At 42.9% G+C, this 576,716-nt stretch overlaps 2 protein-coding genes and 1 pseudogene across 20 annotated transcripts; 2 read left to right on the forward strand and 1 right to left on the reverse strand.

The window, feature by feature from the left end:
• Positions 1-20,521: 20,521 nt before the first annotated feature.
• Positions 20,522-266,181, forward strand: LOC126456590 (runt-related transcription factor 3-like). Its single transcript, XM_050092335.1, has 4 exons — positions 20,522-20,930; positions 252,766-252,894; positions 265,909-266,025; positions 266,147-266,181. The coding sequence occupies exons 1-4, from the start codon at positions 20,522-20,524 to the stop codon at positions 266,179-266,181; spliced, it is 690 nt and encodes a 229-aa protein (XP_049948292.1).
• On the reverse strand, positions 152,996-159,944 carry LOC126458426 (E3 SUMO-protein ligase ZBED1-like). Of its 19 annotated transcripts, XM_050095466.1 has the most exons (12): positions 159,379-159,944; positions 157,414-158,423; positions 156,635-157,303; positions 156,484-156,556; positions 156,243-156,313; positions 156,061-156,129; positions 155,875-155,939; positions 155,691-155,755; positions 155,509-155,577; positions 155,324-155,387; positions 155,106-155,228; positions 152,996-155,009 (listed from the first exon to the last, which is right to left on the reverse strand). In XM_050095466.1, exons 1-3 carry the CDS (start codon positions 159,563-159,565, stop codon positions 156,650-156,652), a joined length of 1,851 nt encoding a protein of 616 aa, XP_049951423.1. In that variant the 5' UTR covers positions 159,566-159,944; the 3' UTR covers positions 152,996-155,009; positions 155,106-155,228; positions 155,324-155,387; positions 155,509-155,577; positions 155,691-155,755; positions 155,875-155,939; positions 156,061-156,129; positions 156,243-156,313; positions 156,484-156,556; positions 156,635-156,649. The 19 variants fall into 19 exon arrangements, with proteins under 19 accessions (XP_049951423.1, XP_049951424.1, XP_049951427.1 ...); XM_050095467.1 differs by lacking the exon at positions 156,061-156,129 and having other exon boundaries at positions 156,484-156,553; XM_050095470.1 differs by lacking the exon at positions 156,061-156,129 and having other exon boundaries at positions 155,509-155,571.
• Positions 266,182-314,104: 47,923 nt separating the features above from the next.
• On the forward strand, positions 314,105-314,222 carry LOC126459402 (5S ribosomal RNA; annotated as a pseudogene).
• The last annotated feature ends 262,494 nt before the right edge of the window (positions 314,223-576,716 follow it).

Here is a 576,716-nt window from a genome sequence, read left to right on the forward strand (position 1 = left end):
CGGGAGCTAGTGCCGAACCCTGTGGCAGACCATTATTCAGAACCATGCTCTTAATGTTCGTGCCATGGAGTGAGGCCTTGATTTTCCTGTTCGTTAGTATGTTCTTGAGTAGTTTGTAAGTCTGCTTGCAATTTATGAATCTGGTTAGCTTAAGCAGTAACCCTTCAATCCATACTGTGTCGTAAGCTGATGTGAGGTCTATGAGGACCAGGCCAGTTTTCATCCTGTTCTGGAAGCCTTTCTCAATATAGGTTGTGAAGGACAGCACTTGATCGCAGCAGTTTCTACCTGCTCGGAAACCCGATTGGTATGTTGGGAGGTTGGCTTCGATGTATGGAGTTAATCTAGTCAGCAATATTCTCTCGAATAATTTATAGGAGGTACATAGCAGGGATATTGGTCTGTAATTCCTAGGATTATCTGCAGTCTTTCCGGATTTCAGCACTGCAATGAGTTTTGCTTCTTTCCATTCCTTAGGCACAACCCCCGTGCTTATGCATTCCGTACAAAGTTTGGCCAGCCACCTTCTTCCTAAAGTTCCCAATTCCTTTAAGAATTCTGGTAGTATGTTGTCAGGTCCGGCTGCTTTTCCAGTCTTCATTAGCTTCAAGGCCTGGGATATCTCTTCTGTCTCCCTTTATTTTACAGTGCCCATGTTGGTTGGGTTATTAAGCAATAAACTGCTTAGCTCTTGGGAAATTTCTCTCTTTTCGGCTGTTTTTAGCTGGATTTTGGAGGTCTGTTTCAGGACAGCTGCAATCTCAGATGCACTGGTTCCAAGAGTCGGCATGTTAGGCGCTGTGGCACCGTCTAATTTCCTCAGCAGGCCCCAGCTATTCCTGCTGGAGTGGGTAAAATCTAGATTTTCCATCGCCTCCTTCCATCTACTCCTACGTTCCCCATTCATGGCGTTGATCAGTTGGTCTGCAGTCTCCTCGTCCCCAGTCTTCTCATATTCCTCCAGTAGTGTTTCACACTCTTTCGTCGAGCAGGGGGTGTATTCCTTTCTCGATCCTCGTGGAAATGCATTTAGGGCCGCTTTTTGTACTAAGTTTACGAATTTTTTGTAGTTCTCAGGTTTTGGTGGTATCCGATTTATCGTTTTCTCAACATAGGATCGATATTTATTCCAGTCAGCTTTCCTCAGGTTCCACCGGGGGATTGGGGGGCTTTTTATGTCTGGGATTGGGGTACAAAGTGTAGATAACCTCCTAGATGGTGTACCCCGGGCAACGCTGTAACATGGTACAGCGGCGAAAAGTCTGCACATCCACGGCGGCCGGACGCGACAACGCCTCCCGTCCCACACAGAGGCAAATAGAGCAGAGTCTTAGCTTAGTTTGTAGTTGACATAGCCAATATACGATAATCAGTCGTCTCAAGAAGGTAGCACACTAACAGATTGATTTACATCTACATCTACATCAACATTTATACTCCGCAAGCCACCCAACGGTGTGTGGTGGAGGGCACTTTACGTGACACTGTAATTACCTCCCTTTCCTGTTCAGTCGTGTATGGTTCGCGGGAAGAACGACTGCCGGAAAGCTTCCGTGCGCGCTCGAATCTCTCTAATTTTACATTCGTGATCTCCTCGGGAGGTATAAGTAGGGGGAAGCAATATATTCGATACCTCATCCAGAAACGCACCCTCTCAAAACCGGACAGCAAGCTACATCGCGATGCAGAGCGCCTCTCTTGCGGAGTCTGCTACTTGAATTTGCTAAACATCTCCGTAACGCTATCACGCTTACCAAATAACCCTGTGACGAAACACGCCGCTCTTCTTTGGATCTTCTCTATCTCCGCTGTGAACCCGACCTGGTACGGATCCCACACTCATGAGCAATACTTAAGTATAGGTCGAACGAGTGTTTTGTAAGCCACCTCCTTTGTTGATGGACTACATTTTCTAAGGACTCTCCCAATGAATCACAACCTGGTACCCACCTTACCAACAATTAATTTTATGTGATCATTCCACTTCAAATCGTTCCGCACGCATACTCCCAGATATTTTGCAGAAGTAACTGCTACCAGTGTTTGTTCCGCTATCAAATAATCATACAATAAAGGATCTTTCTTTCTATGTATTCGCAACACATTACATTTGTCTATGTTAAGGGTCAGTTGCCACTCCCTGCACCAGGTGCCTATCCGCTGCAGATCTTCCTGCACTTCACTGCCATTTTCTAATGCTGCAACTTCTCTGTATACTACATCATCATCCGCGAAAAGCCGCATGGAACTTCCGACACTATCTACTAGGTCATTTATATATATTATGAAAAGCAATGGTCCCATAACACTACCCTGTGGCACGTCAGAGGTTACTTTGACGTCTGTAGACGTCTCTCCATTGAGAACAACATGCTGTGTTATGTTTGCGAAAAACTCTTCAATCAAGCCACACAGCTGATATTCCGTAGGCTCTTACTTTGTTTATCAGGCGACAGTGCGGAACTGTATCGAACGCCTTCCGGAAGTCAAGGAAAATGGTATCTACCTGGGAGCCTGTATCTAATATTCCCTGGGTCTCACGAACAAATAAAGCGAGTTGTGTCCCACACGATCGCTGTTTCCGGAATCCATGTTGATTCCTACAGAGTAGATTCTGGGTTTCCAGAAATGACATGATACGCGATCAAAAAACATGTTCTAAAATTCTACAACAGATCGATGTCAGAGATATAAGTCTATAGTTTTGCGCATCTGCTCGACGACCCTTCTTGAAGACTGTGCTCTTTTCCAATCATTTAGAACCTTACGTTCCTCTAGAGACTTGCGGTACACGGCTGTTAGAAGGGGGGCAAGTTCTTTCGCGTACTCTGTGTAGAATCGAACAGGTATCCCGTCATGTCCAGTGGACTTTCCTCTGTTGAGTGATTTCTGTTGCTTTTCTATTCTTTGGACACTTATTTCGTTTGTTCGAGGATTTAGAGAAGGAACTGCAGTGCGATCTTCCTCTGTGAAACAGCTTTGGAAAAAGGTGTTTAGCATTTTAGCTTGAAGCGTGTCATCCTCTGTTTCAATGCCATCATCATCCCAGTGTGTCTGGATATGCTGTTTCGAGCCACTTACTGATTGAACGTACGACCAGAACTTCCTAGGATTTCCGGTCAAGTCGGTACATAGAATTTTACTTTCGAATTCACTGAACGCTTCACGCATAGCCCTCCTTACGCTAACTTTGACATCGTTTAGCTTCTGTTCGTCTGAGAGGTTTTGGCTGCGTTTAAACTTGCAGTGAAGCTCTCTTTGCTTTCGCAGTAGTTTCCTAACTTTGTTGTTGAACCACGGTGGGTTTTTCCCGTCCCTCACGGCTTTACTCGGCACGTACCTGTCTAAAACGCATTTTACGATTGCCTTGAACTTTTTCCATAAACACTCAACATTGTCAGTGTCGGAACAGAAATTTTCGTTTTGATCTGTTAGGTAGTCTGAAATCTGCCTTCTATTACTGTTGCTAAACAGAAAAAGCTTCCTCCCTTTTTTTATATCCCTATTTGCTTTCATATTCAGGGATGCTGAAACGGCCTTATTATCACTGATTCCATGTTCTGCGCTTACAGAGTCGAAAAGTTACAATATGTACACTTCATAACTGAGATGTACGTAACTTTGAAGTGCTGTAGGTCTTCTGTGGTGCTGTTTTATATACAAAGAGAGTAACGTTCTTGATAGAAACAAATAGTGTTGCATACCGATAAACTGAGACATGTTAAAGTTTAGTAGCGTCCTGCTACGTTGATGTGTAGTCTTCACTGCAGTCTTCTGTAGTAATGTTGGTAAGTCTGTAGGTTCACCTAATCTCCGAGATGAAGCTCTGAATTGCTGCTGCTTAAAAAGACGCGCCAGTCAATCAGAGTCTCAAGCAGTGAGGTCATATGGATTTTACGTCCTCTGGTGGCGTGTATGCGTGCCACCTCCCATCGTAGACAGCAAGCGATGGAAGATCGAGCTCGTCCGGTTGGTGGGAGGTGTAAAACTGACGTCTCCCGCGAAGGTCCGAGTGGCCCCCAGCTGCGATCGAGGGCGACGCCGCCGATGCAGTAACATATATCAGAAAGAGACGCCGATTTCACCTCTTTTTTCAACCAGCCAATTCAAGCCATTTTTTCGCTTACTCCGGTTGCTGCAGGAAAAGAATATTCGCTATTATTCGGGAAAGTGATGAGCTGGTACGTTTCTGGCGCCAGTTGCCATCGATTCTCATTTTCACCTTCGAGTCGACTTCGATGTTGATTGCCCTTTTTCATATCTTTTGCGGCCGGCATTTAAATGCAGCGCGTGCGTTCTACTAGGTCTCTTGTGTGCGAGTGTGAGGTACAGTGACGTGGGAGTATGTACATAGGCAGCACGCGGAGAGGCCGAGTCGGCACGACGAAGGGGCGTGGCCAGCCACTACGGCGTGTTGAATCGTGCAACGCCGATCCATTGCCCATGGTGATTTGCTTTTTCCTACAGGTTGGAAGGACAAGTTCCTTCGAGTCTGTTACAAGCTGCACAGGCCGAATGAATTGGAGTCGTCGAGGTGCTTCGGTGGGTTGCGTGCATCTTAACTGAACATGCCAGTGTACTAAAAACCATTTGGAATTGTTCTAGGTGTTTATCACGCAACTTGGTGTCGTGACTTGATACGTGACGGCAGTTAAGGAAGTGTGGCTACGTCCAACAAAACGACATGAAGCATGGCTCAATACGTAGCTAGAAGTGCAACGAGTAGTGCATAAGTCGGTGTCTGGCGTTCCAAGCCATGCCGAGATATTTCTTCAAAAATGGCTCTGAGCACTATGGGACTTAACTTCTGAGGTCATCAGTCCCCCAGAACTTAGAACTACTTAAACCTAACCAACCTAAGGACATCACACACATCCATGCCCGAGGCAGGATTTGAACCTGCAACCTTAGCGGTCGCGCGGTTCCAAACTGCAGCGCCTAGAACCTCCCGGCCACTCTGGACGGCGATATTTCTTCCATTCTACCTTGTAGTTCATTATTGCAGTTTGGCGTTTAAATGTGTGTGCCGAGACAATTCTTGTCATTTTAACTTTAGGACATTATTTTAGTGGTACGTCTACGAATTGGTTAATCCAATTTTAAGTATTTCATTGAAAGTATTGATCGCCGAGCGGTACTAGGCGCTACAGTCTGGAACCGGGCGACCGCTACGGTCGCAGGTTCGAATCCAGCCTCGGGCATGGATGTGTATGATGTCCTTAGGTTAGTTAGGTTTAAGTAGTTCTAAGTTCTAGGGGACTGATGTCCTCAGAAGGTAAGTCCCATAGTGCTCAGAGCCATTTGAATTTTTTTGAAAGTATTGATCACGTGTTCTCTAGACAGGATTGTGTATCTCATGCCTCAGAATATTGTCCGCCTCTGATGTGTTTTGCGTTGCAGATAATTGACATTGGTCGACGCGAGCAAACCGGGAGCAGAGTACCACGGTGGTAGAGTGATATTTAAGTCCCAGTTCCCCCTCCACCCCCCTTTTTTACAGCTCGGGTTATTTTGTTACTGTCTCGTGATTCCATCCTTCCCGTGCAGATTTATTGTGTCTGAAGTTCAATTGCAGTGCAAAGTTGAGTACATTTCTGTTCCATTTGCTGTCTTGTGGATCTCTTGTATTGATTAAAATCCTTTGGTGTGCTCGAGGCTATCACAAATTCACACTCAGCATTGAAGCGGCCTCATTTTAGGGGCTATTGTCTAATGGTCATGTTCTAGTAGTAATGATTTTTAACCATATTGTTGATTAATCAACTGAGTTAAGTGCCGCGCAGGATTAGCCGAGCGGTCTTGGGCGCTGCAGTCATGGACTGTGCGGCTTGTCCCGGCGGAGGTTCGAGTCCTCCCTCGGGGCATGGGTGTGTGTGTTTGTCCTTAGGATAATTTAGGTTAAGTAGTGTGTACGTTTAGGGACTGATGACCTTAGCAGTTAAGTCCCACAAGATTTCACACACATCTGAACGTTTTTGAACGGACAGAATCTCGGCGTCGGACGCTGCGCCAGTCGTTGCGCCTACGCCATAGCGAGACGTTGTTCCTCTTGTGTCGATATGGATGCCTAGCCCAGCGTAGTGCAGCATGGGCAGTTGCTACCGGCTGAGGGAGTGTGCTCGATCCCACTCCGAGCCTCTTCTTCCCTGGACCACCCGACCCACGGTGTGGTGTAGGCGGCAGGCGTTGAACCCAGTATTGCAGGCCTGGTCGCTGTCTACCGTCCCGCACTCAGAGAGTACAGCACCTGGTACTGCACTGCTCCTGGTAGTTGATCAGCTCTCTCATCGGTAATGGTTGGTGTGTGACAGCATGGAGTTGAGCTCTGCGGCGCTCCACGACTGGCTGGTACTGCGCTGGTTGATCTGAGGCAAGACTTACTACAACAACATGGTCATGGAACGGAATGTCGTCGACACGAACCCCATCGTTCACATTGTCCTGAACCGTTCTCTCCTACTTGGAGCTGGGGCTCCGGTATTTAAAGAGCTCTCCGTAGTTGCGACGTGCGTTTTACTAGCGATGACCGCATGTGGACTCGTTATTCTGCTATTCTTGCTTTAATTCTCTCTTAGCAGATAGTTAAATTGATCTATGAATGTTTTCCCTAGCCGTGTCTATTGCTACTTGCGGCACCCCGCAGCTCGAACGAGCGTGCTTGTTATTTTACTTAGTCGCTGTCCTTTTGTGTTTTCTTGCTGCGTGTGTTCTCCCTCACACACCTACTGCACGGTTGTAAACTGTGCTGCATGTCTGTCTTGCATCACAGTGCTTCCCGGTCCGCCGCTAATCGGGCGTAACCATCTTTGCGTCAAGGTGGTTGAACTCCGTTAATAATTTTATAACTAGCAAGCCGTATTACTCTGTGCCGTAACAGTACCTCCACTGGCAACGATTCCAAGATGCTACTCCAGGCGGGTGTGAAATGAATGTGCGCAACGGAAAATACTGAACGCGAAAATGAAGATTTGGCCCTGTTTGACTGCCCCCTGAAGCAGTCCTTTGGATCTCTTAATGGTGATATTATCTCCTTGTTCTTGCTCTTTAACATATAAATTACAACATAAACATAAATGAATAATTAAGAGAACTAGTAACTACTAAATGATGAATGTTATTTCTTCTTGTACATTTATTGTAGATTAAAACCCCTTTATACAATTAAATACATAAATATCAATGTGCAATGGACATAAAGAGATACAAACGGATTTCCTAACTAATATGGTTCATCAATTGACCAAATCTGCCCCTTTTTAATGGCTACCCGATCTAATGTAAATAACGCGAGATGACTGACATCACCTACGTGCCAAACACTAGAAGACACTACTTTCAAAGATGATCTACAGCGGTGTGCAACATCAGTGGTAATAAAATTTACGTGATCATAGCTGTTTAGCTTTATAGAACTAATTAGTAATATCACCGTATGTACAGCGTCCGGTGCGTCGGAGTGATGGTTCTTGTACACGTCTGCGACGATGGAAGGGCTCCAACCAAAAAGTGAAACTCTTTCAAACACTACCACGGCAGAAGGTGGTCCTGTGACAGTTATAACCTAATGCTGTCTTCTCCTCTCTGTGTTCTACAGACAAGAAACGTGAACTCCCAGACACAAGGAAGGAATTCAGATGATGTCCCTATGTCACTATAAACAGAAGAAGTGCTCTCAATCACTGAACGCTGTGTACTCAACGATGACTCCCTACCGGGAGGCAAAGTCCAAAATCGCATAAATTCGCAACAGTACAGTGCCTAACCGTCCTAACTATAAAATCTCTTGAGAGGGAAGACAGCAAGTCCGTCTGTACCAACAAAAGGTGATACTGAGCGACCGTCAAACCTGGACACTCAAAACTGAACACCTCTTCTCTCGACCGCTGGCTTCCCAGGAAAACTCGGCTCCCCTCCTTCGTAACTGCAGAAGGCGAAGCCTATTCTCGAAACTACGGAATATTCTCTCTGTCTACAGATTCTTCCGACCGCCGACCAACCATATTTTAGTCTTTTGTTTTCCAGCGCGGAAAGTTTGCGAGGAAATACCTATCCGGAAATACCTATAGTCATACAATGGTACACTTCTCAGAGTAAAAATCCTCAGAAATAACCCAGCCTGCGATTTCCGTGGTAACGCTTCCTCGTTCCTCTCTGCTGCATCCAAGATTTGCAGAGTTTTCGAAGTATTACGCGGTTATCCTTTCGGCCCCACTACAAACCGGCCGGCCGCCGCTGTGTTGTGCTTCTTCGTTCAGGTGCCCAGACCGTCCATCTAGGCACTTCGTGTGTGAAGCAGGACCAACAGACCTGTGTGAGCTTTTCCACCCAGGGCTTGAGTTACGCCTGCCGTTTCATTTCCACTGGCGTTCCAACCTCTACTAGTGTAGGAAATCATTCATTACGCTGTTTTGATAATAAAGACACTCCATCACCTTTCATGCAGTAAGCGTTAACAATTATTTGCAAGGTGTAAGTGCAATGCCAGTCTTCTTTAAATATTCGTATATACGAAGTACAACCTATCAAATGATACCTAATTGCGGTTGTAAATCACGGCAAAATATGTACATGAGTGCTTGTAAGGTGCGAAATTATAGCCACCTTACACGATGTAAGCTGACAGTCGAGGATGTCCTACACTGGGCTCACAAGCGACAAACATAGTCAGACGAGTTGTTTCTTATGTAGTAACAAGCCGTACTAGATGTTTAATCAGCACGGATATGAAGTATTGTACATTTGGACGCAGCTATTTGCTCCTCACCCCTTTCTTCCTGAACACGAATATCAATATTATCACCCATGTTGAACAACTGCCTACATCGTACACTTATTATGATAATAAATGAAAATCGCCGCACAAAATTATTACATGCGTGTCGTCATCGATAAACTTCAACATAACGGTTGAGTCCTATTGTCCAGCGATTGATCGTTTGATGCCGTCGGAAAAGAGGTTATCGGCTCTTAAGACGTTTTATAGCGCACTCTGTTGTGGAAAGGGATTAGGTTTTACACATCAAGTGTTTCTACATCTACTTCTTCATATTTACTCAGCAGGCCACTCTACAGTGTATGCCGGGGAGGGGGGAGGGAGACAGGGGAGGGGAGGGAAGGTACATCGAACCAATATTTGCGATTTTCTTTTGCACTCACGTAACGAGCGAGGGGAAAATAAAAGTCTGTGTGTGTCGATTTGCGACAGGGGGCCGACGTACTGGCCATTCTGAATGTGGTTTTCAAGCCGTATCCCACATCCACATCCCACTAGGTAGACGAGGTGTGTGAGCAAACTAATAAGACTGGCAACACTGCGAGCGATCTGTCAAAGCTGTGTTGTTCTTGTGTAGACTAGTGTGTTCAACCCTTCCAGGTGCTCAGTTTCAGCTTCGTACAGCCACAACGTGATTTTTGAGTCCGCTAGCAAAGAAGTTGTGTTTTCGTTGTGCGTTACGAAAATGGAACAGCGGAATTTAGAGCAATGTGACCTTCGAATGGTTTAAACAGGCCTATGGGGAACATTCAGTATCAAGAGCATAAGTTTTTCCTGGCACAAATTGTTTTTGGAAGATTGAGAAAACGTTGAAGACGAACCTCGCTCAGGAAAACTTTCAACTACAAAAACCAACGGAAACGTCGAATGTGTGTGTGTGCTCTTGCGAGATCAGACCGGTGTTTGGCAATTAAGGATGATGGGGGACGTGTTAAATATTTTCACCATACATCGAATTTTGACCTAAGTTTTGAACACGGGAAGGTTCGTGCCAAAATGGTGTCGAAAAACCTCACAACTGAGCAGAAGTACAATCATAGAAATTTGTGAGTTGATCATCTTGAGAGGATTGACAGTGACGAAGAATGGATCAGCCCTTTGATCGCAGATGATAAATCTTGGATTTTTTAGTACGATCTCATTTAAGTTCACAGACCTACTCTGTCAAGATTTCCTACTGTCTTCCCGACCTGTACGGTCCTAGTAGCGCATCTCTGAAATCATTCGATGTATGTTGTCATTCCTAAGCGAAACCGACTCCGAACACTGGAAGAATGTATCGGTGGCACTGTATTCTACGAGATTTTCTCGTAAAAGAACTGCTTTTTCCGAGAAGTCTTCCAACAAATCTAAGATTTTCATTCACCTTCCCACATACTCAGTTTTTGTTATCGCCACAGGGCATGTCGTTTCATAGTATTACACCTAAATACTCATACGATTTGTTGTGCTGAATATGTTCGCCACCGATCTTGTAGTAAGTTATTCTCATTCGCTAGTTATGAGGACAACACGACAACTGCCATAACCAGATTTCCCGGAAACTTCGCTCAGTGGAAGAGGGGCCAAAATATTAGATACTTGATCGTTTGTGAGAAAATGACCGTAAGTTTTCGATGTCGTTTAGAAGTCTTTTATCGTGCGGTACTCTCCGCTGAACTGGCGGCATAACTTCTAGCGTCGCTGTTTCTCAGTTTTGCGTCTCGTCCGTAGAAGATTACTACACGAATGTTTTTTATCAAGTTGTGGATACAAGGGCGTTATAGTAATTGTAAAATTACTGCTGCTTTTCAGAATACGTGTCATATATTTGACTATATGCACTGATCAGTCAGTACATTATGACCACCTGCCTAATAGCTAGTATGTCAGCCTTTGCCACGGATACGACGGCGACGCGTCGTGACATGGAAGATCGCTGTAGGAAGATGCCACCACATCTGCGCATGCAAGTCATCGGATTCCTCGCCCTGTGACATGGCGCGTTATGTTGTTGAAAAATGCCACTGCTCTCGGGAAACATGATCGCTGTGAAGGGATATACGTGGTCTGCAACCAGTGTACGATAGTCCTTGACCGTCATGGTGCCCTCCATGGATGTCGACGTGAATACTGCCCCGAGAATAATAGAGCCACCGCCAGTTTGTCGCCATCCTACAGTACAGGTGTCAAGGAACGTCCCCTGGAACACGACGATTCACTCCCTCCCATCGGCGTGATGAAGACGATATCGGGATTCATCAGACCATGCAACGCTCTGCGCACCAACGTCGAAACCGGCCGCTGTGGCCGACCGGTTCTAGGTGCTTCAGTCCGGAACCGCGCTGCTGCAACGGTCGCAGTTTCGAATCCTGCCTAGGGCATGGATGTGTGTGATGTCCTTAGGTTAGTTAGGTTTAAATAGTTCTAAGTTCTAAGGGACTGATGACCTCAAATATTATCCCATAGTGCTCAGAGCCATTAACATTGGCACATGCATGGGTCGTCGGTCGCGGAGGCCCATCGTTAGGATGTGTTCGGTGCACTGTGCGTTCGTACACCTTTGTACTTTGCCCAGCATTAAAGTAAGACGTTAGTTCCGCCACAGTTTGCCGCCTGTCCTATTTTACCAGTATACTGAGGGGTGGCCGCCCAACCCCTCGACGTCTCGGCGTTGTTTCACCTTGGTTTCGCCACACTTTGAAGACAATCACCACAGCACTCCTCGAACACACGACAAGTCTTGCAGTTTCCGAAATACTCGTGTCGAGCCTCTGGGCCATCATAAACTGTCCTCGGTCAAACTCAGATAAATCGCGCGCCTGCCCCTTTCTACACACGGACAGCACGCTCGCTGATACACATGCACGTTGTATGTTTGACTAGCAGTCATTCCCCGCCAGGTGACGATGCTATCGCCCGGGCGAGAGTTATAGCGACAGTAGATCGGTGGTCATAATGTTCTGGTTGATGTGTATGTGGTAAGAGGGCTATGCGGAAAGTAATGTCCGATCGGTCGTGAAATGGAAACCACAGCGAAAATCCGATGAAGATTTGCACAGAAGTGTTGGGCGTGTCTGTAGTATGCCCGTCCATCGCGTCACGTCGCTCTTTCAGTTATGAGCTTACAGTGAGCGCGTAAAGGTGCCTAGATAAACAGAATCTCCCACCAAGAGATTTCACTTGATGTCATGCAACCCACAGAACTGTCTTACGTTTCCTTATTCATGACGATTCTCGGACGCACTCTGCAGAGGCAGTGAAGATGCTACTGCAGCGTTTTCGATGGGAAGTGTTTGATCACCCAAAATGCAGACCGTAATTGGCTGCACAGACAACAAGCTGTAGACCAGCATAGACAGTTGCCAGAAAGTACAAACGGCTGTCTTTCTATGACGATGGTATTGGAAAATTTGTACAACACTTCGAAAGATGCCCAAACCTGAGCGGCGACAATATAGAGAAGTAGCTGGAAGATGTAGCTAAATGTTGCAAATAAAACTTGTTTGATTTTCATAGTGGTTTCCATTTCGCAATCGATCGGGCTCTACTTTCGGAATAGCCCACGTATTTTCAGGGATTGTTTCATTCTTATATCAATTATTAATTCATATATTTCAGTCTTCTGTGTATTGTTCAGGAAGGTTTGGCGCGTTCCGTTAGAAACATTCTGTAAATTGGAAATTTGTGGTAAGGCCTTAAATTGATGAGGTCATCGGTCCCTAAGCTTACACGCTAATTACTCTAACTTAAAAAAAATTACGCTAAGGACAACACACTCCCCCAATGCCCGAGGGAGGACTCGAACCTCCGCTGGGGCCAGCCGCGCCGACCGTGACAAGGCGCCCTTAGACCGCTCGGCTACCCCGCGCAGCAGAAACATTCTGAAGATGGAAATCTCAGCACCATGAGCATCGCGCGAAGGCAGGTTTGCCAAAGCAACATTTCTTCAAATGAATTTCGTTCGGAAAAGAAACATCGTTATCATTGATGAAGATTCAACACGTTGGAAATTATTTCGCAGGGAGCGGCGGCAAAGGATCACTCTTCCGAAAACTGGCGCTTGCAACTGTTTGTGAAGCAAGATACGCTATAGGAATTTCAGCGAAAGCAATTTCACATAAGTTTTCCTTTTTTTAAAAACTTTTCAAGACATTCAGTTAGCAGACGAATGAAGACAACGTTATTTCAGTATACATTATGAACATTCGTGTAGTAACATTGTAAGGACATAGAAGATAAGTAAGAAACAAAAATAAAAGTAATAATAGATTTTCGAACAAGGGGTGCAAAGAGTGTTGAGCCACGAAGCTAGCCATCACTTCTGATGAACTATTTGCTCGCTAAAAGAACATGAAGTACCTCGAAAACGTTGATCGTTGTTTCCTCATAAACGAAAAAATGTTCAAATGTGTGTGAAATCTTATGGGACTTAACTGCTAAGGTTATCAGTCATTAAGCTTACACACTACTTAACCCAAATTATCCTAAGGACAAACACACACACCCATGCCCGAGGGAGGACTCGAACCTCCGCCGGGACCAGCCGCACGCTCCATGACTGCAGTGCCTCAGAAACTGTTGTATGTCTACAGATAAGCCGAGACATGTGTTCGCTTATTCTGACCCCTCTTCCTCAGAGTGAAGTTTCTGGGAAATCGGGTTCTGACACTTACGTGTCCCCTTCGTTAGTCGTACGACACGCCTTGCCGCCTTGCGAGACAATCGTGTGAGAAGGAATACAACAGTATATGTGTCGATAACGTTTAGCTCTGATTCAGATCGGAGCGCTGAGTTTGAAACATTGAGACTTGGAACTAAGAAAATGCAAAAGTAGTTTTGTTTTTTATTCTGAAGCGGGAAAACTTTCTGAGAGTAATGAAGCAAGGTGGCTTTCGTAACCTTTGTCACTGAAAGTTAAATCTTCTAAATCAGTAATCGTCAAAATGTGGTCAGCGGGCAGCATGCGGTCCTAATCAAGAGTTCGTGCAGCCCGGGACTCTCAGCTCTGTTTTATAACGCCGCATCTAGCAGCTAACAGCCAAATCTAATTTAATTTTTACCAAGAAAAATCGCCAAATAGTCGTACTTTTTGAGAAGTTATTTTATTTTATTTTGACAACCAGTTTCAACATTTCAATTTGTCATCTTCAGGCTGTATAACTACTTCGTTCATAGACATTCAGATGCATCGATGTTGGTATACCGGAGCCATCAGTATCAGGATACCGTGAATTCGTTATTCAAGTGCTTCCTTCGAAGACCTGACAACAGCTCATAATCCAAACACGTCAACTGTTGTTAAGAGCTTCTTAGGAGTGTAGTCTTCGAACTTACAAGGGGAGGCCGCCAATTGTGAAATTCAGATTCGATTCATACTGCGCATAATAAAAGCTCATGGACAGAGGTGTAATGTGGCAAAGCACCAAGATGCACTTCTCAGCCGTTGTCGAGAAAATCGACAGTTAAAAGAAACCGTTGCAGTGAAATACTCTCTACGATTAATAACTCTCTACAGCGTCGTGGCGCAGCGGTAAGCGCTCTGGTTCGTGATCCGAAGGTCTACGGATCGAATCTCACGCTATGCAGCCTTTTTTTTAGTATTTGTTTTTTATAATTCAAATATATATATATACATACATATATATATATATATATATATATATATATATATATATATATATATATATATATATAATTCCCGGCAATCAGTTGCAACAATTATGCATATAATAAGTTGTTGAAAGTCGTTTGTCGTGGAAAAACTGGCGACTTCGAACATCATTATGTTTTCCGCAAACAAAGTTATATTTCACAAATGTTATTAATTGTCTTCATAATGTTAACCACGCATAGTTAACGGAAGACGTAGAAACAATATTCCGAAACGAATACGTATAGCGTAAGTTAAACGTTCGAATTAGAATAGAGACCCCACGAACACAAATTTGCAGTGGCAGGTATAAAATATAAACTCCGTTACTCGCTCCTTACACTTGAATGACAGATGTTGAATGGGCCGAAACGAGCCGCCGCATAACAGCGTAGTTGCCTGCTAACTTCGAAAGAAGGTAGATGCGGTCCCTAGCGCAACTTATAACATTGTCGAAAATCAGTGCGGACGGAAGAGCTTTGGTACACCCTGTTAAAAAAAAAAAACGGAAAAATGGAGGCGGTACAATTGGAGAGCGATCCGCCTTCACCAACATGCATAAGCAATTCATTAATACAAAAAATAATAAAAAAAAAATTGCATGGCGGGAGATTCGATCCGGTGACCTTCGTATTACGAACCCGAGCGCTTACCGCTGCGCCACGACGCTGTAGAAAATCACTAATCGTCGAGAGTATTTAACCGCAACGGTTTCTTTTAACTGTCGATTTTCTCGACAACGGCTGAGAAGTGCATCTTGGTGCTTTGCCACATTACACCTCTGGCCATGAGCTTTTATTATGCGCAGTATGAATCGAATCTGAATTTCACAATTGGCGGCCTCCCCTTGTTAGTGACAGACAAAAATATTTAGAGACGATAATATTTACAAATTTGCTCAATTTCAGTTGACGATCGTGGATTCGGCCCTGATATAAGTAAATCTGACAGCTTATCTCAGACTCGGAGGAAGGAACTAACGCGGTCACTGCGGGGATGAGAGGTGGAACATCTTATTTGTCTTCCAGTACTGATAAAGCACGGGCGTGCGCGAATTCTATCGATAAGCTGCTATGGTATACATTTCGACACAAGAGTAAATTCGTGAATGCGCATTACGGTCATCTTCAAATGCGGTTCTTGTTTGTAACAAGAGACATTGAATTAATTAAGGCTGGTGTATTGCGATGCAGTGAGCAGGAGAAAACTGGCATTTAAAACATTTATCAAACTTTTGTGAAATTGTCGCATATTCAGTAGCGCATTTAAATGTAAGTACAAATAGTACAAATACTGTTATAAATCAAAAACTTACCACACACCGTGAAACCGACATCGCTTCACCGCGCAACTATTGTATCACAACAAACACCACAGTCCACGTGATAGTGCCGACGTTTAGCAGCGTCCAACTTATCGCCATTACTATAACCAATTTCCGTACATCCATCTTCTGATGGATAATGGGACAGCAGCTCATTTATGTGCAGCAACAACAACACTATCAGCTGTTCTATTTAATTGCAATCGCTTTCAAATGGTTCAAATGGCTCTGAGCACTATGCGACTTAACTTCTAAGGTCATCAGTCGCCTAGAACTTAAAACTAATTAAACCTAACTAACCTAAGGACATCACACACATCCATGCCCGAGGCAGGATTCGAACCTGCGATCGTAGCGGTCGCTCGGCTCCAGACTGTAGCGCCTAGAACCGCACGGCCACTCCGGCCGGCTGCAGTCGCTTTCTGGGATACAATACACCATCTCCAAGCACTCTTGCAACGTAGGGTGATGATGCTTTCAGTGAGCATCATTACCACGTATCTAACAGAAAGAGCAGAAACCACCGGCATCCGTGGAGCTTTTCATTTATGACTTAACCAAAGAACCACAAACGAAGAATTTCCGCTGACACCGGTCATTTCAGCTCCTTTTATTAGAGATGTAGTGATGGAGTCCGCGGAAAGCGTTGTCACCCTGTGTTGCAGAGGGGCTGAAGATGCTCTATTGTATCCCACAAACCATTGCAATGAAATAAAACTAATACGGCCAGCTCATAGTGTAGTTGCTGCTACACATGTACTACAGTTACTACAGAGGGGTCCAAAAAATGTATCCATTTTTTAAAAGTCCATAACTTGCAAACTAATTGACGGAATTGTCTCATTTTTGGTGAAAGTGTAGCTTAAAGTCCAACTTAAAGATATCGCTGTAGGTGTTCGAAATGGTCACCATTAACATCCACACAAAAACGATGCCGCCGTACTGCAGCACGAACTACTGACTGCAACGTGTTCAGTTGGATATTTGCACATGAATGTACGAAGGACTCTCGAAGTTCATCCAATGTGCGTGGCTTTTGTCGATAAACGACGTCCTTTAGTGTTCCCCACAGGTAAAAGTCCAGAGGAGTTAGGTCTGGGGAACGTGGTGGATATTCCACAGCACCTCTACAGCCTATCCATCTTCCTGGTAGATTGCCGTCGATATACGCCATAACACGATTTTGGTAGTGGGCTGGTGCACCATCTTGTTGAAAGTAAACTCTTCCGTCTCCATACAAGTCTCGGATGGCAGGTAAAATGGATGTCTGAAGCTAATGAAGGTACACCTTACCGGTAACTGTGCCGTCGAAGAAGAATGGCCCGATCAAGCCCCTGTAAAACAACCTACACCACAAATTTACTCCTGGCAAATTCACGGCTTTGTCTACATGGACGTACGGATTTTCGGCGGCCCAGTAGATGTAATTGTGGCGATTTACTGTACCATTGAGTTTGAACTCTGCCTCATCAGACCACACAGTCATCTCTGGAAACTCTTCACCGTTGTGCACCATGTTAGTAAACCACTCACAGTACTCCATTCTACGATCTGGGTCGTCCTCGTTCATTGCGTGTAGCAATCGTGGGATGTAGCACTACTACTTTGCTGTCTTCAAAATTCGCCGAACACTTGAGCGACTCACTGCAGTTTCGCGGGCACACTGTGTCACAGACTTCTGTGGTGAGCGAATGAATTGTTGTAACACACGACGGGAGTTAGCTGGACTTGTTACTGTTACAGGTCGTCCAGATTGGTGTTTGTGCGCATCTTTAACACAACCTTCGGCTTCAAATTTGTCTCCAATTCGTCGAATCGTTAAACATGTCGGTGGCTCTGTTTGGCTCTCATTTAGTCATTGCCGTTGAACCTCATTAATGTTTTCGTACTTAAAATACCACTTCAAAAGTGACTTCCTTTATCGAATGTATGCCTTGCGCCAGCCATGTTTACTCGAGTAACTAGGTGCAACTAAGAACAAAACACTGACTATCTGGCGACTGTCATCTGACAAAACAAAACAACGCTCGTGTAGCGATTGCCGGAACTACAAACTATTACACTACAAAGATGAGACAACTCCGTCAATTAGTTTGCCAGTTATGGACTTTTAAACAGTGGATACATTTTTTTGGACCCCTCTATATATTGGGAGCTCATAACATACAAGTTTGTGAAGGTCACCGATTAATAATCTGTACGGCCTGAAGTGCCTCCACACAATGTCATTATTATCTCTTTAGGGGAAAGAAATTGTTGATTGTTTTCCTAAATTATCAGGCCGCATCTTCTTTCCCTCCAGATATCTCCAAAAGTGTTTCGACTCCTCTGCTTAGATCTTCTGTTCGACTCTTCCGATATCGTCTGTTAGCTGAATATTCATTGAACTGTGACAATCGGAAGAGTCCTGAAAGAAGACTGGAAACTTCGAATCTTGAAACAGAAATATGAACATGACGCGGTCTAACAACCTAGAAGGTTCTGCCTTCAGTAGTGAAGCTGTAGCTGCAATCAGATTAAAGCAAACTACTTTGGGCTTGGTGAAGTATCACAAGCAGAAACTGGAAATGACGAAGCGATTTTGCGCACAGGGCACTGCAGCCTCGGAAGGGTAACCTCAAGACCAAGAAAGGGCGTCGAAAGGTTGCACGCTGGGCTGGGGAGTAACCGAGGCGGCCGGGCCGTCTGGTGGTGTGCGGGAACAGCCTGCCAGCCGAGAGGCGGAAAGGGGTAGGCAGGGGGGCGGAGGTGGCCGCCGCAGGCTGGAGGCCGAGGCCCGAAAAAGGCGGCCGTCTCGGAAGACGGGGAGACGCGGCGGCGGCGGAGAAGCGTCTTCAAGAAAGGGAAGAAGGAGAAGAAGGAGCGCCAAGACGCGGCCGGGCGCCAGGGAGGGGACGGCCGTGACATGCGCAGCGTAACAAAAATCCTTCCCTCGCCCTTCGCCGCACCGCTCAGCCCCACCGAAGCCGCCGCCGCCGCCACCACCACCACTCTGCCGCGCAGCCGGAGGCGGCGGGCGGGGGTGTCCCCTTTTTCTTTTTTGCCCTTCCCTACTCCGTTCTTTCGTTTCCTCGGTCGCAGTGGCAGTGGCGGTAGCGGCGGCGGTCGCCCCACCCTCTTCCTTCGAGGCGGCGGCGGCTGCCGTCTTAAGGCGAGCGCCGACAACTCAACTCCGCCCACAAAACCCAAGCGCGGCAGGACTCCCGCCGAGGGGGGAGCAGGGGTTGGGGGGAGGAAGAGGGTTGGCGAGGGGGAGGAGGGGGTCGTAGTCCTCTTCCCTCGCCCCGCTTCACCCCCGCGGTGCCCCATATTCCCCACTTTACTTCCGCTCCTTCTCCACCACTGCCGCCGCCGCACGCTGCCGCACGCCCGCCTCAAGAAGTAGGCTGCCGCGACTTTTTAGCAGTCGCTCTCGTGTTGCTGCCGGAAAAAGAAGAAAGCGACGCGCCCGCTGCCGGGGCAGAGTCGGAGGTGTACGACGCAAATCGCTCAGCAGTTGTCGTACCACCGCCGCGACTATAGTGCAAGGGTAGCGCGGCCGTCCGATTGACTGGTCGAGAACCCGCGTACGCTGGTGTTTTCACGCATCGGGAGACGCCGTCTCGCTGGGAGACTGTGGAGGCGCGGAGCCGCGGCAGTTTTCCCCGCGTTAGTGCGGAAGAGCGGTCGGCGGGTCGGCGGTCGGCGAGTGGCCGCGCGGCGTGGCGCGCGTCGGGGGTTCCCCACCTGGCCACTGCGGCCGGCGGGGGGGGGCGGCAGCGGCGCTGGGGAGGGGGCGTGACGTCACGGGCCAGCGCGCGGACGGCCAGCGGCTGTGGGAGAGGGGCAGGGAGGGGAGGGGGGCCGCGGAGGGGCGGGCCCAGCCGGCCGCGCGCCGCGGTCTAATTGGCGAATGCGGTGTGACGGACTCCCGCCACGAAAAGTCACCGCAAGCCGGGACGCGGCGTACTCGGGTGTCACCGGAAAAACGCAGACCGGCGTGGGAAAAAAAGGGGGAGAGAGAGGCGGTGGAGGAGGAGGAGTAGGAGGAGGGGAAAAAAGAGGTGCACCACCGGTGCCCGCCCTCCCGCAGAAAACAATCCGTGCGCCGGCGGTGCTCCACCAGCGAGCGCGGCTCGCCCCGTCTCTTTGCTTTTTTTGGTGGCCGGAGCGCGTGCCGTGCCAGGAGGGGGCGGCGGTGGATGCGGCGGCGTGTGAGAGCTCGCTTTCATCAGTGTTTTACCGCGCGCTAGCGGCCGTGGTGCGGTGCGGCGCCGCTGCAGCCGGCCAACTCTTTCCCCCTGCCGGCTCTCTGTGGACGCCTCGCGGCTGCTGCCCCCGACACTGTGTCTTCCCCGAGAGTGTGGGCGTCAAACGGAGAAGGGGCTGAGAAAGTGATTGCTTTGCGGTGGCGAGAAGCGACGGTTCGGCAAAGGGAACGTCAGGACGAGAGCAAAAAGAAAAACGCAAATTCTTTGTTTGTGTTCCTCTGTGATCTAGTGGTTCCTTTCTTTTTTTCCCCTCTCTGTTCTCCGCTGTCTTTTGAGATGTGCACCCGACGGAGACGAATTCGATTGCGGAGGTGTCGCGGGGAAACCGCGTGAAAATCGGCCAGGAGAAAAGAAAAGAGGACGGTTCCGTTCAAACAGAGGCGACCGAGTTTGCCAAAGGGTGTCGCCTCTCTGCTCTGCCGCGCTTTGGACCTCCGACGCCGCGATTGCGGGTCCGCCGCGGAACATGTGACAGCGACGGGCGACAGCCTGCTGCCGGTGTGGTCTGCGGACTTTCGGAAAGACTCGCGGCCGGCGGCGCTATGCACCTGTCGTCCGACATGAGCGGCGCCAACGTCGACGGAGGCGGCGGCGGCGGCGGCGGCGGCGGTGGAGGCGGCGGGGGCGGCGGCGCGTTCGGGGGCCTGACGGCGGACGTGTTGGCCGAGCGGACGCTGGACGGGCTGCTGGCCGAACACCCGGGGGAACTGGTGCGCACTGGGAGCCCGCACCTGGTGTGCACCGTGCTGCCGCCGCACTGGCGCTCCAACAAGACGCTGCCCGTCGCCTTCAAGGTGGTGGCGCTCGGCGACGTTCTGGACGGCACCCTGGTGACGGTGCGCGCCGGCAACGACGAGAACTACTGCGCCGAGCTGCGCAACTGCACCGCCGTCATGAAGAACCAGGTGGCCAAGTTCAACGACCTGCGCTTCGTCGGCCGCAGCGGCAGGGGTGAGTCCGCGGCCTCTGGTCGACTCCTTGTCTCTTACGTCACCGGACCACAGCCGTCAGAACTTTACACTGTATCTGTCCGTCGTTACTGACTGTTTCTCACTGAACCGTGACCACTGTAGACCAATACAGCTGTACTGTCTACCCCTCTGATAAAATTTGTGAGATCGCTCTACAAATTTGCTGAATATTTTGGTGTCAGTAACCTGTAGTCCCTGGTGGCTCGTTGCCGTCTAATATTCTAATTATGCTGTAAATATAAACAACCAGTCACTAAATTTTATCTTATTTTCTTTTCTTTTAAAAAAATTTACGATGATTTTCGTAAATGTTGCTCCATCATCAGGTGACAGTTCAGTTGTTTAGTTAAGGTGCATTACTCCTTGGAAACCAAAAGTGACGAAATGTCTGCAATCCTATACGTCTTAGTTGTGTACTTTACTCGAGACGACTTCATTTGAATTTCACATCTTTACTGTTTACAAATCTTTTGCAGTAATCTTCCCACATCCTCAGACGCAAAACTAATACCTATTAGGCCAGGAGACACAAAGTACTTAAAACATCTGTACTTCTAGTATACGTGTGAAAGTCAGTTATGGTTTATTCGGTTTGTTATCTCCAGCTGTCTTCGTTTCTATGACAATACTTTTAGGACTGTGGAAAATCCTATAATATGCATTCACCAAAACGAACAACACAAAACATGACTCTCAGCTATCCTCGGAAACAGAAGTACTGTCGTTGTCGTCACTGCTGGAACACCTCAGGGTAGCGTCCTTCTTCCGCCTTTCCACTGCAAACACTGAACCCATACACGAGGTGCATTTCGACCATCTCTTCAACTGTCAACGTAAAATTAACACAGCCAGAAAAACAAAACCGAGACAGAAACGAGAAGTACTGAAAACCAACTTGAAGGATAAGAATAACACAGGTATTACTGTTTGCAAGCAGCATGTACTGTGAGTGAATGGAACAAGTTTGTTTGTAAAAAGACACTGTTCATGCCGTCGAAATCTGCAAAGTGGGGATATTTTCGGTGTAATAAAGGTACAAAGATAAAAGATGTAACAAAATTCACTCTGAAGCGAACCACAGGAGACCATATACCCTTAGGAAAAAAAAAATCTTAGAAAATCTTCCGAAACTTCGTCTATGCATTACTGATTCGCCGTGTATACGAGGCAGCAATCATCCATGATTTTTTTTTCTTTTAAATACTTATCAGTTATCGGTTTTCAAGTGTCGGACGATGACATTTTCAGTAAATTATACTGTAAACAACAGACAGATCACAGAAAAAATTGGAAGTGCTGATGAAATCAGACACTGTAGAGTAATATGTTAAGACAATAATCACAGAAATTTTTGAATTATAATTCTGCCGGAAAGAAAACCCAATGTAACGTGAAAAATATGTGTTTTCATAACGTGAGTTGTTTCTGCTTTTGGTCTGTTAAACTGGCGTCAAATCGGAGCAGTGGAAGCTGCCACATACACAAAGATAAGAAACCTGAAGCCTGTCCTTCATCGTCTGTTTTTATAAAAACTGCAATTTATTACTGAAGGTGAGGGTTCTTCCTTTATATAATACAAATCGTTGTTGTTAATTACGTGCAAAAAAGAGCAGGTAACAATACTGGGAATCCTCAAAAAGTAGAAAACTCTAAATTTCACACCTTTCTTTCTACTTGGACAAGAATTAGCAATAACGATTGTGACTCAATATGGTTCGTAATTATATTAATAACACATCTTATTTAACAGATACCCATTTTGGCTGCTGGTTTGACAACGTCTGCGACGATAGGGCATTGTTTACGATGTCACGTACTGTAGCTTTCACCGTATGACGTAGTACCTACGTAGGCTTGAAAGCTGGCTAATGGACAAATAAACATTTCAGAAGGATAAACCAGGACTGCTTCCTGTTTCGTCCAGAATTATCTCGAAAGCCCATGTCTTTTCGGCAGGCTTACTGTGCATGATTGTAGAAACGGTACTTACTGGACAGAAACGTATTAATCTCTTGAGTAAACTTTTCGGAATCAGGTTTACAAGAATGTCAACACTGCCATCATGTATGTATTCATTGCTGCCACACTGACAGCATGAAATTTTTATTGCGTGAACCTAAAGCCCTTTGTAAAACGTGAGGAAAAACGTAACTGGTTTATCACTGTCAAATGGTCAAGCGTTATGGTCTGAAAAATATCATGATTTTACTCGGAATGATTTTCGTGATTTTTCAGAACAAACAGACGTTCGTAGCCCAAAATAATTTTGTGGGACTGTTACGGCACGTTTCTTCCAGCTACCTATAGACCACAACGTGTCGCCGTATTGACAGCGTTTGAGAATTACGAAACATTACCATAAATGGCTCTTTTTGCTAGCTTCTAATTTCACGTGGTCTGTCGTCATTGTTCGCGTAGAGTAACTGACTGATTTTGGTGCCATTGGGGGCAGATGTTTGTGCTGTGTCTTGTATCCTGACAGTTATCAGGACTTTATGATATACGTACGCTGCATTTCAACAAGGCATGTTAGTAATCTAGCGATGTGCGTGTCTTGCATTCCAAGAAACGTTAGTGCCATGAAAGATTGCCCCTTTGTGGCTTGCGGATGGCTCATATTTTTATCACGTGGAATAACTAGCTGAAAATGTCACTGTTTCTTAGCCTAATACAGACCAGCATAACTCAAGTACACGCCCCAGTATTTCGATAATAGGTTTGTATTTAATATTACTTTCCAACCTATCATCAAAATATTTCTAAACTTTTCGTTGGTAATGTGGCATACTGAGCTACAAGCTACTGTTTTGAAGAGTGGCGTTACATATACCAGCTGCACAGGAGACATTCTTTCGTAATATTTCCATAGATTTATAGTTCTAGGTTAGATTCATTAATTGACAGACTTGGCGTTTTGTGTCTCAAAAGAATTCAACTTTCACTGGAACATTTGTTTACGGTGTTTCGTTAGAATTTGTATATCTCAGACTGTGTACTTGGAAGGAGACGGATCGCAGCCAAATGAGAGTGTTCATCACAAGTCGATCGCAGAAATCGTTTGACATTCATCGTATTATGTGTTATGGAGGTATATAGTACAGTTACATTTTACATTCTGTCTTTTAGATATCTCTCGCCCTCAAATGACATTAATTACTTATATGTTCATCTTTCCTGACCCTAAAATAGCCTCTTTTCAATTATCATAGCAGCATTTGTAAATAATATTTACATATTGTATGTTTTTTGGATCTTATTCTTGTTTCTTCGTTTCGGACATAATATGACAGTTTCTTCAGATCAGTAATATTGTAAATTCACAAGGTGAGACAATTGGGCTGACACAAGCGTATTTGATGTTTACATAACATGGCTGTTACACATGTGCAGCTATATATGGACTATTTTAAGGGTTTCATTCGGTATTGCACTTGTGCAGTTCACAGCTGAAAACTTTTTTTTGACTCGAGGATGGAAAGCTTCATGACCGAAATCTATCGTCTTCATTAAAACAAAAAAGTATATCTGTGTATTATATGACACAATTTTTAACCGTTTCTTTCAAATCCCTTAACAATATTCTCCAGTTCTCCGTTTGTTCGTCATCGCAGTTGACAATATGATGCAGTCGCAACCAGTTACTGTGTGTTACTAAGATCCATAATTAGGAAATCTGTAAGCATGCTTTGTAATTCGCCTCGTGCTTTTCCCATGAGTATTAGCAAACTGGATTCTGATGGTTGCAAACTCAGATGGTAACATTTGAACTTTTATTTTTACTCCTGTTGAGTCTACTGACTCACTTACGCGATAACAATGTTTTTTTTCTGAAAATATTACAGTAATAGATACAACACATTTGTTACATGTATCGGTTCATACGACATAGGTATTGCGTTTTTTTATTTATTTATTTTTAAATATACGTGTGAGTTTTAGTTAAAGTATCTGGCTGTAGTGGGCTAACTTGTCTAATTTTCTGCATCACACACAGTCCGTTATTCAGTTAGTTGCTCTTGACATTTAGTTCTCGTAAATCGCTTGCTTTGTTATACTCTAACAATGACGTTTTTTGCGTCAGAGACTACGCCGAATAACGGTTGTGCTACCTCCAGCCCACATCCGAACATCGTTGTGGAGGTCACCAACAGCCACTCCGATTACGTCTAAGATTTTGCCATGAACAGCCCCCCCCCCCCCCCAGTCCAACGGTGTTCATCGTCTACGCACAACGAAAAAGAGTATAATCTTCCAATCAGCACGCATCAAAAGTAGTCCCAACAACTTAGATGACCATTCATAAATCACCTGTGCGTCCCCATCTTATAATACTGGTCAAGTGTGTGTCTCAGTGGGAATACAGAACATGTTCAAAGAAGACTTGCACGATTTGGTACTAGTTTGTCTGACTCACGCAACAGCCTCTCGGCAATGATGAAAGCCAGAGCTGGTAGATGCTTGATGCCGATGCATCAGTTTCCAGTCTGGACGTTCCTCTCAGTTTATGAGAAAGAGTACTTTTACTGCTATTTTAAGACAAATGCAATAACCTGTCCGTCAAGGAATATTGTTTTTCTTGTTGTTGTCTTTTATGTCGCATCTGATATCGTATATTAGAATTGCTTTGTGTATGCTCACACTGTGTAGCTGCTTTCCAGGTCTGAAAATGGTAACTTTGATTACCGAAACCGGTTATCGTGAATAAAGATTATTAGCGATCTTGCCAAAGAAGGTTATCCTCACTAACGTTTCTATGACTAACTTGTCAAAGTATCCTAAAACTGATCAGAACACTGTCGGTTTATAGAAACAGAAGTACACTGTACCCTCTGCCATGCACTTCATAGTGCTTTGCAGAGCATATATGGAGATGTAGATGTTGACTGGAAATATAAAGTTAGCAACGAACAACGACTCCTGTGACGCGCGCCTATCTGAAGATGATATATTGTGTACAAAAATGACTTCCAGTAAATAAAAATTGTTTTATTCCAATCACGAACTTGGTTTTGGGTTTATAATAGCAGCCGTATTTGCAGACTAAATTACGAGAATTCAGGCCCGCCTATTACGCAGACGACAGTTCTCTTTAGTGCCCAAACATGTTTCGGCAACTTAGTGCCATCATCAGTGGGTGCTTCTATGCAGTTTCGGTTTACGAGAATATAAGGTTCTATTTTGTGTATTGTTTTCTATTTTCCCTCTGAATCTTTTTTTTCCCACAAGACATGCACATGATGATGTACAAGAGATAGATTATCATATCAGACAAGTATGATTTTACGGCTGATGACATGAGGTGCTGTGATTAAAACTTACAAATCATGAAAATAACATATTTAACACATGTACACACAGTAATATTATCACAGTATTATTATAATTCTTTATGTCACTCATGAAATTTGTGCATGCCCGGTGCTCAAACCCTGATTTCTCATTTATCACAAATGATCACCTTAATCAAATGGCTATCAGTGCATGCTCCCTGGATCAACCCAAACTTCCGTGTGTCACACGATCTACATCCATATATCATTCGTCACATAAATGCTTGCAACATTATGTTTATTGCCACAACAGTGGGAATGAGACAATGATGAATTGGGACCAATGTTGTTATCATTGTGTGCCCGCCTGCACTTGTAGTACGTGCTGATCTGAAAGAAGGATGTAAACAGTTTGACATACGGAATTTGGTTCGTCTGGGGAGAGTGCACATGTAGCTGAAGTGGTTAAAGTGACCACGTGCCATGGGCGGGAAATTTGGGTTTGAGTCCTGGTCCTGTACTAATTTCTATATGCGACTATTGGGTAGCAAATCTATACATAATATAATTAATGTCAAGGAATACACAGTACGTGTTTGTCATAGTTGCAGATGGTATAAACACAAAACATTTTTTTATGCTGTTCCCACATTAGTGCTTTTTTTTGTAAATATTGTTCCTCCAGTCAATTTCATATTTATTCCCATTACATATGGGGCAAAAAATCACATATAGTGTAAAATCAATCAGCAATCAGTAAAAGGTTTCAGTTTCTCACTAAACAAAGACAAGTACTTTGTCTTTTGTGATTCTGTTGACAGGTTGACGTATAGGTGAATACCTCAAGATGACTGGATGTTGTTGTGTGGTCTTCATCATCATCATTCATCCCCATAACGGTCGGAGGAAGGCAATGGCAAACCACCTCCACTAGGACCTTGCCTAGTGCGGCGGTGTGGGTCTCCCGCATCGTTCCCCTACGCTCCGTCACGGAGTATGGGACTTCATCATCATCATCATCAAGGTTCTATAGAACTTTCCCATGGTTGTACAGCTTCCGTAGTTCTTTGTGTGGTCTGTCTTGATCACTTTTTTCAGCTACATAAAACATCATGCTTAAGCTCCTCAGCATAAACGTGTGCTTTTATGAAGATCGAAACAGGTGAACACGAAAATATGGCTAGCTGTACAATAATGTAAAGAAAGTTCTGCAGAATCTAACACTCTAGAATGTAGGAACTGAATAAAATTACGGACTGATGATGACACAAAGGTGTCGAAACGTGTATGGGCAATTGAATTCCAGTACCGTGTTATAACGTCGTACTTCCTGAAATTGAGTAATTTGCTTTTCGACGATTTCGACGAGTGAAACACAGCAGCAGACATGGGCGGCCCTGCATGTGTTGACCTCGGCCGCTGCAAGCCGGCACGCTGAGTTTGTCGGCCCACCAGTGCCTGAGGGTGCGCTGTCTGTGGCGCAGCAGGCGCGTCGGATGCAACACTTGCTACAGCGGGGAGCGATCGTGATCCGCATGCCGCCTCAGACGCCGCCGCCCTCTGCTCGCTTGGTTAGGGGGGCGTGCGGTACGTCTCGACCCTTCGACCGCCCGAGGCCGCGCGGCAGTTCCTCAGCAAACGCCTCGCCTAGGCGTCCGAGTGTGGCCCGACGCTTCAAGGTCGTGCGCGTCTGTCGTCACAAGATTCCCATAAGACGTGTCAAAGACGACAGTTTTTTAAAGTAATTAGTAATTCTGTTCTGCAGGCGGCATATGTATTAGTTGTCTTAGAGATCAAACCTAGCAACGGCAAAAATAGAACAGGGTACTACAAAACAACGTGGTTAGGAAGAGAAAAGGCTTAGTACATTTGCTCATATCGACGTTGTCGCAAGACCAGTACGCAACGACAGGAGGTTGACTGAAACTGAAAATACGACAATACGTCCTAAGATCGGGTCTCCAGCAGTACGAGCGCTCCAATAAAACACGTGATTAAGGACGTTGAAGTTCATTACATCAACATTAATAACGCCTTGAGAACAGCATTAGCATATTAATTCTGGGAACAGTCCCCCGCGCTGTGTCTAAGCCGTGTCCCCTCATTACCCTTTCTTCTAGCGGTGCAAGTCCTGCATGGTATACGGACGAACTTGTGTGAAGTTTGGAAGATCTACATCTACATCTACATTTATACTCCGCAAGCCACCCAACGTTGTGTGGCGGAGGGCACTTTACGTGCCACTGTCATTACCTCCGTTTTCTGTTCCAGTCGCGTATTGTTCGCGGGAAGAACGACTGCCGGAAAGCCTCCGTGCGCGCTCGAATCTCTCTAATTTTACATTCGTGATCTCCTCTGGAGGTATAAGTAGGGGGAAGCAATATATTCGATACCTCATCCAGAAAAGCACCCTTTCGAAACCTGGCGAGCAAGCTACACCGCGATGCAGAGCGCCTCTCTTGCAGAGTCTGCCACTTGAGTTTGCTAAACATCTCCGTAACGCTATCACGGTTACCAAATAACCCTGTGACGAAACGCGCCGCTCTTCTTTGGATCTTCTCTATCTCCTCCGTCAACCCGATCTGGTACGGATCCCACACTGATGAGCAGTACTCAAGTTTAGGTCGAACGAGTGTTTTGTAAGCCACCTCCCTTGTTGATGGGCTACATTTTCTAAGGACTCTCCCAATCAATCTCAACCTGGTACCCGCCTTACCAACAATTAATTTTATATGATCATTCCACTTCAAATCGTTCCACACGCATACTCCCAGATATTTTACAGAAGTAACTGCTACCAGTGTTTGTTCCGCTATGGGAGGCGATGTACTAATGGAAGTACAGCTGTGAGGGTAGGTCATGAATAGTGCAAGGTTCGAGTCCAGATCAGACGCACAGTTTTGGTCCTTCCGGAACTTTCAGCATTCAAACAGTGTTGGAAAAGTCAGCATGCCTAATGCGCTCCTAGTTTTGACATGTCGCATAAGTTTTGCGGACAGAAACGAGCTTCAGAAGCGTTACCAGCTGTCATTTTCAGTCCGCTAAACTAAGATGAGAAGTGAAAGCCACCAAGTCTAGCCCAGCCGCTAGTCTAATTTTCCTATTACATTTTAATATTTGGTCACATTAAATTTTCGTTTCCTTGTCTCCGTCAGACTTGACTCTAATCTAGGTTACTGTTTCTCTCTTCTAAATGCTTTTTAGTACCGTAATTTTCTGAGACAGTATATGGCGTTCAGCCTTTGCTAGCCACCCCTGGTAGGACTGTTAGGTGTCCTTGTTGCTCGGGGAAACTCGCTTGAGCCAATGGTCTGTAATTCGGGAAGGTGATTTCCTATTTCCTTTTGATTTGCCAGTAGCAGTTCAAACCGTTCGTGGTACCTACTCTGCAGAGAAAGCCCAAAGCACGGAATCCAAATTTATTTTAATAGTACGGGAGAAATAAATGTGTCATTACAGTATGGAATACTAAGAGACGTCTGAACTTACATCTGATGAGATATTCCCTTTTGTTAAATTTTGTTTAGTATTTAGCACCGCAAAGAGGTAGCGTTATTGACGTATGGTCAAGCAACGTCAGCTTTGCAGTTGTTCTTCCTTAGAGACCAGCTAAGAACCATGTTTAACGTACGATACCATGTTGTGTTTATGATTTTCCAATACTTCTTCATCTGTTCGCTTTTCTCTCTCTTTTCTTCCGCCGTCCAATTTCTTCACCGTATTTTTGGAATGTTTTCCCTAGATTGGAGCAGTCGTTTTGAGCTAATCCTGTGACCCTATTCTTTCCGTCATTCTAATCATTGCTGTAGCTACACTTTTCTTCTCTGTCGCTCCTTACAGTAACAAGGCTGCCAGTTCTTCTTCGAAAGTTTCTGCAGGAATCTTTCCGCACATATTGTGTATAGTACCACTCAATTTTGTACTACGTCTGTTCGCTTAATTCCTTAGCGTTCTTTGGTAGCACTATATTTCAAAGGCTTCTGCGAAATTTCCAGAAATCTCCGTTTCTTCCAATGTGCCCCTCCAATTTTATTACTTAGCAAGTATCTCAATTCCTTTCTTCGTCATTTACGCTTTTTATATTTCGTCCTAAATCCAACTTCTTTTTTTACTCTCTTTCACGAACATTTACCTTACCTTCAAAATGGAGAATGAAATAGAGAACGAAATGCGTAAAACTGTGATGGAAACGGACTATTTGTCTGAGAACAGAATATTTGTGCCTGTATTTGAGCAGTCTTTGATTTATTTTATTTCAATGCTTCTATTAACTTAATAGTCTCCCTGCTGCAATAATATAATTTTTACAGGATCGTTTGGCCAATATGATACAGTTTCTAACAAAATCGTTTTAATTTATATTTCTATTTATACTTTTTGATATTTCAATTTATACTTTACGGAGGATTTCAAGGTCTAGACTCAATAAACTGACAAGCCTAAGTAAATCGTTTGATGCAATTCTACATCTACATCTACATGGATACTAAACTACACTTTGTTTTACTGTCATCACTATAATCTTGTTTTTGGTAACCATTATGAGCGGCATTATGTTGGGGAATTTACAGCATTTTTTTAAAATTTGAAAATTGCTTCTGCGCCAGTAGGAGTTCCTAGTCTCATACTTGCAATTTCAATGCCCCCATTCACAACACTTTCGTACAAGACAGCGAAACGTGCCGGCGGGTGTGGCCCAGCGGTTCTAGGCGCTTCAGTCCGGAACCGCGCGACTGCTACAGTCGCAGGTTCGAATCCTGCCTCGGGCGTGGATGTGTGTGCTGTCCTTAGGTTAGTTAGGTTTAAGTAGTTCTAAGTTCTAGGGGACTGATGACCTCAGATTTTACGTCCTATAGTGCTCAGAGGCAGCCAGCGAAACGTGTCTACTGCTTAAAAACATAATAACATGTTAACAGATCACATTTGCGAAAGAAAAAGTTCGCACTGAAGATGCTTGCACGATAGTGTAGTGTAGCCTGAAGTGTAAATGGAATGAAACCAAAAAGGAAAGATGACAAGAGTAGGAGGAAGATGTCGTAATAGCAACATTCTTTTAGTACCTATTTCTTTGTGGATGCCAAGATTGATATCTTTACCTTGTGAACAGCAAACAATGACAACGTTTTCGTGTCCTGAATTACCAGTTTAATCATGACACGTTACCTTAACAATAAACAAGCTAACACTGAGCTCAAGGTGCCATTTGATGGAACTATCATCCGTCACTAGTAACCCAAGTATTTTCAAAGCAGCCTCGACCGCATTCTACCTTATAAAAACATCTGGAAAACACATCAGCTAAGATAAAATCTCTTAACAACATCATTCAGAATCTGTGTCGCACAACCTGGGGAGCTTCAGCGCGGACTTCTCGTGCATCGGCACTTGAACTGATTTTTTCAGAGAATTGTGCTTCAGTGTTATGTAATAGCTGTGTGATACCAGCCTTACCGGTCCGCAGCTCAACAACACGACCCGCATGGTTACTGGTACAATCAGACGAATCCCGTATACCGGCAACCCCTCAAAGCAATATCTAGGCATCACAGATTAGCAGAACTGAGATCCTGCTTTTACCATAGTATACAAGAGAACTAGGGAATAAGGAACAACCTATACACTGCACAGCTAGCTACAATTAACTCCAAAGTAAAATGGTTCAAATGGCTCTGAGCAGTATGGGACTTAACTTCTGAGGTCAAATGGTTCAAATGGCTCTGAGCACTATGGGACTCAACTGCTGAGGTCATTAGTCCCCTAGAACTTAGAACTAGTTAAACCTAACTAACCTAAGGACATCACAAACATCCATGCCCGAGGCAGGATTCGAACCTGCGACCGTAGCGGTCTTGCGGTTCCAGACTGCAGCGCCTTTAACCGCACGGCCACCTCGGCCGGCTTTCTGAGGTCATCAGTCCCCTAGAACTTAGAGAACTACTTAAAACTAACTAACCTAAGAACATCACACACATCCATGCCCGAGGCAGGATTCGAGCCTGCAACCTTAGCGGTCGCGCGGTTCCAGACTGTAGCGCCTAGAACCGCTCGGCGACACCAAAGTAAGATCTCTGGAAACAGAACTGCCAACATATCGACAATTGCTAAGATCGGGAATGGTTCGAGAAATATAACTGTGATACTGTGGGTGTCGAACAGGAAACTGAGTCAAATTAAATCGGATCCGCACTGGATGTGGTCGGTGCTCTGACTCGCTTCTTATTTGAGATATTGTGGCGTCTCCCGAGTTGCAACTGTCCTGCACTGAACAATCTGTCATACTTACAAGAGAGGGGTACGTCCTGCGGTGCTATAATGGCACGCGGAATGGTTTTATGAATGGCAGTGCCACAGCGGTGGAATGGATTAGAAGCCTAGTTATTAATTTTTATTTGTTTTTGCACTTTCTGCCATCGGGTTCCCCTAACTGGCAGGCAGCGCCGCATTACAGCCACGCTATGAGGGAAACAAACTGTGGTGTCACCGTCAGACACCACACTTGCTAGGTGGTAGCCTTTAAATCGGCCGCGGTCCGTTAATATACGTCGGACCCGCATATCGCCACTATCAGTGATTGCAGACCGAGCGCCGCCGCACGGCAGGTCTAGTCTAGAGAGACTCACTAGCACTCGCCCCAGTTGTACAGCCGACTTTGCTAGCGATGGTTCACTGTCTACATACGCTCTCATTTGCACAGACGACAGTTTAGCATAGCCTTCAGCTACGTCATTTGTTACGACCTAGCAAGGCGCCATATTCAGTTATTAGAATGTATTCTGAACAGATAATATTGTGAATCACGTACCGTCAAGAGCGACGTTCATCATTAATGGATTAAAGTTAAGTATCAAACTAATTACGTCCACTTTCTGAATATAATTCCTTGTCATGTTCCAGACTTCACGTCAGTATAGTCCTTCCCTCCTCACGCCAGCCTGCGTGAGCTAAAACGCGTGCATTTCGGCCGCCACTAGTAACACGGTGTTGGCTCTTCTGCCAACACAACACAAACCAACAGCCAAACAGGCGAAGATATCAGGTAAACACGCCGAAGATTCCAGTCGATTAATAGGAACCTTTCTTTGCAGACGTCGCCGCGACATATCCACTGTTGTGTTCTCCAACAGTTTATTGAACGTAACTTCTTCTACAATACGATAGCTGGCTGTACAATAGATGTAGACGTCCATCGATCTAGCCGGAGATGTGGTTCCTCTCGGTCGGCTGGTACTTCGATCGGCGGTGTACTACAGCGGCTTCGGTGATATCTTCTCGGAGACTCTGCTATAGCGATAGCCATTAACAGCGGACGAAGACTGGTCTACCTTCGACCGGCCGGGCCTATATAATGAGCTGGAGGCAATAGAAACCCGGCGTAGGAATCCGTGGCCGGATATCTCGCGACGACCTCTGCAAAGAAAGGTTCCTATTAATCGACTGGAATTTTCGGCGTGTTTATCTGATGTTTTCGCCTGTTTGGCTGTTGGTTTGTTTCCCTCATAGCGTGGCTGTTATGCGGTGCTGCCTGCCATTTAGGGGAACCTGATGGCAGACAGTAAAGTTTTATTCTTGTTTTATGCAATGACATTAATGATGTGTTATAAATGTTCTGCATGGTGTACCGTACGAATGATGATGTCCCTCCAGCTCATTGAGAACTGAAGGCTTACCCGCCATTTCTGGCCTCGCGTCCTTACTTCTAAAAACCGGTAGAGGCAGGCCTTAATAAACGCCTCGACGCTGTACCTGGAAATGACTGTCAGGTGGAGACGCGTGACCGGCGCGGGGGATAGACGGCCGCGAAGGGACGAGGCGGAGGGAATGAGGCCCCTTGATCAGAGCGCGCGCAGCACGTGGCGCTAACCAGATTGGCCCGGCAGCTACTTGCCGCTCCCGCGGGCCTTTGATGTGCCGCCGCCGGCCGCGGTACACACCGCACTGCCCGCCGGGCCCGGAACAAAAGCCGGTGATGGGCGGTGACGAGCGCACTGCGCTCGCTGCTCCCGGCGCCACAGACGTCTAAAAATAAAGTGTCCGGCTTGGGAGGGACGTTTAGAGCACTCAGTTGATTAGCATGCTGCCTTGTTACAATTACTGCATTAAAACCTTTCGGCGAGTGTGGACGCATCGTGAAAGCAAGCTGCAGACCTCGGTTCATTGGTAGGGTACTGCGAAGCGCAGTCAATCTACAAAGGAGACTGCTTACAAAACGTTGGTGTAGTCTGTCCTTGAATGTTGCCCGCATACAAAGGAAGTCGCTATGAATCCAACAGGTTTGTACAGGGTGGACAAAATGGAAATGGCCTGGAAAATATTTTGCGCCTTAACATAGGCAACCCAACCTACATACGTTAGCGGCAAGAAACAATTAATGCCTTCTCTGCGCGATAGCAATGGAGATACTATCGAAGACAGTGCTGCCAAAGCAGAGTTACTAAACACAGCCTTCCGAAAAGCTTTCACAAAAAAAGACGAAGTAAATAATTCAGTTTTATGCACCTGAAGATAGGCAACCCAACCTACATATGTTAGCGGCAAGAAACAATCAATGCGTTCTCTGCGCGACAGCAATTGAGATACTTTCGGAGACAGAGCTGCCAAAGCAGAGTTACTAAACACAGCCTTCCGAAATGCCTTCACAAAAGAAGACGAAATAAATATTCCAGAATTCGAATCGAGAACAGCTGCCAACATGAGTAACGTAGAAGTAAATATCCTCGGAGTAATGCCTCTGAGCACTATGGGACTTAACATCTATGGTCATCAGTCCCCTAGAACTTAGAACTACTTAAACCTAACTAACCTAAGGACATCACACAACACCCAGTCATCACGAGGCAGAGAAAATCCCTAACCCCGCCGGGAATCGAACCCGGAAACCCGGGCGTGGGTCCTCGGAGTAGTGAAGCAACTTAAATCACTTAATAAAATCAAGTCTTCTGGTCCAGACTGTATACCGATTAGGTTCCTTTCGGAGTACGCTGATGCATTAGCTCCATACTTAACAATCATATACAACCGTTAGCTCGACGAAAGATCCGTACCCAAGGACTGGAAAGTTGCACAGGTCACACTAATATTCAAAAAAGGTAGTAGGAGTAATCCATTAAAGTACAGGCCCACATCCTTAACGTCGATATGCAGCAGGATTTTGGAACTTATATTGTGTTCGAACATTATGCATTACCTCGAAGAAAACGGCCTATTGCCACACAGTCAACATGGGTTTCGAAAACATCGTTCCTGTGGAACACAACTATCTCTTTATTCACATGAAGTGTTGAGTGCTATTGACAAGGGATTTCAGATCTATTCCGTATTTCTGGATTTCCGGAAGGCCTTTGACACTGTACCACACAAGCGACTCGTAGTGAAATTGCGTGCTTATGGAATATCGTCTCAGTTATGTGGCTGGATTTGTGATTTCCTGTCAAAGAGCTCACAGTTCGTAGTAATTGATGGAAAGTCATCGAGTACAACAGAAGTGATTTCTGGCGTACCCCAAGGTAGTGTTATAGGCCCTTTGATGTTCCTTATCTATATAAACAATTTTGGAGACAATCTGAGCAGCCGTCTTCGGTTGTTTTCAGATGACGCTGTCGTTTGTCGACTAATAAAGTCATGAGAAGATCAAAACAAACTGCAAAACGATTTAGAAAACTTATCTGAATGGTGTGAAAAGTAGTAGTGGATCCTAAATAACGAAAAGTGTGAAGTCATCCACATGAGGTCTAAAAGGAACTCGTTAAACTTCGGTTACACGATAAATCAGTCTAATCTAAAAGCCGTCAATTCAGCTAAATGCCTAGGTATTACAATTACGGACAACTTAAATTGGAAGGAACACATATAAAATGTTGTGGGAAAGGCTGACCAAAGTCTGCGTTTTATTGGCAGGACACTTAGAAAATGTAACAGACCTACTAAGGAGACTGCCTGCACTACGCTTGTCTGTCGTCTTTTAGAGTACTACTGCGTGGTGTGGGATCCTTACCAGATAAGACGGACGGAGTAGCATCGAAAAAGTTCAAAGAAAGGCAGCACGTTTTGTATTATCGCGAAATATGGGAGAGAGTGTCGCAGAAATGATGCAGGATTTGGGCTGGGAATCATTAAAAGAAAGGCGTTTTTCGTTGCGACAGAATCTTCTCACGAAATTCCAATAACCAACTTTCTCCTCCGAATGTGAAAGTATTTTATTGACACCGACCTACATAGGGAGGAACGATCACCACGATAAAATAAGGGAAATCAGAGCTCGTACGGAAAGATATAGGCGTACATTCTTTCCGCGCGCTATACGAGGTTGGAATAATAGAGAATTGTGAAGGTGGTTCGATGAACCCTCTGCCAGGCACTTGAATGCGATTTGCAGAGTATCCATGTAGATGTACATGTAGATACCCATATTAGAGCAGATGACGCAAGTTGAGCTGCCCATCGTTCGGTGCACAAAAATATTTTCCGCGCAAGAAATTTTTTTAAATTTTTTTTTTATTTAGCCCACCCTGTGTGACTCGCGGAAGAGATTCACGGGACTGCTGAGAAACCTGAAGTGACAGACGAATGAAGACAGATGTCAACTATCTGTCCCCTAACGTGTCTCTTGTGTAAAGATCTAGAACGCAAGGCTAGGCAGATCACATCGGGCACACGGACATTCGAGCATTCTTCCCGCGCTCCCTATACGAATAGAGTGGAAAGAAATCCAAACATGTGGAACCTTGGAAAGTAGGCTTTACTATGCGCTTCACAATGTTTCGCAGAATTTTTATTTGTGTTAGGAATTGAATACCCATGAAGCCCCAACATAGCACACTAGTTTCGGCTAATACTTCAGCATCATCAGATCATAAAACACTCTTGATTAGTGTTTAGTGATTGTAAACTGCCTTAAAATGGCAACATCCATACATGATATAGTCAATAATCCATACATGACATAGTCAAAAACAGCCTGTCTTCCTTTGTGGCCAATGTAATTGAACGATGGTCACAAAGGCATAATACCGTTAAAAACCTGGTAACTGACACGGTCATGGTTTACATCAGCTATTACGAGATGATGTAAATACTGATTGTATCAGTGACTAAGTTTTAACAGCATAACGTATTTGTTTTATGACCATCTTTCAATTACACTGGCCACCAACGACGATAAGCTATGTCGTGTATGGATGTTATCATTTTAAGAAATTTTTTGATCATGTGTGAAGCCGTAATGGCACCAACACTAATCAAGAATGTTTTATGATCTGGAGATGGCTATATTGTTAGCCGAAACTAATAATCATTCAAATAAAGAGGATTTCATGTGCGACCTTGACTTCATGGATTTTGAGACCTAAAATAAGTGATAAAGGCTTACAACTTATAGCGTATTTCCCGGCTGACAATATCAGCAGACCTGATTCTCAGAATACTGATGTATATGTGGAATAAAAATAATAATTCTTTTGGTTGCTGTTTCCGAGGAGATGCCTGCTGACTGTAATAATATCTGAAAGCTACCTGCAGCAATAGCCGAAACTTCCGTTATTACTTTTCACTACATGACTGTTATTATTTAGGACTACAAAAAGAACACAGCCTAAATTATCAGTTGTTGCAATTTTTACGACAACTGACAACGGCATGTCTCACTCTGACTACAGGTCTACATGCTATCACGTCACAATCCAGTCATCAGCATAACCACTAAACACAGTTGAGAATGACACATGATTCAGTCGAAAACTATTGTGTGAATAAAACTACAACATAACTTGCAACTTGAGCATCTGTTTTGAATAAACACGCCAACAAATGTTGCGGAACAGCTCCGGATATTCGAGGCTTGATAATTTTACGACTGCCTCATGAGAAAAACAATATGATTTAAGAAATCGACATTCGAGATTTAATAGGCGCCTTGGATGATTTACATACGAAGTACTGGAGCTACAGGAATACTTGATTTACAAATGAAGAAGAAACATAATTTTGTCTGAAGAATTTTTAAGGACATTTTGATTTACAGGAAATATTTTTCTGAAGACAGAAGTGAATTGTAAATATTATGTTTGGTGTTGCACATAGAACTTCTTGAACATAGCTGTCTAAAATCTTGGTGTTTTGTCCACTGCAGCCCACATCCACCCCATTTTCTTCTGATCTGAACTCTTTATTGTCCACGTGTCGCTTCTGTACAAGGCTGCACTCCACATAAATACTTTTATATTAGAAGGTAGCCAGTTTCTCTTTTTTAGAAACGTTTTTCTCCTTATTTCACTCCGGCTGTCATCAGTTATCTTGCTGCCCAAATAACAAAACTCATCTACTGCTTTTTGTGTCCTTATTTCCTAATCTTATTCCTTCAGCATCACATGATTTAATTCGACTCTGTTTCATTGTTCGCCTCGTAATTTTGCTGGTGTTCATTTTATGCTCTCTTTTCAAGACGCGATCCATTCCGTTCAACTGATCTTGCAAACCCTTTACCATCTCTGAAAGAATTTGATGTCATAGGCAGAAATTGACGGTTTTTTTTTTATCTTTTCCATGAACTTTAATTCACGTTTGCAAGTTTCTCCTGAGTTTGCTTTACTGCTTGCTCAATGTGCAGATTGAGAAACATCGGTGATAGGCTACAATACCGTCTCTCTATCTTGTCAACTACCACTTTCTTTTCATTTCCTTCGACTCTTATAACTGCAGTATGGTTTTTGTATATGTGTATATAACCTTAAGCTCCCTGTATTTCATCGCTACCAGCTTCAGAATTTGAAAGAGTATATTCTTGTTGACATAAAAGCTTAATCTGAATCTAAATGTTATAAACGTAGGTTTGTCTATTTTCTAAACTAGGTCACAGGATCGGTGTTGCCTCGCGTATGCTTACATTCCTCCGGAACCCATACGGCTTTTCTCCGGACATCAGGTTCCACTTGCGTTTCGGAACAAAGGACTGCAAACAGACCCTACGAAATCTTGGAGCGTATACTAATAGTATAAAAAAGTGTCAACTACGTAAACATGCACGCATTGTGTAATGTAATATTGAGAATGCGATTAGAGTTTCTTTAAACTTTCTGTTTTCCAAACGTTGTATGTTTTTAAGAATAATTCACAGTAGCACCTTCATTATATCGTATTTTAAAACCTCACCTCATTCTACTGTGTCTTGCAACGTATATTAGTACAGGCCATTACTTCTGCTTTGGGCGAAGAAGAACAACGAAGCCCTTAGACATGGAGTTCCAACGCAATTACGAATGAACAGCAGAAAATATTCGCCACCGACTGACTAATCGTTGACCGATTAGAAGTATAAATCGAGATTATCGGACGGGGATTTGAGCTACAGCTCTCACGAAGAAGAGTCTAATGTTTTTTTCTGTACACTACTTGTTTTACGCGTCTGTGCAATACTCGGGTCTTCACAAGTTCGTGTGAAGTACTGCTATTATAATACTAACGCTAACCTAACAGTTATAGTGCGTGTGGGTTGTTTAACAATACGCAGACCTCCAAGACAGTATATCAAGTGACTTTTGACATACCATGATATACTACTCGCTACTGGTAGTCAACAGTGGATTTTCGTCCGTATTCCTCATGTTTCAAAATAACCTGCCACACTTGTGCTGGCGGAACAGCACATATCACGTTTGTTTCCTTTCAGTTCTAAAAACGGTAGCTCCCTCTCTCTACTGGCACTTGTTTTAACGTAAAGAAATATTTTTAATAATGGTCATAGCATTATTTGTAGCTTGTTTGATCCAACAGAAATCAAGGAGGACTGCTAGATTACCGTAAATTTGAATTTTGGTCTTGAGTTACAGTTCCATCGGTGACCAACAACATCATAATCACCACTGCCACCATCGCAATCATCATTACTATCAGCACCACCACCATCATAACCCGCACCCACCTCCACCACCACTACAATCATAATCATCAGATTTTCCTGGTCACACATCTCACTGACACCGCAGTACGTCTTTCTGAATAACCGTAATGCTTATACGATTTATGGAATATTATTTGCATTTTTTCAGTTCACGAGAAAACAGTTTTTGCTAAAAATCTCTTCTTTTCTTATTTACCCCGTTTTATATGATGTTTTTCAACAACAATTTACTATACACAGGGAATTCATTTATGCTGACTGAATATACGTTTCATCACTGCATTTCATCATCGTTTTTTCCACGTCAATAAAACTATAAAATGTATCTAGCATAATTCGCGTATTTTCTGTAATACTTCTTCCTGTATGCTGCTATCGTATTGCTGATTCTCGATAATGTCATCGTATATATGATTTTCAGACATACTATTGAGGTATGTATTGAGGTATTTGAGATATTACTGTTGGACTCTAATTTGACGTATCTCTCCAGGCTATGTAACCTGAAATGACAAATTTATTTCTGAGACAGAACACACAATGTGATGAACATTTGTGACAAGCGAAATCTATTTGACGTAATGGGTATCAAACTAGGACACCATTGTTCAGTACTTGTGTTCTTTGTGCGTTATTCTGCTAGTTGTAAGCTGTCCTAAAACGAAGCTCTCGATATGTGTCTTAACGAATTGATTCTTCTCCCTGAAAATATATTAACTTAAATTTCACTGTTCAGAGTTAACAACTGTTTAGACACTTGTGTGTTGCATATTTTTTGTCACTGATGAATAAAATTTCAGTAAATCATCACTCTTAGTCTTTAGTAGATATTCATCACGAATAAAGTAGCACATGTAACAATTTTTCCCTTATAAGTTAGTACAGCTTTAATTTATTTTACTCACAAAAAGAGCTATTCGTTTGGTATTCATTAACTTTGTATTATGTGTAGCTTACATGATATTCCAGTACTTCATCAGTTCCTAAATAACAATAGCTCTTTAATGCACTTAAGAATTGAATTTCTGTTGTATATTTTTTTCTGAGAGAACTAAAAAAATTTCAGCAATGTTGTTTTTTATCTTTTTTGCCAAGTTAATAACAAATTTGAATATTATATCAAATAAAACATAAGGCACTCGCGTAACAGTCTGCTGGTTACTTCATTAGAACGTCTGCTATGTTTCCATTTTATGTGTTTGAGACTAAATATATACATATTTACTGCCATTAACCACGAACGTAGATGCTGTGTGACCGGGTCTCAATGTTAAATTACGTAACAGTTGAATAAAATGTCATATAATGCTCTCTTTATAAGATTCCTGAAACAGTATAACCTAAATGAAATGTAAATGAAATATAATAAAAGACAATTTATATAAATATAATAATCTGAATATAACGTACATGAAGTTAGAACAGAGGATTGAGAGTTAAAACGCTAATCACCGAAATCAATTAAGTAGATATTCTATAAACAATTATAGAATGTAACAATAGTGCTTGTAACCAGTTAGATTTATCTAACTGTTTTGTAAATAATGAATAAATTTAAAATATTTATGAAACTTGTCAGTATCTATAATTGCCCCCCCCCCCCCCCCCAAGTACAAAATTTTCGCCTTAATTCTTTCCTGTAATGCTGAGATAGGTGGACGTATATGTAATCATTTATGTTAATTGCAGAATCTCAGAGAATATGACGTAATACAGACATGATTTTTTTCAAAGAAAAATGAAAAGGGATTGATATTGCAACGAACTGTGAACAGTCAGTATGAACACAGTAGTGTATAAACCTACTTAATAAGAATTTACTTAATTTTACAAGTCTTAATGAAGAAGAGGGTTATTCTATAGCTATTAGCTGGAACCATCTCGGTTTTCACCTGATGTACTAAACCATGGAAGCCGAAATGAGACTTCTCTGATACGCTTAACGGAAGATGTGAGGACAAGAAGTCAAAATAATACCCTAGACTTCTAAACAGACAACATGAATTATATATTTACCATACGACCAGTAACTGGTGTCACTGATCTAACGCTTAACTCAGTATGTCAGTCAAAGAGCCCAAACAAACGTGTGCGTTTCAAAAGAAAGTTAATTAAACGAGGAAATGGCGGAAGGCATTCGCGCGTTGTCTAATTAGCCTTCTTAACAGTGAGCAACCAAGTTTCTAAATGGAACCACTGAACGCATCGGTACTAATACGAAGGGAAAAGTAAGCATTATATCTTATGTACGGTACTGATAGCGGGAAAAATCCGTTTAAATATTCCATGTCTGTTTAGAGTAGCCCTTATATACTAATTACAGCAACATTGTGAGTTAATCCATATTAGAGCATTTCCAGGAGAGCAAGTTGCATTTTATAGGACATCAAGGTGTTCTATGGGTTTCCTGTAATTAAACTCGCTTTTTCCGAAGCTTTAAAATTACTGTTGCCTCTTGTTTGTTAACACAAGAGTGTGGGTCTGAGTTATTTAGCGAGCTTGAATCTCATTGTTTGCCTTTAACAATACCCTACCCTGTTAAGCGTACCAGAGTATCACAAAAGTGAACGGACCCTTTCATGGCAGCCAGTGTGAAACTGGCTGGCAGCGGAGAGACGAAAGAATGGAAACATTGATTAATTTTACTTGCTGTTACATGCGCCCTTCTCTCCAAATGCAAGCAATGGACAATTAAAGTACTACACGCACGTTGTTTGCCGTTTTCACTGCACTGCTCAAAAAGAGCTTCTAAATCTATCTGTTGTAGTAATGGCATTAAAGTACCTTCAGAATTGTGTGATAATGAAAACCTTCGAAACAAGTTACGGAAAAAAGTGTAGTGCTTAGTTTAAAGTTCATAATTTAGAGTCACGTGGTAAACAGGTGTTTATCATCAGCTTTCTGGTAGTCCGATAAATTATATTTCCTGCTTCTCCGCAGTAACCGTGTAATAAAATTCTGAACAACTGTTCCGACGTACCAACCTACAAGCCCACACGACACAGTCGCGCGTTAAACTGATACCCGCAAACATTTTTGTCATTGTGTGTGTCACCGGAAACGAATATAAAACATGCCACGCTTTTGTATATTCAACACCAACCTCATCAGCATGGAAAAAGGAAGGGACGATTGTGAAGTGACAGTTTAAATAATCCAGGCCAACGTACATGTGTATGCAGGCTGCTCACCACATCTCAGCCTCTACACCTCGTATTGCCCAGAAAATGTGAAATGATCGATGCAAAGTACTTTTTGAGTTACTCGAACCATACAGGCCACACTGTTGTAGTATTCGTGACGAGATACTCTCTACGTTGTAGCTTCCTATTAAATTACTATCTTTTGTGAATAATATCTCATCTGCCAGACTCGCCAATTTTCGCTATTTACAAATACAGTTTCGGAGAACGCTGTGTATGCTGAATGTCGAACAAGGCGAAAATGCGCCTGTTTTCTTGTACAGAAGCCTGTCGAAAAATCGACTGATTTCGGCGAATGGAACTGAACACATTAAACAATTTGAACTTGGAGTGCGCCGCGAAAGGTTTGTCATTCCCATAGTCTTGAATTATAGAGTTGCTTACCCGTCAAAAGAATTATAAACTGCAAATTTAACAAGTCCTTAGCAATATATTATACACTATACCACAGAATTCCATTCATGGTTATCGTTAGTTCCTGCTGACGTTACTTTTGGTACTTAGTGAAACATGATGGTTACAAGATAAAACACACGTTTTTAACACTGTTTCGGCGGTAATTTTCTAACCGAGTGACAGTAACGCATAAACTTCGTCATATTTAGCAGAAATTTACGAAATGTAGGTCAAGCTAAGAACTAGGCTGATTTTAAAATTATTGTCTTAATCACTGATCAAATTTTATTACTATGCAAAAAACTGTATCTCATTCAAAACATTCAATTGTGAGGAACTCTTTCCTGGTTGATGACTGTCAGGACATGAAAAATGTGGAGAAACATCTCTCATTTTCACACTCGCCTACACAGAGTCTCTCTCTCTCTCTCTCTCTCTCTCTCTCTCTCTCTCTCTCTCTCTTTCTGTCCACTTTTCCTTCTCTCCGACTCACGCACAAACACAGACATGAATACGAAAGTATGCTTAAAAATATTGCTTTTGCGATGTTAGCAATACTTACAACACATGCTGCAGGAAAATGAACGCATGAAAACACGTTGAAGAAAGGCGAACCTACGAAACCACAGTAAAATTTTTGTGAGGAAAACTTGTGTGAAATTTTAGAAAAGTGAAGCATTGGAACGCAAGTCCAGCAAAAAAGAGCGGCCTTCTAAAAGCCGAAAAATTGCGACGGTGAAAGAACAACCATCTTTTACGCTACATACTCTGCTAACGACGTGGGAAAAATCTGTTAACTTCAAAACGTCTGGAAAGGGCTGATAAAGGCCTTACGAAAATTGCACGGCACATTATAATTAAAACTGTTTTAATCTATAAATAGCAGAATGAAGGAACATAATATTTTTGCTATCTTTACAGAACCACTACAGATGATGTTTTGTAAATCGCAGCGAAACGCGTCTGGTGTAAAACTCTCTTAAATTGCAGTACGCTTTAGAGAGGAAAATATAATAACTTATGTATAAGAGCTACTGCGGAAGAATGGTGATCCAAATAAATGATGAATGCTTAGAAGTGGGGGTAGTCCGCACGAAACGCGTACAAAACGTGGATTTCCTCATGATAATGATAACGTCATTTGACGAGTAGCGCGGGACAAATGGTAATATGGTTCAAAACGTACACCTTCAAATTTAAATGTCAATCCTTGTGTGACACTGAAGGACTCTTATACTGTTATCTCCCAGTGGTGTTTATCGTATCCCTGATGCACTCGCGTCGACAAAATGAAAGCAAAATAATCACCGCAGATGTAATGTCTCCAGCAGCTCTCTGATGATCAAATATTCGTCAAATTTCTTCGACATAGATCTTTGATGTGGCGCTGAAAAGGGGTATTACACTGTCGTCATACTTTTCGTCTCGGGTTCCCGGGTTCGATTCCCGGTGGGGTCAGGGATTTTCTCTGCCTCGTGATGACTGGGTGTTGTGTGATGTCCTTAGGTTAGTTAGGTTTAAGTAGTTCTAAGTTCTAGGGGACTGATGACCATAGATGTTAAGTCCCATAGTGCTCAGTGCCATTTGAACTTTTGGTCAAATTTCAAGATGGCGGTCAACAACTAGTTATTATGCGCTCCAGTTGCTAATACCACAATTGCATTGTACGTTTATTTGGAAGAAAAGCGGCGGAAAAAGAAGGAAACATACATGGATGAAGCCATAGGTATTACGTCGAGATAATAAAAGTATTCGGCAAAATTTGTTGCTAGAGATGCAAGTGGAGGAAGTCAAATCTTAAGATGTAAATTATTTACGATTGGACGAAAGTGTATTTCAGTATTTGCTCAGTCAAGTGGGTTCTCATATTACAAAAAGTATACTCTCTTGAGAAATGCTATTTGTGCAGAAGACAGGAAAACTGTGACACCGCGATTGCTTGATACAGGAGAGAGCTACTCTAGTTTACAACACAGCTTTCGAATTTCATATTGCATACCAAGCAAAATAATTCCAGAAACGTTTGAAGCGATTTATAAAGCTCTAAAGCTCTAAATGGGGAATATGTGGAGGTAAACAAATGTTTAGTACACTATACTGGCAATAAGAACTATTTTTAATTTTGAGTAATTTAATTAATGGAATTAGCGTTCCAACAACTACAAAATTAATAAAAAGTACGAAACAGATGAAGCACGTTTCAACTTGTGGCATCCAGAGTTCAAAAACAGACAAATTAGAATGCAAAGCTAAGAAAGAATTTTTTTTTATTTTAGAGTGTGACCACATCTTCTATTACGGATTGCTGAAAATCTGCCTGGATGTTTCCAGATGTAGAGGTGGATTGCCGTAGCTGTGATTGTGGATATGAAGTCGCCTGCAGCGTATTCCATCTCTCCACCAACACACGATTAATTGCATGCACTGTGCCTCTTGCTTAACCCCTACCCTTGTCGAAGTTAATTAAAAAAAAACAAAAACAGAGAGTCGAAGGAAACAACGACTTTGAAGCTATGTTTACAAACACACTACGGAGACGTCAGCTAGATGTAGCGACGCCAGCGCTCCAAGCGGTTACATTTCATATTGCAGTGAACAGAAGACGAACGACTTTTATGATCAAATCAACGGCGAGGCCCTAGATTTGATAATATTTATTTGACGACAGGCGAGATTTGACAAAGTTCCCTACTACACCATCAAATTTCCTTCACGTAAATGTTTGACATATCAACTTTGGCAAAGAAATATGATAGTACAATGCCGGCCTTGGCAGGGAGATCTTCGGCAACGTGGACTGAGACCGGGGAACAAAGGCTGCGAATTTTTTTAATCCGCAATATTACTTTGGAGGTGTGGTCCCGGGCGGTCTGGGCAGCCACAGGTTTCGCAAATTAGCGAGCAGCAGCTTCGTTTATCATTTAATATCCAGGAGAAAAGTTGCGCGCCAGCGCGACCGCAGTGGCGCCGCGCTTCGGCGTTTTAATCCTCCTGCGGCCGCGCCCGTGCCCGCTCCGGCCGTCCGGCGGAGTTGCTGGAGTTGCTGCGGTCGGCGGACCCCGAGGCGCCGGCGGGCGCGGAGCGGAAAAAGTTCAAGAACGGCGAAAAGAGCGAGCCGGCCGGGCGTTCTCCATTACGGAGTACTGTCTTCTTATTCAGTTCTAGTGAAACGTGCAGGCACCGCGCGTTTGAGGTCGACGTACTGCATCTGCGTCTACATTTCTATGGCAGGTAGATAGTACGTTTCAGTGTACGAGAGTCGTACAGTAATCAGTGCGAAAATCTGGAGTAGCGAGAAAACTACTGAATACTCATTAAAATATTTCCGAAACATTTTATAAAACGTTCTTTCAATGGAAAGTAAATAGCGACTGGTGTAGAGCATTAAAATTCGGTAAAACAGTCTTGATTGCGGGAAATGTGTATTTTGGCTGGAACCGGTTTCGGTCTATAATTCAGACAATCAATGTTCTTAAGCCGGCATCATAATGACTACAGCCTCAAAATGTTTTAAATAATAGACCGAATGCAGTTGCCAACCAAAATTATCATCTGATGCGATCAAAACTGTTTCACTCAATTTTAAAATTCTTCCGGATGCACTGCTGCGTCATCTCACCTCTTTTTTTTTTTTTTTTTTTTTTTTTTTTTTTTTTTTTTTGGAATGCATTTACAAAAGGGCTTGAACAGTGCCTGTTTCGACCAATCAGGCCATCTTCAGATTGTCAGTACATGGAAAGAGGACATTGAATCATTATGGGATTCATTCATTCATTCATTTAAACACTACAGAGTAGCCCACCACCTGGGTTACTAAGGTGGGTCGTATGCTACTTAAGACAAGTAACAAGCCAGGCAGCATGTAGGTCTCTTAGCCGTAATGGCTGTTCACAAGTTAGGTTACCTTGACAAGCACCCGTTCCGTTTCCCGTCCTTGCCACTAGGAGGTGGACCTTTTTCTAATATTTCTGCCCTGGCTGTTGCTCTGTGTGTTGGTACGCTGTATAATACAGTAAGTGATGTTAATTAATAAAACCAATATAATTATGTAAATATAAAATAAAACAAAATAGAAATAAAAATATACAAAAAAATTCTAAACTATACAGATCAACCAAAAACCAAGTTCTCACTGATGCAATTCCAGAGTGCAAGGCTGTACAAATGCCCCAGAGTTGAACTGAACTAGATTTCTCTATATGAGATTATAAATGAAGTGATCATCTCTAAAATCTAAAATCTACCAAGTAAGCACCTAAATGGAAACAAGCATGAATAAAATTATACTTAAAGACACAGCCTGCAAGCGGCGGTGTAACGTTCCCATTGCCCTGTCACTAATATTAAAATCAACAACATATACATGTTGAGGCGTTATAGGCGGACTGAAGCCCTATCTTTGTCGATTCATACTTGTCTGTATTCGCGAAAGATATGCTTCGGCAGATTTTGTACTTACATTCATTAGAGAAAAGTGATATCGCTTTTGAAACAAATTATAAAAACTATAATGGCGTATGAAACCATTTTTAAATTTCAATGTTTGCAAAAACGGGGGGAGGTGGAATGGCAGGGAGGGGGTAGGAATTTTTCATAAGCAAATGATGATGTGCATACATTAAATAAGGAACTTATTGGATAGGAGTAATAATTATGTAAGGATAGTAACGTAAAACCGAAGAAAAATAACTAGTTGCATATTATGTTTGTTAGAAGGAATGAATATTAGCTGCAGATAACGACTAGGTGGCACTGTGTTTGTCATGATACTTAGCTGTTAGGGCGACATTTCCTCATAGCGTGCCAGAATGGGGAGGACGTCACATAGCATTTGGCTCATGCCGCTGTGTGGCACGCAATAGCGGGATGTCAGAATCACTCCTCTGCATTTATACAAACGAATGTTATTAGATGTAACTCCCTTTGTGGTTATAAGGCAACCTTGGAGATCATTTCAGTCAGATATTTGAAATGCGATTTTAGTTTCTTTCGAAACGTGTAGACCAATGACGAGGCCTTTTTTATACAAAAAGGTGTTAAACCAGATGCAATTTACTTGGGAACTTTGGAAAAGTGTCATGAAAAATGGCTGTAATAATTTTTTGTCGACAGAGTTACAATTAATTTTCAGGTAACACGATTCGACTGCCTCATGCGGCCATCCTGAGATCCAGATTATCTAAAATGAAAAGATAATTACAGCAATCACAATCGTCTGCAGACAATAAAAACGCCGTAAAAATGTGAAGGCCATGGAAACGCGTTTAAATCGATTGAACGTTTTAAAATCTTACTGAACAAGTCCCCCTTGTGTTTGTCGCAGAGGACAACCAGTTGAAGTTTTGACTGATGCAATGCAAAAACGAGTAAAATGATTTCAGTCGCAAGGACAGATACATCAAAGTTGTGAGAATTGTTGATTGTTGGAAATATATTTTCAGTCGCAAAAAATGTTCGGGGTAGATTGCGTGACTGTCCGCTGAAGTCACTAAAAACACCAATATTCGTATTTGTTAAGAACTCAGTAAACGGATTTTCAAGGATGTTAATAACTTTCCAAAACGTGCAACGTGGGATGAACCCTGGATTCATCAGTGTATATCTTAATTCAAACTACGAAGTTTTGAATGGAAACATTCAGATATGCCCACCAAGAAAATAAGGTGCAAATAAATCTTTCAAATGTTGTGATTCTGCCGCACGCTAACGCCTTCTACCGACTGCCTTAGAAATGTGCGATGTTATCAGACATTTTGGTTGGGAGATATTGCCATACACACAACTCCAACCTCGATTTTCATTTGCCCTACCCAACCAAATGGATTTTGCACAGCAGTAAGTTCGAAGGCAGTAGCGAAGTAAACAGTAATGAGAAACAGTCACGAACGTTGAAAACGGTTACACATCTAGCAGTATGGTCTGGAGTAAGTTAAAGCCGCGCTGGATTAGCCGAGCGGTCTCGGGCGCTGCAGTCATGGACTGTGCGGCTGATCCCGACGGAGGTTCGAGTCCTCCCCCGGGTATGGGTGTGTCTCTTAGGATGATTTAGGTTAAGTAGTGTGTAAGCTTAGGGACTGATGACCTTAGCAGTTAAGTCCCATAAGATTTCATACACATTTAAACATTTGAACAGTAAGTTAAAGGATGACCACATAAAAGTAATTATAGATACGAGACTAAGAAACTTACGGAAATTTAACTCACCCATGAATCCTGAAACCCTTTAGGTGTGGCCTTAGGTATAATATTACTCATTTGTGACGTTGAAATTATTATTGAATGCTGATATGCGTCCTTTCCTTGGGAAAGCAAAACGAGAGAAAAGGATAGCTGTACGCATTGTGTCCCCCTTAACACACTGTGGAGTGGACTTGTATTGTGAATGACGCATTAAAAAAATACGAAAATAAAAAGAAGAAGAAGAAGAGGGCAGTCACTAAAATCAATCTGAGTGTACTGCTGTGTCGTCTGCACCTAACACAATAATGTGGCCGACGTTTCGTACGCTGTGACACCGCCTAAACATCGGATGTTTTAGTGTTCTAGGGTTTAGTCTAGGCCTGGAGTCTATGCTCTGAAAAAGGCAGCTGCAACACTGTCCAGACATAAGATATTGTAGTATTTTGCTTTTTGTATATTTTATGGTATGATTTCTAGAGAGAAACTAAAGAACAACAATGCATTTCATGATGTATTAGTTTGGTACACTCGACGGCTTCTCGAATGGCTATAAGTGGGGAGATGTGCACAAAAGAGACGTTTTCTGTTAAAACAGCTATTGGGAATGGGGATTTAGGGCCTTCAGTGAAGAAGTTACTAGCGCTGTCACTGTTGAAATCCAGAGGGCACACATTACAAGACGAGTCAAGCAATGTATCACTCTGTACTGAATACTCGTCTATCTCGCTAAACGTCCGTGACGTAGAAATTATAATGGGTCACTGATGTGCGTCCTTTCTATGGAAAAGTAAAAGGGGAGGAAAGGGTGACGGTACGTCCTGTGTCCTCGTCAACACACTTTGGAGTGGCTTACCGAATACAGATACAAATATACAGGTACACACTATTAGGGCTTTAACTGCTCAGACCTCTACGGAAAACAATTTTATATTAAATATTGCCAAATTCTTCACTCGATATAGCCGCAACATTCATACAAAAACTAATTACACTTTTCTTGGCAACAAATAATGATGTAATAGCCTTAACTACTTCTTCTATCTATCACTGAAAAATCTGACTGATGTACTCAATTTGTTAGCGAACATAATTGTTGGTTGACTCACAGTCACATTCAGTCATTTTACATAAACTTGCTGCAAGTGGCCGTTGTGATTACACATTTTGTTAGTATGGATCGCAATGAAACCATCATTCGAACTTTTTTGCTGTAATGAGTGGCACCTTGAGGTAGTAACAATTACCGCTCAGTATATGGAAAATTGTTTGTTGTTTTCAAATAAGGAATAATTGCTTAAATAAATGAATAAATCGTGACAATCAATATTATTTTCTGTTGTTAATGGATCCTATGGAAAAAAGAAGCGCGAATGTTTATGATTATGAACAAAAATTTTTTGTAGGAATGAACTTAATGTTGTTTTTCTTGTGTTCTCTGTGGTAATACAGTTTATTATCTATCACTGCAGCCCGAATTTGAAAGTTCCATAAGATTATGCGTGGAGAAAGTGTATGCCAAAAGAGTAAATCACACAAATAATATAAATATACATTTGTTATTCGTTTGATACTCATGAAGGTAAGCATTGAATACAGAACTATACTTTCAATACCGCTAACATTACAAAGTAGATGTTTCCGGACATTGTGGTTTTGACAGATCCACGACTGACCATGTTTTTTCGACTTTCTTTTCTTTCTATATTGTGATGTATTTAACTTCTTTTGTGGGCTAGAAATACTAAATTTCAGTGTTTTACAGTTCTACAAATAACATCGACTTAGCGTTGCGATTTTCGTCTGACGGTGACAGCAAACTCGAAAACAGCTCTCTAGCGATGAGAAAAAGAAAGTATGACACATCTTTGTTTTTCTTCATATTGCGCGCATTTTGTGTGTAGGAGTTATGGACGTATGTCTAAATTAATGAACAGCTGGCCTTCATTTTACCGTCTTTAAAGTTACGAAATACGTGGAACTGCTAAACAAGTTCAAAAATATTTTTTTGGGTTTCTTAATTGTCTCTTTTCCAGTGACTGTCCGCTTTGAATTATTTAAAAAGAAACAATATTAACATTCTTTCAGAAGTTCCCTGTATGATGTTGATATTCTCCAAAGGCCTGCACACATACTACTTTTTATTAATGATACCTGTGATCTACTTCGATTTAGTGTACTCGATTCCGGCTGGCATATCACACGAGGTGAATTCTATCCTTTGCAAATATTTCTCAGAACAGAGTGCGGAAATTAGCCAGGAGAGAGTATCAGTATTAGGTGGCCAGTGTACTGTAACATTATCTTGTACCAAAATAATGCTTCATTCACCCTAAACACGCTAAACATCAAACAGTTTGTTTAGAAATGTGCGTTTCACGGGAATGCCTCTCGATGGACATATAAAAGAAAATCATCTTTTTTTAGTGTGTTTTATTCTACTAGTTTCCATGTGCGTACTAAAAATATAATAACTTATAAACGAAAAGTAGCGTATTTGAAATTATTGCTTTGCTGTTCAGTATTTTAAATTACTTTATCATGATGGAGAATAGGAAAATACCGTATTGGAGGGGAGTAAATGGGCAAAAAGGTGTTAGGACCAACCCCTATGCGCATCCAGATGATTTATTATCATATGATTGCTTTTTTAGCTCCCACAGTTCATTACTAATACTGTTGCTTCACTTAATACACTTCATAGTTGCAGTGGTTCGAAGTCATGTCCTGAACAAGTCGGAGATAAAATTTGAAATAATTATTTCAACAATACAAAACGATGTAGCAAAAGTTACGTGAGACATTTACATACGTAACTGTACTCGAATTCTATAGCAAAAATACTATCTCAGTATATGAATCTTTCGAAGAAACCATTTGTTATAGAACGAAAAGAAGTGCTACATTATAAGAAAAGATTGTCCAGGTGCCGTCTTTTGTACACACAGATTTCAATTTAACTAAATTTTGGAATGAAACAACACCGCATTAATGAGGAAGCTTCCTGCCATAACTTTCTACTACAAGAAATGATTAAATATGATGTCTCCACGTAATGGAAAATCTTCACGATTTCGTGGAAAAAGCCCTTTTGACTCATCTCATGTCTCATAGTCAGTAATGGACTAATTCTGTTAATATTTCTTGGACAAGTTAATCCGTCATATGTTATTGTCGAACGTGTGAATTATACCCATTGTGTGTAATGAAATGATATACTTCCGATATAACCACGTTCCAGTATGCGCATCAATTAACACGTTACTACACGCTACTAATATAAGCGTAAATACACCTACTTGTATAGATCTCAATTTAAGGTTGATAACAGCGGCCAGCAAATAATACAAAACAGAGCAAAGAATAATTATTTAAATCAAAAGCTTTTTGATATAACTCGTTTTTAAAGCGGACTAAACAGTATAAAAGAATTTCACCCAGCTCCATATGGTTACCTAACCTCACACAGATAGTCCTGAAAATTTGTGCTTGTAAATTTTGAATAGCTATAACATCACTCGTAAACTTTAAAAGGAAAAATGTAGGGCGCATGCAATAGATAATTGATGCTGAATAGTTCGCGAAGCCATCAACAGTTTTATTGCGCTGTAAATGATACGAGCTGCCATGTGATTTTTCTCAGCAAGAGCTATTCTCTACACTCCTTTCATCAACTGAATGCGCCCCAAATTTTTCGTTTTAAATTTTACCATTACAGCCATAGCTCTCAAAAATTTACAAGGACGATATTTTCAGGACTACCTGTATGGGGTTAGGAATTTGTATCGGACAGAAGAAATTATTTTTTTAAATAATTATTTTCCGCTTTTTAGTCTAGTCTCTGTGACATGTTTTATCGGTGTCAAACATTTTGATGCGATTAGAACAAGGTGAATTCAGGTTTATGTCAGTTCTCTTCATCTGAATCAACCAATATATTGCTTCCTCCTACGATATCGGAAAGACTGTCAAGGTAAAAATTAGAGAGAATCGAGATTACGCGACTGCTTACCAGCAATTATTCTTACTGCAAAACATTCGCGACTGGAACAGGGATAGGGGGAAACAAAAGTGGTACACAAGGTACCCTCCGCCACACATCAGACAAGAGTGTGGGTTACTACTGCAGTGTCACCGAATATTGAGCTTCATTGAAAGTTTCAAGTTTGTAGCTCATCGGGAAGTTGGATTAAAATGAATTGCTAAATTTGTACCGAACACAGACACAAACAGAAGAACAAAGTACGCTGCGGCAAACACCAGGCACGAAAGCGAGTTTATTTTGCATTATCATTCAGTTCTGAGCTGTACTGAAAGCCTCAAGCCTACAACTCATCGTGAAGTTCGTTTAAAGTCAGTTACGAAATGTGTACCGAACAGACAAACAGACATGAAATCGACCTAATAAATATGTGGTAAAATGAATTGCGCTTGTGCCACCATTACTGCATTGCTAAGCATGAAAACGATGTCCACGTGGCACATAGGCACACAAAAATGCACGTTAGCCACATAAGCCGAAGTGAACATGTAGTACATAAGTAAAATCACAGTTGTTTACATGTATAGGCACTACAGATCAAAGGTAACTAACAAGATATTAATCGAAGGTTGTGTGTAAGGTACACACTTTTTTTAGAGTGTGTCACTTTCCCAGAAAATATTAATTCTAAGAAATTACGGTTATGGTATTGAGAGAGGCATGCCTTCGGGTGGCATTCTGCTGGGCTTGCATTCCTGAGGAGGACCGTTCAAACCTCCGACCGGACATCCATATTTAGGATTTCATGCTTTCCCCAAATCGCTTGAGACAAATGCCGGGACTGTTTCTTTGAAATGGGCCAATTTATTTCCCCACCCTTGCTCAACCTTAGCATATTCTCCGTCTGTAACGCCCTGTCGTCAACGGGACCTTCAACATTAATCTTGTCTCATACCATTCGAGCGGCGCAAAAGTTTTGAAGACAATGACTCAGTCGCCTTTGACGTTTGTAGCACTTTGTACTCTTATGGTGACTACTGCAAGGTATTTAGGATTTCATAACAATACAAACAGTCACCAAGTGAACATAATTAATTACGAAGCCACCTAATAAAGAAGGTCTGCATCCAAATTCAAGAGACGTCATCATTATCACTAGCACAAGCAACTGTAGCAGCGATAACCAGATAAAAGTTCAGACTGTTACTTGTCTGTTTCGATCACAAAATTCTTTGTGTAGACTTCTTTCATCACTCATCTAAGTTCGCTTTTTTCGTATTTTTATTTCAGCAGTGTCTTCGATATTCTGGCTCCGCATTCCCGGTACGAGTTCCAGTTGGTCCTGTATTTTACTGATGCTCATTTTCGATGTGTTTATTTCATGCGTAATATCTCTTTCTATCGATTATCAACTCTTTTCTTCGGACTTGTTATTAATGTTCAACATTCATGTCCATAAAGTAATGTTGACACTGCCGTTTCTTTACAGAGTCTACACATTGTCTCGCTATTGTTGTTTGTAAAGCGCCTCTCGATTTTATCACAGAGGTTTTACTATTTTCGGAGGCCTCTCCTGATGTTGTCATTACATGTGTACGCTATGTTGCAATCTCAGCATGAGAACTGAACGACGTGTTCTACAGTTTGGTCGCTAACAAGTCATAGTGAAGTATGGAATTGGTTCTACTTGCATCAGAGCGTGCACCCTCCATTAAGAATCATCCTTTGATTCACTTAAAGCTTCCGAGCGCAAAAAGTATACATTACTTAGTTCTTGACATTGGAAACCAATTTTATTGCCATCTCCTTACACATTTCAGAAATGCGGCATTAAGATATATCCAGTGTACTGCCATAATTCTCATCATAATACCTTGTGACACAATAATATGAAAACTGAAGTTATGAGCCAATGAAACGCAAAGGCTCCTTTTTTTGGCACATGTAAATGATTATGGATATTTTGGAGTCAAGATCTATTATCAGGTGTAAGTAGGCTGTTTATGTTTTCTTATTGGCAACGTTACGTAGCGCTCTGTATGAAAATCACTGGCTGTGCTGTGTGCAGTCTGTGGCTAGTTTGCATTGTTGTCTGCCATTGTAGTGTTGGGCAGCGGCAGCTGGATGTTAACAGCGCGTAGCGTTGCGCAGTTGGAGGTGAGCCGCCAGCAGTGATGGATGTGGGGAGAGAGATGGCGGAGTTTTGAAATTTGTAAGACTGTCATGAACTGCTATATATAATATGACTATTAAGGTAAATACAGTGTTTGTTCTCTATTAAAGTCTTTCATTTGTTAGCTATGCCTATCAGTAGTTAGTGCCTTCCTTAGTTTGAATCTTTTATTTAGCTGGCAGTAGTAACGAAGATTTTTGTGAGGTAAGTGATTTGTGAAACGTATAGGTTAATATTAGACAGGGCCATTTTTTTGTAGGGATTATTGAAAGTCAGATTGCGTTGCGCTAAAAAATATTGTGTGTCAGTTAAAGCACAGTCTTGTATAATTCTTCAAAAAGGGGACGTTTCACAAGCCACATAGTAGCTACATTTTAATGATACTGGTAAGGAGACAAGTTCAAAGGTTGAAATAATTTCTCATCTTTTATACCATTAAAAGAAAGAAAGCAAACAATGTACTAACAAATAATGAGGCATTTTTCATAAAGGGACCACCCACCGTTGGAGACAATAACGCCTTTGGTCGCTTTAGGAGGAAAAAATAAGGTACACACAAAATATTCAAATGAATGTGTAACCTCCCCCTCACTTATCGACCTTAATGACAGTGAAAAATTAAACCACGTGTACCTAATGGAAATTTGGGAAAAGCAATCGTCACCGAAGTTAATCTGTCGGTAAAGAGGGAGGAAAAATGCAAATGGAACTGGTGGAAATTAATTTTGAAAAGGGGTAAAGTTAATAAAGAAAGTAAATATGCGGCCGTTACGTTAACAATTAACTAGCGGTAATTAGATATTTGAGATTTGGGGGAAATTACGGTCGCCAGTCCTAAGGACAATTACTATAGTAACTGAAAAAGAATTAGCACTAGAAGCGTGGCAACTGAAGGCTGACACGTGTAGTGTGAAAACTGAAAGTTTGTCAGAAGTAATAAATTTCGCTACACTCTGACTTAATTTAGCAAAAGAATTAATAAAACCGGAAAATTGAAAGTTAATTTAGTGACTGAGATTAATAGTGAACTTTGTTTCTGAAGCATATCGAAATTCAGTAAAATACAGTTAGTCTTCGGCTACCTCAACAATCATTTCAAAAGCTACTTGAATCTACGCAATTTAGAAATAAGAGATTTAACTTCGAACTTGAATTAAATGATTCTGAACAATTAACAATAGTAAAATTTAGTACGTACCAAGCTAAGCTGGAGTTACATGTAAGCTAAAATATGCAAACAAAACTCGCACTCATAATTTGTGCTTGTGTAATCTAAATATTGTAGCCAGCTATGAATACCTTAACTGAACTTTGAAATTAAAGCAGTGAAATCGAATGCTTTTACTTTAATGCTGGCGTTTGAATTTCAACGACACTCGAGTTCATTCCGGAAAAGGAAGGGACCCTGCTTGGTAATGCAATTGGGACAATTAGCAACAAATGTTCATGCTAAGTTGCTGTAATTATAGTTACGAAAATGGAACAGTTTGAAAAGCTGAGGTCTGCCATACAGTTCTAAAACTTTATGTGTTTCCAGTCTTCCTTGGTTGATTGAAGGTTTGAAGCCGTCGATCGAGGAGGTGGCGACAGTCACTCATTGTCGGCCGTCGCTGTTGCAGAAGCTGGGTGTTGGCGCGCCTTCTTCTCGACACGGTCACCAGGCGAAACGGGCTCTTGATGTGCGCCAGCTAATGCTTCCCGTCCGCGACACCGTGTCAGAAACTATCATAGCAAGTCGAGCGCAATTACATGCTGCCCAACCCCAAAAGCGCGGCAACTCGCGGGAGCGTCACACAACACACTTGCTCCACTGCACTAACCCAGCCAGACCCTTTCTGCTCAGCCCACGCTCCACGCGACAGAGTTAACAGTACCAGAGAATCTAAACACTTTCGTTCTCCACACGACCTATCGATGTATTCGTTCGATAGTATAGTTTTCCCTAGGCCAGACCCAGCGTATAAATACAAATAATATTCACAAAACAAACCAATTATACATCGACATAAATGCATATATACACAAATAGTAAAACAATTACAATATACAAAGACACAGAAATGTTATATCTTCAGGTAACAAAATAAGGAAAAAAAACTGCAGTGCAATAGATGGAAATAGGAGGATATGCATTTCCGGCGTTACAAATGTTCTTCTGACGTATAACCTATGAATAGGACACTGTGCAGTAAGAAAGTGCAAAGTGTATGTTTCGAGCCACTGTAATCTATAGGCTCTGAACGCTGGTGAAATGAACTTCGTAAAAGTAAGTCATGCTTCTACAAAAGTTTTAAACGCCTGCTTTCTGTTCTAGATCATTCTTTCACTTCAATATCTGTGAATGAATAAATTCTTCAGCAGGTGACAGTGGAAGAACAACATTAACACCTAGGAAAGTGAAAGTCTTTTGTATGGAGGAAGTCTTTATGTGTTTCATTTATTGTATAGATGTGTATCAGACCGAACAGTATAAATATCTTCTGCATGATAACAAGGACTGTCGTCAGAATTTCGAGTGCTGTTATCTGTACACGTATTATGTATTGCATTAATCTGGATAAAATGTAAATGCTCGCAGAAAAAATATTAGCTTATTATAAATTCATTATACACAGAACAGCAAACGAGTTGATGTCAAGTTTTGTAGATAGCAGTATTTGCATACTAAACTGAATACTTACAACATTTTACAAATAACGTTTCGGATACGTTAATAGCGTGCGTTCTTTCGGAATAGATGGTAACAACAGCCACTGCGAAGGCGTCGGCTTAAAACTGTTGTGTGTTAACATTACGTTATCATAAATGTATTAACAGCAAGTTTCCAGAAAGTACCATAGCTTAATTTCCCATATCAATAGAGCAACTGTAACTCCTCTTCATTGATCGTATGTCACAACGGATTCGAGTATTACGTATGTCGCCAGTGAGTGTCTGCAGCTACCCGATGCTAATGCTGAGGAGTAGAGACAACGGAATATTTCCTTTTATTTCGGAAAAAGTTGCGAGAGGCGCCTTTAACGGTTCAGGGCCTTTAGAAAATCATTGCACGTCGTTAATGATTTATACAGATGGTTCGCTCAGTTCAAAAAATTTGATGGCCGTAATTGAAATTGTTAAGAAATTCAGCTTACCCTTCGACAAAAGTGCAAAGGATCTTAATACAAAGCGATCACCTTTGTAGAGTAATAATGAAACAATTCAAACTATGCAATAAAAACTAAACTCCTCCCGAACAGACCATGAAGGCCCAACGGTACCGACCGGCCGCCGTGTCATCCTCAGCCCACAGGGTGAACTGGATGCGGATATGGACGGCATGTTGTCAGCACACCGCTCTCCCGCTCGTATGTCAGTTTACTAGACGGAAGTCGCTACTTCTCAATCAAGTAGCTCCTCAGGTTGCCTCACATGGGCTGAGTGCACCCCGCTTGCGAGCAACGCTCGGCGGACCGCATGCTCACCCATCCAAATGTTAGCCCAGCCCGACAGCGCTTAACTTCAGTGATCTGACGGGAACTGGTGTTACCACTGTGGCAGGCAGTCGGCCAAACTACGCAATAAAAGAAAAAAAATCACACATTCAAATGAATCCAGCAGTGTGTATGATGTGCAGGGTGAGTAGAGTAGACGCATGTAATTTTTGAGCAAAATAATGTTGCAATGCCGATTTTGGTGTGTGCAAATGAGCAACTCTAATCAAATAAACTAGAACTATTAACAATCTAGCATCACAGGAAAGCAAGAGGTATATTCGTCTTCTTTTGACGGAGATACATTGCGTCAGTTCATTGTCGTATAACAATTTCGAGTAGTTTTTTCATAATTTTTAAGATAACATACAGTGGTCAGTCTGTATTTCTTGTTTGTAAAAACCTGAAGGTGAATGAAATTCTCTTGAAAGGCTTAGTAATTAACGTTAATTAAAATAATTCAACAAATTGTGAGATGTACCGTTCATTCAACCCAGTCACTTCTTTACCCTTAGAAAATTTTCTGCCGTCAACAGTAGGGAACTCTTAAGCTGAGATAACAAAGACAGCAAGAAACAAAACATTTTCGCTCTTTACGACTTTTGTTGCGGAAGTACAATTCGACAAACAGATCATTTTGCCGTTGAACTAGGTTTAAATGTCTTTCATTCTATGCCGGCTCCCAAGAATAAAATCCATGTTTTAATGCAGTCTTTAGAGAAAGTATATGCTTAGAAGAAAAAGCAGTTTCAACATATGTCTCCACACAGTTTTTTGGGACCATGCAGCGCCAAACTATAGCTCCTAATATTCATAGAAAGATCAGTATCAGAACAATCACATCGAAGAACTCGTTTCCCTAAACGATACTGAACGACAGAAGAAGAAGAAGGTATCACTTTACGTGGATATTAATGCTAATTGCAGTGATACTTCTCATGCACTTTCAAACTTTATTCAATCTAAGTGAAAATCTGTTTATTAAGAGCAAATTCTTTCGAAAAATTTTTTTACTTATGCCACAAGAATCGGTGGAGTATCACAAAAAAGGCAAGTACTTTTTTTTTGCACTGATTGCTGAATATCTATTGCATTATACTGTTTTCCCTATAAATATGAACGTGCTACGTTAAATCTGAAGATTCTTTAACTCCAGTCTGACTCTAGGCAGGGTGAATTAAGGAGTACGGTATTGTTCTATACATGATATTCTCATTGATGTTCCGTAGTATACTAAGATCTAAAGGAAGTGGGTTTTCATAAGTCTTAGTAGCTGAATTATGTGGGACAAGTGTCGACCAGCAGTGCAGTGTTTATAATGATTTCACAAAACATTCGGTAACGTCAGCCTTCTATCTGCGAAAGAAAATGCTTCCCACCTCTTAAAAACGAAATGAGTACCATCCAGTCACTTCTTCGTTACATCCTTACGCAGTGGAATTGATCATTAGTAACAAAGTTTGCATTAAGGCTGAACGGGTAGGCCTTGAACTATTAGTACTTTCTATCAGAAAACCAGTCACTCAAATTTTCATAAGCGGTCACCAGTTAGACGCGTGCGTGTGTAGATCAAATATATGTCATGTGACGATGTTGGCTGAATTGTACTCTACGAATTCAACTATTTTAGTTTCAAATGATTTCTGTATTATCATATATTGGACAAACTACTGATGGCTCATTATTTCGTCACCCTCAAACCTTCCCTTTCTGTCACATTTAGAAGATGCAATTTTCTCTCAATACCAGTACAGAACTCGAACCGACCACTTCCTGGTCGAGCGAAACTGCAGTGGCATTCGTTCGTGCCTTCATGGCTAACAGCGATATTGCAGAAATATGGATCAGGTTTTGTGTTCGCATGCGATATACCTGGAAACTAAATAATAAGCGTCTCTTCCACAAGTGTCCTGAGAAGAGCTTGTGGCCCAAAGCAACTTGGTCACGTAGTGCCTTACCATACAATCCACAGAAAGCTGATGAGAAACTTAAAAATTAACTTGCAATAGTACATACAATAAGTGATGTTCTACAAGGTATTAGCCTATTACGAGGAGCTCCTCTATAGAATAAAAGGAATCTAGGGTTCGTAGCACAAAATTTCTCAGTCCTAATACTAGATAAATTGAATCCTGCTGAACACTGCACACGTGTCTCTGCAACGGGATGAACGAAGAGTTATCGAAGTTCGCATTGTTTTTCCGTCTAGTGTTCGCTGAATGAGTGTAGCAGTGCCTTTTGAATGAGACCATGTTATTAATCATACGTTCTTGGATGGGATGTTTATACAAAGAAGCCAGAGTTGAAATTCTGAGGCACTTTAACAAATCTTTGCACGGAATTAACGGACTGATATCGCAGACCGTTCTGGCTGACCTTATCTCTGCTACGAAAATGCTTTGCAAATGTACATAGTTTCAAAAAATGGTTCAAATGGCTCTGAGCACTATGGGACTTAACTTCTGAGGTCATCAGTCCCCTAGAACTTAGAACTACTTAAACCTAACTAACCTAAGGACATCACACACATCCATGCCCCAGGCAGGATTCGAACCTGCGACCGTAGCGGTCGCGCGGTTCCAGACTGTAGCGCCTAGAACCGCTCGGCCAGTCCGGCCGGCTACATAGTTTCCCCAAAATCTAATACCATAGGATAGCGTTCCAATAGTGTCAGATACAGTGAGATTTATTCTTGTAGGAAAGTTAGCAGCGTTTGATTAAGTGTCATTCTGTCTTTTCCTCGGTTTGGCCACGAGTTAATTTTATGCACTACCATATTTTCTCAGATATTTACATACAGTGCATGGTTACCACAGTGACGTCTCTGTCATCCGCGAATAGAGAGCCGGCCACGATTAGCAGCAAATCATTGACTTGTTTTATGAAAAGTAAAGGATCGAGAACGGACGCTGCTGGCACCCCCCTGTGTCTGATTTCAAATCTATTCCCTGAAATTTTCACTTGTGGACAAACTTCTGTTTCCCGTTTTATACGTATGATATGAACCAATCTTCAGTTCCGTATCTCATAACTTAAGAAAAAATACAGCGTGGTCTAAACAGTCAAACGCATTTGATACATCAAAGAAGATACTACCCTCAACTTGTTCAGTGCAGTGACTGAAAGTACAGATGTCTTGATAATGAGCAAAGAGTTGATTGGGTGTTGTGTGATCTTCGACCATAAATGTAATAGACTGGCCCTGACGTCGTTTTCGTGGCTCCAACATCTCTGGGCTAAAGTCACGTGAATGTTGGCAAAACATGGTTGTTTCGTGTTGCGCTTATGGCTGTACTCAGCGTTTTGTCGGGGGAAATGGCATTACATTTAACGTGTGTTTCTATGATAGTGCAGATGCGTTTATTGAAATCTGCTGAAGTGACTTTTATATGTTTTTTTTACACTTGAAATAGTGAATCACGTAAATTAAAGTGCTGAAAGTGATGCCTGTAAAGTCAGACTCATATTACATTTTGGAAAGTATCTGTGATAATTCGGTTATAGAAGTAGGTATAACTGTTTCTTGTTCCTACTCATAGGTTCCCTAAGGATGAAAACCGAAGGCAGCTTTGGATACAGGCCCTGAAACGGAAAAAGTTTAAGCTATCTGCACATACGCGCCTTTTTGTATACACAAGTGAGATTATAATAAGGTAAGAGCACCTATAGTCGACACATGAAGAGAATTTTTTTCTACCTTCTAATACTATTAAATAAATGTAGGCTCCAAAATTATTTTCTGAAACTTCAAAGTCTCACCTTTCATCTAAAATATAATTTTTTTTATCTGATAGTTTAAACTTTCGTAAAAATAGTAGGAACTGAACCTTTGAAGTGCACCTAAAATTGATACTCTAAAATGGACCTGCTCCTAAAGTCGACAATTTTGGCACCTATAGTTGACATAATTCCCATATCCCATTTTCTCTTATAAGTGACTAGAGCTCAAAACGCGGCGTATCCAATATTTAAAGTTTTGACACGAGCCCACTCTTACTGTTTAAAAGAATTTTAACGACATTTTACATTAATCGATAGTTTATAGTAATGTCGTCCCGCTACCAACCAGAGGGGCGTTCGATGTATTTGTTAGATTTTATAAATGGTACTGTGAACAAATCTAGGTCAATGTAGTTCTGACATAATTTTTCGCAAATAAAAAAGTAATTTTTGTTGGAAGCGTATGGCAGTCAATTGAGAAATGTGGATAAAATACGATACAACCATAGGATGGCAGTCCGCTGATTTGAAATCCCGCCACGTTTTACCAACAGTCACGTGGTTTATGTTGGAGCCACACCAGCCCTATAGCTTCTGCACAGCAAGGCCAGTCTACTAGTACCTATGGTCGAAGTGCGTGATGTTTTTAGGTTAGTTATGTTTAAGTAGTTCTAAGTTCTAGGAGACTGATGACCATAGATGTTAAGTCCCATAGTGCTCAGAGCCATTTGAACCATTTTTTGAGCAAAGAGGATGAAATCAGCTGATCGTGTAGACTAATAATTACAGTCTGATTAAGGAAAAAATACGTCGGTTAATAATTCCGTACAGACTGCAGACCACAATTTTAAGAAAAATATGGAATATGTCTGTTTTGGGGAACGACTTATATCTCAGTAAAAAAATGCTCGAATGTTATTGAGTTTTCTATAGACCATTCTTATGTATCTGGGCACTATATGTCACAGTTATACACCGCAATATTGCTAAAACGAAAATCATCCAGTGCAGGCTTCTGTCTGTGTGAATTGGTTTTTCTGTTTCAAAAAGAAAAGAAATCTATGTAACACTCTTTTCAAACAAGATCGAGGCTAATGGGGCGTTACCTACATCATCTCGGAATTATGAACTTGTCACTGCAAGGAAAGATGGAGAAGAAAATATGGTGTGAGCAAAGAAATACTAGAACATATGAAACACATATGAGAGCAGGTAGTGGAAACAAAAGAAAATGATGCCTCTCGTGCAGAGCGTAATATACCTGAATCATATTCCGGAAGAGCGTCGTTTAAATTCATCATATTTTCATAATTTTATCGCTAATTCAACGGTTAAATCCTAATGGTTCTTCAACAAGTTCACGGTTGTTGCGTCCAAGAAAGCTAGTGCTATATTTTGATATCAACGTCTCAAGTCGTTAATCTCTAGCATTCCTTCCTTCTTCCAATATGTAAATCTCACAAGTAAAGGAGTCAGTCGCGAAATCATTTCAAGTATAAATATGGACAGATTTCTGTAGTGTCTAGAGCAAACTGCAGCAATCCTGTCAGAAACATTATGATACGAACCCTTCTTCTGATCTAAATTAATATATCTGCTGTACACAAAAGCGCAGTTCATAAGAAGATATTTACCGAACCACACTTAACAAAGAGAGAGACTATTCTAGAAAGCAAGTCCAATCCTAACAGAAGACTTTTGGGAAAAAGGTGGGAATTATTTACGGCCATGATGTCCCTTGTCGTGTCCCAGTAGACAGCAGACACGACTGATACGAACGCTTGATTGTGACTAGAGCGCTTGTTACACGACAAATAGCTGTTCCAACCCACATGCTTGAGCTAGAATCGATAGGAAAAGGTAAAGCTAACACCTCACACCGAATGCGAGAGACAAAATGTTTGGCTACTACATTGGAATCTTAGAAGGAGAGACAGCATTGGTCGTATTTTTTTGTTTTATTAACCGCAAAATCGATTTTCGGTCACTTAGTGACCATCCTCAGTGCTGTAGTATACAATTTCAATTGGTTCAAATGGTTCAAATGGCTCTGAGCACTACGGGACATAACATCTAAGGTCATCAGTCCCCTAGAACTTAGAACTACTTAACCTAACTAACTTAAGGACATCACACACATCCATGCCCGAGGCAGCATTCGAACCTGCGACCGTAGCGGTCGCGCGGATCCAGACTGAAGCGCCTAGAACCGCTCGGCTGCAACGGCCGGCTTTAAATTGGTAAGCACTGGTGTCAACAAGCTTAGAGCGATCACATAAACTCGATCAGTGCAGTGACTGAAAGTACAGATGTCTTGATAATATATCTGCTGTACACAAAAGTGCAGTTCATAAGAAGATATTTAACGAACCACACTTATGTGATCGCTCTAAGCTTGTTGACACCAGTGCTTACCAATTTAAATTGTATATTACAGCACTGAGGATGGTCACTAAGTGACCGAAAATCGATTTTGTGGTTAATAAAAGAAAAAAATACGACCAATGCTTCTCTCTTTCTAAGTATATCCATTATCTGGTCGTGGTGCACAGGACACCCCATGGAGTCGCCAATCAATACATTGGAATCTAATTCTTGATAATCCATACAGATATTGAAATCAGGCGATAACGCAAAGATGGCTTGAAGTTCACTGATTTATCGTAAGCGTGGGGGGATTATACCATCTGCAGGTCATAGCTCACGTTTTTCTGTTACAGCGGCGCCACTGAATGGATATACTGGGTGAACATGTACCCAGCACAATCCTCTATCAGTCGTTACTATCACAATGTGACACTGTAGCCGTATCTAAGTGTTCATCTACATCTATTTCTACAGCTACGCTGTTTGGTCAAAAGTACACTACTGGCCATTAAAATACTACACCAAGAAGAAATGCAGATGATAAACGGGTATTCATTGGACAAATATATTATACTAGAACTGACATGTGACTACATTTTCAAGCAATTTGGGTGCATAGATCCTGAGAAATCAGTACCCAGAACAACCACTTCTGGCCGTAATAACGGCCTCGGTACGCCTGGACATTGAGTCAAACAGAGCTTGGATGGTGTGTACAGGTAGAGCTGCCCATGCAGCTTCCACACGATACCACAGTTCATCAAGAGTAGTGACTGGCGTATTGTGACGAGCCAGTTGCTCGGCCACCATTGACCAGACGTTTTCAGTTGGTGAGAGATCTGGAGAATGTGCTGACCAGAGCAGCAGTCGAACATTTTATGTATCCAGAAAGGCCCATACAGGACCTGCAACATGCGGTGGTGCATTATCCTTCTGAAATGTACGGTTTCTCAGGGATCGAATGAAGGGCAGAGCCACGGATCGTAACACATCTGAAATGTAACGTCCACTGTTCAAAGTGCCGTCAGTGCGAGTAAGAGGTGACCGAGACGTGAAACCATTGGAACCCCCCCCCCCCCCCCCCCATACCATCACGCCAGGTGATACGCCAGTATGGCGATATGACGATGACGAATACACGCTTCCAATGTGCGTTCACCGAGATTTCGCCATACACGGATGCGACCATCATGATGCTGTAAACAGAACCTGGATTCATCCGAAAAAATGACGTTTTGCCATTCGTGCTCTCAGGTTTGTCGTTGAGTACACCATTGCAGGCGCTCCTGTTTGTGATGCAGCGTCAAGGGTAACCGCAGCCATGGTCTCCGACCTGATAGTCCATGCTGCTGCAAACGTCGTTGAACTGTTCGTGCAGATGGTTGTTGTCTTGCAAACGTCCCCATCGGTTGACTCAGGGATCGAGACGTGGCTGCACGATCCGTTACAGCCATGGAGATGCCTGTCATCTCGACTGCTAGTGATACGAGGCCGTTGTGATCCAGCACGGTGTTTCGTATAACCCTCCTGAACCCACCGATTCCATATTCTGCCAACAGTCATTGGATCTCGACCAACGCGAGCAGCAATGTCGTGATACGATAAACCGCAATCGCGATAGGCTACAATCCTACCTTTATCAAAGTCGGAAACGTGGTGGTACGCGTTTCTCCTCCTTACTCGAGGCCTCACAACAACGTTTCACCAGGCAACGCCGGTCAACTGCTGTTTGTGTATGAGAAATCGGTTGGAAACGTTCCTCATGTCAGCACATTGTAGGTGTCGCCACCGGCGCCAACCTTGTGTGAATGCTCTGAAAAGCTAATCATTTACATATCACAGTATCTTCTTCCTGTCGGTTAAATTTCACGTCTGTAGCACGTGATCTTCGTGGCGTAGCAATTTTAATGGCCAGTAGTGTATATGGACACATCTTTGTAATGCGGAAATGACCATTAGATGTCACATAACAGCGTAGTTGGTCGGTCAGGAGAATGAAAGACTTCGAACGTGGACTAGTAACTGGATGTCACGTGAGTAACAAATCCATCAACGACGTTTCAACCCTAAACATTTCAACCATGCGCTGAAGCTACGCAGTTCGACTTTTGGCGGTGTGACTGTGAAGTGGAAACGCGAAGGAACAGCCACAGATCGAACAACACCATGTAGACCTTGCATACTGATTAACAGGGATGGTCAAACGTGGCGTATGAAATGAGCGGAAGGAAACACTCGTGAGTTTCAAAGTGCTACCAGCTACCCAGCTATCACAATGACTGTGCGTATTCATTTAGAAGTATGGCCTGCAATGTCGTGTAGCCCATAAGCCACATATTTCTGTAGTCAGTGCAGGTGTAAAGGACGACGCGAATGGAGAGTGGATGAACAAGTGTGATTTGGAGTGATGGATCACGCTATATTCTGTAGAAATAGCGACGGAGGCGATTGAGTTTGGCGAAAGCTTGTAGGACGTCACCTGTCATACGTCTAGTGCCAGGAATAGAGTACAGAGGAGTTAGTGTTGCGGTATGGGGCTGTTTTTCGTGGTTAGTCTATGGTTCTCTTATTGCCGTTAAGAAAACGCTTAATGCGGAAAGCTATTAACTCATTTTACAGCACTGTGCGCTCGGTATAGCAAAGGAAAAGTTCGGAGACGCTTGTTTGTACAAGCATAACAAGGCATCCTGTCATAAAGTACCAGCTGTGAGGCAAAAATTTGTGGAGAGTAACACTCCCGAAAGGACTAGCACGCCTAGAGTACCGACCAGAAAACAATGCAACACCTCTGCAATACATTATAACGTCGAATTCACTCCAGACCCCAGCGTCCAGTGTAGCTATTCCCTTTCGTTTCGGGTCTTGAGGAATAATGGGCTCCTCCACAGACATTCACATACTTCACTGAACGTTTCCCCAGCAGAATTCAAGCCACCATAAAGGCGAAGGATGGATAATCACCATATTAATGTCCACTAATGTATACCAGGATACTTTTGGTTAGATAATGTAGCCTATATCTAAATACACTCCTGGAAATGGAAAAAAGAACACATTGACACCGGTGTGTCAGACCCACCATACTTGCTCCGGACACTGCGAGAGGGCTGTACAAGCAATGATCACACGCACGGCACAGCGGACACACCAGGAACCGCGGTGTTGGCCGTCGAATGGCGCTAGCTGCGCAGCATTTGTGCACCGCCGCCGTCAGTGTCAGCCAGTTTGCCGTGGCATACGGAGCTCCATCGCTGTCTTTAACACTGGTAGCATGCCGCAACAGCATGGACGTGAACCGTATGTGCAGTTGACGGACTTTGAGCGAGGGCGTATAGTGGGCATGCGGGAGGCCGGGTGGACGTACCGCCGAATTGCTCAACACGTGGGGCGTGAGGTCTTCACAGTACATCGATGTTGTCGCCAGTGGTCGGCGGAAGGCGCATGTGCCCGTCGACCTGGGACCGGACCGCAGCGACGCACGGATGCACGCCAAGACCGTAGGATCCTACGCAGTGCCGTAGGGGACCGCACCGCCACTTCCCAGCAAATTAGGGACACTGTTGCTCCTGGGGTATCGGCGAGGACCATTCGCAACCGTCTCCATGAAGCTGGGCTACGGTCCCGCACACCGTTAGGCCGTCTTCCGCTCACGCCCCAACATCGTGCAGCCCGCCTCCAGTGGTGTCGCGACAGGCGTGAATGGAGGGACGAATGGAGACGTGTCGTCTTCAGCGATGAGAGTCGCTTCTGCCTTGGTGCCAATGATGGTCGTATGCTTGTTTGGCGCCGTGCAGGTGAGCGCCACAATCAGGACTGCATACGACCGAGGCACACAGGGCCAACACCCGGCATCATGGTGTGGGGAGCGATCTCCTACACTGGCCGTACACCACTGGTGATCGTCGAGGGGACACTGAATAGTGCACGGTACATCCAAACCGTCATCGAATCCATCGTTCTACCATTCCTAGACCGGCAAGGGAACTTGCTGTTCCAACAGGACAATGCACGTCCGCATGTATCCCGTGCCACCCAACGTGCTCTAGAAGGTGTAAGTCAACTACCCTGGCCAGCAAGATCTCCGGATCTGTCCCCCATTGAGCATGTTTGGGACTGGATGAAGCGTCGTCTCACGCGGTCTGCACGTCCAGCACGAACGCTGGTCCAACTGAGGCGCCAGGAGGAAATGGCATGGCAAGCCGTTCCACAGGACTACATCCAGCATCTCTACGATCGTCTCCATGGGAGAATAGCAGCCTGCATTGCTGCGAAAGGTGGATATACACTGTACTAGTGCCGACATTGTGCATGCTCTGTTGCCTGTGTCTATGTGCCTGTGGTTCTGTCAGTGTGATCATGTGATGTATCTGACCCCAGGAATGTGTCAATAAAGTTTCCCCTTCCTGGGACAATGAATTCACGGTGTTCTTATTTCAATTTCCAGGAGTGTACATATGTAGATGTCGATGTATATCTATGTAAATGTACGTACACATCTACATTTGTATCGACATCTACACCTCTATCTGCATCTATATACCGCATGTCGACTTTTGGGGTATGGTGAAGGGTACTTACGGAACAGCTACCATTCCCCTCTTCCAATTGTGAAAACAAAGTATCGGTTCCACATGCAAATACATGAACCCACTCTCTTATGGATGAGCCATCTGCTAGAAGACGAAACATCAAGTCGTGTTGTGTAATCAAGGTTAAAAAATACGAATCTAAAACAACTAATCGTTCTTCTCCAGTGATAGCCAACGCTACCGGCTATTCCCACCAGAAACTAGGCTTCAGAGCAACAAGCACTGCGCTTCTGTGGCCTGCTGGCAGCAATAAGTCATCAATCATGGAATGACGAGCTAATTGCCGACTACAAATCCACGTCTCTCGTCCACGTCTTCTGGTTGGATATCATTCTGCACATTCCCCGTAAGAATCTCTCTAAAATTTTACGTTCCTCTCTGCTACAGATTCTTCCGCTGTCGTCTGCGCGAACTCTACTACACCAATGAGAAGGCTGGCCGGAAGATTGTCCAATATAATTTTAGAAATGGAGCCAGACGTTTTCTAAGCCATCCAGTGAGCAGTGAGATGTTTTCCCGCATCACGAGAAATACACTTGTTTTTCGCGTGATTTTGTTCCTGGATGACGCCATCCCCCCCCCCCCCCCCTCCGACCCCTTTTTACACACACACACACACACACACACACACACACACACACACACATAAAAGAGGAGGAAAGCCTTAGTAGTAACTGCCATACAGCTTTCCCACGTGAAAACGGCAAGATCGTTGCTTTTGCCCCCAGCTTTCTTGGAAGGCCTGTTGGCATGACTGTACCAATAAAAGGTCTCTTTTACAGGGACACGCATAACATTCGCAGTTCTAAGGAGCTGGAGCCGTATGCAACTGCCCGGTGCCTCCGTGGCGAAGCGGCGTGGCCGGAAGGGTTTACCTGCCCTAAGTGACCGGCCACTGCCCGCTCCTCGTGTGGATTTGCCTTTAGATATCGCTTCACCCCTAGGGAAACGCCCGCCGTCCACCAACAGCCAGCGGCTTTCCAGACCACATCTTCTGTAACTACGTCGACGATTCCTGCGCAAACACTGTCTCCACGTACGCGTACACCACAATTACTCTTACACTCAAACATTTGCGGTTACTCTCGTCTGGTATGAGACGTTACCGAGGGGGGGGGGGGGGGGGGGAGGAGGGGGGGGGGGGAGGTTCCACTGGGTTCGGTGTGAGGCGGCGGTGTGGTGTGGGTGGCCTTTTGTGGGGTTGTGAACCGCTGGGGCTACGGCGGGACGAAGCCTGTCTGTCGTTCCTAGGTCCCCATTTCGTACACACACATGTTCTGTAGCTGATCCGTTTCTTCTGCGGATCCGTGCAACTCATTAAATAAAGAAACATGCAAATAGGTAGGTAAAAACGAAGAAAAAAAAGAGACGGATGTCAGGGATTCTGTTCTCGCAATCATTATCATTTTGACCTAACAAAGAGATTTCTGTAAGTCGGTTCAAACAGATTTCCATAAATCTGTGCAATACAAATGAAATATGAAACTTATCTGTCCAACACCAGGCTGATGGGTTTCAAAATAAGAGACTGAAAATTTTTTATTGAGTAATCAGTTTGTGCCTAAGCTTCTTGATGATGAAGCTACTTATATCGACGCCATAACGGTGGGTCTAACATGGAGATTTTAAGCCTGTTTCCAACAAATTACGTTTTCGAAAGTGACCTTTCTCCATTGATGTTTGTGGCAAGGAGAGGTAGGGCCTACATGCTTCTAGTAACGTCGATACTAGCAAAATATTATTTGGACTTCTACGCATCCTAGTTTGAATGAAATGAAGTATAAATGAAATCAGCAGGATAAGCGCTGCGGGCGATGTCGGGTATTAGCAAAGTTAGCAACGGCATTCGCGTCGGTTGTCTTCCAAATTGGCAGCACTGTCCTAACGGATACGTCCGTCGTGCGTCCCACTTTGATTTCCGCGATAATTTCAAGCAGTGTCGCTTGTCTATTAGCACAGATAACTCTACGCAAACGGCACTGTTCTCGGTCGTTAAATGAAGGACGTCAATCAGTGTGTTGTCGGTGGTGACAAATAATGCCTGACATTTGATGTTCTCGGCACACTGTTGACACTGTGGATCTTGGAATACTGAATTCCCTGACGATCTCCGAAATGGTATGTCCCATGCATCTAGCTCCAACTACCATTCCGCATTTCTGTTAATTTCCGCCGTGCGGTCATAATTACATCCGAAATATTTTCATGTGAGTCGCAAATGACAGCTCCACGAATGCACAGCCCTTATACAGCTTTTGTACGCGTCATTTGAATATGCCCTTTTCGCTATCGCCTGACTTGGGGCACCTCATTGTATAATGTCGAGTCCGGATTTTCTGGCTTCGGACCTGGCAACGCTAAAGGCGCTACCTGCGATGTGTGAGGCGGGCTGTAGGTCAGGGCGCTTGCTCCCCCTCGGACGCTGTCGGCTGCAGACAATTACCAGCAGTTAACAGGGCCAGCCGTTCTTTATCTGCCGCCGGGGGAGGGCCGCGCATGATTCATCCACCAGGCGGCGCGACGCACAGTGATTCAGGGAGGAGCCTCCCCTCAGCAGAGGGCGCGAGTGCAACAAATGGCAAGCTTCCGCCGCTCAGAGCTGCGCGTTACTGAACTGACGTATACCGCCGCTCGCAATACCTTCCGTCCGCAGAAGCCGTCTCATAGACTACTATCGATGTTTGGATATGCTTGGAAAAACATCTGCTGCTCACGTTTCTATGACACATTTCGTATCACTTCGGTGCAAGGCAGCCACCAATTTCAATTTCATCATATACAAATAGATCATCCGTACCGGGTGGTTACAATTAAAGTGTAGCTCCTCATGGAGGTCTAGTGTGGCCTGTAATTATCGTATGGCAGTGAAACTACACTTCTGGAAATTGAAATAAGAACACCGTGAATTCATTGTCCCAGGAAGGGGAAACTTTATTGACACATTCCTGGGGTCAGATACATCACATGATCACACTGACAGAACCACAGGCACATAGACACAGGCAACAGAGCATGCACAATGTCGGCACTAGTACAGTGTATATCCACCTTTCGCAGCAATGCAGGCTGCTATTCTCCCATGGAGACGATCGTAGAGATGCTGGATGTAGTCCTGTGGAACGGCTTGCCATGCCATTTCCTCCTGGCGCCTCAGTTGGACCAGCGTTCGTGCTGGACGTGCAGACCGCGTGAGACGACGCTTCATCCAGTCCCAAACATGCTCAATGGGGGACAGATCCGGAGATCTTGCTGGCCAGGGTAGTTGACTTACACCTTCTAGAGCACGTTGGGTGGCACGGGATACATGCGGACGTGCATTGTCCTGTTGGAACAGCAAGTTCCCTTGCCGGTCTAGGAATGGTAGAACGATGGGTTCGATGACGGTTTGGATGTACCGTGCACTATTCAGTGTCCCCTCAACGATCATCAGTGGTGTACGGCCAGTGTAGGAGATCGCTCCCCACACCATGATGCCGGGTGTTGGCCCTGTGTGCCTCGGTCGTATGCAGTCCTGATCGTGGCGCTCACCAGCACGGCGCCAAACACGCATACGACCATCATTGGCACCAAGGCAGAAGCGACTCTCATCGCTGAAGACGACACGTCTCCATTCGTCCCTCCATTCACGCCTGTCGCGACACCACTAGAGGCGGGCTGCACGATGTTGGGGCGTGAGCGGAAGACGGCCTAACGGTGTGCGGGACCGTAGCCCAGCTTCATGGAGACGGTTGCGAATGGTCCTCGCCGATACCCCAGGAGCAACAGTGTCCCTAATTTGCTGGGAAGTGGCGGTGCAGTCCCCTACGGCACTGCGTAGGATCCTACGGTCTTGGCGTGCATCCGTGCGTCGCTGCGGTCCGATCCCAGGTCGACGGGCACGTGCACCTTCCGCCGACCACTGGCGACAACATCGATGTACTGTGGAGACCTCACGCCCCACGTGTTGAGCAATTCGGCGGTACGTCCACCCGGCCTCCCGCATGCCCACCATACGCCCTCGCTCAAAGTCCGTCAACTGCACATACGGTTCACGTCCACGCTGTCGCGGCATGCTACCAGTGTTAAAGACTGCGATGGAGCTCCGTATGCCACGGCAAACTGGCTGACACTGACGGCGGCGGCGCACAAATGCTGCGCAGCTAGCGCCATTCGACGGCCAACACCGCGGTTCCTGGTGTGTCCGCTGTGCCGTGCGTGTGATCATTGCTTGTACAGCCCCCTCGCAGTGTCCGGAGCAAGTATGGTGGGTCTGACACACCGGTGTCAATGTGTTCTTTTTTCCATTTCCAGGAGTGTATGTACATATGATAATGCGTTAACGGTGAAAAAACTATTTCTAATTTTGGGCACGAGATGCAAATGTGGCGCTGTGAATGCAAGAAAGAGGTACAGAAATGTTTCCATATGTAATGGACCAAGAACGGGCCAACGGAAGAAAAGGTCAAACACGAGAGAAAGGCATAATATTGATTTTATTATTAACTGCCACAATTTGTTCGACACGAGTACCAGAGACGTTGACGATATCCTGCATCCGTAACATGACGCGACCAACGGTTGCTCGCAGCAGTTCCTGTGGAATCGGAGCAATGTGTTTCTCTGTACTGTCCTTCAAGTCAGGTAGAGACCGAATAAGTCCCTAGCTCTTTTACATATCAAAGAGCAAAAGTCACATGGATTCAGATCAGGACACTGATCTGGAAAACCTCTGGAGATAACAAAATGGTGCAAATGGCTCTGAGCACTATGGGACTAAACTTCTAAGGTCATCAGTCCCATAGATTTTCGAACTACTTAAACCTAACTAACCTAAGGACATCACCCACATCCATGCCCGAGGCAGGGTTCGAAACTGCGACCGTCGCGGTCGCGCGGTTCCACACTCTAGCGCCTAGAACCGCTCGGCCACTCCGGCCGGCTCTGGAGATAACACGTTCGAGAGAGATTGCATAAACAGTCTTTCATTGGGCGAGCGACATGGAATGTTACCCCATCTTGCATGAACACAGAGGTTTTCAAAAGCTAGAATCACATGCCGTACAAGGAGCCCCGATAACGTGCATACGTCACAGTACACCTCATAGGCCATCTGAGTGCACGTTTTCAAAGATGGCCATACCGAGAATAAAGGTGCTTGTGAATCTAAGCCAAACAGTCACATATGGCAGTGGCTCTTCGTGTTCTACTCGTGGTTCACAAGTACCCCAAATTCGGCAGTTCTGTGTTTCACTGCGCCATGTAGTGTAAAATGTGCCTCATAACTCCTTACAATATTACCCGGCCGCATGAGAGCAACTTCGATCCGTGCCAGAAACCAAAGAGCAAACTCAGAGCGTTGCTGCAGATCATGACGTTTCAGTTGCTGCACCATCTGGATCTTGTACGTGTACCAGCGTAATACAGACCGCAATACTTTCAGTACTGTTGACCATGCGGTGTACGATTATCTTCAGATTACATGAGCACTCGCACTATCTGAGTCAGGTTACAAAATGGTTCAAATGGCTCTAAGCACTATGGGACTTAACATCTGAGGTCATCAGTCCCCTAGACTTAGAACTACTTAAACCTAACTAACCTAAGGACATCACACATAACCATGTCCGAGGCAGGATTCGAACCTGCAACCGTAGCGGTCATGCGGTTCCAGACTGAAGCGCCTAGAACCGCTCGGCCACAACGGCCGGCTCATGGTCAGTTACAGCAACAGCAACCACGTCAATAGCTTGCGCCGGAAAAAGGACGCCTTCCTTGTCAGGTACCACAGTAAACTTACCGTGTTTTCGAATTTCATTATCATCTTATTTAAAACGTTTAATAACATCAGGGTTCTCCACAGATCTTGCAGTCGCCGATACTCTCTCAATGCAGCTCTGTAATTGCTGCTGTTCACGTAAAATAGTTTTATTAACAGCGCACGGTCTCTTTTCTCGACAGCCATATTGTCCACTCACGTTATGACTTGTCAAATGAGAGCGCGGATGTCATACCGCCATAAAAACAGTGCTTAGCGCTAGATTTTCACCTGGTGGCCACAATTGGTACTAATATTTTAAGCGTAAATCGGTTCCTTATTAACACATTACCATATCTACCAAGTTTCACTGGCATACGGTAATTACGGCCAACACCTGAACTCAGTAACTGCGCTTTCATTATAACCACCCGGTGTTTACTATACGTTAATCCACTGTCTCCCCCCAGAATATATTCTAAAGCGTATCCCACTGTACCATTCACGTGAACATGAGGTTATTAAAAACGTAATCCAAACTGACGTTGACTCTCCTGTATTAGCGTACAGTGCAGATACACAGGTACCATAACTCGTCCACTTGCTGCAGCTGGCAGAAAACAGATGGAAACGCAAGAAAACTGCACAGCGGTCATTCACTCAGACTGCATTGCAGGTTTGTATAAGTACAGCGTACGTCAGTGAAGAGAAGGTACAAATGCTACTTATCTATGGAGGGTGTAAGTTATTAGAGCATTACTGCAATTACTGTTCTGCTACCTAATATAGTCCGTACTTCATGTACCGGTATCGTAAACAAGAAAACAGTATTGCCACCGCTGGGGCTCCAGCTTTTCTGCGTATTCTTGAACGTGTTTACAGCGATGTAAGTTACTTCCATCAGTTCCCAGGAGGTACCTACCTGTATGTGCTACAAAAAGTGTGTGTGCACTGTAGGTAGACGTTAAAAGAAGGAAGCCCTACTGTGTGTTTTACACATTCGTAGACAAGAGTCATTTGAAGGTGACACTGTCTTGGTGTTAGCCTCCTTGAGTGATGGCGAGTCTTTTGAAAGGTAGCAGCGCACTGGAATTTCATTGTTAGCCGTGCTACTCTCTCCTTCCCACAGCCGTAGACGTTCCGTTATCTGTCCATGCGAAAAGGAGAGGCCCAGCTGACATTCGCGGCATTTAGGCACCGAAATAATCGTGGTGGTCTACTCAATGCTGATCCGGCTAGTGAACGTGGCAGCTATTCAGAATTGCAGAAGCGTTTGAAATACTGTAGATATAGCTCAATGGAGCGAGGTGACGCAGCTCGTCTGGCCATCCACATTTGCTTTTTCGATGGTTTTCCTAAACAGATAAAGGAAAATGCTGGGATGGCTCCATTGGAAGGTATACGATCGGTTCTTCCAAAACCTGAATTTGTATGTCGTCTCTAGTCTCACAGCCCTCGAAGGGACGTTAAGCCCCAATCTTCATTCTTATCTTTAAAGTCTGTGTTGAGATCTAGGAAAAGCGAACAGACAAGAGTATTCCTGATAGCACCGAGCGAGATGGCGCAGTGGTTAGCACACTGAACTTGCTTTCGTGAGGCCGACGGTTAAAGCAATTTCTGAAGTAATAGAACCCAGTACGTTGTCCTCGATGGTGAGTGTTCATCGGAGGTGAGGGTATCATCTGGAGCGCCCCAGGGAAGTGTGGTAGGTCCGCTGTTGTTTTCTATCTACATAAATGATCTTTCGGATAGGGTGGATAGAATTGTGCGGCTGTTTGCTGATGATGCTGTGGTGTACGGGAAGGTGTCGTCGTTGAGTGACTGTAGGAGGATACAAGATGACTTGGACAGGATTTGTGACTGATGTAAAGAATGGCAGCTAACGCTAAATATAGATAAATGTAAATTAATGCAGATGAATATGAAAAAGAATCCCGTAATGTTTGAATACTCCATTAGTAGTGTAGCGCTTGACACAGTCACGTCAATTAAATATTTGAGCGTAACATTGCAGAGCGATATGAAGTGGAACAAGCATGTAATGGCAGTTGTGGGGAAAGCGGATAGTCGTCTTCGGTTCATTGGTAGAATTTTGGGAAGATGTGGTTCATCTGAAAAGGAGACCGCTTATAAAACATTAATAGGACCTACTATTGAGTACTGCTCGAGGGTTTGGGATCCCTATCAGGTCGGATTGAGGGAGGACATAGAAGCAATTCAGAGGCGGGCTGCTGGATTTGTTACTGGTAGGTTTGATCATCACGCGAGTGTTACGGAAATGCTACAGGAACTCGGATGGGAGTCTCTGGAGCAAAGGAGGCGTTCTTCTCATGAATCGCTACTGAGGAAATTTAGAGAACCAGCATTTGAGGCTGACTGCAGTACAATTTTACTGCCGCCAACTTATATTTCGCAGAAAGACCACAAAGATAAGATAAGAGAGATTAGGGCTCGTACAGAGGCATGTAGGCAGTCATTTTTCCCTCGTTCTGTTTGGGAGTGGAACAGGGAGAGAAGATGCTAGTTGTGGTGCGAGGTACCCTCCGCCACGCACCGTATGGTGGATTGCGGAGTATGTATATAGATGTAGATGTAGAAAATCCGCTTGTGGTCCGTCTCTAGAGACTTCGATGTCGGCGGGACGTTCAACCCTAATCTCTCTTCCTTCCTTTCTTCCTACAACTCATGGTGGTGAGGAATGAAGGAAATATCTGCTGGTTTGGTTCATCTGTCTTATGATGGCTTTGATGCATCCCGCTATTTCTCCCATGACAACACTTTCATCTCACTTGTACCCGACGCCAATAAGTATTTATTTAGTATATTTCGATCTTTGTCTTCCACTGAAGCTTTTGCCCTCAACAGCTCGTTACAGTATCGTGAAAGTTGTCCCCTGATGTATGATCACATTTCCCATTGCTAAGTCCCTTCTTCTACTCAGTTATCTCTTTATCACTTTATAGCTGATTCTATGAAGCACCTCATCAGATCTTATCAGTCCACTACATTTCAGCAAGTTTCTGCAACGTCACATCCCTGATGCTTCGGTTCTCTTCTTCATCAGTTTTCCCACTGCCCATGATTCTCTTCCAGTACATAGCTGTGATCCAGACGTACTGTCTCAAACACTTGTTTCTCAAATTAATGGCTGTTTTAGATACTGATAAGCTTCTTTTAGCCATATTCGTCTGTATCTGGTGACTAGGATGAACACATGATCAAACTATTAAGTACTTTGCCGAGCGGTTCTAGGCGCTTCAGTCTGGAACCGCGCGACCGCTACGGTCGCAGGTTCGAATCCTGATTCAGTTTAATTACACATTTAGGTTATCAAATATGTCAAGATCAGAACAATAACTTTAAATCCTATTGCAAGTGATTTCTGCCTACTTTTTGTGGTACTAGACACATGCCTCTCATACCTATTTTCACATACATTAGTCAGGTTTATCTCCTCAGTTCTAAACACACATATTTTTTCATCATTATAATTATCCCTAATTTAAAAAAAAAACATTTACATTCAGTCATATTATAGTATTCATTTATCCTGTTTTCAGTATTCTTACCTCTTCTCATCCATATTTCTCTTTCCAAGTACTTTTCCATTACATTTTTCCTTTACAATACCCACTATACTTTCATTTTTCTTGGTCATTTTCTAGTGTACCCAATTTAATTATTCATTTACTTGTTCACAAACAATACACAGTATATTACATTATTTCTACACTATTCACTTTACTTTGATAGAGAAGAAGGAAAGAAGATAGTAAAAGTCCTGAATGATGAAGAGGAAGGTTGGCAGCACGAAAAGAAACGGAAATAGTGCTGGCAACGACTCAGGTCCCTGGTGCTCGTCAGGCACCTGACAATGCAAAGAGTGCATGTCCCCTGAGGTTTCTACATTTCATTCATCATTGGCTCCTGTGGACATACAATTTCAGGTCAACTGTATTCCTAACTCCTAAAGGCTTCCTTGACCTAGGGTACACAAGAAAATAAGCATTTGCATGTGCAGTTCCTTGCACTTCAAAAGGCCCATTGTAAATGTATTTGAATTTAGAAATTTCATTATTAATTTCACTAGATTTTTCATGGGTCTTCACTAAAACATAATCTCCAAGCTTAAATTTAGTTGTTTTGAGGTTATTATCATGCCTTTTAGATCTAGCGGCCACTTTCTCTTTCATTCTTTTCTTAACTAACTCTTTTTTCTCATGCAGGTTAATTCCTACAATAGGTGGGAATTGCAAGATCTCTTCAATAATACTTTTACTTTTACGGTCCAACAGAATTTCTTCAGGGGTAAAACCGGTGGTTTCATGGTATAAGGTGTTCATGGTCTTTCCAAAGTCACTTACAAATCTGCCCCAAGCCTTATGGTTATGGTGACAGTAGGTTCTACCTAACCTTCCCAATTCACGCATATATCTTCCGACAGGGTTACTAGCCGGGTGGTGAGCTGAAATATATTTAACTTGAACATCATGTTGCTTCATGCCTTCCTTCCAGATTTTTGAGATAAACTGTGGTCCATTATCTGACAAAACTGCTTTAGGTTTACCAATGGTGTTAAAATACTCAGTCATCTTGTTAAAGACTGCTTTAGCAGTAGCTTTCCTGATTGGATATAATTTAATAAATTTAGAGAACACTTCCGACACTACAACAGTGTAAGACCAATTACCTGAGGTTTTAGGTAAAGGACCATACAAATCCACTGACAGTAATTCTAATGTGTCCTCTGGTACTGTATTCTGCATGAAACCTTGATTTACTCTATTTGTTACTTTTGCCCTCTGACATACATCACAAGATCTTATTCTCTCAGTAATTTTCTTAGTAGCACCTACATTAATCGCAACCACATCAGTTAACTTTTCAATACACTTCTTGGGACCACAATGCCCTAAGGCAAGATGAAAATAATCAATCACTTCAGTCTCAAATTGCCTAGGCCAACACACCTTCCATTCTTCAGTGCTGGTATTCCTTCTCCTGTACAAAACTCCATTAAATATCTTGTAAAATCTACAGATTTGTGGGAAATTAGGGTTACTAAAATTAGCTTTCACTGACTTCCAAATTTCATCCTCATTCTGGTGGAACCTCATACTTTTACAAATTTGCTCAATTCTTTTCCTACCTGGAACCTCCTTGATATATCTTATATGAAATTTGCCATCTTCATTACATTCTCTTGTTAAGTCGTTCATACCCTTTGGCAAGCGTGATAAAGCATCAGCTACATAATTGTCACTACCTTTAATGTATAATATATCATAATCAAACTGTTGTAAGTACAGGGCCCATCGACTCAACCTGTCAGTAAACAGTCGACAATTTTTCAAAAAGGTTAATGCCCTGTGGTCTGTATGAATTATGGTTTTATGTCCCCATAAATAAATCCTAAATTTCTTTAATCCCCAAATGATTGCTAAGGCCTCTTTCTCTGAAATAGTATAGTTTTTCTCATATTTAGTTAAAGTCTTACTAGCAAAAGCAATGGTATTATGTTCTGTTTCCCCAGATTCTGTGTTTTCCTGAAATATTTCAACACCAATACCATAAGCACTACTGTCTGTAATCATGTGGAATGGCTCACTTAAAACTGGGTGATGTAAAATGATTTCCCTTACTAACTCAGTTTTCAAATTTATAAAATCTTTCTGACATTCAGACGTCCAAACATATACACTATTTTTCTTCAACAAGCTATTCAAATGTGGGCTGTTAAAAGCTTGCCCCTTCACAAATTTGCGGTAAAACCCACAAAGACCTAAAAACGCTTTCAACTGTTTCCTGTTCTTTGGAGGAGGGCACTTTTCAATAGCATTAAGCTTTTCTGGGTCCTTACCAATCCCAGATGTGGTTATTATGTGTCCTAAAAACTTAATTTCTTGTCTCACAAATTCACACTTTTTTAACTTTAAAGTCATGCCCCCTGCTTGAAGAGCAATAAGGGTTTTGTTTAACAGGTCACAATGCTCCTTCCAGTTATCAGTAGCAATCAATAGGTCATCTACATATACAGTCAATCTAGCACAAAGTTCTTTTCCTAACACAGAATCCAAAGCCCTAATGAAAACAGAAACAGAAGTATTTAAACCAAATGGTACAACTTTGTATTGGTAACATTTTCCTGCAAACAAAAAAGCTGTATATTTCCTAGAATCTTTGTGTAATGGGATCTGCCAATATCCGGCAGTGAGGTCTAAACTAGTTAGATACTTTGCAGTATGGAACTTTTGTAATAAATCATCTAAATTTTCAGGCCTGTCTACTCCTCTCCTGACAATTTTATTCAATGTCCGTGCATCAATGACTACTCTTACACCTCCATCCTTTTTATTGACTATAATAAATGGACTATTGTATTAACTATTGCTTCTTTCTATTACCCCCCATTCCAACATTTTATCAATTTCAGCTTGTACTGCTTCTTTCTTAGCTATAGGTATTGGATATGGTCTGACAAAGAATGGTTCATGTTCCAGGATATCCATACGGTATTCAAAGTTATTTACGACACCTGGTTTATCAGAGAACACTTTCTTATTATTATTGAAGATATTAAATAAATCATCTTTCTGTTCACATGAGATTTCTTGGATAACATCAACAATTTCCCTAAAACTGTCAGTTTTTTTGATCATCCTGCAATAAACCTCTCACATGGTATATTTCATATAGTTGGGATAAACCATCATTTTCAGATTCTATTTTTAACAAAATGGGTTCTACATTCACAGCTTGCACCTGGTTGTCACCTTCAAATTTAATTTCTATTGTTTTGGTTTCCCTATTGATCTTAACAGTTACACTACCACAATCTAAAATTACTTTTTCCTTGTCTAGCCAATCAATACCTAGAATCATTTCAGCACTTAGTTCAGGGACCACTAAAAAATCATGTTCAAATTTTTGCCTTCCTATTTCAAAGTCCATCAATACTTGTTTTTGAATGGGCTTACTGGACCTACCAGTAGCTCCTATAATTTTCACTCCACTAACAGACATTATTACTAACCCTGGTTTACATGAAATATGATCAAAGAAAGATTCTGATATGGCACTGATTTGGGATACTGTGTCTAAAAGCACTTGCAGCTCAGTGTTATAAACATTTACAGGTATTACAGTTTGTTTAATAATTCTGTGCTCCTTTTTCTCCTGTTCTTCCCATAACCGATCCTGCTCAACCATAATGTCTTTCCAGGAAATATTACCTACTGATTTCTGTTGTATATCAGGTGGCCTTTTGGGTTTGTTGACCTCTACATCTTTACAGATCTTCAACAGTTCACGTTCTACTATATTTATATCTGGACGTTCTTTAGGTTTCTGTAAATCTATTTCTTTCATTTCATTAAGCAAAGCTTGCCCCAATATACTGTCATCTGGCGGCTCTTTCGGTTTTGTTTCGGTTACGCATTCCGGATTTTGTTTCGAAAATGCGCCATAAACTTTTTCGTAACCTCTTTTAGTGAAGGTATAAGTATGTTTGTCTACCTCCGAAAACTCATCTGTATCTGAATCTGTCGCCTCTCCTTCGTCTGAGCTATCACTAGGTCCTATTTCGTTATCAGATTCGAGCAGGAAAGCAACTTTTAAACAGTGAGGCAAATTATCACTAGATGTTTCAGCCACTTCGTTTTTCGACTCATTTTCTACACAATGCATATCGTTTGGACAGTCAGGCACTTCTGTTGTATCACTTTGAACGATTTCAGCCTTAACTTCATACTTAGTATAATCGTCATATACTTCGATAACTTTCATTTCATTTTCCCCTTTGTTATCATTCTCAGGTAATCGTGCGAAATTCATACTAGACCCTTCTGCATTAGAAACACTAAACCCCTTTCCATTAACAATAACTTCACCTGCACTGCTTATAATGTCATGTTCATTAACGTCCTCCTTTACATCTCTTTCACCTATTTTTAATTGTGCACACGTCTTTTGCGTGGCATATTCTAGCTCCCTTTCCTCTTTATTCATCATAACCTCTCCCACATCTACGTCTTTTACCTCATACACATCATTAACAGTACAAATATTCCCCTTTTCACTCGCCTTTTCTGGCTCCCTTTCATTCTTTAATAATGTCTTTTCGCACGATTCCAATATTGAGTTATCTTTATCGCATGACATACTAACTTTATTTCCATTTTTACATTCATCTACTACTGAAGCCGGCCAATGGAAGTGTCCGATCCCGCCTCTTCTGTTTCTCTCTACGGCAGCCATCTTGTTCTGACGTCTGCCATTTATGTGTGCTGCCAAGTGCAATGTACGCTGCTCCGGCAACCGTTGCCCCGAGCACAAACGGTCACGTGACTTCGCATTGGGAACGCCACTATGTATCACTCCGCGCCCGTCTTCCATAGGCGCGTCCTTAACCTTCCTGCCTGTATTTTACATCTTTCCTTCTCGAATTTATGAATTGACGTCTTTTCTTTGGGCCCAAAACCGGTTTCCGCGTGAATCCGGCCCGTAACACACGCGGATTTCAGTTTTCCATTTCGTCTCTATTTTGGAAATTCCGCGCCATGTGTCCTCTGCCGCGCGTCGTATAATTTCCTCTACCTCTCGCACGACCTCTTTGAATCGTGTTTACACGAAATCTATCGTTTTCAGGTCGTTCGTTTTGGTCATTGCTTTCTCGCGAATAATTGTTGTTATTATGGGGACGAGACTCGCGATTTCTTCGCCAGTGATCTTCATCCTCTACCCTTTCCAAGAACACAGAAAAACTTCTGTGTGTACTCCCAACATATCGTTTAGAATCCTCAGGCAGTTTCTGCCAAAGAACCCAAACAATTTCGGCTTCAGTTCTCCTAGCCTTCAGATGTATCAGCTTTCTGTACCATGATTCGCAAAACTCTTTCATGGTTTGCCTGCCTCTGATGTCATACAACCTGGACATTAGAAATTCACGCCACAACTGGTCTTGTTTTTGTTCTGACCAGTATTCGTCAATAAATTTTTATTTAAAGCTTTCAAAAGACATATGGTTTGTATCTAGATTCAACCCCCATCTTTTTGCTTCTCCCGTTAATGCACTTATCACAACATTGATTTTTTCCTGGTCAGACAAATATTCAGGAAAATTTCTTTCGCAATTCTTTACAAAGTCTAGGGGGTGCCATCCGTTATGCTTCTTTGCAGGGTCGAATTTCTCTTCGCCCTCTAATATTTTACTGAGAGGCATTCTTTCAGTAAATTGTGTAGGTCCGGTTTGTATTTTTCTTTCCAAGTCATACATTTTGCCTTGGATTTGTGAAGTGTTATGGTCACACTTCTTTTCGCAAGTAAGAATCTGTTTGGTTAGAGCTCTGCTTGTTTCTGTTACAGATTGTTTAATCTGTGCAAATTCCATGTTACATTCTGTTTGTATTTCGGATTTAATACCGAATACCTTTTCATCTACTTTAGTACAGACTAAGGGTTATATTTGATCTTGAATTTTAATTACTTCATTGTCAAATCTTTCGTTAATGTCATCAATCTGTCCTTGTATGTTGGCAATATTGCCATTGATGACAGTAATTTCGCTTTTAATACTTTTGATTTCATTACTCACTGTTCCTACCCTTGAGTTAACTTCTTCAATTTGTTTACTAAGTCTGGTACCCTGCATTTCGATTTGTGCATTAATATTGTCATGTTGCGCAGCGTTTTGTTGTCCCTGTGCTGCAATTTGTGCAGACAACATTTTTAACAATTCTACCATATCTAAATTCTTTTCACTTTTAGGTCCTGCTACATTTTCTTGCTCTAGTTCTACTTTCCTTTCAGTTTTTGGTGATTCAAACATATCCCGCGATTCATTAACATAACCACTGTCTTCCACAACATCACGCATACTGTCTTGTTTAGTACGCGCGACACACATGCCCTCGATCTGTTTATTGACGTCTGCGTGATAACGTACGTAATTTAACTCGCGCGTAATGCCATCTGTTGGTGTGCTGCATGAACTGCTCTCGTCTGCATTCTGTTCTCGCGTGTCTAGATTTATTTCTAGTTTGCTATCCATTTTAGCTATTATTAAGTACTGATACCTTTTATTTTCAATTTAAACTGAACTTTCACTATCCGTTCTGTCAAATAATGTACAGGTTCGTGCCGCTGGACGTTTTATGTTCACTCTATGTTTGTAAAATGCTAACTACTTATAATTTTTTTTCGGTTGTAGGTGCAAATTGAACAACGTCCTGTCACGCGGCGCCACGTATAACGCCCTCCTTTTCCATCCACTCTGACCTTTCCCTCGGCAGGTCCCGCCTGGTAGTTTTATTCTTCGTCGTGTGTGCTCCAAGTGGGTTTTAAGTGTGTTGTTTCGGAGTGTTTTTAATACTGTGGCCAACTTTTAACCTGTGCATGCGCATCCAGTGTCTTCTCTGTGTTTTAAGGATCGCCAACTGTGTTTTTTAACTTTCAGGTGACTTTTTTAACTGTCCCCGATGAACTTCTACATGTCAGTGTATTTTTACCTCCATTTTCTCCCCTTACTCTGTTTTATGTTCCCCTTTTTTACCTCCTTATGTATGATTATTTTATTCTCGTTTTAGTTGTCATGTCACTCGGCTGAAGAGCGGCGGATTGTGCTGCTGACAGCCCTCCCCTGCCCATATGGGGCAGGGGCATGAAATCACAATAAAGAAAAAAAAACACGTATAACACTACAACAGCAGCATTTACGTAGCTTATGAATTCAAATACCAAATTTGGTTTATTACTTATTATGCCCCAACAGAACAAATAGTCCTGTCACGGAAAAGCCACGTATAACACTTCTGTCTGCTACCACTGTACCATAACCTTAAAGCTGGAAACAGGTTTTGAAATAAATCTATTTTGTTTTAGCAATTATGGTATAAAGCAACAGAGCAGTGTTACCCTCTGAGAGGAATTTTGTTACGTTGAACGTGTTGTTCCTAACGGAGGTGGCTTATCGGAAATGAAAGTAAGAATTACGTAAATATTTAAACAGTGACAAACAAAATATTGCCTATCTGCACTGTTTAACGGATAACGAAGCCGGTCGCCAGCCTAACTAGGCAAGAGAATGATTAACATTCTCGTTCAAGAAAATAGTTATTAGTAACTTTAATGGATAAACACACCCTATACTTTGTCACACGCGAGTTCAGTGAACTCTGACACATACATATGTTTACGATAAGATTGAAACTAATAGTTAGAGCAGCACAAACTATTTGCAAAATTATATCAGGTACAGAAAAACACTATCACTTTCAGGGCTTACACAAACTGAGTGGTCTTTATAACACTACCATTAACATTCCCTCTAGGATCATAAATTGGACATAGGCTTATGTTAAGTCTCTCCCAGTTAAATACTTTACGATTTAAAATGATAGTTAGTTGATATTCACTGACAGGTAACTTATCGCTGTCTTCCTAATAAATATATTATGGTTTTCATAAATAGAGATCTTTCTGTTGTTTGTTACCTAGCATTAGCACACTAGACAAACTGTGGATCCTGTTATACTGTTAATATGCGCTTATAATACACAAGAGAGACAAACACTTAGCAATCATGAACATATAATTTCCTACTATGCAATTTTCCACTTTTACTATCGTGAGACATAAAATTAACATTTATGTAAGATACTGACTCACTTTCTGCGATTAACAACAGGCAGTAATGTGATCATTTACTAAGAAAAACTTTATAAGCCTCAGTCTTGAGAAATTTTAATTTGAAGTTGGCAACAACACATTAATAAGCAGTTTTACTAGGAAAATTATTTCAGCAAGCATCATTAACTTTAACTCACTCTCTTGCCACATTAACTTTACCTTTCTCTTTACTATGTTCAAGAGGCTTTAATTAGAAAACTGGGTTTTGATGTACTTTCAGTAAGGACACTCGGTAATCACTTTAGTTCAAACGGAGAGGACCCTGAGAGGTGTTATGATGAGGAGAAAACTCAAGGTAGGTACATAAATTCAGATATAAATTACCTTATATTTCAGCACATTAGCACATCCATTAAGCTGATCCTTCACTGTGCATCATTATAGTATTACGTTGCAATGATTGCGCAATGTGGTTGCAACTACATGTTGGTAGGTGGAATTTCAGGCAGAATTGCTGGACTCGGTCATTTCTTGGTGGCGATGATAGATACAAATTCCAGAATTGTTCCAGCTCTTTATCCATCCATCCGAGGCATTGGAAAGTAGCAGAAAAAGCCTCTTTCGGAAGCAGAACAATATGCATCTGTTACATGGCAGTGCACGGACTCGTAGCTCATCCCCGACTGGTGGCTCGTCCCCGACTGGTTATCAGTTCCACCTTTTCTACCTAGGTCAACCACAATTTGTGCGCGCTACACAGTTCCGTTCCCAAGGGGAACCACTACACCTTTTACATACAAACTAACTAAGAACCCTAAGTGAGGATCAGCAGTTTACATAACAGCAACCAAATACATTAAATACAACAAAACATTTACACATATTAACATCTCTACAAAAAATTATTCACACAAAATTACAATTATATTCAGTAAGTTTTGTTCCCTCCAAATGGGACAAAGAGTTTAAATGAAAGATATGTTACACAGCATAGAACCAAACCATGACATCAAAGTTTGTATAAAGAAAGCAGTATACAATTTTATGTTATCGATTCAATCACACACATTTACAGAAGCAGAGCAATGTAACATTAAAAGAAACAAAAGCAAAATAAATCCGTAGAGTATTAGAGCAATGGTGTTACAGAATGACCGGGTTACTGTCGTTAGCATCTACGAAAAGGACAGTGGAACTATCACTAGGCGCTAAATGGTTGGGCGTCCACGACTCTTCACAGAACATGGAGTTCGGAGACTTGTCCGCTCTGTAAAGTAGATGGTGATTTGTGGCACTTCTCTCGATAGAGAACAAAGCTGGTGCACGCACGAGTGTTTCGGAACACACCACCGTTCATTGTACATTGCAGACCACCCCTATGCTTTCAAATGTTGATCCAACGACGTTGTCAATTACGATTCCACTGGGATTCGACAGTCCATCAATGGAAACGTTTCGGCTGTTAGGGTGAATCTCGTTTTTGCTACACTAGGTCGATAGTCGCCTCCTCAAACAACATCGTCAAGGTGATCGGCGGCTCGAAACGTGCAGCGCGCCAGGGACACATGCTGGTGGGAGCAGTGTTATGCATAGGAGACTTTCGCCTGCGCTTTCATAGGGACTGTGGTAGTAATCGCGGACGCGCTGACAGCTGTGAACCACGTGCATCCTTTCATGCTTGATGTCTTCCGCGACAGCGATGTGACCTCTGAGCAGTATGATTGTCCGTATCTCGGAGCCAGAACCGTGCTACAGTGGTTTGAGGATCATTATAATGAACTCACGTTGACGGTGACCAAATTCGCCAGATGTAAATCCTATGAAACACCTCTGGGTCACTGTAGGGTCTCATCACCGGAATACGCAGATAAGCGGCCTGTTACTTACGCCCATTACATGACCTGTGTGTAGACGTCTAATGCGTTACACCTCTTCAAACCTACCAACAACCTGTCGGATTCCTGATAAGGAGAATCAGTGCTGTATTTCGTTCCAAAGACGGACAATCAAGCTATTAAGCAGTGGTCGTAATGTTTTGGCTCATCAGTGTACACAATTCCATTTCAGAAAATGTAACATACCTGGAACCATGGTTCGTGGTACAAACACATCGAGTTATGCAGATTAACATTTGCTAAAACTGAACGTTGACGGTAGTATGTAAACTTCATAGCAGAAGAAAAACATTAGCACACATATGTCGAACCAAATTTTGAGACATACAGGGTGAGTCAGTAACTATTGCCACCTAGAATAACTCCGAAAGTATGACAGTAGACGAAAAGTTTCAGGGACAAATGTTGCATGGGACAACGGGGGCCATAATATGACGTTGGTTTTTTGCTGCTAGGCGGGATCACTTCAGAGATATGAAGGTCAACTTTTTTTTTAATGGGATGCTGTAGTTTGGTACTTATTTTTTGAAAGCGGCTATCGTGACGAATCCAATGATGTGTAACAGTAAGGTCTTTGAAGGTCAAAAAGGAGGCATGAACTTCCATTTACAGAAGGTGTTCGAAGTGATGACCATTGGTGTCAATGCAGTACTGCAGTCTCCTTATCGTGGATTGAGTGGTATTCGTTATCCCTTTGGCACTTATCGAAGCTCATGCTCCGACAACTCTCTCCCGTATATCGTGAAAATAGTAAATATTGGCCGAATGCGGCATCTAACGTGCCATTAACATGTAAACACCATTCGAAGGTTTCGCAATACAACACTAATAGGAGCGGTAAGACTTGTATCGTCGAATCAAGCGGATGTGAATGATGTATTCATTCGAAGAACAAGTCGATATGCTTCTCATTTACGGAGAATGTCAACGAAATTCAGTGAGAGCTAGAGACTTACACGCTGAAAGCTATCCCCATCTTACTCACCCTGCATGTCGTCCATTTAAATATGTGTATGATAAATTGAGAACAACTGGATCTTTAACGCATGGGAAACATATCCGGCTAAGGAAAGTTACTAACGAGGAAACGGAACTTGGTACTCTTGCCAGTGTGGTTCGGGATCGTTGTGTTAGTTGGCGTCAAATCGCAAGGGAATCTGGCACAAGCTAGAGTAGTGTTGTTTGTGTTTCGCATCGCCATAAATATCATCTTTTCCATATCAGTCTCCACCAAGAATTAACTGGTATGGATTGTATGCGTAGCATTTAATTCTGCCGATGGGCTCAACTTCAGATTCAGGGGGATGAGACATTTATTAATTTGACTTTATTTACTGACGAGGCTACATTCACGAACCGGGGAAATGTTAATTTGCATAGTATGCGTTATTGGGCAACTGAGGATCTATTATGGTTGTGGCAAGTTTCACGCCAAAAACCGTGCTCGGTGAGTGTATGGCGTGGCGTTCTAGAGGACAGAATTATAGGCTCCTATTTCATCGAAGGAAATCCTAATGGTAGGAAGTAATCCACATTCCTGCAAGAAATATTAGGTCTGTTATTGGAAGAAATACATTTAGGAACAAGGAACAGAATGTGGTATCAACACGATGGGTGTACGGCACATTTTTCGCTGATGACTAGAAATGAGTTGCAGAGACAATTCCCAAATCGCTGGATTGGACTCGGAGGAGATGTGTCGTGGCCGGCTCTTTCGCCAGACTTGACACCTCTGGATTTTTTCTTGTGGGGATTCGTAAAATACGTTGTTTATAAAGACATTCCAACTACTTATTAAGATATGCAAGAGAGAATTGACAGAGAATGTGCTTCGATAAGTGCCGAAGTGATAAGGAATACCACTCAATCCATGATAAGAAGATTGGAGCACGGCATTGATACCAATGGTCATCACTTCGAACACCTTCTGTAAATGGACGTTCATGCCACCTCTGTGACCTTCGTTGACCTTCAAAGATTTTACTGTTACACATCACTGAATTCGTCGCGGTAGCCGCTATCAGAAAATTAGTGTCAAACTATAGGATTCCATTTAAAAAAAACAAAGTTGACCTTCATATCTCTGAAGCGACCCCACCTAGTAACAAAAAAGCAACGTCATGTTATGTCCCCCCCCCCCCCCCCCCCCCTCTCCCCGGTGTCTCGTGCAACTTTAGTCCCACAAACTTTTCAGCTCCTATCGTACTTTCGGAGTTATTCTTGGTGGCAATGATTTGTGACTCACCCTGTATTTAGCGGCTTATCTGTAGAGTCGATGATATTCCTCTTGGGATAACATTTTATGAAAGTCTTGCAAATTCCTGGACTGGACAAACAGGTCGTTGAGTTGGGTGCTACACTGTACGTCTGTGATCTCAACTTGGAAGTAATTGTGTGTATCAGCAGCCACAAGCGACAGTGATCCGACAAATAAATCGAAATCAGTCTTCAATCATGCAAAGTCGTGGAATCTCATGATGAAATGTCTCAGTTATTGAAATGTAGTGAGTTGTGTGTGGTCCAGAAATGGCTGACTTGAGATCCAAGAAATGTTCTATGTCATGAACTTTATGCTGACTTTTTTATGGGATTAATTTTTAACTGATAGTATCAATCTTGTCCACCACATCTGTTGCCAAATGATTCTCTTCTTGCATTAAGACAACTAATGGATTCAAATAATTGGGACGTCGACCATAGAAACTTTTGTATTTACCCTTAACTCAGCTTTTACGCTATTGGCTGTCTTCAGCCAGCATTCACTATCGTTCGTCAGTAAAGATGTGCATCATAATGTCTTTGTGACTTGTGTTGTAATGACTTTCCAGTGAGTGTTTTCCTGCTGCATAACAATGTGGTGGCATTTTAGGCATTTTGCACGGCCTTTAAACGATACGAAAAGTAAGGAAGTCCCATTCGGAATTTAATGATTTGGCTTCTCCATTTTTTTCTTTTTTGGGCAGGCGCATAGACACCATAGGATAACTAAATGCAGAGCGTAAATATAGTTTGACCCATGTAATATTGTGAGAAAACTTCTTAGAGTGTGACAAGGCGACTGCCTTGCTGTAGCCGTGTCAGCCTGCAGCCTTTTCCGCTTCCTCCTCGCCCCTCAGCCACACTTTCCGCTGCGCTCGGAGCCCTAGGCTGGAGCGCGGACGGAATGCTCACGCTCGCGGAGCACTGTTTCGCCAAGCCTGTCCTTTCAGGTCATTGTCATCATCAGTCAGTTCTACTCTGCGAAAAAGATTGATATATATTCATAGAGGTGGAAGCAGTTGAATGCAAGCGTAAAAATAATGTTAAAATGTAGCTGGTATGCCCCTGGTGACAGCCAGAGACAGTGGTATGCAGCAGGCCGCTGTCTTGGCGTGAAGAACACTGCTGAATAAGTCTCATTTGTTGGTTGTTTAGTACGAAAGCTCTGCCCACCGCTTTCAGTGCGCCACTAGTACCCAATAGCGGCGATACATAAATACATTCCTGCAGAATCCGTTTATAAGATATACAATCAGTAAAATTTGGCCAAAGAATGAACAGCTAACGAAAAATTTAAGTACTACGTAAGAGATGTGCATCAGAAAAAGTTATAAACAGAGGAGACCCCCTTATCCAATGACATTGGTTCATTTAAACCTAAGCTGCCCTCTATGGAGACTTATGGTAAGTGTAAGCGTAGCAGAGATGGTTGGATGCAGAGATGTTTGGTATGATGTCAACTGGTAAACCACAGAAACGAAATGTGTTCCGCCATGATTCAAAGATTCTACGTAGCCCAGTTTATATAAAGGATGACAACTGGTAACAAGGGAAGAAACATGGGAATTGATAAGTACTGCCATCCATCATGTATGTTGCTTGGTTACCTGAAGCTACATTTTAACATGTATCTACGTAGGCGTGCTTACAGGTACAATTAACTGCCTGTTAATTGATAGGGATAAATAGACGCAATGTTCTCGTTTAAAAGACCAAGCCACTGTTTGCCACTACAATGGATCATAAAATGTCCAAACCACAGAATTAAGGCAAAGTTCTGGAAATGTTATGTACATGTATGTACCAAGAATACAATAACCTCCGATCATACATTAATCCTAGTTGCGAAAGTAGTGCTTTTGGACACTGTTTGTAGCCATTAGAGGCCTAGCGCTTCTAGGCGCTTCAGTCTGGAACCGCGCGACCGCTACGGTCGCAGGTTCGAATCCTGCCTCGGGCGTGGATGTGTATGATGTCCTTAGATTAGTTACGTTAAGTAGTTCTAAGTTCTAGGGGACTGATGACCTCAGAAGTTAAGTCCCATAGTGCTCCGAGCCATTTGAACCATTTGAACAATTCGACAAACATAGACGATCAAAGCCAGTGGTTTCAAAAAATGGTTCAAATGGCTCTGAGCACTATGAGACTTAACATCTATGGTCATCAGTCCCCTAGAACTTAGAACTACTTAAACCTAACTAACCTAAGGACAGCACACAACACCCAGCCATCACGAGGCAGAGAAAATCCCTGACCCAGCCGGGAATCGAACCCGGGAACCCGGGCGTGGGAAGCGAGAACGCTACCGCACGACCACGAGATGCGGGCCCAGTAGTTTCGAAACAAAGTATCGAAAACGAAATAGTAGCTCAAATGAAGGATATAAAAATTAAAACAAGATCGACTACGCGCTACAAGAAGGAAATCTCGTAAAACCAAAAAAGGGGTAAAAAATATAGCGTAGTGGACAACGTCGCTTCTTACTATACTGAAAATTTGAAATAAAAATCATCAGTCATGCGCAAATTGTGTGTGATTTCCCTGACAACCTCTTGAGCAATATTACCTAAAAATAAAAAGTTTGTCTCCTTCTTCCTTGTCTTTCCGAAGTAATAGGAGCGATCAGTAAATAATTCAAATGATTTTTTTTTGTCGGCCAACTCTTGTTTAAAAAACGTGGAATTTGCTGTCGGACATCTTGAAAAATTCCCGCTTCAGCCCCTATTTTTTTTGGTCATCAGTCTACTGACTGGTTTGATGCGGCCCGCCACGAATTCCTTTCCTGTGCTAATCTCTTCATCTCAGAGTAGCACTTGGAACCTACGTCCTCAATTATTTGCTTGACGTATTCCAATCTCTGTCTTCCTCTACAGTTTTTGCCCTCTACAGCTCCCTCTAGTACCATGGAAGTCATTACCTCATGTCTTAGCAGATGTCCTATCATCCTGTCCCTTCTTATCAGTGTTTTCCACATATTCCTTTCCTCTCCGATTCTGCGTAGAACCTCCTCATTCCTTACCTTATCAGTCCACCTAATTTTCAACATTCGTCTATAGCACCACATCTGAAATGCTTCGATTCTCTTCTGTTCCGGTTTTCCCACAGTCCATGTTTCACTACCATACAATGCTGTACTCCAGACGTACATCCTCAGAAATTTCTTCCTCAAATTAAGGCCGGTATTTGATATTAGTAGACTTCTCTTGGCCAGAAATGCCTTTTTTGCCACTGCGAGTCTGCTTTTGATGTCCTCCTTGCTCCGTCCGTCATTGGTTATTTTACTGCCTAGGTAGCAGAATTCCTTAACTTCATTGACTTCGTGACCATCAATCCTGATGTTAAGTTTCTCGCTGTTCTCATTTCTACTACTTCTCATTACCTTCGTCTTTCTCCGATTTACTCTCAAACCATACGGTGTAGTCATTCGACTGTTCATTCCGTTCAGCAGATCATTTAATTCTTCTTCACTTTCACTCAGGATAGCAATGTCATCAGCGAATCGTATCATTGATATCCTTTCACCTTGTATTTTAATTCCACTCCTGAACCTTTCTTTTATTTCCATCATTGCTTCCTCGATGTACAGATTGAAGAGTAGGGGCGAAAGGCTACAGCCTTGTCTTACACCCTTCTTAATACGAGCACTTCGTTCTTGATCGTCCACTCTTAATATTCCCTCCTGGTTGTTGTACATATTGTATATGACCCGTCTCTCCCTATAGCTTACCCCTACTTTTTTTCAGAATCTCGAACAGCTTGCACCATTTTATATTGTCGAACGCTTTTTCCAGGTCGACAAATCCTATGAAAGTGTCTTGATTTTTCTTTAGCCTTGCTTCCATTATTAGCCGTAACGTCAGAATTGCCTCTCTCGTCCCTTTACTTTTCCTAAAGCCAACTGATCGTCACCTAGCGCATTCTCAATTTTCTTTTCCAGTCTTCTGTATATTATTCTTGTAAGCAGCTTCGATGCATGAGCTGTTAAGCTGATTGTGCGATAATTCTCGCACTTGTCAGCTCTTGCCGTCTTCGGAATTGTGTGGATGATGCTTTTCCGAAAGTCAGATGGTATATCGGCAGACTCATATATTCTACACACCAACGTGAATAGTCGTTTTGTTGCCACTTCCCCCAATGATTTTAGAAATTCTGATGGAATGTCATCTATCCCTTCTGCCTTATTTGACCGTAAGTCCTCCAAAGCTCTTTTAAATTCCGTTTCTAATACTGGATCCCCTATCTCTTCTAAATCGATTCCTGTTTCTTCTTCTATCACATCAGACAAATCTTCACCCTCATAGAGGCTTTCAATGTATTCTTTCCATCTATCTGCTCTCTCCTCTGCATTTAACAGTGGAATTCCCGTTGCACTCTTAACGTTACCACCGTTCCTTTTAATGTCACCAAAGGTTGTTTTGACTTTCCTGTATGCTGAGTCTGTCCTTCCGACAATCATATCTTTTTCGATGTCTTCACATTTTTCCTGCAGCCATTTCGTCTTAGCTTCCCTGCACTTCCTATTTATTTCATTCCTCAGCGACTTGTATTTCTGTATTCCTGATTTTCCCGGAACATGTTTGTACTTCCTCCTTTCATCAATCAACTGAAGTATTTCTTCTGTTACCCATGGTTTCTTCGCAGCTACCTTCTTTGTACCTATGTTTTCCTTCCCAACTTCTGTGATGGCCCTTTTTAGAGATGTCCATTCCTCATCAACTGTACTGCCTACTGCGCTGTTCCTTATTGCTGTATCTATAGCATTAGAGAACTTCAAACGTATCTCGTCATTCCTTAGTACTTTCGTATACCACTTCTTTGCGTATTGATTCTTCCTGACTAATGTCTTGAACTTCAGCCTACTCCTCATCACTACTATATTGTGATCTGAGTCTATATCTGCTCCTGGGTACGCCTTACAATCCAGTATCTGGTTTCGGAATCTCTGTCTGACCATGATGTAATCTAATTGAAATCTTCCCGTATCTCCCGGCCTTTTCCAAGTATACCTCCTCCTCTTGTGATTCTTGAACAGGGTATTCGCTATTACTAGCTGAAACTTGTTACAGAACTCAATTAGTCTTTCTCCTCTTTCATTCCTTGTCCCAAGCCCATATTCTCCTGTAACCTTTTCTTCTACTCCTTCCCCTACAACTACATTCCAGTCGCCCATGACTATTAGATTTTCGTCCCCCTTTACATACTGCATTTCCCTTTCAATATCCTCATACACTTTCTCTATCTGTTCATCTTCAGCTTGCGACGTCGGCATGTATACCTGAACTATCGTTGTCGGTGTTGGTCTGCTATCGATTCTGATTAGAACAACCCGGTCACTGAACTGTTCACAGTAACACGCCCTCTGCCCTACCTTCCTAATCATAACGAATCCTACACCTGTTATACCATTTTCTGCTGCTGTTGATATTACCCGATACTCATCTGACCAGAAATCCTTGTCTTCCTTCCACTTCACTTCACTGACCCCTACTATATCTATATTGAGCCTTTGCAGTTCCCTTTTCAGATTTTCTAGTTTCACTACCACGTTCAAGCTTCTGACATTCCACGCCCCGACTCGTAGAACGTTATCCTTTCGTTGATTATTCTATCTTTTTCTCATGGTAACCTCCCCCTTGGCAGTCCCCTCCCGGACTATTCCGGAATCTTTTGCGAATGGAGAGATCATCATGACACTTCTTCAATTACAGGCCACATGTCCTGTGGATACACGTTACGTGTCTTTAATGCAGTGGTTTCCATTGCCTTCTGCATCCTCATGTCGTTGATCATTGCTGATTCTTCCGCCTTTAGGGGCAATTTCCCACCCCTAGGACAAGAGAGTGCCCTGAACCTCTATCCGCTCCTCCGCCCTCTTTTGACAAGGCCGTTGGGAGAATGAGGCTGACTTCTTATGCCGGAAGTCTTCGGCCGCCAATGCTGATTATTTATCAAAATTTAGGCAGTGGCGGGGATCGAACGCGGGACCGAAGATGTTTTGATCATGAATCAACGACGCTACCCCTAGACCACGGGTACAGTCCCTATAGTTTCATCAAGTTCCTTCAAAATGACTTTCTGTGACGGAGGTCCGTCCCAAAGAGCTGTCTTTGAGTTTCTTTTGTCGGAAAAACAGAGCATCGTAGATATTCAAAGTTGCTAGCAGAATGTCTACGGAGACATGGCAGTGATGGCCGAGCGGTTCTAGGCGCTTCAGTCTGGAACCGTGCGACCGCTAGGGTCGCAGGTTCGAATCCTGCCTCGGGCATGGATGTGTGTGGTGTCCTTAGGTTAGTTACGTTTAAGTAGTTCTAAGTTCTATGGGAATGATCACGTCAGAAGTTGAGTCCCATAGTGCTCAGAGCCATTTGAACCATTTTCGAGACATGTCAGTGAACAGGAGCACGATGAGGCGTGGATTGACGCGCCTTTATGATCTCCCGTATGTCGGCCGGCCGCACACAGTTCACCATCTAACATGAGGTCCATAAGAGCAACGATTTCTAGATATCACACTTTCTAATCATATCGGTAAACACGAGTAACCTTTCAACTTCTGACGCTATTATTAACGCCACATCCTGTCACCCACCGTTGTATGAAAAGGCGTTTTTTTCAGTGCACGATGTTTAGAATAATAAAGCTAGCATTAGAATCCATACAATTTAGAAGGAACTGAATATATTCAAACAGATGCCTACAACTAGTAATTGTGATACTGAGTATGTTATTACCGTATTTATTAAATTAAAAAACTGTTGTCGAAATTCAGTTGCGAACCAGTTAAAAGTAATTGTAGATTTATTAAAATTACCTACCTAGGCACCGTCTCTGAATTGTCAGTAAATTATTTAAAAATACAGAACTGATCATAGCTCTTTTGAACAAATAACGTTCTGCAGAATAAGTTAAGATATACAATAGAAAACTGTGGTAGCAATCCGGAGTCTATAATATGAAACACTTATGACAGCTATTAAGTAGGTCAAACATGTAAAACTTTCAAATCAGATATCACGAAAGTAGTTCCGGAACAGATACTAGTAAATCTGCTTTTGGTCAGCACATTATTCATAACAGGTATTCTTGGTGAACCATAGTTAATAACCTCAAAGTTCTTCACACAGAACCAATACGTATTTTACTTAATACCTCACGGGAACTTGAATTCTACATTAAACATAAAAAGAACAGTTGTCTCTCCATAATGAGCAACTATATTTTGGAGTGAAGTTTTTGTTCGATCTTTTCGATGAATTACTCTAAAATGTCCAGCTTCTCCAGTTCGTAGATTGTCAATTAGTATTTTAATACATTAGTGGCATTATTTTATTGTTAGTTGTTTCATTTATTTATTATGTATTAAAAATTTTAATGAGTAGTGTAGTTGCTCTGTATTTTATATATTTTACTATATTTTCGATTAATTTTCCACATATTGCCTATCGTGTGTTTACAATGGAACGAATTATTCTTTTAAGATAGAAATCATTCAGAAAAAATGTTAAGGTTTATACCTCTTTTTATTATCATTTTATAAAGTCGGTCCGCGTTATGAGCTGCTGGTTAATCTCACGTAAGTAACCTGTACCTCTGGTGATGGCCTTTGTAGATTACACTTACTCCAGTGCCTGCACCAAGGAGCTTAATATCTAATTGTCCATTAGTGTACATATTTTTGTCTCTTATGCTACTATTAGGGCAACAGTTGTCCACTTAAGAGTCTTGTAAGCGCTAAAGGAGGCAACACATGATCAAAATATGTGCCCCTACAGATGTTATGTGGATGACGAATAAATAAATATTATTCTACACCACTGATAAGCGAACTTTCAGAATACTAGGATTGGAACCTGCGACCGTAGCGGCCGCGCGGTTCCGGACTGTAGCGCCTAGAACCGCTCGACCACTCCGGCCAGCTGTCGAATTGTTCTTCGTACTGAAATAATCTGTTGATACAATAGTTTGCAGTCTCGCTAGCTCTTGCTTACAAGTTAGGCGAGACATTTGTTTGTGTACAGGTTTCAATTGTCAAACTGTACACGCCGCACCGCGTAGTGTCCGTTCTCGAGGGAACACAACCACTCCCGCTGCCCCTTCCGCAGCTACTGTCCAACATACTTTTTAGCTATCAGGAGGTCATTAATGTATATGGTGGCCTTCCTTGTAGTCTTCTTCTCTACGAAGGTGTGAACAGCAGTATATCTTTTTAAAATAACACCCTACATTTTTTGTTCAGTAATCCACCACATCTGTTCAAGATATTTTCAACAGTTCACCGTATACCATTCACGTAAGCATTATGTTGTTAAAAACTGAGCGTAAGACTGACTTCGAATTTCCTGGACTTTCACACAGAGCAGGTGTCCAGGGTAACGTCCACTTGCTGGAATTGACAGTTAACGGAGGGAAGCGCTGAATGGGTAGGGAGCGAAGCGCCAAACTCCCTCTCCCACTCCCCCCCCCCCCCCCCACACCCAAACACGAAAAAATTAGTTAAAAAAGAAAGAGCTTTTTGAGGTCAGTACTGCACAAAATCTACACAATGTTACCACATCAAGGCTTCTGTCTCAAATACATAAATACATACAAATACATCCTGTGTCCTGTGGCATCAAAATAAATTTACAAAATCGTGCTTTAATGGTTCAAATGGCTCTGAGCACTATGGGACGTAACATCTGATGTCATCAGTCCGCTGGAACTTAGAACTACTTAAACCTAACTAACCTAAGGACATCACACACATCCATGCCCGAGGCAGGATTCGAACCTGCGACCGTAGCGGTCGCGCGTTTCCAGACTGGAGCGCCTAGAACCGCTCGGTCACCCCGGTCGGCGCGCTTTAATGTACACAACATACAATAAGCAACTGGCCTCGGTCGTCAAGTCTTGAGCACATTGAACTGTCCGTATATGAATGCTGCGACAATTGGCAAAGTCTTATAATTCGCACAAAATATCAAACAGGCAACAAGAATCTTTCTGAATTGTGAATTAAATTATATTTAAATCCCTAAGATTAGTAACATCAAGTAAAGGACCCATTATCTTCCTGAAATGCAATAAAAGTAGACAATAATAGAACCTCTAAAAAACTTTTTCTTTATTTTAACAGAGGAGCTATGACCATCACAAAAACACCACCTAGGGCAAACAGTTCTGCAACAAAACGAGCAGATCGAATGATGCTTAACAAGTTAACAACAGTTGCTGAGGTCACACAAGTCATTCGACAGAAATGTTTGCTCCAAAATGTACCTCACCAGATTCATTCTTCTTCAGTTTTCCATTCACGGTGTGGTGAACGGTAGAAGGCCACAGCTGGCGCTTCACGCGCATACTCCATCACTCTGCGACAGGCCCGAGCCTTCACAGGACTGTATGTTGAGGCTGGGGCGTCCTCAACTGCAGAGTACCCAGTGCGTCTCCTTCAACTGACTCAAGTTGACAGAGGACAAAACAAAATGCCAGTCATCGCCTCCAAACTCAAGACAAATTCTACTATTCTCGCTGACGCCACTTTAGCCCAAGCCGCTCCGAGGATCGCCACACACGGAGAGCAGGCGAGATTGCGGACGCAGCGCATACGACTTTGGCCGGCGGTTTGGTGCGCCCTCTAGTGGGACGGCCAGCGCTGGTTGCTCGGTAACGACGTTCAAGGATAGCATCTAGAGAATTGATAATCGTTATAAAAGTCAATAAACAACTTGAACACGATGAAGAAAAAGTCATTGAAAATAGGCTACTATTAGGCTAACTTACATTTTGCGTAGATAGGTAGCATTCGTACATTCTCTTCGTTCGTATACACTGTGCTCACACAAATTTTCGTGTGAGGACAGTTGACTGAATATGCACTGTGTATTTTCCTCCTGTTTCCATGTATTTACTATCAACCCCAGCAAGTGGGCGAGTTACGTTACCCACACTGCCTGCACTGTACGTTAGTGCAGGACAATCCGTCAGTTTTGTGTTTTAAGAACATTACAATGAGTATGCGAGCAGAAGACTGTCAACTATTGAATAGGTCTTCAGAGGAGGAGGTAAATTAGCGACTAAAAAATATACAGTGGTACGTAAAAAAGAGGTATTGTTGTTTATATCTTCGTAATTTACAGATACCTGTGTAGTTACTAGATTATTTTTGTAATTTCTTGCGTGTCCAAGTACCTATTAGGCACAAGCTTTTATTTTAATAACAGTGTAGCCTACCGTACCTCCGTTGCTATCGACCCTTATATCGACCCTCAGATCGTAAAGGCTTTTGTTTGTTTTGGTTAGTGTAGCTCAGTGTCGTTTAGATCGTTAGTGAGAGAGCTGCTAGTAAGCCGTGTACACCATTCGATTGTTGTATATTTCCAAGATGCAATAATGGATAGGAACAGTGATTGCTGTGTACAGATGCGAGCTGCGTTGGCGACCCTTCGCTCACAGCTCCAAGCTGCATCACTGTGGGGGTACGGACGCGGGTATGAGAGAGACGTCGAGCACATTTCACGTGTTCCCCGATCGGTCCACTGCTGTGGCCACCCCGGGTACTGCCTGCACTGAGGTTGACTCCTCACCCATGTTCGAGTGGGAGATCATTCCAAAGTCTGGCAGGCAGCGAAAGACGTTCCGAGGAGCCGATCGTAGGGCCTCCTCGGTTCGTTTTTACGAACAGGTTTCGGGCGTTATCTGTGGGTGACGTGTCTCTGAGGCGGATGCAGTCGTCCACTCCTTTCCAGAGGAAGCTTCTCGGCCCGCAAGGTCTGGGCGTTCACAGAGGGTGGGTTTGCTGGTAGTTGGGAACTCCAACGTTAGGCCCGTAATAGGGCCTCTCAGGAACATGGCTGCCAAGGAGGAGAAGAAAGCCAGTGTGCACTCTGTATGCATACCAGAGGGAATAATTCTGGATGTGGAAGACTGCTTCCAGATGCCATGAAGAGTACAGGGTACAGCCAACTGCAGGTGGTGGCTCATGTCGGTACCAAAGACGTATGTCGCTTTGGATCAGAGGAGATTCTCTCTGGTTTTGGGTGGCTAGCAGAAATGGTAAAGAGTGCCAGTCTTGCTTGCGAGATTAAGGCAGAGCTCACCATCTGCAGCATCGTCATTAGAACCGACTGTGGTCCTTTGATGCAGAGCCGAGTGGAGGGTCTGAATCAGAGGCTCAAGCGATTCTGTGACCGTGTAAGCTGCAGATTCCTTGACTTGCGCCATCGAGTCGTGGGTTTCCGGGTTCCGCTTAATAGGTCAGGAGTCCACTACACACAGAAAGAGGCTACACGGGTAGCGAGGGCTATGTGGAAGGGACTGGGCGGCTTTTTAGGTTAGAGGGCCTCAGGGAACCACAGAAAGGGCGTCCGTCTGAAAGGGGGCAGGTAAACAGAGTAAGTTAGTTGTAGAAACGATCGGTATTGTAGTAGTACATTGTGATAACTGTGTTGGGAAAGAACCAGAGCTCCAGGCCCTAACACAAAGCATTGAAGCTCAAATATCTCAATTATCTCGCTCACGCCTCCCGCGAGAACCACATTCTCACCTTGTATGTCATGTCCACACTCTACAGTCGTAGTGTCCCACCCCAACACACTCATTACTCGTGGAAGACATTCTTAACAAGTCCCGTAATATTTCGGGGAATATGTGTGCAGCCGCACAGAAGAATAAGGTCATGGCTGGTATTGCTAGAACTTATCCTTATATGGATATGGTGTCTGTTCTTTCGGACTGCGATTCATTGGCAGAACACTTAGAAGATGCGAAAGGTCTATTAAAGAGACTGCTTACACCACGCTTGTCCGCCCTATGCTGGAGTATTACTATGCGGTGTGGGATTCTCAGCAGATGGGACTGACGGGAGACATCGAAAAAGTTCAGAGAAGGGCAGCGAAGTAGGGGAGATAGTGCCACAGACATAGCACGTGGAGTGGCAATCATTAAAACAAAGGCGTTTTTCGTTGCGACGGGATCTTCTCATGAAATTTCAACCACCAGTTTTCTCCTCCGATTGCGAAAACATTCTGTTGGCACCCTCCTACATATGGAGAAATGATTATCACGATGAAATAAGAGAAATCAAGGCTCGCACAGAAAAATTTAAGTGCTCGTTTTTCCCGCGCGCCTTTTGAGAGTGGAACGGTAGAGAGACAGCTTGAAGGTGGTTCATTGAACCCTCTGGCAGCCTGTTTATTAATAATAGCAGAGTAATCACGTAGATGGAAATAAAACGAGTAAAGAGACATACTGCTGTTCATACCAACGTAAAGAATAAAGTTATTGGACAGGCAGACACACTGGTTTCCGTTACCCTGATAGCTAAACAACATTTACTTCTTTAACTTTTATGGTCGTGTCGTCCTTGGTTGCATATACTATTACGTTATGTTGATACTTTTTAATCTGAGACCGGCTAATCACAGCTGAATGAAACACAATTTTTGTGCCATTATATCAAAAAGAAGTACGTACCTAATGATACCGAAACCAACAGCAATTCACACACACACACACACACACACACACACACACACACACACACACACACACACAAACTAACAAATCGCAAACATCACAAAAACATATTCAGTGGTTGGCAATAACATTCAACAGTGCTAACCAAAACTAAACATCAAAATGAATATTCGGTTCCTAAATCTGTGAAGTCTGAAACCAAAATTCAAATAATGACAGTTATAAAAAGAAGAACAGCGATAAGAAAGAAACGAAAACGCAACATGTAGACCAACATCACGAATTTTTTACGTAGAAGTTGTAATGTTGTTGTTTTAATTTGTTCTGAAAGCGGTGCTGATATTCAAGACCATAAAAGTGGGTTAAAAGCTATGAGCTGTCTGAAGAAGTTAACCTTGCATTACTGCGCAACTGTTTCACTAGGTATCCAGTCTAGCTTACCAAATTCCCAACTAGACTAACATTAATTATAATCTTTTTGTACTCAACTTACGATAACCGGTGATTATATATACATACATATATATATATATATATATATATATATATATATATATATATATATAAAGACAATTTAAATAAAAAGAAATAAATCAGTTTATATTTGGACATTTATTTTAAATTTGATCATTGTTTCGTTAAAATTTCAGCATATCAAACTTGATTCATAACTAAACTGGTGCCTTATTTAGGATTGTGTAAATGTGAGTTTGTAATCTTACGGAACACATCAAATAGGGAGCCAAGATTGGGAGACTACATACGACACTGCATTCATAAAATAACACACGAAGAACGTTGAAACATATGCAAGAGGAAATTAACCACAACCAACCGATTCAATTTTCACCCAAAGAAGTTACGTTCGTAGCGCAATCCTGTCCATCATGAAATTACCACACACTGGTATACTAAATTCATACTAACTCCCTATAAAATCTTCCCGAAAAGAATAGCTGAGAGCTACTTTGATGCTTACACCACATGCTTCACGTGGGCAGCTTGGTTTGCACAAAGAGTGTAACTCCACAATAATTTTGATAATTAAAATAAATTAGCTTGAAAAGCAATTTACAAAAGAAAAACCTCGAACTGGTTACTATTGTCTTACTATTAACCTGACGGGTCAAACAATTGTATAAGCACATGGTACTGGTCTCGCAGAGTACACCCACGTGGGTTGAACATAAAGAAAAGTTGCTATATTGAAAAATATTGTCAAGACGAGACGTTATAATCTCACGCACATTCGCATTTAAGATTGATGATCGTAGTTAGAGTTACTGATCAACACGTGGTTCCACTTTACTCACAAAGTAGTGACAAAGCAACTACCGGAAGACATTCTGAACTTCACACTCGAATTACACTGCGTTGCAATTTAAGATAACATTAGATATTTTAGAGCTAAACCTGAAATAAAGGTGATTAAATTTTCAGTTAGGCTGAACTTCAGAAATCCATTGTCCTACGGACTTAGCAGACACGTGCTTAGCCGGAGATCTTACCACTTCAGACGCTCGCCGCGGGCAGACTGCCATGGGACCCTACCGAGGGCGCTTCACAGATACAAACGGAAGTGACCAGAGAGGCAGCTTCCTATGCCAACATGACAAGGGACAGACAGGACAATACTAAGAATAGAAACGTCTTTGCTTTTAGAAAGCGTAGCTACCTGTTCCGATGTTGGTCCTACTGTTCTCTAGCAGACAGACTTCTCTGCTACCATCAAGCATGCAACTAGAAATACATTTGCTCATTCATCCTCTCACACAGAAGGGAAGGGGGATGACAGTATCTTATCATATACAGTATATCAAAGAAAGCGGATATAGGTTCCGTATGAGACTGTGTGACATGAATTACATATAAATTGTGTTCTAAAGTGTAGCAGTGTGACAGATCGTTCTTGTTTATGTGTAAAAGTAACACGTTTCACTGCTCAGTTTCCTCCCAGGTATTCAGAAACACCACAGTAAATTTAGAAGAGGAATTTATGCCGTAAATGACATCAGATTTAAGAAATTAACATGAAAGGAATCCAACAGAAACCTTTCAAAGTTTAAATTATTACTGTGTGATAGAAAAGCAGAAATTGACAGAACTATTTATAATCTATATACATCGTCCTACATATAAACCAAATCCCGAGGACATGCAGCTTTACTGTATGATTAAATGATGATGGCGTCCTCTTGGGTAAAATATTCCGGAGGTAAAATAGTCCCCCATTCGGATCTCCGGGCGGGGACTACTCAAGAGGATGTCATTATCAGGAGGAAGAAAACTGGCGTTCTACGGATCGGAGCGTGGAATGTCAGATCCCTTAATCGGGCAGGTAGGTTAGAAAATTTAAAAAGGGAAATGGATAGGTTAAAGTTAGATATAGTGGGAATTAGTGAAGTTCGGTGGCAGGAAGAACAAGACTTTTGGTCAGGTGATTACAGGGTTATAAATACAAAATCAAATAGGGGTAATGCAGGAGTAGGTTTAACAATGAATAAAAAATAGGAGTGCGGGTTAGCTACTACAAACAGCATAGTGAACGCATTATTGTGGCCAAGATAGACACAAAGCCCATGCCTACTACAGTAATACAAGTTTATATGCCAACTAGCTCTGCAGATGATGAAGAAATTGATGAAATGTATGACGAGATAAAAGAAATTATTCAGGTAGTGAAGGGAGACGAAAATTTAATAGTCATGGGTGACTGGAATTCGTCAGTAGGAAAAGGGAGAGAAGGAAACATAGTAGGTGAATATGGATTGGGGGGAAGAAATGAAAGAGGAAGCCGCCTTGTAGAATTTTGCACAGAGCATGACTTAATCATAGCTAACACTTGGTTCAAGAATCATAAAAGAAGGTTGTATACCTGGAAGAATCCTGGAGATACTAAAAGGTATCAGATAGATTATATAATGGTAAGACAGAGATTTAGGAACCAGGTTTTAAATTGTAAGACATTTCCAGGGGCAGATGTGGATTCTGACCACAATATATTGGTTATGAACTGCAGATTGAAACTGAAGAAACTACAAAAAGGTGGGAATTTAAGGAGATGGGACCTGGATAAACTGAAAGAACCAGAGGTTGTAGAGAGTTTCAGGGAGAGCATAAGGGAACAATTGACAGGAATGGGGGAAAGAAATACAGTAGAAGAAGAATGGGTAGCTCTGAGGGATGAAGTAGTCAAGGCAGCAGAGGATCAAGTAGTTAAAAAGACGAGGGCTAGTAGAAATCCTTGGGTAACAGAAGAAATATTGAATTTTTTGTGGCGGCGTTCGTAGGGACAAACAATTCGCTGTAGAAACGGCTTACGAAGTCACCGCCACACTTTTAATAGCGGGCCGACCGGTCCGCTGGAACAGTGAACAGAAAGAGGAAAACCCAAACACTCTGATTAAATAAAAGTCGGTACTTATCTTTATTAACGAAGATACAGCAACACAGTAGTGAACTCCGTGTCTACAGAAATCTGTCTAGTTCGAGTCGGAGCGGCTAGGTCAGCGACGGCTGACGACAAACAACAACTCTGCTGCGATGAACACACAACTGACTAGCAAGTACACAATTCGGTGGCGAGTATACAACTGAGCGGCGAATACAGAACTGTCCTAGCGCTCGCGACTCCAGCGCTTAAGAAACCAGAAGCCAGCGGTGGCGCGCGCAGACTTGCGGCGATTTCCTGTCTCGCTGGCGCTGCTTATGCGGACGGCGTCCGGACTTTGATGCTGCCAACCTTTTGGCAGCGGGCTCGGGTGGCATTACTGGCTAGGATATAACAGAATTTAAATGATGAAAGGAGAAAATATAAAAATGCAGTAAATGAAGCAGGCAAAAAGAAATACAAACGTCTCAAAAATGAGATCGACAGGAAGTGCAAAATGGCTAAGCAGGGATGGCTAGAGGACAAATGTAAGGATGTACACGCTTGTCTCACTAGGGGTAAGATAGATACTGCCTAGAGGAAAATTAAAGAGACCTTTGGAGAGAAGAGAACCACTTGTATGAATATCAAGAGCTCAGATGGCAACCAGTTCTAAGCAAAGAAGGGAAGGCAGAAAGGTGAAAGGAGTATATAGAGGGTTTATACAAGGGCGATGTACTTGAGGACAATGGAAGAGGATGTAGATGAAGATGAAATGGGAGATAAGATACTGCGTGAAGAGTTTGACAGAGCACTGAAAGACCGGAGTCGAAACAAGGCCCCGGGAGTAGACAACATTCCATTAGAACTACTGATGGCCTTGGGAGAGCCAGTCATGTCAAAACTCTACCATCTGGTGAGCAAGATGTATGAGACAGGCGAAATACCCACAGACTTCAAGAAGAATTTAATAATTCCAATCCCAAAGAAAGCAGGTGTTGACAGATGTGAAAATTACCGAACTATCAGTTTAAAAAGTCACAGCTGCAAAATACTAACGCGAATTCTTTACAGACAAATGGAAAAACTGGTAGAAGTGGACCTCAGGGAAGATCAGTTTGGATTCCGTAGAAATGTTGGAACACGTGAGGCAATACTAACCTTACGTCTTATCTTAGAAGAAAGATTAAGAAAAGGCAAACCTACGTTTCTAGCATTTGTAGACTTAGAGAAAGCTTTTGACAACGTTAACTGGAATACTCTCTTTCAAATTCTGTAGGTGGCAGGGGTAAAATACAGGGAGCGAAAGGCTATTTACAATTTGTACAGAAACCAGATGGCAGTAGTAAGAGTCGAGGGGCATGAAAGGGAAGCAGTGGTTGGGAAGGGAGTGAGACAGGGTTGTAGCCTCTCCTCGATGTTATTCAATCTGTATATTGAGCAAGCAGTAAAAGAAACAAAAGAAAAATTCGGAGTAGGTATTATAATCCAGGGAGAAGAAATAAAAACTTTGAGGTTCGCCGATGACATTGTAATTCTGTCAGAGACAGCAAAGGACTTGGAAGAGCAGTTGAACGGAATGGACAGTGTCTTGAAAGGAGGATATAAGATGAACATCAACAAAAGCAAAACGAGGATAACGGAATGTAGTCAAATTAAATCGGGTGACGCTGAGGGGATTAGATTAGGAAATGAGACACTTAAAGTAGTAAGGGAGTTTTGCTATTTAGGGAGTAAAATAACTGATGATGCTCGATGTAGAGAGGATATAAAATGTAGACTGGCAATGGCAAGGAAATCGTTTCTGAAGAAGAGAAATTTGTTAACATCGAGTATAGATTTAAGTGTCAGGAAGTCGTTTCTGAAAGTATTTGTATGGAGTGTAGTCATGTATGGAAGTGAAACATGGACGATAACCAGTTTGGACAAGAAGAGAATAGAAGCTTTCGAAATGTGGTGCTACAAAAAAATGCTGAAGATAAGGTGGGTAGATAACGTAACTAATGAGGAGGTATACTTGAAAAAAGAGACAGCATTGGTCGTATATTTTTTACTATTGCAAAATCGATTTTCTGTCACTGAGTGACCATCTTCAGTGCTATATTGTATAACTTAAATTGGGATGCACTGTTGTCACTAAGCTTACGGCAATCACATAGAATCCATTTTTCTTAATACACTCTTTGTTGAACTGGATATGTTGACTTGTGATCGCCAGCTTGATTTTTAACTTCTTGTATTTAAAATACGCTGCACAAGCCCAGCTAGGCAAAATTTTATTGATTGGCGACTCCATGTTGCCTTGTGCACTACGACCAGGTAACAGGTATACTTGAAAAAAGAGACAGCATTGGTCGTATATTTTTTACTATTGCAAAATCGATTTTCTGTCACTGAGTGATCATCTTCAGTGCTATATTGTATAACTTAAATTGGGATGCACTGTTGTCACTAAGCTTACGGCAATCACATAGAGGTATTGAATAGGATTGGGGAGAAGAGAAGTTTGTGGCACAACTTGACTAGAAGAAGGGATCGGTTGGTAGGACATGTTTTGAGGCATCAAGGGATCACAAATTTAGCATTGGAGGGCGGCGTGGAGGGTAAAAATCGTAGAGGGAGACCAAGAGATGAATACACTAAGCAGATTCAGAAGGATGTAGGTTGCAGTAAGTACTGGGAGATGAAGAAGCTTGCACAGGATAGAGTAGCATGGAGAGCTGCATCAAACCAGTCTCAGGACTGAAGACCACAACAACAACAATATAAACAAACATGTGTACATATCCCAGACCACTGAAGATGCCTTGGAAAGAATAAGGGCGAAACGCATTCAACAATACTTGTGTTTGATTCAGTTGTAATTATATGGTCCCAAAATAAAAATTATCACCATACCGTAACATTTGCTTCATAGAAAACAGAGGAAAGGTGCATATTACGCGACAGATCCTGAATGTGGGACACATCAACTTTGCTCATGGTAGGTGATGAACTCTGGAGGAGATTTCCTTAAACAAATTTCTAGCGTGTTAGAGGACGGCGGGGACGCCATTGCTGAGCTGAACAGAGAGGGTAGAGGCTGTTATAAAATCTATAGAGTTTGGAGTTTTTGTGAGTCGGTACTAAGTTGATATCTGGATAGATATTACTGTACTTTTCTATTCTTGTTATTTGTGGCGAAATTACCTACGATTATTGAGAGATAGGTTCATTTTCCATCGAACGTTGTTAGCATGAAAGTGATTGTTTGTCAAGATTACGAGATCCGAAATAAGTGACAGCGTCGCATATTAAGATACTATCACATTTTGGGGGAACTCGTCCTCTCACAATTTGTGACATATAATTTATGAAATAATATCATAAGACGACAATATTTTATCTTTTATTATAGTAAATTAATATCATTTACGTCTATTTTTATTTTATTAAATTAACATAAACAGTGATTACTTTGAATATTCCTATGAATAGAAACCTGATAAGTTTTCCGGATGTTTCTATTAGAGCAGGATTGTGCTCGTAAGGTAATCAGTATTCCTCCAAATTCAAAGTGCTCCGCTCACGGTTCTTATAAAATAACGTAACAAACTCAGAAAAGTTGAAGTAGTTTTAGGGCTATTTCTGATGGAATTTATGGGGCCCTTTAGAACTTACTATGCCCGAAAGTTAGAAAGATGACTGGCGAGTTACCCAAATCGTATTGTCACCCCATTATTATTAGCGAGGTTATGTGGGGCAGCTTCACAACCGAGAAGCAACAATGAAAACGTCTGAGAATGCCTTCAGAAAAGAGGCCTCATCCCATGCAATAGAAACATCTGTTGGAAACATAATTTTTCAGTTAAGCGATTACAAGAATCTAAACAGTAAATATTGTCAGTCGAAGCTAAGAAAAAAGAAGAAAAAAATCTATTCGGGAAGAAGAGTGGAAAACCTTCAAAACGTGTACGGGAAGAATCGCGTAGTGACTCTGTATCCGATGGACATCTGGATGTGAGTGGTGATTCAGTTAGCGGTGCTGACGATGACGCGAAGTGCCTATTCTGTGCAGGGCGCTTTTCTGACAACAAATACTGCGAAAATGGGCACAGTGAACGAAATGTTATCGCTGAGCGCAAGAAGATTTCGGTGTCGAAGAAGACAATTTTTATGTCCGCGATGTCGTAAAAATAAACAACTACAGTATGAAATGAGTGAAAGACGACACAAAAATGGGTCAAATGGCTCTGGGCACTATGCGACTTAACTTCTGAGCTCATGAGTCGCCTAGAACTTAGAACTAATTAAACCTTACCTAACCTAAGGACATCACACACATCCATGCCCGAGGCAGGATTCGACCCTGCGACCGTAGCGGTCGCTCGGCTCCAGACTGTAGCGCCTAGAACCGCACGGCCACTCCGGCCGGCGAAAGACGACAGAAACCAATGAAAACGTATCAAAGTTTGCCTTCATATGTCATATTCTTCAGTAATAAAAAAATATATTTACTATGTATTATTAGGAAACTTTTACCACGGTTCTACGAAATGTCTTGTTTGTCAAGTCTAATAATTTCATTGAAAGTTGGTTTATTTTTGCAAACGTGACAATCGTATGGTAAAGTTGAATAGTGCAAGGTATTACTGCCATCATAAAAGATATATTCCCATTTTGTTCTTGGTCTTCAACATGCGTTTAAAAACGTTTTTCTTATATAATGCACAGTTCCTCTACATCTTACACTCTGTATTCATAAATATATAAATAGTTTTAGTAAAATATTTTTCTTCCTTTTGGGGAAAAGGGACATGACACTTTCCTACGCTGAGACCTGAGCATGTGTCTGACGCCCTGGTGACAACGATACAGTACGTCGAAGAATGTAAAAAATTGCTAATATTTTGCAAAAAAAATTAATGAATTTGCGTCACGTTCTCGGCCGCGGTGTGGCCCAAGCGGCCTTCCGTGCCAGGACGGGGATTTGCGCCGGTGACCATAAGCGCGGTACGTATGTCGGGTCATGCCCGCAGATATAAACAGGAGCGGCCGACGGCGGCGCGCGCGGGCGAAACACAGCGGCCTCCGCGGTCCGGACACGGCCCAGCGCTGCCGCCACACTCACACAAGCGCCACACACACACGCACGCACGCACACACACGCGCGTGCGTATCGCATGCACGCGGTGGCGCGAGTCGCGGCGACAGGCGCGACACAACAGAGGGCAGAGGGCGCCCGCGCCACCGTGTAGGGCAGCTCCAATCCCGCATTTCAATTACGCATCACGCGCTGCATAATGCGCGCACCGCTGCAGCCGCCGCCGCCGCCGCCGCCGCCGCCTCGCCGCCCCCCTGCTTTCTGCCCGGAGTCGAACCGCGTCCAGCGAGACCGCCGCCGCCGGCGGCGAATCCACGCCGCTCCGCCAGATAAATTAATATAGTGGCCCTTTCAACGGCCTCGGCAACATAAAACTGGCGAGGCCTTCTCGCTTTTTTTTCGTCTACCCCCTCCCCTCTTCCCACCCCAACAGGTGTTTCGGCAAAGAGAGAGAGAGAGGGAGAGAGACGGTGCTGGCGGCGTCATCAAGCACAAAAAAGCCGGCGGAACTCTACAATTCTGGTGCCACCCCCGCTCTAACAGCCCACCCTATGCTGTCCGCGGAACACGTATGTAATTCACCCGACATGCGAGTTCCTATCCGCGCATTAGGCCTTTGTTAAAACATACACTAAACACACATCGCGGAGTTTGGACCGCACGCGTTCTCCGCGTCTCTGTGTGTGTGTGCGCGCGCGGGGTTAGTGGAAGCACCGGCGCCGGCTATTAAAAAAAGCGGCCCCCCCGACCAGAGGGGGTGGAGGGGTCAGGGGAGGGGGTGGTGGTGAAAAAAGCGGCGCGCGGCGCAAGGGGAGTGGCGCGAGAAATGCATTAGTTAACACCATTCCGGGACATGCAGTAACCCGAATCCGCCCTCTGCCGCCGAGCCCCGGAACACCGGGCACCAACACACACACACGTGCGTACTAGGAGGCGCGAGGCGTGTGCACACACCATCCCGCTCCCTAATTTCAGCCTCACACTCAAATAGAATCGGTTATTTTTAATTCGCTCTCTGACAAGCAAACAGCACGTAACACAAAAAGCAAGCCACCGTACACAGGCCGCCACCGCCGTCGCTGTCTCACCCCCCCACCCCCCTCTGCCCCCTCGCGCCCTCCCACAACACACTCCCGACCAAAACCCAAACGCACCCCCTGATCCACCCCCGCCTCCCTCACACCACCGTCAACACGCACAAACACGGCAGCGCGCGGGCCGGCAGGCGCGTCTATTTGATTTCCTCGCTTTGTTACCCACCGTTTAAATCTTTTAGGCGTCGTGTGCGCGTAATTTTAACGAATCGCGTGGAGCGCGGCGCCGCCGCTGGGTGCGGCGTGGCGGGCGGCTTCTGGTTCACCGCTGTGCGTCGCCGCCGCCGCTGTCGCTGCCGCAAGCCGGCCGCACGCCGCCGTCCACCAGGTCGCCGGGCGTCAGGTGTGTCTGGGGTATCTTCGTTCTCTTCTGTCAGATTAATTACAGGCCGTTTCCACAGAGGCGGCACGCAATGAAAGGGGGGGGGGCAAAAAAAAAAAAAGAGAAAAGAAAAATGCTCCCTGTCACCAAAACTGCGACATTTCTCACCAGCCTGTAATGCTGCTCTCTTCGTAAAGCGTTAACGCTTACGTTAAACGAGGCTACTTTTACTCTGCAGATGACGTAAACCCTTTGAAATGCTGGTCAAAGCAGCAGGTAGAGGGGAATATGCGTAACACTCACCACATTTGTGACATTCCAGTGCTGTCTATTGCTCAAGAGAAGTAAGTAATTACTGCTGAAAAAAGGTTTTACACTATCTGCTTTTCAGCGAAAGTGTGTGGGCTTAGATTCAGGGGCAACTGGGAGTGTAATAATTGTGATTATGTTGTGTACATAGTTCCGCGAAGTCAGCGCGTACACAACTTTCCCACTAGAGCGCGCCCCGCTAAGCACAACAGCGCAGGCGCTGCGCTCGTCTGTCTCCGCTCTACGAGATGGCGCTGCGATAAAGACAGACCAAATTCTGCTTCCGCCGATCCGCGTATTAATATGTAATGCGGCCAATGAGATTGCTGCTAACGTAGAACCTCTTCTCCTCGCGGATCACACTCGCGCAGTGATACCTGAACGCTCGAGGTATTATAGCGAGTGTACAGACCTCCGATTAGTCAGTCTGCAAGAGTCTGTAGTCAAGTTTCAGTCTGCGCCTAATACGATTACCAGATTCCTGTACATGGTCATGAAGATAAATGAATAGACACTTTGTCAAGTATCAGAGATATGTGAGAATAAGATTAACGTACCAAGACAAAGGAACTTCAGATTATCAATTGTAAATAGCATCCAGAACCAAGTTTAGTTATTTCTATGCTTTTTATTATTTTAATAAATGTGTGTGAAAATTAATCGAGTTCTGTTTAAAGTTGGTCACCGTCAATCTGCTACTCTAAGCGTGCAAGTGGCATTTCTATCGTCTGACCTAACGGCAGAAGATAAACACGCCACGTTAAGGCCACGAGACATATTGCTGACACTCGCCTCCTTCGTTAGAACGATAAGTCAAATAATCTGATGGTGTGTGTACCGAAGGTCTTACAGTACGCACACCACATATTATAAAATAGCGTTGTAAGATGCTGTCTTTTGTGTAACAGATGTTCATGCAGGAGATCCAAACCACACACGACTGGAACAGGAAAAGGGGGAAGTGACAGTGTTACACAAAATACCATCCGCCACAAACCGTAAGGTGGCTTGCAGAGTGCAGATATATAATATTGATGTATAGGGAATAATCAAATGGATCCCAAAATTTACTTAAATATAGCAGAGATAGGGTACCTATCATAAATGTTAGAAATCAAATCAATTATTAACTTACGTATACAGACCGTAACGGGTGTAAGTGGAAATATTTTTACATGTATAACTTTAAAATGTAAAACATCAGTGTGTTCCTTGTTTTATCTCTGTCAGATTAATTACAGGCCGTTTCCACAGAGGCGGCACACAATGAAAGCGGGGGCAAAAAAAAGAAAAATGCTCCCTGTCACCAAAACTGCGACATCTCTCACCAGCCTGTAATGTTGCTCTCTTCGTAAAGCGTTAACGTTTACGTTAAGCGAGGCCACTTTTATTCTGCAGATGACGTAAACCCTTTGAAATGCTGGTCAAAGCAGCAGGTAGAGGGGAATATGCGTAACACTCACCACATTTGTGACATTCCAGTGCTGTCTATTGCTCAAGAGAAGTACGTAATTGTTGCTGTTGTTGTGGTCTTCAGTCCTGAGACTGGATTGATGCAGCTCTCCATGCTACTCTATCCTGTGCAAGCTTCTTCATCTCCCAGTACTTACTGCAACCTACATCCTTCTGAATCTGCTTAGTGTATTCATCTCTTGGTCTCCCCCTACGATGTTTACCCTCCACGCTGCTCTCCAATGCTAAATTTCTGATCCCTTGATGCCTCAACACATGTCCTATCAACCGATCCCTTCTTCTAGTAAAGTTGTGCCACAAACTCCTCTTCTCCCCAATTCTATTCAATACCTCCTCATTAGTTATGTGGTCTACCCATCTAATCTTCAGCATTCTTCTGTAGCACCACATATCGAAAGCTTCTATTCTCTTCTTGCCCAAACTATTTATCGTTCATGTCTCACTTCCATACATGGCTACTCTCCATACAAATACTTTCAGAAACGACTTCCTGACACTTAAATCTATACCCGATGTTAACAAAATTCTCTTCTTCAGAAACGCTTTCCTTCCCATTGCCAGTCTACATTTTATATCCTCTCTACTTCGACCATCATCAGCTATTTTGCTCCCCAAATAGCAAAACTCCCTTACTACTTAAAAGTGTCTCATTTCCTAATCTAATTCCCTCAGCATCACTCGACTTAATTCGACTACATTCCATTATCCTCGTTTTGCTTTTGTTGATGTTCATCTTATATCCTCATTTCAAGACACTGTCCATTGCGTTCAACTGCTCTTCCAAGTCCTTTGCTGTCTCTGCCAGAATTACAATGTCATCGGCGAATCTCAAAGTTTTTATTTCTTCTCCCTGGATTTTAATATCTACTCCAAATTTTTCTTTTGTTTCCTTCACTGCTTGCTCAATATACAGATTGAATAACATCGGGGAGAGGCTACAACCCTGTCTCACTCCCTTCCCAAACACTGCTTCCCTTTCGTGTCCCTCGACTCTTATAACTGCCATCTGGTTTCTGCACAAATTGTAAATAGCCTTTCGCTCCCTGTATTTTACCCCTGCCACCATTAGAATTTGAAAGAGGGTATTTCAGTCAACATTGTCAAAAGCTTTCTCTAAGTCTACAAATGTTAGAAACGTTGGTTTGCCTTTCCTCAATCTTTCTTCTAAGATAAGTCGTAAGGTCAGTATTGCCTCATGTGTTCCAATATTTCTACGGAATCCAAACTGATATTCGCCGAGGTCGGCTTCTACCAGTTTTTCCATTCGTCTGTAAAGAATTCGTGTTAGTATTTTGCAGCTGTGACTTATTAAACTGATAGTTCGGTAAGTTTCACATCTGTCAACACCTGCTTTCTTTGGGATTAGAATTATTATATTCTTCTTCAAGTCTGACATTATTTCGCCTGTCTCGTACATCTCACCAGATGGTAGAGTTTTGTCAGGACTGGCTCTCCCAAGGCCGTCAGTAGTTCTAATGGAATGTTGTCTACTCCCGGGGCCTTGTTTTGACTCAGGTCAGTACGTAATTACTGCTCAAAAAAGGTTGCACACTATCTGTTTTTCAGCGGAAGTGTATGGGCTTAGATTCAGGGGCAACTGGGTGTGAAATAATTGTCATTATAAAATAGCGTTGTAAGATGGTGGTCTGTTGTGTAATAGCTGGTCGTGCAGGAAATCCAAACCACACACGACTGGAACAGGAAAAAGGGGAAGTGACAGTGGTACACAAAATACCCTCCGCCACAATCCCTACGGTGGCTTGCAGAGTGAAGATATACAGGGTGTTACAAAAAGGTACGGCAAACTTTCAGGAAACATTCCTCACTAAAGAAAAGATGTTATGTGGACATGTGCCCGGAAATGCTTAATTTCCATGTTAGAGCTCATTTTAGTTTCGTCAGTATGTACTGTACTTCCTCGATTCACCGCCAGTTGGCCCAATTGAAGGAAGGTAGTGTTGACTTCGGTGCTTGTGTTGACATGCGACTCATTGCTCTACAGTACTAGCATCAAGGACACCAGTACGTAGCATCAACAGGTTAGTGTCCATCACGAACGTGGTTTTGCAGTCAGTACAATGTTTACAAATGCGGAGTTGGCAGATGCCCATCTTATGTATGGATCAGCAGGGGGCAATAGCCGTAGAACGGTACGTTTGTATCGAGACAGATTTCCAGAACGAAGGTGTCCCGACAGGAAGACGTTCGAAGCAATTGATCGGCGTCTTAGGGAGCACGGGACATTCCAGCCTATGACTCGCGACTGGGGAAGACCTAAAACGAGGACACCTGCAATGGACGAGGCAATTCTACGTGCAGTTGACGATAACTCTAATGTCAGCGTCAGAGAAGTTGCTGCTGTACAAGGTAGCGATGACCACGTCACTGTATGGAGAGTGCTACGGGAGAACCAATTGTTTCCGTACCATGTACAGCGTGTGCAGGCACTATCAGCAGCTGATTGGCGTCCACGGTTACACTTCTGCGAATGGTTCATCCAACAATGTGTCAACCCTCATGTCAGTGCAAATGTTCTCTTTACGGATGAGGCTTCATTCCAAAGTAATCAAATTGTAAAATTTCACATCAACATGTGTGGGCTGACGAGAATCCGCACACAATTGTGCAATCACGTCATCAACACAGATTTTCTGTGAACGTTTGTGCAGGCATTGTTGGTGATGTCTTGATTGGGCCCTATCTTCTTCCACCTACGCTCGATGGAGCACGCTATCATGATTTCATACGGAATACTCTACCTGTGCTGCTAGAACATGTGCATTTACGAGTACGACACAACATGTGGTTCATGCACGATGGAGCTCCTCCACATTTCAGTCGAAGTGTTCGTACGCTTCTCAACAACAGATTCGGTGACCGATGGATTGGTAGAGGCGGACCAATTCCTTGGCCTCCACGCTCTCCTGACCTTAACCCTCTTGACTTTCATTTATGGGGCCATTTGAAAGCTCTTGTCTACCCAACCCCGGTACCAAATGTAGAGACTCTTCGTGCTCGTATTGTGGACGGCTGTGATACAATACGCCATTCTCCAGGGTTGCATCAGCGCATCAGGGATTCCATGCGACGGAGGGTGGACGCATGTATCCTCGCTAACGGAGGACATTTTGAACATTTCCTGTAACAAAGTGTTTGAAATCACGCTGGTACGTTATGTTGCTGTGTGTTTCCATTCCACGATTAATGTGATTTGAAGAGAAGTAATAAAATGAGCTCCAACATGGAAAGTAAGCGTTTCCGGACACATGTCCACATAACATATTTTCTTTCTTTGTGTGTGAAGAATGTTTCCTGAAAGTTTGGTCGTACCTTTTTGTAACACCCTGTATAATATTGATGTATAGGGAATACCCACAAATGAATCCCAAAATTTACTTAAATATAGCAGAGATGGGGTACCTATCATAAATGTTAAAAATCAAATCAATAATTAACTTACGTACACAGACCGTAACGGGTATAACTGGAAATATTTTTAGATGTATAACTTTAAAATGTAAAACATCAGTGTGTTCCTTGTTTTATCTCTGTGTCGAACAGTCTTCCCACATACGCGTCACAAACTTTATGACCAGTGTTTTCTACTTGGTCGTAACTGTACCACTAAGAGTGCTATGCCTGTTAGTATAGACCATGGGTTCCCAACAAAATTTTCTCGAGGACCCCCTCAACGAGCATGATTGGTACTGTGGTGTCACCGCCAGACACCACACTTGCTAGGTGGTAGCCTTTAAATCGGCCGCGGTCCAGTAGTATACGTCGGACCCCCGTGTCGCCACTATCAGTGATTGCAGACCGAGCGCCGCCACACGGCAGGTCTAGAGAGACTTCCTAGCACTCGCCTCAGTTGTACAACCGACTTTGCTAGCGATGGTTCACTAACAAAATACGCTCTCATTTGCCGAGACGATAGTTTAGCATAGCCTTCAGCTACGTCATTTGCTACGACCTAGCAAGGCGCCATTATCAGTTACAATTGATATTGTGAATCTTGTACCGTCAAGACCGACGTTCATCATTAATGGATTTAAGTTAAGTATTCCACCAGCTACGTCCGTTTTTTCTAAATTCTAATTTCCTTGTCATGTTCCAGACCTCACGCCAGCCTGCGTGAGCTAAAACGCGTGCATTTCGGCCTCCTTTAGTAAAACGGTGTTGGCTCTCCTGCCAACCACAACAGGTACCTTGTCATATCACGGTATCAAGTACCTAAAAAAGCCAAATTAAGAGTCTTTTTATAGTGTCCTATTTTTGGTACTTAGAAAAAACGTTGACATATTCATTATCGAAAAAATATTGAGCCTAAATATTTTTCAACTTAGCCATCATTGTTATTGTTAAATTTTTGATTATTGCTCAAAATCTTTGTCCTCAAATGTGGCTGTTTAGTATAATAAACTTCTTAAAAAAATAAAAATTGTTTATGAACTGAAAATGACAGGAAAAAAATTAAAACTGAATGTATTGGTCTTTCAAGTGTACTACATTTGAGATTGCATTGAGTAGACATGTGTCTACGACGATTCAGGTTCAATGGACACTGAAAACTTCGTTTCGAGAGTCACTGGCTTACTTGCTTGAACATCAAATGCATTATCTTCCTCTTCATTTGTAGCACTTTCTCGTTTTAACGAACCACTTTTTAACCAACGGTCCATTTTTAACTATGCGAAATGTAGCATCCACGAAAAACAATTCTTCACAAACACTACTGTTTTGATACAGAATTTTGAATATGTAAACAACTAGGTATGTAAAAGCACTGGCATTAAATTAACAATGGCCGATTATCGTCTGAAATGCGAGTTTCTGTGTAAAGTGACTGTCAGTTGTCAGCTGCAAAGAGGCACCGCGCAGTCTGACGGCATACAGCAGAACTATTTGCCTCTATCTAATACTGGTTTTGCTCTAGAGTGTGCGCCGACCAGTGTGGCCGTGCGGTTCTAGGCGCTTCAGTTTGGAACCACATGACCGCTACGGTCGCAGGTTCGAATCCTGCCTCGGGCATGGATGTGTGTGATGTCCTTAGGTTAGTTAGGTTTAAGTAGTTCTAAGTTCTAGGGGACTGATGACCACAGATGTTAAGTCCCATAGTGCTCAGAGCCATTCTAGAGCGTACTAGTGTCAGTTGGCTCTAGCAAGACACTAGACGCAGAAGTTAGCGTTCGTTAAAGCTCTGCTCATGCAGAAAGCGGCTAGAACAAAAAATCTGTTAACATACGAAATATATTTATTTTTCTAACAGCATCTTGCGGACCCCTCTGGCATAGCTCGCGGACCCCTGGGGGTCCGCGGACCACCTGTTGGGAACAACTGGCTAAAGACTAACCGTTTGGCGTCCACACATCCACACACGTAGTGCTGACCACATGCCCCTCTATATCCGCATCCAGTGATGTCTGTGAGCTGAGGATGACAAGGCGGCCGTTGGGTACGGTCGGGTCTTCATGGCCTATTCGGGCGGAGTTTTAGTTTTTATCCACACAAATATGTGACGTGCTGCCCAGGGGAAAATAAGCGTTACAGTAATGGATTGCTCATTGCCACACCTTCTTGGAGGTACTACCAAACATGAAAACATACAATTTGCAATTGCTATGTTTATAAACCTACAAATGATGTATATACTGAAGTAATGTTGTTCAGTACACCATTCTCAGTCATAATAGGAATGTCTGCGCTTACACCAGATACACCCTGTATAATAAATACGTTAGTTTGTTTAGATCTTTAACTTAAGTTTAATTTAAGTGGATGTAACAAGTAACTATTGTTTTTTAAGGTTCTGAGGCTGTCTGTATGGGTGATGCCCAAAAGCCCTTAATGAATTTAAAGAAAGGAAAAACATGCTTCAGTTTTGTGAACCTTGTAAAACAAAATACATAAAATAGCAACTGAGAAGACTGACTTGGTTTCACTATTACGAGAGGAGTTCCATGTTTGTTTACACTTTATTTTTTCTCGTCTCCCATGGTGCGGCATTTCGCTCATCATTGCACTTTCAAGTATGTAGCCCTGTGGTCTAACCGTAGGTTACAGGAAAATCACTAGAAGTGTAATCCCTTGCACAGCACGTCCCATTTTCCTGTAATTTCATGGGCGGACCAACATAGAGTGTGGTCATCAAGGACAGCGCTGGGCGACGTGATTTCTTTGGAAGGAGGATGTAAATACTGCGAATATTCACAGGTAATCGATGGCAATATGTGGAGGATGTGCACCGTAACGAAACGTGCTCTTGCAAAACGATAACGCTCGTTCCCTTACCAGTCTGGAAGCCACAGCTGCCATCGCTGGAATGGGTTTCCAGTTACTGACAAACACACCGTATTTTCCTGACTTGGACCCTCCTGATTACCTCCCATTCGGTGCTATGACGTGCACGTCATTTCACATACTTTCAGGAACTGGAACGTCTCCAAGCTTTCACACCACTTCACCTGGTGGAAGATTAGTCTTTGGCAAGGTGTGATGAAATGGATAGTTGAAGGTCAGGTCACCTGCAGAGCCGTTTGACGAAACAAAGCAGTGATGCAAAGGGAGGTCTTACTTCAGATGTCAGAGCACAAGTAGCAATTGATAAGTAGTAGCAGACATGGAGGTGGGTCTCTTCGACACCTCACAGTGTGAGCGCCTCTGCTACTGGGTAAGGTCCAGTACCGCGATGATCCAACCAGTTTGGATCCTCCTTGAGATGCTTTCCACAGCTGGTCGACACGTAGCTGCTCAGGCCTACAGACAGCAGCCATGCCAGGTCATCCACTTGGTAAAGACGGTTACGTTGACGACATGGTGTGAGTTTCAACTGACTCGAGCATCCTCGTTTGGGTTCCTATCAGCCTGTCCATTCCATTCCGTCGATCGCTGCTTCCTAGAGGAAGATGTTCACAATGTGAACACAGTGTGATCGTGCATTATCATCGCGAAAGATGAACCCTTCATCCAAATGTTGACTTCAGGTCTGGACATTAGGTTCGAGTATCCTGCACAGATCTCGATAGCGGTGAGGTATGTCCAATATCTGTACATGATACCAGCCCAAAACATGACTGACCCACCTCCATGTTGAAATCATGAGACTGCTCCCTCCACAGACTCCTACGACGATCGCCAGACAGTTATTGCACTCGTCAGTCAAGAGAACTTTGATCCAGCTTCCGTTCCAGCTGTTCCCCCATCCAACTTATTTGTGCAGCACAGTATTGCGATGAGGGGAGCGGAGGGGGAGATGTACATTGGTTCGTAATGGACGCGAAGAGACCAAATAGATCACATGGAGACTAGTGCATACTGTCGGGCTGCTTGGACACTGCCATGCAAAGAGAATGCACGCAGTTTTGTTCCGTCCTCCTTACGACACCTACGACCCATAATTTTAGAAAGTAAATGTAATAGTCATGGGTGACTGGAATTCGATAGCAGGAAAAGGAAGAGAAGGAAACGTAGTAGATGAATATGGAGTGGGGGTAAGAAACGAAAGAGGAAGCTGCCTGGTAGAATTTTTAACAGAGCATAACTTAATCATAGCTAACACTCGGTTAAAGAATCATAAAAGAAGGTTGTATACATGAAAGAGGCCTGGAGATACTAGAAGGTTCCAGAAAGATTATATAATGGTAAGACAGAGATTTAGGAACCAGGTTTTAAATTGTAAGACACTTCCAGGAGCAGATGTGGACTCTGACCACAATCTATTGGTTATGAACTGTAGATCAAAACTGAAGAAACTGCAAAAAGGTGGGAATTTAAGGAGATGGGATCTGGATAAACTGGCAGAACCGCAGGTTGTAGAGAGTTTCAGGGAGAACATAAGGGAACGATTGACAGGAATGGGGGAAAGAAATACAGTAGAAGAAGAATGGGTAGCTTTGACGGATGAAACAGTGAAGGCAGCACAGGATCCAGTAGGTAAAAAGACGAGACCTAGTAGAAATCCTTGGGTAACAGAAGAAATATTGAATTTAAAATGAGATCGACAGGAAGTGTGAAATGGTTCAAATGGCTCTGAGCACTATGGGACTCAACTGCTGAGGTCATTAGTCCCCTAGAACTTAGAACTAGTTAAACCTAACGAACCTAAGGACATCACAAACATCCATGCCCGAGGCAGGATTCGAACCTGCGACCGTAGCGGTCTTGCGGTTCCAGACTGCAGCGCCTTTAACCGCACGGCCACTTCGGCCGGCGTGAAATGGCTAAGCAGGAATGGCTAGAGGACAAATGTAAGAATGTAGAGGCATATCTCACTAGGGGTAAGATAGATACTGCCCACAGGAAAATTAAAGAGACTTTTGGAGAAAAGAGAACCACTTGTATAAATATCAAGAGCTCAGATGGAAACTCAGTTCTACGCAAAGAAGAGAACGTAGAAAGGTGGAAGGAGTGTATAGAGGGTCTGTACAAGGTTGATGTACTTGATGACAATATTATGGAAATGGAAGAGGATGTAGAAGAAGATGAAATGGGAGATATGACACTGTGTGAAGAGTTTGACAGAGCACTGAAAGGCCATAGTCGAAACAAGGCCCTGGGAGTAGACAACATTCCATTAGAACTACTGACAGCCTTAGGAGAGCCCAACACACGCTGGTAGATGAAGTTCACCGGGCATTCGCTTTACCCACACCCTGCCATCGGATCGCCACATTGTGTACCGTGATTCCTCACTCCACACAACGTTTTTCCACTGTTCAATCGTCCAATGTTCACGCTCCTTACACCAAGCGAGGCTCGTTTGGCATTTACCGCCGTGATGTGTGGCTTATGAGCAGCCGCTCGACCATGAAATTCAAGTTTTCTCACCTCTCGCCTGTCATAGTACTTGCAGGGGATCCTGATGCTGTTTGGATTTCCTGTGTGATGGCCTGGATAGATGTCTGCCTATTACACATTACGACTCTCTTCAACTGTCGGCGGCCTCTGTCAGTCAACAGACGAGGTCGGCCTGTACGCTTCTGTGCTGTACCTGTCCCTTCACGTTCCCACTTCACTATCACATCGGAAACAGTGGACATAGGAATGTTTAGGAGTGTGTAAATGTAGCACTTAGACACAAACGACAACCAATCACCTGACCACGTTCGAAGTCCGTGAGTTCTGCAAAGTGCCTCATTCTGCTCTCTGGGTTGGGTTGGGTTGTTTGGGGGAAGAGACCAAACAGCGAGGTCATCGATGTCATCGGATTAGGGAAGGAGGGGGAAGGAAGTCGGCCGTGCCCTTTCAAAGGAACCATCCCGGCATTTGCCTGGAGCGATTTTAGGGAAATCACGGAAAACCTAAATCAGGATGGCCGGACGCGGGATTGAACAGTCGTCCTCCCGAATGTGAATCCAGTGTGCTAACCACTGTGCCACCTCGCTCGGTTTCTGCTCTCTCACAATGTCTAATGAATACTGAGGTCGCTGATATGGAGTATCTGCAGTAGGTGGCAGCACAATGCACCTAATATGAAAATGATATGTTTTTGGGTGCGTCCGAATATTTTTGATCACATAGTGTAAATTGACGCTCGGAGTGGCCGTTAGAGGCGCCATGTCGCGGATTGCGAGGCCTCTCCCGCCGGAGGTTCGAGTCCTCCCTCGGGCATGCGTGTGTGTGTGTTGTTCTTAGCGTAAGTTAGTGGAAGTTTAAGTAGTGCGTAATTCTAGGGACCAATGACCTCAGCAGTTTTGACCCTTAGGGATTCACACACACACACACACACACAACACCTACATATTTGCAACCCAGTTATCAGATTCGCAAAGTGGGCTGCCTTCGCCCCTTCCCAGACACAAAGCGTCAACGACTTGCACCCACAAATTCACGTTTTCCAAATCACAAACCAAGCCCATACTATCACCCGTAGTGAGTTAGAAAATTTTAGGGATGCTCTGTCCACTTTTGTGTGTCTGGTATCAGTATATCTTGTAGTTTTGCGCAGTCGTCTTCTGAAACCCTGGAGGAACTTATGTGTCCAACGCCCCCAACCCAAACCTCCTTGGAAAACGAATCGGCGGAAAATAGTCTTTTCGTATTGTTACTTCTGATTAAGAAATTAATTAAAATAACCATACATTAATGTTTCTGAAATAAAATCGGTAGTCAAAGGGTTAACTTCTGTAACATTGTCTACGACGGACAAAACTCGATGTAATTGAGTTTCTGTTTGAATAAGTCAAGGCATACAGTTTCATCAGCACTATAGTGCAGTATATTTTCAAGAGTGGGTGCCCTACAATAGTTATACATTTGAAAAATGTTATATTACTGCCTTGAGCTGCTGGTAGAACTATTCATTTATACAATCAGCATCAGTCGTTTGAAATCGTAAGGGAATTCAATATTCCGCGATCCATAGTGAGAAGGGTGTGCCGAGAATACCGCATTTCAGGCATTACCTCTTGCCACGGACAACGCAGTGGCCGAAGGCCTTCACTTACCGATTAAGAGCAGCGTCATTTGCGTAGAAATGTCAGTGCTAACAGGCAATCAACACTGTTTGAAATAACCGCAGAAACGAATGTGGGACGTGCGACAAACGTATCCATCAGGACAGTGTGGCGAAATTTGGCGGTAATGGGCTGTGGCAGCAGACGACCGACGCGAGTGCCTTTGATAACAGTACGACATCACCTGCAGTGCCTCTTCTGGGCTCGTGACCATATAGGTCGGACGACAGGAAAACCATGGTCTTGGTCAGATGACTCCCATTTTCAGTTGGTAAGAGCTGATGGTAGGGATCGAGTGTGCCGCAGACCGCACGATGACATGGACCCAGGTTATCAATAATGCACTGTGCAAGCTGGTTGTGGTTCCATAATAATGAGGGTTGTGTTTGCTTGGAATGGACTGAGTCCTCTGGTTATGATCAGATACTTGGAGACCATTTGCAGCCATTCTACATCTACATCTACATCCATACTCCGTAAGCTACCTGATGGTGTGTGGCGGAGGGTACCTTGAGTACCTCTATCGGTTCACCTTTCTATTCCAGTCTCGTATTGTTCGTGGAAAGAAGGATTGTCAGTATGCCTCTGTGTGGGCTCTAATCTCTCTGATTTTATCCTCATGGTCTCTTCGCGAGATATACGTAGGCGGGAGCAATATAATGCTTGACTCCTCGGTGAATGTAAGTTCTCGAAACTTCAACAAAAGCCCGTACCGAGCTACCGAGCATCTCACTTGCCGAGTCTTCCACTGGAGTTTATCTGTCATCTCAGTAACGCTTTCGCGATTACTAAATGAGCCTGTAACGAAGCGCGCTGCTCTCCGTTGGATCTTCTCCATCTCTTCTATCAACCCTATCTGGTACGGATCACACACCGGTGAGCAGTATTCTAGCAGTGGGCGAACAGGTTTACTGTAAACTACTTCCTTTGTTTTCGGATTGCATTTCCTTAGAATTCTTCCAATGAATCTCAGTCTGGCATCTGCTTTACCGACGATCAGCTTTATATGATCATTCCATTTTAAATCACTCCTAATGGGTACTCCCAGATAATTTATGGAATTAACTGTTTCTAGTTGCTGACCTGCTATACTGTAGCTAAATGATATGGTATCATTCTTTCTATATATTCGCAGCACATTACACTTGTCTACATTGGGATTCAATTGCCATTCCCTGAACCATGCGTCAATTCGCTGCAGATCCTCCTGCATTTCAGTACAATTTTCCATTGTTACAACCTCTCGATACACCACAGCATCATCCGCAAAAAGCCTCGGTGAACATCCGATGTCATCCACAAGGTCATTTATGTATATTGTGAATAGCAACGGTCCTACGACACTCTCCTGCGGCACACCTGAAATCACTCTTACTTCGGAAGACTTCTCTCGATCGAGAATGACATGCTGCGTTCTGTTATTTAGGAACTCTTCAATCCAATGACACAATTGGTCTGATAGTCCATATGCTCTTACTTTGTTCATTAAACGACTGTATGGACCTGTATCGAACGCCTTGCGGAAGTCAAGAAACAGGGCATCTACCTGGGAACCCGTGTCTATGGCCCTCTGAGTCTTGAACTTTATGTTCCCAAACAACGACGGAATTTTTATAGGGCCACACTTATTCGCGATTGGTTTAAAGTGTACTCTGGACAATTCGAATGAATGATTTGGTCACCCAGACCGCCCAGCATGAATCCCGTCGAACGGTTATGTGACATAATTGAGAGGTCATTTCGTGCGCAAAATCCACCACTAGCAAAACATTCGCAATTATGGACGGCTATAGAGGCAGCATGGTTCACTGTATCTTCACGGGTCTTCCAACGACTTATTGAGCCCATTCCACGTCGTGTTGCTGCACTACGCCGGACAAAAGGAGGTACTTGATGACTTGATGACACCAGCTTGGTAGTGAAGGATCTTGTGTGTAATATTGAAACATTATCAGATAATGTAGTTCATGAAATAAGTTCGTGGCTTGTGGAAAATAATTTGATGCTAAATCACAGTAAGACACAGTTTTTACAGTTTCTAACTCACAATTCAACAAGAACCGATATTTTGATCAGACAGAATGGGCAAACTATAAGAGAGACGGAACAGTTCAAGTTCCTAGGCGTTCGGATAGATGGTAAGCTATTGTGGAAAGCCCAGGTTCAGGATCTTGTTCAGAAACTAAATGCTGCTTTATTTACCATTAGAACAGTATCTGCAATAAGTGACAGTTCAACACGAAAAGTAGTCTACTTCGCATATTTTCATATGCTTATGTCGTATTGTATTATTTTTTGGGGTAATTCTTCTGATTCAGAAAGGGTATTTTTGGCTCAAAAAAAGGGCTGTTCGAGCTATATGTGGTGTAAGTTCGAGAACCTCTTGTCGACCCCTATTCAATAGTCTGGAAATTCTGACATTTCCCTCACAGAATATACTTTCTTTAATGTCGTTTGTTGTTATCAATATTAGCTTATTCCCAAGAGTTAGCAGCTTCCACTCAGTTAATACTAGGCAGAAATCAAATCTGCATGTGGAATGCACTTCCTTGACTCTTGTGCAGAAAGGAGTGCACTATTCTGCTGGCCGGCTGGAGTGGCCGAGCGGTTCTAGGCGCTACAGTCTGGAACCTTGAGACCGCTACGGTCGCAGGTTCGAATCCTGCCTCGGGCATGGATATGTGTGATGTCTTTAGGTTAGTTAGGTTTAAGTAGTTCTAAGTTGTAGAGGACTGATGACCTCAGCAGTTAAGTCCCATAGTGCTCAGAGCCATTTGAACTATTCTGCTGCATCCATTTTCAATAAGCTACCACAAGAAGTCAAAAATCTTAGCAGTAGCCCAAACACTTTTAAGTCTAAACTGAAGAGTTTCCTCATGGCTCACTCCTTCTATTCTGTCGAGGAGCTCCTGAAAGAACTGAAAAATTAAGCAAATTCCAGTGTTACATTGTTGATTTTCTTTATTTAAACTTACGAATTGTCGCCTGAATTCGTTTCTTATATTTCATTTTATCTGTTTCTACTGTCGTGTTATAATTTCATGTATTGACTCGTTCCATGACCATGGAGACTTCTCCTTAAGTCCGCAGCTCGTGGTCGTGCGGTAGCTTTCTCGCTTCCCACGCCCGGGTTTCCGGGTTCGATTCCCGGCGGGGTCAGGGATTTTCTCTGCCACGTGATGACTGGGTGTTGTGTGATGTCCTTAGGTTCGTTAGGTGTAAGTAGTTCTAAGTTCTAGGGGACTGATGACCATAGATGTTAAGTCCCATAGTGCTCAGAGCCATTCGCACTTCTCCTTAATTTGGTCCCACGGAACAATAAATAAATAAATATTAGGAGGTATCCCATGACTTTTCTCACCTCAGGGTGAGCCAGACCGGTAGGACTTTGAGATGAGTAGTTTCCTTGTGTGTAGGACGGAATGCTCGGTTTCATCATCGCAGTGGACACTTGTTTTCTACATCTACAACTGAGATGTCTATAGTCGTGACATCTTAGTATATAATGTGTATTCGAGTCACGTGCGGCCTGTTAGTTTGTAATGAAGCAAAGTTGTTATGCGGTGAGGTTCTGCGATCGCTGCCGCGGAATGAATCGGGAGTGGACATTGCCGCGGCGAGGCCTGCGCGACTTCGGCGCGCTGCAGCGGGCTGCCGCTGCATTGCTAATTACTCAGCGGGCGCATTAGCGCTTCCCCTCCACCTGTCCGTCTGTGTCGCGCAAACATCGCATCACGCGACGACCCGCCGCCACTCTGTTGTCGCTGCGTGTTGTCCCCGCTCGCGGCCCGCGCCGGCGCCGCTGTTCGTTAACGCAGATTTAAAGCTACGCTCTGCAATGACTCATAATTGCCTGACAATTAAATAATACACACAGTGAGCGCAGCTTGCGCCGCTGTAATGCCGGACACTGTTCTCTCTCTCTCTCTCTCTCTCTCTCTCTCTCTCTCTCTCTCTCTCTCTCCCCCCCCCCCTCTCTCTCTCCCTCCCTTTCTGTAGCTCGCTCTCCGAGGCAGCGGCGACATTTTCGTAATTACGCACTACTTACCGCTATGAAGCGTTACGCACTCCGCACTGGAGCATTAGCGTCACTTTTTCCTGTGCCTGCAATCCGCAGCACGAGACAGTCCCTAGCGTCCGAGCATCTCGTCTGTCACATCTGGACTATTTGCCCAGAGGATTTTTGTTTCCGAGTGTTAAGACCGTCACAAGCTAAACTAACCAACAGACACATGGACACTGCAAAGACCGTGTGTGGGTAATGGCCACATCACACATCGGGTAAGCCGGCCGGAGTGGCCGAGCGGTTCTAGGCGCTACAGTCTGGAACCGCGTGCGACCGCTACGGTCGCAGGTTCGAATTCTGCCTCGGGCATAGATGTGTGTGATGTCTTTAGATTAGTTAGGTTTAAGTAGTTCTAAGTTCTAGGGGACTGATGACCTCAGAAGTTAAGTCCCATAGTGCTCAGAGCAATTTGAACCATTTTGAACACACCGGGTAATCTTCCACGAGGAAGTGTGCGGGATCGTTCATTCACATACGCAATATGGGCCTTAGGTTTGACGATTATCTTATTTATTTGATGGATGTCATTTCTTCCGCTTCGTAGTAAGTTATGCAAATATGTGAGAATAGCCTATGTAAGCCTTGTGTCCACGAGTAGGGTATGTCCTCTGTGTGCATTGGCAAAAGCAGGCACAGTGTGCAGAAGATACAGCCGCAGATACCACATTAACGTTCTTGGACAAAATTTCAATTTGGTATGATGAAAGACAGCTTGCTGAAAATGTAGAAATCTGTAACTTCACGCAAAACAGTTAGAAAAACTATCTTTTGAAGTTGGAATACAATATTGGTTGTGGGCTGTTTGATACAGTCAGACTCATTAAGTATCAAGGTTTTGGAAAATATGACATTTTGTCTATGGAGTGCGTGACTGATTCTCTTGTAAGAATTTTTTGTTTATTTATAGACACAATCACATGTTTATGACCCAGTTCAAAAAAAATGGTTCAGTTGGCTCTGAGCACTATGGGACTTAACTTCTGAGGTCATCAGTCCCCTAGAACTTAGAACTACTTAAACCTAACTAAACTAAGGACATCACACAAAACCATGCCCGAGGCAGGATTCGAACCTGCGACCGTAGCGGTCGCGCGGTTCCAGACTGATGCGCCTAGAACCGCTCGGCCATTGACACAGTCGTAACTGGTTTCAGCCGTACAATTGTGTCTATAAATTAAAAAGAAGAATTACAAAATATCAAGGCGTAACGTTGCAAAGGTAATGGAAGGAAACGACTACTTTATATATATATATATATATATATATATATATATATATATATATATATGTGTGTGTGGTTTACGAAATATATCCAGCGGTAATGTTAGGTGACTCACCCTATATATATATATATATATATATATATATATATATATATATATATATGTGTCTGTGTATGTTTAAACACGCATCATTCGTCACATTTTTCAGCGTATCGATTCTATATATATATATATATATGAAAGTAATACCTTATGTAATAACTAGCTGAGAAACCTGGCTTTTCCTGGACATTTATTCTCTCTCTCTCTCTCTCTCTCTCTCTCTCTCTCCACCTCCTGCTCCCCCCTTTATCTCCTTTCCTCACTCTTTACTGATCTCTCCTCCTTCCTCTATCTATTCCGCCAGTCCATGTCCATCACCTCCAGCCCTCCCTTCCTCTGTCCACCTCCACTAGCCCCTCTCGTTGTTCACCTCCTCCACATCCCAGTCTCCACTCATCTCCTTCTATCACTCTCTCTGTCGATCTCCTTCCCTTCACTCTCTTTGTCAATCTGCTGGTCCTCCCTCTGTTCATCTGCTCCGTCCCCCTCTGTCCATATCCTCCTAGCCCCTCCAATTCTACCTCTACCCTCTCTCTCTCCGTTTATCCCCTCCTCTGCCCTCTCTCTGCCCACCTTTTCCTCCCCCTTTTCTCTGTCAGTCTGCTCCTATCCCCTCTGTCCATCTTCTCTTTCCCCCTCTGTCCATCTGTTCCTGGCCCCTCCAATTCTAGCTCCCCCACCTCTCTCTCTGTCTGTCCCCCCCTCTGCCATCTCCTCCTCCCTCTTTTCTCTGTCAATCTGCTCCTACCCCATCTGCTCCTTCCTCCTCTGTCCATCTCCTCCTAGCCCCTCCATCTCCTCCCCCCTCTCTGTCTATCCCCTCCTCTGCCCTCTCTCTGTCCATCTCCTTCACCTCACTCTCTTTGTCAAACTGCTGGTCCCCCCCCTCTCTCCCTCTGTTCCTTCCCCCTCTGTCCATTTGCTCCTAGCCCCTGCAATTCTACCTCCGCCCTCTCTCTCCGTCCATCCCCTCCTCTGCCCTCTCTCTGTCCACCTTTCCCTCCCCCTTTTCTCTGTCAATCTGCTCCTACCCCCTCTATCCATCTGCTCCTTCCCCCTCTGTCCATCTGCTTCTTCCCCTAGCCCCCCCCCATCTCTTCCCCCCCTCTCTGTCTATCCCCTCCTCTGCCCTCTCTTTGCCCATCTCCTCCTCCCCCTTCTCTCTCTGTCAATCTGCTTCTCCCCCCTCTGTCTATTTGCCCCTTGCCCCTCAATTCCATTTAGCTCCTCCCTTTGTCTCTGTCAATCATCTCCTCCTTCTTCTCTCTGTCCATCCCCTCCTACCCTCTCTCTGTTCAATTCCACCCCTTTCGTGTCAATCTCCTCCTCTCCCCCCTCATTTCTTCCTTTCTCTCTCCACATTATCACTTTCACCCCAATAGGAAGCTGGTGCTTCTTACCCCTAATTTACTTCTTTCCAGTTTGTAACTAATGTACACTCCTGGAAATGGAAAAAAGAACACATTGACACCGGTGTGTCAGACCCACCATACTTGCTCCGGACACTGCGAGAGGGCTGTACAAGCAATGATCACACGCACGGCACAGCGGACACACCAGGAACCGCGGTGTTGGCCGTCGAATGGCGCTAGCTGCGCAGCATTTGTGCACCGCCGCCGTCAGTGTCAGCCAGTTTGCCGTGGCATACGGAGCTCCATCGCAGTCTTTAACACTGGTAGCATGCCGCGACAGCGTGGACGTGAACCGTATGTGCAGTTGACGGACTTTGAGCGAGGGCGTATAGTGGGCATGCGGGAGGCCGGGTGGACGTACCGCCGAATTGCTCAACACTTGGGGCGTGAGGTCTCCACAGTACATCGATGTTGTCGCCAGTGGTCGGCGGAAGGTGCACGTGCCCGTCGACCTGGGACCGGACCGCAGCGACGCACGGATGCGCGCCAAGACCGTAGGATCCTACGCAGTGCCGTAGGGGACCGCACCGCCACTTCCCAGCAAATTACGGACACTGTTGCTCTTGGGGTATCGGCGAGGACCATTCGCAACCGTCTCCATGAAGCTGGGCTACAGTCCCGCACACGGTTAGGCCGTCTTCCGCTCACGCCCCAACATCGTGCAGCCCGCCTCCAGTGGTGTCGCGACAGGCGTGAATGGAGGGACGAATGGAGAGGTGTCGTCTTCAGCGATGAGAGTCGCTTCTGCCTTGGTGCAAATGATTGTCGTATGCGTGTTTGGCGCCGTGCAGGTGAGCGCCACAATCAGGACTGCATACGACCGAGGCACACAGGGCCAACACCCGGCATCATGGTGTGGGGAGCGATCTCCTACACTGGCCGTACACCACTGGTGATCGTCGAGGGGACACTGAATAGTGCACGGTACATCCAAACCGTCATCGAACCCATCGTTCTACCATTCCTAGACCGGCAAGGGAACTTGCTGTTCCAACAGGACAATGCACGTCCGCATGTATCCCGTGCCACCCAACGTGCTCTAGAAGGTGTAAGTCAACTACCCTGGCCAGCAAGATCTCCGGATCTGTCCCCCATTGAGCATGTTTGGGACTGGATGAAGCGTCATCTCACGCGGTCTGCACGTCCAGCACGAACGCTGGTCCAACTGAGGCGCCAGGTGGAAATGGCATGGCAAGCCGTTCCACAGGACTACATCCAGCATCTCTACGATCGTCTCCATGGGAGAATAGCAGCCTGCATTGCTGAGAAAGGTGGATATACACTGTACTAGTGCCGACATTGTGCATGCTCTGTTGCCTGCGTCTATGTGCCTGTGGTTCTGTCAGTGTGATCATGTGATGTATCTGACCCCAGGAATGTGTCAATAAAGTTTCCCCTTCCTGGGACAATGAATTCACGGTGTTCTTATTTCAATTTCCAGGAGTGTATGTACCAAATTTGAATGAAATTGCTGCAGTGATTTAGGATAAACTTTGTAACTGGGCTCTGCTAGCATACGTACATACCAAATTATTAACATATATTTAGCATATTTCACGTGTTTTCGTACACATATTTCACCTGTATGTCTAGCGGATGCACTTTCGTTTTCACGCAGCCTAATGTTTATGACGTTGTACCTCCTGAACTATGAGTCGCACAATGATGTAATTTTTCTGGTGAATTCAGTGGTATATGTCAATACCGTCTGTAAAACGTGTCACGAATGCAGTTTGTAGTAAAGAAGTAATAAATGTGGCAGTAAAGAAGTAATAAATGTGGCAGTTTTGCTGCGAGAAATGCGAAAATGTAGGAGGGTTGCTCTTACCCTCACAGTGATTCTTCCCAGACAGTAAATGACATGTACACCAAGTTTGGCTGAAATCGGTCCAGTGGTTGAAGAGGAGATGCGGAACATACTTACATATGCACATCCATTTTTATAATTTGTATGACTTTGTTGTTTAAAAGATACAGACTGTCCGTTGGTCAGATTTGGTTCCCCCATTTTTCTGCAGCTCTGAGGATGGTCACCACTGACCGAAACCGATGATATGATGAAAAATACTTTGGTGATCATAGACTGGAACAAAGGAAATAAATTCTCTAACTGCTGTTGTGGTTTTCTGTCCGAAGGCTGATTTGATACAGCGTTCCAGTCTTATATTTCCCGTGAGAGCCCCTTCATATCTGCGTAACTACTGCAGCCAACATCCCTTTGAACTTACTTATATTGTACTATCAGTTTAATAAGTCACAGCTACAAAATACTAACGCGAATTCTTTACAGACGAATGGAAAAACTGGTAGAAGCCGACCTCGGCGAAGATCAGTTTGGATTCCGCAGAAATGTTGGAACACGTGAGGCAACACTGACACTACGACTTATCTTAGAAGAAAGATTAAGGAAAGGCAAGCCTACATTTTTAGCATTTGTGGACTTAGAGAAAGCTTTTGACAATGTTGACTGGAATACTCTCTTTCAAATTCTAAAGGTGGCAGGGGTAAAATACAGGGAGCGAAAGGCTATTTACAATTTGTACAGAAACCAGATGGCAGTTATAAGAGTCGAGGGGCATGAAAGGGAAGCAGTGGTTGGGAAAGGAGTGAGACAGGGTTGTAGCTTCTCCCCGATGTTATTCAATCTGTATATTGAGCAAGCAGTAAAGGAAACAAAAGAAAATTTCGGAGTAGGTATTAAAATCCATGGAGAAGAAATAAAAACTTTGAGGTTCGCCGATGACATTGTAATTCTGTCAGAGACAGCAAAGGACTTGGAAGAGCAGTTGAACGGAATGGACAGTGTCTTGAAAGGAGGATATAAGATGAACATCAACAAAAGTAAAACGACGATAATGGAATGTAGTAGAATTAAGTCGGGTGATGCTGAGAGAATTAGATTAGGAAATGAGACACTTAAAGTAGTAAAGGAGATCTGCTATTTGGGGAGCTAAATAACTGATGATGGTCGAAGTAGAGAGGATATCAAATGTAGGCTGGCAATGGCAAGGAAAGCGTTTCTAAAGAAGAGAAATTTGCTAACATCGAGTATAGATTTAAGTGTCAGGAAGTCGTTTCTGAAAGCATTTGTATGGAATGTAGCCATGTATGGAAGTGAAACATGGACGATAAATAGTTTGGACAAGAAGAGAATAGAAGCTTTCGAAATGTGGTGCTACAAAAGAATGCCGAAGATTAGATGGATAGATCAGTAACTAATGAGGAGGTATTGAATAGAATTGGGGAGAAGTGGAGTTTGTGGCACAACTTGACAAGAGGAAGGGATCGGTTGGTAGGACATGTTCTGAGGCATCAAGGGATCACAAATTTAGCATTGGAGAGCAGCGTGGAGGGTAAACATCGTAGAGGGAGACCAAGAGATGAATACACTAAGCAGATTCAGAAGGATGTAGGTTGCAGTAAGTACTGGGATATGAAGAAGCTTGCATAGGATAGAGTAGCATGGAGAGCTGCATCAAACCAGTCTCAGGACTGAGGACAACACCAACAACAACAACAACAACAACAACAACATATTGTACTCAAGGCTTGGGCACCTCTACATCCGCCCCTCCCCCCTTTCCAACAAGCCGACTATTCCTTGATAGTTCAGAATTAACCCACCCATTCTTTTAGTGAAGTTGTGCCGTAAAGGTCTTGTCCTATGAACTCGCTTCAGTGACTGTGCATTAGTCATCTGATCTTTCCAGCTCATCTTCAGTATATTTACGTAACAGCGCGTTTTAAAAGTTTCTTTTCTTTTCTTGCCCGTAATACCGAATGCCCACGTTTCACCTTTAGAAAAGACTACCTAACAAATATATACTAGCTGAAATATTGCTATCGCCTACTTGTATTTTGTATCCTCTGGACTGGTGCCATCTTCAGTTATTTTACTGGCCGTATACCAAAATTCGTCTTTTCCTTTCAGTGTCTCATTTCATAACCTAATTCCCACAGCATTAACTGACATAATTCATGTGAAAGAACAGTCCGGAAGAACAGACACCAAGTATACATGCAGTATAACTGATGTTCCCAGCTGGGCAGTGGATCCACCTTGTTCAGTGGAGATGCACAAAAAACGTCCGACCCCCTGTAGCAATCTCAGAGTATCGAACGGGAATAAAATGGGTAGAGGCTGCTGACAGGTGGCGCTCGGTGGGGATTTGGGTCGTTCGTCAGGTGTGCGGAGGCAGTCCGCGCAGTGGCGGTAATGCTGTATTCCGGATGGCGCAGTGGTTAACACACGTGCCCGGTAACCGACCCTCTGGCTAGCTGGGGTGTTCCATGTGTGAGCTATGAAATGAGAAGACAGCTCGACGTTCAGGAACTTACGTTAATACCTGATGTACTCAGGGGCGTATACAGGGTGGTCCAGTGATCGTGACCGGGCCAAATATCTCACGAAATAAGCGTCAAAAGAAATAATACAAAGAACGAAACTTGTCTAGCTTGAAGGGGGAAACCAGAAGGCGCTATGGTTGGCCCGCTAGATGGCACTGTCATAGGTCAAACGGATATCAAATGCGTTCTTTTTTAAAAATAGGAACCCCCATTTTTTTATTACGTGTTCGTGTAGTATATGTACAATGTTTTAGTTGGACCACTTTTTTCGCTGTGTGATAATGGCGCTTTAATAGTCACAAATATATGGCTCACAATTTTAGAAGAGCAGTTGGTAACAGGTAGGTTTTTTAAATTAAAGTACAGAACGTAGGTACGTTTGAACATTTTATTTCGGTTGTTCCAATGTGATACATGTACCTTTGTGAACTTATGATTTCTGAGAACGCATGCTGTTACAGCGTGATTACCTGTAAATACCACATTAATGCAATAAATGCTCAAGATGATGTCCATCAACCTCAATGCATTTGGCAATACGTGTAACGACATTCCTCTCAACAGCGAGTAGTTCGCCTTACGTAATGTTCGCACATGCACTGACAATGCGCTGACCCATGTTGTCAGGCGTTGTCGGTGGATCACGATAGCAAATATTCTTATACTTTCCCCACAGAAAGAAATCATGGGACGTCAGATCCGGTGAACGTGCGGGCCATGGTATGGTGCTTCGACGACCAATCCACCTGTCATGAAATATGCTATTCAATACCGCTTCAACCGCACGCGAGCTATGTGGCTGACATTCATCGTGTTGGAAGTACATCGCCATTCTGTCTTGCAGTGAAACATCTTGTAGTAACGTCGGTAGAACATTACGTAGGAAATCAGCATACATTGTTCCATTTAGATTGCCATCGATAAAATGGAGCCCAATTATCCTTCCTCCCATAATGCCGCACCCTACATTAACCCCCCAGGGTCGCTGATATTCCACTTGTCGCAGCCATCGTGGATTTTCCATTGCCCAATGGTTCATGTTACGCCGGTTTACGTTACCGCTGTTTTTGTAAATGACGCTTCGTCGCTAAATAGAACGCGTGCAAAAAATCTGTCATCGTCCCGTAATTTCTCTTGTGCCGAGTGGCAGAACTGTATATGACGTTCAAAGTCGTCGCCATGCAATTCCTGGTGCACAGAAATATGGTACGGATGCAGTCGATGCTGATGTAGCATTCTCAACACCGACGTTTTTGAGATTACCGATTCTCGCCCAATTTGTCTGCTACTGATGTGGATTAGCCGCGACAGCAGCTACAACACCTACTTGGGCATCATCATTTGTTGCAGGTCTTGGTTGACGTTTCACATGTGGCTGAACACTTCCTGTTTCCTTAAATAACGTAACTATCCGGCGAACGGTCCAGACACTTGGATGATGTCGTCCAGGATACCGAGCAGCATAGACAGCACACGCCCGTTGGGCTTTCTGATGGCAATAGCCATACATCAACACGATATCCACCTTTTCCGCAATCGGTAAACGGTCAATTTTAACACTGGTAATGTATCACGAAGCAAATACCGTCCGCACTGGCGGAATGTTACGTGATACCACTTATTTATACGTTTGTGGCTATTACAGCGCCATCTATCACAAAGCGAAAAAGTGGTCCAACTAAAACATTCATATTTCTTTACGTACTACACGAATATGTAATACAAAATGGGAGTTCCTATTTTAAAAAACGCATTTGATATCCGTTTGACCTATGACAGTGCCATCTAGCAGGCCAACCATAGCACCATCTCGTTTCCCCCTTCAAGTTAGACGAGTTTCGTTCTTTGTAGTTTTTTCGTTTGGTGCTTATTTCGTGAGATATTTGGCCCGGTCACTATTAATGGACCACCCTATATATCAGTTTTAAGTTAGCGAGAAGCCGAGCTAGATACACGCCAACTGGGCCGTTTCTTTGTTAGTCAATTCTTTAAATCAAGACTGTGTTGGGAGCCGTTTCACGTTTGAGTTTGTTGAATGGCACCTTTAGTTTCTGTATGTCGTGTTTTGCAGCCATAAAAGCCAAAGAAAATTAATAGCCAAAAAAAAAAAAATCAAATAAAATGAAAAAGTAAAAGAAAATAAAAGTACCATTTCATCCTTTGGACATCATCCCCAGGAACGGAAAGGAGGAGACATTCTGGCCAGGCCTCGGGTTGCGACCCTTGCCCACTATGCCTCCGCCAACCCATCACCTGATGCCTTTTTTTAAAAAAAAGAAGAAAAAGGCGCTGCTTCCGCTTAATGTCCCGCTGCAGTTGACAGCAGTGGTCCCCTTCAATTTACATCTGCTATAATTCACTTATACTGCACCACGTTTGTTCTATATTTGTCGACGCTCATTTTATAACCTCTTTGCAAGACACACTGTTCTTCGTTGTGATGAAATAGAGAATACATAAAATTTTCTTCGCATTTACGCTACTTGCACACCAGCAGGCGCATTTCATGCAGTAGTTAATTAGAAATCATCAACCATTACTCACTAATATCACAGTTATCCTTTATCATAATAATATACACTACTGGCCATTAAAATTGCTACACCAAGAGGAAATGCAGATGATAAACGAGTATTCATTGGACAAATATATTATACTAGAACTGACATGTGATTACATTTTCACGCACTTTGGGTGTATAGATCCTGAGAAATCAGTACCCAGAACAACCGCCTGTGCATTAAGTCAAACAGAGCTTGGATGGCGTGTACGTACACCTGCCCATGCAGCTTCAACATGATACCACATGTTGTTCAGTAAGAATTTTGGGTACCCAACGTGAGCAAAGTTTTCGAAATTTCAGTTTTCCAGTAACAATTTAATAAATTAGTTATCGTGAGAGTTGCGTAACTTCCATAGCAAGGGCACTAAGTTTAAAATTACGGTTGTGCTTAATCTTCTCTTCAATAATGTGAACCAGTTCATCAGTAACCACAGACGGGCCTCCAATTCGTTCTTCATCGTGCACTTGATCACGTCCTTCATGCAACAGTCTGACCCATCGTCTAGCCATTGAATCACTCATAGCATTTTGTCCGTAAACCTCGCTGATTTGCCGATGAATTTCCTTTGGTTTAAATTTCTTTGCATTTAAGAAACGAATCACAGATCTGATTTCACACGCGGCGACATTTTCAATTGCGGCTGACATTATAAAGAAGCACTACAAAGCACACGTCGGCAGGAGCGACCTGAAAATTGCGTACCTGTCTTCTCCTTGTGTCTGAGTAACTGCCGCGCACGCTCGGATCTGCGATCGTAGCGATGCCGCGGATAGATATAGAAACGAAACTTACTTTGTGGACGACCCTCGTATTACTTCTTTGCCTTTTTTGGGAATTCTTTTTTCCAATCAGGCTTCTAACAGTTCGCAGGAATGCTTCTGCCTGTCTGCCACGTTCACTGATCTCTTTCTCATTTCTTCCATTGTCCTCTATCACTCTTCCCATTTATTTGACACTCTCCATCTTCTTCAGTTATTCATCACCAATACCTGTTCTGCTATCTGGGCTATCTTTCTTTCTAGTTGAAACCAGAAACTCACATTCGTTTCTATTAAATTTCATTCCATATTGTCTCACAGTTTCTTTTCAAGCATCCAGCTGTTTCCCGAACCTCCTGCCGACTGTTCCACTGTTCGTCAATCATTCAGCTATATGAGGCTAACTTATTTACATCTTGTGCACAGGATTAGGGTGTGTTCTGTATGTTTTAAATTTTTTAAACTTCGGTTCTACGATAGGGGCTGTGGGCCGATGTGGGATTTCCTTAAATGAATGTCACAAACTCATATAACCTACTTTAAGGACTTCGATTGAAGGAGATCAGGCTTAAATGCCTGTCTGCCTCACCTCCTGAGCTCGCTGTCTAGCACATCATGTCTTACACTGTATGATCAAGTCAACAACGTATAAGAATACTGCTCACTAAAACTATACTTACTAGAATACACCACACAAACCCTGCTCAGTATTCTTAGGTATCTCTCAAAATGGAATAACATCTCAGTTCAGCAGAAGTCACGTGCTATATGTTGCCATATCTACCGGTTGCTTTCCCTGGAAGACATTTAAACTACCTTAACTCTGCACCCAAAACACAACAACTGAGCGAATTGGCGCAGTGGCAAACACGTTGGACGCCCATTCTGGAGGACGACAGTTCAAATCAGCGTTCGACCATCCAGTTTTATTCTTTCCGTGATTTCCCTAAATCGCTTCACGCAAATGCCAAAATCGACGGGACGTTAAATGTTAATCTTTCCTTCTTTCAGAACCAATAAATCTCCTCCTGTCTATCTGAAGTCAACTTTAGTACCTAATTCCCAGAACAATACATTTGTAAATTTGTGGCTAGATTTTATGGGACCAAACTGCTTGTGTCATCGGTCCCTAAGCTTACACACTGCTTAATCTAACTTAAACTAACTTACGCTATGGACAACACAACACCCATGCCCGAGGGAGAAGAACATCCGATCGGGGGGGGGGGGGGGGGGGGGGGGGGGGGGGGGAGGAGCCTCGTTGACCGTGACAAGGCGCCCTAGACCATGCGGCTACACCGCGCGGCCCAGAACAATCGATTGAAGCAAGACATATTCGTTCCAGGTGACCACCGCACAAGAGTATCAAACATAGATTCCTTAACATTGTCATCAAAATGTTCCTCAAGCTTATCAGACGCGCATCCGTCATTTCTATTCATCGTAAGGCAGAAACAAATTACAATTTACTTGCACCTTACAGAAGAACCGTTTCTATGTGATGTAAGTATTCGTTAACCACCAACAACCATCTTCATCTCAGCATAAAGTCCGCTGGATCTTCCATAGACAGTCGCTGTACCCAAAAAGAAACTCAGTATTCCTTGTTCCGTTACGCAGACGATGGCATCTTCTTTCATCCGTAAGAGGATAATTTCTTCAGGCCTGAAAATCACACTAGCTCGACTGAAAACTGGAAAATTTGAAGATTAGTTGTTTCGTAATCAACCATAAGATAGTATTGAGCAATTATTAGGCAGTTTTTGACGATCTCAACACGGGAGTCATCCACATACCGAAAATGTTGCGCACTGGTTAGCAAAAACGCTTTCTAAAGGAGCGGCATCGAAATCTTCATTCTGCCATTATGACTGAGTTTCTGTTGTTTATTTAAATCGATGGAAGCAACTGACGGGATGGTTCTACTGTAAAGGAAGCAAGAGGTATCCATTTCCTAACCCACCTTCATATCTAATGATTCCACTATCGACATTACGTGAAAACTTACTCTTTTTTCCGCCTTGCAGTGTAATGTCAGACTATATGGCAAGAACAAGAATGAACCACTTTAATTGATTTAAATGTAGGTCCTTAATGAAATATTGTACGTATCATTGACTAAACCAAACAGTTTTTTGCCTTGTTTCACAATTTTTTATTTTTGTACGACCTAGGTTCAGGTTATAAACCCATTTTCCAGTACATAACTTTCTATAATGGAAAGACAAAGACATGCCAACATCTTGACCTATCGATTCTGAGCTCATACGTCAAACATTATGTTAGTTAACTACACTGGGATGAAAGTAACTTCCGCCTGATGTATCACCACAAAGTAACATTGCTCGATTAAACTTGTACCATACATAGAAAGGATAGCTACAGTGTAGTGCAGAAGGTACTTGAAAGAAATACGCTACGAGTTCAACACAGATAACACCTTACTTGGAAGACAATAATCACCGCCGGCCGCCCTGGCCGAGCGGTTCTAGGAGCTTCAGTCTGGAACCGCGAGACCGCTACGGTGCAGGTTCGAATCCTGACTCGAGCATGTATGTGTGTGATGTCCCTAGGTTAGTTAGGTTTAAGTAGTTCTAAGTTCTAGGGGACTGATGACCTCAGATGTTAAGTCCCATAGTGCTCAGAGCCATTTGAACCATTTGAACAATAATCATCATGATGTTACCACGATTCATGCTATTTCTTGGACATTCCAACAGATGGCACGAGGTTCTTAATAGTGTATATGATCAACACGGCGGCAATGCATGCTCTGCAACGAGCTCGCATGCTGGTCACAATGTTGGTAAGGAGTTCTTGTGGTAGAGCTTTCCATTTTTCTATCAACGCAGGCTACAACTGCTAAATAGTCGTTGTTGTATGTCTCTCCAACGCATACCATACGTGGTGGATGGGATTTAAGTCGGAGAAACGTGCAGAAGGGTCTATTCGCTGCCAACCCCCTCCTTGCAAGAATACCTCTGCCGCCCTCTCTGCGGTCGTGCATTGTCCAAATTTACCCATGGAAAGATACACGTCGAGAAGGAGCAGTGTCACAATAACGTTGAGTGAAGAGTGTACCGTATTGAAAGATTTGGAAGTTATTACGCCCGTGCAACATTACGATTCTCCGCACCAGAACACCGGGACCAGTGAAACGATCAAGTCCGATATGTTCCTGGGTGCAAAAAGGTACCCTCAACTGATTGCCTATCACACCACACCACACATTTACAGAGCAGCACCAACGAAAATGATTCTCCACAAAGCCATTTGGACTTTCGTCTGACCACAAATGAGAGTTACGACTGTTGTAGATACCGTCACGAGTAAAAGTGATAGCAAACAGTATTAATCGTGTTATAGGTGATTTACAATTATCTGATGACTAAATCTTTCTCGCCTATATTTATTTTCATCCCAAAATTGTTGAATCCTCTGTAAACTACAACAGTAGAGGCCGTACACCGAAAGTATTAATTAAATAAACGCATTCAGTCACAATTTTTCGTGTTTTGTTAAATACACGATGCATTTCGGACCCTGAGATGTAACTTGTCTTAATAAAAGATTTATTTTTACTCTTAACTGAGGCGAAATGCATATTCCTGTCACGAAAAGGTTTGATGTAAAGTTATAAATTTCGCAAGTCAAATGCGGAAAATACGTGCGAAACAGTGGAAAAAATGAACAGTGCAAACCTACCATATAATCCGAGAGAAGCGCTTTTAACTTTTTAATATGATTGCACATTGGTTTCTCCACCCTTTTCACACCTATCACTTCACATAAGAAGCAGGGATACAACCCGTCGGCTTTGACCAATGACGTCAGAATTGGCCAGAGAGCATTTATTACACAGATGAAAGAGCTGACAAGACTGTTCAGAAACAAAGGAATACGGCAAACGAAAAATATAGTTGACATATACCAAGGCAGTTAGTATTTTCACGTTAAGGATATCGCGTGTTTGTATCGTATTATTTCTGTGGAAAATGAAGGGGAAAAATGGATGGAAATATTGGTCGCATAGAATACGTTCTTCACGTCACATATATATATGGGTTGTATCTCGAACTTCATTCGAACTGTATTGGTTAACTGCAGTACGGGATACAAGTTTAGCGTACGTCGATTTCTTCGTTTTCGTTGGCATTAATTCTGTTGTTCAGTTGAACTACATAGGTCAACTGAAGCACGGGATACAAATTTTACATGTGTTGTTTCTTTCGCCTCTGCTACCACTAATAGTCTGTTCTTGCGCAGATAGCAGTATTACCGATGGCAGAACGAGCTACGTACATAATATTTGTACCCCATACTTCCGTTAACCTATATATATGTACACTGCTAACGAAAACGTGAAAATAGACGTACGTTACATTTTCAATCTGTGCCTCAGTTGAACTACACGAAGAGGCAATAAGACGACACGTACACAATTTGTATCCGGCACTTCAATATGGGGTACAGTTTTTTTTGCCTTTGATACTAATAGTATCGACTGAAAGTTATAATTTTAGTCACAGCAGTGACAATAATATCCCATTCTTTAGTTGAGCTGTATAGCTATACACAATATTTGTGTCCTGCTCTTCCAGTTGACATATATAGGTAAACCTCATCAATGCTACATATATCGTTCTTTTCGAATAGGTAGTGTCAGTGTAAAGATCAACTGAAGGACGGGATACAAATTTTAGTTGTGTCGGGCGTTTCGACTTTAATATTGCTAGTACAGATCCGGAAAAATCGTACTGATAGTAGTCCTGGGAAACGAAAGAAGAACGACAGATGCGAAATTTCTATTGCGTAGTGGAGTACACGAAAACATACGTAATGGCGTAATACAAAAATGAAATACGTCAAAATAGTCAAATGCAGTAAAAGAAAAAAATGGAAAACGGAACTTACCATACGGGAACTTTTTAAAAGAACCGAAACTCGGCTCGCCTCGAAAGACGTCTACAAAAATCACATACCCACATACACAACAAGCAAAACATTACGAAAATACTTACTCACACACACACACACACACACACACACACACACACACACACACACACACACACACACACAACCCCCCCCCCCCCCCCCCCCAATCCTAATGTGAAATTAGCTAACATATTTCGGGCGGTACATTTGCCCATCACGTTGAACAAAACATTTAAATGGGCAATATGTCTGGGGAATACTACACCTCCGTGAATATTCGTCGAAGTGACTTTGAAGTTTGGAAATCCGGCGTTTCCCTTCCCTACAAGAGATTTCGCAGCTGATCAATAACCCTCTATGTTACTTGTGCAAGCCCCTGAGGATAATGATCTGAACTCAATACTGTGATTAACTACGAGATGCTGATAACCCCTTTCCCCTAAATCCCTATATGAAGAAAAACCATCTGAAATTACAGTGGAACACTCTGCAACGTGATTTTAAATTAAGCTGACCAAAATTTCCTTCCTTCGATTGGGTACTACTTTAAACACTACATCGTCACATTCTTGACCTGAAACTTCAGCCCCCCAAACCCATAATCCCACCAGAGGTTCCCCCCTGTTGCACTTCCTTTTACCAAAATGTGACTCGTCATTTTCGACCATAACACACGGCTCCCCCAACGGCTCCCTATATCTCGCGTATTCCCTGCAAAAAAGAGTACCAATTTACAAATGTAAGCATACTCACACGACATTCATTGACACACGGCCACACAGGATATCTCAAACACCATCAGTACGTGATTTTCGTAATGTCTCTCAAGACGAACTTAGATTTTTCTAACCACGTCCCTCGTCTAATGGGCCGCCACAACCGATCTTTCCTGTGGCGCCATACGAATAAGTCGTGAGTACGGCGACGAGATGCACTTGTGAGGCGCATATGTTCACCGCACTCACGACATCGAACATAGTCGGCAACGAGACCACACATTTGTAAAAAAACAGATTGTGGTCAACATACCTGAGCCCATAGCCTCTCTCAAATCATCTATGTTCAACGGAACAGATAAAACGAAAATGAGATACTAAAAATTGTCCTAAAATAAGAAACTAATATTCCAAATTACCTCAATATCACTAAGAATGAGATTAAGTGCGGAATGAATTGCCAACAACAAATTATTTAAATAAATGCACACGAAGAATATTTTGAGCAATATGTAGCGATTTCTTTTAAAATCACATTCAATTATTTTAATGTACAGTGATAGCGCTTATCCGGAACACAGAACTGTTTTAATATCTATGGCCGAAAGTGAAGACATTATTATCTATGAGTAATGTATGACGTCATTGGTCAAAGCCGACGGGTTGTATCCCGTGCTTCACTGGACCCGGCACTTTTGCATACACATTTTTGTAAACACTTCACAGATATTGTTGTATATGGAGTGATCAAAGATAAACTTAATGGTATTGCCAGAGATCTAATTATTAAACGATTGACATATGCAGGAAATAATTTTAGAATGTGTCTTTAAAGTTACTGAAATAACTGTGGTTTGCGAAGTCTGATTGTTAGTGTAACATAGATTTTAGTTTTTTGTTTTTATGGAGGTATCTCTCGAGCTGTTCTATCAGATTGAAGGTCTTGCCATTGGCTTCATTATGTAGTACTGCCAAATTGTTTTCGGGACTGTTGACGACATGTTTCGTTTGTGCGTTAATTGATTTTGCGAAGTGGTTGAGCCTGAAAGCATGTATACATTAAATCTACTCGTTACGGCCAATACCGACAACCATCAGCTGTAGAATGGAATGACTACAATGAAAATTTGCGCCAGATTTTCCGCTTATCACGAACGGTCGCCTGACCATTTGGCTGTCCGTGCGCGACTCACGGCTAGACCCAAACTTCCATACGTCGCCAAACAAGCGTCAACGACCTGGACTCGAGCATCCATTATGTATGTTCCTGTATAGGCCAGACGTTGTACTTGAAAGTCGCCTGTCCGGTATGGGAGAGAAATACAATATTGCAGTGCATTTGTTGTTCTGATTACGATGCAGAGTTCCTTTGGACACGCATGCATTTTGTTATATCTTGCTACTACTGACACAGGAAATGAATTTAGACTTTTATAACTGAAGAAGATAAACGTAGGCCGAAAGCAGTAGTGAATAAAGTTGTTGTTTACTTCAGCAGCTGAAGGTGCTAGTCATATTGTAATTGCTGCTATAGTGAAGTCTCCTTGAGAAAGAGGGAGAGGCAAGAGCTAGGCGAGGCGATGCAGACGCGAACTGCTGGCGGTGGGATTGGGGCCAAGAGGGGGCCGTTTGTCTCGTGGTCCGCCGCAGACCGCCATCTTGGCTTAATGCGGGCTGCGTGGCCGCATTAAAATGAAATATTCCGCGCGCGCGTGTCGCCGCCTTCTTAAGCTGCGAGAGCGCCGGCGGGCAGGATTCTGGCCGCTTTCCACAAGCGCGGAGGGCGGTCTGGCCGCAGGCTGTGTGCGGGATAGTTGGACGCGGCTTGAATTTCTGGGCAGAACCACACGAGGGACAGGCCCTTGTCCCATGTAGAAAGAGCAACTGTGCATTTTCTTGGCCTACAACTATAGTGTTGGTAAGTCCGCAACAATGCCCCCTATATTTTAATCAGTTAATTTCGACCTTCATTGATGAACGTAATTTTTGTTTATTCCACAGAAGTAATACGTGGGAATACACCTGTGAATTAGAATGGCTGCATAAAATAAATCAAACACGTATGGAACAGAAAAAACTCTGTGTTATTAGATTGTTAGTTCCCCTTATGAATACATTATACAGTCTAGAAAGTTCACACGATGCAGGAATTATCTGAATGAGAGGTAAATTAGTAAATGTGATGTACATTTACAGACAAAGAAACGATTACAATTTCAGAAAAATTGTGAGATTTATTCAGGAGAAGGAGATTCACAAATTGAGCAGCCCAATAATGTGTCGGTCCGCCTCTGGCCCTTACATGAGCTTGGCTTCGGTTTGGCATTGAATGATAGAGTTGTTGGATGTCCTCTCTGATGCTTCATTTTGCTCTCTGATGTTAAGCTGCAAGGAATCCGAATAACCTGAACCGTTTAGACGAAGTGCTGTTACAACTTGGTGGAGCACAGCAACCCATATCCAAATTTTCTAACCACAATTTTACTTTCTGCCCACGAGCAATACACAGTCCCCAACAAGGATGCCATTGCAAGAATCGCCCAGATGCATGTAGCATGACAAGACTTGTCCTGCCATCTATTGATGAACCCAAACAACAGATGTGCGGTGACGAGCTTAAAACGGCAGTTGATTTTATGTCGCATTTTGAATTTTCTGTAACATAAGTTGTTATGAAACACAATTTAATATCTCATGATTTATAGCACGTTATTAAAGCTGGTGTAACGAACTTTAATTTCAAATATTTACGATGAGATTGTTTCATACTCGCTGGCAACTATTACACCAAAGGCAATATATTCTCTTGGCAAACACATGTACAATATGACTTCTGTGGCGCGTGCGGCAAGTACTTGTCAATTTTTGAAGGGCTTGGATCTTATTTAGATCTAAGCCGATATTCTGGACTGAAACATTGCGTTAATTGCAAGTGTTGTATTGGTGGAACCTAGAGGTGGGCCAAACGGTTATTCTGGAGTAACCGTTATCACTGTTCCAGTTATTCTTTGATAACCGTTATCGTTAACGGTTATTAATAACTGCCAAGTTATTTTTCGCTAGCGAATACCGATAACTCCGACAGTTAAATAACGAGTAACGACATAGTTGGAATCCATCAGTTTAGTTATCAGTATAACTGCGAGTAGTGTGAAATAGCAGGAATGTCGTATGAATCGTGTCATAACCTCAGCTTATTAACTCCGGGTACATTTTAGTTGATGTTAGAACGATTATTAGTGTTTCATATTATATGTATGTAGGTTATCGGCCGCTATAAGAAATATTATCCTCGCAGCTGCAACAGAAAGTACGCGGAACTTCGCCACAGCACTGTTTAAGTAAAATGTTAACAACGTGCGTTTTTAAGTTTGAAGAAATATGTAAACTGAATACTTTAGGTTAAATTCGGAGCTTAATTTCTTGTGTTGTTTACTTAATAGAATGAAGTGTACTGCCTTGTAATACAACACAAAAATATACGTAATGTGAAAGATTCGTTTACTCCTCTAAAAGATAGTCATGTGGTTGAAATTGAGAGTACGCTAGTTGGAAAACTGCTCGATTTCTCCAGCTGCAGCATGTGTATAACATAGGATGAATGGAAGCGTCCGATTCCACCCGTCTGCTTTGACCTGTGACGTAAGGTTCTGTAATCCCATAACATATAAAGACATGCAGATCGAAAAGATTTACAGTGTTAAATTTCTGGGATTATAACTCGATAATAAATTCAGTTGGGAAGGGCTTACCACAGAATTGCTAAAGCTCCTAAACAAATCTGTATTTGCAGTTAGAAGGGTGTCAGATGTAGGAGACACAAATGTAAAAAAGTTAACATACTTTTATTCTGTTATGTCATAAGGGATCATATTCTGGGGCAACTCATCAATGGAGCAAAAGTTTTTAGCATGTAAAAGCGTGTAGGCCTAATAAAAATCGTTTGTGGTATAAATAAAAGAACACCATGTTCTGTTCAAGGAACTTCATATTCTAACCACTGCTTTATAGTATATTTATTCTTTAATAAAATTTGTTGCAAGTATTTCCAACCAATAGCACAATACATAGTATCAATACTAGGAATAAGAACAGCTATCTACATAAAGATCTAAAATCACTTACCTTGGACCAGAAAGGGGTTCAATATTCAAGAACACACATTTTCAATAAACTGCCAGCAACCATTAAAAACTTGGTTTCAGATAAAGCACGGTTTACTGAGAGTTTGAAAGACTTTTTGATAGGCAACTCCTACTCTATAGATGAATATCTTAACAGGGACTGTTAGACCAGCTTAAGTAAAAATTCTGTTACCAGCATATTTCAGTTTTGACAGCACTTGGTCACAACAGTCAAGATCAGGTATTGTGTGTGTGTGATAAATTTATTAAATGTGCATAACTATGTTTTGTTCTGGCAGTGTATTAATACTGTACATATTAGCAACTCCAGTTTACTGCAATATTTTGACAATCTCGTGACAGATGATGATGGTGGTAAGTATTGTACTCAAATGCTTTATGTTATACTTTGACATGTTGCACATCCATGAGAATCATCTCATTTTTGTGTCCCTGGGACAAAAACAGGTTAATCTAATCTACAGTGAGGGTTTTGATTTTGTGGTGGGAGAATGACTAATGCGTATGTCCAAGCCTTCAGTTTGTTGTGTATCTCTCATGTTTGGCATTATTGTATACAGAATTCCAGTTCTGAATGATTAACATCTCATAAGGCTTAATGTATCAGATGTCATTACAATACATTTTCACTCTTTTATACAATTCTTCTTTGGATATCCAGATTGTGAGAGTATGAATTAATGGTATTGCGTAGGTAATACAAATTTGCAGTAATTTTTCAGAAATCTGATCTTGACTGTTGCAGTAAAGTGCTGTCAAAACTGAAATAATACTTTTTACTTAAGTTACTCTACCAGACCCTGTTAAAATATTGATCTACAGGAAATACAAAATTTCCTTTCCTGGGGAATGCTTTACCTGTGGATTCCACGTTTTGCTTTTTTTTCTGTCTCACACGAGGCAATAACACGAATCCTTTCGAAACACTTCATTTGTCTCAATGCCAGCTGCCTGCTTTGATCTTTTTGCAGTTTAATATCATGACAGTTAACTGTCTGAATAGGTAAGACTAATTCATGAACAAGACAAGATGAGCACTTAAAATGAAGGGCTAAGTCTTGCATATAACAACCTCAACATAGCAATGAGTGCACCTAACAGAGTTTTTCAGTGTTGCTTAACATAATAGAAAATAAACTGACTTGAGCTCTTTGAAAACAAAAAAGCATATTTTATTCAAAAATGTTCATGTAGTATGCACAAGTGCTAATAGGCCCAAATGTAAGTAAATCTATACTTTTATTTAAATACACTGACAAAGTATCTGACGTGATTATTGTAAGCATATTGTATTCATGCCAAATATACCTCTGTGAAATGCTTCAATTGCAATACATATGTTTGAAGTGTACACTGGACAATGTTCCTGCATAAAAGTGATATGCTCCAAACTATGTATAAAATGTTTCAAAGTCAATGGCCAAAAACTAATTAAATGAAAAAAAGCCTATTTGCAATGGATGTGTACAAATTGAGGAAACTCATTTTTCTCTCACTAATGCCACAAAGCTAAGTCTCACCAAATTACTTAAGTTTCTTTGTATTCAAGTTGACCTGATACAGCACTGGCACTTTTTCATCATGATGCTACCAAGCATTAGTGATGGGGTATACTTGGAGAAGATACTCAACTATGTTCCATTTTTAGATCACCGCCAATACTCAAGGCATTTCAGTAAGTTTAAAATCCCTAGAAAGTATTAACATGTTGCACACACACTACTACACTTCATTTCATAGCTTTCCATACTATGTATGAGACAGCAAGTGTTTGTGCTCACAGTAGTGCCACAGATTGACATTTCTTGAGAAGGTAGGAGATGTGATACATGTATCACTTGAGATAAGTTTCCTATCCTGCCCCAAAATTAAAATATATTCTTACAAGATTACTGCACAGCTGTTTAATTTCTGTATGTTCTATGTAAGACACCTATGTTCATGAGACAGTAATATCACCTCAACAAAGACATTACCATGCCACATGAGAGATTACCATATTTGTATATAAAATATATCCTAAAATGGTAGTAAGTGCTCGTCTTTGAGCTCATGGGTTTTCAACAAATTACTTAAAGAGTACAGGGAACAAAAGGAAGGAAGATAAGTTAAAACAAAAAATGGTAACCAACACAAATGTATGTACATGTGAGATCAATTTTATTCTGACTTTTCCACAATGATATGTAACACTTAAAACATTGCAGCATTATAAAGAGAATGAATAAATAAATATTTAACATGTCAGAGACTGAGCAGAAACTCAGATTGGAAATGGCAGGTAATCTGCCATGGCCTATTCAGTGGAACCAACAAAAGAATTTGCCTAAAGGAATTTAGGGAACCCACATAAAATGTAAATCTGGATGTTCAAACAGGCGAAGGGTCCCAATGCACCTGAATGCAAATTCGGTGCCAGAACCACAGTGCAATTTTTCAGTAATTTAACATGTGACCACAAATACAAATGTATGAACTTTTTTATTTCATCCAAGAATATCTCAACATAATACAACAAACATCAATAATTCAAAATTTGGGTATACACACAATGTTTAAAGGATCTCTTTAAGGTTGGGACAGGTGGTCAGCCGTGGCCTTGATGAAGGAACCATCCCGGCATTTGCCTTAGCGATCCAGGAAAACCATGGAAAACCCGAATCAGGATGGCCAGACAGAGCGAACCCCATCCTCCTGAATATGAGGTCAGTGCTGTTAATAGCTACACTGCCTCATTCAGTTGTTACCTATTGTACAATGTTCTGATTTACATGAAAATAGGTCTTACCACTAGCAAAAATAATGATTAAATATATATGCAATTACACTTTAACATTTTTCTTTATCACTTTACACAAACAGACCACACAACACTTTGTTCACGGAACTTCAATAAACTGCCAGAGGCTGCTTCAGCAGTTGCTGCATATATGAGAAGTTATCTGAAACAGAAGAGCAGGAAACAAACAGCAGAAATATCCTTGTCTAAAGACACTTTAGAAACAACATAAAAACTTACAGCAACTACTTAGCTGACTCACATTAGTAGTAAACATATTCACTTAAGGCATGTCTAGCAATTAATTTAATATGTTCTTCAAACTTCTATATGTATGCTGATAAAACTACACTAGAGTGTGACCACAATGAAACTAACAATGTAAGGGATATCTTTTACACAAATTCTGGGATGTTAACATCTGAATAGCTGTTCTCTGCAAAACACTTTTTTATAGTTGGAGGTTCCAGCATGTGAAGCAAGATACTGAAACTTGCTAAAGACTTACTGAAATTTATCTTTTGATGCACTTTTAGATTTGAAGTTAACATTTAAATACCTCGCATAATGACTAACTTTTTCAGTAAACAAAATGTCCATGAAAGCCTCTAATAATAATTCCATGTCCCACAATGTAATTTCATTTTTTAAAGAGTGGAGCCCCTCCACACTGCCACTAGCAAAAGTTCTACAATCACCTCTGCATTGATTAGTTTTTTAATCAATACAGGTCCATCAGGAGATAGAAAATGGATGAAAAATGTAACAAGAATTGAGATTTTAAGGGCAGAGGGCAAAACATGTCATGGCAAGCACCAAGGGTAAAAAATCCTCCACAACTGTTGGACAGGTAGTAAGAGCAGTAGTGGATATCTTGCTGTCTGCAGCAGATCATGCAAGGGTAGGTCACATTAGTAAGTGGGTACCATGCAGTTTGATACTAGTGTTATAACCACCTGCACATCAGTACAAATGCATGTTGGAGCACATCAGGCTACAGTGGGAAAGGCCAGTTGCACCCTTTCTGTACTCCAACGTACTTACATGTAATGCCCGATTTAATAAAAATTATACTCTTCCATTTCTGGCACCCTTTCTAGAATACAAACTAGCAAAATTATGAGAATTTGTTGTGTTCCACCACAAAGATAGGAAAACTTCTGTGTTTTGCAAATGAAATTTAGTATTGAGCACAAGAGGTTTCACCAATTCACTTTTGGCATTTTCAGTGGTATTCCTTTCGGTCCTATTCAAAGAAACCATTTCTTCCAGTAAATATTTCTCAGCAGGTAACCTATACTGCAAGTCTACAAAGGATGAAGTGTTGTTATCATTATAATAAAACAATTTCAGTTAACATCTGAGGAAAATAGCATATATTAACAATAATATATGGATTAGTGTTAACACACATGAAACTGATGTCAGTATTATTTTAAGAAACTTGAAATTCAAAATAATTAAATGTCAGAATGGGTGCTACAGCTAACAATTTTTAAGTAAAGCAGAAAACAAAATGCTACTGTACTTACAAACTTTGAGGTGCCACATGCCTCGACACAGGCTACCAATAACCCACAAGTATTTTTGACATCTCATGCCTCACAGGTACTAAACTGGATTGCAATCTGATGATTGCTGCTATCAACATGAAAGATAATATAGTTGTATCCAGTGACCAAATTTCAAAGCCGATACTGAAATTAAGTTCTAAGTTACAAATTCCAGTATTTACATATACATCACTGGTAAACCATTCACGTGTCATAACATTAAACTCAGTGCAAATGTACCCTCATTTTAAGTGAAAGGTCAAGTTTGCCATTCTGTGCAAAACACTATTACCTCATACTTCAAGTTTGCCTCTATAGGACTGTGTAACATTTACTGCTGCTGGAAGACTATCGGAGCCATAACTGGAACAAAGAGCTCCGAGTTACCACCTGCCAATATAAACAAACTTCAATTTTAAACTGAAGGTGAAATATGTCATATGTATTCAAACCACTACCACATTATTCTTCAAACTTCTCGCATTATGGCTGTGTGATGTCTGCTGCTGCTGACTTCTGGAGCTGTAACAGGAACAAAGAGCTTTGAGTTACCATATGCCAGTTTACTCTTAAGGACTGTAACTGTACCTTCATTTTAAGTGAAAGGTGAAATTTGCCAAATGTGTATCCAAACCACTAGTACCTTATTCTTCAAGTTTCCTATTTTATAACTGTGACATCTGCTGCTGGTGGCGGTTTTCTGGAGCTATAACTGGAACAAAGTTCTATGTGTTACTGACTGCCAAACTACATTACACACTTCAAATGTACCCGCATTTTAAGTGGAAGTTGAATTTCCCACACATGTATCCAAACCACTAGTACCTTATTCTTCAAGTTTCCCATTTTATAACTGTGTGACATCTGCTGCTGGTGACTGACTTCTGGAGCTGTAACAGGAACAAAGAGCTTTGAGTTACTGACTGCCAAACTACATTACACACTTCAAATGTACCTGCATTTTAAGTGGAAGTTGAATTTCCCACACATGTATCCAAACCACTAGTACCTTATTCTTCAAGTTTCCCATTTTATAACTGTGTGACATTTGCTGCTGGTGACTGACTTCTGGAGCTGTAACAGGAACAAAGAGCTTTGAGTTACCATTTGCCAGTTTACTCTCAAGGACTGTAACTGTACCTTCATTTTAGGTGAAAGGTGAAATTTCCCACACATGTATCCAAACCACTAGTACCTTATTCTTCAAGTTTCCCATTTTATAACTGTGACATCTGCTGCTGGTGGTGGTTTTCTGGAGCTATAACTGGAACAAAGTTTTATGTGTTACTGACTGCCAAACTACATTACACACTTCAAATGTACCTGCATTTTAAGTGGAAGCTGAATTTCCCACACATGTATCCAAACCACTAGTACCTTATTCTTCAAGTTTCCCATTTTATAACTGTGTGACATTTGCTGCTGGTGACTGACTTCTGGAGCTGTAACTGGAACAAAGTGCTCTGACTTACTGACGGACAATATACATTACACTTCAACACAAAACCACTAGTACTCTTTTAATGTAGCATAACAAATATATGCTATGCCGTACAGTTATATCTCCATTTTAAGGGAGAGATTAAATATGCCAAAAATGTACCCAAACTAGAATTACCTTACTGTTATAATATCCCAAGTATTAAACTGAGACTCATCTGCTGGTGTTGGTGTGCCTCTCGAATCCACTACTGAAACAAACATCTAAGATAAGAAAACCATATTTTGGGACCAGTAATCTCTCATTAAATACAATAAATAACACGTACCCTGTAACAGGAAATTCAGGAGTTAGTACTGTTCATATTTAGAAATATAAGTTTTTCAACTTTGGACGCCTTCAGCCGTGTTCGCCTTTCATTTATAATGATACCAGTTTTAGAAAATATTCTTTCGCACGGCACAGAAGTGGCCACTATATTGAATTTTTCCCTCACCACTTTAGCAATATTTGGGAAAATATATTGATTTTCACGCCACCAGGCCAGTGGATCCTCACTTCTACTAATAACTGGGCTGTCCATGTACCTTTGTACTTCCACAATAGCAGCTGACTGAGGAGTGCCCTGGGGCTGTGTTGATTTTACAAATGCATCATAGACACCCCATACTGACAAGGGATCAGTGGTGGTTGAAGTTGACACAGTTTCATGGCTCTGGCCTGTGTTTGTCAGTCTTCTGTCACCCATCTTTTGTGCTACTAGTTCAATAAGCTGTTTCTTTGCATTATCTGCTGCAACTCGGCTTTCAAACACAAGAGATTTAAACCGTGGATCTAGTAGAGTGGCTACTCCTATAGATTTGCTCATCTCTACATTGTGGAAACGGTCCTTCAGGCCTTTTGTTAATTCTTCAATGATAGTCCTTGTCACACTGTTAAATGGCCGTTTCAAAAGTTCTGCACACACTGATAATAATCCCCTTGTCAGAACAATAACCTGAAAATTGGAATAAGTTCAATGTAACACAAACAGTACAGTATCTCAGAAATGATTATGCCATAATACCACAGCTAGCATTTTAGCAAGAAAAAAGCTGCTTAACTTACTTGGCTGCCAGTAGGATATGACTCAGCACTAAGCTGTGTTGAAACCTGTGCAAATGGCTTCAACACAGAGCAGAGTTCTGAGCAGATGTTCCATTCCTCGTCGGTAAGTTGTTCAAAATCAACTGTGAATAGTACAAGTGAAGTCTTCACTGCATCTTTAATTTCAACTATTCGCTCCAACATATACAGAGTAGAGTTCCACCTTGTTGGCACCTCCTGCACCAGTTTTTTAACATGACCTGCCCCATTATTTTGTTGGTATGTCAGCAGTCTTTCTGTTGCCTTGCAGCTTCTCTTGAAGAATGCTACAATAGTTTTCACTTTCTGCTGAATTGACACAAAATGTTTTAGTGCATTCTGAACAATAAGATTTAGTGTATGTGCATAGCACCCAAAGTGTTTCCACCGTAAAATGGATACTGCATTTTTAATATTTGGTGCATTATCCGTCACAACCAGCAAAACTTTGTCTGTCAGCCTGAAGTTATCTGTCGTGCCTATTAGAGATGCCGACAGATTCGGAGCAGTATGTGCACCAGACAATTGGGAACATCCTAACAACACCGATTGCAAGGTGAAATCTTCAGACACAAAATGCCCTGTCACCGCCATGTAACCTTCATTTGCTGCCGATGTCCAGCAATCTGTGGTCAAACAAACTGTCTTCGCAGCTGACAGTTTGTCTACCACTTTCTCCTTTGCTGCTGTGTATGCTGCTTGCAGCATTACATCTGAAATATGCTTCCTGCTTGGTAACTCATAACCAGGATTAAGGGCCCGCACAAAACCCCGAAACCCCGAATCTTCAACGACTGAAAATGGTTGTAAGTCTTTAGTGAACAGCTGAAGAAGTTGCTCATCTATCTTCTTTTTCTGATTCACTCCGATCCTTTTGGAGAGGTACGATGTCATAGAACTTTGAACACCTTGCTGCATTGAGGGGGCTGGAGCAGCTCGCTCCTCTTCCACACTACTGGTGCCAAGGATCACCTCTACAGGAAGGGATTCACCTAGAGAAAAATAGGTTTCATATCAGCATAAGCACAATAGAAATGATGCCATATTTTTGGTGATATATATATTACATTGTTTGCATACAGTATTCTACATGGTACTTGCAGCTTGAATATTTACTTCATGCAAGTTGACAATTGACTCAGTTTTAGTAATGACTATAGCTTCAAGTTTCTTCTTTAATCCTAGCAACACCAACACATTTTCATTTTCAATAATGTGTATTGGGGGGAAGGGAGGGTACTGTATTTCCACCCTAAAAAATATCTTAATTGTTGTTGACATATCATATTTTAAACAAATACTGATGTATAAGTAGGGCCCTGAACTTCAAAATATTCAATATGACTGTCACTGTGGAAAGTCACATGTACTATTAATGTGTCAAATTTTTGGGTTAAGTTTCACCACAAAATTTAAAACATTTATGGAATTCAGTTGAAGACTCCATTAAAAACAATTATCCTTTTCAAAATTTTAAAATATGAAACGGTATCTAATTCTCTCCCCCCCCCCCCTCCCCCCCCCCCCCCACCACCACGGGCATCGTCAGTGTTACAAACAAATGATACACAGGAATGAGCACTGATACAATCCGCTATCCGATTAGTTACTAATAATTGCGAGACGACAGTTCATATATCACACAGTGGAATTTTATTAGCACTATCGTTATTACACCTGTAACAATAACTTCGAATTAAATAATTAAGTATTCCGGCACCATATGCAACATAATTTAATGTTTGAAAATGTCAAGGCAAACAGATGCGGTGGTATCGACAGCTTAAGTAGTCACGACAAATGAAAACTTGCGTGTAAAAATGCACAAAGCACCACATTGTATAGCATGCTCTTATCTTAAAAAAATTAATAAAATAAAAAAAATAAATGATTATGCATGCACTGAAATAATCGTAATTGCAATAAATATATTTTTTCATTACTCACCCAAATCTAGCTCCGAAGGTCTTTGTGAAGAGAAATCCACAATTAAATGTGATTTCTGGAGATGTTTCTTTAAATTCGTCGTCGTTGATTTGTACGATAATTTCTTACCGCACAAAGTACATTTCGCAAACTCTCGATCAAGAATTTCGAAATATGACCACATTTCGCTTGTCCTCGACCTCTTCATGTTGGCAACTATTGGTAGTAAGCAACAACACAAAGAAAAACAAGAACGCGGAACGAAAGTCAATACCCTCTAACGCAACCAAAGGCCGGAAAGAGAGTGACACCTGTTCCAGTGTTCCGGAACACCAAGAATTGCAGAGAAATGAGACAATAGATTCCCGTTATTTGCCATCCCCTCTCCGCGATGGCCCGTAGCAGTACGAAAATATTTGTTCGCTCCAGTTACTACCCTCTCTGGAAATATCACCGGGATCTACGACCTTTAACTGAAGTCACCGAGTCAGGAACGTCTAGACACACAGTTATTCCGTTACCAACTTCCAGGTTATCTGTGGTGGTAGCCCGATAACTGCCAGAGAACTAGAACTGCGAGCCAATAACGATAACGTCGATAACTGTCAGAGGAGAATACCGATCTCTGACAGTTATTTCCATAGTCGCTCGAATTCCTTAGTAACTCTCCTTGTACTACCCCTCCAACCTAAATTAACACGTAAGGCGGTGGCTCAAGGTATCGACTGTACTTGTTAATGCTTGTACTGCAGCTCCTATCAGCCACGGCTCGGACATTAACTTTATTTAATTGTTTATACTAAAAGTAACGAAGGCCCACGAAATAGTACACAGTTCCTATCAACAGATGGCGCGCAGTCTCACAGTTATTCCCATGGTCTATAGAACGCCTTCCAAATGCGCAGTACGATCTTCGGTCAACAGATGGCGCGAGGCACTGTTGACACTAAACAGTTATTGAAATAACTGCCAGAATCAGAGGAACGGTTATCGCAGTAACCGTTACTTCTCAGTAACCGGTTATTTCTATCAGTTACGTTATTTTTTGCCCACCTCTAGTGGAACCTAATGTTGACATTGTAACTATAGTAGTAGTGGCGGGCAGGAGATCGCGTATCTGTAAGAAATCACAGTGATTGAGATGTCACAGATATCATAATAACAACTTTACAGAATTTAACTGCGATATCAGTAATAATTAGCAGTCGTAACTAGCTTTTCACATTCAACGCCGTGTGTCATCTGTTGGCCGAATTTCGTACTGCTTTTTGTAAACGTGGTGTCATGCTACGGAATTAGCTGCGATATCAGTGACAAGTCGCGGCTAGAAGTCTACATCTACATCTACGTGGATACTCTGCAAATCACATTTAAGTGCCTGGCAGAGGGTTATCGTGCTAAATTCTGTACAATTGGCGCATTAAATCGTCAAAATCCAGAGATTTTCCAAATGTTCTCATTTGAGGACAGATCCAGCGACGTTGCTGGCAAGCACGAAGACAAGCAATAGAAACACCCATCGTGTGCAGGTGGGCGTTATCTTGCTGAAATGTAACAGCACTATGGCTTGCTATCAAGAGCAATAAAACGGGGCGTTGAATATCGTCGACGTACCGCTGTGCTGTAAAGGTGCAGTGGACGACAAGCAAAGTGGTCCTTCTGCGAAATGAAATGGCACGCCACACCATTACTCCTGTTTGTCGCATAGGTTGGTATCCCATCGCCCTCTGGGGCGTGTCCAGAGGCGTCTTCAGCCTGTATTCTCATTGATTAGAGTAGAATTGTCTTCATGAATGAGTCCCGCTTCGAACTCAGCTCTGACGACTTGCCTGTAGACGCCCCAGACAGCGGTTGGATATCAATAATTCTATCAACCAATGCCAAATCGAATAACTGCTTGTATATGTGTCAGAAGTGGACCAACACATTATTGACTTAGTCAGTTTGTGAAATTCTTTCTACTAAAAATCATCCAGTTTTTTTGAAATCGTAATCAACTGTTTGTCTGTACAAGTACGTCGTCACATTTACCAATTTCTGCCCCATTCGAATAATTGTTCTGTGGTACGACGTTTTTTTCTTTTTTTATAGCATTGTTATGTTGAAAAAATCATTTTGAGTTATCGACCCAGTCACGGGGTGTCGCAACGTTTCGACGAGTTTCCTAATCGTCGTCTTTAGGCGAAGTGTCAGATCAATGTCCAGTTCATTCCTTTGTCGTCGCTGTACCTGAGAGTCTCGGTTGGTCCGCCTTAGAGGAGTGAACTGCTCATGAATCCGACACTTCGCATGAGGACGACAATTAGGAAACTCGTCAACACCCTGCGACAGTAGGACTCGGCTGATAACCCGAGGTGATTTCAACAAGGAAATTCTCCGAGAAATTCTGTTGTTTTCTTGTTACAAGTTGATAAAGTTGCGTTAACGTTATGTCGCTGAAATCCTCTTGGAAGGCAAAAACTATATAAATGTAAAATGTTAAGCTCTAAAGATAAATTTAAGCCTTTTGACTTAAAAGTTAAATTCAAAAATTTATTAAGAGACGGTCGTTTTCTTGTGAAGCCATTCATTCTAGCCACTAATTAAGAGAGTCAATTTCAACCCTACAGAAAAAGGTATATAGTCCCATTATGATTAAAAATGGTTGCCGCCGTAACGTGGCACACATGAATGTCAAAAATTACTAATGTATGTCAGAAAATTCGCCATATTCTCCGCTGTAGCTTAGCGCAAATCGCGGCTTCATATATCTGCTGCGTGTGTTTTGGATAGTCTGACTTAGAAGCTTCTCCCTGTAGATTGATTGCAGATTTGTCTTATTTTGTACGTGTTGAAATTGTCTTGGGGGGGGGGGGGGCTAGGCCTCAACTAAAGTGAATGATTGTATGCAATACATGGAAGGGTACTTCCGTGCTCAATTTCTGTGCGGCGCCGGAACAGTGATCTTCAGGGAAACGGAATGTAATTCGTCCTTACGTCATTGAGAGTTCTTTAACAAGTAACTGTCTTTTGTCTGTCACGGAGAAGTTGCTGAAGCTGCAAAATCGTACTGCAGCATTGGTTCACTTCCTAAACATGTTTGTATGGTCCAGAATGTAGAAAGATGCCTGACGAAGTCTAGTCCTCGCGCACAGTTTCTCAACAACATTCATCTCAGCGTACGTTCATAGACTTAGATGTCGTCTTAGGTCTACTATCTCGTTTGAATCTATTGGCAAAACACACACACACGCATACACACACACACACACACACACACACACACACACACACACACACGAGCGCGCCGCAAACACACACTCATACTGAAATATATTCCCTCAGTAAAAGTATCCAGACACACATTAGCGGACATTAATAAATGGTGGGTCCAGCCTTGGCCTTTGTGACTGCTTGAACTCTGTTGTCGGTGCTATCAGCGAGGTGCCTGATGTCTTTGTAGTAATGGCAGTCCATTGTACTCTTCTGGAGGAATTGCAGTTGATTGCTCCTAAACAGGAGAAACCCGAGAAGAAAGTGACGTTGGTCGTTGGGTGTGGAGCGAAATAAATGTTCTAATTCATCCCAAGGATGTTCCAAATGGCCCAGCTCGGGATTCTGGGAGGGCCATTACATTCAGGAATACTAATTTTAATTTTCGTCTGGGAAACTGATACCATTGTCCCAAACCCCTTATTTCGACCAAGATATTCAGAAGTTTTCCTTTGTCATCAGGCGAATCCCGAGGCTGGAAGCTCCTTCCGAGACAATTGGAATCGCCTCTCTTCTACTCCCAGCATGCTGTGACATTTGGCTGCAAAGAACTACAGGTCTTTACTGGGCCGTATCTCAAACATCCGACTATGTTCTTTGGAGAAGAGAATGAAAAGTTAAAAAAAGCTACTGTCAATATGTGCATGTGAATATGTTTTACACTGAAACTGAGATGAAAGAAGGATACAGTTTAACGTCACGTCGCTGAGGTCATGAGAGAGGTTGCAGAAGCTCGCCCTGGAAAAAGACAGAAAAGCATATCGGTTGTGCCCATTCAAATGAATCGTTGCAATATTTGCCTAAAGGGATTTGCGGAAATCACAGAAAACTGAAATCTAAATCACCAGAAGCTGATTTGAACCACCGCCCTCTCAAAAGCATTAAGAGTAAGAAGGAAGGATTGATGGGGCTGAAAGTCTTATCCACATTAAGGACAACTTTTTTTGGACAAGAATATGGCAGAAAAGCAGACGTTGTGCGTTTGAAAAAACTGTCCCAACATTCCATTTTAAAAGCGCGTTAAAACTTGGTGTCCACTGCATAATTTTTTCTAGATTATGAACCATAGTGTAGTGTTAAATCGGGCTTATGAGAAATTAACCAGTTTACTCATTTCTCATTATTGTTTGTGTTCAGGCCTTACTACATAGTTTAAGGTATAGATATTTCAGGATCGTTTCGCGACGTATTTCCTGTTGAGCGAGCGAGAGGCTTGATATTGTGAGCTGTGTTTTAATACCGAATGAATAGCCCGTTCGACTCAGTAACAATTAACTATAGTCTCAAATCAATAACCTCAGTTAGAAATTACCTCAGAAGCACGTTCCTGTTCGTCTGTGTGATTTGACCCCACCAAGCAGAAGACGTCTTACAGTTTCTCGGGTTACAATTTAAGTTACTGTTATTATACTGACACGCTGACAAATATTTGTGATTCTAAATATTTGCACAAGTCCCTTTTACGCAGACGAAGTAAAACTAATTTCTTCATACAAATAGAAAAGATAAAATGTATTCTACTACATTAATTAATCTGGTGAACTGGTTTTAGGCTTACAAGGCTACCTGCAGACAATAACTGCCTACTGCCATCAAACTCCAAATTTGAAACCGTTATAAGCTCCACACACGTGGTAGATACAGGGTGTTTCAAAAATGACCGGTATATTTGAAACGGCAATAAAAACTGAACGAGCAGCGATAGAAATACACCGTTTGTTGCAATATGCTTGGGACAACAGTACATTTTCAGGCAGACAAACTTTCGAAATTACAGTAGTTACAATTTTCAACAACAGATGGCGCTGCAAGTGATGAGAAAGATATAGAAGACAACGCAGTCTGTGGGTGCGCCATTCTGTACGTCGTCTTTCTGCTGTAAGCGTGTGCTGTTCACAACGTGCAAGTGTGCTGTAGACAACATGGTTTATTCCTTAGAACAGAGGATTTTTCTGGTGTTGGAATTCCACCGCCTAGAACACAGTGTTGTTGCAACAAGACGAAGTTTTCAACGGAGGTTTAATGTAACCAAAGGACCGAAAAGCGATACAATAAAGGATCTGTTTGAAAAATTTCAACGGACTGGGAACGTGACGGATGAACGTCCTGGAAAGGTAGGGCGACCGCGTACGGCAACCACAGAGGGCAACGCGCAGCTAGTGCAGCAGGTGATCCAACAGCGGCCTCGGGTTTCCGTTCGCTGTGTTGCAGCTGCGGTCCAAATGACGCCAACGTCCACGTATCGTCTCATGCGCCAGAGTTTACACCTCTATCCATACAAAATTCAAATGCGGCAACCCCTCAGCGCCTCTACCATTGCCGCACGAGAGACATTCGCTAACGATATAGTGCACAGGATTGATGACGGCGATATGCATGTGGGCAGCATTTGGTTTACTGACGAAGCTTATTTTTACCTGGACGGCTTCGTCAATAAACAGAACTGGCGCATATGGGGAACCGAAAAGCCCTATGTTGCAGTCCCATCGTCCCTGCATCCTCAAAAAGTACTGATCTGGGCCGCCATTTCTTCCAAAGGAATCATTGGCCCATTTTTCAGATCCGAAACGATTACTGCATCACGCTATCTGGTCATTCTTCGTGAATTTGTGGCGGTACAAACTGCCTTAGACGACACTGCGAACACCTCGTGGTTTATGCAAGATGGTGCCCGGCCACATCGCACGGCCGACGTCTTTAATTTCCTGAATGAATATTTCGATGATCGTGTGATTGCTTTGGGCTATCCGAAACATACAGGAGGCGGCGTGGATTGGCCTCCCTATTCGCCAGACATGAACCCCTGTGACTTTTTCTGTGGGGACACTTGAAAGACCAGGTGTACCGCCAGAAACAATTGAATAGCTGAAGCAGTACATCTCATCTGCATTTGAAGCCATTCCGCCAGACACGTTGTCAAAGGTTTCCGGTAATTTCATTCAGAGACTACGCCATATTATTGCTACGCATGGTGGATATGTGGAAAATATCGTACTATAGAGTTTCTCAGACCGCAGCGCCATCTGTTGTTGAAAATTGTAACTACTGTAATTTTCGAAAGTTTGTCTGCCTGAAAATGTACTGTTGTCCCAAGCATATTGCAACAAACGGTGTATTTCTATCGCTGCTCGTTTAGTTTTTATTGCCGTTTCAAATATACCAGTCATTTTTGAAACACCCTGTACATCTAAGTAAGTCTGCAGGTTTAGTTCTGTTTCATTGAACAGACGGCGGACATACCGACAATATTGACACGCAAAAGCATTTGAAAACATTCTCTTCATGTGCATAACGGAAGGTGCTCCGTGCCACTATAGTCGAAACTGGACAAGTGAGTCGTGGATAAGCGAGTGACAGCCGTGTTTTCACATTCGAACCTCCATGGCACCACCTGTACTACCTCATCTGGTGAGGGTGGGCCGGCCGCTGTGGCCGAGCGGTTCTAGGCACTTCAGTCCGGAACCGCGCTGCTGCTACGGTCGCAGGTTCGAATCCTGCCTCGGGCATGGATGTGTGTGATGTCTTTAGGTTAGTTAGGTTTAAGTAGTTCTATGTCTAGGGGACTGATGACCTCAGATGTTAAGTCCCATAGTGCTCAGAGCCATTTGAACCATTTTCTTGGTGAGGGTGAATTGAAGGAAATCTGAGGAAACTATTTACCTAAACACTTGTTTCATCCGGAAACTTCGCAACACAACTAAAGCATTACTTCTCGGAATGCCGTAATTGTCTTCCACTACGACGTAGAAGTCAATCTGGCACCCCGCCCCCACCCCGTCCTCTGTATTTACGCTACAGGAGGATTAGAAACAGGAAGAATGAAAAAATATAAGCATCCTTTGCCGCTTCGGATGGCGTTCGGATTTCGTCGCTTGGCTGTGAACAGTCGCTAGTGCACCCACCCTGCACAGCAAAGCAAGATCAGTTGCCGCATAGCACTCCAAAGAGATGCTGTCACGCTTAGTGGGGTTGCTGGCCCACAGTGTCCTCAAAGAAGGGTTGAATCGACCTCACATGAATTTCTAAACGCTGCTCTTTCCTCCGCATGTATCGACACCTTGTTGTTTGTAGCTTCGCCGAGGCCTAAGGTGACGTCGCAGGGCGCCCCGATTCTCCAACATCACAGAGGAAAGGTGTAGACACCTTTGAGCCAAATTTCAAACTTGTACGTCGCAAAGGGAGACAATTATGGTATTTAGAAAAAAATGTTTCTTTAATTGGGTTGTGCAATGTATATGCAACAGACTTGTGAATACTGACGAACACTTAGAACTCTGCATACTTTGTACTCGTATGTTTGTAAAGCAATTGTTTGCTTCCTTGTACATAACGTGAAATGCTATTCCTTAGGTGTTTTGATGGGTAGATACACGCGGGGTTGTTTTCTCTGCTTGGCGACAATGTTTTTGAAAACAAAGACGAATTAGTTGATAATCGTGGATCTCGAGGAAGCTAGGTGGGGTTCGCGGAATACGAAAGCGAAAAACTGGAGTTAAATTATGAACTTAAAATTTTGAGGGTAAGATTGGGATGCCGCACATCGGAGCGTATATTAGTTTGGATTACCTAAATTCACCTTGTATTGGTTATAAAAGACAAACTGACGTTGAAGTCTGAAGGATCTGAGAAACGCGGAAATATTGAAAGAAATAGAGCTGTTGAATTTCATAACGTCGAGAAGTGTCCCATGAAACGGATCAAACAAACCATTGATAAAAATAATCCCATAGATGGACCATCACCAAAAGCAAATACTCATGACTTCTTGAGAAAAACTGAACATACAGAATTATTCAACTAGAAATGATTAGCTAGATAGTTTAAAAAGCGGAATCACTTGATTTTCAAGAAAGCGGCCGGTGGAGGCAAACATGCGTATTCGCCTGTGCATAAGCAGTTCACTACAGACCTCCTAATTCCTTTACTCGGCATTATCCAGGCGACACCAACAATACGGAAGAGATTTCCGGATAAAATGTTGTGCCGGTTGCCGGAGAACACAGGGATGTCGATATTCTTGCGGATTGTGCCAGCACTTGCAGCAACGGAAATGGCAGCGATGGTGAAGACGATCGAAAAAACTGATGTTTTGATGAGAAAGAAGCAAGTAGTTTTAAATGCGTTACAGTTTAAAGATTTGTTTAAAATTCCAGTGGATATTGACCAGTCAATTTTCGATAAGATGTACTAAGTTGAAAAAGATGTTTTGGGTACCATAATGTAAAAACAAAACTGACAGATTTATTTGAGTAAGTGTACATAATAATTTTTGTTGTGCATAATAATTTTTTGTATATTGTACTACACGTATTGTCTTAGTTCTGTTTGCATTCCGTATCGTTTCCAATTTTTTCTTGAACCTCCGTAAGTCGTAACTGCTAGACACGGATTAGGAGAACAAACTTTATCAGTAAGAAAAGTCAATTTTCAACCAATATGCACTATGTGATCAAAAGTATCCGGATACCTGGCTGAAAATGACTTACGAGTCCGTGGCGTCCTCCATCGGTAATGCTGGAATTCAGTATGGTGTTGGCCCACCGTTAGCCTTGATGAAAGCTTCCAATCTCGCAGGCATACGTTCAATCAGGTACTGGAAGTTTTCTTGGGGAATGGCGGTCCATTCTTCACGGAGTGCTGCACTGAGGAGAGGTATCGATGTCGGTCGGTAAGGCCTGACACGAAGTCGGCGTTCCAAAACATCCCAAAGGTGTTCTATAGCATTCAGGTCAGGACTCTGTGCAGGCCAGCCCATTACAAGGATGTTATTGTCGTGTAAACAAAAATGGTTCAAATGGCTCTAAGCACTATGGGACTTAACATCTGAAATCATCAGTCCCCTAGACTTAGAACTACTTAAACCTAACCAGCCTAAGGACACCACACACATCCATGCCCAAGGCAGGATTCGAACCTGTGACCGTAGCAGCAGCGTGGTTCCGGACTGAAGCGCCTAGAACCGCTAGGCCACAGCGGCCGGCGTACCACTCCGCCACAGGTCTTGTATTATTAACAAATGCTCGATCGTGTTGACAGATGCAATCGCCATCCCCGAACTGCTCTTCAATAGTGGTAAGCAAGAAGCTGCTTAAAATTTCAATGTAGGCCTGTGCTATGATAGTGCCACGCAAACCAACAAGGGGTGCAAGCCACCTCCATGAAAAACACGACCACACATAACACCATCGCCTCCGAATTTTACTGTTGGCACCACACAGGCTGGCAGATGAGGTTCACCGGACATTTGCCATACCCACAACCTGACATCGGATCGCCACACTGTGTGCCGTGATTCCTCAATCCACACAACGTTTTCCGCTGTTCAATCGTCCAATGTTTACGCTCCTTACATCACGCGAGGCGTCGTATGGCATTTACCGGCGTGATGTGTGGCTTATGAGCAGCCGCTCGGCCATGAAATTCAAGTTTTCTCATCTCCCGCCTAACTTTCATAGTACTTGCAGTGGATCCTGACGCAGTTTGGAATTCCTGTGTGATAGTCTGGATAGAGGTCTGCCAATTAAACATTACGATCCTCTTCAACTGTCGGCGGTCCCTGTCAGTCAGCAGACGAGGTCGGCCTGTACGCTTTTGTGCTGCACGTGTCCCTTCACGTTTCCACTTCACTATCACATCGAAAACAGTGGACCTACGAATGTCTAGCAGTGTGGAAATCTCGTGTACAGACGTATGACACAAGTGACACCCAATTACCTGACCACGTTCAAAGTGAGTTCCGGGGAGCGCCCCATTCTGCTCTCTCACGATGTCTAATGACTAATGAGGTCGCTGATATGTATTACTTGGCAGTAGGTGGCAGCACAATGCACCTAATATGAAAAACGTATGTTTTTGGGGGTGTCCGGATGCTTTTGATCACATAGTGTACGTAGGTGAGGTACTAGATAAGTGAGAAATCTTGATAAGCGCGAAAAAGCTGCTGGTCTCATTAGCTATCACTTGCACAAGTTCGAATGTACTGGCAGTTTTCTACCTTTTTGCACACATAGTATCGAGCGAGGGGAAAATAACGATATGTCTCGGTACTCTCTTATATCATATATGTGGTTTCTGTTCCTTCGGACAGTTCCGAAAGAACAGACGCCACATACATATAATTACGGCGACGACGGCCAATGACCCTTCAGTGCACATGCACACCAAGCTGGAACTCTTATAGCCGCGCAGAGTGGCCGCGCGGCTTGAGGCGCCATGTCACGGACTGCGCGGCCCCTCCCGCCGGAGGTTCGAGTCCTCCGTCGGGCATGGTTGTGTGGGTTGTTCTTAGCATAAGTTAGTTTAAGTAGTGTGTAAGCCTAGCGACCGATGACCTAAGCAGTTTGGTCGCTCAAGAATTCACACACATTTGGGCATTTTTTGAACATTTGAACTCTTAAAATAATCGGCGAGACCCCACGAGTATTGAGGCTAATGAGCAGGGGCACTACATCAGTAGTGCGTGGTGTAAGTTGAGAATATTGGGTCGGACTGGAGGCGTGCTAGGGTGTTCCGTGCGGCTGTGGTGACCACTGTGTAAGGATTGTGTAGTGGTCAGCGTAGCTGCCTGGTAAGCGGGAGACCCGGGTTTGAATATCGGTCCCGCAAAAATTTTCAACTTACCCCATTGATATAAATCAATGCTCACCGGTAGCTCAAGTCTATAAATCCTATGTGTCTTTCTTACATTATTACAATGACCTATATTCGTGACATTCGTGGAAGGAAACAGGATTTACAAGGATTCGATTTTAATCTTCCGAACAATTGCGTTACCCTTTCCTATAGACTTAATTTATCTGCATCGATCTGTGTACTCGTTCGGTGTCTGCTGCCTTGCCTAGATTATACGCACTCTAAGACTAGAGCAGTGTTTTAAAAATGGTGGCGTTATTTTTATCACAAGTCTGTCGCACGTTCCCAGAATCCCCGCAGCAAATCTAAGTTTCTATTCTGATGATTTCTTAGCTAATCATATTACACATCTTGTCATAGTATTACTCATAAACACATTGTAATGTATGGTGGAAATACTACCTAGTCGTTCTGCCTTTCTTTAAGATCAACTAGTTACATTTCCCTGTAAAAGTTATAGGTTGCAAACAACCTGAAAATATTGCTAACCATATCTGATCAATAGTTTATGGATAAATAATTCATCAGCGGTCCTATTACTCTTCCTGGAGACACACTCGCCGATACATGAATATTAATGTATTGTAATCCAGTATTCAAAAATTCTTCATCACAATCACTGTCCGCCCCCGGTAGCTGAATGGTCAGCGCGACAGAATGTCAATCCTAAGGGCCTGGGTTCGATTCCCGGCTGGGTCGGAGATTTTCTCCACGCAACTCGCAGAAGTGGCGTCAAATCGAAAGACTTGCACCCGGCGGACGGTCTACCCGACGGGAGGCCCTAGTCACACGATATCACAATCACTTATTTGAGAAAGTAATTCGCGAGATTGTGAGTTGATTGTTGGTCGAAGACGTGATATACAGTGTATCGTGCGCTTTTCGTAAATCTAGAACATGACTCCGTCTGTTCACTTACATTTGCAAGATGATACTCGTAAAGGTCTTCAGCCTGAAGACTGATACGATGCACACTAGTCTGTACTGTGTAAGTCTATTATTTTCTTCGTAACTGCTGGCTCCAGCCTACATCCATCTGAAGCTGCTTACTGAGGCAAGCCTTGGGATCCTCCTACAAATTGCCCCCCCCCCCCCCTGTTCTTTTACAAATTATCGTGTAAGCAAAGTCAATCTGTTGTGGTTCAATATGTGTATTGTACAAACAAGTTTTTTCTTCACGCGTCCTGATTCGTGTAGAAAAGTCTTATTTTCACCAGAAAAGTTATGACGTTTGAGCCTGGAATACTGTCTAGGGCCACCCAAAATTATTGGTTCTAGCGTGTGCTTGACTTCATTCTACTGTGGTTCTGGATGCAGGTTCTCACACTCTGTTTCCTATAATCCCAATATTCCTTTGTCTATTTGTTGTTGCTTCTTTCTTCCCTCGCGTCTCAAGTTGTTTCATCCTAAGCGCTGAATTTTTCCTACATGAATTCCCTGGAATATGAAATAATTAGTTATTGAAATTAAACTACTTGTCTATTTGACAGCAATTTGATACTGAGTTACGCAGCACTATTTGTTTTCCTGAAAGTGGTGTCTCGTGGGAGCTGGTGAGCACTGACGGTGTAAGTGTTCCCAATACTGTGACGTAAGGAGTTCATCGACATCACCGGCGTGTGAGTCATCGCGAGCAGGCGCAAACAAGACCTCCCACACCCGGCGGCCGACACTGGTTTAATAAGCAGACCTACTTAGCGGCGCGGCAGCCAATCAATACGCATCCCTATTGTTGGTGTGTGACGGTGGAGGAAGGGGGTGGCGGTCGTCGCGCTGAAGCACGCCGGAAGGGTAATAGTGATGCCAAATGGCCGCGTTCTACAAGTGAGGACGCACGCATAACGAGTACAGACTGGCGATTATATATACCCAACATCAAAAGTAATACTTCCGACGGTGATTAGCCCAGAATTAGTTTACGAGAATATCTTTCATTTATTTCCGAATAGAAGAACAAACTACTAATCGGACCAAAGGGGGGGGGTGTATTCCTGCACCTTCCTCCGCAACGACAAAGCCTTGATCTGACCTATTCTCTTCTTTCTGTTTTTCCTGGATTTCCGTGTTACCTAGTTTCTGTCGTCCCCTCTACCACAATGATGTAAAAAAATCGCAGCACCAAAAAATAACTAATGTAGAATATGTTGTTGTTGTTGTTGTTGTGGTCTTCAGTCCGGAGACTGGTTTGATGCAGCTCTCCATGCTACTCTATCCTGTGCAAGCTTCTTCATCTTCCAGTGCCTACTGCAGCCTGCATCCTTCTGAATCTGCTTTGTGTATTCATCTCTTGGTCTCCCTCTACGATTTTTACCCTCCATCCTGCCCTCCAGTACTAAATTGGTGATCCCTTGATGCCTCAGAACATGTCCTACCAACCGATGCCTTCTTCTAGTCAAGTTGTGCCACAAACTCCTCTTCTCCCCAATTCTATTCAATACCTCCTCATTAGTTATGTGATCAATTCATCTAATCTTCAGCACTCTTCTGTAGCACCACATTTCGAAAGCTTCTATTTTCTTCTGGTCCAAACTATTTATCGTCGATGTTTCACTTCCATACATGGCTGCACTCCATACAAATACTTTCAGAAACGACTTCCTGACACTTAAATCAATACTCGATGTTAACAAATTTCTCTTCTTCAGAATCGCTTTCCTTGCCATTTCCAGTGTACATTTTATATCCTCTCTACTTTGACCATCATTAGCTATTTTGCTCCCCAAATAGCAAAACTCCTTTACTACTTTAAATGTCTCGTTTCCTAATCTAATTCCCTCAGCATCACCCGACTTAATTCGACAGCATTCCATTATCATCGTTTAGCTTTTGTTGATGTTCAGACTATACCTTCCTTTCAAGACACTGTCCATTCCGTTCAACTGCTCCTCCAAGTCCTTTCCTGTCTCTGACAGAATATGTAGAATATAGTGCAACGAATACATTGCAAGATCTCAAGTTAATGTAAGCATGAGGCAAGCGGTTGCAAATGTGAAATGTTGATACGTTAATAACCGGTGCAACCACCTGAATATTGAATACAAGCATGCAGACAAGCATGAATTTTTTGTACAGGTGCCAGATGTCAGTTTGCGCGATGGAGTTCGCTGTCTGTTCCACTTGGTTGGATAATACAGGGACGCTTACTGCTGCTTGTGGATGACGCTTGGGTTGTTGTCCGATGTTGTCCCATATATCCTCCACTGGGGACAGATCTAGTGATCGAGCAGGCCAAGGCTCACGTTGACACTCTGTAGAGCATGTTGTGTAACAACAACGGTACGTAGATGAGCGTTATCCTGTTGGAAAACGCACCCTGCAATGGTGTTCATGAAGGGCAGCACAACAGGTTGAATCATCAGACTGATGTACCAATCCGCAATCAGAGTGCGTGGGATAGCCACGCGAATACTCCTGCCGTCATCATTGTTCCGCATTCCTTTTAACTCCCTAAGCACGGTCGTTGTGGTAGTTGTTCTGCTGCTATCACTTTGGAACCTATGAGTGATTTCTTGCGCTGTTTTCACCCCCCTGTCTGTCATTACATGGAATCTGCCTGGTCTTGTCTCAACTTTGGGTATTCCTTCGAGTTTCCACTTCCACTTCACAGTCATATGGACTTGCGCAGCTTCAGAAGCATTGAAATGTCATTGATGGATTTGTTGTCTATGTGACATTCAATGCCTAGTCCTCCTTCGAAGCCACTGAGCCCTCCTGACGCCTCATTCTTCTCTAACGAAAACACAGTCCTCCCTTCGTCCTTTTATACTCGCAAATCCTCCTCCCATGACATCCACTGATCAGTTCAACATTACATAAGAGCCCCTGGATACTTTTCATCATAATGTGTAAATAACGGCCGGCCGCTGTGGCCGAGCGGTTATAGGCGCTTCAGCCTGGAACCGCGCTGCTGCTACGGTCGCAGGTTCGAATCCTGCCTCGGGCATGGATGTGTGTGATGTCCTTAGATTAGTTAGGTTTAAGTAGTTCTAAGTCTAGGGGACTGATGACCTCAGATGTTAAGTCCCATAGTGCTCAGAGCCATTTGAACCATTTTTGTAAATAACGGCTATGACAGACAACATGTTTTGTTTCACTTTTGTTTCTGTGTTGGTTAAAAGCCTTTGACTACTTGAAGCACTGTCAATAATGACGTTCTGATAAGTAACATGAGATTAAACAATTGTAAGTAATGTATAAAAGCAATTGTCCAACATTCGCCAAAACTTTGGTAGGTTGTGATAAAAGTGCTTCACATGAATATCTGCTCTATCTTCTTATGAATTGGAAGGTAGGGTGGAGAGCGTGTTACTGACTTCAGTTCAGTGATAGGGTTGTTATTATCAGAATCGAGAGCAAACCATCATCGACGACGATAGTTCAAGTATCCATGCCGACGTCTCAACCTGAAGATGAAGTGATAGAGAAAATATATGAGGATGCTGAAAGGTTAATACAGTATGCAAAGAGAGATGAAAATCTATTAGTCATGGGGGACTGGAATGCAGTTATGGGGGAAGCAGTAGAAGCAAAGGTTAGAGGTGAATACAGGATTGAGACAAGGAATGAGAAGGAGGGAAACCAGTAGAGTTCCGTAACAACTTCCAGCTAGTAATAGCGAATACTCTGTTCAGGAATCACACATGGAAAAGGCCAGATGATACGGGAATATTTCAGTTAGATTTCATCAAGGTCAGACAGAGAATCCGAAATCAGATACTGTATTGCAAGGCTTATCCAGGAGCAGATATAGGCACAGATCACAATGTAGTAGTGATGATGAGTAGGCTGTAGTTTAAGAGATTAGTCACGAAGAATCAATAAGCAAAGAAGTGAGATATGGAAGTACTAAGGGATAACTAGGTACGTGTGAAGTTCTCTAAGGCTATAGACGCAGCTTGGAGTAGCTCAGTAGGCAGTAGAAAAGGAATGGACATCTCTACAAATGGCAATCACGTAAGTGGGAAATAAAAACACAGGTACAGGGAAGGTAACTGCGAAGAAACCTCGGGTAACAAAATAAATATGTCAAATGATCGGTGAATGATGTTCAGATGTTCAGACAAATTAAGGGCCGCGCGAAGTGGCCGTGTGGTTTGAGGCGTCTTGTCTCGGACTGCGTGGTCCCTCCCGCCGGAGGTTCGAGTCCTCCCTCGGGCATGGGTGTGTGTGTTGTTCTTAGTATCAGTTAGTTTAAGTAGTGTCTAAGTCTAGCGACCGATGACCTAAGCAGTTTCGTCCATTTGAATTCACACACATTTGAACATTTGAACAAATTAAGGAATACAGAAATACAAGTCGCTGAGGAAAGAAGTAAACAGGATGTGCGGGGAAGGTAAGACGAAATCGCTGCGTTAAAAATGTAAAGAAATCGAAAAAAATGATTGTCGGAAGGACTGACTTATCATATAGAAAGTCAAAGTACCCTTATGTGAAATTAAAAGCAAGTGTGGTAACACTAAGAGTCCAACGGGAATTCCACCGTTAAATACAGAGGAGACAGCGGATAGGTTGAAAGAGTACATTGAAGGCCTCTATAAGAGGCAAGATTTGTCTGATGTGATTGAAGAACTAACAGGATAGGGGAACTTGTGTTAGAATCAGACTTTAAGAGAGTTTTGGAGGACATAAGATCAAATAAGGCAGAAGGGATAGATAACATTCCATTAGAATTTCTAAAATCTTTGGGGCCGGTGGCAACATAATGACTACTCACGTTGGTGTGTATAATGTATGAGTCTGGCGGCTTACCATCTGACATGCGGAAAAACATCATCCACACAATTCCGAAGGCTGCAAGAGCTGACAAGACCGAGAATTATCGCACGATCAGCTTAACAGCTGATGCATGCAAGTTTCCGACTAGATTAATATACAGAAGTATGGAAAAGAAAATTGAGAATGTGTTACGTGACTATCAGTTTGGCTTTATGAGAGGTAAAGGCACCAGAGTGGCAATTCTGACGTTGCGGTTGATAATGGAAGCCAGAGTAAATAAAAATCAAGACACGTTCACAGGATTTGTCGATATGGAAAAAGCGTCGACAATGTAAAATGGTGCAAGGTGTTCGAAATTCTGAGAAAAATGGAGGTAACCTATAGTGAGAGACGGTTAATATACAATATGTACAAGAACCAAGACGGAGTAATAAGAGTGGACGACGAAGAACGAAGTGCCCGGATTAAAAAGGATGTAAGACAGGGATGTAGTCTTTCACCCCTACTATTCAGTCTGTACATCGAAGAAGCAATGATGAAAATAAAAGAAAGGTTAAAGAATGGAATTAAAACTCAGGGTAAAATGACATTAATGACACGGTTCGCTGACGGCATTGCTGTCCTGAGTAGAGTTAAGAAGAATTACATGATCTGCTGAATGGAATGAGCAATTTAATGTGTACAGAATACGGATTGAGAGAAAATCGAAGAAAGATGAAAGTAATCAAAAGTAGCAGAACAGCTGAGAACAGCGAGAAACTCAACATCAGGATTGATGGTCACGAAATAGATGCAATTACGGAATTCGGCTACCTAGGCATGAAAATAACCAGTGACGCACAGAGCAAGGAGGACATAAAAAGGAGACTAGCGCTGGCAAAAAGTGAATTCCTGGCCAAGAGAAGACTACTTGTATCAAACATAGGCCTTAATATGAGGAAGGAATTTCTGAGAATGTACGTTTGGAGCACAGCATTGTACGGTAGTGAAACATGGACTGTGGGAAAAGCGGAACAGAAGCGAATCGAAACATTTGAGATGTGGTGCTACAGACGAATGTTGAAAATTAGGTGGACTGATAAGGTAAGGAATGAAGAGGTTCTGGGCAGAATCGGAGAGGAAAGGAATACGTGGAAAACACTGATAAGGAGAAGAGACAGGATGATAAGACATCTGTTAAAACATGGGGGGATGACTTCCATGGTAGTAGAGGGAGTTGCAGATGGCAAACTGTAGAGGACAGAGATTGGAATACAACCAGAAAATAACGGAGGACGTAGGTTGCAAGCGCTATTTTGAGATGAAGAGGTTGGCACAGGGGAGAAATTTGTGGCTGGCGCATCAAACCGGTCAGGCATTTAGAAGACTGATTAAAAAAAAGAAACTTGTTTATCAGAACTGTTGTGAAAGGACTCATTTCCGTCGCTTACCAGAGATCCATATACCATAACTTCTCCATCCCGCTTATGTATTCATGTCTAGAACTACGCGTATTATTCTTTCCCACTACCATCCCTTCTACAGGAATTTCAGCAACGGTTCATGTAATGTGCGCCCAACCATTATCTCTCATCATTTTATTACAATACTTGTTAGACAATTTATCTGTTTTTCTTGTTAATGACGTGTTTCAGCTTTATTCACAGAAGTTGAATGTGCTTTAATTTCCGTTATCGACCGAGTAAAGGCGTCAGGCTGAAAGATGGGTCGTGCCCGCCTAGACTGATGGCGAATGTAAGTTTCATGTACAGTCATACAGCGACTTCAAAAATTATTCGAATCATGCTTTAGCGTTACCGAGTATGATTTTCAAACGTATTTTATCAAGTGCTTTTGATATATTGTGGAGAAACTGGCCTCGAAAGATGTACGTAACTTTTTGATATGCAGAACCCTCATTAATAATATTATGTGCCCTTTCAATGAGGTCCGCACTGCCTCAGAAATCTTCAGAATAAATGTGCGGTGGTAATGATATGATGACACTAGTGGAATTTTAATCAGATTGAAACCTCAGTAAGCCGATGGGGTCATGAAAATCTGAAGCAGTTGAATGGACACGATTACATTCACTTCGCCAGTTATAAACTGTATTGTGTGCTGGGGTAAAGTCTGCACGACCTCATCTCAGCTGAGATTGTGCTTGGCGTTCTGTTCACTGACACCGATCATTTAATTACACCGGCAGCCAATAATAACTTGAACTTTTACCATTATAAACAGTTACGCTGTTGAACAAAATTTACTATAGAAATTTATAAAAGGAATAAATAAACTCTCGTACAGTACCTAGTTTAAACTTTTGGCAGAGACATAGTGATGTTTACAGTAAGTGGCAGCTTAGGGATACACGATCGGAAGTCTGTGATAGGACAATGTGTACTTAGACTCCTAGCCATCGGCAGTGTAAAACATCGGAAAGTGTAGGGGAAATGAAGAAAAGTGGGAGTTCAATGTCTTCTAGAGCTCACGGTTATCAAAAAATGGTTCTTTTGATAAGGATGCGTCAAGGAACAGTTGTAACCTGTTCAAGAAAGCATCCTACCATTTCTCTAAAGGAAACGGGAAGATAACGGAAAGGTAAAGTCAGGACCTCCATACAGACTCAAAGACACAAGTCTTCTCACTCGCTCCTTGATAATTCTATTCTGTTTCACATTTTAGACAGTTTATTTTATTTTATGCCATCTCAGCAGTTTAGCCTCCACATAACAACTGTTTTAACCAACATATTAACGCACTCCGTTGATAGACGATTGCATTATACCCTTTTCGTGATCCACCAGATTATGTGTAGGTTTTCATATTTGGAAAAAAATCATGGAAATAGCTCTATTAGAATGAAAATGACCAATGCGAATTTCAGCACTTTGTTTATAAAGCTGTAACAAGGAAATAGGAAAGCCTGTATTTCACTGGTTTAAACAACGAGTATTTTATTCCCATTTCCACTTTTTTCTCTTTGTTTTCACGTAAATTGATTGTGGTTTCACGTGTTTCATTTATTAGGACTTTGCAGTTGTAATAGATTTTCTAGGATAACGATCGCCTGCAGTTGTAATAGAGTTTCTAGGATAACGATCCCCTCAGTTGTCTGGGAAGCCACAAGGCTTTATTAAGTTTCACTTTTTTCCTCTTCATTCACTTTCTTCATTGTATTAACTTGGAATTAGAAGGGATGGCATTCCATCACTCAGTAGCAAGTAATGACCAACGTAAAATCCAAGACAAACGTCAGATATAACGACTTAGCAACAACAAGTAACGTAATGGCCGAATATTGACGCTCATAAGAAACTTTTCTTAATTGAACTTTCCTGATATATTGAAACTGAGTGTGTCTAATTTAAAGTGAAACATGGTGTTGTACTAGTATTTCTCTTTTATCTGAAGAATTCTGAGATGCCAGAGTGATGCACATGGAAGTAAAGATTCATGTGCGACTACACCACTATAATCAATCAGCTTCAGCACACATACCTAATAACGTGTTCATCTATGTTTTAACAATCGTCTAAACCTTATTTCTTGGTGATTTTGAACAGATTAAAATATTAAAACCCTGTCTGAATTTATCGCAATCTGCCCTATTTTATCGTTTTGCGTTATTTATTTCTTGGCACATAAAGATAATGATGTTCTTCCACTTAGAATTACTATCACAAGAGTCTCATAAAACAGTAAACTATATACCCGATCCCGATGAGACTGTGACATGTGTTGAACAAAAAGAACCATAAGGAAATACCATTACGTCAACATTGCAAACACTAAAATGAAACGATTGCTAAATACGATCTTCACACTCATTTCACCGATGGGTTGTATTCTTGGTGTTCGAAACGCGTACGTTGAGAATTCAACAGCTACCGCAGCCATAATCTTTGTCTGGAAACTGCTATGGTTTCAATATCTGAAGATGATAGTAGTCACAGGTGTCGGGAGTTTGAAAATTGTAAGTCAACTGCCGGCCGCTGTGGCCGAGCGGTTCTAGGCGCTTCAGTCCGGAACCGAGCGACTACTACGGTCGCAGGCTCGAATCCTGCCTCGGGCATGGATGTGTGTGATGTCCTTAGGTTAGTTGTAGTTCTGAGTTCTTGGGGATTGATGATCTCAGATGTTAAGTCCCCTAGAGCTCAGAGCCATTTGAACCATTTTGAAAGTCAACTGCCGTTGCTGGAAAACCAAGATGATTTTACTGTCATGTCGTCGCGGAAGATTACGAAAGCCACTATCAAACTAGAGGACAGTTTTTTTTTCAGGGTGTTTAGGCGTTAGTTCTCCGCTTGCGTAATGGAATGCACTGGTGGGCCTGTAATATTTTGTTATTTATAACAGTGATTTTTAAGCTTGCTCCATCTTTAAATACTGCGTCAATAAAACGAATGAAATACTAATATTCAGATGAGGTCGACGGAAGGATAATCCTTGGCCTTGTAATATAATCTATTCTGTCTGTGGAAAAACAGCACACACCTAAACAACAGTCGCCGAGGAAAAGAAATCATAATTTTATAATCAAAGCATGTCTTATTAATTTTTTATTGAATATGTAATTCGAAGAACGACAATGGCTTACGTAAAACGGAGAAAAGTTTCCATGACACGATACTGCTGCGTTTGTTGTTGTGAAGTTAAGTTTCCTTCGGGTTATTAGGGGACTCTTTCCGACAAAACGACTGCCTCTCGTAAATATTCAGGAGGCCTTTAAAGTGACCAAAAGTCAGTTAAGTAGCCCGGAACTGGTTTCAGAATGACCCTTAATGTAGATGAATCCGGTCCGCTGCATCCGATTTCTGGTGAACTCCAACACTTCTGCTGTTTTCGTCAACCTCACGAGAAGCGTGAATCTGAATTTTAAATACATTCAACAGACTGCCCTATCCCAAGAGCGTGTAATTTATGAAGCTTTGGTTGATTTCGACATTTTTGTCATCTTGAATAGCCTTATCCTGCAACGCTTACATTTTATAATTAGTGTGAATGAAAATTCTTGCAAAAAGATCTACAAAGTGTTACTGTGTCTGATACTGTAATGTGAACAGTGCGAAGACTACATAAATAATATGCGACAACGACTGTAATTAAATCCAGTATCTAAAAACTGACAATTTCTAACTCTGCCATCTAAAAAAATAAAAAAAAGAATAAAAAATAAAAAAACACGATGCGACACCAATGAATTCAAAGCTGTAAGAATTATTTATTTATTTCGGCTCTAGCAGGTGAGAGTGTTAACTTCCTGCACAAAAATTCTTACCACCCAGCGGCTCAGTTGGTGTTACTGTTATTAACCTAAGTGATTCTGACAAATTTGTAGGTGCACTGATTTCTCATGAATACTGTGTAAATATTCACTGATACGTTAAATGGCTTTTTCTAAACTGCAGCAAAAAAAAAAAAAATGCGTTTCATCTGTAAACAAATATTTATTGGTTCCGTTATAGCTGTGACATAACCCAACAATCACGTGCTTGTAGCACGCAAGTGCTAGAAACGACGACGGATTGTTGTAATTATGTTTTACGTGACAATACATTGGTGTTCCCAAACACTGCTTTTTGAACAGTGCTCGCAACTGATATGACAATTTGACATGCCACCTTTCACAACACTTACTCATGGTAAGTTCTTACTATTTCGAACTGAACACTCGAAACATAACTCTGCTACGAAATGAAGGCAGAATATGAATGATCGTGCGAGAGTTGACACTGGACGTTGTGGTGAAGGCAGTAAAATTGGAGAAATTTGGTCTCATACGTGGGCCTACCAGTTGTTTTTCCAGCACACCGCCCTTGGAATTGGAAAAGTTGAAGATGGCCCTGGTGCATTAATTACTTACTGTCACCGCGTTTTACCTTCGGAATACTGATGCAGATCATCTGTTTCGCGTTAGTCTGCATTAACACATAACAGTAATAGCACTCATGCATAGATACTTTTTATTTAGATTCTTCCAGTTATAAAGAAGGACAATTATGTGTTAACCATCCATTGAAGGCGAGAACATCTGAGTACAAACATGAGTTGGAGAAGAAGGAGGTAGGAAAGTACGGTGATCTTTCGAGAGAATCATCCTAGCATTTGCCTTAGATGACCCAGGGAAACCACGGGAAATCTAAATCTGGATGGCTAAAAGGGTATTGAAGCCGCTGTGCTCCCGAATGCGAGCAGAGTGTCCGTACTGCTCAAACTCGATATGTGGAGAATAAAAGGTGGTTTTTCTGAAGCTGTTAGAAACAAACTGTTTTTCTGTTAATGATCTACATATACATCCATACTCTGCAAATCACTGTGAAGTCCACTGCAGACAGAACTTCCTATTGTAGCACAATCAGGGTTTTTTCCCACGCCATTCAAGTGTGGGTCGCGGGAAGAGTGATTGGTTAATTACCTATGTACGCGCAGTAAACAGTCACACCTAGTCTTCATTCTCCCTGCGAGAGTGACAAATAAATCTTGGTAGATTCATCAATTAACACTCGTTTTGAAAGTTTGTAAGAAGATTTTCGTGGGATAGTTGACATATTCCAACGTCTACCATTTTACATTCTTCATCATGTCCGTGACGCTTTTCTCCGGGTGAAACAAACCTGTGTACCTAATTTATATATATTCAATATTCCCTGTCAGCCTCCACACACCTGAACAATTTTGTAGAATGGGTCACACGAGTGTTTTGTGGGCAATTTCCTTGGTAGACTCATTGCTTTATACCAGCATCCAAACAATATACCTGGGTGTGTCAGTTGCTGTACTAGCACTTGAAGCTATGTGATCATGCCATTTTGTTCCTCCATAAATTGTGGCGCTCAGGTATTAGTACGCGTTGATTGATTTAATTTTTTACTTACTGACATCACAGTCACAGGATACTACGTTCCTGCGTTTTGTGAAGTGTACAATTTTACATTTCAAAACATTCAAACTCATGTGCCAATCTTGTCACTCATTTAGTTCTCTCATGATCTGTCTAGATATTTGACTATCTTTTTCCAAGTATATTAGACATAATCTACACCTGAAAAAAGCCTGCTGTTACACTGCTGGCAATTAAAATTGCTACACCACGAAGATGACGTGCTACAGACGCGAAATTTAACGGACAGGAAGAAGATGCTGTGATATGCAAATGATTAGCTTTTCAGAGCATTCACACAAGGTTGGCGCCGGTCGCGACACCTACAACGTGCTGACATGAGGAAAGTTTCCAACCGATTTCTCATACACAAACAGCAGTTGACTGGCGTTGTCTGGTGAAACGTTGTTATGATGTTTCGTGTAAGGAGGAGAAATGGGTACCATCACGTTTCCGACTTTGATAAAGGTCGTATTCTAGCCTATCGCGATTGCGATTTATCGTATCGCGACACTGCTGCTCGCCTTGGTCCAGATCCAATGCCTGTTAGCGGAATATGGAATCGGTGGGTTCAGGAGGGTAATACGGAACGCCGAGCTGGATCCCAACGGCCTGGTATCACTAGCAGTTGAGATGACAGGCATTTTATCCGCATGGTTGTAAAGGATCGTGTAGCCACGTCTCGATCCCTGAGTCAACAGATGGGGACGTTTGCAAGACAACAACCATCTGCACCAAAAGTTAGACGACTTTTGCAGCAGCATGGACTATCATCTCAGAGACCAAGGCAGGAGCGCCTGCGATGGTGTACTCAACGACGAACCTGGGTGCACGAATGGCAAAACGTCATTTTCTCGTTCTGTTTACAGCATCATGATGGTCGCATCCGTGTTTGGCGAGATCGCGGTGAACGCACATTGGAAGCGTGTATTCGTCATCGCCATACTGGCGTATCACCCGGCGTGATGGTATGGGGTGCCATTGGTTACACGTCTCGGTCACCCCTGGTTTGCATTGACGGCACTTTGAACAATGGACGTTACATATCAGATGTGTTACGACCCATGACATCTACATCTACATCTACATTGATACTCCGCAAGCCACCCAACGGTGTGTGGCGGAGGGCACTTTACGTGCCACTGTCATTACCTCCCTTTCCTGTTCCAGTCGCGTATGGTTCGCGGGAAGAACGACTGTCTGAAAGCCTCCGTGCGCGCTCTAATCTCTCTAATTTTACATTCGTGATCTCCTCGGGAAGTATAAGTAGGGGAAAGCAATATATTCGATACCTCATCCAGAAACGCACCCTCTCGAAACCTGGCGAGCAAGCTACACCGCGATGCAGAGCGCCTCTCTTGCAGAGTCTGCCACTTGAGTTTATTAAACATCTCCGTAACGCTATCACGGTTACCAAATAACCCTGTGACGAAACGTGCCGCTCTTCTTTGGATCTTCTCTATCTCCTCCGTCAACCCGACCTGGTACGGATCCCACACTGATGAGCAATACTCAAGTATAGGTCGAACGAGTGTTTTGTAAGCCACCTCCTTTGTTGATGGACTACATTTTCTAAGCACTCTCCCAATGAATCTCAACCTGGTACCCGCCTTACCAACAATTAGTTTTATATGATCATTCCACTTCAAATCGTTCCGTACGCATACTCCCAGATATTTTACAGAAGTAACTGCTACCAGTGTTTGTTCCGCTATCATATAATCACACAATAAAGGATCCTTCTTTCTATGTATTCGCAATACATTACATTTGTCTATGTTAAGGGTCAGTTGCCACTCCCTGCACCAAGTGCCTATCCGCTGCAGATCTTCCTGTATTTCGCTACAATTTTCTAATGCAGCAACTTCTCTGTATACTACAGCATCATCCGCGAAAAGCCGCATGGAACTTCCGACACTATCTACTAAGTCATTTATATATATTGTGAAAAGCAATGGTCCCATAACACTCCCCTGTGGCACGCCAGAGGTTACTTTAACGTCTGTAGATGTCTCTCCATTGATAACAACATGCTGTGTTCTGTTTGCTAAAAACTCTTCAATCCAGCCACACAGCTGGTCTGATATTCCGTAGGCTCTTACTTTGTTTATCAGGCGACAGTGCGGAACTGTATCGAACGCCTTCCGGAAGTCAAGAAAAATAACATCTACCTGGGAGCCTGTATCTAATATTTTCTGGGTCTCATGAACAAATAAGGCGAGTTGGGTCTCACACGATCGCTGTTTCCGGAATCCATGTTGATTACTACATAGTAGATTCTGGGTTTCCAGAAATGACATGATACGCGAGCAAAAAACATGTTCTAAAATTCTACAACAGATCGACGTAAGAGATATAGGTCTATAGTTTTGCGCATCTGCTCGACGACCCTTCTTGAAGACTGGGACTATCTGTGCTCTTTTCCAATCATTTGGAACCCTCCGTTCCTCTAGAGACTTGCGGTACACGGCTGTTAGAAGGGGGGCAAGTTCTTTCGCGTACTCTGTGTAGAATCGAATTGGTATCCCGTCAGGTCCAGTGGACTTTCCTCTATTGAGTGATTCCAGTTGCTTTTCTATTCCTTGGACACTTATTTCGATGTCAGCCATTTTTTCGTTTGTGCGAGGATTTAGAGAAGGAACTGCAGTGCGGTCTTCCTCTGTGAAACAGCTTTGGAAAAAGGTGTTTAGTATTTCAGCTTTACGCGTGTCATCCTCTGTTTCAATGCCATCATCATCCCGTAGTGTCTGGATATGCTGTTTCGAGCCACTTACTGATTTAACGTAAGACCAGAACTTCCTAGGATTTTCTGCCAAGTCGGTACATAGAATTTTACTTTCGAAATCAATGAACGCTTCACGCATAGCCCTCCTTACGCTAACTTTGACATCGTTTAGCTTCTGTTTGTCTGAGAGGTTTTGGCTGCGTTTAAACTTGGAGTGGAGCTCTCTTTGCTTTCGCAGTAGTTTCCTAACTTTGTTGTTGTACCACGGTGGGTTTTTCCCGTCCCTCACAGTTTTACTCGGCACGTACCTGTCCAAAACGTATTTTACGATTGCCTTGAACTTTTTCCATAAACACTCAACATTGTCAGTGTCGGAACAGAAATTTTCGTTTTGATCTGTTAGGTAGTCTGAAATCTGCCTTCATTCGATTCCTGCGAAACCCTACATTTCTGCAGGATAATGCACGACCGCATGTTGCAGGTCCTGTACGGGCCTTTCTGGATACAGAAAATGTTCGACTGCTGCCCTGGCCAGCACATTCTCCAGATCTGTCACCAACTGAAAACGTCTGGTCAATGGTGGCCGAGCAACTGGCTCGTCACAATACGCCAGTCACTACTCTTGATGAACTGTGGTATCGTGTTGAAGCTGGATGGGCAGGTGTACCTGTGCCCGCCATCCAAGCTCTCTTTGACTCAATGCCCAGCCGTATCAACGCCGTTATTACGGCCAGAGGTGGTTGTTCTGGGTACTGATTTCTCAGGATGTATTCACCCAAATTCCGTGAAAATGTAATCACATGTCAGTTCTAGTATAATACATTCGTCCAATGAATACCCGTTTATCATCTGCATTTCTTCTTGGTGTAGCAATTGTAATGGCCAGTAGTGTATTATGAATATTGTCTGCCAGTTCATTAATGACCGACATGATCTGTCCTGGGCCACGCTTGAAGTTACTTTGGATCTTCTTGAATATTGTTCATGGCACTCCAGGATAGCATTCTACACCGAGTGTACCGTGAAATCCTCAATTTAGTCTCACATTCCTTTTGATACACCCTATGATCATTAATATTGTCCGTAAATGCATTTCGGAAGTCTGGAAATACTACATATCGCCAGAATGCCTTGACCCACAGCTTTCAGGATATCATGTGTGAATAGCGCCTGTTGGGTTCCGCTTGTCTCATGTTTCACAATCGATAAAATATTCCGGGCCGTTATACCGTGGTCGAATGTATTTCACATTAGAACCTGACGTTCCGTCTTCATTTGCGGAAGACGTTTTCAAGGGGGATCCTGTTTTTCTGAATCCGATTCACACCATGGCTCGCTACTGACTACAGCGAAATTCCACTTCCGTGCACTGGCGTGACGTTGCATGCGATCGCATTTGGCCGTTGTCGTCTGCCGCCATCCGCTGATGCTATCATTCCGTGGTGGAAGGCTGGTACATACTTTCTTCAGCACCGGCATCCAAATGTCATTTAATTTCACGCCCTCCTCCTTCTTAATGAAGATTCCTGAGTGTTTTACAATCTCTATGGCCGCTCTGTACAGCCTTTTATGGTACCGGCTCGTGGCTGCCAGTACCAGAGTCTTGTCAAAATAAATGTCGTGGTCTCCCGACTGCAAAGTATGTTCCGCACAGCTGATCTGTCAGTCTCTCGTCTTGTGCAACTGCGCTTGTGCTCTTCTAATATTTTTTACAGATCTTTTTGTAGTGCCCACGTACACCTCCTCACAACTACATGGAATCCTACAAATTCCAGCTTTTCCCAGTGATTGGCGGGCATCCTAGGCCGATTTTAGGTTATCTTGTGTCTTCCATGTGGGTGTGTAATTGCCGCGATGTTCCGCTTTCTCAAGATATTTCCTATGAGGTTAGTCACCTCCTTAATGAATGGCAGGAAAACCTTTTATATCACCGGCTCTTGAGCATCGCTATAATTTCCACACGGTGGTCTTAACGCTCTTTTCACCTCAGCGAACGAATAACGAATCTTGAGCAATGCATTGGTGAGAAGTTTTAATTCTGAGTCAAGCAGCTCTGAGTTGCAGATTTTCCTTTCTCTATCAGCCGAGGTTTTCATCATGCCTCGCTTCTGCTGCGGGTGGTGTTTCGAATCCCGGTGTATGTAACGGCCAGTGTGCGTGGGTTTCCGTTAAACCGTGTGGCCCAAGGTACCATCTTCTTTCTGGAAAACTAACTCATCAAGGAAATCCAATCTTTCACCCGCGTCCTCCTTCTCGGCAAACTGAATCTTCGGACGAATCCCGTTCACATGTTTGTGAAAACGATACAGTTCCTCCCCACCAAGCTGCCACAAAACAGAAGTATCATTCACGTAAGGAACCAAATATACGATTTCTTGTTCGCGGTTTCCAATGCCTGCACCTCGAATTTTTCCATAAAGAAGTTCGCTATAAACGCGCTTAAGGGTCTCCCCATAGCAACACCATCCGTCTGTTCATCGAACTCTTCGTTCACGTTTACAGAATCAATACCGGCCTCCGTAGCCAAGGTCGCTAACGCCCGCTTGTGCACTGGTACTCGACTCGGAGATAAGCCGGTTCGAATCCCGCTTGGGAAAAGCATTTCCACTGATAGTATTTGGCCGCCAAGTTCCCGATCAACACTCTTTGCACCAATTGTCTAAGTTAAATTTCAAACCTGTCTGCAATGTCTCATGCAGTGAGGGCATGTGTTATTGTTGATGGTGACCGTCGGATGGGTGTACTAAACTCGGCGGAGCCCTTGGTGCTGTTCTCTCCCTTCTCTCATCATCATCATCATCATCATCATCATCATCATGCAACACTAACATGGCACTACACTATACAGGAACTGACTACGCTCCCTACACTCTACAAATACATGTAAGACACAGTTTCCACATACTTGCAAGGAAGAACACCCACTTTGACGGTCATCTGAGCCCACTTCGTGAGGCATTGCAGCCAATAACTCCATAGGACAGTTACATTTTTACAGGTTCCAAGGTGGCTGGGATTGAAGACGTAATTAAAAGAGTAAGAAAGTGGTAACCCGTAAGAGAATCATTTGCAGTTGTTGCTTTTTATATTTGACTGGATATTTTTCTCGGAATGCCATTATTTCGTTTTAATGCTATAAGTTTTACGGTTGTATTTATTGGATGTTTCTAGGAGCTGCTGCACTTATCTTCGGAGGTCATCATCATTCTTTTAAATAATAACGAAGTCATCTGCAAATGTGGTTCTGTTTGCAAATGATATCGTTATTATTCAGTAGCATAAAATCGACACCCAAAAATCAGTATTCCAATTGAAGGGAGAAATATGTATAAATACAACTTCAAAATTTCTATTAATAATACGAAAATAATAGCATTTCGAGGAAAATATCTGCTCAGGTCAAAATTGTTTTGGATAATTCAGTCTCCCAAATATCTTAACTAGGATCTGTGGTACCATAAGCAGAACATTGGACCATAAAGTACAAATGAGACCGTCACGAAAATCTATAAAGTGATGACAGTTCTTGGTTGTCGTATGGAAGCTAAACAATTGGTTACCACGGAAAAAAATTAAAAAAAGTGATGATGTTCCTAAGGGAAACGAAAGGCTGTACAAGAAGAGACATGATTAGAAATGAAGATAATATAAAAAATAAAATATTTTCAACATAAATGAAAAAATTCAAAAATATCGCGCAGATTGGCATAGAGAATGACAGTTCACAGATTTCCCCAACTAAAAGCCGAATAGGAAAAGAGATATTGTAAGACCTCGTAGAAGATGGCAATGATTTTGTTTGTGAGTTTGGAAGAGACATCAGAATAATCCTTGAAAGGGATGTGAAGATGAAGATGATAATGATGATGATGCTTTTACATACTGGTGAAATTCATAGATAGGAACACATACACGATTTATGTAGTATACAGGTATTTCCAGTGCCAGTACGAGGGGAGTACAAAGAGGAATGCAACATATTTCTTTTTCAACACAGGTTAGTTTGATTTGGGATTCATATAGAACACACTGTTCCCAACTCTTTTGACTACAAAACCCCGTTATTCAACATGACCTTCGTTGAATGCGACGGCGGTACGCCACCTTATCGGGAGAACCTATATGCCGTCTTGGTACCACTCTACTGGTCGACGTCGGGCCAGCGTCTTGTACATTAATAACCTCCCATCATCCGCGTACTGCTTTCCGCAGAATGCATCCCTCATTGGGCTAAACTAGTTGCTCAAATGGTTCAAATGGCTCTGAGCACTATGGGACTTAACATCTAAGGTCATCACTCCCCTAGAACTTAGAATTATTTAAACCTAAGTAACCTAAGGACATCACACACATCCATGCCCGAGGCAGGATTCGAACCTGCGACCGTAGCGGTCGCGCAGTTCCAGAATGAAGCGCCTAGAACCGCTCGGCCAAACTAGTTGCGCTTTATGGTCTTCTGTTAGGTTGTGAGGAACGCAGCGGGCACACAGCAGTCAGTACCCCAACTAATGAACGAGTGGGTCAGCGCTACCAACAGAGACGTCCATTTGTGCAGTCAGGTGTTTGATTGTGAACCGTCGATCAAATCGGATGAGAGTGTCCGCACGTTCCAACACTGCAGGAGTCTCTTTATTTTACAGTCAACGTCAAACTAAACATGTAGGTACATATTAAGTGCACTTACTATGTACCTACATGTTTAGTTTGACGTTCATAATCAGTATATTTTATGATCTAAAGATGGTAGTGGCCGAAATCGGTAATAGAAAAAAAATGTGATCAAGACGAACCTGTAAAATTAAGTGCCAAAAATATAATCACGGAAGCATTTTCAGACTTTATGTCTTCAACTGATTGCAGGAGTCATAGCAGCGTGTGGCCGGCCAGCACGCGAAAGATTAGATTAGATTAGATTAGTACTTGATCCATAGATCATGAATACGACTCTTCGTAATGATGTGGAACGTGTCAGGTAAATTAAAGGTGTCTATCCAAGATATTACATTACACAAAATATTACATGACACTTAATATTTTTAATTTTTTTGGGCGGAGGGGGGGGGGGGGGAGGTTGGGGAAATTGCCCACTTATTATGTCCAAAAATTCATCTAATGAGTAGAAGGAGTTGCCATTAAGAAATTCTTTTAATTTTCTTTTAAATGCTATATGGCTGTCTGTCAGACTTTTGATGTTATTAGGTAAGTGACCAAAGACTTTCGTGGCAGCATAATTTACCCCCTTCTGAGCCAAAGTTAGATTTAACCTTGAGTAGTGATGATCATCCTTTCTCCTAGTGTTGTAGCCATGTACACTGCTGTTAATTTTGAATTCGTTCGGATTGTTGATAACAATTTTCGTAAGTGAATATATATATTGTGAGGCTACAGTGAAGATCTCTAGCTCGTTAAATAAGTGTCTGCAGGATGATCTTGGATGAGCTCCAGCAATTATTCTGATTACACGCTTTTGAACCTGCATCGGGAAGGTTTGCGCGACCTTGTTCCGTTGATGCCAGACGCCTCGACCCACGACTCACTGTTCTCTTGTTCATTGGCAAGTTTCCATAGACATTCTGAAAGCGCTTATTAATACCCGCAGTGCTCTACTTTGCCGCCAAAAGAAACTCAATGACAGGTCTCTGCTTGGAACGCATCTCCCTTACACACACCAGTTTGGGGATTCGTATAGCGCTGCCGCCTATCGGAACTTCATGAATCTATAGGGGATGTCCCACAACAGACTCTGCATTTTTTCAGCCGAAATTTGTGGAGAAAAAAAGTGTGTTGCATTACTTATTGAACGTCCAGAGCATTCGAAACTATAACAGTCCCATCCTTACGAAATTGAGGGTTAACTGTTTCTTCCTCCGATCTTCCAAATTCTTTTTGAAATGGTGATGCCGCTGAAAGAGATACTGAATGACTGCGGCACCTGTAGGAGCCAATAAAAAGTAGCAGAAAGCGAGCTCGTGAGGTACGAGGTAGTCGACCGACCAGCCGGCTCGGAGCAGGTCGTGGTGCCCTCGCGTGTCCCGTCAGGCAGAGTGGCGGGTGCCGTCAGGCTGTTTGGCGCCGCCGTCACGTCCACGTCACTCAGGGCGGCGGGACAAATATTTAAGCAGCGGCGGCGCTGCCCCCGCCCGCCTTCGTTAATGCTGCCCCCGCCCCCGCCCTGGCGGGGTGCGCCTCGTCGGCCGTCTTGACGCGATTAAGGTCCCTAACCCACGCACGACCCCACTGTCTGCCAGCCGTCTGCGGCAGCGAGGGAGGCGCTTTGCGTGCGCCCTCGCCATGTGGGAATCACGCCGCTGTCTCCCCGACTCTGTCACTGGCCCTGCCTGTGCCACTAGATGCAAATGCCTCTTCACTGCAGTGCCGCTACACGCGTGTCGGCTACACAATGAGCGTAGACGGCGATATGCCGCCAACAGCTTTCAACAGTTTGCGTATCTTCACAGCTATTTCGCTCTTTACATCCGTCTAACGGATTCTCGGGACGGTAACTCAGCGTGATCGGTCAGAGGGTTAGCTGCCCTCTGTAATAAAAAAACTGAGGCAAGAGCATCATAGGCATGTAGCGTTCATCTCTTGTGAGATGACAACACGGTAACTGTGTGCATCCCGTCGTTTGTGACGAAGTACTTGGACTATTTTTTCATATTCCGAGAGGGCTGCATACTGGTACAACTGAGAACAAAAGAAAGAGCTTATGTTCAGAAACAGAACATATATCGTGTATTTTGTATTCACCAGCTGTTGTTTGTGTTAAACTTAAATGTGTGGCTATTCCACCGTAAATACTAGTCCGCCCCCGGTAGCTGAGTGGTTAAAGACGACCCAGTCTTACACCAACGTCTGGAGAACGAGTCGATAGATGGCTTTCTTGCTTTATCGAACGTCGGGTCGTGAGCAGGTGTCGTCCCCGACATGAATTTCATTTCATTGCTACAGGAGCATGTTTCTTTTGTATTTCTACTATCCGCGATGTCTTCATGTCTTTCATTTGGACATTTTCAGTTTTATTCATTTCCTTACGTAATTAATTTTCTAATTAGCCACTATTTGTCAACATTTGGACATTGTAGATACTATTTATGCGGTAGTACAACAAAATGCATGTCAGCAAAGGTTGTAAGTCTGACATTGGAAAAAGTAAATAAATAAATAAATAAATAAATAAAATAAAAATAAAAAAAATTAGTAGCGTTGAAGTCTCAGTGTGAGCTTCAAACCACCTTTACCCCCCTTTTTTTACTTTACTACATATAAAAATATAAAAAATAAAAATTAAAAAAGTGGTCAGCGCGACAGACTGTCAATCCAAAGGTCCTGGGTTCGATTCCTGGGTGGGTCGAAGATTTTCTCCGCTCAGGGAATGGGTGTTGTGTTGTCCTAATCACCATCATTTCATCCCCATCGACGCGCAAGTCGCCGAAGTGGCGTCAAATCGAAGGACTTGCACCAGGCGAGCGGTATACCCGACGGGAGGCCCTCGTCACACGACATTATTATTATTATACGATAAATACTATTTTTTTCCAACCTCCGATCGGTTGGCAAATTAAAACCACAATGAAAATCCGATGAAGCTTTCTGCAGATGTGTTGCGCATTGTCTCTATCAAGCCTGTCGATCGCGCCATGTTGCACTTCGCACAGTCAAAAAGTCAAGTTGCCTACAACAATAGAATCTCCCGCCAAGCGTAGTGTAGTGCCTGCTGAGGAGTTCCACCTGTTTTCACGCAGCTCACGTAACGAAAGTCACGCGTTTCCTTCTTCACAACAATGGTCAGCCGCACACTGCAGACGCAACAACGACGTTGCTACAGTGTTTTCATGGTAAGTGTTTGACCACACAGCATACAGCTCGGACTTGGCTCGCTCTGATTTTCATCTCTACGCTTACATGAACCGATGGCTATGAGGACAGGATTTTGGCACAGACAGCAAGCTGCAGACAAGTGTAGGGAATTGGTGGAGAACACAGGCGACTGCTTTGTACGACGAGTGTATTGGAAGCTAAGCCACGCAAAGACTAATGTATAAGTCAGAGTGACGACTATATAGAGACGTGGGTGGAAGTGTACCTATATGGTGCACGTAAAACACTTTTGATTTTCAATGTGCTTTCCATTTTGCAACTGATAGGATCTTGGGGGAAAAAAAGAGAAAGTCATACCTCCTTATCACTGAGTTTGCTTGTTTGCACGCAGCAACTTTACAGCTCTGTCTCAGGGAAAATAAGGATAGGCAATACTACGATAGAAATTAGCAATAATTTACCACAACTTGTTAATATAAATTTACTATAACTTTTGTATCACGGTAGTGTGTGGCAGCAGTTCATTGTTCAGTTGCGATGAACTGCCTTTTACTGTTTTCTAGTACTGAATACAATGAGTGATTTGCTCTTCTTGGCGGCGACTAACCACGTTGTCCTAATGCTGTTTTGAGGTTCTGTTGATATTGGTGACACTGATGCTGAAACTGTTGATGATAGCTGAGTGAATGAAGCCATGTGTCCTCTTATATCCACGTTTGGCGAGTAGATGTCAGCTTGAGGACTACTCGGGGCCCACGAGAAATATGGCCCCCACAGCGAAGTTGTGACTAGGACGTATGATTTTTTTAAAAATATCGGAAATCCGATATATCGATACTTATAAAAATGTTTCTTTATCTGCCCTCGATATATCGTAGAAACTCACCGATATATCGCTGGAAAAAACATCGACGTACCGGCAAAAAAGAAATATCGGCTGCACGTTGTATATACACTCCTGGAAATTGAAATAAGAACACCGTGAATTCATTGTCCCAGGAAGGGGAAACTTTATTGACACATTCCTGGGGTCAGATACATCACATGATCACACTGACAGAACCACAGGCACATAGACACAGGCAACAGAGCATGCACAATGTCGGCACTAGTACAGTGTATATCCACCTTTCGCAGCAATGCAGGCTGCTATTCTCCCATGGAGACGATCGTAGAGATGCTGGATGTAGTCCTGTGGAACGGCTTGCCATGCCATTTCCACCTGGCGCCTCAGTTGGACCAGCATTCGTGCTGGACGTGCAGACCGCGTGAGACGACGCTTCATCCAGTCCCAAACATGCTCAATGGGGGACAGATCCGGAGATCTTGCTGGCCAGGGTAGTTGACTTACACCTTCTAGAGCACGTTGGGTGGCACGGGATACATGCGGACGTGCATTGTCCTGTTGGAACAGCAAGTTACCTTGCCGGTCTAGGAATGGTAGAACGATGGGTTCGATGACGGTTTGGATGTACCGTGCACTATTCAGTGTCCCCTCGACGATCACCAGTGGTGTACGGCTAGTGTAGGAGATCGCTCCCCACACCATGATGCCGGGTGTTGGCCCTGTGTGCCTCGGTCGTATGCAGTCCTGATTGTGGCGCTCACCTGCACGGCGCCAAACACGCATACGACCATCATTGGCACCAAGGCAGAAGCGACTCTCATCGCTGAAGACGACACGTCTCCATTCGTCCCTCCATTCACGCCTGTCGCGACACCACTGGAGGCGGGCTGCACGATGTTGGGGCGTGAGCGGAAGACGGCCTAACGGTGTGCGGGACCGTAGCCCAGCTTCATGGAGACGGTTGCGAATGGTCCTCGCCGATACCCCAGGAGCAACAGTGTCCCTAATTTGCTGGGAAGTGGCGGTGCGGTCCCCTACGGCACTGCGTAGGATCCTACGGTCTTGCCGTGCATCCGTGCGTCGCTGCGGTCCGGTCCCAGGTCGACGGGCACGTGCACCTTCCGCCGACCACTGGCGACAACATCGATGTACTGTGGAGACCTCACGCCCCACGTGTTGAGCAATTCGGCGGTACGTCCACCCGGCCTCCCGCATGCCCACTATACGCCCTCGCTCAAAGTCCGTCAACTGCACATACGGTTCACGTCCACGCTGTCGCGGCATGCTACCAGTGTTAAAGACTGCGATGGAGCTCCGTATGCCACGGCAAACTGGCTGACACTGACGGCGGCGGTGCACAAATGCTGCGCAGCTAGCGCCATTCGACGGCCAACACCGCGGTTCCTGGTGTGTCCGCTGTGCCGTGCGTGTGATCATTGCTTGTACAGCCCTCTCGCAGTGTCCGGAGCAAGTATGGTGGGTCTGACACACCGGTGTCAATGTGTTATTTTTTTCCATTTCCAGGAGTGTATAATGCCAGTTTTACAGCTGCATAGTTAAGTATTGAGTTATTAATAGATATTCTGTGCATCAGCTAGCTTGCAGCCTGCTTATCCCCCTTAGAGAAAAAACTGAGAGGACAACGACGCACGTTTATGCTTGGCGATAACCACTTTGCTAACAATGGTAACTGCATGGCACAATAAAAGGCGTCCGATGGGTAAATCCTTCGGTTACGTCACATATCGGATTTTTCTGGAACACTTCATGTCGACTTTCTTGTTTTTAAATTTTTCGGTTATGTCCGAAAGAACAGACACGATATATATATATATATATATATATATATATATATATATATATATATATATATATATATATCAAACTCAACTCTTAAAGGAGCACGCAAGATGCCGCGAGTAATGAAACTATGGAGCAGGGGCCCTACATCAGTATTGTGTTGGACAAACTGAGAGTTTGGATCTGACGCGAAGCGTACTAGGGTAGTATATGCGGTTGTGGTGACACTGTGTCCGGATGGTGTAGTGGTCAAAGCATCGGTCTAGTAAACAGGAGACCCGATTTCCAAGTACCGTCCGGTACAAATTTTAACTTGCACCATTTACATAAATCAGTGCCCACTGGCAGTAATGTCTTTAATTTCATTGTCTTGCATCACAGAATTCTTCTGGCAGCCTTCGCTCTGACGAATGACTTATCGGGATCTAACAAGTTTATTTGGTTCCTTAAAGTGCTGCAACCCACAAGACCAGTGTGTCCTGGGGACAGCGAAATACCCCTAGACGGGGAAACAACGTGCCACACTGGATAACCAAGGCAGACGGGACGCTCCTTGTTTGTGATTTTTCTTGTCCTTCGAAGAATTCCAGTACTCAACTGGAAACAAATTACCATGAAATACAGTTCTAACCATATTCGAGGCAAATTTCGTTATGGACGTCCTCTGCCAACAGTCCCTCGGCTCACAAAATCAAGTTGTTCTAGTCAAGTACACACTCATAGCACACCTACAATGTTGGTCTGACTGCAGACCATTAATCATTTGTCGCGGAATACTGTGTATCGGCTACCGTCCGCGCGACATGTGTTGCCGCCTTCTAGATACGTTTGGGCGAGAAATTGAAAACGATATGCGGTATCCTGGCGTTTGCGGATCATTTATTGACTCAGCTTCGTATTAATGACTTTGCGGACTATACTAATAGTAAGCTCAGACTTTTTGCAGATCATGCAGTAACCTGTAATGAAGCTGCATAAATATTCAGTCAGATCATGATAACATTTCAAAGTGGCGCGAAAATTGGCAACTTGCTTTAAATGTTGTGAACTTCGCAAAACGAAGAAACGTAATATCCTACGACTTTAATATCACTGAGTCACAGGTGGAATTGGCCAACTCATACAAATACCTGGGTGTAACACTTTGTACGGATTTGAAATAGAATGATTATATAGGATTAGTCGTGGGTAAAGCAGGTTGTAGATTTCGGTTTACTGGTAGGATGCTGGGAAAAGGTGAGGAGCTGAGTAGCTTACAAATTACTCGTGCAATCCGTTCTAGGATACTGCTAAAGTGTATGGGACCCGTGCCAAATAGGACTAACAGCGTATATTGAACGTATGCAGAGAAGGGCAGCATGAATTGTTTGACCCGTGGGAGAGTATTACAGAGATGGCAGACTCTTCAAGACAGACATAAATTATCCCAGAAGAGCCTGCTTACAGAGTTTCAACAACCGGCTTTAAATGATTGCTCTGTTAATGTAGTACAACCTCCTACGTATCGCTCACATAGTGATCGTGAGGACAAGATTACATTAATTACAGCACTCACAGAGGCATTTGAACAATCATTCATCCCGCGCTCCATACGTGAGTGGAACGAAAAGAAACCCTAATAGCTGATGCAATGGAACGTGCTCTGTGCCATGCACTTCACAGTTGTTTGCTGAATACAGAACATGTAGATATTTTTCCTATAATGTCGTAGCAGGAGTTATGGCTATCATTTTAATTTTATGGGGGATAAATTATTACTAATTTCATTAAAAATATTTATACTGTGAAGATTTTTTAGAGTTCCCCATTCTTTGAATAAGCGCATTGAAGGGTGTTTCCAGATTAGGAATTCAGAAAAAAATCCTTTATTAGTCAAAATCACAATTTATTATTTTTATTGATTGCTAGCTTCGGCTAAAGATTTCAGCGATCTTAAGATCTGAAATTACACAGAAAATTGCGTATGAAGAAAATGGTGTGCTTCAGTCTCACAGCAAGAAATCGTTCCACTTCGTAAATACATAACACGGGACACAAAATTTTCTTGAGTACAATCATCAACCGGCAGAACATATCGTCCTAAGTTTTGTGCAATCTACATATCTCAGTCCTGTTAGCATTATGCATAAGTTCGTATTTTTGTTTTGTTTTGCGTGTTGGTTTTCTGATTGCTACGTGTTTATTTATCGATTGTCATTTCACTGCTGCTACTTGAGTTTGCATATTGTCATTTTGTCATTTGAAGATAGTGAAAGGAGCTGCGGACGCTAGAAAATGGAGTCCCAAGTGGAGTGGTCGGACCATTTCCGACATATTCTTCTGTTTGAGTTCAACAGACAGTGATAGTAGGTAGCCAGAAACATTTAAGATGTAAATGGGGACAATGCCAATGGACAGAGCGCGATAAGAAAATGATTTTCTCGTTTTGAGGAGGATCGTCTTGACATGACTCTCCACGGTCAGGAAGACCTTCGGGGATGAATGAAGATCGTTTAAACCCATTAATCCACAATTATCCACGACATTGTACTCAGTAACAGGCATACGTAACGAACTGTGATCATTCCACCATCGTACAACGTTTGCATGCAGTGGGGTAGTTTCAAAAATCGGGTGTTTGGGTACCGCATGGCCTAAGAAGGAAAAAAAAAAAAAAAAAAGTGAGAGGCCATGAATGCACCTCTGCTTGCTCGTCATCAACTAGCTCGTGAACAGCACCGACCATTTCTATCCTGTACCGTTACTGGAGAAAGAAAGGAATGCTTGAGCATAAACAAAGCGGTAACTAGAATGAGATTTTCACTCTGCAGCGGATTGTGCGCTGATACAAAACTTCCTGGCAGTTTAAAACTATGTGCCGGACCGAGACTCGAACTCGGGACCTTTGCCTTCGCGGACAAGTGCTCTTCCAGCTTTTTTTTTTATTTAATCTCATTTTGTTCGCTTTCGTTCGTTGTATCTGCTCGTGGCGGACGTCGTAAGGCACCCGTTGGAGTTCGTTGCTGATCGGTGAACTCAGTTTTTTTATTACAGAGGGCAGCTAACTCTCTGACCGAACACGCTGAGCTACAGTGCCGGCACCAACTGAGCTACCCAAGCACGACTCACGTCCCCTCCTCACAGCTTTACTTCCGGCAGTACCTCGTCTCCTACCTTCCAAACTTTACAGAATCTCTCCTGCTAACTTTGCAAAGGTCCCGAGTTCGAGTCTCGGTCGAGGTTCTGGCGGAAGTAAAACTATGAGGACGGGGCGTGAGTCGTGCTTGGGTAGCTCAGTTGGTAAAGCACTTGCCCGCGAAGGCAAAGGTCCTGACTTCGAGTCTTCGTCCGGCACACAGTTTTAATCTGCCAGGAAGTTTCATATCAGCGCATAATCCGCTGCAGAGTGAAAATCTCATTCTGGAAACATCCCCCAGGCTGTGGCTAAGCCATGTCTCCGCAAAAATCCTTTCTTTCAGGAGTGCTAGTTCTGCAAGGTTCGCAGGAGAGCTTCTGTAAAGTTTGGAAGGTAGGAGTCGAGGTACTGGCGGAAGTAAAGCTATGAGAACGGGGCGTGAGTCGTGCTTGGGTAGCTCAGTTGCCGACACGGTAGCTCAGCGTGTTCGGGCAAAGGGTAAGCTGCCCTCTGTAATAAAAAAACTGAATTATTCGATCAACAACGAACTTAAACGGATGTCTTACGACGTCCGCCCCGAGCAGACGCAACGAACAAAAGCGAACAAAATGAGATTTAAAAAAAAAAAAAAGTTGGTAGAGCAATTGCCCGCGAAAGGCAAAGGTCACGAATTCGAGTCTCGTTCCGGCACATCGTTCTAATCTGCCAGAAAGTTTCAAAGTGGCAACTTTATTTATATAAAATCCACTTTAAGCATTAATTGTTTATTTGTCCCATTAGTGATCTACCGGTTTCGGTCATTAACAATCATCGCATATTCCTTTGAAGCTGAAAAGTATCGAAATTATGCAGTGAAATTGTACAAACACCTGACATGATTTGTCTTAGAATGCTGACAGTCATATTGTCTGTCAAACAGACAAATTGTTCGTCTTGTTTTTCCTGTGGTGCAAACGCACCTAAAAATTACATTTACATCAACAAGAAGTGTTATGCCATTAGGAAAGAGAGAGACTTTTAAGTAGAACTAGTATACAGGGCTATTACAAATGATTGAAGCGATTTCATAAATTCACTGTAGCTCGATTCATTGGCATATGGTCACGACACACTACAGATACGTGGAAAAACTCATAAAGTTTTGTTCGGCTGAAGCCGCACTTCAGGTTTCTGCCGCCAGAGCGCTCGAGAGCGCAGTGAGACAAAATGGCGACAAGAGCCGAGAAAGCGTATGTCGTGCTTGAAATGCACTCACATCAGTCAGTCATAACAGTGCAACGACACTTCAGGACGAAGTTCAACAAAGATCCACCAACTGCTAACTCCATTCGGCGATGGTATGCGCAGTTTAAAGCTTTTGGATGCCTCTGTAAGGGGAAATCAACGGGTCGGCCTGCAGTGAGCGAAGAAACGGTTGAACGCGTGCGGGCAAGTTTCACGCGTAGCCCGCGGAAGTCGACGAATAAAGCAAGCAGGGAGCAAAACGTACCACAGCCGACGGTTTGGAAAATCTTACGGAAAAGGCTAAAGCAGAAGCGTTACCGTTTACAATTGCTACAAGCCCTGACACCCGATGACAAAGTCAAACGCTTTGAATTTTCGACGCGGTGGAGATCATAATCAGCAATTCATGTCATGGCCTCCACGCTCTCCCGACTTAACCCCATGCGATTTCTTTCTGTGGGGTTGTGAAAGATTCAGTGTTTTAACCTCCTGTACCAATAAACGTGCCAGAACTGCGACCTCGCATCAACGATGCTTTCGAACTCATTGATGGGGACATGCTGCGCCGAGTGTGGGAGGAACTTGATTATCGGCTTGATTTTCGCCGAATCACTAAAGGGGCACATGTCGAACATTTGTGAATGCCTAAAAAAACCTTTTGAGTTTTTGTATGTGTGTGCAAAGCATTGTGAAAATATCTCAAATAATATATTGTAGAGCTGTGAAATCGCTTCAATCATTTGTAATAACCCTGTATATCAATTACACTTCAGGGCCCCATAAGACGGTCCCTACCTGTTCTCAGAATTTAATGAGAGCGCCTCTCGACGTGCCGCCAGCGTGTTTCGGAGCCTGGTGTGTCTCGGCGCTGCTGGTACCCACACGGCGCTCTGAACAGCTCAGCCACGCGCGCTCCCCGCCAGGTGGCTTGCAGGCAACAGGCTGCAGGCGGCGTCAACTCCGCCCCGTTAAGTGGCTGTTGGCCGGATTAGTCGAGTGCTGCGTCTTACTCACAGCTCCGCGTGCTCGAGAACGCCTTCCACGAGAGCTCTCCGCCCTCTGTATCACGCCCCGAGCTACCTCCTCTGATCCTCTAAGATTTAGTCTAAGTAGACGTCTACCCTATATGCTGAAGTTCCTTTGCGACAGAATAGTTATACGGCGAAAGACAGTTCTCTCACTACGGTTCAAGCATTTGGAAGACGTCCGTTTATTTGAGTGCATATTTCACTAGAGTCTACCCTATCAACTAGACACAGTATTTTATAGTTTTCGTGTACCATCTTTATCATGTAGTAGTCGTACCGATGCCTATAGGAAATGGGATATGTGTTCTACACTACTGGCCATTAAAATTGCTACACCAAGAAGAAATGCAGATGATACACGGGTATTCATTGGACAAATATATTATACTAGACCTGACATGTGATTACATTTTCACGCAATTTGGGTGAATACATCCTGAGAAATCAGTACCCAGAACAACCACCTCTGGCCTTAATAACGGCCTTGATACGCCTGGGCATTGAGTCAAACAGAGCCCATGCAGCTTCAATATGATACCACAGTTCATCAAGAGTAGTGACTGGCGTATTGTGACGAGCCAGTTGCTCAGCCACCATTGACCAGACGTTTCCAATTCGTGAGAGATCTGGAGAATGTGCTGTCCAGGGCAGCAGTCGAACATTTTCTGTATCCAGAAAGGCCCGTACAGGACCTGCAACATGCGGTCGTGCATTATCCTGCTGAAATGTGGGGTTTCGCAGGGATCGAATGAAGGGTAGAGCCACGGGTCGTAACACATCTGAAATGTAACGTCCACTGTTCAAACTGCCGTCAATAAGAACAAGAGGTGACCGAGACGTGTAACCGATGGCACCCAACACCATCACGCCGGGTGATGCGCCAGTATGGTGATGACGAATACACCCTTTCAATGTGCGTTCACCGCGATGTCGCCAAACACGGGTGCGACCATCATGATGCTGTAAACAGAACGTGGATTCATTTGGAAGACGTCCGTTTATTTGAGTGCATATTTCACTAGAGTCTACCCTATCAACTAGACACAGTATTTTATAGTTTTCGTGTACCATCTTTATCATGTAGTAGTCGTACCGATGCCTATAGGAAATGGGATATGTGTTCTACACTACTGGCCATTAAAATTGCTACACCAAGAAGAAATGCAGATGATACACGGGTATTCATTGGACAAATATATTATACTAGACCTGACATGTGATTACATTTTCACGCAATTTGGGTGAATACATCCTGAGAAATCAGTACCCAGAACAACCACCTCTGGCCTTAATAACGGCCTTGATACGCCTGGGCATTGAGTCAAACAGAGCCCATGCAGCTTCAATATGATACCACAGTTCATCAAGAGTAGTGACTGGCGTATTGTGACGAGCCAGTTGCTCAGCCACCATTGACCAGACGTTTCCAATTCGTGAGAGATCTGGAGAATGTGCTGTCCAGGGCAGCAGTCGAACATTTTCTGTATCCAGAAAGGCCCGTACAGGACCTGCAACATGCGGTCGTGCATTATCCTGCTGAAATGTGGGGTTTCGCAGGGATCGAATGAAGGGTAGAGCCACGGGTCGTAACACATCTGAAATGTAACGTCCACTGTTCAAACTGCCGTCAATAAGAACAAGAGGTGACCGAGACGTGTAACCGATGGCACCCAACACCATCACGCCGGGTGATGCGCCAGTATGGTGATGACGAATACACCCTTTCAATGTGCGTTCACCGCGATGTCGCCAAACACGGGTGCGACCATCATGATGCTGTAAACAGAACGTGGATTCATCCGAAAAAATAACGTTTTGCCATTCATGCACCCAGCTTCGTCGTTGAGTACACCATCGCAGGCGCTCCTGTCTGTGATGCAGCGTCAAGGGTAACCGCAGCCATGGTCCCCGAGTTGATAGTCCATGCTGCTGCAAACGTCGTCGATCTGTTCGTGCAGACGGTTGTTGTCTTGCAAACGTCCCCATCTGTTGACTCAGGGATCGAGATGTGGCTCCACGATCCGTTGCAGCCATGCGGATAAGATGCCTGTCATCTGGACTGTAGTGATACGAGGGCGTTGGGATCCAGCGCGGCGTTCCGTATTACCCTCCTGAACCCACCGATTCCTTATTCTGCTAACAGTCATTGGATCTTGACCAAGCAATATCGGGATACGATAAACCGCACTCGCGATAGGCTACAATCCGATCTTTATCAGAGTCGGAAACGTGATGGTACGCATTTCTCCTCCTTACACGAGGCATCACAACAACGTTTCACCAGGCAGTGCCGGTCAACTGCTGTTTGTGTGTATAAGAAATAGGTTGGAAACTTTCCTCATGTCAGCACGTTGTAGGTGTCACCACCGGCGCAAACCTTGTGTGAATGCTCTGAAAAGCTGATCATTTGCAGAGCACAGCGTCTTCTTCCTGTCGGTTAATTTCGCGTCTGTAGCACGTCATCTTCGTGGTGTAGCAATTTTGATGGCTAGTAGGGTATTTAACCCTGACTTTCCCTATATAATCAGCAGCCTCTATTTTGTGAACACTCCCTATTTTGCATGAAACTCATCCTCTTAGTCTGGATGTGAATTCAAGTGAATTTTCTGTTCCCTCCTATCTTAGAAATGCCGGGCTGAACAGATGTAATGCACAGAAAAATAGCAGGAGGAGGAATAGAGGAACAAGGTTAGGGATAGTGGCAGATGACACCAGCCTTCTCTGTTTAGGCGTACGTGACCTGGGGCACCTTTATGGTACCACCTTTCCCGCCGAATTCGTGTGCGTGTATTTCCGTTGGTTGATGGAAGTTCGCGGTAGAAGTTTCGAGAGTCTGCCCACTGAAACGGGCGGGCAGGGAATTCTCAGGATGCACTTTGGACAAGAGCTGGTTGGGCCATGGCATTTTGCCTGGGATAAGAGCTGTGATTGCCCGGAAGCTGCGCCAAAAGCTGGGTCCTCATACGGGTGTCGTGAACAAGCAGTTGAAAGTTGGACTTGCTACAGTCTGGAGGCGTTGTAGATGGTGTTGGCCGGTGGGGACATGCTGTGCAGCTGTAACACGAGGTGATATCAGTGAGGTTCAATTCAAGTGTTTGCTGACGTACCGTTAGCTATATCAAAGCTTGTTGGGAGTCACAGTTCTTTGAATCAAACTCTTTCCGAATTTCTGAAGTCTTTGCCACGTGTGTCATAAGCTAAATTCCCCACACCACCCTATTTTAAGCTGAACAGTGTGTTCTCTCTCTTGTTTCAGTGACTGTAATTAGCATCAACTTTGCTCTCATCAAGATCTTGTCCCGTTCGAATAGATTATCAGCGTCGCGAATTTCCGTGAATAAGTGGTAACAGCTTTCTCTCTTGTCTTTTCTCGGCAACAGTGCTTATCTCTGTTGCAGCATGTTAGATCATGCTCAAGCTTTTAAAATTCTTTTCTTTGTTCCCAAAGACGCGCCCGCCCCCCTCCCCTCCATGCTGGTCAGTTTCTCAAGTCTCCATTTCGTAAGGGACAGTAGAACGTCAGAAGGTGAAACTTCGTTCAAGTACGAGTAACTGTAATAAATCCCAAGATTTAAACTAAATATTTTACTTCAAGCTTTCCAAGTCGTTTTCAGATTCATCAGGCAATAGATTAAGAGTCCTCCAAAGATACGGCCCCGTTTTGGTGTGTCACCTCAACAAGTAAACGTAGCGATCACGAGATAGAGACGATACCAAAATCGACAGCTCTTTCTACATCTACATCTACATTGATACTTTCTGCGTTAACGTGTTAACGCGCGTGCTATATAATTTGATAAAGTCTTTGTGGTTTATATCCTTAACTTATGAAATGAGTTTGGAATACTGGTTCACGTTCCTTACAGTAGAGTAAAAGTTACGGTATCCTCCGTTTTGTATAATTCTTAAAGCCATGCGTTAAATTGTTCAACAACACATATGTCCATTTTATTTTTATAGATTACTTTTATGAAATGACTGTGTGCTATGTTTTGTGAAATAACTGAGTATTCAATTTGTAGACGTTACTTCAATTTTAGTGTGACAATTCTAATTAATTATTTTTAAAGCTTTTTTTAAAAAAATGACTGTATGCTTAACTTGTAGGCGTTAATTTGAATTTTAGCTGACAAATCGCCTTATTTAACGCGGCTAAGGGCCACAAATTGTTATATAAGGTGAGACGCCTCAGTAAATAGCAGTAAACATGGAATAAGTGTACAGGTGAATTGAGAAGATACAGGTAATCGAGGTTGGTGCAAGTTCATAGGGGTACTGACGAGATTCCGGGTATCGAGGTTTTAAGTGTGTTACGCCTTAGTTTTATTCTGTAAAGTGTGCTATTGTCTTTCTCGCAGATATGTTTGTCATTAGTTCCCTTTACTCTGACAGACTGTGATGATGAAATAGCGATCAAGACGAACATGAAAGCGTACAGTGTCCAAAACTTTGACTCGTGAGTGTACCGTCTTCTACGATTTGGAGGTCAATACGTCCAGCTAACAATATGTTTACCCTGTCCATAACGCCTGGACTACCGAAACGATCATGTTCGTCAACGTTACTGGGTGCGTTACGGTTCAGATGGCTCTGATCACTATGGGACTTAACATCTATGGTCATCAGTTCCCTAGAATTTAGAACTACTTAAACCTAACTAACCTAAGAACATCACAAACATCGATGACTGAGGCAGGATTCGAACCTGCGACCGTAGCGGTCACGCGGTTCCAGACTGAAGCGCCTAGAACCGCACGGCCACACCGGCCGGCAGTGCGTTACGTTTTACGTTCTGTCATCACATGAAGGTACGTGCAGAATCACTACGCAGACTGAATTTGCCCTCATTGTAGAAGAGTACGCGACCCCCAACCCTTGTAGGTTTAGTCAATATGCTATTGGCAGCATTACTAATGTTTGAACACGGTACTCTCAACGATACATCTACATCTACATCTACATTTATACTCCGCAAGCCACCCAACGGTGTGTGGCGGAGGGCACTTTACGTGCCACTGTCATTACCTCCCTTTCCTGTTACAGTCGCGTATGGTTCGCGGGAAGAACGACTGTCTGAAAGCCTCCGTGCGCGCTCTAATCTCTCTAATTTTACATTCGTGATCTCCTCGGGAGGTATAAGTAGGGGGAAGCAATATATTCGATACCTCATCCAGAAACGCACCCTCTCGAAACCCGGCGAGCGAGCTACACCGCGATGCAGAGCGCCCCTCTTGCAGAGTCTGCCACTTGAGTTTATTAAACATCTCCGTAACGCTTTCACGGTTACCAAATAACCCTGTGACGAAACGCGCCGCTCTTCTTTGGATCTTCTCTATCTCCTCCGTCAGACCGATCTGGTACGGATCCCACACTAATGAGCAATACTCAAGTATAGGTCGAACGAGTGTTTTGTAAGCCACCTCCTTTGTTGATGGACTACATTTTCTAAGCACTCTCCCAATGAATCTCAACCTGGTACCCCCCTTACCAACAATTAATTTTATATGATCATTTCACTTCAAATCGTTCCGCACGCATACTCCCAGATATTTTACAGAAGTAACTACTGCCAGTGTTTGTTCTACTATCATATAATCATACAATAAAGGATCCTTCTTTCTATGTATTCGCAATACATTACATTTGTCCATGTTAAGGGTCAGTTGCCACTCCCTGCACCAAGTGCCTATCCGCTGCAGATCATCCTGCATTTCGCTACAATTTTCTAATGCTGCAACTTCTCTGTATACTACAGCATCATCCGCGAAAAGCCGCATGGAACTTCCGACACTATCTACTAGGTCATTTACATATATTGTGAAAAGCAATGGTCCCATAACACTCCCCTGTGGCACGCCAGAGGTTACTTTAATGTCTGTAGACGTCTCTCCATTGGTAACAACATGCTGTGTTCTGTTTGCTAAAAACTCTTCAATCCAGCCACACAGCTGGTCTGATATTCCGTAGGCTCTTACTTTGTTTATCAGGCAACAGTGCGGAACTGTATCGAACGCCTTCCGGAAGTCAAGAAAAATAGCATCTACCTGGGAGCCTGTATCTAATATTTTCTGGGTCTCATGAACAAATAAAGCGAGTTTTTGTCTCACACGATCGCTGTTTCCGGAATCCATGTTGATTCCTACATAGTAGATTCTGGGTTTCCAAAAACGACATGATACTCGAGCAAAAAACATGTTCTAAAATTCTACAACAGATCGATGTCAGAGATATAGGTCTATAGTTTTGCGCATCTGCTCGACGACCCTTCTTGAAGACTGGGACTATCTGTGCTCTTTTCCAATCATTTGGAACCCTCCGTTCCTCTAGAGACTTGCGGTACACGGCTGTTAGAAGGGGGGCAAGTTCTTTCGCGTACTCTGTGTAGAATCGAATTGGTATCCCGTCAGGTCCAGTGGACTTTCCTCTATTGAGTGATTCCAGTTGCTTTTCTATTCCTTGGACACTTATTTCGATGTCAGCCAATTTTTTCGTTTGTGCGAGGATTTAGAGAAGGAACTGCAGTGCGGTCTTCCTCTGTGAAACAGCTTTGGAAAAAGGTGTTTAGTGTTTCAGCTTTACGCGTGTCATCCTCTGTTTCAATGCCACCATCGTCCCGTAGTGTCTGGATATGCTGTTTCGAGCCACTTACTGATTTAACGTAAGACCAGAACTTCCTAGGATTTTCTGTCAAGTCGGTACATAGAATTTTCTTTCGAATTCACTGAACGCTTCACGCATAGCCCTCCTTACGCTAACTTTGACATCGTTTAGCTTCTGTTTGTCTGAGAGGTTTTGGCTGCGTTTGAACTTGGAGTGGAGCTCTCTTTGCTTTCGCAGTAGTTTCCTAGCTTTGTTGTTGAACCACGGTGGGTTTTTCCCGTCCCTCACAGTTTTACTCGGCACGTACCTGTCTAAAACGCATTTTACGGTGGCCTTGAACTTTTTCCATAAACACTCAACATTGTCAGTGTCGGAACAGAAATTTTCGTTTTGATCTGTTAGGTAGTCTGAAATCTGCCTTCCATTACTCTTGCTAAACAGATAAACCTTCCTCCCTTTTTTTATATTCCTATTAACTTCCATATTCAGGGATGCTGCAACGGCCTTATGATCACTGATTCCCTGTTCTGTACATACAGAGTCGAAAAGTTCGGGTCTGTTTGTTATCAGTAGGTCCAAGATGTTATCTCCACGAGTCGGTTCTCTGTTTAATTGCTCGAGGTAATTTTCGGATAGTGCACTCAGTATAATGTCACTCGATGCTCTGTCTCTACCATCCGTCCTAAACATCTGAGTGTCCCAGTCTATATCTGATAAATTGAAATCTCCACCTAAGACTATAACATGCTGAGAAAATTTATGTGAAATGTATTCCAAATTTTCTCTCAGTTGTTCTGCCACTAATGCTGCTGAGTCGGGAGGTCGGTAAAAGGAGCCAATTATTAACCTAGTTCGGTTGTTGAGTGTAACCTCCACCCATAATAATTCACAGGAACTATCCAGTTCTACTTCACTACAGGATAAACTACTACTAACAGCGACGAACACTCCACCACCGGTTGCATGCAATCTATTCTTTCTAAACACCGTCTGTACCTTTGTAAAAATTTCGGCAGAATTTATCTCTGGCTTAAGCCAGCTTTCTGTACCTATAACGATTTCAGCTTCGGTGCTTTCTATCAGCGCTTGAAGTTCCGGTACTTTACCAACGCAGCTTCGACAGTTGACAATTACAATACCGATTGCTGCTCGGTCCCCGCATGTCCTGACTTTGCCCCGCACCCGTTGAGGCTGTTGCCCTTTCTGTACTTGCCCAAGGCCATCTAACCTAAAAAACCGCCCAGCCCACGCCACACAACCCCTGCTACCCGTGTAGCCGCTTGTTGCGTGTAGCGGACTCCTGACCTATCCAGCGGAACCCGAAACTCCACCACCCTATGGCGCAAGTCGAGGAATCTGCAGCCCACACGGTCGCAGAACCGTCTCAGCCTCTGATTCAGACCCTCCACTCGGCTCTGTACCAAAGGTCCGCAGTCAGTCCTGTCGACGATGCTGCAGATGGTGAGCTCTGCTTTCATCCCGCTAGCGAGACTGGCAGTCTTCACCAAATCAGATAGCCGCCGGAAGCCAGAGAGGATTTCCTCCGATCCATAGCGACACACATCATCGGTGCCGACATGAGCGACCACCTGCAGATGGGTGCACCCTGTACCCTTCATGGCATCCTGAAGGACCCTTTCCACATCTGGAATGACTCCCCCCGGTATGCACACGGAGTGCACATTGGTTTTCTTCCCCTCTCTTGCCGCCATTTCCCTAAGGGGCCCCATTACGCGCCTGACGTTGGAGCTCCCAACTACCAGTAAGCCCACCCTCTGCGACTGCCCGGATCTTGCAGACTGAGCGGCAACCTCTGGAACAGGACAAGCAGCCATGTCAGGCTGAAGATCAGTATCAGCCTGAGACAGAGCCTGAAACCGGTTCGTCAGACAAACTGGAGAGGCTTTCCGTTCAGCCCTCCGGAATGTCTTTCGCACCCTGCCACACCTTGAGACGACCTCCCACTCTACCACAGGTGAGGGATCAGCCTCAATGCGGGCAGTATCCCGGGCAACCACAGTCGTAGTCCGATCAGGGGATGCGTGGGACGAGCTGGCCGTCCCCGACAAACCCCCATCCGGACCCCCACAGTGATGCCCATTGGTAACAGCCTCAAGCTGTGTGACCGAAGCCAACACTGCCTGAAGCTGGGAGCGAAGGGATGCCAACTCAGCCTGCATCCGAACACAGCAGTTGCAGTCCCTATCCATGCTAAAAACTGTTTTGCAAAGAACGTCTGAACTAATCTACAGAGAGCGCAAACAAATCAACAAAATTTAAACGGTTATTAAATTACAAGATTGCCTAGTAAATGCAGTAATGCTCCTACTTGCGCACTGCTGACACTGCTCGGCGGCGGAAGGAGACTACGCGAATTTACACTATTCAGGTACTAAAACGCGATGCTACAACTCTCAAATACTATAATACGCCCGAAATTTATGAATTAAACAATGCAAGTATCAAAAACACGCAAAGAAATTAGGAATTAAACTATGTAACAAATGAGTGAGCTAGGAGTATACGACTTGCTGCTCAGCTGCTTATCCAAGGCGGCAGGGAGCACACGTTGTTAGGACACTGTGCTCCTTACCCATGGGCGTCTTTTCATGGTTTCCCCGTCGAGCACGTTTGAGATGAGTTGGCAATGCGTATTGCAGCAGTTCCATATGCACTAACAGCCGTCCTGTCAACCACGCCGGTGAAGGAATGGAACATCCCACTGCACCAGCTCCTTACTAATCTAATAAACGGAATGGAAGTAAGTTGCAGAGCATGCGTTGATGCCCGTGGTAATCACACACCAAGTTAAAGAATCATGTCCCGCCTTTTGTAGTGTCCTGGGGTCCCTCGTTAATTGCGGTGACTTCATTGTAATTATTATATTTGAATGAAACGGTCATTTCTGTTCGTCTCACTGCTTATTTCTTCCTGTTACTTTCTGTACTACACTGTAACAGTTCTTCTATGTGTGGTCAAAGTTTCGTCGAGCTGTTTCACTTGGGACTGACACATCATACGAAAGCTGCTTTCGTCCTTGCGTTTTGCACACCAGTGTACATAGACATTTTTGAACACAAAGCTATCTGGAACCGAAGATATGCTGATCATCACAACCAACTCATATTATATAACATCTACATTCACACTCCGCAAGCCACCCAACGGTGTGTGGCGGAGGCCACTTTACGTGCCACTGTCATTACCTCCCTTTCCTGTTCCAGTCGCGTATGGTTCGCGGGAAGTACGACTGCCGGAAAGCCTCCGTGCGCGCTCGAATCTCTCTAATTTTATATTCGTGATCTCCTCGGGAGGTATAAGTAGGGGGAAGCAATATATTCGATACCTCATCTCGAAACCTGGACAGCAAGCTACACCGCGATGCAGAGCGCCTCTCTTGCAGAGTCTGCCACTTGAATTTGCTAAACATCTCCGTAACGCTATCACGGTTACCAAATAACCCTGTGACGAAACGCGCCGCTCTTCTTTGGATCTTCTCTACCTCCTCTGTCAACCCGACCTGGTACGGATCCCACACTGGTGAGCAATACTCAAGTATAGGTCGAACGAGTGTTTTGTAAGACACCTCCTTTGTTGATGGACTACATTTTCTAAGGACTCTCCCAATCCATCTCAACCTGGCACCCGCATTACCAACAATTAATTTTATATGATCATTCCACTTCAAATCGTTCCGTACGCATACTCCCAATTATTTTACAGAAGTAACTGCTACCAGCGTTTGGTTCGCTATCATATAATCATACAATAAAGGATCCTTCTTTCTATGTATTCGCAGTACATTACATTTGTCCATGTTAAGGGTCAGTTGCCACACCCTGCACTAAGTGCCTATCTGCTGCAGATCTTCCTGCATTTCGCTGCAATTTTCTAATGCTGAAACTTCTCTGTATACTACAGCATCATCCGCGAAAAGCCGCATGAAACTTCCGACAATATCTACTAGGTCATTTACAGATATTGTGAAAAGCAATGGTCCCATAACACTCCTCTGTGGCACGCCAGAGGTTACTTTAACGTCTGTAGATGTCTCTCCATTGAGAACAGCATGCTGTGTTCTGTTTACTAAAAACCTTTCAATCCAGCCACACAGCTGGTCTGATATTCCGTAGGCTCTTACTTTATTTATCAGGAGACAGTGCGGATTCTGTATGGAACGCCTTCCGGAAGTCAAGGAAAATGGCATCTACCTGGGAGCCTGTATCTAATATTTTCTAGGTCTCATGAACAAATAAAGCGAGCTGGGTCTCGCACGATCGCTGTTTCCGGAATCCATGTTGATTCCTACAGAGTAGATTCAGAGTATCCAGAAGTGGCATGATACTCGAGCAAAAAACGCGGTCTAAAATTCTACAACAGATCGATGTCAGAGTTTTGCGCATATGCTCGACATCGCTTCATGAACACTGGAACTACCTGTGCTCTTTTCCAATCATTTGGAACCTTCCGTTCCTCTAGAGACTTGCGGTACACGGCTGTTAGAATAGGGGCAAGTTCTTTCGCGTACTCTGTGTAGAATCGAATTGGTATCCCGTCAGGTCCAGTGGACTTTCCTCTGTTGAGTGATTTCAGCTGATTTTCTATTTCTTGGACACTTATTTCGATGTCAGCCATTTTTTCGTTCCTGCGAGGATTTGGAGAAGGAACTGCAGTGCAGTCTTCCTCTGTGAAACAGCTTTGGAAAAAGGTGTTTAGTATTTCAACTTTACGCGTGTCATCCTCTGTTTCAATGCCATTATCATCCCAGAGTGTCTTGATATGCTGTTTCGATCCACTTACTGATTTAACGTAAGACCAGAACTTCCTAGGATTTTCTGTCAAGTCGGTAGATAGAATTTTACTTTCGAATTCACTGAATGCTTCACGCATAGCCCTCCTTACGCTAACTTTGACATTGTTTAGCTTCTGTTTGTCTGAGAGGTTTTGGCTGCGTTTAAATTTGCAGTGAAGCTCTCTTTGCTTTCTCAGTAGTTTCCTAGCTTTGTTGCCGGCCGGGGTGGCCGAGCGGTTCTAGGGGCTACAGTCCGGAACCGCGCGACCGCTACGGGACTGATGACCTCAGAAGTTAAATCCCATAGTGCTCAGAGCCATTTGAACCTAACTTTGTTGTTACCGTCCCTCACAGTTTTACTCGGCACGTACCTGTCTAAAACGCATTTTACGATTGCCTTGAACTTTTTCCATAAACACTCAACATTGTCAGTGTCGGAACAGAAATTTTCGTTTTGATCTGTTAGGTAGTCTGAAATCTGCTTCCTATTACTCTTGCTTAACAGATAAACCTTCCTAACTTTTTTTAATACTCCTATTTACTTCCATATTAAGGGATGTTGCAACGGCCTTTTGATCACTGATTCCCTGTTCTGCGCTTGCAGAGTCGAAAAGTTCGGGTAATATTAAAAAAAAAAAAGAAAAATAGCACCACAGGTTCGTCCAGATTACTGTTTTCAGCAAGACGAAAAATCTGTATACGAAAGTTGTGCTACATGAAGTGGACATAGATAAAAACTGACGAAATATTTCTTCGCAGTAAGTGGGAACTTTTCTGAAATTTCATTAAGAGTATTGCTCCGAACCCTCATGTGTTTAACTTTTTGTCCTTCAATAATACTTAAACTATGGAAAGTTCATTATGATATTCGCAACTGTCTGAAGTAGAGCTCCGAATACGTTCTGGCTCTAGGTAAAGCTGGTGGCAGTGTACACAGTGGGGAAGTTCTGCATCCTAATAGGCACTGCATACCTTCTCTTCATTCTCCTTGCAAGTGGCGAGATGCCTTCGCGGTCAGCTATGCGTCAGCAGCGCAAGCCACGCAGGACTTCGAGCATTATCGATTAACTGAGCAAGGCGTCAACACCGGTCATAAGGCTAATTAACAAGAATCCTCTCATTCAGATAGCTTACGGCATTTTATCTTGGTCGTGTTCTTGACAACTGCGGAACACCTTCTTCTTATTCCAAGGTAACTGGTTCCAGCCGTTCATAGACAATCAGCATACCAGTAATGTCTCAGATGAAGTAGACCAGGAATAATGCTGCTATTTACCTTAAATGCCATTAAATAAACAACTTAGTTACAACATAAATAAAATAAAAATACGTCGCTTATATAACCATTACCAGCGTGTGGAGATGATGCGTGGAGCCGTTGCTAGTGCAAACAAACACATGTCGTCAACTGTTTACCAGCATTGGGATGCTAACGGATTATGAAGATTGTGTGTGGTAATAGAGGGAGAAGAAGAAAAGAGCTCTCTCTGTTGGATCTACGAATCTTCCGTCTTCCTTTAGTGATGTGCTGTAGCACTCGTTTTGGAGTTCGATTATCATCCATTCTTTATGCATACCATTTTTTCTTTCCTTTTTCCCTTAAACTTTTGATTTAACGCTGTGGCGCATAGCGCCCATTACAGTAGACAGATGTTAGCAGTGGGCACTCCCTACGGGTATTGTGTCCTGCATGCATTTTCAGCCTCATGACTGATTGAAAACGCCAGAGAAATGACCATTAAAAGTTGTCCACTGCACTGAAATCCATGCACCACCGGGTTAAGTTGTAAATTTCTCCATTCTTCTGGAGGGCCTAATTTTTTAATTTTTGTACTTGCTAGTCCAAGGACTGTTCTCGAAAACCTCGTCCTAGCTTTTATGTGTTCTAGGGTTCATAGTACAGTTTGCACTTCCATACACTCCACACAGAACTGCCATAACTTTATATAATTTTAGTATTATGTCCTTCCGTACTATTCTCCTGAGGATTTTGCTTCAATCCAGCCTCGAACCCCGCACTCTCACTGATCAAATAGACAACAAAATATGGAGAGAGTTATCGCTACTTACTGTTGTTAATTACTGTTCCACTATTGATAACATTTGGCTTTGATTAAATTTGGTTGTGTGCTGGCGCTGCTTGGTTACAGTGTGTATCGTCTTTCTGAAAGCGCTGTCATTTGTTTCTGGTTAATAATTTTGTATCCCGCTTGGAAGGCGGCGCGCAGGTAGGAGCAGGAAAAGGTGAAAATCTCTCGGTACTGCAGTGTGAATTCAAATCGCCTTTACTTTAGAACTAGAGTAATACATAACTTTGCCTTGAGGTGCGAAGATGAAGCGAAGTCTCCCGGCCGTCTGCTCTTGATCAAATGGACAGAATCTGTAGCGGAGCTCGTAGAGCTCCACAGCACCGGCTAGAGGGCGCTGTCGCCGGTGTCTGTCGTAGTGCCAACTTAATAACTTGCACCTAGGCCGTGGCATCGTTGCTATCGATACCACAGATGAAGCCCCTCCCACGTAGTGTTTAAGTTGTCATGCATAGCGATCTTTCATTTAATTCGTGTCTTGATAATGACGCAATGATCACTTGTCGATATATTGGCTGTCGAGGATGTTACACGGCCGCATTCCCGTAAGTTATTTCCTAGTTCGATACGCCGGTAGAATCTCAAGTATCACAAGAATCCACCTGTTATAAAGACTTTATTGACGCCTTCCGAGAATGACTTGTCATCAGAATATCGGAAACCTACTTGATACAAAGTATCGCATCAGATGGTAGCTTTACTAACATCAGTGCACGAGTTTTATAAGAAGTGGATTTTTCTTCTTTAGCGACCTGAAGCAGTGTTAATGGCGTGGACAGTGAAATGCAGTAAAGTGCCAGCAGGCTGCGTAGGTGTACCCGTACGAGATCGACTGTAGTTGTGTGTAGTGTGTGGAGCCGTAAAGCAGCCAGCGACAGCCACTGCTTGTCGGCGGGGGCAGCGGCGGCGGAGGCTGCGGACCTGTTGCCCACGTCGGCGGCGGTGGCGGGCCACGCCCGCCGCAGCGGCGGTGGCTGTGCGGCGAGCCGCAGCGCCCACGCTTCTTCTGCGGCCACCGCTGACCGCAGCGCGCCGGACAGGTGAAGCCGGCACCTAGCGCGGATAAACGGCGATATGTAGCGACTGTGGCGATTAAGCGGCTCTGCGGTCGCGGCGTGTGTCAGTCACATTGAACACTTACTGTAGTGGTAGTAGTAGTATTAGTAGTAGAGGGTTTTTGGGCGCACGACAGCAAGGTCTTCAGCGCCCGCTCAGTAACAGAGTGAGACAGGTGTCAAGAAAAGAAAAAAAAAACTCAGAACAGTAATATAAAACAGGACATAAAACACAGGTAACAAGCTTTGGAAAAATATGTGCCTACCCACACCGAAGGGTGGGATGAAGCAGGGCGTCAGCAGTAAAACATGGACAACACAGGAAGAAAGTGGTAGAGGGAGCTAAAACAATGTAGCAGATGGAAGTGGCTGGCTGACCGCAAGGAAAAAAGGGAGGAGTCAGCCACTCTGCAATGCACTAAAATCTCCAGCCTAAAAGTTTAGGCCAGAGTCCAGACACATCACAAAACTTTAAAACCCTAGACACACACGTCTCATCGTTAGCTAAAGCACAAGGCAGATCCCCATCAACTCGTGCTTCTGCCCTTGCATCACTGTAGAAAATGCAGTCTGTTAAAATGTGCCGGACAGAGATGTGCACACCACAAGCATCACAAAACGGAGGATCCTCCCGCCGTAATAAAAAGCTATTTGTGAGAGGACAGTGCCCAATACGAAGACGTGTGAGGGCCACTTCTTCCCGCCTGAGCAACCGGCAGGAGGAACGCCACGGCCGAGTTGTTGGTCTCACCAACCGCAGTTTATTGGCCGTCACCGCCCACAACGCCATGCACGTCCTGTGGAGTGCAGAGATGACAGACTGCAAGATAATAGGACACTGGACCACATCCTGCTCTCTGCAGGCCTCCTTGGCAGCCCGATCGGTCTGTTCATTGCTCCATATTCCTACATGAACACTTACTGTCCACAGATGAGAAGAACGCACGCGGCCGGAGTACATTGTGAGGTCATATAGAGGAGCACAGTACGGTCCGTTCTAAAAACATTTTTACAAGTACCCTTATAGTCCGATTTGAATTAGTTGGCAACAGACGTTTAATGTCCAATGGATCCGGAAAGATATTGTGTGCATGCAGGCACCACAGCGATTACCTGTCTGCGATAACAGAAAATCTCTTTAAAGTATCTCTCTCTCTTCCAAAAGTCATGGTAAAATATCTGAAATTCGTGTATTATACAGATGTGTATAGTGAAAATGTATGCTGAGTGCTCCGAAATATGTATGTACACTCTAAGACAAAGAAAACGGTGCACCACGAACTGATTAACCGAATAGGACGGAATTTGGTAGACGTGACGTACGTGTAAAGACAAACGAATGATTACAACTCGAACGGTCCACGGGTATACTGCCGGTTCATAGTGTCCAACGGGCACAATATTTCGGCGATCGGACATGTCGCCATCTTCAGGTGCGCTGACGAACTGAGCTCCCGAGGGCGGGCGGCAGATTTAAATTCTCTCCCCCCCGCGGGCCGCTCTCTTCGCCGTCCACGCCCGCGCCCGCGCGCCGGCGGTCGCGAAGACGTCGGCGTCGGAATCTGTCGTAGCGTCGATGTGCTTGCTACGTCCGCTCTGGTCGCCAGTTCGTCCTTCTTGCTGAGAGTCTTCTTAATTACATTCAGTTCCGGGTCACAAGCCTTGCTGAGAATGTAACCGCGATCTCGGTTGATAAAATCTTCCCTGGTGCGAATTTCGATAGCCTCCCTTATAACGCTGTCCCAATATTTAGAGGTCTGAGCCAGGATCTTGGTACGCTCATAATCCATCTCGTGTTTCTCGAACAAACAGTACTCTGCTACCCCGACTTATTTGGATATTTCAGTCGAGTGTGCCTTTGATGTTCACGGCAACGATCTTCGATGGTGCGTACTGTCTGTCCGATATAAGTCTTCCCACACTCACATAGAATTTTGGTATATGCCGGCCTTCCTCAAACCGAGGTCATCTTTCAGACTTCCCAGTAATGCCAGTGTTTTATTGGGCGGGCAAAAGACGGTTTTAGCCCGGTGTTTCTTTAATATACGGTCGATTTTCCACGATAGTGCGCCATTGTACGGAATAAAGGCAGTGGCTACCTCTTCTTCCGTGACTTCATCCGTTTCCACAGGTTGTGCTGTGGTGGTGGGACGGAGAGCGTGTCTAATCTGCCATTCCGAGTACCGGTTTTTTCGTAACACGGTTTTGAGGTGTTCCAGTTCCTGAGGCAGATTCTCTGCGTCTGAGATTCTGCGCGCCCTGTGTACTAGTGTTTTTAGTACTCCATTCCACTGAGAAGGGTGGTGGCAGCTGTCTGCATGCAGGTACAGGTCAGTGTGCGTTTTCTTCCTGTAAACACCGTGGCTCAGGGTATCATCAGCTCTTCTCTTGACCATAACGTCCAGGAATGGTAATCTTCCTTCTGCTTCGGTCTGCATAGTGAATTTAATGTTTGGATGTATGGAGTTTAGGTGTGTAAGGAAATCCAGGACTTGTCCCTACCATGGGGCCAGATGACGAACGTGTCATCGACATAACAGAGGAAACAACTAGGTTTCTAATTGGATGACACCAAGGCTTCCTCCTCGAAGTACTGCATGTACAAATTCGCGACCACCGGCGAGAGTGGGCTGCCCATTGCGACTCCATCCGTTTGCTCATAGTATTCCCCATTAAACAGAAAATACGTTGAGGTCAAGACATGCCTAAAGAGTTCGGTGGTCCTCTCGTCAAATTTCTATCCAATAAGCTCGACGGACTCTTGTAGAGGCACCCTGGTGAACAGTGAAACCACGTCGAAGCTCACTAGGATGTCAGTGTCTTTCAGTCTGAAGTTGTCGAGACGTTTCATGAAATCCACGGAATTACGGATATGGTGAGGGAATTTACCTACATAGGGGCTAAGTAATTCAGCCAGATATTTTGCCAGCAAGTAAGTAGGGGTGCCCTAATGTTGCTGACAATCAGGCGCATAGGTACCCCCTCTTTGTGGACCTTAGGGAGTCCACAAAGTCTTGGTGGTACAGGTCCTTGAGGTGACAATTTCTTGGCATCCCCCTCTGGTAGATCCGCGTCCTTGAGTAGAGCCCTGGTCTTGTTCTCCACCTTCTTTGTGGGGTCAGCATTGATCTTCCCATAGGAGTCGTCATCTAGCAGGCGCTGCATCTTCTCAATGTAGTCCTTACGGGAAAGAACAACAGTGGCATTGCCTTTGTCAGCAGGTAAGATAACAATCTCAGAGCACTCTCTTAGGTCCCGAGTGGCCGCCCTCTGTCTACTGGTAATGTTAGTCTTCGTAGGTTTAGTTCTGGTTAGAGCCCGGCAGGTTTCCCGACGCACTTCTTCTGCTGCTTCAGGTGGTAATCGTGTTGCAACCTGTTCCACCGCACTGACGATGTCCGCCACCGGCGTGAACCTAGGTGTGGGAGCAAAATTTAGTCCCTTCTCCAGAACCGAAATTGAAGAATCACAAATGATTACAATTTCAGAAAAACTAGACAAAGAGCTTCACAAACTGAGGAAGTCAGTTGGTCAACCTCTCACCCTTATGCCCCTTATGCAAGCAGTTATTCAGCTCAGCATTAATTGATAGAGTTATTGGATAAGCTCCTGACGGATATCGTGCCAAATTCTGTCCAACTGACGCGTTGCATCATGGAAATGATGGAGCCCTGGAGAGCCCTGAGATCCAGAGACGTTGCTGGCCAAGATAGGGTTTGGAAAACACGAAGACAAACAGTAGAAACTTCCGCCGTGTGCGGGAGGGCATTATTTTGCTGATAATGCATTATATTCGCTGGTCATCGGGACCTGGAACCTCGCTGACTGTAGTAGAATGGTCGTCAGTGATGAGTCCCAGTTCTCCGATGATCAGCAAAAACCTGTGTGGAAAGGCCTATACTTCGGTGGGATACCAACTTGTCACCCGTCATAGGGCTCGATAATCAAGAGTTATGGTCTGAGGTGCCATTTAATTTCATAGCAGGATTCCTTTGGTTCTCATTCGCGGCACCCTTACAACACAGCTGTACGTCGACGATATTGTACGCCCAGTTTTGTTGCCCATCACGGGAAACCATCCTGGGCTTACATTTCAGCAAGATAATGTCCGCCCGCACACGGCGAGAGTTTTTACTGTTCGTCCTCGTGCTTGCCAGATCATACTTTGGCCAGTAAGGTCATCGCATCTTTTCCCAACTGAGAACGTTTGGAACACTGTGGGCAGTGTCCTCTAACCAGCACGGTATTTCGATGATCTAACGCACCATCTCGACAGAATTTGTCACGATAACTCTCAGGAGGACATCTGAGAACTCAATCAATGCCAAGCGGAATAACTGCTTGCATAAACGCCAGAAGTGGACCAAAGCGTTGCTTACTTGCACTGTTTGTAAAGTTCTTTTTCTCGAATAAATCATTCAATTGTTCGGAAAATGTGATCTTTTGTCTGTCTGTGCATGTAAGTCACATCTACCGTATTCCGTCATACTCCATTAATTCCTTGGTGGTGCTTCTTTTTCTTTTTTTTGCCCTCGTTATATTCTGGTAAAAAGTAATCCACTTCCGTTTCTCCAAGCTCATCACAAAGAACCTTCGCTCGGGTGGAATAATTATCAGTCGTCCGGCACCATCTGACATCACACACCAGCTGACTCCTTACTGAGATGGTGTCGTGATTTGCCATTGATCATTCTGCAGAACTTAAATCCAACACAGGAGGGCATTGTCCATTGTAGAATAAAACCGGCAGGAGCAATTACACTATATTGCTCACCTTTAACTATTCACCATTCACAGTTTACTGTTCACAATTCGCCATATACCATTCACCGTCTACTGTTCACCATTTACGATTTACTGTTTACTATACTGTTACGCATTCCAAGATGTATGACACAGTGGTTTTTGTAAAGTCGTGATTATTTACTATGATAATTCTAATGGTACTTTAGGCTGTAATTTAGATTTGCAGTAGTGTTCTAGATGAATTTAATGTTGTCAGCAAGTGAAGTGTGTGTATTTTAATAAGTCACGCAAACAATTTATGTGCATAAATATTTAAGTGTAGGTCCATTGTGCGTGGAAAGTGTGGCACGAATATGTAACTTCCGACAATTATTAGACGTCAGAGTAACGTTGGTAATTCTCTGTGCATTTTAAGCTATAAGTTATGTCTGCATCAGAGCTTATGTGCATTGTTTGCAGCCAAATGTTACGCATTTGGTTAATTTAATGTGTGGCACAAAGATGGAATTACAGTCGTCTACTAACCTACAGCTTTTTCAGTAATGTCAATAAGCGAGCTGTGTGTGTTTTAACAAGCTATACAGACAATTTAGATACGGAAACGTTGTATTTGAAGATCTGCAGAGCTCACAAAACATGGTACAGCTATCGAACTTTCACCATCAAAGTGCTCTGCGTAACCTACAAGTCTTTATACGTAATGCCGCTATGCAAGCTGCATTTATTTTAATACCTAATGCACCTTAGATGTGGGAGTGTTTAATTTGACTGCTCTCTGGGCTTGAAATGTGTGTTTCGTGAAATTTTATTTTGCAGCAAAGATCGAATTTTTGTAGAGATATGTAGTTAAACTTGTATACTATAATAAGCGACTGTATGTGCTTTTTTATCTTGATAAATGAATAATCCTACCAAAGAATTTATTTGCATGATACCGACTCTGTCATCGTCTCTGGAGACGATACATTTCTGTCACAATCTTCGGTGACGCCACGTGTATGTAAATACCTTATTCCTCCCTGGGTGTGTGTGTGTGTGTGTGTGAGAAGAGAGAGAGAGAGAGAGAGAGAGAGAGAGAGAGAGAGAGAGAGGGAGAGAGATTGGGGGGGGGGTATTTTTTTTTAAATTGTTGGTGTAGCTGTGTGGCTGATTACAGTTTAATACAAAGTTCCTAATGCTGCAGTTTGTTATGTACTTGAACTCGATTAGGCTCTATTATTTGTAATACTTGCCGATCCATATCATCGATTGTATTTTTGTTGTCATATATTATCTCCCCCCCCCCCCCCCCCGCCCCCCGCCCCCCCCAAACCCTCCATGTACCATGGGCCTTGCCGTTCGTGGGGAGGCTTGCGTTCATCGGCGATACAGATAGCCGTATCGTAGGTGCAACCACAGTGGAAGGGTATCTGTTGAAATGCCAGACAAACGTTTGGTTCCTGAAGAGGGGCAGCAGTCTTTCAAGTAGTTGTAGGGGCAACAGTCTAGATGATTGACTGATCTGGCCTTGTAACATTAACCAAAAGGTCCTTACTGTGCTGGTACTGCGAACGGCTGAAAGCAGGGGGAAACTACAGCCGTAATTTTTCCCGAGGGCATGTAGCATTATTGTTTGGTTAATCAACCCTTAGACGACAGTGTAATCTAAATACGACAAATGGCTCTGAACACTATGGGACTTAACATCTATGGTCATCAGTCCCTTAGAACTTAGAACTACTTAAACCTAAACTAACCTAAGGACAGCACACAACACCCAGCCATCACGAGGCAGAGAAAATCCCTGACCCCGCCGGGAATCGAACCCGGGAACCCGAGCGTGGGAAGCGAGAACGCTACCGCACGATCACGAGATGCGGGCTAAATACGACAGTATGCCATCTTAGGCACTGTATAAAACACTTGATAATGCCATTGAAAAGCCGAAATCATGATCGTGTAAATGTAACACTGCAAATAAAAATCAGACAAATGGCGGTACTGACTTTAAAGAGCCTTAAAAGAGTATTCTAACTTTTTTCCGGCAGTGTATATGCTGCTATCAAGCATAGCGAGATTAGCTTATTCCATTGCTGCATAAAAAGAATGTAGCATATATGCTACATAAGGACTGAGGAGGATAAACGAGCAGAGGCACCGACGCACAAGCAGCCAAAGTGTCGTCAAATCGAAACCTTGCACCAGGCCGAGAGCCACGCGACATTTTTTTTTTTTCCTATCAGCTACGACCGGTGTGACCGCCGGACAGCCATTACCAGTGCCCGCACTGGCCACTGAGTGTGACCACGCTCAGTCCCTTTCGCTCTCTCCTTTTTTGGCCGCAGACAAACGACCGCGGACGGCGGCAGCAGGTCGTTCCGGGGTGACTTATCGGCGCGCGGCCAGAGCGGGCGCACCTCGCGAACGCGCCGGCCCGCCATTAACAGCGCCGGCGGCGATAATTCGGGCCCGCGGCAGATTACGGCGATATGAGCCCGCGGGCGCCGCCGCCATCGTTCTTCATCACAGTAACGAGGCGGCAGCGGCCGCCCCCGCCCCTGCACAACTCTTTCATTAGGAGAGGTGCGCTCCTGCGCGCGATGAATGGCTCCCGTCTCCCCTTGCCGTGTCCTGCGACGAGCCTCGCCAGCTGACAAATTGCCCACCTCTGCCGCCGCCACCGACAACGCCGCGGCGCCCTGCCTGCTGCAACGCCGGATTGGCTAATTGATTACCGATTACTGCAGGGAGACGTGTTTTGTGCCGTGTAAGCTCCCACTCGTAAGCTCCGGTCCTGGTTCTTCCCTCTCCACGTGTGCACCTGTCACTTTTCGTAGAGCTGGAAAGTGGAGGAGGAGGGGGAGGGGAGAAAATTTTTTGAGAGCACGGGAGAACTCTGTGAGAAAAATGGGTAAGTGACATCCTGCAGATACGAGGTGCGGCTAGAAAAAAACCGGACTGATGCTGGAAAAAACATTTATTTACAATTATTTACAATTTCATGTTATCTCCTTCAATGTACTCTCCTCCTCGGTCTCTACACCGCTCCATACGAATTTTCCACTGTTCATAGCAACGCTGCAGATCATTTTCGGTAAGTCCATACATTATTTCCGTCGCTTTTTCTTTTACTGCTTCAACAGTCTCAAATCTAGTTCCTTTCAAAGCTGACTTGACTTTAGGGAAAAGAAAAAAGTCACAGGGGACCAAATCAGGTGAGTAGGGTGGATGATCTAAGATGGGAATGTTGTGTTCTGGCAAAAACGTCTTCACTGACAACGCACTGTGAGCTGGGGCATTGTCTTGGTGAAGGATCCATGACTTTTTTCTCCACAAATCGTTCCGTTTTCTCCGTACTCGCTCACGTAGGGTAGCCAGGACGCTAATGTAGTAATGCTGATTCACTGTTTGTCCCTCTGGTACCCAATCTATGTGCACAATCCCTTTGATGTCAAAAAAAAAAAAACAATCATCATTGCCTTGAATTTCGATTTTGACATTCGTGCTTTTTTTTTGTCGTGGAGAACCAGGAGTTTTCCAATGCATCGATTTTGTAAGAAGGTGGGATCACTTTCAATGTTTTCCAGGATGTCAGAACAAATCATTCTTCGGCGTTCCTTCTGTTCAATTGTGAGACACTTTGGAACCATTTTTGAACACACTTTGTTCATGTTGAAACTTTCATGAAGAATCTGCCTAACACTTTCCTTGTCAACTCCTGTTAACTCAGACGCTGCTCTGATTGTTAAACGGCGATCTTGTCGAACAAGTTTACCGATTTTTTCAATGTTTGCATCAGTTTTTGCTGACAATGGTCTGCCAGTGCGGGTGTCATCACTGGTGTCTTCGCGGCCATCTTTAAATCGTTTAAACCACTCAAACACTTGTGTTCGCGATAAACAATCATCGGCGTACACTTGTTGTAACATTACAAACGTTTCACTTGCAGTTTTTCCTAGTTTGAAACAAAATTTGATGTTAACACGCTGTTCTTTCTGTACACTCAACATTTTCCGACGCACAGACAAAACGTCAACTACTTAAAACAGACGCCACGGGCAGACTGAGTGCAGGAGGCAGATGAAACTCGAGCAGTAGGCGGAGCGAGAGTCACGTGACAGGCCACGCGACTTTCAGCCTTATTGCATTCGTTTTATTGTTTCACCAGTACTAGTCCGGTTTTTTCTAGCCACACCTCGTATATTTTAGTGAGCTACACTGATCACCCAGAATATTATGACCACCGACCTAGTGTCGATATAAACCCGTCCAGGCGACAGCAGAGTCACCTGGCGAGAAATGACTGCCAGTCAGAAACACGCACGGTGCCTTTACTGTCAGTGAAGGCTCGGCACGAGTATTTCGGAAACTGCGCGCGCCACTTGTCAGGTGTTCGTAGTGTGCTGTGGTGAGTGTCTTCAACACTTGACGAAACCAAGGTGAACCCACGGCCAGACGTTGTGGGGTTGGATAGCCACCCCTTATTGCAAAAGTGGGATGTCGTAGGCTGGGCAAACGGCGAACTAACATCGACTTTAATTCTAGGCAAAGTGTGTATCAACACACAGTGCGCTGAACACTCCCACCGTGGGCCTCCGCAGTAAAAGATCCATGCATGTGCCAGTGTTAATACCACGTCATCGGCAACTACGGATGAAATGGGCACGGGACCATCGGCGCTGGACGTTGGCGTAGTGGCAGAGCGTTGCATGGTCTGATGAATCCCGATATCTTCTTCATCTTACCGATGAGAGGGCGCGAATCAGTTGTCTTCTAGGGGAACAGCTCCTTGACACCTGCACTGCAGGACAGAGGCTGGCGGCGGTTGCATTGTAAAAAATGGTTCAAATGGCTCTGAGCACTATGGGACTCAACATCTGAGGTCATCAGTCCCCTAGAACTTAGAACTACTTACACCTAACTAACCTAAGGACATCACACACATCCATGCCCGAGGCAGGATTCGAACCTGCGACCGTAGCGGTCGCCTGGTTCCAGACTGAACCGTCTAGAAACGCTCGGCCACCCCGGCCGGCGGTTGCATTGTACTCTAGGAAATATTCACGTGGGCATCCATGGGTCCCAGATCACCTACACCCCTTCATAATGATCATGTTTCCCGACAGCAGTGACATTTTTCAGCAAGATAATGCGCCATATAACAAGACCAGAAGTATGGTGGAGTGGTTCGAGGAAACAATGACGAGTTCCAGTTGATGTGACCCCCCCCCCCCTCCAACTCGCCAGATCTGAATTAGTTCTCCGGTTCTCCAAAGTGACTAAACGTGGCTTCAGGGCTCTTCGCTACCCTCCCAAGACTTTACGGGAATTAGGTGACTTGCGAGTGCAGATGTGGTAACTTCCTCCAGCGATCTACCAAGGGCTCTTTACCTCCATGCTACGACGCGTCGCCGTTGTTATCTGTGCCGGAGGTGGACATACCGGCTATTAGATAAGTTTTTTGAATGATTTCTTGAAGCCTTCAGCTACCGTTCTATTTATTTCCTGCACGAAATAAAATAGCGTGAACACCTCGAACTGATTTATGAGTATAACATGATGTCATAAGAGCAGGGACGTGTATGACATAATCCGTTACTAAAAAATCATCCATAAAATACTTGAAAATGGCCTATGGCCGAAATTTTACAATCATGCAGGAAATAAAGAAAATGGCAGCTGAAGCCTTCAAGAAATCATTCAAAAAATTCATCGCAGCTGCGAACCCTATCGCATTGAAAATATTAGATAAGTCGTTATAATTTTCTGTCTGATAAGTGTATAATATTCTCAACTGTGGAAAGCGCCAAGTTGGGTAACAGATATTTTCAACCAGATTATCAGAGATGGTAAAATACCAACCGTCTGGCAACGGCGCAGCACTGTACCAATCTTCAAAAAGAAAAGAAGTCTCGCTGTTTTAATTACCACCCAATCAAAAACCTGAGCCACGTGGTGAAGGTCCTTGAAGACACACTCGACAACAGGATTGGCGAGATAGCTCAGATCTCGAGGAACCAAGCCGATTTATGAAAAATTGTGGCGCTCAGCAGCTGCTGAATCGAAAATATCGTGAAAGAACAAGCCCCTGCACCTTGCTTTTCTAGGCCTCGCAATGGCTTGGAGACCATAGCATTCTGGCGTATCTTGTGAAATTGGTAAGGATTTTGTACGTTGAATTAAGGAGCAGTGTCCAAGTGGCTGCAGCAGCGACAAATGATCTTCGCCTCACAGTATGAATAGATCAGAAATCGGCCTTATTACCACTGCTGTGTCTTCTTGTCATGGACACTGTCCTATCAGATTTGCGCATGACGTCACCATGGACACTTGTCTATGCTGACGATGTCACGCTGGGTTTGGAGAACAAATTTGATCCCCAGCACCAAACACAAGAGTGGAGCGACCAACTCACGCGATGTGGCCTGCGGCTCAACAAAAAAGAAAACTGAGTACATCACATCAGATCTGTGACATGTTGGGACTATCAACGTCGACGAAACAGATTTACCAAGAGTGTAAAAATTTAAAGATCTTGTGTCTACAATCTCTACCGATGACGGGCGTACAGACAAGATCAGCGGGTCAGCGGAAGGACGTAGGCAGCGTGGATGAAGCACCGAACGACAGCAGGCGTCACTTGCCATCGTCGGATTAACGACCATCTGAAGTCAAAGATCTGTCCGGCTGCCATACATCCTGGTGCTACGGCATGGACTGTTGGACAGCTACAAAAGAGGCAGAGCGACTATTGGAAGCCATGGAGATTGAGGTGCTTAGATGGGCAATCGACTGAATCACGTTTCGAGCGACACTATCAGGAAACGTTTCGGGATTGCTTCGGGCCAGAACAAAAAGCGAGAAAGCCGTCTGCAATGGTTTGGACGATACCACTGTAACGACAGTATACGCAGTGGAAGACACGGGAAAGATATCCAACGGAAAACGTACACAGTGATGGGCTGACGATCTGCACAACGACCTGAAGGCTGTAAATCTTCGTCCAGACACGGCACACGGTTGAACAAAATGGAGATAGCGAATCCACTCAGTGAAACATACCACCATGTGGGACAAATGCTAAAGAAAAAGAAGTACCTTAATACGTACTCACTTCAGCGTGTTGGTCGTTTTTTCTCTGCTTCAAACAATCTTCCCACAAACACAACACTTAATTTACTACCTGATGTTTTCCGTACGATCGTTGACGCACCACTAAGTAGACTCTGTCTGCAGAATAGACGAATCGTTATATGTCAACGTGACCACACTTCAACACCTGGCGTGCTGCCCAGGGGAAAGTGACCATTAATGGCTTTGCCCATGCCACATGTACTCGAAGCTACTGACCAGCCTAAAAACATATCACTCCTAATATCTATGATTATTAGTCAGCAAATGAAATAAATACTGATGTAATGTTGGTCAATACACCGTCCTCAGTCACCAATAAAAATATCTGTACTTACACCCTTAACACCATCCATATTTTTTAATCGTTGGTTGTATTCACATTAGTGGGATAGAGTAGCAATCGCCCTATTGCTGTTCTTCAGCCGTCGAATTACGCAGGCATTATTAATAGTAGCGAAAAATGACACGATAATAGAAATAAAAACGTTTCAGTAATCATGCATCTGCAAACTAGATGTCTGCGATGTCCTTGCAGAACTGTGGTTACGAGACATCAGTGATTTCATTATGAAGTAGTGACCTAGTTATTACAGAGAGAACGTTTAAATTAAGTCCCCTTCTCAATGACGTCAAATTTAACTCACAAGAGATATAAAACAGCAAAAAATAGAAAGAAAGGATGGCAAATATTTTTTTAGTGTGGAATATAATACATTGCCTTTCTTGCCCCTAAAATGGTGCTTGCCGCAGTGAAGCAATACTGAAAAACAAAAAGAATAGAAAATCTTAAGTAGATCGGAGATCAAAAGTTATAAATAGCTATGTGACGACCCCCGCCCCCCCACCCCCGAGCCCACCGAGCTCTCAGGGGGTTGTTATATGTCAGAACGACCGAGAGGTATGATCTGGGGGCCGGCCGGAGTGGCCGTGCGGTTCTAGGCGCTGCAGTCGGGAGCCGAGCGACCGCTACGGTCGCAGGTTCGAATCCTGCTTCGGGCATGGCTGTGTGTGATGTCCTTAGGTTAGTTAGGTTTAATTAGTTCTGTTCTAGGGGACTGATGACCATAGATGTTAAGTCCCGTAGTGCTCAGAGCCATTTGAACCATTCTTTTGCAACGTCGGCGCCCGATCACCGAGCCTAGCGTGCGTTAGTTGCGTCTGATAGCACGGAATACGGCTGACTGCTTACTCAAGCGCGACTCGTGGACCTCATGTAGAGCGCCGGCGGGAAACATCTGACCGCCGTCGCTATAGTGAGCCCTAGCAGGTCCGACCATCTACCCACGGCAGCTCAGCCAGTGACTACAGACAGCTCTGCACCCCGGAGGCCGCGAGTTCCCGCCCGGGCCCCCCTCCTGCGGACAGCAACTTGCAGCCCGCCGGACGACGTTACCCAGCGAGAGGAGACCACCAGCCCTCTCGCTCCTCGCGCCGGTACGGCTCCAAGGTGCGGCGCTCCGCGCCGCAGCTATGATGCGTCCGCGCCGTGGATGTTGGAAGTAGCTTCAGCGGGCCGGTTGGATGCCGATATCCATCATCCGAAGGTTGTCGTGGTTGGCCTGCAACTTAAACAATCTTCATTCTCTCCGGTTATAGACGCGGACAGCATGATGAGACGACCGACCCTGATTTGAGCCTCCGGGCTAGGTTATTTATACGTCTTTTCTCTACCCCTCTGATGTAGTAGTTCCTCTGGAGGGGACTAGTGGAGTGCTCTTTAACAATTACAATGTCAGCTTTCCTCAGCCAGCTTCGGCCCTTACACACAGGTCAGTAGCACACTGTTTTAACTGCAACGTACGGGTTCTTCACAGCCCGTCAGTGCCCTCTACTGCTCTCGTTACTTCACATTTGTGTACAGTGCCCGCCGGACCGTGACTTCTCGCCTGCCTCGTAGAATCGTTTGCTAAATATGGACTTCACCCGCGCCTGCCATCCGATTGACAATCGGCCCCTTAACTACTGCCTTCTAGCCCAAAATCCACGACACGTGGTGCAGCAGCTATATTATCCAGTCATTATAGTCAGTTACATTTTTCTAGTTTAGAATATGATGCGTTGTAATATTGCCCTTTAAAATGGTGCTTGGTCAAGTGAAGTATTAATGTTTTCGTATTTGTACTTACGTATTACGCAAACATGTAGTTTAAGCAATACACTGCGTTAAAGATCTTGCCAGTCTTGGGGATTGTAAGTGACAGTGAGTTTGGACAACGAGGTATCTGCACTTTCCTAAACAGTCATGAAATTCATTTGTCAAAGTGCCGCATTGTGCTTTAATATACATTCTCCAGAACACTTCCTGAACTCTTGTCATTTACTGTTTTCAGTTCATTGTGGAAAATTGTTCGGAGTGAACTGAATTTCTCTCGGCTTTGGCAAGAACTGCAGCTTTATTGTGCAATACTACCTTTAGGCGAAGCAGTATATTGTGCGTTATATTGACCAAGCGTCAACAACTTTGAAGTTCTACTGTCTCCTTCAATATATTGCACAAACCGCTCTCAGACGTCAATACTGTTGCGCAATTCCTATGCAATAAATATTGAGCGTGTGTTGGCCCTTCTGTAAACTATGGACCAGCAATCCCCACAGATATACCACTAACCTCCGTAAATCGAATTGCTCCATAAATCAAACTTGTTCTCAAGTCGCTTGATAAAACCGAAGAAATCCTGTTGTGTTTTGATACAGTCGATAAATCGAAACGATTACCATAACAGACCTCACCACAAACACTCTACAATTCGACGTTAGTGGCTATCAAGAGCTCAGTAATTCTAACTGTTTTATAATTCAGTTTCTTTCTCTTCTGAACAAATTAGTTGTAAAAATGACTTCAAAGAAGCACAAGTGCTCTACTTTATCGGGAATGGAGAGGGTGGAAAGTGAAATGAAGAGAAATAGGATGTAGCGAAAGGTTCGGGAGTTGGTGCTCCGCGTTGTCGACAGTTCTAAAGCAGAAAGATAAGATTTCCCTAAACGTATCGTAAGAAGAGAGGAAGCGAGCCCAGTTACATGATTTCTCGTCTCTTGAAAGGTGGTCACTTAAATGGCGTATTCTATGTAGAGGATGATATTCGTTTATGAAAACGCCTAAGTAATTCTCGTTTAGTCTGGACATTGAAGGGTTCGCTGCAGTTTATTTAATGACACAGTTGGTTCAGCAAGGAAAATTGAAATAAATTACAATTATCTTGTGTTTTCTCATAAATTCGGACGCGTCTTTCGCTTAAAGTGCAAAAATAAACAAAAAATTGAGTTTATTCAGAGTTTCACTTCTTCAATTGTATGAACTAGAGTGGTTTTCACTTTACTTCTGTGATTAGCCCCGACGGAAACATTCAGAAGATTCAGCCAGATAATCTCGGAGGGAATGGTACAAATCCTCTTCAGTCTACCCATTCTGGATCATACTAGCCCGTTACATGACGTCTACTAAGGGACTGCTTACACTACGCTTGTCCACCCTCTTCTGGAGTACTGCTGTGCGGTGTGGGATCCGATCAGATAGGATTGACGGAGGACATCGAAAAAGTTCAATGAAGAGCAGTTCGTTTTGTATTATTGCGCAGTAGGGGAGCGATTGTCACGGATGTGATACACGAACTGGGGTGGGAATCATTGGAGCAAAGATAATTTTTGTTTGCGGCAGGATCTTCTCATTAAATTTCAGTCACCAACTTTGTCCTCAGAATGTGAAAATATTTCGTTGGTGCCCACCTACACAGAAAGAAGTGGTCATCATAATAAAATAAGAAAAATCAGATCTCACAGAGTGAGATTTAAGTGTTCGTTTCTCTCGCTAGGAGAGCATTTCTGCTGTATAGAGCAGATAAGCAGTTGTTAGCAAACAGTGAACTGACATCATCTGTCGCATGGGATTAGCCGAGCGGTCTTAGGCACTGCAGTCATGGACTCTGCAGCTGGTCCCGTCGGAGGTTCGAGTCCTCCCCCGGGCGTGGGTGTGTGTGTTTGTCCTTAGGATACTTTAGATTAAGTAGTGTGTAAGCTTAGGGACTGATGACCTTAGCAGTTAAGTCCCATAAGATTTCACACACATTCGAGCATTTTTGACATCATCTAGTTCCAGTAAGATGGACGTGGAGGAATTACGGACAAAGTTTAACCAGATTGTAAATAGTGGTCTAAAGAGTTTATGGGGGGTTTGTTTGGGGAAGGAGACCAGACAGCGAGGTCATCGGTCTCATCGGATTAGGGAAGGACGGGGAAGGAAGTCGGCCGTGCCCTTTGAAAGGAACCATCCCGGCATTTGCCTGGAGCGATGTAGGGAAATCACGGAAAACCTAAATCAGGATGGCCGGACGCGGGATTGAACCGTCGTCCTCCCGTGGTCTAAAGAGTTATGTGCCTGGTAAATGGATAAAGGATAGAAAAGGCTCACAATGGTTTAATAACGAGATTCGGAAAATGCTGAGGAAGCAGAGGTTGTTGCACTCTCGGTTCAAATGGGAATGCACAAATGACGACAAGCGAAGGTTAGTAGAGATTCTTGCGTCTGTGAAAAGATCTGTGAGCAAAACATACAACTGCCGTCGTCATTCATCATCAAAAGATTTGGCAGAGAACCCGAGAAAATGCTAGTATTATGTAAAATCACTGAGCGGATGTAGGGCATCCGTTTAGTCCCTTGTCGACCATTCTGGTGTGGCAGTTGAAGATAGCAAAACTAAAGCCGAAGTTTTAAATTTCACTTTGAAGAAATCGTCCACACAGGAGAATGGTACCAACATACTGTCGTTTGACCATCGGACATGCTCCATTATGGATGACACAGTAATGAGCAGTCCTAACGTAGAGAAACGGCTGAAAGATCTGAAAGCAAATAAATCACCAGGTCCGAATGGAATCCCAGTTCGGTTTTACAAAGAGTACGGCGTTGGCCACTTAGCTAGCCTGCAATTATCGTGAATCTCTCGGCCAGCACAAAGTCCCAAGCGACTGGAAAAAAATTGCAGGTGACCCTTGAACACAAGAAGGGTAGAAGAACGGATCCAGAAATGTATTTCGACAACCGGCAGAACTGATCAAGACGATACGTGACTCACCAGGGGCGCCTATCCGCTCCGCGATGGCAGCAGCAGCCCCTGCAGAAGACGCGCTCTGGCACGCCACCAGCCACGGGTGCGCAGTGCGGCGCAGCGGCGGCAGCCTCTGGTAATTGCCGATAGACCGCAGAGCCTCGCGGCCGGCCGTTGCTCACCATTAGCGGAACCCTGATGGCCCGCGTCTCTTAATTTATTACCGCGCGCCACCCATTTTAAAAGGCTTGTTATCGTAATTGTTTCATAATCTATTTTACGCTGTCGCCGCTGCCTGCCTGCACTGCGCAGAGCTATTCGTCCAGTCCCACCCACCACTCCCGCCTACTCGACGGAACGTCATTTACACGAAATGCATTCCATACCAGATTAAATGTACTCGCTCACTCGTTTCTGTCCTTTTGCGTTTCTTCTTTTTTTTTTCGCTCCCCCTTTCTCCCCCTCCCTTCCCCTCCTGTTCGCGCCCGCACCAGTGTTTACGCCTCCGCTCGCGCACGAATATGTGCGGCGCCAGGCATATTTTCGGCATAAATATTCATTAGGCGTGCACGGTGCGATACTGTCGTCCGGCGACCGGACCGCTCCGCTGCACTCCGATACGCCAAATGCACAAAGCTTCGACTATAATTCAAGCGCGGGCGCGGTTTTTAACACCGCATCACTCCTGAAATTCCAATCTCTCTCTCTCTCTCTCTCTCTCTCTCTCTCTCCAGCCCCCCCCCTCCCCGCCCCCCCCTCTCTCTCTCTCTCTCTCTCTCTCTCTCTCTCTCTCTCTAAGGGCCGACATCCCACTTTTTCAATAATTCAAATCCAATTCGCCGCTCCCAGTTGGCGCACAAAAACGCGCGCGTGCGCAGATAACCGGCGTATCCGCGATTCCCTTTGGTTACTTTGCCTCTCCGCCGGTATTCGTTTTTCCGGTTCCTTCCTCAAAGCTGGGCGCTCTGCGTTAAGAGCGGCCGTTCTGGGCCCCTGTTCGCCTGTACACTCCGTGGCCTCAGATAACTGACTGGCGAGGATTGCAGCAAGTGTCGTATTGCGAATCTGTCACCGACAGTGCGTCCACCCGATTCTAATTGGAGGATCTCAACACTCGAGACAACACAGGAAAAAGTTCTTCGATCATCTCAAACGTTAAGTGTGGATCCAATGAAGTCCTTCAGTAATGTTTGTTTACTGGCACAAACGCAAGATACGAAAAGCAGTGGTACAGCTCAGTTACTGGAACTAGCCACAAGAAAAGGACAGTCTTCGTGAAGAAGTGAAAGCCTACGAGGGGCGTTTGAAATGTCCGTGCAAAAATAAAAACTACTTACATGTTTGGGGTAAACCTTTCTTATTTTTCGACATAGTCTCCTTTTAGACTTATACACTTCGTCCAACGCTGTTCTAATTTGTTAATCCCCTCCGAATAACAGGAATTGTCCAAGTCTGCAAAATAGCTATTAGTTGCTGCAGTCACCTCCTCGTTTGAATAAAATCTTTGTCCCGCCAGCCATTTCTTCAAATTTGGGAACAAATAGTAGTTCGAGGGAGCCAAGTCTGGAGAATAGGGAGGATGCGAAACGAGTTGGAAGCCTATTTCCTTTAATTTTGCGACCACAACTGCTGAGGTGTTTGCTGGTGCACTGTCGTAATGGAAAAGGACATTTTTGCGGTCCAATCGCCGGCGTTTCTCTTGCAGCTCGGTTTTCAGACGGTCCAATAACAATGAATAATATGAAACTGTAATAGTTTACCCTTTTCCAGATAGTTGATCAGGATTATCCCTTGCGAATCCTAAAAGACAGTCGCTATAACCTTTCCGGCGGAAGGAACGGTCTTCGCCTTTTTTGGTGCAGATTCTCCCTTGGTAACCTATTGTTTAGATTGTTCTTTGGCCTCAGGAGTGTAGTAATGTATTCATGTTTCATCCACAGTGACGAAATGACGCTTAGTCCTGCACAGTCTTCCTGAACAGCTTCAAACCATCCTTGCAACACTTCACACGATTCCGTTTTTGGTCAAGCATGAGCAATCGTGGAACCCATCTTGCGGGTAGCTTTCTCATGTCCAAATGTTTATGCAAAGTATTATGTACCCATTCATTCGAGATGTCCACAGCACTAGTAATCTCACGCACCTTAACTATTCTGTCATCCATCACCATATCATGGATTTTATCAATGATTTCTGGAGTCGTAACCTCCACAGGACGTCCAGAAAGTTCATCATCACTTGTGCCATATGACCACTCTCCAAATTTTGAAACCACTTATAAACTGTTCTAATCGAAGGTCCAGAGTCACCGTAATGTTTATCATGCTTCTCTTTAGTCTCCTGAGGCGTTCCGCCTTTCATAAAGTAATGTTTAATCACCACACGAAATTCTTTCTCGTTCATTTTTTGACAATCACTCGACTTCCTTAATTTACACGAATGCCAAACACAATTAAATAGACCAATATGGCTGAAACTTGGTGTGCGTTCTTTCCAAAAATGCTACTAGCTAAACATGACCTCGATACGCGCCGGTGGTGCCATCTCGCGGACTTTGCACGGACTTTCCAAACGCTCCTCGTATATGAATTGTTTAAAGAACGTCTTCTTACGCTTATGGCTGTAGAAGTTTTTATTCAGCTACTGCAGTTTTGGCGTTGCACCATTGTCAGGCGGAAATATGCTGTGTAACGGCACAGATGTAAATTACAAGTAGCTGTACTCTTGTTGGATTGTATCTCAATTTACAGTCTGTTAACAAATTATGGGCACATAGTTACAAACCGCGTAGGGGTGTTTGTTTATATGAATATGAGGGGAATGTTGCTTCTGATATGTCCGAAAGAACAGACATCACGCATTCATATAACTGTTTCACCTCGATGGGCAACGAATCCGCTTTCTGTAATGCAGATGCACATTTACGTGTGACATCTTGCGCCAATCTCCAATTGGGAGCATTGATGACGCAGACAGGGACTGCTGTTAGGTGGCGCTTGGTGGGAAGGTGAGTAGCCAGAGATCACGCCAAGATAATCCGATCAGTGGTTAACGCAACTGCCTAGTAAGCAGGAGATCCCGGGTTCTAGACCCGGTCCGGCAAATAATTTCACTTGTTGTTGCAGATTATGCACAAAGCCCTGATGCAGCTGATACCAATAGTTCCTTTCCTTTCCCTCCCCTACAATTTAGAAAACTTGTAGGGTTGCGTCCCAATTTAACATACGTATAAGGGACAGTCAAATTAAAACCGACAGATGGAAAAAAGTAAATAAACTATTTATTATTTCAAGAGTAATCGCCTTAGCCGTTAATACAGTTATCCCACTGTGTAACAAGACGGTAAATGCCTTCGTGGAAAAATGTTTGCGGTTGCCTACGGAACCGTCTGAAGCAAATCGATGGTCGAGAATGTTTTTCTCCAGGGCTCCCAAAATATGGAAAAACAATCGGGACTGTATGGAGGACGTGTGAAGTTCTTCCCAGCAAAACTTCTGCAGCGTACTCAAAACAACTTTGGCAGTATCTGGGCTGGCGATTTCCATAATTTTGGAACCCTCAAAAAAGCCGTTTGTGTCCTTCGATTTGCTTCGGATAAATTTTTATTCCATCCTCGCGATCCGGGCGGTCAAGCCAAGATCCCCATTCCCTGAGACACACAACGTTCCACCGCCGCGCCGCACAGTGGTCGCTGAAGTATGCTCAGAGGCTACGGTGACAGGGGACTGGCGGCGCTTACCAGTCCCCAGCTGAGGAACCCTGGGGTCGCCAAGCCCGTGCCCAACAAATGAATGCTGAGCACCTGGGGGCGCTTCGGATAAAGAGGTGCACGGCTGGCTACAATCATGGTTCCGTGGACTACTACAAATATTTTTTAACGGAGGAATGATTGTCTTGTCTCACAGTGAAGTAAATAGATTAGCAATTAGGTCGATTGATTTTGAAGTAAGAAACAATTTACTTACTTTTTTCCCCAAATGTCTCTTTTTTATTTGACTGCCCCTTACACATACATACAAATATGTAACTATTTATCCACGACTTGTTAACAACCCTTGAAGAGTAGTGTCTAATTTCGATATCTGTTAACAAAGACCGACCGCGGTGGACGAGCGGTTCTAGGCGCTTCAGTCCGGAACCACGCGACTGCTACGGTCGCACGTCCGAATCCTGCCTCGGGTATGGATGTGTGTGATGTCCTTAGATTAGTTAGGTTTAAGTAGTTCTAAGTTCTAAGGGACTGATGACCTCAGATGTTAAGTCCCATGGTGCTCTGAGCCATTTGAACCACTTGTTAACAAACCATTGATAAATAGTAACACATATATAGCTTTGTACCAACGAAATTTGGAGATGGATGATATACTGTCATGGGAGATAGCACAGCTACAAACTTTTTTAAATATGTGTTTTAATAGTCTCAGTTGAAAATTATCAAAAATGGTTACTACTTTCTATTACTTAATGATCATCCTCACATCAGATTAATGACGTGTAGCGAAATGCCAAAAATTTGTGTAAAAGAACTCTGTTATTAGCTGTAAAACAAGATGATACAAATGTACGTACGATTTATTAACATCCTTTGTAGGGCTGCGTCCCACTTTATAGCCTGTTAACAAATCTTACGTACATAGTTACATATATGTAGCCATATAACTATAATTTGTTAACAGGCTGTGAAGTGGGTCACTACCCCGAAAGTGTTTATAACTTTCTTTGAACCGGGATATAGTACCGGACATTTGGTTGACAATGGTGTAACGCCAGAATAACAATAGTAAGATAAAAAAAACTCTGCAGCTACGAGTAGGAAATGACGACGTCTCAAACAAATGTTTTTACTTTAATTTACGTGTTAAGAAAGGATTTCTGAACGTATCTGTGTGGAGTGCAGCATTCTATGGAAGTGAAATGTGGACGACAAACAGTAGAGATAAGAAAACAGAAGTTTTCGAAGTGCGACTCTGCAATAGAATGTGGTAGATTAGACAAGTATATCCGGTACTAATGAAGGTTTATCGAATTTAATGTGGATGAAATGAAACTTGTGACACAACCTGACTAAAAGAAGGGATCGGTTAATAGCGGACATTGTGAGGCATCACGGAATAGTAAATTTGGATGTGGGGGTAGGAGGGATGGGGGAAAGAGGTATAAATTTTAGAGGGAGGACAGGACCAACTATAGAAGGAAAGCTCAAATGGATATGATGTTTCGCAGTTGACATCAAAAGTATCATGTTTTTACCATACGGATCAGTTCGTTGACAGCCGGCCGCGATGGTCTCGCGGTTCTAGGCGCTCAGTCCGGAACCGCGCGACTGCTACGGTCGCAGGTTCGAATCCTGCCTCGGGCATGGATGTGTGTGGTGTCCTTAGGTTAGTTAGGTTTAAGTATTTTTAAGTTCTAGGGGACTGATGACCATAGATGTTAAGTCCCATAGTGCTCAGAGCCATTTGAACCATTTGAGCCAGTTCGTTGACATGAGACAATGAAAATACGGGTGCCGTTTGTATAGTGCACAGCTTTTTCATCGTATCAACGGTATGAACTATACTGCAAAAACATGATGCTTGACGCAGTGATGTCATTTTTTCTGCCTGTATTTTTGATGTAAATGAACTGTTCTCCCATGTTAGGTTGAGAGTAATTGTGGGTCTGATGACCAAAGCTAGTCGAAAATTATAACAATAATTAACGTAACAGCTTCTGGTGGTTTGGAAATGTCTTTCATGGTTCATGTAAGGCCCGTTTAGCACTATCTGCAGGAATTGGCTTAGATGGGCAGATTGTATTGATGTGATCTCTAAATGGTCCGTGTACAATTTGGCAACTACTGGCTACAGATTTTCCATAATGCTTTCTGTCGAAAAGAAAGTATGCCGACGAGAGTACATTCCTAAAAGAGCTCTGTAAAATCTACGTCGCACTTCTCGTCAACTAATCACAAAGGTTCTCTTTAGGACCCAGGCCACAGAAGAACTTGAAGAAATTGGCACTTAACTTTTATACAGAACCTGAAAATTTATTTCAGTTATGAACCATATTTCTGCCCGAAAATAAACCCCAAGACACTTTACATGACCCTTCAATAACGCACTCTGAGTAGTAATGTGAAGCTCAGGAGATGGCAACCAAAAATGGACGTTAGTCGAAAGTAACACAGTTGAGATATGAATTAGTACATTGACTGCAACGACCATACTATAGGGCCGTAACGGAATACGAATGTAAACATAAAATTCACTTTGCTACTCACGCAGAACATCGTCATGTCCGAGTTGATTCCACACTATTTGACAGTGATACGATGCCAGTGACAAGATTGGCTGATGACAATGATCCTGAATGAAAGCAAGGAAGAATTATAAGACCTCTTGAATGAAATGAAGACTCCAATGGGCGATGGCTATGGGTTAAGAAAAGCAACTGCAAGCGAGAAATGAAGAGAAAATCACCGCCACTATGATGCTTCACCGAAATAAAGCGAAACGCGTCTGGTGAAAAAAACACGCATTTTTTAAACTGCAACGACAGAACAAAAATGTCCTCAAGATAGCAAACAAGAGTCATAGAAATGAGATTATCGATAAACTTAACATCAAAGTAGAAAAACTGAAGGGATTCTGCTACACTGAAAGCAAAATAACCCATGACGAATGAAGTCAAAATGATTTCAGAAGCAGATAGTACAGGAAAAGAGGGCGTTTCTCACTATTGGATCATCAAACATAGGACGCAATTTGAAGAAGAAAATTCTGGGAATTTACATCTATAGCAAAGCGTTGCATGGAAGAGAATCGTTGACTGTGGGTAAAGGAGAGAATGTGTTGTTATAGAAGGATGCTGATTTGAACTGATAATACAGGATGTGAGCAAGTCCTGTACAGAATTGGCGAGGAAAAGGTTGTATGAAAAATGCTGGATAGAAGAAGGGGTATGATGAACTACATGCGTTGAGTCATTACAGAATAATTTTAATAGCGTAAGAAGGAGACGCAGAGGGTAAAAAATGTAGAGGAAGAGAGAGACGTAAAGATATACAACGTATAGGGCGATTCAGCTGCCCCTACCTATGGATCTTATGTAAGGTGCATGGCCGAGGGTAGATCCCACGGCACCAATTAGTAGGGTTTCTTCTCATTCCATTCACGTATGGAGCGCCGGAAGAATGATTGTTTGAATGTCTCTGTGCGTGCAGTGATTAATCTTATCCTCATGGTGCCATGTGAGCGATACGTGAGGTACTGTATTTTCCTAGAATCACCATTTAAAGCCGGTTCTTGAAACTTTGTCAGTAGAGTTTCTCCGGATAGTTTACGTCTATCTTCAAGAGTCTGCCAGTTCAGTTTCATCAATATCTCTGTGACACTTTCCCACAGATCAAACAAACCTTTGACCGTCTGTGTTGCCCTTCTTTGTAAACGTTCAATATCCTCTGTTAGTTCTATTTCGTACGGGTCTCACAACTTGAGCAATACTCTACAACCGGTTGCACGAGTGATACGTAAGCAATCTCCATTGGAGCCTGATTGCACTTGCCCAGTAGTCTGCCACCAGCTTTACCCACAACTGAGTCTACGTGATCGTTCCATTTCATATTACAAAGCGTTACACCCTGTTATTCGTACGAGTTAGCCTATTCCAACAGTGAATCGCTGATACTATGGAAATGAAGTCCCATGTTTCTCGACAGAGCGCAGGAGAACGATGCGGGAGACCCGCATCGCCGTACCAGGCAAGGTCCTAATGGAGGTGGTCTGCCGTTGCCTTCCTTCGACCGTAATGACTGATGATGATGATGAAGACGACACAATAACACCCAGTCATCTCGAGGTACGTGAAAATCCCTGACTCCGCCGGGAATCGAACCCGCGAGACCACGAGCTGCGGACACTGATATTATAAACATAGGATATTATGCTTTTTCGTTTTTTTTAATTGCACAGTTTTACACATTTCTGGACAGTTAAAGAAAGTTGCCAATCTTTCCTCCAGTTTGAAATCTTATGAAGTTATGATTGAATATTTATGCGGCTTCTTTCAGACAGTACTTCGTAATCGATAACTGCATCATCTGCAGGAAGTCTCAGTTTACTGTTGATATTGTGTGCAAGGTCATTAATATACAACATGAACAGCAAGGGTCCCAACACACACCCGAAGTTACTTCTACATCAGGCGATGACTCTCCGTGCAAGATAATATGGTGCGTCCTCCATACCAAAAAGTGTTCAGTCCAGTCACTTTTGACAGTAGGCGTAGTTGTGGTACTGAGTCAAATGCTTTTCGGAAATCAAGAAATACTGCATCTATCTGACTGCTTTGACCCAAAGCTTTCAGTATGTCGTACGAGAAAACTGCGAGTTGGTTTTCGGAATCCATGATGGTTGGCGTTAAGAACGTCATTCTGTTCAAGATACCTCATTATGAACTCGCAATATGTTCTACGATTTTACAACAAATCGGTGTCAAGGATATTGGACGGTAGTTTTGTGGATATCTTCTACTACCCTTCTGTAGACAGATGTGACCTGTACTTTTTTCCAAAAGTGGACACAGTTTGTTGTTCGAGGGATCTATGAGTTTATAGTTAGAAGAGAGGCAAACTCAGCTGCAAATTCAGTACAGAATCTGATAGGGATTCCATTGTGCGCTGGTTCTTTATTCAATTTTAACGATTTCAGTTGTTTCTCAACACCACTGTCACTAATCCTTATTTCATTCATCTTTTCGGTGGTACGAGAATTAAATCTGGGCTGTTTTCCTGTGTTTTCCTTTGTAGACGAACATTTGAAAACGAAGTTAATCATTTCAGCTTTTGCTTTGCTACTCTCAATTTCAGTTCCTGTCTCACAAACTAGGGAGTGAATACCAACTGTGGCTCCACTAAAGGCCTTTACACATGACCAGAACTCCTTTGATTATTGTGAAACATCATTGGACAATATTCTGCTACGGTAGTCATTGAAGGTGACACGCATTGCTCTCATTTCAGCGAAACGCCTTTCATTCAGCATCTCTCTATCTACAGCCCTGCACTTTGTTTTACACCTATTAAGCACTAATCTCTGTTTCTTTAGAAGTTTCCTTACATTGACTGTATACCATGAAGGTTCCCTCCCATTGTTCTACTGGGTAAGTATCTATCGAGTGTATGGTCATCTATTCTTTTAAAATTGAGACAAAGTTTCTCTACAGGCTCCTACCCCGTGCTGAAAGTTTCAAGTTCCCCGCTGAGACATGACACTACTGTCAAAAGTCAGTAGTGTCCAGTTTGAATATATACACAATATTCTGCTACGGTAGTCATTGAAGTTGTCACGCATTGCTCTCATTGCTACACCAAGAAGAAATGCAGATGATAAATGGGTATTCATTGGACAAATATATTATACTAGAACTGACATGTGATTACATTTTCTCGCAGTCTGGGTACATAGATCCTGAGAAATCAGTACCCAAAACAACGACCTCTGGTCGTAATAACGGCCTTGATACGCCTGGGCATTGAGTCAAACAGAGTTTGCATGCAGTGCAAAGGTACAGCTGCCCATGCAGCTTCAACACGATACCACACTTCATCAAGAGTGGTGACTGGCGTATTGTTACGAGCCAGTTGCTCGGCTACCATTGACCAGACGTTTTCAATTGGTGAGAGATCTGGAGAATGTGCTGGTCAGGGCAGCAGTCGAAAATTTTCTGTATCCAGAAAGGCCTGTACAGGACCTGCAACATACGGTCGTGCATTATCCTGCTGAAATGCAGGGTTTCGCAGGGATCGAATGAAGGGTAGAGCCACGGGTCGTAACACACCTGAAATGTAACGTCCACTGTTGAAAGTGCCGTCAGTGCGAACAAGAGGTGATCGAGACGTGTAACCCCATACCATCACGCCGGGTGATACGCCAGTATAGCGATGACGAATATACGCTTCCAATGTGCGTTCACCGCGATGTCGCCAAACACGGATGCGACCATCATGATGCTGTAAACAGAACCTGGATTCATCTGAAAAACTGACGTTTTGTCATTCGTGCACCGAGGTTCGTCGTTGAGTACACCATTGCAGGCGCTCCTGTCTGTGATGCAGCGTCAAGGGTAACCGCAGCCAGGGTCTCCGAGCTGATAGTCCATGCTGCTGCAAACGTCGTCGAACTGACCGTGCTCATGGTTGTTGTCTTGCAAACGTCCTTATCTGTTGACTCAGGGATCGAGACGTGGCTGTACAATCCGTTACAGCCATGCGGATAAGATGCCTGTCATCTCGACTGCTAGTGAAACGAGGCCGTTGGGATCCAGTACGGCGTTCCGTATTAGCCTCCTGAACCCACCGATTCCATATTCTGTTAACACTCATTGGATGTCGACCAACGCGAGCAGCAGTGTCGCGATACGATAAAGCGCAATCGCGATAGGCTACAATCCGACCTTTATCAAAGTCGGCAACGTGATGGTACGCTTTTCTCCTTCTTACACGAGGCATCACAACAACGTTTCACCAGGCAACGCTGCTGTTTATGTATGAGAAATCGGTTGGAAACTTTCCTCATGTCAGCACGTTGTAGGTGTCGCCACCGGCGCCAAAATGTGTGAATGCTCTGAAAACCTAATCATTTGCATGTCACAGCATCTTCTTCCTGTCGGTTAAATTTCGCGTCTGTAGCACGTCATCTTCATGGTGTAGCAATTTAAATGGCTAGTAGTGTATCTTTCTGCTGGTTTTAGTTGTCTTTTTTAGTTTGGTAATTAATTTTGAGCCCAAACCTCGTCATGGTCACTGATACCATTTTTGATGTGGGCACTCTGAAAGAGACCAGGTCTGTTTCTTGCCATTAGATCCAAAATGTTTCCATCATGAGTGGAGTTCCTCTCTGTTCATAGGTCGTTTTCAGAGAAGGCATTTAGTCATGTTTCAAAAGACGTCTTATCATGCAACATTTAACAAATCAGTAATTTTTACAGTTAATTGTTGGATGATTTAAGTCGCCACCGACGATTACAGTATGACTGGAGAACTTATGTACAAGTGAACTGAGATTTTCTCTTTAGTTTTCGGTTATATCAGAAGGCGAGTATGGTGGGCGATAGAAGGATCCAATTATCATTTTACGCCCACCCCTGATACTGAGTCTTGCGCAAACAATCTCTCAGGCAGCTTCAATGTCTACCTCGGTGGATCTGAGGTTCTCGTATACTGCGACTAATACACCACCCCCATTTCCCATTTGCCTGTTCTTTCGATATACACTAAAATTTTCTCCAAGAATCTCACTGTTTCAATTTTCAGGTTTCAACCAGCTTTCTCTACCTGGTATTATGTGAGTTTTTTGTAATGTGTAAGACTCATTCTCGACTCGACAGTGTCCTTCTCACTGCCCTGGTCCCTCTGTCCAAACGTACGTCATTCTGGACCATGTTATCTAACTCTCCTTATGACGCTTACCTGTATCAGTCGCTGTGACTCAGTGCTAAAATAAAATGAAGGTAGTAAAGTGGCATAAACACCACACTGGGAAACCTCAAACAACTGCTGTAATGTGTCTTCATACACAGCAACCAGATTAGGTGGGGCAGCCACTCTCAGGTCACAGATGATCATAAAGATGATCGCCTCACAGAAACTGGCTGATCGTTAACAAATACAGCAGATTTTGGTGGTTACATAATGCTTTTCTTTAACTACAATGAAGCTGTTCTGTACTGTCTAGAAAAATCAAGAAACTGAAGACAGAATAAAATACGTAAACAAAATTTATATATATATATATATATATATATATATATATATATATATATATATGTATATATATATAGGTTCTCCCACTCTATGGTCTTGGTGCAGAAACCGTGATATATTCTCAGTAGGAAAAAAACAATTTGGATTGCAAAAACAGCACAACCTTTAATGAGAACAGTCAATAAAATTTTTCTGGGTTTGAGGCCACATTGTCAACGATAAAATTCCGACGTTTCGGAGACTATTGTAAGACGCCTTCCTCAGGGTGTAGTGCTATTTTATTGACTGTGACATCGGCCGTGGAAGTGTACGTTTACCTTTAATGACAAGATTCGCCTTTTTTAGGCTTCTTCAGAGTTCATGTAGGAACTGCGGATAATGCATTAGTCATAAGTGGTCGAAATTTTGGTGTACACCTTCGGCGAAGACATGCAGCTATGCTTAGATAGGGCCACATTTCCAGTCTTGTCAATCCAGCACGCCAAAATTTCGACTACTTAAGTCTAATGCAGTTTTAAACACGGCTATCTGTCAGCAACCGTATATAGGTTTCAACATAGGAATCACACAGCCAACCGGTTGCAAATAACTGTTTGCTACATTGATTTAGGTTTCGACACCTCTAAGCATGTCTTCACCAGAATGAAATTTTAAGAAACCGTGTAGATACATTGTGAGATGGCAATGGTCAAAGTTTAGAACAGAAATATTCAAATAAAAAATTAAAATTAAATACGTTTCAGCCTGTGGCACATATGTCTGGTTAAGAACAACATTAGACTGTCTAATGCGTTGTCTGAAATTCCTATAAGAATTCTGAAGATACCTCAATAGAGGAAACGCGTCAATAAAGATTATTCTGTTTTTTACAAAAAAAAAAAAAAAAAAAAAAAAATTGGTTCAAATGGCTCTGAGCACTATGGGACTCAACTTCTGAGGCCATTAGTCCCCTAGAACTTAGAACTAATTAAACCTAACTAACATAAGGACATCACACACATCCATGCCCGAGGCAGGATTCGAACCTGCGACCGTAGCGGTCTTGCGGTTCCAGACTGCAGCGCCTAGAACCACACGGCCACTTCGGCCGGCCTGTTTTTACAAGCTGGGCTGTTTTTTCCTACTGAAAACAAGATTAAGAGGTCAGACGGTTTGCAAATTCGAAATTGGCAGGGGAGAAGATAGCAGAAGATGGGAAAGAAAGAAGTGAACAGATGAAGGAGTACTGGAGAAAGCCTAAACTTAGCATCTTCAGCTGGCCTAGAAGAGAAAAAGAGAGTGCACCGGACGAGTGAAGTTATAGCGGCACTTTAATAGTACACTCCACCAAGTGCTGCAACGAAGGGAAGTGGGTGGGAGCTGTCACTTTCGTAGAGTCCTCCACTGGGTGTGGTGTTTCCGCGCGCGCGTCGACTCCCGCGAAATAGGCCCACGTCGCTGGGGCGCGCGGAGCGAACAGTTCCCATTTGCAAGCTGAGCGGAGCGCGCGTGGAACTGTGAAGTATGAAATTAATGTCCCGCCGTAACTTTTCCGGGGTTTGTTTCGGGCGCCCTCATTCCTCGGTTTGCCGCAAGCGCGCCACACTCGCGCGCCTTTAGTATGCAGGCGGCACGGGGATTTCCCTGAGCCGGCGCGCGCCGGATATGAATTGTTGAGCGGCCGGCTGCAGCGACGGCAGCGCCGCGGCGCGGCGTGGCGCGCAAATTGCCGGCGCCCTGTTTATGCGCGCCTCGTAACGCCCCCGCATTACCACCGCCTTTCCCATCACGCCTCGGGCGGCGGGCTGGCCAGCTGTAATGTTTATGAGTCCGCGGCGTGGGCACACCGAAGCAGCTCACGAGAGCAGGAGGGGGAAAGATTGCCGCGAGGCCGCAAGAAATCCTGCTCTTCAAGCTCCTTTCCACTCTCCCCCTTCTAACCTAACCTCCTCTTTCTCAATTCTTCTTCCTCCATTCTTAATGTCGGCAACATTTACGGGAGCGCTGCTGTTTTATTGCCTTTATTATTGTTTATCCCACTGCACCCAAGGGGCTGAGCTGACAGAAGCCGGTTTGCTGCCTTTCAGCCGTGAGTCACGTACTGAAGAAATGTTAACCGAATTCATCGCAATGATGGAATGTAATCCACACAGAAAATTTAAGAAAAAATCTTTTTATTTCTTTTTGTTACATAATACACTAAGCCTCAGTTTTTATCTACTATGTACAATATGGCCATAACGAGAATCCCTTTTAAGCCAGAAAATTCCCAACATACAATTAACTGGAATGGAAATTATTTTAATTTGTCGATATATATAAAAAATATACGTAGACTGCAGAAAGCTGAGTAGATAAGTCATTAACTGATTACTAAATGACATTATTGATCCAAAATGACGCCTTTCGCCCTATTCCATAGATAATCGTGTCACTGAAAATAACCAGTGGACCTGATAGTTACATCATATTAACGTGTTGGTTACGTTGTTGTTGTTGTTGTGATCTTCAGTTCTGAGACTGGTTTGATGCAGCTCTCCATGCTACGCTATCCTGTGTAAGCTGCTTCATCTCCCAGTACATACTGCAGCCTACATCCTTCTGAATCTGCTTAGTGTATTCATCTCTTGGTCTCCCTCTACGATTTTTACCCTCCACACTGTCCTCCAATACTAAATTGGTGATCCCTTGATGCTTCAGAACATGTCCTACCAACCGATCCCTTCTTCTACTAGGCGCTTCAGTTTGGAACCGCGCGACCGCTACGGTGGCAGGTTCGAATCCTGCCTCGGGCACGGATGTGTGTGATGTCCTTAGGTTGTTTAGGTTTAAGTAGTTCTAGGTTCTAGAGGATTGATGACCTCAGATGTTAAGTCCCACAGTGCTCAGAGCCATTTGAACCTTCTTCTACTCAACTTGTGCCACAAACTCCTCTTCTCCCCTATTCAATACCTCCTCATTAATTATGTGATCTATCCATCTACTCTTCTGCATTCTTCTGTAGGACCACATTTCGAAAGCTTCTATTCTCTTCTTGTCCAAACTATTTATCGTCCATGTTTCACTTCCATACATGGCTACACTCCATACAAATACTTCCAAAAACGTTATTATCACGCAACTATCACTTCCACGTTATATCGCGGCTTTGTAATTTTGGTATGTACAAACGTTTTATTTAAGATTCAACACAGAAACACCTCTTAAAGATAATGCCTTTCTCTCCTCTTCTTAAAGCATCTACTGTATCTTATTTCCTAATAAATTGCCTGATGTGTATGTTGATATAGTGAACAAGAGTGCTATCCCATCAAACTGGTATCTCAGCACCCTTCTTCATCAGTCTGATATCTTCATGAGAGAGCTCACCTTGTTCAAGGTAACTGTTCAAACACTGAATCTTGAGTTTCATCAAGCAGCCTAACATCTTTAAGTCTTCAGCATGCTGACCAGAGCTGTACGGATGCGATCCTGCACCCCTGACAGAACCGTACAGCTACGCTCCGCACTGAATTTTAAGTAAAAGTAAATTTATGGAATTTTTTTGCAGGTTCAGCAAAATTTAATGCAAGTTTAATAAAAATGAAGTACTAATTAAAAGTATAACTTATTTAAGTTATACTGTTGATAAAATTGCATACAAAATATAAAACGTATGATTGTTGTCAATAAACGATCTTAAACATTTAAACTAAAACAAAATCTGTATTTTATTCTTTACGGTAGCTACTGTGAAAGAAGTGTGCCATTAATGAATACCATATCTGGGAGGGTGAGATAAATGAAATAAGTCTGTTACTGGGGAACAATGTAAGGAGTACTATCCCAGCAGGGTGAATTACATGAAATATGTCTACTACTGAAGAATATGTGGATGGATCTAATTAAGCTGTTGTTATTGTTTGATTACACTGATGACTCAACACAAGGGTCGCCAAATGCCTGAGCTTCAGTGAATAATACAAAATAAAGGAATATATCAGTGTGTTACCTAGGTGCGTTAAACGATCATCAGTTTCTAAGCTGTTTTTTCTAGGCTGGAACCATCATTACAATGAAATGAAAACCCTTAGCTGCTTACAGGCGTTGACATACGTCAACGGGGACAGATGAAAAAGTGTGCCCCGAACGGGACTCGAACCCGGGATCTCCTGCTTATATTGCAGACGCTCTATCCGTCTGAGCAGTGCGAGTGCAGGGACTTATCTCTGTCACGCTTCCCGCGAGACTCACATTCTCAACGTGTTGTCACGCACTACTTTCGTAGTGCCCCCGCCCATTGTAAGCTCTAACGAGCTGCATGGTCACCGATGTTATCTGTTCTTTCGGACATGTCCAAAAGAACAGATACCATCTTCGTGTGTATGGAGCCATCATGTTTGCAATAGACGTGTCTCAACCATTAATCCCTGAAGTGTCCACCTGGGCTATCACCGAGAACGGACCATGATGGACCTCCACCGGGCTAGTCAAGCGACTGTCGTGGGCAGTGGCTCTGCTATATACGAGTACTTACTTGAGCTCCCTGTTGTCCACAAAGACCAAGAGGCCACCTTGCTGGAAGGGGCTGACGATTCACACATGAAACTCGGCCATCCGAACATTGCATCATACGAACAAAATACTATCTGTCTTTCTTGTTCCTGATTTGTAAAGATAAGAATCAAATTGTCTATCTAGATTCTATTAAAAGGAGCTAATTAAAATGGTGACTGCAGTTGTTGATACTCTGTTTACGCTCTTAAGGAAACTACTGGCGGAAACCAATCTTTACCGACTTTTAATAATGACACCAGGATGTCTCGGTCAAAGTGCATGTACACTACTGGACATTAAAATTGCTACACTACGAAGATGACGTGCTACAGACGCGAAATTTAACCGACAGGAAGAAGATACTGTGATATGCAAATGATTAGCTTTTCAGAGCATTCACACAAGGTTGGCGCCGGTTGCGACACCTACCACGTGCTGACATGAGGAAAGTTTCCAACCGATTTCTCATACACAAACAGCAGATGACCAGCGGTGCCTGGTGAAACGTTGCTGTGATGCCTCGTGTAAGGAGGAGAAATGCGTACCATCGCGTTTCCGACATTGATAAAGGTCGGATTGTAGCCTATCGCGATTGCGGTTTATCGTATCGCGACATTGCTGCTCGTGTTGGTCGATATCCAATGAGTGTTAGCTGAATATGGAATCGGTGGGTTCAGGAGGGTAATAGCGAACGCCGTGCTGGATCCCAACGGCCTCGTATCAATAGCAGTCGAGATGACAGGCATCTTATCCGCATGGCTGTAACGGATCGTGCAGCTACGTCTCGATCCCTGAGTCAACAGATGGGGGCGTTTGGAAGACAACAACCATCTGCACAAACAGTTGGACGACGTTTGCAGTAGCATGGACTATCAGCACGGAGACCATGGCTGCGGTTACCCTTGACGTTGCATCACAGACAGGAGCACCTGCGATGGTGTACTCAACGACAAACCTGGGTGCACGAACGGCAAAACGTCGTTTTTTTCGGATAAATCCAGGTTCTGTTTACAACATCATGATGGTCACATCCGTGTTTTGCGACACTGCGGTGAACCCACATTGGAAGCGTGTATTCGTCATCGCCATACTGGCGTATCACCCGGCGTGATGGTATGGTGTGCCATTGGTTACACTTCTCGATCACCTCTTGTTCGCATTGACGGCACTTTGAACAGTGGACGTCACATTTCAGATGTATTACGACCCGTGGCTCCACCATTCATTCTATCCCTGCGAAACTCTACATTTCAGCAGGATAATGCGCGACCGCGTGTTATAGATCCTGTACGGGCCTTTCTGGATACAGAAAATGTTCGACTGCTGCCCTGGCCAGCACATTCTCCAGATCTCTCACCAATTGAAAACGTCTGCTCAATGGTGGCCGAGCAACTGGGTCGTCACAATACGCCAGTCACTATTCTTGATGAACTATAGTATCGTGTTGAACCTGCATGGGCAGCTGTACCTGCGCACGCCATCCAAGCTCTGTTTGACTCAATGCCCAGGTGTATCAAGGCCGTTATTACGGCCAGAGGTGGTTGTTCTGGGTACTGATTTCTCAGGATCTATGCACCCAAATTGCGTGAAAATGCAATCACATGTCAGTTCTAGTATAATATATTTGTCTAATGAATACCCGTTTATCATCTGCATTTCTTCTTGGTGTAGCAATTTTAATAGCCAGTAGTGTAGTAAGACATACACCAACATCTTCCCACGTTCCTTCTGTTAATCTACATCTTTGTTTCCTGTTGTGAGATTGGATTTTCACATTAGTTGGATTAGGAAGGAAATCAGGTGCGCAGACTAGGATTATCATGTATCGAAAATGCAAACCTAAAGAATACAATTGTACACTTCTATAAGAGAGTTGGTTGTATTCACTAACTTTTAGCAACAGGCAGAAGCCAACGAACAGGTTAGAAAAGCAAATAGATGTGAGACGATGTGACAAATCTCTCTTAACTGTATACATTTTTTAGTATAATATTTAATAAACAATAGATTTCATTTGCTCTATGTAAGTTACTAATAACCATAAATTATTAATTATAAGTAAAGGAAAAGGTATTATGTAAGGGGGAGTCAAATGAAAAAGAGGTAGATGGAAAGCAGTAAGCATAGAGTCTTGTGTCGTAGGAAGCAAGTGAGAGGAATTTGTTGTGGCTGGTATACTCTTTCTACAACACAAGTGCACACGTGGATTAATATGGTTCTTTATTTACAAGAACTTGGAGTATTTACTTATCATGAAAAGAGTCCATGTGTTGTATTACAAGCTCATCAGTAATAGTCCTCTTGCAGACAGTATTGCTAATCTTGCTATCTCGTCACAGTTCTACTCCCTATGTATTATCATAGCCTGTAACCTGGTTTGTGAGTGGACTGACAGATGCCAATCAAGAGTGTGAGTTAGTGAGTCAGTGAGGCGAGTGACTCCGGTCAGCGGCGGCGGCCTGAATGCTTGCTGTCAAGAGGGCGTTGCCAGCATGTTGGTTGTGAGTGTGGCTCTGGCCTCTCTCGTGGTATGCGCGCTTGATCCCGCGCCTACTATCGATCTACGCGCTACATCTTTACCGACCTGTGTACTGGCGACAACTTACGCCAGTACAGTAAGTAAGCTATTTATTATTTTAAAAGTAATCGCCATATCCATTAATACATTTATCCCACCATGAGACAAGCCAACCAATGCTGTTATGGAAAATTGTTTGCGATTGCCTAAGGAACCATCATTGCAACCAGCTGTGCACCACTTAATCTGAAGCAAATCGACAGCCACGAAAGTGTTTCTATAGGTTCCAAAAATATGGAAATTGCCTAGAGAGAGATGTATTCTTACCCTTTCAATATCCTAATACACTCTACCTCTTCATCTTCTGCTTGTGATGTCGACTTGTATATTTGAACTACTATTGATGGCGTTAGTCTGCTTTCGGTTCTGATGAAAAGAACAACCACACTGAAATGTTCACAGTAAATCACTCTTTGCAGTACACTCTTATTCATAACGAATCCTACCCCAGCCAGACGATTTTATGCTGCTGTTGATATCACTCTACATTTGACTGACCAGAAATTCTTATATTCTATCCATTTCATTTCATTGGCCCTCATTATATCTGGATTGAACTTTTGTATTATTATTTTCAGATTTTCTAACTTTCTTGCCATGTTCAAAATTCCAAAATTGCTTACTCTGTGTTTTCTTTGATTGTTTCATGCTACCCTCAAGGTCACCTTCCATTGGCAGCCCCTCCTGGAGACCGTCCTTATATCCTTGTATGATTGATCGTTGCTGACTCTTCCGTTTCTTGGGAGCAGTCTTTCCCCCCATGGGCGGATGTAGTCCTGAAGCTTCATCCGCTTCTCCTTCCTCTGTTAAAAAGCAGTTATTAGAACGAATTTGACCTCTTAACCAAACGTTTTTGGCAGACATTACTGACAATTTTTATTAAAAAATTAAGTAGTGTGGGTTTGAACCTAGGACTTAAGAGGTTCTCATTATTCGTCAAGCACGCACTTCCCTGATTTTTTTTTTAGTTTTTTTAAGTTTAGACAGCGGGATGGTAAATATGTTTGATATAATTTCAGGAAAATTTATGACTGACCGTTTACCTCATGTTGATAGGAGTAGCTTAGTGGTATTTGATACATGACGCTTAGTGGTATTTTGTTTGGCTTGTTGCAGGGAAGAGCTTCACGTTGACGATCATCGTTGGCTCGTCGCCGCCGCAGATGGCGACGTACAGCAAGGCCATCAAGGTGACCGTGGACGGACCGCGGGAGCCCCGCTCCAAGACGCGTGAGTATCACATGTGTAAGTAAAAGTACAAAGGCAATAGTCTACCACTTAAAGACCAATAACTTGTAACAGTGCCGCTAACTAACTACTGTGAACTGCACAAAGATATACCTCCACAATGAGTCACGATTCACGTATGAAAATTTATAGTCTATTTATTCGCAGGGAGACTCCGATCACTGCTTGGCCTGTTTGGCACGTGGTATATCGGTTAACTCCATGTATGTATGTATGTATGTGTGTGTGTGTGTGTGTGTGTGTGTGTGTGTGTGTGTGTGTGTGTGTGTGTAGGTGGGTGGGTGGGTGGGTGGGTGGAGTGGGGGAGGACGGGAGGGAGTTGCATTAATTACCGCGCAATATACATTTACAAAGGTGTGCCATAAAAACATCTAGGAGGTAGGTGACCATGAGGAGTAATTTACGTAATCTGCAATTTGCTGATCGCAGACGAAGGCATTGCAATGCAGAGAAAACTAGAAAACGGTATTCCTTCATTTATTAATGCACTGTTTACGCGTTTGGGCGCTAGGCATCATCAGAATTCTTGTTCAGAAAAAGACCAGACGATTACAAAGTTATATGGTTGATTTGCAACGACTACGAGTAGACTGGATTCCTCAAGTCAGCCATCTAACTCTGTTATTCTGTGGTTTTTATCTGAACCAGGCTTCTGATGATGACTAACGCTGAAACGCGTAAACAGTGGATTAATAAACGAAGGAATACTGTTTTCTGGTTGTCTCTGTACTGCAGTTCCTTCATCTGCGATAAGTTCAGCAAATTTCAGACTACGCAAAATACACACTCCCTGAAATGGAAAAAAGAACACATTGACACCGGTGTGTCAGACCCACCATACTTGCTCCGGACACTGCGAGAGGGCTGTACAAGCAATGATCACACGCACGGCACAGCGGACACACCAGGAAACGCGGTGTTGGCCGTCGAATGGCGCTAGCTGCGCAGCATTTGTGCACCGCCGCCGTCAGTGTCAGCCAGTTTGCCGTGGCATACGGAGCTCCATCGCAGTCTTTAACACTGGTAGCATGCCGCGACAGCGTGGACGTGAACCGTATGTGCAGTTGACGGACTTTAAGCGAGGGCGAATAGTGGGCATGCGGGAGGCCGGGTGGACGTACCGCCGAATTGCTCAACACGTGGGGCGTGAGGTCTGCACAGTACATCGATGTTGTCGCCAGTGGTCGGCGGAAGGTGCACGTGCCCGTCGACCTGGGACCGGACCGCAGCGACGCACGGATTCACGCCAAGACCGTAGGATCCTACGCAGTGCCGTAGGGGACCGCACCGCCACTTCCCAGCAAATTAGGGACACTGTTGCTCCTGGGGTATCGGCGAGGACCATTCGCAACCGTCTCCATGAAGCTGGGCTACGGTCCCGCACACCGTTAGGGCGTCTTCCGCTCACGCCCCAACATCGTGCAGCCCGCCTCCGGTGGTGTCGCGACAGGCGTGAATGGAGGGACGAATGGAGACGTGTCGTCTTCAGCGATGAGAGTCGCTTCTGCCTTGGTGCCAATGATGGTCGTATGCGTGTTTGGCGCCGTGCAGGTGAGCGCCACAATCAGGACTGCATACGACCGAGGCACACAAGGCCAACACCCGGCATCATGGTGTGGGGAGCGATCTCCTACACTGGCCGTACACCACTGGTGATCGTCGAGGGGACACTGAATAGTGCACGGTACATCCAAACCGTCATCGAACCCATCGTTCTACCATTCCTAGACCGGCAAGGGAACTTGCTGTTCCAACAGGACAATGCACGTCCGCATGTATCCCGTGCCACCCAACGTGCTCTAGAAGGTGTAAGTCAACTACCCTGGCCAGCAAGATCTCCGGATCTGTCCCCCATTGAGCATGTTTGAGACTGGATGAAGCGTCGTCTCACGCGGTCTGCACGTCCAGCACGAACGCTGGTCCAACTGAGGCGCCAGGTGGAAATGGCATGGCAAGCTGTTCCACAGGACTACATCCAGCATCTCTACGATCGTCTCCATGGGAGAATAGCAGCCTGCATTGCTGCGAAAGGTGGATATACACTGTACTAGTGCCGACATTGTGCATGCTCTGTTGCCTGTGTCTATGTGCCTGTGGTTCTGTCAGTGTGATCATGTGATGTATCTGACCCCAGGAATGTGTCAATAAAGTTTCCCCTTCCTGGGACAATGAATTCACGGTGTTCTTATTTCAATTTCCAGGAGTGTACGTTTATTTTCCTTTGTTAGCAGCGTGTATTTTCTACTCATTATGGTGTACACGAAGTACCAACGAGTGGTTTTTGTCTTGAACTATCCAATAACAGAAACATATGAAGAATATCATACGAAAGTTTTCGAATGTACACGTTCACAGTCATTCAACAGCACGTAGTTTAGCAAGGAAATTTCAAGAGACTGGATCCTTGTTAGATCAAACAAGATCCACAATAACTAAATGTTTTAAGCGAGAAGAACCTAGAGAAGAGTGGGCTTTGTGGAAAAGTGCGAGACAGTAGTTGCACTATTTTACACGTCTCACTGGGATGTCGGTACCATTCGCTCGTAGAACTGTGCGTCGACTCTCACTGCAACGTTACACAGTAACTTCACCGCCTCAAACTGACCCATTCAGAACGCGTGGAGATAACGTATCAAGGAAATGAATGTAAGTGTCATCAATTTTGTGAGTAAAGGAAGACGAATGATAAGATAGGGAGCAGGGAACAAGACTGGTGGAGTGAAATTCGGGGCCGCAATTTGAGGACACAGTAAGAACAAGAGATATATTTGACAAAACCAACAATTACAGTTACAGACTAGCACTATCATAAGCAACCGGTGGGTATACTCATGGTTACAGAATTAATTAAATTAAAAAAATTGGCCTCCATTTAAGCAAACAAAACTTAAATAAAGACACTATTACATAGAATTAACTTAAAAATTAATGTTAAGAAATAACTTAACTACTGATCTAAAATGAATGAACGAATTTTCAACTAGGCAAAATGATAGCCCCTTAAGAATATCTATACGGTAATACAGTTTATAGCAAGCTAGAAGCTTTCAAACTGTTCAAATGTAAATTATCTTAATAGCAAAAGTCTCTACACAATTGAGCTGCCTGGTTAATAACGAAAGAATCTGCAGCTTATAGAGAAAAGCGTGACAACAAATATCGTGTGATCATTACATAATGCAGTAGACACAAAAGAGTAAACACAAATTAGCACAAATGATAATTAATTGAAACCTTCAGCTGCCGACACGTGTTGTTTATGTACCTCGACGGGGACAGCCGAAAATGTGTGCGCCGACCGGGACTCGAACCCGGGATCTCTTGCTTACTTAGCAGACTCTCTATCCATCTGAGCCACCTAGGACACAGATGAATAGCGCGACTGCAGGGACTTTTCCGTTGCACGCTTCCCGTGAGACCCACACTTCCACTGCAGGGGATCAAGGGTTCGAGTCCCGGTCGGGGCACACATTTTCAACTGCCCCCATCGAGAATATCGGCAACACCTGTCGGCAACTGAGGGTTTCAATTAATTGTCATTTATTCTAGAGAAGCTGCACGGTCATCAATGGTATCTGTTCTTTCGAGAATAGTTACTATCTTCATATATATATACAGATTAGCACACTATGGGCGGTTAGCGTCAACACAGATCGCGCTTCTGAATTTCGTGTGCAAGACCCGACCGGAAACAACAAGCAGCACGCGCTGTACGCTGACAACAGCTTGTATAATACACACAAAACCAGCATCAATATACAATTCACTTAAACAAATCACGGCAACAGTAAAATACAGGATCATCAAGGTGAAAAACACGTACAGATAAGATTCGGCTGCAGGTTTCTTAAATTCGGTATTGCATAATAAGCTGCAGGCACAGTTGATATTAATTCTACCGATAAGACAGCCTGAATCAAATTAACATTCCTAAAGGCTAATATCTGCAGAGCCACTGAGGACTTTGACCTTGTAATGAACGAGAACCTGCACACAGTTGAAACTTCAAAGAATATCGCCCTTGACGGCATAAGGTTTTCAACAAGTTACAACTGCCCATAGGCAGAAAGTGTCATCGCAAAATCCAGCTTAAGTTGACAGTTAACCTTAAGCACGCAAGGAATCCACTGAGAAAACCATAAAAGTAGCAATTCACTCAGATAAGATACTAGTTCGCCGGATATCGCACACAACCGACAGTAGTCAAGAACTGATAGCAAAATCAACCAGGACTCAAATCAATTAATTCCGCTCGCGATTAACTCATCACTCAAGCGATTTATAAGAAGACGCCTCGAATAAACAGAGTGGCCACACGGAGCAGTCACGGTTTGAAAACGATGCACCAGACAAATAGCTCACAATTGCAAAATTAATCCATGGGGCTGCCATAGTTGTACAAGCCACGCCAAACTCCGGGGGTCTGGTCAGAGCGCGAAAGCGGAACGATTCTCGGACAGAGCCTGTGTTTACTGGTCACAGCAGCCACAATCTCGCTCCTCTCACCACCAGCCATAGGCGCCGCAATGACGACAGCAATGCGGCACAGCAGCACACCACGCGCCCTGCTGTGTCTCGTGCAAACTCTCTCCGTACTCCTCTTCCCCTTACAGAGCGCCGGGCCCCACATGGCAAGGGGCGCTCGACAACCAGCACGCCTCAAAGCATGTCTTTTAGACAGAGAAAACTCCACGAAAGGAAGACCATCGCAGGAGGTAGCGAGGTGCCGGGGCTAGCAGTGTATTTAACACTAAATTCTTCTAGAATCTACATATGTAAATGATGCTCTAAGCCCCCCCTATTCTAACTCCGACTTTTGCTGTCGCACAAGGAATTAAAAAAAAAAAAACGCGAACTGACTCTAATCAACCCTGCCAAAGGAGTAGAAGAGAGTTTGGCACCTGCAATAATTTAATTTCATAAATAAGTTAAATAAACATAGGTTTCATTAACATAATGAGGAATGATAGTGTTGCTCTACCGATTAACAGAATGAAAGTTCTGTCCAAAATAACAATATGATTTATTATGACTAAACACAAAATAATAAACAAAAACACATGAAACATATACAATACATCAAATTGGCTCAAATTTGATACTCAAACAAACGCTGTGAATGTGAAGTTGTCCCTAAACTAGATTGTGAGGATTATGACGAAGTGATATGTGGAGCCAATTCCTTGCAACTCAAATCTTAAGAGAAAATACATAGCCAACCCAACATTAATTGCTGCTACCCAAGACAGAACAAAGTTAGAAAAAGACGAGCAGGCGCGCTCTGCTGAGCTCTGATTATCACCAAGGAAAATACTTGTCTGCCGGTGCTGCGGACATACCTTACCAATCTGTCTTCTTAACTGCAAGAACACGATTTGGCGTACCGGAGGCGATGGCTGGTTGCTTCGACGTCCTCGACCGAAAGGCGAGAGCCGACTACCTAGAGCACCCGTACGGGCCGAACACACAACATTCCCGCCCCCACGACAGTGGCCGTGGTTAAATGTTCCAATCAGCAACTCGAAAACCGGCGGAAAATTCCACTCCATTGCCGGAGCACTACCATTCCACCAATGGAGATTCTTGGCGCCAATTTCTGAGCTGATTTTGCTACGTCATGGAGCTATGCCCTGAGCAAGCCAATCACAGTTACTATTTTGCAGAAAGCGTGGGAATTTTCCCGCCACAACTGCCTGGGTACACAAGTAATTCCCACGCCTCGCTGGTAGCCCGCCAGAAAGTGTTTCCGCTAAGTTTCTGCGAAGTAACGGAACCTCTAGCCCAGCCGCTACTTCAGGCCCCTCTGGGCGTGTCTTTTGACAATGTCGGCGTCTGGAAAGCATTCACTCGTCTCCCTCACACCCTTTCAAAATCAGCAGAGCCCACCTGTCACCAGACCACCCGGGTGACGAGAGACGCTGCGTGGGAAGTCCGCGTGTGAAGGAATAGCAACTTTCCACCGCATGCAATTAGAGAGGAGAATCGTAAGATAGAAATATGAGAGGGGGCTCATGCCACCTCTCAAGGTCACGGCATAACGAGAAAGAAAATTACGAGGCGTGTTTTTTAAGTAAGTACCGTATTGAAATTAAAAAAAGACCTCCTAAGATATCTCAATAATTGTATTTTTACATGAAAGCATGTACATTAATCTACTTTTCTACATAATTTCCGTCAATATCGAGCCGCGATCTTGCGCCCATTGACTACCCTCTGTTCCTGCATTTGAAGAAACACCTGGGCGGTCAGCGTCTTCAAGACGATGGCGAAGTCAAAAAAGTGGTGATGCAGTGGTTAACAAGTCAGGCGGCAGACTTCTATGAGGAGGGTATTCAAAACCTGGTACAGCGTTATGACAGGTGCCTCAATATTGACGGAAATTATGTAGAAAAGTAGATTAAGGTACAAGGTTTCATGTAAAATTAAAATTATTGAGATACCTTAGCACGTCTTTTTTTAATTTCAAAGCGGTACTTACCTAAAAACCACGACTCGTAGTAAAAAAGTAGCAGAGTGCCTATTCTACTTGCAGGTATCAGGCACTTTTCACATGCATTTTTGCGAATTCTACTATTTCTGGTAAGATACACAATAAACAAACCTCCTCCCTTGGAATACGGGAACGTTATAGAGGACGATGACCGTTCTAACAACGTGCCAAATCCTCGATTCGTTCCCCTCACAAACAGAATAGCAGTAATGCCCGCTTAAAGGGGGAGTGTTTGCTGATTTGTAGTGAAAATGATATTCAGAAAATCGCTGTGTGACTACGAATACGGACAGCTGGAATGCTATTTAAAATTCGAATTGAAAGTGGCATTAATTACGGACGTGATATAATAAATCGAAATAGAGAACATAGCCATTGTTTACACTTTGTCTGCCTCATCCGCACTGCATCGTAGCTCATGAATCATACATCTATCCACAATAAGGTCATCATGGGTACCTGGAATTACAGACCATGCAAGAAGTGGATAGCCTAGAATTAATGAAGCGCCATAATTAAGTGACTGAAAAATGAAGAACTAGGATATTCTGCAAATTTCCATTTAGTAATGAGTTAAAGAATTAGTTTTTGGCGAAACAGTAGTTTGAGGACACAGAACTGGGTCATTAGTATTTTATCTTATGTTTGTTCCAGAACATCATGCAGTGACTATTTCAAAAATTTTGCTTCACAGTATATCCAGCTACCGTGTGCTCACATATGGATTCATTGCAATAGAATCGAGAACAGTAGCTTCATCGGCTTCGACTGTATGAGTTTTATAACGATTACGTGGTTCTTAATTGAAACTTTCCGTTTCCTGAAGCGTTATAACGAGACGAGGAAACACCCGTATAAAAAGTGGGTCCTTGTCAGGATATCGCTCTCTGTTGAGTTCCTCTGCGTGAGCAGCACTCCGCCTACCTTCAACTACAATAAAAGTAATGCTGAAGATGTTTATAACAAGGACTGCGTTTCCTTTGCATAGCTTACCGCTGAAAAGTGCTGCAAGACATTTACCAATATTATTAATATGAAAAAAATTATTGCAGTTTCTGTTCAGGTAACTTACATTTTGCATAGAGGAATAGGATTTCTATTTCTCATCGTTGGGGTTCATTATAGTTACGGAAACCTTCAACTGGAGACGGTTGGCTGAATGACCGTTAAGCGCTTTCCTTGTGTTTCCATTTGTCTACTATAAACTCCAGCAACTGGATGACTTATGTACTCCGTGTCCCAGCCCTATGTACCAGTATAGGAGAGTCAAATTTGAATTTGTATTACGTTTTTAATAAAGTTAACTGTACAGTGTGATACAATTTTGAACAGGTCTTGAGGAGGTGAAGAGGGAATAAAAAATTTAGGGGGCTACTTAAAAACGATGTATTGATGTTCATATCTTAGTAATGAAGCAAGTTACGAAAAAGGCAATCATTCTGATCAGTGTGGTCCTATAAGGTGAAATATCTGCTTGACACACTATGGGCATTGAAATTAAAGAACCGTATTTCTAAACCCTGTAAGTGATTCCGATTCCGACACATAACTGTGAAATTTAACTCAAAGATATCTACAACCTTGCTCTGTATGGTACAAAAACGTGGAGCCTTGCGACGTCACCCTCGTGCTCGGCCACGCTTCAAAATGTGTCGACACATGCAAAAAGAAAAAAAAAGAAAAAGAAAAACGACACAGTTCAAAAGTTCACGTGAGCTGTAAGGTTGGTTAATGATGTCACATTGGCACCAAATTTCACCACAATTCTGTCCAACGAAACCATGCACGTGCCACACAATGGGATGGTCGACACCCCCCCCCCCTTTCTTAGCAACACTTCATCCCTTCTCTTGACGCCTCAGCGACGGACGTCAGAACCGCGACTGTCAGCGTTGAAATCGTGCGGTATCCTTGTGGTCGGCCAAGGAAAACATTTCAGACATACCGAAGATCAGAGTCGACAGACACGAAGACGCCTCAGGAGGTATCGTAAAGGGCTTCGACACTGCTGTCCCCTCCCCTCTGACCGTTTCAGCCCTACTTTAAGGACATATTGGGGCTGCAACCTTACTGAACGAGATTTGACCCCTTAGGAGAGTAGCGCGATCGCAATTTTTGCTCTGCTGTACAACTTGTAATCACTAGGTACTGTTAAAAACTATTCATGGAAATCTGAACGTGATCCGAAGCAGTAAAGGTTCATACGCTTTTTCGTCACTCCTTTTTCGCGCTCTCCTTTGGCGTGATCGAGGAGGGAAGGGCGAGGGGGAAGAGTTGCATTATTAAGATTAGCATGAATAAAACGATAAAGGGTTCCCTGTGGCGTGAGGGGTAGGCAACCCTTTCGACACGCCTCAGGTGTTGTGTGCCTGTCTTTAGGCGGTAGAGGAGATGCAAGGTAGAATATGTGTTGACGTTTCTCACAGGTACTTATATAGTGTTCAACTAAGGTGTGTGGGTGGCACCGAAGGTGTTACCATCCTGAGGGTCTTAGAGGGACCCTTTCCTGTTTGATTCACGCACATCATAATGTTGCATTCCCCACTTCAGTGATCAGATCATGGTAAGGCGTGAAAAAGGAGGGATGGAAAAGCGTAAAAACGTATTTCTACTGCTGATCACGTTCAGATTTCGCCGAATACACGATAAAACACACAAATTTAAATGCTATCAATTCGACTGAATGCCTAGGAATTACTATTACGAACAAGGAAAACAAGTTGGAACGATCACGCAGGTAATACTGTGAGGAAGGCAAACCAAAGAACTCTTTATTGGCAGAACCCATGGAAGACTCAGCAGGTCCATTAAAGAGACTGCTTTCACTAAGCTTGTCCACCCTCTTCTAGGTTCTAAGGTAGGGTGTGGCATCCGCATCAGATGTGACTGACAGAGAACATCGAGAAAGTTAAAATAGAGGAGAGGATGCCACCTACATGACTTGGGGTGTCCATCATTAAAACAATGCCTTTTTAACCGCGACGAGGTCTTTTCAGGAACCTTCAGTCACCAGCTTTGTCCTCTGATTGTAAAAATGTTTTAGTATTGCCAACCCACATAGGGAGAAATGGTCATCATAATAAAGTAAGAAAGGGGGGGGGGGGGCAGAGCTCATACTGAAAGATTAAAATGTTCATTCTTCCCACATGCTGTTAGAGAATGGAACGGTAGAGATACAGGCTGACGGTGGTTCGAAGAAACCTCTACTAGGCTCCTAAGTGTGATCTACAGAGTGGTCATGTGGATTTAGGGGGTATTACGACCCTCCCGTCGTGTGATATGTGCATGGTTGTTCAAATGGCTTTGAGCACTATGGGACTTAACTTCTGAGGTCATCAGTCCCCTAGAACTTAGAACTACTTAAACCTAACTAACCTAAGGACATCACACACATCCATGCCCGAGGAAGGATTCGAACCTGCGATCGTAGCGGTCGCGCGGTTCCAGACTAAAGCGCCTAGAACCGGCGGCCGGCTGTGAGTGGTGGTATTGGTCAGAATTGTGTTGAAATTTGGTGCCAGTGTGACATCCTTAGCCCAAGTACCTTACAGTTCACATGGACTTCTGAGCCGTGGCCTCTTCTTTTTATTTATTTATTTATTTATTTTTTAAATGTGTAGACAATGAGCTGTTTGAAGCTTCGCCGAGCCTGAGGGTGATGCCGCAAGGCGCCACACTTTTGCCCATTACAGAGAAAGATTGTAAACAACTCCGAACCAAATTTCAATATTATGTGTCGGAATGGAAGACAGTTACGGGGTTTCAAAAATGTGGTACATGTTGCGCAGTGCGTCCACGCGCCTATACTCTAACACCTGACCTGGTGCCCAACGGAAAATTATCAGTAATGGTTTGCTCTTGACACATGTACTTGCAGATACTACTCAACCTAAAAACATACAACTTGTGATATATTTAATTAATAGTCTGCAAATAATGTAAATACTGATGTAATGTTGTACAGTATACCTCAGTCACCAACAGAAACATCTGTCCTTATACCCTTTACATCCGATGTAACTTGAGACAATGAAATATCTCGAAAATGGGACATCGTTTGAAAAAAATTTTCAAGATGAAAAGTTAATACTAGTAAAGGGCACATCTGTCTTTTCTTCAGTTGGCGATCTCTTAATCATCCCTCCTGGGTGTGCGGGGTCAACTTTGTAGTTTCAAGAGGCAGACCCGCAGTTTTGTTGCATACTTGGATTCTGCGCCAAAATATATGCACGGTTTACTCAAATAATTGTTTTCTGTTCTTGTTAGATGACGCTGTAATCAAAAATATCAATTGTACCTGTTTTTGCAATTAAGAACCGACGAATTTGATTCTACGTTTAATTTACGATGAAATGTAAACTTTTGTTTTATACAAATAGGCATTTGTGTTTGAAGTTTATTTTGATGTCACCAATTTGATTGCACAGCGAAATATGTTTCGCCTTTTCACTCACTGGTTAGAAACTACGTGTAGTGTACTCCAGAGACAATGAGGCGGATGTTGTCGCTTACTGTTCCCGTCGAGCCGGCTGCTGTGGCCGAGAGATTCTAGGCGCCTCAGTCTGGAACCATGCGGCTGCTACGGTCGCAGGTTCGAATACTGCCTCGGGCATGGATGTGTGTGATGTCTTAGGTTAGTTAGGTTTAAGTAGTTCTAGGGGACTGATGACCTCAGATGTTGAGTCCCATAGTGCTCAGAGCCATTTGAACCATTTGTTCCCGTCGGGATGCTTGATTTCGGTGAGTCCCAGTGCCTCTCACCATTGGGGTGCCTGATTTCGCTGAGTATTCATTATCGCTTCATGGATATTTTACCTTAATACAGTGGTTATGGCTTGTACTCCACTGATAGCCGCGTAGGGGTCAGTGCAAGAGTTGCGGTGGTTCGATGGAAACACACTTAGAAATAAGTCTCCTTGATGACAGGGTTCGAGGGCGCCCACCGAAGTTAAGGATTCCAATGCTTTTGAGACTCACCATGATCAACACCGTAAGGATCAGAAAACTGCGTTACCATACAAGTTGCCAGATACGTTAATGTCTAACGATGTTATTTCTACTGTACAGTCACATTTGCAACTACAAATAATGTTTGAACATCAGCATCAACCATTAGAACATAAAGATTTAAAATTAAATGACAAATGAAAATTAGAATCAAAAGCGTGGGATCTTAACTGCAAAACCTGGCACACTTGTTATTTGTCGATTACACGCCATGTGCCACGAATGGGAAACTTTGGTCTGAGTAAACTGTACCCATTTTTTGGGTGTAGAATCCATATATGCAATAAAAATGGGGGATGCCATTATAAAATACAAAGTTGATGCCGCCAGTGCTGGAGAGGTGGTTAGGAGACGGCCATGCATAGCAGACAGATGGTCCCTTTACTAGCATTAACTTTGCATCTAGAACATCTTTCCGTTTGATTCGTCATTATCTAGGTATTTAGTTGTCTTATAACAAACACCCTGTGTGTGTGTGTGTGTGTGTGTGTGTGTGTGTGTGTGTGTGTGTGTGTGTATCCTCTGTCATCAACAGTATTTCTCGTTGTGGGAACTATGAGTGGAGCGCAAAGGCAAGAAAAAACCACCGCTACGAAAAATTTAAAGTGATTAATATTACTGCAGAAAGGAGTTAGATACATAGGTGCATATGTGTTCAACAGCTTGTGGGAGCATGTTAAGTAATGTGATGCAGTTAAAGAAAAAATATTAAGAACATTTTTAATCTTTGTCTTCTTTGTATGTGTCAGATACAACTACGTGGACTCATGGAATGTTGGCGCTAAAACTGGAAGTGCATGCATTAGCAGAGTTTTCTATTTTCTGAATTTCAAAATAATTGAAAACCCACGATCGCTTCAATCGTTTATTAGATGACCGGTTTCAGCACTCTGAAGGTGCCATCACCAGATATGAAACGTGGATTAACATTTATAAAACCATATGGACATCATGGCATATGAGGCAGACCATCTGATAAAATCATTGTCGCAACCAATAAAAATATAAAAAAACTCCTCTCATGGTCGTTCCTTCCATAAAATATAAAACTGAAGTCACCAGTGCTCGCCTAACATCGGTAGGCATCTCATGGTCGTTCTTTCCATAAAATATAAAACCGAGCAGTGGTGACTTCAGTTTTATATTTTATGGAAAGAGCGACCGTGAGAGTAGTTTGTTTTTTTTTTTTTTTTGGTTGTGACAATTATTTTATCAGATGGTCTGCCTCATATGCCATGATGTCCATATGGTTTTATAAATGTTAATCCACGTTTCATATCTGATGATGGCACCTTCAGAGTGCTGAAACCCGTCATCTAATAAACGATTGAAGCGATCGTCGCTTTTCAATTATTTTAAAAACAGAGTGATCGCCCCACGACGCACCATGTGTTAACTGCAAAGTTTCTGAATTTCAGTTGTAAATTGACAGGTGCACAGTTGTAAATAAGCTTAGCTCTCTCGAGTACGAGGATTGATGTATGTGGTTGATGGTAGTGTTTTGTGTTTGGCAGGCCACCAGCAGTTCCACCCCTTCCACTTCGGACCCCGGCCATTCCACTTCGGCAGCCCGCTGGACGGGCAAAGGGTGCACGACCCGCTCGTCGGCTCTCTGCCCTTCAAGCTGTCGGGTGAGTCTCGCTACAACTACAGCTACTGTTGTGGTGTTACACCCTGTATAATTTTTCGCCGTTGGGATCCGCAAAATAAAAACACAGTCAGTACCCAGTCTCAATCTGTCATTCACTGTAGTGCCAAAGGCGCTCTCTGTATCTGCATCTACATAAAAACATCGCAAGCCATTGTACAACGCGAGCCAGAGGAAAACGTTTTCCCGTATTAGCGACCTTCTCTCCTATTCCAGCACATAATGAGTGGCAGTCTACGTATATGGCTCTGTATGTGCCTCAAACCCTCTTGTGCTCATGATACACACACGAGACATACAGGTCGGGCAGAATGGACTGGTCCGAAAAACATCTGTGACATTTAAGACTTCTTACTTCATACGCACCCAGGAGCAGATTGTGTAAGTTTGGTTGCCTATCTGAAGGTGCGTGCTTTATTAATCCCGCCCTATACTTTCATGGCACACAATGGTCACACGGTCTTTCTCGAGTAAAGGCTCTCTGAATATACCCAATTTCTCAAGAACTAGGCCAGTTTTGTTTCCAAAGGTTCCCGTTGAAGTTTCCCGAGCATATCTTTTACCGATCTCTTTTTCATTTTTGAGTATGAAAGCTTGCCTTAGAGAAAAGCGTGCCGCAGTATAATACTTGGTGCTTTTCCATAATGATACAACGTCTGACACAGCGACAGCATTTGTGGTTAATCTAGCAACGCAGTGTAGGGTCTGTAGCTAGTGGATCCAGGCGAGGACATTCCGGAACATGCACACAGACAGAGGCTTGGGGCTGCCTTTGAGGTTTCCATAGATTTAGCGAAGAGAGCTCATGTTCGTGATTTACACGGTCGGTAATGCACGCAGGATTACGCGGCCGCGGTGCGACTGTCCCTTCATTCGGTTGCCTGGGTGCTTTGCGACTGTCACATATCAGCAGAAGCGTGAGCGCCCGCTGACAGTTGAGTAGGGAATATCTCGTGCCGCGTTTATACAACCGCCGCTTGCTGTAACCTGGGTATTGTGTAAGAGGAAACTGAGCGGCCTAGATTTTGTTTCGTGGGGTTTGATACACAAGATGCTTTTGCCTTTGACATCGAATTCATGATTATACAGTCAACGCGATGATACTCAAAATGATTTTCCGGAATTCGTGTGCATGGTGCTTGTCGGATTCGATACTTATAATGAAGAGTGAAGGATTTGTAAGATTAAATGTAGTGGTGCTAGAAATTTTAAGCTAGGAAAGACGTTTTTCGTTTACATGGGTTCGGTATGCTGATTCTGTAATTGTCTCTTTAATGTAAGTGAAAAAAAAACACATCATAGCCAGACATCCCTTTGTCACGGCACGTTATCGAGGCTTTGCTCCGTCATCAGGCGCCAGTCCCGCTGCCAAGCTCAGGCGAATTACGCCTGGGAAACCAACGATGTCGAAAACTCTGCAGTGCTGTGCATATTCGTTGTGTACGTTCCTTGAGTACTCTGCCTTTCATCTTCATACGTTCGCTATTTACAAACATTCTATCGGAACTCCCACTTGATGACTGAGCAAAGACTCCGAAACGCTTGGAAAATTAAACGGAATTGAAAGTTTAGTGACTGGTTACGCTGTGTTTCTTATGTTTACTAGCTAACCTGGCAGTGCTTTCCAGTTGCTAACTATGTATGGAAATTTGATATCTCCTTTTCCTTCTCTCACTTTCCATCTCCTCCTTCCTCCTTTCTTTGTCCATTTGTTCCTCCTCCTCACGCCTCTCTCTCTCTCTCTCTCTCTCTCTCTCTCTCTCTCTCTCTCTCTCTCTCTATCTCTCTCTCTCCCCCTCTCTCTCTCCATCTCCTCTGCCCTTTCTCCCCATCTTCTCTTCCCCCTCTCTCTCTCAAGCTCCTCCTTCCCCCTATCTATATCCAATTCTTGCCCCCTCCCTCCCCCCCTCTTTCCCACTCTCTGTCCGTCTCATCCTCCGTTCTCTCTCTTACTGTTAACGAAACCTTGACTGGAAATTGACGTTGCTTAAAATGAAGGGCTAAATCGGTTGGGATCATTCGTATACTAGGTAAGAGGAAGTCCTCTTGAGCTGTTGGGTCTGTGAGGATGCAGCTTTACTGACAGCATTTCACGTTGTTTTTAACCTACGATCGGTTAAGATTACAAAGTTTAGGACGATTGACATTCCGTAATAGTATTATAATCATAACTCGATCAGCCAAAAGTATAATTTTCTTGTTTTGCTTTAGAAACCACAGGAAAGAAGAAAGAAAATCGCCGCATCGTTGGGTATACAGAGTTTCTTTAAATTATATATATGAAGGGGTTTGTCGAAATTGAGATATTCACGCTATGACATTCTTAACGATGCACTCCTCATCTTAGACTGAAGAAGTTGCGACTTTCTCCAACAGGTATCAGGTGATGACGTAGTGTAGTTCTATACTGTGCCATCTGGTGTCATTTTCAAAAGATACATAGTCACATGCTACATCAAAATGGTTGAATGCTCACGTACATCTGAAGGTGCTTCGCACATTCTAGGCACATATGGCAGTGACAGTAGTGTAAATGAGGCTTCTGATCCTTATGACAGTGATGGTGATGAGTCTTGGTGTCCATCAAGTAACAGTACTAGCAAAGAAAATGTTTCGGTAAGTATACAAAAATATTTTTTACTGGTGATCATTGCTGAGTGGTTTGTGGCTTTGTTTCTCGTAACATTGCACTCACAGTTGGTCGTCGTCTTTTGTGTTAATGAGAAACCTTTAGAGCCTAATTATAATGACCACTGATTGTAATAATAATATTGTTTTCATGGCTACAAACTTGTAAGAATATTTTTATTATCAGTGCCACTTCAGCGGCATCTATTAATTTGTGTGGCTTGTGACTATATCTCAGGTAAGTTCTGTGACTATATTTCTATTCATATTACAGCTTGAAATAAGTAGAGCAAATGAACTATCACCCCAAATCCAAGCTCCTCAAGAAAAAGAAAGCGTAACATTGATCAGTGGAAGAAAATTAAGACCAAACGTCGATCTAACGCGGGTCCGCAGTTTGTGTCTTCTAAAATCAACAAGACTGTTGAGGCAGCATCTTTGGGAAGTCCGTGTAATTGTTCATATAAGTGCTATAGGAAACTAACCGGAGAAGAAGAAAATATTTTCCACTCGTTTTGGGACATAAGAAACTTTAACACCCAGAATACTTACCTTATGTGTTCTATAAAAATGGTACCAAGAGAACGAAGGTTCCTTTCACCTTTTGTAACACAAATGGACCAACTATCACAAATTTAATTTACGTTGTTCTGCTACACATTTCTTTCTTTCACAGCCATTCAAAAAAGACTACAAAGCAAATTTCATCTAGTGCTGTGACATTTTCATAGAGTGTGAAAGTAAATGGAATGGAAGTCATGATATGAAAGCAAGCTTTCCTCAGGTTTCATGGCTTACAGAACCACACAAGAAGAGTGAGGAATTTGCGACAGCAAATGAATTTGGGTCGCACAGTTCCAAAAGAAGATGAAAGAGGTTTGCATATTACATTTTACTATAAGATATCCATTTTAACCGAATAAAATAATGTTGAAGTATAATAATAACAGGAAGTAATGTATCAACTCATGTGTTCTTTTCTTTCAGGCAAACATGGCAATAAGGCACATAAATTTCAAGACGAAGCCGTGAAAGGTGTTAGAGATTTCCTCAATGCTATACCAAAATATAACAGTCACTATAGCAGGCAGCAGAACCTCAAAATAGTATATTTTGGATGTTATCTTACAATTGCATCTTTATTGCGGGACAAATACTCCGAATACTGCAAGCAAACGGGTGTCCCCGCTGTCTCACTAAGCAAATTCAGAGCAATGTTTCTGTTCTAATTTAATACAGGCTTCAAACTGCCGAAAAGCGACACATGTTCAACATGTGATGCCTTTCTAACAGCAACGAGTAACCCAGAATTATGTACAGAATAAATTACACAAAGGAAAGAACAACATGAGTTGCATCTAAGAAAGACTGATAGCGGGCAAAATATGACCGTGTGTTTAACTTTTATGGCTAAAGAGAATGTGAAAGAGAACCACGTAATAGCAATGGACATGCAAAAAACGTTCTCACGCCAAAAGTAACAGCTGGTCCAGCATTCTACAAGAGAGAAATATGGACATATAACGACGGTATCCACGACTGAGGGTAAAATAAGGGATACATGTTTCTGTAGAGTGAGAAGGATGGAGGAAGGGGTTCAGATGAAGTTGGGAGCTGTTTATTACAATACTTGGAGATAACTAACACTCAAGCCAAATGTCTCCACATAATTACAGATAACTGTAAGGGCCAGGCAAAGAATTGGTCTCTTATTGCCCTGGAAAGGACTCTCGTTGCCACGAAAAGATTTGAATCTGTGCAGCATTATTTTCCCGTGGTAGGTCATACTAGACTTCCTTGTTATCGTGATTTTGGCTGCATTAAAATTTATGCGAGAAACAGACGTCCAATAGTATATACGCCAGATGAAAGGGCAGAAGTAGTCAAATCTGCTAGTCTAAAAAATTTCATTGTGACGAAAGTGCACAGACAAGATTTCAGAAGCTTGGGCGTTCTGAAGTCATTGATCTCCATACCCACAATATTCAGATCTGGAGATCCCATTCGTTTTAGTGAAGTTTGAGTATAAAGATCCCTTCACGCTATGTGTGAAGCACTGCAACTCAGATATAGGAACCTTCAAGTCAGTGGATCTACGTAGCAAGAGGAAAGGAAGACCTGCTGAACCAAATACTTCAGCTGCCAATAAAATATGGAAAGCCACTTCAAATTAATCAGAAAAAGATTGATCACGCACTGTCTCTTATGGCATACATACCCGCAGCATTTCAAAGCTTTTTCCGGTCATGTGCTGGAAATAATGTGAACGATGATGACGTAGAAGAACTTCCTTGATTTCACATTTACAGTGTCAAAAAAAGTATTACAGTGATATATCTGCTATGTATGTGTGTATGTGAAAGTGGAAAAATTGTTAAAAATTACTAGTTGTTATATAATTTTCAAAATAAAACCTTTAAAACGTATTTTGTGTTCTGAATTATTTTCAAGGAGACACAGTCATAAGCCATTTTCGACCACATCATAATTAAAACGAGTCTCAAATTAATTTTACATAACAGAAAGAGGGTCATGTACTTTACAGAAGGTTTGCAATATATTAAAGTATAATTAAAAGCAAGAAGGAAATGTCTATTTTGTCTTCAACATTTTTACACTTCCATGAAACTTTAAAGTCGCTGTATCTCAAAGTTAGTTGAATGTTGCTTATGACTATATCTCTTCGACCCCTATATATATTTATATGGAAGAAGCAATTTTTCTAGTGGTTTAAATGCCCTGCTATCGCAATTAAAACTATGAGAAAGAAAACGGAACTGCGAACTTCCACGGCACAGCACAGAATTTTTCTTCTTGCAGTCCGTTTTTTACAGAAAACCTGTACACTGTTGTTAAAAAAATTAGCCTATGGCTGTTTAAATTTTTAAAAGTGTTGTATAAATATTTTGAAGTAAATCGATGAAGTAACGTTAAACAGCGTCTTATATGTATGTAGTACAGGATACGAGCAGAAGTATTTGGAGATCGAAGGAAATATTAAGTCACCACTGAGGTCTATGGTGACAGTCTTCAAACCTGTTTAAAAAATTTCATATTGTAATAAACCAAAGTGGCATCGTGAAAACATGAACAAAAACGGTGCTTGACTTTTGTTTGTACCTCTCGAAAGCGTCAATTTTACTTTATTGTATTATGATAAGTTTTAAAAGAATTTCAAGGTGGTCACCGTGGACCGAAATCGATAGTTGTACGACAAGGTTTATGATCATAGACTGGAATTAAAGAAAAGAATTCCGTGAAATCCTTGCCAAAAAGAAAAATAGATTCCATTTCCAGTCAACGCAGTGATTTGCTGCAGCAGTGTGGAATATGTTACGATATTTATCACTGAGCACTGTGTATGTTGTGCCTTACATGAGTCCCTCCCCAGTCCGGTAGAAGTGGGCGTGTAAGTAACACAGAGTGGTGTTTTGCGCTCCCCGACCGTAAGGGGAGATGGAGGGTGAAATTTGATACCCGTGCGCTCGTCAGGCGACGGAAATGCGAACCACCCAGCGAAACATGCCCGCAAGGAAAGAGCTCCCCAACTGTGAAATTAAGTCGATTACGTGCTGTAGAGAAGTCTGTGAACATACAAAATTGCGTCATTTTCGCAGACTCTCAGCTAAATTTTGATACAGAAGCTTCATTCAGTTACAGTTTATACCGATTTCGATCCTATGGTAACTTCAGATGGAGACTGCGAAAGAAATTTTTGTGCACAGACTGACAATCGCTGTTGCTCTGCGATTCCATGGTAAATGCAAATGGCAGATGTTTGTTTCCTATACTAGTCCACAAACGTCCATAGTGCAAGAATGCCATGGAGAACGCTACAAGTACGGACAAGAGTCGTCATTGACCAGTGAGAAATTACGGCCAACCTTACAAAAAGGCAGTTTTAAATATAGCCATCAATTAGCTTTAAATGCGAATCCCTTATATGGACACCTACAAGAAACGAATCAACATGGAAATGCCTTTGGAGAAGAAACATGTCTCGGAAATCCGTTAAAAACTACTAACACAATAGGCAAAGAGAGCTAATACATTCTCAGTAGCAAAATAAGCATTTGAAATCGAAAACAGTGCGCTGGGGACGCTACATCTGTAAACGAAAAAGAATAAAATCATTGTACAAGTGAGAGAGAAGTAATGAATAAATGAGTACCATGCCGCAGAATATCTAAACATCACCCGAAGGATCACTGTATACAACCGACAATCGTGCACGCTCTTAAAGGGAGATACAGGTACGTAACTTGAGACAACAAGGAACTGATAGAGAATCGTGACATCTGCGGGTCAGATAGGACTAACGTTCCATGGCCACTCCGCCAGGTTGGAAAACATAGCGCTCGCCTGTCGAATCTTCGGCACTTGCTGTAAAGCGGAAGAGAGAATTAAAGCGCACAAAATTAATTCGAATAGGTCTTTAATGAGATATGTAACAGTGTTTAGTGCGTGATTTTATTCATGTAATTCCTTTTCAATCACTAGCAGATAGAAGAGTAATAGGAGTGGTAGTACTATAAGTGAATAAAAAAAGACGTTCGTCGTTCGTAGATCTAGGGTTAGGATTGCTTGTTTAAGACAAATAGCTCTCCGACAGACACAAACAAAAATTAAACCAAACATCACCGAGATGTATAAGAAAGCGGTCTTTAGTAAAAACATCTTGTGGAGCGAACTACACTGAAGAGCCAAAGAAACTGGTACACCTGCCTAATATCGTGTAGAGGCCCCACGGGCACGCAGAAGTGCCGCAACACGACGTGGCATCAACTAAACTAATGTCAGAAGGAGTACTGGAGGAAAGTGACAAGATGAATCCGTAAGAGTACGAGGGGGTGGAGATCTCTTCTGAGCAGCAAGTTGCGAGGCATCCCAGATATGCTCAATAATGTTCATGTCAGGGGAGTTTGGTGGCCAACGGAAGTATTTAACTTCAGTATAGTGTTCCTGGAGCCACTCTGTAGCAATTCTGGATGTGTGCGGTGTCACATTATCTTGCTGGAATTGACCAAGTCCGTCGGAATGCACAATATATATGAAAGGATGCAGGTGATAAGACAGGATGCTTCCGTACGTGTCACCTGTTATAGTCGTATCTAGACGTATCAGGGGTCTCATATCACTCCAATTGCACATGCCGCACACCGTCTCAGAGGCTCCAGCAGCTTGAACAGCCCCTGCTGACAAAGAGGGTCCACGGATTCATGAGATTGTCTTCATAGCTGTACACGTCCATACGCTCGACACGATTTGAAACGAAACTCGTCCGACCAGGCAACGTGTTTCCAGTCACCAACAGTCCAATGTCGGAGTTGACGGTCCCAGGCGAGGCGTAACGCTTTGTGTCGTGCAGTCATCAAGGGAACACGAGTGCACCTTCGGCTCCGAAAGCTCATATCGATGATGTTTCGTTGAATCGTTCGCACGCTGACACTTGTCGATGTCCCACAACTGAAATCTGTATCAATTTGCAGAAGGGTTGCACTTCTGTCACGTTGAATGGTTCTCTTCAGTCGTCGTTAGGCCCAATCCTTGCAGAATCTTTTTCCGGCCGCAGTGATGTCGGAGATTTGACGTTTTACAGGATTCCTGATATTCACGGTACACTCGAGAAATAGTGATACGGGAAAATCCCCACATCATCTCTACCTCGGAGATGCTGTATCACATCGCTCGTGTACCGACTATGACATCACGTTCAAAGTCACTTACGTTTGATGACCTACAACTGTAGCAGCAGTAACCGATCTAACAATTGCGTCAGACACTTGTTGTCTTATATAGGCGTTGCTGACCGCAGCTACGTATTCTGCCTATTTATGTACACCATGTGATCAAAACTGTACGGACAACCCCAAAAACATACGTTCTTCATGTTATCTGCATTTTGCTGCTACTTACTGCCAGGTTCTCCACATCAGCGACCTCAGTAGTCATTAGACATCGTGAGAGAGCAGAATGGGACACTCCGCGGAAATCACCGACTTCCAATGTGGTCAGGTGACGGGGTGCCATTTGTTTCATAAGCGAGATTTCCACACTCCTAAACATCTCTAGGTACATTGTTTCTGTTTTGATAGTGAAGTAGAAACGTGAAGGGACACGTACAGCACAAAAGCGTACAGGCCGTCCTTGTCTGTTGACTGACTGAGACTGCCACAGTTGAAGAGGATCGTAATGTGTAATAGGCAGACATCTATCCACACCATCCAATCTGCATCAGAATCCTCTGCAAGTGCTATGACAGTTAGGCGGGAGGTGAGAAAACTTGAACGACTGCTCATAAGCTACACATCACGCCCGTAACTGTCAAACGACGCCACGCTTGGTGTAGGAAACGTGAACATTGGACGATTGAACAGTGGAAAAACCTTGTGTGGAGTGACGAATCAACGTAAACAATTTGGCGATCCGATGGCAGGGTGTGTGTATGGCGAATGCTCGGTTTACTTCATCTGCCAGGTTGTGTAGTGCCAACAGTAGCATTCGGAGGCGGTGGTGTTATGTTGTGGTCGTGTTTTTTTTTTAGGGGGTGGGAGGGGGGTGCTTGCACCCCTTGTCGTTTTGCTGGCACTATAACAGCACAGGCCTACATTGATGTTTTAAGCACCTTCTTGCTTCCCACTGTTGAAGAGCAGTTCGGGGATGGCGACTGCAGTTTTCAACACGATCGAGCGATTGTTCATAATGCGCGGCCTGCGGCGGAGTGGTTACAAGACAATAACATCCCTGTAATGGACTGGTCTGCACAGAGTCCTGACCTGAATCCTACAGAAAGCCTTTGGGATGTTTTGGAACGCCGACTTCGTGCCACGCCTCACCGACCGACATCGATACCACTCCTCAGCGCAGCACTCCGTGAAGAATGGGTTGCCATTCCCCAAGAAACCTTCCCGCACCTGATTGAACGTATGTCTGCGAGAGTGGAACCTGTCGTCAAGGCTAAGGGTACGCCAACACCATATTGAATCCCAGCATTACCGATGGAGGGCGCCACGAACTTGTAAGTCATTTCCAGCCAGGTGTCCGTATACTTTTGATCTCATAGTGTATCTGTATTTGAATACGCATGCATATACCGGTTGCTTTGGCACATCAGTTGTAAAAATCTTTAGAAAGGATTCGGCAGTTATGGATGAATAATGAAGGCAGTGTGCGAGAATATGCGATCTGGTAAAATAATAAAGTTTCGTAAGTGAAATTAGTTTTTAAAATGTCTCGTCAAACAAAGTAAAGAAACAGTTGCTTAAAATAAGCATAAATCTTATGTGATAGTCGGGCTGTATTTTACTAAACTTTTCTCCACAACTCGAACATTGTACTTACTAGCGTATCAGTGAATAACGAGTTCAAATATTCCAAAAATGAAAATAATTCGGAGTTTCCTTTTTTCGGTCACTGCAGTGGGGTAATATTATCATCTGTTTGGAGTCCAGGCAGCGATCACTTAAGAACACTACTGCTCCGAGCACCTCAAGATGGCGAACGCGCCAGACGCCATACAGTGAGTAGAATGGATGCCTAAACCCACAAAGGTTATCTACTAGCACGTTATTTGATGTTTCATTGTTTCTATTGTATGTTGAAAACACTTAGTCGCCAGAGTCGTATTACAGGGAACAAAGACCCCGTCGCACAATGCCAGGAGGTAGGTAGTCACCAGTAGCTGTAGCAAAACAATCTGCAATAATCTGAGACGATATGTGAAGTCACGGGAAATCTTAATCAAGTGTTTGAATGATAGCACTACCGCTATGTGGCTGTTCATGGTTTTTATTTCCACTGTTGCGACTTTTGCTTTTGAGGAAATATGAAATGGTTCACATCACGTATGTCCACCAGGGATCTCAAATTCGCAGCTTCCGAAATCAACCCTTTTGTCCCAAAATACTCCGCAGTTGCACTCCGCACCAAATATGAAACAACTTGCCTTTGCACCATGCTCCACATGCAGAACTGCGTTGCTCTTTCATCTATTGGTGTATCTAATTGATTAACTGTGCTTAAAACCTGCCGAGGATTATAGATTTGGAACAACTATGTCGAGTAATCAACAAAGATAGCGATAAAGTATTTGACAGTTACATTATAGACTGTGGAGTTTTGGAGATACTTGACAGTTTTCACTTACGAGATGACCATATCTATCTGTAGCAGAATTAAGTCGAAACGACGATTTTACTATCCAGTTAAGAGTCCTATTATGTTATGTTGGTATCCAGCTGAGGGTAGTGTCAAGTCGTGTATATTCCAAAACCTAGCGAGGTGGCGCAATCGTTAGCGCATTGGACTCTCATTCAGAAGGGCGACGGTGGGCACTCAATCGAGACGAAGACGGCTCAAATCCGCGTCCCGCCATTCAGATTTAGTTGCACCAAGATCTCCCTAAATCGTTCCAGGCAGATACCAGTACGGTTCCTTTGAAAAGGCACGGCCGATTTCCTTCTGTTGTTGTTGTTGTGGTCTTCAGTCCTGAGACTGGTTTGATGCAGCTCTCCATGCTACTCTATCCTGTGCAAGGTTCTTCATCTCCCAGTACCTACTGCAACCTACATCCTTCTGAATCTGCTTAGTGTATTCATCTCTTGGTCTCCCTCTACAATTTTTACCCTCCACGCTGCCCTTCAGTACTAAATTGGTGATCCCTTGATGCCTCAGAACATGTCCTACCAACCTATCCCTTCTTCTGGACAAGTTGTGCCACAAACTTCTCTTCTCCCCAATCCTATTCAATACTTCCTCATTAGTTATGTGATCTACCCACCTAATCTTCAGCATTCTTCTGTAGCACCACATTTCGAAAGCTTCTATTCTCTTCTTGTCCAAACTATTTATCGTCCATGTTTCACTTCCATACATGGCTACACTCCATACAAATACTTTCAGAAATGACTTCCTGACACTTAAATCTATACTCGATGTTAACAAATTTCTCTTCTTCAGAAACGCTTTCCTTGCCATTGCCAGTGTACATTTTATATCCTCTCTACTTCGACCATCATCAGTTATTTTGCTCCCCAAATAGCAAAACTCCTTTACTACTTTAAGTGTCTCATTTCCTAATCTAATTCCCTCAGCATCACCCGACTTAATTCGACTACATTCCATTACCTTCGTTTTGCTTTTGTTGATGTTCATCTTATATTCTCCTTTCAAGACACTGTCCATTCCATTCAACTGTTCTTCCAAGTCCTTTGCTGTCTTTGACAGAATTACAATGTCATCGGCGAACTTCAAAGTTTTTGTTTCTTCTCCATGGATTTTAATACCTACTCCGAATTTTTCTTTTGTTTCCTTTACTGCTTGCTCAATATACAGATTGAACAACATCGGGGAGAGGCTACAACCCTGTCTTACTCCCTTCCCAACCACTGCTTCCCTTTCATGTCCCTCGACTCTTATAACTGCAATCTGGTTTCTGTACAAATTGTAAACAGCATTTCGCTCCCTCTATTTTACCCCTGCCACCTTTAGAATTTGAAAGAGAGTATTCCAGTCAACATTGTCAAAATCTTTCTCTAAGTCTACAAATGCTAGAAACGTAGGTTTGCCTTTCCTTAATCTTTCTTCTAAGATAAGTCGTAAGGTCAGTATTACCTCACGTATTCCAGTGTTTCTACGGAATCCAAACTGATCTTCCCCGAGGTTTGCTTCTACTAGCTTTTCCATTCGTCTGTAAAGAATTCGTGTTAGTATTTTGTAGCTGTGACTTATTAAACTGATAGTTCGATAATTTTCACATCTGTCAACACCTGCTTTCTTTGGGATTGGAATTCCTTCTACATTCTCGAAAATGTGGGAGTTTGTGTTCCGTCTCTAATGACCTCGATATCGACGGGACGTTTAACCCTTATCTTCCTTCCTTCCCTCTTATATAACAAAATTTGAATCTTAGTCGATGTTTGTAACTGCAGTGAAGTGTCTTGGTTGAGAGATGCGTGATTCTGTTTTCGCTGTTTCCGTCCGTAACTTCAGATATACGGCTGTTGATGTGAATCGCCTGAGTGTGTCAATACGACTGAAACTTTCGCTCGACTACATTACACCGTACTTTGACATACCACAATTCTGAAGCGGTATGGAATGCATGGATTTTATCTGGAAAATATCTGCCAATCTCGGCCTGTCCCCATCACATTCCTGTAACAGTTGACGAACAGCATGTTTTAGAGATGTTAAAAAGAAATATTATTTCTTTATCGCGAAACTTCAATAGGCGCGGATGTCATACGAGCAAACACATATTCAGTGACAAACAGAACAATTTCACTGAAAATGGCAATCACGCCGACCCCGTATTGTGAATCTGTTTTAGAGAATCTGTGGAATCTGAACAACATTAGTATCTCTTTGTCTCTTACTCTACGCTTTCTATTCGATATCCTACATTCTGCAAACAAATGAAGCTCAGCCTCGTGTCATTACGAACAACGTTAAAAATGAAGGAAGGCTCATTCTTTGGAACTTTTAACGCAAATTCCTGTCATTTGATAATAATGAAACGCTAATACTACGTGGGGAAGTTAATTTTGACAAAAACATAGTTTCAAGTGTTTACACGTAAATAAATAGCTCTTATATTAAACCCAGTTTCTTGGCAGTAGATTTCTAGCAAGTCTTTGACATCAGTGTTCTTCCACACAATCAATTAATAACACATACACATATCAGCACATATTTCGTACAGATTTAACCGTGGAAAACGGAACTATTTATCACACTAATTGTCTGTGATGCGACAATAGAAGACAAAATGAACAACAACCAAATTTCCCTGCTGTTCCTTAAATTTTGAGTATAGGGATTCCTCGTTTCCAAATAACAAAATAAACATAATATTGCATTGAATCTGCATCTCGCAGTTACGAGTGTAACATATAACTTCTGTTCATCTGTAACCGCTGTATCTGATACTTGAATATTAAAGCCGTAATATTAAAGCCGTTCATTCACCAGCTGATGACGTTTTACTAAGTGACCTATTCAGTATCTGTGCAGTGCTGTTCCATTTATATTTCCTTTCGTTGGATAGAAACATTATGGTCTGATAGCAAGTTCATTCTAAATGACATATTCAACTTACCTACAAAATATTACATAATATATGGCAATGATTTAGCAGCATGCCATGATATAAAAAAATTTAATATAAATACAGCCTATTTTCGCGAATTAAAACAGCTGTTTGAGCCCATTGAGACAGTAGAAGGCAAACAAATTGAAATTTTCTGCTGTGTGCATATGCTACGTGTTCCAAAATATGTGGTTATAGAAAGGCAGCACACGAATTTCTGGGAGCGCTTTCTCCGCAGAAGTGAGAGCGAACTTCTCTGGACTCGGTAACGAATGAGCTACACTGGAGTCCAAAATTAAAGCAACAAACCGCTATTTCCCCGTCCTGTGCCTGATTCACAATATAATCACGCAGACTGTCAACAGATGTCCGTACGGTCGTGTTGTGCATGGGAGATGACATTCAGGACAAAGGACAACCACACCAACGATGACATCAGGACACCAGGGGTGGTGTTTGCCAGGCAGTCGCACATCCATAGTTGCTGTGTACGGAGTCACGTACGGTACAGTATGACACAGAGAAGACGCCTACCATACTCTCCGCGGTGGAGATCCATAGGAGCGGAGATGGTCCTTTCGGCGAAATGCCTCACAAGTTGAGCATGCTGCGTCAGTTGCGCAACAATGCTGGTATCAATGCTCCCGTGAACATTCTCACAACGATGTTCTGGACGTCCACGCAGCACAGACGCCTGCCTGCCAGGATCGTAAGAGCAGCAGTGGCAGATAGTACAGCTACCACAACACAGATAAGAGGGCTTGTGAACCCAAACCTGTCAACACGAACTGCTGTGAACCGATTATTAGCAATGGGACTACTGGTATGGCCATCTCTAGGCCATCTTCCACTCAAGTACTGCTCGACTGGTGTCGTCAGAGGATCACGTGGTATGGTGCTCTGTGTTCTTCAGCAGTGTCTGCACGTGTGTGATGGTCGTTTGGTCTTACAACATTGATCTGGTAAGCGGTGTCTCGTAGAGTACATTCGTCCAAGACACTTTGGCCCCACCACAGGCATTATAGTCTCGGGCCTTATAGTCTGGCGTGCGGTAAGCTACAATTTTCGTTTACCTTTGGTGTTTCTGCAGGTTACGCGAACCAGCACTCGGTCTGTACATAATGTTGTCAGCCCGTTCTTTTGTTATTTTGCGTTTTTATACAGGGTGTTACAAAAAGGTACGGCCAAACTTTCAGGAAACATTCCTCACACACAAATAAAGAAAAGATGTTATGTGGACAAGTGTCCGGAAACGCTTAATTTCCATGTTAGAGCTTATTTTAGTTTCGTCAGTATGTACTGTACTTCCTCGATTCACCGCCAGTTGGCCCAATTGAAGGAAGGTAATGTTGACTTCGGTGCTTGTGTTGACATGCGACTCATTGCTCTACAGCACTAGCATCAAGCACATCAGTACGTAGCATCAACAGGTTAGTGTTCATCACGAACGTGGTTTTGCAGTCAGTGCAGTGTTTACAAATGCGGAGTTGGCAGATGCCCATTTGATGTATGGATTAGCACGGGGCAATAGCCGTGGCGCGGTACGTTTGTATCGAGACAGATTTCCAGAACGAAGGTGTCCCGACAGGAAGACGTTCGAAGCAATTGATCGGCGTCTTAGGGAGCACGGAACATTCCAGCCCATGACTCGCGACTGGGGAAGACCTAGAGCGACGAGGACACCTGCAATGGACGAGGCAATTCTTCGTGCAGTTGACGATAACCCTAATGTCAGCGTCACAGAAGTTGATGCTGTACAAGGTAACGTTGACTACGTCACTGTATGGAGAGTGCTACGGGAGAACCAGTTGTTTCCGTACCATGTACAGCGTGTGCAGGCACTATCAGCAGCTGATTGGCCTCCACGGGTACACCTGTGCGAATGGTTCATCCAACAATGTGTCAATCCTCATTTCAGTGCAAATGTTCTCTTTACGGATGAGACTTGATTCCAACGTGATCAAATTGTAAATTTTCACAATCAACATGTGTGGGCTGACGAGAATCCGCACGCAGTTGTGCAATCACGTCATCGACACAGATTTTCTGTGAACGTTTGGGCAGACATTGATGGTGATGTCTTGATTGGGCCCCATGTTCTTCCACCTACGCTCAATGGAGCACGTTATCATGATTTCATACGGGATACTCTACCTGTGCTGCTAGAACATTTGCCTTTACAACTACGACACAAGATGTGGTTCATGCACGATGGAGCTCCTCCACATTTCAGTCGAAGTGTTCGTACGCTTCTCAACAACAGATTCGGTTACCGATGGATTGGTAGCGGCGGGCCAATTCCATGGCTCCACGTTCTCCTGACCTCAACCCTCTAGACTTTCATTTATGGGGGCATTTGAAAGCTCTTGTCTACGCAACCCCGTTACCAAATATACAGACTCTTCGTGCTCGTATTGTGGATGGATGTGATACTATACGCCATTCTCCAGGGCTGCATCAACGCATCAGGGATTCCATGAGACGGAGGGTGGATGCATGTATCCTCGCTAACGGAGGACATTTGAACATTTCCTGTAACAAAGTGTTTGTAGTCACGCTGGAACGTTCTGTTGCCGTGTGTTTCCAGTCCATGATTAATGTGATTTGAAGAGAAGTAATAAAATGAGCTCTAACATGGAAAGTAAGCGATTCCGGACACATGTCCACATTACATATTTTCTTTCTTTGTGTGTGAGGAATGTTTCCTGAAAGTTTGGCCGTACCTTTTTGTAACACCCTGTAGATGCATGTGTTGCCCGAAAAGAGATGGAAAGATGAAGACGCGAAATGTGGAAATGGAAGGCGCCACCAAACCATTGTGGTAATTATGAGAGAAATGGAACTGAGCTGGGCAAAGCAAAGCATCCGCTATAGAAGAGGGAGCGAGCTTAGGAGACAGCAGACAACCACACAGCCAGTTCACTGCCAGCAGCAACAGGGAGGGTCCCCGTGCGCTCCGCATGGCTCAGAGCGGGCGGTCCCACGCGCCCATTAAGGTCTTACCAGAAGAGCCACGATGACGGCGAGGCGAGCCCAGCAAAGAAGCTTAGGGCAGCAATCAAGGACGAGAGGCTCCGGCCGCCCTTAGCTTGGCCTAGGGCGCATAGCCCGCAGCCCTTACCCTGCCAGCCGGCCGGGCCGAATAATATCGTGCAGCGGGGAGGCGCATGCCGTCCGGTCGCGACGCGCACTTGCCGGAATACCTCGGGCACGGTTCTCAGAGCTGCAACAGCGAGAGAAGAAGAGAGAAACAGAGGGAGTGAGGTAGAAAGAGAGAGAAAGAGAGAGAGAGAGAATGGCTTGCACTGAAACCCGTCCTCGTAAGTGTACACGAAGAACACTGAGGGAGTTCACTGAAGAACGAAGCACACCTTAAAACGTGGTATTTGGCAGTTGGCTGATACCACAGTAGAATGCAGGATTTTACAGCCAGTGTCTACATCTACATTTACATCTACATCTACATCCATACTCCGCAAGCCACCTGAGGGTGTGTGGCGGAGGGTACTTTGAGTACCTCTATCGGTTCTCCTTTCTATTCCAGTCTCATTTTGTTCGTGGAAAGAAAGATTGTCGGTATGCCTCTGTGTGGGCTCTTATCTCTCTGATTTTATCCTCGTGGTCTCTTCGCAAGATATACGTCAGAGGGAGCAATATACTGCTTGACTCCTCGGTGAAGGTATATTCTCGAAACTTCAATAAAAGCCCGTACCGAGATACTGAGCGTCTCTCTTGCAGAGTCTTCCACTGGAGTATATCTATCATCTCCGTGACGCTTTCGCGATTACTAAATAATCCTGTAACGTAGCGCGCTGCTCTCCGTTGGATCTACTCCATCTCTTCTGTCAACCCTATCTGGTGCGGATCTCACACTGCTGAGCAATATGCAAGCAGTGGGCGAACAAGCGTACTGTAAACTACTTCCTTTGTTTTCGGATTGCATTTCCTTAGGATTCTTCCAATGAACCTCAGTCTGGCATCTGCTTTACTGACGATCAACTTTATATGATCATTCCATTTTAAATCACTCCTGATGGGTACTCCCAGAAAATTTATGGAATTAACTGCTTCCAGTTGCTGACCTGCTATATCGTAGCTAAATGATACGGGATCATTCTTTCTATGTATTCGCAGCACATTACACTTGCCTACATTGAGATTCAATTGCCATTCCCTGCACCATGCGTCAATTCGCTGCAGATCCTCCTGCATTTCAGTACAATTTTCCATTGTTACAACCTCTCGATATACCACAGCATCATCCGCAAAAGCCTCAGTGAGCTTCCGATGTTATCCAGAAGGTCATTTATGTATATTGTGAATAGCAACGGTCCTACGACGCTTCCCTGCGGCACACCTGAAATCACTCTTACTTCGGAAGACTTCTCTCCATTGAGAATGACATGCTGCGTTCTGTTATCTAGGAACTCTTCAATCCAATCACACAATTGGTCTGCTAGTCCATATGCTCTTACTTTGTTCATTAAACGACTGTGGGGAACTGTATCTAACGCCTTACGGAAGTCACGAAACACGGCATCTATCTGGGAACCCGTGTCTATGGCCCTCTGAGTCTCGTTGACGAATATCGCGAGCTGGGTTTCACACGATCGTCTTTTTCGAAACCCATGCTGATTCCTACAGAGTAGATTTCTAGTTTTCAGAAAAGTCATTATACTCGAACATAATATGTGTTCCAAAATTCTACAACTGATCGACGTTAGAGATATAGGTCTATAGTTCTGCACATCTGTTCGACGTCCCTTCTTGAAAACGGGGATGACCTGTGCCCCTTTCCAATCCTTTGGAACGCTACGCTCTTCTAGAGACCTACGGTACACCGCTACAAGAAGTTCGGTGATTTCCGTTTTACGAGTATTTGGCCACGGTCTAAAGGTGCGTCCGCTTATTGTCGACAATATGACCTCGCATACCGGCCATACGTTCGACAAAATTGCCGAACACTGTTGCACGGCAATGTTTGTTGCAATACATTTCTAGGCCAGCAGTGTTTAAACGGACCAGTGAGGTGAAAAAGTTATGAGGAAGCGATAAACACATACGCAGATGACGATTCTATCGCGTACACGAGATATAAAAGAACTGTACACTAACGGAAATGTCATTGGTACTCAGCTAATTCATGTGAAAGTCTTTCCAATTTGATTATTGCCACACCATGGGAATTAACAGACTGTGAACGCGGAATGATAGATAGAGCTAGAAGCATGGGACATTCCATTTCGGAAAGCGCTAGGGAAATCAATATTCCGAGATCCACAGGATCAAGACCGTGCTGTAAATACCAAATTTCAGGCATTACTTCATACCACGGACAACGCAGTGGCCGATAGCCTTCACTTAACGACCGAGCGTTTACGTAGAGTGAAATAACCGCAGATATCGATTTGGGACGTACCACGAACGTATCCGTTATGACAGAGCGGCGAAATTTTGCGCTACTTGGCTATTGCAGCAGACGACCGACGTGAGTGCCTTTGATAACAGCACGATGTAGCCTGCACCCCTTCTCCTGGGCTCGTGACCATATCATAGACAAGTTGAGAGCTTAATACAGGCTAACGAGTCACCACATATTTGGCATCGGTCGAAAGACGTCAGGACCCGAACGGCGCGCGGTGACGTATAAACACTTTGGCTTGATGGGCTTGTTTAAAGTTGATCGTTAAGTAACTACGTCTTGATAGTCTCTGAAGATGTCTTTTCCAGTCCGAGACAAAACGTTACGTATGGGATCATATTTTCCACCGTTGTCTAATACTGAGTAATCACTATGGGTGAAATCACATTGTTGCAATACATACACTGCCAGAAAAGAATTAGGATACCCTTTCCGCGATTTCCAGTTCATTCAGGATTTATTATTTCAACAGTGCATATGGTGTACATGAAATGATTACCTTACAGATCAGCAGCACAAGCGGTTCTGAGGTAACAGCCCTACTAAGTACGTGGTGTAGCCTAAACGCACAGCAATGCAGGCCCTGACTCTGGCATTCAGTCAGTCGTACATCTACATCAACATCAACATCGATACCTCGTAGTCCATATTTCGGCGCGGGGCGTATCACCATTAGTCATTTCCATTCCTGTACCACTCACAAGCAGAACAAGGGAGGAACGACTGTCCGTATTCCTCCGTATGCACTCTGATTTCTCGTGTTTTATTTTCGTGGGCCTTATGCGCAATATATGTTGGAGGCAACAGAATCGTTTTTCAGTGACCTTCAAATGCCGATCCCCTAAATTTTCTCAACAGTGTTCCTCGAAAATAACGTCGCCTTCCGTGCAGGGATTCCCATTTGAGTTCCGGAAGCGTATCGGTAACACTTGCGTATTGTTCTAACTTACCAGTAACAAATCTAGCGACTTGCCTTTGAATTGCTTCGATGTCTTCCTTTAATCCGGCCTGGTACGGATCCCAAACACTGGACCAGTATTCAGGAATTGGTCGCATTAGCGCCCTGTATGCTGTCTCCCTTACAGATCAACCACACTTTCCTAGAACCCTCCCAATAAGCCGAAGTCACCCATTTGATTTTCTTACCGCAGTACTCACATCCTCGTTCCATTTCGTATCGCTTTGCAACGTTACGTGCAGATATTTAAACTAGGCGACTGTGTCAAGCAGGACACTACTAATCTGTATCGGAACTTTACGGGTTTGTTATTCCTACTCATACGTATTAACTTACATTTTTCTGCATTTAGAGCTAGTTGCCCCTCGTCATACCAACCAGAAATTTTATCTAAGCGATCACTCAACTTCGACACCATTTGTACACTACAGAATCATCAGCAAATAACCGCAGATTGCTGCTCATCCTGTCCGCCAAATCATTTGTGTATATATAGAATAATAGCGGTCCTATCACACTTCTCTGAGGCACTCCTGACGATGCCCTTGTCTCTGATGACACTAGCCTTCGAGGACAAATTGCTGCGTTGTGGGTGCAAATGGGATAAACTGTTCTGGCATACGCTATGCCACTTCTGCTCGACCTGTTCACGTAGTTCTACATCTACATCTACATGGATACTCCGCAAATCACATTTAAGTGCCTGGCAAATGGTTCATCGAACCACCTTCACAATTCTCTATTATTCCAATCTCTTATAGCGCGCCGAAAGAATGAACACCTATATGTTTCCGTACGAGCTCTTATTTCCATTATTTTATCGTGGTGATCGTTCCTTCCTATGTAGGCCGGTTTCAACAAAATATTTTCGCATTCGGAGGAGAAAGTTAGTGATTGGAATTTCGTGAGAAGATTCCGTCGCAACGAAAAACGCCTTTGTTTTAATGATTCCAACCCAAATCCTATAGCATTTCTATGACACTCTCTCCCATATTTCGCGATAATACAAAACGTGCTTCCTTTCTTTGATCATTTTCGATGTACTCCGTCAGTCCTACCTGGTAAGGATCCCACACCTCGCAGCAGTAGTGTAAAAGAGGACGGACAAGCGTAGTGTAGGCAGTCTCCTTGGTAGGTTTGTTACATTTTCTAAGTGTTCTACCAATAAAACGCAGCCTTTGTTTAGCCATCCCTACAACATTTTCTATGTGTTATTTCCTATTTAAGTCGTTCGTAATTGTAATACCTAGGTATTTAGTTGAATTTACTGCTTTAAATTAGACTGATTTATCGTGTAACCGTTATCGTGTAACCGAAGTTTAACGAGTTCCTTTTAGTAATCAGTGGATGACCTCACACTTTTCGTTATTTATGGTCAACTGCCACTCTTCACACCATTCAGATATTTTTTCTAAATCGTTTTGCAGTTTGTTTTGATCTTCTGATGACTTTATTAATCGATAAACGGCAGCGTCATCTGCAAACAACCGAAGACGGCTGCTCAGATTGTCTCCCAAATCGTTTATATAGGTAAGGAACAGCAAAGGGCCTATAACACTACCTTGGGGAACACCAGAGGAGGAGGAGGAGGAGATTAGTGTTTAACGTCCCGTCGACATCGAGGTCATTAGAGACGGAGCGCAAGCTCGGGTGAGGGAACGATGGGGGAGGAAATCGGCCGTGCCCTTTCAAGGGAACCATCCCGGCATTTGCCTGAAGCGATTTAGGGAAATCACGGAAAACCCAAATCAGGATGGCCGGAGACGGGATTGAACCGTCGTCCTCCCGAATGCGAGTCCAGTGTGCTAACCACTGCGCTACCTCGCTCGGTGGAACGCCAGAAATCACATCTGTTTTACTCGATGACTTTCCGTCAATTACTACCAACTGTGACCTCTCTGTCAGGAAATCGCAAAAAAAAAAAAAAAAAAAAAAAAAAAAAAAAAAATCCATAAGCACGCAAGATTGGGGAGAAGGCCAGGTTACGTGCTCGCATGGGAAGTTACTGCAAAATACTTCCAGTTCCAAGGGCATTTGAATGGTCGGGCATTAGTCTGTCGGAACAAACACATCGACTTCCTGTTGCAAGAACAGCAAAAGAATGGATCTAATAACATTCTGCAAGCACCGAGCGCTGGTTAGCGACCCCTCCAGAAACACTAAAGGTGAACGAGAGTTATAGCTTATCGCACCCCAGACCACAAGGCCTAGAGTAGGGCCAGTCTTGGACGAATGCACTCTACGAGACATCGATCAACAGGTCTACGTCGTGGGCGCGGACAACCATCACTTGCGTGCAGGCAGAATCTGCTTTCACTCGGAAGGCCACAGTGTGAACCCCTTTCAAACGCGCTCAGCTGACTGTGGGAAGCACGAGCGTGTCTCCGTCGCATGGTTGTCCGCTTCCTTCACACATGTCCACCACACTGAGCCCTTTGGCTTTGAATATTAGCTGGTAGAGGGTAGAGACAGCTCACGCACTGGTAGCTTTGTCACTGCTCCATCTCTTGGCGGACGACGTGGAAACCATTATCACGACATCGACTATCCCCTAGGTGACATTTGCCGCCATCGGATCCAAATAGATATCTTTTCAGGTGTATTAATTTTTTCCGGCAGTATAGCTGGAGAATTCTTTTAATTTAGTAATTACGCTACTGGCCATTAAAATCGCTACACGAAGAAGAAATGCAATTCATAAACGGGTATTCATTGGACGAATATATCATACTAGAACTGACATGTGATTACATTTTCACGCAATTTGGGTGCATAGATTCTGAGAAATCAGTACCCAGATCAACCACCTCTGGCAGTAATAACGGCCTAGATACGCCTGAGCGTTGAGTTAAACAGAGCTTGGACGGCGCGTACAAGTGCAGCTGCCCATGCAGATTCAACACGATAACACAGTTCATCAAGAGTAGTGACTGGCGTATTGTGACGAGCCAGTCGCTCGGCCACCATTGACCACACGTTTTCAATTGGTGAGGTATCTGGAGAATGTGCTGGCCCGGCAGCAGTCGAACATTTTCTGTATCCAGAAAGGCCCGTACAGGACCTACAACATACGGTCGTGCATTATCCTGCTGAAATGTAGGGTTTCGCAGGGATCGAATGACGGGTAGAGCCACGGGTCGTAACACATCTGAAATGTAACGTCCGCTGTTCAAAGTGCCGTCAATGCGAACAAGAGGTGACCAAGACGTGTAACCAATGGCACCCTATACCATCACGACGGGTGATACGCCAGTATGGCGATGACGAATACACGCTTCCAACGTGCGTTCACCGCACTATCGCCAAACACGGATGCGACCATCATGATGCTGTAAACAGAACCTGGATTCATCCGAAAAAATGACCTTTTGCCATTCGTGCATCCAGGTTCGTAGTTGAGTACACCATCGCAGGCGCTCCTATCTGTGATGCAGTGTCAAGGGTAACCGCAGCCATGGTTCCTAGCTGATAGTCCATGCTGCTGCAAACGTCGTCGAACTGTTCGTGCAGATGGTTGTTGTCCTGCAAACGTCCCCATCTGTTGACTCAGGGATCGAGACGTGGCTGCACGATCCGTTACAGCCGTGCGGATAAGACGCCTGTCATCTCGACTGCTAGTGATACGAGGCCGTTGGGATCCAGCACGGCGTTCCATATTACCCTCCTGAACCCACCGATTCCATATTCTGCTAACAGTCATGGGATTTCGACCAACGCGAGCAGCAATGTCGCCACACGATAAACCGCAATCGCGATAGGCTACAATCCGACCTTTATCAAAGTCGGAAACGTGATGGTACGCATTTCTGCTCCTTACACGAGGCATCACAACAACGATTCACCAGTCAACGCCGGTCAACTGCTGTCTGTGTATGAGAAATCTGGTGGAAACTTTCCTCATGTCAGCACGTTGTAGGTGTCGCCACCGGCGCCAACCTTGTGTATATGCTCTAAAAAGTTAATCATTTGCATATCAAAGCATCTTCTTCCTGTAGATTAAATTTCGCGTCTATAGCACGTCATCTTCGTGGTGTAGCATTTTTAATGGCCAGTAGTGTATTTAAAACAGACACACTTTTGAGATTTGGAACGAAGTAGCTCCTAGTCGTATTCAAAAACACTTTTTCTTAATAGGCGACCGCTTCGTTCACAGTAGCAAATGACGTGCAACAGGATGATGTATTTGTACTCCGCGTTGTTCTAGAGCACTCACCTTCTTATTACTGTCCATTATTGTTGTTACTTATTTGCGAAGGAGTGACCATCCGTTAAATAAATTTTGTCCAGTTTATTGTTCATAGTGCACAGAACGATATGGCAACTCCGTATTTGATTCTGCCTTTACTTCAGTTCTTGTCCTGGATCAAGCACGGGCTATCTTTGGTCACTCGCGGCCCTGATTCACGCGTTTACACCTCGTCACGTGACGCGACAGCAACGCTCTAAGGGCATTAAGTCAAAATTATAACATCTGTGATGTAAATGTTTATGGGGCAATGTACCTTTTCGCGTCAAGCCACGTCAACAAAACGAGGTTTGTTTTTTTTTTTTTTTGAATACATTCATTACGTTTTCACCCTATCTTCAAATTTTTACAATTATTTACTCGTCGTGAATAGTGTTTCTTTACTTACGACGTTTTACAATAGCTGGCTTAAAAGCTTTCTTTGGAAAATTATGCAGTCCCTCGCTCTATCTCCCAAGAATTGCTTCCGCGGCCGGATTGGAAAAGGTTGTGGCCTGGGTATACCAGACAGTGCAAATACTACACAGCGCATCCCTTTGGAAAGGAAATGAAAAGTGACTGCTCAGCAGTCGTAATTATTCAGTGAAGGAAAACAGTTTTTTATCTATACTGCATATAATTATTGTTCTCATGATCGGTTTCCGATCATTCAGGTGACTGTTACTTAGGTGATTTGTAACTCTTACGAGTAATGAAATGAAAAGTGCGCTTAACCCGAATGCGGTCGATAGAACAATAAACATATATGCACATATATTTATTTCATTCACTAGAGTACTTTATAAATTGCGTCGACACGATTCAAAATAATCACCGTGGCAAACTAATGCCTAACCAAATTACCCAGTCAACTACCCTCTATCACAAGCTGGCAGATACTGGTTCTAAGTCTTGTCACTGTACCTGGTCTGGCCACACAGTGGCTTTTGTGGTTTAGGTGTTAACGTTACTGGATATTGGCAGTAATGTCCTGGATTCGATTCTTGGCGACCGCAGATTTCTCTGGATCGGTCCCCGTTCAGCCTCGCGGTTTTGCCAGAGTAGCTGCATGAATAAAGAATGACCAGCATCGGCATGCAAGTCCGCAAAGTGGCGTTTAATCAAAACATTTACGCCATCCATTCGACCGGCCGTCCTCCGGCCAGCGGATACTGCGGAAGCGAACACTTCCTGTCGCCCGCGTGAGTTTCTGTGTGTATTCTTGTTTGTGTTGTCATAATGTCACAACATAAAGCAAATATTTAAAAAACGACATATTATTTTAAACTTAATTGACATGTTTTGAAAATACGTGCCACTGTCGACAGTTATTATGAGTAAAAAATCGTCAGTTATTTTTCGTATATGCAGGAAATCTAGGAACACATTGTCTTAGCACCTATGAGATTTTTGTTTGAAAGGAGTTGTCTAGAAAACAAGCGAAAAGCACCAGAAAATAGAAACGTTATTCATCGACATAATCAAAACTACTTTTAAAACCGGGAAATGCTGTTGCTATGTGTTCAATACATCCCTTAGAAAACTACCGTATAGTTATCACATTCATCAAAAACGCTATTAACATGAGATTTAAATAGTATTTAATCTTTGGTTCAGGATAATGGGCTATGAAAGTGTGAACGAACGAGTCCATTCCTCCCTGTCATGCAGAAATGCGGTCATTTCACGTTATTTCTGATGTGTCCCACAATACTGGTCACGACCAGTATTCATCCACCAACAGTTGCTGTGCTCACCATCGGACCCAGATCAGTTTACTATGGAGCAACTGTTCATTAATCAAAAATGAAGAAATGTCTCTCAGATACCCCGAGCTTAAGGCTGATGACATTTCTCCGCTCTTCACATGCACAAAAAGCAATATTCACAAATGAGCCGCTGTGTAACCATACTGTACAACGCTGTGTATAAAAAGTTTTATGTAAATAACATATCGAAGGATGATTGGAAAGACCTGGAAGTACAGCGTATTGACGTCCTCTGATCTGTTATGAAGTATCGCGTAAGATATTCAAATCGTGTAAGTGAGAAAAGCGTTTATGTAGTGTACTTTTGTGTTTTTGTTGTGATAGATGAGTGTGGAATTAAAACAAACGGGAGACTAAAACTCATTTCTATCACATGCAAAATCTCTCCATTAGCTGATGAGAGGAATTGAGTCTCACTAAAAGTATTTAGGAACGGTGACATGACTCAAGTCTCGTGAAGAGTGCTGTATCAGATATATGAAGATTTTAAGGTGTTGGTGAGCTAAAACGTTATGACCACGTGTTTAACATAGTTTTGAAACGCGATATAGTAGCGATTCTGCGTGCCATGGATTTGACAAGTCGCTGGTAGGTTTGGGGAGGTATGTGTTACTACACGTCTAGGTTCAGGTCACGCAATTCTCACAAATTACGTTCGGTAGTTTGTGGGCATGGATCTAGCCACCGATAGCGTCCCAGTTTTGGTCCATCGCATTCAGATCAGGAGGATTTGGTGGCCAAGATAACGTCCGTTTCCTGTTACTCACATCAAACCACTGTAGCACGACTCTGGCCTTGTGACAGGGACAGTTAAGCCATCGCTGTCAGGAAGACATCATAGAGGGTTGCAGGTGCTACGCATTAAAATTCACATAGAACACACCTGTCATAGTCTCTTCCATTACTAACGCAGGTCCAATGCTCCCCATAGCGTAAGACGCCCCCCCCCCTCCCCCCCCCCCTCCCCACCCACGCCAGCGTCTGTAGGGTGCAACATGTTTCGAGTAGCCGTTCCCGTTGATACGGGGTATCCGGAAACGACCATCGAACTGATGTAGCAAAATGTGATTCATCTGACCAGGCGACATATTTCCATTGACCCACTATCCAATCTCGGTGATCTTGTGCTGACCACAGTTGTAATTGGCGATGATGATGGGTCAGCATCGGAACTCGCAGGGGCTGTCTGCTGTGGAACCCCATTTTCAATAATAGCGCTTAACGGTGTGCTCCGAAACACTCTTGCCTGAACCAGCATTGTACTCTGTATTCACATCTGCCGCAGAGCGGACAAGCCTCTGATCACCATTTTCTGTGATGAGGAATAGAGGTCCAGTACCTTGTCGCCTACTTGTGGTTTCAGCGTCCTGGAAACAGTTTCCGTTGATCCTCACGACAGTAGCACGAGAACATCCGACCAGCTTCCGAGACGCTAGAACCAGGCATGGGACCATAAGAAACTATCCTGTGTCAAAGTGGCTTCTCTCATTTGCGGCCCGTACCGTCTCTGTAACGATTCCCCAATCGCCCTTGTTCCTCTTACATTACTTACTTTTCGCCTCGTGTGCCCGCAACGGCAGTCAGTGTCAAGGTGGGTGATGGCCGTAATGATCTGGCTCACCACCCTACCCGCCTGCTGTATGTATACGCCCTGCTGACTGGTTGTGATGAATGAGAAAGTGTTTTTATAGTTAATAACGCGTACATTTCCCGACAGAAGTACCTTTATATCTGTACGCGGCTGGTTTCAGTTACAATAAAATCATTTTTAGATCTAAAAATTTAGATGTGCCATATAAAAGGTGTCATAATGCAACGATGAAAACGGTTACCAATGGAACTGAAGTTTCTCATATTGAGAAAATTGAAGGATCGATCTATATTTAGCTTGGAAAAAACTTTTACAGCGAAGATCGCATTAATTAATGTTTATTATTGACAACCGGTTTCGACAGTTGAAACTGTCATCTTCTAATCATCAAAAAATTTTGATTATAAATTGTGTTCCTTTATAAGGTTATCACTCATGCCATGTCGCCATTGTGGTGGACAATATACAGCAAACTATACAAAGATTTGTCAAACGTAAAACCATACACAGATAAAAAGCACCTTGTGCAAATGTGTATGATCACACATGTAGAACTCTACAGCATTGTAAGAACTAACAAGCATCAATGGAGTGCTATGTACATGAACATGTCTATCTGCACAAGGTGCTTTTACCTCAATATAGTTTTATTTTTGATAAACGTGTGTATAACGTGCTTTATATTCTCCACCATGATGACGACATGGCATGAATGATAAACACATAATGGAACACTATAATATTTTTGAAGATTTGAAGATGACAGTTTCAACCGTCGTAACTGGTCAATAATAAATATTAATTAATGCAGTAGCGGCTATAAAAAAATTTTCCGGTTAAGAATTGCTTGCTTACGTCAGAAAATTAATCACTTTGTTCGCTGTAACATACCGAAAACCGTAATCAATACATGTCCTCGCTCTGGATGCATTGGGATGGCCTTTCTTAGCTATCCACCATTAATACATGACAGTGTTTGCAAGTTCCTTGCGAGAGACTTATGACATCTGCTTGTTGATCCGTTTGGCAGTGTGTCCTGCAAACGGAATGAAATCTCTATTGTTTAACAAGTCAGTCGAACTAATGCCACTGGCTAAGGGTAATCCAAGCCCTCAATAGGGTATAAGGGGAGAGTTGCCTAAATTGTACCAATTTTGAAAGATTTCATTTATTATATACAAAACAGGTACAAAATTATTTAAACAACGCCATCATCAATGGCTGGCGGTTGCTCTTGATATCTGATATGAAGAAAGGAAGTACTGTGAAAAATAAAGACAATACACTTAATTTTCTGGAAGTGGTACAAATTACGAATCTGATTTCCTAATTTCTACCAGAGGATGCATAAATTGTACCACTCTTATAAACTATATTCTTGGGTTGTAGGGTATGGGCTAGAGAATGTTTAAGGAAATATTCCATATTTTAGTCCTTACATCACTATTAGCAGGCACTCCAATATTCCTTTCTCCTTTCCCCACTCCTGCAGACGTGGCATGAATCTACACTTTTCATTCATACGCCGCACTGTTTCTTCCATTCGATCTTCACCACACAACTCGCTCTACCATTTCCCTGTTTCAAGAGCGATTTGCTGTAATGTCTTCCCTATAGTTGATATCATCGTTTTCAGTTTTGTTTAGAGTTTCAGCAACCATCTTAATTGTTTACTTACTCTTATAATACACGTGCACATTCATTTAATGCATGTGGCCCAGCGGTTCTAGGCGCTTCAGACCGGAACCGTGCTGCTGCTACGGTCGCAGGTTCGAATCCTACCTCGGGCATGGATGTGTGTGATGTCCTTAGGTTAGTTAGGTTTAAGTAGTTCTAAGTCTAGGGGACTGAAGACCTCAGATGTTAAGTCCCATAGTGTCAGAGCCATTTGAACCAATCCATAATCCCCATTTTCTGCTAAATGCAATTCATCTTTTCTCTACTTTCCATAACGACTTTCTGTTGCCATACTGAGGTACAAAGTAATTGGTTAATTAATTACTTAGAATGAGGAAAGCATTAGAAAATACTTATAAATATTATGTTACAGTAATAATGCCAAACATATACATTATCGGAAACTTATAGTGGTACATCATGAGCAACGTCTCCATTTCCTTTCTGTACATTTCCTACAAACTAATCACAACGGAAACGGATTCATGCCTGTCTGAAGACTAAGATTATTTCGTGTTTCATGTATCATCGTTATAATCGTTATTATTATTATCATCAGCCAGTTAGGTCACTTGGCGATGTGACCTCTTTGAGTCGGCGTGCAACATAGAATCCCTGCAGGTTCTTCCATTTCTGCCGATCTTGAGCTTTCCTTTGCCACTTCAGTCTGGCTGTCTGTTTTAAGTGTCTGTCCCATGTGACCGGTGTTCTTCTCCTTGAACTTTTTTGGTAAAATGGGCTCCAATCTAGTACTTGTTTTGAACACCTGCCATCTTTTCTTCGAGCGACATGACCAGCCTACTGCTATTTCAAGATGTTCACTCTTTCCATTATTTCACTGAACTATGGTGTATACCTGGTGTCAACTGTTGTCTTTCTGCATGTTGAATAATCCGGATTTCTGCCGGATGTTCGCTGCGTTCTCACAGGATATTTCGACGGCTTTACTCGCTGTCTTCTTCAGGTGCTACCCGAGAATAGTCCTTAGATGACTGACTGACTGACTTTAGGAGATCTCTGGACCCCCTTTCTTTTGTAGTTCTGACATTTGTAGAACCCGCCTACTTACTTCGCTTTTTTTAATTCTGCTCTGGTGTGTCTGCTCGAGGTGTCATTCTTGTTTTGTTACACTGTTTCTCTTGTTGCGCGCTTTATTCACGCAATAGGTCCGGCCACATTGGTGTAGAGTCCAGTATTTATGCCTGGATGGTGCTGAGAGCTCCCTAACCGGTCCGTGGATGCAACACTCGACGCGATGCGGAACGGTTACAGAGCGTGCATTAATAATGGACTCGATCTATCCAAGGACCACTCTCGGTTATCACCCGAAGAAGACAGCGAGTTACGCCGCCGAAATATAGTGCGAGAACGACGCGAACATCCGGCAGGAATCCCGATTATTCAACAAGTCAACAGATCGCCAAGAAAGCATGACGAATTACATTGCTTTCTTTCTGTCTTTCTTCGTGTAATCCAACATTGATCTTCCCAGTCCTCTTTGGGCTACTATTAGTTTTCTGTCAATGAATCCGTTTAATGTTCATGTCTCACAGCTATAAGTAATTACTTGCTGTATACATAGGTCAAAAACTGTTTCCTTCAGCCCGGCCGACATTTTGGACTTCATACGCTTTGCAGCCTAATGTAATACGTCGAAATACGTCTAGTCTTAAGTCTCTTCTCATATTTAGCACTTTACTCAGGTAGTCATACGTCACGCCCCTTTGAAGTTTCGCTCTAACAAAAAATGGTTCAAATGGCTCTGAGCGCTATGGGACTTAACATCTGAGGTCATCAGTCCCCTAGAACTTAGAACTACTTAAACCTAACTAACCTAAGGACGTCACACACATCCATGCCCGAAGCAGGATTCGAACCTGCGACCGTAGCAGTCCCACGGTTCCGGACTGCAGCGCCTAGAACCGCAAGACCACCGCGGCCGGCTGCGCTCTAACAATAGGTATATTTCTCTCCGGTGTTCATTGATTCATCATTATCTTCGTTTTATCGTTTTTAGGACAACTTCAGAAAAGACTGACGCTAGTTCGCCAACCAGTACTTCATGTTCTTCAGTACTGTTTGCAAACAGTACAATATCATCACGTACCTCAGGTTATTTAATCACTTATCCAGTATTAGGATTCCCTTTCTTTTCCAATCTAATTTAGACATTGCTTTCTCTAGGACTGTTGAAAATTGTTTTGGGCGTATAGAGTCATCTTGTTACTTCATCTATATTCACAAACACTGTGGAGGTTTTGTACATGTTGTATAAAACTTTAACATAGGGCTGTTCTATTTCTTGCTCTGTTACAGCCTCAAACACAGCTGGGTGACTGATCGAACTGAATGCCTTTTTAAAATCTATGAACGCAAGGCAAAGAGGTAAATAGTGTTCATTTGTTGTACTAACTGATATGATCAATTGTACTATGCGCGGAACCCAGCTCACCCAGTAGGGTGGGCCAGATCAACTATAGTGCTCAGTCTGGTAGTCATAATCCTAGTAAAAACTTTGAGCAGTATGGACAGGAGGCTAATGGGCAGTAGTTCTTTGTATCCTTAATACTATCTTTCTTATGCATTATGATTATTTCCCCTTTATTAGAATGCACATTACTGGCCATTAAAATTGCTACACCAAGAAGAAATGCAGATGATAAACGGGTATTCATTGGACAAATATATTATACTAGAACTGACATGTGATTACATTTTCACGCAATTTGGGTGCATAGATCCTGAGAAATCAGTACCCAGAACAACCACCTCTGGCCATAATATCGGCCTTGATACGCCTGGGCATTGAGTCAAACAGAGCTTGGATGGCGTGTACAGGTACAGCTGCCCATCCAGCTTCAACACGATACCACAGTTCATCAAGAGTAGTGACTGACTTATTGTGACGAGCCAGTTGCTCGGCAACCAATGACCAGACGTTTTCAATTGGTGAGAGATTTGGAGAATGTGCTGGCCAGGGCAGCAGTCGAACATTTTCTGTATCCAGAAAGGCCCGTACAGGACCTGAAACATGCGGTCGTGCATTATCCTGCTGAAATGTAGGGTTTCGCAGGGATAGAATGAAGGGTAGAGCCACGGGTCGTAACACATCTGAAATGTAGCGTCCGCTGTTCAAAGTGCCGTCAATGCGAAGAAGAGGTGACCGAGACGTGTAACCAATGGCACCCCATACCATCACGCCGGGTGATACGCCAGTATGGCGATGACGAATACACGCTTCCAATGTGCGTTCACCACGATGTCGCCAAACACGGATGCGACCATCATGATGCTGTACACAAAACCTGGATTCATCCGAAAAAAAAAGACGTTTTGCCATCCGTGCACCCAGGTTCGTCGTTGAGTACACCATCGCAGGCGCTCCTGTCTGAGATGCAGCGTCAAGGATAACCGCCGCCATGGTCTCCGAGCTGATAGTCCATGCTGCTGCAAATGTCGTCGAACTGTTCGTGCAGGTGGTTGTTGTCCTGGAAACGTCCCCATCTGTTGACTCAGGGATCGAGACGTGGCTGCACGATCCGTACAGCCATGCGGATTAGGTGCCTTTCATCTCGACTGCTAGTGATGCGAGGCCAGCACGGCGTTCCGTATTACCCTCCTGAACCCACCGATTCCATAATCTGCTAACAGTCACTGGATATCGACCAACGTGAGCAGCAATGTCGCGATACGACAAACCGCAATCGCGATAGGCTACAATCCGACCTTTATCAAAGTGGGAAACGTGATGGTACGCATTTCTCCTCCTTACACGAGGCATCACAACAATGTTTCACCAGGAAACGCCGGTCAACAGCTATTTGTGTATGAGAAATCGATTGGAAACTTTCCTCATGTCAGCACGTTGTAGGTTTCGCCACCGGCGCCAACCTTGTGTGATTGCTCTGAAAAGCTAAAGATTTGCATATCACAGCATCTTCTTCCTTTCTGTTCAATTTCGCGTCTGTGGCATGTCATCTTCGTGGTGTAGCAATTTTAATGGCCAGTAGTGTATATTTTCCCATAAATAAAACATTATGTTGCCATTTACCTTGTAACACTCATGATCTTCGTCACATATACAGAAAGTTTGAAAGCTACAAAATAAAAATCGACGTTGTCTTAAGGCGATCTGTTCCTGAACATACAGAACTCATAGTTGGCAACATGACTCCAAGAAGCACAAAGTTCTTACTGACCTCAGTAAATGTCAGATAGTACAAGATAAACGAATTTTATAGAATAGGTGCAAATTAGGAGCCGATGCAACATAGGCAACTCTCTCCTACTTCTGGCTAGCCAGAGCAAGGACTGCAGGTAAAATAAAAGCACGCTAACCCGTTACCCCTGCAGGTATGGGAGTCCCCCACGTGTCGCGGTGGCATGGCTTTTCGTTGGCACTGTACAAGCCGATCCGACGCGCGCGGTAAAGCCGTAAGTGGCCGGCGCGCGGAGAGGATAAATTCTCGCAAAAATGAATAAGTAATACGCGCGCCTCAGCAGGTGGACTTTTAATACCGTGCAGCACCGGGCAGGGGCGTCGGTGGCTGCGCAACGGCGGATTACGACCGTCCGCGGATTTGACTGCCGGCACCGACGCTGCAACCCCGCAGACTTTGTACGTGCGTAATACGCCGCCTCGAGCGGAGAAAGGATTTGTAGCGTTCATTTTGACGTAAGCGTTGATTATTCAGAAATGTAGGCGGCGCGCGGACCGACTAGCGCGCCACAGTCCATGGCCCACCACTTCGGCATCCTCTCGTCACCCCCCTCCCCGCCTACAACCCGCTCCTACGCAGCCTTGCAACATCCTCCCCTTCCTCCCCACCTCATCTCATCCAGAGGAGACGGGATCACTGTGTCTCCCTCTGACAACGGGATAGGATTGGCAAACACTGTGGGCGGTGGAAAACGCGGCATGTTACATTTGGCCGCTGTTCCCGGTCAAAATAACGAACCTCGCAAAAGAATCTAAAGCGAATCCGAACACTGGGATTACATTCGGTAAAGACCTGGAGCAAACACACTACGGCTATCCACGTTTCTGGCCGTCCACAGAAGCCGATTAAAGAGTTGGAGCTACGTGATTCCTTCCCCTGAATGTGTGTATTTGCTTCTGATGGTGACTACGCATCAGGTCACAGAAGTGCCCACATTTCTGCTGTATCGCTCCCAGCCAACTCACAATTTCCAATATTTTTCTTTTCTTTTCCAAAGTAAAGTTCTTCACTATGTGCGCAGTAAACCGCTGGTATCAGCTGTTTCAACTTTAGACGAAATTCTGATGGATGGCTCTGAAATTCTAGACAGCTCCAATCCAGACTACCTGCCACACTGGACAAAAAAATCAGTCACCAACGGATTAGGTTAGATTACATTAATACTTGTTCCATAAATCATGAATACGACACTTCGTAATGATGTGGAACGTGTCAGGTTAATAAAAGATGTCTGTACAAGATATTACATTACACAAAATATTGCATGACACTAATGTTTAAGTTGTTGTTGTTGTTTTTTTTCCCTTAATTTATATCTAAAAATTCAGCCAATGAGTAGAAGGAGTTGTCATCTAGAAATTCTTTTATTCTTTTAATTTATTTTTAAATGTTATCTGGCTATCTGTCAGGCTTTTAATGCTGTTCAGTTGGTGACCAAAGACTTTTGTGACAGCATAATTTACCCCTTTCTGTGCCAAAGTCAGATTTAACCCTGCATAGTGAAGATCATCCTTTCTCTTGGTGTTATAGCTATGCACACTGCTATTACTTTTGAACTGGGTTGGATTATTAACAACAAATTTCATAAGTGAGGCACTGCAAGTGGTTCAAGTGGCTCTGAGCACTTTGGGCTTAACTTCTGAGGTCATCACTCCCCTAGAACTTAGAACTACTTAAACCTAGCTAGGACATCACACACATCCATGCCCGAGGCAGGATTCGAACCTGTGACTGTAGCGGTCGCGCGGTTCCAGACTGTAGCTCCTAGAACCGCTTGGCCACTCCGGCCGGCGGAGGCACTGCACTTCTGCCGTGAAACACAAACTCTAGCCTTTATAACGTCCCCAGTTCGTCGAGGGACTGAGTACTCAATTTTCTTTAGGTTCATAATATCGTGCTGAAACCACTCATTGACGATTAGACACCACAGAGCTACCGAACTGCGTAGATGTTGGTTGCCACGTTTCACCTGCTTCTCCAAATAGACTCAAATATTTTCCATGGAATTAAGATAGCGTGATTTACCGAGGCATTCGACAAAACAAGTCACGTACGGTGGAGCCCTCAGAACGGCTGTTTTTGCGAGACAGCAGTGTCCACAGTATAATCGTCGCGGGAATGTAGAAGAAAGAGCAATACCTGGTCTCCGAGAATGTCGAAATAATTGTGGTTCACGTTCACGTTCACGGTAACCTGAATGAGTGCGTCCACCCCGAAACATCACAGAACCACCCTGACTGTAGTTTCCTCACACTGCGGCCTAAACGCCTCAATGACGCGACTCGTCCGACCCATTACACGTCTCCAACCAGATTCTGTCCATGAAACTTCCTGGCAGATTAAAACTGTGTGCCCGACCGAGACTCGAACTCGGGACCTTTGCCTTTCGCGGGCAAGTGCTGTACTAACTGAGCTACCGAAGCACGACTCACGCCCGGTACTCACAGCTTTAGTTCTGCCAGTACCTCGTCTCCTACCTTCCAAACTTTACAGAAGCTTCTGTCCCGAGTTCGAGTCTCGGTCGGGCACGCTGTTTTAATTTGCCAGGAAGTTTCATATCAGCGCACACTCCGCTTCAGAGTGAAAATCTCATTCTAGATTCTGTCCAGCTTCTGTGTTTTTTGGCCCTTAACAGATTTACGACTTTGTATGCCACTGTGATTGTCTTTCGTGAGGTACCCGACTCCAAACGGCTATTGGAATTCCTCTCGCAACGTTCCCTCGGAAACTTATTGAGATTTGCCTACATTGACAAACAGCAGCAACTCCTGCGCGGTTTGAAACCAGTTGTGGTTGACAAGTCGTGGTACTCGTCCCCGGTTCCTGTCTGTTAGGATATATCTTGTTACCATCGTTCTTACGCTTTCCCGTATTGGTAGGCAGCGCAGTTCGCATTGATACCCAAAAAGAGGACAACTTCATACAAAGGGTGGTCATGGGCGCATCCAAACATGACATCTTGCTTCTGACGTGCACCCATTCTGTCACCTCTAGAAGCCGACTCATGTTACTGCGCTGATTTCATACAACTGATTGCCACAGACACACCACTTCATTGCCACGAGTTACGTCAGCTCTTTAGGGTCATATAATCGCCTGGTTTCAGTTCTACACCACAGTGCTCTGTTGTTGTCCGATGAACTTAGCTTACCTTTAGTGTAAGCTGTACGTACAGTAGATTGCCTGACCTACAATTTAAACTGCATTAATAAAGACTGAACAGCATGTGTCCTTTACGCCACCGCTAGCGTTCGTTCGCGTTGGTAACACCAGCTAATCGTTTCCGCCATACTGCCAGTTGCAACCGCTTGAATCAAAAATTTTCCGAAGAATCTCATGGAAGGAAGCAAAGAAGAAATTTTAGAGTTGATCACTCCGTCGTCGACGAGGTGAGTAAAGAGGAAGGAAGGAAAGAAGATTAGTACGTAACGCCCAGTCGACAGTGAGGTTATTAGATGCCGAGCACAAGCTTAAAAAAGGATGAGTGAGGAAATCGGCCATTCTCGCGCGCCAATTAATGGGTATTGTTCTGACTGTTCAGTAGGTAACGAGTGTTCAACGATGTCAAGACGAGAGACTTAGACGATGTTTGTATTTGATTAAAACAAAATAAATGTTCGTAGTTACAACATTACGGCATTTGTTATTTCACAGTGAATAGGCAAAAGTCATGGGAAGGCACTGGGACACGAGTTGGTCGTCGGATGTTGAAGCCTATGTGGTGCATTTATTGTCTCACGGTCCTAGTAGAAATGATCCGGCTGGTTAGCCGTGCGTGTTAAAGCACTGCTTCCGGGACGAAGAGGTGTGCTGGTTCCGGACGGAAGCTGACCGGCCGGATTAACCACGAGGCCCGGTGTGCCGGTCAGCCTTGTTGTGGTTTCTGGGAGATATCCCACATAGATGCAAATTTGGCTGGTACCCATGCCTCACTTCAGTTACACGATTCACAAACATTTAGAAAACTTTTGCTCACTTTCACGTGAATAAAGCTGTACGCAGGCAGTTGGGTTACACATACTCTCCCCTGCGAGATAACGAGGTTGCGACAGGACGGGCATCCGTTCACGCCTTAAACTAACAATGCCAAATCCATAAATAACCATACCGATCCTGCGACATTACCCAAAAAGGCTAATGCCAAAACTTGTAATGATCACCGTACAATAAGCTTAATGAGTCACACCTTAAAGATATTTCTAAAAGTTATACACCAACGAATATACAAAAAAGTAGAAGAAGGTATAAGTGAAACACAATTCTGTTTTAGAAGTTCCCTCGGTACAAGAGAAGCATTGTTTGCTTTTAACATATTAGCGCAACGATGTATGGAGGTTAACCAGCCACTATATGTGTGCTTCCTGGATTATAATAAAGCATTTGACAAAGTTCGTCATGATCATCTCATAGAATTGTTAGAAAAGAAAACACTTGATAAGAAAGACATCCGCATTATATATAACCTCTACTACAATCAAACCGCAACCGTGAAGGTAGAAAATGAGTTATCGAATGATATAGAAATAAAGAGGGGTGAGAGACAAGGTTGCGTTCTCTCACCCTTATTGTTTAATATGTATTCAGAAGACATAATCCAGGCAGCTCTATCAGATGAAATAACTGGCATTAAAGTGAATGGGCTAAACATTAACAATGTTAGGTTTGCTGATGACACTGCACTACTAGCTGGAAACCTCAAAGATCTACAATTACTTCTTGACAAAGTCGCAGAAAAAAGTGAAGAATTTGGCTTGACTCTTAACGTAAGCAAGACTAAGTTCATGGTGATATCTAAAACACACCACCAAGAAAATCTTACAATCAATAGGGAAAGAGTCGATCAAGTACGTAAATTTAAATATCTCGGAACAATTGTAAATGAGGAGATTGAAAGCTCAGAAGAAATTAAATCGAGAATAGGACAGGCCAGAAGTATCTTTAATAAGATGAAAAATGCATTCTGTTCGAGACACATTTGTTTAAACACAAAAATGAGGTTGCTAAGATGCTATGTATTCTCAAAATTATTATACGGAATGGAAGCGTGGACATTGAAAAAGGACATGAACAGTTTAGAAGCTTTTGAAATGTGGGCATATAGAAGAATACTTAGAATTAGTTGGGTGTCGAGGATTACTAATCAAGATGTCCTAAGAAGAATGGGAAAGGAAAAATAATTAACTAAAACTATTAAAGGAAGCTACAATATTTAGGCCATGTTATTAGGGGAGTAAATTACAAAATATTGCAAATAATACTAGAAGGGAAAATTTGTGGGAAGAGAACGAGGGGTAGAAGACGGACATCCTGGATTGACAATTTAAAAAATTGGTACAACTGTTCAACGTCAGAACTCCTTAGATCAGCCAAATCAAGATCAGAAATTGCCATGATGACAGCCAACCTTCTTAGAGGAGACGGCACATGAAGAAGAAGATCCTGCGACGCTGGTGTGGAAAGGTACAATGAAAAGAAAAAGAGACAGTTTTTTTTTTGAGTGGGTTCCTGACGCCTCACATTCAAATCGACGGCGATCTGATTCACGGTCTTACCTCTGCGGCTGTGGCCACCGGAGTCTGTACTGATACTAAAATAATTCTCCCTCATCGTTACATCTCATTGGCGTCATCTTTACATCAAAGTACTTGCGTCAGCAACCTGTCTTATCTGCACAGAACCACATAACAGTGTACTGTTCTCTGACATGTGGTTCTGAGTAGACAAGACGAATTTCAGACGCAACTTCTTACATCTGAAGATGATCCAGAATGATCGAAACATATTATCCAATTAAAAATGTGCAACTGAAACGGGACAATAACTGAGAACTTTCTTAAGAAAAACCACGTACCAGTGTACAGTTCTCTGGTATGTGGCTCTGGATACACAAGACGGATTGCAGACGCAACTACTTAGATCTGAAGATGATCCAAAATGATCGAAACTTGTTATCCAATTAAAAATGTGCAACTGAAACGGGACAATAAATGAGAATCATCTTAAGAAGAGATCTGTTCATATCATAGATAGACCTTAATTCCAGGAAGATGTTTCTGAGAAGCCTTACTGCACTGTATGGAAGTGAAGCATGGACTGTAAGAAAACAGGAAAAGAAGAGAAACACAGCATTTAAAATGCGATACAGAATGATGTTATAAATTACGTATACTGATAAGATAAAAATTCTCCGCAGAATCGCCGAGCAAAAGAGGACACAGTAAACAGTGTTTGGAAGAACGAGGAGTATGACACCACAAGTGCTGTAGAGCCAGGGAATAATTTCCATAGTATTAGAGGGAGCCGTTGAGGGCGGAAACTGCTTGGGATGGCACGGAGTAGAATGTATGCAGCAAATAACTGAAGACGTATGGTGCAAGTGCAATTCAGAAATAAGAGGAGAGGCAGTTGTGGCGTGGCACATCAACCCAGTTGGATGAGTCATGACACAAAACAACATATCCCAGCCTAATTTTTCCGATGGAGAAATATCTAGACTGTTCCTTCATCAAATGAGTAGCAAATTTGTTGTCCTAATTTCTCTGTTAAATGAGCTCGATATCATCGGGAAATCAGTTCGATCTGTGACATTAGTAACGACAGAATGCAAAAGAGTGTAGAGATTCTGATAGCAGGTATTTGTCTTATTTTGAGAATAATGGCGCCTTATGACAGCTAAACACATTCTCTATTATGCTGATAGAACGAAAATTCCCTTTCATTTACTTATTCGTTCATGGCCTTCAGGAGAACCCGGAGTAAAATATTCCTATACTATTTCCCAATTAGCTTAAGTACGTGTTAGAAATAGTTCTCTACTCTTGCTTCCGATTTACTGCTATAAGTGGGGAGATTACGAGTAGTGGTGATCAGAAGATGACTAAGTTATTGCGGTAAGGTAAGAAAAATACCACGCGCTGCCGGGGTTAAATAACACGTCATGTTGATCCATGTAACAATATGTCGGTGTGATAGAATCTCAGAGAAAAAAATAAAGTGGTACCACTCAATATTTGTACGTGGTTCCAGAGATTCTTTTGAAAGTCTTATCTTTCTAGATCCTGGTTCAACTCCATGAGAAGCACACAATTTTATCAAAAATGTTCACCGCAACTTACACTTCGCTAAAGAATACAAATATAATTTCTTCCATTACTATTGGCATTCAACACATCGCTACAATTTCTCGAAAAAATTTTTAATGTGGAAATCTTGAGATGTTTCCTACACAGACACACACACACACACACACACACACACACACACACACACACACACAAAATAAAATTTCGAATGGTGTCAACACGCATCGCTGCGACAACTTCATAATTTTTGAAGACGTAAGTGTTACTGTACCCTCTGCCGCCGCTGTGCCCTGCGAGATGCGGGCAGCAGACGCAGACGAGGCAAAAGTTTACGACCGTCGTGGCGCCATCCGGCCCCGCACAAGGCTATCAAACCGCTGCTCGAAATGGTCTTTTGCACGGACGTCATACGACACTGTTACCGCCAATTCCTGCAGCGTTTTCAGGAAATCTATAAACATATGTGAGATGGTAGCAAGAAAAGTCTCATCCACATATTTAATTTTCTGCTTAGTCGCGGACAACAATTTAACTGTTCAAGTAATGTATAAGTTTGTAGCCGGCAACGACCTCGTCGGTCGCGGATTTTCGACTAGTAAAAAGTCTGTCGTTTACAAGGCACGAGTACAAAGAGAGATCGCTATGAGTGTCACTTCAAGCAGTCTGTGCGCCAACCACAAAATACACTACTGGCCATTAAAATTGCTACACCAAGAAGAAATGCAGATGATAAACGGGTATTCATTGGACAAATATATTATACTAGAACTGACATATGATTACATTTTCATGCAATTTGAGTGCATAGATCCAGAGAAATCAGTACCCAGAACAACCACCTCTGGCCGTAATAACAGCCTTGATACGTATGGGCAATGAGTCAAACAGAGCTTGGATGGCGTGTACAGGCCCAGCTGCCCAGCTGCCCATGCAGCTTCAACACGATACCACAGTTTATCAAGAGTAGTGACTGGCGTATTGTGACGAGCCAGCTGCTCGGCCACCATGGACCAGACGTTTTTCAGTTGGTGAGAGATCTGGAGAATGTGCTGGCCAGGGCAGCAGTTGAACGTTTTCTGTATCCAAAAAAGGCCCGTACAGGACAACATGCGGTCGCGCATTATCCTGCTGAAATGTAGGGTTTCGCAGGGATCGAATGAAGGGTAGAGCCACGGGTCGTAACACATCTGAAATGTAACGTCCACTGTTCAGACTGCCGTCAATGCGAACAAGAGGTGACCGAGACGCGTAACCAATGGCACCCCATACCATCACGCCGGGTGATACGCCAGTATGGCGATGACGAATAATCGCTTCCAATGTCCGTTTACCGCGATGTCGCCAAACACGGGTGCGACCATCATGATGCTGTAAACAGAACCTGGATTCATCCGAAAAAATGACGTTTTGCCATTCGTGCAGCCAGGTTCGTCGTTGAGTACACCATCGCAGGCGCTCCTGTCTGTGAAGCAGCGTCAAGGGTAACCGCAGCCATGGTCTCCGAGCTGATAGTCCATGCTGCTGCAAACGTCGTCGAACTGTTCGTGCAGATGGTTGTTTTCTTGGAAACGTCCCCATATGTTGACGCAGGGATCGAGACGTGGCTGCACGATCCGTTACAGCCATGCGGATAAGGTGCCTGTCATCTCGACTGCTAGTGATACGAGGCCGTTGGGATTCAGCACGGCGTTCCGTATTACCCTCCTGAACCCACCGATTCCATATTCTGCTAACAGTCATTGGATCTCGACCAACGCGAGCAGCAATGTCTCGATACTAAAAACCGCAATCGCGATAGGCTACAATCCGACGTTTATCAAAGTCGGAAACGTGATGGTACGCATTTCTGCTCCTTACACGTGGCATCACAACAACGTTTCACCAGGCAACGCCGGTCAACTGCTGTTTGGGTATGAGAAATCGGTTTGAAACTTTCCTCATGTCAGCACGTTGCAGGTGTCGCCACCGGCGCCAACCTTGTGTGTATGCTCTGAAAAGTTAATCATTTGCATATCACAGCATCTTCTGCCTGTCGGTTAAATTTCGCATCTGTAGGACGTCATCTTCGTGGTGTAGCAATTTTAATGGCCAGTAGTGTAAAAATTGGTTGCCTGGAAACCAACACACTGTAAGCAACAAGCGCCACCATAGAACAATGACAGGCGTCGTATGTTATCTACCACGAATTATTAATCAACAACAGGAGAGCGAATAGTTCTAACTCTGCCTCTGTGTTGTTTGACCAAGGAGTCAATCGGGATTGAAGTTTACACATAATTTCCATTCCTGCTCCGTTGCCAAAACAGTTCCACGTTGTTGGCATCAAATAAACTGTTTGTGAAACGAGCACCGTCTGCTCATGTAGCTTGAATGTTTCTCATGGTGCGCCATAAAAGGAGCTGTAAGTGCTAATTGTTTCAAGAGCCATAATTTCTTAATAGTTGTAGTTAAAGGTCATTGAAAAAGACTTACATTACCAGATACGACTAACAGAGCAGACAGAGAAGATCTGAATAAGAGCAGCACAGGAGTCTGTTCAGTATCGCGGAAACGCAACGGAGATACTTATTCAGGTCCAGGTGGCATTCGCTACCACGGCCGGGTTACATTGTTGAAAATGAGAGACAGTGAGCGTTCCAAGGAGAGGTAAGTGACCTAGTAACTCCTTCCACACGAGGTGTATTAAAAAATAGCGCGAATCTTGTTATTTCGCATGTTGTATTTGTCATATTCGTGCGATGCGATCTTTTCGTTATTGTGTTGGCAAACACATGTGAAAACATTCTGCACAGTCTTAGCAAAACTGGATATTAACTCTGCTGCCAACTGTCAAAATATGTGTATTTTGATATTAAGGGCGATTACTCATATAAAAACTGATCAGATAATTTGTGTTATGATATGCTAAAAGAACGGAATAAACTACCGCAAAGTATTAGAGACATTAAATATTACTTCTGTGTATCTACTACGAATAGAACAAAGATTTATGAGTGGTGAAAGCGTTTAGAACGGAGCCATGAAGACGCTGAAGATGACGAGCACTCTATAGTCCCAGCATATCATCAACCGATGATATGGTGGAAAAAATGAGAGATATAATCATGAATGACAGTCGAATCACCATCAGAGAAGTCTCTGACGATGTTGTCATGTGTCTCCGCTCATTCCATGAAACCGTTTCGGAGATTTCGAGTATGAAACGTATGGCAGCAAAATTTGTCCCAAAACTGTAGAATAGCCGGCCGCTGTGGCCGAGCGGTTCTAGGCACTTCAGTCCGGAACCGCGCTGCTGCTGCGGTCGCAGGTTCGAATCCTGCCTCGGGCATTGACGTGTGTGATGTCCTTAGGTTAGTTAGGTTTAAGTAGTTCTAAGTCTAGGGGACTGATGACCTCAGATGTTAAGTCCAGTGCCTAGAGCCATCTGAACCATTTTGAACTGTAGAATATAAAATGAAAACAGCGGTGACTATAAATTGCACAGGAGTCGCTAAATAAACTCAAGAGTAATGCAGAAGTACTGAATCGTGTCATAAAAGGTGATGAAATATGCATTTCTGCATATGACGTGGAAAATACGACTCGCTCGTCCGAACAGAAGCATTCTGGATCACCAAGACCAAAGAAAGGCCGACATATGGGGATAAATGTAAAGGTTATATTCACTGTGTTCTTCGATTTTAACGGCATGTGCATCATGAGTTGTTGCCACAAGGTTGAAGGATGAACAAGGAGTACGATTTACAAGCTAAAAGCAGTTTACAGAAAGTAATCCGAAAAAAAAAACGCCAATAACTGCGACGAAACATTTCACGGCTTTTACAATTCCGCAACTTCGTTGTTTCTTCGTGAATCTTTGGCCGTAAACAGTAACGTAGAAATGTCTCAGTGTCCATAATCGCTAGAAAAGGCCGCGTGTAACTTTCGCCTGTTGCCTAAAGTAAAGAAAACCTTAACGGGTTGTCGTTTTGCAAGCGTAGATGAGATTAAAAACACATCGCTGAGAGAGCTGGAAGCTATGCCAGACATTGAGTTTCAAAAGTGTCTCGGTGGCTAGAGAGAGCACTAGCGTAAGTGCGTCGTATCTTATGGGAACTGAGGAGGGTAACAATGATGTAGACGAATAAATAATATTCTCTTAACAGTTTTTTTTGCAGCACATCTCGTACATATCTCAAGAAATGACCAAAGGAGTAACAATCAGAGATATTCCAGCTAAGACATAGTTTAATCGAAAATTGTACTTCTCGCACAACATTCCCGAATATGGGATATAAATGTGGATGTGTGATTCCGGTATTCTGCTTAACGTCAGGGATGGGTTGAACATTGATACATTGATCTTGCATTGGACTCTCGGTGGTTTTCCAAATGGGCGGGCGCACACACACACACACACACACATACACACACACACACACACATACACACACAAACTACTTACGTTATACTTGCTCATTTTGTATATTACCCGTGATCATTGTACAAAAAAAAAAAAAAAAAAAAAAAAAAAAAAATACTGCTATCTGTCTTCGAAAAATAATACTGTCGTTGAAACTGCTATAATTTTACCAAAAAACCATTTCGTTTATTAATGTGCACTTACACGGGCCTTATTTTGTGGCAATATGTGGCCGCAATAATGTAATCGCCAACAATCCTATAGTGTGGCTACAATGCAACGCAGTATTGCTGTATGGCAGGGAAATATTGCTGATACGACAGGCTGTTGCACTGTAGTTGCCATGATATGGCGAAAGCGAAATATTTTTCGTATGGCCGGGCCATATATACCTCAGCCTTTATTTGAAAATACTTCCATTTCACTTTCAGCCTCGCTTCCTCTTTATCACGCTGACACCGCTGTCTTGCCAAGCCATGTAATCTGAGCGGTGAGACAATATTTCAAAAAATTGTGTGCGGATGAAAAGGCACTCAATTTTTTTGTTGTCTACAGGAATTCAGGAGTGGGCAAATGAAATAATTATGAGTTGCACCATGTGATACGTACTTCAACAACCAGAGCTATGGAATGTAGACAGCACACAGTATGTAGGGGAAAGGTATCCCCAAACTTTATTCCTCACACATAGAGGAAGAAAATACGTTGTGTGCATGGGGGTCCGGAAACGCTTTATTTTCATGTTAGAAACTTTGCACTTCTCTTCATGATCATATCTATCATGGGAAACACACAGAGGCAGAAAGTACTACGTGAAACGTTTTGTTACATCAAATGTTATGTGACCAGACGGAACGACTTCCGTCCTGTAACAAGTGTAGGTTCATTGATTGCCTTGGGAGATGGATTATTGCACTAGAACACTCGAATTATTAGTTCGCTGTATTACATAAATGAGCAAAACATCACTTAACTTTGACATACTTCTTTGGCACAGGAATACTGGATAATTTACAGCTATCACTGACTAGCAAAGCATCATTTGATACAAAAACTGTTCTCTTGAGGCGCAAAATGTAACATTTACGAAAGAACAGAAAATTTTGTCACTGTCCTACATAATGATGTTGACTGTTGTACCTAAGTTTCGAACTGTGTTGAGCTCTTACATGCTCAACATTATACTGACCTCAGTGCGAGCACACTACTGTTGCTGAGAGGGAAGTGCAGTTGTTTCTCCTGCAGGGGTACACTTCTAGAATGGTTCATTCAACAATGTGTCAACCCTCAATTTAGTGCAAATATGCTGCTCGCGGATGAGGCTTCGTTTCAGAGTAATCGGATTGCAAAATTTTCATAGTCAGTACATATGGGCTATCCCCAGAATCTTTATGAAGTTGTAAAATCAGTCAATAAAGAGTTTTCTGTCGATGCTTCGCCCGGTATTGTTGGTGGTCAAAGGAGAAACTTAACATGGTGTCTTAGAGAATACTCCACCCTTTCTGTTACAAGAAGCAGTCGAATTAAAAGCAGACGTATGTAAAACAATAAGTAAACTGTTCTTTATTTCAAAAGTAAGCATCATGACTGTTCATATATTTATCCCACTATGGCTCAAGACGTCAATGCCTTTATGGGTAAACTTGAGTGACTGCCTACTGAACCATGATAACATCGAGGAGTGCATCTCATCGTACGACGCAAATCGAGGGCCACGAATGTCTTTATTTAGCGCTCCAGGAATACTGAAACCGCGCGGGGAGAAATCCGGGCGGTATGTAGGATGTATACGGATTTCGCAGCATAGTCGAAACAACCTTATGGGCACGCCCATTCCGTTGCAGGATAATACCCCCCCCCCCCTCTCCCCGTATTTTGCCAAAGTTGGTTTCGATTACACTACAACGTTTCGTTGGAAAGGTCATACACGTCCTTCACACGGTTCCGATCTCTTGCATGCGATTTCCGTAATTTTAGAGCCGTCGATTTGCTTCGGACGAAGAGCTGCACGTCTAGATACAATCATGGTTCAGCTGGCAACCATAAACTCTCACAATAGGATAAATGTATCAACAGTTAAGTCGTTTACTTTTGAAATAATAAACAGTTTACTTACTCTCTCCATGTGTCTCGTTTTCATTTGACTGCCCCTTATAGAATATGAGCCTTTACGAATGCGACAAAACATGTCCTCACGTACGGTGGAGCTCCTCTTCATTTCAGTGTTAATGTTCGTAGGCATCTGAATGACAGATTCCGTGATAGATGGATAGGTACAGGAGGACCCACTCAGTGCTTCAGAAAATCAATGCGACAACGGGTTTATACACGTATCATGGCTAACAGAGAGCATTTTGAACATTCCATTGAGAAAAGTTTTTCTTTCCGTGCCGATACGGTCTTTTCCTGAGCGTATCTCGTGAGTAATGTGTTGAAGAGTTGTGAGAACTGAGTTTTAGCATGCAAATAGGGCGTTACTGACCGCGTGTGCATGTAAGATATATTCTTGCTCTACTTATGAGGAATGTTTCCTAAAAGTTTGGCGGTACCTTTATGTTACAACCTGTATGGTACGACTGGAATCTGAGAGAGGAGCAGCGCGGGGTAGGCGCGCGGTCTTAGGCGCCTTGCCACGGTTCTCGCGGCTCCCCGTTGGAGGTTCGAGTCCTCCCTCGGCCATTCGGGCATGGTTGTATGTGTTGTCCTTGGCGTAAGTTAGTTTAAGTTAGATTAAGTACGGTGTAAGCGTTGGGACCGATGACCTCAACAGTTTGATCCCATAGGAACTTATCACAGATTTCCAATTTCTGAAAAAGGACATAGTCGGTGCTCGGTGCTACCGACATAGTAGACGATTTGCAGTGCCGAAACATAATAGTCGTTTACATAGATTCTTAAGACTTCTAACTTCTTTGAAGCTGCTTCATTTGTCTTTCCGTGTTCGTGGACAGCACCTCCCCAAATGTCGGTGTTTACGAGCTCTGTGTATCTGAATAATTGCCAACAGCCTTGCCGCAGTGGTAACACCGGTTCCCGTCAGATCACCGAAGTTAAGCGCTGTCGGGCTGGGCTAGCACTTGGATGGGTGACCAAATGGTCTGCCGAGCGCTGTTGGCAAGCGGGGTGCACTCAGCCCTTGTGAGGCAAAATGAGGAGCTACTTGACTGAGAAGTAGCCGCTCCGGTCTCGGAAACTTACATACGGCCGGGAGAGCGGTGTGCTGACCACATGCCCCTCCATATCCGCATCCAGTGACGCCTCTTGTCTGAGGATGACACGGCGGCCGGTCGGCACCGTTGGGCCTTCATGGGCTGTTCGGGAGGAGTTTAGTTTTTTTGTATCTGAATAATTACTCATGTCCAGTACCTCTGGTCGTTGATGCACATCATTCATAAATTTTTAAGTGAACTGTTAAAAATGTCAACTTTTTTCAAACTACCTTCATGGATACGTTGAGTCCTTTCACGAAGCCACTGCAAACGTCTGGTACCAAGAGATATAACCGTAAGATAAGCGCTTCTAAAGAGGGACAGTCCATCAAACTTCTTTATGAGTTACCGCTAACCAAAAATTGTAGATTGCTCTACAATATGGTTGTAAGTGGTATACAATCTTTCATATCGCTATTCGTCTTACAGTTATCGGACGACTATGTTTTACGACGATTCAAGTTCATGTTCAGTATTCCGAAAAAAGGTGTGTAACCGGCATTAGCTCAAGAGTTAATTGATAAGTTACGAAACCAGTTCACCTACTTAGAAAAGCACGCAGCCTCTAAGCCTGCATTCTCTTGTTCTTACTTTTGTCTTGGCCGGCCGCGGTGGCCGAGCGGTTCTAGGCGCTTCAGTCCGGAGCCGCGCGACTGTTACGGTCGCAGCTTCGAATCCTGCCTCGGGCATGGCCGTGTGTGATGTCCTTAGGTTAGTTAGGTTTAAGTAGTACTAAGTTATAGGTGACTGATGACCTCAGATGTTCAGTCCCATAGTGCTTGGAGCCATTTGAACTTTCTTGTGGAATGCGCAAGCACGAGAGCGGCACTTACTGTCGTCAGTTCGCTTCCTTCCATTTCGTGGCAATACTGTTCTCCATGCATACATAAGTAATGTAGGCCACAAACACTGACAAAAACCTTGACATCATCGCCGGACTAGATTTTCGGCAGAATGCAGTTGCAATGGCCCTTGTAAATACCTTTATATGTAATGTGTGTAGAGGCCGCGGCAAATGACTACTGCTACAAAACTTGTGTTAGAGATCATGGTTCCCTTCTACCGCGGTGGTCACCGTCGCCGCCCTTGCGAAAGGTACGCCCCTGTTGTAGGCAGGCAGGTAGGTAGGTATGAAACGGGACAGTAGCGGTCTCCAGCGTCCAGGCAGGGAGGGTCAGTTAGTGCGCCGGCGGTCCGCCAGATGGCCGAGGAATGCAGCGCCGAGTGGCGCCGCGGCGCAGCGGTAGTGCTGCGAGGCGGGCGTCAAAAGCCCTGCCTGCCTACCTGGCGACGGTCGTAGAACTATATTGCCTAAGGCCGCATTTATCTCACCAGCTGAAAGTCTGTCGGCACCTGTGACAGTCATGTTATGGGGTCAGGCTTCCTCACACACAAGCCGATTTAAAAACACCTTCTGCTGCTAGTTCCAAGGTGAACTTCGGTATGGTAATGTACACAGTACGCCCGCCGATTACGTGGATGCGCCGGGTCTCGACCACCCGTCTACATAATCTTGTGGCTGCGCCGCACCCACAGAGTTTTTAGTTTGATAAAAACAAAGTATAGCTATTTCTCATTTTGTTTTGCAGCTCCTTGTATAGGCCGTGTTTGCAGTTTTGGATATGTGGTCCGCCAGTTATGCAAAACACGTTTTTTTTTTCACTACCCAAAAATGTTTCGGCACCACTGTGCCATCATCAGTGGGTTTTCGTTTTTATTTATTCTGCAATGTGAACATTTTTGGTAAATGATCATAAAATTATGTGCATTTTTAGTTCAAACAACAGATCGTTTCTTTTTGTAAATACCTTTACATTTGGTGTGCATGAATTTTCTGGATCACTTGTGTGTTAATCACTACTGGTATCTTGTCATCTGCATCCAAACGATGCTGGGAGTTAACCTATCTTCTAGAATGTAATTTAGTTTGTCGCGATGTTTTCGCGCCTATGTTCGTTTTTACTTACGTTTTCGTGTAGCAAGCACTTCCATTCTCCGCATCATGCTGAGGTGTTGTGATGCACACGTAACTATAACAACTATTTTCCACAAATAACGTAGTAAAAACACTTTTCACTTCACCAAAACACAGCGAGATTGTGGTTTGTTGTGTGTCCCAGCCGAGTCAGTGTTCATTTGTTCACCAGAGAGTTCGGCGCCAAATTTGAATTTTGTTTTCATTAATTGTGCCTCATGGTTGTACAATCCGTTAACAGTTGGGTGCACATTAATTGTTTCATCCCGTGCATTGTCTATAGAAATGTTATGAATCAGGGGCCTTGTATCTTGGGAAAATTATGCGAGTTCATTTTTCCTCTCCGTATCTTTTCAGAAGTCTACACTGAAGTCTGCACAAGCTACTATCTGTTTCTTCTTATCTGAAGGTAGCTCAGTAATGTATCTAGATCTTTTATACATAACTGAAAGTTTCCTAGAGAAAGTCTGCAAGAAATTGTTTTACAATGACAACTCACAACCACATGCTTGTAGGTTCTGATCTACACACATTATTTTTGACGTTGTGTTCAAATTTTCATATGTTGTGATTCTTCCTTTTTCCAAGTTCACTCAGTACGGAAGTGATGCTAGTCTGTAATCCCTGGTGTTTAACGTTTCCATCCCCGTGGTTAAATTGTGTTCAGAGAGACAGATATATCTATCTATCAATTCATAATTTTCCACATCTTCTAGATCAACGAGAAGCCCATCTATCTTGTTTTTGAGCCCCACAATGTTCCAATAAAAAAATAGTTTTATTTTTCTGGGAACTGTTACATATATTATGGTCCCTCTAATTTCTTTCAAGACTGTTTGTCTATAATCCGACCCTAACCTAATAGATGTGTCCCTCTGACTCCAAGAATGACAGGGATTTTGTTTCGATCGCTTGCGTCACGCCCCTCCAGCCCCCCAGCGTCTTACATTTCCTGGAAGACGCTCGTTAAGATGTGCAGGTACTGAGTTCCATTCTCTTCCTTGTCTCTTTTAGCCATCAACAAAGCTTGGCATTGAACTCTACACGCGATAATCATAGTGACGTACACTCACAGCGGTTCACCACTCATACTTAACGAAGGGAAGATGCAATTTGTGCTAAAAAATACCTGCCAAAGAAAAATATCTGTCAAGTAAATGACTAAAGAGCCCACACTGACTACAAACTGAAATTTACTGCAGAATGAATAGGGCCTCATTTTAAATACGCGTCTATAACAAAAGTTATTTATTTGCTGCTTATTTTAGATCTACTGCCTCTATTTATATAACAGATCGTGATTTTGACATTCTTTTGACGATTTTACATGTTGCAATTGATTACGAAGTCGTGTCTCAGCATAGTAATAATTACAGTAATGATGAATAAGTAATGGTAAAAATATTATGCGTCATTAGCAGTATTAATTCACTGAGAGAATATATCAGTATGTATTGCCTACAGTCAAAGAAAACGTATAAGAAGGAGAACTGTTACTAAACAGACAAAATACTCGAGTAACAGTAACAGACATTTTACACTTCGTTTGGAACAAGAAGGCTAAGGGCACAGAGAAACAGAGGAACACCATCAACTACTCGTAAAAATATGCATGTGTGTGTGTGTGTGTGTGTGTGTGTGTTTAAAGGCAGACTTGGAAAAACATTGTGACTGTTAACGGCATTGTGTTATACTTCATGTATTATGCGTCTCTGCGTCTCTCTCCGACACAGACGCCATTGTTGAACTGGGTGCTCAACTAGCGTGGGGCTGACGTGGTTCTGCTAGTTCTGACCGGTGTCACACTATGATCTCGGTTGACACGCACACACTATGACACCACACTCAGATTCACATCTTCCACATCAGATGCACTCGCTAGCACTGTGTTATTCACGTTTCTATGATGATGCTATTTAGAATGAGATGGATTTTGTCATTGCTGTAACCTAGAAAAATTAAACCTTTTCGCGCCTAGAAGTTATATTAGCGATATTGTCTGTTATCTTCTACCGTTCGCATTTTCTTAGAAATTCGTATAGCTGCTGATTAGCAACTGTTCCGAAATCACATTTCAGGCGTCACAACTGAAGATAATGTGCTGTAATGTTCCCAGCTACCACACTGGCAGATATTGTTCCTCCTCTTGAACCGCACATGTAAACTGGATGTGAGCAGTGTCCTATTAAGCAATGTGCCATGCCCTGACAAGGGTTATGGGGGCTAGCCGTTCTCGAATGCGCAGCCAAAGCTGATGAACTCTTCGGCCCGTTTCACTGCTGCCCCAAACATTTCGCCCTGTATCCACTTACCAGTTCAGTTGCTGGTCCTTTGTTTTTATTTGTTCCGATGTTTGTCGGACAATAACAACACAAAAATCACAGTCATTTATACTTTATAGACACGAACTTGAGGGAAAGCCACCACAGACTGCCTCCAATGGGAACGAGTGTGAAATTTCGGTCTTGCCACAAAAACCAGCACCGATTATGAAACTTCTCGGTTTTTGAAAAATCAGAGGCCATCAGCAGTGAATACCCTGTTCTCATTAACAACCCTCACTGCTGTATATGAGCCTGCCACTGTGCTGTAAGGTGCTGTATCGTTTATTTTAATTAATTGTGCACCAGGGTCAGACAATCCATTAACAATTGGGCACACATTAATTGTTTCATCACGAGCGTTGTCTATAAAGGTGTTATGTATCAGGGGCTTCTATGACTGTATTACAAATCAAGGTCCTCAGTCTTAAGGTTCAAGGTTGATGTGAACACCGTGGTGCACTATTACGTATGGTCTCTTGTCTCAACTGGCGATAAGAAACAGCGGCAGGGAAGGTGGTGTTCAAATTCCCGTCCGCGCATCCAAATTTAGGATTCCGCAAAACTTTTAAGGCGGATAGTTCAATGAAAGGGCTCTGTCGATTGCCTTGAACATCCTTACGCAAGAAGTTGTGCTTCGCTTCTAGAGACCTCATCGTTCACATTATTCTTGCCATCTTCCCTTACGTTCCTCTTCCCTGCGTCTTTGAACTGTTTTAACCAGCTAATTACAGGAGGACCTATAGTTCAATGTCACTACGAACCAAGTGGTACAGAGTCAAAATGTTTGATAGAACAGATTCTTCATTTAGTCATAAACAAAGGGAATTTATTACGTAGTTAATCTGGTGAGAATACATAGTGAAACTGTATCACAATATCAGCACGGGGATTATGATGCAACATTTGTCCGAAAGCGTGTTTAAAATGAAATAAATCTTATGTTTGGACAAGAGGTGTGTCACATTCCTCATACTAAAATAGTGAATGTAAGCGTCTTATTTTAACATCAAATGTAAATATTACTGTCAATGGTTTCAAAATAATGAATAATAACAACTTTTGTGACTCAGAGGACAGGTGCCGCTCTTTTGATTGGACGCCAAATAGACGACTGGTCTGTCCATAATCTGTGACGATAGGGCGCTAGTATTGGAACGGTAAGGTGCTGGTACCAAAATAAACACAATCTAAGCCTAACAATAATTTTATATTGACAATTTAAGGAAAAAATCTTTTCAGAGTTCCACAAATTTCAAATCACAAATTTTTACCCAAGAAACAAGACACCCAAAATAAATCTCATTTTAACTTTACCATTCGTCCGCAATTCCCCAAACATTTTTGAAAAGTTGTTCCAGATAGAAAGCTGAAATGGTGGAGCGGCACTAAAATGATTGTCCAAATGTATCTCAGTGATCAAACAACACAACCCAAACTACAATGATTACCATAGAAAATACAACAAAAAAACAACCCCTTTACCGCACTCAAGTGCGACTAACATGGGTCCGAAATGTTTCTAATATAGAAATATACAATACAAAAAAACATTACGTCAGATTGGTGACAGCTTACTACTAATCAGTGAGAGTAAATAACAATTTCCTACATTTGACGCTGGCGCCGCCGCGGTAGCAAGAATTTAAGTAAGACAACCTTTAAAGTAATTACCTAACAGTACAGACCTTGAACTGACAAAATCCATGGTCGAGTTTCTATTTACCAAGCGCTTGTGAGACAGTGCTATTGATTATATGCATAAAGCGTCTTTCCAACGGCTACACAAACCGGGACTTCAGAAACAAGAAAGTGCTCAAAAAATTTATACAGACACCATGACTAATGCCTAGCAAAAATACGGCGCATAAAACAACGACCTTAAGAACGCAAACCAAGATGTGTGCATTCATGTACATACACGGAAATTTCAAGGCACGCTAGCAGCAATCTAATACCAGAACTCCACAAAACAAGAATAAACAAGCCTCCAAACGCTTAACATGACGTCGTTAAAGCACCGAAAAATAAGTGCTAGTTTAAAGAAAATACTTCAGAGGCGTACTAGCATCCTGGCAGAATGACATACTGATCTCTATACAGCACACATTGTTCAAAAAAATGGTAACCACAAGACAAACAGAATGGAAACTCACTTGGTAACTTTAGTATAGAGCAAAATATACGTGTTTTATCGCAGACATGTTCTTCCTGGTGTGAACGCTTGCTATTAACAAAGTCATTCGCTGCCCAGTGCTTCACCTTCTGCACTAACAAGCATTGAAGCCACCGTAGGACTCCAACCTTAGTAACATTATTACACATATAACGGAAGAAACTGAAACATAAACAAAACTAAGTTACACAACGGTAAATCACAATATACAATATAAATTTGCCAACCAAATACTAAGAAGAGGAACACTTAGTCTCGAGCAGCGAAACAATACGCAACAGCATAAGGAATATGATTTTCAAACAGATAACACCTTTCCCGCCAGTAGCCAGTAACGTGCACCAGTCGCACCGTTTAAAAAGAAGACACCAATCTCACACGGAAATGAGCTTTCAGCCAATTGTAAACATATACACATAAAGCCAGTTAAGGGGCTCCGGAAAGGCTCAAAATCATGAAAAGTTCAATTTTTACTTTTTTGCGTTTTCTGAATCTGCAGACTATTACCTTTTAATAGATATATAATTTATTCAATTCCGAAGACGACAACTACTTTTAAATTTTTTTTGAAATGTGTTCTACATGAGCGTGACCCACTGTGGCGCTGTTAAACAGCTGTCAAATGGTGTTATTATTAACGTCCGTGTTCATCAGGTACATTTTAGTAATGTGAGATAAAGTATGTGTTGCGGCTAACCTGTGATGGTTCAATATATATCGCTGGTGTGATTGTCGATTGTTTCATGTTTATTTACTCTGTCGTTATCTCGAAAATATTCGTATTTAATTCTGTTTCTTGAGTCTCTGTTTTGTTGAAGTTTAATAATGAGTAAAAGTAAAGTTATTAGAAATCCTCTGAAGGCTTTTAAGAAAAGGAGAAATGTTGGAAAGCCAAAGGTATGTGTTATTACTGTAAACAATAAAGACGATAACCAAGTGAGTGAACCTAACCTCTCAAGTACACCTGCCCATAGCAGTCAAAGTGGGAAAGAAAATACTTCACAGAAGAAGCTTGGTTCAATGAGTGAAAACTATGAATGTTTTATGGGCGAATCGGATGTGAATGAAATATTTGATATGTCGGTTCTCAAAGGAATTTTTTCAAACTGTGTAAGATGTATTCATTGTAGTGAAGTTGGTCTGGAACTCTCCATAATAAAGCACGTAGGACTTGCTAGTGAAATACAACTGAAATGTGATAAGTGTTCATACATGACCACCTTTTGGAACAGTGTTGCAGTAACTGCAACTGAAGAAAATGGTAGCAAAATCTACGAACACAACAACGAGCGATGCTTGCTTTAGACAAGGAACGCCTTCAGGCTGCAGACAGGGCTGTAAAGAGTCTAGAAATACAAGCAAGAGTAAACAGGAGGAGGAACAAGAGGAAGCTGGAGGAGGAGTTTGCAGAGGATGAAGATAATCAATCCATCCTATGGACCTGGAATGCACTAAAAGGTTAATCCAATCTTTGTCGCTCGATTCCCAAAACTTTTATTTTCTCATACTAATTACATGTTTTCTAAGGATCTTCCAAACATATTTGTTTCAAACTTTCAGTAAATGTTACACAGTACCTTCTGCATAATTTAACACAGCCTTTTTCCAAAAAAACTATATTTTTGAATATACAAATAAAAAATTGCAAAAAAATGTTGTGAATTTTCATTACAATTGAAAAAAAATCATCTTTAACAATCGAACTAAAATTTTGTAAAATCCCTGTGTTAAGTTGTAGCCCACATTCCGATAAATAATCTGTAAAAAGTTCAACTTCCTACCTCAAATACTTTGTGAGGAAAGATGTAATTTATAAGCGTTATTTTAACATTGCAAGTATAGGGCGTTCCGGAGCCCCTTAATACACAAGAAAAACGCAGGTACACAGCCGCTCGCTGTTCACCCAGAAGACTAAAGGAGATAGAGTTGGCGTATGACTCGCCAAACAATTTACTCAAGACATACGGCAGTAAACAACTTTATATAATATCCTGGCACAAGGTACAACACTTCACGTGCAAAACTAGTAAAGTACATGTAACAAGTACAGTCACTTGCTGCTTAACTCTCAACATACAAATACTTTCAGAAACGACGTCCTGACACTTAAATCTATACTCGATATAAACAAATTTCTCTTCTTTAGAAACGCTTTCCTTGCCATTGCCAGTCTTCATTTTATATCTTCTCTGCTTCGACCATCATCAGTTACGTATTTTGCTCCCCAAATAGCAAAACTCCTTTGCTACTTTAAGTGTCTCATTTCCTAATCTAATTCCCTCAGCATCACCCGACTTAATTCGACTACACTCCATTATCCTCGTTTTGCTTTTGTTGATGTTCATCTTATATCCACCCTTCAAGACACTGTCCATTCCGTTCAACTGCTCTTCCAAGTCGTTTGCTGTCTCTGACAGAATTACACTGTCATCGGCGAACCTCCAAGTTTTTATTTCTTCTCCATGGATTTTAATACCTAATCCGAATTTTCCTTTTGTTTCCTTTACTGCTTGCTCAATATACAGATTGAATAACATCGGGGAGAGGCTACAACCCTGTCTCACTCCCTTCCCAACCACTGCTTCCCTTTCATGCCCCTCGACTATTATAACTACCATCTGGTTTCTGTACAAATTGTAAATAGCCTTTCGCTCCCTGTATTTTACCCCTGCCATCTTCAGAATTTGAAAGAGAGTATTCCAGTCAACATTGTCAAAAGCTTTCTCTAAGTCTACAAATGCTAGAAACGTAGGTTTGCCTTTCCTTAATCTTTCTTCTAAAATAAGTCGTAAGGTCAGTATTGCCTCACGTTTCAATATTTCTACGGAATCCAAACTGATCTTCCCCGAGGTCGGCTTTTACCAGTTTTTCCATTCGTCTGTAAAGAATTCGCGTTAGTATTTTGCAGCTGTGACTTATTAAACTGATAGTTCGGTAATTTTCACATCTGTCAACACCTGCTTTCTTTGGGATTGGAATTATTATATTCTTCTTGACGTCTGAGGGTATTTCGCCTGTCTCATACATCTTGCTCACCAGATGGTAGAGTTTTGTCAGCACTGGCTCTCCCAAGGCTGTCAGTAGTTCTAATGGAATGTTGTCTACTCCCGGGGCCTTGTTTCGGCTCAGGTCTTTCAGTGCTCTGTCAAACTCTTCACGCAGTATCGTGTCTCCCATTTCATCTTCATCTACATCCTCTTCCATTTCCATAATATTGTCCTCAAGTACATCGCCCTTGTATAGTATTTATAATTTTTCTAAGGGGACGTTTCGAGTGAAATATTTCACATGGGTGATTAAAACTGCATAAGGTGTTCCCTGCAGTGCAGTGTTGTAGAGAGATCTGTCTCCGCCGGATCTGCCACGCAGAGCTGCCGGAAAATGGTACATCCCCCGAGGGAAGCCGGAAAACAGCGCACGGGTCGTCTCTGGAGAGAAACGTGTGGCGCCGGTTGCCGATAGAGGCGCGACAAGGCGCAAGGCTCGGCGAGGCAAGGCAAGGCAAGGGAAGGGACGGGACGAGAAGGAAGGCCGCGCGCTGTGGCCGCTATCGATCTCCGCGCGGCGGCGTCGGCGTCGGCGGGCGTCCCGACGCTTCGCCCCGCACGGCGCCGCCGCCGCCGGGCACAGACGCAGCTGGCAGGTGGCAGCTGCCGGCGACAGGTGTAGCAGTCTTGCTGTTAATCGCGTTAGCACCTCGACGGACACCTCATTACGGCGGCGCCGACCCTCCGTGCGGCCTGCGCGTGCGCGCGCCGTAATGTGTGCTCTGCGGTCGGCCTCTCGGATCCCTCTGCCACCTCGAACAGCACGCCTGCTGTCCCACAGTCAGGGGCAGCGCCTCCCGCATCTCATTCGTCCCGTCCTCGGACGCGTTTTCACGGCCGGCATGCAAATGAGGTGCCACCCACAGGCGGATAGAGGAACGCTGTTTGCGCACTAGAACTTAAAATGACCCGCCACGGATTTACAATATTTCTCCGCATTCTAACTTTGTCTTGTAGTTCAGACTGGGAAAAAAACCCAATCTTGAAGAATGTGTGGTCGAAAGAGCGGAATATGAACTTAATCTTCCCAAACCTTCCGAGTGTACTGTCCCCTCATCTTGAAAAAATGACAATCTTTAACGATAATTTTGGAAAAAGGATTCCATTTGTGAGAACGCAGCTGGTAAATTATGTTTTGCAGACAGTGGTTCGATCCGTGATTTCCTATCAGGAAGGTCGCAGTCCGCAGTAATAGACGGCAAATCATCGAGTAAAACTGAAGTGATATCGGGTGTTCCCCAGGGAAGCGTCCTGGGACCTCTGCTGTTCCTGATCTATGTAAATGACCTGGGTGACAATCTGAGCAATTCTCTTAGGATGTTCGCAGATGATGCTGTAATTTACCGTCTAGTAAGGTCATCCGAAGACCAGTATCAGTTTCAAAGCGGTTTAGAAAGGATTACTGTATGGTGTGGCAGGTGGCAGTTGACGCTAAATAACGAAAAGTGTGAGGTGATCCACATGAGTTCCAAAAGAAATCCGTTTGAATGCGGTTACTCGATAAATAGTACAATTCTCAAGGCTGTCAATTCAACTAAGTACCTGGGTGTTAAAATTACGAAAAACTTCAGTTGGAAAGACCACATAGATAATATTGTGGGGAAGACGAGCCAAAGGTTGCATTTCATTGGCAGGACACTTAGAAGATGCAACAAGTCCACTAAAGAGACAGCTTACACTACACTCTTTCGTCCTCTGTTAGAATATTGCTGCGCGGTGTGGGATCCTTTCCAGGCGGGATTGACGGAGGACATCGAATGGGTGCAAAAAAGGGCAGCTCGTTTCGTAGTATCACGTAATAGGGCAGAGGGCGTGGCAGATATGATACGCGAGTTGGGATGGAAGTCATTAAAGCAAAGACGATTTTCGTCGGGGCGAGATCTATTTACGAAATTTCAGTCATCAACTTTCTCTCCCGAATGCGAAAATATTTTGTTGAGCCCAACCTATACAGGTAGGAATGATCATCAAAATAAAATAGGAGAAATCAGAGCTCGAACAGAAAGGTTTAGGTGTTCGTTTTCCCCGCGCGCTCTTCGGGATTGGAATGGTAGAGAGATAGCATGATTGTTGTTTGTATAAGCCCTCTGCCAAGCACTTAAATGTGAATTGCAGAGTAATCAAGTAGATGTAGCAGTCTCACAGCTACAGTCGGTTTTTATTTTAGTTATTTATATTTCATGTTTTGCGACTAGTTTCTGGGTCGCAGTTTCTCAAGCACTCATTCAACAATTTTCGAGCTGTAATTCGGCATTATCTTTAGCGAAAGTAAGACTCTTGTTTGACAGTTCGACTTTATAGATGAATAAACACTTAAGGATGGGGCTATGACCCCCGAAAGAGTCCAGCATATATAAGTAAATAAATGAAAATAAAAAGTAAAAGTGTAATTATGGAACCAGAATGTTTATATGGATCTGAATGCCTAACGATGAACTATAAGTTGGACAAACTAGAGGTACTGGAAAGAAGGGATATTAGAAAAATAATGGGTGCAATGAAAACTGCAGATGGTTGGAAAATAAGAAGTAATGAGGAGATCTACAAAAATATAGAGAAAATATCTGAAGTAATCGCCAAACGAAGAGTAACCTTTTTTGGACATCTCTATCTAATGGATGCAAATAGACTAACAAAACAAATACTCCTATATTTATGGAAGAAGAAATCGACAATAGCATGGATTACAGAAGAAAGAAAAGATCTTGAAAGAAACAACATCAAAGAATCAGAAATAGCAGAAAGAAACCGTATTAAAAACAAAATACTAAATTTGGAAGGCTTTCAAAGCAGAAGAAATAAAAAATCGGGAACAACATGGACAGAAGAAAGGAAGAGACTTCATGGGGAGAAAATGAGAGAATACTTGAAAAACAGGAAACAAAAACAAAGGAAGAAGAGGAACTGAAGTTGTTAAAGTGATCCTAGTTGGTCAATACGACTGTAAAAATAATAAAAAAAAGGAACATTTGTTTCATATGCAAAAAATTAAAAACTATTTAAAATGCTAAAATTCTAAAATATCCGTCGTTTCGGCCGCGTTACAGCACCCTTCCACAGGGCACAGGCGGTCAAATACTCTATTGCCGATTTATCTGTGTTGCCGTAGGCGGGACACGGTCTTGTGTTCTTTCAGGCTGCTGTGGGAACCACTGCGCGGATGCGTATAAACAGTTCGGCCTGCTAAGCTACTTCAGTCTGAAAGCACCATCTCAGTCTTTAACCCGGCAGTATAGATTAACTTTGCCAGGCTGTGTAGTCTTTTCCAGTGTGTGACATAACCAGTGTATGTAATTTTTTTTCTATATAGACTTTAGTAGTGCACGCAAAGAAGTATATAAGAACGCATGCTAAGGCAACAAAAAACGCAAAAGTTTATCAGTTTTGCCCGTTCACTTACTCGTAATTGGTCTCACTTTCTCACCCTGAGTTTTTAATATCAATGGTTTCCACGAATCGAGTATGATTTTGAAGCTTCCGGAAGAATCTTCCGTTTTTGGGCTAGGAAATACCCAGAGGCGACAAATCTGGTGAATATAGTGGCTTATAAAATGCCATGATTCTTTTTCCTCGAGAAAATGGTGATCCATTCCCAAGACAACATTTTGCAAGGAGGCAAAAGTACATTTAGCGAATGGTTTTAACACTTCCCGATGCTATTACTATTCATCTTCGGGACATGAATCCTTTGTGAAAGACGTGATGCTAGAGACAAAAAAGATCAACCTCGTTACTTGTAGGCTTTCACAGCCGGCGTCTTCACTTCATTAATTAAAGCTTCTTGGCTAAGAGGCCGTGGTCGAACAGTAGAAATTCTTCTTCCTGATGTTTCGTTGCCAACTGCCGGCAGCATCTTCCGAAGTGAGTCAACGAATGGCTGCTAGGCTGTGGATGTCCCGTTTATATAAAACGCATAGAGGGTGCCACCACTCGTCACGTGCTCTCGACAGTAGAAGTATCTCTGACTAATGTCATTACTCTCGATCAAAGGTAATCGATTGTTACATCGTCTGTACAAAGTCGATTGCCATACCTTATCTAAAATTAAGCACTCTTCTTTTCTGGTAAAATTACTATGGTGTTTATAAACCTCTATGGCTTTTCACCCCCCCATGAACCATGGACCTTGCCGTTGGTGGGGAGGCTTGCGTGCCTCAGCGATACAGATAGCCGTACCGTAGGTGCAACCACAACGGAGGGGTATCTGTTGAGAGGCCAGACAAATGTGTGGTTCCTGAAGAGGGGCAGCAGCCTTTTCAGTAGTTGAAAGGGCAACAGTCTGGATGATTGACTGATCTGGCCTTGTAACAATAACCAAAACGGCCTTGCTGTGCTGGTACTGTGAACGGCTGAAAGCAAGGGGAAACTACAGCCGTAATTTTTCCCGAGGGCATGCAGCTTTACTGTATGATTACATGATGATGGCGTCCTCTTGGGTAGAATATTCCGGAGGTAAAATAGTCCCCCATTCGGATCTCCGGGCGGGGACTACTCAAGAGGATGTCGTTATCAGGAGAAAGAAAACTGGCGTTCTACGGATCGGAGCGTGGAATGTCAGATCCCTTAATCGGGCAGGTAGGTTAGAAAATTTAAAAAGGGAAATGGATAGGTTGAAGTTAGATATAGTGGGAATTAGTGAAGTTCGGTGGCAGGAGGAACAAGACTTCTGGTCAGGTGACTACAGGGTTATAAACACAAAATCAAATAGGGGTAATGCAGGAGTAGGTTTAATAATGAATAGGAAAATAGGAATGCGGGTAAGCTACTACAAACAGCATAGTGAACGCATTATTGTGGCCAAGATAGATACGAAGCCCACACCTACTACAGTAGTACAAGTTTATATGCCAACTAGCTCTGCAGATGACGAAGAAATTGAAGAAATGTATGAGGAAATAAAAGAAATTATTCAGATTGTGAAGGGAGACGAAAATTTAATAGTCATGGGTGACTGGAATTCGAGTGTAGGAAAAGGGAGAGAAGGAAACATAGTAGGTGAATATGGATTGGGGGACAGAAATGAAAGAGGAAGCCGCCTTGTAGATTTTGCACAGAGCACAACATAATCATAACTAACACTTGGTTTAAGAATCATGAAAGAAGGCTGTATACACGGAAGAACCCTGGAGATACTAAAAGGTATCAGATAGATTATATAATGGTAAGACAGAGATTTAGGAACCAGGTTTTAAATTGTAAGACATTTCCAGGGGCAGATGTGGACTCCGACCACAATCTATTGGTTATGACCTGTAGATTAAAACTGAAGAAACTGCAAAAAGGTGGGAATTTAAGGAGATGGGACCTGGATAAACTAAAAGAACCAGAGGTTGTACAGAGATTCAGGGAGAGCATAAGGGAGAAATTGACAAGAATGGGGGAAATAAATACAGTAGAAGAAGGATGGGTAGCTTTGAGGGATGAAGTAGTGAAGGCAGCAGAGGATCAAGTAGGTAAAAAGACGAGGGCTAGTAGAAATCCTTGGGTAACAGAAGAAATACTGAATTTAGTTGATGAAAGGAGAAAATATAAAAATGAAGTAAGTGAAACAGGCAAAAAGGAATACAAACGTCTCAAAAATGAGATCGACAGGAAGTGCAAAATGGCTAAGCAGGGATGGCTAGAGGACAAATGTAAGGATGTAGAGGCCTATCTCACTAGGGGTAAGATAGATACCGCCTACAGGAAAATTAAAGAGACCTTTGGAGATAAGAGAACGACTTGTATGAATATCAAGAGCTCAGATGGAAACCCAGTTCTAAGCAAAGAAGGGAAAGCAGAAAGATGGAAGGAGTATATAGAGGGTCTATACAAGGGCGATGTACTTGAGGACAATATTATGGAAATGGAAGAGGATGTAGATGAAGATGAAATGGGAGATATGATACTGCGTGAAGAGTTTGACAGAGCACTGAAAGACCTGAGTCGAAACAAGGCCCCCGGAGTAGACAATATTCCATTGGAACTACTGACGGCCGTGGGAGAGCCAGTCCTGACAAAACTCTACCATCTGGTGAGCAAGATGTATGAAACAGGCGAAATACCCTCAGACGTCAAGAAGAATATAATAATTCCAATCCCAAAGAAAGCAGGTGTTGACAGGTGTGAAAATTACCGAACTATCAGCTTAATAAGTCACAGCTGCAAAATACTAACACGAATTCTTTACAGACGAATGGAAAAACTAGTAGAAGCCAACCTCGGGGAAGATCAGTTTGGATTCCGTAGAAACACTGGAACACGTGAGGCAATGCTGACCTTACGACTTATCTTGGAAGAAAGATTAAGGAAAGGCAAACCTATGTTTCTAGCGGTTGTAGACTTAGAGAAAGCTTTTGACGATGTTGACTGGAATACTCTCTTTCAAATTCTAAAGGTGGCAGGGGTAAAATACAGGGAGCGAAAGGCTATTTACAATTTGTACAGAAACCAGATGGCAGTTATAAGAGTCGAGGGACATGAAAGGGAATCAGTGGTTGGGAAGGGAGTAAGACAGGGTTGTAGCCTCTCCCCGATGTTGTTCAATCTGTATATTGAGCAAGCAGTAAAGGAAACAAAAGAAAAATTAGGAGTAGGTATTAAAATTCATGGAGAAGAAATAAAAACTTTGAAGTTCGCCGATGACATTGTAATTCAGTCAGAGACAGCAAAGGACTTGGAAGAGCAGTCGAATGGAATGGACAGTGTCTTGAAAGGAGGATATAAGATGAACATCAACAAAAGCAAAACAAGGATAATGGAATGTAGTCTAATTAAGTCGGGTGATGCTGAGGGAATTAGATTAGGAAATGAGGCACTTAAAGTAGTAAAGGAGTTTTGCTATTTGGGGAGCAAAATAACTGATGATGGTCGAAGTAGAGAGGATATAAAATGTAGGCTGGCAATGGCAAATAAAGCGTTTCTGAAGAAGAGAAATTTGTTAACATCGAGTATAGATTTAAGTGTCAGGAAGTCATTTCTGAAAGTATTCGTATGGAGTGTAGCCATGTATGGAAGTGAAACATGGACGATAAATAGTTTGGACAAGAAGAGAATAGAAGCTTTCGAAATGTGGTGCTACAGAAGAATGCTGAACATTAGATGGGTTGATCACATAACTAATGAGGAAGTATTGAATAGGATTGGGGAGAAGAGAAGTTTGTGGCACAACTTGACCAGAAGAAGGGATCGGTTGGTAGGACATGTTCTGAGGCATCAAGGGATCACCAATTTAGTATTGGAGGGCAGCGTGGAGGGTAAAAATCGTAGAGGGAGACCAAGAGATGAATACACTAAGCAGATTCAGAAGGATGTAGGTTGCAGTAGGTACTGGGAGATGAAAAAGCTTGCACAGGATAGAGTAGCATGGAGAGCTGCATCAAACCAGTCTCAGGACTGAAGACTACAACAACAACAACAACATAGCTTTTCTGCACATACGTTCATGATAATGCTATTTCTTAGCTAGCACGCTCGTCTCACTAAATTTTATTTCATGATCATTGTCTTCAAATACATATTCCGCTACAGCCGATTTGTCGGTGTGTTGCAGATGACAGTTCCTTTTGCGTTCGGTTAGGTGTGTGTTAACACTTCTTTTCGTTGTTCGAATATAAATCTCCCCACAATTACAGGGAATTTTATACACCCCGGGTATTGCAAAAGGGTGTCGTGAGTCTTTCTTCGATCTCAAACATTCACTAATCTTCTCAGTGGCTCTAAAGTTCATTTCAACTCGAAACTTGGCCAGAACTTTCCCAATACGGTCCGTAATAGCGTGGATAAACGGAAAAGAACTTTCCCAGCAGGCGGTTGTTGTTGTTGCATATTCTCGGAGACTTTCCTTCTTGGATGGAATGCTCATGCTATCTCATTATCAACGTATATAATTTTCTTAAAAGCTGTTCGCCAATGATATAGTTCCTCTTGCAAAAAAACTGGCTCACAGATTTTATTTGCCCTGTCTACCAATGTTTTAATGACACCTCTCTTCTGCCTGGGATGATAGTTCGAATCCATATGTAGGTAAAGATTAGTATATACCCTATATACCTTATGGCCTAAAGTCCCATCTCCCGTTTAATTATGGAAACATACAAAAAATTAAGCTCTTTGTCTTCATAGTAAGTTGTATCTTTGAATTAATACTATTTAAATGTACCAAGAAACCATTCAGTTCCTTTTCACCGTGATTCCGTATCACATAAGTGTCATCCACATACCGACACCACTTTAAAGGACTTTTACTGGCTGTCTGTAGCGTCTACTGTTCACAATATTCCATGAAAAGGTTAGCAAGAGCTGGAGTTACTGTGTTCCCCATTTCCACTCATTCAATTTGTTCTTACAACTCATTATTATACTGAAATTAAGTCGTCGATAGGCAATTTCGAAACAAAGTTACTGTGTCAGTGGGAAACATGTCATCTGTATAAGAAAAAACTTCAATAAGAAATAACTTCGTTAATCGGAACTATGGTGAACAAGGATACCACAGCAAAACTTACAAGAAAATCTGTTGGGCTGACAGTAATTTTTCGTTAAAGTGCATAGAATTTTTAATACATTATCAGTTTGTCCGATACACAGTTGTAACAAGGAGGCGAGATTACATGGGCTACCGAAAGTTCATAAGCCTGATGTCCCGCTGAGACCGATAGAGAGTGCAACTGGATCCCGTACTCAAGACTACTCAAGACTTGGCTAGACATTCGCCTCAGAGATAGTTTCACTGCAGACAGCACGTAACGAGTGTGTCGCCCTCTATGCGTCCTCTATAAACGGGACTTGCACGGCCTAACAGCCATTCGTTGACTCACCTCGGAAGATGCTGCCCGCAGTTGGCAACGAAACGGCAGGAGGAACAATTTCTCCTGCTCAAGTACGGCCTCTTAAGCTGGAAATTTTAATTAATGAAGATCAACATCAACATCAAATCATTTTTCATTCTTTGGGTTCTTTCAGCGACCGTTAAGGAACTCTGGTGTTTTATTTCGGGGTGATTACCTTTCTTTGTCGCTGACAAACTACCTAACTAATAAAGTTAAATCCTACTTGATGTCCCTACTCCTAGTTCAGACCACATGTTTAATATAGTCCACAATGCCCGGATATATCAGGCGCCCACTAACTTTAACAAACTGTTGTAACCGAAATACGACTGTTCGAAGTAGTTAAAGCTATGTAGCTTAAATTCTTGCACCATGTAGAGTTAAATAACAATAACAATTATAATAATTTTGGGACCTTACGAACCGCATTGCATGTTTGCTCGTCTAACGTCTGAAGAGTTCCTTACTTATAGCGAGAGACCCATCGAACACTGTGAATCATCTACATTGCCACTGGGTTGAAATTCCAGTTACTAGTCGTCTACTACACTGATGAAACTATAAGCCGAAAAAGCCATGTAGTCGACCTACTGATTCATCTAAGTTCTACCTTTACCACAAGAACAATTGCCAAACTTGTGAATGTAGAAATAAGTAAGTTAACATGTTTTATTCACTGATGGGCTATGGAAATATATTCTGGGTTAAGCCCACACTTAGGCAAAAGTATTCATTGCACAAACGAAAGAAATTGCAATAGTAAGTGGGGTTCGTAGGCTTTCATCTTGGATGCATCTTGTTTAGCAAATGGGAATGTCAAGCGCTTACTCACAGTAAACTGGTTCACTGATAAAATTTGTTGCCACCAATCCACTGTAGTTAAACAGTAGACGAGATACATAGGGTGCTGCAAAACGATACCAGCAATCCTGGACGGCTCTTGGACGGTGTCTTGAGAAACAAATTAATGATGGGAAACTATGCTCGAAAATCTCATTCTGCTGCACTATAGATCGTCGAAGAGTTGTAGGGCCTAAGGCCTGCCACTGGGCCATCTCTTGAGCAGAAAATATGAGTTTGTACGCTGAGCTATTAGCTACCATTGACCCATTGCTAGAGGTTCATCTTGCGGGGTGCTAGCACACGAACTCTCGTTTACTGCCAAAAGGGTGGCTTAGCAATAAAGCTCTAAACGGCGTTGGATGACGCTTCTGGTCAGGCGTCCCAGTCCGCATCCTCTTCAGCACTTCGCAGTTTGTAGCAAGTGTTCTGTTACATATTGTTTACAAATTCAAGAAGGAAACATAATTTGCACTTCTTCTAACAGTGAATCTATTCTCTGGGCCCAAGGCGTGAAGTATACAGTTACAAATCTAATTGAGAACGCACACGTTGTAGAAATAAAATGTCTGACAGCACAATTGTTTTCAAATGGCGATAAGGTTGGTTTTCCTTAGCAGCTCCTTCTATTGTACAGAATAATTCTTGTGCATAAATATATAATTAATTACTAACCCTTAAATGGCCAGAAAGTAGCCATATAAAAAGTTTTTTAAATACCTATACCAACTATTGTCCAATTTATATGTACGATATCATAACATTTAAAGCGAAAAGTCTATTTAAAACGTGGAACTAACTAACTACAGATACGTTTGGTGCATCAAGGAAGCAGAAACGCTGAATGCGTGAACGTAAACTAAAATTTTTTTCATTCAAGTCACATTTAAACAATTACAGCTTTATCCAGGACACTGCTCCAAGGTAATGTTTTCTTTGGTTTTACATTTTTTAACATCTTTGGTCGAAACGAAGTGTGTCAATAATGAAAATTATTTATTAGTGTTGTTCCATTCATAAATTTGTAAGGTATCGACATATCGCATTTACTTCACAACACTTGCTTCTTATCGGAGCTCCTAAGCCTAACTGCACCAACAAAGTAAATGAAAAGCGCAAGTTTGCTTTTGTTCCACAGTATTACTTTTAATGTGTTAACGGATTTTCGTCGTACAAGGCCATCTTCAGGCATTTACTGAATATTGTGGCCAAACAAGTTTCAATGTTTGTAAACGACATACTAAGAGAAGTTGGACACCTAGATTGAAGCAGAAACGTACGGGAAATAACATCTCTGACAGTGTGATGGTAACGCAATGTAAAAAGGAAAAAGCTGAACAGTAAATAAATATAAAGGAAGTAAACATGGAAAAGCTTTAACACAAAACTGGAACATGAAGCCTGCGTAATAATTTATATTATTAAACGAAACCGATAAAATAAAGTTACTACTTGATAAGGCTATTTCAGGAGGTACAAAACACGAAGAGTCATACACAAACCAATTAAAAGAAAAGAATTATCAGTTTAACTACAGAATCTATGAGGATCTTAAGCAATATCCACAGGATAGACGGAAATGGATAAATGCAGGAAATGGAGAAGTTTGAGGAAACATACAGTAAATGAGAGTGTGGTGGTACTGCATTTTAAAAAGTAAAAAGTTGAGCAATGTACAAATATAAAAGGAGCAAATAGAAATATATATATATATATATATATATATATATATATATATATATATTAACAGTTTGTATCATGTGTGTATGTATTAAACCGCGGACCTAGAAACGACAGAGAGGCTTGGTCCCGCCGTAGCCCTCAGTGGTTCACAACCTCACAACAGAGCACAGCAGTCCACCCACTCCACCGCAACCCCATACCGAACCCAGGGTTATTCTGTGGTTCGGCCCCCAGTGGAGCCCCCCCCCCACCCCTCCCCCACCAATGAACTTCTCATACCACACGAGTAGGAGTGTAAGCCCAAATGTTTGCGTGATAGAATAATTATGGTGTACGCATACAGCGTAACTGAGGCGGAGTAAGGGGAACCAGCCCGCATTCGCCGAAGTAGATGGAAAACCGCCTGAAAAACCAGCCATCGGCTGGTCGGCACTCCGGAGCTCGACTCTGATCCGCCGGGTTGATTCGTGCCAGGGACCGGCACGCCTTCCCGTTCGGAAGCAGGGCGTTAGACCTCGCGGACAGTTTGTATTACATAAATGGACCAAAAAAAATAATAACAGTACTTGACGAGACAACTTTTTAATTAATTATTTTTTTCATTTTTTCATTTACTATAATGTTGTTCTACCAAGAAACGACTGAAGATTCAGTTAGCATGCACCGACAAAAATTTAGGAGGTTGTCAAGGTTATTTTTGACTGTTTTGGTTTAAGATATCGTGGTCTCCACTGGCTCCTTATGCAGTTATGATTTATTCGGTTTGTTACCCCAATTGCCCGGTTTTCCGGGAAAACACTTTGACAAAAATTGGATGGACTGTTATATGCAGTCAAGTACAGCACAAAACACAGAGTAATGAAACATCACTTAGACGAAACGTGCTGCACTTTAATCACAGTTCGTTCATTCCTTTCTTTCACTTTACAGTACAGTACATAAGAAATGCAGAGCTTTTCCCTGACAGGTACCTAATTCTCAAAATGTCTAACACTATAATCACGGCAGAGTGTACAGCGACGTATGGTACAATCGGCTGTCTTATACAAACAATCCCAGGAGTTTGGCATATTACTTCCGCGGCCACGACAACCATAGCAATCAGGCACACAACGCATACACTAGGTGAATATCGGGCAACTCTTCACCTGAAAACCTCTCCGCACTGCTGTGTATCTCTGTTAACGTGCATCTAACACCGCTAGAAAAACCAACACGATGCAAACTGAGCAGTTCTGAATTCCGGCTTCAGGGCAAAGAGTAAATGGGGCGTTACCGTACTCTTGTCAACACCAAGTTCAAAATGGCTCTGAGCACTATGGGACTTAGCTGCTGAGGTCATCAGTCCTCTAGAACTACTTAAACCTAACTAACTTAAGGACATCACACACATCCATGCCCGAGGCAGGATTCGAACCTGCGACCGTACCGGTCGCGCGGTTCCAGACTGTAGCGCCTAGAACCGCTCGGCCACCCCCAACACTAAATTCCGGGAGTAAATGGAATGGAATGCTTCCAAACAAGACAAACTGCGCATACAATCGACATTTGCGCTGTTGTGGAGATGATGATGATGATGAGCGTGTGGCGTCATTGGCCGGGAGGCCCCTCGCGGGGCAGGTCCGGCCGCCATATCGCAGGTCTTATTACATTCGGCGCCACATTGGGCGACCTGCACGCCGGATGGGGATGAAATGATGATGAACACAACACAACACCCAGTCCCTGAGCGGAGAAAATCTCCGACCCAGCCGGGAATCGAACCCGGGCCCAGAGGACGGCAATCCGTCACGCTGACCACTCAGCTACTGGGGCGGACGTTGTGGAGATAAACGCCGCTGAGAAATCAAACGAAATGCAGTTACTGTGTGAAGAGCCACCAAAGACTGCAGGTTCCTTGTACCTCGATAGGAAATATCCCAGAATAATCTTCGAAATTCTAAGAAAGGCGTTCTGGTTCTTTCTGTATATCCTCAAAGTGATTCGCTATTCAGAACTGTACCAGCTTCGGCTTAACAAGGTGATAAGTTTCTCCGCAATTCGCTCTTCATCGTAAGTGCGCCCGAGGAGGGCACTGCGCATACTGATGTTGTGCAAGGTCTTTGAGAAAACACTGCAGCCGAGGGGACAGCGCCGAAGCGAGTGAGGGAACGGGAGGGGCGCTGGTAATTGTGGAGCAACTCGACGCCGTGATCATTATCATTGCATTAGAAATTTAAAGTGGAGCCTGAGGATCTCATTGGAATACGAATAGCGTTAATTCGAAACTGCTCCATTTATTCAGCGCCTAACGGGTTTATCTTACGCCATTAACGCCACAGTTGGTACACGAGAGATGCTGCCGCCTCCTACAGGTACCAAAAATCGGATCGCAAGTAGCGTGTCACTCGATCGGCGAAAATAAGATCGCTGAATGAGGTTGATTAACGGGCACTCGAAACGTCTGGTAGTTTCTGAGGGAGGAAAAGCGTTCGGAATGAAATAATTAAATATTAATTTAAGTTTGTTAATCGTACTGAAAAATTCATTCCAGTTTCTCGGCTGCAGCTCACTGAAAGATATATTGGTAACAACAAACACTTCAGCTGTCTCTGAGTTTTGCGAGATTTAAGTTGTTGTTGTGTATGTGTTTGTTTTTGGCACGCTAGGCAGATACAGTAGAAGCTGTGCGGTGGCATAAGCCGTTAGATTACGGTGTAACTGAATCATGTAGGTGCATTTTCTACGGGGATCGGAGGGGGGGGGGGGGGGGCTGGAATGAGGTTTATTAGTCTTCTGACTTTCTCCCTTCTGCCAATATCATCGTATTGGAGTCCGCCCCCGGTAGCTGAGTGGTTAGGGCGACATAATGTCAATCCTAAGGGCCCGGGTTCGATTTCCGGCTGAGTCGGAGATTTTCTCCACTCAGGGACTGGGTGTTCTGTTGTTCTAATCATCATCGTTTCACCCCCATAGACACGCAAGTCACCGAAGTGGCGTCAAATCGAAAGACTTGCACCCGGCGAGCGGTCTACCGGACGGGAGGGCCTAGTCACACGACATTCACATTTTATCGTATTGGAGGGGCACTCACACCTAGCGTCCACGAAAAAAACAAAAAAAAAAAAAAAGATCACGTGGCAGTGGCATTGCTGAACGGGTTCCCCATCCGGGTAAGTTCGGCCGCCGGGTTGCAAATCTTATTTCAAGTGACGCCACATAGGACGACTGTGACTTGCGCGTTTGTGATGATGAGGACAATACAACAACCAGACCCAGTCCACTCGCGGAGAATATCTCCAACCCGCCTGGGAATCGAACGCAGGTCCGCTGCATGGAAGGCACAGACGTTACCACTCACCTACGCAGGCGGACCTAGCCTGCACCATTATTTGAATTTGTCAGAGGTAGCATATGTAAGTGATTAACATTGCAGGATCACAGATTTGTGTGCACGCGAGACATGCCATTGCAAATGTAAGATGCTGGTACATTAATAACCGGTGTAACCGCCAGAACGTTGCATGCTAACACGCAAACGTGCATGCATTATCTTGTACAGATTCCGGATGTTAGTTTGTGGGATGCCGTTGCACTTGGTCGGACAATACAGGGACCGTTCATGCTGTTTGTGGATGACGCTGGAGTTATCGTCCGATGGTGTCCTATATGTGCTCGATTAGAGACAGGTCTGATGATCGAAAAGGCCACGGCAGTACCTTCGACAGTACGTTCGATTACAACAGCGTGAGCGAGCGTTATACCACAATGCTGTTCATAAATGGGATCACAACTGGTCGAATCGCCGGACTGACGTACAGATCTGCAGTCGCGTTACGAGAGTTCTCTTGTCTCAGACGAAATCGCGCCGCAGATCATAACTCCAGGTGTAAGTCCAGAGCGTCTAGCACGCAGACAGACTTGTTGTAAGCCTTCAACTGGCCTCCTGCTAAACAATACACGGTGAGGCAGACCCGGCTTTCATCAGAAAATCCACTCTGCCCTGTGAGGATGAGGGCAACACAACACCCTGAACCAGTCCACGCGCTGAGAAAATCTCCAGCGCGGCCGGGAATCGAACCCGGGCCCGCTGCTTGGAAGGTAAAGACGTCACCACTGACCTACGAAGTCACAAATGGCGGTGATCTGGGGTCAGGGCTTCTGGCTCGGAGCTGCTCTTGAAGTAAACTATTTGCAAGACGTCGTTATGTCACTGTGGTGTCAAGTGCTGCTCACATTTCTACTGTAGACGCAATACGATGCGCCAGGGTCGTCCATCGAACACGATGGTCTGCCCTCTCGCTATGTTTCTGATCTATATTAACGACATAGGATACAATCTGAGTAGCCGTCTTCGATTTTTTGCAGATGATGCTGTCATTTACCGTCTTGTAGAGTAATCAGATAATCAAAACGACTTGCAAAATGATTTAGATAACATATCTGTATGGTGCGAAAAGTGGCAATTGACCCTGACTAAGGAAAAGTGTGAAGTTATTCACATGAGTACTAAAAGAAATCCGCTAAATTTCGATTGCGCGATAAGTCACACAAATCTGAAGGCTGTAAATTCAACTAAATACTTAGGGATTACAATTACAAATAACCTGAATTGGAAAGATCACATAGATAATATTGTGAGTAGAGCAAACCAAAGATTGCGATTCATTGGCGGAACACTTAGAAGGTGCAACGGTTCTACTAGAGACTGCTTACACCACGGTTGTCCGCCCTATTCTGGAGTATTGCTGTGAGGTGTGGGATCCGCATCAGGTGGGAATGACGGGTGACATCGAAAAAGAACGAAGTAGGGCTGTTCGTTTTGTATTATCGCGAAATAAGGGAGATAGTGTCACAGACATGATACGTGAAGTGGAGTGGCAATCATTAAAACAAAGGCGTTTTTCGTTGCGACGGGATCTTCTCATGAAATTTCAATCACCAGTTTTCTCCTCCGATTGCGAAAATATTCTGTTGGTACCCACCTATATAGGGAGAAATGATCATCACGATAAACTAAGAGAAATCAGGGCTTGCGTAGAAAAATTTAAGTGCTCGTTTTTCCCGCGTGCCGTTGGAGAGTGGAACGGCAGAGAGACAGCTTGAGGGTGGTTCATTGAACCCTCTACCAGGAACTTTATAGTGAATAGCAGAGTAATCACGTAGGTGTAGATGTAGATGTGGACGTTAGATGCCCGGTCTTCTTGTAACCGTACATTCTCGTGAGCACTGCTGCCATCTGTCATGTACAGTGGCTACGTTCCTGCCAAGTCTTTCTGCAGTACCGTAGAAGGAACATCCGGCCTCCTGTAGCACCATTACACGACCTCGCTTAAACTCAATGGAGTGCTGATGATGGCCTCTTTGTCGTCTTAAAGGCGTTCTTGACTAACATCAGCACACCACCTCCAGTCTCAAAGGTAAAAACGTTAATGTCGTGTGTCTAGGGCCTCCCGTCGGGTAGACCGTTCGCCGGGTGCAAGTCTTTCGATCTGACGCCAACTCGGCGACTTCCGCGTCGATGAGGATGAAATGATGATGATTAGGAGAGCACAACACCCAGTCCCTGTCCGGAGAAAATCTCCGACCCAGCTGGGAATGGAACACGGGGCCTTAGAGTTTAAAATCTGTCGCGCTAACCACTCAGCTTCAGGGGGCAGACGTCTCAAAGGTAAGTAACGCTCACGACCGTTACAGCACGTGTTTAAGCAAACCTGATTTGCTTGTTATAGTGGCGCTACTTGGCGCCACTATTATGCGACTGGCGTGCAATAGGAACAGACATCATTTTTCAGACGTAGAAACACGACAGCCAACTTTCATTTATATCGCCCAACTTCGTCTTGGTGTCGATTCTTTTACATCAGTGTATTTCACGTCTTTTGATCGTTTGTAATCAGGGAAGGATTTCTGGCATATCGGGTAATTTGAGACGAAAACGAATGTTGCAACATAGAGTGCACCGTAATATCTTGGTAAGAGGTAATGATTTTAATTAAAATACACTACTGTCCAGTCGAATTGCTACAACAAGAAGATGATGTGCTACAGACGCGAAATTTAACCGACGGGAAGAAGATGCTCTGATATGGAAATGACTAGCTTTTCAGAGGATTCACACGAGGTTGGTGCTGGTGGCGACACCTACAACGTGCTAAAATGAGGAAAATTTCCAACCGATTTCTCATACACAAACAGCAGTTGACCGGCGTTGCCTGATGAAATGTTGTTGTGGTGCCGCGTGTAAGGAGGAGAAATGCGTACCCTCACGTTTCCGACTTTGATAAAGGTCGGATTGTAGCCTATCGCGATTGTGGTTTATCGTATCGCGACATTGGTGCGGTGGGTTCAGGAGGGTAATACGGAACGCCGTGCCGGGTCCCAATGGTCTTGCATGACTATCATTCGAGATGACAGGCATCTTATCTGCATAGCTGTAACGGACCGTACAGCCACGTCTCTATCCCTGAGTCGACAGATGGGGACGTTTTCAAGAAAACAACCTTCTGCACGAACAGTTCGACGACGTTTGCAGCAGCATAGACTATCAGCTCGGAGACCGTGGCTGCGGTTACCCCTGACGCTGCATCACAAACAGGAGCGCCTGCGATGGTGTACTCAACGACGAACCTGGGTGCACGAATGGCAAAAAGTCATTTTTTCAGATGAATCCAGGGTCTGTTTACAGCACCATGATGGTCGCATCCGTGTTTGGCGACATCGCGGTGAACGCGCACTGGAAGCGTGTATTCTTCATCGCCATACTGAAGTATCACCAGGCGTGATGTTATCGGGTGCCACTGGTTACACGTCTCGGTCACCTCTTGTTCGCATTGATGGCACTTTGAACAGTGAACGTTACATTTCAGATGTGTTACGACCCGTGGCTCTACCGTTCATTCGATCTCCGCGAAACCCTACATTCCAGCAGGATAATACACGACCGCATGTTTCAGGTCCTGTACGGGCCTTTCTGGACACAGAAAATGTTCGACTGCTGCCCTGGCCAGCACATCTCCAGATCTCTCACCAATTGAAAACGTATGGTCAATGGTGACCGAGCGACTGGCTCGTCACAAGACGCCAGTCACTACTCTTGATGAACTGTGGTATCGTGTTGAAGCTGCATGGGCAGCTGTACCTGTTCACGCCATCCAAGCTCTGTTTGACTCAATGTCCAGGCGTATCAAGGGTGTTATTACGGCCAGAGGTGGTTGTTCTGGGTACTGATTTCTCAGGGTCTATGCACCCAAACTGCGTGAAAATGTAATCACATGTCAGTTCTAGTATAATAAATTTGTCCAATGAATACCCGTTCATGATCGGCATTTCTTCTTGGTGTAGTAATTTTAATGGCCAGTAGCGTATTTCGGTAATTGTTGTACACCACGTCGTAAGCAGGACTGACCTGCTCATTGAGTCACACTGGACTGCAGTTCTTGACTGTGTCGGTTAGAGGCAGCAGATCAAACGAAAAAGAAGCAGGCTGGTTTCTGCTCGAGGTCGTGTGCGTCTGCAGAGGGCGGAAAGACGGTGCTGGGGTTGCGAGCAGGCACGCACGCGCGCGGGCGGCGGCGCGCCCCGCTATGGCGGCACTTTCTAATCAGGCGCGCGCCGACTAATGAGCACCTTCCTGCTGCAAATTGGCCAGCCCTGGCTCGCAGCGGACAAAGCGCGCCAGCAGCCGCCGTGCGCAGCATGGCTAAGGAGCGGCGTCTGCAGCGCGCGTCGCCCCAGCTGTCTACGGCGCGGTCACCGTCGCCGGCTACTCCATTGCTGGTGTAACCAGAAGGGTGGCATTTCGCACGGATTTCTACCGTACACAACAGGGATCAAAAATGAATTCCATATATCCGCTGAAAGCTCGCCAGCGTGTCCTATGACGTCATCTCCGTAATCGCCTTTCCGTACGCTCGGACACGCGACTCGCGAGTCACCGCCACTGTTCATTGATAACCGTGAACTCATCGCCTCGGTCTTGTCGGGTACAACTGAATTGTACCAGCGTAGTAATGAGAGCGAGTACACGAGTTGTACGCACGAGGGGCGTTCAGAAAGTAAAGTGGTTGTTCATCGTGAAATATTCCCGCTTCAGCCCGTGCAGTTTCATGAAGTTCCGACAGGTGGCAGCGCCATACGTAGTCTTCAAAATGGCGTCTGTGAGGGAGGTGCGTTTCATGCAGAGAGCTTTCATTGAGTTTCTTATGGCGGAAAACCAGAGCATTGCAGATATTCATAGGGGCTTGGAAAATGGCAGTGAACAAAAGCACGGCGAGTCGTTGGTGAGGCGTCTATCATCAACGGAACAAGGTCATGCAAACCTGTCTGATCTCTAGCGTGCCGGTTGGCCACAAGCAGTTGTGACTCGTGCAATGTTGGAACGAGCGGACACACTCAATCGACTTTCCTTGATGCAATAATTTACTAACAGCCATATGTATTGTAGAAATTTATCTTATGAACTTCTAATGTGCTACCAGTTTCGGCAGAGCATTGATGCCATCTTCAAAAAAATGGTTCAAATGGCTCTGAGCACTATGGGACTTAACATCTGAGGTCATCAGTCTTATAGAACTTAGAACTACTTAAACCTAACTAACCTAAGGACCCCACACACATCCATGCCCGAGGCAGGATTCGAACCTGCGACCGTAGCGGTCGCGCGGTTCCAGACTGTAGCGCCTAGAACGGCTCAGCCACCCCGGCCGGCGATGCCATCTTCAGGCCTCTCACGTCATAGTCGTAAAATCGCTATACACGGAAGGAGCCATATTACTGGATCCGTGAATCAAATCGTTATGCAACAGCTCTTGGTGGCCAGGCAACACAGACTGGCTACCGAGAGCTGTTGCACTACGATTTGATTCACGGATCCAGTTATATGGCTCCTTCCGTGTATAGTGATTTGACGACTATGACGTGTTGGGCCTGAAGATGGCATCAATGTACTGCCGAAAGTGTTTAAAAAATAAATTTCTACGATACATACGGCTGTTGGTAAATTATTGCATCAATAAATACATGACAACCATTGTCCCGCAGTCCATAATGAAAAAATGTTCAAATGTATGTGAAATCTTATGGGACTTAACTGCTAAGGTCATCAGTTCCTAAGGTTTCACACTACTTAACCTAAATTATCCTAAGGACAAACACACACACTCATACCCGAGGGAGGACTCGAGGCTCCGCCGGTACCAGCCGCACAGTCCATGACGGTCCATAATGGATCAACGAAGAATCTCAATCGAGGTGATCGACGAATTACATTTTTCGTTTCATTTGTTACACACGTTAAGACCAGCTGCCTGATATTTTAACAAGTAGGTCGTACATAATATAATGCTGCCTGTAATCGTACGTTGTTCCACATCACTAATAAGGTTTTGTTTTGGCCTATAAAAGAAGGGTAATAACAATGAGGTACAAAGAAAATTAAATTATTAGGAGGAAAAGAAGTGTCAAAGTAATAAATGCTAGTAATTTAGAAGAAAATAATAGAAAGGTAGGAAAGGGACAATCAGCAATTTTTTATCAAAACAAGATTTAACATATAAATTATGCGTCGAGTTGGTATTCCAGGTGGGAGGGCCTCGGCAGAAGCATCGAGCCTGTCCCACCTGAAGTAGCGTACAAAATTATGTCTTCTTCCATTACTAAATGAAATATATCATAAGTGACTCCGTGTGTATTTGTCTCCACAGTCTAAGAACCTAGTACTACTTATTACATCTCTTACGAGGTTATGTATATCATACCCACTGAACTATTTGTATTACTATAACTAGATGTAGTTCTTCTTGTTGTACGTGTGTTGTTACATTGTGTGTTTGGGATCATGACCAGTGCCATAGCCGGGAGGGAAGCCTTGGGACATAAGCTTCGAGTCTCGCCTTCCCGTATGGTGTATTCTTTAGAAGAAATGATAGCCTCGTTGCTTATATTACAATCAAATACTCTCTGCCTAACTGGACATCTCTGTTGGTATTGTTGACACACTCGTCCACCAGTTCGGGGCTCAAAGTCGCAGCCTAACAGCCGGCCAGGGTGGCCGAGCGGTTCTAGGCGCTACAGTCTGGAGCCGCGCGACCGCTACGGTCGCAGGTTCGAATCCTGCCTCGGGAATGGATGTGTGTGATGTCCTTGGTTTAGTTAGGTTTAAGTAGTTCTAAGTTCTAGGGGACTGTTGACCTCAGAAGTTAAGTCCCACAGTGCTCAGAGCCACTTGAACCATTTCTTCGCAGCCTAACAAACGACCATAAAGAGCAGCGAAGCACCATCTATGCAGTAATTACTTGCTCGTTACTGGGCTGATAGTGATAATTTTTAATGCAGTTATTGATGTAGCATGACGTTGGCTCCGACGTCGACCAATAGAGTGGTGCCACGTGAGTACACAGGCCCTCCTAGTACGGTGGCGCAAGGCCGACTCATTGAACGGAGATTATGTTGAAAAATATTTTGTAGCCAAACGAAATGGAAATAATTGGTATAGTGGAATATTGAATAAAACGGACCTTTTTTCATAAAAAGAAAGACGTATTGCATTACTTATGATCACCTCGATTATAACTGAGGGATCGCGGCATTTCCGCTACGTTAGCAACAGCTGGACATGATGATTATTAATGGCTGTTATTATGTACACATACAAATACTGATGATTGGTTAGCTGTGTATATTTAGATACGCGTTGGTTGTGTGCGTGTGCGTGTGCGTGTTTTGCGGTAGAAGGATGTTGCAAATTAGATGGAGTGATATGAAATGATGAGATTCTTCGCTGAATCGCCGAAGAAAGGGGCATATGGAAAAACAATGACAAATACGAGGGTCCTTTCATATCTGAGAGCCCTATGCCACCACGTCGAACCCCTTGGGCGGGACGCATAAGGTTCATCCCAAATTTTGTACAATATTTAATAATGCCGAGGCTCATACCCGTTAGCACTATTTGTTACTACCCAGATACTCCGTATATCCACACCACTCTCACATACGTACCTGTGCCACGCTGCTTCTGCGTCAGTAAGGTAAAGTGACAAACTGTACGCCCGCCGGAGGGCATATTTGGTTCCGGCCACTTCCCATAGCGTGTGCGAACCCCTATTTAATGTTGCGGGCTATCAAATAGTAGGCGATTTGCCGTACGATGGAAACCGTGGGGTGTGGAACGAAGGAATCGGAGGATTACAAATACTGCTGGTTCCGCCTGAGTCAGAAACAATTAGCACGCGCGGAAGTGGACGTGGCAAGTGACCAAACACATTCCGTGCTCAGTGTCACTACTCTGCTGAGAATGAGAAACTCATTCTCATGGGGTATACGAAAATACACTGAGGTGACAAAAGTAATAAGATATTTCCTAATATCGTGTTGACAACCTTTCGCTCGGCGCAGTGCAGCAGCCGGCCCCTGTGGCCGAGCAGTTCTAGGCGCTTTAGTCTGGAACCGCGCTGCTGCTACGGTCGCATATTTGAATCCTGCCTCGGGCATGTCCTTAGGTTAGTTAGGTTTAAGTAGTTCTAAGTCTAGGGGACTGATTACCTCAGATGTTAAGTCCCATAGTGCTTAGAGCTATTTTAACCATTTTGAGCAGTACAGCAACTAAACGTGGCTAGGACTGCTGCCGGTGCATGATTTTATGAACGAACTGACTTCTCGTCGGTCGATCGGATTCATATTGGGTGATCTGGGTGGCAAAATAATTCGCTCGAATTGCTCAAAATGTTCTGCAAACCAGTTGCGAAATACGGTGGCCCGGTGACATAGACCACTGTCATCCATTAAAATTCCATCGTTCTTTGGGAACATGAAGGCCATTAATGGCTGCAAATGGTCTCTAACTAATCGAACATAATCGTTTCCAGCCAGTGATTGTCAATGTTCATCGCACATCCCACACTGATTTCTGTTGTTATATCACGTATTGTTGCTTGTCTGTTAGCAAATGCCGCTGCTCTCGGTCGTTAAGTGAAGGCCGTCGGCCACTGCGTTATGAAAGGTAGTACCTGAAACTTGGTAATTTCGTCACACTCTTGACACTGTAGATCGTGGAATACTGAATTCCCTCATGATTTCCGAAATGGAATGTCCAATGCGTCTAGCTCCAGCAACCAAATCCCTTTTAACATGAATCTTTTTACACGAATTACCTGAATAAAAATGACAGTTCCACCAATCCATTGCCCTTTTGTGCCTTGTGTACGCGGCACTACTGCGTCTGCATATGTGGGTATCGCTATCCTATGACTTCTGCCACCTCAATGTATTTTACAGTGTCTTATCACAACCTCCTAGCGCCCTTATGACAGCATCATTGCAGTGTACTTCGGGTACAACTCGTCCACGCCACGTCTCTGACACGTCACCTCCGGTCTTCAGCTCCACAACACTTTTGTGTGCACTACTTTTCTATGGACAACCTAATCGCAAACATTCGGTTAATGAGCAGACACTGACGGCAGATATATCAGTAGAGCGTACGTTTGTACTACACGATTCCTCTGTTGTGTTGAGAAACATGCAAATTCAGATTTTCAGTGTTTGTAATATAATTTCACTGGTAGTAGGCTGAGTAGAAAATCAAAGGAGAACGGCAGAGAATCTTAATTAATTTCTTGCAGACTTCAGTGAATGCCTTGACAAAACCAGTCTGGGAGATGCGCAAGGAATTAAGACGCTTCCGTCAACAAAGCGAATCGGGAAGGCTTGGGAAGGAAGACAGAAAGAAGGACAGTCTTCTCGTGATGAAACACTGCATAAGCAGATTAAAAAGGACGCATTACCTGCCGAAGATCTGAGTCCCGTGAAACTGGAGCAGGTCGAGCAGATGACGTATAATTACAGGAAAGAAGAAAGAGTTTGGTTGAACGTTTTATCGACGAGGTCTCTAGAAACTGGTCACAAGCTTTGATCGGACAAGGGTGACGTATAATAACTACAGGAAAGAAGAAAGAGTTTGGTTGAACGTTTTATCGACAAGATCTCCAGAAACGGATCACAAGCTTTGTTCGGACAAGGATGGTGAAGAAAATATGTGTGTTATTTTTTAAGGGAATGACATCCGGTACTTACCTTGATCAATTTGTGGGAACAGGAAACCTTAATGTTTATGAATGGACAAGAATTTGAACTACACTCCACCAATCTAATGCGAGTATAATGTCTTAACCACTGTCCCAACTCTCTAGGTTAATAAAGCGATAATACACACACACACACACACACACACACACACACAGTCATCCTCTCTACTCATCCCATAACATAAGCAATACACAGTGTGTCAATAATCCGTGTATACTCGGTACTTTCGGTATCCCTTCGACCGTAACGGGGGAGAACCACACTACACGTTTATCCATCATTCCGGGCCTTACATTAAAACCGTCTTCCAACGATCTGAAGTCAGCCCTCCCGCAGACCTACCTTCTTCTGTTATTACGGGAACACTCGATCGTTTGCTGTCTGTCTCAGCTGTAGGACGTCGAGAACCGTCGCGGAGAATAGATCAGGGAAGTGATTCGTTAAGCGTACAAGCAAGTACAGGACCAAGTATGATATCGATCTAATTTAATCGAGACGCGATTGACTTTAGTGGTCTACCTAGGCAGTATGTAACAAAGAGCCATTACGGAGAAGACTGAAGTCAGCACATGGTTCTCTACGTGTTATATGAGGAACTCATAGGGTGCATAATGTGTACATAAGCGGGCGTCAACATTCGCTCATGAAAATACAACACTGTAAAGACTTGCACTATGCCGTCTACTTGTTTCATTTATTGCTAAACTAGTCACATGTTTGAGCTCAAGAAAACACCGCCTTTCATAATGGCTTAATGAAAAACTTATCCATTGGCTTTAACATTAAGATTAAAATTTACATCTTTTGTGGAGAGCGGACGCAACGGGGTCACTAAGATTCCCCGTCAACCGAACTCATAAAAGTAATAGAATTGCCACGCTTCACACTGCTGTAGCATTCTCGTTCCGATCCCGACTTCGTAACTTAATGCTAACGAAAATTTGTATATGGTAGGTCACGTTCGATAAACTGAGAAAACAGGCCACCAACAGTCTGCACTCGGTAGTTGGCTGAGCACCTGAAGAGAGGTTTACTTCTCTCATATCTTCTAAAGCTGCCTCGTGTCACTGGATATCCCCTCCGTAGGTCACATCTTCCGTTATATCAACTGAATACTGATGGTAATTGTGTGATTCCTACTGCCGATCCTAAATGAATGAATTTAATAACGGAAATCAGTTTTTTTTATTAGTAGTTCAGAGGTAGATAAGAAAATTTCACTTGTAGTTCAAATCGTAATGCCGCTCATGCTTGAGTAGAACCAGAAAATTCCATGCGTAAACATTTATTTTATGTTCGCGGATGTCTAACCACAGTTTTGAGCACCGCCCATATCAAAGATCATATTCCAGTAGGGGAAGTTTACTTGGTATAACATAAAAAGTTGTCTGAGGCCGTGTTCACAGATTGTGTAAGTTGCTGAATGCAAGAATCTAATACATTCGACGGTTCACGTGCTTACTTCAGAACACACATACTGCTGCAAGTTCCTTAGATGGTCGCACGAAGTTTGTTTCGTTGATAATTGGCGATTTTTGCCAACTTTCGTACAGCCGTGCGACGAAGCAAGCAAGGCGGTGGTTGTTGTCGGGATCCTATAATCCCTATTTTATAAAGTCGGACACGGAACTTTTGTTCCACAGATAACTTCTGCATCAACGTCTACAAATACATGGATGCCTCGCAAATCACACTTAAGTGCCTGGCAGATGGTTCATCGAACTACCTTTACAATAATTGGCTCTGAGCACTATGGGACTTAACATCTATGGTCATCAGTCCTTTACAATAATTCTCTATTATTCCAATCTCAGTGGAAAAAACGAATATCTATATCTTTCCTTGCGAGCTCTGATTTCCATTATTTTATTATGATGATCGTTTCTCCATACATAGGAAGGCGTCGAAAAAAATATTTTCGCATCCGGAGGAGAAAGTTCGTGATTGGAATTTCGTGAGAAGATTCTTCCGCAACGAGAAACGCCTTTGTTTTAATGATGTCCATCCCAAAGTCTGTAACAAGTTAGTGACACTCTTTCCTCTATTTCACGATAATACAAAATTTGCTGCTCTTTTTTGAACTTTTTCGATGTGCTCCGTTAATGCTAACTGGTAAGGATCCCAGACCGCCTGCAGAACTTCCAAAGGGGACGGACAAACGTAGTGTAGGCAGTCTCTTTTGTAGATCTGTTACATTTTCTATGTGTTCTGCCAATAAAACGCAGTCTTTGGTTTGTCTTCCCCACGTTCTATGTGTTCTTTCCAATTTAAGTTGTTCGTAATTGTAATTCCTAGGTATGTAGTTGAATTTATGGCCTTTAGATTTGACTGATTTACCGTGTAACCGGAGATAACGAATTCCTTATAGCACTCATGTGGATGACTTAACACTTTTCATTATTTAGGATCAATTACGATTCCCATACAGATATCTTTTCTAAATCAGTTTTTTATGCTTTATGGTATGCCAAAAGATGCGGTTATATTATTCCGGAACTGTTCGTAACCTATAAAATGTTACTGGTTCAATAACTGTAGCGATTTTCTTAATTCTGAAAAAAAGGACGTGTAGACGTGTACAGTTGTTACCCTACAAAAAAACCTCTTTGTCATTTCATACCGTGCTGATAGATTCTTTTCCTGTATGTTTTCCATGATTAATTTGTTGAAGAGTTGTGGATACTGAGCTCTAACATGTAAATAAATGATTTCCGAACCCCTGTCCATAAAACATTATCTTACTTTACGTGTAAGGAACGTTTCCTGAAAGTTTGGCCGTCCATTTTTGTTACACCTTGTACATAAGCGTCTTTGGACAATAAAGCAATCATGGCTGCAAGAGCTAGAAATTTTACACCTGTCTATTTCTTCTTACTAGTTCTGCTACGGCAGTGAACGTAAACCTGTGTTAAGTAAATGAGGAGCTCCGAATCTAGGACTGCTGCCAACCTGAGTAACTCAGAAGTAGATGTCCTCGGTGTAGCTAAACAACTCAAATTACTTAGTAAAGGTCCAGATTGCATACCAATTAGATGCCTTTCAGACTACGCTGATATAGCCTACTAGCTCCATACCTACCACTCATATAAAACTGCTCGCTCGATGGGAGATCTGTAGCTAAGGATTGGAAAACTGCACAGGTCACACCAGTTCTCAAGAAAAGAAATGTAAGTAAACCGCTGAATTATAGACCCATATCACTGTCTCGATTTACATCATGATTTTGGAACGTACAGTCTTTCGAATATTGCGAAATACCTCGAAGGAAACGAATTATTGACTTACAGTTAGCACGGATTCAGAAATTATCGTTCTTGTACAATTCAACCAGCTCCTTAACCTCATGAAATAGTGAGTGCGACTGACAGGGCATCTCAAATTGACTCCATATTTCTGAATTCCCTGAAGACTTTTGACACTGTTCCGCACAAGCTGTTTCTAAACAAATTTCGTGCCTAAGGAGTATCGTATCAGCTGTGAGACAGGATTGGTGATTTCCTGTCAGTAAGGTCACAGCTCTCAGTCACGAACAGAAGGGGTACCTGGCGTTCCCCAAGGAAGTGTTACACGGCCTCTGCTGTACCTAATCTACACTATGTGATCAAACGTATCCGGTCACCTGGCTGAAAATGACTTATAAGTTCGTGGCGCCCTCAGTCGGTTATGCTGGAATTCAATATGGTGTTGGCCCACCGTTAGCCTTGATGACAGCTTCCACTCTCACAGGAATACGTTCAATCGGATGCTGGAAGGTTTCTTGGGGAATGGCAGCCCATTCTTACGGAGTGCTGCACTGAAGAGACGTATTGATGTCGGTTGATCAGGCCTGGCACGAAGTCGACGTTCCAAAACATCCCAAAGGTTTTGTATATGATTCAGGTCAGGACTCTGTGCAGGCCAGTCCATTACAGGGACGTTGTTGTCGTGTAACCACTTCGCCACAGGTCGTGCATTATGAACAGGTGCTCGATCGTGCTGATAGATGCAGTCACCACCTTCGAATTGCTCTTCAACAGTGGGAAGCAAGAAGGTGCTTAAAACATCAATGTACGCCTATGTTGTGATAGTGCCACGCAAAACAACAAGGAGTGCAAGCCCCCTCCAAGAAAAACACGTCCGCACCATAACACCACGGCCTGCGAATTTTACTGTTGGCACTACACACGCTGCCAGATGACGTACACCGGGAATTCACAATATCCACACCCTGCCATCGGATCGCCACATTGTGTGCCGTGATTCGTAACTCCACACAACGTTTTTCCACAGTTAATTCGTCCAATGATTACGCTCCTTACACCAAGCGAGGCGTCGTTTGGCATTTACCGGCGTGATGTGTGGCTTATGAGTAGCTGCTCGACCATGAAACCCATGTTTTCTCAACTGCCACTTAACTGTCATAGTATTTACAGCGGATCTTGATGCAGTTTCGAATTCATGGGTGATGGTCTGGATAGATATCTGCCTATTACACAGTACGACCCTCTGAAACTGTCGGCGGTCTCTGTCAGTCAACAGACGAGGTCTGCCTGTACGCTTTTGTGCTGTACGTGTCCCTTCACGTCTCCACTTCACTATCACATCGAAAACAGTGAACCTGGGGATGTTTAGGAGTGTGGAAATCTCTCGTACAGACGTATGACACAAGTGACACCCATCCACCTGAGCACGTTCGAAGTCCGTATGTTCCGCGGAGCGCATCATTCTGCTCTCTCACAATGCCTAATGACGTCTGTGGTCGCTGATATGGAGTGCCTGGCAGTAGGTGGGAGCAAAATGCACCTGATACGAAAAATTTATGTTTTGGGGGTGTTCGGACACTTTTGATCATATAATGTATATATATGATTTAGGAGACAAACTCAGCAGTTCTCTTACATTGTTTTCAAACGATGTTTTTACTTACAGTCTAGTAAGGTCATCAGAAGATCAGAAACAACTGAAAAATGATTTAGACAAGATATCTGTTTGGCAGTTCACAGTAAATACTGAAATGTTGGAGATAAAAAAAAAATGGTTCAAATGGTTCTGAGCAGTATGGGGCTCAACTTCTGAGGTCATCAGTCCCCTAGAACTTAGAACTACTTAAACGTAACTAACCTAAGGACATCATCACACACATCCATGCCCGAGGCAGGATTAGAACCTGCAACCGTAGCGGTCGCGCGGTTCCAGACTGTAGCACCTAGAACCTCTCGGCCACTCCGGCCGGCTGTCTGAGGTCCTCCACATGAATCCTAAAGGGAATCCGTTAAATTTCAGTTACACGATAAATCACACAAATACAAAGGCTGTCAGTTCAATAAATGCTTGGAGATAACAGTAACAAACAAATTGTAACGATCACATAGATAATGTTGTGCGGAAGGTGAACCAAAAATGTCACAAATGCGCATCTGCTTGTCCTACCTGTACTACTGTATTCTTATACGGTATGGAATCCTACGCAGATAGGATTGACGGAGGACATCGAAAAATTTTAGAGAATGGGAACTCGTTTTGTAATGTTGCGAAGTAAGAGAGAGAGAGCGTCACACGTATCATACGCGAAATGGGGCTGCGATCACCAAAACAAAAACAATCATCGATGCGGTGAGATCTTTTTACGAAATTTTGATCTCCAGCAATGCCCTCCGAATGTTTTGTTGATGCCCACTTATATAGGGAGAAATGATCATCGTAATGAAATAAGTGAAATCAGAGATCGCACGATGTAAGCATTCGTTTATCCCGCGTGCTGTTCGAGGTTGGGGCATTAGAGAAATAGTGTGAAAGTGGTTCGATGAAACGTCTACCTGGCACATAAGTAAGATTTTCAGAGTAGTAATATAAATGCAGTGAGGTAAAAACCAGTACACTGCCTGTGGTAATGCTTATCGATATTTCAGGAAATTGTGTGGCTCGCTCCTTTATCATATCTGGGCGACACGAGACAGTGTAAGACGCAGATGCTGGGCGGCTGCGGCGGACCTCTCGGCGCGTCACGTCCGCACCTTCGAACCCGGGACCGCAACACGGGCTGCGCCCCGCAGGCGTCCCTTGGGGTCTGGCGACCCCACCCGGGCGCCGCGTCGCATAAAAGCGGATTTGAGCGAAACAGATGAAGACTAACGCGAGGGGCCCGCCGCCCTCCCCAGACCGCTTCCAAGGCGGTGTGTATATCTGCAGCTAGGCAGGCGTAAATTTCGGAATAAATGGGAATTTCCGTCGTGAAAGGGTTAGAGCGAGAGCTTAGGAGGAGAATGGATGCTGCAAGACACTAAGAGGATTTGGCGCCCGCTTCTCCCCCGGTCTCCTTGGCGCCCTCCGCCTTCGCAGCTCGTTCCGGGCCCCGCGCGTGGCTCTCACCTACCTACCCAGCCTTCCTTCCTCGCCTGCTTGCCTGCTCCGTCGGGGCGTGGCCCCTTTCCGCCGCTGCTGTGACAATACACGGCCGTTTAAACGTTGTAATCCTATTCGCAGTCTTAAGCGAGCTCTTAAAAACACAGACGAATCCGCTCTGCCGCTCCAAGAAATAAAAATAAGATGAAAGATGCCCGTCCACCTCGGCACTAATGGGGGACGCTAGGGGAAACGACGTAGGGTCGGGTGCTCGGCTATTGGTCTCTTCTTCTCCCCACACCTCTCTCCCTTCCCGTTCATATCTCAACAATCTTTTAATTTATGATCGTGTCGTCTGGTCACGACAATATGCCTCGGCCCTGGTCTTTAGCGATTGAAAGTCGAGTGTTAGTTTACGCTATTCCCACATGTGACAGTGGTCACTTAGAGTCACATGGCAATTAACTTTTAATTAGTATAATATACGTGAGCACTCAAATGAAAAAACACCCGCCACAACGGGTGCATGGAATGGTTCCATTCAAAAGTAATCAACACAAACGTTAAGACTTTTATCCGGTGGGAGAGAGAGAGACAATCAACTCGTATAACGCGGCCGGCCGCTGAGTGCTACAGAAACGCACCCACTCTTGCACTTCCCTGTCTAATTGAAACCGCCGTCGACGAATGTCTTTCTTCGGGTCGCCAAAGATGTGAAAATTACACGGCGAAACATCCGGGCAGTATAGAGGATGCTGCAGTGTTTCCCAACAAAATCGCTGAAGCGTAGCCTTTGTCCGGTTGTCAGTGTGGGGGTTGGGGTTATCTTGTAACAGCGTACTTCCGTCCGACAGCATTCCTGGGCGTTTTGATTTTGTGGTGAAATTTCTTTGTTGCGCTGCCCGTTGATTGTGGTTCCACACTCGAGGAACTGGACGACCAGAAGAAGGAGGTCATTATAACCCTATCGGAAATTGTGTGAGCAGCTTTGGATTTCTTTGGTGGGGGAGATGTGGGATGTTTCTACTGCTAGCTTTGCCGTTTGCCCTCGGGCTATCTGAATGCTGTAGAATGGATACATCCTATTACATGAAAACATCAGCCCCCACGTTGCCAATGGGACGAAAGATACACTTCAAATATTTGGTTGCGAAACACAGCAATGTCCTCTGTACAACCAAAATATTCCATCGTGTGAATTTCACACCTTTCAGGACCCGAAGAAACATATACTTGGATGTCGCTTTCATTCCGACGAGGAAATGCCAAAGCAGTTGCAATTGTGGATTGTGGAGCGGTCAGCGGCTGATTGCGTTCTACAAAACCTGAATTGATCATCTATTCTGCGAATGGGATAAATGTCTTACCGCGTGTGATGATTACTTTTGAATAGAACCATTCCATGGTCCTGCTGAGATGTTCGGCTTTTATTTGACTGCCCAGTATAATTATAATAATAGGAGCTACAGGTAATCTTCAATGTAAAGACAACTTGAACTTTATAAGGCAGTATGATTTTCTTTAGTTAACTACTAACGATGACACTGTATAAGAGCAGTGGCTCTAGATTTTTGGTGCATGAACCACAGATGCAGCGTGATGCAGGAATCGGATTATGAGAGAATATAGATAATTAGCAGAGTGATTTGGCTCTATTAACAGATATCTTGTGTCCCTCTTCGCAGCTGAGTGGTCAGTGGATCTATCATGTAGATGTCCCCAGTTCAATACCCGATAGCACTAATGGTAGGGATTTTTCCTGTGTGGGAGGACTGGTATCCATTCAGCCTCGTGATGCCACTGAAGGACATACTTGAGTGATAAGTAGCGGCTGTAACGGCGGTTGATACAGTGGTGTGCTGACCACATACTCCCACCCCCTCCACCCTCTATACCACATCCAAATGCCGCCATTGGGAGGAGATGACATGGCGTGCTGCCAGCACTACGTGTGTTCTCAGCCTGAGTGTTGAGTAGTGGTAGTAGCAGTAGTAGTAGTAGTTGTTGTTGTTGTTGCGGGTGTTCTGCTGTATTGTCGTTAATTTTCTTCCATTTTATGAATATTTTATTTCTTACGGGTACCTGTGGCACAACTGTCTTATTATTATTCGCATTTGCATTTGTAAAAAATGGCTTTGGTGGGACATTAGCTGTGTAAAAATACAGGTTATTTATTACAGCATACAAAAACAGAACGAGCCAGTGTTAAAAATGGTATCTATTTAGTACAAAAGGCGGCGTTACAAGTTTCGAACCGACAGGTCCACCAGCAGACGTTTAAAATTACATTTAGCTTCTGCTGTACACACACTCATCTTAAAGTCGTTTACGTTGGTTTAATTCGTTGTTAGATTAAACGAAGGTAGCCCTATTTCTTAGATCGATCTTCCTGTAGGGCACCACCACCCAAATAAGCTTTCGCCACAACGAAAATCAACGAGCACCGTACGTGTAGCACACCTGGTATGTAATTTTAAACGTGAACACCTGTCTGATGATGAGCCCGTTATTTTAATAAATAACATTATTAACAGTGGCAGGTTTCTGTTTTCACTTTATCTTAAGAGCTATCCTGTATTACTGCTATAATATCTATTCATATAGTATACTCTGTTTCTGACTTTATGTCATTATTGGATAGTGTTTAATTATGACAACTATGATTGTCAGGTATATCATTGATGGAATGCCAGAGTTCTTGATTCTGGATCTAAAAAGAGTTCACTTCAGAGTATGCTGTAGCGTGATTTTTATTTACGGCAGAACTGTCAATATTCCGTTGAGTATGGAAGTGCTACCTGGGTTCGCGTTTTGAAGAAATTTCTGCTTTTGGCGCTGATGTTCATGACCCAGTTTTATTTAGACTTGCAGCGTTACACTTTTTATTTTACGTTCTCCTAGCTAAAAGTATGTCTGTGTTTTGTGAGTATGGTGGTGCCAACTTATTTGGTAGTTTTGTTCCTCCATTTTTTTCCAAAATTCGTTGTTTTGATCTGAGCCTTTTTTGCATCAAGATAATATACACGTTCTGTTCCTCTTATATGCATGAAAAGTAACTTCTTCATGTTTGTATTTACTAAGTATTAGTGAAATGTGTACAGCGTGGCTTACAACTCCTTATAGGCGTATAGGGCTTGTTGAGTGGACTTAGATAAAGTTTTGATGGGAAACACATGTCCGGAAGTGTACCTTGGACATAAAATAACTTTGAAGATTGGAACACTTACAGAGATCCCACTTCATGGGACGCTTGTAAGTTGAGAAGAGGGCTCCGTCTCCTGTCCCTGTTGTAGTTATGACATCACATAAGACCTTTGTCCGACCACAACATAGGCTGCGAGAATTGGTAGGTTCGAAAGAAATGGCTCAGAGCACTTCTGAGGTCATCAGTCCCCTAGAACTTACAACTACTTAAACCTAACTAACCTAAGGACATTACACACATCCGTGCCCGAGGCAGGATTCGAACCTGCGACCGTAGCGGTCGCGCGGCTCTAGATTGTAGCGCCTAGAACCGCTCGGCCACATCGGCCGGCGGTAGGTTCGAAACTAAGGGTGTTGGCAGTGGAACTCCGCAGACACGCAGCACTCTCGACTCCGAAGAGGGTATCCTTCGTCACGTAGAAGATGAGGAGAAATTCTCGAAATATTGTCCATGCCATGTGTTCCTACAGCACACCGGTCACAGCTCGTTGTTTCCCCTGCGTGCATTCCGTAAAGCGCGAGGTTTGAAAGTGATCCGATTCTAAAATTTTACACTCAAATGGTACATTTCCCGATAGGGGTACCTTAACCAATTTTCATTTACTACGTTCCCCCTGTGAGCCCTAGAAGTCCGTAACAGGAATTTTGAATCATCCTGTATATGTGATATCTTACAGCTTAGACAAAAAAAAAGTGAATAACTTCAAATGAATAGTAAAGAGCTTGATAATCTGAATTTAGTTACACACGACGTAATGCCAAACTGGTGACAGATAACAGCTGGTACTCTCAGCAGCTCCGTGTACCGGCTTCTCACGTCTCTGAGCCTCTAGTCTGAACATGGTCGTACCGATCGAAATCGATTATTTATCGAAATTAAAATTATATAATTAATGGCGATCTGGAGTTTTTCTAAGGGTATGTAGACGATTAGAGCTAAAAGGTTGGCATAGTAGAATAACTCTTGGCGGGTCCCATCAAGCCAGTCAGCAGACTGATAAAGAAAGAGTTGCAAGTCTCTTCGCGACAGGTGGGACGGCCAAGAGAGTACATTACTGTTGTTTAGTGTTTCACCAGTGCTTGTCGGGTATATAAGGGGCACATAACCGACAGATGATAGTGACAGCTGTGAAGGACACAGAGGTGCACCGCATTCGCATGAGATAGCGTTATCAACACCTGACAGAGTTCCAAAGCGCGTCGTTGTGGGTCACCGTTTGGCCGGCTGGTCAAATCGTGCAATATTCTCATTCGTTCAGCATACGGATGTGACGGTGGTCCGATGTTGGACTGCATGGAAATGCGAAGGCAGGCGTAATCGTCTCAAGTTTTCGGTCGGCCACGTCTGACCACCATCAGGGAGAATCGCCATATTGTGCACCAAATACCCTTTACCGCCGTAATATGTGCGCCTGCCATCCGAGAACCACTAAGGTACTTTTTTGCACCACTGGTTGGCGACTAGTAGCAGCCGGACTAGGGTATTATCGTCCCAGGTGTAGGATGTTATTAACACCACAACTTATGCTTTCGGATTGGCGCCGTGAACGGAGAATATGTACTGCTGATCAATGGCGTCGTATTGTGTTCAGCGATGAATCGCGGTTCTGCACGGCCCTGGAATGAGCATTGTCAGAAAGTATGACGATTATGTGAGGAGGCGTCCCATTCTTCCAGCGTTTTGGAGAAACACACTGGTGTTACTCCTGGCATCACGACTTGGAAAATCATCCAGCATGACGTCGTATCACGACTGGTAGCGACTGAAGAAATTCTGATGGCACAACGGTACATCACGGACATTCTACGTCCTCATGTGTTACTTCTCTGGCTATAGAATCGTGGAGCCATTGTTCAATAGGTTAGTGCTCGTTAAAACGTGCGTCGTGTCACATGAACTGCCTCCGTGGTGTTTATGTGGCCAGCATGATACACATATCTGTCCCCGATAGAACATATGTGGAATCATTTCAGACGTCAACTCCGTCCCATTGCCAGTATCCAGGATATCAAGGACTAATTACTACAGTTGCGGGTTAGCTTGCCTCAGGAGAGGATACAACCACTATATGATACCCTTCCCAACAAAGTAAGTGCATGCATCCAGGTTAGAGGGGTTGCAGTGTTATACTCGTAACTGGGCCCATACCGCCAAGTTCGTGGTAAATTTGACTCAGTTTTGTAATTACTGAAACAACATCACACACTCTTTCAAACCGTGAAGTTTCATTTCGTTTCCACCTCCCCTTCTAGATCCTTCATTTTTTATGTCGGGGTAGCAGTGTGTGTCATGGCTTGCAGTATTTTTAGTTTATTTTCGTCACTTGGTACCGCTTGTACACTTACTTCATTAATTCGAATAGGGATGACTATTAAACATATTACATGCTGCGTTTCAATGTGTCACTCATCATCAAAACCACAAATTTCTAATGCGCTGCTTATGTAATAGTAACGTATGAACTCAACACCAGTTCCTCACCTCTTCTTTTATCTCACGGTAGGAACATTCTACTGCACAGCTCAGTATCATGGTACGTATCGGTGCTTATTACCCGCTAATTTGTAGTACATTTTTACTTTGTCTTTTAGTGAAATACCGATAGAGAATAATGAGAATCAAAGTTGAAAGTAGCTTGAAGAAATATATGTTTTCCCGTGTGATAAGACTTACGCCAGTCATCTGTAATTATTTCCCACATTACCTTTTTATGGTCTCAGTCGACTGATTTGATACTGCCCTCCATCTTTGCCCAACGTGCTAGTATAACCATAACTACCAACATCCTCTGTAATCAGTTTTGTATGTTCTAGCTTTCCTCTGCCTCCACTATTTTTCCCTACGTTCCTTCTAGCGCCTAGTTAACTGTCTCTTCATGCCACAATAGATGTCATCCTAATCTGCTTTCCTCACAGGTCACCAGATGGTATACGCAGTCTGAAAACCTTAGTATTGGTATCTTTTCCTTTTCATTTGTATTTAATTTATTTCGTGTCTGTCATTCATTTTCTGATATTTTCCTTCACTTCATCGTTACTTCTTAACGTACAAATTGAACAGCTATGAAGATACTTTGCAACGCTGACTTACCCCATTCATTACACGATCTTCTCTTTTTTGATTTCCTAGTGTTATTCTTCTGTACTACACTGCTCATCGATAAATGAAGTCAGTACGAGAAGCGTATTATAAGAAGAAGAGAGTTTCCGTTCCCAGGAAAAGGAGACGATAGCTAATGACGCCATCACGCTATAGAGCGAAATGTCGGCTGGTACCCACATACCACAACGTACACAACAAGCTCTTCGTTTCACGAGGATGAGTGTGTTCATAACCGGGCCCATTCGCTATCTGCAAGGCCCGCTACATTCTATCTTCACGCCATGTTCTGTTACGACGTTCCAGGAGTGCGAGGTAACGATACACTGATACAGTTAACGTCTAAACTTCCAGAATGACATTTTCACTCTGCAGCGGAGTGTGCCCTGATATCAAACTTCCTGGCAGATTAAAACTGTGCGCCGGACCGAGACTCGATCTCTGGACCTTTGCCTTTCGCGGGCAAATGCTAGGAGACGAGGTAGTGGCAGAAATAAAGCGTGAATCTTGCTTGGGTAGCTCAAATGGTAGAGCACTTTCCCGCGAAAGGCAAAGGTCCCGAGTTCGAGTCTCGGTCCGGCACACAATTTCAATCTGCCAGGAAGTTCTTAACGTCTAAATTTCTTCGAGCACCTGCTTCACGTTCTTGATGGGATTAGCAGCTTTAGCCGGCCGCGGTGGCCGAGCGGTTCTACGCGCTTCAGTCCGGAACCGCGCGACTGCTACGGTCGCAGGTTCGAATCCTGCCTCGGGCATGGACGTGTGTGATGTCCTTAGGTTAGTTAGGTTTAAGTAGTTCTAAGTTCTAGGGGACTGATGACCTGAGATGTTAAGTCCCATAGTGCTCAGAGCCATTTGAACCATTAGCAGCTTTACAATGATGTTCGTTGACGATGCTGTCGTACAGAAGGAAGTGTCGCCGTTGGAGGATCGTAAAGAAATGCATAAAGACTTGGTATAGTTAATGACAGCTCTCTGTCGATGTGGATAAATTCGAGATAATTCCTCTGACAAAGCGAAAGAAGTCGGTAGTATCCCAGCGTGCGATTACTGATGAACACAGGCGATCTGTTAAAATCAGTATTCTCTGATTTTATCCTCATGGTATCTTCGCGAGATATACGTAGGAGGGAGCAATATACTGCTTGACTCCTCGGTGAAGGTATGTTCTCGAAGCTTCAACAAAAGCCCGTACCAAGCTACTGAGCGTCTCTCCTGCAGAGCCTTCCACTGGAGTTTATATATCATCTCCGTAACGCTTTCGCGATTACTAAATGATCCTGTAACAAAGCGCGCTCCTCTCCGTTGGATCTTCTCTATCTCTTCTATCAACCCTATCTGGTACGGATCCCACACCGGTGAGCAGTATTCAAGCAGTGGGCGAACAAGTGTACTGTAACCTACTTCCTTTGTTTTCGAATTGCATTTCCTTAGGATTCTTCCAATGAATCTGAGTCTGGCATCTGCTTTACCGACGACTAATTTTATATTGTCATTCCACTTTAAATCGCTCGTAATGCCTACTCTCAGATAATTTATGGAATTAACTGCTTCCAGTTGCTGACCTGCTATATTGTAGCTAAATGATAAAGGATCTTTCTTTCTGTGTATTCGCAGCACATTACACTTGTCTACATTGAGATTCAATTGCCATTCCCTGCATCATGCGTCAATTCGTTACATATCCTCCTGCATTTCAGTACAATTTTCCATTGTTACAGCCTCTCGATATACTATAGCATCATCCGCAAAAAGCCTCAGTGAACTTCCGATGTTATCCACAAGGTCATTTATGTATATTGTGAATAGCAACGGTCCTACGACACTCCACTGCGGCACACCTGAAATCACTCTTGCTTCGGAAGACTTCTCTCCGTTGAGAATGACATGCTGCGTTCTGTTATCTAGTAACTCTTCAATCCAATCACACGGTTGGTCTGATAGTCCGTTGTTCTTACTTTGTTCACTAAACGACCGTGGGGAACTGTATCGAACTGTATAGAACTTTAGTAAAAGCACTGGTGTAGGTATAGGATTTATGAAGATGTTGAAGGAGTTTGAGGAGAGACTAAAGTTGGGAATATGAATAACTGATAGATGATAAAGGTTGAGGCTGATACAGGAAACGAGGAAGCGGACATTTCAAGAAGTAAGGAAACATGTTTTTCCCATACATATCTCACGTAGTAACCACGACTAGAAGCCGAAGGATCTAGAGCCCATATGGAGGTACATGAGCTGTTATTCTGTGCAGTGTCCTGAGAATCGATTGATTTCTCCCTCCAGAGAGTCATCTTATAGGAAGGGTCAGGCTGCGGCCGCAGGAGTGCGGACGTGCGGACACGTGAGCGCAGCCGTTGTCGAGCTGGTGGCAAGGACGGGCGGTGGAGAAGCAGTCGGTCGCTGCCCGGGAATGAGCGGGCGAGTTCTGGGCACAGCCGATAGCGAGGGCGGAGAGAAGCGGGTGTGCTGCGGTTCTGTGACCCGGTCGTCACTGCTGCCGGCGCGCGCTATGTGGACCTAATAGTCCGGTGGAGAGGTAGTCGGGCGGATGGACCGCGATCCTAGCCATGGCGGAGAAAGGGAGCTCTGCAATACTAAAGGGATACTACCTGAGAGATTTTGCAGCTCACGATTGCACGCTGGTGGTTTTATGGTTGATACAATACACTGTGTCATGTACTAGAAAAGTGGGTATCTTTGCTAATGACGGCATTTCGCACGGAAGTCTGTGGTTGTTGAGTGACTAGTTGTGGTTTTGTATAGATGGCACACAGCAATGCAAACTGAGTGCGCGATGTGATTGAGAGTAGTTTAGTTTGTTAGCTACACGGTGTTAGAGTGATCAGTTGTATTAATCCTCTAGTGGTTCTACGTGAATTAGGTTGTGGAAGGAGGCCAAAATAAGTTCCTGTTAGTTTCACTCAACATACAAACTTTATTAATTAACACACAATATTACAACAATGATGCCAAACACTCAGAACTTTAATCGACCTCCTTTGATTAACTTTAGCTCAGCTGAAGGCCACACTCAAAATCCAAGACACAAGGCCTAAGCAAGAAATTGAAATACAAGGTTCTTCTGGAGGTTTCACTCCAAAATATTTTCTAAATCTTCAATCTAAACAAGCTGAAGGCCTTAGAAATTTAATTTTAGTGGAACTTGGCTGGAGGCCTCATATTAAGCCGTAAGAAGAGTTTCAATGAAAAGACAGAAAGCCTTATCTTAAAACATTTCATGTAAAATTCGGCTGAATGCCCCATACAAAAGCATAACAATATTATGCCTTAAGGGCAAGAGAAGAAGATTAATTTAAGAGATATTAAAACTCGACTGAAGACCCGCACATCAACAAATAATTCAACGGCTTAAGACCTAGAAAGAAGAGTTTCAATTTCAAAAGGCAGAAGGCCGTATCTTAAAACATTTCATATAAAATTCAGCTGAAGGACCCTATAAAGAATAACAATTTCGTGCCTTAAGGACAAGACGAAAATATTAATTTAAGAGATATTCATACTCGGCTGAAGGCCACACATCAAACAAATAACGAAAACCCAGACAGGGAAATTACTATGTAACACACAAGGAACGGCGCTCAAAGGTAGATTGTAACACTAACGCCCGTTTAGGTGAGACAGGCAGCCTGTCCAATGACTTCTTAATCTGAAGGCAACCCTACCGACAGAGAGCCAACTGACCAATCAACAAAATCAGTTCCACTGCACACAACCAGCCAAACGACCACAAGATTTCAATAGAACGACACACAGAATATTGGCGTTCACAACGACCAACAGCACCTCAGCTGTCGAACTACACGCCGCAGTGGACCGCAACAACACGACGAGGAAAATACACTGCCGAAAATTACGTCAACGACCAGGGCAGGTAACCGGAACGTCAACGGCCACAAGGCAGAAGATACCGCAGGTCAACTTCAATAACGGGGAATAAATTATGTTAAACTCGACAGGAAGATGGCTGGAATCTTAGCTGACTTGAATTGACACACATTGTTGCTCGTGGGAATGTCCCAAACGCGACAACCAGGAACAAACGAAGAAAAGTAAGCAGTTGAGGCTCGATAGTAGGTCAAGTGAGGACTCAACTTTCATGTTCAAGATCGGTAGGTGACGAACTTCGTAGCTCTCGCAAGCAGCACCTCACACTCCAACTGCTGGTGCACACCGCCAGCGGCCCTGGCCAGAGTACGCGCGACGGAGACTTCCTTGCTGCTCCACGCCAACCGACCGACTTCCAGACCCGGAAGCGGTCAAAGGACCAAATATACGTCGGCCGATGAGACGACCAACCGAACGACCAACCAACGGTCGTCCCACTCCAATCTCCCTCCGTCGGAGAGTTCATGTGTGTCGTCAGCGGTCGGCGAGCACTGGCTGTCCGCGCCTCACCAGAGCTTGGTCCCCGACTTCACTGCTGCTGCGTCCCGACTACACTGCTGGTCCGTCTCCAACTGACTGCCAAACACACGATGACCCGGAAATACTATCGGTCGCTCCAGAGATGGTACGACAGTGCACTTATCGATACGTGCTGCTGCTGCCACTCACGGGCAAGTAAGGCAGGAAGTCAGTGACGACAGTAAATGGAATAAGAAAACGAGGTGGCAGTACCGTAATAAAAGATCACAAACCAGAAATGGCATGAACACGAACCGTGCAAGGCTCAATAAGGCACTTATGGGCGTGGGAAGAATGGTTGACACTATATGTCGGGTGACAGTAGTTGTATTGGTAGTCCTATGAGTAGTTATTTGTTATGATGCCAGTTAAGTCGAAAAATTGTTTTTCCATCATGTTTACAGTTGAGGTAGTCTCACATTTGACGGATGGTTATCGCTAATTGCTGAACACTGCCAGTTGTTAATGTTGTTGCTCAGTTATGTATAAGTTATTAGGGTAGAGGTTGGATTTTATGATTTTACTAAATGGAAGATATTTTTGTATGGAGTGTCTTAAAACATACTAAAGGATCATTACAGGTATTGAGACGCCCGCTAAACCCGCTGGGCAGAACAAGTAATAGGATTGTGGAAAGGGCCAATGGTTGATGTCAGTTTCTGCTTCTAATTGTCATTTATTGTAATTTAGCAACTCTTTCACGGCTGAAGACCTCCAACAAGAAATCTTAACAAGATGATAATTCAATCAAGATAGCAATAAAATAATTCAAAAACAACATACTTAACTACAATACAACTGACTGAGGACCACAATTAATTTCCAAAATTTTTGAATATATTACCACAGATCTATAAAGGCAGAAGGCCAACAAGAACTCTTTAAAAAAATCAAAATTCAATTGAGATAGCAAAAAAATAATTTAAAACCAAAAAGACAACATATGCAAGGTGCAACACAAATGGTTTAGGGCCACAAATTTCAAAACTTCAGAATATATTACCACAGACCTTTAAAGGCAGAAGGCCAGCATGTTTAACAACAAGAAATCTTAAAAATCAACAAGATAAAAATCTAATTAAGATAGCAATAAAAAAAGAAGCAACATGTGCAAGGTGCAATACCAATGGCTGAGAGCCAAAATTAAACTTCAAAATTTCAAAATATATTAACATAATCTTTAAAGGCAGAAGGCCGCAGTGTTTAAGCTTGAAAGATAAATTTAAAAATTAATTTTGCAGAATTTTAATAAACAAAACAAATAACCATGACCCTAAAATTTAAAATAGCTGACAACAGACCGGTGGCACTCAGAAGGCCTCCAGGGAGGTCGTCCTGCCCTCGTTCACTTAGGTGGGACAGGTGGTCAGCCCAACTATACTTGATCCGTCGGAACCAACCAGGGGACAGTCACGGACCGACCGACACAACAACTTGCTTCCTGTCAATCAGTACATGAAACCCCAACCAGCAATGTTACAAACCCACAATGGAGAACGTATTAGATGTCAAAACTACACACCATGCTGGACAGCGACAACAAGTGAGGAAAGGACGCTGCCTGAAATTACGTTAGCGGCCAGGGCAGGTAACCGGAACACTAACGGCCACTAGGCAGAAAATTCCGCTGGTACACTTGAATTTGAAACACGGTAATACTTAACTCGGTCAAAATAATACTGCCTGAACTTACGTCAGTGCCCAGGGCAGGTAACCAGAACACTAACGGCCACAAGACAGAAAATTCCACCGGTGCACTCAAATCTGAGTCGACCAGAATAGTTAATTGCACCGCATGGCGGCTAAATCTCAGCAGTAGAACCACTCACCGGAAAACCTCCCGAACAGCAAACAACCGAAGCGAACCACCACAACATGAACAGACGTGGCTTGGGTAGTGGAAACCACTACTCAACTTTGACGTCCTGAGTCGGCGAACCACGAAACTCGCAGCGATCGGACAGCTCCACACACGCTCCTGCACTGCGCAGGAACTGCCAGCGGCACCAGCCGACTGCACCGCGCGTAGATAACTTCCCTCGTCCGCAACAACCGACCGACTCACTCCAGACACCCTTGCCGGAAACTATATGCACCAAATCAAAGATGGTACACGGCGCAAATATCGATACACATGGCTGCTGCCACACGTAGAAGGAAGAAGAACCACAACGCAACCGCGAGAAGGGCGGGAAACCAAACACAGATAGACAGCGAAGTTCACGAAAACGCATAGTTGGGAGAGAGCACGGCTCAGGTATTATAAATATTTTTGTTTCCTGAAAGTGCATTTCTGTTTTGTAGATGTTAGCCCCCGCCCGAACACCACTTCATTCTAAATCCTAGGTTTCAATTCTTCCCATGCAACATTTGCGAGTATAACAGGGAAGACACACACACCGATCGTTACCTACATAAGAATTCGAATCAACATCCTAGGCAGAAGAGAGGAGTCATAAAAACTTTAGTGGACAGAGCTAATAACATCTGTGAGCCAATTTACTTGCAAGATGAATTAAGCCATTTGCGAACAGCTTTCAAGACAAATGGGTACACTGACAAGGAAATAGATCGAGCACTCCATCCAAGAAGAAAAATGTCCGAAAATACACGAGAACAACAACCGTCGGCTGGAAAAGTTTTTCTTCCATTTATTCATAACATCACGGACCGTATTGGTAAAGTTTTGGCCAAGTTTCAAGTGGAGACAATCTTTCGACCTACCAAGAAAATTAGTGAAAGACGCACAACACCCCTTAGCTACCCCAGGTGTGTATAAAATTCCGTGTAGCTGTGGCATGGTTTATATTGGAACAACTAAAAGGAGTGTTAATACCCGCCTAACGGAACACAAAAGGAACTGTAGATTGGGACCGATTGAGAAATCAGCTGTAGCGGAACACGTTTTCAAAGACGATGATCACGAAATAAAATTTAGTGAGACAAACGTGATAGCTAGGACCTCACATTATTATACTCGCATGTATAGAGAAGCTATAGAGATCTACAAGCACGGAAATAATTTTAATAGAAAAGAAGAAGGATTAAAACTAGACAAGATATGGCGTTCGACTTTGTATCAACGAAGTGACAATCGATTACCTGTAATTGAGAGAGATGGCACTAGCCTAGCAGCCAGTCGCCGACTCTCCTCAGAAGATGTTGCCCGCAGCCGGCAAAGAAACGTCAGGAAGGAGAAGAAGTTTTATATATGGACCACGGCAATTCAGCCCGGAAGTTTTAATTAATGAAGATGCCGGCAGTGAAAGCTTACATGCTATGAGAAGACGAGGGTGGGTTGGGCAGGGGGTGAGGGGGGAGTCGGTGGAACCAGTAGTACCCTCGGCCACGCAATGCAAAGTGGCTCGCATAGAGGCAGACGTAGATACCTTCTCCTCAGAAAAGAAAAGAGTGTCCCTGTAGGCAAGCACCTTTGCGCGCTCGTCTCTGGCCGGCGCCACCTGCGGGCCGAGGCGGCCGCCACGAGTCGTCGCGTCGGTCAGGAGTCGGCGCTCCGGCTAATGAGTTGGTCGGGCCGTAGCGGCCGGAGGAAGAAGAGGCGAGGCGAGGAGGCCGCGGAAGCAGCGGCACACAGCGAGGCGCCGCCGGCGCGCAATTAGGCGGTGGGCGGGACGCCCGGGGGCGGCGGGGGCTGCGGGGGCGGCAGCCGCGGCCGCCATTGGCCTCCCGCAAAGCGGCGCCCCCCCGCCTCCGCGCCGCCGCCGCCTCAGCCGCCGCCGCCACCTTGCCTTCTCGGCGCCGCGTCCTCTCCGCCCGCTTCCGCGCGACCTGACGCCTCCCACCGCGTGGCCTCGGGGGAGGACCGCAATACCGCCAAATGCACCGACCCCGTCACAACGTTAAGCAGGTTCTCCGTGCGAATGAGCACATCGACGAAAATGTGTCTACGTATTTCAAATGCCTTAGACGCTACTTTCTGTTCCATTACGCCAAAACACCTGCAGCCTTTTGGGACTGAACAAAATTTCCCGCGTCATCGTGATCATCATCATCATCATCATCATACCTGCTTTTGGTCTGGACATCCTTGCCTATTCCAATTTAAAGTTGAATGCAGGTGAACTTACCATCTCTTCTTAAAACGCCCAACATTACTTTTCCCTTGAGGTGTATGTTTGTATATTACGAAACATCCGGTCTTACTAATTTCCTTTTTCTGACGGACACACGTCCAGATTGTCTGCTCTCAAAACTCTGCCATCTCTCTCCCCACATCCACCACTGCTGGCGGCTCACCTCCAACTGCACCATGCTACACGCTGTTCACGTCCAACTGCCCAACACTACAATAGATAATATTACAACTATGCAAACCAGCCACAGACTGCACACAGCACAGTCAGTGATTTTCATACAGAGCGCTATGTGGCGTTACCAACATAAAAACGAAGATTCCACATTCGCCAGCCAGTGTGGCCTAGCAGTTCTAGGCGCTACAGTCTGGAACTGCATGACTGCTATGGTCGCAGGTTCGAATCCTGCCTTGGGCATGGATGTGTGTGATGTCCTTAGGTTAGTTACGTTTAAGTAGTTCTAAGTAATAAGGGACTGATGGATGTCAGATGTTAAGTCTCACAGTGCTCAGAGCCATTTGAATCATTCCAGGTTCGTATCCTGGCAGGGTCGCCATATGAAACATCCGGTCTTACAAATTTCCTTTTTATGATGGACACACATCCAGATCGTCTGCTGTCAATACACTGCCATCTCTCTCCCCACATCCACCAATGTTGGCGGCTCACCTTCAACTGCACAACGCTACGTGCTGTTCACATCCAACTGCCCAACACTACAATAGAGAATATTCCAACTATGCAAACCAGCCACAGGCTGCACACAGCACAGTCAGTAATTTTCATACAGACCGCTACATGGCGTTACCAATAAAAAAACCTGAACAGCCTACTTACAATTAATTTTGGTATTCGTTCTCCCAACATCCTCTGAATGTGCTAATGCAATTTCTTTCTGTACTACTCTGTTTTCTGAAGTATGCTTTTGATGCCCAGTTCTTTCCTAATTTCACTATTTTTTACCCGATCTATGAGTTTTTAACCACCTGGAGTGTCACACTGCCGCCTCAACTCTCCTCTTTTGAGTGGCGTTTACACTATAAGTCTCTGAACTGTAGAATTGGTACTGTCATCACATTATAAAGTTTTAGGTTTGTCTCTTTCCTATCTCTTTTGAGGAGAGTACGATTTATATAGTACCTGCCAAGTTCTGGAATTTTTGCAGTTTGTATTCTTGCGTGTGATGTATGAGACTTCACATCTCAGGTATTTAGAAGTATGTATTTATTCTACGGGCTTATCATCAATTATTATTTTTGCTCTTAAATGCTCCTTACCATGGAATGCCATTAGCTTAGTTACATCTTCAGATATTGTCATATTGTAATCATTTGCTACATTTCATAATCTGGGATTGTGGAAAAACGCTGAGTAAGCAAGATCTTCCCACCCGAAACCCATTGCGTTAGAAAGTAGGAAATGTTTCCGAAAGTAGCTACAATCTTTTTGTTATGCTTTGCATCTGTCTTGTATCCAGAGTTCTGAAAACTAATACCTCGATAGCTGTCAAATTTTTTGCGATCGCCTTTTTTAAATAATGAGATAACAACTGCTGTTTGCTAATACTCTGGAAAGTTGTTGTATTTCCGACAAGTATTTACGAAATTCAGTAGTTTTATATTCAATAGTTTTATGAGAAATGATTCCGAATCATATTTAAATGCTCATGTCAGTTGATTTTACACGCCAGTCTAAATGTAATAGGTGATGAACTTTGCTGTTGTAGTCTCAATGTGCCTCTTACAAGGTGACAACCTCAAATATTCATTGCATTCAGTTCCCGCCCCAATGTTCTCTCGCTAACAAGTCGAGATGGACCTTTATTCATTGCCTGCTGCAGTTTCTGTCAGGTGTGGATGTAATTTTGATTCACCAACCGTGAATCGCGTCTCCGGCCTCTCCCAGTCAGGATCTTTTCTCCGACAACAATTCTGACGTCTTGCTTCGTGGCCACGTGTGTTACACCACTGCTTGCAGACATGCTCAACAATCCGCCGCGAAACACCAACCAATCCACCAGCTCCACACACCGTATGACAATGGGCACGACCAATCAGGATTGCCTCTTTCTACCAGTGTCACGTGTTTATATTTGCCGCTCTTTAAGAACAGTGTATCACTGAAACATAGATGTCTCACTGATCGATATTGCCTGATGCTGACGAAGAGACTTCCATTGCTTTGAAAATGCCAACGGCCTTTCCGCAGTGGTAACATCGGTTCCCGTCAAATCACTGAAGTTAACCGCTGTTGGGCTGGACTAGCACTTGGGTGGGTGGCCATCCGGTCTGCCGAGCGCTGTTGGCAGGCGGTGTCACTCAGCCCTTGTGAGGCAAACTGAGGAGCTACTTGATTGAAGAATAGCGGCTCCGGTCTCGGAAACTGACTTACGGCCGGGAGAGCGGTGTGCTGACCACATTCCCCTCCATATCCGCAGTGATGTCCCTTAATCGTTTCAGGCAAATGCCGGGGTGGTTCCTTTGAAAGGGCACGGCCGATTTCCTTCCCCATCCTTCTCTAACCCGAGCTTGCGCTCCGTCTCTAATGACCTCGTTGTCGACGGGACGTTAAAACAACACTAACCTAACCTAACCTCCATATCCGCATCCAGTGACACCTGTGGGCTGAGGATGACACGGCGGCCAGTCGGTACCGCTGGGGCTTCATGGCCTGTTCGGGAGGAGTTTTAGGTTTTTTTTTAGTTTGAAAATAATGAAAAAAGGTAAACACTACTCACGGATTAGGCCCCTACTCCGACCGGCATTTGCTGGCTACAAAGCAGTGCGAGGAGCGATATCTGATCGCCAATCCCTCCTACTGTTATTGCCGTTACATAAATCCTGAGGACGCCGTTTCCTTAGTCAAAGGGCTTCTCATTTGGCCTCACAAGTTGACCCCTTAGTGGACTCCCCTACCTCATAAAAAAAACCGTGGAGCTATTCGGAACGCGGTTCCTTTAGCCCCGAAGGCAACGACGCAAATTTCTTTTTACCTCTCTGTGTTTCTCCGTTGTTTTTCTTTTTCGGGCAGATCGGTTCACTGCGGAAGTCTCATGTCGTCTTCTCAGCGTCTGTCGATGAAAACTTTATCTGCGCTAAGCTACCGCGCCGGCTAACCATTCGGCTACTAAGGCGCTTACCTTGAAAACAATAATAATAATAATAATAACTTAATGAAAAAAGTTAAAATGCGCATTTCTGGCGCCCAAGTATAATTTGTATATGTTGGCGTCCTTCCGTGCTTCTGCATGCAGACCTGGGAAATCAATAGATGATCTCAATCCATAACACCGGTTTTGCAAATATGACCCCTATCCTGTTTAGACGTTGGGCGATAGAAACGAAGGAGGGGTTGTGACGATCTTCCCATTGTGCGATACGTCCAGGGTGACGCTGGGCAGAATTTTAGTGATATCTGGTGCAAATGTGACATCATTAACCCGGCTTACACCTCACGAGAACTTCTGAGCTCTGGATTTTTTATTTCCACGTGTCTCGACACATTGATGTTTGGAGCGTCGTCGATCCCGATGGTGACATCGCTCGGCGCCCCGCTTTTGCATCATTTCAGAGGAAGGTTGTAGGCACCTTTGACTCAATGAAGGGTAATGATAGGGTTTCAGAAAAGTGACACTTTAATACTTTGGCGCAGTGTAATTCTTGTCAATATATTTCAATCATGCCCTATTAAATTCATCATTATGTAGGATTCACGGCTGTCGGCCGCTGCCTTCTTTGGAAATGGAATTATTACAGTCTTCCTGAACTCTGAGGGTTTTCGCCTGTCTCATATAAATTGCACACCTAGCGAAATAATTTTATCATGGCTGGCTCTTCGATATATCTCAGTAATTCTGCGGCAAGTGTCGTCAACTCCAGGTGCATTGTTTTTAACTTACGTTTTTCAGTGCTCTGTCAAATTCATCTTGCTGTATTATATCTCCCAGCTCATCCTCCCATGCTTCCTCTTCCCTTCCTGCAACACTGTCTTCAAGTTTTTGTCCCTTATATAGACACTTTATATATTCTTTCCACATTTCCGTTCTCTCTTCTTTGCTAAGTACTGGCAAGCTCTCTGAGCTACTGATATTCGTACAGCTTCTTTTCTTTTCTCCAAGGGTATCTTTAATTTTCCCATAGGTGGTATCTATCTTTCCCCTAGTTATGCGTGCTTCTACAGCTCTAAACATGTCCTGCAGCCATTCCTGTTTAGCCATATCGTTCTTTATGTCAATCTAATTATTTAGACGACTCTATTCCCTTTCGCCTGTTTCATTTGCTGAATTTTTGTATTTTCTCCTTTAATCAATTAACTTCAGTATCTTCTATGTTGTCCAGAGATTTCTGCTAGACCTTGTGTTTTTATCAATGTGATTATCTGTAGTCATCCTGGTACCATCCCTATTTCATCTGTCAAAGCTATTCATTCGTCTTCTGTCGTTTTAATTTCCCCTGTTTCATCCCAATGTTACCTAATGCTCTATCTGAAACTCTCAACAGTCTGTGGTTCTTCAGTTTATGCAGGCTCCATCTCCTCCTACCTTCTTGACATTTATTCAGTTTTAATCTGTAATTCAAAACCATTAAATTATAGTCAAAGTCCCCACCAAGCCCTGGAAATGTCTTATAGTTTAAAATCTGGTTTAGAAGCATATGTCTCGCCATTATTTAACCGACCTGAAAGTGTCTCTCACGATTCTTAGAGAGAATGTTAGCGATGACTAAATTATGCTTGTGGAGAACTGCAAAATTGTACACATTCCCAGAACTGCCAATTTGACAGGAGCTTGTCGTCAAGTCGTGAAGTCGCACAGAAACATGGTTTCGAGGAAAAAGGGACGGACCGAACAACAATAGCATGGACGAAGCAATGAGCACACACTCACTCCTTGCATATCGAACAATGCTGGACAAAATGGAAGGGCAACAAGTGTTGATTTCATGCGGTCCTAAGTAACCTTATCGCTGAGGATGAAGAAGAAATTTTGTAATGATTTATACGGTAGTCGTCTCGTGGGCAGTTGTCAGTCAGTGTGGACGCGTATTCCTTGGTGGGAAGGAATGGAATAGCGTTCAGTCAGCCTCGTGAGGACTCCTGAGTCGCTTCTTGAAGGAGAAATAGTGACTCCGGTTTGGGAAGTTTGAGATTAATGACCGAAAAAGTAAAGTGCTACTCACACTTTGACTTCTAATGAAGATGAAACAGTCAGGGCCTGGTCGCAGAGTTATTATTAAAGGAGATGATGTTGAATGCTGCTGTTGCAAACTGAGGCTATTTCTTGAAGGAACAGCAGCTATTCGCAGTAATTTTTACGTGCAACGTCTGTTCGTATTTGGGCTTAGAGCCAGGACATTCATCATCAGCTGGTGAGTTTTGCTGTAGCTAACACGTAAACGTTTTAAATGGACAATGAAACTCGCACATTCTCCTCCTTCTTGTGCAAACAAATAATAGTGTTTAACGTAAAGTTATTTCTTATGATCGTATATAAATTACTATTCTAACAAAATTTACTGTTCTCCCAGAATGGATAAAAAACCTGATAAGTGTAGTGAGAAATTAGCTACAATTACTGAGGCTCCTCCATGGACCATAGCTTTACTCTCATTTATTTTATGTAACTGTTTCTGTTTTGTCCGTTAATAAAATTTTCGCGATGATCTATGCTTTGCTTGGATGACACATACTTCTAAATCTCGTCTTCTGACGACCAGCTTGCTAGGGCTTCGAAACCAAGTAGTGGACAAATAAAGGTTTCTTCAGAACAAATAAGAACAAGTTGCCGTTTCTGCAGTAATAACCCCCATTTACAAACATTTTCTTTACTAATTCACTGAGCTATGTTCTGTTCCTACTTAATTCATATTGTTACCAGATTCCACAAGGATCTAAACTACAATGAGCTGCACAAACTGTTGTGTCAATTCTTACCATCTACAGTACTCATTTTTACTAATCTGGATAATGAGGGATGTTGCGATATTTCTATAAGACAACTTCCCGTATAACAGTCTTTTTAAAATTTAGCCCATTGGTTTTCAGACTGATTTCATGCGGTGTACTACTTTTTCCTCTCTTGTGGCAGCCTCTTCATCTCAGAGTAGCACGTATATTTAATGTCCGCAATCACACTGACGGAAAAAAACTGCAACTCCATAAAACATTGCCGGCCGGTGTGGCCGTGCGGTTCTAGGCGCTTCAGTCTGTAACCGCGTGACCGCTTCGGTCGCAGGTTCGAATCATGCCTCGGGCATGGATGTGTGTGATGTCCTTAGGTTAGTTAGGTTTAAGTAGTTCCAAGTTCTAGGGGACTGATGACCATAGATGTTAAGTCCCATAGTGCTCAGAGCCATTTGAACCATCCATAAAACATTAATTAACGTAATGAAATTTTGGTGATACATTTGTCTAGGTAACATATGAAAGGCTTATTTCAATAGTGGGACAAGTCCATTTTTGTTCATTCTGAGATACAGAGTCCTAAAGTTAAATGGGCGCAGAAAAATCTGCACTTGAGATACCTGAAATATTCACGTATATAAATGAAATAAGCCGTTCATATGTAAGTGTTTAACATTGTAAGATCACAGATTAATGTAAGCGCGAGAGAAGTAGTTGCAAATGTTAAATGCTGCTGCATTAATAACCGGTGCAACCGTCAGAACTTTGAATGCAAGCATGCAAACGGGCTGTTTGTGGGATGGGGTTCCACGCCTGTTGCACTTGGTCTGTCAATATAAGGACACCTAGTGCAGGTTGTCGAGGGCGGTGTAGTTGTCGTTCATTGATGTCTCACAGGCGCTCGATTGGAGACAGATCTGGTGATCTAAAAGGCCAAGGCAACATGTCGACACTCGGGGACCGTGTTGGGATACTACAGCGGTACGTGGGCGAGCGTTATCCTGTTGGAAAACATCCCGTGGAATGTTGTTTAACTGCAGCACGACGGGTCTAAATACCAGACTGACGTATAAATGTAGTCAGGGTGTGTGGTATAACCAAAATTGTGCTCCTGCTATCCTACGAAATCGCACCTCAGACGATAACTCCAGGTGTAGGTCCAATGTGTCTAGCACGCATACTTGTTGGTTGCAGGTTCTCAACTGGCCTCCTTCAAACCAACACACGGTCATCACTGGAACCGAAGCAGAACCTACTTTCATCAGAAAATACAGCAGGCCTCCACCCTGCTCTCCAATGAGCTCTCGCTTGACACCCCTAAAGTCGCAAATGGCGGTAGTTTGGGGTCAGTGGAATGCACTCTACAGGGCGTCTGGCACGGTGGTGTCGCTTAACCGATTTGTAACAGTTCGTTGTGTCACTGTGGTGCCAACTGCTGCTCAAATTGCTGCTGCAGATGGAATACGATGCACCAGAGCCATACGCTGAACACGATGGTCTTCCCTCTCTGTAGCGCCACGTAGCCGTCCAGAGTCCGGTCTTCTTACGGCTGTACATTCTCGTAACCACCGGTACGAGCAGTCATGTACAGAGGCTACATTGCTACCAAGCTTTCTGGAATATCGCAGAAGGAACATCCAGCTTCTCGTATCCGTATCACACGACCTCGTTCAAACTCAATGAGGTGTTGACAGTGGCGTCTTTGTCGCCTTAAAGGCATTCTTGACTTCCGTCAACTCACTACGTCCGTTGTCAAAGGTAACTAACTCTCACGACCGTTACAGAGTGTATTTTTAGTAGACCCGATTTTCATCCTCATACTGGCGTTACTAGCGCAACTCTTACGCAAATACCGCGAAATTTGGATAGAAATCACCTTTAAGATGTAGAAACACTCCTACCACCTTTCGTTTATGTCGCACAACTCCTTCCCGTTGTTGGGATTTTTCCCGCCTGTGTGTTTGTTCCACATAAATTAATCTCTATCCTCTTCGTCATTTTGTTTTCACTTCGACAGCTCTCTCTAGTCCCACGTCCTACCATTCTGCCCGTTATTCTAGCTAGTGTTTTTCACATACACTATGTGATCAAAAGTATCCGGACACCTGACCGAAAATGACTTACAAGTTCGTGGCGCCCTCCATCGGTAATGCTGGAATTCAGTATGATGTTGGACCATCCTTAGCCTTGATGACAGCTTCCACTCTCGCAGGTATATGTTCAATCAGCTGCTGGAAGGTTTCTTGGGGGAATGGCAGTCCATTCTTCACGGAGTGCTGCACTGAGGAGAGGTATCAATGTCGGTTGGTGAGGCTTGGCACGAGGTCGGCGTTCCAAAATATCCCAAAAGTGTTCTATAGGATTCAGGTCAGGACTCTGTGCAGGCCATTCCATTAAAGTGATGTTATTGTCGTGTAACCACTCCGCCACAGGCCGTGCATTATGAACAGGTGCTCGATCGTGTTGAAAGATGCAATCGCCATCCCTGAATTGCTCGTCAACAGTCGGAAGCAAGATAGTGTCTTAAAACATCATTTTAGGCCTGTGCTGTGATAGTTCCGCGCAAACACCACCACACCATAAGACCACCGCCTCCGAATTTTAGTGTTGGCACTACACACTCTGGCAGATGACGTTCACCGGGCATTGACCATATCCACACCCTGCCGTCGGATCGCCACATTGTGTACCATGATTCGTCACTCCAGACAACGTTTTTCCACTGTTCAATCGTCCAGAGTTTGCGCTCCTTACACCAAGCGAGGCGTCGTTTGGCATTTACCGGCGTGATGTGTAGCTTATGAGCAACCGCTCGACCATGAAACCCAAGCTTTCTCACCTAGCATCTAACTGTCCTAGTATTTGCAGTTGATCTTGATGCTGTTTGGAATTCCTGTGTGATGGTCTGGATAGATGTCTGCCTATTACACAGTACGACCTTCTGCAACTGTCGGCGGTCTCTGTCAGTCAACAGACGAGGTCGGCCTGTACGCTTTTGTGCTGTTCGTGTCACTTCAGGTTTCCACTTCACTATCACATCGGAAACAGTGGACCTATGGATGTTTAGGAGTGTGGATGTCTCTCGTACAGACGTATGACACAAGTGATACCCAACCACCTGACCACGTTGGAAATGAGTGTGTTCAGCGAAGCGCCCCATTCTGCTCTCTCACGATTTCTAATGACTTCTGTGGTCGCTGATATGGAGTACCTGGCAGTAGGTGGCAGCACAATGCACCTAATACGAAAAACGTATTTTCTGGGGGGTGTCCGGATATTTTTGATCACATAGTGTATTCAGTAACAAGGGTGGGCCCCATGGGCATCATTCAAGAAAGCATTTTTCGATATTAAGATGGTAAATAGGGGAGGGAAGATTTTTTGAAAATATGTTGCTATTAAGGCAATTTTGGAGCTAAAACTAAGAAAGCAGATATTTAATTTCTCAGTCAGCAAAAAAAGTGTTTCCACTTTTCAGCATTTATGGATATTTTACCCCTAAGAGGCTGAAGCGTCCCTAAACAAATGAAGTAGGAGATGAAAATCTTTCATTATGAACGCATTTTTAAAGTTAAATCTATGAAAATTTGTCTTTAACTTCTCCGTCAGAAATAAAAAAGACGTATTTGATCAGTGGTTTTGGAACATCGACGACTAAGGGAGTGAAAGAGGAGATGAAGGTAGTTATGGAAATATTTCATTGTGAAAGCATTTTTGAATCTAAATCTATGAGATTTGTATTGGGCTTCTCCGTTAGAAAGAAAATGTTTCATTCTTTTTAGAAATTCAACCCATATAGGGGTGAAATGGCGGATGAAAATTATTTCAAAAACGTGTTGTCATATTAAAACATTTTTAAAATTAAATCTATGAAAACTGATATTTGACTTGTCGATTAGAAATAAAGATATATGTGTTAATTCGAAAGGCTGGATTAACGAAAACGCTTTTTGGTCAGAAGCAAATACGTAAAAGACTATACTGCTATGACCTTCATTAGTGTGAAAAGTTTAGAAGGTTCTGCAATTTGTGAACTACATCAAAGAAAGCTATTTAAGAGTCGCCACGACAGACTGGCTTTGTCAGAATTGCGTAGAAAGAGAAACGGTCCTTAATAAACTAATTTTTCAGCAGGTCTAATATGTGTTTATTAATTTTGTTGTAATTCAACTCAAACTAATCATTACTGATGACAAAAGAGCTGCCACGTTTAAATGCGATTTCTTGTACAGCAGTACCCGTTTGAGATGTACAGGTGCACTATTTCTAGGTTGTTGATTTGTATGTTATCAGTATGAGTATGAATATGTAAATTCAATTAAATTAAAATATTGTGAAAACCTTACACGAAAATTGCTTTATTAAATTTTAATAACCTGTTACGAGGTTAGTTTGTGTAAATTAGGTACACTGTTGTTAGTGTTTATATTTAAGCATGAGGAATAGGCGTAACAATATAAAAACTCGATTAAAGAAAAAAATTAAAAAGCATGTGCAGACCATACGAGGAAGCAGCCGGCTTTAAGATATTTACTGATAAATCAAAACCATACCTTCCCTCGTTGTTTTCTGTTCGGAACTGAAAATTTTGTAATGCGTTATGTGTTATTTTTACCACAAGGAGAAAACAAGGAAAATTTAAAGACTGAACCATACTTAATGCCATATCCTACATCAAATTCAGTCATTTGAGAGTATCTTATTCCTCAGGTCAGCTACGGTACAGAGGAACACTTGATTCCTGCCCGTAACTGGTTGTGCTTAAAGCATACATCCTCTTAAGTAGTTACGTAAATATCACTACTTTATTTCAGTACTTACAGGAAAATTTTGTTTGATTTCGATACAGGAGAAGCGGTACCAATAGGTAGAAATGCTGGTACAGCACAATGGTTCATTCAAGGGCGAATAACTAAGTAACAACACGCTTCTCTCATAAAAAAAAATCAACAAGTAACGCTTACGTCATTATTGTAAACGGACTGATGGGAGACAGTCACTGGAAAACATTTCCAAAAGCCATTATGTCTGACTTGTTAATTACAGAAGGTGATTCAAAAGTCAGGTCCCACACGACACACACGATGAACCAGAACGCCGCCTACAAACATTCAGATATGGTATCATGGAAAAAAAAGAATGTCTATTAAACATGGGCTCTAACATTGGTGCATATTCGCAACTGTGACACACATCTAATGAACATGTGCACACAGCTTTTAAGGTATGCCCTTGAGAAATACAGAAATACACGTCACTTAGTAATGAAAGTAACGGGGTGTTGAGGGAAGTTAAGGCGAAATTGGTACCTGAAAAATGTAAAGAAATCGAAAAAGAAATTATTGTCGGAAGGACTGACTCAGCATGTAGAAAAAACAAAACAACCTTCGGTGAAACTAAAAGCAAGAATGGTAACAAATATAGTGCAAAGGGAATTCCACTGTTAAATGCAGAGGAGAGAGTGGATAGATGAAAAGACTACAGTGAAGGACTCTATGATGGGGAAGACTTGTCTAACGACTTGATAGAAGAAGATACGGGAATCGATATAGAAGATTGGATTGGATTGTTTGGGGGAAGAGGCCAAACATCAAGGTCATCGGTCTCATCGTATTAGGGAAGGACAGGAAAGAAAGTCGGCCGTACCCTTCCAAAGGAACCATCCCGGCATTTGCCTGGAGCGATTTAGGAAAATCGCGGAAAACCTAAATCAGTATGGCCGGACACTGGATTGAACTGTCGTCCTCCGGAATGCTAGTCCAGTGTGCTAACCACTGCGCCACCTCGCTCGGTGATATAGAAGAGATAGGGGATCCGTTATTAGAATCAGAATTTAAACTGCTTTAGAAGACTTAAAGTTCAAATAAGGCTGAAGGGACAGATAAAGTTTCATCAGAATTTCTAAAATCACTGGGGGAAGTGTCAACAAAACGACTATTCTCGTTGGTATGTAGAATTCATGAGTCCGGCGATATACAATCCGACTTTGGAAAAAATATCATCCACACAATTTCGAAGATTGCAAAAGCTGACAAGTGCGCAAATTATTGCAAAATCAGCTTAATAGATCATGCAGTTAACAGATTATACATGCAAGCTGCTAACAAGAATAATATGCAGAAGAATGGGAAAGAAGATTGGGGTCTGTTAGATGACTATCAGCTTAACTTTAGGAAAGATAAAGGCATCAGAGAGGCAGTTCTGAGGTTGCGGTTGATAATGCAAGCAAGACTGAAGAAAAATCGCGACACTTTCTTAGGATTTCTCGAACTGAAAAAAGCGTACGACAACATAAAATAGTACAAGATACCCGGAACTTTGACAAAAATAGGGATAAGCGAAAGGGAAGGACGGATAATATACAATATCTACAAGAGACGATAGGGAACAATCAGACTCGAAGATCAGAACCGAAGTGCTCGGATTAAGACAGGGTTCAAATGGCTCTGAGCACTATGGGACTTAACTTCTAAGGTCATCAGTCCCCTAGAACAACCGCTCGGCCACCCCGGCCGGCATAGACAGGGATGTAGCGTTTCGCCCTACTGTGCAATCTATACATCGAATAAGCAATGACTGAAATAAAAGAAATTTTCAAGAGTGGAATCAAAAATTAAGGCGAAAAGTTATCAGTGATAAGATTCACTGCCGACATTGCTATCCTGAGTGTAAGTGAAGAAGAACTGTAAGTTCCAATGAGCAGAATGAACAGTCTAATGAGAACAGAATATGGAGTGTGGGTAAATCTGAGAAACATGAAAGTGATGAGAAGTAGCAGAAATGAGGACAACCAGAAACTTAACATCAGCATCGTTGTTGACGAAGTGGATACAATTTAAGGAATCCTGCCGACTAAGCAGCAAAATAAATCGTGATGGGCGTAGCAAGGAGGACATAAAACGCAGACTAGCACTGGCAAAAAGTGCATTCCTTGTGGAGAGGGGTCTACTAGTATCAAACATAGGCCTTAATTTGAGGAAGAAATTTTTGAGAATGTTGTAAAACTGAACAGAAGAGAACTGAAGAACCGTAGAGAAAGAGATTGCAATACATCCAGTAAATAACTGACGATGCAAGTTGCAAGTGATAAGGGTGAAATTTCAGAACTATGTAGTTCAAGTCAACAGCGGCGGTTCTTCAAACAAAAAACAATTGGTTACTGAAGAACAGATTTAGTAGTACAATTGCAGTTGTCTCCAATGAAAACTGCCATAACGTTCAACTTTAACAATTAACCACTTTTAGGACTAGGCGTTATACGCTTCTACACATACGGGAAAACGAAACAAATTTAGTGATACTCGCAGAACGCGAAAATTAGGCTAGTCAGCGCTGTATTCCATGCTAGGAAGCGCAGTTCACGGCTTATATCTCGTGATGGCATGCGCCACACAGAGAAGAAGGAAGGGTTGAACCCTCAGCGACAGCTAATTAGCCGCGAGAAGGCCTTTCTTGCGGAAAGGGCGTCAAGACGACATTTGGTGGCACGCCCTCAAAGGACACGACTGACGGCTGTTTGTGGCCCGTACTACCACTGCGTGGGGACGCAGGCGGCGGACGAGCCAGCATGCGGCTACGAAATACTCCTGATGATGCGTCAATAACGTCGAAACAGAAAAGAATGCCCCCTATTCCGGAAATACACACACACACACACACACACACACACACACACACACACACACAGACACACACACACACACACACACACAGAGAGAGAGAGAGAGAGAGAGAGGGAGGAAGAGAGAGAGAGAGAGAGAGAGAGAGAGAGTGGAATAGAGAGAAAGACGTGGGAGGAGAGAGAGAGAGAGAGAGAGCGAGAGAGAGAGAGAGAGAGATGGATGTTTCCTGTGATTTTCTTAATTTTTTTCAGGCCAATATCGTTGATAGTTTCTTAATAAGATTGCGGTTACGTTCTTCCATTAAACTTCTTCGAAAAGAGATAGTTCTTTGCCTCTTACTGCCCCGTTGTCGACAGAACGTTAAACTCTAACCCATGTGCCTTCTTCTAAACAATTTAAGTAGCACTCTCCCGTATGCTGACATTTCTCATAGACACAAACAATACTGCAACGATGGTGAAAAATGGTTTAATTATGAAGTGTTGATAGATTTGCCCATGAAAGAAATCATTTTTCTCGATATACATTTTAATTTCACAAAAAGCTCTAACTGCCTTTTCAAAGCTTCCACAGTTACAAGGCTACTTACAATCCGAATTATCTTTAGAAAATAAAAATTTTAAACGGTGATTTAGTTAAACGTGTATTTCGTAATAAAAGTTAGTGAATACTTTTGCTCTTAAACCCAATGAAACACGAAAAGCTAAAAATGTGATAAGAAACATTAAAGCGGTAAGACTCTAAAGAAATAGCTTTCTTTCAAATTTCACTGAAAGATATTTGGTATGAACACGGCTTGACAGTATGCACTTAATTAATCAGAAAATTAAGCGCAGTATCGTCGTGACTTTTAAGAAGTAGGAACTTCCAGATTACACTTCCGACTACTTCCACCTTGTGGAAAAATCTTAAACACTGTATTGTTTAAATATCTATATTTTATAAAAAATGTAAGTATGTGTTTGTATATCTATGATCAACATCTCCTCCTAAACTACTTTATAGATTTCAACCAAACATGGTACACATATTACCTGGTATCTGAAAGAAGCACTGTAAGGGTAAGAATCACCTGCCTCTCAAAGGGAAGGGGGTGAAAAATAAGCGTAAAGCATCGAGTGCAAGTACCCATACTGTACTTATCCATTATTTGAGAATGAGAGTACGAAGTGACTGCCAATAAACTTTACACGTAATTTCAAACCTACATAACATTTTCTTGCTTACATGCTTAACGTCAAATATTTAGCAGATTAACTGACTTGTAAGATAAGCATCAGTTTGAGGTTATTTTATACAATGTAGTTCTATTCTTTAAAGACTCGGGGTTTTACACGTTACTTACTTTCTGGAAAGAGGCACTTTGGCGTCAAGAACCTCCTGCATCCCGTATAGGCGAGAGTGAAAATGGGGTGTCACTGTAGCATAATCCAGGAACACTTGGAACAATTTCAACCTTATTTGTTTGTGACGTGACTTATTATTTGTATAAAAAATCATGTGGCAATAGGATATCTCATTGCCAATAGGGATAAAGTGTGGATGAGAAGGTATGACGTAAAAATGTTCGAAAATTCCCGTTGGTATTTAATTTCTACACTTGGTTTACTCGGAATACTTTCGAAAGTATTAAGTGCAATTTCTCTCTTATCCGTACTGTTCAGTGTGTCAACCACACCGTCAGAAAGAGCACCGCAGCGAGTCAATAATTTTGTCAACGTCCTCGGGAACTAACATCAAGCCACACGGCTGAATACCAGAGCTGAATTTAACGGCCTCTCTGGAGTGGTGTGGCCTAAAACAGTAGAGAATCAGTCATAGATGTGGGAAATATGCGTCACATATACATCTCGCTCCTCGGCAAGAACAGTGACACAACTAAAAATGCAGTACTGGAGAACAATGTACTTAAAGAATTCTTTAATACTTATACTGAAATAGTATAAGCTTCCCTTTAAATTTCAGGTAAGTATTTCTTGCAAAAAATTCCGTTACAGTCCATACAACAGTAATATGGTCATGTAGTTCCTTTTTGATCGAATGTGAGGTGTCACCAGGTAATTATTGATTAGTTCTTTGAGTTGTATCACTTTTAATGCCTATCTAAAAACTCTTCTTTTTGTTATGACTCCCCACGTAAAAATTTTGACACTTTCCCACCCGAAATATTTCTTTTTTACTTACCAGTACTATAATATAATGCATTTGAATCTTCATCGGGGAAAATTAACGCTTAAGTTAGAATAGAAAAGGAAAGACAAGTTGACATCTTTTATTACAAAAACATAAAATGCAAAATTATAATTTATGATAACTGATACAATTTAGTAAGCAACATCAATTAGGTACAAATGAAGGTCAGGATTTACCGACAACATAGAATAGTAAATGGGCTTATTTAATGTAGAAATCCTTTTCGCAAAGAAAAGAGATTCTGTACGGACCATCTTTACAGCAGAAATTTCCATTTTTTCCCCTTGTACGCCGCAATGCACAAAAATTTCATAATACTTACAACGGCTGTAATGGTCGAAACATTTTCGTCCTACAGACATGCATGCATGTCAGGAGGACGTTGTAATGTAAGACACAGACACTATATAAACACAAACATTGTAATAACCAATGATTTAAAAATTACATTTAACTTACGTAAAAAGTGCCACAACTCCGCTCTTCATGAATGATCTGCCTGTAGCAACGCTCAACAGACACTATCCTTGCCACAGAGAAACAGAAAGTTGGCTACAACAAAACTGACACAACTGCCTCGAAGTGGAGAAATAGCACGATGGAAGTGCGATGTTTTTCGTGCACTTTGGGGCACTTCACACATATCTGTCAGTGGCATCTACTCAGACACACACACACACACACACACACACACACATGCACACACACACACACACACACACACACACACACACAGAGAGAGAGAGAGAGATGGACAGTAGGTGGGCAGAAACCGGGGAGGTCACGACAAGGAAAGGCAGAGTGGTGGAGGGAGGAGATGGACAGAGACAGAGAGCGGGATGGAGAGAGAGAGAGAGAAAGGAAGAGGTGGACAGAGAGAGGGAGAGAGAGAGAGAAGATAAAGGAGGAGATTGACAGAAAGAGTAGACAGGAATAGTTGGGACTAATAGAAGACTAGAATAAATAAATAGCTGGGCAACATCGGGATTCTCAGCTGTTTTATTATAAAAATGGAATCATCGGGCGCGGACGGCAAAGAGAGCACCCAGCGCCCTCTGGGCATAAATACTGGACAAGATCCTCCAATACGGCAGTCTCGGATAGCACCGAAATACTGTGCCACAGCGACACAAACATCCGGCAGTAGACCCGATTATTCCACATGTCAAGATCTCGCCGGGAAAGCCTGAAGAGTTACAGGATGCAAAATGGTTAGCTTTGCTCAGGCCATCACATAAGGGATGGTTATCACGCTATGTCTCTGTATTTGCCGGTGACGTGTGAGTGTATCTTGGTCTCGAGTCTGCAAAAAAGATAGGTACCTGCGATGAGATTCTCGAAAGAGAAGTGAGGCTTGTGTGGGGGAAGGTGTGGCGGTGAGGATAATTGTGATTTGGTTCCGTACGTGTGTTGTATATTCCTGTATGGCTGGCGGAGATGGCGCCTTGACAGCGCACTCTGGCAGATGCAACTAATTGAGTCGTCGAAAGTCGCGGCTCAAATTCAGTTTTCTTATTTGTACTTATAGTTTTTCACACTACCTTGAAGCACTGTACCGTCTTTCTGGTTGTCCATCATCTCCAGATTATCGTTCGTCAACGTAAGGGAAACCAAATTCTTGGTGAATTTTATCAACGTAAAATTACCGTGTACCAAATAAATTTCCTTTACTTCACGTCTATGGTCACAAACTTTTTGTCATCATACTACCGGTTTCGGTCTATAATGACCATCTTCAGATCTGTTTTATAAAAACATGTCCTAATACGAGGCGTGTTTTTTAAGTAAGTGCCGTTTTGAAATTAAAAGAAAAAGACGTGCTAAGGTATCTCAATAATTTTATTTTTACATGAAAGCCTGTACCTTAATATAATCACTGACGCCATTACAGTCTGATTCTTCCTTGTTTACGTTGTGTACTGAGTGTTAAGATGCCTCCGATAATCGTGAGTCACGCCGACTGTGAAGTGCGGGTTGTTATAAGATTTCTTAGTGCTAAAGGCACAAAAGCGATCGATATTCATCGTGAGATCTGTGCAGGTTACGGAGAAAACATTAGGAGTGATGGAATGGTAAGAAAGTGGGTGAGAGCATTTAAAGATAGTCGCACAAATGTGCTAGATGAACAACGGAATGGGCTTCCTTCGGTCGTTAATGAAAGTTTGCTGCAGGAAGTGGACAATAAGGTGAGAGAAAGCAGACGCTTTACGATTTCCTATTTGCGGGATGACTTTCCTAATGTTTCTCGTAGTGTTTTGTATGGCATTGTGACCGAGCACTTGAATCACCGAAAATTGTGCGCACGTTGGCTACCGAAAATGTTAACGGATGTGCACAAAACCAAACAATTAGACAGTGCATTGACTTTCCTTGAGCGGTACCACAACGACGGTGATGATTTCTTAAGCCAAATTGTTACGGGCGCTGAAAGATGGGTGGCATACGTCACACCAGAATCAAAGCAACAGTCTACGTAAGTTGAAAAGGGCATAGTTTTGCTGCAAGACAATGCCCGTCCGCATGTGGCGAATCAGACCAAAGATCTCATCACATCTTTTCGATGGGAAATTCCAGATCATCCTCCATACAGCCCCGATCTTGCGCCCAGTGACTACCATCTGATCCTGCACTTGAAGAAACACCTGGGCTGTCAGCATCTTCAACACGATGACGAAGTCAAAACAGTGGTGACGCAGTGGTTAACAAGTCAGGCGGCAGACTTCTATGAGGAGGGTATTCAAAACCTGGTACATCGTTATGACAAGTGCCTCAATATTGACGGAAATTATGTAGAAAAGTAGATTAAGATACAGGCTTTCATGTAAAAATAAAATTATTGAGATATCTCAGCACGTCTTTTTTTTTAATTTCAAAACAGTACTTACTTAAAAAAGATGCATCGTATAATAGAGCAATAGTGGATTTTGTGTTTAACATTTGACGATGCCACTGTGTCCCCAATATATTAAGACATGTTTTTGTGAAAGAGATCTGGAGATGGTCACTGCAGACCGAAACCGGTAATCTGGTCACAAAAAGTTTGTGACCATAGACGTGAAGTAAAGAATTTTTTTTCTGTATTCGGGTCACTGTTCAATTCGCGACCATGTCGCAGCTTGTGATACCGTATATGTGTTCCTATAGACAATAACTGTGTAGAATTACTGTTTGACGTTAGTGAGTATCAAAGAAGGAAGATTAGCGTTTAATGTCCAGTCGCCAGCGAGGTCATTAGAGACGGATCACCATCTCAGAGTGTTTCAATGATGAGGAACGAAATCGACCGTGCCCTTTCCGAAGGATAAATCCCGGTATTTGCCAGGGCGATTTAGCAAAATCACGGAAAATCAAAATCTGGAAGAGCGGATGGGGATTTCAACCGCCGTCCTCCCGTTTGCAAGTCTCACTTGATTAATTAATCGTATTAATTACATGTTTACTTTACAACCACATCAAGAATAGATAATTCACCCCTTGACACAGCAATGTAATAATCCTACAATTCTTGCACAGATCGTGGTTTTTCATCTCTTGTCACTTTTTAATCCCTGTGATTCACAGAACCACGTAAACTGAACTTTTTCAAGGTTTTACAGGATAATATTCGACCGAGTTTGGCTGTGTATTATTAGTAATCCTACCTTAAATACAAGTGAGCGAGATGTGAATTCGTGGATTAACTACCATTCTTCTGTCAAATAAACTCTGCATCTTTTACACCTACTTCAGTTAGTACTGTCAAAGCCTGTTGAGTCACGTGATGTTTTATACTTTTGTGGCGATTTAAATTGGAATAGCATTACTGCACTGTTTTTGTACACATGTGTTAAACGTAGCATTGCGTTTATCTATGTGCCTCCGACAGGTCCTGACTTCCCCAAAAGATTCATTTTCAAGTTTCATAATTTCCTAAGCATGTGGAAATTTAATTTGTCGCTGTTTAAATGGAAAGATGTCAATGATTCCTTCATATTTTCGTATGTTAAACGTACAACTGAATATACTACTGCTTTATTTTTAACGTGCAACGAGACGTCAATTCCGAAAGGTAGGATGTTTATTTGAAAACTGCGCTATATTTATACACTACTGGCCATTAAAATTGCTACACCACGAAGATGACGTGCTACAGACGTGAAATTTAACCGACAGGAAGAATATGCTGTGATATGCAAATGATAAGCTTTTCAGAACATTCACACAAGGTTGGCGCCAATGGCGACACCTACAACGTGCTAACATGAGGAAAGTTTCCAATCTATTTCTCATACACAAAAAGCAGTTGACCGGCGTTGCCTGGTGAAACATTGTTGTGATGCCTCGTGTGAGGAGGAGAAATGCGAACCACCATGTTTCCGACTTTGCTACAGGTCGGATTGTAGCCTATCGCGATTGCGGTTTATCGCATCGCGACATTGATGCTCGCGTTGGTCGAGATCCAGTGAGTGTTCGCAAAATATGGAACCGGTGGGTTCAGGAGGGTAACACGGAACGCCGTGCTGGGTCCCAATGGCCTCGTATCACTAGCAGTCGAGATGACAGGCATCTTATCCGCATGGCTGTAACGGATCGTGCAGCCACATCTCGATCCCTGAGTCAACAACCATCTGCACGAACAGTTCGACGACGGTTGCAGCAGCATGGACTATCAGCCCAGAGACCAAGGCTGCGGTTACCCTTGACGTTGCATCACAGACAGGAGCGCCTGCGATAGTTTACTCAACGACAAACCTGGGAACACCAATGTAAAACGTCAATTTTTCGGATGAATCCAGGTTCTGTTTACAGCATCATAATGGTCGCATACGTGTTTGGTGACATCGTGGTGAACGCACATTGGAAGCATGTATTCGTCATCGCCATACTGGCGTATCACCCGGCGTGATGGTATGGGGTGCCATTGGTTACAGTCTCGGTCACCTCTTGTTCACATTGAGGGCACTTTGAACAGTGGACGTTACATTTCAGATGTGTTAGGACCCGTGGGTCTACCCTTCGTTCGATCCCTGCGAAACCCTACATTTCAGCAGGATAATGCACGACCGCATGTTGCAGGTCCTGTACGGGCCTTTCTGGATAGAGAAAATGTTCGATCTCTGCCCTGGCCAGCACATTCTCCAGACCTCTCACCAATTGAAAACGTCTGGTCAATGGTGGCCGAACAACTGGCTCGTCACAATACGCCAGTCACTACTCTTGTTGAACTGTGGTATCGTGTTGAAGATGCATGGGCAGCTGTGCCTGTACATGCCATCCTAGCTCTGCTTGACTCAATGTCCAGGCGTATCAAGGCCGTTATTACGGCCAGAGGTGGTTGTTCTGGGTACCGATTTCTCAGGATCTATGCACCCAAATTGCGTGAAAATGTAATCAGATGTCAGTTCTATAATAATATGTTTGTCCATTGAATATCCGCTTATCGTCTGCATTTCTTCTTGGTGTAGCAGTTTTAATGGCCAGTAGTGTAATATTGAAGGCTTCTAAATTGTGTACAGAAGGCTACGGCATTCTGCTGCACTGCAAAATGGTATATTTCTTCATCCCAGATCCTTGCAGTGTAAATACTCCTTGTAAGAGACGTTTCTGGCTACTCGTTTTGAATGCCACTATGTCTAAGACCGGACTAAAGTGACGCTGTGGTAATGGCGCACTGTATCGCTGTAGGCACCACAGGTCCAAGTATAGTGCCGTGTGGCACACTTTTGTTTACCCGACGTTACATTAAAATTCGCGCGTGGAGTAGCGTGTAGCGACGCGTGCGCGTGTTGCAGGCCTGGCGCACCACCTGGGCATGGAGACGGGGCCGTGGGCGTTGGGCCGGGGTCCCGCCTACCCGCACCCCTACCTGGGGGCGCCGTGCGCCGCGCCGCCGCCCGGCCTCCACCCGCCGCACTTCCCGCACGTGCTGGCGCTCACCGCCCCCGACCACCTCTCGCCCTCGCGGCTCGCCGCAGGTAAGCACCACTTCTCACTACAGATGTCTACTGGCTGTTCTGACTATTGTAACTAACCTGTTACTGCGGGTTATTACGTTATTATTGGGAATGGAAGTACTTATTGCTTGTGACATTAAAGTGAGAAGATTAGGGTCGCCACCGGCTCCAACCACACAATTAATCAAAGGTTTGGCCGAGACGGAAAATAAATTAATTTTATCACAGACCAAAAACTCATAAAAATGCATACGTTGGGATATCGCTCATAGGGGATGCGATGTAATTAATAGTATATCCCGTGCACTGTCCACGAGAATCAACCATTTAAAATAAAATAGCGCATTCATGAACACAGTGCAGAAGATCAGCTCCCAGCAACACACCTGAAAATAAGATTTAATCTAAAGCATTTGTTTTAAAATAAAAGGGGAAACTAGTCACTGGACCTGTGCGTAAGGAAATGCGTTGGATGTGCTGACAGGAAAGCTACGAGGTGAGTGGCTTAGATACAAAAACGTAACCTCGGAATGCAAGAGAAAACTGTGTACAAAATCATTTATTCCTAAGATATGGATGTGAGGCATGTACACAATTCCAGGTAACATTAATTCCTAAGACATTAAAGAAAAGCATCGATACATACACCGTTATAATCTACACCTAAAATCATTGGTGTGAATCATTCGTACAACTGCTGTTGCCTGATAACTGATCTCAATAACTCGTGAAACGGTACACGTTTCGCAGTACACCCACGCGCCCAAGTGGTTTGTGGAGATGCAATTTCTAGGTATCGTGGCCAAGTTGCAACAATATCACATCACACAATCATGAACAGTTAACATTCTTTAAAACAAACATGAGACCGGACAGTTAGTGGTGACGGTACCCCAACAAACTCTAATGCTCAACCACGTGGTCGGCTCCCCACGGACGAAAGATACATAAAACAAGGAAAATTTACGAGAAGGCGAAGCTATTAATATTTAGAAAAATGAAATCTTATACAGGCACAGCTGAAGGCAAACAGACATTCATACAGAAGCGAGTGCTCACTTCTTATCGACGCCTTTGTGTGGCGCTCTTCCGGTGGATCCAAGTCTGCTATAGAAATTTACTAAAAGAAAAATCTGCCAAAGTTTTGCATTTCTTGCTGCGACAACGCAAAGCAATCTTTCAGAGTTGAAAAGCGATACCAAAAGCTAACAGCTCTCCCCTCGCCAAGCAACAACGCGCCACGCGGTCAGTCTAACTCACCCTTCTTCGACTGCAGCACAGCTGTGGACGCTTCCCGTACCAGCGGCAGACTGCCTCCCTTTTACTTCTCCAGCCTCTTCCACGCTCCGCGTGGCCCGGAAAACCCAAAGATGCTATTTCCGCCACCAACCTAACGCAGGTGGATTTCTCACAAGTAGAGCAAACCTCTTTTCCTACTTGACCACTACGAGAGTTGGCTATTCTGTACAACTGCTGCTGAATCTGTATGACTATCGCAGACTTTCTGCTGCAGACTACGCCACCGTCTGGCAACGTGACACACAACGACATTCATTCAATCGCACCATTATGAGAGTTATGAGCAAAGAGAAACAAGGAAAAGAAGGAGAAATGCTAGTGAAAATGGGCTACCGGGCTAATGAATGAAAGGTGGCTACAGGACCCTTTCACTATCTTGTAGTCAACTTTTGCTGTAGTTTTATGTTGTGATGGGTTCATACTAGCCAACAAAGTTTTACTTTCTGTCTGTAACTGGCATGATAGCAACAAATCTTTATATTTTCAGAGTTCTGATGATGGAAATGATAAAGCAAATGCAAGACTAGCTCTCTTTTTTAAAGATGTGATACCTTCGCGTTATTCCCTATATACGAGCGTTATTCGGAAGTATGGAACCATCGGTCGCGAAACGAGAACCATAGTGAAAATCCGCTGAAGTTTTTCACAGGTGTCTTGGGCAGTGCCCATAGATCGCATTGCGTCATTCTTTTTAGTTCTGAGCACACATAGAGCACGTAAAGATACCTAGAACAATAGTGTCTCCCGCCAAGTACGAGGGCCTGGTGAGAAATTTCGCCTGGAGCTATGCAGCCAACATTACATAACTGTCGTGCGTTTTCTTCTTCAAGACAATTCTCAGCCGCATTCTGCAGGGGAAGTGAATATGCTCCTGCATCGCTTTCAATTGGAAATGTTTGATTACCCACAATACAACCCGTAATAGTCTCCCTCTGAGTTTCATCTCTGCTCACATGAACCGCTGGCTATAAAGACAACGTTTTGGCTCAGACAACAAGCTGTAGGCCAACGTAGAGAATTGGCGGAAAGTACTGGCGGCTGCCTTCTGTAACGAGGGTACTGGAAAGCTGGTACAACGCTACGACAAACGTCTAAGTGGGATCGGTGACTATGGAGATAAGTAGCTGGAAGTTGTAGCTAATTGTTGCAAATAAAACAGTTTTGATTTTCACTTTCGTGACCTATCGTTCCTTACTTTCCGAATAGCGCTCTTACAATGAAGAGCCAAAGAAACTGGTACATCAGCCTAGCTAGTATCGTGTAGGCCCATCATGAGCACGCAGAAGTGCCGCAAGTCGACGTGGCATGGACTCGACTAATGTCCGGAGGGAACTAACACCATGAATCCTGCAGGGACCATGAGTCCTGCAGTGCTGTCCATAAATCCGTATGAGGGGGTGGAGATCTCCTCTGAAAACCACGTTGCAAGCTATCCCAGGTGCGTTCAATAATGTTCATGTCTGGGAAGTCTGGTGGCCAGCGGAAGTTGTTAAACTCTGACGAGTATTCCTGGAGACACTCTGTAGCAATTCTGGACGTGTGGGGTGTCGCATTGGTCTGCTGGAATTTCCCAGGTCCGTCGGAATGCACAATGGACTTGAATGGATGCAGATAATCAGACAGGATGCTTACCTACTTGTCACCTGACAGAGTCGTACCTCGACTTACCAGAGGTCCCATATCCCTCCAACTGCACACCCCACACCATTACAGAGCCTCCAGCAGCTTGAACAGTTCCCTGCCGACATGCAGCCTCCAAGGATTCATTAGGTTGTCTCCATACCCGTACACGTCCATCTGCTCGATACAATTTGAAACGAGACTCGTCCGACCAGGCAATATGTTTCTAGTCATCAACAGTTCGATGTCGGTGTTGACAGGTCGAGGCGAGGCGTAGAGATTTGTGTTGTGCAGTCATCAAGGGTACACGGGTGGGCTTTCAGCTCCGAAACCCCATGTCGATGATGTTTCGTTGAATGGTTCGCACGCTGGCACTTGCTGATGGCCCAGCACTGAGATATGCAACAATTTGCGGAAGGGTTGTACTTCCATCAGGTTGAATTATTCTCTTCAGTCGTCGTTCGTCCCGTTCTTGCAGGATCTTTTTCCGACCGCAACAATGTCGGAGATTTGATGTTTTAGCGGATTGCTGATATTCACGGTACACTCGTAAAATGGTCGTACGGGAAAATCCCCACTTCATCGCTAACTCGAAGATGCTGTGTCCCATCGCTCGTGTGGCGTCTGTAACACCACGTTCAAACTCACTTAAATCTTGATAACCTGCCATTGTAGCAGCAGGAACCGATCTAACAACAGCGCTTGTCACTTGTCTTATATAGGGCTTGCCGACCTCAGCGCCGTGTTCCGCCTTTTTACATATCTCTGTATCTGAATACGCATGCGTATACCAGTTTCTTTGGCGCTTCAGTGTATAACCTTATGATGTTATCCCTCGGAGGAAAATCACTGAAGGCACAACCACTTTGTCTTACGTTTGTAGTTGTCTGTCGGTGATACCCTGATTAATGTCCAGCAGTAAACGGACAACTCTGATCCACTCAACTTTCCGTGGTATCTCATGTCCATGTCCGAAATCTGCTAATGGAAACGTTTAACGTGCACGTCGGTTGGACATATAGCATTCCATTGTGGCAGTGCAGTAGATTTTCCACAATATGTTTATAGGTTTCAACCCTTTTATTTCCTAGAACGTTTGCTGATACTGAACAAAGCCATCAAATGCTAACTTTTCGTCACCTGTCAGGATGGTGTGAAAATGTTCATATTTATAAAGTTTGCGTATCTGAGGACCCACACCCAAAATCCCATCTACACTCCTGGAAATTGAAATAAGAACACCGTGAATTCATTGTCCCAGGAAGGGGAAACTTTATTGACACATTCCTGGGGTCAGATACATCACATGATCACGCGGACAGAACCACAGGCACATAGGCACAGGCAACAGAGCATGCACAATGTCGGCACTAGTACAGTGTATATCCACCTTTCGCAGCAATGCAGGCTGCTATTCTCCCATGGAGACGATCGTAGAGATGCTGGATGTAGTCCTGTGGAACGGCTTGCCATGCCATTTCCACCTGGCGCCTCAGTTGGACCAGCGTTCGTACTGGACGTGCAGACCGCGTGAGACGACGCTTCATCCAGTCCCAAACATGCTCAATGGGGGACAGATCCGGAGATCTTGCTGGCCAGGGTAGTTGACTTACACCTTCTAGAGCACGTTGGGTGGCACGGGATACATGCGGACGTGCATTGTCCTGTTGGAACAGCAAGTTCCCTTGCCGGTCTAGGAATGGTAGAACGATGGGTTCGATGACGGTTTGGATGTACCGTGCACTATTCAGTGCCCCCTCGACGATCACCAGTGGTGTACGGCCAGTGTAGGAGATCGCTCCCCACACCATGATGCCGGGTGTTGGCCCTGTGTGCCTCGGTCGTATGCAGTCCTGATTGTGGCGCTCACCTGCACGGCGCCAAACACGCATACGACCATCATTGGCACCAAGGCAGAAGCGACTCTCATCGCTGAAGACGACACGTCTCCATTCGTCCCTCCATTCACGCCTGTCGCGACACCACTGGAGGCGGGCTGCACGATGTTGGGGGGTGAGCGGAAGACGGCCTAACGGTGTGTGGGACCGTAGCCCAGCTTCATGGAGACAGTTGCGAATGGTCCTCGCAACAGTGTCCCTAATTTGCTGGGAAGTGGCGGTGCGGTCCCCTACGGCACTGCGTAGGATCCTACGGTCTTGGCGTGCACCCGTGCGTCGCTGCGGTCCGGTCCCAGGTCGATGGGCACGTGCACCTTCCGCCGACCACTGGCGACAACATAGAAGTACTGTGGAGACCTCACGCCCCACGTGTTGAGCAATTCGGCGGTACGTCCACCCGGCCTCCCGCATGCCCACTATACGCCCTCGCTCAAAGTCCGTCAACTGCACATACGGTTCACGTCCACGCTGTCGCGGCATGCTACCAGTGTTAAAGACTGCGATGGAGCTCCGTATGCCACGGCAAACTGGCTGACACTGACGGCGGCGGTGCACAAATGCTGCGCAGCTAGCGCCATTCGACGGCCAACACCGCGGTTCCTGGTGTGTCCGCTGTGCCGTGCGTGTGATTATTGCTTGTACAGCCCTCTCGCAGTGTCCGGAGCAAGTATGGTGGGTCTGACACACCGGTGTCAATGTGTTCTTTTTTCCATTTCCAGGAGTGTATTATTTTCCCTTCAATAAGACTGAAATTTCTCGTGAATATGGAGAAATGCTTCCCCCGTATTGTCCATGATTTTAGTTAAATATTTCATTAGATCCAATTTTATATGAAGAGCAGAGAGAATTATGTTCTTGGATTCGACAAGTATTTCCTGCTTAACATTGTAAGATCCTGGTTCAAGTGATGGCCGCGTGGGCTAATCTTTCTTTTTATAGTGAAGTGCTTTGGCGCTGCTGTATCAGAGGCACAGGAAACAGCAGAATCTGGTTTAGCCATGTTGTAGTCCAAGTAATATGCTATGACTCTCAGACGCCCTGAAATATGCCATTTAAACTTATCATAGTTTAATCGAAATAACAGTTGTTTCATTTTACCATATCTCTGTACACTCATGAATTAGGGTCTTTCCAAGAACCGGGATTTGAAGGCGATGGTGCAGTTTTACTACCGCCCTCTATCACAATCAGGTGGGACATGCAGTCCGTCTCAGTGAGGCACTGGTCGCATGGTCGACCGTGTATTAGGATATGTCATGGAGGACTTTTTCTTCTTGGAAATACCATGCGTTAATGGACTTGTCACACAAAAGTTGCGATCATTCACATGGTTTGATGGTTCTCGTCAGATTGTGGGTATAGCATAGCCATGGAAGATCTTTTACGATTCAACCACGAATGAAGACTCCAGACACAAGTTATGCAACACGCATGAGGTGTCCAGGGCTTGTCCTGGACCCGATTTTACAGCCATAGTCCAGTCTATACACCTTCCTGATATATGGCTTCGTTGCCTTCCTTTGCAAATTCAGTGTAGCCTGTCCGCAAACGTAGCAAAAATTGTCAGTACTGTTTAAGCATTTACGAGGGACATTGAATCATAGGAATTACAATGGCCACACGAATCAACTAAACTTCTGTAACACGTTCTTCCAGCACACGAACGGATCACAGTTTATAACAGACTGAAACTACGCTTAAACGAAATATGCTCCGTTCCTCGCTTCTTCTTGCCCGAGTCCGGGCTAAAATTAACGACAAAATACACACTGCTGTTGTTGCCTGAAACTTTATCTCTCTGCCTTCCATCAGCGGGATTTCGAAGCCTTTGTGAGAAGGGATTGATAATGAATGCTAATAAAATATCATTATAATTACATGCACTCTCTTCAACTTGGAAACGAGAGCTAATTCGAATTTTCATGATCGTTTTCGTTATCCTAATTACAGTTCATTGTTGACAAGTGTTCTTATACCGCGGTGGACTTATTTATTGTATCGCCTTCTATAATTCAATATTTTTGTTGTAATCGTTGAACGTTTCTGGTTCATCTGTTCCGTCGGGTCATTTTGTAGGTCACTCGAGATGTAATAGGGTGTGGAAGTGTTCACAAAACCAATTAAATTTTCTTACAGCCCAATGAACTGTGCTGTTGTCACCTTTAAGTACCTCTTGCGATGTGACCGCCTACATATTTTCGTTGCATTCAGTCCCGTCGCAATGTTGTCTCGCTAACAGGTGGGCATGGACCTTCATTCACAGCCTGTACTAATTCCAGTGCGGTCTGGAAGAGATTTTGAATCCCAAGCCGTGAAACGCATCTCCGGTGCCTCTGAGATGGGATCTTTTTCCGACGACTTGTTTCTTGGCCACGTGTGTTACAGCGCTGCTTCTAGACACGTTGGACGATCCGCCGCTTAACACCAACAAACCCATAAACTTGGTATATTGTAGGCAAACTGGCCCTGCCAAACACGATTGCCCCTTTTTGTAACTCTGTCACGTCCTTACATTTACGCATGCTTACGTACAAAGTCCGTTTCAAACATTAATGTTTCACTGATCGTTACTTCCTTATGCTCACATAGAGGCAGTGCACATGCGGATGAACACATTACTCCATCAATGTGCCATATGTAAAGACTGAATAACCCATGCGTGCATTCATACCGGTGTGACTAATGTTTTGTTCGCGTTTGAGATTTATTAACATGGGTCCACACACGATCCGATTGTTTCAGAGCCACATAATCTGTCTTAAACCATGGCGTCTAAACTCAGACAAAATGACGAAAAACACTGCACACTTTACTGAATAATTATTTGTCGTAGCGTATTACTGTGCGGTCGTTTTCTGACTTCGAACTCCGTTCTTACGCTGTGACTTGCTAGCAGCAGTGAACGAGGAGTTTAGCTTAAGCGGGATATTACTCTTCACCAGAAAATGTCGGTTATGACATCTTTCAACAAAGGAGCGAGACTGATGCTGCACATTTATGATCCCACCAAAAACGTTAAACTAGTCTTTGTCTCTTTTAAAACAAGCCTCATTTGGTCCCGATTCATGGAAATATGGACCCATATATTAAAGGTCAGTAGCATAAGGAATTGGTTTCATAGCCGTTGGATAAACGTCTTCCTGGTACATATTTCAAAATTTTAATACCTTTGGTAATGTGCCCAGAGTGGACGGGGCTACAGTCTCGTACATCGCGTGTGCTGTACGTACACTATGATCTGGGCGGGATCTAACAGAGCACTTTCAACAATATTGTGAACACCAAAACAAATTCAGATAGCGCAATTCGTACATTGCAACAGTTCTGTTTGCCGACAGCACCCCGTCTCCCCCCCCCCCTCCCCCCTCCCCCCTCTCCACACACACACGCGGAAGAGAGAGGGAGACACAGGATAAACACGCACACACACACACACACACACAGACAGAGAGAGAGAGAGAGAGACAGAGAGAAAGATATTGAGTGAGCGAGGAGGTAAATAACATTCTGTTTTACTCCGTTTCTTTGTGCTTCGGAGATAGGGTAAACATATATTCAGAAGAACTGTCGTGTAGTTCGAGTATTAATGTAATGTATTTCAAAATACCAGAATTTTAATACTTTTAGAATTTCACAGATTTTGAATTTCAGGGATCGCAACCATGTAACAACATCACAAAAAACGTAGCGCAATTCTTTTTTTGTTGCTTTGGTTAAAGCATGTTCAAACCAAATGTTTGATGGAATAATAAAATGTGGCAGTAAGCAAATAAAGGTTTGACTGGAAACGGTGTCACCAAGAAGAAAAAAAAACCCGACCTTGTCTGTAAAACTATCATTTTCTCGCAGGTAGCGTCAAAGCAACGCCTTACCACCTAAATGAGAATTTTCTTTTGAACGAACTCACTTTTACGTGTGTCAGTGTGATAAAGGGGACATCAAATAACAGTGAAGTCACCTGATTACGTCGTTAGATGACTAAGTCCTTGAAGAGAACAAATTAGACCTTAGATGGTATTTTTCTTTCCGGAGCCGGTGGATCTTGAGGAGAAGCCTACTAGAAGGTAGAACTGTGTCTACAGGAAAGTCGAAACATGTACTCTCTTCGGAGAATGGGCTACTCTTGTTGCGCAATGCTATTAGCGTGGGACGAAATGAGTAACTTTCATTCTGAAACCCGAGTGTGAAATCTTATGGGACTTAACTGCTAAGGTCATCAGTCCCTAAGCTTACACACTACTTAACCTAAATTATCCTAAGGACAAACACACACACACATGCCCGAGGGAGGACTCGAACCTCCGCCGGGACCATTCTGAAACCCCTACATACGTCATACTTAAATGCATGATTCTATGTTCGTCACTCATTTAACATACTGTGTACATCCTGATTAATAGAATTTTAATATTGGTATTTACTGTTCATTTCATCAGTTATGTTTCCAAACATGCAACATAACAGATTTAAGATTTCCGTGGTTTCCATAAATCACTCAACGATGGTTCCTTTGAAAAAGACATACACGACTTCTTTCCCCATCCATGTCCAAATCTGAGCTTGTGCTCCATTGACCGCGTTGTCGACTGCACGTTAAACCCTAATCCACCTCTTTTGCAACTTACTTGTTGATAAAAAATAAGCCGAACGAAGACGACACAATCATGAAAATGGAAGAGAGTTATCGAAAATATCTCTACAAACCTCCCGAGAAGTTTATCGATATAATTTTCTTGCAGCGTATCTAGATCACCCTAATTTTGTCGAGATTGTGCAAGTGTAGTGGTAACCGTAAGTGGTTTAATAAAGCAAAAAAGGCTTAATCACGAACTAGTCAGATAATTCTATGCTTATAGTTCCTGAAAGTTCCGGTTAGTGAGTAAGGAGTTTTCTACTAGCAGACTGTTCATGAGAACCCCTTCTTGCAACTTCTACGCTCCACAAACAAAGTGCTCCCCGAGCTGGGAGGCATCGGTTTCCCGTTCACCCGAGCCACAAACACCCACTGGGTAATTAGCAACGGGGGCAGGGCTTCCGCTCTAGGTATCGAGTGAGCGCAGATCGGATGACCTCTGGAAGACGGCCGTGGAAGACCGGTCGAAGACACGCACTAACGTTTCCCACAGAGATTATGAATCGCATGAATGTCAGTTGCTCGGACCGAATGCTTGAGCAGGGAGTGACCTGCACTCCACACTTTTCCAAAAACACTGTTTCTCTTCTTTAGATGGAAATTAATGACCTATGGTAAGAGCTTCGATACTTGTCCATGGTATTAGCATTCAGGATCCTAATGATATTACAAAGATCCTTTTTTGTCTGTCGACAGTTCCACACATTCGCCTTTTTAAACTGTTTAAGTGTCGTCAGATAGCCCATAGGAACGGTAATACAGGAAACAATTTATCGCATTGATACCACAGCCTTAATTTAATGCAGTGAACGAGACATTAAGGTTCTTATTTCAGGCATAACTGCATCTGCGTTCTGTAGTAACAGTCGAAGATACCCATTAACCGTATCAAGCTTTTCATTCCAAAATAGCACTTGCAGTTTACACCTTCAATTAGCTACTGTATGTATTTCGATCTTTGTCTTCTTCTACAGTTTTTACCCTCTACAGCTCCCACCATGAAAATTATTCCCTGATGTTTTAACGGATGTCCTGTCTTCCTGTCCTTTCATATTGTCAGTATTTTCCATACATTCCTTTCGCTTCCGATTACGCGGAGAATCTCCTCTTTCCTCAACTCATGAGTCCTCAACTTTTCAACATGCTACTGTAGCACCACATCTTAAATGCTTCGATTCTCTTCCGGTGCTGTTTTCTTAAGGTCCACGTTTCATTACCATGCAATGCTGTGCTCCAACCGTAAATTCTCAGAAATTTCTTCCTCGAATTAAGGCCTATGTTTGATACTGGTGGACTTCTCTTGGCAAGAAACGTCCTTTTTGCCAATGCTAGTCTACTTTTTGTTTCCTCCTTGCTCCGTCCCTCATGATTATTTTGTTTCCTATGTAGCACAATTCTTAACTACGGCTGCTTCGAGATCTCCAATTCTGATAAGTTTATCTCTGTTCTCATTTCGACTATTTTTCATTACTTTCGTCTTTCTTCGATTTACTCTCGATTCATATTCTGTGCCGTGGATCTTTACTGATTCTTCGGGCTTTTATGGGGCAGTTTCCCACCCTAAAGGCAAGAGAATGCCCAGAACCTCTGTCCGCTCCTCTTCCTTCTTTGATAAGGCCGTTGGCAGGACGAGGGTGTCTTCTTGTGCCGAAAGTTTTCAGTCACCATGCTGTAATTTTGGTTCAAAATTTAAGTAGTGGTGAGGCTCGAAACTGGGACCGAGAACGTTTTGATTACTAGTCAAAGTCGCTACTCCTCCCTGTTTAAGTCGAAATCGACCGCAGCACACACACGCGCAATGTTCACTGTACAAATAATGACGCATTAACATTAGGGTAAGTTACCGTCTCAAATTCTCAATCCATTTAACTCTTTTTAATCGCTGTACTTTGTTTAAACCAGATACCAGACTAACAACATCTCTACACACATACCACGATCATAATCCATCACCTTTACTTGACGTACGTCCCGAAGTCCCAGATGAAGTTTACACTATTCATACGCAGAAAGCTAGAAAGCTAACAACTGGAAACCTTCATGTAACTTGCAACCATCACAGAGCTGGCTAAGCACCGTTTCACTTTACATTTCTATTAAATGAGTCAGAACTCGCACACCACTTTTTTATACAGGAATTCTAACTGTCTAACGAAAACCCGAATCTGAAATCAGAACGTAGTATGTTTTTCACCAGATAAGTCTAACAGAAAATTATCGAAAGATTAGTCATTGTAGTTTCAAATAACGTTCTGATTTCTAGGTAGTTTGATGGTGGTTTCGATGTTGTGTCTGAAGCTTACAATTTTCTTCAGTTGCTTTAAAAAGCAGTGGGCTGTGTAGAGGACAATGTGTTGCTATAATATGAAGCTCACGTTCGAAGATGTGCCGTGTTTGTGTTACATTAGCGCTGATGTAACAAACTGTTTCACACTTCGTCGCATCTGACGAGTTGAAGAACAGTGGCTATTTATTGTGACTAACGAAGCAAACTACTACTGTAACTAACAAAGTAATTTAAAATTATGCAACTGAAACTACTGTGGTAGAGTGAAACGGGACACACAGAAACTGTGATAGAAGGAACAACGAGTATGTACTACGTAACTCGAATACCAGATCTGCCTTACGATTGTAGTTGTCTGCAAAATATTTAGCTTGTTATAGTTGAACTACTTGTGGGGGATGCGATAAATTACGATGGTTCTTTCATTCAATAAATGTGAGGCAAAAGAACACACACTGTTTAATATTTTTGTTTACGTAGCATGAAAACGCTTCGCCTTCGCTATAGAGTCCTATTAATATTATTATCTATTTCATTCCGTTTTCACGTCCGACGGCTACTAATTTGGGAACAACATTGTAAGCTGCTTACTGTGCTAAGGAACTGATCTACTATGGTGAGTGATTCTGCGAAGCTATATTCTGTTGTATGAATGTTTATGACCCAGTATTGAATTTGTAAATGCTATCTGACTACAGTTTATCACAGTAACGCATACGTAAATCTGCGCAACGGAAAACGGATATGCGCAACTTACGTAGTTGAACGTCAAACAATAGGTAATCACTAATACAGTCCTATCAATCGTGTATAGTGAGGATACAGTCCGCTTACAGCGAAACGCTGTGCGCTGAGTATGTTTCATCTTGAGTATAATTACAGAACAGCGATTAGGAAATTACTCTGAAACACCCCATCAAAGCAACTGAATCATATCGCAGTTCAAGCAGCAAATCTGCATGTACCATTGAAGAAGGGGAAAGATATTACTACCACGACCTACGCAAAATGTCATGTTGGTATAGGAAAATACACGCTAAAAACCCCGTCACAGGTATCTGAATTTCGTAAACAGCATCCAAACTCATACTTCTGCAGATACTGGGCTATTTATTGCTAATGAAGTCTAGTGCTGTATAGGACCGAACTGTGCAGCTATTCGTATGCTGATTAACCACTGAAGAGGCAAAGCGGTGACTTGGCAACAGGTGATAAGAAGAAAACATCACACAAAACTTGCATCTAATTTTACGTAGAAGAATTAAAGAAAAGACTGGGGAGAGCAGAAATAACCAGCAGTAATACTGAATTCCAAGTTTATTCTCGCTCAAATTTCTAAGACCAACAATATAACCCACACGGTGTTCGTAGTAAACATGACATGAACCGAAGTTCTCGTAAATCTATCGCTGTTCACATCTTCAAGTGTAGCACTGAATTATTTAAAGTGCAAAAGAGAATGATATGATTCAGTGCATAATGTATCGCGTTGGGTAAATACTACCCGATTCCTTTATGAACTCCCAGTGTACGAAAAACGAGCGAATATGAACCTTTGTAAGGCCTCGCACCTGATAAAAAATCACGTTACAACTTGCATCTCTCAGGATTTCTCAGCAGAGTTTGATTAATAGTTGCTTCCAGATGTTCTGCCGGGCTGTTTCTTTCGATTTTATGAACAATATTTTTACAACCGACCCAACACTTGTTCAGGTGCTGCGAGTTTCGCTATTATGTGTAATCGCTGCCTGGAATCCGACCAGATGTTCGGAGTTTAAACATCAATGTTTCAATATTGATACTGAAGACTATGAACATCTTACCGTCGATAGAGACAAAATATCGACCTTCGATATTTGTCTAGGCTTGTAATACAAACAAGTATGGCCGGCAGAAGTGGCCGCGCGGTTCTGAGCCCTGCAGTTTGGAACCGTGAGACCGCTACGGTCGCAGGTTCGAATCCTGCCTCGGGCATGGATGTGTGTGATGTCCTTAGGTTAGTTAGGTTTAAGTAGTTCTAAGTTCTAGGGGACTAATGACCTCAGAAGTTGAGTCCCATAGTGTCCAGAGCCATTTGAACCAAACAAGTATGAAAGAATAGACACTGTTAACTATCCACAGAATTGTACACGACGGTAACAACATTGACCTCGAATCCTCTTTGTCTCGTTCTCCCTGCGGGAATCCAAGTAATGTTGCGAGAATTTGGTGATGAATTCAGTGGAGTTTGTTATAGGATACAGATAAAGTGACGTATGGAGATTTGGGCCGGTCTGGGGAGCGTGCACGGATACTGGAAGTTATTAAAGCGACAACACGAGGTAACTGGGAGTTCCGGGTTCGAGTCCTGGTCCGGCCCAAATTCAAAAGGGTCGCTGTAGTAGATCTATACCTAATACAGCTGTTAATGTATCTTTTTCTGCACATGTCAGATAAAGATACCAGTGCAACTCAAATGCGACCTGCCAAATATGGTCTTGGGAACGGGGGCGGAGGGGGCGGGGGGTGGGGGGGGATGCGGCAATATTTTTGATCGAGCTGAGGCCAGAACAGTGACTACTGTTCTAGATAATCCTTTCACTGTTCATTCAGTTCAAGCTCTCTCCATGTCGAATAGTATGGGCAACGCGTGAAAACAGGGAAGCAAATTGATTTAAGGATTAAACATTATAAGATAGAGAAAGAAACGAATTATTTGCAAACTACAATAGAAACGGATCTAGCTCTGTTATTATCTGAAATATTACCTTATATATACTAAATAAACTCCAATACCAATAAGGAAATTCATCATGATATTACCTATGCAAAGCTACAAAAAATACAAAAAAATGGACATCTAAACTTGAAATGTATAGTCACATACTGAGACTCTGAACAAAAGTTCTAAACAGCAAGCTATGCTCTCTGTCAACAACGCAACTTAACGAAGGGGAAGTTTCTTTCAAATATATTATTTTTAAAATGTATAGACAATAAAGATGTGGGATATGTAATGTTAATATTTGTTGCAGCTTTGCGCACCCCATTTTGTGTAAGGAATGTAAGTTTTCCTATTGGTACTGTAATTATGCACATCGTTGTCCCTTTTCAGTTCTAGTTTATTATTAAGAACAAACTTCAAATGGTTCAAATGGCTCTGAGCACTATGCGACTTAACTTCTGAGGCCATCAGTCCCCTAGAACTTAGAACTACTTAAACCTAACTAACCTAAGGACATTACACACATCCATGTCCGAGGCATGATTTTAACCTGCGATCGTAGCGGTCGCGCGGTTCCAGACTGTAGCGCCTAGAACCGCATGGCCACTGCGGCCGGCGAACAAACTTCACGAGGGAATAAATTTATACTGTGAAACAGTAGTCAGAATGCCCAACTCCATAAACAGATGTCTAAAAGGTGATGCTGGGTGAACAAATTATTCTTACAGCACGTTTTTTAGCAATGAACTATTTCTTTCTTAAAGATGAGTTACCCCAAAATATTATTCCATACGAAATTATAGAATCGAAATACAGAAAATATGTCAGCTTACTGATTTGTCTCTCCCCAAGATTTGCAATGATTCTAAACGTAAATGTGGCTGAACTAAGTTGTATAGGAGTTCCAAAATGGGTTTTTCCCAATTTAAATTACCATCATTACGGACCGCTAAGAGTGATGTGTTGGCAGAAGAGCCAACACCGTGTAGCTAGAGGAGGCCGAAATGCACGCGTTTAAGCTCACGCAGACTGGCGTGAGGTCTGGAACAAGGTAAGTAATTATAGTAGTCAAAAATAGTACATAGCTTCTGGAATACTTAACTTTAATCCATAATTGGAGAACATCGCTCTTGTTGATACATGAATTATAATCTCAATATAAACTGGTAATGGCGCCTTGCTAGGTCGTAGCAAATGACGTAGCTGAAGGCTATGCTAACTATCGTCTCGGCAAATGAGAGCGTATTGGTCAGTGATTCATCTCTGGCAAAGTCTGCTGTACAACTGGGGCGAGTGCTAGGACGTCTCTCTAGACCTGCCGTGTGGCGGCGCTCGGTCTGCAATCGCTGACAGTGGCGACACGCGGGTCCAACGTATACTAGCGGACCGCGGCCGATTTAAAGGCTACCACCTAGCAAGTGTGGTGTCTGGCTGTGACACCACAAAGAGTGTTGAAGTTTCCACCCTATTTATTATTTTCTCATCATGTGTTACACTTACCGCTAGCGTAACACCTCTAGATGTGCAGAAATGAATATGTTGCGGCTTTCTAAAATTGAGGGTCAGATCGTCCGCAGAAAACCAGTCGATGATATCTTTAAGAACTTTGTTTACCATTTCTTCTGTTTCTGTATGTATGCTTGGACTGATTACAATACTAGCGTCAGCTGTAAAATAGGACTAATTCTGCTTGTTGTATAGTAGGCGGAAGATATCCTGAAGAAAAGTATAGGAGCTTAGACTGAACCTTGGGGAATCCCATCATGATTTCTCGCTAGTCAAAAATATGTCCTTGGACTATATTCGTTGAGTTACTAAGCAGAACTTTCTGCATTCGATTGGTCCGATACGACATTATCCCTTGGCTATACCATCAAGCCCATAAAGCGCCAATTTATTTTGGAGAATACTCTGAGCCGGCCACTGTGGCCGAGCGACTGTAGGCGTTTCAGTTCGGAACCGCGCTGCTGCTACGGTCCCAGGTGCGAATCCTGCCTTGGGCATGGATATATATGATGTCCTTAGGTTAGTTAGGTTTAAGTAATTCTAAGTCTAGGGGACTGATGACCTCAGCTGTTAAGTCCCATAGTGCTTGGAGCCATTTGAACTATTTTAGAATGCTCCGATTCATATAGTTAAATGCCTCAGAGAGGTCTCAGAAAATTCCAGCTAGCACTATTTTGTTACTGAAAGCTTGTTAAAGCTGGTAAGTGAACATGTAAGTGGCATTCTCAGTAGGGCAACCTTTCTGAAATCCATACCGTTATTTGCTAAGGGTCCTATTGTTGCCAAGGATACATCATCTTCTCAAAAAGTTTGGAGAATGATGTAGCAGTGAAATAGGTGGGTAGTTATCGACATCTCTCTTATCACCCTTCTTAAAGAGGGTTTAACAACGGCATATTGCACTCCCTCTGGAAAAATGCCTTGAGATAGTGATGTATTACATATTTCAGATAAGACTGGGCTTATTATATGGAAACAAATTTCTATTACTCAATCGGTAACACTGTCAAAACTAGATAAGCTTTTATTTTTGAGAGAATGTACAATTTTCTTAATTTCAGAAGGAGAAGTTGGTGATACATTTATATGACTGTATTTTATGAAAGCTACATTTTCAACATAGGGCTGTGATTTTGCTCTTGATCTATTTGCCCCATGCTTCCTACTATGTTTAAGAAATAATTATTAGAATATGTTACCTGTGATTCATCATTTACAGCCCTTCCATTCTTTTCAATAGTGAAGTTGTCGTGTTCTGTGGCTGGTTGTCCTGTCTCTCGTTTCACTACATTCCACACAGCTTTAAGTCTGTTGTCGAAAGTATTGAAATTAAGTGCATGTTCTTTGACATTTTTATTAACCTGTCTTAGCACTCTTGAGTAGTTTTTGTAGTGTACAACTACCGCAGGATCCCGATTTGTTCTTGCCAAAAGATGTATTTGCCTTTTCCTTTCACGGGATACTTTAACCCTTGCTGTTTCATCTCCTTTTTGATTAACATATCTCCGGAAATTCTTCCTCGATTGCTTTGAAATTTTAGGACAATCTTGCATTAATATACGCATATATGCAAATTTGCTTTTAAATGCTCACGTGGTTTTATACATCTACTGAAGCGGTACGAAAAACACGCGCGTTTTTTAATGCAACGTCGCACGTCGCATCAGAGTTTCAGAGCGTTCCATGAAGAACTTACGGAGATTTACAATTTTGTACAAACGAGGATTTTCATCTATATAAATATAAATATCAATGAAATACAATCATCAGCTGTGTACTTGACGTTGATTGAATCAACGGGGAGAGATGAAAATTTGTGCCCGACTGAGATTCGAACCCGAGAGCTTCTACTAACTAGGCAGGCGCTCTAACTCCTAAACCACCGAGGACATGCGAATTAGAGGAGGAGGAGATTAGTGTTTAACGTCCCGTCGACAACGAGGTCATTAGAGACGGAGCTCAAGCTCGTGTAAGGGAAGGATGGGGAAGGAAATCGGCCGTGCCCTTTCAAAGGAACCATCCCGGCATTTGCCTGAAGTGATTTAGGGAAATCATGGAAAACCTAAATCAGGATGGCCGGAGACGGGATTGAACAGGCGTCCTCCCGAATGCGAGTCCAGTGTGCTAACCACTGCGCCACCTCGCTCGGTACGCGAATTAGAGCGGTCGCGCAGACTTATCCCAAGCACGCCTACCAGCAGAATCACATTCTCAACTTACTCCACACACTTCGAAAGCAGTGCTCTCTGCCCATTAATCTCAATGCTCTTGGCAAGACCTATTCCTACATGAGAATTCGAGTGTATGCGAGCATCCGCACAGAAATGATCCTTGGCTTGTGATAGCCGTAAATGTATGTGTATTGAGTCAGTTCTTTCCGACATGACAGAAAGAACAGACACTATGGTGGATCGTGGCAGCAGTGAAGAATGAACTTTCAATGAATTACTAACATCAGCTGTGTATGGGAGATCCGAAAGAACAGACACCAGACACATATAAGGATAATTTCTGTGCGGATGCACACACACACACACACACACACACACACACACACACACACACACACACACTCCAACTCATGCGGGAATAGATCCTGCCACGAGCATTGAGATTAATGAGCAGGGAGCAGTACTTTCGTAGCGTGTGGTACCAGGTGTCCCGGGTTCAAATCCCGGCCGGGCACACATTTCCAACTCTCCCCGTTGATTGTATCAACGTCCCGTACATAGCTGATGTTCGTAATCCACTGCAATTTCGTTCTTCACGGCTGTCACGATCCACCATGGTGCGTGTTCTTTCGGACATGTCCGAAAGAACGGACACCACACTCATAGAGATATAAATGTTTGTGTGTTCAAAATATTAAATCTCCGTAAGTTCTTCACCGGTTAGATTGAAATTTTGACACAACGTTGTATTCTAATACGCGTGGTTTTTACGTACCTATTTTTCAATCTGTGTAATATGTAAATAAATGTATAATATATATTCGTAAAGGGGAAACGTTATTGTCAAAAATATTGCAAATTTTTTGACCGATTTACTTTCAATTTTTACGCAGTACTCTAATGAACATTTTATCGGACATAGAGATATAAACGTTGTTAGCAAACAAGAATGTTGTATTTATGGCTTATCGGCTTAAGATTTAAATACCACTGTAGAATCTGAATATGCAATAACAGTAAAAATGACTCATTGTCAGAGAGAGAGAGAGAGAGAGAGAGAGAGAGAGAGAGAGAGAGAAAGAGAGAAAAGGGGGGGGGGGGAGATAATATGGTCAGAGGGGTGGGAGAAATGGAGTTAGAAATCGGAAAGGAGAAGATGGACACAGAGATGGGGGTGGCACGAGGTGATGGACAGAGTCGGGGGAGGAGGAGGAGATGGAGAAAGAGAGAGGAGGAAGACTTGGGTGGAGACAGGAAGAGCAGGAAATTAGGAAGTATATTCAATTCCCTCACATATCAGAATAGTATGCTCTCTCTGTTCCTTCTTTTCCTTTAAGCAGACTGAGCCCCAGCAATGACTGGCCAGGAGCAGCGAGTTGGTTAATAAATATATCGTTTGATATATTTGTGTGTTACTCTTTACGCAACTGTGTAAATTCATCAATTAACATCGACGTTATACACATCGGTGTTTGGAGGTCGATTATTACTGATGTCTCCAAGCACGTCACTGACCAGGTTGCACGATGTTTCAGTGTCCGAAGCGGCTGCGGCGTCGCGAGAGCTGGGTCCGATCAGCGTGTCGGTGCCGGGAGGCGGCGGCGGTGGCGGAGTCGGCGTGGGCGGCAAGGGCAGCCCCAGGGCGGCGGCCAGCCCCACGGTGGGACTGCTGGCCGTGGCGCCGAGCACGCAGCCGCCCCTGCCGCCCCCGCAGCAGCTGCCCGCGCCACCGCCGCGCAGGCCGTCGCACCAGCCGCCGCCCCAGCCGCCCCCCGCCAGGACGCCGCCCACCGAAGACGCACCGCGGCCTCCGCCTCCACCGCCGCCCCCGACGTCGTCTTCGTCGTCGGCTTCTGCCTGTGGTTCTCCACCGTCGCCCGCCCCCGCGCCTGCGCCAGCGCACCAGCCGCAGCCGCCACCCCCACCCCCGCCTCCTGTCTCGCTGCCGCCCCACCCACTGCTGCATCCACATCACCCGCAGGTAAGTCACTTACTTCTGGAAGAACGGGGTTGCCCCTCCTGATTCACTGCCTGACAATACGTGGCTTAACTGTAAAATGTAAACTTCACAGCCGGAAATGTCACACTTATTCAAGTATTTAGGGTTAATATGTGGTGATGAGGTAATTTTATTGCTGAAACACAAAGTTACGTCCCGATGTGCGGGGTACATCGAGGGGGATTGTAGCTCGTAAGAAGGTGCGACACATGTTCTACTTCGCTACTAGACTAACTGGAGTATCATTCAGTTTCCACGTCCTCCTGTGCAGAGACGTGACGTCGCTTGTTGGAAGACTGTCGTACGCTACTGCTATATTACCCCATGGTGAGGCGCAGAGGCCATAGACATTTATGGAGCCCCAATAATTTTAATCGCAATGAGGAGGGTGTGAAACTGAACAGCATATCGATTTTAGTTTTCTAGGTACCATCCAACATGGATAGCAGTAGCGGATGACAGCAATCGACAGTGGCCAGTGGCTCTCGAATTTTCAAAACATGTGACGTCACACCTCTTCATGGGAGCATGCGAAAACTGAATTTTACTTCAGTCATTGGCGTGCCATGATCTCATAGGAGCTTCGGAAAAGGTACAACTGCCTTGAAGGAGGCCTCCGCAGATGGGAAAGAAACCTTGCCTGTTTACGAAACCTTACGCCACGAAAATCATCTCGTCGTTATTCTTGAAATTCCCAACACCCAATAGTTTCTTCATACGAGGAAGAGGCGATGGTCCTATGTCAGGAGAACAGGGAAATACCAAGGAGAGCGAGAACAGAGGATGGAGGTGGGAGAGACAAAATTTGAGCTTCCAAATCAGTTAGTACAAACAACAAAGTACCTTAGAGTATACTCATCAGTGGAAATCAGTTAGGATACATGACTCCAGGACAAATGTTGTAAAGAACAGTTCACAAGAACTGACCTGGGATGAAATTGCAAACATTAATAAAATTTAGTGTACAGCTTGGTAAATTCATATCACTATTTGAAAACAGCTGTCAGCAGAAACAGGTCAGAAAGGACATTAAACAGACATTTAAAAAATAAAAAAACGATTTAAAAAAACATGGATCACTAAAGGTGTTCATGTATCAGTGAAAGGAAAAGGGAAATGTATCTGTTGGCAAGAGATACTACAAGAACTACTCAGAATTACTAAGAAAGATTATTAAAAATCAAGAGACATGCACATAATGTCAGAAACCAGTACTTCCGTACTTCCTACAACATAACTAAGTCCATGCAGTATGCAGTGAAAAGACACACAGGGTGACCAGCCACAGAACAGGATACACACATCTGAACTGAAGGGCTATAAATGATGAGTCATAGATAGCAATGTTTTTTTAATAATCACTACTTAGATATAGTGGAAAACATAGGGGCAGCAGTTCAAAAGAAAAATCACAGCAGTCTGTGGAAAATCTAACTCTCATAAAATTCAGTCATATGAATGTGACGGCGGCTCCTCATTCTGAAATGAAAAAAAAAAAATCTGTACATTCTCTCGAAAATAAGAGCTCATCTGGTTTTGGTGGCGTACTAAAGATTTATTCCCATACGATAAGCCCTACTTTATCTTCAAAATGTAATGTATCACTATTTCGAGGCACTTTTCCAAAGAGACTGAAACATGCCGTTGTTAAAACTCTCTGTAAGAAAGGTTATAACAGAAATGTCAATAACTACCGACCTGTTTCACTGCTGACATAATTTTCCAGACTCTTTGAGTAGGTGATGTACTCTAGAAGAGTATCTCACCTTAGTAACAGTAATACTGTCAGAAGATTACAGTTTCGGTTTCAGGAAATATGCTCCACAGATAATCCATTTAGCACTGGTTGATTTTTCTGCGACCTATGTAAAGCATTTGACTGTATGAATCACGGTTTTCTCCAAGATAAATTGGTGTTTTGTGGGATTGATGGTATAGCCAACCTATGGATATGTCGTATCCAATCAAAAGAATGAAGATAGGTATACCTTGTAATTCAGCCAATATAATCCGGGGACGTAATTCTGACTAGGGAGAAATTATGTATGGTGTTCCCTAAGGTTCAATCTTATGTTCACTGTTGTTCCTCACGTATTTAAACGATCTGGAGTCTAATTACATCAAGAAGAGTGAGACGATGCTAATACAGTAGTCAATCAAAGCATACTACAGAAACAGAAGAAATTTTATTGATTGCCGACTCCATGTTGTCTTGTGCACTACGACCAGACAGCATTGGTCGTATATTTTTTACTATTGCAAAATCGATTTTCTGTCACTGAGTGACCATCTTCAGTGCTAGAAGTTAAAAAAATTTTTCACATTACGATCAGAGAGTACAACATAGAAAATCACAATTACATCTGCATATGAACATAACACTTGTTAGAAACAAACATGTGTCACGTGAAGACATAGTATTATTGGTGTTGCGAATTATTAACACTAAATAACTCTTGTACTTTTGTGAATGGTGTAGTAATTCAAATTTAATGTCAATAACTACCGACCTGTTTCACTGCTGACATAATTTTCCAGACTCTAGAAGAGTATCTCACCTTAGTAACAGTAACAAATGTCACATAGAGGGCGTGTCAAGCCCCGTCACACCGAGGTCTGCTGAACAAGTGCAGGTAAACAGCGACCTCAGTCTATGTGATTGCCGTAAGCTTAGTGACAACAGTGCATCCCAATTTAAGTTATACAATATAGGTTTGTTTCTAACAAGTGTTATGTTCATATGCAGATGTCATTGTGATTTTCTATGTTGTACTCTCTGATCGTAATGTGAAAAAAATTTTTAACTTCTAGGCCTGAAGATGGTCACTCAGTGACAGAAAATCGATTTTGCAATAGTAAAAAATATACGACCAATGCTGTCTCTTTTTTCAAACAGAAGAAATGGTAACAAAGTTGACTAGTTTCGTGCGAATAGTCTCTCTTCAATTTTAAAAAGACACGATGTATTCACTTCAGCACGTCTGGGGGTACTACACCAATTATAAATGTAACACATAGTGAGGAAATAATAAACATAGTGGAAATTTCAAAATTCTTCGGTGTCCACATCGGTGAGAATTTAAACTTGAAAAAGTTTTGGAACTCCTGAAACAACTTAGTCCCAGCAACATTTGCGCTTAGAATCATTGCAAATCTTGGGGAGAATCAGTAAGTTGTCATGTTTTGCACATTTTTATATTTTCATTCGTTAATGTCATACGGAATAATTTTTGGGGTGACTCATCTTTAAGAAGGGAAGTCTTCGTTTCACAAAAACATACTGTACGTATAAAATATGGTGCTAATCCACAATCACCCTGTAGATGTTTGTTTAAGGAGTTGGGCATTCTGACTACAGCTCCAAGGCATATTTATTCCCTTGTGATGTTAATTGTAAATAATGCACTGCATTTTGAAAGGAACCACGATGTACGTAATTACAATAGCAGAAGGAAAACTATCATGTTGTTGTCTTTAGCAGAAAAAAGGGTGCACAATGCCGCAACAATAATTTTTGATCACTTACCCAGAGGCATAAAATGTGTGACAGACTGCAAAGTAAAATTTGGAAATAAACTGAAAAAATTTCTCCTTGACAACTTCTTCCATTCCGTAGACGAATTTCTACTATTGTAAAGTCAAAAAGATGGTGGATAGAAACTGCTATCTCTCATCTGTGTATTAAAAAAATTAAATTAAAATAAAAACTGGAGAAACACCTAATAAATGTTCAGCATGTAACCATACTTACAATTTAGACTGAGATGTGAATATAAAGTGACTCGTTTCCATGATTACAGTTTATCGTGCAACGATCCATCCAACATGAAACTAAGTTTGTGTGACTGAGTCCCATGCATAATGAGCCGCTGTGTTACGGTGGACCAGAAACGCTGTCTTGATTAGCTTCCCGTGATTCTCCGTCATTGCAGCCTCATGTAACCTCGCCAAGAGTTTCGGTATTATATTCTTTATTGTGGCACTCGTGAAATACGCTCAGCCTCGCTTTGCCCGGTAATGGTTGGTCTTTTTCGGCGGTCGTGAGTCCGTACGTTCCCACTGCTTTCTTTGCTCTTTTATCTCGGGATCGCACTGATACATCCAGCATTCGTTCGTAGAGATTGGGTGGCTAAAGGAGCTGACTGGAATGCCCTGGCGCAAATGCAACGCATCTACTGTTGCACTGGTTCGGAGATTTTTTTGAATTGGATTGAGCAGTCAGGCAACCTTGGCCATCGTCATTCATACTTGATTGATCACACGAAGTGTCTATGCAATCTGACCATAGTGTCATATAATGGCTCATACTTGCCGCCTTAAGCTTTCACCGGCTCAGCTTGAATTGTTGCAGGATTTTTCCCCTTCAACTGCAGGACTCTCCACAGTATTATTAGACTGCACCAATTTATTTTGGCTACTACGGTAATTTGGTGCAGGAACGTAATGTATGCAAGGACTTCAAATAAACGAAAAATTATCAAACGTTAATTTTTCGAAATCTTAACCATGGCTGCGAAACAGCAACTGTGTAATTGAGAAGAGTTTGACAAATAAGCGAGCCAGTTGCAAATAGAGGTTTATTATCTCTTGACGATCATTTCGATATTTGTAAAAATATCTTCTTCAGAAGCATTGGCCCTAAAAATGAATACACCAGTTACAAAATAGTTTTTCTTCTACACGAACGAATGGCAAAACGTCATTTTTTCGGATGAATCCAGGTTCTGTTTACAGCATCACGATGGTCGTATCCGCGTTTGGCGATATCACGGTGAACGCACATTGGAAGCGTAGAGTCGTCATCGCTATACTGGCGTATCACCCGGCGTGATGGTATGGGGTGCCATTGATTACACGTCTCGGTCACCTCTTGTTCGCATTGACGGCACTTTGAACAGTGGACGTCACATTTCAGATGTATTACGACCCGTGGCTCTACCATTCATTCGATCTCTGCGAAACTCTACATTTCAGCAGGATAATGCACGACCGCATGTTGCAGATCCTGTACGGGCCTTTCTGGATACAGAAAATGTTCGACTGCTGCCCTGGCCAGCACATTCTCCAGATCTCTCACCAATAGAAAACGTCTGGTGAATGGTGGCCGAGCAACTGGGTCGTCACAATACGCCAGTCACTATTCTTGATGAACTATGGTATCGTGTTGAACCTGCATGGGCAGCTGTACCTGTACACGCCATCCAAGCTCTGTTTGACTCAATGCCCAGGCGTATCAAGGCCGTTATTACGGCCAGAGGTGGTTGTTCTGGGTACTGATTTCTCAGTATCTATGCACCCAAATTGGGTGATAATGTAATCACATGTCAGTTCTAGTATAATATATTTGTCCAATGATTACCCGTTTATCATTTGCATTTATTCGTGGTGTAGCAATTTTAATGGCCAGTAGTGTATGTTGCATCCGGATGCTGTTTTAGGAACTGCTTCAACGTTTTATTGTGTGTGTGTGTGTGTGTGTGTCAGAGCTTAGTGGAGACGGTGTGACGTTGCAGGCGTGGGCGGCGGCGGCGTTGTTCCTGCACGCGCCGCTGCTGCCGCCGTCGTCGCAGCACTGGCTGTACCAGCAGCTGTACGCGCCGCGCGCCCTGCTGCCCCTGGACGCCGCCAGGCGGCAGCTGCGGCACCACCATCAGCACGGCCCGCAGCAGCACGCGCACCAGCCGACGGCCTCCGACGACGGCGACAAGGCGGCCGCCGTCCCCGGCGCCAAGACGCCTTCCGCGGGCTCCTCGTCAGCCTCCGCCGGCGCCGTCTCGCCGGCCGCCGCCAGCACCGTCACCGCCAAGAGCTCCGGCAGGCACTCCGACGTCTGGAGGCCCTACTGAGCAGTCACTGCAGAGCCAGCTCTCCACTGCCACCCGTCTCGCGTTACGCACGAACACTGGCGACTTACCGCAAGTGCACGAGCACTATAGCGGACGTCACTTCTGAGTCCTCTCTACGGACACTTTTGTGTGCGGACCATTGAAACTGTTATTTCCGGCCTGTCATCGCTAATGTTGTCTGGACATGGACTGAAGACGTGTGTGTGGTTGCGTGTATTAAGCAGTACCGAAACCCATCAGTTGTGAACTTCCGTTTCCGATGACTATGTCAACCGCAAGCAACTCAAACTAAATGGGTGCAGGGTCGCAAACTACACTTACTTCGGCTATCAGACGCAGCTCTGGTCAAAGGGGCAAACCGACGTCATTCCATGTTATGCCATTCAGGAATAACAAGTGGTTAAGTGAATTGTTGCACCTCGTATCCAGCTTCAAGGGAAAGCTATAGTTGTGGGCAAAGGAATAAGACGAGACCATTGGATGACTATGTAAGAACAACGCTCATCTAGAATGAGATTTTCACTCTGCAGCGGAGTGTCCGCTCATATGAAACTTCCTGGTAGATTAAAACTGTGTGCCGGACCGAGACTCGAACTCGGGACCTTTACCTTCCGCGGGAAAAGGTCCCGAGTTCGAGTCTTGGTCTTGGAAGTTTCATATCAGCGCACACTCCGCTGCAGAGTGAAAATCTCATTCTGGAAACATCCCCCAGGCTGTGGCTAAGCGATGTCTCCGCAATATCCTATCTTTCAGGAGTGCTAGTTCTGCAAGGATCGCAGGAGAGCTTCTGTAAAGTTTGGAAGGTAGGAGACGAGGTACTGGCAGAAGTAAAGCTGTGAGGACGTGGCGTGAGTCGTGCTTGGGTACCTCAGTTGGTAGTGCACTTGCACGCGGAAGGCAAAGGTCCCGATTTCGAGTCTCGGTACGGCACACAGTTTTAATCTGCCAGGAAGTTTCAACGCTCATCTGTATGAATGTTTGCTACTCTCCCTCAGGTGCGTGGAGCTTAGCTGTGGCCAAAGGAGTATGCCTAAATAATCTCACCTCATGCTACGGTATATAAGCGTAACCTCTGGGTAAATGAATGAACGTAACTCGCAACTAGGTTCGAGGATGAGATACAGCTGTGGAAAAACGAGTGTACCGACACCACTGGATGTTTTGCTGTGTAGGAATAATGATTGTCTCTATGAATGGTTGTCGTTTGCACTCAAGTTAGTGGAGCAGACACAGGTATGATTAAAGGAGTAAGCTGAGACCACTGCACCTGTGCCACGACAGGACAACGATCGAGTACATAAATGCTTGCTACTTGCAATCATGTGCGAGCAACAGGTGGAGCTGTGGACAAAGGAGTTTCCCGAGACAATTTCACTGAACATCATGAACAGATAGTGCTTGGGAACCCTCAATACAGTCCTGGGGAACGGGATACTTGGCGTTCCACATCATCTGCATTTCTCGCTAACGCTGCTAGCTGGTCCTAGACGTGGCCCCAAATCGGGACAGCCCAAGAATGATACGGTTATCATTAGCGTCACTATTACAAAATCACTTTGTGGGCTTACTTCTACAATTAATCATCGCTAACAGATAACAAATTTGAACTAAAATTAATTTTACTTTAACGATACAATGAAACTTCGAATATATTCATTTTAAGCGAAAGAAGAAAGTGTTAGGTTTTAATTATGACAGTTACGTTTTTCGATAGTAAATAATGCGTTACATATTTTCAATAATATCAACTTAACGATTATGTTATGAGTGGATACACGATATTTACACCCTCGTTTCGTGCTTCCATTACGTCGCACAGCTGTCTATGTCTATGGTTTCCAAATTTCAGCCCAACACTCTTCTAATTCCTTAATCTTTCACGATTGCAACCATCACATTAAGCTAAAATGAAGTCTGGTGGAAAGTAAATGATATCAGTGCTTCGAGAAAGCGATTACTTCGAGTCTGTTGTGCAACGAATTATATGATAATAGTGCCTGTGAGACAGAAGAAAATCGACTACAGCGATTCTCTTTAAACAATTTTGAAGTATAAATCTGTGTACTTTCGGAAAAACGGGTTCCCATCTCTTTTTGCCGAACGCAGTAGAATGCGCTGCTGCCGATGGCCAATAGCGAGTGCAATGAAAAGAACAATCGACTGTGTATTCGAGCTTTACAACCGAAATTTTAACATGTAAGATGATATTAATGTGATGGCACCGACATTTCTTTTGTGAAACGCAAGACATTGTTTTGTGCACCAACATGTATACTAAAAAAATGCAAAAAGGACATAAGACATTCTGCGCAGCGTCAGCATCGATGAGAAGATGAAATTAGTACCTTTGCGCCGATTAATCGTACACTGTACAATTTTACGAGGACCTCTCCGATGGTAGTGTTTCAGGAGATAATTCTGTTTTTACAACCGAAAAGTTTTAAGTGTATTTTTGCGATAATTCAAGTGCGTAGAAGATTATTTTGCATTTTATAATCACTCTGGATGTCTCTCTTTAAAATGTTCAATTCTCGTAAAAAATGTGATTAAATACTTCAGATCTTTAGACTTCGGACTTTTTGCGTTTCTGTCTACAAAACGGGATTCAAAATTTTGGACTCCAAACGTTTTCAACACTTCATAGTTACTTGTACCATTTCACTTAAAACTTGAACAGTTAAGAGATTCAGGTTTGTAAAGAGCTCTGGTCAAACATTCATAATGGAAGCAAATAAATGCGTTCAAATGTAAAATATCACTGTAATATTTCCCAAACTGTACATTAAATGTTTTGTTGTTACACAGTCTATGAAATTATTCATTTCCTGTAAATAAATTCTAATAAACTGGTGTTCTGTAACACAACTGCTTCTTGAATTATATGAGATATACTTTTACATTTATGTGACGTTCCTGCAGTCAGCTGACTCTGAAGAAATGTTCTCAGTTACAACTTCTTCGAATGCAGCATCTAGAAACTCACATATTACTGAATGATACTGGATGTGAGATCCGTCTACATAATATTTACACATGTGATTCTTTTTTTATTATGGCTAACACGAAACACTCAGTAAATATAACTGTATATCACATAATCTGTATTACAGAAAAATCTCCAATTAGAAAAAATCTGTAAGATTCTTACCCATAAACGTTTTATTTCTCTTTGATTAGTAGTACAATATATTTAAATGGCTACATCGGTTACAAACAATAATTCTGTATTCAAATTCTGTTACGTTATAACATTTAAAAAAGGAAAAAAAAATTATATTGCAGCTTATCCAGTCACTATAAAATACATACACTGATGGTGCACAACGCAGTTGGTGTTCAACAATCTATACAGGGATACAAAAGATCACCTCGGAAATCAGTTCTTCATGCTGACGATCTCAAAACTGATTTTCGAAAAGAGAATTACCAAAAAAATTGAATAAATGAATTTAGTAAGCCATATCAAAAGTAATATTAAAACATTGTCTCTGAAAGCATTCTCTTTCTCAGTCGGTAATCCTGTTGAACTGAAATCGTAAATAATAAAATACTACCTTTTACTTATCTGGCTTTTGAAAACTTATGATTGTGGCAAGAACATGCAAAACAAACAAACCTAAAATGATATGCGAAGAAATAACCTTTTTAATCAACAGTCGAATGATTTGATGCTGTTCTCAGTATTATCCTGTGTTAACCTTTCCAGCTATCAACATAAACGAGACACAGTTGAAAGAAATGAGCTATGCTTCATAACAGAAAACACAAGGGACATTATCAGACTGCGAGAAGAATTTTTGAGAGCTGTTAATTCACCCTGTAAGACGCAACAATTAGAAATTTTTAATAATAGAAAAAGAATACTTGTGTACTCAACTTGCAAGAAAAACTGGAAAGTGTAGGAGGAGATGCAACAAACACCTATGAAAAACGGAATCAAAGTGCTGTCAATTACACCAAAAAGTTTTGAACCATCCACATAGACTGAGGAAAAACTGATGACTGCAACAAGTTGCTTAACGTGGGTACAGAAGGCACATGAATATACACACCAAACCTAACTGTATGCAGAAACATTTCTATCGAGTGCATCATTATTCGCTGTTAGCACACAATAAAAAGAGGCGCATAACACAATCACAATAAATTGTTTGTTGAAACCAAATAAAAAAATCTCTTGTTTTACTGCTTCTAGACTGTCGAAAGAGACCACTGCTGGAAAAAATTATTTTTAAATCCTTATCACCATAACCAGCTGAGACCCACCACATTAGCCGAGAGCGCTAATGCGCTGCTTCTTGGACTCGGGTAGGCGCGCCGGCCCCGGATCGAATCCGCCCGGCGGATTAACGACGACGGTCTTTGTGCCGGTCAGCCTGGATGTTTTTAGGTGGTTTTCCACATCCCCCTACCCACGTCCCACCTCAGTTACATGGCTCCAGACATCTGAACACTTTCGCATTATTCCATGGATTACACTAGTCGCAGACAGTTGGGGTACACTAATTCTGACCTGGGGGATACGGGGTGGCGGCAGGAAGGGCATCCGGCCACCCCTTAATCTAACATTGCCAAATCCGACTAACCATGCTGACCCTGCGTACCTGCGGGACAAAGGCACAAGCGAAATAAGAAATAAGAATCACCATAACCAGCTGAGATCGGCGTACCAACGGTGAGACTATACGTCTTAGGCCGCGTCCTACGTAAGAAAAGAAGCGATCGACAGCGCGACAGTTTCAGGCGACAAAACACAACCGCGGGTATAGTTACGGAACTGTCCTACGTGAGCGACATCTGTGTCCCTGCCTGTCTCCCGCTGCAACTGGCGACATTTGAATTCAAACGTGTTTGAATCTTGTCGCTGCAGCACGCAGCACAGAGCGACAGCCACGTGTCTTCTCGGCAAAGCAGTGGAGCGCACGCGACGGCAGCTATGAAATACTTATCATCCGATTTTGATCCCAAGAAGGTTTGCCATTCAAATCTTTTACGAATTCCTGTTTAAATCTTACGTTTGGAGTATAGATAAACCATAGATAACACTTTCATGATTATAACGATATATTTAGTACAAAAAAATGGACGTTCAGAAAATGGAACAGTGGGAACGGGAGGGTACAGTGGGAAGAGGAGGGTACAGGTACCGTGCATATAATGCCGAGAGAAACGTAAATTTTTCTGTTTACGTTCATTTTTCTCACTACGTGTTTTAGACAGCTCATTTACAGATTATACAAAATGTGAATACATAACCTAAAAAGGAATAAACAAGATTACACTGCGTTTTAGTGAGTTCAGTTTAAACTTTAGTTTGGATGAAACTGTGCAAAACAATTTTTATGCAAAGGAGTTTTATATTTCTTACATTGTTTTGTCGTGGTCTTCTTGCGCTGGCCACATCTTAGTTGTTAGCCTAATGATACAATCAGATGATCTTGTCCATCGTAGTATACATCATTGACAACCCTATTATGTAAGGCTTTTGGATTTCGCATTGGATGGGCAGATGACTGTCGTGAGGTGTACTTTTGAAAGTAGCGGTTGACCACATACTCTGTGAAGCCAAGAAGATCGAGTGGATTGCCCTTATACTGTATTGTTTGTCTATACTGCAATCAAGCATTGTTTATTGATGCATTCGGCGGAAAAGCAAGAAGTTGGTAGTATCATTTCCTCGTTCTGAAACTAATCCTGTATTTTCCAACATTTTCATCAAGTCTGTCCACTTCTCCGATGTATACGTAGTAGCTAACAACTGCAGCAGGAGTAATTACATCAATAAACTTTCTCTCACTCCTAATATATCCTTTGCATTGTCCAGTTGGTTGAACTTCACTTCTATTTGAGGTGATGGTAACAATGCTGTTGTCATGGCAGCGAATCAGTCAATCCAGATTTATTATAGGTCCCTGTCCTATTTGAGCGAACTGTTCCTGTACCAGTGCAGTCCTTTTCTTTTAGTGCATCCAACAGTGGCAATGAAGTAAAAAAGTTATCAAAAAAGGAATCATATGTCTGTTCATCCTCAAACGGAACTTTTGATACTAAGTCTAACACAACTGGACCACCTACACCAAGCTCAGGTCTTGTGTTTACTGTTGCAGCACCTAGGTATGGTTTAGTTTGAACTAGGTAGTCTTGTCCAGACACCAAAGCTTATAACCAAACCTAATTGTTACCTGCCATATGTTTCTTTGTTCCATGTCTACCATAATACAGAATTATGGCCTCATCAATAAGTTGCAGTCTTTCGTTATTGAAAGCTCTTAGCCACCTATCTTTCAAGAGTTTACAAAGTGATCTCACTTTTGAAAATCAGCCATCTTTGGATAAGCTGTTGTTATCACAGGCATGTATATATTTCACAATTTTTTTCAAGTCTTCACTTTGACAATGCTTTTGACACAGCTAGATTATGGCACTCCTCACTCATTTCCCAGTACATTCTATATCTTGATAAAGGGTTGTAACATGTCAGAAGAAATATGGCCAATAATACTCTTATCTCGCCACATGACACATTGAATGTTGTATCTCCCTGCTGATGAGCGCAAATATTTGTGTAATTGGCTAGCACGTCCACAATAATGTCATCATAAAACAGTTCAAATAGCTGTACTGCTGACAGTTCTTCAGTCAACAATTCCGCAATGGTCCATGTCTTCATTTATATCACTCTGAGTCCATCAGTCCTCTCTCTTCTGCTGGTAACAGGAATAGTATTTGATGTAGAACATTACGGACTGAGAACACTATCAATATGGGTGGCACCAGAAGTTGAACACGATGGCTCATTAGACTCCCTAGGACCTATCTGTAATATAAAACTTCAACTTTCAAGAAACCATAAATAATATTTATGTAGTTACACATCAATAACACAGAAAATTCTAGTAAGAGTATTTCCTAATCAAAATCTTCAATTCACAGTATTGTCTAATATTTACCCCTTGGGCAATAATTTCCCCATCACATTATTTTGTAACTTTTGCTTCTGCAACATATCACCAATGCTTACCATTTAGATGATTTATATCACTTTCACACTCATCACCTGAATCTTCATCTGACCACTACGGGTCATCAGGGGGATTTATGTATAAATAAGCATCATAAAAATCTATATCCTCTTTCAATAATGCTATAATATCTTCGGCAGTCAACCTAAAATGCAAGTGCTCTACTGTTATTTCAATGCACCCATTAAATCCCACTGTTCCAAAAATGGAACACTCAGCTACAATGCATTATAACCCATTGCTGAGAATAGATATGAACAAATAACATACACACATTATCCATTTTGTTTTATTCGTCATATTTAGAAATTATAATACCGCTGTCCACTGTCAAATATAGTAAAGCTTACTTACCCTTTCCTTGTAGTAATTTTTCCATAAACAGCAATTACTCCAGCACCAACAATGTTGGTATGCAGATGCTCCAGCGCAACTGGCAGTTTTATGTAAAAGCAAAGAGCATGTAGAAGGCAGCAGTGCGACAAACTTACCAAAAACCAGAATCCCTGTGCACAAAAAAAATTACAAACTTTTGTTCCAAAAATGGAACAGTGGGATAAAATGGGTTAAGAAAACTACACTCCTGGAAATGGAAAAAAGAACACATTGACACCGGTGTGTCAGACCCACCATACTTGCTCCGGACACTGCGAGAGGGCTGTACAAGCAATGATCACACGCACGGCACAGCGGACACACCAGGAACCGCGGTGTTGGCCGTCGAATGGCGCTAGCTGCGCAGCATTTGTGCACCGCCGCCGTCAGTGTCAGCCAGTTTGCCGTGGCATACGGAGCTCCATCGCAGTCTTTAACACTGGTAGCATGCCGCGACAGCGTGGACGTGAATCGTATGTGCAGCTGACGGACATTGAGCGAGGGCGTATAGTGGGCATGCGGGAGGCCGGGTAGACGTACCGCCGAATTGCTCAACACGTGGGGCGTGAGGTCTCCACAGTACATCGATGTTGTCGCCAGTGGTCGGCGGAAGGTGCACGTGCCCGTCGACCTGGGACCGGACTGCAGCGACGCACGGATGCACGCCAAGACCGTAGGATCCTACGCAGTGCCGTAGGGGACCGCACCGCCACTTCCCAGCAAATTAGGTACACTGTTGCTCCTGGGGTAACGGCGAGGACCATTCGCAACCGTCTCCATGAAGCTGGGCTACGGTTCCGCACACCGTTAGGCCGTCTTCCGCTCACGCCCCAACATCGTGCAGCCCGCCTCCAGTGGTGTCGCGACAGGCGTGAATGGAGGGACGAATGGAGACGTGTCGTCTTCAGCGATGAGAGTCGCTTCTGCCTTGGTGCCAATGATGGTCGTATGCGTGTTTGGCGCCGTGCAGGTGAGCGCCACAATCAGGACTGCATACGACCGAAGCACACAGGGCCAACACCCGGCATCATGGTGTGGGGAGCGATCTCCTACACTGGCCGTACACCACTGGTGATCGTCGAGGGGACACTGAATAGTGCACGGTACATCCAAACCGTCATCGAACCCATCGTTCTACCATTCCTAGACCGGCAAGGGAACTTGCTGTTCCAACAGGACAATGCACGTCCGCATGTATCCCGCGCCACCCAACGTGCTCTAGAAGGTGTACGTCAACTACCCTGGCCAGCAAGATCTCCGGATCTGTCCCCCATTGAGCATGTTTGGGACTGGATGAAGCGTCGTCTCACGCGGTCTGCACGTCCGGCACGAACGCTGGTCCAACTGAGGCGCCAGGTGGAAATGGCATGGCAAGCCGTTCCACAGGACTACATCCAGCATCTCTACGATCGTCTCCATAGGAGAATAGCAGCCTGCATTGCTGCGAAAGGTGGATATACACTGTACTAGTGCCGCCATTGTGCATGCTCTGTTGCCTGTGTCCATGTGCCTGTGGTTCTGTCAGTGTGATCATGTGATGTATCGGACCCCAGGAATGTGTCAATAAAGTTTCCCCTTCCTGGGACAATGAATTCACGGTGTTCTTATTTCAATTTCCAGGAGTGTATTTGGTGAAAAAATTTGATTCTTCCGCATCTTATAGCTTGATATCTTTAAACGATAAAGGTCTGAATTTATGTTCGTTATTCCTCATTGTTACTGTGCTGCACGAAACTGAGAACATGGCTGCACGAAATTTTTAAAAATTTGGAGAGGTAAAATCACATTGTGTAGACTTTCCGTATAGGCCATACATTGTTGCATCTGAAATGTAACCAGTGTACGTAAATTGTATTTAAAGTTGAGACCGGAATGATATCTCCCTTCATTCTTGAGATATTGGTTGTTATATCCGGTGACGGGTCGTTCGCGGCGCGTCCGAACCTTTCTTGCGCTTCGGGAATAAAGAGGTCACAAAAACCGTCATATCTCATAAACGTTTCAAGATATCGAAAGGACGATTTTTGGAAATGACAGGATGCAAAAGGACTATTTTGTCGTATGAGTAACACTCGATACGTTTTGTAAACGCGTGAGAAGAACGAAAACAAGACTTCCTATAAATTACACCATGATGTTTTGTCCAAATTTTCATAGCCAAGCAGAGGGAGAGAAACAGGCAAACGGGGTATGAAAGTTACAAGCGTGAGGTCTAGTTTTGGATGAAAATATTTAACTGCTTGAAAGTAATCAGGGTAATTAACGAAAACTTAATTAATGAGTTGAGGAAAAATTGAAATAATTAACGAAAAGCTGCTGCCAACCTATGTAAATTAAGTATCAAAAATTTCATCTGTTCGAGCATTAGCTATTTTGCACATAAAAAAGTCAGTAACATAATGCTTTCTGAATAAAACTTGAAAATAAAAAATCAAAGAAGTCAGTCAAAGATTTTATGAAATGATTTATGTAAAAGAGATAATTAGATCAGAGGAACGTTCTACGTGCCTCTGAATGATGCTCGAAATCACGAACAGAAAATGAGGTGCCCAAATGTTTCCCTAATTTTTTTTATTTCATAGTTTCAGACAAACCATTACACAAAACGTTTGACTTTCTTTTCAAAAATTCCGTGTGCTTTGCTTTTACAGACTATTTAGAGTAATTGAAACGGTTTGCCTTAACACTGACTGCTGATTAATTACGTTCGCATCATCAAATATCTGTGAAATTTCATGGTTCACTGTAATTTATTAGCAATTTAATGTGTGATATACAGGGATAGGTGTGTGTACACTTAAAGATCAATTTCTTTGGCAGAACCTTGAACATATACTTAGCGATGCTGTGTAAACAGTATACGTAAAATTTAACATACAGAATTGTAACTGAATCACTTAAAATGTGATAAGTATCCCGAGTAGAACCCTCGACCGTCTCGCAGCACTGAATCACGAGACTCTAACGTAACCTCTACCCCACAGCTTGCTGTTACTTTGTGATGTCAATCTATGTATTTATGTAAATATTTATAGTAGTTAGTCATGCAGTCAGTCATTCTTCCGCATTTATTGGCTGTTAAAAGTTCTTGATGATGTAAAAAACATTCGTATTTAACTTATTGAGGAGATAGTCGAGTGCTCTTCTGCTCAGTCACGTGTATTCGAAGAATTGGCCTAGTGATCTTCGTAGTTGATGATATTAATGAAATTCTCCATGGAGATTCCTCCCTTTGCAAATTTCACTCACAGCCCTCCTTTTCGCTTTATTTTCTTAAGTAAATCTAATTTTGTAGCCTTACTCTCCGGCTACAGTATTCTACAGTTCAGAGGCACCGTTTTGTAGAAACAGCTTGTTATCTTGCTGCGTGACATGGTCGCTCGCACGCAGAACACCCGAGCATTTCGCCCGATGCAGCTGCTTGTCGCTGGAGTGTCGCGTATCCAGAAGTCGCACGCTGTCGGTCGCTTCTGTCACTCACGTAGGACACGGCCTTATAAGGTGCATGGAAATAGCGGTGACAGCCACTTGTATCTCGGAGTGATTCACTCGCACCTGTCGCTAGCACGACCGTGGGAACGCTACTTGTGTCAGTTCCAGCAGCAGAATATTCAAGCCCTTAAGAATCTAAATAAACTACAGTAAATATAATATAATCTTGTTCAAACTTGGTATATGACTTTTTCTTATTCAGGAGACGACTGTATAAAAATTTCAACGTTGTAACTATCACAGTCACGAAGATAAAGAAAATTACTTAGAAAGTCAGAAGCCGACACTTGGGGTATTAAATTCAGTTAGGAACTATAATAGTTTATCTTTTGGTACTATTTGAAAACATAAAAAGAACTCTCAGTGTGCAGAATTAATTAACTGAGATTTTCATATTCAAACTTTAGTTTTCAGTTTCGTAATATACAACTCAGACAAAATTATTATTTGTGCCTTATGTCGTTGTGGGAGTAAATGAGAGTGAGTGTGAAGGTGTATGTGGGACATACGTTAAGTGTCAAAATTAATTTTATGTAATGCATTAAGCAAGATGCAATGCATTGCAAGATAAGCGTGGGAAAGATGTTTGTACCAACATTACTGATGACGTATGTCCAAGCGTAGTTGTTTTTGTAAGAAGGCAGCCAGAATAGTTATTCGTAGAGTAATGTTTTTCTAAAGTTATTTCAAGATTAGTTTCCCTTTCGTTTCGTTTGGTGGAACAGTTTATTAATATTTACAGCATGAAATGACGTAAATGCATCTGTGAATATTGACAGGAGTAAAACAGTTTAGGCACGAATATGATCTAGAAAGATTGATCTGATTGGCTGGTGATTTTGATCAACCAATCAGAGTGAAGACTTTCCCGCGCTCTATCAAGTATTATACGTGCTGTGAGCAACGGCATTGAGGCAGTCGTAGGCTCGCTGTCAGATGCGCAGGTCATGTTGAATGTGTCCGAAAGAGTTATATGTAAAATGAAGAAGGTATTGTTATTTCGCGTTCGATTTATATAGCCGTGAAAGAAAATGCATTTACGGACAGATCGTGAAAATTTGAGCTTTGAGAAGTAAATTGTTGGTGAGATAAACGCGTGTGAACCCTTGGCCTTTGTGTAGTGAAATTCTGCGTTGCATGTTCAGCATTCAATTACGGAACATTTTTGGCGAGCAATTTCTGTTAAAGAAATCCACTGAAAAGGATTGAGTGTGAAACTCAACAGTTGTAGCAGAGTATTGACTGTAAAATCGCGTAATAATTCGTGTTGGACTTCAGCACATTTCTGGCTGTCCTGCATGTGTACTAAATGGGGTGAACTGTGAGAGGAGTACAGTGCTATTAGCTGTTAGTTTAAAATACAGGCTGATGGCACCTGTTTAGTTTTGCTTCTAAAGGCAATAAAGAATTCCTTGCCATATTTTGACGTTTTTTTTCTAAAAAGATGAAGCGGTCGCCCTCTTCCCGAATTTTGTTATAAGAGATTACAGGACATTTAGCTACAGAGGTAATGCGGAATGTGCTAACGTAAGTATTGACGATGTTTTTCTTGAACGCTGCTTTTAACATAGTCTGAACAGTATCTACGTTGCAGAGAAGCGGGTTGGTCACCACACGCTGTGGTGAGGTAGGTGGAACATTTGTTAGTCAGTTATGCAGTACGGAGTGACGCGAAATTTTAACCCAGCAACGCCACACAGCGTTTCGAATCCTGCAGCAATCTAAAAAACTAACGTGCTCTAGTGCGGGAGAGTCAAAATCTGTAAACGAATTAAACGACTTTTTCGTAATAGCACTCAGTTTTCAAGCTGTAATAAATTACACAACAACATAACATCTGTTCGACAGCGGTGTTTTTCCGAAGACAGTTTCTACATAGCACTGAAAACAATTATGAGAATCTCTTTTGAGACAGGAAGTATGATGGAATGACCCTAAGTAAGATTAATTATTTTGTTGGTACATAAATTGGTACCGTTTTTCCATAAATCACACACACACACACACACACATAACAGAGATGTGCATTTTCAACTTCTCGCGGCGTAATGAATAATCCATTAAATTTCGGGCATGCAGCCGGGCAAATAAAATTTCCTCTACTGATATTTCGGCCGCGTATCGTCCGGCCATCTTCAGAGCGAGTCACAAGACTGAAGACAAGGTTTTTTTTTGGTTTTTTTTTCTTTATTGTATTTCAATTCCCCATCGGGGCGGGCTGGCAGCCTCTGTATTGATCTTCATCAGTGTGCCACATCAGTGTTGTGTTTAGCGCTGTTTCTCGTGTGCGTCTAGAGGTGTGATTTTAATTGTGTACTGCCTTGAGGTTCGCCGTCAGTGTTACGTTATGTGCTATGCCATCCGTCGCTACCTTTATGCTCCTGTCGTACTGTGCCTTTGTGTTCTTTTAGCCGTCGCAGTGTGTGGCTTTTTGTGTGTGCTACTTTTAAACAGTTTTTTATCTCCATTTTACAGTCACCCCGTTTTTTGTCTATTGACTTCCATGATGTTCCCCCTTTTATATATTTATGTTCACCTTATTCTCTCCTTTGCTGTTTTTAAATGTCTTATATTGTTTTGTTCTATGTCTTTCGGCTGGCAGCCGAGTAAAGCTGCAATCTTCGCGGGGGGCCGGAAGATCACCTTCACACAGTGTTTCTCAAGAATACGGCCTATCTTTGAAGACAGAGCACACACATAGGGCAAAAACGCATTAGATCTGAAGAAATTACTATCTTCTTCCCCGTCACATACCTGCTTTTTAGGTTTTTCATCGAACGCTCTACGAATTTGTTGCGGAGAATATCCATTCGATTTAAAAATGCTCTTGAGGTATGTTAGCTGTCCTTGCAGCTTTACTCGGCTCTGTGAAGGACGATTTACTGCTTCGTAAAGCGGGTGTGTACCAGATTCCTTGCGGAAATTGTGAGCAGTTATACATAGGTCAAACAACACGCACCGTTCATGAGAGGTGTGTGGAGCACCGAAGATACACTCGCTTATTACAACCAGACAAGTCAGCTGTGGCCGAACATTGTATTGATACGGGTCATTCAATGAATTACAGTGATGTGAAGATTTTAACATCCACCTCATCTTTTTGGGAATCTGTATTCAAAGGAGCTATAGAAATTCGATTAGCCAACAATTTAATAAACAGAGATAATGGTTTTAATTTAGACAAAGCATGGAATCCGGCTCTTGGAGTAATTAAACTGCAGAGAAGTCGTCATCGTGTCACCGCCGCCGATCAACATCGATAAGCGAATCTAATGTCTGTACGCCTTCGCCACAGGCGGAGCATGTGTAAGCGTATGTCTCTGCCGCCGACCAGCAAAAAAAGAAAAAAAAAAAACCTTGTCTTCAGTCTTGTGACTCGCTCTGAAGATGGCCGGACAATACGCGGCCGAAATATCAATAGAGGAAATTTTATTTGCGCGGCTGCATGCCCGAAATTTAATGGATTATTCATTACGCCGCAAGAAGTTGAAAATGCACATCAAGTACCTCTTCGGGGAGGAGATGGTTTCATGGGTCCATAGTTTGGACAAATTAAGCCACCAGAGAGCAAGACTATTGAGCTCCTTGAGTCTATTACTGAAGTGCCGCGACCATGGAGTTGTCCCAAAATTTGCAAGGTTGGTTCACTTTGTTAAGAATGCTGCAGTAAATAGAATTTTACATAGGGCTGGTTCCGCTATTGTCAGAGAAAGAATTCGTTTTACTCGCCGCAAGTTGGGCATTGTTTCTGAACAGCTGTATCATCTGCATCTGAAGGTAGCAACTGTTTTATCTTCTTACTCCTGGGACTGGACCGATGGCACGACATGGGCTAAGTCTGACTGGGTTCGCGAAGTGGCCACAAAAAGACAGATTACCAAGTACAGCCGACTGGACCAGCCTTCTCAGGTGGACTCTGTTATTCGACACCCTGTCATAAATTTGACGGGTAAGGAATTCGACGAAGCTACGTTGTCTGTCTTAAGTAAAGGGCTAAATTTTTGCACCTACTCCAAAGACTTTGCCGATATCATCTTTCATCAGTGCCATTGAAGAAGCTGTCCGACCACTATCAGAGGATTCTGCGGAAGAAATTAGACGAGAAACCTGTCAAGCAATCACGAAGCATCGTCCACAAAGAAGCAACGTTTCCAAGGAAGAAAGACGTGCGATACGAAAGCTGCGTGAGGATACTGATACAGTCGTCCTGCGTGCTGATAAAGGTAATGCTACCGTCCTTTTGCCTCAGAAAGTCTACAAGGAAAAGATATGTGGTGCATACCGGAAGATTAACAAAGATCTTACTAACAAGGTGGCAATAAGGACTGCTGCCTCGCTGAACGCTTCATCACTACCGAAGGAAGTCATAAGGAGTTCAAAAGTACGAGGTGCAGTATCACCGAGATTTTATGGTCTTCCTAAAGTTCACAAGATGGGTAAGGATGAGCGTCTAGAGGACTTGTCTATGAGATCTATAACGAGCACTATTGGTTCACCAACATATTTTTCTGCCAAATATTTAGCTTCATTATTAAAACCATTGGTAGGAAAATGTAGTCACCACATTCGTAATTCTATGGATTTTATTCAGAGACTTAGCAATGTCATGCTAAATAGTATGGATGTGCTTGTTAGTTTTGACGTGGTATCATTATACACCAAGGTACCTTTAAAGGACTCTTTATCTCTTATCAGCCAACATTTTGATAAGAACATTACTGCCTTATTTGAACATGTGCTTTTATCATCTTATTTTCAGTTTAATGGTGAATATTTTGAGCAAATTGACGGTGTTGCCATGGGAAGCCCCTCTACCCTCTGGTAGCTAATTTATTCATGGAAGACTTTGAGGACAAGGCACTGGACTCAGCATGTTTTAAACCGACGGTCTTCTGGAGGTACGTGGTATGGCCCCATGGGATGGATGAATTACATCGATTTCTTGAGCATTTGAATTCCATACGCGCTAACATTAAATTTACTATGGAAATAGAAAAAGACAGCTGCTTCCCCTTTTTGGATGTTGTCGTTCGCCGTAAAAGTGATGGCACATTAGGACATGCCGTATATTGGAAACCAACGCACACAATTCTATATCTTCATGCCAGTAGCTGCCATCGCCCTTCACAGATCATGGGTGTCCTTAAGACCTTAGTGCATCGGGCGCACTGTATATCCGATAAAGACAATCTGCAAGGACAGCTAACATACCTCAAGAGCATTTTTAAATCGAATGGATATTCTCCGCAACAAATTCGTAGAGCGTTCGATGAAAAACCTAAAAAGCAGGTATATGACGGGGAAGAAGATAGTAATTTCTTCAGATCTAATGCGTTTTTGCCCTATGTGGGTGCTCTGTCTTCAAAGATAGGCCGTATTCTTGAGAAACACTGTGTTAAGGTGATCTTCCGGCCCTCCGCGAAGATTGCAGCTTTACTCGGCTCTGCCGGCCGAAGTGGCCGTGCGGTTAAAGGCGCTGCAGTCTGGAACCGCAAGACCGCTACGGTCGCAGGTTCGAATCCTGCCTCGGGCATGGATGTTTGTGATGTCCTTAGGTTAGTTAGGTTTAACTAGTTCTAAGTTCTAGGGGACTAATGACCTCAGCAGTTGAGTCCCATAATGCTCAGAGCCATTTGAACCATTTACTCGGCTCTGTGAAGGACGATTTACTGCTTCGTAAACCGGGTGTGTACCAGATTCCTTGCTGAAATTGTGAGCAGTCATACATAGGTCGAACAACACGCACCGTTCATGAGAGGTGTGTGGAACACCGAAGCTACACACGCTTATTACAACCAGACAAGTCAGCTGTGGCCGAACATTGTATTGATACGGCTCATTCAATGAATTCTAGTGATGTGAAGATTTTAACATCCACCTCATCTTTTTGGGAATCTGTATTCAAAGAAGCTATAGAAATTCGATTATCCAACAATTTAATAAACAGAGATAATGGTTTTAATTTAGACAAAGCATGGAATCCGGCTCTTGGAGTAATTAAACTGCAGAGAAGTCGTCATCGTGTCACCGCCGCCGATCAACATCGATAAGCGAATCTAATGTCTGTACGCCTTCGCCACAGGCGGCGCATGTGTAAGCGTATGTCTCTGCCGCCGACCAGCATCTGTGACCCGCATGCGCAGTACCGCCGCGGTGGAGCATATAAGGCCGCGCTTGGCACCTTGTCTTCAGTCTTGTGACTCGCTCTGAAGATGGCCGGACGATACGCGGCCGAAATATCAGTAGAGGAAATTTTATTTGCGCGGCTGCATGACCGAAAAGTAATGGATTATACATAACAGAGAGTTCCGCCAGCAGTAAAATTTTCTCCTTCACTATTTGCAACAGTCTGGGGTAACTTTTAGATTCAGTGACTGCAGAAAGTACGTGATACTGAGGCGAAGAACTCATTCAGACATGTTTGAAGCACATTTTCACCCAGAAACGAGGTTCCTTGAAGGTTGTTCGACAGAGAACGTAAAAGGTGAAAATCTCAGGGTCCATATCAGGCGAATAAGGTGGGTACAGAATGACTTTCCAACCCAACCCCTGCATAGTGTTTTTTATCAGTCTAGCAAAATGCGGGTGGGCAATACGTTGGAGTAGCATCACTTCACGCAGCCTTCCTGGTCGTTATTAACGGTCTGCGTCTGCAATACGTCTCATCTACATATACACGGATCACATTTAAGTGCCTGGAAGACGGTCTCTCAGTTCTTGACAATAAATGTCAACAGTGATGTTTGCATCTCGGAGAAGCAATTCGTAGTACACCATACCGTCACTGTTCCACCAGATGCATATCATTATCTTTTGTGGATGCGTGCAAGTCTTTGACCGAGGAGTTGCTGCTTTGTTTGGGCTCAACCAATCCCTTCATTACCTTATGTTAGCATAAAGACACCATTTCTCGTCACCAATAACGATACAGGATAGGAATGGTCCGTGTCGTTCACGAGCCAATTGATAATGAGCAACCAGAGATGCACGTATCTCCACGAGCAGATTTTTGTGATTTTTGGCTTCGAGCACGCTGTCACACGATGGTGCAATGATCACAGTTCATCGTATTTGCCAGTACACTCACGTAGATTATAATGGATTAATGCTTTAAACGATCTTCATCAAACCCCCAAGGTCATTCTGAACGTAGAGAGTCGCTACTATCAAAACGTCCTCCTTAAATAGAGAAAACCGTTTTCTTGCCATGTTCTGTCCATTGGCATTATCCCCATACATGGCAAAAATATCCTGGATGCCTCAGCTACTGTGACCCCACTACTGAACTGAAACAAAAGAACATGTCGGAAACGTTCCGATTTCTTCACTTGGCACTTCATTTTCCAGCGGCCACAGCTGCATTCACTGTCTCCAAATGAGGATATAAAAACTTACTGGAGCAGTGAACTCCAAAAAAGTGACAATCGATAAATCAACCCGTTGCAACCGGAATACCGACATGCAAACAAAAATGCTATGAAACTATGAACCAATCTAATACATTGCTGATATTATTATTCCAATGTTCACAGATATCTTCAACCACGCACTTGTTAGTTGAACATGGTAAAAGTGGAAGCAAAGTTTAATTTACCCATCACGCAAGGACGATAGCCAAAAGTCACCACGTGACTATAGGTTAGTCAACATATAAGTCACAGTATCTAAACCCTAGCAGCATGTTATTCATAAACAGCTGATGTATTACAAAGGGTGATCACAAGGGCTATATTCCAGGGGTTGTCACCTGTCATAGAGAAATTAGTAGAGGGGGTAATTTTGATAAATGCGGTTGGTAACTCTGCAGAATTTCAGTCACCCACAAATGGCGACTCGTTTGGTAAACTGGTCTCGCGAAGAAATCCGCTTAGTTACCCGTTCAGTTACTCGAGTTCAATGAGCGAAACACGTAACTGCAGCTAAAATTCACCGTCAGCTGGTCGAGGTTTACGAAGCGACTGTAATGTCTCTTCAGCATGTAGCAGAATGGTATCGAAAATTCGTGGGCTGTAGAAAGAAAGTCACTAACGATGACCGCAGTGGCCGACCCAGCACGGCATCAACAGGTTTTTACACACTTCGCATGGAAGAGCTGACTCAGGACAGCTGGAGGATCATTTTACGACATGTAACGTTGGGACTGGGAATGTCGTTCGGAAGCTGTCGTCATATTGTTCACGTGGCTGAATACGTAAGAACAGAATTTTTACCAGAAAAGTGTATTCAACTCATTCCCCGAAGAGATACGTGCCTTAAGAGATACGGAGACTACGTCAAAAAAATAGTACACATTTCACTGCAGGCTTTGTAATCTTTGTTTCTGACCATTCATCGTAGGTTAAAACCTACGATATCCAAGATAAACATCAATCATGCTTCCGCAAACATCATAACACGGCAAATGTGTTAATATACTGCCAAAAAAATCTCAACACCAAAAAGTAATTAATGTAGAGTAATGAAATTTCGGGAATACATTTGTCTAGGTAATATGTGTAAGTTTTTAACATCGCAAAATCACAGATTAATGTAAGCGCGAGATAGGTCATTGCAGATGTGAAATGCTCGTACGTTAATAACCACACGCAGACGTGCTTGCATTTCGTTGTTCAGGTTCCGGATGTCAGTTTTTCGGATGTAATTCCATGCCTGTTGAACTTGGAAGTTCAGTGCAGGGGCGGTTTGTGCTCGACTAGAAACAGATCTGGTGATCGATCAGGCCAGGGCAACATGTAGACACTCTGCAGAGTATGTCGGGTTACAACGGCGGGATATGGACGAGCGTTATCCTGTTGGAAAACATCCTACGGAATGTTTTTCATGAATGGCAGCGCAACAGGTCAAATCATCAGAGTGACGTACCATTTTGCAAACAAATTGCGTGGGATAACGACTAGAGCGCTCCTGTTATCATACGGAAGTGCGCACCAGACCATAACTACGGATATAGTTCCAGTATGTCCAGCAACCAGACAGGCTGTGTGCAGGTCCTCAACTGACCTTCTTCTGCCTAACACGAATCTGTCACTGGCACCGAAGCAGAACCAGCTTTCATCAGAAAACACATCTCCATCCCGTCCTGAGCTCTCGCCTGATACCAATGATGTCGCAAATGGCGGTGGTTTGGAGTCAGTTGAAAACACGCTACAGGGCCTCTGGCTTGGAGCTGTCCTTAAAGTAGCCGGTTTATAACAGTTCGATGCGTCACTGTGGTGCCAACCGCTGCTCAAATTGCTGTTGCAGGTGCATTACCATTGGCCAGAGCCATACGCCCAACACGATGGTCTTCCTTCTCGGTAGTGCCAGATGGCCATCCGATGCCTGGTCTCCTTGCGATCGTACATTCTTGTGACCACCGCTGCCAGCAGTCACGTACAGTGGTTACATTCTTGCCATCTCTTTCTAGAGTATCGCACAAGGAACATCCAGCTTCTCTTAGCCGTCTTACAAGACCTCGTTCAAACTCAGTGAGGTGTTGATAGCGGGGTCTTAAAGGCATTCTTGAGTAACATCGGCTCACCGCGTCTAATCTGAAAGGTAACTAACTCTCACGACCGTTGCAGCGTGTATGTAAAGCAAACCTAATATTCAACCTCATAGTGGCGCTACTAGCGCTATTCTTCTGCGGCTGGCGCGAAATTTGAATAGTCATAACACGCCTACCAACTTTCGTTTGCGTCGCACAACACCTCCCGATTTTTTTCCATCAATGTAAAAGTAGCAGACGACACTAAATACACCATGGACAGGGGTAAAGCGATCATTGTGATATTACTTGGTTTCTGCAAGGCTTTTGGTACTGTAGGTTTCGCTATAATACTTTGGAAATTTACGCAGTTGAATTTAAGAATGCAATGCAATATTGTGGTTGGGCAGTTACCTCAAAAACGTGTGTCTTCGGGAAAAGATACTGTGGAAAAATGTGTTCTCAGGAGCCTCCAGGGTTGCGTTTCTGGACCAGTGTTTTTCTAGCTAAATGTCAGTGATCCTTCATCCTTGCTTTATTCTTGTAACTACCGCTCGTAAGTCGACAACATCCAGTTATATGTAAGTCCCAGTCTTAACAACATTACTGGATACTAAAGGAGTGTCTCGAGGCATAGCCCAAGAAGTCACAGGTCATCCATATCTCACACCGAAAGCTGAACAGCGGACATTTTGGTGAAATAGTTCCTCCAATACTTCTTAATTGTATTCTGTACCCTAACGAAACACAGTAAAAGATCTCGGCATAATCGTGGATGAGTATCTAAATTGGGAAGGACAAACACTTGCAGCGTGCTAGAAACCTGTGTCTCACCCACACGGAGACCAAAAATTTATAAAAATATTTCCACCTCAGTTGAGAGAAAACTTAATCCAGTTTTCAGTTCTGACAAACCTTTACTTATGTGATGTAGTTCAGTGCAGCAGAAACAGTGAAAACCCCAGACTACACGAGAGACCTGACCTGAAAATACTTGTGTTGTGTATATAACATTGGGTTTCTTGGTCAAGTCGATGGTCCTTGTCTTCAGATAAGGTGAATGCGACCGGATGGAGGACGTTATTTTCGTGCTCTCTGTTTACTTCATTGGTTACTTAATCACAGGTGTTCTCAATGTTTCTTTTCACATATCAAATACGGCACATATCTATCTACATCTTCAACTACAAGGATACTCTGCAAATCACATTTAAGTGCCTGGCAGAGGGTTCATCGAACCACCTTCACAATTCTCTATTATTCCAATCTCGTATAGTGCGCGGAAAGAATGAACACCTATATCTTTCCATACGAGCTATGATTTCCCCCCTGTGTAGGTCGGTGTCAACAAAATATTTTCGCGTTCGGAGGAGAAAGTTGGTGATTCGAATTTCGTGAGAAGATTACGTCGCAACGAAAAACGCCTTTCTTTTAATGATGTCCAGCCAAAATCCTGTATCATTTCTGTGACACTCTCTCCCATATTTCGCGATAATACAAAACATGCTGCGTTTCTTTGAACCTTTTCGATGTACTCCGCCAGTCCTACATGGTAAGGATCCCACACCGCGCAGCACACCTGAAAGAGGACGGACAAGCGTGGTGTAGGCAGTCTCCTTAGTGGGTCTGTTACATTTTCTAAGTGTCCTGTCAATAAAACGCACACTTTGGTTAGCCTTCTCCACAACATTTTCTATGAGTTCCTTCCAATTTAAGTTGTTCGTAACTGTAATACCTAGGTATTTAGTTGAATTTATGGCTTTTAGATTAGACTGATTTATCATGTAACCAAAGTTTAACGTGTTCCTTTTAGCACTCATGTGAATGACCTCACACTTTTCGTTATTTAGGGTCAACTGCCACTTTCCGCAAGCATTCAGATATATTTTCTAAATCGTTTTGCAGTTTGTTTTGGATCTTCTGATGACTTTATTACCTGATAAACGACAGCGTCATCTGCAAACAACCGAATACGGGTGCTCAGATTGTCTCCCAAATCGTTTATATAGATAAGGAATAGCAAAGGGCCTATAACACTACCTTGGGGAACATATTAAAAAACTAAAAACCCACCTCGAGTGCGAAAAAAGCACCTAGTGTTAAGCGTGAACCCAGGTTTCGGCGTAGATAACAACATCTTCTTCAGAGCAACAATAAAACCCACAAGTGCCTAAGAAGACCTTTGTCAGCGATTAAAAGAACGCCATAGGTATTTAACTTGATGGTGTATACTGTTTAATAAAGTCAATAGCCATGCTTGCCTTAGCTCTTTTCAGAATAACATAAACTCGTACCAGCCGAGGTGTCAGAAGCAGCAAGTAGATATTTAGATGTTATTCTGAAGAGAGCTAAGGCAAGCATGGCTATTGACTTTATTAAACAGTGTACACCATCAAGATAAATAGCTATGGTGTTCTTTCAATCATTGACAATGGTCTTCTTAGGCACTTGTGGGTTTTATTGTTGTTCTGAAGAAGATGTAGCTATCTATGCCGAAACCTGGGTTAACACTTAACACAAGGTGCTTTTTTCGCAATCGAGGCGGGTTTTTAGTTTTTTAATAATTTAACCAACGATTGCTGACGCGCTGCGATGTTGAAGGTTCTTAAATTCGTACCAGCCGAGGTGTCAGATGCAGCAAGGAGATACTTAGATGTTATTCTGAAATGAGCTAAGGCAAGCATGGCTATTGACTTTATTAAACAGTGTACACCACCAAGTTAAATAGCTATGGTGTTCCTTCAATCATTGACAAAGGTCTTCTTAGGCACTTGAGGGTTTTATTGTTGTTCTGAAGAAGGTTTTGTTATCCACGCCGAAACCTGGGTTAACACTTAACACTAGGTGCTTTTCTCTCAATCGAGGCGGGTTTTTAGTTTTTTAATGTGTTATCCAACGATTGCTGACACCCTGCGATGTTGAAGGTTCTCACCTTGGGGAACGCCCGAAATAACTTCTGTTTTACTCGATGACTTTCCGTCAGTTACTACGAACTGTGACCTCTATGACAGGAAACGACAAATCCAGTCACATAACTGAGACGATATTCCATAAGCACGCAGTTTCACTACGAGCCGATTCATCGTTCCACAGCTGCAGTACCAGATCAGATACATCCAGCTCCTTGCCTTTTCTCCATCTCTTCAGTAACATGACCAGCCTGCCTCTTTGCCAAAGCCACTGTGCATTCAAGAGGTGATCAAAGTTTTACTTGTTATCGTAGGCGTAGCTTCCTTCACCTCAAATAACAGCTGTCTATCGTCTGTCCAATACACCGAAAACTATCCATGCTTTCACCAACCATTTCTGTTTCTGTTTTCTTCCTCCTGTTTCATCTGATAGCCTTATCCTATTTTTTCTCTCTCTTAGCTCGACCGGTCAACTTCTTCTCCAAACAGATCTATCTTTATTGCGGTCACTGATTTCTGTCACATGTCATTACTCACATTCGATAAGAGCGTTTGAGGAAACTGCTTAACGCAGTGTTAATAACACTGCCATTGCTTGAATTCCATGTATTCATTAGCATAAAAATGGTTCAAATGACTCTAAGCACTATGGGACTTAACATCTGAGGTCATCAGTCCCATACACTTAGAACTACTTAAAACTAACTAACCTAAGGACATCACACACATCCATGCCCGAGGCAGGATTCGAACCAACGACCGTAGCAGCAGCGCGGTTTCGGACTGAAGCACTACCACAGCAGCCGGCTCATTAGCGTACACACATATCATCATGAAATCATCATTATTGTTGTTGTATATTACTAATGTACTTTACGATCTGTGACACTGATTCATTAAGGATGCTTTTTTAAATGTAAGATAGGACCAGAAGGCCCCAAATCTTGCTAGGTGAAATAAACACATAAGACATGAATAAATGAAACGAAGACGTACTTCAAATGGTTCAAATGGCTCTGAGCACTTATGGGACTTAACTGCTGAGGTCATCAGTCCCCTAGAACTTATAACTACGTAAACCTAACTAACCTAAGGACATCACACACATCCATGCCCGAAGCAGGATTCGAACCTGTGACCGTAGCGGTCGCGCGGGTCCAGACTGTAGCGCCTATAACCGCTCGGCCACTTCGGCCGGCGAAGACGTACTCCACGTCATCAAAAGCTGAGATTGGTTTGTGGTAGTTCAGTCAGTTTATTCACTTGGAACACTTAAAGTGCCACTTCATAACAAATACGCGTAGCAGCAACGCAGTTCCGGACTGAAGCACCTAGAACCGCTAGACCACAGCGGCCGGCTCATTAGCATACACACATATCATCATCAAATCATCATTATTGTTGTTGCTGTATATTACTAACGTACTTTACAATATGTGACGCTAATTCATTAAGGATGCTTGTTTAAACGTAACATAGGACCAGAAGGCCCTAAATCTTGCTAGGTGAAATAAACACATAGGAAATGAATAAATAAAAAGAAGACTTACTCCATGCCATCAAAAGCTGAGATTGGTTTGTGGTAGTTCAGTCCGTTTATTCACTTGGAACACTTAAGGCACCACTTCATAACAAATACGCCCGTTAAAAGACATGCACAAAAATATTGCTGTTTTATACCGCAACGAGGCGTGTGTAGCCTCCCTCTGGAAACTGATTTGAGGAGTGATTCCTGCTCCACCGATGGCACGTCGCGTTTTATTAGCACTCCACCGTGGCGCCGCGCTCAAAGGTGGAGCGAAAATTTTTGTTTCGCGGCTCTGGCGCAGACATCTTAATTGTGTTGCAGACTATTAGTGGAGCGCCGTTTTACAAGTCACTAGAGCGCAAAAGCTGTTTAAATTCGTCAGAGATAACAAAGAGAAACGGGCACTCTGGCGCCTCTTTGTAGGCCTGCGGATCGTGATTAACCGTAAAAGCCAACAAATTGCCAATGCATGCCTGCCTTCACAAAGAACGGGCAAATTTGTAACTCGCCGACATGTAAATGCCGCCCCATCGCCCTTTCGAGGGTATAAATTAACATTCATTGTCAAAGGGACGGCGGGACAGTTCAGTGGCACAAATACCGCCTGTGACCCGTTCAGAATGGCATACCAGTGTTCTCACGTTGCTTCGCTAATTGGCTCTCAGTTGTTGCCGATGCGACTAATTACAAGAAAAGCTCTAGTTGCGTGCTCATCAGCATATTAAATAGATTCGCGAGGGACATGTACAATTTTCCAGTGGATGTATAGAGCGATGGCAGAACACTATGAATATCGAAAAATACTGTACTATTCTTCCTCGGATGCATCAGTCACAATCTGGTTTAACTGGATGCGAGAAATCAAGACGGAGAAACATTTATAAAAGTTACTGAGACTACGCTTACACCTGCGATGCTCTTTCACAACTGATTCTCACTCTCTTAAATAATTTATTCGTTATATATTTATTATGTAACATAATTTCGCGGTCAAAAAACGATCCTGTGTGAAAGGTTTGTACATCAGATGAAAAAGTTTGGTATATTACCACATGCCTCATCTGAGAATGCAAATCTTATGAAAAGTATCTCTTTTCTTTTTTGGTATACTGCCACTTTAAATATCTTTGCAGGCTAAACACAGGAGCCACACACTATCTCTGGTTTCTTGAGATTGCATTATTGAGAAAAGCTTCGACAAGCCAGTAGGTAACAATCCAGTCGGGTTGTAGCCTTCCGTTGTCGTAGTTGCGCAGTCGGGAGGCAGTGGAGGTGGAGTGAACAGCTTGGATAGCGGATATGCCGCACAGAAATTTGTTTTTGAGGCGTGTATAACCTGAGGATGATTATAAGACAGTTGCATTAAGAGACAGCACTTATTTTGCTAGCTTTAAACGCGAGTTCAGTAATTATTGCTATGCATGTATTTCATTGTGTCCAATAGTATCTACGTGCTCGTAATCAGGGATAATTATGAATGATTCTTTCAGTATTCTAATTAGCCCTCCCCAATTTAGATTAGTTAAATAATTTTGTGTCAACAAGTCAAGAAAACAAATTTTTGCATTAGAAAAATTAAGTCGAAGCAGATTTTATCAAGTATGACAAAGCATAGAGAGAGAGGATGTTGATTAATCATATTAGTTGGAATTTATTTTGACACTAAAAGGATTGAATTTCAAAGCACTTCCTTTTGTTATTCATAAATATTTCACAAAGCATATCCTCATGGTTCAAAGACACATTTCCGATAAAATTTGCGTTATCAAACCATGCACTTCTGGGTGCGTGAAAAAGAATTTATAATTTGCAAAAGAGAAACAAAACCAGTTTGCTGAAACATCAGCTTAAATAGAAATAACAATAAGTGGGCGAACTGCCGTGCAATGATTTGTTTCAGATTATAATTTCCAGTGCAGCTAGAGAAGAGTCAAGTAATCCGATGCACAGTAAGAACTTGTTGTAGGGCCTAAATGATCGTTTATGTCAGAATGTGAGAAACACTTTCCAATCACTCAATTTTATGTAAAATCAACAGATCTGTTTTTGTAGTAGGGTATCTTTTAATTACGTAGCAGATAATCATTCTGAATATTTTTGTCTATTTTTCTCTATTGCAATCAAATTTACAGAGAGTCAGATTCATTTGAGATTAATTTAAGTCACATTCCTAAAAAAAATAATTTGCGTATGTAAGTTCATGTTAAAAGTAGGGTGGCTTCGTCGATTCGAGATCTGATTCTGTTATCGTAATTTAGAAAGCAGACAGTTTTCAGACTGTTAGCGAAAAACTCAGTTAAGCACCGTTTTAGCATATAACAGCCAACACACTAACACATACCTTTCAAGTTTCAACCATTCGAATATCTGAAATGTTCAGCTGGGACGATAATGAATGGCGGCAGTTTTCTTTGCTTTCTTTTTTACTGAATATCTTCGACAGCTGATGTCCTCATGCAGCACACGCCTTCTCCGAAGAAATCTAGAGAAATGCTAGGTGAAACTAGCCACACTAAACATATTGACAAGGTTCAAAATTTGTTCTTTTTAGGTGCAGGTTTCACTAGCTACGAAATGGGAGAAAGTGATTCAATGAAAATACCAATATATTGTCACTCCTTGTATACGCTTTCAGCTACCGAGCCTGAATTATTTTGGAGTTTAAAATGCGACATATACACATAAGCGTAATCACTCTCTGAATAGCCAGCTTGTGCTATCAACTTTCACCTGTAACCAGAGAAATACACACTGATTCTCTGCGGATTGAATGGCCGCTCAGTACTCTGCAAATTGCTCACTTTGAACTGTCAGTGGTAGGTCTAGATTTGTACAATTCGCCTTGCGAATTTAAGTTATTTAAACTCAACATTAAAACATCTTTTCAGTGCTCATTGCTATCACGCTACACCGCTATGACGTCCCAGGTTTGAATCGAATCTGAATCCCTCTCACAATACAGAACCAATCAGCTTGCAGTTCTAATCCTCAATATGCCGCATATTCTGTCTTTCCAACCACATCATCTTTAAATCAGTTCATTAAATTTTAAATATATTCGTAATTTGAAAATTAAAAAAAAAACTTTTTAAAATAATTAAAGTTCAGAATGAGAGGAGAGCTTCTGTGAAGTTTGGAAAGTAGGAGAAGAGATACTGGGAGAAGTAAAGCTGTGAGGTCGGGCCGTGAGTCGTGCTTGGGTAGCTCAGATTGTAGAGCACTTGCCCGGGAAAGGCAAAGGTCCCGAGTTCGAGTATCGGTCCGGCACACAGTTTTGATCTGCCAGGAAGTTTCTTAACTAAAGTTCAGAGTTCGTTACTTAAAGCAGGTGGTATCGAGGTAATGGCGAATAACTACGACGCTCATGGATATGGTATTATTCTTATCCAGAAGATAATGTAATTGCTATGGTACTGTTGGAGGTGGTCAGTCTGGGGTCTGGTGACGAGCACATGGTAATCAGTGAGTCGTTTGTGTGATGTAAAAGGGAATTGTCAGGTGAGCACTGCAAGGGTTGTGGGGTAGTGACTCAGAATCAGTAAGAGTGCTACTTGTTTGAGGAGTCTGCCTGAGGCAGGGTAAGAGCGAAATTAAGCAAGGGAATATAGGCAAGACAGAGTCTAATGGCAGTGGTTCTGGGAATAAATGGCGGAGGTAATCACATGAAAAGCGGAACGGACGGTGTACTTTGTTGAATGTAACGGGTTTCTAAAAGAGGTGAGTATTTTAACATATTGATTATCAGTTTTGCGTATGAAGACAATTTATTCACTTTCGGTGGGAGGTGGCTTAACCTTACATTAATAGGTGTGGTTAGGGTGTGATAGGTTTCAAGTTAACATAGCGGAGTGAGTTGTAGGCTAGTAAATTGTTTCACGATGCGATTAGCTTTGTAGTAGCGTCAAGTCTATTAGTCAAAATTAGGTTAAGGAGGCAATACGAATTCAAGAGGCGGAAGATTCATACAAATTACTGAGACTATGTATACCTGTAGGGACTTTACAAGACTGTTTACCTATTCATTTTTTTCTAATTCTTTATTCAACTCATTACATTATACATATTAACCCACTACCTAATTTCATTAGTGGGTCCTAATTTCATACACAAATATGCAGCTATTTATTCAACATTACAGGTAAATCTTAATTATGATCTTACCTCTATGTGGTTCCTATTCTGTGAAACGCGTATGTATTCATTGGCAGCGATGGCGAGGCATGACAGAATCTCTGACCAGAGAGTTATTTATCGTGGCTAGTCTGCGCTTGACCGCGTGAGTGTACAGTAGTGTGTGTCGAGCCGGCAGAGCAAGTAGTCTGTTGCGAGTTGTACTCAGTCGGAGTTGTGTGTGAGGAGTCGGCGGGCGTCGACATGGGTCTCTGGTCACGATTCAGGACGAGGTATATTGTTAAACGGGTCAGCAAAAAGAAAATATTTCGGCATTCAGAGATCTGTTACGGCTTTTGGAAGTACAGCAATCGGACTATTCCTTTGTAAACAAAAATTTTTCTTATAATATCCAAGGTCAACAAACGTACAGTAATTACGATCAACCACGGAATTTCAATAGCAAAGCTAATAGACGCTTTAGGAACGACAACCACCAGAACTTTAATAGCAGACAAAATTTTGATTATCAGTATCGACAAAATTATCAGCAGGAACAGGAACCACATTTTAGTAACAATAGAGGTTTTCCTCAACAACAGCAACAAAACCAGCTGGTTAGCATACCTAACCAGCAATATAATGCACAAGGTCAACCACGCTTTAATGTTTCGCCGCGTGCACGTATAGTCCCAGGTACAACAAATAGTAACGCACGCCAGCAAGGAAATAACTACGTGAAGAAAACACAGTACTTCAATTGCTATCGCAATGCACCATATAGGAATGACTATCACGACAGACGTAAAAACAATGAGCACAATTATCAGCGTACGTAAAATAACAGTCGGTCTTACGAGCAGCAAAATGATCAGCAGCAACATATTATCATGAATGAACCCGACAGTAGGTATCATCCAGATCGTAATACTTCTGGAAGAAATAATAAAACAGTTCAAATAGTCGAAATGCCACAGAATCGTCCTGACAATAATAACACGTCAGATAGAATTTGACTAGATACTGTACAGATCGCATCTTCCAGTAACACAAGCACTACTTTAGACACGCAGAATGTTGTTCACGAAAATGTTATTACTTTTGACGACATTCGAGACACTCTTATACAGGAAAGACCAGTTGTTCAAAAAACTATTTCACACCCTGTCATCGAAATTAAAATTGGTTCATCGAAATTTTCAGCAGTAATCGATTCCGGATCACCTATGTGAGTAATAAATGAAGAAACTTTCAACGAGTGTAACAAAGAGAATACCTATCCTACATTACCATTAGGCAAAACGAAAGTGAAAGGAGCAGTATCGAGTAAAGGTGTAGATGTTAAATTACAGACACATTTATCATTTTGTATTGCAGGTCACACATTTCACACAAATTTTTGGATTGTTCCTTTATTGACAACAGACGTTATTTTAGGTACGAATTTTCTGGTACAACACGACGCAGTTATTGACTTTCAAAATTCCTATTTAATGTTGAAGGACGAGAATGTACAATTGGCTTTGGAATTTCAGCACTCATTATCTGCAGAAGAACAGACAATTAATCGCACAGAGGTCATTTCCGTATCACGTGGCATAGACTGTCATTCCACATTGTTCACTGATACGTATGTGCATAACTATAACACTCCAGACGAAGCTGACCACGACGTAATGCAGATGATTTCTGATAAAGTTAAACAAAGCAGTGCTAATACAGACGACGAACGCACGCAACTACACAAAATTCTTTTACAGCAAGCTCCAGTTTTCGACAACATTCCTGGTACTATGTCCGGTTTTATGTATGAATTTCAAGTTAAACAGCACGACACATTTAAAGCCAAGCATTATCCCATTCCATATATCCATAGAGAGCAAGTTAAGAAAGAATTGCAAGATATGCTTGACCAGGGAATTATTGAACCAGCAGTTAGTCCGTACATAAACCCGCTACATATTGTCAAGAAAAAGGATGGCTCACTTCGCCTTGTACTTGATTCGCGTCAAATCAATGACATTATTATTAATGAAACAGATCGACCACAGACATTAGAGGAACTTCTACAGAAATTTCACGGTACTGCTATTTATTCTACATTAGATCTGAAATCGGGATTTTGGCAAATTCAGCTTCATCCGAATTGCAGAAAGTACACAGCATTTCTCTGTTTTGGTGACTGTTATCAATTTTGTAAATTACCGTTCGGCTTAACTATTTCTTCAGCAGCTTTTATTCGCGGTTTGAATACAATACTTCCGACAGAACTTAAAGACAGGATCACGACGTACGTAGATGACATTCTTATTGCAGAAGCTAACTGGACTGAACACAATCTGATTGTAGAACAACTGTTGCAAACTTTTCATGCGCAAGGACTCACAGTTAATCTCAGTAAATCGCACTTTGGTAAAACTTCTATAAAATTTCTTGGACACGTAATTTCAGCAGAAGGCATTGCGCCTGACCCGGAAAAACTTGAAGCTCTACGTGACATTACTGTTCCTACAACAACAACAAAAAAAAAAAAAAAAAAAAAAAAAAAAAAAAAATACGCAGTTTTTTGGGTTTAATTAACTTTTTTCGTAAATTTATTCATCACTCTGCTTTAGACACACCTAGATTATGTCAATTGACAGGTAAAAACACTATTTGGTCCTGGGATAAGCAAGCACATTCTGAATTTATGAACCTGAAACATGCTTTGTTGAATGCACCACTTTTATCGCACCCAGATCTTACCAGAAATTTTTTCATTGCCACCGACAGTTCTAACACCGCTTTAGGCGTACATATTTTTCAGGAAATTGAAGAAGATGGCTCAACAGTAATTAAAAACATCGCATTTGCAAGTCGCATTCTGTCACCTGCTGAACGATATTATTCCGTTACAGAACTGGAAACATTATGTGTTGTATGGGCTTTTACGAGATTCAGACATTTTCTTTATGGCAGACATACCACCGTTTACACAGATCACAGAGCAATACAATTTTTACTTTCAGCTAAATTCACACACAATAGATTAAGCAGATGGAAACTTTACTTACAAGAATTTAATTGTACAATAGTTCGCATTCCCGGCACACAAAATGTTATAGCAGACGCACTATCTCGTTCTCTCAGCAACAATCAGCAAGACATCGCAATCAACTTCTGCAAAGCAAATTTCAGCGTCATGTACATTCAACAAGTTGCATTTGAAAATTTTATTTCGTCGTCATTACAGGACATAGCTCAAGAGCAGAATAAAGACAACGTGTGGAAAGAGATTAAACACCTTTGGCAAGATAAGAATAATGTTACGATTAGAAACCATTACACTGTACGGAATGACATTCTGTTTCGCCGCTCTCATCCTGACAGCAACAATTGGTTATTATGCATTCCTGACGAGCTTGTTAACAAATTAATTTGGTATACTCATTTAAGTTACGCACATTACGGAGCTAGAAAATGTTTTCTTATACAGAGACAGAACTGTTATTTTGCCAACATGGAGAAACGTATACGACGAGTTTTAGCATCATGTAAAATCTGCCAGAAAGCTAAGTCAGACACAACTTCACATATTCCTCCATTATATCCCATTGTACCTGTTAAATTAAGACATATGGCCGCTGTAGACATTTTTGGTCCAATTCCGAGAACTAATAGAGGTTTCTGCTACATCTTTGTCGCTGTTGAACTCACTTCAAAATTTGTTACTTTCACTCCGTTACGCAAAGCTACTGCTAAAACTGTTTCGAAAGCATTTGTAAAGCATTTTCTATTTCATGTAGGGCATGTGTTGAAAGTAATTTCTGACAATGGATCACAATTTCGATCTGCTATATTGACACGTATGTTACGAACTAGAAACATTTCTCCGATCTATTTATCCAGGTACCATGCTTCTTCGAACCCTTGTGGACGATTAATGAAAGAAATTGGTAAACTGTGTAGAATATACTGCCATAAAAGACATATTGATTGGGACACGCACATATTCTCATTCCAAGATGTAATTAATTCCATACCAAATGAATCCACTATGCTATCTCCGTCTGTTATACTGAAAAATGTTGAACCACCTAACAAAATTAAAGAATTAGTAACCTTTCCTACATCGCGTCGATTACGACACCACGAAATAATTGACATTGCGCTGAACAACATCAAACGTGCTGCAGAGCGCAGGAGAAGACAGCAAAAACAGGTTTGTATACGCCGTGACTTTCACATTGGACAGAAGATATTAGTACGTACACACTATTTATCCAGCAGAATAAAAGGTAAGTGCAGTAAATTTGAACTTCTATACGCAGGCCCATATCGGATTCGCAGCATTCCTCACCCCAAAGTTGTACACGTCGAAACTCTGAGAACCAGAAAAAGTAAAAGCAGCCACCATGTCTCCAATATTAAAGCCTTTATTGAATGAAGACACTTTATGATTCAACATACTATGTGATGCCATTTACTAATTTTTATGATCACTTATGCAATTATATTCGCATGATTAATTACTGATGATTATCGCATTTTTTCTTGGCAAGTGCCCGGCAAGATAAGGTTAGCAGGTCGCTCTTCTTGTCGTTACACATCAGACCGTGCATATTTTTCCAGATGAATTTACACATTTAGGATTATTTTTGCAATTATATTTATGTGACTACTTATTGATGATTATCGTATTTTTTCTTGATAAGTGCCCGGCAAGGTAAGGTTAGCAGGTCGCTCTTCTTGTCGTTACACATCAGACCGTGCATATTTTTCCAGATGAATTTACACATTTATGACTATTTCTGCAATTATATTTATGTGACTACTTATCGATGATTATCGTATTTTTTCTTGGCAAGTGCCCGGCAAGGTAAGGTTAGCAGGTCGCTCTACTTGTCGTTACATATCAGACTGTGCACATTTTTTCCAGAGAAACTTACGTATCTTATGAATAATTATGCAATGTTATCTAGTGACATATTAATTTTATTAAATTTTCTCTCCATTAAAGTATTTAATTCTCGCCTCTATTAACTACACAACATACAAGCTGAACACAACGAACGTCACATTTATTGTCTTTCTTATGTATATACGATTGTTTCATGTTTTGTTTGTATGCACTATGAAATATTTAAGATATAACACACACCAGTTGACTTTGACATTTTTGCCCTGTGATATCTCAACATCGTGACTATTTTACATTTTTTTTTTTTTTGCTGCTGCATTGTGATATTCTGTGTACATTTTTGCATCTGAACACTATCTATGTTTTTTTTCCACATATTACGTTTTTTGTCATGTTATGCTGTATGCTTAATTATGTTACCATAAACCAGTCATTATTTAATGAGTATATGATATAAATGCAAGACATTAATCTCTGTTCATCAATTTCAGAAAGAAATGATGCGTAAAAGAAATAAATTAAACAGAAATGGGAATTTCACCTTCGGAATGACCGAAAGAAGATGCAAACCTCGTGATGAAGAGTAAATGGATCATAATTAACAAGCATTAACAAGAATATACTATACACATCGTATAATACCAGTCTTAACTAATTTTGTCTTTCAGAATACGAAGCGATTGATGCAGGCTGTCAGACAGAACTACACATCTTAGTTTTAGCGATGAAATATGATAGAAATAAGGAATAATTGTATAATGAATAATGAGGTGATTTTTTTTTTTTGCAGATGATGAATGTTGATGAATAATGATGAAGAATATGCTACTATGAATAATGAAGTTTTTCTTTACAGGTGATGATAATAATGGAGCTATGATGATATAGATAATGAAGTGATGGGTAATGAAGTTTTTTTTTCTTTACAGATGAGGATGATGTTGAAGTTTATGTATTTATGCTTTGTAGTTATTTAAGTATTTGTTGCAGTTCGTTTGGACAGTATGTATTATATTGCATAGTAGGATGAATGAAGGTTTTGGAAGTGACAGCTATGGAACACATCTTAATACACATTTCACTACCTCTTAATTCGAAGTTCACTACTTTTCAGCATAGTATGCGTTTCTTCTTTCAGCTGAATAATCCATTTTGTATTTTTTCCAGGAGAAGCATTTCATGATACTTACTAAACCTGTTACTTATTAAACTTGTACTAGTACTTGCATTTTTTTTACCCAGTTATGTCTATCATTCATAAATGTGATCACATATACTGCCTTGTTTCATAACCTTGCTACAGCTGACTCATGACGAATGACGTTACACATCTTCATTTGCAGCAATAACTCAAAAGCAAACAAAATAATTACCAGTCCCAAATAATGCTACTAGTTTAAGAGAATTCTGAATAATACTGATCAGCTCTGAATAGTATGTCACTTCAGTAATGACTTCTGAATAATACAAAAGGAAAAATGCTTTGTAACTGGCCAATGAATGCCACTGTTTATTGTAGTAAGATTACTTATGATGCCCATGATTAATGCCAATGTTTATTGTAATAAGATTACTTATGATGCCCATGATTATTATTTATGTATAAATGCTATGCCAGTAATTAACTCATTTTCAATAATGACTTCTTAATAAAACAAAAAAATGATGCTTTGTAACTGGCCAATGAATGCCGCCATTCATTAGCTTATGTTTTGAATGATGACTTCTGATGTTTTGTAACTGGGTAATGAATGCCACTGTTTATTGTAATAAGGTTACCTATGATGCCTATGATTACTATAATTAGACTAATTATGTATAAATGCTATGCCAATAATTAACTCATTTTCAATAATGACTTCTTAATAATACAAAAAAATGATGCTTTGTAACTGGCCAATGAATGCCACTGTTTATTGTAATAAGATTACCTATGATGCCAATAATTACTGTATTCAGTTAATTTTATGAACATTATCCTGTAATACAACATACATGGTACAGAAATGTTCAGTAACTGGGCGATAAGTGCCACCCATTACTAGTGTAATTCTCAATGAAGACTAGTAAGTGACTTAATGTCATTCACCTTCTGACCTGACTACCCTGAATTACTGCAATATCCATTTGTCCTGTATATCCTCTTGATCATGGAGCACTATATTTGGTTTTTGCACTAATTCTACGTTGGTGTGCCTTGTAAGTGCGTGGTGTTGACACGACATGCTGTCCACCACCGTGAGCGATGGAGACGTTATTATGGTCCCACTGTTTGGTGAACCTGATGTACTGCCAAAATGATAACATGGAATATTACTACGACATTTCAGTGTCTTGGCTACGCTGATAAACACTTCTGGGAAAAGAACTTCAGATTGTCTCACTTGGTGTTGTACTTCTGTGGAAAGATATGGACTTTCAGTGCAGCTGCGTGCAACCTAAAGTGCTACAACCATGATGCAATCCTTCCCTTTCCTATCCTAATTCTTGTAACATAGTGAAGATCATTTTTTTGCTAACATCATTTGTATTCATGGCCTATACATTTTTTTCGATTTGCTGATATATTCTGCATTTCAGTGGGTGTGCGCTTTTGTCATTTTTCTAACATGATTTCTACTTATTATATACATTTGTGATTTGCTGATATATTCTGAATTTCAGTGCGTGTGCACTTTTGTCATTTTTCTAACATGATTTCTACTTATTGTATATACATTTGTGATTTGCTGATTTTTCTAGCATGATTTCTACTCATTGTATGTGCATTTTGATTTGCTGATATGTTCACTACCCCAGTGAGTGTGCACTTTTGTCATTTATCGATATGATTTGTATATACTTTTTTGTGATTTGCTCTGTACTCATTGTATATATTTTTGTCATTGTCTGATATGTTGTGTACTCGGTGCATGTGCACCATATTTACTTTATGTTCTATATCTGTATATTCTGTTTGTAAAGCTCATTAGTCAAAAAAAAAATTTGTTGCTCATGGTAAGTCCAAATGACTCACCATCGCTGCCAAATTTTTGCCCCCCCAGTGGAGGGTTATGAAACGCGTATGTATTCATTGGCAGCGATGGCGAGGCATGACAGAATCTCTGACCAGAGAGTTATTTATCGTGGCTAGTCTGCGCTTGACCGCGTGAGTGTACAGTAGTGTGTGTCGAGCCGGTAGAGCAAGTAGTCTGTTGCGAGTTGTGCTCAGTCGGAGTTGTGTGTGAGGAGTCGGCGGGCGTCGACATGGGTCTCTGGTCACGATTCAGGACGAGGTATATTGTTAAGTAAGGTAATGAAGCAGCATTGCGCTCAGCTAATAATGTATTGTAATTGTAATTAATTTGTTCAAGAAATGCCCCAATAATAATTTTGTTTTCAAAGCAATCGTTTTTAAGAAAAGAAGCATTACAATTGAAACAATATTTCCTATGTTTTTCCTTCCAGAATCAATTTACCAGACTAATTACGGCACAGGGCCTAAGGTCAGCGCAGCTGCCCTTATATGAATTTATCAGGTTGATCTTAACGTTAATTTTGTGGGGACTTAACATTTTGGCACGTTTTCATTATCATTGAGTTTTCTTTTATTTTTGCTGGGAAGTCACACTTTGGGTTTATCCCCATTTACATTTAATTATTTTCATACATTATTGTGGGGAGGTTACATCTACTTAATCTTCGAAAGAACTTATGCTACCTGCAGCGTTACAGGTGTGCCAGTGCTCTGTAAACCTGATGGATGATGGCCCGGCCCACTGAACTAATCCCAGTGTGCATGCCCCTGCCACTGGGCTGGCCCGTAACTTGGTTTCGCTGCAGTCTATCCTAAAAGCCTTATCCTATCTTCTACATCTAACCTATTTTACATCTAGTGTCATTATTGGTGCGTAGTCCTATCCGGTTATTGTACACCCTCCCCCCCCCCCCTCCCCATAGTCCAGAGCAAGGCGGATTCCAGCCGTGGTGAAGCGGCTGGCTAAGTCCCGGCCCGGCGGAACAGGATAGGTGCACTGAGTCTGAGTTGGTGTTATTTTTACTGGTTTTTAGTGCTTGTCCCTTCGAAATTTCTTAAGGGCTTTTTCGAAATTTCTTCGGTCAATTTTTTCAAGACATTGAAGGTGTTGTCATGCCTCAGCAAATGGTACGTGTCGTTATTCGGAAGTTGTTGTCGTAGTTTGTTTGCTATGTCATCAAAGAGATGGCACTCATACACCACATGTTCTGGCGTGCCTTGCACAGCACCACAGTAGCACGCGGGTGTAGCCCGCTTCCCAAACCGACATAGATATGTCGGGTAGGGTCCATGCCCGGTAAGAAAGTGCACCATTCCTCTCGTAGGCATGAAGTACGTAAGCTTTACTCGTTCCTCTATGTCCGGTAACAGCTCATAGGTTCAGCGCCGCGTATCCTCGTTATTCCTCTTATTCTTGTTAAGTATCTCCCTTATCTTATCCCTTTTCTCCTTCTTCGCGCAGTACCAGGCGGCCTGCTCACGGATTTTCATGTCCAGTGGACGGATCCCCATAAGCACAAGACGCATCCCTCCAAACGGTATTACCGCTACTCACCGAGAGATTGTGTGGCACCTCGTGGAAATGCGGGTACGTGATGGCGTAAAGAAAGTACGTAAACGGAGGAAAGACGAATGGAGAACCATTCCACCCTCTACACGAGCCGGAAATTGGGAAATCCACTGACAAAATTTAATTCGATAAATGGCAAACTGTTACGGCCTGGCCACTGGGTACTACTGTCGTGAGCATCTACCGTATGTAGCTGAAGGACGGTGAAATGACTTTCAAGTGACAAGGTGTTGCACGTGCACGCTTCATTTGCCTCGCAGACTTGCACGTTCTGTACGACAGGACAGGCAGCGATGGTTGGCAGATGCAACGACAGAGTACAGTTCTGGTGCAGCAGAAGTGTTTCGGGGCTCGCCGTTCAGCGTACAGTGATGAACCGTTGGCTCCGCAGTAGATGCTGTAGGTGTTCCCTTGGTGCCAAAGACATCATCAATTACGATTTTACTGGGCACGCAATCATCGAGGCTGATCCGTGACTCAATGGAAACGTGTCGCCTGGTCGGATGAATCACCGTTTCTTTTTCGGGCTGGAAGCTCACTGCCTGGAGTAGAATTCTCGTCAATGTAGAGTACCGCTTTGAACTGAGCACCGGTGATCAGCGAAGACGTGTGTGGAGTTGTGCTGGAGAGCGGTCGGTTACCAACCTGACTGTCGCCCGCCATTTCACTTCACAGCAGGATCACCTTTGGTTGTCATCCGCGGTAACCATACAACGTCGACAATATTTTACGCCACGTTTTTTTGCCCTTCATGGAAAGCGATCCTGGGCTTACATTTCACTAAGATAACAACCAACCGCAGTTTCTGCCGCTTGTCTTCCTGCTTGCCAAACTTACCTTGGCCAACAAAGCTTCCCCAGTTGACAATGTTTAGGAAATTAAGGAAAGTGCCCTGCAACGGTATTTCGACAATGCAACGCGCCAATTGGACAGAATTTGGCACGATATTCTTCGGGACATTCAACAGCTCTGTCAATCAGTGCCAAGCCCAATAACTGCACGTATAAGGGCCAGAACTGGACCAATGCGTTATTCACTTGCTCAATTTGTGAAGCTCTTTCTTTGGAATAATTCATCTAATTTTTCTGCGGGTCGTTTGTTAACACAACTGCATCACATCTACTCCTTTCCATCTCGTTTCGATAATTCCTTCGTGGAGCGACGTTGTTTTTGTGTTGCAGTGTATTTTCTGCAGTCACAATAGCACTTCACAATGCTGTCACTATCATTTCACCAACGTCTAATCTAGGTTTAATATATTTTCTTTAATAATTTCTATACTTTCCTCATTTTAAATGTCCGCGAAACAAAAAACAGCCTTTTAGAATCAAAATATATTTCATTTCATGTGCACACGTAACATAATTTTTAATACTGCAGGAGATAGCGAACGCAAAGTACAAAGTACTGCGAAACGTTCATGCTGTCATGTCAAAAAAAAAAGGTTATTGCTTGGATACGGTAAAACGCGTAATGTTTCCCAGAAAGCCGTATTATATCAAATCATTTTGTCTCACATACTGTTTCCTTTTGAAGTGGTAACGGTAGTTCAGTTTTACTCTGCAGGTGTTGTAACGTTCCTGCTAGCATCACTGTAATTTTCCTTTAGGTCAAAATCGCAGCTATCCTCTCTGTTCTTAATCTTATGTCCATTGTAATCAATATTAATTGAAGCTTAAGGACCTGATCATAAGTAATAAAGGCTACTATTTAAATGTGGATACGAGTGACGAATTTTAATAAAATGTAATATATTTTCAACATGGCTACACTTCGCAACAGTTACAGATCAATAAACATTCGCTGCCAACCACATGCAACAAAAGTTGATTTCATTCCACCACGATTTCGACGGACGTAAACCCATCTTCAGAAATACATGTTACCTCAAGACAATGTATCAGCAACAACTACAAACTGGGAAAAATACATGTCAAAATTACGCGTCATAAAAAGACTAGACAACCACAAAGGATTGGGACTATCATACGTATCATAAGACATAACCAAAAGAATAAAAATTAAAACGGACTAAAATTTCGCATTGGAAAAAATACCAAATAATGAAGCGATCTGATAATGGTCCAATGAAAATATGCTGTCAGCACACGGTATTGTATACATTGTTAAATATGCTTGCCTCTGTGCTCAGGGCTTGTCAATAAAAACATTTAAAATCCAGAAAGCCAATCAACTAAAATGTTGAGTCTTGTCATGAGCTGCACGCCGACTGAGAGAAAACGGAGAGCCTGAACGCCAGGAAAACAAGACAGTTGGAGCGTGCACCGAGATCGAAGTACTCTTGTGGCATAAACGGCCAGTACGTAGAAATGCCAAACTGATCGTCATCTAAAACATCTTCAGCTTTCTTTTTCGGTCTTCTCTGTTTCATTCTTATCAGCAACTTGGATGTATCAGCCGTTAAGCTGATTTTACTTCACGCACTTGCAATCTTCGGAATTATGTAAACGATATTTTTGCGGAAGTCAGACGATATATGCCAGACACACATATTCTACACAGGAACGTGAATGTTCGTTTCGTTGCAACTTCCCTCCCCCCCTCCCCCCCCCCCCCCCCCCCTGTGATTTCAGGAATTCTGATGGAATGTTATCTGTCCCTTTTGCCGTATTTGATATTAAATTCCCCAAAGGTCTTTTAAATTGTGATTTTAATAATGAATCCTCTACCTCTTTTACAGCGACTCCTGTTCCTTCCTATATAACGCCATCAGACAACTCCTCCTCCTCAAAGAGTCCTTGCATGTACACTGTCCACCTATCAGCTCTCTCCTCTGTATTTAACAGTGGAACTCTCACTGCACTGATAATGTTACCACACTTGCTAAGACTTTTCTATGAACTGAATCAGTCCTTTCTTTCCCGATTACTTCACATTTTTGATGCAGCCATTCCGCCCTAGCTTCCCTGCAGTTACCGTTTATTTCATTCCTAACCGACTTGTATTTCTGTATCACTGAATTTCCCTGAAAAATTTTGTATTCTTTCTTTCGTCGGTCGGCTTAAGTATTTCTTCTATTACCCATGGTTTCTTCGCAATTACCTTCCATGTCCCTTTCAACTTCTGTGATTGCTCTTTCTAGAGATGTCCATGCCTCTTCAACTGAACTGCCTACAGAGCTGCCCATTACAGCAGTATCTACAGCCTTGGAGAACTTCGAGCATATTTCTTCTTTTCTTGGTACTTCCGTAATCCACTTCTTTGTGTACTGATTCTTCCTGGCTAGACTCTCAAACTTCAAGCTACTCTTCATCTGACTCTATATGTGTTCCTGGGTACGCCTTACAATCCAATATCTGATTTTGGAATCTCTGCATCATCATGATGTAATCTACCTGAAATCTTCCCGTATCTCCCGGCCTTTTTCAAGCATATCCCCTCCTCTTGCGACTCTTGAAAAGAGTATTCGCTATTACTAACTGAAATTTATGGTAGAACTCAATGTGTCTTTCTCCTCTCTCATTCGTGGTACCAAGTCCACATTGTCCCGTAACCTTTTCTTCTACTCCTTCCCCTGCAACCCACATTCCAGTCGCCCATGGCTATTAGATTTTCATCTCTATTTACGTATTGAATTACTTGTTCAATATCCTCACATACTTTCTCTGTCTCTTCATCTTGCAACGTCGGCATGTACACCTGAAGTATCGTTATTGGTGTCATTTTGCTGTCTGTTCTGATGACAATAGCCCTATCACCGAACCGTTCACAGTAACTCGCTCTCTGCCCTCCCTTCCTATTCATAGCGAATCCTACTCCTGTTATACCATTTCCTGCTGCTGTTAATATTACCTTACACTCAGATGACAAGAAATCCTTGTAGTCTTTCAATTTCACTTCACTGCCCCCGACTATACCTATCTTGTCACCTAGGATTTCTCTTTTCAGATTTTCTAGCTTTTCCGCCTCGTAGAACGTTATCCTTTCGTTGGTTTTTCTCGTGGTCACCTCCCTCCCGGCAGTTCGCTCCCGTAGTCCGAATGGGTGTGTGTTCCCGAATCTTCTGCCAATGGAGAGTTCATCATGATACTTTATAAATTATAGGCCCCATGTTCCGTGAATACACATTGTTTGTATTTAATACAGTGGTTTCCATTGCCTTTTGCATCCTCATGCCGTTGATAACTGCTGATTATTCTGCTTTTAGGGGCACATTCCCGCCCCAAGCGCGAGACGATGCCCTGAATGTCCGTTCGCTCCTCATCCTCCCTATTTGAAAAAGTCGTTAGTAGAATGAGGGTGGCTTCTCTTGTCGGAAGTCTTGATTGATGATTTATATTCAAAACTTAAATCATGGCGCAGTCCCAACCTAGGACCGACAGCGTTTTAATTCCTAATTACAGACACTACCTTGAGGCCATGGGCGCCTGACATATACAGTGCGTAAAATGTTCATATCGTACCGGTGGCCTTTGCGAGCTGCTCGTTCCTGAAAATCCTAATGTACACTATATGTGCACACGTATTCCTTTGCCTCTTTTTACATTTTGTGAAGGATTTATTTTACTCACTATCGCTACTATATGTCTTTCAATGTACTAAGACGCATGCATTAATCTATTTCATTGTCATGTATGTGTGTCACAGCGTGTTCACGCATTAAGTTTATTACTTTCTTACGATAAATGACACACAGAGGGAAGGTGAAGGCTGTAGTTAATTATACAGTGTTATTCAGGAGGAACGATATATGTTTTATGGGGCGTAAGTTTAGAGTAATTCGAATAAAGCATTCCGTATTTAGAGGACAGTCAAACGAAATAGAAACAGACAGAAGAAAGTAAGTAAAGAGTTTGTTATTTCTAGGTCCTTCAGTCTGGAACCGCGCGACAGCTACGGTCGCAGGTTCGAATCGTGCCTCGGGCATGGATGTGTGTGATGTCCTTATGTTAGTTATGTTTAAGTAGTTCTACGTCCTAGGGGACTGATGACCTCAGCTGTTACGTCCCATAGTGCTCAGAGCCATTTGAACCATTTTGTTTCTTATTTCAAAACTAATCGCCATCACTGTTATTACATTTATCTCCCTGTGAGACATTCTCCAGAGCTCCAAAAATATGCAAATCGCATGAAGAGAGAGATCAGAACTGTATGGAGGATGCGTAAGGGCTTCCCAGCGAAACCTCTTCTGTGTACTCGAAACAACATCGGCAACATTTGGGCCCGCACATATCGGAACCCCTTACCGATCTCCCCCCTATGCGATTTTCATTTTTTTTGTAACCTTGAAGAATTCCTGGCCATCGATTTGCTTCGGCTCCGTAGGCAACCTTAAACACTTTTTCATGAAGGCACTGACAGTCTCGTCTCGCAGTGGGATAAATGTACCAACAGTTACGGCGATTACTTTTGAAATAAATAACAGTTTACCTATTTTTTGTATCTGTCTCATTTTAATTCGACTATCCCATAAACAAGTGTGCAGTTTTATCTGGTATAGAGATACTGCTCTTAGAATGTAACCCACATAAATGTTCACAGAAAGCGTTAAACAGTGCAAATAAGTTCGAAGTTAATTTTCAAAACTTCCAACGCCGACTTCAGTGGGCTTTCAAATTCTCTCGACAACACGACGTGTTCTTCTTCTGCAGTAGTCTTGACGTTCTTTTATGAGGACAGCACTATTCGTAATCCGAACGATTGAATTATCTCTTGTGTTCACTTTTTCTTGGGAAACTATTCCTTTTAACCATCCTTATAGACAATAAATCTAAAGGGGTAGGGTCCGGGTACTTCGATTGCTAAGAAACGTCATCATTTTTGCACAATACATTTTCCTGGGAGTGTTAGAATTACTTGATGTGTAAATCTAAAGTGGTAGGGTCTGGGGACTTCAGTTGCTAAGAAAAGTGATCATTTTTGCCCAATACATCTTCCTGGTGTAACCTCCCCACAAAAATTTTATATATGACAATATTTAATAGAAATGGAGCCAAGCAGCAATATCGTCCCCACAGAAATATTTAAATAAAAAAATATAATAATAAATGGGAGCCAAGTGTAACCTCCCGCAATGAAATCTACTGACAATGACAATTAAACAAAAACTAGCAATCTGACCCAAGTATAAGTTCCTCACAAAAAAATGAAAGTCAATTCAGTGATAAGAAAATCTCAGTGATAATGATAACTCAATTAAACCGAAATATCGGTCTTTGGCCCTGTGCAAAAATCATAATTAAATTCTTACCTCAGTATAACTGCATGTCAAATTTCTGCTCTTATTGTTGCCCACGGCTTGGAGGAACTGCATTGCAAATAATATTTTTTTTTTTAAATTTAACTGAAACTTTTCTTTAAGGGAAATGGAAGGAAATCGTTGGTTCAATTAAATGATTTTTTGTTAAAAATTGCTTTGAAATCAAAATTATTATTGGGGCACTTGTTCAAAATTCATTACAATAAATAAACTTTACGTTATGTGATGGTTACCTACATTAACAATATACACTCTTGGAAATGGAAAAAAGAACACATTGACACCGGTGTGTCAGACCCACCATACTTGCTCCGGACACTGCGAGAGGGCTGTACAAGCAATGATCACACGCAAGGCACAGCGGACACACCAGGAACCGCGGTGTTGGCCGTAGAATGGCGCTAGCTGCGCAGCATTTGTGCACCGCCGCCGTCAGTGTCAGCCAGTTTGCCGTGGCATACGGAGCTCCATCGCAGTCTTTAACACTGGTAGCATGCCGCGACAGCGTGGACGTGAACCGTATGTGCAGCTGACGGACTTTGAGCGAGGGCGTATAGTGGGCATGCGGGAGGCCGGGTGGACGTACCGCCGAATTGCTCAACACGTGGGGCGTGAGGTCTCCACAGTACATCGATGTTGTCGCCAGTGGTCGGCGGAAGGTGCACGTGCCCGTCGACCTGGGACCGGACCGCAGCGACGCACGGATGCACGCCAAGACCGTAGGATCCTACGCAGTGCCGTAGGGGACCGCACCGCCACTTCCCAGCAAATTAGGGACACTGTTGCTCCTGGGGTTTCGGCGAGGACCATTCGCAACCGTCTCCATGAAGCTGGGCTACGGTCCCGCACACCGTTAGGCCGTCTTCCGCTCACGCCCCAACATCGTGCAGCCCGCCTCCAGTGGTGTCGCGACAGGCGTGAATGGAGGGACGAATGGAGACGTGTCGTCTTCAGCGATGAGAGTCGCTTCTGCCTTGGTGCCAATGATGGTCGTATGCGTGTTTGGCGCCGTGCAGGTGAGCGCCACAATCAGGACTGCATACGACCGAGGCACACAGGGCCAACACCCGGCATCATGGTGTGGGGAGCGATCTCCTACACTGGCCGTACACCACTGGTGATCGTCGAGGGGACACTGAATAGTGCACGGTACATCCAAACCGTCATCGAACCCATCGTTCTACCATTCCTAGACCGGCAAGGGAACTTGCTGTTCCAACAGGACAATGCACGTCCGCATGTATCCCGTGCCACCCAACGTGCTCTAGAAGGTGTAAGTCAACTACCCTGGCCAGCAAGATCTCCGGATCTGTCCCCCATTGAGCATGTTTGGGACTGGATGAAGCGTCGTCTCACGCGGTCTGCACGTCCAGCACGAACGCTGGTCCAACTTTGGCGCCAGGTGGAAATGGCATGGCAAGCCGTTCCACAGGACTACATCCAGCATCTCTACGATCGTCTCCATGGGAGAATAGCAGCCTGCATTGCTGCGAAAGGTGGATATACACTGTACTAGTGCCGACATTGTGCATGCTCTGTTGCCTGTGTCTACGTGCCTGTGGTTCTGTCAATGTGATCATGTGATGTATCTGACCCCAGGAATGTGTCAATAAAGTTTCCCCTTCCTGGGACAATGAATTCACGGTGTTCTTATTTCAATTTCCAGGAGTGTACCTCATTCAGCATCTTGACCAGAATGCCATGTCGACGCTCGCCGACTGCGTCCCGCTCGCGACCGTGACAGGACTAGACCACTACTGCCGACAGACTACATCACACAACTGCACTGGGCTGCTACTACTGACCGACTGCTCTGCATGACGACTACTAGCGTACTGCTCGCAACACTCGCGTGGTCAAGCGCAGACTAACTACGATAAATGGCTCTCTGGTCAGAGACTCTGCAATGCCTCGCCATCGCTGCTACGTTACATACGTGTTTCACTGGGAATGTTAGAAATATATGATGTGTGACCTGACGACTAGCATACGCTGCGGTCACGTCACGCTGTAAAACATGCTCCTCCCTGCAGCCAAAGGAACTTCTCTCTATGATGCTGAAAGTTAGTTCTCCAAGAGATTCTAGATAAAGAGTCCCTGTAAGACGATGCGATAACGTGAGAAGCCCAATCAAGTGACTGCTATCGACAGCACACATATGTGGAGAAGAGTTATTGAAACTCCGTCTCCACAAAGGGGTGCTGGCTTTCGTCGGAGCACGACGAGTGTTACTGATATCGTCACTGGTGGAAGTGACTTCATCAGCCAACTGTATTAACGGGATTACACGCTGACTTTCAGGTATCCAATGATGATATTCCAGTCGTTTACCTTCATCTCCTTCTCGAAGGTGTTGAACCCCCTGTAAATGATAAGGGCCGAGACCGCGCATACGTAACGTCTCTCATATTCTACTATGTGGCAGACCAATATGCAAAGAAATTCTGTCTGTGTGTGTTTATGTGTGTTTCTTTTTTAAGTATTACGCTCTACCAACTGAATAATTTCTTCTACGTCATCCACACTCTGTTCAACTGCACATTCAGATGAGAAATGGCTGCTGAGCCTCCACTAATAACCAGTTACTATACAAGCTGCAGCAGCATTTTCATTACAAAACCTGTACAGAAATGCGATATCGAGATAAGTGTTTGTAAATGCCCGCGGCTTGCTTTAATGATACTTTAGAATAGGCGAAAAAATCACAGTTGTCGTTGAAAAATGTAGTTACGTAAACACAATTTGATCCTAAATACGAGAATGACAATCGATAAATAAACACATACTGTAACTAGAGAAGAAAACGCACGTCAAATGAAAACTTATCTCTGTAACCAGCTGTATCTCTGTAAGCAATAAAAATTGATCGCATGTTATATGGAACGTTTTATTTAAAGGTGCCTATACCGTCACCTCCTAAGATATTTACTACTACTCCCAAAACACTTCGTATAGTTCAAACTAGCGTACCGTTCAAAAGGTCAAGCACTTAAATGACGACAACGTTCAAGTGGCAGTGGACAGCAACTACATCAAGTCATAGACTCATCAAACATGAAACGCTGAATTCAATGTACTTACATACATATAAAATGCGTTTTCAGAATAATATTTTCCTTTAGCGAGAAGTACGTAGTAGGGGGCCAAGACAAAATACTTATTATCTTACAAGGGGAGGCCGCCAATTGTGAAATTCAGATTCGATTCATACTGCGCATAATAAAAGCTCATGGCCAGAGGTGTAATGTGGCAAAGCACCAAGATGCACTTCTCAGCCGTTGTCGAGAAAATCGACAGTTAAAATAAACCGATGCGGTGAAATACTCTCTACGATTAATAATTTTCGACAGCGTCGTGGCGCCGCGGTAAGCGCTCGGGTTCGTAATCCGAAGGTCGCCGGATCGAATCTCGCACCATGCAACTTTTTTTTTTTTTTTTTAGTATTTGTTTTTTGTAATTCAAATGTGTGAATACACACACACACACACACACACACACACACACTCACACACACACACACACACACACACACACACACACACATATATATATATATATATATATATATATATATATATATATATATATATATATATATAATTCCCGGTAATCAGTTGCAACAATTATGCATATAATAAGTTGTTGAAAGTCGTTTGTCGTGAAAAAACTGGCGAATTCGAACATCATTATGTTTTCCGCAAACAAAGTTGTATTTCACAAATGTTATTAATTGTCTTCATAATGTTAACCACGTATAGTTAACGGAAGACGTAGAAACGATATTCCGAAACGAATACGTATAGCGTAAGTCAAACGTTCGAATTAGAATAGAAACCCCACGAACACAAATTTGCTGTGGCAGGTATGAAATATAAACTCCGTTACTCGCTCGTTACACTTGAAGGACAGACGTTGAATGGGCCGAAACGAGCCGCCGCATAACAGCGTAGTTGCCCGCTAACTTCGATAGAAGGTAGATGCGGTCCCTAGCGCAACTTATAACATCGTCGAAAATCAGTGCGGACCTGAGAGCTTTGGTACACCCTGTTAAACAAACGCAAAAATGGAGGCGGTACAATTGGAGAGCGATCCGCCTTCACCAACATGCATAAGCAATTCATTAATAATATATATATATATATATATATATATATATATATATATATATATATATATATATATATATTACAAAAAATTAATAATAAAAAAATGTTGCATGGGGTGAGATTCCATCCGGCGACCTTCGGATTACGAACCCTAGCGCTTACCGCGGCGCCACGACGCTATAGAAAACTATTAATCGTAGAGAGTATTTCACCGCAACGGTTTCTTTTAACTGTCGATTTTCTCGTCAACGGCTGAGAAGTGCATCTTGGTGCTTTGCCACATTGCACCTCTGGCCATGAGCTTTTATTATGCGCAGTATGAATCGAATCTGAATTTCACAATTGGCGGCCTCCCCTTGTTAGTGGCACAGACTTATCTTCTTGGGGTATACAACCACGGGGCCTGGCATGGAGTCCGTGCGACTTAGCACTGTTTATACCGCATCCAGCGAATTCGGTAATGCTTCACGGCTGCCAAATAGGTATGGGAATTGAATGTATGTCCAAATCGTCTCCCTTCCCCCTCTCTCTATCCATCTCATTCTGTCCCCTCTCTTTCTGACTCTCCTTCTCCTCCCTCTCCTTCTCCTCCTCTCCTTCTCTGCCTGTCACCTCCTCCTCCTTCTCTCTTCCATTATCCTCTTTCTCCCTCTCTTTGCCGTTCTCCTTCTCCTGCCTCTCTCTGTCCATCTCCTCCTTGCCCCTCTCTATGTTCATTCCTTCTACTCTCTCAGTCAGCCTTTTCCCCCAAACTCTCAGGCTTTGAGCCTTGTTTACTGCCGTTGCAAAGGAAACCTTGATAGGAAAATGAAGTCGCTTAAAATGAATGAGTAAATCCCCCTCCCCTGCGAGACGGCCGCCCGCCCTCAGGAGCTCAGTTCGTCAGCGCACCTGATGATGGCGACATGTCTGATTGCTGAAATATTGTGCCCGTTGCGCAATATGGACCGACAACTTTCCTGTTTTCTGTTATGACCAAGTGCAAGGAATAAAACGAAATAGCACATCGTCCTGCATACATTTTTTAATTACATGTATCAGGAGAAAGAATGCATACTTGTATAGGAGGAACAGTTCATCTAATGGTTTAAATGCACCGATATCGTAGTTAAAGATGACTGCGAGGAAGAAAACTAAATTACACATTTTCACAGCACAGCTTAGCATTTTCTCTTCTCGCAGTAACTTTTAACCAAAAACGAGTACAGTATTCTTAAAAAAAAATGGATAGCCTATCTTCGTCTGAATGTTTAGTAGAGTACTGGAATGTTGTGCAAAAAGTTGAAGTGATTCAGTCAAGAGCATTTAGAGATTTTTGCAAACAAAGTTTTTCCTCTGTTTGCCTCCAAATGTTGGTTAGAGCATCGTTTAAAAATTTAAGCTGGTCGATTAAGAATTTTTCTAGATTTTTTGCCGACAACTTATCCCCTTTATATAGTTTGTAGATATTTATAAACAACATATATTAATAGTTTGTGTCCTGCCATTTTTAGAGCATTGTATAAAAATTCGAAGAGCATCGGTCAAGAACCTTTATCTTATATCATGTATACTTAAAAATGTTTACCTATGTCCGTCCGAAAGTTTATTAGAGTAACACATAAAAATTTTAGGTGAATCTGGCATCTGTCAAGAACTCTTCGAGAATTTTGCTAACAATCTTTTCCACTTACATACTGTACATATTTAAAAGATGCGTTCCCTGTGTCCGTCTGAACGTTTATTAGAGTATCACGTGGAAATCTGGTGTAAAACGGACAAAAACTTTTCGAGATTTTTGATAGTAACTTTAAACTACGGCTTGCCTTCATCTGAAAGTATAGATTTCATACACACAGTTATATACTGTATATAATTAAAAATATTTTTTTAGCAACAGCGTTTCACTGCGAGTTGTCTTTTGATAGTAGTTTAGATGACCGATTCCGGCAGCCTTGCCTACCAGTTTTAGCACATCTCTCGATTACTTTTGAGAGGAGTTTCAACCCAACGTTATCATACTTTATATCACTGAGCTCATCATTGTAATGTAGTTAAGGAAAGTTTTTCGTACCATTTAAAAAATTATATTTGCTTCAATATCTTAGTTGACAGAAGAGTATTAACATAAGACTAAATTACGTGCCCCTCTGGTTACTATCATTTGCTCGTTTCAATATTTTCAACCGTTGGGTATTACTCAAGTCATCTCATTTACACATGGTGTCTCCCCTAAGAGACGGCAAACACATTTTCTCTGGAGTTTCCGGACAGCAAAATACGAAGGATGAGCAATACTCTTGAAACTTCTGCCAGATTAAAACGGTATGCCGGACCGAGACTCGATGTCAGGACCCAGTTCGAGTCTCGGTATGGCACAGTTTTAATTTTCCAGGATACTTCATACCAGCGCACACTCCGCTGCAAAGTAAAAATTTTGTTGTAGTACTCTTAGTCGGTCGGGAAATACATTGTAAAAGCATAGTCTTGCCACTCACTAACTACAAAAATGGTTCAAATGGCTCTGAGCACTATGGGACTTAACTTCTGAGGTCATCAGTCCCCTAGAACTTAGAACTACTTGAACCTAACTAACCTAAGGACATCACACACATCCATGCCCGAGGCAGGATTCGAATTTGCGACCGTAGCGGTTGGGGGGTTCCAGACTGTTGCGCCTAGAACCGCTCGGCCAATAACGCCGGCCACTAACTACAGAAACTAAGCTAAACTAAAGGAGCTCCATCTACTTTCTTCTACGTTTTCTTAAATTGAAAACTTTTGAAAAATAATGCACTTTACCTTGTAACGTATATGACGGCCGCTCCGTGTAATATGCTTGAGACTGATACTGTATTGGTATGTATTATTACTGCGACTATGTGGATTGCTCTCGCTCAGTCTAATGGAGCCGACAGGGAAAAATCGCTAAACGTTGGTTCGCCACGTCTTCCTTGTCCCACTTGTCACTTCTCCCTGCCCTCCGTTGTCTGCTGTCGGCAGCTCTACTCCGTCGCTGCTGGGGTTCTGGTTATTCTTTGCGTTATTCTTTGTGTTATACTGCCCCTGTTCAATACAAATCAATGACACGAATATAGCACTAGACTAATTTGGAACTGCACCATCGAATGGTCGCGTAAACTTCTTCTATAACATTCACTTTGTTTGTAATTGGAAAGAAACTGACTTTTTCCGTTGAATGGCGTCGCATGAAAGACGTGACAAGTACTATTTCTTTCGTGTGACTCCAAGTAGGGAATTGCCAATATCTGACGAAACACCAGTGAAAATGCCCATGCCGGCTCTTAGAGAACGGTTACACAGGGTGGTCAATTGATCGTGACCGGGCCAAATATCTCACGAAATAAGCATCAAACGGAAAAACTGCAAAAACGAAACTTGTCTAGCTTGAAGGGGGAAACCAGGTGACGCTATGGTTGGCCCGCTAGATGGTGCTGCCATACGTCAAACGGATATCAACTGCGTTTTTTTTTAATAGGAACCCCCATTTTGTATTACATATTCGTGTAGTACGTAAAGAAATATGAATGGTTTAGTTGGACCACTTTTTTCGCTTTGTGATAGATGGCGCTGTAATAGTCACAAACATATGGATCACAATTTTAAACGGACAGGCAGGTTTTTTTTTTAAATTAAAATACAGAACGTAAGTATGTTTGAACATTTTATTTCGGTTGTTCCAATGTGATACATGTACCTTTGTGAACTTATCATTTCTGAGAACGCATACTGTTAAGCGTGATTACCTGTAAATACCCATTAATGCAATAAATGCTCAAAATGATGTCCGTCAACCTCAATGCATTTGGCAATATGTGTAACGACATTCCTCTCAACAGCGAGTAGTTCGCCTCCGTAATGTTCGCACATGCATTGACAATGCGCTGACGCATGTTGTCAGGCGTTGTCTGTGGATCTCGATGGCAAATATCCTTCAACTTCCCCACAGAAAGAAATCCGGGGATGTCAGATCCGGTGAACGTGCGGGCCATGGTATGGTGTTTCGACGACCAATCCACCTGTCATTAAATATGCTATTCAATACCGCTTCAGCCGCACGCGAGCTACGTGCAGGACATCCATCACGTTGGGAGTACATCGCCATTCTGTCATGCAGTGAAACATATTTTAGTAACATCGGTAGAACATTACGTCGGAAATCAGCATACGTTGCACCATTTAGATTTCCATCAATAAAATGGAGGCCAATTATCCTTCCTCCCATAATGCCGCACCATACATTAACCCGCCAAGGTCGCTGATGTTTCACTTGTCGCAGCCATCGTGGATTTTCCATTGCCCAATAGTGCATATATTATGCCGGTTTATGTTACTGCTGTTGCTGAATGACGCTTCGTCGCTAAATGGAACGCGTGCAAAAAATCTGTCATCGTCCCGTAATTTCTCTTGTCCACAGTGGCAGAACTGTACACCACATTCAAAGTCGTCGCCATGCAATTCCTGGTGCATAGAAATACGGTACGGGTGTAATCGATGTTGATGTAGCATTCTCAACACCCACGTTTTTGAGATTCCATTTTCTCACCCATGTACTACTGATGTGCGGATTAGCCGCGACAGCAGCTAAAACACCTACATGGGCATCGTTATTTGTTGCAGGTCGTGGTTGACGTTTCACATGTGGCTGAACGCTTCCTGTTTCCTTAAATAACGTAACTATCCGGCGAACGGTCCGGACACTTGGATGATGTCGTCCAGGATACCGAGCAGCATACATAGCACACGCCCGTTGGGCATTTTGATCACAATAGCCATATATCAACACGATATCTACCTTTTCCGCAATTGATAAACGGTTTATTTTAACACGGGTGATGTATCACGAAGCAAATACTGTCCGCACTGGCGGAATGTTACGTGATAGCACGTACTTATACGTTTGTGACTATTACAGCGCCATATATCACAAAGCGAAAAAAGTGGTCCAACTAAAACATTCATATTTCTTTACGTACTGCACGAATATGTAATAAAAAATGGGGTTCCTATTTTAAAAAACGCAGTCGATAACCGTTTGACCTATGGCAGCGCCATCTATCGGACCAACCATAGCGCCATCCGGTTTCCCCCTTCGTTCTTTGTAGTTTTTTCATTTGATGCTTATTTCGTGAGATATTTGGCCCGGTCATGATCAATGGACCACCCTGTATATATTTACTCATCACCAATTAAATTGCTATTAAGAATGGTTTGTGTTATAGTAGAGTATGAAAAACTTTTAGTTTAATACAGGGTATCACAGTAGGATGGGTCAGTATTTACGAATATGAAAGGTAGGACGGTGTAATAAACTGTTGTTATTCCGGTCTTCGGTCCAAAGACTGGTTTGATGCAGCTCTCCATGGTGCTTTATCCTGTGCGATCCTCTTCATCTCCGAATAACTACTGCAACCTACATCTTTCTGAATCTGCTTACTCGTATTCATCTCTTGGCCTCCCTCTACGATTTTTATTCCAGCCTTCCCCCCCTGTCCCCCCCCCCCCTCCCCCCACACAGACACACTTTCCTCCACTACTAAACTGGTCATCCCTTGTTGTTTCAGAATGTGTCCCATCAACCGATCCCATCTTTCCATCTTTTAGTCGAGTTGTGTTGCAAATTTCTTGTCTCCCGAATTCTATGGAGTACTTCTTCATTAGTTACGTGATCGACCCATCTACTCTTCAGCAGTCTTCTGTGGCACCACATTTCGAAAGCTTCTATTTACTGTTTATCTAAACTGTTCGTCGACCATCTTTCACCTCCATACACGGCTACATTCCAGAAAAATACCTTCAGACATGCTTTTCTTGCCATTGCCAGTCTACATGCTATATCCTCTCTACTTTGGCCATCGCCAGTTATTTTCCTACCCAAATAACAAAGCTAATCTACTTCTTTCAGTGTCTCGTTTCCTAATGTGATTCCTTTGGCATCAGCAAATTTAATTCGACTACATTCCATTGTTCTTGTTTTGTTTTTGTTGATGTTCATATTATATCTTCAGTTCAAGACACTGTCCATTCTGTTCAACAGAATTAAAAAGTCAAGTGGACTCTAAAATGCATACCTTAAGAACTATGAGCACTTCTTCGATACAGTGAAACAAATCTGTCCAATTTCAAGCTCTTTGCTTTTCACATCTTGAAAGATGACAGTATGGATCAAAATAAGAAAAAATGTCGAGTAAACTTGGGGTCTAATGCGCATACCTTAAGAGCTACGAGAACCTGACCATCTTCTCTGTTATGAAACGCATTTCTTCTACTGAAAGTCTTCTCATAGTCTTTATAGTACGCACTTCAGAGCCCAAGCTTACTGTATAATTGGTCCATACTGCCTTCTCTCAAAGTATGGGAAGCAAAGAGCTTGTAGCAGAAGAGATTTGTTTCGCAGCATGAAAGGTATAGAAGTGCTCATAGCCCTTGCGATACGCGTTTGAGAGTCCATGTTTACAGACTTTTTTTGCTTCGAGTGATCGTTCCTGCCATCTCCCTGAATACCAAGCATTTCATCTAGAAAACCCTGTATAGATCTGTTATTATATTTAAAGCGCTCCCTGGGGGAGAACTGTTCAATAAAATTTCTGGAGATAGGCAATAGACTCTTCTGTGTGAAACTACGTCATGAAAATGATGATATCCGGCAGTTTTGAGGGGATTTCGTACAACTATAGAACAGTAGCGCAAAATTTTAGTTTCTCTTACTTACAAAGATCTTACCTCTTCAAATTTTCTGATGTTGACATTCTTACCTATTCCAAATGGAGCAGCTATTTTTCTCGTCGATTTCAAAATATGAAAAGACGGCGTTACATCCTGACTTTTATTGAACTATATGAGTTTTGTTTTAATTCGTTAGCAGAATATAAGCTCTGATGAGTGTTTGTGGTGCATCAAAATCGTCTGTCGTCATGTGTTTTAAACCGGTTATCTGCTTTTCGCATGCACTGCTCTGCAAATTGCGCTATTTGACGGACTCGTTATAAGTTTCAGCGCGCTGTTAGTCCCTCTTCCTACTTCTGAAACTTCCTAGATGCTTCTCATCGACAATAAGGCACAAGAAAAAGCAATTATTCCTACTTAAATTCAGCGTCAGGGATGTCTATGAGACAACATGTTAGTGGAGTATATGGTTCGATGGACAGTAGGCTTTTGTTTGGAAAGTTTGGTAGTCCTATGTCCGCCCATTGGCATGCTATGGTAGTCTACACACTGCTAAAGTGCGCGTCATATATCTTGGCGGCCGAGTTTAGGTTCGTTCTGCGCATCTGACGTCACAAAACACAGTCAGCCAATGAACAGAGAACGACGTTGCCAAATCTCGACTGCAGTGCAGAGCACAGACGAGTGTCTTCAGTTTTAGAAACGTTCAGTCACAAATAAAGTAATAGAACAAAAGCAATGTCTGATAGCAGACTTTCTTTTATAGAAAGTTTGGAAAAAGCATTCTTTATACCAGTTGCTTCATATTCTATTAATTAATTAAACCAAACAAGCAATAAGACTCCTAATTTAGGCGATAGCAAGGAAAGGCGTTTGTTTCAATCTCACGAACTGCTTTTTTGCAATACAGAACAGCGGTACTTGTTTATTTCCTACTGTACTTCGACGAAGCGTGAGTAATTCATAGTCATACCAACAGTGTTTATAAGTAGTTGCGTGAGTGTTAGCGTCCTTATGGAGCTACACTGTTCGATGAGCTGAGGTAGCGGAAAGGATAAGGTGTTGGACTACAAAGTGAAAAGGATGAGAGTTCAAACCTTGTATGGTGCTTAATATTTTCTTTATTTAAAAACAATATTGGAATGCCTTACTTCACGAATTTTATTCGTTTGAATGAAATTTCTAGTGCTTTGCCTCTTCATTAACTTTTTCGCTGCTGCAGACACGTGCTCCCCGCATTCCGCGCTGTGCGTGAATTTGTCATCACTGCACTTGTCGCCTGTGCAGACACGTGGTGTTCCCACTGCTTTGACACACTTATCATTCGATTTCACAAAAACTATTTGGCCAAAAAATTTGATTTTTACACGTCTTCTTGACTGATACCTTCCCCCCATAAATGACTTAATCTTATTTTGATGTGCAGCATTAAATGTAGTAAACCATTGCACGAAATTTTGAAGAGTTTGCAGAGGTATAGCGTATACTTTCCGTATGGTCAATTTTAGTTCCCACAATGTTGAGAATGAAATGTGGACAAGATACCTAAATTTCATATAATATTTACTGTATAACAATATCTCATTTAATTCAAGTACCACATAGGTGTCGTATGTAATATTGAGAAATATTTCGTCTTTCGCGACTGTAATAAAAGTTTTATTTACACAGGGCGCGTTTGGCTTTATTTTAAAGCACTTCCATCGGTGAAAGGTATGGCACATACACAATGGTATTGATGTTCTATTTCTTGTTTTTGTTCCACAGTCGCAGTTTTACCAATGGTATTGAAATATATCCCTCTTCTGCAACTGTAATAAGCGACTTATTTAGACCAGACGCGTTTCTCTCTCTTGAAGCATCGTAAGAGGACTGTATTTTGTGTCCTCCATTGCCAAGTCACCTTTCGTAGTTTTGTGCTGCGGTAGCACAATATTCAACGTTTGTGTTGGCTCATCAGTGTTTTAGCAAATAAATGCTGTTTGTGTGTGCCACACACAAAATTATATTTGACATAGCTCTGAGCACTTCACTGACAGACGGTATATTCAAGTCCTAATGTTCTTGTAAGTCCACAGTTTTGTTTAATGTATTTTGTCTACTTCCATTTGATTGATTGAAGTGCTTTAAAATAAAGCCAAACGTGCCCAGTGTAAGTAAAACTTTTGTTACAGTCGCGAAAGGTGGAATATTTCTCAATATTACATACGACACTTATGTGGTACTTAAATTAAATGAAATATATAGGTATCTTGTCCACATTTCATTCTCAACATTGTGGCAACTAAAATCGACCATCCGGAAAGTATATATAGTCTATGGACTTTACCTCTGCAAACTCTTCAAATTTCGTGCAATGGTTTACTATATTTAATGCTGCATAATGACTGCGTTGAACATCGAAACAAAATTAAGTCATTTATGGGGGGAAGGTATCAGTCAAGAAGATCGGTAAAAGTCTAATTTTTGAGCCAAATAGTTTTTGTGGAATCGAATGATAAAGAGTGTCAAAGCAGTCGGAACACAATGTGTCTGCACAGGCGAGCAGTGCAGTGACAAAATCGCCCACAGCGCGGAATGCAGGGAGCACGTCTTTGTAGCAGCGAAAGGGTTAATGCGGCCGTGGTGGCTTTACTTCATGAACTGCGCGCTCCCCGCTACACGTAAGCTTGCGAACTATGCTATACTATGGCGCTGCTTCTATTGGCGCGTGCGTCGTGTGCAACTGGCAACGCAGCAATCTCCCGCGTCTAGGCGGGCATGCGCGAGCCGCCAAGATAAAAGAATTGAACTATAGAAAGGAAGCTTTCAGCTCGTCACAAATGCTTACAGTACGTATGACTTTTCTAAAGTTTAAATGGCAGTTTACTGCACGATACTATCCGAAAATTTCGCTAGTAATTTTCTGTTCTCTTTCCTTCTTCTCTGTACCTCCATTGCGTGTAATTATGATTCTTGCTTCATCAGTGTCGCTGTCGTTGCGGACTTAAGTCAGCCGGCCGGAGTGGCCGAGCGGTTCTAGGCGCTTCAGTCCGAAACCGCGCGACCGCTACGGTCGCAGGTTCGAATCCTGCCTCGGGCATGGATGTGTGTGATGTCCTTAGGTTGGTTAGGTTTAAGTAGTTCTAAGTTCTAGGGGACTGATGACCTCAGCTGTTACGTCCCATTGTGCTCAGAGCCATTTGAACCATTATGAATTTAAGTCCGAAGACTGGTTTGATTCGGCTCTCCATGCTACTCTATCCTGTGAAAGCCTCTTCATCTCCAAATAACTACTGCAACCTATATCCTTCTTAATCTGCTTACTGTATTCATCTCTTGGACTCCCTCTGCGATTTTTAATCCGCTGCCCTCCATCCCGCAACGCACCACACCCACTCACACTCACACACACACACACACACACACACACACACACACACACACTTCCTTCCAGTACTAAACTGGTGATCCCCTGATGTCTCGGAATGTGTCCTATCAACCGATCCCCTCTTTTAGTCACGTTTGCGCCACAAATTTCTTTCTCTCGAATTCTATTCAAATTTTCATCCTTTATAGCAACTGACTTTCAAGGCTAACGAAGGTCATCCGGAAATGAAGTAAAAGTAATTGATGATACTGTTACCTGTTGGAGTAATAGAAGACGGGAGATCGTTTTATGTTATGGTATTCTAGTCTCTCACTTCAAATCGTTTTTGTCACATTAAGCTGTTTCTGATCTGAGTGCAACTAGACGAATAGCCACAAAGGATTTATCAAGTTAACATGCATTAAATTTGCTCGCAAGTTTTCGGACGGGAGTGTCATTCAAAATGCCGTAATGTAAACGAAGGAATCTCAACTTCAAATACGTTTTTATGTCGGCATTTTTCAGCTGACAAAATGGTTGAATCGCTGCACATGTCTCACGGATAACTACTACTCTGGAGTTAGAAACGAAATAGCTCCATTTGCAATGATGAATTTTGATTAATACCTGTAGACAAGGAGACGTAGACAACATGTAGATCTGAGCGTACAAAAAAATTTTTCATGCTTTACAGTTATTAAAGGTATTTAAAATCTGTCTCTCCAACTAATAAAAAAATTCGTGTTCTTGTCGTGGTTTCGTGTTCTTGATATAAAAAATCGTCACTGTTGTACAATGAAACATATTTGCAATTCTGGTTTGCTTTCTTCATCTAAAACAGTTCGTTATAAAAGAAGTTGTCGTGTGATTCTTACTTAATTCTGGTTTTCCTTGATTTTCGCTTAGATCCTGAAGTATCGGCTGCTTGCACATTTCACTATTATTCCTTTCCAGGGGCCTAATGTTTTTCTCTTAACTTCGTGGTGCAAACCAAAATTAAATTAAGCAAAACACATGAAAGTTGTGCAAGAGAATACCTGAGAAGTGTGGAAGTAGACGACAGTTCGTGATGTAAGTGGAAATCAGAGGAAACCAAAATCAAGATGTAAGTTAAATTCAAACGTCAGTATCTTTTACAGCTGACTTGTTGTTCAGAATATCTACGTGCTTACATACAAGACGTTGAACTGGAATTGTCACGTAAGGTCAGTAACGTTTCATTTACATACAATCGCTGAATGTATGGGGAAAGTCGTTTACTCACAATTCGCACATCGTATTATCAAAGTCAAACGAAAAACGCTCAGGTGAATTTCCTATTTCAACGTAAAATATCCTTTGGATAGAAGTAAGGATTAACGAAGGTATGTGTTGTGTATAACTCTGAAAAGTAACTAAACATATATGGTCGCTACAACTTTACAATACTTTTCTCTTTTCTGAAGTTTCTCTGTAACAAGTGCTCACATTCCGAAAACAGATGCATACAGTGCTGATTCAGAAACAGAAAGCAGCAACTTATGCAACCAAAAAATATTTAACCTTCTTTCCCGCCATGTTATTGTACAAAATCCGATAATCATCCGCTAAACGTTACAGTTGGCATTATAGTTTCATCAAATTTTAATACCTATTTGAATACGAAGAGCCGGCCGGGGTGGCCGACCGGTTCTAAGCGCTACAGTCTGGAACCGCGCGACCGCTACGGTCGCAGGTTCGAATCCTGCCTCGGGTATTGATGTGTGTGATGTTCTTAGGTTAGTCAGGTTTAAGTAGTTCTAAGTGCCAGGGCACTGATGACCTCAGAAGTTAAGTCCCATAGTGCCCAGAGCCATCTGAACCATTTTTGAATACGAAGAAGTATATTCGGCTGTATGTATACATATGAAGGCTGCTGATTCCGACGAAAAGTTCGATAAATTTCCAGCGGCCTGCTACAAATCAACCAATTCCACGTGCTACAAAATTACCAAAATTTCGATGAGCCTGTGTAGGTTATACGTAGGATGATAAATACAAGATCCCTGTATTTGTTATTTCTTTTACCAGGGAAAATAATCCCTATCTATCTGACTAACGGTTTAGTGTTATTGTATGCGTTTCAATTTATTCGCACAGTGGCTACACCGTTTTGCGTAACTCTACCTGTTACGCAGTGTAACTTGTATGTCACAGCGAACTTCAGACTGGACAGACCAGCAAACTGGGCTCAGTGGCATGGGCTGGGAGTGGGGGATTGCGATTGCTACAAAGTCCCACCACGCGGCGCTAGCCGCACCCACCCGCCGGTCATTACAAGCATTTTATGACCGTCGCTTTGTTCGCCGGACAACAGAGGGCAGCACCAGTGCGGACAACGTCAGATGTCGCTCGTTCAGTACAATGGGACGCATTCTGTGCGCTGCACATTTTCGGAATGATGAAACGCTGCGTGTCAGCGTGCGCTGCAAGAACTAGTGGAGGGCGTGATGAACGACAGGCCAGATGCGTCAGTCCGTTACAGTCGGCTGCTCCAGAATGGACTATTTATAGCAGTTGCCAACGTAAAAGGGTAGCTACAATTTAATTTTGGAACAAGCGGTTTGTATCGTACATCGAGTATATTGGCTCAGAGATGCAAGGAAACAAACGTTTCATTTGAGTTACATAACTTATTTGTTACGTTTTTGTGCTATGTTTAGAAAACAAGGCAGTGGAAGATTAGGTAAAAAATTTGTGATGCGGAAGGAAGAGCGGTTTTATTTAAGAAAAATAAAGGCAACAAAAATGGTTCAAATGGCTCTGAGCACTATGGGACTCAACATCTGAGGTCATCAGTCCCCTAGAACTTAGAACTACTTAAACCTAACTAACCGAAAGACATCACACACATCCATACCCGAGGCAGGATTCGAACCTGCAACCGTAGCAGTCACGCGGTTCCGGACTGAAGTGCCTAGAACCGCACTGCCACCGCGGCCGGCTAAAGGCAACAGATTAGCGCTTTTTCGCTGTATTTAGCACAGGAAGGAAGGACAAAGAAAATCAAGTGTAAGTAGTGCTGGGAAAAGATAGTGCATTAAAATACGTTTTGTATATGTCCCGCGTCACATACATTGGCGTTATAAGCTCGATTAATTGTTGGTCATCTGCTGCTATTTCGCAGTTCTTAAAAATTTACTTAAGCAGGCCAGCTCAAATCGCATTTGCTGCAGTTTCGCAAGAGACCATTTCACAAGAAGACCATTTTAGAGGCGTGTTAAAATCACTATGGCTGTATGTCTTTTGATGGATGGGAACTATGAAATCCATCTGCGAGGGTTGCCCGCGAGGTAATGCACCGCATTCTTTTTTTCTCAGCCGAAAACAGTGCTACGAACGCGAAACGTTACGTATGTATTATTTGAAGACCCGAGTGAGCGCGCCTAGTTTCCGTCACTTCTGACAGATGGTGTAGCATGGTTCAAATGGCTCTGAGCATTATGGTCATCAGTCCCCTAGAACTTAGAACTACTTAAACCTAACTAACCTAAGAACGACACACAGCACCCAGTCATCACGAGGCAGAGAAAATCCCTGACCCTGCCGGGAATCGAACATGGGAACCCGGGCGTGGGAAGCGAGAACGCTACCGCACGACCACGAGCTGCGGACTGACAGCGTAGCTGCAGGACAGTTTCTAAATGACGTCTATAGGTGATATACGTTACAAGCAACTTGTCGTCATTGAATTTCTCACTAAAGAGAAGGAAACTGCGGAGAGTGTTCTAAAACGCTTGTGCCAACTCTATGATGCATCTCCTGTCGCCAGAAGTACAGTTACTCGCTTGGCACGGAGACTGAGGTCACGAGAAGGCGGTTCTGCGGAGCTTCACGATTTGCAGCAGTCTTGGAGACCATCCACGGCTGTCACACCTGACATGTTGCAGCGAGCTGATGTTGTCATTCGCGAGGACAGACGCATTACGACTCGAGATGAAATTTGAGGACGATGAGGAGGCGATTCACACGACGAAGCACTGGCTTCGTCACCAGGTCAAGGATTGGTACCGGCAGGACATGCACGCCCTTGATTCGCGCTGTAGAAAGGCCGTAGAAAGGGATGGCGATTACGTGTAAAAATAGGGTGTGTAGATAAAACACCGTAATTCTCATTATGTTCAATAAATAACTGTTGCAGAAAAAAATTTGGTGCATTACTTTATGGGCAATCCTCGTACTTGTATCAAATGAAGAACGTATATCCTGCCGATTTGCTGTCATTCACTAAACAAATAGGTGAAGAAATCTTAAGAAGCAGTTGAGTCTAAAGAGCGAGGAGTGCTAAATGACGGTCGGTTTTTGATAGAGTTTTACTCATACAGTCGCCGAGCAATACACATTGAATGGTTGTAATTTATGGCCGTTGTTAACATTGACGCAAAAAAGAGAGAGAGAGAGAAATACGTATAAGTCAGGAGGCTACGTGTCTACTGTCAGTCTTCCAGCAAAGATACGAATATAACAGGAAATGTCTTGGCTGTTGCCTTATTGCTTTGCAGTTCCCACAACTTTCATGAAATCATCTGAAAAGAATCTCCACAACTGTTTGGAGTACCTATATACTAAGAAACGAAATGACTAAAATGCACCAAAATGAAACTAATGTATCGATGGGTATGAAACCAGTGAAGATGCAATGACGTGAACTGTTATCAGTGGAAACATTTCAGATACGGTGAACCTGCAATCTAATGAATATGTAGTGACAAAAGTAAATTTGTGCAAGATTGGGTCCCAGTTCTGGTCTGGCACGAATTATCAATTTTCACTATATTTTCGGTACTATGAAATGTTTCACATGTACAGCAGTCAACGTAGACGGGAAACTGAGCAACTGCTGCTCTGATTGGATTTTCCAGCCGGCCGAGGTGGCAGAGCGGTTCTAGGCGCTACAGTCTGGAACCGCACGACCACTACGCTCGCAGGTTCGAATCCTGCCTCGAGCATGGATGTGCGTGATGTCCTTAGGTTATTTAGGTTTAAGTAGTTCTAAGTTCTAGGGGACTGATGACCTCAGAAGTTGAGTCACATACTGCTCAGACATTTGAACCATTTTTTGGATTTTCCAGGAAAACAATGTGATCTCACATCTCGTTACATCAATTTTTCTGTATCTTCATCCTGTTTCATCTCATACTTCAGTACCTTAATGTTAACTATTTGTCATTTTGTTCCACATTATATTTATTGGATACAGTTCAGATTCCTGAATGAGATTTTCACTCTGCAGCGGAGTGTGCGCTGATGTTAAACTTCCTGGCAGATTAAAATTGTGTGCCGGACCTAGACTCCAACTTGGGAACTTAGCCTTTCGACTTGCCCGTGAAATCCAAAAGGTCCCGAGTTCGAGTGTCGCTCCGACACACAGTTTTAATCCTTATATCACCACCGCACTAACTTTCCCTTCGTTATTACTCTTCTCACGCTCTCTTTTTGGGTCAATACAGTTGTGATTTAAATTTTTGATAGTAAATTTCCTGATACATTCGTACGTAGAAATCTTTAGGTTCGTAGTAGTGTTTTAATGGTTAACGTCGCTGCTTCTAGATCGCGGATATCGAATTCGGTTCCTGGCTGTGTCGAATATCGCTCTGGGACTGGCCGTTTGTGTTCTCGTAATATTTTCTCTCATCTTCTTGAGAAAGGCGCGAAAATCGCCGAAGTGGCGTCAAATAGAAAGAGTTGCACCAGGCGGCCGAACAACCCCGAGACGAGGTCTTCCGATCAACAATGTTCACATGATCATTTCATTTTTTTAATAAAACTCTTTCTCGGTTATTTGTCATCAGTGTCTTTCTCCACACAAAATTTGCAAAAAAATTATTGAACAGCATTACTCTCTAAATTTACTTTCACAAAATGGGCATTAGATTACGTTCCAGTGTCTTAATCAATCCTGCGTTGAACAACGCTTACATAATCAATAGTTCTTCATTGCTCTTTACATATTTAGTTTCTATTTATAAAAGTCTTAGTATAATGTTTTCAGTGAACTGATCAAAGGCACTTCCCGTTCATGCTTATCGCGGCGAACGGCGAGGAATAAATTTCTTATTCATCGGATATCCAGAGCTGCAATTAAATAAGTTGAAAGCTCCGATTCGGCTGCTTAAACAAAGGAAGAGGAGGCGGCTAGAGCGAGCAGAAACTAACATGAAGATTTTGAGGAAAGTGATTTTGTTTTTGGTAGCTGTGTAACCCTTGAACTGGTTTGATGGATCTGCTCGGGTTATAGAACATGAGCAGACGGATCATTCCAGCGCTTCCCGTTTGATACTTCCGTCATCTGCGAGACTGTCTCCGCAGATACTACAGCTGGATCATATCATGTAGGTAATCCGCAAAGTATCCCAAGAAAAAAATGGCTCTGAGCACTATGGGGCTTAACATATGAGGTCGTCAGTCCCCTAAAACTTAAAACTACTTAAAAATAATTAACCTAAGGACATCACACACATTCTTGCCCGAGGCAGGATTCGAACCTGCGTCCGTAGCAGTCGCGAGTATCCCAACATAACATTTCTGTTTCAAGAAGCTTATTTTGTAAAATAAACTATTTAAGAAAAACGTTACAGGAAATAGACTCTTGGCAATATATCCAGATTACTATTTCCACCATAAGTTACCTTGAAATGAAAAGTTCGCATTTATGTTATATATTGCTGTGATGCTTTTAATGGTCCGACTTCAGTACGAAGAAAAATAACATCCTTTTTATTTTGTAAACGAGTAGTTCATAATTTTTTACGGTGCTGTTTATTCATTCTGACTCTCAAACCACGGTTCCTTCGGCAGTCCCGGCTGAAAATCTTCCTTTTTTTTTTGTTTGGGTTATTGTCTGCTCCTTGTTCCATTCTTCCTGTGCTCCTTTATTCATGTACAGTCACTGCATCTAACCTCTTAGTAGATGACCTGATTAATGAGTAACCCATATGGAGGGTAGCTTAAAGGCATGTAGCACCTGCGTATTGGAGGAATGACGTATTGAGATAGTCTTTAAGTTTCGATACATGGGTTAAATAGTTTGGCACATCGTCGTTGGTTCAAATGGCTCTGAGCACTATGGGACTTAACATCTTAGGTCATCAGTCCCCTAGAACTTAGAACTACTTAAACCTAACTAACCTAAGGACATCACACACATCCATGCCCGAGGCAGGATTCGAACCTACGACCGTAGCAGTCGCATGGTTCCGGACTGAAGCGACTAGAACCGCTCGCCCACACCGGCCGGCACACATCGTCGTCATACATTGTATTCGTTAAGACTGCACAGCGTAACTCGGAGATGTTGCATCAGGATTATTATTTCCAAGATGTCCTACGTCCAACTTCCACTATAAGATGCAAGGTATCCGGCCACCTGTTAATGAACATTAATATGGGGTACGTCAATCCTCCGCATTTATGACTACTTGAAAGCTCTTGACGACACTTCCAGTGAGATGTCTGTGTCGTCTGTGCAGGAATGGCAGCGCACTCGTCCCCAGAAGCCGAAACCGTAGAAAGCAGTGATGGTGGACGCTGGGGTATACAGCGAAATCGAAATTCTAACGCAGCCAAAGGTGTTCCATTGGGTTGATGTCGGGACTCTTGAACAGGCGAGTCCATTTCATGAATGTTATTGTTCGCGAAACACTGTCTCACAGATACTACTGATACAAGCAAGCATTGGAATCCGAAATGTTCCTCTCCTGTACGCAGTAAAATGCGTTTATCATTTTCTCGATCGTAGTAAGGGGACTACACCCTGACTAGATAGACACCCCCGTACCGTAACACCACTTCCTACGCACGTCTTTATACTACGCATGATGGCAGGTAACGTTCTCCAATTCTCCAAGTCAGACTCTTTCATCAGAGTGCCGCAGAGTATAGCGTGATTCATCATTCCAAAATAATAGTTTCCAGTCATCCGGTCGTCCAGTGACGTCCTTCTTTTCACCACCTCATCTGTCACTTAACACTAACAACAGAAATGTGTGGCTTATGAGGACCTGCTCACCATCGTACGCTGTTATTCTTAAGTCTCTACGAACAGTCATTATGCCAGCTGGACTGCTGGTAGGACTTAGATAATTCGCGAGTTATTCTTTCTGCTTACGTCATGCGATTTTTTACGATCGTCCCCTCAGTGCTCCATGGTCCCTAACGGTCCATGTCTACGTGGGCGTGGGTTGGTTACGGTATTTCCTTCGGTATTTCAACAGCACAGTCACACCAATAACAGCCGACGTAGGCACTTCAGAAATGTTAAACTGTGTGTTCTGGAATTGCTACCCAGATGACACCGAGCGACTAGTCCATGTTCGAATCGACAGAACTCTTCTGTCCTACCCAATGTGCTGTTATTGCTTCTTCGCCTATAACACTACCGTCTGCTACTGTTATACCATAACCTCTAAGCTGAAGGCAGTCCGTATAACGAAATTATTAGTCAAAGAAATTATAGTATATAATAACAGTGCCGTGTTACCCTCTGAAAAGAATTTTGTTGCGCTGACCGTGATATACCTAACGGAGGTGGCTTATCGGAAGTGAAAGTCAGAATTACGTAAATGTTTGAACAGCAATAAATTACCTATCCACTTTGTCCAAATGATAATAAAAACGGCCGCCAGCCAAATTAGGCGTACGAATGAGTAACATTCTTGTTCAAGAAACTGAAAATAAGTAACTTCAATGGGCAAACACAGCCTATACTTTGTCACACGAGAATGCAATGAACTCTGGCATGTGCATATGTTAACGTTGAGGTTGGAGCTGACAGTTAGAGTAGAACAAACTATTTGCATAAATATAACAGATAACGATACACACTATTACCTTCAGGGCTTAGTCAAACTGAATGGTCTCAATAATATTACTATTAATATTCACTGCAAAATCATGAACTGGGCATAGGTTAAGTCTCTCTCAGCTAAATACTTTTCTGATCAGAATGAAAGTTAAATGTACACTCCTGGAAATTGAAATAAGAACACCGTGAATTCATTGTCCCAGGAAGAGGAAACTTTATTGACACATTCTTGGGGTCAGATACATCACATGATCACACTGACAGAACCACAGGCACATAGACACAGGCAACAGAGCATGCACAATGTCGGCACTAGTACAGTGTATATCCACCTTTCGCAGCAATGCAGGCTGCTATTCTCCCATGGAGACGATCGTAGAGATGCTGGATGTAGTCCTGTGGAACGGCTTGCCATGCGATTTCCACCTGGCGCCTCAGTTGGACCAGCGTTCGTGCTGGACGTGCAGACCGCGGGAGACGACGCTTCATCCAGTCCCAAACATGCTCAATGGGGCACAGATCCGGAGATCTTGCTGGCCAGGGTAGTTGACTTACACCTTCTAGAGCACGTTGGGTGGCACGGGATACATGCGGACGTGCATTGTCCTGTTGGAACAGCAAGTTCCCTTGCCGGTCTAGGAATGGTAGAACGATGGGTTCGCTGACGGTTTGGATGTACCGTGCACTATTCAGTGTCCCCTCGACGATCACCAGTGGTGTACGGCCAGTGTAGGAGATCGCTCCCCACACCATGATGCCGGGTGTTGGCCCTGTGTGCCTCGGTCGTATGCAGTCCTGATTGTGGCGCTCACCTGCACGGCGCCAAACACGCATACGACCATCATTGGCACCAAGGCAGAAGCGACTCTCATCGCTGAAGACGACACGTCTCCATTCGTCCCTCCATTCACGCCTGTCGCGACGCCACTGGAGGCGGGCTGCACGATGTTGGGGCGTGAGCGGAAGACGGCCTAACGGTGTGCGGGACCGTAGCCCAGCTTCATGGAGACGGTTGCGAATGGTCCTCGCCGATACCCCAGGAGCTACAGTGTCCCTAATTTGCTGGGAAGTGGCGGTGCGGTCCCCTACGGCACTGCGTAGGATCCTACGGTCTTGGCGTGCATCCGTGCGTCGCTGCGGTCCGGTCCCAGGTCGACGGGCACGTGCACCTTCCGCCGACCACTGGCGACAACATCGATGTACTGTGGAGACCTCACGCCCCACGTGTTGAGCAATTCGGCGGTACGTCCACCCGGCCTTCCGCATGCCCACTATACGCCCTCGCTCAAAGTCCGTCAACTGCACATACGGTTCACGTCCACGCTGTCGCGGCATGCTACCAGTGTTAAAGACTGCGATGGAGCTCCGTATGCCACGGCAAACTGGCTGACACTGACGGCGGCGGTGCACAAATGCTGCGCAGCTAGCGCCATTCGACGGCCAACACCGCGGTTCCTGGGGTGTCCGCTGTGCCGTGCGTGTGATCATTGCTTGTACAGCCCTCTCGCAGTGTCCGGAGCAAGTATGGTGGGTCTGACACACCGGTGTCAATGTGTTCTTTTTTCCATTTCCAGGAGTGTATTTCACAAATAAACACTTTCTCACTGATCTTTGAATAAAAGATGTTACTCTTTTCATAGATAGTGGCCTTTCTATTAATCGTTATTTAACTTGAGCACAATAGATAAACTGTGGGTCCTGTTACACTATTAATAAGCGCTTTCAATACACAAAAGGAACCCAATACTGTACGGAACTTGACAGGAATAGCAAGAGTAATTGAAACTTTCTATAATGAAGTAACTTTGTGCTTCAATTTGGGGGGGGGGGGGGGGCTTAATCTTGACCACTGTAGAAGAGCAAATTAAACGCACTTTCATTACATTAGTGAAACAAGCACTTAGCAGGTACGAACATGTAACTCTCAACAGTTGTAGTTCTGAACTTTTACTGCAGTGAAACACAAAATTGAGATATTTATAAGATCCTTTCAACAAACAATATTAATTTTGGCACACTCTTTTACCACATTAACTTTAGTATGATTTCAATAGAGGACACTCGGTAAGCACTTTAGCATGGGAGGGACCATAAGTGGATATGTGACTGAGGATAAATAACGGTGGTGCAAGAGTTCAGGTATAATTTACCTTATATTTGAGCACACTATAACATCCAATGAGCTGATCCTTCACTGTACATTTCTATAGTTCTTTTGTTCCATTACAGTGACTGCGCAATGTGGTGGCGAGTGCGTGTTGGTAGGTGGATTCGCAGGTAGAATTGCTGGACTCTGTCATTTCTTGGTGGCGATGATAGATATCAATTCCAATATAATTCCAGCTAGTTACTGCATCCATCCGGGTATTTGGAACATTGGAGAACGGCACAAAAGCCCCTCTCGGCACCAGCACATTTCACAACCTTTTTGTGAGCAGTTGGTGGTTCAGTAGCCCATCCCCGGCTGACTCTTTGTTCCACCTCTCTATCCATGCCATCCACATTTTGCGCGCACTACACAGTTCCGTTCCCGAGGGGGACCACACCACCTTTTACATACAAAATAACTAAGAACCCCAAGTGAGTATCAGCAATTACATAACAGCAACCAAACATATTAAATAAAATAAATCAGTTACACGTACTGGTATTACTACAAAAAAAATTTCACACAGAACTTACAATTATATACATTAAGTTTTGTTCCCTCCGAATGAGGCAAGGAATTTAACTAATAAAGACAATACATAGCACATATTTTATCGAGACTTCAAAGTTTTTACAAAGAAAGAAGTATACAATTTTGTGTTATCGATTCAAACCAACAACATTTACAGAAACTCAACAATATAATATTGAATAAACATAAAGCAAAATAAATAAATCGGTAAACAGTTAGGTAGTGTCTGAGTTGTGGTGTTACACGCTGACAACAAAATACCACCAGCCTCTTTTTATACTGGCGGGTCATCTATAGTGACATCCATGCAGCAGAAAGGTGCGCATGATGTCTACCGTCAGATGTTAAGATTAGACATGGCACCTCTCCTCTTGAAGGGACCAGACTACTCTAATTTTGCTACTGCTCATTACTTTCGACTTCCTTCGATATACTCTCACTCCATATTCTGTACTCATTATACTGTTCATCCCATTCAGCGCATCGTGTAATTGTGCTTAACTTACACTCAGGAAAGCAACGTCATCAGCGAATCATTGATGTCCTTTCACCTTGACTTCTAATCCCAAACTTGAACCTTTCTTTTCTTTCCATCATTGCTTCTTCGATGTACAGATTGAACAGTAGGGACGAAAGTCTACTTCCCTACCTCTCGCCCATTTCAATCCGAACACTTCGTTCTAGGACGTCCACTCTTATTATTCCCGCTTGGCTCTTGTACATATTGTATATTACCCGTCCCTCCCTACAGCTTACCTCTATTTTTCTCAGAATTGCGAACGCCTTGCACCATTTTACATTATCCAACGCTTTCACCAGATCGACAAATCCTATAACGTATCTTGATATTTTTTTTTTAGTCTAGCTTTCATTACCATTCGCAACGTCAGAATTGCGTCTCTCGTGGCTTTACCTCTTATAAAGCCAAACTGATCGTCATCTAGCGCATCCTCAATTTTCTTTTTCATTCTTCTGTATATTATTCTTCTAAGTAACTTTGATGCATCAGCTGTTCTAGGGGCCTGATGATCTCAGATGTTAAGTCCCATAGTGCTCAGAGCCATTTGAACCATTTGAGTTGCATCAGCTGTTAAGCTGATTTTGCGATAATTCTCGCACTTGTTAGCTCTTGCAGTCTTCGGAACTGTGTGGATGATATTTTTCTGGTATGCCGCCAGACTCATACGTTCTACTTTCCCGAAATCATTTTAGAAATTCTGATGGAATTTTATCGATCCCTTCTGCATTATTTGATCTTAAGTCCTCCAAAGCTCTCTTAAATTATGATTCGAATAGTGAATCCCCTATGTCTTCTAAATCAAGTGCTTCTTCATCTTCTACCACATCAGACAAACCTTCCCTCTCATAGAGACCTTCAATACACTCTTTCCATCTTTCCGTTTCGTTTCCGATTTCTCCACATTTTTCTCATACTTCATTCCTGAGCGACTTGAATTTCTGTATTCCTGAATTTCCCTTTGCTTTTATCGGTGAGGATAAAAGTCACAGGGTGAGGTATCGGAACTATAAGGTGGATGCAGTACGCAGGTAATGTTGATCTGAGCCAGAAACTCCATGACTTAATTTGCAACGTGAGGCTGTTCATTGTTATAATCAAGTAGCCACCCAGTCCGTTTTCTTGAAAACGTGCTTCCTTAGTTCAGCCAATACTGACGTGTAACGTGCAGCTGTAAAAGTAGAGTGACGGGAAAATGCATACTGCTAAATCATTCCATGACAGTCAAAAATGTGATCAGCATCACTTTCCCTGCAGATGCAACAACATTTGCCTTTTTTTGATGTTCGAGAACACGGCGATTTCCACGGTGTGCTGGATCATTTTCCTTCAGGATCGCAGTGATGCAGCCGTTACCCAACGCTGGTGAAACTCGGAAACTCGATTACATCAGCAAAGAGACGCAGTACCTCACGGCTTGTCCATTTGCACAGCCTTTTGCTTGGAAATCTACAGACGTGGCAATCAACGGGCACAACCACGGGTCATATGGAGATGATCGTGCATAATCGTAAAGACGGTTCCATATGAAATTCTCAACACTTCACTGAATTTACAGAATATTATCTGCCGGTTCTCACCGACAATCACAACAACTATGTTGATGTTGACAAAGCAGAAGCCGAAACGCTAGCTCCACCTTCCGTTACACAGACAACACGGCCCTCTCTGCAGTTTTTGAACCATCTAAAGACCGTTGCGCGAGGTAGTCCATCTTCACAGCACGCTTGCTACAACTTCTCGTAAGTTTCAGTGAATGTACAGTTTAAACTAATACAGAATTTTATTGTGCCGTATTGAAACTCTCGCGTCAATTCCATTGTTTAGTATGATGGACGTAGTCTTTCGCCCCTAGTGTTCAATCTGTACATAGGAGAAGCAATGACGAAAATACAAGAAAGGTTCAAGATTGGGGTTAGAATTCAAAGTGAAAGGATAACAATCATAAGATTCTCTTTGGAATTTTTTTTTTGGAAATTTGTGGTAGTTCTATTGGACCAAACTGCTGAGGTCATCGGTCCCTTAGCTTACACACCACTTAATCTGACTTAAAGTAACTTACGCTAAGGACAACACACACACGCATGTCCGAGGAAGGACTCCAACCTTCGACAGGGAGAGTCGCGCGAAACGTGACAAGGCGCCTCAAACGACGCGGCTACCTTTCGCGGCTAAGATTCTCTGATGACATTACTATCCTCAGTGAAAGTGAAGAAGAATTACGGGACCTGTGGAATGGAACAGTCTAATCAAAATAGAATATGAAGTGAGAGTAAATCGAAGAAAGACGAAAGTTGGCAGAGCGGTTCTAGGCGCTTCAGTCTGGAACCGCGCGACCGCTACGGTCGCAGGTTCGAATCCTGCCTCGGGCATGGATGTGTGTGATGTCCTTAGGTTAATTATGTTTAAGTAGTTCTAAGTTCTAGGGGACTGATGACCTCAGCAGTTAAGTCCCATCGTGCTCAGAGCCATTTGAACCATTTTTTAAAGACGAAAGTAGTGAAAGTAGCAGAAATGAGAAAAGCGAAGAACTTAACATCGGAATCAGTGATACCGAAGTAGATGAAGTTAAGGAATTCTGCCACCCAGGCAGCAAAATAACACATAACGGAAGAAGCAACAGTGACATACTACGTAGAACAGTACTGGCAAAATGGGCATTCGTGGTCAAGAGAAGGCCTTAATTTGAGGAAGAACTTTCTTAGAATGTACGTTTGGAGCACAGCATTGTATGGTAATGAAACATGGACTATGGGAAAACCATAACGGAAGGGAATTGAAGCATTTGAGATGTGGTGCTACAGACGAATGTTGGGAATTACGTGGGCTGATAAGGTAAGTAATGAGGGGGCTCTCTGGAGAATCGGTGAAGCAGGATAGTAAGACATTTGTTAAAATATCACGGAGTAACTTCTGTGGTACTAGAGGAAGATGTAGAGGGTAAAGACCGTAGAGAAAAACAGAGATTGAAATACATCCAGAAAATAATTGAGGACGTAAGATTAAAGTACTGCTCTGAGATGAACAAGTTAGCACAGGAGAGGAATTCGTGGCAGACAGCACCAAACCAGTCAGGAGACAGATGACTCAAATAAGAAAACAAATAATGTTTGAAGTCAGATTACGAAATGTTGTGTAGACGGAGACTTTTGTCTTGTCTTCTTGAAAATAAACTGTGCATAATTTCATCAAGATCGGAATAAAAATGTAGATTTGTATGAAGTACAAACAGCAAACAAACAATCGCTGTAGTAAAAGATGTCAAAAATTTCACGTTTTCATAAGTGCTTTTGTACAGTGCTGATACACTGAAGAGACAAAAAAACTTGGTACACCTGCCTAATGTAGTGTAGGGCTCCCGCGAGCACGCGGAGTTGCCGCGATACGACGTGGCATGGACTCGACTAATGTCCGAAGTAGTGCTTGAGGAAACTGACACCCAAATTTTACTCAATAATGTTCAAATCTGGGGAGTTTAAACTCATAAGAGTGATCCTAGAGCCACTCTGTAGCAATTCTGTACGTATGGGATGTTGCATTGTCCTGTTCGAATTGGGAAAGTCCGTCGGAATGCGAAATGGATGTAAATGGATGCAGGTGATCAGACAGGATGCTTACATGATGGCACCTGTCAGTGTCGTTTCTAGACGTATCAGGGGCCCCATAACACTCCAGCTGAACACGTCCCACACCATTATAGAGCCTCTACTAGCTTGAAAACTTCCCTGCTGACATGCAGGGCCCATGGATTCTTGAAGTTGTCTCCGTACCCGTACACGTCCATCCGCTCGATACAATTTGAATCGAGTCTCGTCCGACCAGGCGACATATTTCCAGTCATCAATAGTCCATTGTCGGTGTTGACGGGCCCAGGTGAGGCGTGAAGCTTTGTGTCGTTGTGTCGTGCAGTCATCATGGGTACACGAGTGGGCCTTCGGCTCCGAAAGCCCATATCGATGATGTTTCGTTGAATGGTTCGCACGCTGACACTTGTTGATGGGCCAGCAATGAAATCTGCAGCAACCTGCGGAAGAGTTGCACTTCTGACCGAAGATTCTCTTCAGTCGTTGTTGGTCCCATTCTTGCATGATTGTTTTCCGGCCGCAGCCATGTCGGATATCTGATGTTTTACCGGATTCCTGACATTCATAGCTCACTCGTGGAATGGTCGTACGGGAAAGTCCCCACTTCATCGCTACCTCGGAGATGCTGTGTCCCATCGTTCGTGCACCGACTGTAACACCACTTCCAAACTCACGCTAAATCTTGATAACCTGCGATTGTAGCGGCAATAACCGATCTAACAACTGTGCCAGACACTTGTGATTGGTATAGGCGTTGCCGACCTCAGCACCATATTCTGCCTGTTTACGTATCTCTGTATTTGAATACGCATGCCTATACCAGTTTCTTCGGCGCTTCAGTGTATTTGGTCGTTACCGGCTGGCTACTTACCTCTTTTTACATTTTTTTTTCTTTTTGGTGCCGTTTCCACAAACCTTCCAACTGTTGCCAACTGCAGGGTCAGAGTGATTCACACCACCTTTTTCTGGCATCTGATTCTGCTTGTCGTCTTCGGCAACAGCTCCCCCGGATGGCAGAGCTCTTCTTCAGTTCTCATCAATACAGACCGCTTTAACGACCACCAACCGCCAAATAAGATACTTCTCCCCTGGCGGCCACAAGTCCGCTCGTAATTAGCGGCAGTATACAGCGGTGCAGGGATGAGGGATGGAGATTGCGTCTCGCCCTCGCGCACCCCCGCCGTGGTTCCTAATTTTTTTCGGTGGAGTCTCGAGTCGTCGATCTGCGTGGGCTCGGCGAACGCGGCCGTTCCTTCCAGCACCGCCGAAGCCGAAACGAAGTCTGTCCGTTAACGACGAGACGTAAACAACGTGACGGAAGGGGCACAGCGCAGCGCAGCGCACCGCCCCGCTGCGAGTGCACCACAAATGGGTCGAAATTAGAGGACACCGGACACATTAGGTTTTGAGGAGCGGAGCCCCGGCCGGCGGCAGCTACCGTGGGCCGGTGTTTTGGCCGCCGTTAGCGTCAGCACGTGCGTTATGATACTGCGCCTAATGACGAGACGCGCTTCGCCGCGGCCCGGGCCTCCGGTTCGTTAGCGGGCGCCGGCGCGCACAAAGGAGCGGTGCGGCAATTAGGCCCGCCCCAGGGGCAGCTCAGCTGCCGGGCTGCCGAGGTGGTGAGCTGAGCCCGCGCCGCACCGCCGAAGGAGGCGGCGCCACCTGCAGAGCCGACGAGCTGCTGCGCCCCACACTTCCGTTGGCAGGACGCGGTCTGCACACTCTGGCCGTCCCAGACTACGTTGAAAATCATGTAGACCTACATCTACTTCTACACTACACTTATGCTCCGCAAGCCACCCATCGGTGTGTGGCGGAGGGCACTTTACGTGCCACTGTCATGACCTCCCTTTCCTGTTCCAGTCGCGTATGGTTCGCGGGAAGACCGACTGCCGGAAAGCCTCCGTTTGCGCTCGAATCTCTCTAATTTCACATTCGTGGTCTCTTCGGGAGGAATAAGTAGGGGGAAGCAATATATTCGATACCTCCTCCAGAAACACACCCTCTCGAAACCTGATCAGCAAGCTACACCGCGATGCAGAGCGCCTCTCTTGCAGATTCTGCCACTTGAGTTTGCTAAACATCTCCGTAACGCTATCACGCTTACCAAATAACCCGGTGACGAAACACGCCGCTCTTCTTTGGATCTTCCCTATCTCCTATGTCAACTCGACCTGGTACGGATCCCACACTGATGAGCAATACTCAAGTACAGGTCGAACGAGTGTTCTGTAAGCCACCTCCTTTGTTGATGGACGAAATTTTATAAGGACTCTCCCAATGAATCTCAACCTGGCACCTGCCTTACCAACAATTAATTTTATATGATCATTCCACTTCAAATCGTTCCGCACGCATACTCCCAGATATTATACAGAAGTAACTGCTACCAGTGTTTGTTCCGCTATCATATAATCATACAATAAAGGATCCTTCTTTCTATGTATTCGCAATACATTACATTTGTCTATGTTTAGGGTCAGTTGCCACTCCCTGCACCAAGTGTCTGTCCTCTGCAGATCTTCCTGCATTTCACTGCGATTTTCTAATGCTGCAACTTCTCTGTATACTACAGCATCATCCGCGAAAAGCCGCATGGAACTTCCGACACTATCTGCTAGGTCATTTATATAAATTGTGAAAAGCAATGGTCCCATAACACTCCCCTGTGGCACGCCAGAGATTACTTTAACGTCTGTATACGTCTCTCCATTGAGAACAACATGCTGTGTTCTGTTTTCTAAAATTTCTTCAATCCAGCTACACAGCTGGTCTGATATTCCGTAGGCTCTTACTTTGTTTATCAGACGACAGTGCGGAACTGTATCGAACGCCCACCGTAAGTCAAGGAAAATGGCATCTACCTGGGAGCCTGTATCTAATATTTTCTGGGTCTCATGGACAAATAAAGCGAGTTGGGTCTCACACGATCGCTGTTTCCGGAATCCATGTTGATTTCTACAGAGTAGATTCTGGGTTTCCAGAAATGACATGACACGAGAGCAAAAAACATGTTCTAAAATTCTACAACAGAGGATCCATAACGTAACTCACAATTCAAAAGAGAAGGCGCTTCAAAAAAGAACGCGCAAACGATGACACGCAAAAGTTAATAAAAATTCGTGCTCCAACATCTACATGATTATTCTGCAATTCACACTTAAGTGTCTGACAGAGGGTTCATCGAACCACCTTCAAGCTGTTTCTCCACCATTTCACCCTCTAACAGCACCCGGGAAAAACGAACACTTAAATCTTTCTGTGGGAGCTCCGATTCTTTTCATTTTATTATGATGATCATTCCTTTCATGTAGGTGGGCGCAAAAAACAAAAAAACAAAGAAATAAATAAATAAAATCTCTGAGGAGTAAATTGGCGATTGAAATATCATAAGAAGATCCTGTCGCAACGAAAAACGCCAACGAAAAATGAGTGCCAGCCTAATTCACGTATCACATCCGTGATGTTCTCTCCCCTGTTTCGCCATAGTAAAAACGAGCTGCTGTTTTTTGAACTTTGAACTTTTTCGACGTCCTCTGTAAAAGGATCGATGCGCGAAGTTACATCTGTCATACCTTAGCCACGGATCTTGCCGAGACCCGAGAAAATTCTGGTCCTGCGTAAAATCTCTAAGTGGGTCTAAAGCTTCTATCCAGCCATTCGTCGACTAGCGTGGTGTGGCAGCAGAAGACTGCAAAAGTGAAACCGAAGTTTTAAATTTCGCTCTGAAGGAATCGTTCACGCAGGAGAACTGAACAAACAAACCGTCGATGAGTTCTTCTCGGGTTATCAGCCGAGTGGTGAGGTCATCTTGTTGCAACGTTTCGATGAGTTTCGTACCCATCATCTTCTAGCGAAGTCATTTTCGCCAGAAGATGATGGGTACGAAGCTCATCGAAACGTTGCGACAAGACGACGCCACCACTCGGCTGATAACCTGAGGAGAATTCATCAATGGAATACACCGAGAAAGACTGCAATCGAAAATAGCAAACCGTCGTTTGACTATCGCACAGACTCCCGTGTGGAGGACACAGTAGAAAGCATTTCTGGTTTTGAGAAACAACTTAAAGATTTGGAAGCAAATAAATAACCAGGTCCGGGTGGAATCCCATTTCGGTTTCATGTAGCGTTCTCTACGTCTAGCCTTGGTAGCTGAGTGGTCAGGGCGACGGAATGTCACGCCTAACGGCCAGGGTTCGATTCCCGGCTGGGTCTGAGATTTTCTCCGCTCAGGGACTGAATGTTGTGTTGTCCTTATCATCATCATTTCATCCCCGTCGACACCCAAGTCGCCGAAGTGGCGTCAACTCGAAAGACTTGCACTAGGCGAACGGTCTACCCGATGGGAGGCCGTAGCCACACTGCCAGCGTACTCTACAGCAATGGCGCCTAAATATACTTGCATTTATCGTCAATTTCTCGACCAGTGCAAACTCCCAAGCAATTGGAGAAAAACGCACGTGGCCCCTGTGTATAAGAAGGGTTTACTGCAGAATCCTTGGACATATTCTCAGTTTGAATACAAAAAATAGCCGGCAGGAGTGGCCGTGCGGTTCTAGGTGCTACAGTCTGGAACCGAGCGACCGCTACGGTCGCAGGTTCGAATCCTGCCTCGGGCATGGATGTGTGTGATGTCCTTAGGTTAGTTAGGTTTAATTAGTTCTAAGTTCTAGGCAACTGATGACCTCAGAAGTAAGTCGCATAGTGCTCAGAGCCATTTGAACCAATGCAAAATATTTCCTTGACAGGGAAAAACTTCTGTTCAAAAATCAGCAGTTTTAGAAAGCATCGCTCGTGAGAATCTAAGCTTCTCCTTTTGTCACATGATATCCTACGAACTCTGGATGAGGACGTCAGGCCGATTCCATATTCCTAGATTTCCGTAAAGCACTTGACACGATGCAGCACTGCCAACTGTTAATGATGGTACAAGCTTACAAAATAGTTGCCTAGATACGTGACTCGAAGACTTCTTAAGTAATAGAACTCCTCGACGGCGAGTGTTCCTCAGACACAAGAGGTGACACATGAAAGTGTGCTAGGACCGCTGTTATTTTATATGTACATAGATGATTTGGAGGATAAGGTGGGCAGCAATCTGCGGTTTTTTGCTGATGATGCTTTGGTGTATGGGAAGCTGTCTTCGTTGGGTGATTGTTGAAGGGTACAAGATGACTTAGACCAAAACTCTAATTGATGTGCTGAATGACAGTTAGCTCTAAAAGTAGCAACATGTAAGTTAATACAGGTGAGTGGGAAAAACAAACCCATGATGTTCGAGTACAGTATTAGCAGTTAGCTGCTTGACACTGTGTAAGCAGGGACAAGCAGGGACCTAGGTTAGTCTGCTGGCCTTCGTGCAAATTTTCACTCGCCTCTTCGGTCTATGTACATAACAACACAACTGTATGAGACCAGTAAAGTCTCTGAAATTCTCTTTTCGATCTGAAATAAAATGAAAATGTACGGATTGTGGAAGGGGAGGGGCGAATTTTTGACCTTGATTCATGAGAATTTTAATAAAGTGTGGGTCATCTGTAACGGAGACCACATACAGGATTCTAGTGCGACCCTAATGTTGAATACCGTTCGAGCGCTACTAAGAATATTTACAGGAGCGGCATCTGAGGTGGGATGCATCTGCCACTTACGTTTGAGGCTCATGCGAGGATAAGTAAGCAACTGTGGGCTGCAGCTGCCACATACGTTTGAAGCTCATGCGGGGATAAGTAAACAACTGTTTCTCATTCGCTTTTCTGAGAGCGGAACATTAGAAAAATGCGGAGTATGTATGTAGATGAAGGTGTAAATTTATCTGCGAATTTAGTGATAAGGATCAGCAGTCGAAAATACGATGTGGCTCGTAAAAGTTTCCGAGAGTTTGAATATTGTGTCAAATACGCATTACAGCCATCCTCCACTAGACGCTTCTAATTGCGTCGTCCAATCGCCAGTGCTGTTCTGTGAGTGCGTTGCAGTAACATTGTTCCTGATTTGTCTCTGAGACATATAAACCTACACGGACACATGGGAAAGAAGAATCCCCAAAACGCAATGGCTTCTTCTGTGGGAAATACATGAACAATCTACACTAAGATGACAAAAGTCGTGGGATGTCTCGCAATGTCGTGTCGGACCTGCTTTTGCCCAACGTAATGCACCAACTCGACATGGCACTGACAGAAATATATGCCTCAAAGGCCTTCCGTAAACACTAAAATGTTGGAAGTGCAGGATTTTGTGCGCGATGTTATGACCCATAAATGTCAGACGGGATTCATGTCGGGCAATCCGTGTGGTCAAATCATTCGCTCGGCGTGGTCAAATCATCCGCTCGAATTGTCTACAATGTTATTCAAACCAATCGTGAACTACTGTGCCCGCGTAACATGGCGCATTGTCATCCATAAAAATTCCATTGTTTGTGAACATGAAGTCCATGAATGGCTGAAAATGGTGTCCAAGGAGCCTTGTTTAGCACCTGGGTACATGGTTTTGCGGAGTCTGTGCCATACTCGAATCTACCATCAGGGACTCACCTGACTAGGCCACAGTTTTCCAGTCGTCTAGGGCCCAACCGATATTGTTACGAACCGAGGAAAGGCGCTGCCTGGATGTCGTGCTGTTTGTAAAGGCGCTCGTGTAGGTCGACTGTTGCCAATAGCCCCTTAACTCACACTTTCCCCGCACTGTATTAACGGCTACGTTCGTGGTTACGTCCCACATTGATTTCTGCGTTTATTTCACTCGATGCTGCTTGTCAGTTGGTACTAACAACTCTACGCAAACGCCGCTGCTCTCAGTCATTAAGCGAAGGCCATCGGCCACTTCGTTGACCGTGATGAGAGGTAATGCCTGAAATTTGGTGTTATCGGCACACTCTTGACACTGTGGATCTCGGAATATTGAATTCCCTAGCAAAATGGAATTTCCCAAGCGGCTAGCTCTAGCTATCATTCCACTTTCAGTTTCTGTTGATTTACGTCGTGCGGCCATGATCACGTCAGAAAATTTTTTAATGGAATTTCCCAAGCGGCTAGCTCTAGCTATCATTCCACTTTCAGTTTCTGTTGATTTACGTCGTGCGGCCATGATCACGTCAGAAAATTTTTTACATGAATCTCCTGAGTACAAATGACAACTCCGCCAATGTACTGTCCTTTTATACCTTGTGTACGCTATACTACCGCCATCTGTATTCTTTCACATCGCTATCCCATGGCTTTTGTGCAAATGGTTCAAATGGCTCTAAGCACTATGGGACTTAACACCTGAGGTCCCCTAGACTTAGTACTGATTAAATCTTACTAACCTAAGGATATCATTACATCCATGACTGAGGCAGGATTCGAACCTGCGACCGTAGCAGCAGCGCGTTTCCGGACTGAAGCGCCTAGAACCGCTCAGCCACAGCTACCGGCCATGGCATTTGTCAATTCTCTGTATATACACTGTAATAACAGACCAAGAACAATGGGGACAAATAAATGCATTAGCAGTCAGTATTTCAATAACACACATGAAGAGTACCTGCGAATACGACATGTCAGACATGCCTATAAGCAACGTGACAACGATCTTCGGAGGGTGGCGAGCGGCATCCACTGTTACAGCGACAATAATGACGCTGAAGAGAATGAGGAGGAGTAAGAAGATGAGATGTAGCAGAAAATAAGACACTTACCACTTAAGAGTTAGAAATCAAATATAACATGTCAAAATGTGCTGACAGGTTGCACGCATCAGTAGTTAAGGTCGGCGAATACTAGAATGAAAGTTGTGTAGGGTGCTGGCAATCTACCCAAAAAAACGCTCATTGTCATATGCACATGGATGAACACCTAATGTTAATGTATATGATTAGCGATACCATTTCCCTACTGCTAATTATAAACTATTTCGTTGCGAGTGGCGGTCAGAAACTCGAAAAAAGCATCCCGAGGTATGCATCACCAGTCACAATCGGTAATGGCACTAACAAATCTCAGTTCTATCCTATCATCTTTTTAGATTCTTCTTGAAAGTACCAAATTCTATTGATATTTCGCCTTAAAATTATTTATTATTTTCTAAAAAGTATCTGTTCCGCGTCAAATGTTGCAAGAAAAACAAAACAAAAAGCAACAAAGGAAAGGCAAACGAAAACTAGAATATGCAAGCCTTGTTTTAAAGTATCAGGTAACAGATCTTTAAAATTGTAGTACATAAATAAATAAATAAGTGTAGCGCGCTCTACTTAAATCCTACTACTGTATTAGTGGTGTGCTGTTTGACACAGTCACGTCGATTAAATATCTGAGTGTAAGCGATCTGAAACGGAACGAGCATGGAACGTCAGTAATAGGGAAGGCGAATGATCGACTTTGTTTTATTTCGAGAATTCTAGATAAGTGTAGTTCATCAACAAAGGAGACTGCTTATAGAAGACTAGTGTGTCCCAGTCTTGAGTAGTGCTGAGTTTTTGGGATCCCCGCCATGTGAAATTAAAGGAAGGCTATTAAGCAATCCAGACAGGTGCTGGTAGTTTAAGAACGTCATGATACACCTCCAAGAGCTGCTAATAAAATTTCTTCATTGAAAAACCAGTTTAAGTCAACGGACCATCACCTGGTTCATTAAACATTTACAACATCATACTAGACAACATAAAATGAGCAGCGTCAAATAATGAAATCCATGAATTCGTCACTCTTGTCAGGTAGTTGTGTAAATTACATCGCCAGTGATAGAACAATGACAAACGGTGTGCTGATTCGTGTTTGGCACATTTTTGTAATTGACGATGTAATGTATGCTAATTACTACTTGACAAATGTGACGAATTCATAGATTTTGTCATTTGATGCCACTGACTTTGTATCCCGTAGTTATGATGTTGCAAATGTCTTATGAACCTGATCATGATTCATTGACCGACATTGGTTGTTCCACATTTTCTGGTGGTAAACCATGGCTTTTTCTCAAATACTTATTTGTTCTTAAGATATACTTGCTGCTAGATTTGTTACCGGTAGGTTCAACCAATACGCGAGTATTGCCGGATACCCCGTGAATTTCAGTCGGAATCCCTGGAGGAAAGACAACGTTCTATTCTCCGGAAAACTGTTTGGAAAATTTTGGGAATAGGCATTTTCGGCTGACTGCAGAGCTATTGTACGGCTGCCAACGTACGTTTTGCGTAACGGCCGCGAAGACAAAAATCAGATAAATTATAGCTCATGCCAAAGTATTCAGACACTCGCTTTTCCCTCGCTCTGTTTGCGAACGGAACAGGAAAGGGAATGACTAATAACGGTAAAAGATGTCCTCCGCCATGCACCGTGTGGTGACTTGCAGAGCATGTAAGTTGATGTAGATTACTGTATCTGAGAGTTTGCAAATGGCCGATTTGAAGGAACAGCGTATTTGGATTAAATTCTGTTTTAAGCCGCAACGTGGAGCCATCAGTGTGTCGAGTTTGTGGCATATGCATTTTAATAAACCATTTCTGACTGTTTTATATGTTAACTAGAGGACAGGAGTAATTTTAAGCAGAGTCTTACCCATTATCTGACAGCCAGATGCATGGGGCAAACATTTTAAAATTTTGCGAATTCCCCAATTTCCAGGCTAAACTAGTACGCTGTAAATTTTAATGTGTTGTTGATTGAATAGTTGGTTTGTTTATCGGCCAGCAATATATTTCTGATGTCGTATTTCAATATTTTCTTCCTGGGCTGTGTATTTTAAGCCATTTTGAAAAGTGAAAAGCTTGGTGTGTGTGTGTGTGTGTGTGTGTGTGTGTGTGTGTGTGTGTGTGCGTGTGTATGTGTGTGTGTGTGTGTGTGAGTGGACTTACGAGTACTTTAAATAAAGATTGAGGGGAACAATGCTGTTATTCTAGTACAGTTTTAGGTACATTTACCCGTCTTACCCACATTTCGGTATCACTGTTAACGCCCTCAACATCATGCATCCAAACAACGCTACCATCTAATCATTAAATACGTTACAAAACCACCTGCCAACCCCATACTTGATGACTTTTTCTTTAACACATTTTATTGTTCTTGCCCTTGCCAGTTACGAACTTCTCGTTCACCATCAGATGGCTTCACTGTATATATAGGACGTACTGTCAAACATCAGCCGGCCGCTGTGGCCGAGCTGTTCTAGGCGCTTTAGTCCGGAACTGCGCTGCTGCTACGGTCGCAGGTTCGAATCCTGCCTCGGGCATGGATGTGTGTGATGTCCTTAGGTTAGTTAGGTTTAAGTAGTTCTAAGTCTAGGGGACTGATGACCTCAGATGTTACGTCCCATAGTGCTAGAGCCATTTGAAACATTTTTTGCCAAAAATTTGTTGGTTAATTTGAATGACATTGCGGCCTACAGTTAAAACATAAATACTCGAATACACAGTACTTCACGCTACACAGGAAGATAAGCAAAACAAGTAGGGCGCGTTCACTGCACTACGTGTTTATGATGCAATTTGGAACTTTAATTTGTCCTCGATTTTCATTTTCTTTCCAAATACTTACGAGTTTTAAATGTTTACGCTGTACCGAACCATGGCATTCAAAGCAATCAACAGCTGAATAATAGTTCGTTCTGTATATAGGGGAGAGTGTTGTACCTAGACGAACACATGCGTATGAAGGAATATGCACCAGAGACCGCCACATGCAGTTTCCGACATTCTCTCCAGTATTCGTTATTCTTAGGCATGAGTTTGTGCTTTGCACAGCTTCTGGAAATATTTCACGTTCTGTACATTTCAGTGCTGTACAATAAATTAAAGCAATTTGGAATGTAACATTCATTTCTGAGGCACATAACTTTATGGTGAGCAAAATGCTATACATTTTTGAAACCCTTTATATGCCATGCAGACGATTATGCCATACTTTGTCGATCGGGTACCATTTCGTATCTTAAAACAGAAGAAAGTCTTTTACCATGGAACATGTGATACTTGTAAAAGAACTGAGTTTTTTTTAATGTCGTAACTATTTTATCTGTCTTGAATATGGAAATTTGAGTTCGTTGTTGATAACTTCTGTTTAAAAATGTATTTAAGTGATCAGTGGTTTTTTGAAATAGTTTTGCTTCATTTGACTTTACTTACTGATTATTGGTGTGTACAGATAGACTGGTAAATAGAATATGGACAAGATTTTTTTCGAAGGCAACGCTTTTAATCGTCAGTCGAATATTTGTTCCTAGGTACGTGTCCATCCTATACGTTGAAACCTGTCTTCATATTTGGAAAAATCTTAATTTTCAGCAGTAATTTTTGTAATTTCAGAAAAAGACTAAAGCGCATAAAAATTGACAGCTGTCATTTAAAAATTGAATAAGAAATTATGTTAAACTTGTATTAAAGTGCTGGCTGGAGGTGGAAGTCTGAAGTGTATGAAGGTACAACAGTTACCCATACAATGTAGCCATGTAACGATGAACAAAATATTGGAAACCATTAATGGCAGGAAACAATATAATATATCAAAGAAAAATATCACAAAATTAGTGATTGAAAGCTGTTTTTATAACAACCACGCATACCTCATAAGGTCATCTGTTGACAAAATAGCGGCATTATCGAAGACTGAACATTAATCACTAGCAGGAACTTGAAGGAATGTGTTAAATTTTGATGCAGCAGAATAAAGTGCTTCGCAATAGACATAGCGCTAGTTAGAATAAATTTACTCTCCTATAAATAATGTTACAAGAGACTGGATCACTGAAGCCAGAGACTAGTCGATAAGAAGTTCGCACATCAGAATTTGAGGTGTGACAGTTATTTTGAGTGGTAAAAGTTTTGTCATTAAAAACCCGTGAACTTGCCAGTGAAAATAACACCTTAAAGAACACGGTGAGTCGAATGCTGCAGTGCATTCACACATTTCGTAAACGGCGGGTTCATGCAATGTTTCCGAATGATTTTCAACTCAAGAGTTGAGTTCTGTCAGTTGGTTACGTAGTAATTCATGCTTTGAGATCGGCAGTTGTCGACTGAATAGTTGCTTAAGTTCAGTCGCATGTTAAAATGTGTAAACTTTTTATGTCATTAGTCTATTATCTCCAGTGCTCAGTTTGGGATCATCTACCTCTTGTGTAATTTTGGCAAAAATTTTTTGGGATTACAAACAGAAATTTGGATGCGCTTTCCTTGCCTTCGCCATGGCGCGAAAGAATGAATGATCCTCTCGAGCATAGACCACAATAGGCTGTATGTGCGACAGTAACCAGAGACAGACAAGATTCTCTTTACTTTGATTTATGTTTTAATTTTTTCAGTTCCTATTGGAGCAATTACTGTAAACCGCCGCCATGCTTTTCCCACAAACCTGAACAGTGCACACCCTATAGGAATCTAATAACCCCTCCTCTGAATAGGTATGTTGTGCTCCTTTATAGCTGAAAAATGGTTCAAATGGCTCTGAGCACTATGGGACTCAACTGCTGAGGTCATTAGTCCCCTAGAACTTAGAACTAGTTAAACCTAACTAACCTAAGGACGTCACAAACATCCATGCCCGAGGCAGGATTCGAACCTGCGACCGTAGCGGTCTTGCGGTTCCAGACTGCAGCGCCTTTAACCGCACGGCCACTTCGGCCGGCCTTTATAGCTGACGCCTGTTATGTGGTGAGTATACGAAGTGTCCTAAAAATACAGCCGGTGTTGAAGACTGAACGAGTCTGTGTACTCATTATACTTGTTTATTTATCAAGTTACTTGTGAGCACGATCCATGGAACTAGCCACTACATAGTTCACGGAATGGTGATTAGAAAATTCATAAGCAAAAGAGCTGAAGAATGACTAAAACCTAAACAAAAAAGTTGTGAAATTATACGACAAAACACATTACAGAGAAAGGTACCACAAGGAACCCTTTCAAGTTAAATTCAGGTACATCACTACCTTCTTCAGTTCTGCTTGAAGTCCATTGAAAGTGAAACCTGTTGAGAAGTTCACAATATTCAGTACAATGCTTAAGAAAGTGGTATTCAAATGCAAATCGCTTTTCCGTCCAATATTCACAGAATGAATGTTACTGTTACTTATGGAAAGTTAAGATAGCAGCATTCAGTCTCTGCAGAAGATGTAGAATATGACACTTCCAAGAAAGCCTCTCACATACGCTCATCCTTTAGAATTTAAAATACACACATAAAAAAAATTTTTGCATCACCCCGGTTCCCAGGACTACTGAAGATAGACGTTGTCTGTGGATACTGCATCACAGCCACAGACCTGTTCAGAGATTTCACTAAACCTGCCCAAAGATGTAAACAACCATGCATGAGCAGCGCCTATTAATCAGAGGAGATCCGACAGCCGATCAATTCCAGTCATTCCGCCAGGAAGGAGGTACACGGCTCGTGTTGTCTGTAGTTCAACCATGCCCGGACGGTCAGTACCGCGGTTCGATCGCGTCCGCATTGTTACTTTGTGCCAGGAAGGGCTCTCAACAAGGGAAGTATCCATCCAGGCGTCTCGGAGTGAACCAAAGCGATGTTGTTCGGACATGGAGGAGAGACACAGGGACAGGAACCGTCGATGGCATGCCTCGGTCAGGCCGCCAAAGGGCTACTACTGCAGTGGATGAGCGCTACCTACGGATTATGGCTCGGAGGAACCCTGACAGCAACGCCACCATGTTGAATAATGCATTTCGTACAGCCACAGAACGTCGTGTTACGACTCAAACTGTGTGCAATAGGCTGCATGATGCGCAACTTTACTCGGGACTTCCATGGCGAGGTCCATCTTTGCAACCACGACACCATGCAGCGCTTTACAGATGGGCCGAAAAACGTGCCAAATGGACCGCTCAGGATTGGCATCACGTTCTCTTCACCGATGAGTGTCGCATGTGCCTTCAACCAGACAATCGTCGGAGACATGTTTGGAGGCAACCCGGCCAGGCTGAATGCCTTAAACACACTGTCCAGCGAGTGCAGCAAAGTGGAGGTTCCCTGCTGTTTTGGGTTGGCATTATGTGTGGCCGACTTACGCCGCTGGTGGTCATGGAAGGCGCCGTAGCGCTGTACGATGTGTGAATGCCATCCTTCAACCGATAGTGCAACCATATCAGCAGCATATTGGTGAGACATTCGTCTTCATGGACGACAATTTGCACCCCTATCGTGCACATCTTGTGATTGACTTCCCTCAGGATAACGACATCGCTCGATTAGAATGGCCAGCATGTTCTCCAGACATGAACCCTATCGAACATGCCTGGGGTAGATTGAAAAGGACTGTTTATGGACGACGTGAGCCACCAACCACTCTGAGGGATCTACGCCGAATCGCCGTTGAGGAGTGGGACAACCTGGACCAACAATGTCTTGATGAACTTATGGCTGGTGTGCCACGACGAATACAGGCATGCATCAATGCAAAAGAACGTGCTACTGGGTATTAGAGGTACCGGTGTGTACAACAATCTCGACCACCATCTCTGAAGGTCTCGCTGTATGGTGGTTCAACATGCAATTTGTAGTTTTCATGAACAACAAAAAGGGCGGAAGTGATGTTTATGTTGACCTCTATTCCAATTTTCTGTACGGGTTCCGGAACTCTCGGAACCGAGGTGATTCAAAACTTTTTCTGATGTGTGTAGTCTGATCATCTCCGGACAGTAAAAGAACTCTATTAGAATATCCCCGACAGTCTGTACACCGGTCCTGGTAACCAATTTAATTTTTCATTGGCATTTCTTCGATCTTCATCATCAGCTCTGTCAAAAACCACATATAGTCAGTCTATTGTCACTTCCTATTACAATCCGGTAGAACATCAATGTCAAAAACTCCCATTTACACGACCCCATTCAGCTTGAAGTCTCTTCCCTGTTCGTTAACACCAGAAGACAATTTCCTGCTTGCTGTTCTTCGGTTATGAAGTCCCATAATGTTCAACCTTACACAGAGGTATCACTTGGCCCGCACAATCTAATATTTTTACTAAATCAAAGAAACAGCTACTCTTCTCAACGAAACGTTTGCACTACTAATGCCTCGCATATAAACGAATATATTTCATTTGCTGTGATACAGCTTTCCTGAAAACAAAGCGAGAATCTGACAGAAAATTATAATTATTTAGTTATTTCACTATTCTCTCATACCTTGCATTCTAAATAAAAAACTTTGGAGAGACGTGGTAATAAAGAAATTCTTTGGTAATTGTCATTATCATCTCTTTCCCCTTTTTATAAACCTGTTTCTCCAACGAGTATTTCAGTCTGTCAGGAGACTCTCATACTTAAGAGAAACATTGCATAGATGACTGAATACAGAACTAATGTGTGATTTCCTGATCATAAACCTACTTGATCTTCCCGCATACCGACGAGAATCTTTACTCTTTAATGATTTAATAGTTGATTCAGTACCATTTTTGTTGATTTCTTCTAGCTTTGTGTGATATATTTGTCTCCGGAGCGCAGCTTTTAGGAAATCTGCACATTTACTCCTACCAACAAAATTGTCATTAACCTCTTTACTGATGACAGGAAGTAATTATTAAAAATTTTGCACTGCTCTGGTGATTCACTACTAGTTTCATTCTCACAAAGAGAGGTGTAATGTCCTGAGTGCCCAAATTCTGTCTTGATTCCTCCATTCACAGCTGACCACATAGCTTTTATTTTCATCTGAGAGTTTTTTTCTTCTCTAGCAGTAACGCGTTGTTTTAACTTGTCTAATTTTCTCCAGCACTCTGCTGTACTGTCTGTAGTGAAGTTCTGTAACTGGACTATGACTGTTCTTCACATGAAGATACAATTCTCGTTTCCTCCTACATATTATTCGAATATCATTAGTTATTGCCGGCCGTTGTGGCCGAGTGGTTCTAGGCGCTGCAGTCTGGAACCGCGCTGCTGCTACGGTCGCAGGTTCGAATCCTGCCTGGGGCATGGATGTGTGTGATGTCCTTAGGTTAGTGAGGTTTAAGTAGTTCTAAGTGGAGGGGACTGATGACCTCAGGTGTTAAGTCCCATAGTGCTCAGAGCCATCTGCAACCATTAGTTATTTAAACTGCTACTTATCTGTAATACTTACCAGTCTGCAACTTCTTAGTGGGAAAGTCTGTCACAACAAGTGGATGTTCGAAGAAATATGTTGTATTTGTCTTTCACGCTGTTTTTGTTATAGACTTCTTGCCAAATTTTTCCTTCGATATTGACTTTAAATGTCTATATTGCAAGTGGATTCCTATTTCCAATTTTTCTTTTGGAAACGAGCCGACGCCTTTCCGTATTACTGTCTATGTGTCATGATCTGACACGCCGTTATTAAGTTTTCTCACACTGTGTTCATCAACTAGAGAACAATATATGAGATTATGTGTCTGACAGTGTTGCTTTTAAGAGTCGTGTTTATGTTGCTGATGATGATGACGGTGTGATAAGTGGCTAGGTGAAACCCGGAGCCGCCTCATAGCCAACTCCGGTGGTACTGCATCAAGGTGCCCAGTGAGTTTATCCTTTCCATACCACACACAGATCATCATCAACACATATGAAATGTATTAGCAGTTGCGAACACGAGCAACCATCAGCTGTATAAGGGAATGATATGCCGTACCAGATGATAAGAGAGTCCCGTAGATTTACTAATAGAAAAGTCAGGCTGATGAGAACGACAACCGCTGCTACCTTCAACAGAAGATGTCTGTCAGAAGGAATCACCGGCAAGTATGTTCAAGTAAAGATAAGAAAAAATAATGTTATTAGTCAGAAAGTCAAACTTAGTAGTGAAAAATTGGGCCTGAAGATGTGCCAATGAGGTGCCGAAAGTGATTGGTAAACAAATTAATTAAATACAGAGAGAGTGGACTTTCTTGTCTAATTTCCTTTCTAGGCCCGGATCTCTAACTCATTGACATTTTTTTTTTCTACTTTGATTTTGATACAGCTGATTAATCATTCTTCTATCCTTGCATTCCACTCTTTCAGTATTTTTATGGAACTAAAATACCGATGTGGTTTTAGGCGATTTTAAACTACATGGTACGCACTTCTGGCGTAAGATTGGCTAAGAGTGGAAGGACCGGGCAAAATAAAGGTTGACCACCATTCGTTTCAAGATTTTTATCAACAGTTGCCAGAAAAACAAGTCTATTAATTAGGGCAACAGGACCTTTACATATTAAGACAAAAATATTAAATTAATTTAAATTATCAGTATTCCAACGTAATTGTCATAAAGGAGTGTGACTATAATATCGGTTAAATGTCTTTTTGACACTACAATAGTGAAGCTATAATCACAGTACATAAAATTTTTCTTTAATAATGGGGGTTACATTACTGATAATGTAACCCCTTATCAAATATACCAAAATATGTATTTACACAGCAATCTCTTCAAGAATCCTGAAAAACAAATAGGTATTCCACAAACATTTGTTGCATGTGTTTGACTAAAATACTATAAACAATAGGAGTTTACCTAAAAAGGTGTTCATTAAAAGGAATCAAGAAAAGAAAGAAACCACCAGTCGACGGGCAATGTGGTCCGGACGAACGGACCCGAAATTACTTAGGGCAGACCCGACACGTAGCTCAACATGCTCCTCACTTCCTAAGCAACCAGTGGAAACAAGCCCCAAGGCACAAACATACATTGACAGCCTGATTAACAGAGAAGCAGTCTTTAAGTGATTTCACGCTAGCAGCATAGACAAACCTTTGTGAAAAATCGCTAGAAGATAATAAAGTATATGAAGATGGTATCTGTTCTTTCGGACATGTCCAAAATAACATGTACCATCGGTGACCATACAGCTCTCTCGGAATGAAATGATAATTAAATCAAGACCCTAATCTGTCGAGAGGTGTTAATATACATCAACGGGGACAGTTGAAAATGTGTGCCCCCACCGGGACTCGAACTAGGGATTTCCTTCTTACATGGCAGACGCTCTATCCATTTGAGACACCGAGGGCACAGAGGATATTGCGACTGCAGAGTTTTATCACTTGCACGCTCCCTGTGAGATCCACATTCCCAACTTAATGTGCACTCACACATTTTTAGTGCCCCTGCCCACTACACTCATTACTCGCGGCAGAAAATCTTGCCGAGTCCCATAAGAGTTCGGACAATGCGTGTGCAATGTCCGAAAAACAGATACCATCTTCATATAGTTAAGGCTAACCGGCCATTGACCTTCTTCTTCTTCTGTGCTGGATGCGGTTTGTGTGTTATAGATATAGATGCAGATTAAGACTCTTAGCATCACTCTGGAGGTACAAACATTATGTGGCTAACCGTTCAATGTTGATCACCTCGATTTCGATGTGGATGTCTGTCCCGACTGGGAGTGGAGCGTCTGCCTCAGAGCTGAGCAGTCACTCGACTATCTCGCAGATCATTCCCATTACTGTAAATTTTAACTTATCTTACTGGAATACAGTGCATTCCACGCTTGTTGCTGTAAAACTGTACTTGATATTCTTTCTACATCAGTTTTTGTTAACATGCGGACTTTCACTTAGTGCCCTTTCGGAGGCTGCGGCGTCTGAACCGTTACGATTGGCGTGTGTATCTCCTAACGCATTTCCTCACATCAGCCATCTATCGCTGAAGGTAAACTATCCCACTGCAAATCATCATCAGTGCTCTACCCAAAGCCAGGTTTTCACATGGTAGTTCTCCAGGCTGACCGGTCTTCTGCCATCCTCTTCAGGTCTGCATAATTTCCTCTTCCCTTTATGTCGTCTATCATCTTGTATCTCCTTCTTCCTCTCAGTCTTCTCCCACAAACCAATCCTTCCAAAGCATCTGCTAGCAAGCACTCCCTGCTCGATGAATGTCCCAACCAGTTCTTTTTGCTTTCTCTTACAACCTTCAGCAGACATCTCTCACCAACCTTTTCCAATACTCTTTCATTACTCGCTCTTTCCATCCAGCTTATTCTCTCCATTCTCCTCCACATCCACATCTCAAATGCTTCTAACCTTTTTTCATCCTCTGTCTCAGCGTGCATGTTTCTGCCCCACATAGTGCCATACTCCAGACAAAACATTTGCCAAGCCTTTTCCTTAGTTCTTTATCTAATTTGCCATATAAGAGTCTCCTCTTTCTGTTGAATGCCTCCTTCGCTATGGCAATTCGAGTTTTTTCCTCCTGGTGACATCTCACGTCTTCAGTTATTGTGCTTCCAAGATATTTAAATGCACTTACTTGGCTAATGGTAGATTGTCCTATTTTAATACTGGACAGTCTGCGTCTTGTACTAATGACCATACTTTTTGTTTTTGCTGTGTTTATTTGCATCCCATATTCCACACAAGCTTCATTCAGATCTTTGAGCATGTTATTCACTGTCCGCTCACTTTCTGCCACTAGTACCATGTCATCAGTAAATCTTATACATTCTACTCTCTTTCCACCAATACATATTCCTCTTTTCCCATCTAAGCTTTTCGCAATAATCTCTTCAAGGTATACGTTAAACAACAGCGGGGAACGGCAACAACCTTGTCTAACACCTCGTCCAATGCTGCTTCCTTCTGACAGTTCATTTCCAATCCTTATCCTTACTTTCTGGTGTAAATATAGATTCTGTATCAGCCCTCTCTCTTTCAAATCTACTCCTTTCCTCTTCAAGATATCCATTAGCTTGTTCCACTGAACTCTGTCAAAAGCCTTTTCTAAATCTATAAAAACAGCAAAGATTTCTCTACCTTTTTCCATATATCTTTCCCCAATAGTTCTTAACAGGCCAATAGCGTCTCTTGTTCCTTTTCCTCTTCTAAATCCGAACTGCTCCTCTGCAATCCCTCTATCCAGCTTGCCATATAGCCTTCTATTCAACTCAGCAAGACTTTAGCTGCCCCAGAGGGGCGGCTACAGACAGTGTCTGACTCATGGTGAGCGGCTGTCTTTAGGCTGGGCATCCTACTGCCAATGTGGAAAGTAACGGGAAACTACCACATTACATTCCCAAGCAGTACAAGGTATGTCTCTTCATGTGAAAGATTCCCACTGCAAAAAGCTTTCACAAAAAGACCGGAAAAGTTGTGAGGGCTTTCGTGCTACTTCGCAGACGAAGTACGATCTTCTTCGAGTAAATTGAAAGCGGCAGTACACCCCATATTCTTTGCTGAGTATTCTTACTTACAGTGTTGCTGGAAGATAGACGGTCAATTATCAGCTCATTTATCTCCCTGTACGTTCTAACAGTTTTGTTGTTCATTCCCGCTTTTGCATTAGACTGGGATGTTACGGTCGTGGCGTTTTGATGTGCGGTCCAGGTTATCCCTTGGTGGGCGGACGTTTGCCGTCGGCGGCGCCAGAAAAACAAGCTTTTGGCCGGATCGTTGGCATTAACGGCGCTGCCCATGTATTAGGAAGGATGGCCTGTGTACGCGCGCCTATAACGCGACTACAACAACAACGGCGGCGGCCGCCGACGAAAAAAACTTTGCAAAATATACGTCCTCGGGGGTTTATTAAAAATTACCGGCTCGTGTCATGCAGCGTGTTAAAATCGCAATATTGCGGTAGTGTGACGTCACGGCGGGGGCCGATCCCGCATGCGGCCGCCGAAACCGCTCCGGCCCCGCCGCCCCCGCGGGCCGCCCCCAAACGCACGCCGATGATTTTTACATCGCGCTCTCATTTATTGATTCGGGCGGCGCTTTTTTAAAATTGAGTGAAAATTGCATTGTTTCAATTAATTAGTGGGCGGCGAGTGGGACACTTTTATTGGTAAACCGAGGCAACGTAATGCAATGCATCCCCCTCGCGCTAAACAAAACGCAAAAATCGATCAATTATTTCGCATGCACTCAACATTATTGTTGAAGGGTTGACCACAGAAAACGTTACAAAATGGACGGCTATATGTGCGGCTGTGACAAAACAAAACAAAAAAAGGAAACAGGCACACACAAAAACCGTTGGAATATTTTACAGTCTGGTGTTACCGATGCAAATTCCGGAGGCAGGCAGAGACAGTGATCAGCTGGGAAATGCAGGTGTTGCATAAAAATGACGACTAGGCCGCAGTGTTTTGAGTGATGCGGTTCCAGAAACTGCTGTGGGGAGCCATCGCCCGGGCCGAGCGGCAGAAAAAAAAAATAGCGCTCACCACCAGCGGCTGTAGAATTTTCACGGAAAGACCATCTCCACAGCACCGCAGATAGCTACCGAGGTATGTGCAAGTTAGGTTAGTGTGACACGATATCAATTTAACGGCCTGGTTATATCATGGTTTTTGTGATAGCGTCAGAGTGAGAACCGATCGGTCCCAAAATGGAAGTGACTGCGATAATCAAAAATATTTTACTTGCAACAGTAAGCTACACCTTCCACCTACTTCTCTAAATGGTCGCCGCTCTGTTTTAGACATTTGTCGCAGCACTGTATCAGATTTCCAATACCCTCGTCATAGAAGGTAGCCACCTGTGCTTTCCACCAATTCTCTGCGCTGGTCTACAGCTCGTTGTCTGTTCCAAAATGTTGTTTTCATAGCCAGATAGCAGATCTGAGCAGATATGAAACTTCGGGAGAGCCAATTACGGACTGTAATGCGAGTGATCAAATACCCCATCGGAAACGCTGCAGGAGCATCTTCATTGACCTTTGCAGAGTGCGACCGAGAATTGTCATGATGAGGAAAACACATGACAGATATGTTATGTGGGCTGTATGATAACAGCGAAATCTTTCGCCAGTTCCTCATACGTGTACTTGGCCGGAGACAGTATTGTTCCAAGCACCTTTACGCGCTCACTTTGCTCTCATAACTGAAACGAGGGAGGTGACGCTATCGACGGGCTTATTACAGACACTGCCCAACACGTCTGTGCAAAGCTTCTTCGGATTTTGACCGTAGTCTCCGTTTCGGGCCCGATCGGACCTTACTTTACGAATAGCCATCGCACGATATCGAGGGCGTAAGAAACGGAATGATTGAACATGGACAAGGGTGCGGATAGAAATTAATCTCGGGCTTGCTGAAGTATCAGTACGGCCTGGACTTGTTTTGGAAAATTAGATAAAACTCAAATCTGTAAGGCCAGATGTGGACTTAATCCTTTGACTTCTAACGGGACGTATGCGTCCCACGACAGATTATTACAGAACCAATTGGAATTTGTTTCACGCTACTGCTGTGTACCAGTGTCCCACTGATAGAGGAAAGCCTCTTAATGGTCGGCAGTTTTCTTCTAATCACAGATGGCACCTGTAGGGCGGCAGTGGTGGCCGAGCGGTTCTAGGCGCTTCAGTCTGGAACCGCGCGACCGCTACGTTCGCAGTTTCTAATCCTGCCTCGGGCATGGATGTGTGTGTAGGCCTTATGTTAGTAAGGTTTAAGTAATTCTAAGTTCTAGGGGACTGATGAGCTCAGATGTTAAGTCCCATACTGCTCAGAGCCATTTCAAATACTTTTTTTTTTTTTTTTTTGCTCCTGTAGGTTTTGATGTACTCAAGTTTCGTTGTTAACCCTCGTCTCCATATTGTCACATCGAATTAGTCCTCACATGCAGATAGGCATTTGCTCTGTAGAACAAGCAGTACACAGCCTACCCGAGGATCAAGCAGAGGAAATAAGGCAAGAAGTGTCGCACACATTACGTCGGGCTCGACCACCGCGGGATAACATCTCTTCCGCAGAGAGAGCAGCCATTCGTTCCCTTAAGAATGATGACGAAGTAGTAGTTTTACCAGCTGACAAGGGGAATGCCACGGTTGTAATGACGCGGGATGATTATGTCCTAAAAATGGATTTACTTCTCAACGACCCGGCGTACGGAAGACTATCTAATGACCCCACAGAAAGGATCAAACGTAAGACACTTTCACTGCTGAAAAAGAGTTCGTTGTCAGATGATTTACGTAAGAAACTTCATCCTGGTGCTACCGTTCCGCCTAGGTTGTATGGTCTGCCAAAGTTGCATAAGGAAGGGGTTCCTCTACGCCCTACTGTTAGTAATTTGGGTACACCGTCCTATAACCTGGCAAAGTATTTATCATCTCCTCTCAGTCCATTTGTTGGCAAATGTGAACACCATATATCCAGTTCGGTGGATTTTATTCGACGATTGGGATCTTTGAAGTTGAGTCCTTCAGATCTGTTAGTGAGTTTCGATGTGGTATCCCTATTTACACGAGTTCCTCTGGAAGAGTCCCTTAGTTTGATCAGTGAAAAACTGGATGAAGAGCGGGTGAAGCTTTGTCGTCATGTGCTGACCTCCACGTATTTTTTATTTAACTGTAAAATTTTTGAACAGGATGACGGAGTGGCTATGGGTAGTCCTTTGTCACCCATAGTCGCCAATTTGTTTATGGAGGACTTCGAGGCTATGGCACTGAGGACTTCAGCTTTGCAACCAACGTGCTTCTGGAGATACGTGGACGATACCTTCTTCGTATGGCCGCATGGACGTGATGCTCTTCACAGGTTTTTGGACCACTTCAACTGTCTTCATCCCCGCATCAAATTTACTATGGAGGTTGAAAATGATGGGATGCTTCCATTTTTAGACGTAATGGTTTATAAAATACCAGATGGAACTTTGGGACACAGCGTTCACCGAAAGCCGACACACACAGATTTGTATCTGCACCCTAAGAGTTGTCATCCACCACACCAACGTAGTGGCGTCCTTAGGACTTTGGTACGGAGAGCATTTGCCATTTCCGATACAGACAGCTTAACCCAAGAGCTTGAGCATTTGATGACTGTTTTTAAGGAAAATGGATACACCGAGAAACAGATTCGTCGGTCTATGGAATTTGGACCGTCTCCTGAGGTGCCCGAAGAGGAACATAGATCTGTGGCCTTTCTTCCTTATGCTGGAGGCTTATCGTTTAAGATTGGACGAATTTTAAGGAGTTTTAACATTAAGAGTGTGTTTCGTCCACCCTCTAAGATTAGGGCTCTGCTCGGCTCTGTGAAGGATGATTTGGGACTTAGGAAACCCGGGGTGTACAAAATCCCGTGTCAATGTGGGAAAGCTTACGTTGGCCATTCTATTCGCACAGTGAATGACAGGTGTGTGGAACATCGCCGTCACACGAGGCTACAACAGCCGGAAAAATCGGCCGTAGCAGAACACTGCCTGAATGAGAGACACAAAATGAAATTTGAGGAAACTGTTGTAATTGCCAACATTTCCGGTTTTTGGAATAGTGTGTATAAAGAGGCGATCGAAATTAGGTTGGCTGATAATTTAATCAACAGGGACAATGGGTTTCCTCTTAGCAAAACGTGGAATCCTGTATTATCTCGCATCAAAACTGAACGTTCTTCGGTGCGGCCTTGATTGCGATATATCGTTGCCAGCAGTGTTTCACTAAGGGCGGCGCCACCTCCCTGTTTTGAAAGGCAGAAACCGTGATGGGCGGCGCATGCGCCGTGTACTGAACGGTGGCCTATATAGGACGTCGAATTGCAATCTTGCGTCAGGTCTCAGCGGGACTCATCAGCAGAAGCAGCATTTCCTGAAGATGGCGAACAGTTGGATCGCCGAAATATCGAGTCAAGTTGATTTTAGGATCCGGCAGCAAACCCGAAAAGACTTTCAAGAACCCAATTACCATATTCGCAAAGTGGGTTGCCATCGCGCCATCCCGGACAGGCCGTGTCAACGACTTGCACCCACGAACTGACGCTTGCCGCATCAGGTAAGAAGCTCGTATTGAGCATCTGTAGTGTGAGTAATAAACCTGGAGAGATTCTCTGTCCACTGATGTGTGTCTGTTTCCAGTATGTCGTATGTCCTGTTGTTTTTGCGCAGTCATCTTCCGAAACCCTACAGGTTCTGCCCCATCCCCTGCAACCACCTTGGAAAAAGGGAACAACTGGATAAATTTCCTTTCATATTTTTAATTCTGACTAAGACACTAATTAAAAGAACCATACATTAACGTTTTTGAAATAAAATTGATAGTCAAAAGTTTAAATCGCGCACTTTCCTAATTGTAGTTCTATTATCTGAGCCTGGTTTCCCGTTGGTAAACAACTCAGAGTGCCGGACGTGGTTCCAAGTGAGCTGACACGAACTTGTACTCCAAGGAAGGTATAGGGAGGGTTCACTTGGTCTTCATGTAGAAGAGTGCATACATCAATTTGGGCAGACAACTCCTTTAGGCTTTAGAGTACGACGAAGACATGCGAGAGTTTTCATCCTCATATTAACTTCTTGTTTGAAACGACGCACACTGACATTTACATTTTGTGAATAGCTCGAGAACATTACAGCCTCTTTCCACTTAGCTAAATATTGTCGGCTCTGTATTCTCACCAAAAACTGACAATAAAACAAATATCCGTCAAAAAAAAAACCGTAGGTACAATAATACGCTGGACATATTGCATCTCTTGAAGTGTGTAAAAAGTTTAAACGGTGTCATTACGTTAAACATATCTTCTAAATAAAAATGCTTGTAACTGAAATTCGTTATTATGTATTTTCTTGTCTTTAAAAAATTTATCGCCATCCGTCGGTCATTATTTTTGAATTCCATAATAAAAAATAGCAGTACAGTTTAGCTTAAGACTGTTAAGTCCTGCCGTAGGATTACTGACGTGTTGTCGGAAGTAGTCAAGAGAAAATCACAGATACGCTTCTAGTTGAGGGGTTAGAGTACTAGGGGATTAGCGAAGATCAGTTATTGAGCAGGTAGAAGTTATCGAGTAGGATGAACCGTTGTTGTTGTTGTTATTGTTATTGTTGGGGTCTTCAGTCCGAAAACTCGTTTGATGCAGCTCTCCATGCTGCTCTATCCTGTGCAAGGTTCTTCATCTCTGAGTACCTACTGCAACCTACATCCTTCTGAATCTACTTACTGTATTCATCTCTTGGTCTCCCTCTACCATTTTTACCTCCCTGCGCTTCCCTCCAGTACTAAACTGGTTAGCCATTGAGGTCTCAGAATGTGTACTCCCAACCGATCCCTTCTTCTAGTTAGGTTGTGCCACAAATTCTTTCCTTCAGTGCCTCCTCATTAGTTATGTGATCGACCAATCTGATCTTCAGCATTCTTCTGCAGCACGATTTCAAAAGCTTCTACTGTCTTCTTGTCTAAACTGTTTATCATCGATGTTTCACTTCCAAACGTGGCTACAGTCCACACAAATACTTTCAGAAAAGACTTCTTGACACTTGAATCTATACTCGATGTCAACAAATTTCTCTTCTTCAGAAACGCTTTTCTTGCCATTGACAGTCTACATTTTATATCGTCTCTACTTCTTCCATCGTCAGTTACTATGCTGCCCAAACAGCAAAGCTCATCAACTACTTAAAGTTTCTCATTTGTTAATCTAATTCCCTCAGTATCAGCTGATTTAATTCGACTGCATTACATTATCTTATGTTCATCTTATATCCTCCTTTCAAGGCACTGTCCATTCCGTTCAGCTGCTCTTTCAGGCCCTTTGCTGTCTCTAACAGAGTTACAATATCGTCATAAAACCTCAAAGTTTTTATTTCTTCTCTCTGGACTTCAAATCCTACTCCAAATTTTTCTTTTGTTTCATTTACTGCTTGCTCAATACACAGATGGAATAACATAGGGGATAGGCAACAACCCTGTCTCACCTTCTCGACCAGTCTCTTTCATGCCCATCCAATTTTATAACTGCCATCTGGTTTCTATACAAATTGTAAATAGCCTTTCGCTTCCCGTGTTTTACCCCTATCATCTTTAGAATTTGAAAGAGAGTATTCCAGTCAACTTTGTCAAAAGCTTTCTCTAAGTCTACAAATGCTAGAAACGTAAATTTGCCTTTTCTTAAACTATCCTCCCACTGGAAATCTCTAGAACCTCTTGTTCTTTCACTTTATCCAGGCCCCATCTCCTTAAATTCGTACTTTTTTGCAGTTTCTTCAATTTTAATCTGCAGTTTATAACCAATAAATTGTGATCGAAGTCCACATCTGCCCCTGTAAAATCTGTTTCTGAAATCTCTGTCTTATCGTTATGCAATAGTATGAAACCTTCCGGTGTCTCCATGTCTCTTCGGGCACACTATCCTGCGATGACTGACCGATCAATAGCTTACCTAAGTTGACTTCTGCCTAACACGCCCGGCGCTCTTCCTTGTACGCTGGCTCTTTGGTATATGTATGCAGTAAATCTAAAATATGACTCTTGCCTAAGGAAGAAGCCAGCCTGCGAGAACATTAATTTGGGTTCCCGAGAGATGTAGGAACACGCGAAGCACTACTGATCCTACCACAGGTTAAAAAACTGACAGAAGACAAACAGATGAACATTTAAGACATTGTAGGTTTAGAACACGCCTTTGGTATACTTGACCAGATTACAGTCTTTGAAACTGTGAAGGGAGGTGAACTTAATTTACAACTTGTACAGAAACATGACCCGCTACAAGCGTAGAATGATATGAAAGAGAGTTCAGAAGGGAATGTATAACACCAGCCTTTCGTGACACAGACAGATGGTACCCTTTGAGAGGATTTATAATTTTGTCGGTGCGGGTATGTCTAGCGGATAAAGGTATCGGACAGTAATTCTGAATATCGTGAATTTAGCAGAAAAACTAAACAGGCTTTAAACTTTGGGCTTTAATGAATGAAGTAAATTTCGTATAGGAATGAGAAACTGAACGGTCGCCAGCCCAGTTAGGCACATGAATTTGGAAATATATGTTTAAGAAAATTAAATATTAGTTATTGAAGTTACTTTCATTAATATTTCCCTTTGAATAGTACGCAGAATACAAATGGACACAGGGCACTCTGAGCTGTTTGTTGCAGCAGTCACCAATACTGCACGTACTAATAATCATTGAAAGCAAAATTTGTACCAGACTCACACTCAAAACTGTTACTTTGATCAGTACTGAAATATCCCTGCAAGAAGTGCAAAATTAAAATTGGCCAGGAGGGGCTTCTGACTTAACTGACATATAAATACCACAAATAAAGATAAATAATTCTCATGGGTACATTGTTTATATCCCTCTGCTTATATTTGTTTCCCTTAGTAGAAATTATATTCCAATCATCTTTCTAATATGAGAAGAACATGGTGAGGGCCCCTAAACTGATATTGTATCACTAGTCAAAATCTATGATTATTTCAGTAGCAAAAATTAATTCAACTAAAGTTAATTCTTAGCTTCACTTGGAATAGCTTACGTTTTTACTTTTCAAGGCAAATTATTCAACAATGAGCTCAATTAACTTAAAAAATTCGTTTATGATAGTAATCAAAGCTAAATTAAGTTTCAAATTAGTCTAACTTATTTGCTTTTTTTCATCACCTGTGTAGCAGATATTTTAGACAGTAACGTTTACACAGTTTGGCACTGAATTTTTACAAAACGATACTTTGCAATAAGTTAAGAGTCTTTTAGTAAAATTCTAACTAGCTTCACTTTTAATAACCCTTGCACATCTGACAAACAAAAATAAACAATAATAGTCCATTTGAAGCAGTTACTAGGTTTTATAAACACATAGGAGGGATCCTGCATAGGTTCATGATCAAGATAAAAGTTATGGTTGTAAACACAGGTTTATAGCACTTGGATTATTATCAAAATCACTCATTCACTCACAGAAATTAACTGGACCATGTTCTGATAAATATCTGTATGCATGAAGCTGGTGGAGCAGTGACGAAGTTGAGGTGGCAAGCGACATGGCGGGTAACTCCACTCACGGCCCTTGATGTTTCAATGCTCTATAAAATTTCTTCTTTGCGACGGATTTTTAACGTGTTAGAGACATTCCTTGTTGCTGAGAGTGCCATGAAACAGCCAAATCCGCATCCGAGGCAAACCGTGCAACGGCTAGCCACTGACTGCGTATGTTTCCCATCAAGTAGCCGCCCAGTTCGACCTCCAAAACCACCTTTTATATTGCGCAGAGCCACTTCCGTTGCGGAGGGACTTCCCTACGTCTTTTACATTTTACAATACAAGTGCCCTAAGCATGAACCAACTTCCAATACACAATGTTTTTCTTCTAAATATACACATTTTATAATAGTTCATTACTTTAAACATCATTTAACTTTTTCTGTGTATACATTACAATACTTAAAACTTCCTCTCACAAATCAATGACTTTAATCAACAAAGAATACACGCTTCGTAATTACAGATTCACAGTTACATGATATAAACCTACTTCTAATTGATATAAGTGTTACAAGTGGACCAGGGTTTTAACCTCGATTACCTCGATTATATTGACGACATGGTTTTTCGTACCTCCTGACCGGCATCTCATTCTCTGGCAGTGGTGTCATTTGGATTTAGTATGGAGGCGTATGGGCCAGTACGCCGCTCTCATTATCGTTCTCAACTCACAGAACTTAGTGCCGCCCAGGTACCTCCTAAATTGGCGTCACGAGGCTGCAGACCGTCTGGTCCTCGCACAACGTAAGAATCCTTGGAGTTAACGGGAAGTGAACCCGGGTTCTCTACATAATAATAAATCACTTTGACCACTTAGTTACAGAGGCGGACCATTGGATGAATAGATCGGATAACCAGTGAAAGTGTACGGAATACAATGGGGTGAAGGTGGGGACGAAGAGCTTTATAACACAGTTTGTCTAGAAGAGGGCATATATTGATGGGACACTTTCACAGGCATCAAGGAACAACCAATTTGGTAATAAAAGGAATTGTTTATGTGTACGTTTGGGGAGAGGGTGGAGGAAGAGGGGAGCCAAGGTTTGTATGCAGTAAACAGGCTCAAGTGGACTTAGGTAGCAAAAGATCTGCAGACACAGAAAAACCCAAAGAGGCGATCGCCACGACAGATAAAGTTAGAGAGCTGCTTCCATACTCGTGATTCGAGACCCTGGTAGCCATTCCTCGCTATAGCCATGTAACATTTTGACTTATATCTTCATAATAAAATTTCTACTGAACGTTACGGGATCTTCTATCGTCTAAAGTCACTTCGGCTCCGCATCTCACGGTCACCTCATTATTTCTGTTGTCTAACGAAGCTCTGCTCCTCTTCAGTCTTCTATTGTTGTTTAAAGCCAGAGAGCAGTCCGTGTTACAGCTGGGAAAATGGCCCACTATGCTCTAGCTCTACCGAATAACCGCCAATTTTCGAGAGAGAGCTGCCTTAAGGAAAATTGGCATATCATTTATACGTTACACAGTGCTTTAACCGCATCAGAACCTCTCTCTCTCTCTCTCTCTCTCTCTCTCTCTCTCTCTCTCTCTCTCTCTCCGTGTGTGTGTGTGTGTGTGTGTGTGTGTGTGTGTGTATGTGGGTGGGTGGGTGGGTGGGTGGGTGTGTGCGTGTCCGAGAGAGAGAGAGAGAGAGAGAGAGAGAGAGAGAGAGAGAGAGAGAGAAAGAGAGAGAGTGTGTGATAGAGACAACTAGCAAACTGAACAAGCACAATAGACAAGGAAAGTGAACTAAATCGATACGACTTGCGTGTTTGTTTTCTTTTCACTGTTGTGGCTCTAAAGCATGGTGCAAGCTTTCCTGCAGACGTCTCTTGGACTGCTGGCCTATCAAGTGCAACAACTGTACCCGTTTCTTGTAAGTGAACTGTGCCTGTACAGTGTAGTGTCGCTTTAACGATGTTGATGACTGAGATATGGGAAATGTTGAAATCCAGTACCGGTACAAAGACTACTCGAAAACCACCAGGGATATTATAAACTTATCGTTTCAATGCAACGGATGAATCAGTGTCAAAAATGGCGCTCGTCTTCACCCCATAAGACACTGCGGAGGTACGGAATTTCATCCTGGACTCTGACACGACTCTGTGGGTATAAAAAATATTAAATCGCCCATACTCCTTCATTTTTAGGCCAAATCAGATGAAGTATTCTTCCCCACCAGCACAATTCGAACAGGCTATGTATGTACCAGGGGGTGATAAAGACATGGGCTGCGTTGGGAGTGGTAACGGAATTAATTGTCGTTCATATTTATGATACATACGATGATACTAGCAACATTAATATTTTAACAATAATTATTACTCGAATGGAAGCACATCTGAATACATACATTGTAACACTGCAATAATAAATTCGGTTCTAAAACGTTAACTGATCTTATTCGTTATTGGAATCATGTCCCAAATACAGCGTCGCAACTGGTATGGGTAGGACACATCTGTATCAAAATCTACATACTCCACAAGCCCCAGCGGTGTATAAGAGAGGATATCTTGTACTACTACTAGCCGATCCTCAGCATGTTCTACTCCTGGACAGAGCGAGGGAAGAACGGCTGTCTTTATGACTCCGTACTAACCCTAATTTCTGTTATCTTGTCCTCGCGAACCGTAAGCGAAATGTGCGTTGACATCTGTAGAAGCATTTGGCAAACAGCCTGAAAGGCTGGATCTCTAAAATTCCGCAATGGTGCCTCGAGAAAAGAGCGTCGTCTTCCACCTAGGAATTCCCATTTGAGATCACGAAGTATTTCCCTACTTGTGTACAGGTCGACTCTACCGGTAACTAACCTTCTTCTGATTGGTTTGATGCTTCCCGCCACGAATTCCTCTCCTGTGCCAACCTCTTCATCTCAGAGTAGCACTTGTAACCTACGTCCTCAATTACCTGATGGATGTATTCCAATCTCTGTCTGCCCTCTACAGCTCCGTCTAGTACCACGGAAGTCATTCGCTGATGAATTAACAGATATCCTATCATCCTGTCCCTTCTCCTTGTTAGTGTTTCCTACATATCCCGTTCCTCTCCGATTCTGTGCAAAACCTCCTCATTCCTTAACTTATCAGTCCACCTAATTTTCAGCATTCGTCTGTAGCACCACATCTCAGATGCTCCGATTCTCTTCTGTTCCGGTTTGCCCGCAGTCCACGTTTCACTACCATACAATGCTGTGCTCAAAACGTACATTCTCAGAAATTTCTTCCTCAAATTGAGGCCTATGTTTGATACTAGTAGACTTCTCTTGACCAGGTACGCCCTTTATTCCAGTTCTAGTCTCGATATCCTCCTTGCTCCGTCCGTCATTGGTTATTTTGCTGCCTGGGTGGCAGATTCCTTAATTTCATCTACTTCGTTACGATCAGTCCTAATGTTAAGATTCCCGTTGTTCTCATTTCACCTACTTCTCATTTCTTTCGTCTTTCTTTGATTTACACTCAGTCCACATTCTGTACTCATTAGGCTGTTCATTCCATTGAGCAGATCTTATGAATCTTCTTCAGTTTCACTCAGGATAACTATGTTATCAGCGAACCATGTCATTGATATCTTTTCACCCTGAATTTTAATCGCACTCCTGAACCTTTCTTTTATTTCCGTCATCGCTTCTTCGATGTACGGATTGACCGGTAGGGGCGGAAGACCACATCCCTGTCTTACACCGCTTTTAATCCGAGCACTTCCTTCTTTTTATGTGAATGTAGGCTTTCCCGGTGTATACTGCTGATGAAATCTTCTCGGGCTTCCATCCGAGTAGCTGCGTCGAAAATCCGCGACGTTTTGATGTGTCATTCTCATCATCTTCGCAAGAAGAACGTCGCGGATTTTCGACGCAGCTACCAGGATGGATGCACGAGAAGATTTCATCAGCGATTCGTTCTTTGTTGTCCGCCCTTACTACACCCTCTTAGCTCTTGTACATGGTGTATATTACCCGTCTCTTCCTGTAGCTTACCCCTATTTTTCCAGAATTTCGAACGCACCAGTTTACATTTCTAACATTCTGCGTGGTGTCTGTTGTTCTATGTCGTGCCTCCCTACCACTTTCGCGCAACGACGCTCTGAGCGTGTTTTTTAGGGAATTGACTAGTTTGAACCTGGGACCTGTTGCTGGTAGGGAGACGCCAGACCACACATGACATGTAGAGTTCAAAAGAGTTTAGTGAGACTAGCTATGATATAACCAAACACTTAATGATTTCAGCGTCGGCTCCACTGCACTCCCTGTAAAAGAATCTTAATACTAACTAAATTTAGTGGAAGGGGTTCAATGCTTTCCTATTTTTAGTTAGTTGGTAAAATAATGTCGAAAAATCAGTTAAGTTTACCATTGGAAATTTTATTCTACTCACAAAACATTGTTTATAAATTGCACTATTGATAAAAGGAAATATTTTAATACAGGATGATAAAAACCAACTGCGTTCAACAAAAATGTGAACGAAAATTCCCCGAATGGGTTTCCAAGTTCTACAATGGATCGAAGGATGACCTATGCCATATCGCATCTATAACCTAGATTTAAGTTCAGTTTCATGAAAGAGAAAACTATGAAAATGGTCTACAGTGACCCTCAATTATCTTTAATTACTTATTTAACTTGTCGTAAAGTACAGTGGCTGATGTGGCTTCTCAATAATTATATAACAGAAAAATCATCGCGTTTCAGGTTTTTACTTCACGTAGCAAATGTGAATACCATGAGCTTTAATTGACGATCGACACTAGTATTACGCAAAACGGAGATGTAACAGATGAGACTTCTGCAGTTCTGAGTGAAGCCTTACACGTTCAAAAATTCGGCATCGCGTGCGTTCATTACCTTTTCGTTCGTTATGCAGCGTCAGAGGGCGGCAGGCGACGCAGCTCCGTACAGCTCGCCGTTTCGGAAGCAACTCTCTCCTTACTACAATTTACCGAAGTTGGTTTCAAAAAAAACTATCTGGCTGTGGTTTCATCTGACCAATCGGGGTCTCAATGTTAACCTTAAGCTCCGCCTACAAAAATTCTGTCTATCCAATGAGAAACGTTATACTTTTCGTGGTGGGGCAATGTTTTTAACGTTTGCAACGTAACAGAGACGCGAAAAAGTCTCACGCTAAAACTTGTGGCTGTTGTGGCCCTTTTAGTGTTATCGTAAGATCTATACTGTTCTTCTGGAGGGCTCTAGCTTTTAACATGGGCTGGAGGGTGGCCCTGGTGGTTAGCTGGCGACGTGGGTGTCCGTCCCTTATCATAGGGCCTTCTAGCTTAACACGGTTCTGCTCTCGGCTTCTGTTCTCGTTTCTCCCCTCGGAACTGCGTTTGACTCACAGTGGGAAGGTATGACATGCATTTAGGCATTCTTGTGTTAGTCTGTGGTATTCCATTTGTTCACTCGTTACTTATATTACTTTGGTTAATTTAATGTCATCATTTATTCGGAGCTATGTGACATACTACTGGATTTGCTTATCATGTCAGTGTTTTCATGGAAGGTGTTGGATTTGCCTGACACCTTACGTATCACCACCCTTCGAACTTAATTTTTGCACTGAAGTTAGGAAAAGATTGAATCGTTGTCTAAGTCAGTCAAAAATTATTCCTTTATCTAAATTTTGTTGCCTACTGTTCAGCCACGTTTTTTTTTTGGTCAGCAGTTTACTGACTGGTTGGATGCGGCCCGACACGAATTCCTTTCCTGTGCTAACCTCTTCATCTCAGAGTAGCACTTGCAACCTAAGTCCTCAATTATTTGCTTGACGCATTCCAATCTCTGTCTTCCTCTACAGTTTTTGCCCTCTACAGCTCCCTCTAGTACCATGGAAGTCATTCCCTCATGTCTTAGCAGATGTTCTATCATCCTGTCCCTTCTCCTTATCAGTGTTTTCCACATATTCCTTTCGATTCCGCGTAGAACCTCCTCATTCCTTACCTTATCAGTCCACTTAATTTTCAACATTCGTCTGTAGCACCACATCTCAAATGCTTCGATTCTCTTCTGTTCCGGTTTTCCCACAGTCCATGTTTCGCTACCTTACAATGCTGTACTCCAGACGTACATCCTCAGAAAGTTCTTCCTCAAGTTAAGGCCGGTATTTGATATTAGTAGACTTCGCTTAGCAAGGAATGCCCTTTTTGTCATTGCTAGTCAGCTTTTCATGTCCCCCTTGCTCCGTGCGTCACTCGTCATTTTACTGCCTAGGTAGCAGAATTCCTTAACTTCATTGACTTCGTGACCATCAATCCTGATGTTAAGTTTCTCGCTGTTCTCAATTCTACTACATCTCATTACCTTCGTCTTTCTCCGATTTACTCTCAAACCATACTGTGTACTCATTAGACTGTTCATTCTGTTCAGCAGATCATTTAATTCTTCTTCACTTTCACTCAGGATAGCAATGCCATCAGCGAATCGTATCATTGATATCCTTTCACCTTGTATTTTTATTCCACTCCTGAACCTTTCTTTTATTTCCATCATTGCTTCCTCGATGTACAGATTGAAGAGTAGGGGCGAAAGGCTACAGCATTGCCTTACACCCTTCTTAATACGAGCACTTCGTTCTTGATCGTCCACTCTTATTATTCCCTCTTGGTTGTTGTACATATTGTATATGACCCGTCTCTCCCTATAGCTTACCCCTAGTTTTTTCAGAATTTCGAACAGCTTGCACCATTTTATATTGTCGGACGCTTTTTCCAGGTCGACAAATCCTATGAAAGTGTCTTGATTTTTCTTTAGCCTTGCTTCCATTATTAGCCGTAACGTCAGAATTGCCCCTCTCGTCCCTTTCCTTATCCTAAAGCCAAACTGATCGTCACCTAGCGCATTCTCAATTTTCTTTTCCATTCTTCTGTATATTATTCTTGCAAGCAGCTTCGATGCACGAGCTGTTAAGGTGATTGTGCGATAATTCTCGCACTTGTCAGCTCTTGCCGTCTTCGGAATTGTGTGGATGATGCTTTTCCGAAAGTCAGATGGTATGTCGCCAGACTCATACATTGTACACACCAACGTGAATAGTCGTTTTGTTGCCACTTCCCCCAATGATTTTAGAAATTCTGATGGAATGTTATCTATCACTTCTGCCTTATTTGACCGCAAGTCCTCCAAAGCTTTTTTAAATTCCGATTCTAATACTGGATCCCCTATCTCTTCTAAATCGACTCCTGTTTCTTCTTCTATCACATCAGACAAATCTTCAACCTCATAGAGGCTTTCAATGTATTCTTTCCACCTATCTGCTCTCTCCTCTGCATTTAACAGTGGAATTCCCGATGCACTCTTAATGTTACCACCGTTGTTTTAATGTCACCAAAGGTTGTTTTGACTTTCCTGTATGCTGAGTCTGTCCTTCCGACAATCATATCTTTTTCGATGTCTTCACATTTTTCCTGCAGCCATTTTGTCCGAGCTTCCCTGCACTTCCTATTTATTTCATTCTTCAGCGACTTGTATTTCTGTATTCCTGATTTTCCCGGAATATGTTTGTACTTCCTCCTTTCATCAATCAACTGAAGTATTTCTTCTGTTACCCATGGTTTCTTCGCAGCTACCTTCTTTGTACCTATGTTTTCCTTCCCAACTTCTGTGATGGCCCTTTTTATAGATGTCCATTCCTCTTCAACTGTACTACCCACTGCGCTATTCCTTATTGCTGTATCTATAGCGTTAGAGAACTTCAAACGTATCTCGTCATTCCTTAGTACTTCCGTATCCCACTTCTTTGCGTATTGATCCTTCCTGACTAATGTCTTGAACTTCAGCCTACTCTTCATCACTACTATATTGTGATCTGAGTCTATATCTGCTCCTGGGTACGCCTTAAAATCCAGTATCTGATTTCGGAATCTCTGTCTGACCATGGTGTAATCTAATTGAAATCTTCCCGTATCTCCAGGCCTTTTCCAAGTGTACCTTCTCCTCTTGTGATTCTTGAACAGGGTATTCGCTATTACTAGCTGAAACTTGTTACAGAGCTCAATTAGTCTTTCTCCTCTTTCATTCCTTGTTCCAAGCCCATATTCTCCTGTAACCTTTACTTCTACTCCTTCCCCTACAACTGCATTCCAGTCGCCCATGACTATTAGATTTTCGTCCCCCTTTACATGCTGCATTACTCTTTCAGTATCCTCATACACTTTCTCTATCTGCTCATCATCAGCTTGCGACGTCGGCATGTATACCTGAACTATCGTTGTCGATTCTGACTAGAACAACCCGGTCACTGAACTGTTCACAGTAACACACCCTCTGCCCTACCTTCCTATTCATAACGAATCCTACACCTGTTATACCATTTTCTGCCCTGTTGATATCACCCAATACTCATCTGACCAGAAATCCTTGTCTTCTTTCCACTTCACTTCGCTGACCCCTACTATATCTAGATTGAGCCTTTGCATTTCCCTTTTCAGATTTTCTAGTTTCCCTACCACGTTCAAGCTTCTGACATTCCACGCCCCGACTCGTAGAACGTTATCCTTTCGTTGGTTATTCAATCTCTTTCTCATGGTAACCTCCCCCTTGGCAGTCCCCTCCCGGAGATCCGAATGGGGGACTATTCCGGAATCTTTTGCCAATGGAGAGATCATCATGACACTTCTTCATTTACAGGCCACATGTCCTGTGGATACACGTTACGTGTCTTTAATGCAGTGGTTTCCATTGCCTTCTGCATCCTCATGTCGTTGATCATTGCTGATTCTTCCGCCTTTAGGGGCAATTTCCCACCCCTAGCACAAGAGAGTGCCCTGAACCTCTATCCGCTCCTCTGCCCTCTTTGACAAGGCCGTTGGCAGAATGAGGCTGACTTCTTATGCCGGAAGTCTTCGGCCGCCAATGCTGATTATTTATCAAAATTCAGGCAGTGTCGGGAATCGAACCCGGGACCGAAGACTTTCTTGATAATGAATCAAAGACGCTACCCCTAGACCACGGGGTCAGCCACGTTATTCTGGTTATATGCTAGTTTGTATTCCTAACTTATATTTTTATATTCTTCCACATTATTCTCAAAAATATGTTTATATTGACAAGAGAAGGATATTTATATGCTATTATTATTATTATTTATTTTTAATTATTTTCTTTCTTTATTCAAGTGTGAAGTTTGTTTTTTAAGAAGTTTGTTATCGAAAGTGAGGAGTCTTTCACATCGATTTTCTTAGAAATACTTTTTTTATAAATGTAGTAATTAAATAAAATCTATTCCTAACACATTTTCTAAATATCATGTACAAGTAAAAATGTTTTTGTTTCTAGACACTCATTTCAACATTGTTACACTAAAAAATAAGAATTATTTCCAAGAATTGCTTTGACAAAGAAATATACATACACATGTATTGAGATATTATCCAATCAAATGGTACAAATGTTAAAAAAAAGGGAAAACATCCTACAAGATAATTTTTTATTCTTTGTTTTTATAAGGAGAAAATACGTAAAATATAGTTATTCTTTTATTTTTATGAGGAGAAAATAAGTGGCATATAGTTTTAGTGTTTATTATGCCTCACTTTTGTTCTTTATATACTGTCCATTTCAGAATTAATGACTTATTTTTATCGATAGTCTATTTTTTCTTAAGTCCATAGTCAATGACAGTTATTTTGTAGTTTATTAGCTGTCTGGTGAGCTTAACTTATTTAGTTTTTCACACGTTTCTTTTGCACAATTCCTACATCACATAATTTGATTTCACACATTCACACAATCCTATGAATGTTTACGCATGAGGTTGGCGAATGTTTCTGCACGAAGGTGATGGACTTGAGCGAGATGGATGTGGGCAAGTATTTGATGTACAGTTTCGTTCGTCATTCCTTGTTGGCTTTGCAAGTGTGTGTTGCTGTTGTGGAGGTCCCATAATGGAATGGAGCTGTGAGTGCAGAATCTCGTGGTTTACTGGCTTTGTATGCGTGCAAGTCATCGTTATGTGTCGCTGAAAGCCGTCGTTTTTCGTTGTAATACTTCGCAGACGACTAGTTTACAATAGGATAGGGATTTGGGAAGGTGTGTCGTCTATTCTTCACCCATCTTCTTTCTTGGTCTCAATCTTGCGAATCTTCAACTTCTGTTCTTCCTGCTTTTTCTCTGCTTCTTACTTGCTTCTTGGTTCTTCTCTGGGCAGGATATGGAAATATTTATTGATAACTAGTCGCTTTGAAGTTCTCCTCTTAGTAACAGTTTGATAAATTGTTTGGGCATGTCATTTTTACTTTGCGGACGTTTTCTTCAGTTTCGGGCATCAGCGTGCTGTTGAATAGCAGTAGTGTGACTTTTACACATATTTTTTTGCCAGTGGTGGCTTGCCCAAGCGGTCTTCTCGTCGGGCCGATTTATGCTCGCTCCGCTGAGTCTGGGCGTTGATTTCAGAGAGAAGTTTCTCTCACGATATTGGTCCAGAGAAGCACAGAACAAAGTGAAGTACGAATTATTACAGAACCTATATTTTGAAAATTCAGGAGCGAAGAGTCCCGTGAAATTTTTCCTAATTAATGGCAAAAAAAGTCAATGCTTAGATGTACCATAAAGTGACGGAGAGTTGATTAAATTATGCGCGATGAAGTTACCATTGAAATACCAGCAATCATTAGTAGGTCGCGGAGGCAATGACGTCGAAGCGTTTAAAGGTATTCTAAGGGAACTAGAGTTCATATTTTCGGAAGATGACGCAAGAAAAAGACGAAGCGCACATGAAAACGAAAGCAAAAAGCAGTGGAATCCACAAGACACAGTACGAAGAAACAATAATTACGAACCACGTGATAACTTCGCACCAAGAAACGACAATAGATTTCAACAAAGAACCGGTTGTGGATTTAGAAGAGAATATGGCAATGACTATAATTCACCCAGGAACGGCAACAACTATTACAGAGGGAATAATGACAACCGGAACGGGTATTGGAGCGCCAATAGACCGACAAATTATCAACAAAGAAACCTATATCAACAAGCGGAGCAAGAAAAGAGAGTACAGATAGAAGAGGCCACCAAACCCCGAAAAACGTTCGAATTGACAGCTAAGCGCCCATGCCACAACGAATGACGCACCGACACAGGACAATTGCAGCGCCTTGAACAGAGAAGTAAATACCTTATCACGAGAAGAGAAAAAGGAAGAAATCCGGGCAGGATCGCCATTCTCTAACATTCTGCGTGGTGTCTGTTGTTCTGTGTCGTGCCTCCCTACCACTTTCGCGCAACGACGTTCTGAGCGTTTTTTTTAAGGGAATTGACTAGTTTGAACCTGGTACCTGTTGCTGGTAAGGAGACGCCAGACTACACATGACATGTAGAGTTCAGAAGCGTTCAGTGACCCCAGCGATGATATAACCAAATACTTAATGATTTCAGCATCAGCTCCACTGCACTCCCTGTAAAAGAATCTTAATACTAACTAAATTTAGTGGAAGGGGTTCAAAGCTTTCCTATTGTTAGTTAGCTGGTAAAATAACGTCGAAAAAGCGGTTAAGTTTACCATTGGAAATTATATTCTACTCACTAAACATTGTTTATAAATTGCACTATTGATAAAAGGAAATGTTTTAATACAGGATGATAAAAACCAACTGCGTTCAACAAAAATGGGAACGAATATTCCCCGAATGGGTTTCCAAGTTCTACAATGGAACGAAGGATGACCTATGCCATATCACATCTATAATCTAGATTTAAGTTAAGTTTCATAAAATAGAAAACTATGAAAATGGTCTACAGTGACCCTCAATTGTCTTTAATTACTTATTTAACTTGTCGTAAAGTACAGTGGCTGATGTGGCTTCTCAATAATTATATAACAGAAAAATCATCGCGTTTCAGATTTTTACTTCACGTAGCAAATGTGAATACCATGAGCTTTAATTGACGATCGACACTAGTATTACGCAAAACGGGGATGTAACAGATGAGACTTCTGCAGTTCTGAGTGAAGCCTTATGCGCTCAAAAATTCGGCATCGCATGCGTTCATTACCTTGTCATTGGTTATGCAGCGTCAGAGGGCGGCAGGCAACGCAGCTCCATACAGCTCGCCGTCTCGGAAGCAACGCTCTCCTAACTTCTCCTTACTACAATTTACCGAAGTTGGTTTAAAAAAAACTATCTGGCTGTGTTTTCATCTGACCAATCAGGTTCTCAATGTTAACCTTAAGCTCCGCCTACAAAAATTCTGTCTATCCAATGAGAAACGTTATACTTTTCGTGGTGGGGCAATGTTTTTAACGTTTGCAACGTAACAGAGACGCGAAAAAGTCTCACGCTAAAACTTGCGGCTGGTGTGGCCCTTTTAGTGTTATCGTAAGATCTATACTGTTCTTCTGGAGGGCTCTAGCTTTTAACATGGGCTGGAGGGTGGTCCTGGTGGTTAGCTGGCGACGTGGGTGTCCGTCCCTTATCATAGGGCCTTCTAGCTTAACACGGTTCTGCTCTCGGCTTCTGTTCTCGTTTCTCCCCTCAGAACTGCGTCTGTCTCACAGTGGGAAGGTATGACATGCATTTAAACATTCTTGTATTAGTCTGTGGTATTCCATTTGCTCACTCGTTACTCATATTGCTTTGGTTAATTTAATGTCACGATTTATTCGGAGCTATGTGACATACTACTGGATTTGCTTATCATGTCAGGGTTTTCATGGAAAATGTTGGATTTGCCTGACACCTTACACATTGTCGAACGCTTTTTCCAGGTTGACAGATCCTACGAACGTGTCTTGATTTTTCTTTAGTCTTGATTTCATTATCAACTGCAACATCAGCATTGCCTCTCTGGTGCCTTTTCCTTTCCTAAAGCCAAACTGATCGGCATATAACACATCCTCAATTTTCTTTTCCATCCTTCTCTATATTATTCTTGTTAGAAACTTGGACGCATGAACTGTTAAGCTGGTTGTGTGATAATTCTCCCACTTGTCAGCTCTTGCAGTCTTCGGAACTGTGTCGATTATTTTTTTCAGAGAGTCAGATTGTATGTCGACAGTTTCATGCATACCACACATCACCGTGAATAATCGTTTTGTTGCAAATTCTCCCAATGATTTTAGAAATTCTGATGGAATGTTATTATCCCTTTTGCCTCATTTGATCTTAAGTCCTCCAAAGCGCTTTTAAATTCTGATTCTAATACTAGATTCCCTATCTTTTCTAAATCGACTTCTGATTCTTCCTCTATCACATCAGACAAACCTTCCCTCATGTAGAGGCCATCAATGTACTCTATCCACCTATCCGTTCTCTCCTCTGCATGTAACAGTGAAATTCCCGCTGCACTCTTAATGTTATCATTCTTGCTTCTAATTTCACGAAATGTTGTTTTGACTTTTTTGTACGTTGAGTCAGTTCTTCCGACAATAATTTCTTTATCGATTTCTTCACATTTTTCGTGCAACCATTCCATCTTATCTTCCCCGTACTTCCCATTTATTTCATTCCTGGGCGACTGGTAATTTTGTATTCCTGAATTTCCCTGAACATTTTTGTACTTCCTTCTTTGATCGATCAGCTGAAGTATTCTTTCTGTTACGCATGGTTTCTTCGGCGTTACCTTCTTTGTACCTACGTTTTTCTTCCCAGTTTCTATGCCTTTCCTCTTATATCCATTCCTCTTCAAATGTACTGCTTACTGATCTATTGCTTATTGTTATGTCTGTATTCAAACATTGCAGTATTTTTATCCTACTCATCTGCGTTAACTTACATTTTTCTACATTTAGAGTAAGCTGCCATCCATTAAGTCAAATGGAAATTCTCTGTAAGTCTTCCTAAATCCTCCTAGAAGTACATAACGACGGCATTTTCCCGGGCGCTACTACATCACCAGCAAGGAGTCATATATATATATATATATATATATATATATATATATATATATATATATATATATATATATATAGAAAACAAGAGCGTCCTAGCACACTCGCCTGTGGCACTTCTGTCCATATCCTTGTCTCTGACGAACACTTATCGTCCAGGATACAGTAATTAAAACGCCATCCAGTTAATCGCGTATCTCAGAAGCTATTACATATACTCGGGTTTTCGGTAACAGCACATTGACATAGTGTCAACGCTTTCCATAATCTATATGTCGCACTTCTTCTATTGTTCGGAGATGTCTTGTAAGAAAAGGGCAATTTGAAGCAAATTTATTACACTGAACTTAGAATATGCTCAGGAATCCTGGAAAAAATCGATGTTAATAATATTTGTAATTTTGCGGGTCCGTCCTTTTACCCTACTTATAAGCAGGATTCATTCACGCTTTTTTCAGTTACTTGGTACTTTGCACTGGGGGAGAGAGACTCGTGTAAAAACCAAATAGGGATTCCATCAGGACGTGGAGACTTGTTTATTTTCAGCTCTTTCAGTTGCTTTGTAACACTAGAGTTACGTGTATCTGTGTCATCCTTACGGGCGTCTCTGTGATGGTCGAACTATAGAAGATGTAAAACTTCAGGCAGCTTTTATTCTAGTGATTTACTGTGGCAGAAGAGAAGAACTGTAGCCGAGAAATAGTCAATGCATTTTTAAATCTTATGTAAGCTATTCAGCCGCCTTCCGCGCTCACCTGTTCTCCCTTCTTGTGTTTAGAGACTAAACTGTATTGTAAACTCTAACTTCAGAAAGGGGATCACTAGTTGTTGGATTTTAATATTTTATTTTCTTGTCAGCGCTAAGTTCTTTAAACATAATACGAGAAGACCTGCGTATTCTTAGGTGCACCTTATTCTCTGTAGTATGCCGTTCTGATCATTTCGTCATCTGTCATCCGTTTACTGCTTTTCACTGTGTAAAACATTGATATTGGCTTCATATCATTTATTCCATAGCTAACTACACAAATGATCTTGCTTCTGTCACCTGAAAAAAGTCTGTATCCGTGAATGTGGCTTATAACTTAGAGATATTTTCGCTAGATTACCAAATCTATAGTAGTAATATTTTATTTTTCTGTTTACTTCCAACGTAATATGGAGCTGCAAATTAATATTTCAGGACTACATTTACGTTACTGGGCGTTACTTCTTCTGCAACTGATCATATAGCAGTAAATGAACAATACATTTTCAGTTTCATGAGAAAGATGAGATTCACGAAGAAATAAAATGTTAATGATTTTCACAATGTCTGTGTTTATTACACCTTCTGCTTAACACAGCTGCCTCTTGGCCATAATCCATCAGTCAGGTGACTAAGCGGTTCTGTGTTCTCCTCGTCATTCACTCTTCAGTGCGATACACGAAAACCTTTTATCTGACGTTCACTCAAAAGTGACATGGCTTCAGCTTTATTGTTTGTTGGTAATGAAATTACGAGAGCGCGCTGAAAAGTAATGTCACCGAATTTTTTATGTAAAAAGTCTTAAAACTTTTTAAATAAAGCAAACTGTATTAGCATTATATATCTTAATTCTTGATGTCTACGTGTTTGGAGCATGCTATCGCTAGAGAGCTACGAAACAGAGCGTGTAGCATGGTGGTGTGTACCGTAACTCTGCAGGTGCGTGAGAAACAACGTGCTGTAACCGAGATTCGAATTCGAAGGGTTCGTCTGCACATGGAGCGCCTTCTCCTACAGCATGACATCGTCAGACTGCACACGAACGCTGCGACATTGCAACAAACCGTCGCTTTAGCCGCACAGTCACCGATCATTTTCCATACTGTCCTGATTTGGTCCATTCGATTTTCCTTTGTTTCCAGAACTTAAGAATACCTTCGAGGACCTCACTTTGATAGTGATGCAGCGGTGCAGACAGAAGTGAGGTTGCGGCTCCACCAACAGCCGATCATTCTACAGTGACGGTATCAACAAACTGGTTTCTCAATAGGAGAAATGTGTTCATCGGCAGGGTGACTATGTTAAGAAATAAACACATGGACATGAAGAGTAAAGATGTATAACGTTAATAAAATTTGTTTGGTCAAAGAAGCCCTTAAGAGTTTTCACGTAAGCAATTCAGGGGCACTACTTTTCAGCACGCCCTTATACGATTTATGAATTCCAAATAAGAGCTACGTGCAAATATAGCTCCTGCTGTTGTTTTGGTCTTCAGTCCAGGGAATGGGTTTGATGCAGCTCTCCATGCTACTCTATCCTGTGCAAGCTTCTTCATCTCCTAGTACCTACTGCAACCTACATCCTTCTGAATCTCATGGTCTCCCTCTACGATTTTTACACTCCACGCTGCCCTCCAATTAGTGATCCCTTGATGCCTCAGAATATGCCCTACCAACCGATCCCTTCTTCTAGTCAAGTTGAGCCACAAATTTCTCTTCTCTCCATTTCTGTTCAATACGTCCTCATTAGTTATGCGATCAACCACCCAAACTTCAGCATTCTTCTGTAGCACCACATGTCGAAAGCTTCTATTCTCTTCTTGTCCAAACTATTTATCGCCCACGTTTTACTTCCATACATGGCTACACTCCATACAAATACTTTCAGGAACGACTTCCTAACACTTAAATCTATACTCGATGTTAACAAATTTCTCTTCTTCAGAATCGCTTTCCTTGCCATTGCCAGTCAACATTTTATAACCTCACTACTTCGACCATCAACCGTTGTTTTGCTCCCCAGATAGCAAAACTCATTTACTACTTTAAGCGTCTCATTTCCTAACCTAATTCCCGCAGCATCACCCGATTTAATTCTACTACATTCCATTAGCCTCGTTCTGCTTCTTGTGTTCATCTTATATCGTCCTTTCAAGACACTGTTCATTCCGTTCAGCTGCTCTTCCATGTCCTTTGCTGTATCTAACAGAATTACAATGTCATCAGCGAACCTCAAAGTTTTTATCTCTTCTCCATGGATTTTAATTCCTACTCCAATTTTTCTTTTGTTTCCATTACTGCTTGCTCTATATGTAGATTGAATAACATTGGGGATAGGCTACAAACCTGTCTCAGTCCCTTCCCAACCACTGCTTCCCTTTCATGCCCCTCGACTCTTACAACTGCCCTCTGGTTTCTGCACAAATTGTAAATAGCCTTTCGCTCCTTGCATTTTACCCCTGCCACCTTCAGAATTTGAAAGAGAGTATTCCAGTCAACATTGCCAAAAGCTTTCTCTAAGTCTATAAATGCTAGGAACGTAGGTTTGCCTTTCCTTAATCTATTTTCTAAGATAAGTCGTAGGGTCAGTATTACCTCACGTGTTCCAACATTTCTACGAAATCCAAACTGATCTTCCCCGAGGTCGGCTTCTACCAGTTTTTCCATTCGTCTGTAAAGAATTCGTGTTAGTATTTTGAAGCCATGGCTTGTTAAACTGATAGTTCGGTAATTCTTACATGTGTCAACACCTGCTTTCTTTGGGATTGGAATTATTATATTCTTCTTGAAGTCTGAGGGTATTTCGCCTGCCTCATACATCTTGCTCACTAGATGGTAGAGTTTTGTTAGGCCTGGCTCTCCCAAGACTGTCATTAGTTCTAATAAGGGATCTGAAACGCTTTCGAGGTGTTTGGGACCTACGCATCTCAGTGTCCCACAGTCTGGTGATTTCGAGGGAACAAAGGAAGGAAGCTCAGGATACCGTCCGTCGATGAGCAAAAGCTACCAATATTATGTTCTCCTTAATTAATTTAGAGAAACCAACAAAATCCATAACATTCCTGATCCTCCTAAACCAAAGCTGCGCGGTGTAGCCGTGCAGTCTAGGGCTTCTTGTCACGGTCCGTGCGGCTCCCCCGTCGGAGGTTCGAGTCCTCCCTCGGGAAAGGTGTGTATGTGTTGTCCTTAGCGTAAGATAGTTTAAGTTAGATTAAGTAGTGTGTAAGCTTAGGTACCGATGACCTTAGCAATTTGGTCCCATAAGACCTTATCATAAATTTCCAAATTTTCCTAAACCATAATCACTGGCTCACCTCTTTCGCTAGTAAATCTATGTTCAGGAGACTGTAAATTTAAGTTTTTCAGAACGATTTCCCTTGGTTCATACAAATCTGTGATCATTGTGCTGAATTTCTTCGTCTGCTTTCAGTACCTCTGGTAGTCCTACTTCGTGTAGGTCCCACAGACTTGAAAAATATTTTAACATTCGTCGCACGAGTGTTTTGTAAGCAATCTAGTTTGTACACTGATACTATGATCCCAGTATTCTACCAATGAACTGCATTCTGTCACCTGGCTTACCTACGACGGAGCTTATGTGCTCATTCCGTTTGGTGTAGCTACAAATTGTTATACTCATCTAATGTATGGACTGGCTGATAACAGCTGTGATTCATGGATATCGTACGAAAATTGATAACCCGTTTGGCCGTACATCCATTGTAAGCCTTGGTGTGCTATGGAATGAAATGAGATTCGCAATTCTCGAAATACTGCATCTTGCTAGCCGCTTTGATGCATGTCTTCCCGGGGTGTAAATATATGGGAGTATCTACTACACTACGCTTGTTTTCCCGAAGAATAACTATAAACCTAAACGGCATCACAACGACTGCGAAATATGGTAAGTGTAAGCGGAAGGAAAGATAATAGCAAAAACTTGAAATCTAGCAGTTTAATTTCCTGCAAACAGATGAAATTCTGGAATTACTTCTTACATTAATGTTCGTCCTGCTAAGTACAGGTTCAAACCTATGAAGTGTTCGAGACAATGCAAACAGAAGGTGAGACTGAAACTGGTTTCCAGCACTGCATTTTCATTTCACACCAGCGACTGACGTTCTGGTATCACCTCCCACAACAATCTCGATTTGCTAAGAAGAAGTTTAAAATTATGAAGCGTTAGAACGAGTGTAAAATAAGGTAGTTGTAAGGAGAAGGGGGGATTAGGTATACGTTATAAAATGACTTTTATCTTAATAATACGAATACTTATATATGTGTTTGGAGAGAGAGAGGGATTGATTTTTGATTGAGATTTTTACTTTAAGTCACAACTGGTACCTGAATTTTGGTTGCTGCCTCCTTGAATGATCAGCCTCTGCACCAGTTGGTGACGTATTACAATTTGGAGGAAGTTATTGTTCTTTAAGGTTTAAAATACGACTCTATTAGTTACTTCGCCGTATTGCGGATAGCTTTGAGCCCAAGTTTTTCACACCTAAGGGACCATTGCTGTAAGTAAATAAGATCAAACAGCAATCTGCTTTTCGTGAGAAAAGGAGATTGCTTGGCACACAAACTTCCTCCAAAGTACACGTCCTGCTACATCAAAATTCGTCAGAGGAGTTCAGCACCATACTATTGTACAAGAACATAATCCAATTACTGTAATTAGTAAATTATGAGAGGTTGTAACTTATTGAATGAAAACTATAGAAAATGCATTTCTTTTCCTGTATTTTAGTGAACTTCGTACACTTACAATTCCGTCGATTGATAGACGGCGACGGCGATGAAGTTCACCTCCTTTTCCAAAAACAAGATATTTCTATTCCAGAAAATTTGTATACATAAATGTTTGGCAACTTTACACGTACCTTACACGGTTTTATCACTAAAATATCAATTTTCATTAAATGTAACAATACGCTGTGAGCGACGGCCTAGCAACACGTCCTCTTTCCATAAGATTCAGATTAACAGTTCTCTTTTTTTATAAATCAATTGTCTTTTTTTTTTAAAGTCCATACTCAAAGATACACAACTACTATCGCTGCGGGGATTGCGCGCTAAAGAGTTTGTTGCAGTCCAGCTGCGCTTCACTTCACTTCAAGTACTTTTTGAATCAAATTTATATTTACGGTATTCACATGCATTACTGAGCTTCCCAGAATAAAATCAGACACAAATTAGTTTTTTTAAAAAAAAGGGGCAGCGAGGCTCACACAACATTACAACGTCATCAACATCCAAATTTCCATTTTCGTTTCCTACCAGCGGATAACGTTCTGGCATTGCATGCTTCACTACTCTTGTTTCTAGATCTACGTCTAGCGACTGCTCTACAATTCATACAAAGAGATTTGTAAAACTACTTCGAGACTATTTCTCCACCATTCCACTCTCGAATAGCAAGTGGGAGAAATGGGAATCTTTCCGTACGAACTATAATTTCTCTTATTTCATCACCATGGTCTTTACTCCGAATGTATGTAGAAGTCAACAAAATATTTTCGCTTTCACAGGAAAAAATTCGTGACTGAAATTTCGTGAAAACCTCTCGCCCCAATGGAAATCGCCTTTTTTTATGATGGCGACTTCAACTTACTTATGATATCCATGACACACTCTTCCTTATTTCGGGATGATACAAAACGAATTGCCCTCGTAGAAATTTTTCGATGCCCTCCATCAATCCTATCTGGTAAGCATCATATACTCCTCAACACTATTCCAATAGAGGACGAGAGCGTGGTGCTATGTTTTGTTCGCCTTCCCCATACTCATTCTATGTAATGGTTCAGATTAATATTGTTCGTAATTGTAATTCCTAGATGTGCAGTTAAATCAACGACCTATAAATTTCTAGTACTTATCGTGTAGCCGAAATTTAACGGATTTTTAATGCCCATGTGAAGATCCCACACTGTGCATTTTCAACTTCTCGCGGCTTAATGAACAGTCCATTAAATTTCGGACATGCAGCCGCGCAAATAAAACTTCCTCCACTGATATTTCGGCCGCATATCGTCCAGCCATCCTCAGAGGGACGATACGCGGCTGGAATATCAGTGGAGGAAGTTTTGTTTGCACGGCTGCATGCCCGAAATTTAATGGACTAGATCTCATACTGTTCATAGTTTGGGCTACATTGCCACTTTTTACACCATGCAGATATCTTTCATTTTCTAATTCGTATTGGTCGTCTTCTGGTATCACGAATCGATACCACCCTACTGTCATCTCCCAGTTGGTAACGAAATTGCAAGTTTCCGTCAGATTACGACAGCGGTAGTGTGGGATCCGGCGGACCCAATGGTGCACGCCCACTCAGCCATGCCTCCAGTATCTCTGTACCACGAGCGCTCTCTGCCACCGTGTTATAGGACGGCTGGCGGTAGCCGGACATCCTACTTGCACTTGGAGTCTCTTTGCTATGACCACCATCCGTGCTTCGTACAGCGAGCCTCTTACTATTGTACACTGACTGCTGGACTCTATTTTTTGCTGCAGTATTTGTAACGAGTCTTCATACACTTGGAGAAACACAAGAAAATATTCTGTTTGCTGTGTTACCTTGTTCGATAGTCATTTCTGGTTCTGGTGGGCTGACACACCAGAATATAGCTCACCTCTCCTTAGCATTGTGTCTGAAATCGTACACAATATTTATGACGAATTTGTTAGCCGGTAAATGAAAGCCAACACTCTAAGAGGCTGCTCAGATCGTCTCCTAAATCGTTTATACAACACAAGAAAACCTACAGTACTTCCCCTCTTCTAAGAGTAAATTTAAAACTATGAAGTATTAGAGGGAGCGAGAAAGAAAGTAAGGGTAAACAGAAGGAAAGCAAGCAGCAACAACTTTGAATTTCGAATTCTGATTTTCTGCTGGAAGACGAAGTTCCGGGAATACCTGCCATTCAGATCTCATTTCTACTAATAAGTACTTTTAAAAGCAACGTTTAAAACAAGTGTGAAAGAAGTTGAGTATAAGCAGAAGGGAAGACAACAGTGGCAGCGGCAGCAGCGGCATCTGACGCCCTCGGTCTGTTGACGCAGCCTCCGCCACCTGCTATGCTATGCACAGTCCTTCGCCCCCACTCAGGCCGCCGGTATTATGCTAATAGACTACATCGGAAACAGATCACAGATAAGCGCCAATCCGATTAATTCCGTCGCCGGCGGGGCGCCTGAGCCAGGCCCGAGGCGGCGGCGTCCGGCGGGTTGCCTGCCGTCCCCTTCCCTGGACTGCCGCGACACGTGTAGCCAGCTGCCGGCTCCCGGCTGGATTTCCGACGCTCGTTCCCACCGCAGATTGGACGCCGTGCTCGTAGCCGAGCAGTGAATAATACGCTACCGTGATGGAGCCGCAGGCGGAAGCTCTTTATTCCATCACACCTACGCATCGAACACGCTTTAATTCCGGTTACGCTTTATTGCAAACGTTGTACTGTCATAAAAAGCTGATAGACGCAGTTTTGAAAATGACGCGACGGTAAAAGATTATCAGATGTCATACAAATTCATTCTGAGATTGTGGCGACGTTTTGGGGGAAAGATTTTATTTTCAATGATATCATGCAAGAATCCCCGACCCGTACTAAGCCTCCAGAAATGTCTCAGTTTAGCTGGTGAGTCCATAGATGGTGGTACAAGGGGGCGTAGGAGTTCTTCGTACTTGTTATATTGCGAGGTGCCGGGGCTAGCAGTGCATTTAACACTAAATTCTTCTAGAATCTTCATATGGAAATGATGCTCTAAGACCCCCCATTTCTAACTCCGACTTTTGCTGTTGCATATGGATTAAGAAGAAACGCGAATGACTGTAATCGACCCTGCAAGTGGAGTAGAAAAGAGTTCAGCACCTGCAATAGTTTAATTTGATAGAAACTAATTTGATAAATAAGTTTCATTAACGCAGTAAGAAATGAAAGGGTTGCTCCACCGATCTACAGAATGAAAGTTCTGTCCAAAATAACAATTTGATTTATTATGACTAAACTCAAAATAATAAACACAACACATGAACCATTTACAATACGTCAAATTGGATACACGAATAAATGCTGTGAAGGTGAAGTTGTCTTTAAACTAGCTTGTGACGTTTATGACCAAGTGGTATGTGGAGCCAATTCCTTGCAACTCAAATCTTAAGAGAAACACCCAGCCAACCCAACATTAATTGCTGTTACAGTAGTGAGAACTCAGACAATGAACACCCAAGACAGAACCACGTAAGAAAAGATGGGAACAGGCGCGCTCTGCTGAGCTCTGATTATCACAGAGCAAAATTCCCTAATCTCCGGTGCTGTGGATATACATTACCAAGCTGTCTTCTTAACTGCAAGGACATGTTCTGGCGTACTGGAAGCGATGGCTCGTTGCTCCAACGTCCAGTCGAGGTGATGATAATGTCGCGAGTATAGCCCGAAACAAATTCTCCTGGTCTGGTTGTTCCAGACTAAAGACTTCCTATCAATACTAATGCGCCTCTGTGGGAGACGAAGAAGGCTCGCCAAACAATCACTGACGATACAGGCACACAGTAACTCAGATACAGTCAACTTTACCCAAAACTGCTTAAGACGGACAACATAGGCTACTTGTAAGCAGAACGCTCAATTGCCAACTGTACTCGGAAAGTTACGTTGAAGTCGAAACTTCAGCAACTTCGTCAAACAGCTACAATTAAATGAAAGTATATTAGACAGCTAATGGAAGGCAGGCTGTCCAGAGCAGCGAGAGCTCAGTCTTGTAACCCACTCTGACCAAAAGGCGACAGCCGACCCTCTCAAGAGCAGCCGTACAAGCCGAACACAGAGCAATGCCGCCCCCACGACAGTGGCCGTGGTTAAATCGTGCCAATCAGCAACTCGAAAACCGGCGGAAAATTCCACTCTATTGCCGACACACTACTATTCCACCAATGGAAATACTTGGCGCCAATTTCTGCGCCGATTTTGCTACGTCACGGTGAGCAAGCCAATCACAGTTATGATTTTGCAGAAAACGCGGGAATTTGCCCGCCAAGACTGCCTGGGAACAGAAGTCATTCCCACGCCTCGCTGGTAGCTCGCCAGAAAGTGTTTTCACCAAGTTTCTGCGAAGTAACGGGATCTCTAGCCCAGCCGCTCCGTCAGGCCCCTGTGGGCGTGTCGGCCCCGCTCTTATGACAATGTCGGCGTCTGGAAAGCATCCACTCGACTCCCTCACACCCGTCGGCTTAACACTTTCAAGATAAGCAGAACCCGCCTGTCACCGGACCACTTGGGTGACCAGAGACGCTGTGTGGGAAGTCGGTGTGTGAAAGAATAGCTGCTTTTCTCGACATGCAATTAGAGAGGAAAATCGAATTACTCACAGTAAGATAGAAATACGAGAGGAGGCTCATGCCACCTCTCAATATGTGGTGTAAGGGGGCGTACAGCGCAACTGGCCACGCTTTCCCATGCGAATTTTGTGATAATTAAGCCAGTCCATCCTTGAACTGAACTTAGTGAGCCACAACGTAGGACTTGTTATGTGGAGATGCTCTCGTAGCCGTAGTAGCGCCCTCGGACTCTGAAAGTGCAGTACCGCTGTTTTACGTAATGAAGCGAGAAGAAATATGTTTGTGTGCAAATAATTTTTTCACTGGATGCCATTATGGTGCATTCATTAAGAAACACCGTGAAATGAAATTCCTAGCACTGTTTATAAGCTAACTATTAATGGTACGAGAGCATAGTCTAGCACATGACTAAATCGAAACGCATCCTGTAACTTGAATAGATAATCGGTATAGTTCGCGTAAGATCGTGTATCTTCGTTTATGGCAAAGTTATACATTTATCTATTAATATCAACTAGAATGCAGTTGTAGAGGAAGGAGTAGAAGAAAAGGTTAGAGGAGACGGGCTTGGGACAAGGAATGAGAGAGCAGAAAGACTAATTGAGTTCTGTAACAAGTTTCAGCTAGTAATAGCTAATACTCTCTCTGTTCAGGAATCACAAGGGGAGGAGTTATACTTGGAAAAAGCCAGGTGATACGGGAAGATTTAAATTAGATTACATCATGGTCAGACAGAGATTGCGAAATCAGATACTGGATTGTACGGCGTACCCAGCAGATCATAATACAGTAGTGATGAAGAGTAGGCTGAAGTTTAAGACATTAGTCAGGAAGAATCGATACGCAAAGACGCGGGATACAGAAGTACTAAGGAATGATGACATAAGCTTGAAGTTCTCTAAAACTATAGATACAGAAATAAGGAATAGCTGAGTAGGCAGTACAGCTGAAGAGGAATGGACATCTCTGAAAAGGGCAATCACGGAAGTCGGAAAGAAAAATGTAGGTGCAAAGAAGGTAACAGCGATGAAACCATGGGTAATAGAAGAGACACTACGTTTGATCGATGAAAGGAGGAAGTACAAACATAGTCCGGGAAACTCAGGAACACAGAAATACAAGTAGCTGAGGAATGAAATAAATAGGAAGTGGAGGGAAGCTAAGACGAAATACGTTGTTTCATATCCTCTGGGGTTGTAGACACATCACGGTACACATTCTCCTTTAACGTACCCCACAGAAAGAAGTCCAGAGGTGTAAGATCAGGGGAACGGGCTGGCCAATTTATGCGTCCTCCACGTCCTATGAAACGCCCGTTGAACATCCTGTCAAGGGTCAGCCTAGTGTCAATTGGGGAATGTGCAGGTGCACCATCATGCTGATACCACAGACGTCGACACGTTTCCAGTGGGACATTTTCGAGCAACGTTGGCAGATCATTCTGTAGAAACGCGATGTATGTTTCAGCTGTTTGGGCCCCTGCAATGAAGTGAGGACCAATGAGGTGGTCGCCAATGATTCTGCACCATACATTTACAGTCCACGGTCGCTGTCGCTCTACCTGTCCGAGCCAGCGAGGATTGTCCACGGACCAGTAATGCATGTTCCGTAGATCACTGCCCCGTGGTTTGTGAAACCCGCTTCATCGGTAAACAGGTAGAACTGCAACGCATTCTCTGTTAATGCCCATTGACAGAATAGCAGTAGATGATTAAAGTCATCACCATGTAATTGCTGATGTAGCGACACAAACGGGTGAAAGCGATGACGATGCAGTATGCGCATGACAGTACTTTGACTCAGTCCACCGGCTCTCGCAAAGTCCCGTGTACTCATGTGTGGGTTCATGGCAACAGAAGCTAACACACCAACTGCACCCGCTTCTCCTGTGACGGGCCTGTTACGGACCCGTTTGCGTGCTACGACCATACCTGTTGCATACAGTTGGCGGTAGATGTTTTGCAATGTGCGGCACTTTGGATGCTCTCTGTCCGGGTACCGTTCTGCATACACCCTGCAGGCTTCAGCTGCATTTCGTCTACACTCGCCATAGATGAGTATCATCTCCGCCTTTTCAGAGTTCGAATACACCATGGTCACAGTTCCTACAACACTACACTATCACAGACGTCTGGTAACACGGTGTACTACAGTTGATCTATGTGCGGAGACGAATGCAGAATAACAATAGCAGCAAGCAGCCGGCCGGAGTGGCCGAGCGGTTAAAGGCGCTACAGTCTGGAACCGCATGACCGCTACGGTCGCCGGTTCGAATCCTGCCTCGGGCATGGATGTGTGTGATGTCCTTAGGTTAGTTAGGTTTAAGTAGTTCTAAGTTCTAGGGGACTGATGACCTCAGAGGTTTAGTCCCATAGTGCTCAGAGCCATTTGAACCATTTTTTGAATAGCAGCAAGCGCTACATGCGGACACTGCGACAGCTAGACCAAACCACAACAGTGCACTACAGCCACACTCGTCAACACTGTCGTCACCGTAAACATGTCCCTGCAGATGCTGCTCGCCGACCGTGGCCCGTGTTTGTTACAACACGCAACTGAACGTCGGAGGTTTCAAGCGTCAACTTTAGGTTACAACATCTCCGGTTGTATTTAACATTTTACAATGCAACAAAGGGCACTGACTACGTATTTGTTTATATGTTCAGATCTGCTAACAAATCTAACGTGGTTCCACTAAAAAAACGTGGGTTTGTGTTAAAAAACATACTTCCGTGCATTTTTGTATGGTTTGTATTAAACAATTACACTAGCCCCTCTCCTCACGTTCGGTCTGTGGAATCGGTTCGACAGTATTTGATGTGGTTTACGAAATATATCCAGAGGTAACGTTAGGTGACTCACCCTGTATATACCAACTTGTACCTTAATAAGCATGTTACGAGACTAAACAATTTTTAAGCATGATAAATCTAACCAATTCTTTTTTGTTAAATTTAGAAAGGAAAACCACGTAAATGTGCCCCAGTTCCCACTATAAATGTTTCACTTGGGCGCCCTAATCACTACTTCATTTCTGATTGTGATACGTACCATGTAGCAGCCCTGCCTGTGAACCTGGAGCCCTAAGTTGCGGCTTGGGCCTTAAACTCGCTCTGAGTATACCACATGACGCTCCAGCCTATATCGTCACGCCCTAGCTTTTGTTTGTAGCGTGCGCTTCAGGACGCAAGTAGAACATTTTGCAGTGATTTTCATGGCAGTTTAGCTATGGTTGTAGTGCTTGCTCGTTGCAGTGTTCATTGTGGATGGCGTAAAACAAACACAAGTGTAGCGACAAGAAACAACAGCGATAGTTTTCAGATGATATACATACATATAGGGAGAGTCTCTGTCAGAAACGGTGAACCATTGTGGTGATTACTACGGCTTTGCCAGTTACCATGGTAGTCGAAGGCTGGTACAGTGGACATGGGACAGACACACAGCGCACAATGGTAACGTTGCAAATTAAGAATATTCTCCGTCTGTCTCTGCCCACGACGCATCACAGACCAGCCAGATCTGCATAAAGCTACAGTCAAATTAGCAGTTTCATTCATCCGTGGATCACTTTCACAAGAATATCGAACTTATCATGGTATTACAAGTTCAAAAATCATATATACAGGAATTCATATTTCAAAAATACTAGTCTGACAAGTATATGTCAGACAGTCGTCCGTGAACGTATAATAGTATTCACTCTGGCAGTTGCTTGTTAGGGAAACCATGGCAAAAATAAATCAAGATGATCGGATGGAGTTTGGAGCTTCCATTCTCCCGAATGGTTTATCCATAGCGTAAAAATCCGGTTTGCAAATAACTTACTTAGTAATGTAAAATTACCAATGTTGGTACATAGATGAGACTTGAAGAAATCGGTTGGCAGACATCATTCTTCAGCTAATGCAGAAACGCTTCTTTCCCTGCGCTCCATATCTTGCATGCGAAAATAACATGGTTATTATTTCCTGGTGAATTGCTGACGAAATAAGGGATATCAAACAAATTAATTAAATGCAGACGAGTGCTGAAACTACCATGGTTAAATGTTGTTGTTGTGGTCTTCAGTCCTGAGACTGGTTTGATGCAGCTCTCCATGCTACTCCATCCTGTGCAAACTTCTTCATCTCCCAGTAACTACTGCAACCTACATCCTTCTGAATCTGCTGAGTGTATTCATCTCTTGGTCTCCCTCTTCGATTTTTACCCTCCACGCTGCCCTCCAATTCTAAACTGGTGATCCCTTGATGCCTCAGAACATGTCCTACCAACCGATCCCTCCTTCTAGTCAAGTTGTGCCACAAACTTCTCTTCTCCCCAATCCTATTCAATACTTCCTCATTAGTTACGTGTTCTACCTATCAAATCTTCAGCATTCTTCTGTAGCACCACATTTCTAAAGCTTCTATTATCTTCTTGTCCAAAGTATTTATCGTCCATATTTCACTTCCATACATGACTACACACCATACAAACACTTTCAGAAACGACTTCCTGACACTTAAATCTATACTCCATGTTAACAAAGTTCTCTTCTTCAGAAACGCTTTCCTTGCCATTGCCAGTCTACATTTTATATCCTCTCTACTTCGACCATCATCAGTTATTTTGCTCCCCAAATAGCAAAACTCCTTTACTACTTTAGGTGTCTCACTTCCTAATCTAATACCCTCAACATCACCCGACTTAATTCGACTACATTCCATTATCATCGTTTTGCTTTTGTTGATGTTCATCTTATATCCTCCTTTCAAGACGCTATCCATTCCGTTCAGCTGATCTTCCAAGTCCTTTGCTGTCTCTGACAGAATTACAATGTCATCGGCGAACCTCAAAGTTTTTATTTCTTCTCCATGGATTTTAATACCTACTCCAAATTTTTCTTTTGTTTCCTTCAGTGCTTGCTCAATATACAGATTGAATAACATCGGGGAGAGGCTACAACCATGTCTCACTCCATTCCCAACCACTGCTTCCCTTTCATGTTCCTCGACTCTTGTAACTGCCATCTGGTTTCTGTACAAATTGTAAATAGCCTTTCGCTCCCTGTATTTTACCCCTGCCATCTTCAGAATTTTAAATATTCCAGTCAACATTGTCAAAAGCTTTCTCTAAGTCTCAAAAGCTAGAAACGTAGGTTTGCATTTCATTAATCTAGCTTTTAAGATAAGTCGTAGGGTCGGTACTGCCTCACGTGTTCCAATATTTCTACGGAATCCAAACTGATCTCCCCCGAGGTTGGTTTCTACTAGTTTTTCCATTCGTCTGTAAAGAATTCGCGTTAGTATTTTGCGGCCGTGACTTATTAAACTGATAGTTCGGTCATTTTCGCATCTGTCAATACCTGCTTTCTTTGGGATTGGAATTATTATATTCTTCTTGAAGTCTAAGGGTATTTCACCTGTCACATATATCTTGCTCACCAGGTGGTAGAGTTTTGTCAGGACTTGCTCTCCCAAGGCTGTCAGTAGTTCTAATGGAATGTTGTCTACTCCCGTAGCCTTGTTTCGACTCAGGTCTTTCAGCGCTCTGTCAAACTCTTCACGCAGTATCGTATCTCCCATTTCATCTTCATCTATATCCTCTTCCATTTCCATAATATTGTCCTCAAGTATATCGCCCTTGTATAGACCCTCTATATACTCCTTCCACCTTTCTGCTTTCCCCTCTCTGCTTAGAACTGGTTTTCCACCTGAGCTCTTGATATTCATGCAAGTGGTTCTCTTTTCTCCAAAGGTCTCTTTAATTTTCCTGTAGGCAGTATCTATCTTACCCCTCGTGAGATAAGCCTCTACCTCCTAACATTTGTCCTCTAGCCATCCCTGCTTAGCCATTTTCCATTTCCTGTCGATCTCATTTTTGAGACGTTTGTATTCCTTTTTGCCTGCTTCATTTACTGCATTTTTGTATTTTCTCCTTTCATCAATTAAATTCAGTATCTCTTCTGTTACCCAAAGATTTCCACTAGCCCTCGTCATTTTGCCTACTTGATCCTCTGCTGCCTTCACTATTTCATCCCTCAAAGCTACCCATTCTTCTTCTACTGTATTTCTTTCCCCCATTCCTGTCAATTGCTCCCTTATGCTCTCCCTGAAACTCTCTACAACCTCTGGTTTTTTCAGTTTATCCCGGTCCCATCTCCTTAAATTCCCACTTTTTGCAGTTTCTTCAGTCTTGATCTATAGTTCATAACCAATAGATTGTGGTCAGAGTCCACATCTGCCCCTGTAAATGTCTTACAATTTAAAACCTGGTTCCTAAACCTCTGTCTTACCATTATGTAATCTATCTGAATCCTGTCATTATCTCCAGGCTTCTTCCATGTATAAAACCTTCTTTTATGATTCTTGAACCAAGTGTTAGCTATGATTAAGTTGAGCTCTGTGCAAAATTCTACCAGGCGGCTTCCTCTTTCATTTCTTCCCCCCAATCCATCTTCACCTACTACGTTTCCTTCTCTCCCTTTTCCTACTACCGAATTCCAGTCACCCATGACTATTAAAATTTCGTCTCCCTTCACTATCTGAATAATTTCTTTTATTTCATCATACATTTCTTCAATTTCTTCGTCATCTGCAGAGCTAGTTGGCATATAAACTTTTACTATTGTAGTAGGCGTGGGTTTCGTGTCTATCTTGGCCACAATAATGCGTTCACTACGCTGTTTGTATTTATAACCCTGTATTCGCCTGACCAAAAGTCTTGTCCCCCCTGCCACCGAACTTCACTAAATCCCACTATATCTAACTTTAACCTATCCATTTCCCTTCTTAAATTTTCTAACCTACCTGCTCGATTAAGGGATCTGACATTCCACGCTCCGATCCGTAGAACGCCAGTTTTCTTTCTCCTGATAACGACGTCCTCCTGAGTAGTCCTCTCCCGGAGATCCTAATGGGGGACTAATTTACCTCCGGAATATTTTACCCAAGAGGACGCCATCGTCATTTAACCACACAGTAAAGCTGCACGCCCTCGGGAAAAATTACGGCTGTAGTTTCCCCTTGGTTTCAGCCGTTCGCAGTACCAGCACAGCATGGCCGTTTTAGTTAGTATTACAAGACTTAATTAGTCAATAATCCAGACTGTTGCCCCTGCAACTACTGAATAGGCTGCTGCCCCTCTTTAGGAACCACACGTTTGTCTGGCCTCTCAACAGATACCCCTCCATTGTGGCTACACCTACGGTACGGCTATCTGAATCGCTGAGGCACGCTAGCCTCCCCACCAACGGCAAGGTCCATGGTTCATGGTTAAATATGATGCCCAAAATAGTAGATATTCCCTTTCTCTGTTGAAGGGAGTTTCGAGTCCTCCCTCGGGCATGGGTGCGTGTGTTGTCCTTAGTTGGATTAAGCAGTGTGTAAGTTTAGGGACCGATGACCTCAGCAGTTTGGTGCCCTAAGACCTTACCACAAATTTCCAGAATTTTGTTGAAGGAAGCCAAATATGGCTGTGGCGATGCTTTAGCGGTTCTGCTATAGTTTGGAATTAAATTTTTTCTCAAATGTTATTAAATACGCCACTACGCTGTTAAAAAGTACAAAACTGGACGCCTTTGAGTCTTTTACATGTCAGAAAAATTGGAAGTAGGCCGAGCGTCTCCAAGATTAGAAAAGAAGCCTGTCGTTGCTAGAAAACCTGAGAGGAAACTTCAAATGCAGACCTCTTCTTCTGTGTACTACTATGTTTATTACGAAATAAGATTGAAACTTCCCCTTTGAACAATTTATACAAGTGACTGTGCTTAAACTGACACACAATATTTTGTTAGCGTAACGCAATCCTGACTTTCAATAATCCCTACAAAAGAATGGCCCTGACTAACATTAACCTATACCTTTCACAAATCACTTACCTCACAAAAATCTTCGCTGCTCAAGCTACTGCAATACAGCGAGCGCCACTACTGCCAGCTAAATAAAAGATTCAAACTATGGAAGGCACTAACTACTGATAGGGATAGTTAGCAAATGAAAGATATTAATAGAGAACAAACAATGTATTTACCTTGATATCATCATATATAAATATAGCAGTTCATGACAAATTTCAAAACTCCGCCATCTCTCTCCCCACATCCACCACTGCTGGCGGCTCACCTCCAACTGCGCAACGCTACGCGCTGTTCACAGCCAGCTGCCTAACACTACAATGGCGAGTATTACAACAATGCAAAGCAGCCACAGACTGCACACAGCACAGCCAGTGATTTTCATACAGAGGTGGCGTTACCAATAAAAAAACCTAAACAGCCTACTTACATAGCCCCCATGCTCCCCACAAAAATTTTTACAAATTGGTTTGGGCAGTGCCCAATACAGATTTGAAAAAATTTTTCATAATTACAATAACAAAGAAATCAAATGCACACACTTATTGATACAATGTTGGTCAAAAGCTCAAACTTTCTCACAGTCCATAAAGACAGTCTTGATCGTTCATTACGGTAAAATAGTAGTGTTTCTCTCAAAGTCTGAGCAGTAGAAGAAAATGCACACGGAAGTAGTGGATTTCCATGCAGTCTTGAAGAAGTAGTGTTGTCCTTCCAACGGAAAGACAGTGCTGACTCTTGACATGCATACAGGTAATGGGCCACGACAGAGCAAACCCACAGCAGAGTCAGTCGAAATTTTGAAGAGTATTGGTAGGTAGGTCATCACAGAGCAGACCCACTGTAGTTCTGGTAGAGATTACGGGTTTGGTGGGCCACCAGAGGTGCAGACCCACTGCAGTCCTTGTAGAAATAATGGTAGTGGTGAGTCAGCAAAGGTGTAGACCCACTGTAGTCCATGTAGAGACGGCCAGCAGCGATCTGTTGCGACTGTGCAGGTGCACAATCACCATCGAAGAGTCTTGCAGAGAATATAGCAAGTCCATAAACCACCACTTGTGCACTCACAAAGTTTTTCTTTAATTGTCCTTAGAACCAGCAATGCTGTTATCCAGTCCCTTGCTCAATTATTAACACACGTGCAAACACTATCAATCCCAACTTCTTACATATTGTGCATTACTATGACCAACAAAAATGTGTGCGGTGAAATGAATGCTTACAATTTACTTAATTTGATGAACTGGTGTCAATTACAATATTATAACATGAGAATACAATTACAAAGGTACAAAATACATCATTAAAGAACATAGCAATATAGATAACAATTGTAGTAACACAGGCTTTACAAAAGAATAGAAATAGACATATACATCAGTGTTACAGGAATTATAAGTACATACATAAAAGATCAGAATAACTTTCGAAACATCAATTTCACACATGAGCATTAAAACAAAACAGAACAAGTAATGTCTAAACATCTTTACAAAGAAAATAACATAGTATTTGAAAAATTCTACAACATAAATCTTATTAGCTAAACACATAAAGACAGGAAAAAGACAAATACGCAAGGGTACACAAACACATAGTGGGATAACACAAGGAAAGGACAGGGTTTGTTTTACTGCAGTATTTTGCAAACAAAACTTTCTTTACTTCTCGGAGATCTCCCTTCGTTCTTCATTATATCCAAAAGTCCTATCTATACCCGCTTTCTGTATTCTATTCATATTTCTTTCAAAATAATTATTTCTGATTGTACAATACTCATTTTGGCCCAAATCTTTTTCATATAACTTCGCTATGCATTCTTTACCTATTCTCCATAGTCAGTTTTTTTATATAGTCTACCCCTCTTAAGCTAACTTAAATCTACTGAGCTCAGATGCTAAACTAAGGGACGAGGCAATGCAGCAGCACAAAACAAGTAACACAAACAGCAATGATAAAAAATACAAAAGGCAAAGCAAGCAGCGTAAATTACAACTAATATAATGCAATGAGCAGCAAACAAAAAAATAAATCTGGCTTAGCAGAGTAACACAAATTAAAGTTCAGTAGCACTATGCCTGGCAAACAGCAGCTTATATCTAAACATGACATAGCTCAAGCAGAAAAAATAGTACACTAAAGATAACAATGCAGATAAGGGAAATGTATAATCACATCTTAATGTCTAAGTAATTAAAGTGGTGCACCACAACAACTTATTGTAAAAGAAATATTACCATGTACTTGAAAAGAATATTATGTATGCAGTTACTGTTACTAGTCCCATCTTATTGTTCTTTCCTTTCCAAGTGCTCCTTTTTAGAAGAATGTGGATCACAAAATTATTATTTAATAGATCTGTTGACAGAAAGTGTTCACATTAGCAAATGCATTTAATTTTATTTTATGAAACCAATACTGCAACACAGCTGGAAAACAGATGTCAAATGAAATAAGCAATTACGCAAACCAAAGCATATAAATATCATTCAATAGTCATGTGACATTTCATAAGTTAGTAGAAATTCTCTCAACTCTCATAGAAAGACACTTGTCATTATCAGGTTTGCAGATGTAAGAATATTTCCCGTCATTTCATTAGGCATTTCAGTAAATATCATAAATTACGAGCTCCACAGTATGCTTTCAACAAGGAAATGTCAATAGCGAGGACAATGGCCTCCCCTTTCTTTTATTCTACATGTGCTTCTGATGAGGCACTCACTAATGACTTGTTCTCCCGGCGTCTGACACAGCTGCGTGCCCACGACGCATTACGTGCAGGTGGTCATTTAACTTTCTTATGGAAATATTCACGACAGCATTTTCCGCTACTGTGACAGTCTCATATACAAAATTTCACGGGTCGAGAATTTGCGTTGCAAATGTGTAGAAACAAAACCCTATAAATATAAGTGTCCAAATAAAATATTCGTCAGCATTGTGATACAGTCACGCATTTATGCACATTTCATAACACTTAAAGTACGATTCTTGGTTTCCAACATACTTCTTATTCCTCACATACGGTAGCATCATCTTATTGATCATAAACATATCTCAACAGTATAGTACACATCGTCGTCGTAATAATAACATCATAACACCTCAGTCAAATCTCAGAAACGCTGTAGCTTTCTGTAATAATTTCAAAACCTAAAAAAAATTCTCTGCTCATTTCAATAGTGTCATCTACCTCAAAAGTACTTTAAAATCATGCTCCCTTACCAAATATATCATTCAAAGCTCTCATAGTATCACAATGATTCCGAAAAAATATGAACAGTTCACAAAGTTCAGACAAAATACAGTTTCATAAGTGTGAAGTTACCCAACTGTGTATTGCGTAAACATGTGTCACTGATGTAGAAAAAAAATGTTTATCTCTCAGTTAAATGATCAGATAGCTGTGTAATTTGTGTGTTAGAGAAATATGGTACCGATGTGTAAAGTTGTATAAGCAAATACCATATTAGCTAGGGTTCCTTGTGGTTGCCACACACATGGTACACAAAGTAAGCGTGTACCCCCCTGAGGATTAATGTAATTATACCCTCAGGTGTTACAGATTACAGCAATGGAATGAAATGTATCACGGAAAACTTTCTTTGTAATTCAAAAATCTTTAAAAATATATGTTTTAAGTACAAAATTAATCACTCAAATACGTGTACTGTATCGCTAAATGTGCGTCTTGTTGCAACATAATCTGTGTGGAAGTGTCGTAGTTATCGTCCTCCGAAAGCTAAGTTCTGCAGAAGTCAATGTACTTACCTCATAATACACAAAAGTGAAATGCTTTGCGTATAAATGTCTTAGTTATTACGCTTATTGCCGTGATGAGGAAAGTACTGTGCTGTAACTTATTGTTGTGCTACGGAAAAGGCAGTCTCATTGTAGCTATACCACAAAAGTTACTACTAAAACCTGTTTTACTTTCCAGAATAAAACAGAAAACTGTGCAGACATAAAACAGAAACACTGCAAAAGCAACATTGTAAATTGTCACTCATTAGTAGCGTCGTGATAAAATCGTGTAGCTGTCACATAAACTAACCACTGTGCCATCTGGTATCTCACTGAAAGTACTTTAAATCCAGAATATATTTTCAAGTAAACCAAAATGTTGCATTAAAATCTCATTAGCAGTAGTGGTAAATGTTCTAAGTATGTGAGCCTTATAGTCGTTACGTAAACGTGCAACTAACAAGCAAGAATGTACACACACAATAACACTGTGACGTCTGTTCACTATAACAATGCATTCGTAATTTCTGTTTAAAAATGTTCCCTAGGTTATAGACTGGATATTTAACTTCAAACATTGTTGCATGTTAACAGTTTCTTAAGTCTGACAAAGCATACTAGAAATGTGAAGTGAAAAGGTTTATACCAAAGACTAAGTTAAAAAGCAGATTATCTCTCAATAAATGGTTTTACATGTGAAATGTGGTGTAAACCTTTACTCTTCCTAGTACGCAGAGTTTCAGCTTCAACGCAATTATCATGTGGTATACGCCGGATTCTGTATGGTCCATTGTAAACTAGAAAGAATTTGTGACTCAAGTGTTTCTTCTTATGTGACAATGAATGAGCTTTAATGAGAACTTTCTGACCAATATACAATTTCTTTGCATTTGCTTTACCGTGTAGTTTTCTCCTTTTGTCTGCTGCAGATTTTATATTTTTAAGAGCCAAATCAATTATGTCTTTGTGTCGAAGTTTACGTGTATTCGGGAAAGGTACAAGCTCTCTGATTCTGTTCGGTGGTTCTTCATTCTTCAGTACAAGAGTAGGGGGTAAAGCAGTGGAATCACGAGGCATTTCATTCAGCACGTTTTGAAGTAAGTGTAAATATTTGTCCCAATGCTGATGCTTTCTGTGACAATAAAGCCTGCAAAGCTTATTGATTTCTTTCATAATCCGTTCGGAGGGGTTACAATGTGGTGAGTACAATGAAATAAAAACAGGTTTGATTTTATGGTTGCGAAGCATGCGTGACCAAACAGCAGATCTGAATTGCGGTCCGTTATCTGAAATGACTTTAGCAACGTGGCCAACTTCACGTAAGAAATTTTTAACGAAGGCGTTGGATACAGATCGTCCAGTGGCTTTACGTAACGGAGTGAAAGAAACAAATTTTGAAGTAAGTTCAACAGCGACTAGAACGTTCGAAAATCCATTGGATGTTCTGACAAGCGGTCCCAAGAGATCAACAGCAGCAAATTCTTTTAATTTAGAAGGAATAATAGGAAACAACGGAGCACGATGTGAGACAGTAGATGGTTTCGCCTTTTGACAAAGTTTACAAATAGACAAGACTCTTCGAATTCTTTTTTCCATATTGTTAAAATAACAAGTCGTTCGAAGAATATGATAACATTTTCGTGGACCAAAATGTGCGTAGCTGAAATGAATGTACCAAATGAGCTTATTAACAAAATCGTCAGCAATGCAAAGTACCCATAGCTTGTCATCAACAGTGCAGCGTTTGAACAGTATGTTGTTTCTAACCAGATAATAATGCCGAATCTGTGTGTGTGTCTTTTCATGCCATTTGCTCTTGATGTCTTTCCAAATCGGATCTTTATCTTGTTCATGAGCAATGTCCTTTAAAGATGTGGTGATGAAGTTTTCAAAGGCGACTTTCTGAATGTAAAGAATACTGAAATTTTTCTCGAGGTTGCCTTCTGTGGTACTTTTCTCAAGCTCAGCCGGTACGCGTGACAGTGCGTCCGCAACAATGTTCTCCTTGCCGGGAATGTAGACTATTGTGAAGCAGAATTCTTGCAGAAACAATGCCCAACGTTTTAACCTGTCATGATTTAATTTTGAAGACATAAGAAATTGTAATGCACGATGATCACTGTATACTTTTACGTGCTTACCAGAAGGAAAGAAACGGAATTTGTTAAATGCCCAAACGATAGCTAAAGCTTCTAATTCAGTAACGGAATAATTTTTTTCAGATTTTGTTAGCACTCGGCTAGCAAAAGCAATGGTTTTCTGAATGGTAGTGTCATTTTCTATGGCTTCTTGAAATAAATGGGCACCAAGACCGACTTTAGAAGAATCCGTGCTAAGGCAGAAATCTTGTGACAGATCTGGATGAGCTAAGATTGGCGCGTGAAGTAACGCTTCTTTCAAAGAATTGAATTCCAATTGTGCTTGTTCGTCCCGGTTCCAAATAGTATTTTTTCCAGTGAGAGAACAAAGTTTTGGTGTAACAAGAATTTGCATATTCAGAAAACGACGATAAAAATTTACGAGACCTAGAAAACTGCGGACTTGTCTTTTTGTGGATGGAACTGGAATGGCTCTGATTGCTTCTAACTTTTCAGGATCCGGCTGAATGCCTTCAGAAGAAATAATATGTCCCAAAAACTTCACCTTTGTCCTACCGAATTCAGACTTTTCCAAGTTAACTGTAATTCCAGATTCTGTAAAAATACGTAACAAACTGTTGAGGATGCGATTATGTAATTCCCATGAAGCTTCTGCTATTAGATTATCGTCCACATATAAGGTGATGTGACGTTTTAAGAACTCAGGTAATATGGAATTTAGCCCGCGAATGAATGCTGCTGAAGAAATGTTCGAACCAAAGGGAAGTTTCCGAAACTGATAACAAACGCCGAAACAAAGGAAAGCTGTGTATTTTCTACATTCTGGATGAAGTTCGATCTGATAAAAGCTGGATCTGTGATCAATGGAAGACAACACTTTTACACCATTAAAATTTTGAAGAAGTTCTTCCAACGTTTGCGGCCTGTCTGTTTCAGGAATAATGATCGTATTGATTTGTCTCGAATCTAAGACAAGCCTGATCGATCCATTTTTCTTCTCAACAACATGTATTGGATTGTTGTATGAGCTTACTGCAGGCTCAATAATGCCCTCGTCGAGCATAGATTGTATTTCTGTTCTAACACGGTCCCTATAATGTGCTGGAATTACATATGGTCTAACACAAAATTTTGTATGCTCACGAACACGAAATTGGTATTGAAATCCCTTGATTGTTCCTGTTTTATGAGTAAAAACTGTGGAATGTTCTTGTAAAATCTCAAAAAGGTCCTGCCTATCAGTGTCATTACAATTCTCAATTGTTTGAATTTTATTCTGAATTAACTCATTAATTTCAAATATGCCGTCGATATCATCCCTGTCAGTTCTTGCAGAGTGATTGTTAGTGTCTAGTTCCGTAGAAAATTCCGAACTGTTGTCCAACAGAAGGTAAAGCCGATTGATTTCTTCGTCATGGTTTGAGAGCCAATCTTCAAATTTCAAAGCTATTGATTTACCTTCCTTCTCTAAACTTATTTCAGCATCGTGAAAGTTTAAGATTGCTTTGAATTCATTCAAAAAGTCTACTCCCAATATAATTTCCGTCGACAATAATGGAACAATAAGAAAGTTCGTAGAGAAGCTGTGGCTTTGACAAAAGAATTCTAAGTTGGTTTGTTGGCGTACATCTACACTTTTTCCAAAGATTGCACCTTGTAATTTAATCTTACGTAACGGAAGTGTGGGGCAATCGTTCGATTTGTTGCATTTGCTAAAGGCTGTTTCACTAATTACTGAGATGGGACTGCCAGAGTCAAGTACTGCCGTAAATTTTACGTCATTTACAGTAATGTGAATCACAGGATATGCAATATTGTTATGTTTTACGTCGTGTTCTTGGAGTAAGATGTCCCTAATGTCTTCCATTTTTACGTAATTACTAGGTACGGCAGCTGCGTCGTTAGTTTCATAAGTACGTTTTGTTGCTGCCAGCGGTGTGAGTCATTGCCTATTGTCTCTTTGTTGGCGCGCGTCGTTATTGGGATTTGGAGACCTAACTTCTACAAATTCACCGTGACGAGAGGGCCCTGCTCTGTTTGAATCCCGCCAGTTCTGATGCAATTCAGGTCTGTCGTTACGATCATATCGTCTGTCGTCATGTCGGTAGATTCCATAGTTTCTTTCTTGTCGGTCACATGGTGGAGAATTTCTCCCTGAATCGTAACTGCGCGCTGGTCCGTTGCATCTAAAGTTATTCTGTCTCCCTTGATAGTATTTATTTTGGTTCCCATATTGTCTGTTTCTCTTATTGTCTCTGTGATAGTCATTACCACGGAGAGGTGATCTTTCCCTGTAGTTATTACTACTCTGCCAACGGTTGTCATACGGGTGGTGTCTGTTTTGGTCACGATTTGTGTTGTGAGAATAGCCTTGTCGTGTCAAGTTATTACTTCTTTCATCGCGGAATTGCGATGGATGTGACCTGTAATTGTTGTGTTCCTGGTTTCGCGTTCCGCGACTGTCAGTGTCAATTTCTAATTCTTGTAAGAGTCCCTGAAATGCTTCAATGTCGTCTTTGCAACGTCCTGCCAAAATAATATGTCGTAAATGTTCAGGCAGTTTGATTAAGCAAATGCGGATGAGTTCTGAGGGGCTGTATGGGTTTGAAAGATACTGATTCTTATGCAACATGTCTTCAAAATATTTCATAAGACTGGAAAATTCAGATTGTTCGAAACGTTTCATCATTATGATGCTATGTTTTACTCGGTCTTGTGTGGCTTGAGACCAATATGCTGAGAGGAAGGCATGGTAAAACTCTCCTTCACTGTGGCAATCGTGAATTACCGATCGCATTCTTACAGCTGGTTCATTCTCCAAGTAGCCACACATAAATTCTAATCTGTGTTCTAATGACCAGTTGGGAGGAAAACAATGCGAGAATTGATGGAGCCATGCTTGTGGATGAATGTCGTTGCCAGAATTCTTAAATGTTTTGAATTTACGTGTAGTAATGAACAGCTTATAGTCAAAATCATCATGTCGGCGAGTCGCATATCGGTCATTGTTAGGTCGTGTCGGCCGTTCCATCTCAAAATTCGGTGCACATTGCCAATTTATTTCATAACTTCCAAAATGCCCTGTGTTATTATTTTGTGGCTGTTCCGTATTTCTGTGTCCCTCTTCCCGTATTGGGGCGCGAGTATCCTCTGAAATACGTAATTCTTGTATTACCTGTGTCAGCTGATCTTGTACTTCCTGGATTTCTCTTTTGTACTGTGTATTGATTTGATTTTGATTCTGTTTGAATTTTCTAATTTGTTCATACTCTTCTGTGTCAGTGAAGGCTACAGGTCTTGTGTCATTCAGATCATCATCTACCTTTGAAGATAAGTTAGTGACCTGATCCGAAAGTTCGGCTACTTTCTCCGATAGTGAACACATTTCCTCAGTGTGTTTTTCTGAACCAAGTTTCAGAGTGTCCATTTGTGTTGAAATCGAATCTACTGTGTCCTTTAAGTTTTCCTGAGTTTTTGCAAGTTGCGTAACCGAATTGGTAGATGCAACTGAGTCAATTTTAGCTTGCAACGTGTCGTGATTTTCATGAACAATGGTTTGCAGTTCTTTTATGGCTGCTTCGTGATTCTACAATACATTTTCATGCCGCGAAAAAATGGGTTGAAAATGCTCACAAATTTGTGTTTTTACGTCATTACAACTTTTTGACATTTCGATTCAATGTTATGTAGCTCACTAGTTAAATCTTCACGTGTTTGTTCAAGTGTGGTGTCTAACTTTTGAAGATTTTGTCCCATTGCGTCTAACTGTTGCTGTGTTTGTCTCTGATTTTGTTCCATTGTGTCTAACGTTTTAAGATTTTGTCCCATTTGTCTCTGATTTTGTTCCATTTGTTGCATTAATTGCAATAATAATGTATTAGTGTCTGGAATCTGTTTCTCTACGCTTTTCGGCAGTGCATTTGCACCGGCAACATTCACATTTTGACAAGCAGAAAATGTGTCTTGACTTATTTGAGAAAACGGTGATGACCCAAAACCTGAATCTACAGTATTTGCGAAATTGTGTCCTGTCATTTCGGATTCCTGAGGCGAGCTGTTGCCGACCGATCGATCGATAATGCTTCCCTGTTCACTACCTGTTTCAATGTCTACACCATTGTTTGCAGCCCGCTCCATTTCCCTATGCACAATTACCAAATTACTACTTTGAACATCAGTTAATTCATTACTCGGTGGCGCTAACACACTGCTTTCATTTTCACTGTCATTTCTCAGTTTACTTTGGAGCCTAGTATTACGTTTTTCACACGCCATTATTGTCACAGTATTTCACACGACAACACAGAAAAACACAATTTGAAGATCAAAAATAAGAGAACACATTAACATAGCACTGAAAATAATATCTAGTTAATTGCAGCTGCGAAATACTTGGTGCAAATCTACTTGCATGCCACAACTGTTTTACTGTACAACAATGAAAGACTGCAACTACAAAGGAGATTTTCTCTACAATTTCGCGCTAGAAATAAACAATAGCTACACTAATTACACAAACTACAAGAAAAAAATCAGAAGATTCCAGTGAGGTATCCGCGGCTAAGGGTCGACATATGAAACGTCCCCTTTGAACAATTTATACAAGTGACTGTGCTTAAACTGACACACAATATTTTGTTAGCGCAACGCAATCTGACTTTCAATAATCCCTACAAAAGAATGGCCCTGACTAACATTAACCTATACCTTTCACAAATCACTTACCTCACAAAAATCTTCGCTGCTCAAGCTACTGCAATACAGCGAGCGCCACTACTGCCAGCTAAATAAAAGATTCAAACTATGGAAGGCACTAACTAGCAAATGAAAGATATTAATAGAGAACAAACAATGTATTTACCTTGATATCATCATATATAAATATAGCAGTTCATGACAAATTTCAAAACTCCGCCATCTCTCTCCCCACATCCACCACTGCTGGCGGTTCACCTCCAACTGCGCAACGCTACGCGCTGTTCACAGCCAGCTGCCTAACACTACAATGGCGAGTATTACAACAATGCAAAGCAGCCACAGACTGCACACAGCACAGCCAGTGATTTTCATACAGAGGTGGCGTTACCAATAAAAAAACCTAAACAGTCTACTTACAAGATTGTAATGTTATATTTTAGGCAACGAAAAAAGCTACAAATTTTTTATACTATTTTGAACTAAATTATTAACGTAACAAAGCAGGATGAAGGGCGCTGTAAAGCGCCAGGGAATAGGGTTAATTTACAACTTGAGGAGACCGATACCAACCTCAACTTGTAGTAACCATAGAGTTCTCGATAAGTGTTTCGCGATCCATGTTTACAGATGAATTACGCGATACTTTCAGGACATAGTTTATTAGCTCATAGTGTATTTAAAACAGAAGAGATTATTAGGTGCAAAGAGATTTAACCGTTTCACAGTGTATTTTCGTCTCATACAGTGTGTCAAATATGTAGAGACTAATGTGCAAATTTAAAAGTTGTAGAAATTTAATCGAAACTTATTTTCAATAGAGTTTTGATATTCAAAGGGTAAACAGGCGTTGCCTGATTGACGTAAGATGATTAGTTTCGTGTTATAGAAGAAAACCCATAAAATTTGTAAAGTTGATAAAATTGTAGGGGTTAGTATTCTTGCTCGATAATTTGAAATTAATTTAAGCAACAATAACTTTACTTTTGCAGAGTTTAAACTGTCATTGTCCAAAGAGTATTATTTTTGGTTAGTCGAAAACTTAGTTAAAAAGTTATTTTATTTAAAAATGAACATTTTTTCGTAGCTCTTGCCGGCTTCTGCGGCCGTGCGGTTCTAGGCGCTTCAGTCTGGAACCACGCGACCGCTACGGTCGCAGGTTCGAATCCTGCCTCGGGCATAGATGTGAGTGCTGTCCTTAGGTTAGTTAGATTTAAGTAGTTCTAAGTTTTATGGGACTGATGACCTCGGATGTTAAGTCCCATAGTGCTCAGAGCCATTGGAACCATTCAAAGCTTTTTCTCAACTTCCAAAGTGCAAAAAGCGGGTAATTTCTTTCAAGTCCTTTGTCACATAGTTTCATGGCACATGAAAGTATGTCATTTGTTCCAATGAGAATTTATTTTGTTAGTAGTTGAAAATGAATTTTCTATGAATCGTGTTATTTAGAAAATCTGAGCAGTAGAAAAGTAAAAAATGGGTTTATTGATAATAAGTGTTTTACGTAACACGTTCAACAACTGGAGAAATCCCTGAAAATCAAGAAAATGATAGAGTCTGCAAATGAACTTTGAGCTGCAGAAACCGAACTGAATTACTTAATTGTGGGCGGAGAAAGTGCAAAGCCCAGTAGTGGTTGGTCAGAACCATCTTGTTGCGTGCATCAGGATGCACTCAGCTCCCACCTGGGGGAACCTGGGTTTATATGACGCCGAGAGAGAAGTGAAAGGAGACTGTATCGGCGCAGGAAGTATCTGGAAAAAAAACATTACTTTGGACTAATTGCTTTTTATTACTCCATTTGATTTGGATTATACGGACGCACACTCATCTCAGGCATTGTCTCGTAATATTTTCTCCCAGTGTGACAGGCGAGGTAGGCATAGTATGGCATGGGGTGGCATGGTGCCCGGGAGGTGGTGTCCTGAGGTTAGCTTTGCTGGCAAGCTGGGCGATGAGTCGGCGGAGAGGATTGCGACCCTCACCTCGGGGGCGGTGGCCCTTGGAAATGTAGCAAATACATTATATTTCGTAGCTAACGATGTCCTGGTAATGCGACTCCAACAAGTGCTATCCAGGAAGGTGAACCCTGGACAGTAGTCTGCGGTATTGCATCAAGCAACGGCAGTCCCACAGTGGATGGTCGTCCGCTGACGTCTCAGACCGGGAGGTCGCAGTAGGTACGATGACGAATGATCTTGTGGAGAAGGTGGTAGACTGCTGAGCCCAGCTTGTTCCGGCTGCAACTGGTGGTTCGTGGCCTGATGACGGTAATGGCAACTGCGTCATAGTTATGGTGTCGACCCCAAGACTGTTTGACACAGGGTAGGTGCAGCAACGTTGTTTAGCTGTCTGGAATAATGACTGGCAGGGCTTGGGTTTTAAATATTGCTATATGATGTCAATCTTTGGGAAAAAATCGCGTTTCTGTGTCACACGGAACTGTCTCAAACAGGGGCCAATGACCAATGTATGTCTGGTGCCATATGGTAGTGGGTCAAACCACAGAAAATTTCAGTTTCCCAAGCGACTGCATTTTTGAAATGTGTTTCTGTTGCTTAGCTGCTGAGCTCAGGACTCGGTGCTATGTCTATGACACTGAGTACTGGTTGTGGTATAGGCTTTCACTTCCTCCCTCCTTAGGTACATAAGTGCAGCCCAACAGACTGCTACTTGAGATAAGAGCTGCAATAAAGACACTAATATATTTCGTATTTTTCTGCATGAATTAAGAGTAAACAATCATTGTGTAGCTTTCACCCTTGTGTGAGCTGTTGATTGAGTAATTGGGCGTGTGCCCCTGAAATGCTACAGAATCCAGACCCAGCGATCGACAGTGATAGGTACCTCTCCATAAGATCACGCAAATTAAATGAAATCAAGGTCACACAGTGATGATAACTTAAATTACCTTGGGTGGCCCAATAAAGCATGAAAGTATGGGTACCGCACCTCCCACGGATATTTTGATAATGGAATCGATAAAACTACGAAAATATCGTCATTAAAGCAATCTGATTAAATCCTAAGAAAACATTAAAATATTAAATCTGCTATAGTCTATCTTAGAGTATCTTATACAGGATATTGAATACAATCAACTATTAATTGAACAAAAGGTTTCAAACACTTTTGAAAGCCTTGACACGAGTGGGCAGATATATGAGGGAAGCGGTATAAAACTGTTTTTGCGAATATGACCAATGATTGTGGAGAAAGTGAAGGAGTTTAAGAAAAGTACTGATAGAACGGTATACGATTGTGGTGATAGAGAGAAACTGTGGAGAATTATAAGGAAAAGAGGAGATTCAAGACACCTAATGAACGTTTTAAAAACTCTGTACAAACACGCAACTGAAATTTTAGATATATATAAGACACTCTAAGACAAAACAAAACGAGTAAGGCAAGGGTGCAGCATTTCATCCACACTTTTTAACATTTATTTAGATGGAAGGAGATTTTTAATTGAGGAGTTAAGATTAACAGCAACTCCCATTTGAATTGTCTTTTATATGCAGGCGACGCCACGCTGCTGCCGGATAATGAAGATGAATTACAAAGGGGAATACATTTATTAGGGGTAAGGTTTGCGACGACTGTCATTTGACGATTTCGGAAAAGAAGAAAAAATCCGTGGCTTTCAAAGGGAAATATCCCGTATGGACAAACAATGTTAACAAAACTAGAACAACAGAACAGGTCACACATTTTAATTATTTAGGCTGTGACTTCACTTATGGGTATGACGCAGACACTGAGAAGAAATTAGCAAAATCTGGTAATATATGCGGAACAACGAACGTCTGAAAATTATTATGAGGAAAGAGACAAAACTGAAATTTTATAAGACACTGGCAGTCGCAATGCTTGTTGACGAAAGTGAATCGTGCGTAACAAGTAAACGTCAAGAAAGTCGCATACAGGCAACGGAAATGAGGTTTCTAAGAGAAATAAAAGGACGAACAAGGGCCGGCAGATTCAGAAATTTGGAAATAAGCGAAAAGCTGAACATATTTAACATCCTCAACAAAATATAGGAAAACAGAAGAAACTGGAATGAATATCTCGAAAGAATGAGTGGAGAAAGACTACTCTCCAGATAAGAAGATTTAAGTCAGTTGGGAGATGAAGTCATGGGAGACCGAGGAAGAAGTGGATGCCGTAATAGGAAAATCAGAAGAAAAAGCTTAATGCTAGAAGATGATGATGAACTTAATTCTCTTACAACATAATCAGAAGCATGCTACCTAGAAAGTACAGTGTGCCACACCCCCTGCGACCTACACTACTGGCCATTAAAACATTAAAACATAATCAGAAGCATGCTACCTAGAACAGTACAGTGTGCCACATCCCCTTCCACCTACACTACTGGCCATTAAAATTGCTACACCACGAAGACGACGTACTACAGACGCGAAATTTAACCGACAGGAAGAAGATGCTGTTACATGCAAATGATTAGCTTTTCAGAGCATTCACACAGGTTTGGCGCCAGTGGCGACACCTGCAACGTGCCGACGTGGGTAAAGTTTCCAATCGATTTCTCATGCACAAACAGCAGCTGACCGGCGTTGCCTGGTGAAACGTTGTTGTGATGCCTCGTGTAAGGAGCAGAAATGCGTACCATCACGTTTACGACTTTGATAAAGGTCGGATTATAGCCTATAGCGATTGCGGTTTCTCGTATCGCGACATCGCTGCTCGCGTTGATAGAGATCCAATGACTGTTAGCAGAATATGGAATCGGTGGGTTGAGGAGGGTAATACGGAGCGCCGTGCTGGATTCCAACGGCCTCGTATCACTAGCAGTCGAGATGACAGGCATCTTATCCGCATGGCTGTAACGGATCGTGCAGCCACGTCTCGATCCCTGAGTCAACAGATGGGGACGTTTGCAAGACAACAACCATCTGTACGAACAGTTAGACGACGTTTTCAGCAGCATGGACTATCAACTCGGAGACCATGGCTGTGGTTACCCTGGACGCTGCATCACAGACAGGAGCGCCTGCGATGGTTTACTCAACGACGAACCTGGGTGCACGAATGGCAAAACGTCATTTTTTCGGATGAATTCAGGTTCTGATTACAGCATCACGAAGTTCGCATCCGTGTTTGGCGACATCGCGGTGGACGCACATTGGAAGCGTGTATTCGTCATCGCCATACTGGCATATCACCTGGTGTGATGGTATGGGGTGCCACGTCTCGGTCACATCTTATTCGCATTGACGGCAGTTTGAACAATGGACGTCACATTTCAGATGTGTTACGGCCCGTGGCTCTACCCTTCATTCGATCCCTGCGAAACCCTACATTTCAGCAGGATAATGCACGACCGCATGTTGCAGGTCGTGTACGGGCCTTTCTGGATACAGAAAATGTTCGACTGCTGCCCTGGCCAGCACTTTCTCCAGATCTCTCACCAACTGAAAACGTGTGGTCAATGGTCGCCGAGCATTGGGCTCGTCACAATACGCCAGTCACTACTCTTGATGAACTGTGGTATCGTGTTGAAGCTGCATGGGCAGCTGGGCCTGTACACGCCATCCAAGCTCTGTTTGAAGCACTGCCCAGGCGTATCAAGGCCGTTATTACGGCCAGAGGTGGTTGTTCTGGGTACTGATTTCTCAGGATCTGTGCGCCCAAATTGCGTGAAAATGTAATCACATGTCAGTTCTAGTGTAATATATTTGTGCAATGAATACCCGTTTATCATCTGAATTTCTTCTTGGTGTAGCAATTTTAATGGCCAGTAATGCCGCACCCCATGCGTCCTACCTGCTGTATTCTGAGGGCATATAAATATCTGTTCTTTGTTTCCCGCTGATGCGCGTCCGCGAGTGCTTCCAGTGCGGAGCCGTCGGGGTGGCGAAAACAGAGCCTCGCAGACAGCAGACAGCCGGCAGCAGCAGCGGGCGGCACGTGTCGCGGCTGACAGCCAATTCCGGCTGCACTCCCGCCCCTACCCCGCTGTGGAGGGGGACGGGGACTCCCCGCGGCGGCAGAGGACAGCTCACTTGGCGCGGCGCGACACCACGTCACCACGTTTTGAGCGTCCTGTCTTATTCCCCTAAGGCGTAGCAAACTCGCTTGGATGTCCTCAAGGCGGCAGTTCGATTGCGGCGCGCGAACCGTTGCTGTGGTTATTGTTGTTTCCATAGTCAGACTGAAACAGATTGAAAGTACTAGTTGGCGCCCGACAGCAGGCAGACTGGACTGTTCACGACTGCAGTGCAGTACTCCCAACGGGACCCTGGAGTTGTCCCACCGCGAGGCCACTTCCTTTGCACAAAACGCTGTACCTTCCAGTTATCAAGTAGGAAACATTTCTGAACGTGAATAATTCTATTTCAGTTAAAAAAGGAAACCTATCTCTGGTCCTAAGAAAAATTAAGAACTGTTTATTGACACGCTTAGAAGCACAGAACTGCCTTATACCACATGAAAATCCCAGAATTTTTACTTGATTATTGCAGAAAATTAATATTTGTATTTCAGACTTATTACAAATTAAATATTTACAAAACAAAAAAAAAACAGTCTGGCCACGTGCCAGCAGGACTCGTGCACTGAGGGTTCTGTACGAAATCAATTGTATGTACAGACAGTTCTCCCATTACGAGAATCGATGATCTCGACCATTTTTGCCTGTTATCCACATTGATACTGGTAAGATATCGGTCCCAGGGATTCCAAGATTTTCGAGAATGGCTCAAATGGCTCTGAGCACTATGGGACTTAACATCTGAGGTCATCAGTCCCCTAGAACTTAGAACTACTTAAACCTAACTAACCGAAGGACATCACACACATCCATGCCCGTGGCAGGATTCGAACCTGCGACCGTAGCGGTAGCGCGGTTCCAGAGCGAAGCTCCTAGAACCGCTCGACCACACCGGCCGGCTATCGAGAATTTTTTAATATCAGTACTACAGAAGTGACAAAGTGATGCTGCAGGGCGGCGACCTTAATTATAATAATCAGTATTCCTCCAGTCAGGCTGACTGGGTTGCAATGGAAAAAGTCAGACACCAGGCAAGGAATGGCTTTATTCCTCATATGAAGCGTTTCGGAATTTCTGGTATCATCATATGTCATATTTGATAATGGATAAATTCCGAACGCGTCATGTGAACGATTATGTCATTACTTTCCTTATGTTTGACTTTTACGATTGCGACCTAGTCAGCATGAATGTACAGCTACTGATGGTTTCAATATTTCAAGTTTGACTTCAGAAAAAAAATGACAAAATTTGTATCAATTATTTCCCAATATTTTTTGCTTTTTGTTGTACTGTGAAGTCTTGCTTCTTGCCAAATTTCATGATAATAGATCAACGGGAAGCTTCCATAGGTTTTAATGAGTGGGTTGGTGAGTATCAAAATTTGTGACCCAATGCCATTCGTTTTGACTGCACTGACTTACATACTAACTATACCGCCAAGGGACTATAGGCCTTAGCATGTGATACACAGGTAAATTTCAATTTGATGTGTCTACCCGTTCCTGAAAAAAAGGGGACCTTAACAGACGGACAGGCAGACAGACAGTCGGATGACAAGTTGCAAAAAAATATTTTTTCTAGTTCTAAATTACAAATTTACAGTTTTAGAACCTTTTCCTTTTGGTGTATTGTGAAAACTCGCTTCTTGCCCAATTTCATGGTTTTAGTCCAAATGGAAGTAGCCTAAGGGTTTTTATGAGTGAGTTTGCGAGGATCAAAATATGTGACAGAAATGGTTGTCTCTTTTGAGTGCATTGTTTTACACTACAGAGGGACTGTAGACCTGAATCTGTGACATGAATCTCAACTTGACTCGTCTACCTATTTTTGACAAAAAGGGTGAATATTCTTCGAGGTACGAAATGAGTTTGAAGCTGTTTTCCGTATGGAATAATTTCATCCATTACTGGAAATAAATCTAAAATACGAACAGATATTTGACTCGCTTGCATCTCCGAAAGTTATACCACACGTAAATTTCTGATTTATTGCGTTCTTGTTATTGGAGGTAGAGACCGGCAAGTGATTTTCAGCAGACAGTACTCGTCGCGGTAACGTAACAACCGTACATCTTCGGGGCTCAAACATCTGTAACAACTAACGTAATCCAGACTATAGATACCGCCTTCAGTAGGCCAACAACAATTCAAGTTTAGTTCGAGATAATTATAATTACCTTTCTTCTCTGTTTCTCCTTCTCGGTTCTTCTTGTCTCCCAAATATTTTAACTGTGTCAGCTAGAACAGTGATAAGACACTGGACAGTTTTTCGGGACAGTGGCGCTTCATATCCCCATCCAGCTGCCCAGGTTTCCTGAACAGCTCCAGGTAAAGTTTCCTTTGAAAGGACACCACCAATTTCCTTGCTCGTTCTTCCACAATCCGACCATGTGTTCCATCTCTACTGAGCTCGTCGTCGATGGACGTTGAATCATATTATTCCTACCTCTTCCACAGTATGAAATTGATTCGCACTAACATTAAAATTTTTTTCTTTTTTTTCGTAGTTCGTGTGTTAAATTCGTACCTCCGCGATTGTACGCATCAGATGTTTTGTTTTAGAGTGCAAATAGCCTGACAGTAAAAAAATAAAATATGTGTTTCAAGTCATTATTATTTCTCAAGGTGGCAGAGAGGGGGGAGGGGGATAGATAGATAGACAGAGAGAGAGAGAGAGAGAGAGAGAGAGAGAGGAACGGCTAGCTATGGATGTTCTACAAATGAGGTACTCCGTTGTAATCAATTAATCAAAATGACAGTCACAATCGCATTATTTATTTTGTTACCAACCGGTTTCAACCCGCGATGGGGTCATCTTCAGGGCAATTCACACCATTTGGTCGCTCGCTGGAGTCGCCACCCTGCCTGTGCACGGTTGGTCTACTTCTAGCTCTTGTCGTATCTTTTAATTTCTTGTACCTTACGTTCCATTATAGCTCCCAGCTCTTCTTGGATTTTAGTACTCACAGACCATGGATGGTACTTGTGGGCCTGTTAATTTAGCGATGAAGGAAAAATAAAAATGAAATTACTTGACTGGACCACAAGGCTTCGAGTACGTAGCATGGTCTATCAAATATGTATAACCAGTATGGAGAGATGAACGAATTGCTGGAGAACTGGAGGAAAGTGAACATAATGTTCAAATTAGTTTGAAGGCTGCCTGGTACAATAACAGTGACAACGTTACATAATGAAAACCTCATTCAGCATTGCGTTTTCACAAGTTTCCATTTGCTGTACTTATATGGGACTTATATGGTTGTCTTTTTTCACAGATCTTTGAGATACAATGTGCGATAAATCTCAATTGTTTCCCTGAAATCTGAAGTTGGGCTGCTGCAAAAAAATGAATGTCACACTGAGAGTATCTGCGTGATTCTAGAGTTGTTCTCGCTCTCGCTTTGTACCCAGACGTGTGTATGTGTGTGTGTGTGGGGGGAGGGGGGGGGGGAGGGGGGAGAGGAAGGATGTAGGCAGTTTCTTACCGTTTGCCGTCCCACCCCCATCCTCCTAGAAAAAAATTAATTCTTATAACCTATACAATTGACGTGCCACACACGCCTAGGTTTCTAATAACAATATCAGTAAAGAATGTAAATTGTTTTAACATAGTGATGATAATTCGTTGCATTAGCACTTAGTACATAGATTTAGCGTAACTTCGAAGAAATTTCAGAACAGAAAAATGCAACATGTGACTAGCATTCACTCAAATATTGCAGAACTATATGTACTGTGCAACAGATTTAAGAACTATAACAGAAAACTCTTGTAATTTACATGATATTAAATTGCTGTGTGCACTCACCTGCATCAGTATTTTACTTACCAATAAGCATACGAATACGAGTCTGAAGACTACAGCTGTGCGAGGGTGAAAATTGGTGCAATACTGTCTCTTTTCAGTAGTTTCCAAGTAAGTTCGGATAAGGTCAGTAGTTTTTGTGTCTTACTCAAATGTAGGGTCTTTCAATGCCTACCTGCCCTTACGCAACCTCCCGTTCAAAGGGTACAGTACCGCACGACATTGAAAATAGGTACAACATTCTTCGTTGTTGTTCTCAGTACAACATATTTTTTCTAATAATAACTCAATTCCAATTAATACAGCGAAGCCGGATACCAGTCTGGGAAAGAATGACAATTTATTTATTTAATTGATCACATGTGCACTCCCACAAAATAAATCCCTACATCCAGTTTGGTGAGTTCTGTGAAATGAATGAATGTATGGCCGTCTGCTAACTGCAGATAGTGAATGTGAATATATGATCATCTTCGAGACGATCCTTTGGTCACCTTTGGTGGAACCAAAGAGATGAAATTTACCTGAGCTTTGAGTGCCTGAAATGAGGATGACCAATACGGTAGCAAGGTGCTCCCCCACTTCGACAGAGGTGCGAGATGACCTGAAGAACGGCCATGTTTCAGCACTCTGCCGCTGGATCCAGTGTTGGTAAGACCTGTCTCAGGTGAGCACCATAAAGACAAAAGAGTGGAGACAAGGTATGGATGTGAAATACTTAAAAGAAGTTTGAAATAATAATTTCTCTATTTCAGGAACTTTTGTGGGGCGAATTAAATGTCAGGCAGGTAATACTAAGGGGATCGTAGAAATCTTCAGAAGTGACCAACGGTCACAATGAAACCACGTGTAGCAACAAGTTGAAATACTTCCGAGTGCTTACGTTAAGCTGAATTACTAGCATGTGTACTATAAGTTGGAAATATTTGAGAAATGGCGTGTGCAGGACTTGAAATTAGAGACGAGTACTTCCACGTGGTGAGTACGGTGTGAGTCTCAATCTGTGTATGAGACAAAGGATAAGGAGAAGTAATCGTCCATGGTATCAGTTGAGGACTCGCGTGTGTGACGAATATGTTATTAATATTACTTTGCGTGTTATGTTTCCATGTGACGCTTGATTCAAACCATAATACTCTGAGAGTGAAGCAAGGTGAGTCAGCCGTCTGTCCAGCAACGCCACTTGGCTTTCATTGCACAGGAAGACGTGCATATATCCTCCAGAGTTCATAGTAGGAAAGAAAAGTTACGATGTGGGGTAGTGTCGTGTGAAACTGGGATGAATACGAATTGAAGTGGGAAAGCTGAAAGTGACGTGATTATAACGTTGTGATTATTCTTTGTATTGTATGTTGCCAGTGTGATGTATTTCATGAAATTTGAGTGTGTGTGGTTGGCATGGGAGAGTAACAAGATAGTTTCAGAGGCAGTGGGTTATGCATGTTCATTTTTGTACCGCTCTGTCTGGAGGAAATTTTCGTGATGATGGGTGTGAGAGTCGAAGTGTGAGATACAGCAAAAGATCCACCATCCTATCCAGAAAGTGCACTGTAGCGTTAAATAATTACGAGACCATAAGATAGAGAATCACCAATGTAAAGCCATGCCCACTGGGCGTAATTTCTCATGTGTTATTGTTGTAGGTTATAGAATTTGTGTGTTTAGGTTATAGAATTTATCGGAATAAATAAGATAGTGAAAAGAAAAAGGATGGTGGCCTTTTCCTTCTAACTGCATGTTGTCATGATATCCAGAATTTATAATGTGTGCGCTATTCATATTCAGTGCGATGACCACGTGTTGATCAAAGCCGTTAAATAAGAAAGAAAATGTGATATTGCCAGTGTGTAGTGAACAGTCAGAGTTGTGTAAATTACTAATAGTCAGATGTTCGTTTCCGTTGCGTAATATTCAAACAGGAGAATAACGTGTAACTTAATTGTGAGTACTACAGTTCATGTTACTCGATAAATTAGAATGAGTCCACTCGCTTGGCAGACCACTCATCTTGCAGGCCTGACTGCTTGATGCCACAGTATGAGCAAGACATGTGGGTGCCTCTCATAATTTCGACCCTGCCAGGATTGTGCTGTTAGGGTTTGCTGTTAAGATTTGTTTTGATGGGATTTGTCAAGATTTTTACGTATATTGTGATAGCGCTAAGAAGTAAAATTTTTTGTTTGCAATTTCTTTTTGGATTGGTAAGGATCTTTTTTTTGTGTAATTGCTTGCTACGTCATCCAAGGCTGGAAGATCGTTGTATAAATTTGTTTTGCGTAATGTCCATAGTAACTAAGTCGCAGTCGAAAAGTGTAGTCAACATGGAGAATAGTGATTCTGGGGTGAACGTAGCAGTGCAGCAGGAAGTAGGTGTCGACCTTAGGTTAATGAGCGAGAACGGTAAACCCTCGGAAGGGGCTGCATTGGTCAGCGGACCGTGGCTAGGTGATGCTTTAGGCGGCGGGCTTTGTCCACAATCGGGGGCTTTTCCCGACGAGCCGGAACTAGGTCAGGTATGCAGTGAAAGTGTAGCTACCCTTAACGAAGCTACGGTTTCTAAGGCGAATGAGGTGAGCGCACCGAAAGTAGCAAATGACAATGTGCTACTGCAGTTTTTACAGAGGATGGATAGAGACAATAAGGAAAGATTGGAAGCGATGAATAGAGATACACTCCTGGAAATGGAAAAAAGAACACATTGACACCAGTGTGTCAGACCCACCATACTTGCTCCGGACACTGCGAGAGGGCTGTACAAGCAATGATCACACGCACGGCACAGCGGACACACCAGGAACCGCGGTGTTGGCCGTCGAATGGCTCTAGCTGCGCAGCATTTGTGCACCGCCGCCGTCAGTGTCAGCCAGTTTGCCGTGGCATACGGAGCTCCATCGCAGTCTTTAACACTGGTAGCATGCCGTGACAGCGTGGACGTGAACCGTATGTGCAGTTGACGGACTTTGAGCGAGGGCGTATAGTGGGCATGCGGGAGGCCGGGTGGACATACCGCCGAATTGCTCAACACGTGGGGCGTGAGGTCTCCACAGTACATCGATGTTGTCGCCAGTGGTCGGCGGAAGGTGCACGTGCCCGTCGACCTGGGACCGGACCGCAGCGACGCACGGATGCACGCCAAGACCGTAGGATCCTACGCAGTGCCGTAGGGGACCGCACCGCCACTTCCCAGCAAATTAGGGACACTGTTGCTCCTGGGGTATCGGCGAGGACCATTCGCAACCGTCTCCGTGAAGCTGGTCCACGGTCCCGCACACCGTTAGGCCGTCTTCCGCTCACGCCCCAACATCGTGCAGCCCGCCTCCAGTGGTGTCGCGACAGGCGTGAATGGAGGGACGAATGGAGACGTGTCGTCTTCAGCGATGAGAGTCGCTTCTGCCTTGGTGCCAATGATGGTCGTATGTGTGTTTGGCGCCGTGCAGGTGAGCGCCACAATCAGGACTGCATACGACCGAGGCACACAGGGCCAACACCCGGCATCATGGTGTGGGCAGCGATCTCCTACACTGGCCGTACACCACTGGTGATCGTCGAGGGGACACTGAATAGTGCACGGTACATCCAAACCGTCATCGAACCCATCGTTCTACCATTCCTAGACCGGCAAGGGAACTTGCTGTTCCAACAGGACAATGCACGTCCGCATGTATCCCGTGCCACCCAACGTGCTCTAGAAGGTGTAAGTCAACTACCCTGGCCAGCAAGATCTCCGGATCTGTCCCCCATTGAGCATGTTTGGGACTGGATGAAGCGTCGTCTCACGCGGTCTGCACGTCCAGCACGAACGCTGGTCCAACTGAGGCGCCAGGTGGAAATGGCATGGCAAGCCGTTCCACAGGACTACATCCAGCATCTCTACGATCGTCTCCATGGGAGAATAGCAGCCTGCATTGCTGCGAAAGGTGGATATACACTGTACTAGTGCCGACATTGTGCATGCTCTGTTGCCTGTGTCTATGTGCCTGTGGTTCTGTCAGTGTGATCATGTGATGTATCTGACCCCAGGAATGTGTCAATAAAGTTTCCCCTTCCTGGTACAATGAATTCACTGTGTTCTTATTTCAATTTCCAGGAGAGTAATAAGGAGAGAGATACGGAGAGTAAGGAAAGATTGGAAGCGAATATGGAAAGATTGGAAGCGATGGATAAAGATAGTAAGGAAAGATTGGCGGCAATGGATAAGGGAAATAAAGAGGCAATGAGGAAGCTACACACAATTATAGATGAGCGTCTGTCCGCAGTTAATAATCGGTTAGATGAGGGGGAGAAGAATCTGGGTGCCTTGAAGCAAGTATGTGACCCCATGAAAGAAAAAGCCAATAATTTGGAGGTACGAATAATTGCAATAGAGAGTGATATCACAGAAAGTAGGGACGTGTTACCGGGTGAGCGAATCAAAGAGATAGTGGAGGACTTACTTGCAGATAAACAAAGGGCATTAGACAGCGTGGAAGCTCAAGTCACCTAGCTGGAAGTGGCGCTAAATAAACACAGGGATGAAGTTGCGGAGGTAGTGGTCAGAATGAATACGATTAGCGCAGATATAGAAAAGATCAGTATAAGAGGCGAAACAAGCTCTGACAGTACGCAGCGAGAGGTTTATGCCGACCAGGAGGAGATCCAATCACTATCACAGT

The sequence above is a fragment of the Schistocerca serialis genome, chromosome 2 (assembly GCF_023864345.2).
Source record: "Schistocerca serialis cubense isolate TAMUIC-IGC-003099 chromosome 2, iqSchSeri2.2, whole genome shotgun sequence".
NCBI classification, from domain to species: Eukaryota; Metazoa; Arthropoda; class Insecta; order Orthoptera; family Acrididae; genus Schistocerca; species Schistocerca serialis.

What these genes read in the sequence shown, in the direction of transcription:
- LOC126456590 (XM_050092335.1), top strand. Translation starts at nt 20,522, where the DNA reads ATGCACCTGTCGTCCGACATGAGCGGCGCCAACGTCGACGGAGGCGGC. An exon ending in CGTCGGCCGCAGCGGCAGGG is followed by an intron (nt 20,931 to 252,765) that starts GTGAGTCCGCGG and finishes GGCTTGTTGCAG; the next exon opens with GGAAGAGCTTCACGTTGACG. An exon ending in GACGCGTGAGTATCACATGT is followed by an intron (nt 252,895 to 265,908) that starts GTAAGTAAAAGT and finishes TGTGTTTGGCAG; the next exon opens with GCCACCAGCAGTTCCACCCC.
- LOC126458426 (XM_050095467.1), bottom strand. Translation starts at nt 159,565, where the DNA reads ATGAAGAGGTCGAGGACAAGCGAAATGTGGTCATATTTCGAAATTCTT. An exon ending in ACCTTCGGAGCTAGATTTGG is followed by an intron (nt 158,424 to 159,378) that starts GTGAGTAATGAA and finishes ATTTTTCTCTAG; the next exon opens with GTGAATCCCTTCCTGTAGAG. An exon ending in CATATCCTACTGGCAGCCAA is followed by an intron (nt 157,304 to 157,413) that starts GTAAGTTAAGCA and finishes TCCAATTTTCAG; the next exon opens with GTTATTGTTCTGACAAGGGG.